This window comes from Anser brachyrhynchus (genome assembly GCF_964034855.1).
Source record: "Anser brachyrhynchus genome assembly, chromosome: 3".
Classification (NCBI taxonomy): domain Eukaryota; kingdom Metazoa; phylum Chordata; class Aves; order Anseriformes; family Anatidae; genus Anser; species Anser brachyrhynchus.
The window spans coordinates 31,749,007-32,325,722 of record NC_137696.1 but is presented as its reverse complement, the minus strand read 5'-3'; the positions used below and the strand labels follow the sequence as shown (position 1 = coordinate 32,325,722).

General features: G+C 39.4%; 7 protein-coding genes across 29 annotated transcripts in view; 4 read left to right on the top strand and 3 right to left on the bottom strand.

Annotated features, from left to right (window-relative positions):
• Positions 1–41,797, bottom strand: part of PPM1B (protein phosphatase, Mg2+/Mn2+ dependent 1B) — a 58,759-nt gene extending 16,962 nt beyond the window's left edge. For 2 of the 12 annotated variants that reach the window (XM_080587247.1, XM_080587250.1), the window contains exons 1-5: positions 41,552–41,731; positions 25,813–25,929; positions 15,573–15,717; positions 5,215–6,078; positions 3,048–3,165 (exon numbers count right to left, since the gene is read on the bottom strand). In XM_080587247.1, the coding sequence (XP_080443373.1) occupies positions 3,048–3,165; positions 5,215–6,060 (964 nt within the window). In that variant the 5' untranslated portion in view covers positions 6,061–6,078; positions 15,573–15,717; positions 25,813–25,929; positions 41,552–41,731. Of the gene's footprint in view, positions 1–3,047; positions 3,166–5,214; positions 6,079–15,022; positions 15,110–15,572; positions 15,718–23,528; positions 23,627–25,812; positions 25,930–40,847; positions 41,095–41,319; positions 41,503–41,551 lie in introns of those variants that run through there. The other 10 variants (XM_080587256.1, XM_080587251.1, XM_080587246.1 and 7 more) reach the window with 10 other exon arrangements.
• Positions 41,798–109,593: 67,796 nt separating this feature from the next.
• Positions 109,594–202,900, top strand: LRPPRC (leucine rich pentatricopeptide repeat containing). 2 transcript variants are annotated; one of them, XM_080586682.1, is made up of 38 exons: positions 109,594–109,823; positions 119,831–120,033; positions 123,770–123,892; positions 124,600–124,721; positions 124,801–124,859; positions 125,590–125,676; positions 126,152–126,278; positions 127,330–127,474; positions 128,318–128,460; positions 128,740–128,845; positions 128,927–129,034; positions 135,390–135,508; positions 136,046–136,139; positions 139,334–139,403; positions 142,327–142,354; positions 144,688–144,745; positions 145,859–145,965; positions 146,178–146,255; positions 146,602–146,655; positions 147,378–147,491; positions 148,706–148,836; positions 150,221–150,306; positions 151,934–152,138; positions 159,675–159,799; positions 160,435–160,541; positions 174,558–174,626; positions 174,876–174,966; positions 177,523–177,665; positions 177,778–177,862; positions 183,022–183,142; positions 186,793–186,881; positions 190,187–190,391; positions 192,495–192,634; positions 192,818–192,933; positions 195,847–195,921; positions 197,378–197,462; positions 200,943–201,085; positions 202,394–202,900. In XM_080586682.1, the coding sequence occupies exons 1-38, from the start codon at positions 109,609–109,611 to the stop codon at positions 202,448–202,450; spliced, it is 4,233 nt and encodes a 1,410-aa protein (XP_080442808.1). In that variant the 5' UTR covers positions 109,594–109,608; the 3' UTR covers positions 202,451–202,900. The 2 variants fall into 2 exon arrangements, with proteins under 2 accessions (XP_080442808.1, XP_080442807.1); XM_080586681.1 differs by having other exon boundaries at positions 119,828–120,033.
• A 9,379-nt stretch (positions 202,901–212,279) lies between these two features.
• Positions 212,280–264,533, bottom strand: LOC308192774 (ATP-binding cassette sub-family G member 8-like). The gene is made up of 24 exons (XM_080586688.1): positions 264,382–264,533; positions 264,058–264,175; positions 262,977–263,011; positions 262,349–262,418; positions 261,221–261,309; positions 258,901–259,087; positions 256,671–256,739; positions 255,598–255,675; positions 254,014–254,090; positions 253,578–253,648; positions 253,035–253,132; positions 250,642–250,734; positions 224,171–224,275; positions 223,296–223,452; positions 221,091–221,329; positions 220,534–220,666; positions 218,836–219,105; positions 217,052–217,220; positions 216,870–216,962; positions 215,780–215,979; positions 215,579–215,655; positions 213,884–214,151; positions 213,260–213,387; positions 212,280–213,174 (listed from the first exon to the last, which is right to left on the bottom strand). Exons 1-24 carry the CDS (start codon positions 264,393–264,395, stop codon positions 213,037–213,039), a joined length of 2,976 nt encoding a protein of 991 aa, XP_080442814.1. The 5' UTR covers positions 264,396–264,533; the 3' UTR covers positions 212,280–213,036.
• Positions 224,307–242,019, top strand: ABCG5 (ATP binding cassette subfamily G member 5). 2 transcript variants are annotated; one of them, XM_080586683.1, is made up of 13 exons: positions 224,307–225,937; positions 226,283–226,404; positions 226,821–226,957; positions 227,192–227,290; positions 228,264–228,396; positions 229,923–230,062; positions 230,935–231,064; positions 233,484–233,697; positions 233,956–234,161; positions 234,977–235,115; positions 237,918–238,103; positions 239,797–239,909; positions 241,068–242,019. In XM_080586683.1, exons 1-13 carry the CDS (start codon positions 225,816–225,818, stop codon positions 241,262–241,264), a joined length of 1,938 nt encoding a protein of 645 aa, XP_080442809.1. In that variant the 5' UTR covers positions 224,307–225,815; the 3' UTR covers positions 241,265–242,019. The 2 variants fall into 2 exon arrangements, with proteins under 2 accessions (XP_080442809.1, XP_080442810.1); XM_080586684.1 differs by having other exon boundaries at positions 224,309–225,599.
• A 1,307-nt stretch (positions 264,534–265,840) lies between the features above and the next one.
• On the bottom strand, positions 265,841–329,293 carry PLEKHH2 (pleckstrin homology, MyTH4 and FERM domain containing H2). 9 transcript variants are annotated; one of them, XR_013949126.1, is made up of 32 exons: positions 325,119–325,267; positions 320,781–320,910; positions 305,517–305,579; positions 304,781–304,930; positions 304,263–304,346; positions 302,732–302,813; positions 302,088–302,270; positions 299,537–300,525; positions 298,448–298,523; positions 297,882–297,976; positions 297,093–297,237; positions 294,624–294,760; positions 293,958–294,011; positions 293,412–293,522; positions 293,073–293,159; positions 292,392–292,550; positions 291,609–291,689; positions 288,215–288,394; positions 287,190–287,298; positions 284,614–284,726; positions 282,842–283,021; positions 280,909–281,006; positions 280,260–280,437; positions 279,035–279,190; positions 277,551–277,648; positions 277,015–277,156; positions 276,136–276,281; positions 274,412–274,541; positions 273,479–273,565; positions 271,623–271,760; positions 268,486–270,570; positions 265,841–267,334 (listed from the first exon to the last, which is right to left on the bottom strand). XR_013949126.1 is itself a non-coding variant. In XM_080586678.1 (31 exons), exons 2-31 carry the CDS (start codon positions 320,901–320,903, stop codon positions 270,388–270,390), a joined length of 4,557 nt encoding a protein of 1,518 aa, XP_080442804.1. In that variant the 5' UTR covers positions 320,904–320,910; positions 328,381–329,293; the 3' UTR covers positions 267,348–270,387. The 9 variants fall into 9 exon arrangements, 7 of the variants coding, with proteins under 7 accessions (XP_080442804.1, XP_080442800.1, XP_080442801.1 ...); XR_013949127.1 differs by having other exon boundaries at positions 268,500–270,570; XM_080586678.1 differs by lacking the exons at positions 265,841–267,334; positions 325,119–325,267 and adding an exon at positions 328,381–329,293 and having other exon boundaries at positions 267,348–270,570.
• A 39-nt stretch (positions 329,294–329,332) lies between these two features.
• Positions 329,333–495,652, top strand: THADA (THADA armadillo repeat containing). 2 transcript variants are annotated; one of them, XM_080586672.1, is made up of 38 exons: positions 329,333–330,459; positions 331,342–331,437; positions 332,568–332,662; positions 333,086–333,216; positions 334,828–334,976; positions 335,181–335,213; positions 336,101–336,149; positions 337,063–337,253; positions 337,785–337,879; positions 338,178–338,398; positions 339,332–340,023; positions 340,649–340,800; positions 340,939–341,094; positions 342,274–342,396; positions 343,350–343,473; positions 344,852–345,000; positions 345,892–346,102; positions 347,457–347,592; positions 347,911–348,047; positions 348,424–348,582; positions 349,741–349,898; positions 355,086–355,195; positions 363,368–363,500; positions 366,131–366,244; positions 367,373–367,495; positions 368,194–368,285; positions 386,757–386,846; positions 388,271–388,402; positions 402,628–402,796; positions 430,964–431,079; positions 446,378–446,463; positions 458,173–458,579; positions 458,899–459,020; positions 460,859–460,931; positions 463,462–463,606; positions 466,486–466,617; positions 492,977–493,143; positions 494,291–495,652. In XM_080586672.1, exons 2-38 carry the CDS (start codon positions 331,362–331,364, stop codon positions 494,627–494,629), a joined length of 5,787 nt encoding a protein of 1,928 aa, XP_080442798.1. In that variant the 5' UTR covers positions 329,333–330,459; positions 331,342–331,361; the 3' UTR covers positions 494,630–495,652. The 2 variants fall into 2 exon arrangements, with proteins under 2 accessions (XP_080442798.1, XP_080442799.1); XM_080586673.1 differs by lacking the exon at positions 329,333–330,459 and adding an exon at positions 330,504–330,909.
• Positions 495,653–497,300: 1,648 nt separating this feature from the next.
• On the top strand, positions 497,301–500,698 carry ZFP36L2 (ZFP36 ring finger protein like 2). The gene is made up of 2 exons (XM_080586685.1): positions 497,301–497,580; positions 497,812–500,698. Exons 1-2 carry the CDS (start codon positions 497,530–497,532, stop codon positions 499,273–499,275), a joined length of 1,515 nt encoding a protein of 504 aa, XP_080442811.1. The 5' UTR covers positions 497,301–497,529; the 3' UTR covers positions 499,276–500,698.
• Positions 500,699–576,716: the final 76,018 nt, after the last annotated feature.

The window sequence follows — 576,716 nt, the reverse complement described above, 5'->3', positions numbered from 1 at the left end:
CTCCACATTTTTTTTGCTGTGTGTAATGTGTTAAATATGATGATATAGGTTAAATATTTTTGCTCAGTAGTTATTTTGATAGAGCAGTAACTCAGTTATGCTACAACACTAGCATTGTTACTAGTAAATAATGCTTCCTACATCGTTTTCAGTTAATCCAGTCAATCTGACTAGGAAGTATTTGACAGCTTTTCTATTAATGCTTTTAACATTCGCAAAAGCAATAAAATACACTGTAGTTCTATTTGTTTTCCACCTGTTTGCAAATTGAGAGAGAAGCTCCCAAGAAGCTAGGCATACTAACTCACAACCACCATGTGTACACCTACCTAACTGCAGACAGCGAAGGTAACTGCTCCTGGCTCTCTCCCAGAGCCTATTAACAGCTCATGTCCTCTCCTCAGACATAGGAAGATAATAGTTATTTATCTTAACTAGTCATCTAGGAAGCCCAGGATGTAAGCCAAGTTCTGAGAAATGTGCCTAGAGCTCGCATGTGAAGTGACCATTAGCTCTCCCTAACCTCAGCAGAAAGGCCAAGTATGCAAGCCATGTCAGTTTAGATCCCATTTAAACAAGATGGGCAGTGGGGGAAGACACCACACCATACACACCACCAGCACACGCAGAGATAACTGTGTCATGGTCTGTGTTATAAGTGAGAGGCCTTCTTATAGGTTTTTTCTTTTTTAAAGATTAAGTCCGTGTAACTGATGTAACACACCTGTCTAGATTACTGGGACACAAACAGGAAAAAAAAGCAGTCTAAATACCTTATTTGGTTACATTAGACTAATAAAAACACATTTAAACAAAGAACACGACTGCAACCATTTCACACAGATGAAAAAATAAATATCTCCAGAAAATGTCATTTACAGCATTAAAGTTAGTAGCAAAAATCCTCAAACTTAAGGGACAAAGCTGACAGTTGCCCACAGCAATTAGGTTGCAGTGGCAGGATGGATGTTTAAGTCATCTGTTGCATTTTATATTGAATTTGTGTTAAGAAAGCTTAAGAATGATTAGCTGTAGCGTTTTTTTTCCTTTTTGTTTGTTCTAATACATACACTCAGAAGTTTCCTGATCTCCTCAGATCTACAGTGCAGGCTTACTTCTCATTCATACTTAGTCCTACTTACTTGGATATGAACTACTTTCTAATAAAAGCAGGTCCAATCCTTTAACATCTATTACAGCATACTGAAAAGCCAGTGGAACTCTTAGATCTTCAAATAAAAGCAACAGGAAAAACAGAAGCGGAATCCATCTCCCATGAGACAGTGCTGAAGTCCTATACTAGTAATTCTCAAATAGTTTTAAGGAAAATGAGTATTTTCCTCTATAGATTATAGATACCATCAGGATCCATGTTGAGAAAATTTAATAAAGAATACTCAAGCTCAGGCAGTTGGTGTCCATAGCTGTGGTTTATGTCATTGAGACCTTGCTACAGTCTCAAGACTGCAGGTGGGAACCAGCAGGAAGACATCTAAGTCCCAGACATCTTGGCATTTAAATTTAAAATTACTTCCACAGAACACTACTGAACAGTCCTGCAGGTGCCAATGTTGCATTTTTCTACATGAAAAGAGTACTATCAGGAAAGCAATACTGTAGTATAACACTGAAACACTGGTCTCAGCACCTGGCACAAATACATCTAAGGTGGCTGCATGACTCATTGTCTGTCTACAAGAGGTACCGCCTCCTTATGAAGCGCTGTTAAACCTGGATATAGTCATCAGAATATGCTAGTCCTGTCCTGAAACAAGTCAATAAAGGGTTCAAACTACTTCAATGTTCTTTCTCAGCCAGTGTGCTCTTCAATAAACCACCTCCTTCCCCTGAACACTGCTGCTGTGATAGATCCAGCAGATAAATCAATAAGCTGCATCATACGTAAACGCATGACAGTTCTTCAGTGCTCTTCTGATTAGATAACAGAAGTTAACGATAACAACAAGGTTTTCAAAACCTCTGAACACTGTTTCTCTCTAATGAAGCTCTTTCACAGTAGTATCGCAGCCACATATGTAACATCAAGACAAACTGTTCCAGGAATAGTTCTTTTCATGCTTGGGTTGATTCTGCAAAAGCCTATGCCAACATATGATCAATACTACAAACAGGCAAACTTTCAGTATCAACAACGAACTTCAGTCAGTTCTACCAAACTGAGCTATACCTGGATCACTAAAGTAATCAACAAGATTAAAGAGACGCAGAAGCCACTACATACAGGTGTTTTGTCAGACCTTAGAACAACCTTACCCGGTGATAATAAAAAACAGAAGCAACAGTTTGAAAGTCACTTTTTCTGACATTAAGAACGTGGCAGAAAAGGAATAAACATACAAGGGCTAGCCTTTCATTCTCGCTTAACTGTTCTTTTAACTGTCTCTGAAAACGTTGTATTCAATCCTTTGGAGGAATAAAAAGAACTATAAAATCAGTGAATAAATGAAATTGGTTAGTAATTAAGTTCAGTCCTCTACAAGAAACATCTAGAATTGCTTTTATTGCAACTTTTGTTCATGCACACATACACTTGGTAAGCATTCAGAACCAAAAGGATGATTTAAGGCTCTTGCATTCAGATATATTTTGATCAGTTACACTCTGTAAAAGTTTTCACAAGTTATTTTTCAAACTGACATTTTAAAACAAACTCACAACTGTATTAAACAAAAGCAGTTAAACAACCTTGATAATTAGGAGTCCCTTCAAGAAAAACTGATAAAGGCTCTTCTTTTAGTCAAGCTTCCTCAAAAGAAATGGAGCATGTAACACAAGTATCGCTTTGTAACCAAAACATTAACAATATCACTATTTAATTAGCTGATGTAAGCCTCTGTAAGGTCAGTGGTTACTTCTGTCTTCACAAAACAAAATGCAAAGATGTAAGGTTTTATTAAGAAAATGCGTGTGATATATGGTTTATAACATTTTTCCTCATCATAAAGTCATGATGGCTTTTGTTGGTTTTGGTTTCATGCTCAATAACATTATGACAGCATTTTTAATGAAGAAAATGGATTTCTTACCTTCAACCCGTGATTCCAAGTGCTTATCCAACTCTGCATCTTTTTTCACTGCCTCATCTGAGACCTTAGGAGCATTTGAAAAACAAACTAGTACAATACTCATGTTATCACGACTCCCCTATGCGACAAAGAAAAAGAAGAGTTAGGCTCTTTAGATTTCATCTTTCCTTTTTTTATTCTTGTTACCAGTGGTATTTTTACTTAGAGTATTGTATCCTAGACTTACCTGGGAAAAAGAAGCCTTGCAGTGGAAGTCTTTGGTTAATAACAACCTCTCTTTCTCAACTAAACTACTCGTTTAAATTGATTTTCACTGATTTTATATTCTTAGTCTAAGCTGAAATTATTCAATGCACTTTATGTGCCAACTGCTTAAAAATAACATTTCTACATAAAATAACCATTTAAAACAACATTTAAGGAAACGGGCCAGAAATTAGACTGTCATTTAATGTTAACCTTAAGGAAATGAAAAAAAAATATATATTCATGTTGCAAAATGAAATGCTGAATATTCTAAACTACCAGAATAGCTAGTTTCAACTATAAATGTGTAAGTTTGAAAACATTCACTATGGCTGTTTAACAGGAAGTACACGTTATACGTCATGCACCTTGAGGAAAACAGGTAAATTACAAAATAAGAATTCATTTAGTATGGCCAAACTGACATTACAGACTATCTCGTGCTCAGCAGTATCAGCTAATGGCTTTTGCAGACAATAATTTTAATGCCAATTGTTCACAAGTAAGCTCCAATACCACTTTCCTCCTCACCTTTCAAAATTACAATCCATAGCCAAATTTAAAAATTACAATTCAAATTTAAAAACAAGGAGATCCAGAAAAACTGTAATTTGAACTCCTGGTTTAAAATCAAGATTTTTTTTTTGTCAAGTTCTCTATTCTTGCACTTTCTGTCAAGTTCTCTATTCCTGGTCTAAGTTTGAAATCTTTAACAAACGTTATGTAAATAGCTCCTTATCCAAACTAAACCAGAAATCTGTGTGCCATTTTTCACTGCATATTGTTTCTCTATAACCCCAACCCACTGGGTAGTTCCTATCATTTACCAAAACAACTCATTCTTCAAAGGAAATTAGGTAGCAATCCAACATCAGAATAAATTCCTTCAGAATGCAGGACTTGTCCCGAAGTCCCTATGCAGGACTTGGTCCAAATTCCTTTTTATATCAAGCATATGGATACACTTAGTATTTTACAATAGATAATACTTCACATCCTGAAGACCTTCTAATCTTGCCACAAACTGCTCAGATCCAGGATCTTTAGAAAATTGAGGTTAAAATGAGGCTAAAAACATGAGGTTATGTCTACTGCTTTACTGAAAGTATACTGGAGTGACAAGTCATTAATGAAGCTGATCGAGTGCTTGCTCAGAAAAGCCCGGGCATTTAAACCAATCTTACAACATTTGACATATGCTGGAATACAACCATATTTCCAAAAAAGTTACTTACCCTTTACTGCTTAATTCTAATTTCTAAGTTTTAAACCTTCCTCAAAACGGCATGTTTGGTCTATGGCTTCATCAATGAACTTTATTTGCATTAGTAGGAGTTACACTTTTGAGTGAATGCTGGAAATGACAAACCTGTGAAATCTTTGCAGACCAACCTGCAATATCTCCTAATGAACTTTAAATTTGAGGAGTGCAAGCAAGCTCAGATGCAAAAGCAGTGCTTCTTCATCTGAGCTACAACAATTAGCTGAGGACACCACTTCAGATGATAGACAAAACATACCCTGATGAGGAGATAGCAGTACAAGCACAGATATTATGCAAAGGAGAGCAACACCACCCAACTCAAAAGAGCAAAAAATACAAACTTTGCACAGAACGTACTTATTTCTTTTTTAAATTATGTTTTTAGAAAACATTCACTTTAAAAGTCGGAAACAAAATTTAGAGCAGGAACTATATGCAAACATCACACTAAACTTTTATTTTTGCAACTGCCATCACCTCTCCAAGCACAAAGGATGAGGCTGTACACTCTTCAGCAAAGACAGTCAAATGGGTACAGAAGTTTGAGGGTAGGAGTAGGGAGAACGGAAAGATTAGGCCAGAAACTGCTGTTAACACTGTACCCATCTAAACAGAAGATAGATTTAGAACATCTGCTTGGAGAAAACAGTTACATACCTTATGTAAACAAGTGTCCACTACCCAATTGCACACTTTTTCCAGGTCATCTGATACTTCAAGTCTAGACTTAACAAATTCACAGAGCTCTTCGTTGCTCATTACATCCCAGATTCCATCACAAGCCAAGATGATAAACTCATCTTCTTCTGCCCTTAAAATTTCACAAACCTCTGGCTCTGGAGAAACAAGTTGTTCTGTAGGGCCTTTACCGTCAACACATTTGTAGTCATAGTCCCCCAGAGCTCGAGAAACTGCCAATGAACCATTAACGCGCTGAATCATTACACTGCCTCCTGCATTCTGGATTCGCTCTTTCTCCCTTGGGTTGCAAGGTTTGTGATCCTGTGTTGAAAAACAGACTTGTCCATTCCTATAGAGAACAGCACGTGAATCACCACAATTGATAAAGTATACATGCTCAGGTGAAATCATAACTCCCACTGCTGTTGAGCCACTTCTGTCCATCCCATTTCTGAGGTCTGAGAAATTGCGCATATACTCATCAATTTTCAAAAAGCCAGTTCTGATTCCACTCTTGACATTTTCCACTGAAGGTTCAAGAGCAGATCCAGGTTTTTCTGCCGCCCTAAAGTCTTCATTGTTAGTGATGTGTTCTAGTAAGTGTGTGGAGCAATAATTTGCAACACGAGATCCTGCGTGACCATCATAGACAGCAAAAAAGGACCAGTCCTCTAAGCCGTGAGGAATACCTACAACAGCTGTGTGAGCATCTTCCATTTCCACTCTCCATCCCTGCATACTGCTGAGGCCGTAACGCAAGCCATTCCCTGCACCATGAGCATTATGTTTTTCAGTTTTTGGTTTATCCAAAAATGCACCCATGTTTATGCAATATCAAATCTGGAAAACAGAGAAGAAGAATCTTAGTTATAAATCCACCATTCTATCTAAGTTCACTCAGCAATGTCAGTTTTGTTCTCCCTTCCCTTTCTTCTTAAGAAAACATACTACAAAGCATGCACATGTGCAAAAATCAGCTGTAAGGTGGAGGGAGGGATAATTAACAAATGATATTAATGAAATTGGAACTTACAGGCCCTTGTCTGCCTTTCAGGCAGTATGGCTTCTATTTTGTGTGCACAGGGTTTTTTTGTTTGTTTTTGTCTTTAAGACAAAATGTGCAAGAAGGCTCTCCATATGAAGGTAGAGTACTTCACATACCGCTGTAGCCCAATTTTGTCATTCTCTTCTGGAAAAATAGCATCCATATTACTCCTATTCTCCTTCCATTTTTCACTAGGGCATGAAGAAAAGCTAATACTTTATTAAAAAGTACCGACTTGCTAGCTTTGCATGTACTGTGCCACTTCTCTAATCTCTTGTAAGCATGGCAAAATTGACAATAGAGAAATGTAGACTACTTACGAAAGGAAAGTATGATTACAGCACTTCCAAAGAAGCAGTAAGTCATTTCCCACTTTGACCCAAGAAAACTTTTTACAGGATTCTCTTACTATATTACTTACTCCTTTGTAATACATTTCAATTTTTACCATCCCTAAAAGACATTCACGTGGTTTTAAGTTCATAGATGCACTGATCTTGATTTTAAAACATATCCAGTTAAAACAGATATGAGCTCTCTAAGGGAAGAAAATATTCCACAGAAAGTTAGTTCCTCAACATTTGGAGAAGATCTGCTTCAGAATATGTGAGAAGCATCCTCAGAGATTAAGCTTGCAGATAAAAGTAACCTACACTGAAGCTTCAGAGGACTTCCAACTTCCCCTCCTATACGAGAATAGGTCATCCTATGCAGGCCTGAAAAAACACCTTGCACTTTACAAAGTCAGCAAGGAATATTTTCTTTAACCCAGAGACCCTGCAGTACTTTTTTTTTTTTTTTCCAAAAACTCAGAAAACTCCTTATCATGCTAACAATGACTACCCCATGAAACCCTTAGCGACTGGCTGTAAAAACAATAGCAACTTTCAACCAGCAAAAATCTGAGAGCCTTGACTGATTGCGAGCAAGTCAGTCACTAGAGCTTCCACACACTAGCACCCACCAAACCTGTGGAATCACGATAAACTGCTTTAAGAGTTTGTTACCACGTCAGAATGAAAGTTTAATGATTCATTTCTTCTTTCATTCCCCTCCACTAAAAATATTTTCATCATCCATAGCTTACTCTAACAGGAGAGATGAAAAGGAAATAGTACACTGCAAGAGGAAAAGCTTATGGCTAGATTCCTCACCCCACCCTGCCAGGGTAATTTCAGAACTTTCAACCAGATAATGCAAACTTCACACTCTGCTCCAGTGGCCTCCATGAAGGGCTGGGGATCCCCATTATTCCACAGACCAAGACTTTACTCACCAGCTATACTTGTTTTGAACTATATTTCTCACTCTTAATGTAAATTTAGACACTTCTCCAAATATTGCATCAACTCCCTATCTGCTTTACTTTTTAGTATAATTTACTTCCTTAATTCATGTTTAATGGTCTTTAACTCAAGTGCTACTAACACTGCCGAAGGATGAACACGGTTCTGGTATTTTTTTATTAAAAAAAAAAAGAGTACTTTAGCACTTGGCTAAATCACATCAACTGAGAAGCACCAGAATTCAGATGGCTCTTATGTTCAAGTACCATGTTATATTCTAATTACAAGCCTTGGAGTTATCTCTTCTGAAGATCCTTTAAGAGATGTAGGATAAAACATCATCAATTGGATTCCAAGTTTAGACACATCTGCTAGAGAAAAAGATTTCTTTAGCAATCAGCTGCTAAAGGAAATTGAGGTTTTGCATGTACAGAGTAAATTCTAACACCGTGCAAATACCCACCTCTAGCTCGGCTCTGAGCTACTACCATGATTTTTGATCATTCACATCTATTAGGGAACTCTATAATTGCAGACTAGTTGATTATCTCTCTGTACCAATCTTCTGCTATCAAGAAGTCCGCTATTGTAACACAAGTCTTGTACTTAGTGAATTGCCTTAAGCTGCTGTTAAAAAACAACTATTGTGTGACACTAAAGAAATATATCCTAAGCCCTGTACGTGCTCCAAAACGAGCATTCCATGTACAAGATACACATCTCCAGCTGCAGCATCTACAGTAAACTCAAGTCACAAGAACACACTACAAAGTTGCTGCCAATTTGTTTTTACTCTATATAAACGTGAAAACAGTCCTCAAACTAGACTTTGCAAAGCAAAACCAAGAGTACCATTCATTTGAACTGATAATTAACTGGCACATCTTATAGAAAAAGCAAGAATGACTTCAGACCAGCAACCAACTTTCTCAGAAGACTTCCCATACTTTCAGCAAAGTCAAGTCATTAAGCCCGTTCAAGCACCTCCTCTCCATCCCCAACTTCCCCTAATTCCCCCCACCTTCCCAGTCCATTCAATGTTATGATATTATCCAAAGAATTTCACGAACAAGAAGCCCTGTTATCTGTACTCTTTCTCTCTGCAGTCACTATCGACATGTCTCTTACTATCTGGGATAGTAGAGAATGAAGTAAGGAATCATACAACTGTGTAAAGAAGATCCAAAACTCATCTAACTACAGAAGCCTATGACCTGACTATTGACTGTTTTATACATACGCATTTATACTGTATACTAAAGTCAAAACCATGGGTTCCACATCTTAGCTTCAGAAGCTACTTATGAAACAGGTGAATGAGTTCTTACAGCTCAGAATGAGTAAAAATTTGAAAGATTGTCCTATTTGCAATTATATTTTTAATATTAAATAAGATATTTAGAATATTACAAATATTTAATAAAGGATGTAGAGACAGACTTACAATCAGTAAGTAAACAGTAAGTTTAGGTATCAGCTTATGGCTAGTCCTAAAGAAAACACCAAATACATAGAAGAAATCTTTCTATCGCTGTGTATGTTATGTATACTATACAAAGCAGCAGCTGTCTTGAAGATTAGCTGAAAAATTCAAACCATTTTAGTGAGCATGGAAGAAACAGCCACTAAGTTCTTTAAAACAGCATATATTCTGCAGATCAAGAACAGAAACCTAGGTTTCCCTTCTTGCAATAGTTTTCTCACCTCCAGAAAGGAAAAAAAAAAATCACCTGCTAAGTACCAATAATGACTAACGGTAGCTTTTGTAAGGCCTTCAGAGGAATCTCAGCAACATGCTGCTAGAGCACTAACTCTAACACTACTGTACACTCTTCATCTCTACTTTAAAACCAATCATTAACCAATCGTTAAGTCATTTACAATCAAGTTTGATGCTGCAGGTCTCTAACCTGCTGACGTCCCTTTCCCAGGAAAAAAAACTAACCCAAGACATACTATTCTAAAGTCCAAATGTGTATTCTTCCCTAACGTTTCCTACCTGATGCAAATTTTACATGAGGTCCTTATCTTACATACAGGTAAGGCAACCAATAGTTCAACCCTAGGAAACCAAAGTCATCTATGCTTTTGAGGTATGGAAATAGAAAGCATAAAGCCAAAAACCACACCTTCTGACACTGAAAAATTTGTGGTCCATCTCCATTTCCCCACAGCTACACAATGAATACGTATATTTGCATTGTATCAGCTCTGAAATAAACAGTCCTAAATATCAGGTCTGTGAACAAGTGTGAATTTCTCTGTTTAAGAGAAAAACAACCACACCCTCTGATTTTCTCCAAGATATACCCATAAAATGGTAAAGAGTTCTTGCTCAGCTCCAGAATATCCACGATGAGTTTATTTTCCACTCTATCATAGAAGGGGAATAGGAAGCTACTTTAAAGAAAAAGCATGCTTCTTCCCACATAGATTAAATTGGCAGAAATAACACTTACTTGCTAGTAGCCATGAAGGCATACAAAAACATGGTTAAATAATACAGTCTATACCCATGTTTTTGTAGATAACATAAAATAATTTCCAGATCACTTCAGAGTTCCAAGAAAAACTACTACTTTGATGGCCAACAGTCCCAAAGACAATAACAGGTCTTTTCATATAAGGAGAACGGGTTAAACATTGATCTTTTGGGCTAAGGTCATAAGAGTATGCTGCAAAATGTCTCTTCCTCAGAAGGGTTCACTCAACAGGCCAGCCATTTTTAATAAGTCAGTGCTGTAGAAAAGAAATAGTGCCAGAGTCTCCTGTTACAATATCCATGTGCTCCTTCTGTAAAAAAAGGATGCTTCCACAGAAATAAATGCTGCACTAGATATTAAAAGTGCAAGTGACAGATCACAATACCTATGACAACTTCAAAGCTTAGTGGAAGTGCAGGAAGAAGCAGTTTTTCTGGTTTAACTAAAAAGATTTAAACTACCCTTTTTAAAAAAGCTCCTGTCTAGTGTGAGAGATACACTGTATACATGAGATGTGTCTGTACAAATGCACACATGCATCCTGTAGATTGTTTTGCCATTTGTAAAGGTTCAGAGTATCTCTCGATTTACATGAGAAATACAGCATGACAGAATATTCAAGTAAATACAAGATTATACTAAGTAGGTAAATACAAGTTCATTTAATGAGTGAAGTCTTTAAAGATTTCTATTTTTGATCCCAGAAAACTTGGGATCCCTTTTGACTTACTGACCTTAAAAAAAATACTGGCACTACATAAATTTACATTAGGCAAATAGTTACTGAAATTTTGAGCAATAGCTCTACTTGAAGTTTGGCTGGAGCAGCTACCGTAACTTCAGTTACTACAGCACAGGCACGAAGTACTGGCAGGCCTGAACAGCAGTTATTGGAATTTCAGAATGAGAACTTAATATTTAACGTTCACTTAAAAATGAAATGCGAAGAAAGCCAGTAATTGATCACTATTTATGCCCATGTACTATGGGCTTCGTTTGTTTTGAGTTGTTTTATTTGTTTTTAAATAACCTGTGTGCAAGGAGCAGGTTGGGAGTCAACATCAGAAATGGTCCCAGTGATAGAGTGACCAAAGATTCACTTAGTACTGATACGAAGAAATTGAGTATGAAGATAAACCTCTAATATAGGTCTTACTACCCAAAACTTTTCCTGCCCGAAGTCCAATAAGCTTTTATACCAGAAAGTTCAAAATGTTGCCAGCTAGCCCCCAATGCCACACAGGATACATGCCTAGGAGCTACAGCAGCTGGAACTCCAAAATGAATTTATGCATCTTTGTTATGGGGTGGAGGAGGCTGGAACAAAAAAAAACACAAGAAAACCCACATTGCACTACTTTTAAACCAGCAAGTAAAAAAGGAGGCAAGATTTCAGAATATGCTTCAGCTACTTTAAGCTGGTCTGGAGATACAAAACAATCATGGGCGGTCTTTAACGCCGTGGATTTATATCCGTTTTCAATGTCTATAGCGATTCCTGAAAACAGAATTTGCTATGCCTCAGCTATTCACCACTACCTTGTGCCAGCAATTTCTTCTCTTTCAGAACTGCTGGCTGAGATGTTTTTGCTGCTGCTCTTCAAATTGTCTCACTGAAGAGGTGCAAAATTGGCTTTAGTATTTCAGAACTTTGTGACTCTGACTGTACTGGATTTAGAGGCCAGCAGATCCAAGACAGCAGTAACCTCCTCCAGGGAAGACTGTGGGAGTACGTAAAAAGAAGCACCAGGAGCTAGTTTAAGACCCATAACCTTTTTAGCTAGATTGTTAACACCAGAAACATACATATGCTTGTGATCCAAGTGGCAGATAAATTTTAAATGGCTTGATACATCAAAAAATTTGAGATTCTGAAGTTACTGTGAGGCAGACAATGCATTTAAGTAATTAGAAATACACACGGAAGCACTGTGCTTTAAGCTTTTGGGTACATTTAGTGCTAGGAGCTGGGTGCGTGTACTTAAGCTACTAACAAAATATCACAATAGAGTTAAGGGCAGAAGGTGACTGAATTCCCTCAATCCCAAATCAAGCACTAAGAGACCAAGAAACCGTTTTCCGAGATTTGAAATAAAATGAACTTGAAGTGTAAAGCTAAAAAAACCACACACAAACCTTAATTTGCCCCTTGATTTCACTTTGTCATCAAGTCACAGGGTAAGAAAAGGTGACTAGCTCTAGAAATCACTTTGATAGCACTTGTTAACTCAAAACTAATTTAGATTATGCTCTACCCCATTCAGTTTTGTAACTATTGAAAAACTAAGTTTAAAGACTGGTATAGAATAAAGCTACACAAAAAAACTGTGCGAGCAGCTTAAGGAGCTATCAAATACGCACTCATAGCATATCAAGTGAATACACCACACAAAGTGACAAATATGTCAAAGTTTGCCTTTTCAGAAGTTCATTTCATATTCTGCTTTCTTGCACCCTATTAAAACATGAATGAAGCCACATAACTGCAGATCTTCAAGACTGGTTTATGTGACAACTGCCTGTCTCTTATGGATAAGTTCCACGCTTTTATGCTGTGGCTTATTTTTCTGGAATGCAGTTTGGTAGGTGCAAAGTGAGAGATCGTATCTCAGACACCCAAGATGAGTGGGTGTCTTGAAACAGGAAACTTGAAAGTGGACTCTGAACCTACCTTCGCAATCACAGCAAATAGTACAAAGCCATCATCAGTGCTCACGTTGACATATTTTACAGTCACCAAGCCTTTATCAGTACATGCAGCATCACCCTTACATAAACTGCAGAGGTCAAATTCACAAAGTTTTGTGGTCAGATGCAAACTTGAAGTATGCAGTGTTCCCCCTAGTTAGCTACGCATAATTCTGTGATTGCTTGTGTGGCTTCTGACGCCTAGCAGCCCTCAGTCCGTATTGGCATCTCAACTAGGGACTTACCAAAGAAAAGGAATGCAGATGAGATGTCATTCTCAGTAAAGAAGTACTCTAGAGTATTAAATTTCTTCATTTAATGTCACTCATCTTAGTTTTCTAGGTAACAAGTTCAGATTTTCTTTATCAAGATTTCCTTCAAACATTATGAAGTCTGGGAAACTTAATCCCCATCTAGGAAACGCCGGTGTTATTTGAGTTAGAGATTAACCATATGAAAAGTGACATGTAAGACACAAATACCCAGGCTGGTTCACCTAGTACAACATCAGGTCCAGGCAGTGCAAAACAAACATACTGTTGTTTCTACACCTCCAGGGGAACAGTGAAGGCTCAAGTGTCTAAAAGCCAAGCTACCTCTCTGCAAACCAGTATTCGCTTCGTTGTGCCATCTTGAAGTAAGAGTTTGGTGCACAGGCACCTAAGTGAAACGGGTCTGCTTGGTTCAGATATTATCAAGTCAAGCTCATCAGCTCTGAAGTCAGATTTCGTCCTTACCTCGACCTCTACAACAAGGCGTGGCTTTATTATACCACCCCGTGGACTGCACTGTGCTTGTTTTTTTTTCCTACTGACCATACTACAGTAAATTCACTATGAATATCTACATGCCACAATATTAACTGAAATTCCTTTTGCTCACCTCTATCAGCTCATACTTCCTGTGGCCAATAAGCACGTTCTCCCTTCTTAACTGCACTCGTAAAAACAGAGGTACATGTGTAGCATTTGGATATTACAAAGCATTGACTTAGTATAAAAATGATCCTTCCCTAAATAAAGTTTATAGTTACTTCTACGTAGAATCTTCTTTCTTCCCCTAAATTCAATAGAAGACCAGCTATTTTATGGGTTAAAATTACTTTGTACCTTCTCAAGCTACCACCAGCCAGGTTTTACTAAAGAAATAGCATGTAAAATTTTGAAGAGCGAGCCACTATTCAGCCAATACATAATGGGTATGAAAATTGAAGGATTTATTTTACTCATTAGCACAAAGCTGTATGTCATTGAGTTCTTCCTTATCCTAAATTTATGCATTTAAAACAACTTCTCTCATCTTTTTCAACATTTAATTAGTCAGACACATTTTTGTGAGAATAAGGCAGAAATTAATGCCTAATTCACATGATCAATTAATTGTTCCCAACTAGCTCTGAAAGACCAGAATAATTGTTCTGCAGCAGGTCTGCACAACCACAGTAAAACACTAAACCCTTTATTTACTTAATTGAGGGGTGACTTGTTGATTCACACACACAAATCGGAGGAAAACACAAGGGTTGGGCCAGATGAATGCTGGAAGTCCATTCCAGCAAAAAATTAGTCCATGACACTATAAGAAGTTGTGCTTTTTTCAACTTGTTACATCACTGCAATTTAAACATTAAATTATACAATAAAAAAATTTAAAAAATAAAAACACATCTGAAAACTAACCCAACCAAAACCCACGAAAACAAAACATTTGAACCTTTCTTTCATTATAGCAGCAACAATCGATGCCACCTTCCTGGCACAAACTTGTCATTGACCTATGCATCATCCAACCTCAGGGTAAGACATACGAGACTGCTCGATATCAACATCCCAGACTCTGGTTCTGCCACTCTTGAGAAGTACAGCCTAAGGCAAACAACTGTAAGGCAAGCAACTCATCCTGTCAAAGATACCAAAGGGTGAAATCAAGACTAAAAGGCTTAAACTTCATCATAATTCTGCAGATTCAGCATGTGCAATACAGCAACTTGATGGATAGTCTTCGAAACACACAATCCCTGTTTAAAAACAGAAGTATATCATTCAGAAAAACAAAACATGCAGGTTCTGTGACAGATTTGTAGTGTTTTCTGTGTTTTATTAGTACTGCTTTGTAGCATTTATCATTTTCTAAAAAGAGAGTAAAAGAACAGATTTTTAGTTCCCCACACACAGGTTGAACAGATAGTGATTGAGAAGTGGGACAAGAGTTATCAGCACAACTTCACAGCCTGTCAGATAAAGTTAGGACAGAAAACCAGCAGCCAAAACATTTTCACTGACCTGGAAGAAGACATCAACCTTTCCCCTTGAAAAGGTCATTCAAGAGTTGAAGTGGACTTGTAACAACAATTTAGAGATTTTCTGTAACTGATTAAAAAGGGTAACTTAAGCAGTACTGCTGCTATTAGCTCGTTTAAGGAAGTACAAACCTCGAGGGGAAGAAAAGCCACATGCAGACAGTAAGCTGATTTCAGCTCATGGTGGCAAAACACTTCACGACTGACTGACACTATACCATCTTTTGTGTGAGAAAACAGCTTCCTCAAAATCTGGGTCAGCATGCATTTGGGTGTTGAAAAATTAAATTTTTTCCATTTATTAACAGTGCTTTGTACTAAAGCAAAGAGAAGCTATACTTTGTTATATTTTCTCCCTCCCTACTTTAAACAAGATTAAGCAAAATTCAAACATAATTAAGGAAGAAAAAACATCCTTTTACCCAATCTGTTCTCGAATTTATGGTTAAAGACTTAGTCAATTACAAATTGCAAATTAAAACACAGCCGAAGTGATTATACCTTCCCATAAATTTCCAAGAGGCAGTTCTTACCTGTAATCACAACCTTGTCAAGGTTCTAGTTCAGTGCTGAGAGAATTAGTTTACATTCCTGCTGCCAAGAAGCACATAACAGAATGACTTGCAAAACCTTGAGATAACAGTACAGGACACAACATCTGCTTTATTTTGGTATTTCCTAGAAAGAAACAAAGAAAGCAGTTAGCTACTCCAGATGGCATACAACAGGTTTGTACATGAACTTAAGAAAAAGCTGTATTCAAGAAAAACAGAAGCACACAAACTAAAGCTATGTCTGGATATCTAAAACCTTTCAATATACTCTCTAAACAGCATATTAAAGATTCATGCTAAGAAAAAAAAAAATTATTTCTAATTTCCTTCACCAGCACAGGCTAGCACTTAAAAAGCCATCTAGCCTATTACCTGACATTCATGTCCCTAAATTGAGTTACAGAAGGAACAGCTTTTGCATGCCTGCTAACATAAGTGCTATTCACCTGCTTAAGTGACAGAGTACACACAGTGTTTGACAAAATTGAAATCCACCAGGTGCAGCAAGTGTAATTTGTAAATTCTCTACTTTGCTTACTTAGATGTAAAAATGCACAGGGGTTTTGCAACTGAAGTTTAGTGCCTTTCTTTGTAAGTATTAGAACTCCTCTGGAATAACAGTTGTCATACATCTTTAAAAGTAGTTTCAATAAAGTTGATCAGAAATTCAGCTTTAAATGCAGAAGTATCAGGTAACTAACAATTCAAACGTACGTATCTCCACAAGCATCTAGACGTCTAAATCCCATTATTTTCAGCAGGATGCAAATGCCCAAATTCCTTCATGGATCAGAGACTACATATTTAACCTTACAAAACACTGCATCTTACAAAAGTTACCATGACAGTACACTGGTAGAAGGAACTACCCCAGGAAGAATTCTGGATAGCAGCCAGCTTTGTCTGGGGCAGGAGGGAAATACAAGCCTTTCTGTAACGCTGTGATTTTCAACTGATTACAGCACACTCTGAAAGCCCAGCCAGCTCTGCTGGGCTGGAGGAGGCACAAAGGGGACACGCTGCAGGCTTGGACTTTAAGGCCAGGGACTGAAAAAGCGATCTGTGACAACATTTCATGACAGTCTGCCTCTTCCAAATGGTAACTAGTCTTTTTCAACCATCACAAAGCACCTGTTTTGATTCTCATAAAGAAGGAATACTCTGCTACAGTTTGAGGAAGAGCTGTATGGGCTCAGTTAGTTTTATGCGCATGATGTCACGCTGCTGCAAGCCCTTGTGTTCTCCCCATCATTCTCTCTTAGGCACCACAACAGGATGGATGGTTCAATGAATCAAGCTAAGCCAGAAAAAGTCAATTACTTTCTGTAGGTTTAGCTCTCTGAACCAGCTTGAAAATGCCTTTCAGGCAAGTGCCAGAAATGCAGAACCAGCAGCTGCTGCCAATTCAGATTGGCTCTGAGTATTCCGAAACTACATGTTAAGCAGCATCCGCTAAATCATTAATGGACTCTGAAGAACTATTTTGAAATAACTAGACAGCAAATGTCTTAAATCATTGTACTGGACCACATAGCAAAAGCTTTCCTCCAAAAAAGTTATGAAGTTCATCAGTAAAAATAAAAAAAAAAATTTCTTCTATACCTGAGAAATTCAGGAAAAAAGAAAACCACAAAAAGCATGGATTCACAAAGTTAAAGGTAACAGCAGAACTCCCTCTTTTGAAGTACACCAGGGCACCAGGGCTTCTTAAATGACCGGGGCACGAACGCAGAACACGACCACAACACAACTCCCTTCAGAGAGCCTCTCCCACCTCCAGAAGACAGCCCTAACTGTGAGGCTACAGGGCAGGTGCATGAAGTGCTCCAGCCTCACTTCTGATGCTACTCCAGCAGCCTCCGGAAGTGGCTGACTCACAAACACAGACCCAAAGACAAGCATTATGCTTCCCAGAAGCAAAAGTCTTGATCCCTCCCAAATTGTTCTACTCTACAGAGGATGCGAGAGCATTCATCAGACGAGGGCGACTTCTAGCCTTGAAACTGGATTCTTACGTCATGGCGGACTCAAAGAGAGACATTTGGAGCTAAGAGCACCTTGCCCCAGTATGCTCCCATTCACACAGATTCTGTCCGCACAAGTTCTCAGAAGTGTGGAACAGGGGTATTCAGTGTTTCAAAAGAGACAAAAATACCTCGAGAGATATCCCATCACTGAACACTGCCCCGCGAGGGGACATGACTTCTGTGACTTCGGCACAGCAGTGCCTCTTACCTCTCTAAGCAAGCCGCAGGTTTTTATTCTGTATGGAGATACTTCGGTTCATGATGCAGCCTGGGAACAACAAGCTACTGTATCAAGGCCCCAGAAACTTGGGTGCAGAAAATCCTGATATAAGCAAATAAAATGGTTTTACGTAGATTGCCAATCATAAGCTACTTCACAAAAATAAAGCTGAATGCCTCCCATTAAAGGCTTAAGAGAATTACAAAATGTATTAAGCATTTTCTATGGGCTCCCTGAACATTTGGCGTGTCTAAACAGTTATTTGAGTAGGACTAAGTTCATTAGTAAGTTTCTATTTTTATTTTTTGCTATTAAGATACTAGTACCATGGTCTAAAATTTTGGGTAGACCTGTGTGGTGCCAGGAGTTGGACTTGATGATCCTTATGGATCCCTTCCAACTCAGGATATTCTCAGATTCTATGATTCTACCCTGCAGTAGCATAGTTTTTAATTGAGCATAACTAAAACAGCCCTTGGCTAAAAGAATTTGAGTTTCACCACGCTTACAGCATTTTCTTCAGATGCAAAAGACTACACAGCCAGAGCCATCACAAGTGAATCACTGCTAAAGAACTGAAACCAACAGTCAGCAATAACCATGTTTAAAAAAAACACACACCAAGCAGGCAAGAATCTTGACAAGTTTGAAGAACCCTACCATTGCACTTTAGAGAAGGGTAAGCAGCACACGCTAGCCTTTCTGATCATTAAATACATCTTTAAACAACCTTGATGGTAAAGCACTAATGAACTTCAAGCTGAATCCAAATGTTAAAGCAAGCAAAAAACATCACACCGTCCAGTCCTTTGCAAGTTTTCAGATTCTGGTCAGCCAAGCACCAGAAATACACTTCTTATGCAGTTCCACAAACAGCTGCAGCTGACTTTTTAAAGGACAACCAAATCACTGCTGCTTTAAAACAAACCAACCAACCCCGCTCCCTAAGCATCATGAAAAACAAAGTAAAATCTAATGTATCATATTTGACTTTATAACACCAAAATACTACCACTGCTGATACCATCCCTCCGAACTGTGGGTGATGCAAAAGTTAATAAAAGATTTTACAGAAGTAGAAGACACCAGAGGGAGAAGGAAAAGAGCAAGCCTGTAAGCTTACTGCAGGTTAGCCAGTATACTGCAACTTCCCTGCTGCACGTTGTCAACATATGGTCAATGTAAGATAATATCCCCCTCCTCACGTAGACATGAGGCGACCTGATTTTACAGTAAAAAAGAGCACGTACCAAAGGAGTGCACTAGCAGTGCAAGTTCATGCAGTAGTTCTTCGTTAACCTACATATATGACAAAGCCCAAACATAAACGAGCAATTAATGTCTGTGTAACTACTTGAGGCAACGTACAACTTGCACCCTAAAGAGCAAGTCGTTCATCTTTTACAGTATAAGATGAATGAATTTTCTCTGCAGTTGCTGAGTGATTCTTGGTTCCATACAATATTGTGAATCAACCAAAACTGAGCTAAGACTTCTTTATAATGTTTTTCCACCCAAATGCTGAAGCTCCATTAAAATGTTAATTAGTGCAATATCTAAAGTAAAGGGAATGAAGAAGAGTTTGAAATTAAGACCTCTAAGAAGCAAGTTAAGTGCTTTAGCCTTTTTGAAGCAGCTAAACTAGTATCCAGGTTTTGCTAAAAGAACAGCGGTATCTAAAATGCAGCGAAAAGATGTAAAATCGAGGGTTTCTTACAATGCTAACTATCCTGAAGTAAATTTACTTGGGTTTCTGGTGAATATTTAGATCAGCAGTTTGAAGCTGACAGTGCAACGTTTTAATTGCAAGTTGATCAGTTGAACCATTCAAGCCTGCATTTCCAAGGGGAACAGGTGATTAGCATTGTATTTAGCAGCAGTACAAATCCCAGTAATACTAGGGGCTTGGCAGTCTGGTTCAGGTCATACTTTCAAATATTACTTCACAAATGGTGGGCTTCAGTTACAGCACCAGAGAACTGGCTTTTGATACATCTAGAAAACAGTTACAAAAGCTACTCTCAACTTTTTTTCTGCAGACCTATCCTGCATACAGATTTGCCAGGCACATTTTGAATTCCTAAATTCTCAACAGTTCTCTCGGGTAAGTTTTCGAACACTAAATTCACATGATGGCTATGTAGATGTCTTGGCAGCAGGGGCAGTTTGAGCAATATTTGCTCTCAGCAGCTCGTTCCATGTTAATCCCTGTTACTCAGCCACGTAGATAGTTCTGCTGGTGTAAGTGAATGCCTGAAGCAGAGACTGTTCATCTAGTTGATGAGTAACTCAAACTGTTGAATTATACAAGCAGAAGATGAAGAAACACTGCAAGCCAGCCTTTCTAGAATTGTGAATACATGTATACAATCCACGCTCACCTACTGGGAGATCACTAGCAAGCACTTACTTCTGTTCTCCTGTAATCCAAGAGTTCACTTGGTTTCAACTATGATTAGGAGAACTCAAGCACAAATACAAAATCATCTCAAACAGTTAAGTTGAAGATCTTTTCAAACATCCAGTTTCAGGTATGCTTAAGACAAAGGCCACCAAACACGCTCCAGTCAAAATATCCAAGTATAAAACTTCATATGTGATTTTTATCAGAACTAAGAAGGGAGACGATCTTCAAGAGTTAAAAACGTATTACACTTATACATTAGTGTTCTTAAAAAACATCAAGACTACAAAGAAGAATTCTAAGTTGATTGTAGGTTGGGACATGTACTTTAAACAAACGTGCTTGTTGGGGCTGTTAGGACTTTGTAGAGCGGAGTTTGCACAAGTCTTTAATAACTGTTATAATACACTACATCCACAATGCCAGATAAATTCTGAACACGCATTATGCTATCCATGGCGCTTCTGGAGTAGCGGATAGAAGATATGTTCTGATTCAGCCTGGACCTGAGTTTGGTTGTTTTTAATTGCAAAGGCCAGAATCTGCAAGCATCCATCTTCCTGACAGGGATTCGAACTCAGCTCTGGCACACCAGAATGATTTGCAGAGGCAACATGAGAATCCTGTTTACTGTTAGTGAAGTGCCTATCTTTTGAACGCATTGTTATGGAGTATCCCCATGAGGTAAACTTATTATCATCTTGCTTGTTAATTTGATAGGCGGCAGTAGCTAATGAGTCAGTTTGAAGTTACCCATCCATTTGTTGCCTCTGTGAGCATCTGGCCTTCAAATCAACGTTTAAAAAATACAGTCACTCCAGGTGGATTACTGAGGCTTCGTCAATATCCCTCTGCTTCAAGCGAGCAGAAATCACAACCTGAGCACTGTCAAACATTCTGAGAAAGAATTCACCACACTTGTGCTTCATGATGTTATCAAATGACATCTATTCAGGAGTCCTCTGGACTGAAATGGCATGTCCCTTAGCCACGGCACATCCTTCAACAGCACCTCACTTAACACCGAAGCCAAATGTCTCGCCCTCTCTAGCTACTCCAGCAGTACGAAAAGAACATGCCGAGTTCGTCAGACCTTTCAGCAGCAGAAAAGCAAGCTGTTAGTAAACTGCAGCATTATTCAAATTCAGAAGTAAACTTGGGAATAAAAACTTGCTCTGTCAATTATGAAATAGGAATGGCTTAGCCCTTTCTTGCTAAGCCATTCAAAAAAAAATAAATCTCAAGACGATAAAAAACTCTTACAGAAGCAGTTCTCAGCAAAAATCCGAGAAAGCTACAGATCGGTCAATTCTGTAGCAAGTGCGTGCATTCAGATAAAGAACTCCCACTGCTACAGACAGCAAAATATTGTAGAATGAAGAGGTATAGAAAATGTGACATAATTGTCTTGTTTTACTGCTAGGATACAGAAGCTGACCGTGCTCCAAAGTGCCCTAGCACTAGGATAGAGGCAGGAAGTCTGACAGTTTTCGGAGTGACACCACTGCAAGTCTCTCAGAGGAAATGCTCACAACATGGAAGAACAGCTTCTCGGCAGAAGACTATCGTGATTAATTTGTCCATGAACAGTCTTCAGTGATTTTTAAGCCAGCTAACAGCTAGAGTTCCCAAAGGTAAACTTTTATCCAGGTGGAGAATCTCACCTAAATTCACTGGCTAGCAATGCACTGGGTAAGCTTTTGAGTGAAGCCTGGCTGCTAGAACCACTGAAGCACTGAAGAGTTACTTGTCCTCAACACCACATCTTCTGTTCCTGCTGCACCTGTCAAAGTTTAAACCCTGCTTCTACAGCACATCTTTCTGTACAGAGCCTGTATTTAGGGCAAATATATCCCCACAGGATTCTCAAAGGCACAACAGCACCCTATTTGCCTGTGAGGGGAATTAAATCATCACAGCTGTATGTATGACAACAAATCCCATTTTTGCCACCTTACATGTATAATATACACAATCTTAATTGGGACAACAAGTATATATAAAAATCTAAGAGGAGTTTGAGTTCCATAAAGCAGAGTGAGAAATGAGCAAAAAGATCACACAAAAAACAGTATTTCAGTTAGCACCAGATAGGGAAAATACAGCAAGATTTCACTAACAGTGATACATTTTTCAATGACAGAAATCAACTTGTATCAAATCTGTAAGGGATTGAATGGCTTTTACTTTCTGTATATATGATGCAGACTTGCCCTCTCTGAAATAATATAAATGATGTCCTTATTCCTCCCCCATTTCTTAGTGTAAGTCTTCACATACCAGTGAACTAAAGGTGAGCTATCCTAGCAGATTTTTTAAAAATGCTTGAACACCGCTGATGTTCCTGTGCAGTTACAGGAAGAATTAAGTTATCTGCCACTTGGTAATGTGACTTAAAAAAGCCACAAATAGATCCATTTATAGGTTTATGCACAAAAGGACTTCAATGCAAAAAAAGGTCATTCAACACCATAACAAAATCACCAGGCCTTTCAAATCAGTAACAGAGCACAAATATTAGCACTTAGTATGTTACAGATATTTCAATGCTTACTGCAAAGCAAACTTGGAAAGAGAGAATTCAAACATCTGCTATGTCAACTAACAAACACAAACACAATCTTGCAAAAGAACTAAATTCAAATACTTAAGTAATACAGGAACTGGAGCCTCCAAATAGGAATCATTAAGATACATAGTTATTTTTATGCCTCAATTAGTTTTAGAACCTCATTTTTTCCTTCATCTCTACCATGCTAAGAAATTTTTCATACCTATTAGCAAAGTTATTTCAGTAACAGTACTGTAATAGTGTAAAGAGACTCGTCGCTTAAAAAGACACCTTAAAAATTTTAAGTGTGTTCATCTGCCTCGAACTCTCCTTGGTAATACAAACTGATCACCTTCCATACTCAGCCCAGTTCAACTGATCATTTCAAGTGAGGAACATAACGTGCTTTTAGGAAGTCAGTTATAACCCAATGCTTAAGAGAAGCAGCTGATTCAACGTGGTACGTGTTGATAGACTCCCATACTGTAGCAGGATCGATTATAGTTTAATCCCATGGTATGTACTGTTCAATCCACAGTGTGTTACAGAAAGTTACGTTTCAGACCACAGATGGCTTTTCAGATTACATACAAGAACACAGTACTGCCCCCTGCATTTTTATAGCATGCTCTACTTTTTCTATATGTTAAAGAAGCTTTCTAAGAAAAAATCTGAAGACTAATCAAAAAATTACTGTCTCTAGGAACTGCAGAGTGAAGCAAATTTCCGTTACCTTTTTTTCTGGCAGCAGTCTCCAGTATCGTTGCCTGGACACATGGAATCTTTTTCAGGTATCTGCATTGAGGCTATCTGAACTGCTTCACTTGTCATCTAAACAGAGGAGTACTTGGCAAGAAGCAGTCATTTCGCAACTTGCAAGCTTAAATACTCGAATAGTTTTGTCCAATTAGTACTGCAATTTCAGTTTGACAACAAATCAGTTTGACTCACTTTTAATCAATATGGTTTAAACTCTTTTGATTTACAATGTATTTTAATGAAGAAGTTTCAAATATATCTATTGAGGCAATGACTGTTTTAATTTTGCCACTACGCAAGTGTTATAATACATGTTGAAATATACCTGCAAAAATTCAAAGGGCAATTTTAGCGATAAGAATGTTAAAACTAACATGCAAAAAGACCATGCCAGTTCACAAGAAATCAATAGTAGAGATGGGGCTCAAGGGCTTACAGGCAGTCGATGCAGTTATGAGAGGTCTACACAGACTTGACAGCAAAAAGGATTCCGGGAAGCAAGCATGTTAATAATTCAATGTTTATTTTATGCTATTCATCAGGTCAGACATCAGCTGCAGGCAGTTTTGGCTAACAGATTAAGACACCATCTCCAGTTCCACAAAAGTTACTGCTCCTACGCCACTGCTGGTTGCAAGACACTGCCTTGCTGGGAATGCCACCTTCACACCACAATGAGGAAAAGAACACGTGAACTGTAGCAAGGGGGTAGACACCCTACAATGTCATCCTGTTTATAGAGGCAGCATGCCAAGATATTTTAAAATTATGTATCTAGATCTTCCAAGGCTCACATCTCAGTCCTACCTCTTTAGAAAATGTCAAGCTTAAGCTGTATGTATGCTATACCAGGTTTAACAAACTGTCTGGACTAAACCAGGTATCCGTAAAAAAAAAAAGGGGGGGGGAGGGAAATAAGACTATCCCTTTTGTGAGCCGTAATTAAGTATTCAGGCCTTTGCAGAATGATGACTGAAAGAATTTGATCAATTTAACAGTTTAAAAAGCAAAGTAAACATTCAGCCTGGGGATTACATAGGTAATTCAGTAAAATCTACAACCTAGAAAAAAGAGAACCACACAGGCACAACAAATAAGAAACAGTTATGTGAACAAAAGCCTGCTGACCTGAACCTTCAAACAAGTGCTGAATTCAGCAAAATAAGCGCCAGCTTCAGTAGTTCTGCCTAACTCACTGCCCCCACAAGACTGAAGGGCTAGCATTAGGCAACCAGCTGCCTACATTAGGCACTACTTGTACTTTGCAGTTCCCAAAACATTCATGTCCTTCCAACTCCACATGAAGGTCTCCACCATCTGTTTTCCAGCTGGACACTGTGTGAGGAGGGGAATACAAGGCCACAATCTGCTATCTGTAAGGAATATCTCTCTCCATTCTTCTGAAACACCTTTCCAGCTCCTCCTTCTGAGAGCCACGAATATGATGCTAGCACAGCCAACAGTACAGTCCACCAACACTCTTCCTGAGACTGGTCCCACCAGAGGGAACTCCACTGTCTGCTATGCATTTTATCTCCCCAAACCTAGCTACACTCTCCATTCTTGCCTTGGGGGCTGGGAATGATACATTTTATTAAACATTTTATTAAACTGTGCATGGAAGCTGAAGGCAATGGCATCACCCTGCTGACTGATGTTAATGACTCCTACCACTTGATCAGAGCTCTAATTTGCAGGGAGATGACAACCGTATAGGTGCTTGAAGCTATGGCTTTACTGAAATAAATGCACCTACCATTCCTTCCAACACCTACCCTCTGATTCCACAGTTATTCCCTGATATTTTCAACTTGACTGAACATGGCATTCCAGCTATAAATGCATTAAAGAGAAATTCCAACAAGCTCAGCGCAGGACCTTCCGCTAAACCAAAGATGGTTGCTTACATGCACGCTTTAGTAAGACATTCCATTTCGTATCATGCAAATTAGTATGTCGGTTTTAGAAGTATGAACACCTGTACTACCGAAAGCCAGCTTTGCATAGCAAACACTAGTTACATGTACCAACTTGCTTAACTGTTTGAGTTAGAGAACACAGACACGGCTAGCTTTTATGCACCTGATCATAACGAATGTCCACAAAATTATGTGGTATTTAATGCTTAACTATTCGTAATATTCTGCAGGAAAAGTATAATATGCAAGAAAACTGACAAATGAGAAGTAGATCCATTTCGCAAGTCTCAGTATTCATGCTTTTTGCCATCTGATCATGGACAATTTTGAAAGTCTTACCTTGAACGCAGTGCAAAAGTCAAATTTCTTCCAGATCTTTGTCCTTCTGATAAGGATTCACTTTAGAGACTCTTCCTTGTATATAAGGGGGTGAATAAACCGGAAGAGCCTCTGAATCTGAAAGTAGTAAGATGGAAGAATTGACCAATTTCTTTCCTGGACAACACATTATTCAAGCAAATCCATAGCTCAAGAGCTGCTTAATAGCAACTTCTTGAGGGGAACCAAGAAAACACACAAACCACTGGAAGCAGTGAAGTTAGTCAAGAAGTTCCTACTTGTAATCTTCTGCTGTATTACCTCAGACATGAATGCCTTTCATTTCTTAGAGATAAAATGTATCAGGAGATTTAAACTAAACCATTCAATGGCCAATACCTGCCAAAAAAATCATAATCTGCACCACCCTCAAATAGGTGTATTGAAAGTCATTTGTAATCCAGGAATACACTGTGAGAGTGCAAGAGCCTGCACATGCTTACGTGTGCATGTTTAAGAGAAAAGAGGATGAAAAAGCCTGGAACATTAACACAATCATTTACAAGAGTATATACAAACCCTGGACTCAATAGAAAAGGACTAAAAGTTGGGGTTCAAACTTAATCTCAACTACACAAACCATACCAAAGAATCCTGTCACTAGCTACTATAGATTTCTGTAAAAGCCAACTCAGAAAGACACGCAACTATTCACCAAAATTACCTTGCCAATAAGAAAGAAGCTAAGTTGCTTTCCTCCAAACTCATGAGCAGGGCTATCACAGTTAAGCCCACCCTGCCTAGATATATATACCAGTATACATTTTTGGTAGCGTGGATCTGGCTAAAGCTTTCCATTTTCAAGATGCCCGTGTGTAGGATCTAGGATGAGTTTCTCTTCAAAGGCCTGGCAAAGAGGGAACTGGACTAGTCTCAGTGAAACCGTCATCATTTGCTTTTTCAGCATCTTTCTTCCCCAAACCAACAACTTTAAAGGCGACGCGTTCCGCATATTGCTTAGCTTTACTTCAAGGTTCAGAATAATGGGTGAAGGCAAGTGAGCGAAAAGGTACATCGGTCACTATAAAGTTCTAAAACAACTTTTTCAACTTAAAGAACATTTTTTTCTTTCATTCTTAGATAAAATTATGTTATTCAATGAATGTACCTTGCTTATTCAATGCTTACCCAATAGGTACAGATTTCAAGTAACTAATGATTAATATCAGACATTTGTCAACAGGAGTAGCTGATCTTGTCCAAGTTATTTTATTTAGCAGCACTGGAAATACATGCCAAAAACTTTTCAGCACACACTCTCCCATTCCAGTTTATGACCCAGTCTCTTGCTTTCCCACTGTGCTTCTCAGTAAAGAGACTGGCTCCATCCACTTGGTATCCATCCCTGTAGATACCAGAAGTTTGTTACCACCCTAGAGGACCAAAACTGGGCATAATATTAAAGATGCAGTCTGGGAACATGTGGAACAAATGCCATTTAAAGGGGAATAAAGCTGTTGGTTTTCATCCCTGCCTGACTAGATTTCTGACCCTAGAAGCAGGACTTGGCACGTGTCCTTGCCGAATTTCATAGATTCCTACAGGCCTGCTCCTTTCTGAGTACCACCTCTGGATGGCCACCCTGCCTCTGAGGCACCTTGTTCGGTGTCTGCCACAAACCTGTTGAAGGTACATCCCATTTCCTCCTCCAGGTCACTGACAAAGATGTGAAACTGAGTAGGTCACAGCAGACCCCTGAGGAACTGCTCGTAGCTGGTGTCCAGGCAGAGTACAAATGCTCAACTGATACCCTTGGAGCCTGACTCTTCAGCCGGTTTTTCACTTGTCTTCTCATCCTCCCATCCAGACTATAAATAGGAGTATGCTGTGGGACACTGTGTAAAAAAAGCCTTGCAATAGTCAAAGTGACATGCACGGCTCTCCCCTCAACCAGAGATCTATTCATTTCATCACAGAAGGCGGGCAGCTGGTCAAGCACATTTTACCCTCGGTAAATCCACACTGGCTACTTCCAGCCCCTGTTTTCAAGGGCCCAGAAACGTTTTGCTACAGGTTGACATAAACTACTACTTGATAATGCTACCCAAGCAAAGCACTAAATGTTTTTAGTGCATGAAAAAGCAAGTTTTATTATATAACATAGCAAGGATACTTGAAACCATGAACAAGAAAAAAATCGAGGTCTCCAAGCTCCAACAATTTGCAGAATTCAGATGTTCCAAAGCCCAAATATAAGGATTCAGTGCATAAAAATAAGCTGGTCTCAACAAGCTGAACACAGCCATCAAGCAACAGAGTTTCTGATTAATTTTCAAGGTGTCTAGCAACAAGGCAATAACAGAGGATATAAAAAGGAAAACCTGATATTCCTAACTCCACTGAAAATTTATAACAGAAACTGGTAGCAGAGAAAGGGAAGAGCAAAAGGACCTGCCATGAACGGCAAGTGGTCAAGAAAACCTATGTGTTTCACTATGGACATCTGAAAAAAAGTATCTCAAGTTCAGATTGTTTACATCTTTTCAGATGAATTGACTTCCTTCCATACTGTACTGAAAGCTAATCCTTCTTAATGAGACCTCTGTACTTGAACAAATTCAAGAACTCCTGAGCACAAAGACAAAGAACTGCAAACCATAGTTGATACCACTGAAAACATGACCCACGTTTCACCCAAAAGTCTCTCTTAAATTCCCCAAAACTGGTGCTCAAAGCAGGGACCAGATAAGCAGCTCCAGCTCCACATTAAGCAGTGAACAATACCTACAGTGGATGAGCAGAGGCAATTCTCTTATCCCCAACGAAATCTGCAAACATGACAAGAGACAAAGAAAAACCTCTTGGCTCCCTCAGGAACCTTCCGACAAACTCCTCACCGTGACCTTTGCTACGTAAAGCTTTGCTTTCTGCTGTATTCTCATGTGCCTACAGAATAAAGATCTTCTTGTCAGCAAGTGTTGATATTTAATTAAACTGGAATGACCACTGTGAATGCAGTCATATCATCACCCGTAGCAGCCTATGCATTTGGGGAAAATCCAAGAGACGGCATTCATAATTTAGTCATAATAGAGGTTTTAACATCAATATTTAATTGCATGTTCTTTTACTTTAGTATGACAGTACAGCTGGTGACACTGCTAACACTGTCAGTTTACATATTTCCAGTATTGTCTTCTCTTTACATTTTTCTCATTTAAATAAAATTTAAGATCTCTGATCATGTAACCTGACATTGTTTCTATCCTGAGTCATTTATTAGAGGAAGTTCAGAGCCATGTGACAAAACTCCAACTACCTGCAAAGAAAGCATCAGCAGTAACATTCCAAGTAAATTTAGGACTTCCACTGGCAAGTCAGTCATCGGGTATCCAAACCATGAGCCTTAACAACCTGTGTCAGTAAGTATATCTTAAGAGAAACTCCTTGGAAACGTCTCAAGATGCAGTCTTGCAACAGTCTGCCTAAGCTGAACTGATAGTGCTATAAACCCACCTCCCACCGCCTGTCCTCTTCTACTCCAACCTGTGCATTAGCAACTGCTCTCATATCCTCATGCGGTTCCAGAAGCTAACCCCAAACAAAGCTAAGCTCAGTGACAGCCAGGCAACATGCACACATCACCTAAGTCTCACTCACCATGAGCAGAGACAAAGCCAAGTATCAGCACGAGGAGGAAGAGGAGCACGTGGTCGGGGCAGAAAACGGCGGAACTACAGCATCACTGACTTCCTTAGGTAATTCCGTGAGAGCCTCTCCCTTAAGCAAAGTCAGGACTGCAGGTATATTTCAGTAGCAAATGCCGAGCACATGCAGAAGCCTAAGAGAACTCCCTTTTTCTGCACTGGACTAGCACCAAAAAGCAGTGAAAAAAAAATAAATCTAAGGACCTTTAGCTAAGAATACCAGATGCTCACCAGCTAGGCAGCACGTAACAAAATGCTGTTTGGGCAGAGAATGAACTCCCAACAAAGAGACAAAAACAAAGCTAGATTGTGTACATTAAGCAAGGCAGCTTCCAAGATGTTACATCCATTGTTTTTAAACAGCTGCAAAGAAGTGACAACAGTGCCTGGCTGACAAAGGAAGCGGATGTGTCTAGTGCCCAGCACTGCCACCAAGGTAGCATTAGACTTGCAGACTAGAAATTCAGAAAGAAAAAAAAGCAGCTTTGACTGAATTATATGCTAGCTGCTTCTTCAGCTGTGCTGGGTTTACTTCTGTCCTGTCCGTAAGGGTTTGAAGGCACTACACTTAGGCAGTGAAACCAAACAATCTTGATCGCTTTTCCCTTCTCAATGGAAAAAGGACACGAGATCATTTTAGCCCAGCCTAATTTTCCTTCTCTTCTCTGAACACTGCAGTCAGATCCAAGTATGTCTTTTCTGTCTCCTAAAGACCTAAAGACCTTCAAGGAATCTTTGCTTCCTTGGACTGAGATGCGAGCCTACCAGTTCCACGACACCTCAAATCCATACCAAAAACAAGCCATGCATTAAGTTTTCCTCTATCTGTACGACTTTCAAGTTGGTAGTTTGCTGTGTTGTTGTTGTTTTGTTTGTTTTTTAATAAATACTATTCAGGGGAAGAAAGCTTTCAACCAAACGCAGGGAAAAAAAGCCCTATGGACTGAAGATTCTTCCCCCTCCCCAGTCCTGTCTCAGGAAGGAACACAACAGGAGAAAGTGAACTCGAAGAAACCACGTCAACAAAAATAAGGAGAGAGAATGAAAACTAAACACAAAGCAGCTCCTCCCTATCCCCCAGCAGCACAGAAGTCAGTGGTCAACTTGCATTTGCTGATTTTTACCCCTGCCAGTATCGAGGAGCTGTACCTCCATCCACAAGGCCAACCACCCTGGTAGGACTGGGGCAGCCAGCAGAACTTAGTAATAAAAGGCTGCTGATAAAAATCTCTCACATGATGAACAGAAACTATCAGAACACACAGCCCAGCACTAAGGTAATAAGGAAGAACACTTGGATGAACTCTGCCTCCCCAGATAGTCTATGGACTAGCCTATTTCTCAGCACATTTATTATCTCGGTTCTTTAGAAAGTATTTCGGTTTTCTTATGCATTAAGAAAGAATATTACGTTTGAATTCCTCTCCTGTTTCATATTAGTTTCTCTCCTTCAGCAGTAGTATCGGACTTTGACCCAAGGAAAGGAGAGGATAAACACTGAGCAGAAAGAATCAACAGTTCTGACGCGGGAGCACAACCACCGTGCAGAAGGCAGCTTGCCCACAGGTAGGCCAGGGTCACTGGTCCTGGTTGTACCAGGGACAGCTGAAGACGACAACTAGAAAGTGACAGAAAAGGACGATGGAGATTCTGACAGAGCATTTGAGGGCCATTACTTACTCTGGAGAGGCTTCAAGCAGAAATATGACAACCCATGACAGGTCTGGCATGCCTGCTTTGTGTGCAGGAGCTTCTGTTTTAACCAGACCATCAATAAACAAGCCCTATGGAGGAAGGGACGATATGGTAAGGTGCATTAAGATGTCTTCCACATCAGCTTCATGTTCTTTGTGGAATTGACAAATAGCCAGGTTTCATATCTGGACAAACCTTTCTAAAAAAAAAATTTCTTTAGTTATGGAATTGTCACCCCATTCTTTTGTTAATACCCAACAAATTTAGTTCTGATAACCCTGACCAAAATGGCGAAGCAACAGTGAAAAAAGATCACTTCAAGTGACTAGTTCTTCTCTAGCCGTACTTGGCTTCTGCACAGATGCAGAAATACAGAAAGCTTTTTAGGTTGAAAATAACAAAGTCATCAAAAACATCTGAGAATAAGGTATTTTTCAAGGACAATATTTTCCAAGAATAAATTAATAAAGGGTTTCAAAAATACAGTTGCAGAACAGTTCTCCCAGTGACATTTTGTGACCATGTCATGGGCAACAACAGCACACGAGCTCATTTCAAGGATCTGAACCTACACCGGAATTGTATTCCTTCCCCTCTGACTCCGTAGGTTGAGCCCCATTTCACTGCCTGTTAGAGAAGTTATTCTGACAATCTCTACCACTGCCCCCTTGCCTGCAAAAGTCAGGAGATTCTAAACTGACAACATTCCTTTTTTCTTGAGACTAAAACAATACTGTAACGGTAGTCAAAACCACACAGCGAGCTGTTATGGTTAACAACAGCTACTATTTTGAGATCATTACATATTTCAGAGTCATTCTTCTCCAGCCTGGAGTTCCTAGTGTTTTTTTTTTTACTCATATAAAGCAAAAGAAAAAAAACGCACATAGAAAAGCACAGATGTGGTTTAGCATAAGGCATAACAGAGAGATAACAGACGAGAAGTAAATTCTATTGTTTCACTATGAGATAAAGGTAGGATGCAAGACATCACCATCGCTGTGGCAGAGTCCTGTTTGCTTGTTTGTTTTTCCTACATCACATGCAAGTCAAATTGTTACTTCCGTTGTAAAATACAGAAAAATGCAAAACTGTAACTTTCACCATTTATCAAAAACTGACAAGCTCTCACATTTGCCTGCAGAGGAGACTGCACAGCTTTTTGACTCTAGCAAGTGCTGCGAAACCGTCTCATTCCTGTGCAGCCACCCATAAAGCTAGTAGTGTGCTTGTCTTTTCCTTGGTCCCACAACCAACTATTCAAAGAAAGCCACTTACACTGCTTCCAGTTTCTTTACAGTGTAAGGGCGCCCAGAATCCAAAGGAAGGTTGGCTGGAAAACCTCTCACAAAACAAGCAATTGCTCCTATTAAAGCATCTTTTTCATGACAGCGCCTATGAACCCCTGGGTCATCTTTTAAACAGCAATTCAATTACGGCACACTTGCAGAGGATTTACCAAGTAAGTTTCACCAAAAGAAAACCAACAGTATTAGCTCTAGCTATTACTTTCACAAGATCATTTGCATTTTGCATGTACAGGAATGCTACTACTGGAAGTTTTATGCACAACCACACACTACTTCAGAACAAGTGCCCCTCAGAGCATCATCAGCCCCAGCCCAGACCTCCAACGACTCCAATAAACTCATCCAGCAGACTAAGGGAAACAACTGGAAGCGACAAATCCACACTGAGCAGTGTGTGTATTTTAGTATCATCAGTACCACAACAGTGGTTTGGGGGTTTTTAATAAAAAACACACTCTAAACAAGCACATCAAATAGACATCTTTTCAGAGGAAACAAAGTGAGACAAGAAGTCTCTTGCCTCGTGTCTCCTGGAAAAGAGGTGAAGACACAGAAAACATGATAAGCTGGCAAATGGGTAAGCAGCACACCTGAGGAGCCAGGTCAGTACACCCAGGGTACTGGTCCCACCAGTACTGGATAAACTTCCTACGGATGCCTGTCAACCCCATCTGTAATTAGGCGCTATTAATAAGTTCCTCGGGGGTGACGCTTCAGCTCTGACTCAGAACACCCCGAGCGAGATGCGCTTCGATCCCAGCAGAGCGCATGGGGCGCTGGGGCTCCATCGAGACGGACGGAGCTTCTTGGCCTCCTGAGGCGCTGAGCCGATGGCTCTCCAGGTGAGTCCCTGGCAGCTCTGTTAGCTCTGGGTTCGAGCACTGCAATAGCTGAAAAGGGAAAGGCACTTCGGGTTTGCCTTGCCTACACACGTTAAAAGCAGCACCTCCTTCTCTTGAAGTCAGCTATGAGCATTTCTTTCTCAAATGGCCCACGGAGAATCCAGCTGATGCCAGGCAGCAGGCACCAGTGCCTGCAACCAGTACCATAGCTGAAGCAGGGGCTGGTGCATGAACAAGCAGGCAGAGCACCTTCTCACTAGGAAGACAGATTCCTTTGGGGAATCAGAACAAATAAAACAAGTCCTTTATTACTATTCTTCAGTGCTTTGAGTATAGACGCACTTAAAATAGAAGCGAAAAGAACAATTTCTTCAGCTTTTATATACTGAAGACAGAACTCAGCCTACCGTCCACTCAAGCCTGAGCATATTACTTCTCAGCTGCAAAGTTTCAAAGCATATTACGAAGTTTCAGCAGCTTTTCAGGGTCACGAGAGTGATCACAAACAAAAACTCACTCTCCCTCCAAATCCTAATCCACCATCCTCAAAATCTAACCCAGCTGTACTCTAGGCATCAACACACCGTTCGTCTTCAAAACCCTCATTCAGGACCCAGAATCATGGTCCAAAGCTACTGGATGTGCCGTGGGTATTACCAGCCTCACATTTGGTGTAATTAGCATGTCAGAGACTCTCAGGGATTTCATCTGTCTTACAGAAGAGAGATTTTTAGCTGCCATTAAGAGGAGTTGCCATTGGAAGTATCATTTGCTACCTCTAGACAGGTTGCCTTGAACACTGGGGGCAAAAAACAAAAATATTTTATCTCTTCTAGAAGAAATTCCAATCAGTGTCAAACATAAAAAGGCAACAAAACAAGAGCTACCATTAATGGAAAGATCAATAAAATACACCCATAGAAAGCCAAGTGTTGGCTTTCCTCCCTCACCCCCCAGCAGTCTGCTGAAACTGGCCACAATTCCTAAGTTAACACCAGGGTAAATACTTCAAGAAATAATCATGTTGTACAAGCTTTGCAGAAATAAATAGTTGGATCGAGGAAAGACAGCCCATCCAAACTGGTGCCTCTTGAGGCCAAGTGCTGCAGAGTTCAGCTTTAATACCGGTAACATCCTTCCATGCACAGGTATCGTACAAGTGCTCCGAACACATAGAAATACTTTCAGGGCTTGCTTGCAATATTATACTTTAAAAAAAAAATAAATCCAACCACAAGACAGCAAGCCACAGGAAGCCAGGCTTCATAAACCTGTTGCTCACACGGCTACTAGTTTCATTCTTGATTAACTGAAGTAAAACCACGAAAGAGCCGCTTTTCAGAATTTACTGCAGCTGTAATAGCAGTCATTTTAACACAAAACTGCAGAACCAGGGACAATCACTTGGGAACCACAATTCAGGTACCATTGAAGAAAAACAAAAACCTTATGTGGAGAGCAGGGGGCAATTTCCACAGGCCACACAGCAGCACTTTGGAGGCAGGAGAATGCAGGATCCAGCCCCGTGTGTACCTCGACACCCTCCGCAACGCTCCAAGCTGCCTCAAGCAGTATATCCACACCAGCGTTTTAGTTTGGATCAGTAGCAGACTTTCAAGGAAATCTGAGTCACCCCACTTACTGTGCTTTGGTTTGCATCTCAGAGCGATTTCTAAACACAAGACTGGCCACCTCTCGGATTAACCTAAACCAAAACTCCTGGAGAACACCTAGTACCCAGCAGGGTTTGGGGTATACTCAGTTCAGAGAACCCGAGAACAGCTCGTCTGGAATAAAACCCCAACAACTACACATACAACTGTGGACACTGGGTCTATGTAACTTGGTTCCACCCTACAGGTCACCTTCAGCTACAGCTCGCTGCTTGATCATCTAAGAGACCTTCAAGCAGCAATAACTCAGCCCATAGGCTTCAGCTGCCAACACCCCCCTCCTCAGCCCTAAAAAGGGCTGCACTGGGGATTTGAGCATTTCTTTTCCTAGAGTAACCAGAGCAGGAGCGTTGCAGCACTCATCTGCTTTTGCTTCCACCCCTTTGTAGTCAGGAGTAGCAAAAGCTGGTGGGACACATCTAGGAAAGTCTTCTGATTAAAAACAAAAGGCATTTCGTGCATCACTCACATCTCCTGTAATACCTTTTATATAACAGCAAAAACACAATTCAATAGCCCACATCAATGGCTCCGCTACAGCTTGTGGTAGGAAACGAAGCACGTGCTCAGTAACACTCAGTACTTCTCGCCCGTCATCTCAGCCAGCAAAGCTGCCCAGATAGGAGTGAGTTCTCCTGGTGTGGGAATAAGCTAATGAACACTTTCTGAGTGTATTACAGGATTACCATAGTGTACATGAGTTTCAGTTTCCTTGTCTCAGTTCTTTAGCAACAGTTCTATCATTTTAGATTTCTCTTTCCAGTCACCCACTTCTCTTTTGCAACCCAAGCTCTTACATGCGAGGTGCTGAGTCTCAAACACAATACCTGGCTGACAGAACCAGAGGAGAGCTGGCGAGAACAGGCCACGGCAATAGGGCATGAATTGCACACAATGGTCATAAAATTACAATAAAACGTTACCTCCTCTACTCAAATCCTCATCAGCTTAATCCATTAGCTCCTTGATAAAAACAATCAGTTCACACGCTAACAATGCAGAGCTCTGTTTGCTCTGCGCTCGGTAAAGGTCAGCTTCCTGCACCGGGGTGCACACAAAGCCGCTGAGTTACCGAAGGTGCTGTTTTGTGTTAGCACACACCAATGCCCCAAGAGCTACCAGGACAGACTGCTGCTTTCTTCTGTGACTTAGTCGGAAGTCTGTGGTCATTGACTTGTCACGCGTGTCATCATGTCGCACACTACAGAGCCATCTTGAGCTCCCCAGTAGCCTGGTGTGAAACACCCTTAAGCGAACTGGCTGTTGTCATGAGCTGAATTCCTGTTACTAGTGCTCGCGAGAAGAGATTTAAGCACCTAGTCGTATTATTTAGATGTAAGAAATCTCAACGAAAACATCATTTCCCACCAGAAAAGCTGAGAACCTACACCACAAGCCAGTAATGTAGTATAACCATAAAATGAGGAACTGAAGTAATGTTAATGAGAAACTAACGGTGCACGGGGAAAAAGGGTAGTGGGTGACACTTGTCCTAGCAGAACAATACCTGGGCCTGAATTACTTCCTCAGATTGTACAAGTGGCTGCAGCAGCCGAGACTGGGGGGGTTCCCTTCTATCAATTCCTACGCTAAAAGCACCTGCGTGCCTTCTCTCCCAGCGTAAGCGTTCCCAAGAGCCAGAAGACTGACTGCCCCTGTGCTGACTTGCAGCCCTTCTGTTTCACAATGCCAGCAGTGCCTCAAGAAGCTGAGGTGGGCTGAACAGCCAGAGGTCGTACCCAGCATGGTCATCCCATGCAAAACTTTTCAGACCAGTTTTCTTTGTGAGTGCCACTCATTATCAATTCCTCAGAACTTGTTTGGCTTCAGCACAGGATACTGCCGCAGGTACACACTACCTCACTGCCTCACCAATCCCACAAGCACACTACAGGACCCACGAGCTCCCAAACACTCCTCAGCTACAACATTTACATGCCAGAGTTGAAATTCCCCACACTAGAAGCGATCAGTCTTAGAGTCTTGCCAGGTTTCAACCAGTTTGAAGTCTCCCATGCTAGATATCAGCCCAAGACTGAAATGCATCGGCCAAATAGCTGAGGAGTTCACAAGGCTGTCTGTTAAACGGTTTGGATTATGTTTTTGGAAACTCAGCATCCTTGTTCTTGCATCAAGGGCGTGTTTTTCATTGTCCATGCAGATAATCTCTCTTTTCCAAACTCTTACCGTCTGACATTGATACGTTTTTTAATTTAGAATCTGCAATGACATTATGTCAGATATTGCACCTGAGCTCCCTGAAGATTACATGCATACTAGATGTGCTGAAGACCAGGGCTAAACCAGAGCCCTCCTGAAGTTTCATACAACATTTCTCTTGCCTTCACACCACCAGCAGTTAGGCAGTGAGGGAGAAGCACCAACAGTTCACACCCTGTACATCTGTAAGCCAAATCTTGCAGATGACCAAGCATAAATCAGTGAAGCACAGAATGACAAAAGTGACAGGCATGGAAGGAGCCAGGGCTGCAAGAATTTTGACTTCAACAGTTTTCCAAAGAAATCACCATTGCTTCCTTCTGATTTGGTGAAAAGACCGACATTCAGACCAAGGCTCTGGGGCTGCTAAAAGGCCCAAGATCTGGAGGATGCACCTTCACAGAGAGGTGAAGAGAGGCAGGAATGAACCCAGAGATATGAGAAAAACTTGTTGGACAAGGTAGCAGGAACAAAAAATATAAAGAAAAAAGTAAAACAGAGCATACTTGGTACTAACACTACAAGGTGACAGGCAGAAAGGATCGGTATTAAAGAAAAAATCACACACAGGCCTGCAGGACCTATTAGGTACCTGCTCGCCATGGCTCACACATGGAGCCTAGAACTTAGATTCTTTTAGCGAGGCTTTCCCTTGCATCTGGGGAGACCGTGCCTGCAAAAACCAGCAGCTCATCATCTTCCAGAGCTGCCCGAATACACGAGCTCTCTTTTACTAAGCTACAGCAATAGGCCTATGTGCCACGTCTATGCAGCCCGACTGTAACGATGAGCCAGGAGATGCTGCCACACAACAGATTCCAGTCTTCAGATTTTTGGGGGAGAGGAAAAAAAGGAAACATCCTGCTTCAATGACTGATATTCATGATTATAATATAGATGCTCCAGACTGATTTTTTTTATTATTTTACATCCAATATTGAGTGGATTATTACAAAAGAGAAAGACAGTATAAAAAGACAACACATGTAAGAAATATTGACCACTCTCAGTCGCCCCCTCTGAGAAGAGCAGTTCTTTCATTCAGGATCTTAGGAGACTGTATTCAGCACTCAAACTTCACAAGCTTTAACTTCAACTGTGACGGGTTCATATTTATGCAAGGCAGGGTCTCAAGCTGAGTAAGAGAAGTCAGGAGCCCACATTAGCAACCACCTCTGGAAAAATGGATGTGAACAAACGAGCACCCACCCGATGGTAATTCCACACCGGAGCTGAGGAGGCAATTACATTACCCAGGGTAACTACTGGGGGCGAGGCTACTCTCTGCTTTCTGCAGCTCTCAGCCTTTCTAACTGACCACCTCACAGCTACTGCAATAAAAGATTGGTTCTACACACTGCCCCCAACTTCTTTTATCACCAAAAAAAAGTCAGATACCTACTTCTTTCCTTGTCACTTTCCGTTTTGCCCTTCACAGCCCCTACAGGTGTCTCTGACCTACTAATGCCTGAAATTCCTCCAAGACTCCCAACCACATCCTTCAAATATGCAAGGCCTCCTCCTGTCAGCCTCACAAAAAAGCCACGTGCTATATATACAGCCCGCTCCACACAACATTAGTTCAGTATCCCCACATATTGATGTTCTGTGCCTTAATTAAACCACATATCCCATAAGACAACATCCTCTAAACACCTGTGCCAAACGGGAGATGAGGGGCTGTGGAAACAAGCACATGCTAACACAAACCTGCAGAACACACGATACACAAATGCAATTTCTCCTCATTTCCACCTGAGCCAAACAGCCTTACATTCCAACGCAGAGCATTTTTTCACAGATCTCTGGCCCTCAAGTGTTTTATGCACCAAACGTCCTTCAAGCACAACCATATGCCCAGGACAGAAGACTTCACACCTTCTAGATGCACATACTCACATTAGTATAAAGGTATATCTAATACACAGGCATAGACACATCCCAGCCCCTGAGCCCACGTGCACGGGGCTTGTCTTTATCAGAGTGCTTTTAGTTAGCTCCTGATCAGTCAAGACCATTACAAGCACTAGTTTCAGCAAAAGTTCACGTTTAATGGTCAATTTACTCACTGGAACAAATAGAACAAAATATAGAGGAGGAAGAAAAAAAGAGCCTTTAACAGGAACCCCATGACTGTTTTGGTAGACTCTCTTAATCTGACAGTATTCCTAACAGTGGCAAGTTGCCTCATCTTCAATCACTTTTTTTCCCAGTTTCCACAGGCTGCCGCAACTGGGAACTTCTCCCCACACCAAAGGGAGCACAGGATGCCCACCGCCTCCCACCTGCTCAGCCCCAGCTCACTGCCACTCCCCCCCCACCATTTCAGCTTTCCACATCTGCGGCCAAAAGGCCTGCCTCCTCTCTCTGTAGTTCCCACTAACTCAGCACTATGAAAATTCCAGTTTCCCTTTTGCGCAAATACCATTGCCCTGGTACACACGTGGACGCACAGCCTACGGGAAGCTTCGCCCTGTACAAGCACAATCCCCACAAACTCATCCTACCCCCGCATCTTTCCAAACCCACAGAGACCTTTCAATGCCCCCGCTGCTCATTTCTACTTCTAAGTATACAGCAAGTTCCCTCACAGCCTCAATCTACAGTAAACCGTGGCAATTTACCCACAAGAATAAAGCATTGATGCCCTTACAGACAGAAGCTTACACTGCCTGACATCACCAGTACGGATGGATGCCTACAGATACCTCCCAGCACATGCACGGCCTTTTCTCCAAACAGCACCATTGCGTCCACAAGATATGGCAACTGCCGTAAGTTTTCCAATTTGTATTCCATGGCTCAACCAACAAACATCCAGGCTTCCCATGTCGTCACGGGTAGGCCAGCAGCCCATGGCTCCTGCCATGCTCCCGGGGCACAGACCGCATCGCTTGCTGCCCTGGCCTGTCCCAACACACACGAAGCAGGGCTCGCTCCGTTGGTGACAGCCAGCCATCTCTCTCAGCCCTCGACAGGAGCGCCCGACAAACCAACTTGCATGCAGCTAAGCACATGCATGCCTCTCTGTCCACATACCATCTCCTATTACACACGAAGGTCTCGCACATTACGTCTAACCGCAGCGGCCACCAAACAAAACAAGTTCAGAACCTTGTAGGAACCTGTTGCCACCGTGCCTGGAAGCCGGACACGGGCTTGCCGCCCAAAGCCTCCTCCTCCTCCACACCGTCCAGAAGCCACACAGCTTATCCCTTCAGTTCTCACAACAGGTCCAGGATTAGCTGCCTACCGCTCCCAGGTGTACAAGCCTTCGCGTACCACTACCCCCAAACACGTGTGCCTTCCCATGCCGCCTGCACCCCTAAGGCACGAGCACACCCCGGGCACCATGCCCCTCAGCCCCCCCCACCAGGCGGCCGCCCCCAGCCCATCAGACGGCTCCCCCCTTCCCCCGGCCCCGAGCTGCCCCCACCCCCGGCGCCGAGCCCCCCGCCCGGCCCCAAGGGCCCTGCCCCCAGCTTCCCCCCGACCCCCCCGCACCGCGCAGGAGGGCCCGGCTGGCAGGGCAGCTCCCCCGGCGGCCGGGCCCTGCTCCCCCGGCGGCGCCCCGCCGCTCCCCGCCGGCCCGGGCCCCTCTCCCCGTACCTGTCGGCGGAGCGGCGCCGGCGGCCCGGCAGGGCAGGGCAGGGCAGGGCACGGCAGGGCAGGGCAGGGCAGGGCCCGTCCCGCGCGGTGCGCTGCGGGGCCCCGAGGCAGGCGGCGAGGCGCAGCCCGTGAGGCGCAGGCCCTCAGGCGCGGCCCGCCCCGCGCCGGCCGCCGCCGGCCGCAGCCGCCGCCCGCTCGCGCAGCCAGAGCGCCGCCCGCAGCGCCGCCATGTTGGGAGCCCCCGTCCCGACGGCCGCCGCCGGCCCCGCCCTCCCCGCCGCGCTACGTCACGGCCCCCCCCCGAGCCGCCCCCCGGCGATCCCGCCCCCCTCCCCGCGCCCGTCCCGAGCCTGCTATTGGCTGCCGCCGACGTCGCTCGCCCCGTTCCCGCCCCCCCCCCGCCGTCATTGGGCGCCCGGTCAGCTCGCGCTGGAAAGCCTCGGCGCCATTGGGCGAGCCGCGAGCCGCTCACCCGCCGGCCCCGCTGGGGAGCGTCCCCCGATTGGGCATTTCGCACCCGTCTCGCCAGCTATTGGCCGCCGCTCTCATCCATCACGGCGCCGGCGCGCGCGGCGCCTGCCTTTCTCCGCACTTTCTTCGCCCGGCCTCGCCGCCTGGGCAGGCCGGACGGAAGCGGCTGTCAGGCGGCGCCCCCGCCCCGCCCCGCCCCTCCCCGCCGCCGCAGCCTCCCCGCCCCGCCTTACCCGCGGCCCATTGGCTCCCGGCGCTGCCACTCCCCCGCCACCTCCCTCGCCCCGGCCGCCGCTGCGCGGGGTGGGCGGGAACCGGGCGGTGGGTGCCTCCTCCCGATTGGCTGCTTCCCCTGTCAATCCGGCCGGGCCGGCGGGCCCCCGGCGGAGCCGCGGCGCGCGCGCCGCTCCGCGCCGCGATTGGCCGCGCCGCGCCTGCGGGGAGGGGAAAGGTGCGCGGCGCCCCCCCGGCACGGAGGGGAGGGGAGGGGGGAAATGCCCGTATGTCCGCGCGATGACATCACCGGCAGCCAATCAGGGGGCGCGGGGCCGGCCGGCCGGGGGGCGGAGGCTCGCGCCCGCCCGTTGGGGCCGTTGCGTTGCGTGCCCGGTGCTTCACGGCCATCAGCCCCCAGTGCCTCACAGCCCCCGGTACCTCAAAGCCCCTCAGTACCTCACAGCACCCACAGTTACCTCACAGCCCCTATTACCTCACAGCCCCACAGTGCCTCACAGCCCCTATTACCTCACAGCCCCACAGTGCCTCACAGCCCCTATTACCTCACAGCCCCCGGTACCTCACAGCCCCTCAGTACCTCACAGCCCCTCAGTACCTCACAGCCCCCCGCTGTTCCCAGCGGGCAGAAGCCAGCCTGGGTCACCCCCGGGACACCCAGCTCCCTCCCTGCCACCCCATGTTGGGTTTATGCTGGCCACAGAATGGGCTCAGAGCGGCTGTGTGCCCCTCGGCTCCCCCAGCCCAGCGCTGCCCGTACCAGTACCGGTGGCACACGGGCTGATCCTTTGTGCCCCTTCACCATGTGCTGGGGTTGAACGGGCACCGCGGTCGTACATGGGGCCATAGGTCGAAACTCAGCTTACCTAGCGTTTTTATTGATCTGTCTCAACTTTTCTGGAGCTTTGGAAAAGCCCTGAAAAAGCCTGTAACTTGACAATAGGCCCCCTCTCTCTTCCACACAGGCGCACAATGGGATTATTTCCCAGAGTTACATCCACAGTCCAGAAAATACGCAGCTTTTAGCTTTAAGGTCATTGACACGCACACGAGATAACCCTTGCCTGGCACTCCAGAGGCAGTTTGAGCAAAGGTAACAGGAGCTGGAGCTGTGCTTTCTGCAGGTCCAGTGCACGTATGCTGCGAGGAGGAGGTTGGAAGGGGCACGCAGCGTGGTAGTGCTGCTTCCCGCAGCTCTCTGCCAGCCGACAGAGTTGATGGACACTGAAACCTCGATTGCCTCAGAACAGATGCTCACAAGCAAGTTCGGAAACAGAACACTGAGACCACGGATCGCCCTCTGCCATGGAAGACTTGCTAATAGACAAGCTAATTTGAGTGCCCAGACCCGGCTGCCAATCAACCTAGTTATCCTTGCCGTGTCCACATGATCTGGGAGACTCAATATACTTTTATACACCTCACTAGGAGTTTGTTTTTTTGTTTTTTTTTTTTTTGTTTTTTTTTGGTGTGTGTGTGCCTTTCCTGAGGCTTACTTCTAGTGGTTATTTAAATACAATTTATGTATTATTAAAGTGATGACACATCTGGCTAAAAATTGCTGTATTTTCTGGTCGGTGAACATAAAATTCATTCAACATAGATAATTCTTGGGCTGCATTTGGAATAGCAGTTTTTACTTTAAGTGATTCACTGGGAATTTTGGAAAGCCTGTCACTCTTGAAACACAGATTTCAGCAGGTACAGAACTGAGCTGTAATTTTATCAGGTCTCTGTTTACAGCCTCCACTTTGCTACTCGGCCACCTGCCAGCGAGATACCACAGGCAGCATTAGATAATCCTGCCCGTATGACCAAGGTATACTCAGCTGATACTGACTCCTCCATCTCATTTACTGTAGCAGCCATTCTTCCCACAGTGGCTACTAAAAGCAAAATGTTCACAAATATCGAAGAAATAGTCTTTCAGTTGTCATTCAAACCATCTGACCCTGTCTTTCTCCTTGCTCCCAGATTCAGCACATTCTTATCCCCTTCATTTCAACTCCTGCTCCAACTGCATATACAGTTTTATAACAAATTCTGAAAAATATAAAATACTTCCTCGATACATCACCTCAGTACCAGTACAACCTTTACTGAATTGACTTCCCAAAATGATAAATACTACCCTATGTTATTTTTAATGCAATAAATTCTATACCCTACTGTTTCTCAAACACAACCTGCTTAAGTGTTAGAGAGAAACTGAAAATCTACACTACGCACATGAGTCCTTAACCCAGCAGAAAAAGCACATTCCTAATCACTAGAAAATGTGCATATCTGGCTGGTTTACGTGGGCTAAACCGAAATGCTGCCGTTGCTCAAGAGGTGTGTGTGGCAAGAGGCAAGGATCACAGTGGCAGGCAGCAGGGGCGGTGGGGTGAAGTAATAAGTAGGTGAAATAATGGCTGTATGTGGCAATGCGGAGTTAATGGCTAATCGAGGGATTTTGTGGCTTTTCATGGCTGGCCCCAGTTTAGCTTCATGAAAGATTTCTAAAGCAGAATATTTGTCTGTGAGAACGTGTGTGCATTGGATCAACATTAAAGCAAGCGTGCCTGGAAGTGTATGTACTTTCATATATATGCAGTGTCTATCTGATTCTCAGAGCTGATGCAAATAACTCTAGAAATGTTAACTAATACGTGGGAAATAGATTGTGCAGGATAAAGGTAATTCACAAGACAACTTCTATTTGATACTGTACTGAAGAGCAATGAAAGTGAGTTCTTACCATACAGAGTTTTTAAAATTCCCAATTCTCTGTATTCTACTTTTATTGGTGAGCAGATTTGACCCTTTAGGAGTAGCTGTTGGTGAATCTGAAGAATTAAATTTGTTTCATGTTCAAATGAATGAGCTGTAAAACGGCTCTTGAAAAAGCATCAGTAACTTTGGGAAGCTACTTGAGCTGAAAACATTTTTACGTTATCTCAACTTTCACCTGTGTTTATGAGCTTAAAAAAATCAGCTTTTCATTTGTAGCATGCATCAGTCCAGTGTACTAACTGGCCTTCACACTGCTTTGACCTCAAGGGGCAACCACTCTAGTTTCACAAGAAAGCATTCCTACGTACTGCGAATATTCATGGTGTATGAATATTTTTTATCTGTGAAGCAAACAAGTGCTTTCATTTTCAGCTGAGTAACTTCCCATGGAAATTAATTCAGTAAACAACAGTCGGTAAGTTCTTCATCACTTCCCTGGGTACCCCTTCTAGATTACACCATCTGTGAGGAAAGGAAGGAAATCACCACAGCTAATAAGGCTGTCTTCATATGAAGAAATGAGTACAGAAAGTTTGGAAAGATTCATGTACCATTTCGCCTTCGTTTTGCTCAACAAGGGAAAGATTAAATGCTAATACAGAGGTGGAGAATAGGAAGAATGTGGGATGGGTAGCAAAGAAAAAGGCACAGAAACTGAAAAACAAACAAGCAAAAAACCCATCCACCAGGTAATATTAATATTACAAGCTAATAGTTTGGGCAATAAATGCTACTCGTAGCTTGGGCCAAACATTCTTGTATGTGGTACTCAATTAATTCCTCTTTCAAAATGTCTCCAGAAGTAAAGTGTTTTGATGATTCAGGAATATGCCATCAGAGGCCTGACTGTAGATAATAACCCTGGAGTAGCTGATCATAAATTGCGTGACAAAAGGTAGAGGTGAAAAAGAGGAATATTCTCAGTTTCAGAAAAGCAGACTTGATAAATGAATGGACCTGGCAGTAAAACCAGCTCATGTAAAATGGAATAAAAAATTTGGATGCGGAAGAAGCCTTAACTATCTTAAAATCAAAGTTGCTAATTCCATTGTGATTCTGTATCATGCACAAGGCAAAAAGGGCTACGGGAAGGGGCTTCAAGGCCTAACTAGGAGAGAAGTGGCTGCAAGGGAGAGGTATGAATTATAAGCAGAGAGCATAAAAACAAAACAGAAAAAGAAAAAATGTCTGGTTCACGAAAGATCTTCGACATCAATAGATATGAAAATGAAGGGAGAATTTACCTGGAAAATCAGGTCAATTTAGACGTTGCACATGATATCTGGAAAAACAGCCAGATGTTATCCAGCTTCTTTGTAGGAAAGAAGTAATGCTGCTTCCCAGTGGGAAAAGAGTGGGAAATAGAGATACTCTACATCTAATTCTAAAACTAAACACATATTTTATCTCAATTTTCAGTAGAGATGGTGATGCCGAACATGAGGCTAGAGGACAGGATGGCTGATAGCTAGGAGGGAAAGGAAATCGCTAGTATCACACGTAAGGTGAAAGTAAAGCACAGACTACAGCCTCTAGGCAGAAAGAATGGATAGATAATGCCCATTCCAGAAGTCAGGAAACAGCGTCAAAGGAAATCACTTGTCTCGTAGTAAGCTTTTTAAAATAGGTGTAGGAGGAGAGGATGAAGAGTAATGCTTGTTTACAACAGGTGGACCTGACCAGATTAACCTAATATCTTTCTTTGATATTATCATTCACCTTCTAGATAAAGGGGGAGATGGTGGAGCAGAGTAGTGTCAGAGACTAGTGTAGGCAATGGACCAGCCATAGAGGATAAAGCAAAATAAACTAATCAGAGGTGAAGTATTTGAGTAAAGAAGGGGTTGGTTTGTTTTGTAAAAGATCAGTTTGGGGCTTAAACCTAGATATTTTCATTAATGACACAAGAGGGTGGTAGGAAATAAAGCTGACCCAGTGCTAGGAGGTACCAACAGTAAGGAGAACCTGGAAACCATACACAGTTAAACTGATGGAGAAATTGAAATGCTACTAACTTCAGGGGTACAGAAGCAAGATCGCTGGGGACCAATATCAGAAATTTCCTCTAGCAACTGGGTGCTCATCACTTCAAGATGATGAAGAAGGACGGAATATTGTCGTTTATTAGAGCGTGATAGGGGATGCCATTCAGCTTCAGCATTAGAATGCCGAATGCAATCTTACACGTGGCTGGGCGACGGGTTAGGTGCCTTCACGCAGGCACGTAATTGGCGGTGTGGAAGTGCTTATTTGGAGCTCCACGCAGGCAGCCATGAGCTGGCTCCGAGATGTAACACACTGAAGGGGCTGATGTGCCATGATTACTTCTGTTGCCTTCATTTCAGCTTTGTTCATGTTGTTAAATTGGGTAGGGACAGACAGCCACAAGCTGTCAAGCCAGTTTGTAATTAAGCCATGACTTAGCATGGCTTAATAAGTTACTGCTCCACAGGCGAGCTGTAATAACTGCCTGCGTGCGTGCTCTCAGCTTGTCCAGCTGCTGAAATAAAATGTATTAGTTTAAGCTGCTGTCCTTGTCCTCCGCTAGTGTCCCAGCTGATAAGCAGTAGTTTGGGTTGGTAACCAATCACTCACGAGCGTATGTTTGTGCTTTTCCTCTGTGCTGCAGGGAAGCTCAGAGGTCAATGAATGTAGGTAGCACGGGAGGTAGGTGAGTAGTGTTAGTATTGTAAACTTTTTGCTCTGAGACGTCTCCTTTTTCTGCCTAAAATCTCGCTAAACTCTACTATGACGTTAGAACACCATTTTTTCCTTAGCCTGCTCTCACCCATCACCCCCAATGTGCCTTCATCATTATTACTGCCCTGTCTGGCTCTTCACTGACTATCTGGACTTTGGATTACTTTTTCTAACCTTTGACTGAAGCATTTGAAGAGAGCTTAAAATGCTTTAAGAGAGTTCAAAAGCTTAAGCATAATCAACTGTAAAGTACTTATGTTCTTATCTTTTAAGCTTATGTTATTGAAGAAGTCAATCAAGTTTGGCAAGCAAGCTTGTTTTCAGGCTCCATAAAATACACCACTTCTGGTAACAGTATCCTCTCAATTTTTAAACGCTGTATGGAGACGGCATTTTACAGCAGACACCATTCTAATGAAAATTCAAAACATAAAACATGATATTCAAAAAGAAATTACACCATCTGAAGGGATTATCTTTGAAATACGCAGCTTTTAACTTAGATATATTTTCGTCCATGCAATTCCATTGCTACCTTTTCCTGCCCACTTACATCTGTGTCCTAAAAATGTCTCTGACAGAAAACAAATGACAACGGGTTAACCGCTTCCTACTTAATCTCTGTAACGTCTTTCTACTTTATAGGGAATCACCATTACTCTGAATTTACTGTTTCACCTTTCTTTACTGTGACTATGAGAAGAAATTGCCTGGGAGGGCGGCTCCATAAAACTGGTGACGTTTTAGGAATACTTTCCCACAGTCGTGCTGCCCATGGTTTCTCCTTCCCTCCACTTTGGAGGGAGAAGAGGAGCGTGGAGCCCCAGCGAGAGGTGGGGGCTGCAAGACACCCCTCTCACCTCCTCTGAGAAGGAGAAGCTGCCTAGGATGGGCAACGCATCTGGCAGGAACAAGCTGATTTATGAGCACGGTTTGTATTATTTCAGGACATTTCTGGTGAGGGCATCCAGCCTGGCTGTTAAACAAGGATGGACGAGACTCATCATTGTTCCGGGTGAAAAAAACAACAGCAACCAGACTGTGTGGTATGGAGGGCTGCCCCATCCAGCACTTGAAACACACTGATGAGCAAAGCGGGTCTTGAGAGGGTTTTTTCTTTTTGTGAAAAGTCTTTCTGACAGAAACTTCACGTGTGTCCAGTAGGTCACTGAACCTTTTCCTAAAGCACTGAATTGCAGCAGGGACTGAGTAATTTATAGATGTGTGCAACTGATGAATACACGCTCTGGGTAGTTAATTTCAGGAGTAGAAAAGAAAGGCGGCAAGAAATAAAACAAGCTAATACAAGTAAGCCCACAGCAAAGGAAAGGCCTCTGTTTCTCTGACATCTTCTCACACCTGAGCAGTGCTCGCTGGTATCCAGCCCCAGAAGCGGCCCAGCAGGCCAGGGCCGCAGACGTGACTGGCTGTGGGCTTGCTAATGGAGGCTCTGGGTGGCCGCTCTGTCAGTCACCAGCAGCAGGCCCCCCTGGTAAGAACAACAGGCTGCTCTCCGGATTGCTGGGGGCAGGACCGCTAACTCCAAACAGAGCCCTCCCCGCAGCTGTTACAAAAATAGTTAATTCTTCCTTTCCTGCATTTTCACGCGAGGGTTTGCTAGGTGCTGTCGCTGACCAGCAGAGTGGCCCAGCTCAGCTGCTTTGGGGCCATTTCAATCCTGAGCTCGGGGCAGGGAGCTTTGCCTTCTGCATGCTGAATCCAAGTAGGGCCCCTGCATCGTCTTGCAGTACCCACAGGTCAAAAATGGGTTTTTAATATTAAGACATATAATCACGTAATGAATCTGCACAGAGAAAAGCAAAGCAGAATGTAGGCCAGACTCCATGTTGTTATTTATTCAGTAAGTTCTTCCAATTAACAGTGTTTTTTTGTTGTTGTTTGTCAGATATACCAGCAGAAAGAACAACTGCTTTAAATGTAAATATGCTGTATATAGCCCTGAAAGTATTGTTAACTCTTCCTTCGTCTATTAAACCTGTCCTAAAAATGTGTATATTTCTTTTTAGTATATCCACTTGAACATTTATGATAAGGATATTAATTTATATAAGGTATTCTTCTGGCTTCTAGAAATTACATTAGCATCTGGACACAAAAAAAAAAAGAAAATTAACACTCAGATACATTCTCACCATGGTGACCTACGAGAGAACTGTCACAACAGAAGCTGCTGTTGCCACTACAGTTTCCAGAACTCCTGCTGTTTGTGTTGTTGCTGAAGAGAAAATCCACTGCCCTGTGCTGCACTTAAAGCTCAGTAAGATCAGATTGCAGCTTAAAGATAATGTTCACTCTTTACTGTATGTCACCATCAAAGAGAAAAATAAGATGGTCAAAATATGCCAACCATAGTAATAGCGTCAACGTTAAGTATGCTGTGTACTTCCTCCGAGGCATTGAGTGCTCTGACTCCCTTCTGTTTCGGCAAAGGGAAACTAGCATCATGATGAGAGCCTTTGGGTTCAGCTCTGCTCAAGCCAGAGTACCACTAATGTTGGTAAAAATACACTCCATGCAAGAAGTAGAGGATGGATTCCCCTCTAAGCAAAAAAAAAAAAAATCTAGAAGCGTTCTTGAAACACAGAAATAAATTAGTGTTTCCAGTTATCAAAGAGAAAATACAAAATAAGAATAGGCATGTCTCTGCACAATTAATGTTATGAACTCTGCTCCCATGCTCCACCAAAGGACTGCCAATTAAGACAAGCATATTGCAAAGGTGCCTTTCTGCCAATAGAACAACCAAGGCAGTGAAATGTGTAAAGCGCACCTGTTAAACAGGCTACCTGTTTCCCCAGCTAAATAAGTGTATTTTAAATGGCTAGAAAAAAAATGCCTAATTTCAAAGATAATCCAAAACTAGTTAGAAAACGACATTGCATTTAAAATGTGTACATTCAACTCCAGAGAAATGAGCGCAGTTTCATGAATTTTACACTCTGTAGTACAAATATGAAACAGAAATATCTCGCTGGTGATGGGACTTGACATGTTAAAAGCAGCATTTCTGGAAGTGAAAGAGCCCCCAAAAGATCTCTCGTTGGCCTTGTCAGTACCAAGAAACTCCAGAATAAATAACACAGAGAAACTGCTGGAATAGCTATAATTAACTGTGGCTAAGGGAATTAGAGTTAGAAGTTACTATGATAGCATAAGACCTCTGAAATGATAAAGTGAAAAAATGAGAGAAATGAAAATGATTTGAAAATGCTGCAAACCCTAAACTGATCATCAGTATTAATGATGTCTCAGGTGTGAACTCTAAGAAGACTCATCCATTTTTCACGAGCTGTGAGGTTAGAATCTGATGCAGAGTTGATATTTTTGTTATAAGAAATGTATAAGGTCTTAAAAAGACAAAAAAAAGAAATTTCATAATAGAAGTTATGGTGTCTGGGAAGCGGAGACCCAAATCAAATTGTAATTCAACAGACTTTCTAAGCAGGAAGGTAAATCTAAATTTGGAAATCAGTGTGTCAAAGGATCATTGCGTATCAGAGATGATTCATTTTTAGTCAAGCTCAAACAGATTTCATTTGCATTCATATAAATAGCTCAGGTTGATCAAAACTCCCATACAATGTATTAGATTTTTCTCTAAGCTGAAGGAAGCAAGGGAAGTGAAATGGTCTGAAGAAATGTTCTGAAGTTTATCCTCCCTTGCAGTGAGGGAAGTCCCTGGTACTTTGTGTGGAGGCAGGCAAAAACCCAAAAGAGGAATGCAGTTGTACCATCCCCTTGGCTCCCAGAGACAAGCTATGCCTCAGAGAAATCCTATGTGACTACACGTAGTCACAATCCTATTGTGACTAACAAACTACATTTTGGAATTGGACTTGCTTGTTTCTACACATTTTCTTTGTGCATTTGTTAAGTTTATTTCCATTTTGTAATCAGAAACTTAACCCTTGTTGTGCTAGTAGAATCTCTTTTTTTTTTTACTTGTTTAATTTTGCCTAGTAAAAATGATTTCAAGTAACAATGGCAAACACCAGGCACGACTTCTGAGGAAGCATCAGTTCCAAATGAATGAGATGGTACACATACCTTTAGGATACCCACAGCCTGGGAGAAATTTCAGAAACTAAAGCTTTTCTTAATAAGTAGCAAGAGTCAGTGTTGCAGTGTGGGAAGAAATCTGTTCAGGTGGGTATTTGTTGAACACGTCAGATTGTATAATTGCAGGTACCCAGCTCAGGTTAAATTTTTTTGGAGGGTACACAATGCTCTGGCACTCCCAAGGATGCAGTAGCGCAGGGACGGAGGCATGAGGCAGAAGAACGTGTGCGACTCCAAGACAGTCAAGCAAGGGCACCCCAGGGAGCTACAGTGTTCGACTGCCAGGATGAGCCAGGTGAATATCTGGCATTTTTAAAAAAAAGATTGAAGACATGTAAATATTACCTTCCATTGCAAAATGGTGTACCAACAACAAAATGGTGAGAGATGGAAAAGAAAGAATGGCAACAGGCACTTGAGAGCACTACTGCGCAAAGCTCTTCAACGGTATCATGCTCAGCTTTGTAATAATGTATTTGAAAAAAAAATAATAAGAGAGGCTCCACAACTGAAGTGTAGCAAGTGCAAAGATGCGTACTCATTGGACACTTCCAAACACAGTGCTGGCACCATCATAACACAATACGATTCTTAAAATTGGATGCCAGGCAGTATATAAGCTATAGAAATACAGAAAACCTCCGTGACAGTTTATTCAGATAGAGAGAGACCTTTGGATACAGGCTTTTCAGTTGTCTATATTTATCCAGGAAAGGCTAGTGTTAGCTGAAACACCATAAACCACTTAATTGCAATGCTAGATGGGGCTTGGGAATTTTCCCTCCTTGAAAAACCATGTTATTTTGTTCAATTACTACCACATCGGTATTACATTATCACTGTGTTTTTGCAAATCAAGAGTAAAAGAACGGAAGATGAGGTATTTACAGAGACATCGAAAAGAGCAGGGGCATTCAGTCTGCAGCGACTATGACTTCCAGGTTTATTTATACTGTCTGTAGCCCACAGGAATAGGCTGTAGGCAAAATGACTCGCTCTGGTAGTGGCAGTGGCCTACTTACCACCATTCTGTCCAGAGGCCTTTTCCCAATCCGGCAATAAAACAGGGGAAAGACCAGGGCCGCTGGAGAAAGAGGGCTTTTAGAAATGAGCTACTGTCACAACCATTAAGCCAGTAATCACTCTTTTCTCCTCATAGGTCTGTGGCACCGCTTGGAAGGAAGGGGATTAACAGCATCTGAATTACTCAGCAATAGTAATCTACTCTCAGTTCCTACATTTCAGCAGCACTCATCTCTTCAGGGTGGGAAACTTGCTGTAAGCAACCTGTTGTATTTATTCAGTAATTAAGGCACCTCTAGAAAAGTCTCGTGTCCTGCAGCAAAGGATGGACCACAGTATATGGCCCACTCTTGCTCTGAGCGAGAGGTGTGGAGGCTCAGAATTGGGCATCCCTACTAGGGAGCTTCTCACAGAAGTTCAGCAGGGTTGAGTCCTTTGTGCATGCCTGTCTGGTAGAAATCATGGTTTCAAATAAAACATTGGCTGTGACTGGCAGTGCAAGAGCAGGAGGAGGAACATTAACAGGCAAAACATGCAGGGACTGATGGAGGAGCACATATTGCAACTTCTGTTCAAACCTTGTAATACAACTGTGTGGTTCTCCTTATGTTGTGCCTTACTATATACAGAATCTTAATGGCTGCTTGGGGTTGAAGCAATGAAAAGAAGAAGTTACACTCTATTTTCGAGCACATTTAACTCAAACCACAAAACCAACAACTTCTGAATTCTAGTGACAGAATTACAAGAAAGTCCTGTGCAAACAATGATGTAGGCAGGAAGGTGTGACTAAAGACTTCAAGTCTGGGATTTTTGTTTTCCAAAAGAAAAACAAAGGACTCTATACCCAAAGTACAAGAAAGTCAGTGGAGCAGAAACCACAAGGGACAAAGTGTCCACTCATCCAGCACTTTCAGATTCAGAGGACAGGGCAATTTAGTGAATCCCAGAGATCAGAAGACAGAATCATAGCCGAACTCATGCAGATTAGGAATCATGCCTGACTGACTGCAGGAGCACAAATAATAAAACGCACAGCCCCATCACACTGTCAAAGCTGACATACTTTTGAGAAATGACAAATTCCCAGAGAAAGAGCATGAGGCTTGGGGGCATGAACTGCTCATATCAGAATACTGCAAAGGTGGAGTAAAGTCTGGAGACCTTGATCAATTTACTGAAGCATCGGATCGTGTTCTTTTGGGGGAACATTCACTCATCTCATTTTCTGTTGCTTGAACATTCATTAATCATTTGTCAGAAGAGTTTAAAAAGCAATTTGTGGGGCAGTAGTCCAAGCAATTTTTTTTTCCTCTTAGTCTTTGTGTGGAGGGGAAAGAATCCCAGGGTGAGGATAAGACTATTATAAATCCCGATTTAACAAATATATGACTCTGTATGAAAGAGTCCAAGAAAGTAGAGAAGTATTTATTCGGTTCCAAGAGCTAATCTCACTGGCATTTGTCTTTTCAATCCCTGCAGTTTCTACTGTAACAACAAGAAATACTTCTCAGGCTGCTACATCACATCAGATTTTAACAAGAACTCAGAGAGAGACAAACAATTGGACTAATCATGTTGCCAGTAAAGTCTGCCATACTATTTCTACTTATTTCAGAAAAAGTAAAATCACTCTGAAGATATTTGTAGTAGCATTTAAAGAATTGCTTTTCCACCTGGTTTTTTACCATTTAATTCTGTTGATTTTGGTGGAGTAATGATTTTTCAGCCTTAAAGATGAAAACAATCAGGTCAGTTCACCTTTTTATTAATTATTCATTGCCTAAGAGCCTAGAGATTTGTCACAGTTGAGGCACTACTGCTAAAACCACAGCAAAAAGGCAGTGGTTACGTATTAGGCCATTAGGTCCATAGCATCAGTAAATGATCACCATTTCTATATACCTGTACCATTTTCAGACAGACCTCCGTATTCAGAGAGTACAGTTGCACTTACCCAGATTATTTTAAAAATTGATTTCAATGGATTCTGCAAAACATAATCTGAACACACATTTAATAAGACATAAATACAAATTAAGGCAACCGTTGAAGAAGTGTATCTGTCTCTGTAGTTAAAGCCTACTAAATTAAATTTTAAAGAATTCACTCAGACTGGAAATCATATCACTGTGTGTGGGCACAGAAGAAAGCTCAGTAAATTCTGGCTTGGTGGGTGAGTCAGCATGAGTCATCAGCAGACATACCATCCTACGGTTATATGAATCTGCAAGGTACATTTAGAAACATTTCACAGTAACAAAATAATGCCATCCTCCTGCTTTTTGTCTAGATGACATTAATGACAGTCCCAAGTTTCCTAAAATATTGTAGGTGTCCTCAGCTCAACATGTGAGGTTAAAAAGAATCCCTCTTTATTTTGGTATTTTCATTAAGCAAAACTAACACAAATGTGAAAAGCCTCTAAGAAAGCCTCAGGTTGCAAGTCCATAGTAAATACAACATTTACATACTTGCATTACACTGACTGACAACTGAGCAACACCTGCTTTTCAGGTGGATTTCTGATTACTTGATAGAAACATGCAGAGTTTGTTTTTCTCTCTTCCAATTTTAATTGTTTCCATCACTCAAAATTTCAAGTGGATAATAAGATGCTATGACAAATGAAGTTATTTAGATGATATCACCAACTGTGTAATAAGCAAAATAGTGTCAATATTGTTCTTGAAAGACTTTTTAATTGGGATATCTTGTAGAAAGACTTCTGAATGTAATATAGATAAGGATTTTTAAGGCTGAAACTATTCCTGTTTTCTCCTCTTCTACTTTTCTTAATTTTCATGGAAAAGTCAAATGGTTTACTCTTTATATTTCATTTTCCTCTAAAACAGGTTTCATTCTGTTCTAGTATGCCATTCTGTATATTTCCCAGTGCTCCATAATTGTATGGCTCCACAGGAAATACATTTTTTCCCACTACTTATTATATTCATTTTAGGATTTCTAATACTTACTTTTTCTTTAGTTTTGCTTAAGATGAGGGAAATTTGACGAGTAAAATGGCTGCACTTACAGTCTAGCGAACAGAACAGGGCATTCACATAGAGCTATTTGGCCGGCTGACCACCTAGCACCCCGGTCTGGAAACAAAATCCGCTGCTAGAGTTAGTCATCCATTTGGATCCCACTTATCACAGTGATGCCATACAGATGCAGCCAGATTCACATCAGCTAATCTAGTTACAAAACAAAGGCCGTGGTCCTATCAGATACGTTAAAATCTGTGTAAACAGAAATGGCTTAGCCTCTTGTTTTTAAACTGCAGACTCTTTTTTCCTGCTCTTCCAATAGCTTAGCAAATGTATTCTGAATTTGTCCTCTGATTCATCACAAAGGGAGGATGTTTCCTGGATTTACTCCTAACTATTGTGTTTTGGTTTACTAATCAATTCTTTTCCTAGCTAACTTGTCTGTGTATCATCTACTTAGTATTTCAGACAATTAATGTTGTCATTCATTCAGTGCTGCTTTGTGCAGAAGTCTTAGTAAAAACTTGTGTTTTTTATTATTCTGTGAAGTAGATGTTCTGTTAACTCATACACTAAGTAAAGGAGGGTACATTTGTGCTGCTTGTGCTGCTACCTCTGGGTATTTCTTGTAAGGCATTAACCTTATTTAGAACTTGTCTACTAAATTATGGTCCTTGAGATGTCAGATGAGGAAATGCCAGTTTTGTGAATCCTGTTGAATTCATGAGTGAATTAGTGTCATTAGGAGAGGTGGCCACAGGCACACCTTGTACATGAGCCCCTTGAAGACCTCACAAGAAGCTCTGAGGGCAAAGGATTGTGTGAGTGTCAGAGGCACCTTCATATTGGACTTGGGCTTCAGCATTTAACCCAAGTGAAATAATTTACCCAAACTGAAATCTTGTAGGACATTTGCTGCTGTAAACTGTAGAGACTAGAAAATGTTTTCTGCAGATAAACTGATTATTGTAAATATATATGTACACAATATATACTCACATACGTGCATATAGTTATCTTTTTGGAATATATTCTCGTTAGACTGTCTTTCCACAAAATGTCAATATTCAATATACTTTGTACATTTTAATATGTATTTTATACAAAAAAATGTAAAGCAGTGCCTATTTTCATAAACTCATTTTCAAATGTTACTGGAAGCTGCTCTCAGTCTTCTGACGCATTACTCTTTCTTCAGCACTCCCTACAACCAAAGTGGGTTGATGAACAGTAGTTTAAGCTATAAAAACGAGGCAAATTCCCCATCTCCTTATGCTTTCCATCAGCTACTGAAGCTCACATTTACATAAGCTTTGAAGAGCAACTTTCCAAACTTGCTGAAAGTAGGGGAAATCCACACTGGTAACAATACAACAGGTATAAAACAAAGGATTTGTCAAAGATGGTTTAATATCTGGCTGCAGCAAATGACATAACAAACAATAGTTCTTGAGTTACCTTTGAGGGAAGACTCCTCTTCTATCAGAGCCTGGAGGAGCTATATGGAATTTCATTTTCTTTCACCACAGGTTCTCCCAGAAGAAACCTCAAAATTGATGCTCATGGATTCACTCCTGAAAACTTCAAGTCAGACCCGTGGAGCTGGAGATCTCGTGAGTAATCCAATGAGTAGGCTTACAAGTAGGAAAACCACAGGTGTTTTCCTTCCCTCCCTTAAATGCTTTCAAGTGCATTTAAGAGTGAATTCCTCTGCCACATGAAGAAGCCACAATCCCTGCTCAGCATCTCACCTGTTCTGGAAATGAAAGCTGGAGGCTTCCTGAGTGCTGTAGCAGTCTCATAAATGAGAGCTGAAGCCAACCTCTACTCACTCTCATTCAGGCCATCTGAATAGGAGAGCTAGACTTGTGTCCAAGTCTTTAGTATCTCTTTGAGTTGCTCCTTGGTTGACCTACGCAGACACTGAATAGGCACCTGAAAAAGAAATAGGTATGTCAGTGCCCTAAGAATTCAGGTGGGACTCTGGATGAGGCAACTCCAGCCTCCATGACTGGGTAGTGGGATGGCATTACGAGATTTCAGGAAGGTTTACTCCAAGGGCTTAGGGCCTTATTCTTAAAACTAGGCATAGCCCTTGTAGTATTTTACATAGTGTTGATTTTCTCATTCAAGTAGTTCCTGAATGTACTTATGATATCATTCTGTATAAATAACTGTGGATGAATTTAGCTCGTGTTCTGTGTCCCTGTTACAAAGCGACTAGTAAAGGCTTTTTCTATTCTAGCAACAGGAGGGTTTCCTAAGATGAAAATGCTGAGTAATCTTGGTCATTTTCCAGTATGCTGCTTCATTTAATGTAATTTAGAGCATCATTTTCATGCCTGCAGCATTTAGGTAATCACTAGCTAAGAGCTGCTGATAGTACCAAACATTCAGCTCTGCCATGCAGACCTACTGTTACATTTTCTAGCTTTGATAAATTGCATGTCAAGATCAGGTACAAGTGTTTGCTTCAAATCAAAAGGAGAGAGAGAGAATGAAAGGAAAGAAGCAAGATCCGGAGCAACAGATTGGGCTAAAGTTTTTCATTAATTTGTTATCTAAAACAATTATTTTAACACACAATGTTAGGTTATTATTAAGCATCTTTTTTTTACTTGTTTTGTTAAAAAAAAATCAAATTTCTAAAAGCAAAAATGAACAATGACAGAATTCTACTAAGCTTTTTCGTTGACAGTGGCCCTTGTACTTTAGCAATGTTTAATATCACTTTGAGCTTTCTTGCACAAACACAATGACCATACAAAATGCAGGGCAGTAGGGGATCTGACAGTGTTTTACAGGTCTATATGTTGATTTGACTGTATGTATGTATATGTATATATATTTGTGTAATTCTGATTAAAAAACAAATGTAAACTTGACTGAAAATAGTGGATGCTATTCGAGTTAATTCCCGTGCATAATTTCCCCCCTTAAACCTCTGACAACAGCCACTGCTCGGCTCAGGCTGCTGCAGCTACAGGCAGGGAGAGCAGAGGGGTGGAGCGGGCAGGGCACTGGAGACAGGGACAGGAGACAGGGACAGGAGACGGAAAGGCTGGAGATGCGTGGGTGATGACGAGGTCCTCAGAGCATAGCTGTATCTGAAAAACAACTAAATAAATGCCAGTTGTTTTATTTTCTCTTTTCGCACGCCAATATGTTCATGTAGACTGACTGTGGGTAGTGCTAGTGTCTGGAGGGAACAAAAAATATGTAAGTGGCTGAGCTAGCTTTTACTGGGTGGGCAAGTGGGAGGCAGTGAGGAGGTAGCAGTAGAACTTGCAGATGATACATGCTTAGGAAAAAAATCGCATCAAACACGAGCACGTAAAAGCTGCTGGGTGTCACAGTGCATAGTGCTGAGCCAACATTGTTCTGCTCTCTGAACTGATTGATGAGCAGATTTGACATCTAGCAACTCTAGCTGTGGCACATGATGAGCAATTTTGGAGAGGAAAAAAAAATATCCATCAGGAAGAGGAACTTTGTACTCGGCATAGCCAGGATAAGGCCAAATCCCACCAGACCAGGTTCCTCAAAAAGTAGGGGTAGCCCATACAAGTTGTCTGCAAACTGAAATATTCCTCAGGTAGTGCAGCTGGGTATGTGAATTTCATCTTATACATTTGTTTCTTCCCTTCCTTTTTTGGAAATTGAAAACACTTCTCTGGCAAATTTGTATAGCTGTCAACTGGCTGAGGGTAGTGCTACCAACTATTTTGCTGCGAGAAGTCCTCCCAGAAGACAAAAACCTGTGGGTTTTATTTCTCTTCACATCACTGATTCATCGCTTGCCCTCCTCCCCCAAGATTTACAGTACATCAGGACCTGACTGGAGGAGTTGTCTGTCATACTTCCAGTTAATCAATGACCTACTTTATTATTACATTTAAAGCATGGGCTGAAAGAGCGGCTTTCTGCATTGAGTGAAGATCTGATCAATAACTGGCATGAAGGACACTGCAGGGAACTGTGCTATGGAACAGAGAACGGTTTTTACTAAATGTCATTTCATGACACCTCCCCTTGGTAGTCCAGTCTATTTTAGGTACAGTAGGATGTCATAATTCCAGTTACTTGTTCAAATAGAGATGCACGGATTGTGGAAATCTACTGAGCACTGAACTGGAAGCCTTTCATGCAGATATTAGCACACTGAAGAAGAAAACAAAACAAAACAAAACAAGTTTTGTTATTCACCTTTGATTAATTTCATGCATCTTCTCAGGTATAATTGCAAGTACAATATAATGCAACCAGTCTTAGCAAGTAAAATGGAAGAGTCCTGAAAAAGTTTTTCTACTGGACTAATAGACTAACATAACTGTGCTATGAAACTAATTTAATAAGACTGCTACCAATTTTTGGCAGACCCGTTCCTTTGTGTATACTGTATCAAACACTTTGTTTAATTGCAAAATTAACATTTATTTATTTTATGCAGCTCTGCAGAACCACAATGAGGAAAGAAATTAATTGGATTCTCCTCTGTCTCATGTATCACCAGGAGGATTACTACTGTGTTTCTATTATTTGTACTATACATAACTAATATATGTGTATACACACCCAGTTATGCTTCTGCAACCTCATTTACCCAGTAGCTTCAGTGGACTGACATTAGCCTAACCAGAGATGGAAACCATCCACAGGAAGTTGTAGCTGAAGAATGATTTGACATCTTCTATTGTCACTAACAGTACAAGAGTTGGAGAGATCACAGTTTGAGGTCCAGGCTAAATTTGCACAGTTGATAACTGAGTAATGTCTTCAGTCTGGATTCATCTCACCTAGCTGTAGGCAAATATTTCAGTCGATGGAAGGTTAAGTAGTAACCCTCATGTCTGCATTGGGTTATCTGTAAGTGACAGACTGAGCTGGTCCACCTAAGATCTGAAGCATTTTCTAAAGGTGCCCATCTTGCTCACAGGAAGCCTTGTGAGACCCTGTTCCTAACTGGACACCTCGGGAAGCGTTAGCTGTTACCTGCCAAGGCATTAATGCGCTCAAGGAATGGTCCTGACATGGGGGAGAGGACTGGTAGACCTTTTCTCTGTTGTAAGAAAAAAGAATTCCCTAAAATCTTATGCCACTAGTAACTTCCCCCGCACTTCTGAGAGGAGGAAAAAAACACCACCAACAACAAACAAACCAAACCAAAACCAAAACCAAAACAAACAAACAAAAACCTAACTATTACACCTGAAATGTGTGGGTTTTCCAGCAGAGAAAGGGGTTGCTGCTGGAACCAGCTTTCTAATGATAGCGAGCGCTGTTCAGGAGAATGGAATCTTGTGGAGCCAGAAGAGGTGCGTGCTGATGAAACTGGGGTGAAGCCCAGTTGGCCTTATCATTTTAGTTCCTGCCCTAAAGGGGGGCAGTTCCCTCTGTGCTTGGGTTTGTTTTATTGAGAGAAGAGCTGCTGTCACAGCGTCAAAACATTTGGAGAAGCTTTGTATATGAGAAACGCCAATACCTGAAGCCAAACACCTAAACTAGCATTGCAATTTCAGGTTCTTGCTACCCACATGGCTTTGGCGTTTTGCCAAACAGTGTTTCAAAAAAATGTATTCCTATATAAGCATATGATCACAAAATGCCTCACGTTAAACTGAGTGATAACAGGAAAACACAGGAGTACGGTGGAGGAGTGGTTAAAGTGGGTTGCCAAATGTAACAAGGACGACTTTGAGGTTGTCCCAAAGCGTGTGTCCTCCCAAAACTGTAAACACACGCTTGGGCTGAGGAGTCAAAAGCTGACAAACGAGAAGAGAGCGACACGGCCCTCTGGTGTGCCAGAAGTTGGTGTATCTTAACTGTCGCGGCTCAAAGGGCTCCAAAGAGCAGAGATGCCATGACTGATGGTTAGCATGAAATTTATATAACAAGATTATACAACAAGACAGTCCATTTACTTGGTTGTAAACTGAATAATTAGATATGGAAATTAGCAGCCATGGGTCACATAATGCCGCCATTTTCAGAATAACCTCATTGTAAGAGCTGATCTAAACTGAAAAAAATCAAGGAACAACTGAGGAGAATGTAACACATTTAACAACGGAATAAAATGATACTGAAAGGATGGCGCTGTAGTGAAATGAAAATCTGCTCCCAAAGCCCAGCTATATTCGTGCAGAGCTTGTTTTGTTGTTGTTTTTTTGGTTGGTTTGTTGGTTGGTTTTTTTGGTTTTTTTTTGGACAGCTCAGATCTGCATCCCTATTGCAAACCCTTCTCCTGCCACTGGTGCTCAGAGCAGAACTGCTGATGTTCTGCTTCACCCAGTGTGGGCAGACTTGCCAGGAATTTATGGTTCCCTCCAAAGGAAGCAAACAAGCTTTTTAGTTGTCTGATGAGTTAAATGCAAGCTACCAGGCCTTTTTGCCCCCCTTGTTCTTTCCACAGTTGTCCTATTCTGTGAGTGAGATGTTCTGCTGCTGAAGTCATGTAAGTAATAAAATGGTGTTGTAGTGTGTCCGCTATCAATTCCCTGTCTCAGCGTGACACAGACCCTGCAGGCTCCAAGCACCTCTGAAGCCCTTCAGTCACATGGTGATAGAGGATGGCTTACAACGTGCCCCCGAAACACAACCTCCTCCCTTTTGCGCTTGTCGCTCTTTAAGTTGCTCCCACCTCTCTCAGCAAAACAGGGCATGTGCCTGAAGGCTGGTATTACTGACTGAACCCTCAAGTTACTGCAACTGAAGTGCTGAGTATCCTGAGCACTCCCTGGAAATTTAAGTTCCTCTCCATTTTAGGGATCAGAGATCTACACCTCACGGTACCCATGCAGAAGAGTGACAAACGGAGCTGTCGTCTGCACTGCTGGTGACTCAGGACAGCCTTCCTTACCTTTCTCAGACTCGATTGGCCTCCCCAGTGCAAAGAACCTCCAGGATCAGTCCCCTGTAGGGTTTGTGCAGCCTGTAGGAGAGTCACCTATGCACAAAGAACATCGAGAACGGGTAGACCTGGTGCAATGGGGGAAACATGCTCATGAGGTGTCTCTGGGCTGATGTCCACGTTCTTAAGCTATTTCACAGCATTCACCAATGCACGTCTGGACCAAGGCATGCAGAATGCCAGACCAGAGATGTGGCCGCAGCTGCCCTGGTCAGAGCAGAAAACCTACCAAAAATTTGGGGAAGACACCATCTTTTGTCAGTGTTTGTGTGACTTGGTTCTGCACGAACCAAGGGCTGAATCTTCCCCCCCGAGGGTTTATCTCCATTTTCTGTGGCACTAATGTTAATCCAAGTGGTTACTTTGATTTACACAAAGCTTCTGACTTACTCTGTTGTAATGTTAAACAAAAAGATCCACTGGAAATGCACCAATAAAAATTACAACAAAGGCCAATTAGGTTCTTTTTTTCTCTGACTTATCCACACAAAGAACATTTAAAAGGTGAATTGCGACTGAGGCACCACTCCAGCTGGGATGAGGATAATTTGGGGCTGGTAACTGTAATAGCTTCTAAGTGAAATTCATTTGCAGTCAGTAGTACAGATCTAACTGATTTTCATCTGCACTTTTAATAAAGCAATTACAAACCAGCATAGTCTCCAGCATGTGGAAGTGTCTAAAGCTGGGACAGAAATTAATAATGTAATAGGGTAAGGCACCTAGGGTCTGGATAAAGTGTCCTGGAATTAGAAATGCTAACAGTTTGTCTCGTCGATAACTGGATTGGTATAACCAAGGGCACAGTGGTGTGCCACAAAGCCCATTCTGCACTTGAAGTCCCTCCAGAACCTGAAAGCCAGCCCTGCCACACGTCCAGAGCTTCCCAGCACCATGCACCCTTTTACAAAAATGCAGGATGTTGGACTGCTGCAGTCATCTAACAGCACCGATATTCCTGATATATCTCGCCAAAAAAGACCAGGGTTATGATAATGGAAACCTTTTCTTCCTGCTTTTGAAAGGATTCATTGATTAAGGATGAGACCTGACATTTGTGCTGAGACTTCCAGTGTCACAAAAAGGCTGAAAAATCTGATCACAGCTGAGGTGAACCAGGGAAGATCCCAAAAATCCTTGGAAATTTCAGGAGTGTTCTGCTGATCAGAAAGAGCTATTCAGCAGGCCACACTTCCAAGCAAAATATTAATTTATAAGGAGGAAGGTGAGGTCAGAAGGAAAGCATAAATGAATTGTCACTTAGGAAATTTCTACACTGAATAAATCTAGTGATATCTTTAACTTAATAAACTTAATGTCTTGGGATAACCTTTCACACTTTCAAAGAAATTATTCACTTATTCAGAAATACTGGGCAAGTCTTTTAATTTTGCTGTACTACAGCATACTTATTTGCACAAACGTCCGACCTACCTTACATGAAGTTTGCAACTTCACTGATGTTGCAGAGTATTTGAAATACTTGGATGTCAGCGAGTCAGAAATTCAGAGCATTTAGTATTAGTTATTTGCTATGTTCTTTCTCCACACACTTTAGTCATATATCATATATATAAAGGAATGAAAGTAGCTAGCACTGCTTTCCTGAAGACAAACAAGTCTTCTTCCTTGCACCTCTCAATCTGGCCCTGCAACTCTGGCTCTCTGCCAGGCAAGTTAGTGCTGGTATCATGTAGGCTAATGTAACTGTTGAATCACTTCACTAAATTTAGATCCTTGTCTCAGAATTGCCTCCAAACATTTAAATGGAACATACAAAGATGCTTTTCAGGTTTTGTGTGGTTTTGTTCTTTAAATCAGACACATGCTTTTAATTTGGCTTTCTTAATTTTTCAGTAAAAAGGAGTTGTTGTTCAGAGTTACTCGTTCAACGATATTATTTATAAATACTTTAGAGGTGCTTTCCTAACATGACATATGTTCAACACTGGATATCTGATTCTCTGGACACAGGAGAAACTTAGAGAACGGTTGTTTTTTCTGCTTTGCCAGCCAAAAGGAGAAATGCACACCATGACACCGTGCAGCTCAGCACCGTATAACCCAAAACACAATAGGTGTGGCAGCACTGCCTCTTCACAGCCCATGTCCAGAAATACCCAGTAGGAGAGTGACTTCAGATCTAGCAGATACCAGAGACCTGTTTGGCTTATTTTGCCTCTGTTCTTCTCTCACTGAAAGTGCTGAAGACCTGGGAAAGTGGAAGAGGACAGCGAACCAGGCTTACAGTCACGCCTCACAGTCCTCTGTGACTGATTTCACACTTTGGCTTTGAACTGACTTTGTGACTAGTTGGTGGTATGATTGTGTGATGATGAACTATGCAGGCAGCATAAAATTCATCCGGTTAATCATTACAAGCTGATTGATATCTGGCAGATAGACACCAATTCACTTTTGGGGGACAGTCTGACCAGCGGCAGGAGAGCTTGTGGCTTGGAAGGCATGACGCACTCTCTGGTGTGCAAATGCAAGCTCAAAGCAAGTCACACAGACATGAAACTCTGGGAAAAAGACATGAAAGGGGCATTTCTCTGGGAATAAGCCCCATTTTCTGATCTAAGTCACATACCATCACTTTCTCTTTAAGGGATATTAAAACAAAGCTGTTTATCAGAGCATAATCTCCTGGCTGTTTTAGAGTTCATTACACATTGCACATATCGGTATCTGATTGTTCTTAGAGACTTCCCTGCTGCAGATTTTCAGAAACTGAAAAGAAAGACACACCACATGGAAGCAGGTAAATGACTATCAGAACAAGATTTATGAGAATATATATGAAAGCTGCCGTTGTAAACAGCTATAGTTGTATCAGGAGCAGGACTCCATGCAGAGACGGACAATCCTGCAGTTCTCTTAGTGGCAGGTATGTGAGGTTCCTGCTGCTGTACTGAAGCAGGCGATACATCTGGATGAGGAGCAGAAAGTTTGGAATGAGCTATGGTTACCTCCTCAAACTCCATGCATCACTTAGGGTGCTACCAGCTGATTCTACTCATGGTTTTTGTTCTTACAATGCATGGTTAATATTAACTCAGTAACTGTGGCAGCTAAGTTTGTTTTATTCTGTATAATTGTACAGTTTATCCCAGAAATACATACCATAGCATCCCTTACATTTTTCTCTGAAGCATCTGATATTGGCCAGGGTCATATTCCAGATTTTTTTTGACCAGCTTGGAAATTCTTCCTTGTTTGATTAAACAAAGTCACAACACTTTCCTTGCATATAGCAAATAGTCACACTTGAAGCTTAGAAAATGTTAGTAGTATTTACCCCAAAAGAATCCAAACAAGCTGTAATATATATTTATACATACACTTACAGATATGTATGTACGTTAATATATAACTGCAAAAAAGGTTCTCTGAAACACCACCCTCTCTAAGGAAAGGGACAGCAATTAGCTGGTGCTGAACTCACCCCACAGTAGCAGAAGGAATGGAAATTTTGGCCTCTAGAGGCCAAAAAACAAGTTCATATTTTCAGTGCTCGTGCACAGCATCTCTCATGCTTCATGGCTCAGCTGAGAGCATGAGGCGCCCCTTAGAGCAGAACTCCTAAATGGGTGCTGCAGAGTTCTGAGAGACTGAGTTTGTACCAAAACACTGAATTGTTTTCATAGCCAGAAGCCAGAGAAAGCTCACAATGGAAGCCTTGCAGTGGAAAACGTAGAGAGGAAAGCAGGGAGTTAGTGAATAAAAGATGACAAAACTAGGCCCAGAGACATCTGAGAAACTCATCTCTCAAATCTACTGATGTTCATCAGTGCAGTATCTGAGCTTTCTGGGTAGTAAGTTAAGAGATATGTTTGGGAAAGAGGTGAAATGGATTATTCAGAATTAAATACATCATCTGAAAACAACCCAAACTTCAAAGACACTCACAGTCATTGGCTTTTTCTATTTGGCTCCATTAATGCTTTAACTATATAATTCATAAATCTTCTCCTTTTCAAGAAGAGAAGATAGAGTGTTCATCCAGAGTTGAATATGAACCTCATCTCAAACATCCCCATTTTACTGAAAAGGGTTTATTTCCATTTGGATCTGAATTTTACTTCTCCTCTCCTTTAGCATTTAAAAATGCTCAGACATCTGGAAGAAAGACCACGTGGATCTGGATTTAAAATCATAGTGGACATGAACCCATCGTCTACACATACACTAGCACAGCTTTATCTTGCAGTTGCACTTTCAGGGATGTAGTCTTTCATTTCCCTGTGTTATCTGTGGCCCAGACTACAACACAGTGTTTTCCACATGCCAGAACTGAATTGTCAGCTTTAATAGTAATTTTACCAGCAAAGTCACTGAACTGGCCAATGTCATTCATGGTTACACTCTACAATGACATTTGGACTCAGATTGAATTAGATTAGTTAAGGCTTTATTGCCAGAGTGAAACAAATCACTTTAACTAATACTGCAAGCTGAATGAAAGCTGAAGCATGGTAACTTTTGTTCTTTCTGTAAGGCCTATCTCCTTCAGTACCAGAAATATCTTTACAGCTTGGTGTGAGATCATCTGTTCCAGATGAAGTCCCTGTTAAAATTATTCTTTCTTCAGTCAGTTTTGGTGGGTAACCTGAATGTAGCTTCAATATACTTCAAGAAAATGGACAATAATTTCAACTTTATGCCATGGGGAGGGACAAAAGAATACAAAGGAAGACCTAATGGTCCTAATTCCTGAGGAGGGAAGGATTCCTGCTGAGCATAAACTGGAGATGTTGTTCGATGACCTTTTGACAAAGCACCAGTACAAGTCCTAGCATGGCATTGCTCGTGATTGGAGACAGGCTATTGGGCTAATAAAACTGCATTGCTGGCAGCAGCCCAACGTTGGGAGGGCAGGAAATTTGAATTCCAGCAAAGCAAGGTGGAAATCAGGCAAGAAAATCCTTTATGATACACCTATCCATCAAAAACAATTGCAATTAACTAAAGATAAACTTAAGAGACTAAAAATCATCTTGTAAATGTGAGTTAATTTTCTGAAAATATTTTTCCACTGAAGTTCATTCTTCACTACACCTAAGCTGGAAAGCAACGTTCTCCCTGCATGATTTTCCTAGCATCAGTTTCCAGGTAGTGGCTCAGCATATGAGCTATTATTTCCCTCTGCACTGCCATTTGCTGTTCTTTCCTTGAAGACTAGTCAAAACATCTGCCCTAAGAGTTTGAATTACCTGACTTTGGAAGATATTGCTGTGTATACAGCATCAAGTATGCACACGCCCTTTACAGAGCTCATTGAGAATGAACAACTCACTATCTCACTTGCAGAACATGATGCACAGCCCAGTTATTGTTGGTGAAGAGATCTCACAATTTTTCTTTTCAGTGGCAGAGTGTTTTAAGGGAAGATTGAAAGAGATGAATGGTGCTTATAATCTGCAAAGTAGTGGCCTGCTCTAAGTAGAGGCGTGATGTGAAAAGAAGTGCAAGTCACAAGTGGGAGAGGATGACAAAAGAAGTAGGCAGCACAAAATGCATGGAACAGATCAGGGCTGACTCATACAGCTTTCCAGTCTGTTTATTTCTTTGGAGGACTACAGAGAAATCTCTTGGCCTTGTGGACAGCTGGCTCCTGCACACAGCCCTTCTTTGTGATTTTCCGCCATTCTCCAAGGTATAGACCTCCTTCCTTATACACAGGCCCTATGAACAAGCTAGGAATGTGCAAGAAAGAAGGAGGAAAACAGAATTAAGATATTTCTGTTATTCCGCTGACCTGCAGGGAATTGAAATTAACCACTCCATCCTCATGCTTGTTTGTCCTTCAACTGGATCAGTGTCAGCTTTCTCACCTTTGAAATATCTCCTTGCTACTGAAAATGAAATCCCGAAAGCACCTGGTACTGGCAGGATCCATGTACAGGAAGCAGGGAAATGATAATCTGCATTATATGGACTTTCAGGAGCAACCACATGCTGGGAAACCAGACAATTCAGATGCCTTTAAGATATCACATGATATGTTACAGAGTGTGGGTAGAGTTAGGGCTTAGGTAGTCAAAAACAAAAAGAGCTTTCAGGAGAGCGCTTAGACTAAACTTTTAACAGCCTGGAAACTTTGACATCTGCAGAATGCAATGCTTAGTTATTCAGCCTCTGTTTACATCTCCTTCAGATCTAGCCATCTGCTACACTTCAGCTGTTGTGTTTTGATGCCAACCTTCCTGTAAGCAGGCTTGCATTGATCAGATTCCATCTAGCAGTGTAACTGCTTCTTGGTGAAAGCCTAGCTTAGTGGTTCCTCTCTTACTTCTGCTTGTACATGTGAATATTGCTTTCTCATCAGAATCAAACTGTCATAGACATCTATTACTTGCCCACATCCATTCTTGCAAGTCCATTCATTCACTGGAAGTTCCTACTATATGTGCCACTGCTGCACGATATGAAAGTACAGACAATCCATACACACATGGATATGACACTTAGCAATTAGAAATTCACTTTCTTGCCTCTTTCACTGGCATCTATTATATTCCAAGCAAAATAAACCATTCAGTATATTAAAAGTGGGTCATTTTTAGAAGTTGTACTCATGGACAGAGCTAAAGTTGACTGGGACACAAAGATTTACTTAGACTATTCTTTTCTCTACCTGGCTACTTCTTGTTCTCCCTAAATCGGGGTATATAATTTCACAGACTCACAGAATCGTCTAGGTTGGAAGAGACCTCCAAGATCACCCAGTCCAACCTCTGACCTAACACTAACAAGTCCTCCACTAAACCATATCACTAAGCTCAACATCTAAACATCTCTTAAAGACCTCCAGGGATGGTGACTCAACCACTTCCCTGGGCAGCCCATTCCAATGCCTATTTGAGATAATATTTCCTAAAACACGGACACCACTTAGAGGAACTATTCACTAAGCTATTAAATCATAACTATGCAATGAATGTTAAGGAGTGGGAAGAAGGAAAGGTAGGAGACTTGATAAAAAGTAGGCAGGTATAATATGAGATCATCAGGGGTGAAACTTGTTATTCTTTCTAAGATAGTAATGATGCCTTCAAAAAGTCTTTTTTTTTTTTTTTAAGCTGAGATTCTGAGTTTCTTCTTGCATATCTATAAATTATTACTCATTCATAGAGTCAGAGACATTCTGTAATAAGTTCCCTAGTCTGCCAGAGCAAAAGGCACAGCAGGCATTGTAAGACTGGAAATGTGTGTAGCTTTCTTTTCATGTTTCATCTGCCTTACTCCCTTCCCATCCTTCGCTTGTTTCATACCTTTTCAGACTATTACACATTGCAGGAGGGCCCGTGCCTTTTAAGGCCAGCATTTAGGACACTGTGAGCACACCAATAATGCAAGCAATCAATAATAATGGGACAGATCCTACCACCCGTGCACCACGGAGCAGCTAAGCAGATAACTAGGTCTCATAGTACGTTCATAGTAAATTTAGGGTCTCAATCCTGAAAACATTTCCACAAAGTTGTGTTACACAAATTAGTCGGAAAGTCCATGGTTGTGAATTGCAGCACACGCATATATGCTTTCAGGATTAAGGCCCAGTAAGCAACAGGGTACTGTTTATTTTAACCCTGTTCATTACATTCAGCGAGTAGAATGACAGCATGATTTTGCTTTGCGTTGTATTTGTCATCACAGCAGCTTCCAAGAATTCAGGAGTGAACTGCTGGCTCTGTTGAGTAAACTGCAAGCTCTTACTGGCTGCAGCTAGACCTTTTAATCACAGTGGTTCTTACCAAGATTGCACAGAAACACTGAATTCTTCCACACAACAAAGAAGACAAAAAGATTTCCTCAGGTAACTTCCACTGCTGAAAGAACAGGAATTACAAGGTGTATTTTCAACTTTGTGATGAGAGTCTGGGTTTCTGTTATAAAACAAACACAGCTTAATATGCACTTCTTCCCTGATCCTCCAAAAGCTGGTTAAAATGCACCAATTAACCTTTCTGCTGAATATATGACGGACAATACCCAGCTGCTCAGAAGTACTCAATCAGACTCTGAAAATACAGCTTTTTATTACATGGAGGGAGTAAAACACAATAATAATTTGAGGAATTGAGGTAATAATCATTAATTCTCTGTGGATACAGCACCTAACCCACCAGCATCCTGCGTAGCACTGCCTTGCCATGGATTCCTCAGGCATTGTTGTTAAAGGCAGAGGACCCACGTGCCATCTTCATATTGCTTCCTTCAGCAGTTATTTCAGAGCTTTTGCTAAATGAGTGTTTTTCAGCATGGCACCATTTGAAAATTTAGCCATGGTTCTCTGATGAACCCTTACTTAGTTCAGCCGTTTCCACTCAGAGCGTGCCCCTGTTCACTTGTAGTGACCAGTTATGGCCACTCCTTGCTGCAGCATCACTTGTGGTCGCAAAGCTCCTCTCACAGCAATTCAGGACCTGTGTAATGGCACTATGGCCGTGGGAAGGCAACATCTTTGAGGGAGAGGTGATGTATCTTATCAAATCAGCACACAGAGGTGCAAGAAAAAAGTAGAGCAGCTTTTGGTCCAACGTGGCCTGATCCCAGAAGACTCATGCAGATGGCATAGATTTTGTGATAAGCATTGATGGAGCTGTGTCAGTGCCGCATAGCAGGGAGGCCTCACTCAGGTCTATTCATTTCTCGAAGACTGCCGTAGCTTCAAATAAAAGTCCATTCAGGTTTCATTAGCATACATATCTAGGATTTCAAATACCCTTAAAGATTAGATATAAGGAAGAAATTCTTCACTCAGAGGGTGGTAAGGCACTGGCACAGGCTGCCCAGAGAGGCTGTGGATGCCCCATCCCTGGCAGTGCTCAAGGCCAGGCTGGATGGGGCTTTGAGCAACCTGGTCTGGTGGGAGGTGTCCCTGCCCATGGCAGGGGGGTTGGAATTAGGTGATCTTTAAGGTCCCTTCCAACCCAAACCATTCTGTGGTTCTATGAAAATGTTAGATATTTCACATGGAATCTGATGCTACCTGTCTTTCACGGTGTAAAAACATTTTCTTGGTTCAGGTTGTTTCACATTATTCGTAGATACATAGATAAGGTTTTGCTCTGATGAATCACTTACTCAAGGCGTAGCATAGTTTTTGCATAGCGTAACAAGGTTCTTCAGTCTTGTGATGAGGATAATTTCATTAAATCTGCTACAACACTTGAATGAAGAATAACCAGATTCTTTCCAGTGGTTTATAAGGTGATTGCTATTGCAAAAGATAGCTCAGTTTCCTCTAACAGATCATCAATATAGATCAGCAAGGTTTTCCTTGATGCCTTGTCCCAAACTACATAGAAATTCTGCATAAAATTCCCTATAGAAAAATGTTTCTTTATAACATTATTCAAGAGAGCTGCTCTCTCAGAGAGCACTATTTTGAGGACAACTATGGAACGTCAGAAAAGGAGATATGAAAAAATATCTATATTTTATCTATATATTATCTATATCTATATTTTAATTTTTATTAAAACAAAAGTATTTGTTTTCTAAGGACTGCCTCTACTGATCATAGTCTGGATTTTCTTTGTGACTACGCTCACAGCATGGAAGGCTGCATGCATGTACAAAGGTCAAGACAGCATGTGGGAAGTTTGGGGTGTATTTCTTGCAAAGCTTGAAACGAGAGAAGAGATAATGAACATTGCTCCAGACCTTTCACCTCTAGATACTATATGACCTCTGATTTCTACACAGTGTTTCAGGAAGCTCTAGTAGGATTGTGCAAAGACAAGAATTTCCTAGTCAAGAACGAAGATAGCTGCATGCAGGGGCTCTCTCTGTTCACAGATATCAGAAAAATGCATTCTTCCCATTCTCCCCCTTACTTTGTATCATCCTTTTCAATTCACGTTACATGTTCAGTTCAGCATAGATCTGGAGTTTCAGCCAACATGAAAAAGGCCTGTAAACCCAACATGCATGAATCTGCACAGCAGATTTCAGAGGGCTTCATAGTTTCTAAGGCAAATTGGGAAGTATAATCCTGGCTATTTTTTAACAAGTGTTCCTTGACTACAAGACTCTATTGGCAGAGCCTGCACAAAAATATTGCCTTTAAATGTCTGTGCCTAGACATAAAGAAGGCAGTTTGCCAAAATGAAAGTGAAAATCATTGGCCAAATTAGCATCGTGTGATCTTAGCTTTAAAATGACCCTGATGCTGTATAAACAAGATTACATAAGGGTTCAGAGGTATGTGAAGCAGTTCGGTAGTGCCATCTTGAGGGAAGCTCCTAGATGTTATGTTCAATTCCAGATTTCAGCGCATCAGCATTTGCCCATATTTTCTTAGTTGGAAGTAAGTCAATGAACTACCCCAGAAGAGCACAGTACGGTGGATTCAGAAACGCATTAAAACATGCCCTTATTTAGCAGAAGAGAAGTCAAAACCAGCACTAATGCATTTCTATTGCTGCAGAAAATTATAGTCTGGGAAATAGAATTGTAATGTTTTGCTCTTTTAGCTGTTTATCACAAAGCCACTTAGTAATATGGATTAAGCCTTGCAAAACATTAACACTAATTTAAACCATAAATATCTTTGTGTCAGAAGGGAATATATGGAGGTAAGGAGATGAATACTGAGTCTCACATAATTTTGTTTATCTTCTGTAATCTTTATCTTCATCCAGGATGCAGAACGAGATCCATTTATGCTAGTCCAATTTTCAGTAGAATAATAACCACACATCGGAAATCAGATTGATTAATTTATGAAGTAGCAAATGGCCAGAATTACAAAAGAGGATGCTTACAATTATGATCTGCTTTGCTTTCCCCCCTTTCCTATCTTCCTTATCATATTGGTCTGGAAGTGCCATACACCATCTGGTAGGCTAAGATCAGAAAATGTCAGAAGTGGTTTTCATATTTCAGATCTGTCAGCTGGTGACAGCTAGGGCGGTTTATAGATCATGCAGATTTTTTCATTTTCATTTTTTACTGGGGAAGGCTCTCTCTCTTTATGCCGTAAACATTTCCTGACCAGAGGCAGAAATGGCAGCAAGTGATGTTTTTTGTATGGAGTTTCTTGGTTTTCACTGTTTCCTTCTTTTAGCGAGAACATATATACAGTTCTTAAGCTAACACAAAAAATAGTGCACGATCTTTGATAGCTTAGATGTTGATGACTTGTTACTTGACACGCATAATCACCAGAGCTGACGTATGATTTATTGATTATCTATGAAAGAATAGACAGCTGTGAACTTCAATGCTTCAGTAAATATCAACATTACAGGAGTGCAAATGCATGCAGTGTGAGGTCTTACAGCCATGCACAGTTCCTCTGGGCCTTGGACATGGAATTAAACACTAAACATACAAATTCACAAGACCCAAGCATGGTCACTTTTTTGCTGAATTTAGCAGGATCGAGGACATTTTGCTCTTATGGGAAGCTCCGACAAGTCGTGCAACTGTCTTTGGAAGCAGAGAGAAACAGGAAGGGAGAAGGAAGGAAGATGCCTTTCCTTCCAAGGAAAAATTAAGGGGAAGGGATAAATGAACACCTCCTTCAATGTAATTGCAGAAAGCCTCAGAGTAATTGCAGACTGAGATCCTGGCATGCTAGTACATTGTTCATTTCACAAAAATAAGTCTTTGAATGAATAAGTTTTGGCAAGGTAAACACCATCTTACTGTAGTGACAGGATACCTTGCTGGGACTCTTTTTAACCTTAACATTCCTCAGAGTTTGCAGAGTAGTCTGTCCATGTATGACACCATATGCAATTATGTTTGACCCACAATCTGATGTTAAGTAAACAGTTAATCAGTGAATATGCATGAAAAAAAAAAAAAAGAAAACAGCAGTTTATAAGCCTCCTTGAATCAATCCCTAAAAAAGTGCTGAAGAAAAATACTTTTGCATATATTCTTTTGAAGTATAATTTGCTTAACAGATATGCATAAATGCATATTTTTGATTAAATGGGAACTGTATACTGACGGTGCCCAGGGATCAGTATGTACCTTCCTTTATTTGGCTTCCTCTTACTGTCTTACATCCTTTTCACTCTTTACCCTGCGCCAGATTCTTGGGAATAAAATTGATATCCACTGAGCAATAGCAGTTTATAAAGGTGAAGGTCTGCCCTCTGTCTTCAAAGTCTTTAATACCTTATTGTTAATCAATATGAAGTTAAATGTTCAAATTGATATTACCATAACAGTGTGAAACTGAAGCATAAGTGAAAGAAATAAACACGCTAGTGCTTTTTAGAAGCGGATACATTTTTCATCAAGAGACATTTCCCCCATTTTCTGAATTTGTTAATAAATGTTATTTCCTTTATTAATTGTTTCTCTAGGAAACTGCCAGGAAAGACGAAGGGACTGTGTCTGTGAAAAATACCCAAGACTGTGTTAATAATTTATTGGTTATGTGAGGATATTTAATATATATATGCTTCAAATCATTATGAACTAAAGAAGTGATAACACTTGCTAAATTTGAAGTAGTACTTCTTCCTCTGTGGAACTAAAATTATTTCCTCATGTACCATCATATACTTTTCCATCAACACAGGATGCAGATACACAATTATCAAAATTACTATGTAGTGTTCTTTTATACTGTCCTCACCGTAATTAAAACCACTAGCTCATTCTGCTCTGGGAAGAAGGTTTGTGTGCATATACCCCCCCACACACACATGAAAGGAGGAAATAGATGTGAAGGCTCTATTTCTGCTCTTGTTTGTAGCCTTTCTTTCCAAAGATTGAAAATACTGTTCAGAAGATCTCCCTTGAAAGAAGGAAACGTACTGGTGGGGAGGGTATGGCAAATGAATATGATATGTTATGCATATCTGGGAAATGAGTTCTGGATTACAGCAGGATTCCTAGCTCTCCTTACGTATCCTGCACAGCCTCAAAAGGCTTTTAGGAGGAATGACTAGTTAGTTGTGGTGGTGCATGGTGGAGTTGCCTTCTGTCCTGTGCTCAGGGGTAAGACTCTTGTTTACCTCTGGAAACAAGGGGAGAAATTTGCCATTAGTGAATAAACTGCTTTTGTTCTTGTCTTCTTTTTCTTGTATGACCAAAGCAAAAACACCTACAATCCAGGTGTCAATAGTAGTTGTATGTATTTATTGCTTCTTTTAACTTGCTCTCTCCTACTTAATCATGCCCAGATCTACAGTCCAGATCCTAACCAAAACCCGATGCTAGCTATTCAGTGGCCAAGAAAGAATCACAGAGCAGTGGCCACTCGTCTCCAACAGAGCTGTGGAAAATACTTGCCCTGAAACCTCTCAAAGGCTTTTCCTGTTTGTCATTTTTTTCTTTGCGTTTTTCCACTTCTGTGTAGATGTGTATGAATTGGAATAAGTGGCTATGAATTAAGTCAATCTGCATGTAGAAATGGCTTGTGACTTGAAAAAATGTGAAAAATCACATTTTCAGTTTATCCATTGCACAGAAATTACCAAAGAAATCAGAGCTTGGGCCATGGAGGTGATGCTAAATACAACAGAAATACTTTTAAGAGAAATACACAGAACAAAGGAGCTTTTCTTCAGTTAAGTGCTGTAATGGGTATCCCTTGCTGCATTTCCCATTATATGCTATCCCACTAGACACATACTAAGTTGATATCAAAGAAGTATTTGTATCATCTGAGTTTCTATTAGAATTTTCTTTCTCTTCTGTTTCCAAATAACTGCTCTGTGATTTGGCAGTTTCATTTAACTGCAGTTTTTAACATTGGCAGCCAAGCTCATAGGTGAAATGATTTTTCTAAAGTATAAAACTGAAATCCCCAGTTGTACGGAGTTCTTTTTTGCTTCTCCTGCCATTTATATTTAATTTTATATGGATGAATGTGCCAATGTATTTTCTTGACCTACACCACTGTCTGAAAACTGAGAATCATCTGCTTTATAATGTTAAATTGCTCCTACCACAGTTCTGTTTCTCAAAAGCAAATTCTGTTTCAAATTCATATTCCAATTTTAACTTCCAGGACTTATTTTCCCCCAAAAAGAAAAAAAAAATCAGGATGCCATTTCATTTTGTTCACATATTCATGCTACAGTCAGACATACATGTATGGTGAATAGGAAATTAATATATGTGGTGGTGTTATGTATTTTGCTGGTATGTCAGTATAATGTTCCCATGCAGGCAAGAGGCTATTTGCCTTAGAAAATTTGCAACGAATTTGCTGTGCCAGTACTGTGCTTTGCAGCCACTCAGGGAAGGTGCTGAACAGAGAAGAGAGAAAGAAAACAGAGGGACAAGAAAATACCTAGAGCAGATATTTGAAGTACAATGTGATAAATACTCAATTTTTCTCAGTGATGGCTTTTGAATAACCCAGAAAACTTCTCAGGGCTTTGTTTATATCTAACGATATCTGTAAAACATAAACTTCCAGATTTCCTTTACCAAATGGCAACATACAAACAGGCACCATGATTCACTTCAGGGGAGGTTCTACAAGGATATACATAAATCTGAACAACAAAATTACACACGTTTAAATGAAGACTTAATTAGACATGATGTTTTAACTGTCTCCATGAAATACTGTATTTGATTTGTGATTGCATTTTAACATCAGTTATTTCTGACTCTACATACATTAAAGGCTTATTCATTCATGACTGGTTGCAAACAATAATCTGATAAATATCAGCTTTAACCCCTTGCATGACAGCCTAAGAAAATAAGACCCTTATCTTGCCTAAGGTCTTAGTAGGCTATAATAAGACAAAATACTACAAATTTCTCCTATAATTTTTGTCAGAGGTCATCAATCTGTATTCAACAAAACCATTATTGATATTTGATACCAATGAGTTCCTAGTTCACTGGCTAAAAAAATCATATGATACATTAGGCCTATTCTTTTTCTTATGTGAGACCCATAATTAATAGGGCCAAATCATTCTCCACAGATAATTAATTCTCATATAGTTTCACAGGGTGACTGACATTTCATGTAAATACTTCTTTGGATAGGAGGATGCAAAGAGAAAGAGTTTAAGGGCCAAGCACAGTGTATTTTGCATCCAGCAAAAGCTCTACATCCCTGTGCTATGCAGACCTTTTGCAGAGCTGCACTGGCACACATTTCCTTCTTGTTTCCTCCTCCAGCCCCTTTGCAAATCATGGAAGAAACAGTTTGCAGTTTGAGAGAGGGAAGAGATCAAAAATGTTTAAAGAATCAGAATGAGAAAAAGCCAAGATTATTGAAAAGTTTCTTGAAAGCATATTGCGAAGTGTAGCATCTGCGTCACTCTCCTGCAGTGATAACATCTCAACACAGTCTGTCGGTATTTTTAAGCAAGATGGCCGAGCCAACCCAATACATCAGTGTTACCAAAATGTGTAATCCCACTCCCTCTTCCTCCTCTCTGGGCATAGCTCTTCTATGCACTGGACTACTGGACTGGGCTGACTTGGTTCACCAAAGCCACAGAAGGTAACAAAGCGTACCTAGAATGCCATGTCAAATGGGTAAATCAGCTCACCAGAGGAGCAGAGGAGCACCAGACCTTGCCACAGACATGGCAGGTGTGAAGAGAAGGGGACTAGGGCTTCTCCTCATCAGCAGTGACCTGTCTGCAGAACCCACCTCGTTCAAATCTGCCCACAGGAGTCTAATATCCAGCGAAGAGCCTGACAATCTCCTTTCCTAGCCAAGGAGAAAAAAAGGGGGTAGAGAGGACACAAAACACTCATACTTTCTTCTCCCATCTACCTTCAAAAGCAGAAGGCAGCATTTTGTTCATATGCCTTTGCAAGGCAGGCAGCTGTGCAATTAGGCAGCTGCCTTTTCCACACGACAGCTTCAAGTCGAAGTTTTAAAACTGCAGGAGCAATCCCTGCGAGGTGGTTTGTGTTGGCTACTCCTGCAGTGGGAGAGACAGAGAGACGCTGCCTTGTGTCATAGTCATCTGGGACGGACACCTAGTAGGTGCAAATTGCTTCTACTGCAGAGCCTGCAATGAAATCACAGCTTACGAAAACTGAGGGTCTGACCTCATTTTAGCCAGGATTCCTGCAGAAGCAATGCTGATGAGATCACGCAGTATGTGTGCCTGCGTGGCTATCTGTATTTCCCATTACATTTTTTAACTACTTCCAACAACATTTAGGCAAGGGACAGAGGTCTCAGGAATGTTAAATTCTCACAACTTCTGGCTAGCAAATAAAACAGCGTGGCTGTTAATCAAAGGAAGAGCTAAAGAGTGAAATAACCATTTTTAGGTATCGCTGAGTCCATGTGAAAGCTCAGCCTCAAAACACAAATGCAAGAAATGAGGGTTCACTGGCTCTACTGACCCCACAGAACCAGCATTCATACAAATCCTCATATAGGGTGACTATGTAGGGCTGCCTTCAAAATGCCAGTCTTCCAGCTCTACAGACCGAGATTTAGTTAGCTGCTTACAGAAAGACAGGTAAACAAAGTAATAAACATTATTCAGACAGGTTCCTTCTTTTCCCATAAAATACATGAATAAAATACATCGCAAATAAAACAGGTAAGATTTATCTCAATTGGTTTCTATAGAACTTGCAGGATTCCTCCAAAATGATAGCAAAATCCAAGCATAATTCCCAGTTTTAGTGATAAGGTTGTCTGGTACTTAACATGTGTAGGTTAACAAAGAATGCTGAATTTATCACCCTCTTGGTCAGTATAGAGCTTTGCAGCTTTACTCGTTGCCTTTTGTAAACTATTTTAAAAACAATGTAAAGGCATTGGAGTAAAAATGTAAATGTTAAGCAAACCTATTAGGCCACCAGATTCTGCTACGTGACAGTCCAGGGCAGTTCTCTATGTGCTCTAGCAATCTTAGGCAATTGGACAACCAGCACTTCCCCTTACATTATAGTTTTCTCAGACCATATGTTGTGTGCTTCATTTCATTAATTCAGCCATGTTTTTTTGCTCTTCCTTTTTAGAAAAAAAGATTGCAGCACTCACACGTCAAGCTGAAGAAGACATTATTCTAACAGTAACATCTAACATCTGTTTTTGGCAGGCACTATGGGCAGTTGGCAGCAGCTCTGCAGTTCCCTCCTTATGTAAATGATCATGTGCTGGTGGCTGTCTAAGCTAACACTGCTAGAAGACAAAGGAAGGAAAAGTCCTTTTCCTTTTAGTTGATTCTTACTGTTAGTTAGAACATAAGGAATTTTGCATGTTGAGCTGACAGCCTCATTTTCGCTGTATGTGGGCCAGATCTGGCTTCAGGGGAACCAAAGAGAGCCCTGTGCAAGCAGGGATATTCACTAAAAAATTTATCAAAGAGAAAAGAGTTTTAGGGTCTTATTTATGCACAGATCTATTTACTGGAAGGAAGGAATGTGAGGGAATGCTGCCTGACACAGGAGCAGGGAAGAAAATATGTTGTGCACTCTCCAGTCCACACAGCAGATGCATCAAATCTTTCCAAGGCTGGAAGACATTTCTAAAATGTGGGTTCATTGGATGCACAATGGCTGTTCAGACCTTTTTCAATACGTCTGTAAAAGATAGCAAATACGGAGCCCTGCTTATTGTGAAAATTGGGCCTCTGATGGTCATCACATAGAAAGTACAGTATTGACAATTCTCCCTCTCCCTTTGCGTGTTGACAACTTGATAAACAGAACAAAACCAGGATGGCTGGAGAAATTCTGCCCTGTGTTATACAAGAAGACAAACCACAGGGTTCCTGTTAACTTAGCTCTCTTTAGAGCCATCCAGCCTGGGAGATCTCAGCACTTGTAGTTCCTGCTCAGATATGCTACTTCTCTGACATGTTTCAGATGTTCTTGTAGTGCTCCCAGCTTTTGGGGCAGTACTGCTCAGCCGTCGTTCAATAAAAAATTCTCACTGACTCATGTGAGAGCATGAGAGGACCTAAGGGTCTATCAGCACTGCACAATGCAGTTGTAAGTTAGGTTTTCAGCTACAAGGAGCAGGCACTGGCCTGAGACCACAGTTTCATATTAATTACCCAAAGGTGTTCTCAAACGATACTTCTGTGGTCCTGCCTTCCCCTCTGTCTTGTTGCGTCCTCCCACCTTGTAATATTGTACCTTCTCCGGCACTTCTTCAGATGCATTTTAAGCTGAGGCAGGTAGCTCAAGGGGGCAAACATGGATTCTACAAGAAAAATAGGCTTTACAAGCCTGAGCAGAGCTCTATGCTAATGTAGCAACACTGCTGGTCCTTCAGGCATTCCAGGAGCTCACATTTCTTGCCTCAGAACTGCATTGTGCCACGCTGACACACCTTACACGCACCAAGAAATGGCTGAGAAGGCCTCTGGACCACCAATTTGCAGCTTCAGACTCTGGCTAAATACCTCTAGAGGTACTCAGGGTATCAAGATTTTGATGTCAGTTAGAGATGTTTGTCTGGGCCGTCTGCACACAGCCTTGCCATCACAAAAAGGCCTCAAAGCTGTTAAAACCATGTCTCTGGGTAACTACGTGGTATGTGTTGCCATGCAGTTCAGCTAATCTTGTTTTAATAAAAACAAGCAATTTTAATATTTAACATTTAAGTGACATAAATGTCAGTATGAAAGGCCAGTTTTAACACTATGTAAGAGTCCAAAGAAAAAAAGAAAACAGTGGAGCTCGATATAGTGGATGAAGATCTGTTTGTATTTGAGTCTTCTTATTCTACCACTCTTCATAAAAGGAGAATAAAAACATTTTAAAATCTGGGAAAGCTCATACTTCATCATGTTCATACATGGAAATTTAATCTGGAGTTAAAAAGATAAATTTCATGTAGATTTAGAGTTGGGGTCTAGGCTCTGTTTTGGGTCAGTTCTCATATTCTGGGTAATTTTCAACTCCAGACATTCTACATTACTATGTATTACAACGAGTTTCTTTGGCCAAATGGTCACATCTAGCAGCTGCTGAGTATTCTCAGTTCCCTCAAAGTGCACTAGAAAACTGAGAATGCCCAGCCACTTGTGGGACTGGACTTCAACCTGTTTGCAGTAATTAACTTTATCTTCAGTAAAATGCTGCAAATTTCCCTGTTTTCCTCAGGGATGTTAGAATGCTGCAGCCCTTTGTGCGTTTGAGAAGCCTGGACATTTCACTGGGAACTTTTTCTGCATGTTTACACTGATCTTTCTATCTTAACGTCATCTTAAACTACGCTGAACAATAGTGGGAACATGCTGTGCATATTGCTCCGAGAAAAGAGAAAAGAATGAGCAGAAGGACAGTAGGAAGCTGAATGATGTGTGAAAACGAGAATATGACTAAGTGACTTACCATTCAAATTGCCTTTCACCAAATGTGTGTAATCAATTCCAGCGCAGTAGGGATGGTTTACATTACAAAGGCTCTAATCATGGATTTGTCCAATATCATCCTTCCCAAGAAGTAGCCTCAGATGCCTGAAAAGTATACACATGAATTTAGTAACAAATACTTGAGGTTGGACCACTTTGCCTTTACAAAATGATTTGTATTCAGATTTTAGGTGTCCCTGATGTAGTGATTTTATTCTCAGGGAGCAAGAGTCTTCTCAGTACTTGCAAAACTATTCCTACAAATTTGACTGAAGACGGTACTTTGCAACAACTGAGATAACAGCACTAAAAGAATTTTATATTTTATTGCATTTGAGTTTTATCTAGAATGTAAAACCATAACATTCACAGTATGCCTCACAAGAAAATAAAACAGTATCTGGAAAAGTCACCAGGAAAACAATCTATTGCTTTTCAAATAAATTCGTGTCCTCTGAAAGCACAAAAGACAATCATTTTAGACTTTAGTAAAGAGGAAAAACCCTGTATTCAAGGTTGCACCAAAAATGATAAACCAAACATTTGTGGCCTTTATATTCAATTTAGCAGGGACAGAACATGTGAGAGATCCTCACCAGAACTAGTTTAAAATATATTTAATTAGCAACTCAGCAACAACTTTGATTCATCTATAATTTTACAACTATGTATTCTCCCTTTTATGGAGTTTCTTGTTCCCTCAGAAATCCAATTTTCTACTAGTTCAGCAGAAACTTTGCCACCAGCTCTAGTTCACATCCAGAAATCACAAACCTGTTCTGAATCTCTAAAATAGGGAGATTTTAATGTAACTCATTATTAAATGTAATTGAATTCCTGTCTTGAATTAGAATACTGCAGGAAAAAAAGCCTTGGGGACTTGATTTGCCCCATCTTTGTTCCAGCCTTATTCCAGGGAAGGAAGACATCTATATGAGCCTTCAACTGGCATATAAAATAGTCAATAGGAATGAAAGATTTTTAGAAAATAGGCTAGTGCTCTGAAAAGCTAAAATATAGAGGCTATTAGCACTGAAAAACTACAGGTATTTGGTAACAATCTAGAACAATCCCATTGTCATTAATGGAGTTTCTCCCTTTTTGTCACACTGCAAAGTAATATCAAAACTTGTCCTCATTTCTGAAGTTACTTCCAAATTTTACTATACCCATTGCAGAGAGAAAAATCTGCTCTTACAGCTCTCTTAAATGAGTTCAATATAATTACATCACAACCTTAATAGCATCAGTCTCAATAATTTTCAAGTTTAGTGCAAAACGTAGAAAAAAAAAAAACTGAGCTTCCTTATGTAAGTCTTCTATTGCTATTTTTTCTATTGTCATAAGTAGCTGCTTGCTTTTGGTGCACTACAAAAGAAACCTCTTTAGACAGCTTTCTGCTGACTACTTCTTTTATCTGTATATGCTTTCAGTGTCTTGTTCACATATCTTTTTTTTTTTTTTTTCTCCAAGCAAAATAATCTTATATAGCCTCAGTGAACCTGACAGTGAAAAGCACTGAAGCTGGACTGCACAGGGTGATATCACAGCTTGCAGAGAAACACAGGGCCACCAAAAGGAGATAACTGTAGACAGCACAAGCGTGCAGGATGGCTCTTGCTTCAGTCCTGCCTCAAGGTAACATCTCATGAGTACCCACTTTCCATTCCAGTAATCCATCTTTGTATAATACTGTTTACGGCCATCAAGTAATGCAGGCAGCCCTCATCCCATTACTATTTTAGCTCCAGGGTAAGGCTTATTTTTCTTATCTACAAAGAGGATATTAAGGAGTGGGATACATGCACATAGTTCTCCATAGGTTTATTGTGTTCTGCCTACTACTCTGTCAATCATGCCATTTTTGTTTTGTTATCACTTTGCTTAGTTTAGTGCCATAACCTCAGGCTATGATCTCATCTGATCTCACAATCTAAATAGGGTCAGGCCAGGTCGGTATTTAGATGGGAAACTTCCAAGAAAACTCTGATGTTTGCAGGAAAGAGTACTTTCCCCCATGCCATATTCTTCAGTCTCGGTCAGTACCCAGCAGTACTGAACCAGCACCAGCGAGTGAAGCAAGTTACAGTAAAAGATTTCAAGACATTTTCAGTGTTGGCAGACTTCATGTCCTGAGTGAAACCCAGTTGGAGTATACTGAGTCTAAACCAGCAACTGTTATTATTTCTTTTTTTATTTACCCTACAAGTCTGTGATTGCTTTCATTACCTGCCTGCAGCTCTTTCTGCAGATTCATTGATAATTTCCACTGAGGGCTCCTAGCTCTGGCCCAGTATCATCCCTCCTTCTCCAGGCCTACTGTAACTCCTAATGCCACTCATCAGGCTCATCTTCCAATTACCCTCGCAATGACCACCTGCATCTCAAGACATTGGTTATTTCACTACATTTACTGTAGGTACTCTTATTTCAGTAGCGTATTTTGGTTTTCATTTTATGCCATTAACTGGTCTTCTGTTACTCTGAACTGCTAAAAGCTTTCTGTCCCATTTCTGAGTTGGCTAAATTTATGTGGCAAATAAAATAATTTCCACAGAAGTAATTGTTAAACTAAATTGAGACCCTTCTGAGTGGAAGTAAATTGCTTTAGTTATTAGTTTAATTGTAGATCTTCTTATCATTAGCAGCTTTTTAATCAACTCAACGTTTTATTAGGTTAGGGCACCATCCCATGACAATGCATGGTCAGTAAAACCATCACAAGAGAAGAAACTGCAGAATGAGTGACAGAACCTGTTTCAGTTTTTATGTCACTCATTGTCTTTAATGCCATTCTGAATATAAAGTTTTACATTTCATGATCCTGGCTACAACGTATCCATCTCATCAACACTAATGCTTGATTTATCATCATGGAAGATATTTTTGTTTCGAACACGGACTGTAAGTCAAACACCTCATGACTTGCTGAGGAAACTTGTGCAACTCCCTTTAATATAGTAGATAAGTCAGTTGGTCCTCTAGTTATTTATTTAAAAGTTAAAACCATTGTTGACGATTCAGAAGCATATACCACCTTTATTCACAAAGGGTAGTACTGTCTTGCACATGGGAGCAATGGGAGTAGTCAGTGAAATCTACCTAACCAAGAATAAGAGAACTTGTGCTTCTGATACCACGACCTGGTGCTAGTCGTATGCTTTATTCTCCCTTTGTGTTTTCAAAGGATAAACAGATAAATGAGAACTCTATTTTTGTTGGTGAAACGTTGCTTCCATTACAGCTATGAGGCAGGAGGCAACATGACCTTCTAACCAGCACAGGAAACGGAGAATTGGGATACCTGGGTGATTTATATGGACTTTGCCACAGCTGTCACTGTTATCTTGGACAAATCACCATTTCTGACTGTGACATCCAGCTTCCATAGCTTTGTCTACTCACAAGTGCCTAGTCAGGGTGTTGTGGAAACACATGGGCTCACAGGCACATCAGCCTGAGGTAACATCCTCATACCATTCCTTCGATTACATTTAGACCACCGCTAGAAAAGAATTTTCATGGTGACATCATCTGCCCTCACTTTTTATGTCACTCAGCACCCCAGTAATAAAATGAGGTTAATTGTACTAACTGAATACACATCAGAAAATCCTCTGAATATCTCAAATCAATAATTCTGTGTAACGTAGTCTGCAAGTACATAATGCATCCCTTACAGATAGATATGGTGTGCTCATGTGTTTGTTAGCGTCCTACTCTTTGGAAAGCACCACTTATTAAAAATAGGAGAGTGGGGCTAAAACCAGAGTAAAGTAGTTTTTAAATAGGTCTGAATTCGGATCACAGGGGTTAAATGATTTGCCAAAGACCATTAGCAAAGAAGCAGGACCAAATTAATTTCTCCTGAAGATAATTTTTTCCTTGATTTAGATTCTTTTTTTAAGTACACAGTAAAACTATATTAAAATTTTGCATTAATTTAGAAGTCCCTGGAGTTATAAATAATGAATTGTGACTACATCATTTGAAAACAAAGGGAAAAATAGATAAAATACAAAAAGCTTTGTAAAATATCTGCATAATGCAACATATGCCTTCAAGAAGCTGCATATGATATGTTTTCTTAATTCAAGTTTTCTCAGTATATAAATCCTACTAGAGAGCTTATTGCCTGTTCACAATGCTCTTGACCCAATAATGAAACTTTCCACAATACTACAAACAGAAATAAAAGTGAAAGGCACAAATAGAACGGATCCATTGGGATTTATTCTAAACAGTTCTGTATGGCAGCATCAGTCTAAAGTTACCAGTTTTTATCCATTAATAACCACTGACTGTTAAAATATGTCACAGATTCTGATAGCTTCCACACTGCAAACACGCTGCCTTCTTTTGTCAAGAACCACTTTTAGATAAGGGCATGTCACAGATTACTCTTTCTGCTGTTCCTTCCTCACCATTATGAATCTCAGCATGTAGTCCTCATGCCCTACAGAATTTCACAAGATCCTCTATGTGATGCAAAATTTTCACTTTACATGGACTAAACTACCCCATGACAATTCTCAAGGGACAAACCCTCATCAACTGACAACACTTAAATGTGAGATACAGAATGGAGAAAACTAATACAGCTCCCATCTTATTTTCACAGCTGGACTCATGAATTTTTGACCCCAGTATGTTAGACTTTAACAGGACTGATTTTTGATTCAGCGTTTAAGCTTCACTTTGACTTTTTATTCCCACTGCCAGATGATTACTATCTCTGATCACACTATGAAAGTTTACCAGTCACAAATCCCTATAATGTGTAACCTTTATACTGCCTTGATTTACGTTAATCTGATCTACCAACAAATGGGCTCATCTGTTTCATTCTGACACAGTTGATTTATGTTGACATGTTGACTTTTGTACTTTCCAGTGCTGCATTCCCTTTATTAGGTTTCTGACTTTCTGTCAGCTAGACTAGCTTGCCTTTCTTGCATTTTTATCCAGCTGAGAGGTATTTCAGTGCTTTTAAAAATTAGGACATTGAACTACTTCAATCAATAAATTTGTTATTAATGTGGACGGTACAATGAAGTTCCTTCTCACTTCCAAATATTTTAGTGATTTGATTTCCTTTTCACTTTGGTTGATGCAAATCATCAATAATGCTCCTAAAGTTATTTCTGTTACAGTGGCAGAAAGGTAGAAATTTAGAAAGAATTGATACCTCATTATTTTAAAAGAATTAGAGTAAGGATTGGTACTGAGTGGTACCAGAGTGCAAAAAAAATCGCTTTGCTCTCTGTTCAAAGCCTGCATTGTAAGGACAGGAATCCCAGCTTCCTAGAGAAAGCTGTGCTTCGTGTCCTGATTCCACTCCTTCAGGAAGAAGGAACACCTCAAGGCTCTCACTGAGGAGCTCATACCCTGATAATAGCCCCAGTTGAGTGAAGGTTTGTAACTGAACAGCAGAGACTGGTACTCAGCAATAATGCAGCATAAGGATTGTGTGGCCAGGCCTCCCATGACAGAAATGGATGAAGCACTAGTACCACAGAGATACGTGCATTTTCACATAAAAGTGAGGTAAAGAACAGCTAAAAATACTTTAGTGAGACAAGAAATTCATGAAAGCTTTTATTCCTGGTAGCTAGGTGAGACACATTTCTCAGCTGAGTGATGGGGCGACATCCTGAGAAAGCCAGCTGTTTGCACACTGTGTTGAAGGTATCACAGGTAGTATTTTAATTTCTAAGAACTTCTAAGGATTGTCCATGGAAAAGGTAGTATGTGTTTTTCAGGCATAAGCAAAACACAATTTGAGCAAGATTTCACAATACTGTGGTCTGGAAAGCATCTCGAGATCATCAATGCCAATGCAATTAAACCAGACCTTGAGCTCTGAGACCTCACCTCATAAATGGGCATTCAGCCCAGAGGAGCGATTAGAGCTAGTTGAAGTAACCTCCCTGAAACTCATCTTGCATGGACATTGGATCTTTAGCTCCATCCATTTTGCTCTTTAAAACCGATACTCTTCTGCCATATTAGTTCCTAACATAGACCACTTTGCCTGGGGGTTATTGAAATTATGGATTTTTCATTCAATGACCAAACTGAGAGATGTCTTAAAATAATTTTTTTATTTGGATCAAACCGACATGAAAAGTGTATTTCTAATCCCCCAGTATAAAAATAATAGATGATGGAGATAGAATAGAGGAGGAAATGTCAGTTGAAAATAGTCATGCATCCCATTTCTCCTCTTTTGATGAATTACCATTTGCTTAAAAATGTTACTATTCTTAGTACTCTGCTATTTCCATTTGATTCTGCTCTAATTTCACAATTATTTCAGTGATATTTTCTTTCCATACAAAAGGATATTTTGAAAAAAAATCAAAAGCTATAGAAAGAAGCAGGCTTTGGAAGGATCACAGGACAGAGATTTCAAAACAACTAGGCTGGCCCAGCTGTGCTCTGTAACATCACCTACCTTTTTTATTTTAAAACTGCAGGGAAAAAGAGATCAAAATCTGCAGGTGCTTATGCAACCCAAAGACATGCAGAACTGGCTGTGATCCTGAGGCTAAGCGTGCCATCTAGTGTTGGATATTGTTTGTCGAAAGGGAAGGATTAATTAATCTCCTCAACGTTTACAATATTTGTAATATATCCTTCATCAGTTACTGGACAGGCTACTGATACCACACATGTATTAAATGCAAAGCTAACCACTAGCAATAATTTTGCACCTCCACCATATTTAAGCAGTATGTGTGAAGTTTGTGAACGACTTGTGTTTGAAAGTTGCTGACAAACATCCAGTAACAAGCACATGCAAAGAATAATGAGCCTTCTGTAGTAAGACGTGGTACATTTCAATGAACACAGTTGCCCAAATTTACATTATAGGATCTTGGATACCTCATCCTGTAGACCTTGCTTTGATCACTTATTTTAGGAAATTGCTGGAACCGTTGTTGCTGTGCAACAAATTGTAACACCATAGTTTTCCTGAAACTCTGGAAAGGAGGACTATATAACCCAATTACCACCTTCACACAACAGCGAAAGGGGTAATGAAAGTTGAATAGGTGCAGACTGCTATTTTTTGTTCTTTTGCTTCTTGTCAGCTACTCCATAATCACTGATGAGACAGCAGCAGCGATAGAGATGCTGACAGCCAAACCCATTGCACCCCTTTCATTCTGGAAGTTCTCTTAGCACAAATATTCTCTTATCGCTGAAGACCAAAAACTTCTAACACTTGTTACCATAAAGTCCCCCTAAACAATTGCTAGAACCTCTCATGGCACAGAAAGGTCAAGTGTGAATGCAGCTTATCATCCCTCAAATTTAATACATTCCCACAAATAAGGAAGCGTAAATACTTTGGGTTAAGGTGTCGTTTCTTTAGTTGTTCCATTTTGGGCACCTCAAATAAAGATGCCAGAAATTGTGCCTGAGCAGGGTTGGAGGCAAGAAGTTGAATGGCAGTCAGAGAGATGTTAAAGAGACTGCCTGTAAAAATCCATGGAAATAATTATTTAAGCATCTTTCATCTTCTTGATGTACTGATAAAATGAAGGCTGATGCGAATGCAGGCCCCACACTGGAAAGCAGGATAAGGAGAGAAAAAGGAGGGGAATTCGAGACATTTAGCCACATTTCCCTGTTTGTTTAGTGTGATAAAACAGCACTATTATTAACTGCAAAGTGATTTCACGTTACATCTCATCCTCTGTAAGTCAGACTGCTGCCGAAAAAAGTCATTCGGATTGCTCTCCTGCGGTGCTGTGCTCTCACCACTTTCCTCATGTCGGATCTAGTGATCCCGCAACATCAGATTTTGCCAGGTCAGTGAGTTGATCCAATGGAAAACTAACTGAGGAAAAAAAAAGTTTTTGATCAGATAGTAACCTAAACCAACATCCTGCACCCCTGCTGTATCACTGTATCAGGTGCTGGGGCAGGAGGAACAGCACATCATCAAGGAAAATCACCCCTTTTAGCAGCAGCCCACATTCAACTGGTTTAAGAACAAATGAAACTACACCAAAGAACATGCTACTACATACAGAACAAAGTATTCATGAATGGATGTGAGGTATGTCCCTTCAAGAAGCAAAAAATACCAACACGGGAGTAACTTTTTTTTTGGGGGGGGCACATAAATGTTGAAATTAGAACTATTTGTAATACAGGGAAAGTGATATTTGTGGATATTTAAGCTGCATCCTTTGAAGGAAAAAAAATGCTTCTTTAACAAATTAAAAAGATAAAATGTGTTTCTTTTCAACACACTTTTTTTTTCCCCATTTCATTAAGATTTTCTTGGTCATAAAAATGCACAGAATATTAAAAAGAAGGAAAATAAAATTTATTCAGTGGGGAACATCAGTCTTGTTATCTTCAGTTCAGTGTTGTTCTTAATCACCCAAGACTCTGAAGCTGAAAGCAATTGGAAACATTAGGAGACACTGAATTTGCAGTGATCTCTCGGTTTAAAGAAAACATATCTCTGCAGGTAGGAGAGCACCCACCCTAGCAGCAGTGCTCAGCCTGACTGTCCTTCAGGAACATGCAGAGCACCCAAATCAGTCCCTGACGTGGTTGGAAGTTTCTGTGCATGCTCTTGCTAGCAGTGATCCAGTTCAGAGTTACCACTTGCAGTGAGCCTGAATGGCAAGGTCAAGCAGGCAATGCACAGCAATTTGTCGTGTCCCTCACAGCAAATACTTTTGGAGCATGTCAGAGCAGGACAACTGTAAGAAGTACTATTTCAGACTTTGATGTACAGATATAGGAGAACCATCATATCCTTTCTCAATTTCATTACCAGTGATCACAGTAGTAATTCAAAGACCAAACTGAGGACTCATTTGCACTGAATATTAATGCAGGTGTAATAGATAAAAACTGGCAGGAGTAGTTTTCAGAACAATGCACCTGCCAGCGACAATCTTTGAAACAAATCCAAGTCTACCTGAGCAGCTTCTTTCCCTTTCTTGAAAAAGTGACTCACTATGTTCAGCTACATCTTTTCAAAAGAAAACATTTGGACTCTTTTATTTTATAGACTTTGATCTAATGTCAGAATGGTAGTGATTTCAGTGGAGGTAAGCTCTTAAATAAGACTAGGGCATTTAACCATCTTTGAAGATAAGGTGTTAGCTTTAGTGAAGGAACTTATTTGACAGTCTGAAGATGAAAACCTCCTTTCATGCCAAAAATAGAAAGAATGCAGCATTTTGGAACTGCCCTGCCTACTTGCCTTACTATTTGGTTGCAGAAATCGCCTTGACTTTTACAAAGAAGCTATTTCCCATGTCATTTGGCTCCTCATCTCCATGAAAAGGGCTAACACAGGTGCTTAAATTATAGCAAGGGACTTCAGTTCTGATGTTTGCTGGACAGAAAACAGACTAGTGAACAGCTCACTAAATACCGACAGTCACCATCAGTTCATAACCAGGTCCTTTACAGATATAGCTCCATTGAAATAAATGGAGTTCTGCAAGCAGAACACTTGACCTAAGGACTGATTCTGAAGCAGTCTAATATCAGTCCTCTGAGACATTCAATCCACCTACAAAAAATTGCTCTTAACCTGAAGAAAATTAAGGAACCCAACTTGCTTAACATTTTAGTTTTCATTTAAAAATACATGTTCAAAACCTGCACATTAAAACATGTAATTTTGATAGTAAAACCAAATTGCCCTTTTTCTACATGCATCCCCTAAGACTATCTTGTTACAAACTCAAGACACCTTTTCCCATCAATACCCTGAAGCACCCTTTCCCTCACTTGTTATACTTTGATGAAAGAATACTTCATGTCCTCTCCATTACTTTCATGCTTAATGGCATTGCAATGAAAGAAATGACACCTTACAGAATTAGGACCCAGACTAGCATCCCTTGGAGGCTGAGTTTCAGATCATTATTTCTGCTGACACTGTGCAGCTGTTGCAGAGATTTTTTTTTCTAGGAGCAACTTCGATTTTTTTTTTCATCTTATTTTTCTTGCCACAGAAGTCTTTAGCGGGAAGAGGAAGGCACGGTTTGTTGGATCAGTGATGTAACAGCAGCTGACAGGTGGGTTTCAGGGAACTCTCTGGGGCCATGGCCTCTTTAGTGGTTTTACCACTCTAAACTCAATTACAGTGGAGTTTCACGCTCCACAGCAAACTCCAGTCCTTTTTTGATAAAAACTCTACAAAGTAAATAAGTCATGATGATGATATGGGTCTACCATTTAATATTCATTGAAGTACATATGTTTGAAAATTGGAAGCAGAGTTTAATCCATTTTCATATTTATATCAACATGAAGCTTTAAAAAGGATATCTTTCCTTTTCTCTGAGAATCCTGACAATTTCTGGTCTGACAAGATAAATAAAGATGTACAAAATTCACTTTGAATATAAGGAGAAGACCCACAGAGATTTAAAATGCAAACCTTGAAGTATATATCTTGAACCTATTCACTTTCAAGAGAGAACACGTCTCCCTTCTGTTTGATTTTCTGTTTGATAGAAATGACATAAAATACTTTAAAGGATCCACGATTCTTGATGCTGTGTGAGTAATTTGATCACAATCTCCTTATATCTTACTGCAAAGTGCACTGATGGTGTAGCATAGCAGGTTAATAGATTTTATAAAAGGACTTTAAAATTTATGACCAATTTCTACTCTCATTTAGACATATGAGCTAGAACTATTCTGTCTTTGATACATTTGAAGTTAAAGCACTCATCAGAATTCGGTTGTGTACAGCTATGACAGTTAAATCAAAACACAGAAAATGAGTGGTCTGTATGAGAACTACAAATAAAACAGACAAAATAAACAAAGCATCAGTCTCTGCTTCAGAATCCCTAATTTAGAAAAAAAAAACACCTCATATAGCATTAAGTTTAATCATTATAATACCAGACCGTTTTTCCTGCCCATGTTCATGCATTTTCAAAAATTATTAAAAAATAAAAATTGAAAGGAAGGTGTAGCAAAGTTTTCTTTGTCTTCATGTTTTATTTCAGAACTCTAAAAGATAAATTAACCTGGAGAAAAAAGAGTTAACATAATGATGTCGTCTTTTATTTGACTGAATGTTTAAGCATGGTGCTACGGCTGATGGCACCTTGTTTAATAATGCAGTACATCACTTCCTAAGGGGACAGGGCTTGATTTGAAAACTGAATATGGTGCACTCTAAATTCTCTTCCCTGAGGAAGGCTGACTAACTGATAAGTGCCATGAGCTAGCGCAGGGACTGATTCTGTCAAATCAAGCTCAAATGGAAGGCACAATGTAGACTCTTCTCAAGTCTTAGTGAAGTAATTTGAGCAGACGTTTGTGACATTAGACAGTGCATCAACTATGGAATGCTGTAAAAGTTCACTGTCTTACTACAAGGTGGTCTTTAGATGACAGGATAAAGAAATCAGTGCAAATTTGTTAATGTAACAACTTGGAAAAGCATGCTAAAAATGTCACTCTATTGGGATATGTGATAAAATGTATAGGGAAGTGACTGCCAATTGGGTTTTCTGGAGTCCTTTATTAGAACTCATGTAAAAGGCAGAAAAATAGAGAAACACAATAAACGTACAATATATATTAGTTGCTATCAATCACCTAGATTTTTGCTTTTCCTGAACTAGAAAAAAATCCAATAAACAGCTTAAATCTTTGAACATCTTGTCTAAATGAGGACTGAAGAATAAAAATCTTTCAAGTCGGGAAGAAAACCACACAGGTTGAGAAGGGGATAAAATCTGTTACTCAGACATAAATAATGTGATAGCACGCAAGAACTAACTTTCAACAAACCTTCAAGAAACTGGAAATGAATGGGAATACCTCAATAAATAGAAGAGAAAATGGGAGAAAACAGGAATTTATCACTGGCCAATCATTCTTGCCTGATCTCATGTTTTTCTTCAGGTAAGTAATTGGTTTCTGATAGTATGAAATGAGGAAAATTTCTGCCTGGCTTCCAGTAAAAAAAATTGACAAATTTCTACCTGGGAAAGTTGAAGATGAAATTTTTAAAGAAAAACATGATAGATTAGGAACTGATCAAAGAGGATATAACAGCAAACAATGTTGAAAATTAGCATTTCTACTTAGAGCAAGTTTATCAGTGTGCGTCTTCCAGGATATTTTTGAAAACAAACTTCATTAGAAGTTCTGTGACCTTAACAGAGAAGTAAAAGTGTGCTGCTGGGATGGGTAGGTAATGGCCAGCTAACAGGTCCACTGATACAGAAAGAATCAGAACATCTTGGAGAAAGACCTGATGACTAGAATAAACTGGGAAGAAAATGGTATATCATCAAACGCAAAATTGCGCTTCTGGACACTAATAATAAAATTTTTGTTGTGAGCTTGAAATTCATCATCTGGGTAAAGACTGGTGTAATAAGTGATCAGAGGAGGAGTGGCGATGTCGATCTGATGCCAGCGTGAGAAAGGCATCTGATACCAAGCTGGTATCAGATGAGGTTCTTCTGTCAGAGCACTATTAATATAATTGTGCAACACAGCTGGTGATACCCTATCTGGAATTCAGTCCCATATTCCAAATGCTCCATTTCAATAGTTTTAGGTGTATTTTATTAAATAACAACTCTTCATGTCTGTTTTGCAAAGTTACTGGCTCCTTGGAGGTGTCACAGGGAAATGAGTGATCCTTTGCATTTGATCCTTTCCACTCTGCAGGATCAGACTCTTACAGCGCCTTTTCCTTGAACTGGATGGATATCCTGTCCTCAGTGCTATTTATGACAGGACAAATTGTGATTGCTTCCGGAATGGAAATACTGTAATACTAACAAGCTTTATTTTAGCCCTCCCACAAAGAAAATATTTTGTAGAGGAATGAAGTGTATATGCTTTCATTTCTTTTTATTATTATTTTTTCTTTCTTTCTTACTCAATCTGGGGCTGTATGGAGCTCTATAACACCACTTTCATGAGCAGCCTGCTCAAAGGAACAATTTAGGCCAGTATCTGAGAAATGTCCTCAGCCCAAAGTACTGGTAACACACAAGTAAATACATTAATAATCTTGTATTAATGGACCACAGGGAGAATTTTCAAAGGCATTCAGCATTTGTAGAACTTGACAACCAGTGATATTAATGGCATTAAATTAAGAATTTGAAAGAGGGAACATCAGCCACCTTATGCTGTAGAGATGGAGTAAAGATGCAAATGTACTTCCAGTGCAGGTGATACTGAGAAGTTTTGCAACAAACTCATACTCAAGTTTTAATCCTTGGAATTCCACTTTGCAGTGCACAAATATGTGTTGTTCACCACCCTAGTGATCCTGACCCTTTTTAATCCAGGCAAGAGTCAGGAAACCAAACAACCTATTATGAACAAGACAGACCTGGTGGTGAGGTACTATAACAGGTTGCCCAGAGAAGCTGTGGATGCCCCATCCCTGGAGGTGTTCAAGGCGAGGCTGGATGGGGCTTTGAGCAGTCCGGCTTAGTGGAAGGTGTCCCTGCCCATGGCAAGGGGGTTGGAATTATATGATCTTTAAGGTCCGTTCCAACCTAAACCATTTTGTGATTCTGTGTGAGACCTGTGCTAAACCCAGCCCTTCCAGTTATAGTACATATTACCTCACTCCATACATACACAAATCACTGAAAGGCAGTGAGAGTGAGGGAGGGAGGCAGGCACGGACAATCCCCTGGTGGAGTCTAATTGTTGAAGGTCTCACACAGAGCACCCACAGTACTTAGGCTCATAAACTCTAAGGTGGAATACAATAGTTTCATTAATGTAGACAGTGAGCCACTGACATTTAAAAAAAATTCTCTGTCCTTTTAAGATAATTGAAAGGATTTTCTAAAATGTGTGTCTGGAAAATTCAGAGTGTATTTATCATTAAAACATCAAATGTCATCAGTTGTTTTTTGATAACCTTCTGTGACGGGATGACTAGCTGGGTAGATGAGGGGAGAACAATGGATGTGGTCTACCTTGACTTCAGCAAGGCTTTTCACACTGTCTCCCATAACATCCTCACAGACAAGCTCAGGCAGTGCAGCCTAGATGAGTGGACGGTGAGGTGGATTGGCAATTGGCTGGATGGCAGAGCTCACAGGGTTGTGCTTGGTGGTGCGGAATCTAGTTGGAGGCCTATAGCTAGCGGTGGCCCCCAGGGGTCAGTACTGGGTCCAGTCTTGTTCTACTTATTCATCAATGACCTGGACAACAGAATGGAGTGCACCCTCGGCAAGTTTGCTGATGACCCAAAGTTGGGAGGAGTGGCTGATACCCCAGAGGGCTGTGCTGCCATTCAGAGGGACCTGGACAGGCTGGATGGTTGGGCCAAGAGGAACCTCATGAAGTTCAACAAAGGCAAGTGCAGGGTCCCGCACCTAGGGAGGAATGACCCCAAGCACCAGTACAGGCTGGGGGTGACCTGCTGGAGAGCAGCTCTGCAGAGAGGGACCTGGGAGTCCTGGTGGACAGCAGGCTGACCGTGAGTCAGCAATGGGCCCTTGTGGCCAAGAAGGCCAATGGTATCCTAGGGTGCATTTGGAAGAGTGTTGCCAGCAGGTCAAGGGAGATGATCCTGCCCCTCTACTCAGCCCTGGTGAGGCCACACCTGAAGTGTTGTGTCCAGTTCTGGGCTCCCCAGTACAAGAGGGACATGGAGCTACTGGATTGAGTCCAGAGGAGGGCTACAAAGATGATGAGAAGACTGGAGCACCTGTCCTACAAGGACAGGCTGAGAGAACTGGGCCTGTTTAGCCTGGAAAAGAGAAGACTGAGGGGAGACCTCATTAATGTACATAAATATCTGAGAGGAGGGTGTCAAGAGGATGGAGCCAGTCTCTTTTCAGTTGTGCCCAGTGACAGGATGAGAGGCACTGGGCACAAACTGAAGCACAGGAGGTTCTGGCTCAATAAGAGGGGGCACTTCTTTACTGAGAGGGTGACAGAGCACTGGGACAGGTTGCCCAGAGAGGTTGTGGAGTCTCCTTCTGTGGAGATGCTCCAAACCTGCTTGGGTGCCATCCTGCGCAATGTGCTCTAGGTGATCCTGATTGGCAGGGGGGTTGGATTAGATGATCTTCAGAGGTCCCTGCCAACCTTGGCCATTTTGTGATTCTGTTTTAGAAAGTCATTTAAAAGTTATATTTACATGTGACTGGACTTTATTACAAACAATAAGGGTCATAATATTTAATATGGTATATTATGCAAAAAATCTGATAATATTCATAACAGCCCTTTCCAGCCAGTCTGAAGTGATTTTCTTTGAAATCCTGAACATCCTCCTAGACTGCCACTCATTTTGCAGGGAAAAACAGAGTAGAGAAGTGACAATGGCATCATAAAACTTCTTCCTTGCACTTTCATGAGTTTGATAATGTAGTGTAGTTGAACACTGAAAGAAAATGGAAGCATCCACAGATAATGCCAGTGGCTACCCTTGAAGCATTTTGCTTTAATATCACTATGCCTCAGTTTTCTTATTTTTAAAGTGTTGATAATATTCACACCAGCAGACTGCTGTAAAGCTAAATTTATTATTGTTTGTAAAATGCTTTTAGAGCATCCAAGTGAATGAATGATAGATATGCAAAACAGAACCTCTTGTAGCTATTATTCTCAGACAATTTCTGTTGAATTTATATAAAAAGAATACTGACTATTCTCAGATAAATATTCTCCAACAACTTACGTTGATTTTTTTTTCCAATAAAATGGAATACAGTTTCTTTTTGTCTGGTTGCTTTTTTTGTTTGTTTGTTTGTTTGTTTGTTTTTAACATTATAAATAAAACTGCTTTAGCCAATAGTCATTAAAAATGTACAATGTCCTTAGTTAGTTAGTTAGTTAGTTTGTTTTCCTCAAATAAACAATAATAAATTGAAAATACATCAGATGCACTCAGCCTGTCAAGATATACAGGCACTGAACATCTACGTCACGCTGACATCTGTTACATGAGCATGGGCTCACAGTCATCATTGCCTCTTCTTGTCAGTAAAATTTTTAAAGCTTTCCAAGCATGTATTTGCTTTTGATGTGTAACTTTCAGCAAGAGAAATATGCAAAAAAAGACACTGACCATTACCTTCCATTACCTTTTTTTTTTTTTTTAAAAAACTTCTGGTACTTGTCTAGTACTATTCAATCCTGTTGAATTCACACATTAAAAAGAGTGTCTTAGCGTATTCTTCAGAGTATGAGAAGACCCTCACTTACTCATTCCAGTCATGTTCAAATCAAATAAAAAGACGCAAGATATGCTTTGATATACAGGACTGGAAGTCAACACAACTCTGTTTAGCTCTGCCATCCATTCACTTTGCAACTTGAAGTTCAGTCATAAAACTCTCAATTTTCATTTTAATGAACATAAATTGGCTGCTGCAGTTCCCACAGGACAGCCTGACCTCCTCCCACACAGAGTAAGAACCAACCCCTCTCTTCGAGCGTTGGCATTTAGGGCACAGTGAACCATCCAGTGCCTGGGTTCTGCTCCTCATCACTTGCACTGCCCACCCTCACCTCTCCTGAGCTCCTCTGGGCACAGCACCAGGACCAGCTGCCCAGAGGTGGACCCCCTGCCATGCTTCCACCCAGCTCAGTGCAGCCCCACTGCTGAGCCCAGGCTCCAAAGCCCCCAGCCCCTCCTGCCACTGTCTGCCTTCACCATGGGGCCATCCCACATGCGCTGGCCAACCACTGCTCTAATTTGTCAGATAGCCATCTTATAAGGGACAGAGAACTACTGGAGTGAGTCCAGAGGAGGGCTACAAAGATAATTAGAGGACAGGAGCACATGTCATACGAGGACAGGCTGAGAGAGCTGGGCCTGTTTAGCCTGGAAAAGAGAAGACTGAGGGGAGACCTCATCACTGTGTACAAATAATACCTGAGGGGAGGGTGTTGAGAGGAGGTTCCAGCTTAATACGAGGGGACACTTCTTTACTGTGAGGGTGACAGACCACTGGGACAGGCTGCCCAGAGAGGTTGTGGAGTCTCCTTCTCTAGAGATACCCAAAGCCCGCCTGGATGCCATCCTACACAATGTGCTCTAGGTGATCCTGCTCGGCAGGGAGGTTGGACTGGGTGATCTTCAGAGGTCCCTGCCAACCCCAGCCATTCTGAGATTCTTCAAAGGAACAGTTGATGATGTCTTGCCCTTTGCATCCATGCCGAGATGTAATTTACAGCAGGACCAGCAGTAACAAATTCCCACCTATGGCCAGTCATACCTTCTGGGCATAAGCCTGAGCCACTGCACACCTACATTTAATAGAGTCAAGGAAAAAAGACTTCTGGAGCCCCTACGGATATGTGCAAAATACACATTTGTTCCCTGCACTGAGTAAAATGCCCAACACAGAATGACTGACAAATTGTATGAATATTTGCTATACTATCTCTCCATTGCCCCATCTAAACCTGTAATTTTTATGTGCCTAGTTCTGTACACTTCCAGAACAGTTGTTGTTTGAGATTTATATGTAAGTTTTTCATTCCTTCTAGGCCAATCTGCAATATAAACAAATACAGACACACAGAAAACACATGAACTTCATTAAGGTCTTACCTGGGTCAGGCCCACTCACTGCTACTCTAACATACAAGACCAATAGGAAATGGCCAGAATGAATATACAAGCTCGGAATACTATGAATAAAAGTTAGTGATCCAAAGGAAAATTTGTTGCTCAAGAACATAAGGACTTGTGACACACCCAGAAATCTGTGTTTAAAAACATCTGTATAGCCTACATCTATCCATAAATGTAATAATTAATGAAAACTGAGTGAACAGGATTATTCTTTTACATTGATACACCATGATCACCCTACCTGCTGGAACTCTTCACACACGCAGAGTATGAGATTCAGCTCTATAAAGTAGCAAATCAACTGGGCAGCAGTAATTACAATGTGATCCAGGATTATCCTTTCTGTTCAGGCGCTTAGAGTAAGCCATAACAAGGCTGGGTATAATAATCTGCACATGTGAACACGCATGCAAGTAAACATGCCTGCAGATTGCTCCTCTCCTTTCTGAAAGTCTGGTTTCTGACACTGGCAGCAGAAGTACAGACTCCCTCTGCTTGGAGCGGAAAAGGAGACCTCTGCAGAGTTCTTAATTTCAGGAAGTTTAGGGGGAAACCAATAATGAAGCAGAAGGAAACTAAGAGAAAAAACAGATTTCTCATTCTCCAGTGATTCTCCACATTTATACAATGCAGACAGGCAGTGAAGGCTGTGAAACCTTATGATCTAACCCCAGGCGCTACTGACTTGGCACCATACTGTTTAGTTTTCCCTCAGATCAAATGAAATGCCTAAAAATAGTAACACTTGCCAAAACATTTGTGTTTTTAGCTTTGCTAAGTTGTCTTAACATTCATACCTCTTTTCTTTCTCTGTTCTGTCTTGTGATTAGATTACACTTCTCTTAGTTGTGGGACCTAGGATTATGACTGATCTGGAACTGGAGGGAATACAGCAAAGTACTCAGAAAGGGAAGGGGGAATATTTCTGACATTCCTACCAGTGAGAGCAAGTAGCAATTGACCAAACATGCTGTACGTCTACAGCCAGCTGTTACACACTGGGTGAACGGCCCTTGATCTCTCCACGCTGCCTTATTGCATTTCCCGCATGGCATTACCTTTGCTGACAGATTCCACCCTCCTCGTCAATTAGGGTTGTCATCTCGTCCCTCAGGCTGCTCTCTGGGCTTCTTCAACTGATCTTTGTTTTACTTTTATTTCTGGATGCCATGTTATCGCTGTCGCCAGAATTTTGTATGTGCAGTTGAGTCTTTATATAAGCCTAAACCATAGCTCCTCTGTTAAAAAAATAAAATAATTAAAAAAAATTAGACAGTGGAAACAAAATCAGACTGCATAAAATTCTCTGGCTTTACTTTTGATCATAACTCATGTTTTTAAACGTTACATCTTATTCTTTGCATTTTTTACCCCCTCCCAGTTGCTCTGAATGACTTCCAACCTTGGTGCCAACCACTGCAAAAAGAATAAATCAGGTAGCAACTGGTTTCAGCCCAAGTCTACAATGATTCTTACTGGCATTGCAAAGCTTACTTGAATTCACAAGGGGCTTAAAAAGCACTGAGATGGCAGAGATTGTTGTGGCAGAAGCAACTGGAAAATGTCCTGAGATTGAAACACAGACATATTAACATCACCCTTGTGGACGCTAATGACTTGCACTTTAAAATGCCAGAGGCTCATACTGCCAGCTAAAACAAAGAAAAAACACATTTTTAGTCTCCAAAGACTTTAGATCTTTCCAAACTCTGAGGGCAAATTCAGCCATAATGTATTTTTGCAGTAGAGCTGGGCAGCTCATGCATGCCACTGGGGGAATCATTGCCTGGAGTTGCTGTAGGCAGTGTAGTCGGTATAGCTAAATAAAACAGCAGCTGAAAACCTTTGAGAGGTTAAACCAGTAATGAAGCATTCTATAATGCAATGCAATCAAACCTAAACAGTCTGAAGGCATATCTTACTGACACTCACAACCCTCGTCATTCTCGCTGAAATATATTTAAGGAGAAAAAACACCAAACAAAAGCTTTTCTACAGGAACTTTACAATTTAAATTGACACATAATTAGAAAAATATTTTAATATTTTGATGAAGTAACAATGTCCTACATAGACACTTCTAGACGGAGAATTATTTTAAGAGCTTAGTAGTAATGGCAGATTGGAAACTTTCGGAAACTGTAAATGTTTAAAGAGCTCTATTCAAAGAAACAGAAAGGTAACAGGAAAGAAGGGAAAATAGATGCTGAGAATAGAAAATGCTAGGAAAAGACTGACAAGCAAACACTTGGAATAAAAAGTTAACAATTCAGTGGAAAAATAAGTGTAGGATAGTAAAAATACAAAGGCCAAATTAATCCTCAGTGTAAATGTAATGACAAACCAAGTCCAAGAAACTTCAAGTGGACTGGGAAAAAGTGCAATTCCTTGTTTTTTGAATCTTTTTAATATGCAACAGAAAACAAAAAATCCACATTTTATTTGTTTACATTAGAAATGAAAGCCATGTGTATCTTCAGAGATTCCATGGATGGCTAAACAACTGGCAGGATAAGACGTGTGCTATATGGATTGCATTAAACCTGAGCTACTGAGAAAGTAATTTATACCTTGCCTAACTGAAAATACATTTTCTTCTTAAGAACGAAAATACCTACTAACTCATGTTTTAGAGTTTCCTTAGGGAACTACTGCTTCCCCTAAAATTAAACACAGCATTGCCTTCTATAAATTTTATGACAAAACAAAGGAATTAAAATAGAATTGCTTTCTTTTACTTCCAAATTACATTTAAAGTAATAGTATTTCTCAGAATGAGAATTCTCAAAAAAGAATGTGTTGTCAAAGTCAAGTGAGAAAGTATTAGGAAAAAAAAGGCAAAAAATCACAAAAAAAAAAAAAAAAAACAGAAGAACTTCATATGGTCTTTCCTGTATCAAATATTCATAACTGAATTCAGTGTTGGTAAGTGAAAAGCGTTTGCTAAATGAACCTCTGGGTCTGTGCCCCACAAATGCTTAGGCACATCTCTATCCTCGTGCACATCTCCGTAACAATGAGCCACAGGTACAGTTAAACCTGGAGTTGTCAAGTTAGTGGTCTAAAAGTGAAACATGAAAATCTCTGTGGAGTTCCCCTTACTCTTGTAAGAAATACATTTTTCCTCTCAGTTTAAGCTTTATATATTTAAAGGAATTCTCATTCCAGCAGCACAGGCACCCGGGTTACGGCCAGCCAGCAGAGAGCTCCTTCTGCTCCCCAGCTGAGAGCCAGGGAGTTCTGCGTGGCCTGACTTGGGTCGGACAACCAGCACTGTTAGCACTAATTTCAGTACTGCTCGACGAGAATTTACACTTAAATAAGGACTAATATCTGGCTAGATCACATTTGAAATAATGAATTTAATATTTAATTGCAATTTCATGAGCACTTTAAGACAAGATAAAATAGTGTTATTGGTAAAACACGACATCTAGTTGCCATCAGCCTCTTTGCTTCCCATTTCTGCATAGGCCCACTCCCTTTTATCACCTTGCGTCGGCACAAGCATTTGTGTGGCTGTGCAGTGTAAAGTTAGCTTACAACTAACCCAGACCGATACACCCACCCGGTTCGTTAAGCAGCTACGTAAGCACTTGTGCCAGACCAAAAGGATGCGGTGGGTGAGGACTCTGAGGCAAAATGCAGGTAGAGGGAGACATTTTTAGTATGTCCTTCCTGCTAGTTACCTCAGACTATGTTCACACAATAGCCTCGCATTATGATACATAGTCCATTGCCTCAAACAGAACAACCACTTTCCACCGCATGAAGCTTTGTATTCTATTTATCAAAAGCCTTTCAACCTTTTATATATTTCTCTGACTGAAGCTCTGTCCTTGCCTTTCCCCTTTCTGGGAATTTCTGAATTTCTCCAGGAAAACTGGAGGCTAACGTTCATTAAGTGTGTGTAAGGATTTAAAGCGTGCTGGGGATGGATGTGGCGTGGCCTTGCCCTAACACGCTCTCCAAGCAAGGAGCCAGCAGGCCACAACACCCCGGGGGTGCTCCCAGCGCCTCCCGGCCTCGGGTCCTCTCCCTGCTCACGGGGAGCAGCCACAGGCAGGTCCCGAGGGGGTAACTGCGTCTCAGGACAGCCCACTTCCAGCAACCCCTTCCTCATCCCAACGTACCTGAACGTACCTATGCTGAAATAGCATGGCTGTTGTCCCTCTCTACCAGCTGACAAGACCCAAAACTTTTTGTACAAGTGAGCCATTTCCACCATGTATTCCTCCATGTTTTTTCCTAATTCAGTCAGTGACTTCTCCTTTAGATTTTAAGTACTAAGCTGAGAACCGCCTTTGAGGAACCTCTCAGTAGATTATAATTTATTTTGCTAGCTCCTCCTAGCAAACACACTTTGTGCACTGCCAGATAACCACCCTGAATTTACTGCTGATGAGTAGCAGTCATTTCTGAATTGGTGTCACTAAGCCAAATGCCTCACAGAAGTGTTCCAACACAGTTGTCACCTTTATCAACCATGCTGGTCGTCCTGTTGGAACAATACCAAATGCATTTGACCAGGTCTAATTCCTATGAAATCAAGCTGCTTAACACTAACTGTACTTAATACACAGCTTTTAATTCTCTGTTGATGAAGTCAACCATCAGTTGACCTGCTACTTCCTTCAGGCTCCGTGCCTACAAAGCTGTCTTGTATTGCATTTCCCCAGTCACCCGTCTCATCACTTACAGCCGTGGCGGATCATTCTCCTGATTCTCTGGAACTTTTCACATTTTCATTTAAAATCAACATCATTAGTCCAGACACGTTCATTAAAAAACTCTTGGGATGATTTGTTTCAGCCTGATTACATAAAAATAGGTAATACTAAAAAGCAGGCCTTTTATCCTCTTCACTGTGGGGCAATTTTTTTTTTGTTTTTGTTCTTATATATGGACACACTGAGCTTTGTTATGAATTAAAACTGTGACGTTATTAAATACTTTTACATCTTCTGCACTGCAGAAGAAACCCACCTTTTGCTAACAGAATTCCTCCTTTTTCATACATATTTTTGAAAATCTGTGCTTAAACCTGATACATATGCTGCTAATTAGATAGTAATAAATATAATTTTCTTGTTTGTTTTTTGTTTTGCAAATGGTGACTACAGACTACCTGCCTAATGTAAGGTGTTACACCAGGCAGTGTCCACAGAGAAGTTATGAATAACTGGGGATTACACAGTGCCTAACCCTCAAAGACGATGCAAGGCCACTTAAGATACCATTTAAGATACCATTTAAGAACTGCTTATTTTGTTTTTTTCCTTGCTAACATTCATTCAGCTCAAATATTAGAAATATGTGGGAAGAAATTCTTACTGCAAAAGATGCAATATGCTCTCCCCTCTGGAAACAAGCAACTTTTACCAGTACTTTCTGAAGAACAGCAACAATCAAGAAACAAAACAGATGAGGACAAAGCTCTTCGCTAAATTTTATTTTAAGGCCAATATTCAGTGTGCAAAATCAGATTTAGTGAAGCAGGAAATTCTTGTTCAAGTCACTGATTCAGTAAAATAATCACAAAGTATTTCATGCCTTTATTGGAACATATATTTGCCAACAATAAGCAGAGGATTTTGCAGAGTGAACGCATAGTTGTAATAATTCATTCCACGCTGCTAAAAATACTATCTCTTTTGCATGTTTTTGATTAGGCACACAAGCCTACAGAAATACAAAAATAATTTTATACCACAAGAAGTCAAGTATTTAAAGTGGTTTATTAGACAAATTAGGGAAAAGTAAAAGGATTTTTTTTCCTTTTTTTTTTTTTTTTCTCCTTTGCAGGGATCACTTGTGACGCACATTGGATATCCCAATATATTTGACTGCTATTTTATCTTGATTTATCCAGACAGTATTTGCCCTATGGGAAATACTTGAACTTTTCAGCCTTCACACATTGTAGCACTGGGAAAATATCAGCAACACAACCCATGTTGCTGAAACAGGTTATTCTCTCCAGTTGAATGATACCCACTCCAGCCATCCTAACTGACACTTATGAAAAAAAATCTGTTTGATAGAGTCTGCAATATTTTATGATTAACATTTGAACAATACAAAGGCTAAGCAGTTAGGAAAATTAAGATACTCAGAATGACAAAGAGAATTCAAGCTGAATTCACACTTGGATTTCACCTTCGTTAACTGAAAATTTTCACTTGAGCTGATATTTTGTCCCTAACACACTGTGTACACACAGGTCTGTCTAGAAAGATGTTTTACCATAGATGCACACTTCTGGAGAAAAAAATAAATCTCTCTCTATACATATACAGATTTTTTTCATGATGCAACACGAAAGTAAATAAAAACCCATGCAAGGAGCTAGAGTAACATGGAAAAAGCCACCACTTACCCCTACTTATAGTAAAAATATCTATTTATTTTTTCAATTCAGCAGCTCTGGAATAAAGGAGAAAACTTTTGAAAACAAAGTCAGGGGAACAATACAAAATTCCCCCTAATTTAATCTATCAAAAATCCTCCTCTTTGCAGAGAATGTCTAGTATGTTGTCCAATTCATAGAAATTTTCTACATAATTGACTTGAGTTATATTTTTTTCTTGTAACAAAACCAGTACTTGAGCTTTGAAAGAAAAAGTAAAAAAATAAAATTGTTTCTGCCCTGCCTTTACAATTGGAAATATTATCCGTGAGGTAGAGCACTGCCGTACCAACATTTAATTTGTCATTTGAGTTTACAGGTGGGGTACAAATAACTAGCAAGGATGATGGAAAAATCAGCAAGAGAAGAAAAATATCTCAAAGCAGATAAGCTATGAAAAGAATTCAGAACTTTTTCCATCAGTGGCTGATCTGCTTTAAGATTCTTGTGCTGTGCCCTTCCAGATGCTTATTTACACCTCTCCTGGTATTTCTGTCTTCTCACTTTGTCGCCTCAGTCCAAGGCAAGTGAAACAGACCAAAAGATGGTAGGTAGCTCTTACCACAATGAAAGCTAATTTGGTTACTGTTTATAAAGGTAATAATCCAGCTACCACTTTTGACACCCATACTTGAATGACCTGACTGAAACTAAATTAAGTGTTTTTTAGACAAGCGAGCTGTATAAATGTATAGCAGCATCTGTGCTGCATCTGTCTCTGGCATGTATATCAGTGCGGTAGACATGCATGAGGTGTACATATACAGTATGCTTACACTGAGGGATTTAACACTCATTTTGAATGTTTGTGGGTTAGGTTTTGCAGACTCAAATTTCTGCCCAATTTTTGAAAAAAAACATTAGAAAAATAAAAACTCATTAGCTATTACGATAAATCAGAACATCTGTAAGAAAATCTCAAATAATTCCAACCAAAGCAGGAGCCTAGATTTTAGATGCTCTCAGTAGATCTGTCTTACATCCAGAACTCTAAAAATTTGTCATTGTTTGGGATAGGAGGAGACTTGGCAGAAAGAATCTGCCAGTGTGCCCACTGATACACAACAGTATAAGGATTCTTATCTAAAATTAACACTGCAAGTTTATGAATCATATTTTATTCTATTCCCCAGTCCAGCTAGCAATCTCCATGATCTCTGAATCATTCCACTCGTTTCTAACCAAAACATGAAGCATGCATCAAAATCCTAAAATGATTTGACTTAGTTACTGGAGCTACAAGCAGATGAAATAGTTTTACCTATTAGTCTAACTATTAGTTTTACCTAAAGCCTGTCTTAACACTTTCTCCCCTCCAGCCCTCAAAACAGCCAAACTCTGGGACATGATATTCTTCGCAGTACAGAATGCCCACAGTTAAACATGAAAAACCACGGCAGTGAAAGAAGGATCACAATGTGAAGCACATGCATCTGCATCTTAATTCTCACTTTGTTTTTATTTAAAAGCAATAGATTAAATGCTGAAGGACCACTAATCACATACAGATTTATGACTGTTTTGCAGTCTTCAGTAACAGTACAATATGCAAATCCCTCAACTATGATTCACTGCAGCTCTAAATATACCTTCTGACAAAAGCAGCTACCTCAACTTCTCATTTTATGCAGCTTATAGAAAAATTTCAGATGTGACCCAGTTATGTCACAACCATTTTCAAGTTGTGATCCTTTGAAAACTAACTGTACAAAAAAAGCACCTTCTTACTCATCAGATCTACTCCCCATAGATAGCCAGGATAAGATCTGCTGACTTGGTTACAAAGATAAAGGCTCTACTACCTATTAAAATTTCTACTAACCTTGCAAAACTAACAGAGCTGAGGAGAGGAGGGAGCTAAATTCTTTTGCATTTGGACATAATTATTTTACAGTGCAGCACAGCTCGAAGTCCTGAGAACAACGCTGAAGATCTGGGGTGTGATCAAGTAACAGCAAAAACATAAAAAGGACTTTTGCCTGCAGAAACATTTTAACTAACACATACATATGATAAGCAGGGAATTTAGCTCCTTTGTTAGGGATTAAGTCACCACTGGGAAGGAACTGGTTTACATGAAAGCCAAGCATGCCTTATAGGCAAATCAACAGGACCCTCAAGCAGCAATTTTCCATTCAAAATTGCCTAGTATCCATCTCTCTCCAGTTCCCAGGCTTGCCTTCTTATTTGCCATTTCAACATGAAACTTAGGTATTAGCCTACATTTTCTAAGATTTGGTGCTTTGATTTTTTCCTTGCTACCTAATTCCTGCCCCAGTACCTCAGCTTGATTTTCTCACTCTGCCAGACCCAGAACAAAGCAAAACATTATGCTGTACTGTCAGAGCTATGCACTCAGGCTTCCTTAAACCCCCAAACTGGCTTAAACTTGAGCACACTTACAGCATGGAATAGGGCATTTTTTTGTGTGTGTATGTGAGGGGTAGCAGTTGATACTTGAGAGACCAACAGCCACAGGCACCCCAGCAATAAAACTTAAACGTCCATGAAATAAAAGCATGGATCTTCCCACTATTTTCTCAAAAGTGAGCTGTGCTTGCTTTCATCTTGTTTCTGTGAGGTGAAACAGCAATTCTTTTTCCATCCATAGCTAGCAGCCGTAACAGTTGTTTAGTTACTGTCATCTCACATACTTGTCCTTCCTTTCTGTCTCTTACTTTAAATCAACTCTTCTGGTGCCACTCTTCTCTACTTCCCTTCTGAACACATTCACTTGTACCACCTCCATCTCACTTCAATAGCTTTCGAGCTTCTTCATTGTCATCCTCTCAAAATAAAGCCTGACTGGTTCTGAAAACATGTTGACTTCAATACTATTTGCAACCAGAGATTTTTCATGGTGCACCTGCTTTGCAATATACGCTAGGCAACACAGGCCAAATTACAAGAACTGAAAGACACAGAAATAAAAGCTGAAGGCTTTGCCCGAAGCTGGAAAATATTGCTAGCACTAAGGCACTAAAGCAACTCAAACTCTGAAAAGTCACAAATTTGTTTAAAAATAATCATAGAATATTTTTTCTCTAAATTTTTTCAACATTCTTTCAATTCAGTAGCAGTGAAGTCTGCAACAAGAACCTACTATTTATTAAACTGATCAATGTCTTCTCATTGTTTTCCTTTACTCTTGTATCCTCTTGCTCCATCTTTTCCTGTCCTTATTGGAAACACCGTTGACATCCTTGTATAGTCCTTGTAGCAAGCTCCCAACACAATGGGGCTCTACTCTTTAATCCACAATCAAGTTTGGTGAGCACGTCTAGAAGACAACCTAAGAATTAGCATGTATGTATGCTACTAGGTCTGTACTTGGGTTAAAAGATTCATCTTCCTTATTAAGTCTTCCTTATTAAGACCGAACTCTGTGTTCTGTGAAATAACACTGATATAGCAGAAGACACGGTAATTACTACTATCACAAATATCATCTTACTAGCTTTAATGCATGCCTTAAGGCTTGACTATGTTAAGTGCTGACAATCTAGGGCTTGCTTATAAATAGCAGAAGGAGGTTTTTGTAACTTTAAAGAACTGGGCACTTTCCATCGTTATGAGGAGCCTTCTACACCTCTTAACAACAAGTGTAACAGAAAACAGGTGATTGATTACACAGATTGTAATTGACTTTGTAAAAATCAATGCTCTGATGGACAATCTGCTCCTAGCATAACTGTTTGCAATCTGTGGCAAAAATATTTTGTGTGTGTGTGGGAAAAGATGCACTTAACTTAAAAATACCCATCTAATTCAGTGTTTTTTCTTTTAGGAACCAGCTCTAACGTGCGTGCTAAAATATCAATGCAGATGGCACCTTCTTGAAGTCAACAGGCTCAGGCAGAGAACTACAATTAAAAAAACTTTAATGAAGATCCTTCCCTCTACCCCTCATCCCCCTTTTTTTTCCTGAGGGAAGCAGGGGACGACACTTCAAAGGCTCCTTCCTCAGTTTCGCTCCCCCCGACTCACACGGAAGCAGCGCCCCGCGCGTGGCCGCCCCCCCCCCAGACTGAGCCTGATGGACTGACTAACGGACGTGCGCGCGCCCGCTAACGGCTGCTAACGGACTTCCCGCAGGCGCGCGCACGTGCGAGAGGTGACCCCGGCCGCTGCGCCCCCCCACCCCCACGTGACTTCCTCCTGCCGGGCGAGGCGGGGGGCTCCCTCCCACCAGCGCCGTACGGAGAGGGGGGATCGGAAAGAGGGGCCGTGCTTAAGCAGGGCTCCTCCAACCGCGCGGCCAGCGCCTCCCCCCTGCGGGAGGAAATGGTTTCTCCCCCGCCCCCGGCGCGCAGGTCCGGAGCGCCGGCTGCCTGCCGTCGCGCATGCGCAGCGGCTGTCCCGCAGCTCACGTGCTCCTCCGGCGCGCGGCGGGCCATGGCCGCGCTGCTCAGCTCCGCCGGGCGCCTGCGGGCGCTGTGCGCGCGCCTCCGGCCCCTGCTGCCCCTGCTGCCCCCGCGCGCGCCCGGCCCCGCCCTCAGGTGAGGCCCCGCGGGGGGGGCCCCGGCGCGATCGCGTCCCGGGTTCGGGGGGTGCGGGGCCCGCGGGGGCCTGCGGGGGCCTCGGGTGTGCGGGGGGCGTCCTTCCCCCTCCGCGTGCAAAGCCCGGTAAAGGGCCTCGGAAGGGGGCACGGCGCTGCCGGGCGCGGAGCTGCCCGCTCACGAACGCCTCAGTGAACCCCGCCGGTAGCTGCGGGGCCAGGGCGCAGGCAGGCGGGAGCCGCTCGTTGGTGCCGGAGGCGGCTCCGGCAGCTCGTCCCGCAGCGGCAACGTGAGCAGGAGCACAGCGTTACCGGCTGGGAAAAGCGATGGTGCGGGGAGTCAGTCAGTGCTGGTGACCAATCTCCACATTTATTTCTTGCTAAAAGTGCAAGTCCTGCTGCAGGCTTGCTTTTGCGTGAAATTCAAGAGTGCAAAAACATCAAACGTACTCTGGGTCGTATGAGCTGACACAGAAGGACAGCCACAGCTGGCAAGACAAGACATGAGGCCTTTCTCTTCTTAGACCTGCTAAGTCAATATAATTTACTGTCAGTGAGAAAACCAGACCAGTTTTCTGCCGTTCCAGTAAGTTTGTTCAGCAGAGGGCTGGTGAGCTTCGGGGCTGGTTCAGGGGAAGGGAAGGGAACCGAAGAGGCAGCGATGGAGAACTAGAGTGAAGTCTCAGCACCAAAGTAAGCAGGTTACTGCAATTTGCACCAGGTTTAGTGCTTGTCAAACCCACTGTAAGCTGATTTAATTCAGTACGCTGAAAGAAGTCTTCCCCGTGCCAAGGGAAAGTGTATAGATCATGTTGTTTCTAGTGGTTAAACTGTAACAGCTCCTGCAGTGCTGCAGACCTTGTGAAGCCTGGAGTAGGCCTGCAGAGGAAGGACCAGGGAAGCAGGGGGACACAGCAGGAGCACAAGCCTAGTTAGTGGCAAATCAGGAATAAAACTTTCTACGTGGTGTAATTCAGCGGATTTCTGTTCTCATCAGCTGGAAGCTAATTTCCTAAAATAGTTTGTTGCAAGATGCAGTGTTCACAGGACTTCATATATGACCTGGTGCAGGACTAACAGGACTTGCTTTTTAGAATCTGTGTTTCTGTAAAGAACTTGGAACATGCTTTGTACAATGGGATTTTGGGTCTAACAGCTAGTCATTTTCACAAATGCTACCTTTTGCTTGCTCCAAATTATGCTTCTCTATATCCCCAAGAATAAATGGGGTCACCTGTGGGATGGTTTAGGGATCTTGCAGAAAAGTCTTTAGATACTTTGCTAGATTTTATTAAATACACGGGAAATGTACTAGGTAGAGAACATGTTCACAGAAAACAGCTGTGATGTTTATATCAAGTTTATTTATGTTTCAGTCTAAACTGTGAATTTTATTGGAGTAAGACTTAGGAACGCACCTACATTTTTTCGTTCCTTCTGTACAGTAATTTCCTTCCAAAGGTGATTTTTTCACACAAAATCTTTGCCTTACTATCACTTTAAGGTATGGATTTAGGTATCGTGATGTACAGGTGATGCTCTAGGACCAAAGTGTGATGCAGAGGTAACACATAGGAGCTGAAATTATGCAAGCATATAATCTCGGTTTGTTTTATAGCTTAAGTAACTTTGTTGTTTTTTTTTTCTATCTAAGCCTTAGCTTCTGGAAGTGGATGTTTTTTGAAGAACTAGAATGACTTGGACATATGGACAACATTTAGACTTCTCTGCTTGCTGCTCAGGTCTCAATTAAAAGTGAAGTGCAGCCCATTACAGTAAATTCCAGAGAACATTGATGAAGCCCTAGTTGTCATAGCGGGAGTAAGGGTAACTGGTATAAAAGTGAATAAATAACAAGGAATAATTCAGCATTTACCATGAGAACTGGGTATATGACTGACTCTGCACGTTTACATGTTCTTGGTTCAGTTGCTTTAGCACTGAACGTAATGAAGTCAGTTCAGGTGCAATTTTGGGACTTTGATTACGGTAGTGATTGCAGAAAAGTTGCAGGTCCATTTATTGATTTGAAGATGTGAAACAACACTTACTCCCATTCAGACAGGGGTTTTAATTAAAACAGCAAACTGCTCTTGGATTTTCCAGGGCAGCCCTAACTACCACCCCCAGCCCGAAGAGTACATGAGTGGTGTCAGGACTCTTGGTTATGCCCGTGCAATTCTCAGAGACCCCCCGGGCACATTGCTTATCTGCTCAGAGCCAGGGTGATAGGCACAGGAGAGAGAGGCAGCTTGTAACACAAGTAAGGCTTCAGATTCCATGTCAGTACTTTGAAGTGCATCTGCATCTACAGTAGAGTGAGGAAGATAAGGTTTTAGTTGTTCTCTTGTGATGCCCTCTGTTCCAAGAAGCAGTTTCTGCTTTACTGAATAGTGAAAGGAAGCCGAAGGGTGACCTTCGGTGGCTGTCCAAAATGAACTGTAAATGGCATAGACACATTGTCCTGAGAGTATGATAGCCAAAGTATAAAGTCCTGCAGTCTTTACTGGCAAAGAAAATAATGTACAGAGTAGCAAAAGTATGATCCGTACATTGCTAGGTAGAATGCACCCGTGCAAGCCTGGCAGTGATGCCTGGTATAAGCTCTGAGTCATAGTGGAGAGGCGCAGATAGATGCTCAGCCACAGCAAAACTCTCAAGTGACGTGCTGTTAGCTCTCTGTCCGTAGTTTTAAACAGTTTGGTTGAATGTAAACATGGACGCTTCATAGAATGGGTAATGGCAAATAATTTCTGTCCTGTTTGCTGGATAAGCAGCAGGTGAATTTTTGTCAATAGTAGACCTGTAGTAAAAAAAAAAAAAAAAAAAGGTTTAATTCTGTTAGCCGTGTGCGCAGGCCTAACAGGGCTGATAGTCAACTGAAATTTCTTAGAAGCGTGGCAAGGGTATCTGCCCGAAGTAAGCAGCTATGCAGAATGCCAGAGGACTAGTTGTGTAGTTAGTAGGGTCTGTTAATGAGACTTCATAGCCTGCAGTCAGATTGCTGGTGTTTGTCACATTACATTAAGTTAGCAGGTGACGATACTCCTTCCTCAGTTTTAATACTTTGCGTAGGGCCTTGGATATACCAAGGCTGTGTCCTTCTGTGACCCTATCTATACCATTTCTTGCTGGCTGTAAGAATCTGTAAATGGAAGAAAAAGAGAAGAAATAAAACTGTACGCCTTGACTGCACTTTGGTCCTCTGCATGAGAATTTGAATTAAGGGGCAGATCAGGGGAATGGAAGTGATACTGGATGTACAGTCGGAATGCAGCGCTAAATGTCTTTCTGAAAGATGGTTTTTCTGGCATTGTCTGTGCATTTTGCTTCTCTGACAGAGCCAGCTGTGATCGCATTTGGACAGAGTGGATGTGCTGGTTTCAGGTGGTCCTCCTGCAGTGACTGATGGCTCCTGGTGCTCTGCTGCATGCTGCCACACCATAGCTGAGCCAAGGGAATAAACTCTGGGAGTATTTCCCATTCAATTTTGGGTCGATTTAACCTGAACTGAAAGTAGATGGATATCCAGTTGCATTGAGTGGTTGAGGAGCATTTCATAGCAAAAGCCTCAGATTAAAATCTAAAGGAAATTTACCGCTTCATTTGTCTACCTGTAGTATTAAGTGTGAGATACACTGAGCTGTGCAACATCACTGTCATGCCATGCGATTATGAGATGAATGAGCTGTGACAAACCAATGCAGCATACTTCAGATCTATGACAGTAAACTGTAGCAAACATTATTTCCAGTAAAATTCTTTTCTGGAACTTTGTTCATGGAAGTTTCACGAAGGGAAGAGATGTTAAATGTGCAGCCTACAGTCAAGAACACTGCAACAAACCTTTCAGCTGACGAGTGTTCAGAGAGGGTTTTGAGTTAAGTTTATCTTTTGGGGAGTTTATTCTGTGTGCTCTAGGTGATCGTCATGACTCGATGGTGCAGCTTGCTGCTGCAGGAGTGTGAGTGCTGGGGGAAGCGTACTGGCTCCATCCCTCCCAGGCTGGCCACCTTCCCCTTGCCAGCCAGCTTGTCCTTGCTCTGAAACAGGGTGCTCCTTGGACCTGTCATGGGGTGATTTCATTTGCTGGGGTGCAAGGAAAAGAGTTTTTGGGCTGTGTTGGATCAGTTAAGGATCTTATGAGCTCCAAAAGGGTTGGAACTGTGGGCCAAAGGAAAAGAGGGACTGGAACTGCTGCTGCTGGTGACTGTGTGTTAGATCAGTCCAGGTGTGTTGCTGCACTGCACTTTGAGGCGTTACTGCTAGGGTATTCCTCCCGAGATGGACCCCCTGTCGGTCTGCAGAGAAAGTGAGGACAATAAGGCTCCTAAAGTATGGATCGTAATAGTATAGCGGGAAAAAAAATCTACATGCAAGTGTCTCGGAGCATCTTCGGCCTCACTGTCACTTCTTTAGTTTAAGATTCTCATCTGTGAAGTTAGATGGCGGTTTCCATGACTGGGGAGCAGAGCAAAGTGTTCTGTTTGCTAATTTCCCTGAAAAGCAAACTTCTGGAGTGAAAACTTGTGCTTTTTATTATTTTTTAATTTATCTTTTATTATTTTTTATTTTCAGGGTCTGCGTTCTAACATTTCATGTCCAATTCAGAGCAGTTACGTTGATGAAGTTGCTAAGGGTGCCATAGGCACTGCTGTTCAAGTTGTCCTTGACAGGCCTGTTGCTTATTGATACGTTGCAGTGAGCTTGTATGGGACTGGGGCGTGCTGGTGAGATGGGAAGGAGAACGACTTTTTAAAGAATCCTGGTTTAGATCCAGAGGACTTGATTTGAGCGTTGGATAAGCTGCAGTTTAAAAACCCAAATGACTCATGGTTTGCTGCATGCTACAATTTTAACTTGTGAATTAGTTATGCAAAGTTCTCAGATGTTCTCCAGGAGCCGTGTCATTTCTCAGTCTACATGAAAAAACATAACATCTTCTCTCTTCCCACAGGATCCTACTGTGTGGCACTGAAACAAGAGTGCAGTGACCTAAACACTGGCCTTGTATGTGACCGTAGCTGAGTCAGGGGTAGCACTGACCATAGGGATCATGCTGGGGTCTCAGCTGGAGTATATAGTCTTGACTTGATTAAATTTAACAAATGTCGGGAATGTTTTTACATAGAGTGATGAGTTTTAACTCTTGTAAGTTTTCCATTATTTTACTTTGAGCATGGCTTGTATTCTGAAAACTATTTCCTATACTTCTAACTTCTTTAATTTAGAAAGAACTTGAATATTCAGTACTTTTATGTGGCGTAGCAAAAACTTTGTTGCAGCTCTAAGAGAGAGAGGCAAATATCCATATGGTGGCTGTGCAATCCTTTCTTCGAATTTTTGGAATTTGTCAGGCTTTACAGAAAGTAAACTTTCTTCTGTTGCCAGGCAGACCATTGGAACCACCATTTTTATTTGTTATTATTGAGTTTTGGGAAAGATGGGATGCTTTATACTCAGGCTGCTGTTTAAGATCTCTGTTGCTTCAGAGAATCAAACGCACTGCCTTTAGTCTGCTCTAGAAATACAGAATGCAAGTACATCAGTACAGTGCTGGGTTTCTCACTAAACCCTTGCAAACACAAAAAATTTACTGGTTAATTAAATATAAATTCCCAGTGGCTACTTCATCACTGCATGAGTTGTTCACTAGTTTAGCTTCGACATTTTTCCAGAGTGCTGTAAGCCACAATGGAAGGGAAAAGTTACCGCTGAAAAGTGGAAGTTATATGTTGGGTTTAGGGGTATATAATTGGTTAACCTTCCCTGTGTGGGCAAGATCTACAGATCTAGTCCTCATAATTGTAGAAACCAAGCTGAAAATGATGTAAAGGTCCAATGATGTAAAGGCTCCAACATGGGAAGGCTACTTCTAATCTTGCAGTTGCGGCAGTAGGAGAGAATTCACTTCATAGAGTTTAATCGATTCTTTAGAGCTTCTCTGTGTAGGTACAAAGAAACACAATTCTGAAGCATGGTAAAGAGAAATTAAACATTTGGGGAAGAATTAGATGCTAATCCAAACAGATCTGAAATTTGTCGTGTAGCTTTGTATGTTTGCAAGTAAAATGTTTCACACGGAAAGGATCTTAAAAGGCTGTTTAAAAGCAACCACTGAAATACTTAAACCTATTTCAGCCCTTGGAGTGGTGTCATGCACTTTGCTGTGTAGCGTAACACTTAGTTCTGAACACAGTCAATTAGAATAATAGAAAAAATAAGGTTACACCTTAAGATTAGGTAATCTAACATCTAGCACTGTGGCAGGAACAGGAATGTCAAGGTCATACATGATAGATTTTATCCCCCTCATCTATTTCACAAGCTTCCAGATGAGAGTTTGTTTGTCAAAGTGTCCTGTTCTAATATTTCCTAACAATTAATATTATCAATACGATGCCTGGTGGATTATGTATAGTTGCGTCCATCCTTGGATAGAGGAGTTGTTCAAACCTGTCTTCCTGTGAGTAACCATACCATGACAAGCAGAGTAATTCCCCGTGTCTTATCTGTGTTACTTCTGTTAGGAATTCTGTTGTGTACCTAATTGTATGCCATGTTACGTTTATGCCTTTTTTGTCCAAAATGTACAATACAACTTTCTTTTTTATTGAATTTGCTCTGTTGACTTCAGACCCTCTCATCAAGTAATCAGGATGACTTTGACGTCTGAAGTTTTCCGTCTAAGAGTTTGCCGCTGTTACTGGTGTGCTCTCATCTACAAGTTTTATAAGTTTCCTATCTCCTCTGTCATCCAAATTGTTAATGTAACTTTTGAATGGACATGGGTCAAGGACTGGAGATTAGTTGAGTGAGGTCCATTAATATCTTAAGAATAGTTAGTGTTTCTAAAAATTACTTAGTCCATTCTTCTGTTCTCACTTATGTTCCTATCTCCTTGTTAAAATTTACTTAGTTATGGTGAAACAGTTAAAAAATTATGTCATATGGTCATAATTAACATTTTTTTGAAAGCTAAGCAGTGTATGATCTGTCATTTTTTTTCTATTTTAAGATGTATCTGTATTTTCTAAAATCGTTGCTCATCTACTTAGAAGCCTTTCTTGCTGCCTTTTTATGTGACTTCCAAACTGAGACAGGTAGCCTGGCCTTTTATGTTTTTTATCATTGCTTTTTTTTTTTTTAATTCTCTTAGTCATCTGTCTTATAAAAGTCTTATAAAAGTTAGGGAGAAATTGCACAAGGTTGCTAAAGATTCCTGATACATGAATAACTGCTTTTTTAGTATGAGTTCCCCTGTATTCTTTTGTCCTTCACTTACTTGTCTCAAATCAATCCTGATACTGGTTCCCTTAGTTGGTTGAAGTTTGCATTTTTGGAAGCTGTCTTTCTTCGGTGCTCAATCCGTAGAATAGGGAACTCTTAATGTTTTTTCTGTAATTTTCTCCCGAGTTTTGTGTTCTTAGATGATTTGTAGTGATAAGAACCAAATTCAGGGTTGTGGGTTCCTTCAGCTTCATCCTGCTTGTGAATCCACAGTAGTTTTTAACAAATTCTTACTATGGATGTAAGCACCCTAGCATTATATGGTTTCTTAAGCCATACTAAAAGTATGATTTACACAAATGCTGAAAGCCTACAGGTGATGAGAAACACTCAAGTCTTATGCTACACGTTATACTTCAGAACGATAGTGATGCTTTAGGTGGATGCCAGAAGGCTGAAGAGTTCCTCAGTTTGTTTTATACTACAGTACTCTTCTCCCCTGTCTGTCAAAAACTTGGACTTGGATTTCCGTGTTGCTATGCCTTGAAATGTCTTCAGTCATGAGAAATGAACAGAAACAACAGATATTTCAATTTTAATCTGAAGAAGTTTTTTTCTTGCTTGTACTTTGATTGCTAATGGGATTCAAAGTGTAAATTTCTGTATTACATAGACAGTGAGTCCTGTGCTGCTGCTTGCATCCAAAATGTTTTTTCTAACCTGACTTGAAGTACTCTGAAAAGGTTTCACGTAGCTCTTTTAATGGCTGTATAATAGCAGATGATAGGATTTTATCTACATCTTTATGAATAAATAAATAAAGAACTGGTGGTAATTAGTTTCATTCTTACAGTTATCCAGTGGATAGCTTATAGTTTTGTAGTGTTATTTACGTGTTATTAAAGAATATACGTTAGAGCCATCTCATTTGATTATTACACCTGAGGGGACTCAAGTTTTCATATTTTACTGTTAGTCTTACCTTGTACTACTGGATTTTAATCTAACTAGCCTAATGGTTTCTGGTTGAGGGAAAGTACACTGTGACTGGTTATATGATGAAGTAGGAGGAAAAGGAAGGAAACAGGGAAAATGATGCCTTTGGAGATTCAGATTTTTGGTGAGAGATGGCATTGTTAAAGTAGGTTTTGCTAAGCTGACAATTTATTCACTACCGCAAGCAGTGTTTCGCTTCCTTCTTTTTCTTCCTGCTTCCTCTGATTTTTACCACATATTCCTAGCCCGTTTCTTTTTTTGTGGTTCACTGGGGTGGGTTTTGGACATCATGAGCTGTTTCCACAACTTGTTGGAGCTGTGTGCGTGAGCCAGTGTTGTGCCAGCTTGGCCAGGTGAATCGGCTCAAAGAGGGAACTGATTAACGTGAGGGCCAGCCCGAAGGAAAGGGTGAGACTTTGTATCCTGGAGGTGGAATTGAGACTGAAGGAGAACTCTGCTTTTTGGCAATCTTTTTTTGTTCTTTTCTGCTTTTTCTTCCTTGACCTTTCCCTGTTGAAATAAAATGCAGGTAGTTTGCTGGCCTCTGGAAATTATTCAGGAGGAAGCTCTCAGAGTAAAATCTGCCTGCCTGAAAAAGATAAATCCGAGCAGTAGCGCTGGTCCATGTTACTGAAGGACTCCTTTGAATGCCTTCATAGATCAGACACGTTTTCTACCTCACTGTTCTCACAGCCGTCTTAGGAAAGAATCAGCTTCAGGCTGGTTGCGTTCGAAGAGTTCAGCTAGAATAACTTACCTTGGGGCCTGCTCGGCTAGCAAACCAGGATTTCCAGTGGCCGGGGAAAAGGCATCCCCTGGGCCGCGTCCTGCTCACGAGGTACAACCCAGCCACCCGTCAGGTTCTCCACCACACCCTTACCTGCCCCCTGCTTGGGCTTTTTTGGCCATTTAGCCCCTTTTTGGCCATTTAGCGGCTTGCAGCCAAGAGCGGCCTGCCTGTGGGCCTCTGCACTGGGGCGCCTGCGCTGGGGCCTTAAGCTTGCCCATGTAGTTACATACATACATCAACTTGTTTTTTTTAATAGCTAAATAAGTGGTGGGCTCTTAAGTGTCTTGCTTGAAATAAGAACGCTTCTTGATGATATTTCTTGCAGTTGCACTTTATTTTGAGAAAATAAGTGCTGAAATAAATCCAGTGTATGTTTGGTATGTGTGTTATGTCGCAAGATGACAACAGCTTCATGTTTGTTAATATAAATCCTTCAGAATGGGGAATGATATTGTTTGGCTTTAAGCTGTTGGAAACACTTTGTCGTCTGCAACGCTGGCCTCTGATTTAGTTCTTGTGTATTTTAATTGAAAAGGAAGATGCGATTTGCTGCCTTGATTTGCTGTGTTTTGGAAGAGTTGTCTGTGGCTGTTTTTGGAGCAGGATTTAAAGGCATGTGAGAGCTGTTGTGAGATCCCATAATGGGACAATAGACTTCTAGAGCACAGGGATGATTTTAAAAGAATTATTTATGTAGGAATAGTACTCAAACCACTTACCACGAATTGGATCTAACTGAAAATCTCAGATGAACAATTGTCACTTTGAGAAAATAAATGTGACTATCTTTTGTAGTAGAAAGGCTCACTGTGTGCAGCGAAATCAGTCACCTGCATTTGTTTACATTAATATGGAATGTTTTTGAGAAACTGTTCATCAGCAAGAAGTAAAGAGCATTATCTTCCTGACATTAAGTATGACTTGTGTAGTTGCAAGATGACTCTCAAAAGCGTAATCTCTATTTTCCTTTTTTCTTCTTTTTATTAAAGCAGAAATGTAGTTTACCAAACAAGGTTCCTTACAGTTGCACCTCAACAGCAGGGAAGTGTTAAAGAAGAACCAGTGTCAGAAAGTCTAAACAGACAGGCATGGCAGTTTGACTGGGCGTTAAATAAACTGGATAACTCTGTCAGAAAAACTGGCCGCATCCCGAAAACGCTTCTACTAAGAGTCTTCCAGGAAATATGCAAAGAAGGTAAGCTGCTTCCAATTCAAGTTAAAGTTAAAGCTGTAATAAAACAGTTCATCAAACCAAGGAAATTTCTGAAGGAGTTCTGATTATATTTTGCCTTTTGGATGTTGTTTAACCTTCTGCATGTATTGATGAACAGACTTTAAATGCTTTAGAGATACTATTCTGCTTTAAATGCACACATTTTCTTTTCAAGGGTTTTTTGTCTTTGGGAGTTTATACAACTTGTAAAAATTGAGTCTACTTTTAAGAAATCTTATCACGTTGCTCTGGTTATTACAGTTTTTTTTTTTCTGGTAATGTTACACTTTTATCATATAACTGTGTTCTGAACTCTTAACAGGGATTGTATCTGTCTACTTTATACAGTATATTTTATGTCTGTAGGAAGCCATGCTGTCTTTGAGAGGTCATCTGTTTTAAAATGGAACTATGCAGGGAAATGTGGAAATCTGTCCCCAGGTTTCCCCATTATCAGGTAGCTGTGGATATTCAGATTAAAAAAGCTTTATTTATTTATTTTTCAATAAAACAAAAATAAACAACTGAGGCATTGTTTGTTCTGACGGATTCAATATTCCTTTGTCTAAAAATAGCCAGACTATATTAATCTTTTGCAAATCAGGTAGCGCAGTTGAGATTTGGTACCTGTTAGGATGAGTCAGCGGAGATATTTTATGAATTGAGGTGTTGAATTGAAATGAGAACTTTGAGTATACTGAACAGTGACAACATGTATTGTTTTGTTTTAATTTTAAACTTTGCTGTCTATCCTGGAAGGTATTGGCTTGCTTATATATTTGGATAGTGGTCTTAAAGTTTTGTAGCTCACTGGTTAAAAGATGAGTTTTCAATTCATTCTTTTTGTTGAACTTTTTTAGTTTGTCTTTCTGCTTGTGATATCCTTTCTGACTGCTTTTTCTTTTTTAGGTATAAATTTATTAATTGCAAATGTGGATAAGCAAAGATTTTGTGCCTCTAAGCTTATCTGCAGCCACAGTTCTTCATGATTTTTGATCAGTTAGAGTTTTTTTAGGAAGCATGTTGGTAAAGAGTTTAATTGCTCATAACTTCCTTTGGTTATTTAAGTATTTTTCATTTGGGTGGACTTTGGGATTCATGAAAACAACAAGCTTCAAAAGGTTGTACTAGGCCTCCATTAAAATAAATGACAAATCTTAATTTGAAAAACTGTCCTTTTTTTTTTATAACAACCTTGAAAGCAAATTTAGCAAACTGTGGAGTCGTATTTACTGTTTATTTTTTAAAATATGTGTTTTAATGTTCTTCCATTTGTAACTATAACACAAAAAATAGCTGAACAGTGTGCTTGATGCTGATCTCATCTTACACCTTTCTGTACTCATACTGCTGATCTTTTTTCCAGTTCCTTTTGACTTTGAAGTACTAAATCACTAGTATGAAGTATGTGTAAAACACTGGCATCGTGAAACGGGAGATGTGTTGGCATTTTTACCACACTAACTTGATTGTATGCAGAGATTTAAAAGTTATGTTGTATGAAGTATGTTTCATTTCCCGTCGCTCCATGTTTTCACAAGCTCAAACCAGCACTTGCAATTTGTACCCGCCCTCTCTAGCTATTTTATCTTATTTATCTTTTCTCATTATTTAGTTTTTTCCCCCACTCCTGTGTGTTTCTTTCCAGATGAGCTTACTCTGATAAATAACATTTTTGCTATAGATTGCTCTATTGAAACCCAGTTTACGATAGTGATGTGATAACCCACATTTGTTGGTCCTTTTGTGTATCAGATCTAATTCTAGATGGTATTATACCTTTCTGTTCTTGAGGGTTTTTTTTCTTTTTTGCCATTACTTTATAGCTGTATAGCTGTTCTTATATATAGCTCTGTATAATTGAAAATTCTACTTAGAGAGGTAAGAAGGAGCTGGAGATATTGTTAGTGGCAACAGCTCCTGCCTTTATGCTGGGCTGTACACAACTTCAGAGTGTTGGCATGAAGACTCGGAAGTTGTTTACAGAGCATTTGTGATGCTGCAGACTTCAGGTGATTTTGGAAGTCTGAATCATGCAAGTCTTCGTGTATGTTGCTGTTTGGGATAGGAAACCTTAAATAACTTTTTTAACATTTAGCTTGTATGCAAACATACATCTGATTTTTTTTTTTTTTAGTATTCTGCTTTCTAAAGGAACCCTCCTTTTTATTATAAATGTCTGTGTTTCCTTATAAAGATGCGATTGAAAAAATCTTGTGTCTCCAATTTACTGGATAATCTCTGAGGGATCCTGCCGCTCTGCCCAGTTTTGCCTCAGGAGTAGTAGTAAAGTCCAAGGCAGTCAGCTGAGTCCGTAATTCGGTTTTTGACTTCGCTAGGGTTGCGTACAGAAGTTGGATGATGTAGACATTTTTAGCTTCCTTCATTATTCTCTTGATATAAATTAACTCATTTATTTTATGTTGAGCAGAAATGAAAATGGGTGCTAACGGAAATGGGGAATTAAATTTGGGATATCTCAGAATACCTGTTTTGAAATAGTATGGAATTGGTATGAAGTATTTTGCAATTGTAGAGATTTGCCAAAAAGTTGTGTCCCTGTTAGGATTAGCGGGAAATACAAACTACCTGACCACCTGAGTTGATATTTTGTGTTGCATTTCTATTTTTTCTGTTCACCATAGCTCAGTATTGTGCTCAGTGATAGGTTTATCATGAACCTTCTGCAGCGCATAATAGTGTCATTGCTTAATCATTTGGGTATCCTGTTCAGTAGAAAAGTTCAGTCTTGAAAACTTATATATGAAATGCTTAAATGTTTAAATGGATCAGTCTCAATTTTTATATTAAATGCATAATTCCTTGTAAAGAAATTTGTCTGTGTACCATTTAAACATGAGGGTTTTTTGTCTCTCCGATATTCACTTCCATTCCTAATGATGGTCTCATGTTAGCGCTGGAGAAAGGATTCCGAGATACCATTCATACTGCTTGCCAGCAACCTCTCTTTTCAGCCTTAAACTTTAGTTATTTTACTGTATAAATAAAAATTGGAGGTTAACAGCAATAGCATAGCGACAAGAGAAGAGCCTGAATGAGTAGGGTTATAGAGTTTTTTCCTTTCTGGGCTATTTGAAAGCTTGTTTATTGATCTTCATTGATGACACTAAAAAATAAAAACAGCTTCTGTCAGGTGGATGAGTTATGATAGTGTCTTGTCATCTTCTTCATGTTACCTTGTTTCTATTAAGTCCTGACATGGCATACACACTTGTAGAACTTGGTAGGTAAGGTGTGAATTGCGTAGGGGTTCATTGAATGTCACATTTGAAGAGAGATGCACTGCGATTCTTAAGGTGTGTGAACTCTTTTCTACTGGAAGACTGAAAGCAACTTTCCTTTTCGGGAGCTATAAATAGGTGTAAAAATAAATAATTTTTGTAACACTATTTGGAAGGATGGGTGCTTAGCACTTCAGAAGTATATACGATTACTTGGACAAGTTACCATCAGAAACTAAAAGTCCTGAATTTAGACAGTAATACTCTGTAAATATACTTAAAAGTTCCTTCAGTGTTATCTTTCAAATGAATCCCAAAAAGAGTAAAAGTTAGAAATAAATACACTTACTGAAAGATATAGTTCCCAGTGGTTCTTACATCTGACAGACTTCTGGCATTGTTGCTTCTGTGTGTGTGAGTGACTGCTTCTGCTTTACTTGAATTAGACCTATTAATAATGTTATTTTTTACTGCAGGGTGTCCAGGGAGTAATCAGATCTTGCTTTTGTTGCGAAGTTGTGGTGCTCTGTTACCAGAGGTATTGTCATCTGAAAGAACAGAACTAGCCCATGCGATATGGGACAAGATGAAAGAACTGGGTAGGTTAATTTTGGTAGTCCTTCCTGCTGGAATAGCTGCGTGCTTTAGTTGCTTTCTTTGTAATAGAAGATTGAATGCATCTTAATAGTGTTTAAATGTTAGGTTATAATGGCAAAACCTCATTAGTAAATAAATGCTAGGTTTTCTTATTCAGGTGAGAGACTTATTTCTTATTCTGGGAGTTATACTGACATCTAGGGGTGTTTATAATAAATCTAAAGATTTCTTTTTGTGATGCTTAAATCAGACTTTCACTTGATTTTGATTGTTGTAAGAATGTATTGTACATGTTTTAGATGTTATGTTGATAAAGGTAGGCTGAGTATTCCTAGTGCTACCAGCTATTTTATCAGATGATTTTTAATTTTAAGTTAGTCATTTCTCTATAAATGTTGCATAGATTAACCGATTCTTGATAGTAATAGTACTAAATGTGTAAAATAAATACACCTGTAGAGGCTGCAGAATAGTGTGCACACCAGCAGCAGTGTTCCTGTGCTCGTTATGTTTTATCCTTTTACAACCAAATGTGCGCTGTTAAATAGATGCCTGTTACTGTAAAGGTGGATAAAAGGAAGCAGACTGATTATAAATAAAGTTTATCCAGAATAAAATTGATAAGAAATTAATTACCTAAGAAAGCTGTAAAATCATGTCAAATTTAGAGCATCTACATTCAGTGACAACGGTTGAAATATTTCCTTAGGTGCTGTCTATGATACAAGCCATTATAATGCTTTACTTAAAGTCTACCTTCAGAATGAGCATAAATTTTCTCCAACGGAATTCTTGGCCAGAATGGAGGAAGCTAATGTGCAGCCCAATCGAGTAGGTATTTTTAATAGTATTTTTTGGTTAATGTTTATTGGATAGAAATCATTAACTTCCCTTTTTTTGTTTTCTGTAGGTTACATACCAAAGGTTGATTGCTGCTTATTGCAATGAGGGTGACATTGAAGGAGCGAGGTATTCTTTTGCACTCACATTTGAAGAGATTTCTAAGAAATCTGTTTATTGTATTCCCCACCATTAGTGTTAAAACTCATTTCAGAGTAATTCTTAGAAATTGAGTTAAGCAAAGAGGATACAATATAATTTATTTGAGTACTGAATAGCAGCTTTTTAGAGATAGCTGGAACCTACATCACAAAAATGAAAATAAGCCATAGATATGTGTTCAGATCAAATTGTATTGAAGTTGCTTAGAAAATAACTTGTTTTGTCATTTTTAGAGCAGGTGTGGAACAAGTATAAAGTTATAAGAGCTTACTGCCTATGTAAGAAAATGGCTACTTGCGAGGGCATTTGAGAACGAAGTGGCCTAAGGAGTAAATAGTGGTAATTCTTTTTTGTTACACAGGGCTCACTGGATATTCTATCTAACATTAGTTGCATTAATTTTTAGCAACATTAAGTTGCAACAGTGAGATTGCTGGACATGTATAATAAGGAAAAAGGAAAATAGAAACAACCAAAAAAATCTCAGCCCCATTCTTTTGCCTATGCATATTTCAAAATGACAAATATATTTCGTATGAAAAAAGACCATATTATGCAGCATGCCTAGATAAAATAGCTCAGTGACATCAGTATTCGTTTTTGTTTGATACAGTACTTGTCCAACAGCACAGTTATAGCTTGGTACTTTCTTTTCAAATAAAAAAAATAAAAATTGTCTTTTTTTTCTTTTTTTCAGTAAGATTCTTGGATTTATGAAGAGCAAAGATCTCCCAATCACTGAAGCAGTATTCAGTAGCCTTGTGAAAGGTCATGCAAGATCAGGGTAATGTTAATACCTTTTTAAAAAAAAATAAATTACTTTTTGCTTTTATGTTTTACTATAACGTAAAGTGATATTGCACAGGAAATTTGCATGCCACAAAATAGCATAATGGTTTTGCATAATATAAAAGATTGTCTTTCTATGCATTTTTGAAGCAAACAGGCCTATGTGGCAAAGGAAACATTTTTTCTTTTTTCTGAAAATGTTGTATTTCAAGATAAATTACTGTACTTCTGTATTGTTTGAAAATTTGCTGCATTTAAACTTTTGAACTTTGTCAACTGTTGAAAGTTTTCTAAGTAATGCGATTTGTGCTTTGATGTTTTAGGATTTGCTTAGTTAAATAGGTTTCTCTGTACTTGTTGCATTACTTGTACTTGTTTCCGATTCTTAAAACCTTAATGAAGAAAGGTGGAAGTGACAATAAACAATTGTGATTAAATCCACTGAGAATCTTTCTTTTGAATTCTTTTAGAGATATCAAGAGTGCAGAAAATATCCTTTCAGTGATGAAGATGGCTGGTGTTGAGCCAGGTCCAGACACCTATTTATCACTACTGAATGTATATGCTGAAAAGGGTGATGCTGATAGCATCAAGAAGGTATTATGAGTTTGAGTTTAAATATAATTTGTTTGATCTTTTGTTCAGTTTAACTTCAAAATGCTTTTTATCCATACAGGAGGAGTCATACTGATTTTTTAAACTTTTCCTCATAACAAAAATTAATTTTTTTTTTTTTTTTGCATCTGAATAGCCAGTTGACTGAAAGCAGTCTCCTACTTTATGAAAAATATTTGTCTATTGATGCTTGCTTTTCACACTATGAGAAGACATGGTGAATAATGTTTGCCAGTGAGTGATTTAGTAATTCAGGGTTTTTTCAAGAGGCAATGATTGTATATGATATATATAAAAGTAAATCTTGATTATCCTGCTCTCATAAGCATAGAATCTCAAAGCATAGAATCCTTCCAGTAAAACAGTGTTTTGGTTTTTTTTTTAAGGAGAGTTCATACCTGCAACTTACATATTCATAGTGTCTGAGTAAGATAATGCTGCTTTACAGTAAAGCCCTTCATGTAGTTGATCATTTCAAGTTTTGTTCTTTTTATTTTTAAATAAAGGAAGTATTTGGAAAGGAATGAGCACATAAAATTGATTTGATTTTAATAAATAGTAGTAGTATTAGATGGAGAGGACCAAATCAAGGAAGAAATGGGAAACATATTACTGTCCTGGGGCTTACGTATTAAATCTTCATCAAGCAACCTTCTCCCATACACTAGCAAAATTTTTATTAATCATTCTCCCCTTCTCATAGTGATTTCTTTTGAAAGTCATTCCATGAAGGGTGGGAATGCCACTGGTGTTTTCATATATTATTAGGTACTGGAAAAAAATATTAAAATATTGTTGTATCCCTTATATCTTTCCCTTTTTACATTCTGAGTGTGTGTGACACTCTCTAGATCTTTGGTATTCTCTACGATATTCCTTGTACCTAAACCCACGGTACAAAAAAAAAAAAAAAAAAAGGGGTGGGGGGAGGCACGAACCACAACCACCAGCTTTTGTAAATTTTATTATTTTAATGTATTCTGTTTGAAGTCAGTATAAAGTTTATTGAAGTTAAATATCATATTGTTTTCAGACTCTAGAAGAGGTTGAGAAGACTGAAGGGTACCTTATGGATAGGATTTTGATGCAGGTGATTTTTAGCCTTGCCAAGGCTGGATATCCTCAGTATATTGAAGATATTAAAGAACGCATAAGATTTGAGAAGGAATTAATTCCAGGTATGTACTTGGTTACTGCAGTGGTACTTTGCTGCTCAGGATGGAGAAGGAAAGCATTTTTTTTTTTCCCCCCAAGAATACCTAATGCCACCAAAAATAGGCAATTTTGTATCTTGAATATGGAATGAAAATACTATTTTGGCATTAGTTTGTGGATTCATTTATGCTGTTCTTAATCACGCTTTCTGAAATGTAAATTATAAACCAATTTTATAAACCAATTATATTTTAAACTAAAATATAAACCAAACATAAAATATAAAGCAATTCACATACAACAATGTATGTATCATCTTTTTAACTTCTAAAATTCATTAAGACTTTATGGGAGAGCAGTAATTGTGGAGTCCTTTCTTCAAACAACACTATTGTAACTCCTGTTGTGACAGCTCTTTGTGAATGTCATAAAAAGGGAGACAGTAAACACTGACTATAGTTTTCTCTATCTACAGTTAAAGTCACTTTTAGATCCCAGTATGTGTAGTCTGATTGATAACTGTTAATTATACTCATCCCTTTTCCTTTTCCTTTTTTTTTTTTTTTTTTAAATTTTTCGACATCTCTAGAATTTTTTTTCTCTTATCTGGTATCCTATCATGCTACAGTGGTGATGGTTTGCTAACCTTAGGCATGGTCTTTTTAGTGCAATAAGTGAATTTTGTTGACAATGTAAATAATTCTGAAAATTGAAATTTCAAATTTGATTAGTGAGTCGTGTTAAAAGGTATGTCAATGATACATGAAACTTCCTTTCCTAGTTTTCACTACTTTTAGTGTATTTTAATGTGAAAATAGTTATATACACTATTCTAATGTTGTTTTTCTCTGTCTTTCTATCTCCAGATGCGATGAACCTCTGTTTGACTCTGATAACTCATGGCTTTGAAGATATAAGTTTCCGTATTTTAAAGTCTTATAATCATTTATCACGTGATAATGTGGACCAGGGTAGCTTCTTCTTACAACACTGTGTAAATAGAGATATGGTATGCAGCATAGTGATACTTCTTTTGTAATGCACTAGTGATAGTGTATTTAGTTTAATGAATCTGCGGAGATGGAAAATGGTAGATTTTTTTTTTTTGCGTAGTTCTTACAGAATCAAAGGGTTTTAGTATTTCATGCCAATTTGCATAGTAAAATGAAATTCATGAGGGAAACGTGTTTGGGATGTGTAATATCCACTTCCTAAACATGAGAAGAATCTGACATTGTAAACAATTAGAGAAATGTAAAAATATATTAATTCTTGAAATTCGTTGCAGCCTTTGAGCAAGCTGAAGCAATTTTGTAGTGAGTTAAAAGAAACAAAAATGCACTCGGCGCCGTTAACATTTGTCTTGCGTTGTGCTTTGGAGGCCAACAAGTCAGGTACACTGCTTATTTATTTATTTTACATATGCTTATTTAAAGTACTTGGTCACTGTTTAATTATGATGTGAATGTTTTTAGCCCTGGCTATTGATGTGATGAAGACCATGAAAGAGGAAGGCGTGCCGCTCAGAGCTCACTATTTCTGGCCACTGATAGTTGGGTTCCAGAAAGAGAAGAATCTTAAAGGTTAGCAATATGATATGTGCTCCTCTTGCTTTGTTGTAAACCTAAGGTACAAATCTTCACTAAAACACCACTTCAACATTCACCAGGCTCTTGAAAATAAATGAAGACCTTGCTGCTTTTCTGTCTTTGTTGCAAACGTTTTTTTCCTTCAGAAAGGCCTTTTAACACCCCACCCACCCCCCCTTCTTTCTTAATCGTGATACAAATTTAGGTGGCTTACCTTTGTATAGAAAGATGAGCAAAAGAGTTTATCATTTTAACTCTTCGCATTCTTTCTGCCTTTCAGTGGTTCTTTTCACTCCTCATTACTTCCAAGAGCTTACTCTTGAAGAAACTGAAATCTGAGAGAAGCATTTAATAGTAAGGTGGTGTTATAATAGCTCTCTTGGACTGCAAATCCAATTCTTTTTTTAAACCAACTTATTATGTACCTGATAAGCCAAATGTGAGTTTAGTTACAATAATAAAAACTGCAGGAGAACTTACGTCACTGAATGTGCGAGCCTGACCTGACAGCATCCTGATTGAAGGACAGAAATGCTCAATCTTTTGGATTCTTAAGTACGTTTAAGCATTTAGCATGCTTTCCCCTGTTACACATGGGGATGTCTACAGGCTATGAATAAGAATTGAACAAATATTAAATTTTAGAGTACAGTATCTAATTCTTTGGTTTGCGTTATTGGTAATTCAGAAAGAATGGTATTGTAAAAAGATGCTTTTAACAGAAGTACTTCCCCCTTGGGGAAACAAAAAACTGTCTTTTTCATCTTATCTCACAGTATAATGTGCTTTAGAATGAGATGCAGAGTTGTTAGTGTGACACTGGGTGACAAACAAAATGCACAAACAAAAAAAAAAGTGCTTTTAGCACTCTCTTCGTATCGCAATTTTATCTTAAATATACAGTCACATTCCAGTTTGGAAGAAATGCTGAAACAAGTATTCCCTAATTGTTTCTGGCTATAAAAATGTCTCAAATCTTTTTCAAAAAGCCTTTGTGAAAACAATATTCAGTTTTTATTAACTCTTTAGGATCTGTTCTGCTAGACCACTATACAAGTTTATCTTCTTACAGGCTTTCAAGTGCTTCAAAGTTCTACAACATTTTAAAAGTCTCTCAGTGTTGGTTTTAGGTGGGTCATTTGTGACTTACTTGGAGTACATTATTGCCATAAATAAGTAAAATTAAATTGTGTCATACTTCTGTATATGTGGGTGCTGCCTACTGAACAAGAAAAGGTTGTCTGTTACTACAATGAAGGTTTCACCTCACGGACACAATTATAAGAGATGCTGGAAGCGTTAGATTTAGACTTAGCTCCCAAAGCTGAAGCTATGTCTTGACTGTTGAGAGAAACTCAAGTTTCGGATCGAGGTCTCTGTCAAGTTCAGAAGTTTCCTTAATTTCAATTCCTGCTGTAGAAATTGACTGTACTCTGTCTAGGAGTTACTGCTGGAAGTCATGTAAACAAATTGAGAATAAAACTGGTGCAGAAGCCCTTAACTCTGGCTTTCTTTAACATGCCCTAGAAAGCCTGTCTTCTTCTGTCTGTAAAAGCATTGGATGCATAAACTTCTGTATGGCTGTATGATAGTACTGTGGCTTTGCAAACGTTTTTGTAACCTCATACTTAGTCTCTGAGTTTGAATCGTCAAGTGTGAAAGTTATTACTCCATACATAACTACAAAGGTCAGTGATTTTGCAATTCTTAAAATATGTGAGAAGATATCTAAGCATTTCTTTCTGCGGTGAAGAATCAGTGGAATTATTCTTGCTGCAGTGAAACAAATTGTCTTGTTTTTTTCCCCATATGTAAGCTCGCATTCATTTTTGAAATGTAATTGTAATTAAAAAGAAAAAAAAAGAATGAGACCCACTATCTAAAAACACAACCAATACAGTTGAGGTAAAGTAAATAGGAGGAGAAAAAAACACCCTGAAATTTTCATAGAAATAACAGAGCAGAAAATAATGCTTCAGTGAGAACTTAAAGGTGACAACAGACAGTAAATGAGCAGAATGGTGCTTTCTAGCAGTGAAAAATAATGGCTGTGCTAAGAAAGATACAGACAGACACTGCATCACATCTCATACTAAAAAGGAGGTAATAATTGCTTCATCTACAAAGTAGCAATGCCTGGCCTAATGTGTATAATTTTGCATCTCAGTATTGGTAAGGCTGAAAATGGAAAAGAACTTTAAGGGGGGGGGGGGGGGGGGACTGGTAAAAATCTGATGGGAGGTAGACAATGGACTAAATCATTAAAGGACACAGAAGAAAAGCAGCAACATATCTAGAACTGCAGGGTACAAATGCCTTAATATAATACATATAATGTGACCCAAGCAATTATATAACTAGTAGCAACATTTAATTACACATTTATCTAATGTTTGTTATAACAAAACCTGACACGCTATATCAAAGAAGGTTCCCTAATTTCTGTGTTTTGCAGCTGAAGGTGAAAGAAATAACAGCGAAGTGGTGGCTAGGAGGAATAAAGCTAAGCAAGGCAATTCTTTAAATGTACCGCAGAGAACTTAACCACTCTGAACTAGCAAACAGATCTTTTCAGTCATTTTACACAGGCAGATATTTCAGGTGGAATATGCTCGCTTTTATATGCGTTTGATATATAACTTGATAATTACTTATTTCTTTAGTATTTGTCTAAATAAATTCTGTTAGGCTTGGCAATGGAAAGTATGTAAAAGAGTTTAAAAGAGCTATATGCAGTAGATCAGAAAAGGTTTTTGAGATTGAGCTTATATCAGATCATAGTAACGGGAGAGCATAACATAGTTAAGCAGAAATGTTTGGCTTATGCTGGTAGCTGAACATATTGCCCCCCTTCATATTTGTAGAATCACTTCGGTTAGTTTTGAAGACAGTTTAAAAAAGTCAATAGCGTATTTTAATTTTGTTTTCTATTAAACTGTTGTGGTTTTATACACAATACATGGCTTGTGAATGATAATTCAAGTTTTACTTCACCCCAGGAAAGAAAGTTGGATGAAAAAGGAAATAAATGTCTGAGTCCACTGAGAGCAATGAGTGGTGGTTTCCCAAAGTAATTGCTTGAGGTCATGTTTTGTAGACAGACCTCTCCAGCCAAGAACTTTGGAGTGCATCTCAGATTAACAGCACAGCAAAAATACTTACTATTACGTTGTTTTCCTGTACACATCCTCACTTTACAAGTTTCTTATGTGTTTAGAGAATTGCTGTAAGCACAATTATGCTGTACTTTCACATGTTGAACTGTACGTAGCTGCCTTAGAAATTCAATTCCCCCTGTTCTGGTGGGACCATATTAGATATAAGGTGCCACTTATGAGAAACTTAAGAAATGAAAGGGGGTCTGAAATGTGAGCCTCTCTTTTCTCTCCTTAAGAAGCAGCCAGTTGCTCTGCTCTATCACAGGAATATTATGATCATCCTGTGATTAATCTCTTACTGTATTTCTTGGTGTTTGGATATACTTATATGAGGCAGGAAAGATGCTTTTCTACTTCCACTGGGGCATTCCAATGCTGTTTCCAGTGCTGACAAAAAAAGGAGAACGGAAGTGTTAGGCTGTGTTTTGTTCCCTATTTCTGTCTTCTTATAATTCAGTTACATAATTTTGGCTGTTCAGCTCCTGGAATCTGTACATACCTCAGCCCATCATCTCAAAAACCTCTTCTTGATCAAGCAGGGAGGTGACTGAAAAAACTTTCTGTGAGCCCTTATGGGTCCAAGGAACTATTGTGCATACATGAAAACAGGACTCCATCAAATTTTGATTTTTTTATGCCATGAATAGAAATTTTAAGACTTCGTGGATATGCTGCATTTCATATTACTCTCATGATTTTTTCCTCAAATGCAGAAGAATGCTGCTACCAACAACACCAAGAATTCTGGATAATTTCAGGATTTAGACAATTGCAAAATAAATATTTTTAAATACAGTATGTCTCATGCAGACCTTTTGAATGAACTATTATATGGTCCCCAGGGACTAATCCTCATTAAAAAAATAATGCATTCTTTCTCTTCGTAATCCTTTTATTCTCAGAGTCTTCTTAGAAGACTATTTGATTGTGATTTTTTTGGGGTATCTTTGTGTGTTTTTTGGTCACACCCAGTTTTCTAGAACCCAAAACGGGATCCACAAAACAATCCATTGAGGTGTGGGTGTACAGTTGATAAAGAAATAATTATTTTTAAACTAGTTTTTATTTGATTTTCCTCATTTTTTTTTACTTTCTGTTTTTGAGTATATTTTGTGATGTACATAATATACTAGTACAGTAATACATATATGCAGTTTCTAAGTAAATACACGTAAGTGGGGGAGAGTGCATTCTCAGAAAAGTCTGGAGACCGGTGTTCTAGCTAAATGTGATTGCACTTCTGTCCTTTCTAGTCTGATCTTTGATAGCTGGGAGAGGGAGAACACATCAGTGTGTTTTCCAATACTGTTATGAGATGAAAGTGATATCTAGAAAGTCAACATATAATAATGCTCAAACCTTTACTCATCCATCCATTTGATGATATTGTAGTATTATGATAGAAGTGGGAATGTTTCACTGCTTTATGTTGCAGAAGATATTTATGCAGTAACAAAGTAGTTCCTCCTCTCCATGAGGTAGGAAACGTACGCGAAATTGTAGGGTTCTGTGTTGATTTTCATTAACCTATTCCAAAAAACCCTCCACATCAGCTGTTGTAGGTATGAAGTGTGTGGCTGTGCTTTCAACTTAATTTGGCTATATACAATAGTTTTGTTGGTATACCTTCTTAATTTGCATCCCAGTCTTCTGCTGGTGTCCTAACCTTCATATGTGCACCTACCTACTGAGGAGTTGTGCCAGGCCATGTAACTTTTCTGTGACAAATGGGTATTTGGGAATGGCTATGCTTAACAAAGCAGATGTCTGCTCCGTTCTAGGTATAGAGTTAAGTATCTAGATCTAAATCTCCTGAGTTCACCACACCTTGTTCACTGTGTTAGGTACCTTGTAGTCTTCAAATTGTACCTTAGTGATGAAGACTGGAGCTCAGTTATTTGGTAAAAGGTTTCAACACAAGAGCGCTTAATACATTTGCTGAGAAGTTGAAAACGTGAAACTAGCTGTTAAAATTTGAAAGGTATCAGGAAAAGACTTACCATAATTAATTCTTTATTCATATTTTCACAGATTCTGGGCCAAAATCAGAGTTTTGTTTAAGGCAAACTCGAACAGATGATGCGATTTTAATCTAGTGTGACTTGCCTGCATGTATTTGCAAGTGCTCAGAGGGAATTCACATTTGATTATTTGCACCATAGTGCACTGCATAAAATATTCATGGAAGTGTCACTTTTCCATAGGTGGCACTCCAGGGCAAAGACAGGGACTTTGGGAAACTTTGCATTTTTAAAGTAATAAGTATGAAATGCAAGTTGAAAAAAACATATGCTATTTGGAACTGGTGTCCTGCAGCAACTGACAAGTCATTTTTAGACCAGCAAAAAATGATAATACCTGTATTGATTTTGACAGGGGTTCAGAGTTTGCTAGCTAGGGTTATTGTAAGAAGTTTCTGCAAATCAAGAGAGTGTGAACAATTAAAAAGCATGAAACATACTCTAAAACTCTATGCTCTCATTGTTAAGCTCCAGTAAGATTGGGTATCATTGTCTTCAGATGGTTCTCTACAGTAGCAATACGTGTGGGAATTGATCTGAAACATGTAAAAGTTGTAATGTAGTTTCACGGGAGCTTGGGAGACTCTAGCCTTTCTCTGATTTCCTGTTTGAGGCTGATGCATTAAACAGAGAGTTAACACAAACCCATTTGTTTATGAAAATGTTGTTTGCTATGAACAAATCTAGAAACAAATCTTGAAAGCTTGCCTTACTAATTGGGATTGGATGTTGGGAACAAAGCTAAGAATGTTGATTTTGTGTCTTGAAATTCATTATATTCATTACGCTTAATTTCAGGTCTTTTTTATGCACAATAATATGGGCCTTCTAATATATAGCTTCGAAAGATGTTTTGCAAACATAACTAATAGTAACTGTTATATTTTCACTGTTAGAAAATAACTGTGTACTAACAATTTCCAAGCTAAGGAAGACTTTCTTGATTTTGGTAGTGCATCATGCAACAGGAAGTTTAGTAACTCAATTTCAAGCCTCACAGTTATGAACTTTATTAACACCTCAGATAAAAATGCATTTTTTTTGCATGGTAGTTTCAAGAAAGGAAACTGAAGAGACAAGTCTGATTTTGAAAAGTAACATTTATTTTTATGTGTTTCTCAAATTTTCATTTTTCTGCAATGCTTAGCTTTACCAATTCTGTTTTGATAGGTATCTTTGAGATCCTCAAAGTGATGCATGAGTTGGGGGTGGAAATCGATACAGAAACATACACTGACTATGTTTTTAAAAATTTTGCTGATTGCAAAACCGCCTGTGCCCAGATGAAGGTGAGTTTGCATATGAAATTCATAAAAATGATCACTGCAACACTTGTTTCTCTGTGAGAGATTCGGGTACTAGTAGTGCTCTAAATGTGAATGTGTATGATCAAGTCTGTTTAATATATTGAAAATACTTTTGAAGCAGTTGTTATATGGGTGATTTATTTATAATGTCTTTCTCCTGCCATCTTTTCTTTCTGTTTCAGAGTTAACCAAAATATTTTCCGTGAGTTTCACTAGCTTGCTGTTTCTAGAAGTCAGAATAAATAAATGAATTACATTCTTTTTTTTTTATCAGTAATATTTGTTTCCAGTGCAGTTTTGTTTAATGAAGAATTCAGAATTGCAGATTAAAACAATTGTGCTGTTCTAGCATATCTAACTAGCCATGTAGACCTCTTGTAGAGCACTTTTCTAGGTTCTCAACAGCTACCAATACAAGAATGACAGGGTCCTTTGGGAAGGAAGAGTTTAAAAATAAAAGTGTCAGAAAGGCTCATTGTGTGTACTTGAAATGTTTTTTTACTATTTTTTTTTCTGTAGGAAAATAACTGCCTGTTTGAAACTGTTGGACTCCATGTAGCACAAATTAGACATGAAGCAGCACATGGAAGACTGAATAATGTTCTTTCTTTGTGTAAGTGTATTTCATGTTGCATGTTACTATATACTCAGTGGTAGTGCTCATAGGTTGGTTGTAGGTGAAGGGATTTATGTGCACAAAGATACGTGGGAAATATGCGCAAAGCTTTCGTTATGTGAGGTTCTCTATGACAAGATGTCAGACTTGAAACCACTAGTTCTGGACAACGTATCCTGGTTAAATTGATTTTTAGGATTGAGACTGGCCATCACATGACAAATATGGTATTTAGCAAAGCTGTGTTTGTGATCTGCTTGTGAACCCCACATATTCTAGGAGTGCTTAAGGAAGCAATTGGCATGTACAACAACTGTTAAGGCTCTGGTGCAGGGATTGTTCTTGTTTTCTGTTTGTGGCATCAGTTACAAAGGGATGCTAGTTTAACAGCACTGCTCAGAAGTACTGCAGAATAATTTATGAATGAATCAGCTTTAAATAACTGACTGCCGTTGACATTAACCTGAGTCTGGAAGTTGGGTATGAATTTGACAGGGTAATTAGGTCATGAAGTTATTTGCCTGCTATACTGAGTCCGTAATAAAACCCCTTAATCTTGGACTAAATCTGATACAAAAAGTTCTCTTTTTAAACAACAGTTTTGTTTGTGTAAGGCTGAGGGAAAAGTTAAAGCAGTCACTGGCTTATTTAGCTAATACAAAAAGATACTATGCTGTGACCCCGTGAAGCTGTGCTGAGGCTTGGAAAGAAACTAATGTTAACTGTAAGCTTATACTAAAACAGAGTAGTCCTCTGTTCATCTGAAGATGGAAAAAGTTACAGTAAAAAGCAGATTTTTAATATTAAACTTGAAAACAGAGTCTGTATAAAAGCTTAAATCATTTTTTTGTATTTCAGTATATAATACAAGTGAAAAGGAGAAAATTAAATGAGTAGGTATTAGTGATTTATTAATTGTTGTAATGAAGATTTATCAATTAAGTGAATCTTTTAAGATTCACCTTACATTCTGCCATCACTTTTGTTAGTTCTTATTACAACAGAAATCTTAGCCACGAAAAAGTAGTACTTGAAACAGCTTTGAATCCTTTTTTGAAAGGCTAGCTACTTATTAGCAATAATTTTTTTTCTGAAAAGTGAAGTAGAATTTGGTATGTTTTTGCCTACATGAAAAATTATATCCCCCCATCCCTGCACACTCATTTTGGTTAAGTAAATTAGTAATTTTTCATTGTGTTTGTAGTGTTTAAAGGCACAAATGTGTTTGTACCTGGTATAAGGTAAATATATGTGATCCGGCACATATGTAACATGCTGCATTTTGTTTCACTGTCATGAAATTATTCTCACATAGTGTATTGCTTAGCTGTTGTCTGTGTCTTGAATTTAAATCTTGTAGTGGTATTTCTTTTTACAAAGCCTAGCGTTAATAATTCATAAAATCATACAAAATTTCTTTTGAACTTGAGCTTTAAAGGAATGTACTCCGGTAAATAGTTTACCAAGCTGAAATGAATGCTAGTAAATCTAATTAGCACCTAGGAAATGATAAGGCAAAGATATTAAATAGCTGATTTTTTTTTTTTTTGGATTGGCTTCTTCTGCAGTATTACAAAGAGGGAAAAATAGATGCAGTATGGAAAATAGTTCAAAATTGTCTCATCAATGTAGTTAGGGGAGGTGAAGGCTGGGTATGAGTGCTGGTTGCTATCTAGGTGTATTGATTCAGCTTCTCATACCTTATAACGTATAGATTTCTGCTCCTGACAAGATGAAAACTAAGAAGCATCAGCTGAGGAATCTGAGCGCATAAGGCGGCGTACATGAGAGCTGCTTTTCCCCTTTATCATGCCATTCCATTCCACTTCATTGTCAGCCTCTTGATTTTCTCAGACTTGTTTGTTGCTAAGGAAACCAGGTTGCCGATTGTCAGCAGCAGCTGAGCATACTAAGATGCTTTCTGCTCGTCTTTTTATGAGCAAAAAGTTTCATAAACCAGCGGAGGAGGGTTTGTATTGAGGGTTGCATGAAAACCAACTTCACCTGAGATTTTCCAAGTAAAATAAACATTTAAACATTTAAAACTCAGTTTTCTAAACACCTACACTTAGACTAAGGTGTAGTTTTAGTATGTTGTTCCTGCCTTTTATTTTGCAGCTTCACACAGAGCTGGTGTTTTTATTTTGGTTCTCCTCTACCATCTACCTACTGTATTACAGCCTTTGCTGATGGGACCCAGTGCATTCAGGTTTTCAGAGGGTTTAGGTGTGTTGTGATAGTGAAGTCAAATTAAGATAGCTCTATACAGGACCTAAATTTACCTACTACTGTTGTTTTTTCTGTTTTTGTTGTTGTTGTTTGTTTTTCCAGCTGTAATATGACACTGGAATGAGAAACAGCAATTTTAGAGGAAGAAGGTAGAATTATTTCCAATATCTAGCAAAGAAAAAGTTTAAAGATGAGGATATAGGTATAACAGTAAATGACCTCTCAGGTCATTTAAGTTAAAATTATTTCAGTTATCTTTGTGTTCATCCAATATTGTAACAATTCTACATGTTAATGTTTACAGTTCATGGTTATTCAAAGGTGTGTCTTTTTCTCCCCTTACATTTAACTTTATTTAGTGGATAGTGCTTTAGATAAAACTACTTCTTGCTTCTTGTCAGGCAGTTTACACCAGCAGAAAGAAATGTTTACAGTCTCATGGTAAAAAGCAGTAGGATTTACATTAAGCCTATTCTAAGGCAGGTATTCAGTTTGAAACATCCCGGTAAAGTGTTTGTCTGTGGTGTATTTTTTGTTGTTGTTGTTTCAGTACCAATGTCTCAAGTTTTCTTCGTTAGCGTTGTATTTTTTTCTTTTGCTTTTTGCAACGGAGTATTTTATTTGGTCTTGTTACTGTTTTGCAGGGATGCTTATTTCTATTGCTAATTTGTAATAAATAAATAAATATATATACATTAACTGGCATTAAGGGTAGTGAAGAGGCAAAAATCTCTTGGAATATTTAATCTCTTTGGAAAGGAAGCAGACGTAGAGCTGATAAAAGCCAGGACTTTTTCAAATAGCATGGTATTTGAAATTTTGATTTTACAAATGTTTGTCAGTGTTTACTAAATAAACAAAATAGTTCATCTATTCAGTCCCCATTTATGTGACCAACTGACTCGTTGGAGTTCAGGGCTTTTTTTGAATGACTATTTTAGAAACATTGCTTTCATTTACAGTGTCTTCAGCAAGCACACCTTCTGTTGATATTCACCAGTTTAGAAACAGCCTCATTAGGGGATTCAAAAGGTAAGGTTGTTATGTGAATATCCCTTTTTTTCCTCTCTCTTTTTGCCTTGTTGAGCACAAATCTGTGCAGTCTTCCCTCCCCTCCTGTCCCCAACTCATTGTTTGAGAATTTTAAAGTAGGATTCCAGCTGTAGCAGATCTGAGGAATCTGTTTTTTCTCTGCTCTCCCTGGTTTCCTTACCCCCTGCTCTATCTGAGCATACTGCTATTGTTGTTTATCTGATATTTGACAGTATATAAACTTCTACGGGTAGGAAACATTTGGGATTTTATCTTTACTAACTTTTATGTTGCTAAACTGCTGTGCTAATATGATTTCCCTACAGATCATTGTTAACCGTTAGAGTAGACAGGTGCTTAATGAAAACAAAATACCAAGAGAAGCCAGGCACACTTCACTATATCTGATAGCTTCATTGTGCTACATTGCCACGACTTCATATTCAGACCTGTTTGGTCCCATTTTGAAAAGAGGGTTTTATGCTACTTGCAGGGTTGTCATAAGCTTATGGAAATGTGTGAATTAACAAGCACTTTTATCATCCTCTTTTTGCTCCAGTCAAACATTTAGGACTGAGGTTTTTTTCTGTAGCTTTACACCACAGGAGTCACTTAATATTACTCAGGACCGGAGTCTGAAAGCTGGTTTTATTGACTGAGTAATTTACCAAAATTTTTTAATGGCTGTGATGTGACTATGTTTAGGTTGGGTATTACTAAAACACAGGGGATGAATATAGCCAAAATAATTACCTTGTAAATAGCAAGTTCTGTCCAGCTGATCATGCTCTACCAAGGGAAAAGGAGGAGAAAAAAGAAAACCAGTGTTAAAACTGGGCTTGTTAACCTGGCACTAGATAACCTTCACATCAAAAGGGTAAGTGCAATAATATTTTAGATAATATTTAGGTAATATTTTTTCAGCCCCAGAATCTTCTGTTTCAGATGTTTAAATTGTTACTTTAGTTAATACTTACTTTCTGTCTGCAAGTACAGAGAAATAATCAGTTAAAGTAGGGCTTGCCGTAGAAGACAAGACACACCAATGTTTCCGCACACCACCAAGGAATGCTGGCATGAAATAGCCTGCTACGGGAGAGTTGTGCAGGTGGTCAGAATGCGACTTGCAGCAAATTGAAAGCATTATCAGCTTGTATTGTAAAAATTAGCTGCTGAAGATCTATACTCAGTGTAAGCGAAATAGTTAGACTCCTAGGCAATGGAACAATTTCTCCTGTTGTGATTTAAAGAGCTATTGAACATCCGGACTCAAAACTCAGAATTCTGGGGCAAACAAAATATTTTTTGACTTCCTTCAGCTGGCTGTTGTTCTCTCTCCTTGCCACTTTTAAGTGCAGCATTTATTAGTTTCTTGTTTGTTCTTATTGTTACCTGGCTTCAGGAGCTATATATGAGGTTGGCTATACATGCATTTTACCTTTCTGTAGCTTCTGAAAGCAAGCCCAATTCATGTTTCCTTCTCCGTTTTAAACTTAATAGAGAGAACAGCCTAAAAATGAAGCTTGAACATATGATAGGAGAGAAGAAGAGAATATTGGTTATCACCATTCATTTTTTAAAAACCTGAACTCAGGAGAATTTCATGACAAAACGCTGGGCACAAATGTTCAAACAAGCAGAGTTTAGGACTGGCACAGGGTATGGACACATGAGGGACACAAGAACAATGTCTGTAGCATACTAGCTGATGGATTTCTGTTGAAGCTGCTCTTTTCTAGTTATTGCTTCAAAGTATTCCCATTCTATCTACCTGAACTACCATTACTATTTCAGAGTCAAGTACTTTGGGAAATTGATGCGTTTGATATCTGCAGTTCATTGTCATGCTGTCAGTGGTGGAGTGAGTTCACTCAGGAAAGCTGAACTAACCTCACAAATAGCATTTTTTCCTCTTTGTGGACCTGTGTTCCACTCATTTTCAAATACCTGTGACAGTAGCACAAAAAGAATAAATGGTTCCTAGGCTTGAACCTCCTAAGTAAAATAGAATCCTAAACTTCTGTAAATGCTTTGAAGTTCCACTGCAGCCGTTCAGACTGACATCTTATTTTCCCCTTACAAGAATTATAGGAAGATAAAGTAAGGTCGAAAGTTTTTGATTTTTGTTTTCTTAGCCTTGTCTAGATTAATGCTGCTTTATAGATATTGAGATGTTACAGCTTTTAGATAGAACTCTGATGTCCTGTAAATAACAGGAATATGTCAGGTTTTTTTTATACTTCAGTGAACTGGTTAACTTTTGGTCTTTGGTTGTAACCTGATGATGTGCAGAAGTGCTCTCCATTCAGTTCTATAGAACATCAACGGAGAAAGGAGAATTCTTTCGTTTTCAGTTTGTGCTTAATATATTACCTATTTATCTTACTCCAATAAACATTGTAGCTGAAGTGAGATATTTGATTAATTTATTCTTTGTTACAAATGCATTTATAGGTACCTGTAGTTGTCCATCTATATTAAAATTTTAATTTTAATGCATAGAAGTCTAAATTTTTGTTCTAAATTCTACATGTGGTTTTCTATGTAGTGTGAATTCTTTGCTTGAAGCTTATTTTCTTGAAATATTAAGACTGCAGTATAAAATTTAAAATGCACAATTAGAACATGTTAAAAGATTAGATTAAAAAAAAATATATATTATTTCTAGTTACCTAGTAGGAGTGCTGCATTAATTTAGGATGTTTACTAGAAACAGAGTTCAGTATAATAAAAAGTACAAAACTTACAGGTTTAAACAGTATGTTGGAATTACTGAGATTTAATAATTTGCTTTAAATAACAAGATCCTTAGTGTTAATATAGTTTGTGGGTTTAAAAAACAAAAACAAAAACAAACACACAAGAGACCAGAGTAAAATCATTTTGTTCCTATTAATTTTTTATCCTTTGCTGCCCTCTTCAGCTCAAATGATGTACAGCTTTGGAGCAAGGTAAGTGGAGATAGTGATGCTGTAAATAAAATCAATTTCTCTGCATGCTTGTGATAAAATAATGTAAATCTGAATTCTGAGCCTGCTAATTGTAGAACTCATTAATTAGAACAAGACATTTGTCAGTAGCAGATCGTACAACTATATGAAATTGAGATTTCATATTTGATAAGTGCAGTTGTAAAAATCAAATGTGTATCTTTATTCTGATTTGTAGATCAATGCAATTAGAGCTGAAGGTAATATATAGTTGTAGCTTCATATGCAAAGCCAGCCGTGGTTTTCCTGATGCTTCTAAAAATCCTTTTCCTTCCTTCCCTAAATTTTCTTCCTATCCCCACACCAGTGTGAATAAAATAATAAGGCATGATTAAGTAAAATGACAGAAACGTGAAAAATCTAAAATATTAAAGGCAAAGACAGATAAGTCACTTGAATGAAGTCAAGTGAAAATTGGCTGATCATAACCTCTCCAGTATAGGCTACCTTAGAAAGGTACCCCATATAACTTGGTTAATAAACCTTGCAGGGACCTAGAATAGAGGAGATGTTGGCAAATGCTGACCGGGTGGTGGTTACCAAATTTGGGAAGGGAGTTGCTGCTTTGTCGTTTATTTGAATACTGTACTTCCTCGCTAATATAAGCATGTACGTGGCTTGCTGTATATTCAGACTTAGGGGAAAAAAAAAAAAGAAAAAAAAAAAGGAATGAAATGGAAATTGCAGTTTGGAAAGTTGCTGTTTTGCTGTTTAATAATACGTATAAATAAATTTTAGTCGTGAGGTGCAGGGTATTTTTTTTTTTTTTCTACCACCTTGTGTTGTGTGAAGATTATGGTCAGAAGATGTTTTTGTTCCCTGCATCTATCCTTCTTTCTTGCGTGCGGAGAGGGGAGAAAAAGGGGAAAAAATGAAAAGGAAGAAAAAAGGGGATCAGTTTCATTACTTCCTTTACTGAATTAAACTTGAAGGACAGTTGAAGGACTGAAATAACGGTGGTCTGCATGTAAAGCCACATCTACAGCTACTTCTGTAGTTCTCCACAGTGGAGAAAAGGTGTATTTTGTCATCTTTACTAAATTTATGAGTTAAATATATGTATTAGCACTTCTTATTTTACAAAGGTTAACTTGAAAAACAAATAGTTACTTATTAAAAAAGATATCATGCTTTTTTTCTGCAGTCCATTATTTGCAGTGTTCTCTGAAATTTGATTCAGAAGAATTGCGTTATCATGACTTCCTTAGTTTTTATTAGTTGTGGATTCTTCAGTGTGTTGGTTCCTTACAGGGAGGGTAAGGGCAAAAGGGCAGAAGACCACTGTAGTTTAACCATTCACAGAGTCTAGGCTGTTGGTAGAATGAGAAGTGATAATTCCATTGCGCTTTTGTTGTTTTCTGGCTTTATTTATTCATTTTATTAACATATTAACAATTAGGTGAGGATTCATTTTGTTTTGTCATTGCTTAAAACACAGCTCTCTGACATCGAGAATCCATCTCCCTCCTAATTCTCTCAGATTGCATTCTACTGTCACGTCAGATACAGCAAAATTCTTGAAATAGTTAAAACCTGGGATTTTAAATATAGATGATATAATTTGCTTAAGAACAGTCAAATGGATTTTTAAAATGATGTGGTTTAGGTTAAAGTATTTGTGGGTAGGATGTGGGGGGCTTGGGGTAAATGCTTCTTTTCCTCTGAAGTAAAAATCCACGTGTTCTTTCAATTTGTATGAGACTAATGGAATGTGTGCTAAATTTAGTCAAAGTATAAAGAATGCAATTAATTTTTATGGATGTATATGTTGTCATTCAAAATTGCATTTATTTAGAACAGCTATGCTAGTTATCTTAAATCTAACAGAGCATGATAAATCATGTTCCTCTGTTTTCTTCATGCATTTGCTTCTTTCAGAATTAAAAAAAAAAAAAAAAAGCTTTACGGGCCAATTTCAGCCTTTCAGTAAATTGGAACATAATTGTAGCATCTCCAGGAGCAACATCAGTTAATATTTGCTTTAGGCAATGTCTTATGATAGTTAACTTTCTGTAGAATGATACACAAGCATACTAGAAAATCTGTCTTACTGCCATAAAAGCATTTCAGTTTGCAATATATATTTTTAAGAAAAACCTATTATTTACCCAAAAAACACACGCACCAAAAAAAAAAACACCTTCCTTGTATATTTTTTTTTTTTAGAGAATTACTATGATGTGGTAAAGAATAATACTTAACAGTGAGATGCTTTATTATTTTGAGAATTCAATCTCAGGTACTATTTGTCCTGCTTCTTTTGGCTGCAATGTACGATTATTCTGTCTTACCAGATAACAGAACTGTTGTACAAGGATGAACGTTATTGCCTGACGCCTCCAGGACCAACTGGTAGAGTTTCAATTTCTATGATTGTAACTTATCCACAAATCTGTTCTTCTGTGTAATGATGGGTTTGAGGGATTACAACAGTAAACACTGATTGCTTCTTTTTGAAAGTGAAATTTGAAAACATGTGGGGTGAAATCCTGATTCTAATAATCAGAGCATATTTTTGAGATACATTAGATCTTTTCTTTTTTAGAATTATAAACAAATCTTGCTGATAACGATTTATTTTCCTAATTTTATTGACCAAAATATAGATATAGAATGAGCACAGTATCAGTGCTTAAATACTTTGAGAGAAAATAAAAGCCGTCTTTCAATCTAGTTTTACCTTTAGTGATTTTGTGCAGTACAATGGTACTTAACATCCCAAATCTTCTACTTTGAAGTAAGTATACTTTTTTCATATAATCTGTGTTTAAAAAAAAAAAAATCAAAAAAATCCTCCTGCTGGGGGAGGTTTACGGGGAAAGCTAACATTTTGAGAAGAAAATTAACTAATACTGTTCAAATTCTTGAGTACAGGACCCCATATATTTTTTCACTTGCATAGATAAGAGTCTTAGCACCATTTGATAAAATCTGTTAATCTTGGTTTTCATTGGTTAATAGGCAGCTCCTTCAGTGTTAGTTACGTAATGGTTAAAGCATCTTCTATGCCTTCATATCAATATTACAATACTTAATGTAGCTTGGTAATGGAATGTAATGGGTAAAATGTACAGAAAAAATATGCAAAGTGGTAGAAATCAGTTTTTTCTTTTGAGCAGTGACAAAATATTTGTGGCAACTATTTGGGGTGGCGGGCAGGAAAGGGGGGGAAGGCCTTGGGCAGTACCACTTCTGTCACACAGCAGTGGAAAAAATAGATTGAAGTAAGATTCTGTACTGAAAAGCTGTCACTGGGTCTGAAAATAATTAATATTCCTTTCACTCACCAGTTAGATATGTGCTCCCAAACCACATAATCTCTATGCCTCAGTGATCATTGTTGCCATTTCAGAGCCTCTCATCAGGGTGACATCTCACACCAAAATGATTTCTTATAAATTAATCTTGATAACATGACAGTCTCGGTAATTTTAGTGGAATGCTTTCTCTTGTTTTTTTCCACAGAAGCTGTTGGCTATTTTCTTTATCACTTGATTGACAGCATGAGTGACTCAGAGGTACAGGCCAAGGAGGAGCGTTTGAGACAATACTTCCATCAGCTGAAGAAGATGGTACCATTTCATTTTTTGCTACATAATGCCTGTCCTGCCTGACATGTATCTATTAGATTTGAAATTGCTGCTTTTAAGTACAACCAGACCACTTCTCAATGACATGCAAGAGCTGGAGACTTGAATTACGTCTGAGATAATTTCTGTTAGACAAATTTCAGTTTGGTTGTGTTTCAAAACTCATATAATTTTTTCCCCACCTCTTGGTACAGAACATAGTTATCCCTACAAACCTCTGCAGCGGCATTTGCAGACTGCTGGACTCCTCTCAAGTTCCTGAATTAATTAAGGTCTGTGGTTCTATGGCAATTACTTTGAAGCTAAAAAATAGAGTATGTGTACTCTGTGCATAAATATTCTCCTTGGCAAAACAAATACCTTAATGCAATGATTTATATGTAAGCCTTTTAGCCTTTCTGTGATTCTTCACTAACTGTTGAAATTATTTTCATTCTCATGTGTGATAGTTTAGAGGGATACATTTAGTGTTACTTCAAGTCAGTGTACTAATGCTGCAGAATACAGGTTTTTAAAATTGTATTTATATAATAAACTCTACAACATTTTTAGCATCATATGCTTACTTACTGATTTTTTTTTTTGAGTTAGTGATATCTTTGTTTTACTGCATTTTAGGATGTAAGGTCACTGTCTCCTAAAAAACCCCTGTCTACAGACAGCATTCCAGAAGTAAGTAAATTCACCAATGGCTATGCTTGTTCTTACCAGAATAATAATAATGTTTGGATATGGGTTTTGGATGAAGTATAATCACTAGCTTTCAGGTCATGCAAGTATATTGACATTATTAAAATATACCACTTGAAGTTCAGAGGTTACTTTCCAGAGTAGGAATAAGGGCTGTCCAGATTTTCCTATAGACCTGATGCTTGACCTTGAAGTTGGCTGAAGTTTCATGCCTCAGTTTCCCTCTCTGGTAAAATATATTTGCTTTGAAAGTTCTAGTTAGTTAACAGTGGTGGTGTGAGGCTTAATTCATGCTTGTAAATTACAGTGATCCTCTTGAGTGGCAGGAACCATATAAATCCATACTGTCTGTGATGCTGGAATGTCAAGTCTTTACATCCCTGATCTGAGCAGAACAGAGATGGAAAAAGAAATAGGCTTCTACTCCCTACTTCCCTGAACACAGGAACAGAGTATGAGAAAAACAGTAGTGTTGACCTTTGTAGATATGCTACTTAATGCTTTTTTTTTTTACTGTATTCTGACTCAAATCTTCAATTAATATGTACTACTTAAACAGATAAAAGCATCTTAAATGATTAAAAATTTTCTTATACTGTGGAAGGAGAGGATTATTTTGTCTGTCTTTTATTAAAAGTGATCCGACAAGTTGTTCGGGGAAGGCTGTTTTTGAAATTGACATTCTTTCTGTTACCTCCATTTAGAGTGCTAAATCTGACGTGTCTGCTTTGGAGAAGAAACTAGAAAAGCGAAAAGCTGAAAACCAGCCTATTACAGATGTCTTGAAACAACTCATACATGCTCTTTGTGAAGAAGAGGTATCTTAAGCAATGCAGAGATAATTGGAAACACATAGCTATATTTTTAAAGGGACATAAATGACTGTATTATGGAAAGACAATAGTTAAGCAAAGACAAGTGCAGTGCTTGAGGTTTCATGGTTTGATGCTTATAAATCAAACATAAGTGCAAAAAGCAATTAAATCAAAAGGTTAACTAATTTCAGCAACACCTTGAATGGCATGTTTTGGGGTTGCTGAAGTTTGTTTACAATAATCTGCAAAGTGAATGATAGTAACAGCTGTGATAGGTTTATCATACATGCCAAATGTCCTTTCAAGCCATGGCTCCGGTCTCTTATATCTAGATTGTCAAGCAACTGATACATGCACTAGTCATTTGCAATTCAAATATTACTAGGTTGTTAATGCAGGGATTGAAATTCCATTTTCCTGCAGGAGGAAAGCTCTTCTGAGATAAAGGGTCTCTTGCCTTCATTCGGCAGGCGTCCAGCTGTAGTTTACATTCATTTAGTGTGTGTCTGTAATTTGTGGGGGTATCACCACACTTTTATTCAGTTTCTTGTTCAGTATGATCCTGCCTATAAAGCTGTATATGTAGGAACAGTAACAGTCGTGCAGATGATAACGCAGTATTCACTGCTGCTAAGAATATAGTTCAGAAAGAGTGATTCTCAGCTGTCTGTTTCTATGATTTTGCATATGAAATAAGACTAGAAGCAAACACCATTATAAGTTCAAAGTGGTCAAATGTATGAATAGGGATGTATAAAAAAAAAGCTTTCTATGGGATCATTAAGTAGTTTCTTATTCTTTAGGAAGTGGTTTTATTGTATGTTTGGCAGTACACTAGGTGAAAAATTGTTATGAATTCCAAATAAATAGGAACCGTATTAGAACTTCGATTAATCATGTTTATAGTGTCTGTGTGGATTAAAAAAAAAAAAGCCTTATTTAAAGCATGCTATAGAAATGTTACCTTAAAGCAAGAAAATAGACTTGGAAACCTACACTGAAATTAACCTATATAGTGATTTAGAAACATACTAATTTCTGCAAAATAATCTTTACTCTTAAATTTTCCTGAAATATTACAGCTACGTTTTCAAAATATGATCTTCTGCTACTAAAAGCACTAAAGCAGTCGCATAACTGCACACTGAACATATAAGATTCATAATGTCATATTGACTTTTCCTCTAGTTCACATCTTTGCTTTGTTCCTTTTATAGAATATGCAAAAAGCCCTTGAAGTGAAAGCCAAATATGAACCGGACATGGTTGTTGGTGGCTATGCAGCCTTAATAAATTTGTGCTGTCGACATGATAATGTAGAAGATGCAATGAACCTGAAAGAAAAAGTGTAAGTACACCGGCACTGAAACATGTCACAGAGATTTATGCTGATACACAGACCTTGTTGAATTAAGTAGGTTGAATATTAACCCCCTCATCCATTTTTAATTAGTTTTCCCCCACCAATGTATGTGCATTTAAAACAGGGGTGTGGTTTTTTGAAACAATTTTTTCTATAATTGAACATCAGAAACAGCTACTTTGTATGGACAATAACTTTTTTTAAAAGGCAAGTTGTTGTATGGGATCTGTTTTTTTTGAAGTTTGGCTTAAATTAAGTAAAATAAAAAAATACCTGTACTGTGTGTTAAAAAAGCAACTAGAATACTTTTAGAATATATTGTACCTATATTATTTTAGGATAGCAGTGCTTCTTAGTGGCATTGTGTTTTAAGATTAACAACAAGCATTCTACTTTAAATTTTTATTTTCAGAGCTTTGTATTTTATCTATGAAAATTAGCTCCTAGCTAAAACAGGTTATGCCTGACTTATCCCGGAGCAAAATCTTTCAGCTCATCCTTTTATTTGCCCCTTTCCCTTTTCCCCTCTTCCCCTTGAAAGCCTCCCTACAGTCCAGTGCTACAGGGGAGAAAACAAGTTGTGTTACTTTGATGTTCTCTCTGTCTCTCATATGCATTCGTGAAGTATTTGCTTTGGTTTTACAGTAGATTAATAGGCAGGTGCTCATTACACTTTGCTAGTGTTTGAAACTGAGAAATAATTGAGCTGTAAATACCAAGAAATTCACCACTCTGCAAACACTGTAACGTATTGATTTTAGCCACACTAGCATTCTCCCACAATCCCCACAGTGAGCTTGTATGAAGTAAAATTGAGTCTTCTAGTGGAGCTTCCTTGCAGTAGCATGGTTTTACTGATCAGCCTTGGGTGTAGCATAAAATTGCTAAGAGGCAACTCTTCAAATTGTTGCAAAAGCAGAGGAGGAATTCGTTTTTAAAATTCCAGGAAAGAGAAAATAAATACATAGCAGTAACTTGAAAATAGTAGATTTTCATTTGTTACTATAGGCGAGTAGCTTCACATTCTTTCCTTTATAGGAAACAGTACAGCCCTACCCCAGATGTGAGGACTGAGTTTTCTTTCCAGGCATATGGGAAACGTTTTTTTTCTTTCCAAAAACTACCAAATAATTAATAAGAATATTTGTCTCTTTAAAACTTGTAAGTCTAGGTTTCTGTTGGTGGGAAGCTGCACAGAAAATATTTATGGTACATCTTTTAAGTATATCAGATTTTTCTTTTAACACTTAGAACTTTTAGCTCTTAATGCTGTTCTTTTGTTACATAGTTTTGTGTTTTTTTTTTTTAATTTAATCTGTATTTATAAAATGTAAATGTCTGATACAATTTTTAATGTTTTAATTCCTAGCTTCCCTAGGAACTCACCTGTTGCTCTTGACACTGGAAAGTACATAGCACTGGTAGAAGTCTTAGGAAAACATGGTAGACTAGAAGGTAATCCTTTGGCTTTTATTTTGTATTTCTGCTATATAATAAAGGTATCTTGCTTCAAGAATAAAAATGTGTGTTGATATTAATGGTATATCATGTCCTGAAAAGTGCTTGAACATTTTGCATACAAATTTGCATGTGAATTCAACCAGAGATGCTTGGACAGTGCAGGCCATTAGTTTTAATGGATTGGCAAGCTTGTCATTTACATTTGCACAGCTCAGTGCTTTTTGCATTTCTGCAGCTAGTTTTTATTAGCATTGCTGTTTGGATTGAGTTTGAAGATCATGACTTATGGCACAAATTGCGTATGTGCCTAGACTAATGGCTTTGTTTTTGCTTAAGAAGGTCTGAAGGCTGAACATAAAACCTATAAACATAACCTTCTCATAAGAGCCAAGTACTGAAAAAAATCATTTAACTTTTTATAAAGTATATATTTTTCTGTTCCTGTTCTTTTATGTGTTTGTTACTGCATTTTAGAGTCATTCTGTCAAACTGCCTGGAAATTTTGGCTTTTAATGAGTGTTCTGCCAACTGCCTATTTTGGATTGCTAGATGTTTGCATTAAGCTGTTAGCTCTTTAATTTCTGTAATTTAGTCTAATATAATTCTATTATTTACATGATTTGGTTGATCTTTAAAAGAACCCTAGACTGTCATCAACTTTAAAACATGACTCCAAATATCGAGTTCTATGATTTTGTAGAAGACCTGACACAATAAAAACACGGTCCAAGCTTATATAAAACCGTAACATTTTGTATCTAAAAGACTGTACAACAGAATTAAAAAGCTAATATATTTTTTGTAAATAAAATCGTCTTTGAAATTTCTCTTAGACACCTATTAATCTTACTGTTCAAAAAAAAATAATAAAGCTGATGTTTTCTAAATCACAATAAATCAGATCATTACTACCTCTACATTAAAGCACTTTGAAAAGATTAGCTTGCTTTTAACAGCGTGAGTGTCCCTCGGAAAATAAAACAATTCATAAACGTAGCCAAATGCAAAGTGGTCAAAACATCCTATCTATGCAATAATTAAGAACATTATAAAAATGCACTTATTCCATATACCAAAATGTTTGTTTCTGCCTTACTAATGAAGCTTAATGAACCTAATGTTTTAACATGCAGTCTGTTAGAAAGCTTTCATTGGCTCTCCTTGGCTAATTAGTATCGACACAGCAAACAGGCCCTATCGGTATCAGACCATTAGTCTGGCTGTATATACAGTGTAAACATATCTTTATTATCTGGCCTCGTGACAAGCCATCTGCTGAAGAAACAATGGAGTGATTTAGCAGATGTTAGCATTGAACGATAAAAGCATCCATTTAGTAGAATCTTGCAGCTATAGGGCAGACTATACAGGGTTATGTGGTACAGAGTGGGCACACAGTTCCTATCTATAATTTGTAGTCAAAGTTGCAGCAAAATGATAAAACCATGCTATTGTGGATTTATAATTGTAGTCTCGTTTAGAAATGCAAGTAGTAATTAACTTGAAATCGGCATTATACGCCAGAATTTACATTCCTGCTGGGTTTGAAATGCTGTTTTAATAGCAGTTTGTTTTCCCTACATGAAATTACCTAAGGGTCTTTTGTGTTGTTTCATTGTAGATGCTATTAACGTTCTAACAGAGATGAAAGAGAAGGACGTTCCGATCTCTGATAGAGCGGTTGCATCTTTTTTCCGCCTTCTTAACGCCGCTGCCATGCAAGGTGAAGTTGAAACGGTGAATCGGTTACACGAGACCATTGTGAACCTGGGGCTGGCAGAAACTGCTGCCCTTTATTCCCCTCTGATTACAGTTCACCTTGAAAAGTAAGCTATGTTTGAGCTAGATGAAACAATTTACGATAAAATATTTATTTGTTGTGTGACTTGTGTGTGCTGTGTGCAGTAGTTACACACTGGTGTTTGAAAGTGCTTTTGTACGTAAACTTGCACACGCTTACCATACACGCTTTGAGTGATCTCGGAGTACTGTGAATGAGTATCTTTTCATAAGGTGCTTATTGTCAGTTACACGTCACATGATGGTATCGTTGTGGGAACAACAGGTATGTTTTATGGACGCGCCAGAGGTGAAGTGGCTGTATTTTGAAATATGCTTGCAAATAAGATGGTTCTAAAGTCTGTTTGACAGGATGGCTATTCAGAGCATGCTAAGTACACTCAGCTCTCGTGGTTAAGTAGTATGTGTTTTCCCATCAAAACCATTATTTTGCTGAGCCATACAATAGATCTCAGGTGAGCTGAAGGGGTGTGTTTGGACACTGAAATATTTCCAGTTCACACAATTATTCAGATAATTTGATATTACTGCCTATAGACTATGTCACTGAACTTAAATTCAAGGAAAGTACTGACTGGTTTCTCTACTGTGATTTTCCCATATATACTTTTAACACCTTTTACCACAAAAAAGGAAGTTCATACACTCGTTCTGGAAGGAAGTATCTGTAATTCCATGTGTGTTGTTCCTATGCATAGCCTTTTCGATGAGGCAGGATATTTAAATTAATGTATGTGTGAACTATATAACAATTTCTAACTGAAATTGAACCAAGGATTCCTTTTCGCTTTCCCTACTGTATGCACAGTCTTTTTTTTTTTTCAGCATGTCATTTATGTACTTGTTGGATTTTAATCTTTTACAGCTACAGTGACTGATCAGTTTATTGCAGTTTGTTTCATGTATATTAAGTGTTCTTGGCTTAATATTGTATTTAATAATAATACCTATACAATACCATGAAATACTCACTTTTTTCATATGTAAGTCAGCCTCAAAGATGCATATTAACATTTCTGTTAACATGTAATTCTTGTAGGCATTCTGGGTACACAAAGTCTTTATAACATTTTCTGTATCCAAAAATTCTTGTCATAAAGATGGAACTCTTGGTGGATGCATGCGTGTTCTCTTTTAAAAACAGTGTTTTAGAGAATCAGTCCTCTAGTTAGGAGTGTACAGTGTACACCTTTGCAGTCAGCAGCACTGCCTTGGTTATATCACAAGACAAGGCAGATGTTTATGAAGGTAATTTAACCGCAATCATATGTAACTAATGTATTGGAAAAATATCTTTGCTTTACAGTGCACAGTAAGAGTGGTTGCATATTACATAATTGCTTTATGCACACTGACATGTGGTAGTACTAGGTTCTCTTCAGTTGAAGTGGTATGGTGATGTGATGTGATCATGTATGGATGCAAAGGGGGACAGGAAAGAGTGCTCTTATTTTATCTTGATTCCCAGATTCTTTTGTATTATAAATGTTTGGTAAAACTTTTTTTACAAACTTTGTTTCCTCTTTATAAAAAGACTTGATGAGACTAGACTCTTAAAGAAGAAATTCCTTCCTTCCTGTGGAACTGTATGACTACAAGTCATCAGTACTCAGCTGTATAACTTAATATATTACATTATATATAAATACAGTACAAAGAATGCTCATTTCCAATGTTTTTTTTTCTGCCTTCTTACAAGAGGAAAGACTTGCTTCCTCTCCAATGTTGGACTGAACAGAAAGGGCAAGCTTTTTCCAGATACCTTGCTTCAAAGGAATGACTGCATTTCACTTATTTTTATTGTGGAGATCTTAAGAGTTTTTGAAAGTTGAGTGACTGAAATAAGCATTAGTCATTTCTTTCAGCAGTAGTGCTTACTATTTGCCATCCTGCAGTTCAAGTATCATTACTGAAATGCTGTCATTTAGCTGCAGATCATCAGCATGGCTCTGAAATTAGCCGTGAAATGTTTTTTTTAATGTTCCACAGCAGCGTTTGTGCTACTGTTTTGTGTTCTTAAATTAATTCAAACTTTTTAATTGCTTGTAAAGGAATCTGATTTGCTTTTGAAGATCTCGACAATTTTGGGTTTAAAATGTTTTCATGTAACTCTCTTCTCTGTACCCACTCATGAATATTCTGCAGTTCTTGTTAAGTCCTAGTGCATATTAAAAGTGAGACTTTGCAGCGGAGCATGGAAAAGAAAAAAATAGGATTGTTGATTATTGCCTGCTCTTGTGCTATCCAGTACTTTGATAATACCTATTTACAGCAGGAGAAATTAACAGATAAAATAAGTACATGTAATTCTTTTTCTTACAAGAAAGCTGCACAAGCCAATTTTCTTAAAACCAAAAATAGGAGTTTCCAAGTTTAAGACAGGAACCACATCAAGTTTCTTATTACCATAATTTTATTATTGCTCCCCTTGTAAAATATTACTTCTGTGAAAGGAAACAAACCAGAACATCTTGAGGTCTGAAATTTACACATTCACTGTTTCAGAAGTGCTTTTAGGAGAGGGAAGAAAATTTGAAGGAAACCACTGAAAACACAGACTGCATGAAAAAAAAATTCTCTGTAGTTTTAAGTCACTGAGCACAAGTGGTGAATAGCTGTATTTTAAGAGATCAAAAGGCTATAGCATGTTTGTATTTCTTGAAAAATCATTGGTGCATTTTAATATAGCATTGTCCATTAAAGTATTGTATGCTGGGTTGTGATTAATTTCATATAAAGCCATATTTAGTTTCTTATGTAGCAGATGGTGTGCATCCAGTGCCTTGACAATTTTTCGTCTTGTTTTCATAGAGTTAAATTCACCTGATTTTGTTTGAGGTGATTCTTTGGCACATACAAGTTACTTGAATTTTAAATTTACTGTTAAAAATAGACATCTTTTTAAATTAGGTGGTATTCTTTAGGCAAAACCATCTCTGATGGAGACAGTTTTTCAAATTTTCAGCGGCTTTATTGTAGATATTTGCATGAAAACTCCGTAGGTGTTGCAGTGAAATTAAGGATGTTTGGCTCTCTTACTCCATTATTGCAATTAGGAATTTAGCATCATCAGTGCCAAAGGACGAAAGTGTCTCATTTGCCCTATGGGGACAGGACAGTGATAAGATGATTTTTCGTCAAGGATCATTGGGTCGTAATTAAGTTACATTCATGGCTATTGCTTTTTGAAGGATGATTGGTAAATGACAGGCTTCATGTGCTCGGTACGGACAGTGTTCGCTAGGGTTTTTTCTCCCTCTGTCAGAAAATCCTGTTGAGTCTGATAATGTAAATGTGGCATTTTATTCTGAACAAAAGAGCAGGGAAATGAGCTATCTTGTCTAATCATTCAGTTGTTTAACACCGACTTCCAGTTTAGACTCAATTGGCTGGAAAGCACTTGACATGTGAAGTTAGTGCTGTTCGGAACGCATGTTTGAGTAAATTTTAAAGTAAGTGACAGCTAAATTGTACCTAGGGAAATTACAAAGCCTTCAACACAGTTAATTTTTTGGGGAGGATTAGTTGTAATTGCAACACCAGTCTCCTTGAAGATTCCTTAGTATAGCAAATGAACAGAAAAACATTTAGCTCTTTCAAGAGCCCGTTCTCTTTTAACAGAATAATTTTTGTAAAGCTGATTGTACCTTGCTGAATTGACTTCCCTCTACACTAACATCTGCTTCAGATTTGTAGAGAGGGATTTGTTTTACCCGTCTACCCTCCACCCCCACCCCAGAGAGTCCCTTTTTTCTTTCTACCTCTCTAGTGGTTTCAGGTTTGAGAGCTTTTCAATCAGTAAACCCCTTAGGTAAATTGCCACTTCACTAAAGCTTTATGCATAATGTTGCAGCACTTCATTCCAATTAAAATCAATATTTGGAGTCTTAGTTTTATCAGGCAGACTCTCGGATTGGGAAAGTTGTTTATTACAAGTAAAAGGGTTAGCTTTAGTGCTGCCTTCTTGAAGCAAGAGGGGAGTGGCTTGCAGAAATTGAAGGGGGATGTTATAGCCAGGCATGGTGTTACAGCCACTCTTCTGCAAACACTGAGACATTTGGCTAGTTTTGTCTCCTTCGATAGCTTTGTGCAAGTAAAATCGCCCATGCAAATATTTTGGAGGTTTACACCCCTGGTATCTTGGACTTCGTAGGCATCCCAAACAGAAAACACGTGAATCCAAAAACTTCTGTGATCTTAACTCTAGCTCCAATTTAGTTGAAAGATAATGCTGAATTGGGACTCCTGGGGGGTTACTTAAGGGGCAAGCATAATAAAGTCATGACTGAGGCTTTTGCTGTCATTTGAAAATAATAGTATAGCTTTGGTTTTAAAGGAACGTGTTTCGACACAGGGAAAAATACACAAAGCCTTAAATGTAATGGATATTAGCCTTGAACAAATACTGTCTGTGAGCAACTGAAAAAAACCCTGTAGAATCTGGCCAGCTGAAAATGAGGCACGGAACATGTGCGTGCCGGATCATATGTTTTAAATAGGAATTTTGTGTAAACTGCCCCTGGAAGTCAGATTTTCCTATGTGGCTATGAGTATATGGGCTTTATTTCTTTTGTGACTTGATCCATATTAATTAAATAGTAATTTTGGACCAGGCTTTTAATCTAGTCATGTAGTAAGTAATCCTTTGGCGAGATAAAAGGCTATTTGACATGCATAAGTTTCTACAGAAAGACTGCCAAATATTTTCAAATGCACAGCTGTTTATTAGCTTAAATCCTTGTGCCTAAACAGAATTTTCTTAAAATGTGGAAATTCTTTTTTGTGCAGCTTTCTTTTTTTTTTTTTGGCGTTAGGAAGTCATAAAAAAAACACACTAAAATCTTACCTATACTTGAAATTTGAAGCTTACAGTAGGTTTCTAATTTTCTTTCTGTTTCTCTAACAGGATTGGTTTACAAAAGTTGTTGCCAGTACATATTCAGAATTAATTGCAGTCAGTGACAATTGAGAAATAGTGCAGGTTGTTAAGTAAACCATTTTAACTCAAGTACAAGCATAAGATTTTTTTCTAATAGTAGTACAAATAATTTTTGTAGAAATACGTCCAAATAAGGCTGAACTTCTATACCTCTGCTGTATATTTGTTTGTTGTCAGTTTTATTGTTGATTGGTTTTATAAAAGCTGTTCACTAGAAAACTCTGGATGACTGGTTGCTTGAGTGCAACAGAACAAATACGTCAGATTTTGATAGATTAAAAACAAATGCCTGGTAAATGAGCGTACAGGATACTGACCTCCTTAAATGCAGAGTTATTCGGGAACCTGTGAGCTATAGTACCAGTAACAAGTACAATATTTCCATTTTTGTAATCTTGGTCCTTTGCTGACTTCTTTCTCTGCATAAACACTATTAATGCCTCCAGAAGCATACATTTAGAGACTAGAAAATCTTTAATGCTTCTTTTTGAATGACATTCAAATTATTTGTTCATTTATTGATAGCTTTGACCTAAAAACAGTTACTTTAATCCTTTAGGAATACAGCTAAGACAATACTATGGCTGTTTGAGCATCAATCTGAAAAGCTAGATTTATCACTGAAAACTTTAATTTGAATGTATAAATGTTGTTGTGCCTCCTTAGAAATTGAGTAGTTCTCTGTAAAACTGTTTTTTTTTTTAAGATGTTAACTGAACTTGCATCTAAAGCAGGAGAAAAATACTGATTATATAAAGCTTTATATCTGTCTATGGTAACTACCATGGTATTTCTCTTTTATGACAGTAATCTAGCCTGCAACATCTACTTGCAGTTTTGAAATTAACCTGTAATTTAGTCTTCACCCCAAATGACAAAAATTCAAATGACTCCATGGGGTGCCAGAAGATGCACTGTAAACAGGGCTCAGTAAGGGGGATAAGGTAGAAATCCGTCATCTTAGGTGTATTTTCAGAACGCCAGTATCAGTGAGCAAAATGAATTCCGTGTTTTACTCAAAAAAAGAAAAAATCCAAAAAAAAAGATGAAGATAGTATGTAGTAATCTAGATAGTTCATTCTTTGAAAAAGCAAAATCTGTGCTGCATGAGAAATCTCAGTGTGAGGAGGAGACATCTGACTTAACGTGTTTTAACAGAATATCTTAATTTGTTAAGGTTGAGATGATCGATAATGAAGTTGCTTCAGGAATGCAAAATCATCATCTCAAGTCACTTTTATTATAGCCTTTGGCTGCTTCTATTAAGTAATCTTTCCTCTCACCTACTTCCACCACCCTGTATTTGATAGTCCTTTTGAAATCTAAAATACGGTCTTATTGACTGTGTGTACTTATTAAGTTTTGTGTGTGTCATTTTGGTTTGACTCATTTTATTTTGAACTTCTTCCTTCAAAGAGTAACTTACATGTTGTTTACCATTGTTTCAGCAGTTGTCCTCTTTTTTTTATTGGTTTGTAATCCTTTGAAAAAGGGTCTGCAGCAGCTGACTTAGTTCTGTTAGTTGCACAGTTTAGGATGTTAAAGGTTACGTTTGTTGGTTACTTTTTACAGTTTCAAATCTGGTTGTTTTTATGGCTTTTCAGTTTCGCATTATGGTTAGCTGTACTTCTGAAGGCATTAATATTGTATACACAGCAGAAAAAAATCGCCAATGGACTGAGATAACAAAAGTGGAAATATTGTACTTGTTACTGGTATTTACTGCTGAAAGGCTTGTGACTAAGTCTGCATTTAAGGAGGTCAGTATCTTATGCACTAATTTACTAGTACCGTTGACTCTGTGTCATGGATAGGTCAGCACAGAGTACATTTTGGTACCTCAATATATTGTTATATTCAGTGCAAAAAAGTACACTTTTATTACAGAAAATATGCATTGGTTTCTGACCTTTATATAGAATGGGTAAATGCTAACCCTGCAATTGTGATGGAAGAAAAGGAATGGAAATAAACCTGGTGATTTATATCTAGTCTGTAAAGGTATAAAACAAGCATAAAGCAATCTAAAGAGCTTTGTTTAACTAGGTTGACCCTGAGGATTTCTAATGAAATAAAAATGCTGTCGAAAAAAATTAAAGAGCTTAAAAATTGTCTAAACAGAGACGTTTGGAGCTAATGTATTCTGCACAATATTACATATTAACAAGAAAAACGGAACTCTTGAATATAAACAAATTTCTGTGGAATTGGTATTTTGTCATGATAGCATACAGCAGAATTTAAGAATTTTAATTCAGAAATTAAGCGTATGTAATGGTGATGCAGCGCATTTATACATTTGCTTAATTTGTAATGAACAGTGGTCGTGAACTCAAAAAATTACACAGCAAGGAGATTTGAGCCTAAAACTGTAGTTCTCTTTTCATTTATGTAGCTATCAAGCATACATGATATTTGCTTGTAGAAAAACTTTACCCATTATTTGAAAATATCTAGAATATTGGGGATGGTGGGGGGGAATAAAATACTCATCTGTATTACAGATCTGTGCATAAATTCTCCTTGAAATTTTTCAAGACCAAAGTGGGTTCATAATTGTCTACTCCTGCTCAGTTTTTCTATTTATGTATTTTTATTCTTTTTTTTTGTTTCTTTCCATGAGGGATGACATGCCTGCTGCTCTGGAAGCTTTAATGGGCTGTTATAAGAAGCACGGGAAAATTCTTCAGCTTCATAATGTCTACTGTAGACTCATAGAGAAAGGAGATGCTGATCTTCTGCAAAAAGGTTGGTTGCATGTAGTCAAGTACTGTCCAGTTATATGGAGTGCTTTCTGGAGGTTTTTCTTCCATGATCATTTATAGCATTTATGTCATCGGAAAGAACAAAATTTCATACCTTTGTGTTACTTTAAAGCATTTAAATGATGCCTATGTTTTTCAGATTGAAAAATGGATATTCATTTTAAATGGAGAAGAATTCTATTGTTTGGGTAATATAGCAACAAGTTCTCAAAGATTAGTGTTAATACTTGTTCTAGCTATATATATCACTTCTAAGAAACAACTTCTCCACACACGTTTCTGAAACAGTTGCGTAGTTAAGAAAACCTAAATTCACGCTTGGCACAAGCCAAGAATGCCAACATAGTCTGTTTTGTTTAATGTAATTCAAAATGTAGTATAGCTCAACAGAAAAACAGTTTAAGCATGCTCAACCACAAAGCTACAGCAGATGGTGTAATATGTTGTAAATGTTCCATGCGCTTCAAAATATATTTCATATATATATGTATGTATATATTTATGTACGGTGTTTTGTGATGCTTGGAAAAGAGAAAATAATAGTATTAAGAATATTTAACATGTATATTAAAATGCTTGAATTCATTTAGTAAACTAATCATTTTTATTTTCTTTTAGTTTCAGATTTTGTAAGCAGAGAATATGGTGACATGATGGCTCTCTATGATCTCTTCTTTGCCTTCTTGCAAACAGGAAAATATAGAGAGGCCAGGAAGGTCATTGAGGTAGGATTTTAACTATAGTACTCTATTCATGCAGCCATTTAGACTCTTAATTAGAAACATTTAAAGTTTTTAACCTTTAATTAGTCTTGTTCTGATTCACATTAATAGAATTCAATCCTAATAAAGAAAAAAAAAAGCCTCGACCAGCTTTATTTTGTATAATTACAGTTCAGAAGAGAGACAGTCTTGTTATATATTGAATTTGTTTCCTCACGTTTTCAAATTTGCTGTTATATATCAAAATGATATTTGCATATTAAATATCGGATTGTGGAACAATTAAATTAAACTGGCATTCCTGGGTGTAAAGTTGCTAATCCTCTTTCCGAAGGAATTCTTTGTTCTTAAAAGCACTGGAATTTAATTTGCTGCAGACCATGCTCAGATTTATTTGTAATGCTTGTCTACAAGTTAATCAGCCAAACAAGTGCTGTCTGCTACTGTTTGGCATTTAATTTAGCATTTCTTCTCTCTCTCTCTCTCTCTCCCTTCCTCTCTCTCTCTCTCTCTCTCTCTCTCTCTCTCTCTCTCTTTCTCTTTCAGGATAGTAAGCAGCTTATAGGAAGTGGTAGGTGACAAACTTGGTCTATTTAGGATTAGTATATTTTATCTAGACTTGATTGAAATTGTGCTTACTGAAATTGATAAGTCAAAGGGGCAGCTGCAGAGTCTGCCCAGATTGTGATTATTTTTCTTCTTAACACAGTTGTATGTTGTTAAAATGCTGCATAAGTATACAAATTAATGTGTAGGAGAGGAGGGATCTTGCAGAAAAAGTGATACTTAGTCCTTATCATTTTTGTATTATGTACATAACTCTGCAACCTGTTTTTTCTGTTTTTTTTTTCCTTCCTAAGATAAAGCTTGCCTTTTTTCTAGTTCTGTTAAATATTTGAGATACCAGTTATCCTTACTTGAATTATTACCCAATAGAAATCTTGCATTTAAAAAATCTTTTAAGTGAAGGTCTGCTCTGTGATAGAACAATACTTTTCCTGATTTAAGGAGGACAGAAGTGCTGAGCATCCTGTTAAATATTTTTTCTCAGAGATGGTCTTTTGGAGCTTAATTTAATAATACAGAAGAACTGAAATATCGGTATCTAACAAGACAGTGAGGAGTTCAGTTCTTTTAATAGTGATTAAAGTATATAGGATGTACAAGCCTGAAATCTCAGAACTGGAAGTAAGAGTTTCTTAGATACTGGCATTTAATTTCTCAGCACTTCTATTGATGGCTACAGTTCAACATTCATGAATTGGATAGTAAGCAAATGATCAAATTATTATCAAATTTTAATAATTTAATAATTGTATTATTTTCAAATTATTATTTGAAATTGTTGTTTTAATAGGTGCCAATTTTATCTCTGCACAAATTCAGTATTTGGTGTTGGACTATCAAGTATCAGGAACCACAGACAGACATAAGCGTAAATCTGAGCACCTGGTATCTGGAGATGAAATGGAACTTCTCCTGTCTCTTTTGGCTCTTTAGAGTAGGACTTCCTGCTCTTACCTAGCTTCCATAAAGTATGAATTTGATCTTTGTATATGTTGTTGAGGAAAAAAAGGTTTAAATTTTTTAGGAATACAGAAATTTAGCTATGCATGTCATTTACCAGTGAATCAAGGGGCACAAAATCAATCACTGTACCATGTGTTATTTTCAGGTATTTTTATGTAAGAATAATTTAGGTATTTTCCAATAATTTTTTTCTTCAAGGGCAAAAAAAAATCTTAATTCATATCTTGCTGGGGAAGAAAATAGTTTTAGTCCATAAAAAGTTACTATTTGCTTTTTTTGTTTTGTTGGGAAGTCGAAGGCATACTGCATATAATGTGGAAGATGGAGTACTGGTTGTATGTGTATCATTTTCTCCAGTAGTGTTTTTTGCAGCTAAATTCCTTCTCTTGCTGGCCATCTCAGATAGTTTTTCTATTTTCATTTCCTGTTGAAGAAACATTCAGTAGAGGTTGATCAAATTTGGTGTCACTTGATCTTTTTAGAAGTAGTTGCATGTTGGACATGGATTGCCTGTCAGTGTATACTTTATCATGTGTTGCTGATTATAGCGATCAATTGATTTTAGTGGTATCATTTGTTATTGGAGTATCTGAAGAATTAATAAGGAGTATCTAAAAGGGTAGGAATGAAACTGGAAAAAAAATCCGTAGGAGCTAAGGAAATGAAGACTGTGGAGGTTATGGTGTTTTAAATGGGGTGCTTTTTATTGGAGACCACTGCCTCAGCTTTCTCTTGTTACTTTTAGAAATCAGAGATCTGTTGGATGCTCCTGTGAAAGTGACAACTGCTGCTTTGAAAAATTTGCTCAATTTTCAATTTTTTCAAACTCAAACCCCTATGAAAAGAAAATAACTTTTAAATCTCAATCATTGGTAAAATACAACTGAATGACAATAGTGGAAAAAGAAGGGGAAGATTTAGGTGCAATTATATATATAAAAAAAGGGGGGGGTCAGTTGTGTATGTACATAATCTGGTAACAAAAATGTGCAGGCATATATATGTGTGTATATATATATATATATAAAAGCTCATGTTGTGGGATGTTGTCATAGCAAGAAAGGTGAAAGCTCTGGGGCAAAGCTGCTTGTTGGTAGGGCAGGAAGACTAAGTAGAGAACGATAGTGTGAAAGACAACTAAAGATAAATTGGTGTGGCCAAAGAATGTGCCTGACTAATACCAGACCAAGTAAATTGCAGCGCATAGTTTGGTGCTGCGATTCTCATTGAGGCAATGAAAGGTGGAAGAGAAACTAGGAGAGAAGACTTGAGGCAGAAGGGCCAATGCAACTAGGTTCTGAGGCTTCATAGCGTGGTTGATAAGGTAATAGTTTGCAGTGTTGATAGACTCTGGTTAAGGTTTTGAAGTCAATTCTCATTTGTTTTGTGGCAGGTAGCTAGACAGAAAGCCTCTTTCAGAGATCAGACCTTCAAATGAGGTAGCTTCAGTTTCTCTGGAAAGGGAAGGTGTGCTTTATTGTAGCCATGTCTGGTGATTACTGGATGCTTCAAGTCGTGCTGGTAGAAGGATGTGCTGGGAGATGCTCTTTTGCCTCACGCTGGGAAGTACTACTGTTGGGTGCATCACAGTGTGATTTAGTCTTCAGTTCTTAAGTGTGCGTCATCTGATGTGTCAGATTTTGTCATGAGTCCTTCAGAAGTGATCATATCAAAACAGACCGTGGTACCCTTCTCTTCTTGTCCCTTACCACGAAGTCACCTACTAGCTTGCTTTCCCTTGGAGGAGCATCATCATCATCAATTACATCATCAATTGTAGCCCTAGTTACATAGGACTTTTTCCCTTACTTGTAAAGGCAGTTTAATTGACCTTTTGCCTTTGATTTTGTTTTTCTTTTTTTTCTCATAAAAGAGATAATTAAGTGAATATATTTTTATTTTAATGGATGATACTTAGAGACTAAAAGAAACAGATGAATTTTCCAGTAAAAGGGATTCAGACACAATTACCTTTAGAACAATATTTTCTTAACTAGTCTTCTAAAATGTTGTCTCATTTTGATAATATCTAATCAAATTTTCTCACAGAGGGTCATCTTTATAAATGTTGCTCCATTGCTCCAGGTAGTAGAACTGAGAGTCTGGAAGAGTTGCATGGCCTGGTATTCTTTAAGTCTGGTATTTAGGTGGCGAGAGTATTTTCTAGAGCCCAGTCCCCAGAATCCCTTTCAATCCATAGTTGCTTACTTCTTGTAAGAACTGGAAAATCTGAATTCCCTTATTTTTACTCAATTGTCAGCTGCCACTGTTGCTGTTTTATTAAACTTGATCCAGCTGATGGTTGAGAGCTGGACTGATGTGAGGGTCATCCAGGAGAGACCTGAGATGAAAAGGGAGGGTTACACCACCTTCGAGGAATCTGCTTCCTTCCTCCCCTTCACCTGTTATTTTCCTTGCGTGGTACATGGAGACTTAAAAATTAATTACCTAAACAGTTATAATATAGTTGTTCTGTGTCACTTGGGATCAATTTTAGCTGTTCAGTCATCTCTGAAGTTTGCCGTGAGATCTGTAGCTGTTCACCTGTGTGATGGTTGAGTATTTCTAGACTTGCACTTTTTCCTTCATTTATTATACATGCTGAATGCTATTATCAAAATATTCTCTGAATCTGTATGAGATGAAGTCATGCCCATGGTCTAGACTACCCACTTGGCTCTTTGTGGTATACTCACAAGACTTGTACATTGGTAAGCACTGTAACAGTCCTGCAGCAGAGCTTCAAGGAAGCTGTTCTTTAAATCTGCTTTGCAAAAGCAAGCTTAGTTCATGACTTACTTCATGAAGTAAAAATGAACATTTTACACCTATGGCTGAAGTATACCCAGTTTTAAACCAGCAATGGATCCATTTCCAGTTGAAATCGGCCTCAGTCAGGTGTACAGGTCAATTTTTGTTACTGTTAAGTAACAAAATAGAAAGCAAAATAACTCTCACAGGTTTATATATCAAGTCTGTCTTTAAAGAAAAAAAAACAACAAACCAAAACAAAACCCAAACCCCACCACAACCAACAACAATAAAAACCACCACCACGTAAATTATTATCAGAATCTAAGAGGAAGAATTCAAAAGAGTAAAGCACATGAAAGCATTAATGAGTGTTTTATCTTAAAATATTAATGATTTTTTCACTGCTTGAAATGGAAGAGTCAGTCAATCCCTGCTTACTCTTTAAGTAAATTTTAATCTTTTGTGATGAAATGGTTAAAGCAATTTGATCTGATCTTACACACTTTATAAAAATGTAAATATAGTGGTAACTAGTATTTGGAATGACAGTATGTTACAAACGTAAACCAAAACGTCAGTAGGCTTTTACTCTGAAAATGATACAGGCAGCATTGCTAACAGCATCTGTGTTAAGGTATGTTAATGTTGTAAAACATTGTACATGAATGCACCCGAAGCTTCACGCTATCATGACTGGCAATATTTTTCTAAAATTTCCTTTCCTCCTCTTTTCAGATATTCCTGTCCATTGTTTTAGATAATTCTTCCATTAAAGGAGACACTTTAAAAAGTATATAAAATTTAAAGTATCTTGGAGCTGTTTTTCATTTTCTGTTGATTCTCCCAAGAATCAAATATCCTAGTATCTTCTATGTAAAAGTGTCAGCATCATTATACACAACTTTTTAGATTTTTTTTTCAAGAGCACCTGATTCTGTTCTTTACGACTTATCTATATGCTGTTACCTACTGACTTGTGTGGTTTTGTTTTCATTAAGGTGAGCAAAAATGGTTCATAAACTTAATTTTTGATAAACATATAGATATTGCCTCTTTTTGTGGATTAAAAAAAAAAGATATATCCAGAGTACTCTTAAATCTTCTTTCATTTTTCTGTGCTTATACAAGTCCAGTGGAAAAGGTTGTTGAGAAGACTGCCATTCCTACTGCTTCAACGTAGTTAAGAAACGTTCATTTCCTGAGGGAAAGAACCTACAAACTTGGTTTCTTCTTTTTCTAGATCTTCCTGGGAACATGCGTATTAGTGTGTACTTAATACTAGTTTTCTGTTAGCACTGCACTGTAATGATAAAATGTGTTTTCTTAAACTGCATTCCTTTGGACAGCAAAATACTTTTTTTTTCTTTTTTTTTTAATCTGGTACCTTTGAAAAGGGTATCAGATCACTGGCATTTTTAGGTGCTTAAAGGCTCTTCTGATAAGCTGGTAGAGATGTTTGAATTTTTTTCTTGACAGATAATTCTTGAAGTCATTCTAAATTAATTCACTAGCTCATGTGATTTAAAATAGTTCCTTTAATAAAACAGTAAAAGCTCTTGTTTCTGCTCTGTAGTTCTACTGCAAATGAAGGCTAGGAGAGGATTACTGTATTTAGGAGATAGGGAAAGATCACAGAATCGTATGGCAGAATTTTTAATAGAAAACTAACCTGCACAAGTTTGCTATCACAAGAGGGAACTCCCTTGAAAATGTCAATGCAGAGTGTATGGCTTCCGAACTGTTTTTACTAGATTTTGTGTGGAGATTTCTGTCATCTGCCGTTATATTAAATGTATCATGTATACTTACTAGTTTGATATATTACACCATCTCTTGTGTATCAAAATGTTTGTGAAGAACTGAAGAACAAGTATATACAAAATATTTTAAATGAAATGTATTTACAGTCTCAATAAATGCAAGAAAAGGCATTTGTTGCTGAAATTCAAGACCCGACAAAAGAACTATTTTAGGTGAGTTTAGTGTACAGGAATATATCTATCAACAAATGTCAAGTTAATTCAGGGGGTAAATAGATTTAAGCAAAAAATTGTGACATCCACTGTCAGCAGACCTTGAGATACCAGTTGCCATTGGATTTAATCTACCATAAAACAATGATAATATTTCTACTTGATATTGAGAGATTACAACCTTCTTTCATCCAGATTGCTTTTTATAAGAATCTACATCAGAAAATTGAGTCTTGCTGATTTTATGTTAGAGATAAAAACAAAAGAACAAAACAAACAAAAAATCAACAACTACTGGGAGAAGATGCTTTCTTGATTTGTCACAGCAGGATTTATTTTTTTTTAATGTATGGTTTAATGATTGTTATATCTAGTGTCTAAATTTGCCTACAAAAATGTATGTTTGGTCTGCTTATGAAAAAGAGCAGAGGTGATTAGAACAAAATTTAAATGTCTGTGAATGTGTAATGCAAATTCTGTTAGGTACTTAGAGATACGGTGGTCTGAGATGGAGTAGTTTGTAGGGGGCGTAATAGCTTTTATTAGAGTAACTGTATACAGCTGGGAGGGAGGGGAAAGGATGAAGAGCTTTTAGACACACAAGCCCTATAATTACAAAAAAAGATTATTTTTTTCTTATTATTGAGTCCTATTAGTCTAATAAGAGCATTATTTCTACTTATGAAACTGGATTCTGATACAGCTATTACTGAAGCTGGATTTTGTACCCATGGATGTGTGCATGTGTTAATTAAAGAAAGTGGTTACTAGATCAGTGCATGTTACTCAAAAGGTCTTACTTTCTTTTAAGAAATTAATATTTAAATGAATATATCCCCAATAATAATTCATTGTTTCCAGTGGAAAAACCGAAATGTTGACTAATGAATGAATTCCTTCCAGAGAGGTAGAAAATAGTGTGTTTAGAATATGGGATCATGGCAAGAGATGTAAATACTTCCTTAGGTCCAGGGACTGTGTTAGAGAGAAAATACTACTACTCTATAATGGTGTCTGGGTTCATCATGCAATGTAAAACCTAGAACAGCCTAGAGGAGGTTGGGTTTTTGAGCAGGGGCTTTGCATATTTTTGATGTCTTCCTTCAGCATGATTATTGTTGTGAAGTTGTTACTCTAATGAATTTTTGTAGCAGTACTTCATACATAGTTTCATTTGGAAATCTCATCGATAAATGTGGGATATTCCAACAGTACTTAAACATACATAGCATCAGTCTCTGTTGTCAGGAGTAAGGAAAAAATGACAACTTAAGCATGGTTTTTCTTCTGGTATTTACAGAAAATAATTTTGCATCTCAATGTCTGTCTAGCACAAAGCAGCATATATTCCTGTTTCAAGAGAAATAAATAAAATTGAGTATTTACTCAATAGATACTAATTGTGTTGGTTAAGTCAGCAAGAACTGAGAGAAGCTTTGTGGCAAGTACATACTTTAGTAAAGAAGTAAACAGAAAAACTGGTGTTTTGTGACTTTTCCCAGTGAGAATACACATGTTTTACACATTAGTGGGTGACATTAGTAGTAGGGTAATGGTTGGACCGGGTGATTTTGGAGGTCTTTTCTAATCCTTATGATTCTATTTTAGCGTGAGGGTTATTTTTATGGGGTTTTGTTGATTTTTGTCTCCCTAGGATGTCTTTCTTCCCCCTCTTTGGTGTGCTTTAACAATATTCTAATGAGTTTAGCAAAACAGGTTTAGGAATGTGATTTGTTACATTTCTATTCTTTTAAATGTTTGAAGGCTGGAGACTGTAAGTATTTGAGTTTGTTTGTTTTAACTTGCATTTTACCTAAAAAAAAATTAACCTGGTAGAAGCAGGCTAGTTGCTCATTTGGATGACGGCAGGATAGGCAGGAAGCTAAGCATAAGCTTGAATTGAAATCATTCCCAATAGGAGAGTTAGGGAACATGAATATGTAGACGTGTCCATTTTTGTCTTCCGTTAAACATCAGTGCAAATAATATATCATATACACAATAGTTGGGTAGTTTTTGAAGGCATTACTTTAAGTGGGGCAACTCATAATTTTCAAAACTCTACTATAGCAGACTACTTAACCTAGTCATTAAACGTGAAAAGTAGTCATATTGAAGGTACAGATTTAATTGTATTCAAGTTTTCACACAGTTAATCTTCCCCCAAAAATTGTGCAAGTGTGAGGATACTTTAGATTAGCTTCTCATCAAAGAAATCAGTATAATGCGTTAGGATGTATTTAGCCATGTTATTTATTTCTGGGTAAAATTGTTTACAAAGAACAAAAGCAATTACTTCTTTTGTAGAGGAAACCTGTCTTAATTAGAGCAGTTCTCAAGGTTTTCTTTTGTTTAGAAAGAATAAAGTAAATGAGGATCTCCTTCTGCACCATCACCAAAGAATTATTTTTTGAAATACAGAGGAGCTAAACTTCTTTCCAAGTGGAAGGAACTTGTAGAAAAAGGATTACTTACTTTGCCTGCCATAGACGGGCCTAGCTCTAATGCTGTCCTGGTAGTAAAATGGTTTAAAGAAGAGCAGAGCTAGAGAAGTAATGTATTTTATTAGGTAGCTGATATGATTGCAATGGGAATGATGCTTTTTGATGCACAGGTTATTTTTAGATTCCTCAGTCTTTAAAGCAGCTTCTTTTATAAGCTTCTGGACTACTGTGTGGAAGTTCATATGTTCAGAGTCAACAATTAAATCAGTTTTCTTTTTTAATATAAATGTTTTAGTTGATGTATTTTTGTAAAACTAATGCATTGCAATTTGAAGGTGAAGGAGCTTTTTAAAAGAGTCAAAAAAAAAGTGTAAGATTACTTTAACCATTTCATCTATCAACTGGACCTTGATGGCTACGAAAGGTACAAAAACTTGAAAATATTCTTTTACCATTCTGATCAGGCAATACACCCACTGCTTAGTAAAAGTGAGGAATTTTGCTAAGAGTTTTCACATAAGGAAAGACTCAAACATAGCATACAGTGTTTACACTGTAAAAATAAAAACAAAACTTCAAGTAAGTTGCTGTGCAAAGATATCCTAGGCTTCATTGAAACTGCATGGAATTTGTGCGATTTCATAGGCACTTCTGTGGAATCAGGGAAAAAAATCTGCTTTTAAATCAAGAATTTCCTATCAACTGTGCTGTTTTCACTAAGGCTTATGTTAGAGAGAGCTGTTAGAAATGACACACATCGCTTCTCATAGCTGTCTGTTTAAGGCTGTCTTTCCAGAGAAGTAACGTGACTTCTTGCGAGACATTTCTTTGGCATCTAAATCTCAGTAACTGGTTCTGGTACTGGTAACATAAGTCTGTTTCAGCTGTTGATGTAACTCATTGTGAAGCATTTTTCTTCCTTAGCAGCATTAGCTGTCTTTTCTTATTACTAGCTTTTTCAGCTCCAAAGAGAAGGATGAATGGATCTACCTGTCCAAAAAATACCTTCAGAAAGTGCAATGTAGATAGGGTTTATACATTGTGTCTGTTTCTTTCCAGTATTCCTGGTAATGGTTGGATTGGTGATTACTGTAGAACTGTTTCTGTAAGATAGAACTTTAGGAAGAAAACATCAGGGTTTAGAAGAATTTATAAATCATTTGAAAAGGGTAGGGTTAAGCAGAGGTAAACGTGAATGTTTAAAATCAGTGTTACAGTGAATTGTAGATTGATAGAATTCTTTAGGTTGGAAGAGACCTCTAAGATCCTCTAGTCCAACCTTTAACCTAGCAAAAGTAAAGTTACACTGTGCAAGGCTAGAATAAGTTTTCAAGGAGATATCTAGTATTTGTAGCGCATGTTTTGCCAAGCATTGTGCACAGCAGTAGTTTGTGGAGGTGCAGTGTTGGAAGGCTAAGATGGTAATTCGTCTCTTCTATGTTATGCGTATGCCAAATGAAAATGCTTTTGATGACTTTCAAATAGTTGTGCATTGTAAGCCAGCTGTAGCTGGCTTCTGGGATGTTCTCAACACCTAAGTTTTTTGAAAGTCTTTCTCTTTGAAGAATGCCACGGGATTTTTTTTTTGCTGTTGTTTTTTCATTATGTAAGTTTTGTCTTTAAAGAGAATAAGGTTGTTTCAGGCAAGTAGAAAAGTGAATATTTTACGCATCTCTTCTGTAAACTGCTTGGCCGTTTTTTTAAAGGTTTTCAAAAAAAGACAGTATTGGTCTATTATCTGTAATAATACAGAACACCAATGTAGACAAAACTTGAATGTTTTTATCATTATCTAAAGGTGTGGGAAAGTGTTGAATAGAATCTTCTCTGACAGGTCAGGATTTCACCATACAATCAGTTTTATTTCAACTGTAATAGGTAGAAGTTAGTTCAGCTAAAAATGTTAGTACAGAAAAGAATTTCTGGTGATTGGACCCCTTCAGTCACCTGTCTAAGATGACTGTTTCTAGTGGACAACTGAGATGTTTTCTGTGGTTTAGGATTGTTGCATTCACATGACCAAGAGTTCTTCTAAGGATGCTGTAGTTTCCTTCCTATTCTGGTTAGTTTTCCTTTCTGTGTGTGAAGGCATAGAATCAGTGAATAAATTAGTGCAGGGTTGTATGTAGAGTATTAAAAGACAGTAAAAAAAGGTGATTGAAAGTAGATGTGACTAACCAGGTGAGAACTTCTTAAACTGGAAAAGAAACTGGAACAGGGAATTACTACATATATCACTCAAGCATCTGTGAAATCGAGAGGGTAAAGGGTATAATCAACTGTATGCTGTCTTCCAATACAAAATCAAGGGGGCTCCAAATAAAGCCCATAGAAAGAAGCTAGTCTGAAAACAAGTAAGAAGTGGCGGTGTTTTTTTTTTTTTGTAGGAGGTAGTTGAGGCAACCCTTTGCCAAAATCTGTTACAAATGATAAATCTTACTGTGTTCCAGAGACAATCAGAGAAGTTCATGGAAGAGAAATCATTTGCTAGAAAGTCTGACCCACTGAACCCCAAACAGCTGGAGAATGGAGGGGCACTGAGGGGAGCGTATTGCTGGGTTTTCTGTCACTTCATATTCTCTCATAGGCACTGTTGGGGAGAAGGATGAAAAGCTAGCTGGACCTTTGTTCTGGTGCAGTACAGCTCTTTCATGTTCCAAGAGTATTTAAAAGCCTGAAAAAAACAATATTTAGTTTATAAGCTGTATAATTTTTGATAGACACTCAATAGTTGCTTTACTCTTTAAAACAGTGAATGCCTTAAAAATGGAAGGGAAAAAAAAAAAGAAAACAAAAAAAAATGCTAAGACTCAATACTACTTTCTGGCCATTGAAACAGACAAGGTCCAAATTTAAAACGGGAATTAGGAAGAGTAATTAAAGTAACAGGTTTTTACTTTTTAAATTATTATTGCTTGCTTTATTTTTATTCTGCATTTGCTCTGCTGTAGAAAGTCTGATTCCTGCTAAATGCAATGCTTAAAATTCCCTAAGATTGTAAGGGATAAGCTACAAATATGGACTATCAGGCAAACCCTGGAGATTTAGTTAATCTGACCTAGATGTTCTTTTGATGATTGAGACCTGCAGTATGTGAAAACACTTCTCAATTTCAAAATGAAACACAAGGATATCTGTTGTATAACTCAGCTGTCCTTGTAGTGACAGACACATCAATCATTTCTGAACAGGAAAGGATTTACTATAAAAAGTTTGTAGTTTTGGAGCTGTTGAGTTCATTGGCATTCGGATCAGCAATGATATTGGAAGTTGTAAGTGAATTCAGCATTTGAATTTTAACATGTCCTAAAGAGGATTAGCTACAAATGCAAGCAACATACTTTTTTCTTTTTCATTTTCAAGAGCCTGTTGTGTAAGATGTTAATTCTTGACTTAATTTTCAGCATATTTTATGTGAAACTGCTTGCTGAGTCTTAAAAAAGCACCGACTGGTTACCTGTAAACATGAAAAACGGTGATAAAATCTAAATGGAAAAATCAGCAAGTACCTGGAAAGCAAAACTTGAGGAGTCACTACTTTCCTATAACCTCTTTGATTGAGACTATTTTTATAGCACAGATAAATACATACAGAACATGGCTCATGTTGAGGATCTAGGGGTTAGCATCCTGTTTTTTTTTTTAATTATTATTTTTTAACTTAGAATGATTGCATAAACTGTTTTGGATGATTGGCAGGATTGTATGCCCCAACATTTATTTTGCAGAGCACTCAGTTTCGTGTATCTTCAGCAAATTTTTAGGTCTTTAACTGAAACTTAGCATGCTTGCTTTTTGGTGTATGCTGAGCTATTTCAGCAAGATGTAGTGGTAATAATTCTGCTGTTGGAGGAGAAGACAAGGGAAAGGAAATTATTTATCTGTGTTAGAAAAGACAGAAGGCTAATTGACTTGTTCAACGGTAATTGTTTCCACTGTTTTGGAATGGAGACTCAGTATTTGTCACAGCTTTTTGTTCAAGCTGCCTCTTACATGCGAAATTGCGTTTGAATTTTGGAAATCACACTTCAACTGCAGAGACTTCTTATAATATTAACAGCTAAAACCCTTCAAGAGTCAAAACACATGTTTCTAGGTGGGGACGAACAGACATTTCCTTGGAATCGCTTTGGGTTGTGTTAATGTAAATCTTGATACATGAAAGGAAAGTGCAGTCCTTTCTTTCTGTAAATGATCTTTGTATTAAAATGAGAGAGTATAAAGAAAGTGAACTCAAGTAGTCTTGAAACAGCGTGTGAGACGTGAAAATGACAATGGATGCTTTGCTTACGGGTTTTCTTGCATCATTTTTCCAGATGTGGTGGAGCTGAGCAACATAATGCCTGTAACATGTTTCTTTACGAATTTTGAATTTTCCAATGTTTATCAAAGAATTTTGCTGTTGACAGTGGAGGAACTGTGATACAACTGTTGTGGTCTGTAGTGCTGAGAGGGTGCAACGTGGTAGTGTATACTAGATGGAGTTGGCAAAAAAATTGAAGGCTTATTGAGTATGTGTTGTGTGACTGTAGACCACTCAAAGCAATGAAGGAATGAACAAGCAAAGTCTCATTTAACCCGAGAAAATGAATAACACAAAGAACTATGGCTTAGTAACTATTAAACATTGATTGTTCTGTGGACACAGTAGGCCTTTGCTCTGCTCTAGGATGGGAGTTATCTACAGTTAGTATACCTAGCATCTTCATTAGCAGCTGGCTACAGTATGCTTAGTGCACTCTAGCTTCATGATTTTCTTAGTGAGCATAGCAAGAGAGGTCACAACCTAAAACTGTTGGTTTTAGATACTAATAGCTGTAAGAAAACAGCTCATGTGAGCCAATAAAGGGCACTAAATGTCACCGTTGCCATTGTGAGAAGCACGGTTTTCTAGTTGCTAATGATCACTGCAGTGATGTCGAATATGAACTTTCATTGTGAAGCCAGTTTGGAAACATTTGGTATAACTCTTTACCATGAGTAATAGAAATGATTACCCTTGGTAATAGTAATAATATTCCATTACTGCAGTGATGGAAATTATTTAATACTTCAGTTCATCTGAAGTATGTTCTATAGCAACTGTGTTTGTCAGTGCAGACACAGCAATTTTTGATCAAAAAGGAAAATGTCTTCAAAAAAATGACTGCAATTTTTAAGCCTGTCATAAATGCAGCTTAATTTGATTATTTGTGAGCTTTGTCAAAAAACAAAACCTATAAACTGTTACTATGAGGACGTGTATCATACCTACTTTAGCTTAGAATATTCTGTGTGAAGTAATTTTTTTTTTATCTTGTGGAAATATTATTTTGCAGACTCCTGGTTTAAGAGCCCACCCTGGAAGGTTGCAGTGGTTTGCAAAAAAGTGTATATCAAATAATCAGGTACGTGGCTTGTATGTCATCTTCTGTAGAACTGTCGTTATGTTCCAAGAATAATTGTTTTGAAATATTTCATTGCTAGACGTTTTTTTGTGTGAAGATGTGTGACAGGCTGATGAGGTGAACTTAATGCCATGTGTAAACGCTGGTATATACTTAAACAGAAATATTTTAGATGAATGTACACAGTATCTAAGTGCACATATGTAGGAAATAATTGTTTGGCTGAGATGATGATCTTTCTTTTTAAAGATGGAGACTTTGGAACAATTGGTAGAATTAACTCAAAATCTCTTTGAATGTGATAGAGATGAAATGTACTACCACCTGCTTCAACTCTGTGGTAAGTTAACATGTAATCTTTTTCATTTTCAATTGGAGAGGTGTTTTGTCCTTAAAGAATTAGTATGGATATAGTTTCTGAGGCATCTTGCAGGGGAGGAGAGTACAGGTAGTTTGTTTTTTTTTTGTTTTTTTTTTTTTTACCTGCAGAGCTCAGCATAACAGTACCCTAGAACTTATATAGTATAAATCTTCCATTTCATGTTACTCTGTTGTGTCATAACTTAAAAGTTTACTATGTGTATATATATATATATACATATGTATAATATATATATATAAATGCTTGTAAGAAGAAAAATTGCTCATTTTTCTGTATTTATGGTCATTAAAGATCTGGATTCTACTTTAAATGGATCTACCTGCATCTTCCGGAAAGGTGTGGGATTTTTTTTTAAATCTACCAGTTCCTCACCACCTATAGCCAAACTTGTGCATCACTTATGGAAATTGACCTTTTTTTTAAATTGGAAGTTCAGTTCTGTACTACAGATTTGTTAAAGAATGTATCTGTAGTTAATTTCATTTATTTTCTATATTTTTCTGTTTGTGTCGGTTTTGTTATTCAGTGTATCATACTGTATTATACACAGTAAAAATGTTAGAGTCTTTAGTTCTAGTTATTTAAAGTCTTGAGAAAATATTTTGCATTCTCAGGATTGGATATTGAATACCAAATAGGAAGTCAGGACAAAAAAAAAAAAAAGCGTTACAAGGATTGCTACGTATTTCAGAAAGATGACACAAAGCCTTATATCACGGTTATATATTAAGGAGTCATTACAGCTGTTTGATATATTTGGTCTTGGGAAAACTTGGATTTGAGCTTGAAATAACTAGGCTGTTTTCCCATGTATATTTTAATTTGACTAGAACCAGCGATGTTGTTTCGCTAAACAATGTTTTATTAGAACCCCCTTTTAGTAGAGCAATGAAAGACGCTGCATCCCCATTGCATATAATTACAAGCAGAAGGTATGAGTATTTCCCCCCCCCGCCCCAGAGACTTCTTGTGATCTTTGTTCCTTTTCGTTTTATGAACAGTCTCAAAAAAAAAAAAAAAAAAAACACCAAAACTGTGGCATTACCCTGTTCTGGCTTTGTGTTTACTGGTTCACCCTCAAATATCAAGTAGGCCTGATACACACCCTTGTCTCAACAGGAGGGGGTCTTCCTGTTTTCCACCGTCATCTTGTTCAACCTCTAGCAGCGACTAGGTGTGACAGTGTGCCTGCTAGGAAGAGAATCCAAGAAGATAGAATTTATCAAATTCTGTCATACAAAATCTTCAGTTGTCTTTGAAAAGACAAAACCCATTCCATCTACTCAAAGAAGTGGAAAACATTTGTGGGTTTCTGTCACTGTAAAAGACAAAAACCATGCACACCCCTGCTTTCAACCATTTAAAATTATCTATCAAAGCTGCCCAGTGAACTAGTACAGTAGAGAGTTGTCACTGTGCACCAAAGCCACACTTAAGATCTATTTTAAGTATTAAAAAAATGAAGCATCTACCATTTAGTTCAAGCTGTGATCAAAAATGTTGAAAACATTGTGTTTGTTTATGTAGAGTAAGAGAAAAAATTAGATGAAAAATGAAGAAAATGAGAAAAAATGAGAGAGCTTCAGGAGTTCTGGGTCTAGCTCTTTCTCAGAGCTATGACAGCTTCAAAGTTAGATCAGTCTGTGGTCTTGTCAAGTAAAGTGTTGAATGCCTCCAGGGGTGTAAATTAAACAGCCTTCGTGGGCAACCTGTGCCAAGGTTTGACCATCCTCATATACTCCATTACTGCAACTTTTAACCATCACCTTTCAAACTGTGCTGTGCACTGCTAAGGAGAGACCCATCAATTAAGTAGCTGAAGACAGCAATTAGATTCCTCCGTTAGACTGCTTTTCTCCAGGTGGTACAAAACCCAGCTTCTTCAACTTCCTGTTTTATTCAATCTTCTCAAGCCCCTTGTCTGTCTTGATGTCTGAATTTGTTGCAGTTGCCAGCATCTGCTTGATAGTTGTGGAGCCCAAAACAAACATAAGAAAACCTATCAAACATTCTCCATCCTCCTTTGTTTACTGCCATAATAACCTGTGTTTAAAAATGTTAATTTTAGTCCTTAAGTCAAATAAAATGATCAGTTTTAAGGTAGTTTGCTGCCTCTTCTAAAAAGCTGAAGTGGTACTAGAACCTTGTGGAAAGTGGGTATGGATCTTGGAATTTAGAAATGGTACCTTAGAATGTCTTGTAAACGTTTCAAATCTTTTTCCAATTGTTTTGGCAATTAATAAGGAGGAATATTTGAGTTGATGAGATGGGGGAAAAATTCTGCAATATTTTTGTGTTTTCTCGTTCATTTAAAAATTTGTACAGTCTTTTTTCTTCTGTTTGCATCTTCCTGTACCTTCTGAGTAGTAACAGTATTTTAGAACTTCTCGATTTGATGATCATATGAAGCAGAAGTACCTGACTCACGGACAAAGTATTTTCCAAAGATATGACTCTAGATATGTTTATATACTTTAAATGTGCTTTTATCTGAAAACTTATATCTTGTTTCAGAGAACAACAGCGACTGGTCAAAGGCTGAAGCAATTTGGACTAAAATGCAAGAAGAAAATGTTGTTCCTCGTCAGAAAACACTAACCTTGCTGGCTGATATATTTGAGAAAAATGGTCAGGTTGTCCCATTTGAGGTACCTAAGGTAATCTGACTTCACCTTTGGTAGCTAACAATGCTTTTGAATGTATACTTTTCCAATGAAAAATACTAACAAATAGCATTATAGCAATTTAAATAAGCTTTTTGTTTTAAAGGCTAGACAAGAAGAAACAAGAAGCCCAATTTCTTCTTCTGAAGAAAGAAAAATAAGGATGCTTTGCAAGAAAAATAGTGCAAAAGGTAAACTGAAACTCGCTGCTGCCCCCCCCAGCGCTAAGCTTTAGATTTCTGCTAACTACAGAGCAAGAGATGCTTGCTGCCGCTTTCTGTTGGTTTGCTAGTGTGTTACAAAAGTTACATGATAAGCTTACTTAGCAATGTTCTGCTTCAAAAGTTGATGAGAGAAGCAAATGCTAAACTATTTAAAGTGTCATTTGAAATACTGACTTTAAATGCATGTTTCAAATTTGGTCTGCGGTGAAGTAGGTGATTTTAAAATTTTAGAAGTATTGCTGGTCTGTAGTTTATATTGTTAGTTGAATACCATTTTCTAGAACTTAAATTTAATCTGTTAAACGTAAGGAACTATGCACAGGGTCAATACTGAAAATACCCTTTCAGCATTGTAAGTGCCTGTGTGGTTCCCAGTAAATCTAGCTCTTTGGCTGCAAGTTTTATGGTGAAGACATGAGAAGCATAGAGAGAAGGATAATTTGCGAGCAAAATAGCAGGCACATGTTCATGGGAAGGCAATTATCCATTACAGGAAGTTGTTCAGAGACTTTGGATTTGTCCCTGCCTTAATAATAAGATCAGATTTAGATCCAAAATATACTTCAGCTATCTCTTAATTTAAGGTACAGATTTAACAAAGAAAATATTTAGATGAGATTAAATTAGACGAGTCTGGACTATGGAGATTATCACCTCTCATTGGTCAAAAGAGGTGATTCTCCTGCCGTATTTAGCACTGGAGCAGTCTCACCTTGAATACTGTGTGCAGCTCTGGGCTCCGCATTATAAAAAGGATGTTAAAGTACTTGAAAACATCCAGCGGAGGGCAGCAAGGCTGGTAAAAGGGTGGGAGGCCTGTCTTGTGAGGAGAGGCTGAGGACATTCGGGCTGTCTGGTCTAGGGAAAAGGAGGCTGAGGGGAGACCTTGCTGCTCTCTGTGGCTTCTCGAGGTGGGGAAGCATAGAGGGAGGTGCCGGGCTCTGCTCCTGGGATCCGATGGCAGGATGCATGGGAACGGCACAGAGGTGGGCTGGGGAGGGTCAGACTGGGCATGAGGAGAAAATTATTTACTCTGAGGGTATCAGACACTGGGACAGGCTTTCTAGTGAGGTGATTGATGCCCCACTCCTGTCAGTGTTCAAGAGGCATTTGGATAATGCCCTCGTTAAAATGCCCTAAGTTGGTCAGCCCTGAAGAGGCCAGGCAAGAGGACTTTGATCTTTGTAGCTCCCTTCCAACTGAGCTATTCTTTTTTATTGCTGCCTTCCTTTCTGGCTTTTATCTGTTAGTCTGTTTTCTTTCTGTTAATGTTGCAAAGCTATCTGTGTCTGTCTGAAGGGAGATATGTCTCCTAGTGTCTTTAACTTCTTTGCAATTATAGTCCATGGTTTTCCCGAAAATTAGCTACCTTCTCTTGATCTTCCTCCTACAAAGACAAACAGTACTAAAAATGTGTTTATTTGGGTTGTAATACACAATATAAATAAAAAATCAAAATCAGTGTCCCCACAGCTCACTGTTTCCAAAGCCCTTGGCATGTGGGTGCCACCCAACAAATAAAATGGCTTCATTGAGAGATCACTTCAGATCTTCTGCTGTGAGAAATAAATAGCTATTCTGCAGAAAATTCTCTGCCTGAGTTAAAAAGAGAATTAACTTGTGCTTGGGTATTTGCCTTTGTGTATAGAAAGGAGGAATGTACTGCAGTACAATTCCTCTGGCTCAGTCTATGCTTAGTTTAAATAATTGGAAATCCATTCTTATTCATCTCATCCCAAAACACTGTCACAGAGTCAGAATTAGCATAACTGGGTCATAATTGATCCATTTCTAGCATTAGCCAAGGTGCAGATCATCTTAATATTCTTGAAATCTTTTTCTTTGCCTCTATTATGGTAAATAACTAGATCTCACTTGAGAGATCATAAAATAGAATTAAATGAGTTAAAATGATTAATGTAGCTGAATTATGAAGATTTATAAATACAAGGTACCTCGTTTTCTTCTCTTATCAGTGTATTTTGCAAGTTGGACCCACAGACTAAGCTTTGAGTTTAAAAGCAGAACCTGTTAGTCATTGACAGTTACCTTCTGTTGTTAGTAAAATGACCCTAGAGAAGTATGGAGTCTCAGGAGCACGGATTAGAAGTCTGGACTCTGCATATTCTGTATGTAAGGTGTGCAGTCGTGGGTATTGTGGTGAACATAGCATTAATGCTTTAAGGAAATTCTTCATGGTGGTAAAGTTTTGGAATCAAAAGACAGAAAAGCAGAAATACTTTTCACTGAGCAATAAACAAAATTAATGGAATGAATTTTATATGTATTTCCTAGAAAAGTATCCAGTGCCTTCAATAACATAAATGAGCAAGTGGAGAGCAGGCGGAAATTAAATATAGCTTGGACTTTGGAGGGACACTAGTTTAATACGAAATTATAAACTGTAACTGCTACTAGTCTGTGGTGGCACTTGATACTGAATTTACCAATAAATTACTCCTGCATATTCTTTTATTCAGAGCAGCAGTGCTTGAGAGGAGGTAGTCTAGAGCTATTGGAAATTAGGGGAAACAGACAAATTTTGGGAAACAGTTTCTTTTTGTCTTAAACTAAGTTGTCACTTTTGTATAACATTATAATGTAGTTTTGATATAAATGTAATAGGGCAGAATAAATTTTTTATCAACGCATTTCTGATAGGAAAAAGATTAACTTAATCTAGTTATGTAACTAATTTCATGAATTTATCCGCTCTGACAAGGGGGTGTTTTGAAAATCTGTTCTCTGAAGTGCTTGATTTATGCAAGTCACGGTTGCGTTTTTATCCTGATTCTGCAGTGTGAGAACTTGACTCAAGTGGATCATGTTACACATAGCCCAAACAGTTGCAATTCCTGAAACAAATTTGACTGTCTTGAGAACTGAGACTTTCTTGGCAAGTTGTCACTTTTCTAACAGATCTTTCTACTTGAAATAGCTTGTATAACACCGTCTGATTCTGAAACCAAGAACTTTCTCTCCTGAATGCTAATATACTTTGGTAATTTTAGATAGCATCTGAAGAATCATTAAGCTGATAACACCTGATCAGGTAGATGTCTCAGTCTGAGACACATTTAGGTATACTTTAAACATGCTACTTGCATGGATGCAAAATAGAGTTAAGAAAATAGTCTAATCTGAATAGGATAATCATTCTGAGGTTGGGATTGACATATACAACTAAATATTTTGGAACAGGAAAACAAAAATGACACTAAGATTTTTTTTTTCTTCATTGAACTAGTCATTACAAAAAGATTTAAGTATATTTCATTGTAGAAACAGATCTTTAGCATCCTGGACCAAGATCATTGATAGTAACATATGCTTGATATTATATCCACTGGTGGCAAAGTCCACTTCTGTACCCAACTAGTGGAAAGGAATACTCAAACCTGGAGTGAAATTCTAGTTCTGTCTGAAAACATTAGAAGTCTTCAAACATACGGATTTTTTTTTGTTTTAAAAAATAAAATTTAAGTAGGCTTTTACTGTTGGAAGGAACAAACATATCACCAGTCAGTTACATTTTTCTGAATGAAAAGTGGCACTTGTAATAGATTGTACCAGTGAGAGAGCTTTTGTTACCACTGAATGCGATTACAAGTCTACCAGTACCTCAAATTTCAGAAAAGTGGAAAAAAGGTGTCTTTTCTGCTAGATTTGGGTGTGAATGCTCCTTTGCAATTTGTGGTATTTGGCATCTGAGCAGGCAGGAGCATTCAGCACATTGCAGCAGGCCAAGCGTTAACCTCAGACCAATAAGTGAGCGTGGGGGGGAGGATTCCCAGACTGTTTCTGTGACATTCTGTTGCTGTTTTATGGTCCTTTGGTTGACAATGCAATCACTATTGTAGTGTCAGACATCAATCATATTCTTTCTCCATCTCTCTCGTATCTCTGTCTCATACATTGAATTCACGTACGTGGAATTGGACTTAATGGGTTAGAACACTACTGTAAAAATTATCTCAGTTCATGTATGTTTAATGTAGCTCAGAGCGTCCAAAGTAGATTATGGGTAGCAATGTTAATTCTAATATAAACTCAGTGTGTGAGTGTGTGTGTGTTGCAAGTAATTATTTTATGCATGGTCAATTCTGTGCCTGCATTTCACCAAGTTTTTATGTATACATTTTGGTTGAAGAAGTTTAAGACCAACAGTTTAACACCAACTGTTCAGGCTTTGGGAATGCCAGTTTAAAATTTACAGCCCACAATAGTAAGTGCTACTAGTGTGATGCTTCTTGTGACAGTAAGATTCAAACAAGTTATCTTCATCATTTCTTTCAATGTATAAGAGAAAAACTTCCTGCATAGCTATAAAATTTGTAGTATTATTTCTGAAAAGTGTAAAAGATAATTGTGGCTTAGTTTTAAATTAGCAAAGGGATTTTTTTTTTTTTAAGTTTCCTTGAAGGAAACATACGATCACAGTTTTAGATGCAAGAGATGATTTCTGGTTCTTAACATGTTAGAAAACTGTGTTGCAGCTCAGACTGCTACCTAGGCTGTGTGTTTATAGCTGCATAATTTTGTTTCAGAAAAATAAATGACTGAAAAGTGTGCTTATCATTTTTTTTCCTTTTTGGTAACATCTTTTCATACGCTGACAGTTATTGTGAATGCATGAAATAAAACTGTTAATCAGTCAAACAAATGCAGCGTAGTTTACTTGTTAAATATCTGTATATTTGTAAATTGTATGTTTTGTATAAATCTTGTCGTAGCCAAATAATTTGATCTCCCCATATTGGAATCACTTCCTATATTATTTGTTAAATGCTGTTGTGATCATGCACCAGATACTGTAACTATATACCCCAGCATTAGGTGTTGCTTTAAAAAAATCTTGAGTCTTCCCCTTCTAACCAGTTGTGTTGGTATTTAAGCAACAGCTATATATGGAAAACCAGGAGTAGCAAACTTTTTGTTCTCTGGAGGCTTGTGTCAGTTGATTGTTGTGTACAAGCAGTTTTGAACAAGCTGTGACCAACAGCTTTGGTCTCAAAGATGTAAGAGGATGAAATGATTTCAGATGGACCTTTTCAATGAAAAAATGACTTTTTATGACCACCAGTATTATAACATGACACTTTGTTTGGGCTGTTTGTCTTTTTTAGAGGCCTACGATTTTTTCCTGCAAACACAAGAGAATGACTATCATTATCGTACGTATATCGCTCTTATAAAAGCGTTGTTATCACAGGATTCTCTTGAAGAAGCTATCCAAGTGAAACACATGTAAGGCTTTTCTGCATTTTGGTGATTTTAATTGTTGGGTTTTGCTGGTTTGGGGTTTTGGGAAATTTTTTTGTTGTTCTTTAAATAATTTCTGGATCATTTTCAGCTAAGTCCTTAAATTTCAATGGGAAAACAATTCATGACTGGTAATTGGGAGTTATGGTAAGAAATATACCAATGCTTCATATGGCAGTCTGCCATATATTAAAAAAAATCTAGTGAAGAGACAGTGTGTATTGCTAATAACTCATTTCAACTAACAGTATCAACAATTGCACTTGGCATCAGAACTGAAAGTCTGCCCTTCTGGCAGTCTGCCTTTTCCCCTTTAGAGCAATATCCAAACAGACAAGATTCCTTCACTGAACTGCCCCTGAGCCTTCTCAATCCCCATCCCTGCTGCTACCCTACCGTATCCACACTCTCTGGCAGCTGGCTGCCTGCCAAATGCAAAATGGTACATTTGACTGTTATGCCAGTGGCTAGGAGATGACCATAAACCTTAGATCCAGCTGTTACGCTTCTGAAAGAAATCCAACCTGCTGTCATACATTATTAGAGTCACCAGTATTGAATTAACCTTTAGTGAGTTGTGTGGTGCACCACTTGCTTGAAGTATTGCCTGTAATGTGCGTTCTGGCCAGATTATAGACTTCAAATTAAGTGTTACTATTCATCAAGCTAGAGTTAAGAAGAACAAAAATTTAAGTAATTTAAGTCATTTCATTTCTGCAGCTAAAACAAGAGTGGTGGCTTCCTTCATTGTGTTCTGACTGAATACAGTGGATTAGAAAGTGGCTGTGGGTAACTTACATGCTGCATAGTCTAATAATTTTTGGAGTTAACTTAGTTTATTATCTTAATGTTTTCTTTAAAAGTGTCTAGATCAGTGAAATGTCTTCTGTTGAAAAATGGTTAAGTTCCACGTTCAGAAGCACAAACAGCACTTTTCCAACTCGGTGTCAGTAACTGAGCTTTATGAAAAGGAATGTTTGTGCTTAATGGATAGAAGGCTTATATCAAGGAAAAACTTGACCTGCTCATCAAATTCTGCTCCTTGAAATGAGAATAACTAAAAATGTTTATAAATAAAAGATGGAAAGGACATGTTTGAAAGTACAAATTATGCTGAAAAAGTTTAGCTACTTTGTTAAACATTTATAGAAAATCTTCATGTATAGAAAAGTATATAGAAAGATTCTTCAAGGAAGAAGTTTGAAACTTTTCACTGAAGACTTGTGCATGCACTGACAGCTTCCCTGCTCCACAGCTCAAACATGCTTGTAAGGAAGATGCGCAGAATATTGCATGTTACAAGCAGTAATTTGCAGATCGGAAGAGGAGAGAGAATGTGGTGGTTTGTTCCTGGTGTTGGTGATTCAGAAATCCTGCTTTAGATAATAAGTGTTTTAGGATGTAAAATGCAGGAAAGAAAAGAATAAAAAAAAATGTTAAAGACTAAGAAAGTTTGAAATGTGTTTTTGGGGACAAAGCCTCTGAATCTCGAGATGTTTGGGGAAAAAAGAAAATAGGATTTAATAAGAGGTTCTGGTCAAAGCCAACCATAGTAAAATAACCACCGTGCTTTTCAGAACTCATACTCAATCATGTAGCATAGAAATGCCAAATAATGACATTCTAAGAAGCCCATAACAGCTCACTGTTACATCAAGACAGAAAATGCTTACTATTACCAGTGTTTATAGTGTTTATCTGTGTATCTTTTTTCTAATAACAAAATCATGCTTACATTAAGCATTTTCAAAAGTCTGTAAGCTTTAAATTATTCACTGAAGTAGAGGAAGTGATTTTGTGTGTACACATGGTTGAAGAATAGCAAATCTATTTCGCACACATTTCTGCATGCTTGACAATTTTACCAACCTCATATTACAGAGAGATTATTCCTACAAAGCCTAAATGTGTGCAGTGGCCTGAAACTTGTGCAACTCCCAATATTTTCATAAAATACATGAAAGCCACCTTAATTTGTATAAGCTAACATCTTTTTCTTTTTACTCTGCTCGAAGCCAAACTTGAAATTTAAATAATATGTAGAGAGCTTTAGTATGAATATTAGCATAGGCAACAAAATAAGTAATTTTTGTGTTTAAAAGGGTTAGATTATTTTAAAACTTCCGTACTGTCATCAGACCTGAGAAACTTCAATGAGAAAGTCATGTTGTGGTAGAAGGAAATTGAACTCTGCGTTTGGAAACAAACAAACAAAAAACAAACAGAAGGTTACTGATCTGTTGGTCAACCCGAGTCTACTTGCTTTGGCATCCTAGCACTGTTTTGAGGAGTATTTACTGCATTTAGTTAAAGTTTTAAATAGAAATTTAGGAGTATGGGAATGATGGATTAGTTCTGTAATAGTAGGTAACATCTATTTAATCACACTGAAGATTGGAAGATTGGAGAAAGTAAATCCTTTGTTATATGTAATTTACAGTCTCATGCATGAATTGTTGACTTAAGGGCTTTGACAGATGGGACAAAGGGAAAAAAAAAAGAAAAGGCAGAACTGAGCAGTGGGTGCTTAGGCAGGGATTAAGAGGATTGGTTGGGAGAGTAAGAAAATCCTGAGTCCAGTGACTGCATTTGTGAGCCTGGGAGGCTGGAAGTGACTGAGAGGATAGTCATATTGTGTACTATGTGAAGGATTTTCTTGGGATTGAGGGGAATAATTTAGCAATGACCCTGCTTACCTCCCAATCCGCTCAGCCTTTAAGTTCAAGTAGGTAGGCTGCTCAGTTGTTTGCCACAAGATGATCAGTGAGGTTTATCTTGATTGCTGATATGGTAAATGGCGATGCCCCCCTTTTCTGTGCAGAGATTTTGTAATCTAGAAATGAACATTTGTAAAGTTATCCCTGTATATTAAAAATGTGGCTGTATGTCATTGAGGACTGGAAACATTTTGTTCGCATCGATGTGAAGGCTGGTTAGTCTCTCTTGCCTAATTTCCAGAGTGTTAGAAAAGCTTTAGCAATGTTCTTAAAGTGAAGATCATCTTTACTATAGGTATGTGCTGTGTAGTATTGTCGGAGATAAAGAATTGATAAGCCAAATACAATTTTAACACGGCTAAGGCAGCAAACGTAGTATGTTCACTTTAAAAAACTGTATACATCTAGATGACAGAAATTTGAAAATTAATCAACCAAATGATATGGTGTTAGTTCATAATATGCTTTAGTTTATGTTTAAAATATACAGTGCTGAAAATAAATGTTTCATTTTTATTGCTGAAAGAATAGTTTTACATTTTATAATTATGGTGACTATTGAAAAAAGAAGAAAAAGTATCCAGCTTAGGATACAACAGAACAATGCAGGGCATGCAGTTATTTTAGTCATCTAATATGTCAGCATTCAAGAATCTGAACCGATTGTTTAAAAAAAATCTTGTACTTTGTTTCTTTTGTTGCTCACTTCCAACTTTGTCATCTGTCAGAATGCAAAAAAAAATTATCCTTCTATAACCATTGACAGGATAACACAAAAGCTGTCTCCAGGTCGATATTTTGCAGCAATATTTTTAACATACGAACAGTAGTTTTTATAATTTCACCTTGGTGCTCAACCATTTATTATCGTATCAGAAGCATGTCAGTAATTCCTTTCTAAATGTCTGCTTCTTTTAGTGCTGAGACCCACATCAAGGGCTTCACACTGAACAGTGCTGCCAGCAGCCTCCTCATCATATCGCAAGTTAGGCGGGATTATTTGAAAGGTATGTCACAATGCTTGACCTTTACGTCACATTAATGCCTCTGCAGATTTTTCTTGTAACGCCCTTCGAATACTTGGATAAAGGAGTCCATTTAGCAAATTACCTGCTTATCAAGAGCCTTTTGTGGTAGCTGAGAGACGTAAATTACTGTACATGCATTTATAATACAGCTTGAATATGAATGTACTTGTCATTTGACCACTTAGTCCAGTTTCCATTCCATTTAACACAAGATGGGTTTTCTTAAGATGAATCACAGCTCTTCAGACATGCAAAATTTGTGCTCCAGAACGAGAGAAAGTACAGGCTTTCAAGTGTGTTAAAATTCACAGCACAAGTCATTTTGCTTTGGAAATTAACATACTTTAGAGCATCTGAAACAATTCCCAGCAGTTGTTTCTTGCATATTGTGGTGGTTGTGTGAGATACCAGATGAGTTAAATTGACTGTTAAATGTGCATGATTGTGCACTAAATGATTATAATATTGATTTAAAAACTTAATCAAATACTTTTTAATAGTTCTTAATACCAAGAGTTACAAATATTGTTTGTCTTTCTTTTTAATGTAACGATCACAATAGAAAAGAAAATGGTGGCTGAAGAGTATTTGAGGGCACACAAGAAGATGGTGGATAAAGTTCACAGTTGTGTTACTTTACTTCTCGGTATTAGTTGTTTTGCAGCCTATAGCATTCAGCTCTACAGCGTTAGATTTTACATATTCAGTTGTTCTTTAGAACTCGTGTGAGTAGAAAACTCTGCAAGCATGTAGTTTTACATGCCGTGCTGTGTTTTACCCCTTTGCAAATGTATGTACGGTGTTGATACACATTGTAAATGATACCTTTAAGCATCAAAGTGGCTACGTATGAAAATATGTATTGCACTGAACTGGGTTTCACTTTCATACCAGCGGGCATACCAGAAAATCCATTTTTGATTCTGCCATCTGTTAATTTTTTTTCATTCCACTTTGCGTAGTTGTAGTAGCCCATACACATGTAATAGTAGCTACATGAAAATACTCTAGGATGAGCATTTAGACACCTCTTCTCACTTGTACTCCTTCCTGCAGCTGATAAAATTCTCAACTTTCAAATTCCTTCCCCCTTCAGTCTGACATCACTGCCAGGTGTCATTGACTGAAGTATTTGCAGTGAATGCAATTGCTTGTCTTGTGTGTTGGCAAGTCTTACCTTTTTTGCAGTTTCAAATCCTTCATGTAAACTTTATTTGATACTACTCTAGTATATTTTCTGTTTTTGCCTCTGTCCAGGGTGTCACTAAGTTTTGTTAGTTCTAATCCTAAACATTGCACTCCCACATCTTCCCTTCTTCAGAACATCACTGATATTTCTGTATTGTGACAATTTTTCTTTAACTATACATTTGCTTTTTAGCTGGCATCCTAGATAATTTGCCACCTCAACCAAAATGTTACTTTTTGCACAATATAAAGAAGCTGTTGGGGAATGCATGATTTTGCACCATTCTATTGGCTTTTATTTTGTGCGTTGAACAAGCTTTATTTTGGTAATTTAATTGAATAATCAGAATTGATCCTTGTTTCTCTTTTAAAGATAATTGCTTCTCTTTCTAAGTGAAGCCTTGAAAATGCAAGCTACTAAATGTTTCAGTCACATTGGTCATTTTCTGAGGCTCAAATTTTAGGGTGAAGTCTTGTAACCTTATGTTAGTGAGCTCCATTTAACATACATCCTGTGATGGCAGACGTATCTCATGAGCTTTCACTTTTGTAAAACTTACCAGTTCCTCAGACAGTTCGTCATCATTCTTTGCAATTTAATGCAGTACAGGTTTTAAAAAATAATTATGTAGCTCCTTAAGTAGCCTCAAAAGAACTATAATATCTTCTAGCAAGAACTCTGTTTAAAAAAAAAAAAAAGTTAAGAGTCAAAACTTGAGTTTTATGGTACAGAATTTGCAGAACTTACAGATAAGTAAAAGATAAGTAGTGGGTTTTCACAAGCAAAGTTAGCTTCTTTTAAGTACTGAAAGATCAAGGGATTAAATTATGAATTCAGATTAGTAGTAATGTGAGTGCTTTTGCACAGGAAAAGGGGTACTAGCAGAATTACCCAATATGCTACTCGAACACAGTTTCTTGCAGTAGTGCTGCATGCATGCAACTTCCAAGTCTTTTTCTTTCCTTGTTCTTGAGAAGGCTAGTTAGGCTACGTGCTAAAGGGAGGTCCCCACATAAAACCAGGAGAAAATTTGAACTTTACATGTGTGTTAAGATTGCTTTTAGATTTTGGGAATTTCGTCCTTGATGTATTACTCATTTTTTTTCCCCTAAACGAGAAGGAAAGAAAGAAAAAAAGAAATGGGGCAGAAGGGAAGTTGGCTGTGAAGAAAAGTTAGGCACACAGGATGTTTTTTCTTCCTCTCTTGTGAAAGGTGGTATTTGGTTTCTGCAGTACCTGAATATTGAATTGAAATGTTAATACTGTGAAGTTCAAGTGGTGGGTGTATATTATGTTAGAAGTGTTATCCCTTAGTATGATAATTATTATCTGTGATTAATCCTGCCTGTGATGGTAAGGACTAAGAGGTTTTTACCAGAGGGTCATGTCTTTCTCTGTATGTTTACTCATGTTTAATGTAAATCGACAAGAATTCTGGTTAGAAAAATGAGAGCGACTGTTACAGATGCACAGAAGACTGATTTGGGGTGTTTTTAGCATGTGACTCCTGTTATTTTAGGAGTTCTTAAAGTAACTGTCCAGTTCGGAGTTTTTTTGTTCTTTTGTGGACACTCATATTACGTACTTCTATTTAAAATTAAATGTTGGTAAACAAAGTTCTGGTGCACACTTAAAATGCTAGACTTAAGCAGTTTTGGTAATAAATTACATTTTTAAACGAACTCTTGGTTCTTAAGTCTGCCACATTTTTCTTTTCCAGTAAAGAAAATTCATTATAGCTTGTTTGGAGAAAAAACAAGCTTAAAACATTACAACTTTACGGTCATAAGGGAGGGCACTTGTGACATAGCTGCTTTCCCTGACCTGGATACTGAAATGGGATAATTTAATGTTAAACTTATTCTAATACTTTCTTTTATTGAACAAATATTAAAGCATTGTATCCTAAATTGCCATTGAAAGTTTTGTATATATGTTTGTTATAATTGCCGATAGTGATTTTGGGGCATAACTTCAGCACGAGAATTATTTTCTATACATGTTTTTATAAATGTAAGGTTAATGATACCAGCAGTGTGGGTTTTTTTCAACTAAAATCTCAATTACTTTTTCCTTATTTCTTCACCTTCATTAGATGCCATAGCTGCTTTCCAAGGAATGCTTGACAGGGGCTTGTTGCCTACTAGACCAGCAGTTATTGTACTTGCTGAGGCTTTGGCAGTGAAAGGAGATATGAAGAACTTAAAAGCATTTGGAAACATGGTAGAAGACATCACAAAATCGATTGATTTATCTCCCTCACTAATTGCCAATGCTATTGCATTGGCTCATGCTAAGAAGTAAGTATTTCTATGACTTCCAACCTTTTATACAAAGTGGTGGGAAATCATTAACATTATCCACTTCATTCTGTTTCCATTCTTAGTGTCCTAGATGTTAAAATTCAGGGCAAGATGAGAACTGCACTGTTCGGTCCTGTTCTGGTCTCATTTTGCAAATGCATTTGGGTTTTGTAATTCATTTAATGAAATACAGGGATAGCTGTGAAGCATTTGGGAGAGCCTAAGGCCTTCTCTGTTGGTGTAATTAGCTTTGATACTTCTGTTTCAAACATATTACACCTCTCATAAAGTGTTCTCCTTGGTGTGAGATCAAAAGCTCTAAGAGGTCTGAATGTCAAATAGAACTAATTAATCAATATAAACTTAAAAATCTTGGAATTTAGCACACATATTATGCATATAATATTAGTTTGGAAACAAAATCTATTACTTGTTCCAGTAACTGAAATGATAATATACGGCTGTGTTTACCCTCAAAATGTGAAAGCCAGGTATGTATCTGTGAGGTGGTTTTATACTTTTTGTCAGTATTAAAAAAATGGGAAAAAGTTTCTCCTATGCTGCTTTAGGCCACAGTTTCCATCATGATAATTATCCCCACACATTGATTATCCTTTCATTCAAATGTTTAATTCAGGATCATGTTCTGCCTAGCATTTTTGTAATTGGTAAGTCGGTACTTAGCTAGTTTATTCTTTGCATAAAACTGTCGGGGGGAAGCACTTCTTCACATAATGTGAACTTCTCAAATGCAGTTTGCAGGAATCAATCTTTAGGAATCCTACATACTCTGCTATTTTCTTTCAAGACAGTTTCATCAGGTAGAGCTCCTCTGTGTAACTCAGCAGGATAGTTGTGTAACTATGTAGTACATAACAGATACCTGATGGCCTTGGGCATGCCAGACCAGAGCTAGTAGTTACTGGAATAGTTACTGGGTAGTAGTGTCTGCAGCAGCAAGATGATTTAAATTGAAGGAGAACCATGCACGCCAGTTCCAGTAGTGAGCTCACTGTATTTTCAGCCACTGAAAAACAAGGAAGGACTGATCCTGTAAATATTTAGATCCAAGTGGTCCTTGGCAGAGGATTCTAGTGAATTGGCTTTTGCCTATTTCTGTGTCATGAAAGGGTTGCAAAGTCATGACGTGTTTGTAACATGGATCAGATTGACTGCAAGAATAGATAAGTAAATCACTGTATACAGACACAGGTTAAGCAAGCAGCATCAACTTTTCTTCTGCCATACCAAAATTAGCTTAGTTGTATGAGAAGACTTAGCAGTAGCATAAATAATATGCACCTTATGTATTCTTACATACAAGTTGTACCTTGCGAACTGTGATAAAAAGTAGAGATTTAAATATACTTCAGATAGCTGTTCACTTGTTGGTAGATTTGTATTCCTAATACAGTTTTCAAAACATTGTTATAGCTTTTAAATGTGTTTCATCTAAAAGCATTAATCACTGATTTTTTTAATTAAATTTGTTATTAGAGTGGACTTATAAGAGGAGACGTCATTTGAACTTTTTAGAACACCAGAAGTAGAGTTTTCACTTGAATGAATACTTTGTGTGTTATTTTATTAGCATTTGCTATACTTAAGCCTGAAGATGAAAGAGTTTAGGCAAAGGTATTGGCCAAATGACATTTAGTATCTTTTTTTTGCATCCAAAACGGCAGACATGGGAAGAGTTGGCTAAATAATTAATTGAATAGCATGAAGAAATACTCGAGTTGTCTGCATTAATTATTCAGATACCTCCCGTTAATGTTTTGATTTTTACCTTCTGGGTTTGCAGAACTTTGCTTCCTTAAAGCAGCTAGCCAGAACTCTTTATTTAGTGAGGGAAGAAAAATGTGTCAAAATTACATGTCCTGAAGGTCAAAGATCTTTTGGAAATTTGGCTTACAGGTTAATTTATTAATTCAGTCATAAATAGTTTCACTTTTACAATATCTGAATGCAGTCATAGGTACTCAACCGTTCTTGGGAAGTATAACATTAATGTAGGAAGTAAAAATTTAAATATAATTGCTTCTTTAGGTTTAGAAATCTTGATTTCTGAAACTAAGCCAGTTCAATATTTTTTCCTAGCAATGACCTTGATGCTGCAGTGGAATACCTTGAGCCTCTGCTTATCTCTGGTGCACAGAATCCTGATCAACCTGTCAAAAATATTTCCTTTTTGTTAAGAAAGGTGTCTGAGGAAGGATTAGAGCCAGCTTTGGAAAAATGTAAGTTAATTGCAGTTGTATTTAAATATTCTGACTAGACAGAGGTGTTACAGAAGAGCTGTTACATGTAAAACCTGCCCAGTCAGCATAAATCATGCCTGTAAAGTTTACAAAAGTGCCTTTTCAATCAAAGACTTTACTTATTTCCTTTCCTTTTTCCTAATATTTTCTATCATTTTGCAGTTGGCGTGATGGCAGAACGACTGGCCAATCAGTTTGGAATTTACAGACCTGTCACAGATCTTTTCCTTCAATATGTCAGTGCAGGCAGAGTGGATGATGCCAGATCTCTACTACAGGTAATGACATAACAAGAGAGGTACAGAAATGCATAGAGCTCTTCAAGGGTAAACTGACAAATTATAAAAAAAGGTGTTGTATAGCATAGGCTAATGCTAGTTTGCTTTTGAATTTCCAACAGAAGTATCAACATGATTTAGATTATTTTGTACCATGAGATAGTAGTCTAATGCTAATAGTAGCAGTGGGTGCCAAAGTGAGAAAGCTTTTGTCTTGCAACAGCCTGAAGGAAATAACACATATTGCATGAAGTTCCATCCAAAGCAAGTATTTTCATAGTTTTTTCATATATTTTCAAGTTTTCTATTAGACAGCTTTGCTTCTTGCAGACCATCACCTTGCAACTCCTCACATAATTTTCGCTGTGCTGTAAACCTAATACATCTCTCATAACTATACAGTTCACAAAATAGAAGTGGGCAGTATTTGCTTTTTGTAGCCACGATATTTCACTCTTTTTTTTTTGTTACTTTGTCTAAGCTGTATTCAGTGTTTGCTAAGAGCTGAATTCACCTACTGTTCAGTTGAGTGTCACAGATGTATTAAAAGACAAATGCTCGTCTCTCAGCCACAGTCTGGGCTAAGTTAACGATCTTCAAGGTGTGACATGACTGCTCACAACGTTTTTGCAGAGCTAGACACAGAGCCGTGCTGGAGGCAGAATAAGCTGCAGGTGGTGAGTGCTGGTGTCTCCATCAGGTCAGGAAGCCTCCTCCCTGCAGGCAGCAGTAAAGCAGCCATGCGATCCTGCAGCCCTCTTGGGGCATGTAGGCTCCCTGCCTCAAAATGGGGCCTGTTACCAGCTCCTGGTAGTGAATAGAACTCACTTACCAGTTGCTGAGTTTTCTAAGCTATTACAGAAACAGTTCTGCTTCACATAGCAGAAGCTTTATGATATCCCAAGACTTTATTTTACCCAAAGGAAGAATGCATGCTAACAAATGTGTTCAGTGACTTTGGCTATAGAGTCAGGTGTATTATTTGTATATTTCCTCTCTGGAATATTTTTTAATTGTTTTACCTAACTGTTCATCTGAGTGTTAATTTAAAAGGAGACAATGATTTTAATATAAAACCCTATTTTTTTATAGCATGAAACATGAAAATGTGAAAAATTCTTGCTGACTTACTCTTGCTTTTCTCTTTGATTAGGAAATGGAAATCAGTTATAATATCCTGCATTTGTGAAAATAAGTGGGGTTTTTTGCATTTTTAAGTAAAAGCTACATGTTTTCAAAAACAAAACCAACAAAAAACACTGAACAATTTTCATTCTTAGTTTCCTAAAACTTTTTATTACAACAGTATACAACTGTTGGAATTAAGTTCACAGCTCTATAGCGTAGTTGAAATAATGTTGTGTACACTGTATCTCAGAGGAGAATTTTTATAGATTTCATGTTAAGTGGGCATTCACATGTAAGTTTGAGTTAAAACTTCTTTGTGAGACAGTTTTTCCTATAGCATATATAAAATAAAATGTGTTAACATTCTTGATTGTTATTGTGGATCAAATATTCTACTAATAGGTAACCAGAAGATAGTAATAATCAAAGTCTACTCTTTGCTTTTCTATTAAAAAGTGGAAAGTAAACCACAATCTAAATGAACTATTTCTCTTGTAATAATCTAAATTATTGGTAATACACACAGAGAATCCTTTCATTCAAAAATATATCTCAGAGTCTGTTTAAACTTTCAAGAAACATCATTTTTTTTAACTGTGTGGAGGAACAGTTTTGTGTTTTTCGATGAAAGTCAAGTGTTTGATATTTTGGCATGAAAGGGGGCTGTGGAAAACCTTTCGGTGACTAGACTGTCTCTTTCCTCTTACTATACTGATAGTAGGTGAGAATGTCTAAAATCAACATATAATGTTGCAAGTTATTTCCACGAATGCTTTGCCCCTATTTATGAAGATTTTTGTCAGAGTACTAGCAGTACATGGATGCGAATATTTTTTTGTCCGTTTCCCTGACTGAATGAAGCTTCACACCTTTTCACCTGGATCTTAAAGAGCTTGTCAAAAATACTACGCATATACTACATTCATAATGGAACAAAGCAAAATTTCTCATTTGCAGATGTCTAAAATACTAATTGAATGTGGTAAATTAATTGTACATGTATGTCTGTATGCATAGTACCTGTCTGCCCATGCATTTTGGTACCAATAAAATCTCTTGCAGCTTACAAGAAGCCCTGCGCACTATTAGAATTTTAAGACTGGTACCTCTGAGGTGCATAAATGAAAATATTGTCTTGTATATTTTATTTTGCCCTCGTCTAAAGTAAGATAGATTTTTGATTTATCTGTTCTGTCTCAAACTTTTTTTTAAGTTAAGCTTCTCTCTCTCTCCCTCAAACACTGTCTATTGCAGTGAAAGCCTTTTATAAAATAGAGAGATTGAAATCAGTCCTTTGTATGCATAAGTGTAGGTAATTATACTTTAAAGAGAACTTGCTTTGTACATTTTAATTTTTATAAAGAAACGAGCAGTTATCTCCCTGACACCTTATTAAATGTATAATTAACCTTATGATCCCTAGCTCACTTGTGAATGCTTGGCAGTATAATTGGAGAGGAATAGTGTTTCTCTTTTTCATTCTTTTGCAGTCCTAAACCTCGTTTTTGTGGTGTGTTGAAGTATTAGTTTAATTCTTTCCCCTTTTGTTTTAAACAAACTTTATACCTACCATTTTAAAAACAATGTTCGCCAAAATGGTGCACAAAATGAACTTGTTTCCTGTGTTGTGTTTTTTTTAAACTCATGGTCATTTGTTTTACCTTGCAGATAGGTAATATATATTAAAATATTTTAAAAGCCTATAATTGGAAATTTTCACCTTAGTCATTTTGGTTTTTGCTAACCTGCTCACAACAGCTGCATTAACTATTTCTTTTTCTTTAGAGGTGTGGTGGATTAGTTGAGGAGAAGAGAACTTTTCTGAATTTCATGGGTAAAGCAGCATCTAAACCTGGACAGGTATAATATTTTTTCATGCTTATCATTGTATATGTATATGTATATACATATGTAGTATGTACATATGTAGTATATACTAGTTAGTCATCTTTTGAAATGTTTTGGATCTTGAACTTCACAGTTGACAGCTTTATCAGGTTTCTCAGGGTGGGGAAGAAAGGTTAATTTGCAGAGCTAGTCACATTTAAAAGAACCGCTTATTTTATGAGGCATAATAGAAAGGAGAATGTAATTAATATTTTTCTATTAATTCAGTAATTTCCTTTATTTTTGATGTCGTAGTTTATATGCTACAAACATTATGCTTTAAATTTTTATTGCTTCGCTATCCAGTTCCATATCGCAACCTGAACATATTTATTTTGTTGTCTGCGTTGAATGAATACATATGCAGTGAGAACCTCAGCCCCTCTAGAATGATAAAAGGTGCCTATGTTTACATTGAAAGACTCATTTCATATTACATGCTGTACTGTTTTGGGCATGTATTGAGTTTGAGCATCTGTTTAGATTACTGGCTTTGTGCTCATTCGCTTTAATTCCAGCTACTCTGATTTATGTGCCTGCCCTACTCCCGTCCCTCCCTCTTCTCCTTGCCCCCCTTCTTCTTCCCCAGGTTCCTCAAAGTAATAAAACAAACAAACAAAAAAAAAACAATAACAAAACAAACAAAGGCAAAAATGCGCATTGATTTCTCTTTTGTAGAGGAGTAGCATCAGGAGACAGTTAATATAAAAACTAGAATAAATGCTTCTCAAATGAGGGAAAACGCACTTTATTTTGCAGAACTAGCCTTTAGATACTCATGGATTAAAAATTCTACTGTAAAAGTGACAATGATAAATACCATCTTTTGGTGTCTATGAAAGAAATTTAAAAACTTGAAATTTTCTAGCTTTTAGAGCTGAAATTTTAATAACAGAATTTTCTAGTGTGTGATAAAGATGTTAGTAACTTCTGTACACTTTAAATTCAAGACTTGAGTTCTTGAAACTGGAGTCAGAGGTTAAGGGAGGGAGAGTCCAATTTTAAGCACATTAGTCAGTGATCTGACTACTTCGAAGCACTGATCATAGCTACCATTGACCTCTAGGTCAGTGAAGGCTGCCGAGTAGTTTGAATTCTTCAATTTGGTTGAAATCCTGACATATTCTCATTAATATGTCGATTGCTTCCTTCAAAAAGAAACTATTGTATAGTCTCATGGGGTTTTAGTCCAATATTTTTTTATGGGGTGTTAGTCCCATATTTTGTTCATTTTATTGTCTACCTGATTTCTTTGGCTATTTCTCATTCACATGAGAATTTGGGAAAGAAATATTGTGTCTTCAGTTGAACAGTCCATTTCTTGTAATCAATAATTCATTTCACTTAAAAGATCTGAAATAGTTGTTTTAACTTTGTCGATTTTGTTTGAAGTTAATGCTCTTCTTTGTCTGTGTTTTAAATCTCATAGGCAAAGAAGATTGAGACACTTCTAGAAATGATTCCTGATCACCTAGATATGGAAACTGCATACCGTTACCTCCTAAAATGTTATGGTAATTTACTCTTCTTGGACTAGTTTTTTATTAAAAAAATCTTTAGGTGTTTATAAAGGTCATGGAAACCTTTAGAATAGGATCTACACTGTGCAAGTTGTACCTTTTATTTTTTTTTTGGTGTTTTTTTGGCTTTGTTTTGTTTTAAGTTTACCGGATCTGTTTATGGTCCTAGCTATTAGATTGGAAAAGCAACTATCCGACCTAAGCCTTGAATCCTTTACAAAGGGAACTGTATTAGATTAAAGGGTACTGTTACAAAGAGGCGAAGTACAGGCTTCATGGAATGAAAAAGAATCCCTCCTAACCCATGGAAACGTAGAAATGAACGGCTCTTAAAATGAATGCAGCTTTTTTTCCTGAAACATATAATACATATCTTCATTCTATATGTGTGTGTTTCAAAATCGTAATTAATTAGTTATATCAGTAGTTTACAAGGTTCTTACTGTTACTAGTGCAGATCCTTTATACTTGTTTTTATTTAGCCAAAGTTGCTTCATTTAGATGTAGCTAAATAGTTGATTTGAAGTGCTAATCAGTTTCTATTGTTGAAGTCAAAGGGAAACGGCTCTAAAAATCAAGTTGCTTATTTAAATACATCTCTTTACAACACTCACTCGTGAAAAATGAGGACATAGAGCCTCCCTGGCAATGTTTAGTTGGAAGGTTGCCCTTGAGTCCTTTGTGTTGTGTATTCTAATATGATCCTCCAGTTTTATTACAGGGAGGAAACATAACCCTCTTCACACTTATATTACAAGTGAAATGATATAACGACAGAAGCCCTTGTGTTCCAACCTATCACAGAGGAGATAAATAGGAATATTTAAGTAAAATACTTCAAAAACAAATCCAAAGTATGGTGTTAAAGGCATACAGACTTCAGTGTATTTGAATCAAGCTGTGAAAGTTTTCATGATGTAGTATCTAACTTAAAAGTTCACTTGCTTAGTAATGTTCAAAACAGCAGTCACTGGCAAAATCCTTTAGCTCCATGGTTTCATTCACAGTATAGTAAGTTTTCTGACATATTTTTATTTAAAAAACAAAATAACAAAAACTTCTATTACCAGCACTGGACTTGCCACCTTAAAATGTCACTGACTCTTTACTGGCTGTTTGCTGTTGTTACCTCAGTAAGAACTGTATAAGCGAACTGATTGAGCATCTTTTAATGTTCTATCCAGCTACATCATCATACAACAATTTTATAAAGAGATTGCACAGAGACTTGCTCTATGATACCTACACAGTGGTTAGAGTATTTAACATGTGAAGCTACATAGTAAATGAAGAGATGGTTGCTGTAGTTTCTTTAGGCACACATAGAGCTGGTTCATAGCAAGTTCTAGAGGAAACGTTCCCCACCACGTACAGTATGTACAGACTTGTACATTTTAATAGCAATTTAGCTACCTCTTCCCCTCACCCCCTTGTCTTCTATATCTGATGCTCCCTGTGGTGGCATGTTTATTTTCATTTGACAGTTTGAGATCAACAGTGAAGTATTTAGCACAGGTAACTAGAAGGATGTGCTTTTGTTGTATTCTGTCGTAAATAAATGGAAAGTTCACAGTTTCTGTTAGATTTTTAATAAAGCATTGATTCTTGCAGTTTTTGCAGTAGCCTCCCACGTTCAAAAAGTAGTTCAGCCACTTGCCAGATGTGAGTGGGAAGCTTTCTCATGAGAAAGGGACCCAGGCTATCAATTTCTGCGTAATATAAACTCCGTTTCTTTAAGAACCATTGTTTTTGTAGCCCGTATAGTTGTGAAGATGACATTCCAAAAGTGAAAAAGAAAGAAGCTGAGACAGCATCCCATATTGCAGATGTTTGAGTTTTCCAAAGCAAAAAAAAAACAAACAGATGCGATGGCTTCCTTATTGTTCACAAGATGCTAGGAACTGTTGTACTGCTTCTAAGACCCTGAAGACAACAGGGAAAAACTGTTGGGGGTCATTTCAGTTTCATCCCGATGCTGCTCAAGCAAGGGTCTGAGCAGCAGCAAAGTGTGTGGTTAAGTGTAATGAAAAAGGTTAAGCAGTGGAGAAGGAAGAATAGAACAAGAGTGCCCTGTTTTTCCCTTCTCCCACTTCAGAGTAAGGGGAACTATATTCTGCTCTTCTACAGCTGGCAGTGAACAGGGCTTTAGATAAATAAAGAATGGGTTTGTTAGAACCTGTTGCACGTGATGGTGTCATTTATGGAATATCCAGCAAAATGTAACTGGATACCTGTGCAGTTAACATTTGTAATAGTGTTAGTGGGTCAGCAAAAAATTTCTCCTGCTCTTTAGGATGAAACGAATTTCTGTTTATGGTCTAAAATAAGCATCTGACCTTTGTTTGGTTTGTTCCTTTAGGTTATACTTTTGACATAGCCAACACCTATAACCATAATAATATTCTGCCTTCACTTAATGAAATTCTGTTCAACAGTTCTCACAAGATGAACATCACTGGCTTTTGGTTTAGCTTTTGTTTTTATTTTGCATCATTTGCCTTAGAAAGGGGCATATAGCTTTGCATCTCACATCTTCGAGTGGTGTTCTCATTGTGCGAGCAGCTCTGTTCCTAGTGGTCCCAGCACATTCTTAAAGGAAACGATCATCCAAGCCTCAAATGAAAGGGAAAGCTGGAATGGCTGTATGTTCTGTTCTCTTCTGATGTGAACTGTCAGTAGGATACGAAGAATATCCAGAATATGTAGAATTATAGAATCACAAAATGGTTTGGGTTGGAAGGGACCTTAAAGACCACCCAGTTCCAACCCCCTGCCATGGGCAGGGACACCTCCCACCAGACCAGGCTGCCCAAAGCCCCATCCAGGCTGGCCTTGAACACCGCCAGGGATGGGGCATCCGCAGCTTCTCTGGGCAGCCTGTGCCAGTGCCCCACCACCCTCACAGTAAAGAATTTCTTCTTAATGTCTAATCTAAATCTCTCCCCTCTTTTAGTTTTAAGGCATTACCTCTTGTCCTGTCAGTATGCTCCCTGACAGAGTCCCTCCCCAGCTGTCCTGTAGGCCCCTTTAGGTACTGGAAGGCTGCTATAAAATCTTCCTGAAGCCTTCTCTTCTCCAGCCTGAACAACCCCAGCTCCCTCAGCCTGACTGCTTTGTGGCCCTCCTCTGGGCTCGTTCTAATACTTACCTGTCCTTTTTGTGCTGGAGACCCAGAGCTGAATGCAGGACTCCAGGTGGGGTCTCAAAAAGAAGAGCAGAGGGGCAGAATCCCCTCTCTCACCCTGCTGGCCACCCTGCTTTTGGTGCAGCTCAGGGTATGGTTAGCTTTCTGGGCTGCAAGTGCACATTGCTGGCTTCTGTTGAGCTTTTCAGTATTATTACAGAATATAATATGCTAAAATACTTAATATGTCTTGGGAAGTAAAAGGGAATGAGTAATGTCATGGAAAGAGGTGAAACGAGCATTTAACTATTGGGGATTTTGTTTTTGATTTTTATTTTTGTTTTTCTCAGAATTAGATGGGGATGTTGCGTCCGTAAAGGCTGCATATGAGAAATCAAAAGAAAAGAATATACAGCTTCATGACCTATCTCTGAAATCTTTAGCAGTTTTTCTGAAGAAAGTAGGAGAGCCGGTCCCTTTCACTGAACCCCCTGTGAGTATTTCGTAATTAAGAAATAGATCTGCAGAATTGTGTATGTTCAATGTTAGTAAAACAAATTGCATGAATAATTACATAGGGATTAAATCTCTGCAGAGACTCCTCAAAGGAGGCCGTGTAGGAAGTATGGAGTGTTGTAGGAGCTATAGTAATCTTACGTTGGATTTAACTTGGGGAAATAAAACTCTTGGGGCTTACTGTGTTTAAATTACACAACCCTTATCAGGCATTCATCTACAGGTGTATGTTTATCAAATGTCCTTGGGGCATTTAAGTGCTTGAACTTTAAAAGGCTTATAGAAAGTGTGTTTTGTTAACAGTTAATGGGTTTTAGTTTTTGTTAATTACTAGCTTTATATCTAATACAAGTTGCTGTCTTGCTATGACGGGATTTTAGAACTGCAGGAATTATTTTTCTGCCGCAGCTTTACTTCTAGCTGCCTTGCCAAAAGATATATGCAACTGTGCAAATATATCTTACTTGAGGGTGACAGGTGGCATGACGCTACATCTGTCAAGACTGCAAATACTTCTTTCACATCATTCCTTTGACTAATAGTCTGCTAGTATCATTTCAGCAAAACAGCCTTTAAATAAAGACTTACTATATTTTCTCTCTAACCAAAATTTTATTGCCATCTGCTAGCCACATATCATAAAATCAGCGTTTTTCTGTAGTTTGCTGAAGACATAATTAAATTTTACTTTCTCCATCCTGATCCATAGTAAATATGGTTCTTTTTCTCATTTTACAAAGAATCAGAGGAAGGACATGGCTCCAAATGTTTGCTTTAGCCTGTTAACAGCTTCAGAGATTTTTCTACAACTTTAACTTAATTTTAAAAATAAATTTTTATTTAGGTATGTAAATATAAAACCTGGAGTGTCTGTTCCTTGCATGTAGTTAGTGAAAATAAGTGTTTATTTCAAAGTTACTGGAATGATTCATCTTCTGATTTTCCTGTTCATTTTTCTCTGATGCAGCTTGGTGTTTAAAAGCGTCTTATAATTTTTGACACAATTGCAGATTGCAGTTAAAAAGTATTTTCATTTTTAAAGTGAAATTGATTATATTATTGCATTATGTAATAGAAGCTTCATTATGCATTTTTGGCAAGGTTTTCCTTCTCCTTTTATTTTTTCTCCTTGGTGTTTCTCTTAATTATACAGACTTCAATACAGATCTAGTTTTATGACAGAATAATGGATTTTGCTTTTGTCAGGACCTAAGATTTTGTTCGGAATTAGTAACTTTTTCAGTTGTAACAACATTGAACTTGTTTATTCCACTCTATTTTATAGGAGACGTTCAAATTCTATATGGAAAAATGGAGGAAAAGAACATCGGAAACATTATGAACAGTTGGTTTATGTTATAGTTGTTTATGAAATTAAGTATTACATTCAATAAAAAAATAAAAAAGCATGTTGTTCTGTGTAATTTTTAATATAAATACTGTGTTAAAACAGCACTTTCCATAGCTGTAATTGGTGGAAACTCATAGGCTTTTCTTATGTTAAAATTGCTAATGAAATATCACGATGCCACTTTCCAGGCTGTTTCTGTTTTGATGTATGATCTGCTGTAACTAGAACTGTACTTTAGCTCCTATTGATTCACCAAATGTATGTATATTAAGAAAGTTGCTAGAGGGGTATGCAACTGTAACTTCAGCAAACTGCATTATTTTTTGTTGTTGTTTGCCAGGTCAGTGTGCTTTGGAGTGAAAGTAGAAGGGTAAAGGACATCTTCAGGATTCATCTGTACCTATAAAAAAATAAACACATCTTTTTTTAGATTCTCCTAAATGTACTTCTTTTGTGTAAAGTATCTTGTTATGGGATTCAATGTTACAGATAAAGACAAAATACACCTTTTACACTAGCTTGTGTGTTGTAGTTTTACAGTATCTATTGTTCATTCTCATAACTTCTAGTAAAATATCTAATTACTGAACTAGTGTATTTACAAATACACAGAAAATTCCTGTGAGGAATGAGGCATAACTAACCCTGTGTTGCAGGGAATGTTCAAGTTTATTTTCCAAAAAACTATATGCATCCTATCTGTGTCCACTAAAATGTCAGTGTGGTTTTATGATGGCTTTCACTACTTTGCTTGGGAATGTTATGGAGACTTGATGCATTGATGTGCTGGGTTGATTTGTTGGTTATTGTTTGGTTGTTTTTTTGCTGTTGGGGGGTGATGTCTGGTTTTGGAATTCACCACAGAATATCGTCCTCTCAAAGATATTACAGTAATCTAGAACGGGGTGGAAAGAGATGAAAAGTCTTGAAAAGCATCTTGTTAGGAACGTGGGTGGGTTACGTGGGAAGCAGACTGTACCTGAGTGGTTCTAGCCATCTGGCACCCTTTGTTCCTACATTGTCAGAAGGCATTAACATTTGAGGTTTTATTCATAGCCTGGCGGTTTTGTGCCCTCTCTGAAAGCAAGCCCAGGCAGTGTTTAGCTTATTTCATTTCAAAACCAGAGATGCGGCTTTTTTCTAAAGCCGCAGCCACGTTACAAGCGTTTCAGTGTAATAGCAGCATAATTGAAGACTGCGTCAGCTAGTTTGCGGCCCTTCCTCTGGTGCCACAGCTCTTGTTTTTAGAGGTCATCTCACGCCCCTCTCAATTTCACAGCAGTGGCTGTGTTCCCGTAAGTGGAGTCAGACTGAGCGTAACTCACGGCAGTGGGGCCTGCGCATGCTTGGTGAGCTGAGCTAGCGCAGGGCCTCAGGAAGGGGAGGACTTGAAGCACGCGCTGCGTCCACGCAGCAGCCGAGGTCTGTAGACCTGAGGTAACTGTGCTGACAAGGAGCTGGGATCCCATGTGGCATCAGACCTGCCCGTTTGACTGGGTGCTGTTTGTAGTCGGTTGCTGCAGCCTTCATTATTCTGTGCTGATGCTGGCAAAAGGTGTCTGCTGGCTGCTGGCAGTGCCCGCGCCTGACGTCTGACCCTGTGAGGTCTGTGCTAGTTCGTGTCTGCATGTTTTCCACCTACCCTGCTTGGCTGAACTCCTACAGACTAATGCCCTGAAATTTTGTAGTCGCAATTTGGAAACGGAAAGTAAAATTGATAGTCTGTAACGGGTAACATTAATGAAATCGTTCTTGGCTCTGAATTTGCATTTTGAGGGACCTCAGGGGAAGCGCTGGGCTGAATGAGCCCGCTGCTGAAAGGATCAAACAGTGGGGGGCACTGCCAGAGCACAAGACCAAATGGTACCGGGGTTTTGTGGCAGCAACGACTGGTAATAGGTGGTAGTACATGCTGACCACCTGGGATCGTGTTGTGCGATAGCCCTGGCCATGTGTTGTGGGAGGGCAGACATTATTCAAAGGATAGGGAAAGCCTGCTGTTGTGTGGTAATGCTTCTGACTTTTCTGTTCCAGTAAATGTTTCACGTACAACTAAAGAATGATTACACAGAGGACTAGAGTCTCTCCTGTCTTTAAAATGTGGGATAGTGAGGGATTGGTGCCACCCTGGGACACAGTCACTTTGGTCTGAAAAGATGTTTTACTGGGAAGGTTTTTGCAGAATCGGCATTTGTGCCATCTCGTCTAGAATACACTTGAAATATTTCTTGTGCATCAGCGTGCTGTGAGACTCCGACATTTCAAGCATGAAGAGCCGAGTTTAGAAGGTTAGTTTTTTCTTCACCAAATAGGTAGGCAGCTTCACTATTTCTTTCTTCGTATTCAAAGAAGGAAACCTGTGAGATGACAAAATGCAGAATGGCAGTCCTGCAAACTTGTCACGGTGACTTATTAGACCAGTTACAAAACTTCCTCTGTCATTCTGACCGTAGCACTTATCCCTTTAAAGCAGAAAAGAAGTATTTGCCACTGGGTAACTGGAGTTGTGCAGGACTCGGAGCAGGTGTGGTGGCTGGGAGATGGAAGCGCGCTTCTCTGGGGGGCTCCCTGGGGAGCTGGGAGCGTGCTGACGTGAACTGACCCGACATGTTACTGGAGAAAGCAAGCTGTATGAGCACGTACGTGTTTGCATACCAGCACGTCCTGATTGGGGCTGAGAGGACTGGAAAAAGCTTGCTGCTTGAGTTGAGATCGCTTCACGTTGCTCGTGTGCCACGTTACGGGCTCGCTTTCCTCCACCTTCCCTTGAGACTGGGCAGGAGGAGGCTGCTTTTTGTTGGTTTGTTGTTTTTTTTTTAAGCTCAGCATGGAAAAAGTTTCTCGGTTAACTACTAATACAGTCATTTTAAAGCATGATAATTATATGCTGTATTTCTGTCTTTATCTACTAAAACAGTTTGTTCAACTTGCTGTCTCCCAAGACCCTTTTCTATAGAAAGAAATCAAGCTTGGTGGGTTAGTAGCTGTCTGTAGAGTCTCGTAATGTGTACCCACTGTTGAAAATTGAGTAGCTGAAGTCATTGCATCTTTGGCAGCAGCAGCTCAAAAGGTTTTTATAGATCGAGTGCCTGAGTCAGCAGGAATCCATCTGCAGTTTACAGTAAGAAGGTAGGATCATAGCAGTGATGGTAGGTGCGCCAAGTGCACATATTGACAGAGAAATAGTCTGGAAATGTGTTCACCAGAGCACCACCGTCTTTATTGCTTTTCTTAAAGGTGTGATACTTCCAGACACTCCAGGAACACAGCTTAGGAGGAAGTGATAGGAGTGATGAACGTGACCAGGAGGTTTTGCTATTCAGTGATTGTTGCGAGAGATCTATCAGCATCTAGAAGGAAAGGCCAATTTCCAGCACCAGCATATTGTTGCAGTAAAGGTGAAAAAGTGAGCAGGTAAGAGACAGCTGGTCTGCCATTGATTTTAGCCTTTTTGGTAAAGATCTCTCTGCTTCTCTTAAAATTGTTCTCGTAATTTCTGTGTAAAGTCAATGCAAAAAGAGATTACCCTTCCAGACTGGTTACAGCTTCTGGTGTCTTGCCAGTGCTTTTGGGAATCAATAATCATAGGAAACCTAATCTCCTTTGAAGTTAGTGGCTCCAACTGGACTGCAATTTAATCCAAGGATGTCTTTCAAAGTATGAGCATGCAGATCCTCAGCTACAAACACAAAGTTCTGGGTTTTCCATTAGGTATAGAAATAAGAGCAAATATGGATGGCTGCGGTTTGAGTTTTCAGTGTTTCCTCTAATTACAAAAATGAGATAATAACAACTGTCTTACGCAGTACCTGCTATAGATAGGAGTTCTACACCATGCTGCCTTTAGATAAAACTATTAATGCAAGGCTTCTCTTTGATGCTCTTCACCCTCTATACTACAATTGGCTAATGCTTCCCAGTATCTCGTGATGATTATCCGTATAACACTGTAGTAAAGCAGTGGTATCTGTAGAATTGCAGTTGTCTGCAGTGGTAGCCACAAACCTCTTGGCAGTTGTTGAAACACTAGAAACACTTCCTACATAAAACACAAATAAACCATTGCCCTTGTTACTTGCACGGTTTCTTGGGATTTCCCTCTGATTAGTTTAGCTAACAGCTCGAATAGTTCATGTGTGGAGGTTAGCTTAACTGTAAATCATCCTTAGCCATCAATTTTTAGGGCCTTCAGAATGCTCTGTAAATAAAATTACACTCTAAAAATCTGAAATAGGATAGAAAGTGTGTGCTCATTGGAAAATCCATTACGAGCCATAGATCTGCAAGCTTTGCTTAAACAAGGCTTTTGCTTTCCTTCGTGATTTTGTTGACTTAGCCTGTATTTCAAACATTTACGTTCAGAGAGAGAGCTGGTAATACCACAAGTCACAGCTGATTACCTGTTCAACATTCCATGGAGAGGAAAAAAAAGCCCTGATCTAGCTGAATATATATGTGTGTGTACAATGTTAAATTCATTAAAAAAAAATCAATTTCATCTTTTCTTTATGGTTTTAATGACATCCATATTTTTCATCTGTAGCACCTGTAAAATATTGAGCTCCAAATTGTTTTTATGCCTAGGAATGCAATTTCTGCATCTGAGTGTCTTTTTCACTGTCATCAATAACATAAATTTGTCTAAATTCAGCAAGTAAAAACAAGGTTGAAAACTATGTTTTATACCACTAGCTGCAGGGGGCATAAAATTACGGTAATTTGTGGCTTTACTATTGTCAGTCATGTACACGGGGTTTTTCAGTGGAAATTTGTCGTGCGCCCGGCACTGAACGTGTACTACAAAGCTGCAATGCGTTTTTTGATGCAAAAGCACTGAGAAATTCCCTCTGAAGTATACGAAGCTAAATATTCGTTCACCTTTCTTTTGTCTCTTTTGGAAGGGGAAAATCTGAAGCATGTGTGTCCAAAGCATTTGGCGGTGTTGAGCTCCACTGTAACCAGAATGTGCGCTTTTCTAGGTAGCAGTAACACTTGGCCAAAAGGCTTTTATTTTTTTATTATTATTATTATTATTATTTTTTACAAGGTTGGTCATAGGAGATGGGGGCTCACCAGGGAGGCAGGGAAGCGGCTGTAACCTGTGATGCACGCTCAGAATTACCATGGGGTGGCGGGACGGTGCCCCTGCAGCTCAGCGGGGGACAGCAACTCATGCCTGTATTGCTGGGGACTGCGGGGCAAAAAGTTTGTATTCAGGGATGGTTTTAAGGGCATGCTAAACCCGCAGAGCAGTCCCACCTGGAAATCTGAGTGTCAGCTCATTAGGACAGCACACATCCTGGTTTGCAGAGTTTGAGCAGCACGTTTTATTGTTGGCTCTTTGGAGCGCTGTTTTCTGGCTTTCTGCCTTCCTTCAGCTAGTTGAAGCACTGCCACAAAGCGATCAGCTATTTTAAGAGCGAGAGGTAAATGATGCGGGTGTTTGTGGGAAAGCAGTCAATGGGATAACACGTGGTTCTTTTAGGGCACCCCGTAGCATCACGACTTGCATGGTGAGAGGGCAGGTGTTTGCCTTGATCCGGGGTCAGGGAAGAGCTGCTGGCTGAGGCTGGAATGGCAGATCAGAGGTGCTACGTTGCTTTCTCCTCCTGCCTTTTTTGGTGAAACATGACGTCTTTTCTGTCATAAAAGTTTCTGTAGTTGTTTTCTAAACTTCCCCCAGTAAATGAAAGTAAGCAAAGATAATGTCTCGAGGAATGACCGTGTTAACTGGTGCCTTGTATTAGCATCACAAAGCACTGGCAGTTCTTTGAAAGCGACTTGTTCTCTACTTCATGCTTTTGCCTAGTTGTGAATTTCATAGATTTCCAGTTGCAGTGCATTTGCTTGAAAACCCAGTGCAGTAGCAGTCGATGACTATACTGTGGGCTTATTTGCTCATGTACAAAATACACTTTTTTTTTTTTTGATGCAAGTGGTTTCATTTTTTCCTCACTATGTGAATTCTGGCCAACATTTAACCCACTCCTTAAATGTGAGAAATATAAGTGAAGCAGAAGTGGTATTGACACATGCTTAGTAATGTTAGCAAAATATGAGTGACTCTGATTAGATGCTTTAAAAGGAGCAAAAAATCCGAATGTGTTGTTGAAGGTAGACGCTTGTTCTGGAGCCATGAGGTGAAGATTGAGGGGGGAGTCTGTTAAATTGCAGTTTCTTGGCACTGGAAACATTAAATGTATTGAGTTGGGGCCATGAAAGCACAGTATTCCCAACAGATTTTGCAATTTGAAATAAAACCATGTTTGATTTAGTGAGAAAATGATCAATAATTAGTTTTATAATTAATTACATAAATTGGCAACAACATTTTCATAAGTTATGGATCTGAACTGCTTTCTAAATATTCCTTGGGAAAAAAAATTGAGCTGTCCATCTGCATTTTATTTGTGTATATATATAGGTAGATATGTAATCTAACCATATGGATATCTCTACGTCTATATATATGATTACAACACATGCAGCTACACACATGCTTTTTAAAGCTCATCAGTTCTTAAAAGGGTTAAGCAGTTTTAAAATTACCTCAACCCACTGCTTAAACATTGTTGCCTTAATTAATAGCTGCTAACATATGAAGGGCTTGTCTTGGCTCTCAGAGGGGGGAAAAAAAGCAGCATGCCACAGAGCTCCATGTACACTGTTTCTTGTCTACTGCCATTAAAATTAATCATTGTCGCTAAAGCTGGGAAGGTTTGTTATTTCTGGTCCAAGTGGACATACCGATACCTGTAATTTCTTACTGATAGGTTCTCCGTGCGTAGCATGTTGTCTGTGATTTTTTTTTTTTTAGGCATTTTGTGGTGGTCTGTTTTTTGTGGTGGTGGTGGTTTAAATAAAAATGGATGGCTATTGATACTTGTTACTGATTTAGCATTTCTGAACGCATTTTGCAACGAACAAATAAGGGATGAAACTTTCAACAGCTACTTATTAATTTGGCTTAGGCAGACTGAAAGCTAGTCCTTTTCAACTGACGAGTTAGAAGTATTTTGGAGGACTGCCACAACCCAGGAGCCAACATGCAAAGCAGTGCTTCCATAACCCGCTTTGCAGTGCTAAGAAAGATCGTCCAATTTGCCAGCTGGAGAGGCTGCACAAACTTGGAGAGGAGGTGGGGGAAGAACTTCCCACCTCTCCTGCTGTTACTGAAAGTTACTTGAAATATTTTAAGTAATAAAACCATTGTTATTATCTATCTCTTTATAGAGAAGACAACACCTCTAGTACACAGAAGTGTTGTACCAATGCATGAGTTCTGTTGTCCACATGCGGGTTTATTTTTATGACATCCATACAACCAACACATTTCTTTGTTTTATTCTGAATTTGATGTACCTTGTTGCCGGCATTTGATGCTCCCATTCACACTTCTGATGTGTGTGCAGACTGAAACCCAGTGGCCCGCTGTGACCAGGTCATGCACTGGGCAATTCAAGAGCAGTTGGGCAAAGCAACCTGGGATCTGTCACCGGTCGAATGCGGTGTCACTTCGACGTCGGTTTTGTGTTGACTCAGTTGCCTTCAGCTGCAGAGGCCGTGACTCAGAGCTGAGGAGACCTCTTCCAAACCTACCCAGGCAGGACGCAGGAGAGCAGAGCTGGTAGCAGGGGAGGCCTTGGAGCTGTGGCATCGCCAGGCTGGCAGGTTGCGTGCTCTTTGGATGTGAAAACTGACTCACCGTGTTTCTTGGGATGTAGCAAACTAAATGTCGTCATGTGAGGAACAGATAGTACTGTGAGTTTCGTGTATGGTTTTGCTTGTGATCTGCAGTCTCTGTGTTGAGATTGTTGCAGACTGCTTTAATTTTGGTTTTCCTGACACAGAAAGCATAGGGAGGGGGGCACACAGCTTCTACTGACATAGGGGAATCTAAGGAAAAAGAATGGCTACCCTGAAATTTGGAAAGCAAACTGTGCTGAAATTATGGCATTCAGCCTTTGTTAGAACTCTCAGGAAGATTTCCATCCCTCACTGACCACTTGTTCTTGCAACAGCTCTGCTGTTGAAGTGTGAAACCTTTTCTGCACACAACTAGTGTGGAGCAGGACAGGAACATAGAGGCCAAAGCCTACGGCATAATCTTCACCCCCGGAGAAGTGCATAATTCCCCTAAACCTGTAGCATTTTTCAACTCCTGGGAGTGCGAGTGGGGCAGGTTGTGTGTCACCCGCCCACTCTTCCCATTGCTCTTCCCTGTACACAGCCCCACGGCATGCTATTGTTAGATATGAATGCTAATTGCTGGTATTTCAAGGCTCCTATCTTCTTATTGCTAAAGCCTGTAACAATAATCACAGCCTACATTCCCCATCTCTAGGCATCAAGGAAACAAGATATGATCGCAGGCAGTGTGCTGAAGTAATTGTAGTATATAGAATATGAGCTTTTTCTGTGTAAACACAGGCCTGGCCACATCCTATGATAGCTCTTCCTACACTCCATAAGATGGCTGTTCCTAGGCTCACAACTCACGTCCCCATTATGTATATATCTACCCTTGTCATAACACCACCTCTGAAACACTCACACCGTTTGGTCCTGCTGCATAATGTTAAGAGGGTGGAATTTTAAATTGAAAAAGGCTGTTTAAGTAATGTCAGCAGCCTGACTAATTTCACAAAAGGAAGGAAATTCAAAGTTAAGGCTATGGTATATTCTTATCTAGATGCCTGAAGATTTCTGTGCATGACAATATGCCCCTAAAATTCAGAGCTGTCCCTTATGTCTTTAATTTCTCCCATTGTGTCTCTCCTTTTTTTATTAAACATCAAAGTGAATTCACAACAGAGAGTCAGCCTAGAATTTAATCCTCTAAATACCTTGAAAATAGAGGTTTAGACTAGAAGTACCAATATATACCCTTAAAACTTCAGTGTAATATAAAAGAGATTCTAATCACAACAGATCATTACAAAGAAGAGTAAACCACTTTAAAAAATTAAGTGTCTTAAATATAATAAAAAGGAATAATTAAGAATCAAACAGGAAGCTGCTACTCTGACAATTTAATGATGCTGAATTGGACTGAAAGAATTGGCTTTGCCATTAAAAGGCAATGAAAATCTGATAATTTCAAAATGGCACTAGGATCAGATCAAGCATATTCTTCCAAATCAAATGCAGCACAACCAGGAAGAAATGGTTGAATTCACCTCAGAAAAACCTTGAAGTGCTTTGGACTCCTGCTGCTGCCTGGGGCTGAATCTGTTATTTTATCAGACCTGCTTAACATCTTTAGACTGGGGTCTTCCTGGGAATTTATTACCCCGTGGATCCTGTGGAAAGCAGTGTGGCAGCCCTGCTTGCCAAATGGAAATAATTCAACTTTTATGTTCTTTCATTTTAATTTCTTCTTTAAAAAATAAATAAAAGAGGATTTACACAAGTATCCCATATCCATGGTCCATAGCACTAGGAGTTTTCCACTGTGTGCAACATATCTATTCTACTTCCATTTAATGATGTGCTTTGCTTTTTTGATGCATATAAGCACAGAGATATGCAACCAAATGTTTAAAATCAAGCTAATCTTATAAAATATTTTTAACAACTGTACATCTAATTTGCACGTGTACTTACTATGACTGTGTGTGAATTACAGCTATCTAGTTACTAATATGAATTTTCTGAGCATTTGTGTCTTATGGGTGAACTTAAGAAGGTGCATAACTACAAGCATTTCAGATGTTGCACCATTAGATTTTTAATTACTGGGTGGGCAGTTTTGGTATTTCTACCAAAACTGGCAAATTGCTATGACTAGTAATATCACAGAGAAAGATGTGATTAATAATCAGTTTGTGTGTATTTATAATTTAAAAATAGATCCAAAAAGGTAAGATAAAATTACCTGTTTAAAAAAAAAAAAAAGTACTTTCTCACTGTATAGATTATTTTGGGCATCAACAGCATCTAACTGGAACACAAAGGTAAAGTCTTTAAACACATAAGCAATTAGAAACAACACAGAATAACTAATACTGGTTTTTCATCCACGCATGTTTTCACAAAGCTTCAGTGAAATTTATGTTGCTTTCCTTCTTATGAGTAGTGAATGCAGAATACGCGTTGCAGAAAGTGGTGTTTTGTGTGTGCTGATTCTACTTCTCTTAGAGCTCTTCTGGTTAAGTATGTGATTGCTACGCATTCAAAGACTGTGACCTAGAACATCAGCTATTACAACGTGGGATCGGTCCTTTTAAATTGGTAACCCATAGCTCAGAATATTTCAAGGTGCAGCTAGTGCATATAGGTGTCACACATAAAACTGTACACCAAACAAACAAATTAAAAAAAAATAATTGAAAAACCACCATGTTAAAGTCTCAATTTTATCACGGTTTGTCTGAGTGGAGGAGCACAACCTGGCTTCCAACTCCTGGTATTCTGCTGCCATCCTGTGGCGAACCGGACTCGCTTCGTACAGCGGAACTCAGCAGGTATCTTCTCTCCCAGTGCCTTCGCAAGGGTTACCAAAAGCAAACTTCGGGCTTGCCATGTTTTCTTGCAAGGGATGCTGTAGCCTGCTGCCCCATCTGCCTGTCTTGCTGTTACCAGTCTTGGTTTGATTTTTGCTTGATGAATCTCAATGATAAGTAGTATAAAAGCAGGAAACCAATAATATTGCCACCAAGGATGAGATAGCTTACGTAGAGAGGCTGTGAATCCAGGCCCATAGACTTAACTACCTGTAACCACACATAAGAAAAATTAGGAACTGACAATTTTTTTTTTCTAGTTAATTATCAAGATTTTCATTAGAGAGTGACTTACAAGTTTTCCTGGAATTTGAAGAGTAACGTTTCCAACAGTCATTTCATATTTGGATTCGGTGAACTGAATTTGCATCATGCCTTGGAAATTCCATCTTAGAAAAGACACTTTAGAAACCCAAAATGGAACTGGAAAAAGAGTCAGAAAAAGTCATATAAATAAGCAAATTTCCGTCTTGCTGCCAAATATAACAGGTTTGTCTAACTTCTTGACAACCAAAGGCTGTGAATGTATGATAGTTTATTACTGGACAAAATGGCAGATATACCCTATATTATTACATGAAGATGGAAAATTAGGGGAGAACTTATATCTATCAGACTCCCATTATCAACTGGAGTTCTTCTACTGAAGATCTTCATCTACTGAATATAACTTATTAATGAATAATGTAGGGACCAATTCAGACTTTAATTAGTGCTTTTTCGACCAAGCTTACTGTTACCTCAGTTTCACAGGGGGACACTAATGTAAAATGAACTCCACTGTCACTATCCATGAAGATATTGCAAAGGTGGGAATAAAAGAGAGTTTTCTTGTATGGGACTCAGCTTCACTACAAACAATTGCTGATGAAAGCCATCAACATTTTCATTGGGAGGGGCAGTGGGAGGATTGTCTTACCTGTCCAGAGGTTTTCCAGGCTTACCACAAAACCACCACTCAGGTAGAATGATGTGAAAAGGACGTTGCCAAAGAAAGCTGAGAGCTGTAAGGTTGGCAACAGTGCTGCCACCCAAAGTGCCATCACGCGGGCACAATACACAGCCAGCCACACTGAGAGGAAGTTCAGCAGGAAATGCTCTGGTTCAGGCATGAGGTTTGCCAGCCAATAGATGGGAACCCCATAAATTAGAACAAAAGCGCAGTGCTCAGGGAGTTCCCCCAAAATCTGTTCAGAAAGGAGGGGAAAAATATATATATATATTAAGCAATAATCACAAAACCTTCTGAGATGCCCCTTAATGTACTTATGGACTGTTTAGAAAAACTTCGGGAAATAATCCCTTGGAATACAATCATCTCCCCTTTGGTTGTTTTCAGTAACAACAGAGATGGAAACCCTTGCTAATTTTTTTCCCTAGTTATGATAATTCCTGTAACTGTTGAATTGATATGCTTCTTGTTACAGATTGGATGTCATATTTTGTTATGGTTTTGGCAGTTTCTAAGCATTTAAGAGAATTTCCCAAAGAAATGGTAAGCTTGAGAGCAGTAATACTGTTACTGACCCACTGTAAGCGTACATTTTGTACAAATTTGGTTGAACCTAGCGTGAGATGAAATTTGAAATAGGCTGTTGGTCGCTTCCCCACTTTGTCCCAAAGGCAGTCCAGTTAGTAACTTCGTAACTCATTGTAAAAACATGAATATGTTTTGGATTTTCTCAAATATCTGAACATAAATATTTTATTTATATATATGTGTGCGTATATATATACAGTATATATAAAAATGTATATATATACACACTATATGGATGTCTGCATATATCAATTATACATACATATATATGTAGATGTGTGTATATACATATATATGTAGTATTATGATTATTTTTTCCAAAAAAAGTTGCTAATATCCTCTAATACTAAGGTTGTAACAAATTACATCGATTCCTCTATGAATAATGTGCAATTTTTGTGACACAATGCAAAGAATATTTTTCTCTGGCAACCACTAATAAGCATTTAAAATCTTGTGCAGAAATGGAAACCTAAATTACAGATGCCATGGCAGGCAGAACTCATCTCACAGTGGCAACATCACAAAGAAGGGATTCTTCTAAACCCTTGTGAAAAAAAGAGAATGTAATTTTTCTTAAGTTCTAATTTGTTTCCAGGAAATCTAGCTCTTCATACACTTAATACAGTTGTTTCTCTCTGATCAGTACAGGCCCGAAAAACTACTGGAAATCTCATAGTTACCATTTTGTCATTTCTATTTTACTTTTGTTGTAGCATTTAATATACATATTCTGTTTTATAGATCAAGACATAATCAAACCTTCAAAGATGTTTCAGCTAATGAAACATTCAGGTACATAAATGTGATGATTTGGTGATGAAACCACCAAATATGACTTTCAGAATTCCCAAATTTTGGCCAAACAACCTCATGGATGTCAGCCATGACATATGGCAACAGATATAAAGTAGAGTGAGGTTTAATCAATTAACACCAAGGAAGCAAGAATGATAGCTTTAGCTGGCAGACACAACAGCAGAAGTCTAATGCAAATGCAATTATTTATACAGCAAGGCTTTGGAATATTTTTTAAGCCATCTGTGTGTATTTCCTGGCATCAAAACCAATTACCTTAGCAAAGAAGTATGGGCTAACAGAATACATTCCATTTTCCAAGTCTTGATAAAGCATAGCTCTTTCTGAATGACCTGCAGGGTAGAAACAAACAGGTTGATTTCATCATAGAATTGCATTTATAAACATAATTTTTCATTGATTTGAGAATTCTCTGATTTTGATTACTTAAACATTTACAATAAAGCTCACACTTACATTTGGCAATGACATCCAAAATCACCGTGAATGGGATTAGTGCACCTATCATGTACAACAGTGCTGTTGTGTCACGAATAGAGAGTCCGCTTTCTCCATGGCCATAGTACAAAAATCCAATTAACAATGACATGATGAGGGCCTCAACTCCATGGACTAGTAGTGTTGGAAGATCTCTGAAGTCATTGGAGACTTGACGACTGGAAAACAGCAACATTGACCATAAGGTATAGTCCTTACTAATGCTAGATATATTCAGATATATTGCCCCACGTGCTCTGCTAACAGCAGTTTGTGGAATTGCTGACTTTGAGTATGTTGGGAGTTTGTCCGGTTCTGAACATGATTTTATTTAATCAAAGCTTCTGAGCATCTGTAGTGGCCTACTTTTTCAGGTCTGAAATGCTGAAAGCTTGAAGGCTGTGGGGGCTGGAAGATCTCATTTTGAAGACACAGAAGCAATTATTTCAGCTAAAGTCTCTTTGTTAAGGGCCTATAGTATACACTAGTACTAGATGATACTGTCAGTGCTGTTCTACGTGTATTAAACCAGTTGGTTATATTTCTTTTGAGAACACAAGCATGAAACCCAGCTACCACTATCCATCCATGCTGGTTATACTCAGTGAAGCCTCCTGGCTTCAAATCGAGGCAGAGCTGTGAGGATGGCAGCACCTGGGCCTGCCACATGGCTGTCTGGGCTTGCTGAGGGTTCAGTCACTGCGCTTTGGTGTGTGTGTGTGGAGATCAGAAGGGCAGTACCCGAAACTGGGATGCACATTTCTGAGCCTGGAGGCTCCTGCTGCTGCTGCCTGAAGGTGCAGGATCGCACCAGTGTGAGCTGGAGGTGATTTTTGTCTGGAAGGAGCCCTGGGGCAGAAAGCAAGGGGCTGGACATCTGACTGTCACCCTGCTCAGAGGCCTGGGGTGAGCTGGTATAGCAACACCTCAGCTCCACGGCTCGCTCAGGCCTAGGGCTAGTAGTGCTAGGTGTGTGCTTTCAGCACGCGCTCAATTCACATTTTGTGCTTCTTAATGCATTAAAATGCAAATGAATGTGATACAAAGTTGTTTATGGAGATAAGGTTACCTTAATAATACAGTGAACTGCTTTAAGACACCTGGTAACTGATCACTTGAATGGTAAGGCATGTGGATAGCCTCTTCTGATTTTACATGGGAGCTGTACAAAAGAAAAGGGGGGAAAAAAAAGAAATTAGCCAAGGTTGTAGCAGTTATTCCAGATCTGCCATATGATATTCTTTTCTTCACCTTTTTTGGCTGACTGTGTTCACAACATTGTCGTCTTCTTCATTAATTTTCCATAAGAAATCATCAAAATTCTTGATTTTTTCTAGGAACAAGCTGGCAAGAATATTTGCTCTTTTTCGGCTCTCTATTTCCTTTTCTGCGGTCTGTTTATCAATGCTGGCCAAATCAACTGCAAGACATTATTTGACGTAAGTCCATAAGCTACAGATGTGATAACTTTATGATGTGTTTAGAATCAGAGATTATATCATTAACAGACAGTATGAGCTGCGTGCATGCATTAGGCTACAACAGTTAAAACTTTATCAGTTACTTTAGGTAGATACTGAGAGCTTAAGAAGAATATTACCCAAGGAAAACATGGTAGCAGCAACAGTAGTTCTCTTAGCTTTTTTTAAACAAATTATTTTTTAAAATCTAAACTAACAGTGGTGTTTTCCAGTGCTGAGCATCAGTGTAGAGCACCACTACCTGATACTTCGCAGACGCTTTCTGGGAGAATTATCTCTGTGCATTTGGTAACTCCTTACGTTGAGCTGACCATCTCCATTAAGCCACATTTCAGCAGGGGTCCATCAGAGAAATGAGTTGTAACCTGCCTTACTTCTCTCATTCTGACACTCTCCTGTTTCTCTTACTCGCCACGCTGCCAGCATTTGTGCATTACCTTCAGGTCCTCCTCCTTACTGTGGCATCCTCAGCTCTCTTGTTCCATTTCTACATTCCTGCTGCCCATATTGTCTGCCTTTCCTGTGGGTAGTGGCGCAGTGCATTGCACTGAATGATCTTTCACCTCCTTTTCTCATCCCCACCTGCCTCCATGTCACAGGGGTTCATTTTCTGAGGACTGCCCCAAATGCTCCATTCCCATACAGGTGTGCTGCAAGGCCCCCCACCCAGGGCTGCGCTGAGCTGAGCAGGACTGCTCTGAACCACGTTGGTGACAAAGGTCTCTTTGCTGGGCTTTACATTAATTTCTGTCTATCTATCTCTGCATAGCTGATAGACATTCTGATAAGAACTGACACTGGCTGACACGTAAGCAGAGCCAAAGAGGTTACTCCAGAGCATTGTAGTTGGTGTCTGTACAAGGCATCCTAAACAACCTGAACGCAAAGACCTGAAGGAAAGAACTGAACCAACCTCAGGGGTAAAAGACTACTGCCATTACATTAACAAGGCCACATTCCCTTTGCACGTTTAAAAAAAAAAAATGGACTTAGAACCATGTAGTTAAATTTTTTTTTTTTTTTGAGAAGAGGAATCAAAAGATTACTATTATGGATTTTTTTTTCTTTCTCCCTTCCTATGCTCTGTTGGGCAAGTCTCCCCTTTCTCATTTCCTCTTCAAGGCACGTATGATTACACACCCTGGGAAACTGGCTTCCTATGTTTCTTGAATAGAATTCAGAGAACTGACTGCACGAAAGCAACTGATCAGTTCATGCATGTCTTTTATCACTGAGGGTAAAAGTTTCAACCAGCTGAAACATGGGAATAAGTGTGTTAAACTTTCGGAAGAGTTGCTACACCTGACATTAAGAGGATTATTTAAAACTGATTTTTTTTCTCTCGTATTTTCTACGTTTCCTGCATTGACAAATGGGGATCATATTTAAAACTGAACTTAGTACAATATTGATGACAGTGACAAGGCATTTCTAAGACAGTTATGGTCAATAAAAGCCAATGTTAGCTGATAGACTTAGGAAAGCAAATGACTTTGAGTAACCTCTTTTTTTTCTTCTTTTTATGGCAGTACTTTGGCAGTACTTGATACTAACCATAGAAATCTGCAGGATTGCTGTACCTCGGGCAGGGATAGCCTAGTTCTGTGAAATACTGGACCATGTCTTTGGCTGTTCCAGAATAGACAGTGACTCCAGAAGACATCAGGAGAACTAAATCAAAGAGCTGGAAGATATCTGACCGGGGCTGATGCAGTGAAAGAAGAACTAATCTGTTTCCTCTGGCCAGTCTGGATAATGTTATTACGAGGTTGTGTGCAGTAAAACTGTCCAGTCCAGATGTGGGTTCATCAAGTATCAGTATTCCTGCCAAAGACAGTAAGTTTAGCTGTGGAAAACATGTTTGATTTGGAAAATATGGTATTAGCATATGAAACCTCACTGCTATATTCCTTTTTTAAAAGTCCAAAGTATATTTCACACCAACATCAGATAATATTCAACAATGGCAACCTCCTTCCACTATCATATTGAACATAATGACTATGTAGTAATTATTTTAAATTTTGTCTTGGTCCTACTGGAAACAAGAGTAATGTTTTTGATTTTCACTGGAATGAAGATTTAGGCTCCTTATTAAATTCATGTTTTACTCGGCAGTTCTTGCACTTTGCCCATACAAATGTGAATAGTGTATGTGAATATACAATAGTAATAGTTGTATATTCTGCCTACTGAAATATTTTAATCTATATTAAATATATTTAATTGATATTTAGATCTTATTGATGTGTAAATCCTCAGAGTATTAATTTATATAGAGCATGGATTGGGAGGAGAAGCTACTTCATGCTTGTTCACACCCAGATACCTAGACACATGCATATGCTTGGATTTTTCTTGTTTTGCTATCGGTTGCTAAAAATTTGAATGGGTTTTGTTATTTTGCAGTGTTTGTGTTGCCAAAGAACTTAATGGCCTCAATCAGCGCAAGGCAGTGTCTGTACACAGACATAGTTTCTGTGCTGAGGGGTATAACGCATGTTCGAAAGGTAAAGAAATCTTTACTTATTTTCCCTAGAATTAGTAATGTTTTTACTTCAGTACCAGCACATCTATTCATGAGCATCACTTCTTACAAAAAAAAAAAAGCTTCTGCTTTCCCTGTACTTGCAAAAGTATAATTCTATATAAGCAAACAATATTCAGATCCATTTCCCAGTGGAGGTAGAAGAGCTGATAGGAAATCTCGCTCAACAAGAGGCTCAGCCAAGATTATTGGTGCTGTTGATATATGTAAGAGCAGATAGAGAATTCATTCCTGCAAAAGCAACTGTAGATTTAGCCTTGTCTTTTGCTTCTAATGAAGATGACAGAAATTTCTAGTTCACCTGTGACATGAGCCAGCCACATCAGAGTTGCACAAGACCACAATGGGTGCCTGTGCTACCAAGAAAATGACCTTCCCTTGTTAACGCTGTACTTGTGCATAGGCAGAAGTGAAAGAGGGCTGGCTCCTGAACCACTCCTTTTATAGAACCATGACTGTAATAAGTACAGTATAATCTCTGATCAGCAAGAGTTGTGATTTAAGCAAATGGACCAGCACACAGTCACTGTGCCTGGTTTTACCATGGGGAGTTAACATCTTGCAGAGGGTAATGCAAGATCCGTTAAGTGTCTGGAGAAGCGTGTGTGTGTGACTTTTTCTTGAACCCTACTATTTTCTCTAACTGCCCCTTTTCCCCCAGTGGTTTGTGGTGGGCACAAGGAAGTTGCCAGGGTTTTGCTCACCTGGGTTCCAGAGCAGCTGCACACCGATGCTCACTCTCCGTCTCTCGCCTCCTGAAACACCACGGAGGTATTCGTTGCCTACCCTCGTGTTTGCACACTGACGCAAGCGTAGTTCTGCTATAACATCTTCCACCTGGGGGGATCCAAATGGTAACAGAGATAAAACAGTTTCTTGACACGTTTGTGCACAGATAAAGCCAAAAAATGTAGTTGACGTAGTTAAAATTCATCTGGATATTTTGGTGCTATTTGAGCGAGAGCTAGTTGAAAACAAATCTTGATTTTAGGGATAACATTAAAAAATGCTCAGCGATCAGCAATTTAGTTCTTTCAGCCTCTCCAATGCTTTCTCTAGATTGTCATTTTTTGTGAGCATTGGAACAATTGCTGGTTTCTATCTTGAAAAAGGAAAAAGTTTTATAATTCATAATCTACATATATATATATAAAAAAAAAAGCCAGATTAGCTGTTCTGACTCCAAGCACACAGGATCTCTTGGATAATTCCTGTCAGACGCATTTTTGACAACTTTATTTTTTTCCAACAGCTTAATTACCCTTTTTTCTTTTTGTGAGTCTGAGAAAAACTTTGGAAGGCGCAGTTTGGCAACGAACAATAGCGTTTCTCTGACAGTCAGGTGGGGGAGCAGTCGGTCATCCTGCCGCACGTGTGCAATGCATTTCTTAACAAGCTGGGGAGTGCAGGGTTTGTTATTGATCATGATTTGTCCAGACTTGATTTTGCCTCCGTGATCGCGGCAGGTTATCACATCAAGCAAGGATGTCTTTCCACCACCTAGAACAATCAAAATTAGAAAATAAATTTCCAGGGCATCCATTTGAAAAGTGATTTAGTCGCAGAGAATAGAAGTTTTCATTCCCTAACATCTTTTCCTCAACACCTTGTGATGCTTTTCTAAAGCTGCAGAGACAAAATGATCTTGAAAGAAAATACTGACACCTGACTGCAAGCTCATGTTCAGGAAATCTCTCCCCTCCAGAATGGATTACATGGCTTTAACCTTTGACATGTCCCAGGAGAATTGGGTAGCTGGCTTTTGAGAACAGCTCTGAATATAAGAAGCAAGATCTCTGTCCTCTGGTTACTGTTCTATACGTGTGAAAGGTGGTGTCCTGGACTGGCTGCAGGGCTGGCACCTAAATTTTTTGCAGAAGTCTGCTTTGTGGAGGGAATTGTGAATTCAGAAACAGCAGCTACACAGTTTAAAGACTAAGGCACTGAGCAATTATACAGCTGATAAGAATCTTAAGCATGACTTAAATAAAAATAACTATGATTTAAACAAGACAAGAAGTCATTTAAATAATTGAGAAAAAGTTGGCTTATACTCAGAAGTAAGGAAAGTAAATCAATGAAAACAAAACCTGATTTGGAATTAAATAGCAAATGACTTTTTCCCTCATGCCATATGATACTTTATGCAAACACACAGAGCTCTCATTATGATTAGATGTCATCTGTTTCCATTTTCCTGTTGAAAAATTAACTCCACACTTGTTGCTTAATATATACATTAAAAAAAAAAAGAAACCTGTCCATCTGTAAACTACATATTACTGTATTTAAGAGTGGCATATTGATTGCCATTGACAATGTGAGACTCATCAGCAGTTTAATCCACTTTACTAAGGCGTTTGATGAAATAGATGATAAACAGCTTTTAAAAATAGCTTGACTAGTTTGCTGAAAGGGTTTGTACCCAGTGTACGTTACCTTACGAAAGTCTAATATCTATAAGTCAATGTTATTTCATCACAAGTTTTTTCCTTTTGCTATGGGGAGTCTCTAAGGTACAATTTCCAGTACATTAGATATGTGCTAAGAAAAATCCCCCATAGCAATGGGGAAGAAAAACCTCGTCTGTAGAAATAATGTTACAACTTCTGTGGCAAATATGTTTTGTCTTTCTTTTTCAAAGAGAGCATCTTCACTGAATCACTGAGCTAACCTAATGTAAGAGTCTAGTGGAGTCACAGCATATTTTTTTTGCGGGTTTGTTTGTTTTACTTCCAAAGCATAGGTACTTTTTACTTCAATTTAATGCATCACATGTCTACTTCTTATCCCCCTAGATGAGCTAAGTCTCACTAACAACTTAGGGCAAAGGCCAACTCTCTATTAGGCAACCTCATCCTTGAGAAGACTAAACCATTCCTACCAGAAAATGAAAGGAAAAAAAAAAAGATGCAAGAAACCAGAGCCCCATTTTTCAGATACTGTAAGCCAAATAGAAGAGGCATTATCGTTTCTTTTCAAGTTTCTGTTAATTAATCTGAAGGTGATAGTTTATTCTATAAGACCTGTTTGCATGTGAAGGAAATTGCTTCTTGTGGCTATGCTGCCAGTTGCAAGTGATCTTTCTTATGGGGTCTGGCCTCATGTCTGCATTGTTACTGGGCAAGGTCTGCAATTTGCCTGTTTTATGAGAGCTGTGAAGCTGCCTCACGTCCAGCAGAGATGGGATTGCAGAACACAGTTGTAACAACACTGCACCTCAAAAAACAAACAGCAAATGTACAAGTCATAATATAAAAGTTTTTGGAAAATAAATTCAAAAAATATTTTTCCAATATGATTCTGTTTCTCAAAATGTACATTTTAAAGAATGTATTTAAGTGACGCATTTCCAGTAGTTCTTTCTCAGCTAGATTATGCCATTCAGAAGACTGAGGAATATTGGTTTTGATTGTGTATGTTTTATCCAAGAGTTAGTCAAGTCATGAAACTTGGTTGTTCTTACCAGTGCTTCCTATAATAGCTAGCATCTGACCACTTCGAACTTTTAAATTCAGATTCTGGATTACTGACACATGAGAATTAGGACCTGAGTTCCAGGTCCATGGCATTTGCATCTGCGTGAGTTTCTCATACCACGGAATCTGGGATGCCGTGTTAACCTAATAAAGAAAGAAAGTCTCTTCAATTCATACGTTAAACTACTTAACATTAAATACTTTTGAAGTTGTTATAAATCAGAGAATATGTTAAAATAATATTGTTAATATTCAGAAATACAGACAAAAAATCTTTTTCGGACATGTATGGTTTTCATCCTTTGCTTCTTATTTCTGATAATCACTAAAACTATCTGTCCTTTACCTTACTTAGGTAGTTTATTGCTATTGTACATTTTTAATTTTTAATACAATTTGAAATGAATCAAAACTGAAAACCGTGAAGCTTACTTTAGATGCCACGTGGCACAAAAGTGAAAAATTTCACTGGCTTCCTGAAAGCTTCCTGAAATCCTCCTTATGTTTGTCATCCTCTCCTTGTCTCCTGCATGCTTGTTCTTGCCAGCAAAGGCTCCTGCTCCCTCAGTCCTGAGAGGAATAATTTAGCTCAAGACTGAGGGAAAACAGAGCCTAGAAATGGACCTCTTTTCCTGTATCATCCCCTAGTTTTACTAGATATATTTTACAACAGCATGGTTTAGCCTCGTGTTAGTACCGTAGCCAGGAGTGTGATTCTCCTTACAAAACTTCTGTATATTTGATTGTGCAATATTTGCATGAACATCAGCTTTATACTACTTTTGAGAGGGCTTGCTTAATGAAACAGGAGTTGTTGGATAAGTTCCCTGCTGAAGGGACCTACAGAAACCAGAACTTTTACCTGGTAGTTGAGTTCTTTGACCTCAAGAACATTTGATTTTCCACTGTATGTGAAATACAGGCTGTTATCTTCTTCAGAGCAAAAGATACTGTCCTGGGCCTTGGTCTGGAGAAATTATTAGGTTAGTTACAATAGTGAATTATAATAACTAAAGAGTTGTTAACATTTGAGTTCAGAAATGGAGAAACAGAAAGGGAAATATATTTTATGGCATGTAAAACAATACTTCTGATAAGTTACAGTGGTACAAAAGCATGAAGGGTTGAAATGAGTTATCTGTTAATCAGTGTGAAATGCAGTTTGTTCTAGAGGCATGTCAGAGGGCCAAATATGCTGTGCTGTGGTGGTCTATTAGCTTTCAGTTTAAATGGGTTTATTTTCAAAATGGAGACAAATGCCATGCTGCCATAAAGAGATTAGGTTGTATTTCTATTACTGAGGGAAAAAATGGATGACTACTGGAATGTTAATGACTACTGGATCAAAATGGTACATATTGAAATTCACATTTTATAGCAGCTAAAAATTAAGGTGTGCTTGGAAGTATGTTCATTATTTAATTAATCCATACTGCACCATAGTAACCTGAAGCAGCTAATTCACCATCACACGCACAGAGAAGATAATTTGCTAATGTCTATGCTTTCAAAGAGTAAATGGTATCTGCAAATAATGTCTGCTCAGTAAGAAAAAGTTAATCAGACAGGGAATTAATTTAACTAACCAAATTTTTAACCACCATCTTCACTGCAATCTCTGCTGAATAAACGTCTTGTAAAATAACAGGCAAAAGGCATGTTATCCTGAGTCAGCCATCGGAGATCAACCTAATTCCTGCATCCTTTGGCATTTCAGGGGATTAAAGCTCTTCCAGTGGCTCATAGTCTGGGTTTTCATTTCACCCAAGTTGTGTAACTCTCAGATTCACCTGAGGGCTGCTAGAAGAGCTTCATTTCCCCTGTTCCCTGTCTGGCGTCCTATGGCTGCCGGAGGTGTCTGGCAGATGGTGATCACAGCCTGTGCGCAATTCCTGCCTTCACAGCTAACAATGCTGACTAATTTCTTCAGTGCAGGCATGCAGCAGAAAGCAGCGTGACCCTAAGTGGTCTGAACAGCAGCGCTAAGGGGTCCCTCCCGCCGGTCTCACTCACCTCCTGTGCTGCCTGGCTCCAGCCACCGCCGTCCAGCGGGATGTTCTCGGGGGGTCCCTCCATGGTGGCAGTGCAGGGCCGTGCGCCCTGCGGTGGTCTGGCGATCGGCTTGTTGAGAAGCAGAGTGAGCCTTCTCCCCTTGCTTTTGAACTTGGCCCTTCCCAGGCCCCTTTGTTGCAGCACCCTGTCTCCTGGCACGCTGCGTCTCTGCGGCTGGTGTGACCCTGTGGACAGGGAAATACTCCCCTGCTCTGGGACAGTAACAGCTCGGGCTAAAGGTACATCAGATAGTGGGTTCTGCTAATTGCCTGTCAGTTGTTCTTAGGAAAAGAAAGCACCGAGAGCTGCTCTGTTTTCTTCTAGCTGCTTTCCCTGGGTGGTGAGGGCTGGGGGCAGCAAGTCGCTCCGGCCCAGAAGGAGCAGGGAGCTGCCCCTACCCGGTGGAGGCATGGTGGCAGCGTGAGGGAGGCAGCCCACGGGCCTGGCACTGGAAGATGTCGGGCAGAGAGCCCCCTGCCCTGGAGGAGGACGGCAGCGATGGGCGGGTGGGTGAGATGAAGGCTTCGGCACAGCCCCCCAACAGTATCAGTGTGCGGGGGGTCTCCTACACCGTCAGGTAGGACTGGGGAGGGTGGCAGGGGGAGCCCCCACCTGCTGGGAGCTGCCCTGACCTGGGGATGGAGGGGAGAGGGGCAGGGACAGGTGGGCTGCGGGCTTGGCTTTGGCCCCGTGAAGACTGGCGGCCATTTTAGGGCCACCTGCTGCACGGTGCTGGGCCGCCACCTCAGGGTGGGGTGGGTGGCTCGCAGGAGGCAGGGCAGGTCTCTTCTCCAGAGCCAGGAGTTTTTCTTCAAATGTATTTGAAGAAGATGCTGTAAAGTGGATTTCCCATGCTTGTGTGCTTCACGCAAAGCTTTTTACATCTTTGGTGTTTCTTCCTTTCTGATGTTTGTTTTCCAAGAGAGCGTGTTGGCCCCTGGTGGAATGTTCCTTTGTACCATAAAAAATGGACTCGGCAAATACTTAAAGATGTTTCATTTCACATAGAGAGTGGCCAGATTATGGGGATTTTAGGAAATTCTGGTAAGTTGTTCTTGTACCTTTAAACGTATAAAATCAGAGTTAATACTGGAGACTTCCGTGGTAGCCTGAATGTGACTGAGGTCTGTGCTTTAAATAATGAAATTGCAATTGCTTTTAACCCTTGCTTTGCGAAAACATGGCACTTGTTTTCAGAGTTCCATCTTCTAACTGGCAATTGTAACTTCAGTAAGATATTAGGTTACCTCTAAACCCAAATGGTCCACTATAAAGTGTGAATTTGTGTGAAATAAATGCTAATTCACACACACTTTCTAGGTTTCCATTTACTTCCCTATTTCTTTAACATTACTGAGGAAAAATGATTTCTTGTTTTCATGTCTTCATCCAAGTGAGGCTATCACACTTGAGATTGCAAAATTCATCTCATCATATGATTAATTTCTTTTGTTTGAAAGGATCTGGGAAAACAACACTTTTAGATGCAATATCAGGAAGACTGGGACATAAAGACAGTTTCTTTGGAGAAGTATATGTGAACGGCCGTCATCTGAAGAAGGAACAGTTTAGAGACTGCTTCTCTTATGTACCACAGGTTAATCTCCTCATTTGTTTCTGTATGCTGTACTTCCTCCTGTGTTAAAAAAAAAAAAAAAAGTGAAAGTTCCTATTGTAATGCACTATTGTACTCTGACTGCAATTTTGCAATTTCAGTAGTAAATTTAGTGTTAAACAGTTAATAAAATGCATGAGTGAAAAAAAGTGTGTGAGCAAAAGCAGTATCTTAATTCCTACTGAACTAACTCCTGCTTCCTTCATCTCTTTTTAGAATGATGCTTTGCTAAGCTTCCTCACCATACAAGAGTCTCTGACCTACACAGCTTTACTTGCTCTTCAGAAATGCTCCAACAGTGTCATCAAAAAGAAGGTCTGTATTCTATCATCTTCCACCAGAAATGCAGATATGACATCATGTAATGCTTTCACTGGCAGTTTTATGTTTAAGAGGTTTCTTAATCCTTATTCTGTGGCTGAGGAGAAATCCTTCTCCTGAGCCAGGAGTAGAACACAGACTCCTTGGTGCTCAGCACCTCCACAGGGAGCTTGTGGTGATGCCTTGAGGAACAGCCAATATGATGGGACAAAACTCTTCAGCCCAAAGCTGCAGCAGTTAACTGCTGCCCTAGGTGCTGCTATAATATAGCATATAGAGTTCAGCTCCTCTTTGGTATCTAGAAGACGTGCCTCTCTGGGGTGCCTGAGGCCATGTATGCTGGCGAGTCTCATGAACAGCAGAGATGACTTTGGCACTATTCTGGCTCCTTAGGTGCTCTCCCACTAACCAGGGCAGCCCTGAAAAGCGCTACTATGCTCCTTACAAGCTACCTTCTTCATAAAACAGGCGTGTTTCTGATCTACTAGAGGGCTCTTTTTGTCCTCTGTTGAGAGTAAAGATCAGATGTGCCCGATCAAAGGCGCTAGCTTTCTGTCTTCTCTCTTCACCTATTTTCCATTCAGTATTTCGTACGGCCCCCAAATTGATTTGCCTTTCTGCTCCCTTATTTTGGAAGCAAGACTAGTACATTATGTTTAATGGCATAACTTCTAGCACCACCTCCAAAATGCTTTTCTCCTAATGCCAACTGAAGCTAAAATTCTACTCATTTTAGAAGAAATAGAAATTAAAATGCATTTTAAACACTAATTGAAATACTGTTTTAAAAATAATCAAATTGAAATGAGGCCAAGTACCTTCCAACTAGAATGGATGAAAGTAGCATATTGGGAAAGTCTTAGCTTAAAATTATGCCTTTTTTCCTTTTTTTTTCCTTTTTTTTTTTTTCCCCTGAGTATCTGAGTTGGACAGTAATTAGTCTTTCTAAATTGTAATTATTTTTCAGGTAGATGCAGTTATGGCTGAGCTGAGTCTTAGCCACATTGCTGACAAAATAATTGGAAGCCATATTTTTGTAGGAATTTCTGGAGGTGAGAGGCGTCGTGTTTCAATTGCAGCCCAGCTATTACAAGATCCAAGTAAGTACCACTGCGTGGATTTTCAGAGTAAAGCAGAGCAGTGTCACTTTGTGCACCCGCTATGGACCTTCATAAACCACTTCAAAATACAAAAGCATTTTTGTTCTATAATTCAGCAAAAGCTAGTCTAGCAATAACGGAGAAGGATGAGCAGTAATTCAGGTCTGCCATTAATCTATTAGTTGGTCTTGGAAATCAGTGAATTTTAAAATCTTAGGGACTTGAACCTATGTTTAGACCTGAACTTATCCATTTTACTTTTTTCTGGGCTCCCTCTTCCCACGTATGAAATGTTGGTTGATGCGTTGATTGATGGTTTATTGAACCAGTTAGAGCTGTACATAAGCAAGCACTGAGTTTTTGTAGTGGGGTAGCTGTCATTGAACCATGTATGTGTGAGTGCCACGTACGTGTCAGAGTCAAAACAACAGTCAGCAAGTGAACTTTGCTCACTTGGAAAGTATACAAACAAAACAGAGTAAAATTGCTCAAGAGAATAATAGCCCTCATGTTGTATTTCCCTTGCTAAGAATCCAAATATTGATGCATGCCATGCTCTCTATGTGGTTGCAGTTTTACTGTAAAGAAAAACAAGTCAGATGAATGAAAAAGCAGAGTAGGAGAGTGAGTAGGAGGATTAGCCATGGGAAACAGCACTGTAAATTGCATCACTTTTAAGATGGTTTCTTAAAGGTGCTAGAATCTTGCAGAGCCGATGCATACCATCCATTTCTTAGACTCCAGAGTCCTTATAGCACTGCAGATGCACCAGGACTACACACCAGGCAGGAGGGAGAACTTAGATTCCATGGGTACTGTGTGCTAATGGTGATGCCTGGACAGTTCACTGGAAGTATTCATTGCTCACTAAGCTCATGTTACAGTAATTCTGTGTAAATAAACCTGTAAGTTCTCCTCCCTCCTCCTTAAACCCTAACTGAGGTTGAGTTGCCCTCTTCTGTACTTTATCTTATCTATGTGAAAACAATCAATTTGACTGTAACTATTACCTTTCGACGTGCAATAAAATGATAAAGAAAATGAAGTTAAAAAAACACCACTGCTCTCATTTATGGAATTATACATGCCGTATTTTAATATAACTCTTAATTTGTTCACAAATAATTCAATATGTATAAATATCTTTAATTAAGATGATAACTTCAGGTTAACTATGTCAGTTATATTTATATTTGTATACATGATGAATTTTATCATAGAAGCAAGTGTAGACATCAAATCTGTTTGAGTAATTTTCTGATTTCACCTGAACATAGAAAAAAGATTATGCTGTGATCTTGCTGTAGTTCTTTGTCCTTATTCCTAGTAGCTGAAACTGAACCACTGAAGCTAACTAAAGATGAAATATCAAGTCACAATAATAACTGTGCATGCTCTGCTTACACGTGGAACTTCACATGTAAAGTAATTTCCACAGTATTTGTCAAAATGTCTTGAAATGCAGAAGCCATAACATTTGCTCTCTGTTTGCCTGAGTTTTAATGCTATTTCTTGTCGTTTCACAGAGGTCATGCTACTTGATGAACCAACAACAGGGCTGGATTGCCTGACTGCAAACCAGATTGTCTCGCTGCTCTCAGAGCTTGCACACAAAGACAGGATTGTGATTATTACAATTCATCAGCCTCGCTCAGAACTCTTCAGGGTAAATTACATCTACTTGCTACTTTCTCTTTTACTAGCCTTTTTGTACTTAAGTTCTTTTCAGGATAAAAGGACAAGGTCCAGTATAGTTGCCTCAAAAAGCTCCTTTACTTCCTCCCTGTGTAAATACAGCCTTGTCTTTTTAACCTTGCAGTGCTGGCCTTCTGCCGCGTGCAGGGCGTGCTGGGACACACGCTGCTCTGTGCCAGTAGTGCAGAAGCTGACTGTGCACATGACATTTGTGATACGAAGCTACCCAAATAAAATACTGGGAGAAGCCATGTAAATCCCTCAGGTGTGCTGGCACTGTAAAAAGTAGCGCTTTATTAATATGTATTGATATTTTGGTAACACTTGCAGTTCAAGACAGAAGTGACAGTGGATTTAAAGTGGCCCTGGTGTCTTGGGAATATGGGCTGGCCACAGCTGGTGGGAACCCTGTCCTGGCAAACATACACCCAAATAACAGTGCTGTTGAAGTCCTTAAGTAATTCAGGATAATGTTCCCAAAATTTGGGGGATTGTGCAGGTAGAGGCTATTAAATGCCGAACGAGGTCAGTCAGTAAGTGAAGGTGCGGTTAGAAGTGAAGTCCACAGCTCTCACTCCTGTTTGTGGGTTACCTCTGTATGCTGCTGGCTCTGATTTGAGAAGCACTGGTTTTAAGAGCTTACAAATGTGTCATCTTGCATAACCATTAAGAGGAGTGAGGGAACGGACAAACTTCCTTTGACAGAAATATACTAAGGAAGTTTGAATGTGTCAAAACTACTTTTCCTGTCAAAGCATTTTTCTTACCAAGACAAAGCTGTACTCAAGAATTAATGTACTTCTTCTCAGTACGTGTTGCTACAATGCTAATTTGCCCCCACAGTTATTTGACAAAATAGCCATCATGAGCTTTGGAGAAATGGTTTTCTGTGGGAACCCTATGGAAATGATCACATTTTTTAGCAACTGTGGCTATTCGTGTCCTGAACAATCAAATCCTTTTGACTTCTATGGTAAGTTTATCTAAGTTGCTTTGGTAAGAATATGGGCTTTCTTTAAACAAACAAGTTGTTTTCTTCTCCAAGTTAAAGATCTTTTTCCGAAAGTGTGTTGAAAGTGTGTTTGAAATTTTCCCTGACCTTATAATTGTGCTCAGCTCAGAGGAGAGAGAGAGATGGGCCCATGGTCATCCATATGTCCACAGACAACATAAAAACAACACAAGTTTGCAGTAGGACTGAAAGACAGCAGAAAGGAGTTAACTACCAATAAAAAAGGAATCTCATCTTCATGAAACCTGTGAGCACCTGACAGCATCTCCCTATGGCTGTCCATTGGACGTAAGAATACCAGTTTCATCCCCAAACTGTGGAAAGTCTTGTGATCTCACAGACTTTTGTAATGCCAAGCAACTGAACACGGTTGTTACACGGAGGGAAGGGTAGAAAAAATACAGGATGACCAAAGGATGAATTTCTAGACATTCACTGTTTGAGATTTTAGAAAGTTTTGGGAGTTTCTAGTACTAGAGTGAACTACTGGAGCAGAAGGTATGGATGCTTCAGGAGGTAATGATAGCAAGCTATTTGCATACTCTTTTTTTTTTTTTTAACCAATTCAGGATCAAAAAAATGTCTGCAAGAGATTTTAAAAATGAGGCTTGGTTACACTGCAGGGCATCTGAGTACCTGATCGAGTGGAAAAATGTTTGAAGAACATGTAAACGTGTTTGTGTGTGTGTCTCTGCACATGTACGTGTGCGAGTGCTCATATATCTTATATAGTTTGTAGGCTGATTTCTAACAACACAGCTGAACAATAACCAGAGAATTTGACCAATCCAAAAAAACTGTGTTCAGAAACAGCACATTGAGAGGAGGCAGTGTTTTTCTATTGTCTAGGTGGCATCCTAACTAAATTCAGAGAGAAGAGAGGATGGTTGTTGACATGACGCTGGAATGGGATGAAGCTGAAAATACTGGTGTGACAGTGAGGATAATTTTGTCTTCATGAATTTGAATAGTCTTGAAATGCATAGATGATTTGAGATTTAGACCCACATTTAAAACAGCTTGGTAAAGAAAGTACTGCATTCTTCAAATGTCAACCTTTGAATGTGACAAGAAAAGGAAAAAATACAGTTTAGAGCAAAGAATCATCAGAATATTTAGTCTTTGGAAAATTGGTAGTTTATATTTTTTGTGTGATTTAATGATGTGAATGAAGGGACAGATTCTGATGTCATTTACACCAAAAGTAGAGGAAAATAAGATCTGATGTATTGAGCATGGATTATATTGTTGAAAAGTTGCACATTGTAAAAGTGCAAATGGATGATAGGCATTAGATATTTGGTCCAGAAGTGAAGTCTTCAGTTTATGCTTACCGTTGAATAAAATTATGCTAAATTCCAGCTTTCAGAACACCAGGAAGTATTCATAAGCTTAATTTGGGTTCTGAGGACAAATTAATACTCTTGGACAAGGGCTACAGATACCCTTTGCTGTTGTATTTTGAAGTTGAGCATAACACTAAAACTGAAATCTAAGGATGATACGAACCTTAAAAACAGGTAACTTAATACTGACATCTCAGCAGACATGGACAAATAATATAAAAACCTGAGAACAAGAGTCTGGTTTTTGAAATGTCAAATAAATCATTGCTATTATCATGTTAAGGAACATGTTTACTACATTTTTGCACTATTGTTGAATCCACATGACTTGTACAAATATCATGCATAAAGTTCCCATCTGCCAGGAAGAGTTGTTGGTGTCAGGAAATAGGTATCGATGGATTTATCAGAGAGGGACATTAATGCCATGAAGTATTCACATTTCATAAATAAATATTACTTGCTGCCATGGAACTTTTCTTTGGTTTTGCTGAGCCTGCAAGGGGGGGGACTTGGCCTGCACAACATCTTCTAACTTCATGTTAACGTGTAGAAAAGTGTGTGCAGAATGAGCTCAGACTACCTGAAAAATAAAGCTCCAGGGTTATGGAGGAGCAGGCAGAAGACAAGGGAGAATCAGGGAGCTGTATCAGAGTACTTACCTGAAAACCTGAGAGAGACGTGACCAGAAAGCCGTCTTTCCATCCACGTTATTGTTCACCCGCAGCTGGGGATCTGTCTTGCTCTCGGCAGCAGTAGTGCTTCACGGGTAGCACAGCCCTGTGCTGTGCAAGGAGAACACTAACGGTCTGACCAGCACCCCGCTAAGCCCTTGCGTTCCTAGACACAGAACCCAACACCTCAAGGGTCCTACAGGAGCCACAGAACGTGGAGATTTATTGTGGCTGCACATTCGTTTGTTCACACTGCTTCAAACAGAAGGGAGGAGTGAAATAAACTTCACCTCTTGCAAGAGGGGAATAGCTACTAATGGAAAGTGATGTATATATAGTAAAAATTTTGTAAATTTACAGTGGATCTGACTTCTGTGGACACCCGAAGCAAGGAACGTGAACTTGAAACCTACAGTAGGGTTCAGGTAATTACATCAGCCTACAAAAACTCGGAGATCTTTAGCAAAGTACTGGCAGCCATTGAAAGAACAAGGTGTATGAAAGATCGGCCACCTATACCATTCAAAAACAAAGACTCACCTGGTGCCTTTTCCAAATTATGGATTCTTTTCCGGTAAGACTTTTTGTTTTGTTTTTTAAAAGAATATTCCTTTGCTTTGTTTTCCTTACCTCTAATCTCTCAGGCTTTTTCTGTGTTTCTGTAAATGCACTTTCTTGGTATTTTGGTCTACCACTTCACTTGCCTATTTTTTTCATACTGCTTTTTTCAGGGACATATTGTGAGTAAGATTTCGTCAAAGCTAAATATCCTACCAACATGTGGTCAGTCATAGCTAACAAGTATTTTGTTATTGTTTTGTTTCATTTTCAGGAGGATAACAAGAAATTTCTCCAGAGATAAGATGGGCATCATCATGCGTCTCCTCCAGAATCTTCTGTTTGGCTTGTTTGTAGCGTTTTTCCTTCTTAGACTAAGGACTGACGTGGAGAAAGGAGCAGTGCAGGACCGTGTGGGGCTTATCTACCAGTGCGTGAGTGCCCCCCCCTACACAGGGCTGCTCAATGCTGTTGCCCTTTGTGAGTTTCTGTCCTCCGTTCTGTGCAGCAGCAGGTATTGCTGCTGCTATTTTGTAACTAGGAATAAGTATTTTTTGAAGATTAAAAGGATTGTTTAAGGGATCCGTACAGTTTTAGGTAATGTCAGAGTTGATGCAGAAGCATGAAATTCAAAAGTGAAGTCCCTGCAAGCTTCACTATGCAGAAAAAGATCAGTGCATCCGAGAAGCTCCAGGTTAACTGCACTTAAGGAAGGAATATGCTCTCATCCCTGCCTCTCCCTTTTTACAGCTGGCCTGTGTGTGGAGGTGCTGTTGTGAACTATGCAGGAACTTGCCCGCATGTAGCATTATGAAGGCAGGACAAAGTCTAGGTTTAAAATTTACCATCTTAAATAAGATCAAAGCCAAAGACACATGGTAAGGGTGGAAGTACAAACCAGCTTTGACAGCAAGCAAGGATAATTAGATTTAAGACTATTATGTGGTGATTATGTTTTTATTAGAGGGTGTTTCTCTTAGAGCTACCATAGATTAGTCACACAAAGACCAACAGTAGTTTTTATTTACAGCCCTAGAAACTGTTCTGCTCATGTAGGGAACGTACCCTGCTGTCATCACCTTGAGATCAGAGCACCTCAATAAATTATCCAGTGATGGCATCTTTTCCATGTCTTTAGTTTTTATATACAAAAAGGGAAGACTGGCCAGCAGTTTTCTGATAAATATGCAAAGTTGTTTCAGTGCATGAGATAACTTTTGCTAGAAACAAGTCTTGTTTCTTAATTCAATGGTGATTTAATTTATTTCTTGTATATTTAATTATATTTTATCCAGTTCCACCTTTACGTGCTATCAGTGACCAAGAAAGTAAAGATGGCTTGTATAAGAAGTGGCAAATGCTCTTAGCTTATATACTGCACTTCCTGCCCTTCAGTGTCATCAGCGCGGCAATCTTCAGCATCTTTATATACTGGTAAGCACTTGTTGCACCTGTTGGATTGTTGTTTTCGTTATTAATTTCAGTTCCCTTGTCAGCAATAGGCCTCCTGGTGTGGCTTCGTGCTGTTGTCTCTCAGAATCATTCAGATCATTACAGAGAAAGTTTAAGGAAAGATGATGCAATTTTAACTTCTCTTTTTCAGGCAGTGGTAAGACTAGGTGTACATTTCTAGTAGGAGGTGTTAAATAAGATCAGGGACTTGAGCAGCCCTTAAGACTTACGAGTCGTGCCAAAGGCCAGCTGAGTACTGCCGAGGTATTTGCAGGAAGGCTTGGTGTTGCAGGTAGGTCACACTTTGAAAATACACAGACAAAGATTTCCTTGAGTGTTTGGGATTTACCTACAGCATATGTTTGTGATGAGATCCAGAATCCTCTCTTCTACTCTCCAAAGAAAGGCACAAAAGCGGATTTCTGGTACCAAGAGAAAGGATTTGATAGTAAAAATTGCTTCCCCTGTACATTAATTTCCTCACATCATTGTGAAATATACCACAGAATTTGGTGATGAAATATTTTATCCTTTAATTGTTTCACCTGTCAGATAGGTCTGGCGTTCTTCATTCCTGTTCAATTAATTTCCCCTCTTCTGCTTGCTTATTCTGAATTTAATACAGTCCACGGTTGCTATAGTAAGGTAATAGCAAGGTAGTGAGGGACCCATTTCTATCCTTCAGTCTTTTTCTGAGTTGTTTTCCTCATTGTGAAAGGAGTGGTGTGTACTGCACTAGAGATTATTTTTGTTTTCAAGTGGCAGCTGATGTCTGCAAAATGAGTTTGGTGACTTCACGCCTGCTGGTTTCCCCTTTCACACCACGGAGCTTGAATCCAGTGGGCAGTAGCATTGGACTTGGTAGACTTGGCAGTGCTAGGCTAACGGTTGGACCTGGTGATCTTAGAGATCTTTCCCAACCTGAGTGATTCTGTGATGTTAATTAGACGACAGTCTCTAGTAAAGCATGTACCAACAACTGGCAGGCTTGGTGGTACATGAGCATGGTGCCCATGAGCATCACGAGCCTCTGTTTGTCACTTAATCCTTACCAGACAGGAAATTTGTATGGCCACAGACTTTCCCCTTGTGCTTTGGTAGCTTCAACCACAATCAACAGTAAAGCTCTTGGTTCTAGCTAGCAGGTAATATTTACTGCTGTTAGCCTTTGCGTGTCTTTGCTGTCTCGTAGTTGTTTGAAAGCCATCAGTAAGCGAAGTGTCAGAGTGACTTTGTAGTGCCCTTAGGCCTCTGAGGTCTGGCAGCTCCTGTGAAATTTTGAAGATTGGACCTGTGCAGGGCTAAACTTTTCTCAACAGGAGAGGCTTTGCTCTTTTGGAGAGGCTTTTATAGCCTCTGGTGTGTGCTCTTACAAGCCGTTTTGTCTCTGAGTTTGTGTATGCAGGCACATAGAGGCAGAACCGAACTCTTACCAGATCAGGCACGCGACAGGTCCGGCCAAGACCAAGTACAGCCACTTCTGTACGGCAGTCAACTTAACGCACTCTATTTGTGCATTTTCCCAGCTAAGGATGCCTCTGGGAAATGCTCCAACAGTGTATGTTATCCTACCATTCTATTGCTGTCATTTTCTCTTTTTTCTTTTCTTTTCATTTTGTTTTTCATCTGTTTCTACTCCTGCCCCAGATTTACTAGTCTGGCTCTGCATAGCTCATAGTGAGAAGTATTAGAGCACTTTAGAAAAGGTGATCCTTTAATGCTAGGACTTTTGGAGAGCTGTTCTTTCTGTACCAAGCTGTGATTAGAGGTTGCTAAATACCCGCTCGCTCAGTGAATGTTTAATACTTGAAGAGTCAATGTTCAGCCACCTATTTATAATAGAGATTATTTCAGTATTGCATGCAAAAAATGCTACAGAAAAAACTGTGAGAAAATTAATAGTTCTATTTTAAGATCATGGTTCAAGCATGGTGCATTATAAAAAAGACAGAGGGCCCTGAGCAACGAAGATGAAAGTAGTGTTGAATACCTGCTTGTTAGCTAAGCAGAGTATGCAGTACATACCTAGTATAAGGCAATTTTGGTATGAGGTGTTGTGAAAAAAAGAGTAATATGTCACCATATAATAAAAGGTTTTTGTCATCTGTCACATATGCTACAAGGCTGAATTAAGTTTGCCAAGCAATTGCTGGCTTTTCTTAGCTTTTTACTCTTTAGTACAAATTGGGCGTGGTGCTACGTTTCCTTAATTAATTGAGGGAAAAGCTAGGAACAGCGTGTTGGTTATTAAAGAGTGTAGAAGTCTGGAGGAAGTTGCATTTGGATGAATTACAAGGGTGGTGAATTCAGTTAGCTTTCCTTTTGATTAGGCTGAGCATATCCATATATCTGTTTTTAGGTTTGCATGCACAGTATCAGAAGTACAAAATTCCCTCCTAATTATCTGCATAAAGATGTTCTTTTCAGATGTGACTTACATAAATAACTTAAATGTATAGACTGTAAAGGTGGGCCAATTTTAGTTTAAATGATATTTAAAGCCATGGTGGTTATCCTGAAATAACACAAATTTCTCCTACAGTTACATCTTTATATACCCCTCTTTAATCTAGATGGAGAAAACCTAATGTGTCTGCACACAGGAAATTAAGTGGATGTCCTTCATGTTAAGGCTCCAAAGAAGACGCAAGGAGCTCAGGGATAAACGGTTCACGTAATGTGCTGTGATTGCAAAAATGAATAAAACCAAGAATAGTGGTTACATTTTAAGTCTAGTACCAAACCCGTGTTTTTAAAAATTTCTTCTGTTCATTTTTTGTACAGGACTGTAGGGTTGTATCCTGATGCTTCCAGATTTGGAATTTTCTTCGCTGTTGTCTTCGCATCTCATGTAATTGGTGAACTACTAACGCTTGTAATGCTTGGTGTGGTTCAAAACCCAAATATAGTCCAAAGTGGAGTGGTGTTGCTTAACTCAGCAGGTGTCGTAGCGGGAACAGGACTTGTAAGGTAGGAAAAAGTTTTATTTATGGTGTTATTATTAAAATAGTCTAGCTATAGAAGGGTTTCATGAACAATCTGTATTGCTTAACTGCAATAATGCACAGGTTGCGATGGAACAAGTACAGCTGTTACCTTCAGAGGAAGAACTACCTAATCATGTTAGACGTACTAAATACAAATGTACACAAAACAATAGCTTTAGATATCAGCAAATATGCTAAAATGTTTAATTTTTTCACTGTCTTATTTTGGAAATAAATCGAGGATTTATTCAATTCAAATCAATCAGCTCAGCTAAATTCTTTCAATAATGCCAACATGATTCCATGAAATGCTGTCTGTTTCAAAAAAAACCAAAAAACTGGACCTTTTAGTAACAGTATTTAGTCACAGGTACTAAATACTGGGAATTACAGTTTTAGAAAAAACAGAAAGCTGTTCTCAATTATCTTATTAGTATTCTTCTCCAGTTTAGTCGTTAAAATTTTCAGACACTTTTTTTTTCCTGTATAAAGTCAACTATATAAAAATATTAAATCAACGATTAGTTTTATAAATATGAAGCAACATTAACATTCGTTCGCTGCATCATTGTGCAAATACATGTTTTTGCATGGTAATTACATGAACTTTGATGCGTTTTCCCCTCTCATGTCAGTATTGAAACTATCATTTCTTTGAGAAACATCTCAGAATAAATGTATTATTGTGGAAAACAAAGGTGTGTTTCAGATGCCTAGAAAATATGATATGCTCAGCTGTGACCTTTCCAGTGACCATGAAATAAGCTTAACAATACGTCATTAGGTTGTCCTCAAGCTTAAGAGTCTTCACAAATCTGATAATGCTTTGTCTGTTCACAGTAGATCTCAGCTAACATTTGTTTATTAAATAAAACTAGGTTAATATCTAATTAATGTGGTCCTTACCTAATTTCAGGAAGATATACGTTTATAATAACAAGGCAGTTTATTCCTGCTACTGTAGTTTTTTAACTTTTAAAAGTAACTTTTTAAAAAGTATTAGAGTGGTTTCTAGCCTTACCTTACAGTGAAGACATTGCTAATCAATATTATGAATCTCTTTGATAATGAAAGCTCATACACAGTGAGAGATACTTAAAGTGGTATTGAAACTTGGGCTGTTTTTTTGCTGTTATTTAATTATAAAAAGTCTTGCGAACTTTTAGGTGCCAAAATTGCCCAGGCTTGTTGCATAATGTTATTTCAAAATGCTCATATTCTATTTTCTCTTCTTATTCTTCTTTGCTTTATTTTTGTATTATCATTATTATATCCCATGAATTGTTACAAGGCCTTTTTTAGTTTTGAAGATAGAATGAGGGGTGGTGGTTTCTTACTTTGGAACCAACACTTTTGTTTGTAGTGTTTATATTGCTTCTTGCCCTTTTCAGTTTATCACTGCAATATGAATACCAAAAACTTCACAGAATTATTTGTGACTGCCCATAAACAACTTAGGACAGAATGCTATGACACTGTACCAAAGGCAGAGACAACCTTTGTTGCTGTCGCCTCAGTTATCACTAGGACAGACTTTATGTTTGGAAACCCTTCATGTACATCCAAGAAGTCTTGCTGTAACAGGCTATGCCCAAAGTTAAGAGATTGTTTTCACTTGGGGCAGAACTGGCTCTTGGAATGTTAGCAAAAGACAATTTAACTTCTGTTTCTTATAGGACCATAGAAGAAATGCCAACGCCTTTTAAAATACTCAGTTATCTTACCTTTCAAAAATACAGCAGTGAAATTCTTGTAGTCAATGAATTTTATGGCTTAAGCTTCACCTGCGGTAAGTGTGCAATTAAAAGAATAAATCTTTAAGTCCATTGTAAATAATTTTAATGAGATGTCGAGGCTTATCTTCCTTCTGCAAACAATTAAAGTATCCTGATAATTTAAAGATTTAAACAACTTGTTAATTGTTAAAAAAAATAAAAATCAATGATTAGTAGAGGCTTACTATAACTCTGTATCTGCAAGCCAGAAAAATATTTGACTGCTTTTTTCAACTATTTCTCATTCTTTCAGTTTTTTATCTTTTTCTTCTTTATATGTTATTTTATTCCCCTTTGAGTTGATTTGGAAAGTAAACTTTGCAGCCTGCTATGTGCTTATCAGAACTATTACACATAGAATATCAACAGAATTACACAATACAGGATCAAATATTGGTGGAGGGCGCAGTACAGGTAACACCTGACCAGATTTTTCCTCTAATTCTAGTGAAGCTTCAGTTCAAATGTGTGTTACCACAGCAAATACTGAGCAGCTTAGATCTCTGTCAGATTATGCTTTGCAGTTTGTGAGCAAGATAACTGGCACAACATTAGAATCACGTTGGAGAGATTAGAAGGATGATGTGAATCCATCAACAGCAGTAAAACTTACAGCTATGGGCCTGCCCTAAGCTATTCGGGGCTGTGTATCCAGGTGTCTGTGCTGCTCTCCAAGCAGAGACGCATTCCATATTCTTTATCCACTCACTGTTCGTCATCTCTCTCTCCTGTTCCCTTCATTATAAGAGGGTAGGTGGCAACTGTTTGAATATGACCATGTGAACACCTGTTAGAAAATGACTCCGTGCCTTTGGTAGTGACCATCAGCAGCTGATGGTTAATGTGAGTGACGCAAGTCTGTCATCTTGGTTCTTGAGGCCCCCTCTAGACAACGTACCTGAAAAGCCAAAGATCTTGTACCTAGTATGAACAAAACAGAAAGCTCCTAGTGAACCCTTGTTCATTTCTTCAAAAAAAATATGGCATAGATTAACTGCAGAAACATATGGATTCTCTTACCCCCGAAGGGTGAGACCTATAGCTATGAGCAGTAGGTCATCATTAAAATAACGTTAAGGCTAGCTATATTAAATATAAGAGCTAGATACTGGAGCCTGAGTTTTAATTTTGCCGATTAACCTACTGAAGGAATTAATTTTTTCTTTTGACAGGGGGAGCCAACGGTTCCACTACAATTAATTCCGCATGTATATTCACCCATGGCATTCAGTTCATTGACAAAACCTTTCCTGGTGCATTGTCCCGGTTCACAATGGATTTCTTATTGCTCTATGCTTTTGTACCAGTACTTGCTGTTATAGCAATCCTGAGCTTCAAAATTAGAGAGAGAATTATTAGCAGGCAGTGAAAAAAGGTAGTAGATCTGACAATATGTAATTTAAAATTTTACATTCTTAATTTCATTACAGTTGAAGTCTTGATTTGCTGGATTTTAGATTTCAGAATTTAAATGACCATACATAGAAAAACACATTCTCTTGTTTGTTTCTAACTGGATGCTTTCCATCTTGAAAAACAAGCTTCTCTTAAGAGGGTGAATGGCTTCATGCTATTCCTTGTACCCCACTCCTAAATCAGCCGTATCAACAGTATTATATCTTTGGAAAGGCTTTTGAATTTAATTTAGTCTGCTGATGTTGTCATTTTTAGCAATATATGTCACTGGTGCTCTAATTCTTCCCCCAACTTCGTTGTTATTTTTGTTTTAACTATTACCAATAAGCCAAGGGGTATACTTGCTAGTAACTCTTTCTCCTAGAATTGTATTTAAAGTAGTATGCTTGGTTTTGATCCCATTTGGGCGATTTGTAGAAACACACTAACTAGTGTAAATAATGACAGAATCAAGAAATCATTTCACTTTAATCTTATGCATACTGTCCAACCATGCCACCGAGTACAATAATCTTTATGATCTTTAACAAACATAAAAGTTACCGAACGTGTTTTAGTTGTACAAATGATGGTAGATCACAGAAGACAGCTGTTATTTATATCTGTTCGTTCTTCTCATTATCAAGTTCTAAATCCCATCTTGGAAGCACTTTGTGAATTACTAGGAAAAAAAAGTTAATAAAGTATCAGTTTAACTAGGGAAAAAAATGTTGCCAATTTTTTGGAAGTGATGTAATTTTTATCTTTCTTTTGAATTTTTTCTTGTGTGTTCGCTAACATGTCAAAGAGTCTAATTTATCCAAATGATAAATAGAAGTAACTTCCCAAATGGAAAGACTAGCAGATGCTGAATTCCTAAGTTTTATAACTTACTTTTCTTGTTCAATGAAGAAATTATTTGTTGTGGGGGTGTAGCTAGTGATTACATCATACAGATAAGTATACTTTATCTTAAAATTCCATAAGAAAATAATTTCAGTTTTGAGATGATGCACATTTTAACAGAGTATGAAATCCTCAAGCTAATGCAACTTTTCCACTTAACTGTGAGGCCAAGATTTTTTTCTAATTATCTTTATATATAAATATCTTAAGTTACATCAGAAAAAGTAATCAGTGAACAAATATGTTACAAATAACTAGAAAGGGATGGAACAATACCAAATTAGTTTCTTTGCCATTTTTATGCCCATGTAGGGTTGTTCAGCAGGGAATATTCTTACAATCTGGTCTGCCAAGTGCCTGTCCAGGCATTTACTCTCTGACAATAAGTCTACAAGGCTTAGCTCTCAAAAGACGTCTGGCTTTAATCCAGATCTTGACTTGCGTATTCTCAAAAGGCTCAGCCCAGCTGATTATAGAGAGGAAGTCCATGAACAGAAAGTTGTATATAGTTTAGGCTAGCATTTCCCAAGTTTAGGCTGAATGTGAAGTAATTATGTTTCTACCACTAACCAAGTATCTGTCAAATTCATTAGAAAGAATTCCTAGCAGTTGAATATTTGACAGGAATGTCTTGTCTTGAATTCTGTGCAGAGGTATTAAAATGCTATACAGTGCCATAAATAATTCCTGGTGAAGCAAACTTTTGAATTTTAGACCAGATCAAAACTGGTTGAACTTCTATTTTGTTCTGCCAGTTTTTGTGGAACTGTTCTATTCAAATGATATGCATCCTATGATGCAAATGTATTTTTAAGCTTTGCTTTTGAATCATATATGCAAGGAACTAGGAAAAGATGCCTAGCATACTTTATCATGTAGTTTCATACTTTGGGTGTGAAAAAAATATTTGCATTTAATACACGTTTAGGGCAGAATCATTCAAAAAGTAAGTTGAGTAATTTGTTACCAATTATAAAATAGGTAGGACTGACTGCCGCCAGTCTTCATCTCTCTGAACAATTCTTCTCTCCCCACTTTTAAAAAATTTAAATTGTTAGTGTAACATTAAAATAATTAATTTTGCACATGTGAAACTGAAGATACCTTTAGCAGTTCATCAGTCAGGGTCAAAATCCATTTCTTTCCAGGATTTAGAAGCATTTCTTTTATATTGTTCAAGCTCCTAAAAGAGAAGCACAAATACATATTAATTTAATATCCTCATAACTGAAAGTGATGAGATACATTAGCCGTCTAATACTCTAAAGCATGTGCAAAAAACTCTTCACAGTAGGAAAAAATGTACTGTATGATTTTTAACAGAATTATACTACAGGTGCTGTACTTTTTACTACACTTGCAAGATGATGATACTCTAATGAGGTAATTGGTAGACCTAAGCATGTACTGCTTACAATAAGAAAAAAGGTCATTGTATCTTACTTTTATCAGAAGAATGTATTAACCATCTATTAACTACAACACAAAATAAATAACTAGGCTGGAATTTCTCACTGAGTTCAATTAACCCTAAGGATAATTTTGATATAGTGCTTCTATGACTTACCAAGTCCCTTCAGTATTAAGTCCTATGTTGTGGTAAACATCCCAGGAAGGTCTTCTAAGGAGTATTATGTGCTTTATGTGCAACTAAAAGAAGTTAGATGCACAGTCTGAAACTGAGTAGAAGGCCACATTTAACATTTGTTACTTGAATGGCTTCCAAAGATTTCCAAATTTAGACAGCACCATGATCTATGACGACACTAAATCTTGCCATGTAAATATACTGCTGTGAATAGGACTGAGTAGGCAAAAGCTCTTTTTTTTTTCAGTTGTTTCCATTACTTATTGAAGAATTCATGCAAATAGAGCAATATAGTAGGCTACTAAAAGCAAACACTTTAAGTAAGAGAAGTTAACAGCAGCTATTTTATCATCTTGTTCCTAAATTCACTTAAAAAACATGAACTCCTCTTCCCAACATGCTTTTAGCAGAAACAAAAGGTGGAGAATATTCATCCTTTTGGAAATTCACTCTAAAGCCAAACAGAGAGACAAAAGACATATTAAAATTCTCTGCCAAAGCAAAAAGTAAATCCAGTCTCCAAGAATCACAGAAAATAACATCTGTGTAATTATGGTTGTACAGGTACTGAAATAGCTTGGGATGACGATAAAGAAAATTTGGAGGTTGACAAAGAAAAAGGAAAAGAGCTGGACATGAACCAATGATTAATATAAATGCAGTGAAGACCCTCAAAAGTGGGCAAGTGTTTGTGATTACTGTTCTGTTTTTAATAGAATGGACTTAACAGACTGAGGTTTCTCTGTAGGTATACAGATACTACTGACAAAATTCACACCTGGTGACTTTAAAAGTAGTATTAATTATCAGTCCCAAGCACTGAGTGAGGACGAAAATGAAGGGCAGAGCAACAGAGAAATCGTTGTCTAGAAATTGCAAGGCAATTCCATTGAATTTTCTTTCAGGCAGTAATTTCAGCAGCTTCATCAGCAGTGCAAAACTTTCAGAGAACACCACAGCTTTATGAACAGGTAAGAGGATTTGTAATTAGCACATATCCTTCAAGATGCTTGCAAAAGTCTGGTTTTACGGTTACATAACTCACAAATGACTGATGTAGAACAAACTGTATCCAGTCTAAATCTAGGTAAGTTGCATTGTTGAATACAGCTCCAGTACTACTGAGTTGCTCCATCTGTAAGCCAGCCTTTACTCAGTATTTTCACTCCTTCATTATTAATATAAAGTATTTATGATCTTGGAATGTACTGAACTGTTGGCAAGCTTCCAACAGTTTGGTAGGTAGAGAATACTGCGATCATTTTAAGAAGCACACGTATCCTATTTATGCCAAGTAAATAATTCCAATTTAACAATTTTCTCAGATGCTACAGGAAGTGGTAGAAATGGACAATGAGGTTTTACACATAAAGACAATGCTGTAGGGTTGAGGTCTATAGGTGTTGCCCAAATAATTAGCCTTACAAATGTATCAAGTCTGACTAACCTGTTTCAAGAAAGCAGTAGATAATATAACAATTTATTTTGCTCTAATTTTAACTAGCTACAAGGCAATTTGATACAAAGGCAATTCAAAGCTGTAAAGTGCAAGGTATCAAAATCAGCATATATTAAAACTGTATAGCCGTTCCACTACATACAGAAGTACAGAAGAAAGTGATAAATATTTTAGAGACACAAAGTAAGATGACGTTCAATGAGAAATGAAAGCATAGAAACTAGAAGGACTATACAGGAAGAAACTTACTGAAAAGATGAAAAGAATCTTTAACAAAGTTAGTGATTCAGGGAAAAAAGTGCTGTCAGGAAAGGATACTTCCTTACTTGTGGTGTAAAACAGAAAGTAAAATAAATTTCTGTAGGTCAGCAATGTAAAAAACAAACACACAAAAACAACCAACCAACCAACAAACCTAATATATAACTTAAAGATCATTCCAGAGACAATTTTGACAAACCCTACCTTCCTGCTAGTGAAATCTCATATTATAAGCATAGGCAGACTTCTGAAATATACTGTAGCTATATAATCCGCTAAGAGATCTTCTCTCCAAACTAAAAGAACAGCCTGCAAAAAAATATATCTCCAAGTAAGCCAAAATGTTTAAAGATAGTATTAAGCTTCCTTTCTTTTCTGGGTACCAAGTGCAGGGCGCACAGATTGGCTTTACAGAAGCATTAACAATTGCAATTTAAATACGCCTTCAATGGGCTTTGAATGCTTTAAACATTACTAGTGTGCCAGCAACTTGTCCTGGGTGTCTCAACACTGGCATAAAGGGGATTTAAAACAAAAACAAAAAAAAACTTAAAGCTTCTGTACTGCTGTATTTCTATAAATTCTTCATCTGTCAACTGGGGAAGATCACACCTATCTCATAAAGGGATTGAGAAGAAAGACTTAACTGATGTTTGTGAGGCACTCAGATAAGATAACATTACTACACATTCTCAGAGAAAAAAAATTAATACTTTTGTGTTCATTGAAGTGTCTGAATGGCAGGTTGAGAAATAAGGTACACAAAGAATAAGGATGATGAAAAGAAATACTGAACAATTGAATTGAGACATCAGCAAAATAGTATATGATCATGTAATTAAAGACAATACCATAATGTCTACAAACAAGGAGCAAAAATTAAGATTGTAGGAAAAGCCTTAATTGTTGCATTTCCTCAGTTCTGAGGGACTGGCTTTTTGTGACTTTAACTTCCTTTTTTAAATGCTGTTTCTTACTGAATTTGCCCTCAATCTGGAACACAGGGAAAAGAAACAATACTGAAACAAGGATGAAAAATCTTAACCAACTAAACTTCAGTAGCAAGTTTAATAACAGTGCTCTAATAAGGCTATTAAACCAACATTAAAAAAAAAGCTTACGTTACCCATTTGGGCATGTTTTCATGTGAAAACAAGAAAGCTTATTTTTGGCAGCTGAGTATAACCTTACATAATTTTTTCTCCATGATATGAATCCTAGCACTTCTCTGGAGGAGACAAGATGCTCCTGATGCTAAGGTGAGTGTCGTACTGCTCTGCCCAGCACCACTGGCCTAACCAAGAAGGTTCATTGCACAGTATGAAGTCTTGTATTTTGCTTAAAGATTAAAGTAGCTTCCTGAAGCTCTGCAACATGGTCATAGCAGAGCACTATGTTGAAGAGATAGGGCTGGCTCTCATGTTGGCTAACACAGACCTGATCACAATCGGACTCTGATAGAGTCTAATTAGCCATGGCAGACCTGACACCAAAGACGATTTCCAGTTGTGAATGACCTGGTTCATTAGGCCATTCCTATTAGGGAAAAATAGGACTCTACTTCCTTGAAAGATGTCTTAGAATCATATTTTGTGAGCAACATAGCTGTTTTCAATCCAGAATCTTAAACCAAAAGCAAAACAAAACAGCAGTTGCATAAACTACAGACAGATAAATTTGATGTTTTCATGACTGATTAAAGGACTAGTGACAGAGTGTATTTTAACCTTATTCTATGTACAGTGAATTTCCTATTAGCAGGTTTTTTCCCTTCCCGTCTTAAGAATTTACAGCCCTGTTCTTGGAGATAGGTTGCCATTACTTCTTGTAAGCTAACACCAAATGGTACCAGGTATCTAATTCTTTTTTTTTTTTCTTTTGGGTATACTTACAGTGTTAGGCTTCAGCTAGAACTGGCATCAATCCCTAATGTCATATATTTGTGTAACAATGACCAGTTGGTACGAACTTTAGCCTTGCGTGACGCTGACTCCTTAAGTACCTGACTGGGAGGCTATCCAGTTCTCAGCTCAAGGTTAGCTTTATCATTTGTTTCCATGAATGAAGCTGCAGTTAAATGTCCAGATAAAAAAGGATTTCTATCCTTTATGCAAATTCCAAAGAGATCCTGGGTGTTATATTCACTCTCATAGCTGAACTCCAGAGAATAAAAAAAAAGTAAACATTTGCAAAAGCACTGTTTGACATGAATCATAAATCTGCAATTTCTATGTCTGTGGTGCAAGAAAAAAGAAAAGAATTTCCAGAAAAGAATTCTGGAAACACATAGCTGAATAAGAGAGATGTGCTCTGTCTTGAACAAAGGCACAGTGTAAAGGTAGCCTCAGAGTTTTTCAGAGCAAAAAGGTTTAGTAATAGTGTGGTATGTCTCATTGTTCACTTTGGAAAGTATTAAAAAAAACAAAATAATCTAAAGTCTAAAAGAAAACATTCCCGTGACTGGGTGCTGATAAGCTGAACTCTAATATCTACAGCCAGAAAGCATCTTGGATAAATACTTGCTGACAGCTAGTATGGGAGAGCGAGCCAGGTACTTTCCTGTTTCTATATTTATTTTTTTAAAATCTGTCTTCTAATTTTATACTCGATAATTTTACCTTTTACTCTGCTAGAGTGTATCCTTCTGAAAGCTGATTTTACATTAAGAATCATCGTAGCCAGCTCTGAAAAGGCACATTATTTCTTCACAAACCCTAGCTGCAGACAAACTCTTCAACCAGATTACAAACTTGGAAATCCCTGGAAATAGGACTATATTATCCAAACCACAAGGGTGCATTTTGAAACTGGCTGCATCCAGTGCTAAGACACTGAAAAGGTTCCTCACAAGTGGAAGGCAATAGAGAAACAGCCTTGATTTTATTGAACTTTGCATTGCCACAGTTATCTAGAAATGACTTACAGTATTATTTGCCAGTCCTGACTAAGGCTGAAATTTCACTCAGGTATGCAGGTTGTTCTATCAGATACCGTGACAGGCTGTATTTTTCTTCCTGTTGCTACATTTGTGTTTATTTTTTTCCTTTAAAGCTTATCTTTGAGATAAACAAGCAAACTGGTGATCACCTATAGTCCAAAGTAGAACATTAATTAACCGAATAAAATAACATGCACTTAAATGACTTCAATATGTACCCCGTCATTGTATGAAACTTTCATATTGCATTACATCCCACGATTTCATTAGCAACATGTTGCATAGTAAACATTTTAATATACTGTTCCTCCTAATAACAGATAGCATGAAACTCCAAAGAGAATGTCAGGCTTACGATGCGTTTAAAATTTTGCTTTAACAAAATTAATAATATGCAAATAATCTTGTAATAACTGAACCTTACAATAAAGGGGTTTAGAAAATAGCTGTAGATAACAAAAGTAATTTTCTCTTTAATACTTAAATTACTTGTAGTAGTCGAACTAAAAGAAGCTACACTGGCTTGCAGTGCCCTTGAACAGATTAGTTCTAAAAGCCTGTCTCTTTTGTTTAAAAACAGAAAAATTAATAATTTCCTGTATGATTTAATCAACACATACCAGTAACTTTTTTTTTTTGCAAGACAGAAGTGTTATCTCAAAATAACTTAGTACACCATAAAGTTATATTGGGATATATAGATATATTGAGTATAAGATTACATTATAAATTCTAAAAGCAACGTGCTTTACAAATTGTAATGTTATCTAAGACTGCTCTTGATGTAACAAATTCAGAACTGATGCCTACATTAACAGGATATTACAGGTAACGTGCAAGTTCAAAGACTGCATAGGATTCTTGAAATGCCTTTATTCTTTTACATTATTAATGCAGTTCTTTGGATCAGGTAACTACAGGTTTATGGCCTTATGCAATCTAACCAACCTCCTCAAAAACTTGATAGCAGTAATAATCTAATCCTTTGGCTTTCTTTTTACAAGCATGAAAAAAGGTGAAATTTGCTATGGTATTCTAGGGTTCGTTGAGATTGACTGCAGCGCACCTCAATAAAACTGCCTTTCATCTTAAGAGGAGTGGTTTGCAAAAAGTATGTGAGACTGAGGTTGGTACAATTCACCTTTGAAAGGTCTCCCATACCCATCATCTTTAACCACTGTTATAAAAACCTCTTTTAAGCACAGTAACTTAGTACCTACAGAAGTTAAATGATATGCAGATAGCCCACATAGAACCTCTGAAAATAGAGTGAAACCAGAGTGAAACATTTCTCAGTCATTCTAGCAATGAATTTTCTGCACATGAAACAAATGAATCTACAGGAAATACAGAATTTCCAGAGTAAGTATGCAATATTCTTTCCAAGCAATGAAAACTATATAAATCCTGGATTAAGTTTAACAGGCCCATACCTACGATATTGGTAAAACCTACATTTCTACTTGTGTGATGTTATACATGGATATCTACGTGGCAGTGACCTAACATTAGCCTAGTTCACCACAAAGTTTGTGTTAATTCACTACAAATGTATGGCAAATGCAGAAACACTTCAAAATGAACGACCCTTTCTCCTCTAAAGGCATTTCCTAGATTTCAGGGGTTAAGCCAAGTATCACTATGTGGAATAATTCACTCTGATTAGAACAAAATATCCACACCCTACACACCTAAGTGAGAAGGGTTATCATTTCAGTACCTTCCATAAAATCCAGTATAAAGAAAAATGTTTTGAACAAGGGGAAAAAAAAAAAAGTCCTTCATCCCTCACCTCAAGCCTTGATACCTCTCCCTAGACTCTCTTCTAATCAACACACAAATGAGAGCACAGGGTGCAGAAATGAATAAGTTACTGCCAAGAAAGTTGCACTGCTTTGTTTCAATATTGTTCTAGTGAAATAATTCTGGAAGAGAGCTAGAGGGGAAGTTTGAATTATTCACTTCCAAAGAAACCACAAGAGCTAAAGCTTTTGAGATCTAACAATTCCCTACCCACTACATGGCTACCAACAACAACAACAGCAACAAAACCCACAACGCATCCAGGCTGAATAGTCCTTGAAGAAAAGTTGAAATTATTTAAAGGCAAAAGGGTGATGCATGTATATTCTACAGTTACTTCGGCAATGCTTGTGTCTCTGGAATAGCTGACTGAAGAGCAACTGAACAACAACACACCTGTTTTTTCTGAGCTCTCATGACATCAACTTCATGCTCCGCATATTGTGAATCCTGTCCAGGGTCTTTGGTAGCTTGTAAATCATAGAAACTCTAAAAGAAGAAACGAGAGAAACACACAGGGTAAATGTTAACGAGATGCCACCATGCTATACATCTAATGGAAGCATTCTGCTTGTAACAGAAAGGTATTAAAATCCTGCATTTATGGAATAAAATTGTAGGTCACAGATTAGATAAAATACAGTGTCTTGGATTGGTAATTGATAAGAAAATAACAGTGCAGCTAGATCTTAAAGGAAAAAGAATATTCTTACTGGGTAGTTGTTTATTGTTCTCTCCTCAAAAAGCAAATAACCTTTCTGGCCCGTGATCTTTGGGTATAGTCAAGGGTACTTATGCCAGAGGCTTTAATATTCAAGACTATGCTTCATTTGAAGCTACCACAAACATTATTTCAGTATCTGAGAAGCACTACAAGAGTTGATTACGATCTTTTGGCCTCTTTTGAAACCTCATTTATGAATCTTGAGAGAACAATAAGTTTAACTCCAAAAAAAGAAAATACATGAATAGAAAGAAAAATTATTAAATAAGATTTTTTTTAAAATGTTGTGCTGCACGTCTCCTCATTCATACAAATAACAGAATAAAATAAAGCAGAATTAAAATTGTCATTAGAAGAGATGATAGGAAAAGAAATTCTGAATGAATAAAAACATCTTTAAAGTTTAAAGCAGATTTTGGAACCAAAAGAGAAGAATGGAAATCTACTTGGAAAAATCTTCTTTAATTTCACTGCTTATCTTAGGACACTGAAGGACCCTGCAAGATGAGAAATGTATTCAGACATATCTGAAAACATTCAAGCTGTGCACTTAAATGGCCCAAATGCTTCTGTTTTCTGAGTAAGGGATTGTTACTCGGAGTTATCTTACCCTTTAGAAAGGGCCAGGAAATGGTGTCTAACTTCACACTGCAGCTGCTAAGGTTCCACAATATATGGCAGAAAAATGAAAGTGGACTGCAGTAACCATTCTGGTTGCCAGCAATAATTAGCTAATGAGGCCAGATGATAAATCCATTGCTTTCTGGCAGATACACCCACCTGCAGATTTGAATAACTGGTATAGCGTTACAGTCAGAACCGAGTCCTCTGCGGTACTTCAGAAAGTCAGTTTAAATAATTTACGGATCTATTCCTATGGCCAGAGCACTGCGACTGTCCAGGAACACATATGTACACAGTTCACATCCTATATCCAATAATTACTGTGAGCTGTTCTGAGGGGGGGTCAGGAGTTACTGGGTGCAGGACAATGGTTTTTAAAAAGGCTATGAGCAAAAGTTATGTGAAAACTAGATTACCTTTATAGTTTTTGAAAAGTACAAATTTAGTCTTTATCATGTAGGGACATACTGAATTGAGAATGGCATCTTGGTTATAATTTATTCTGGTCACAAACCAACAGAAATAATTTGTAGGCTTTGATATCAAATGAATGAGGTAATGAAGAGGTAAATTAAGACACCTTCTCACCAAGAACGGAGACCCATAAACTAAAAACTAGAAAAAGTCCAGTTTGTGAAGAGTAACTTGAGGCACAGTTTGATAGCCCTAACTGACTTCCTTGCGTGCCCAGATAAGCTGCAGGGGCAAAAAATGGACAGGGGTGAAGAACTGTGGTACAGTCAAGTACACAAGGAGAAAGCACCAGCCTGCATTTGCTCAGGTCAAATAGAAAATAATTTTGTTACTAATGGCAGCAATTACTTTTATTCAAAAGAAGTACATGGGGGTTTGCATCTTGCAACCAGAAACTTCTGAAATATGTACAAGATTTATTATTGTGTAGGTGCCATGATATTCTAATTACTTTGCAAATCCTAAAACTTTCCAAAGACTTCCCATAGCAAACCAGCAGATTTTGGTAAGGAATTCTAACACACTCGCCTTTACTCAAAGCCTCATGCCCTACGAGAAAAGGGAGCAGTAGCTTGCTGTAGTCTTGAAGGCATTCTCCTCTTGGAACGTCCCTGTCATTTGGTTTAGCCACTTGGGCATATGGCACCTTATAAAACACCAAAAAAGGTGGAGTTGAGAATAGCTTCTCTCAATATAATGAAAGGCAACAGCATAACTTTGGAAAAAACAGGGTTACATTGGTACTTATATAATTTCTATGTGTAGGAAGGTGACCAAAGGTGTAGAAGCTAATAACCAAACCACCACTGCATACCAATCTCTCTCTTTTAAAAGTGTATGAATTAAAGAAGTTGGAGGAAACAGAACTGCTAAATGAGACTGAAATTCCAGTCATTGGACTTGAAAGACAAAAGTTACTACTATTCTAAGAAAAAAGAAGCTGTGCAGCAGACATGTAAACACCTACCTTGGGAGGAAAGGTCTTCTCAAATACTTTTTTCCACAGTTCCAAAGGAGTGTTTGCACGCATCTTTCCAATATCGCTGTCAGAGGTGGGTGGTGGTCCTAAGGATTTCAGCACAGAGTAACACAAGTACGTTGTTATTACAACATGAATTACCAAATCATTTTGGATAATGATCCACCTAATTTAGCATTTCATGTTCTGCAGCGACAAGCTGCAAGAAGACTTGAGAAAGCATTGATCTCCCACCATGAAAACAGGCTGGGTGGTACTGTATATTATATTTTCTTTTAGATCGAAGTTTGTTCGCCTTACTATTTGATGGAGTCAAGATACTTTATTAAACTACCTAAAACTGCACAAGTAATTCCCAATAATATAAATTATGAATCATCGTTTTAATTTTTTAAGCCCTTTGCTTCAGTGATGAGTTAAAGCAGAGAGTGTTGTGTTATAATTTAACCTTACTTTGTATCTGCTTATTTTTTTTTTCTAATTTTCAAAAACAATTAAACAACAAACACGATGAACTTCAAATGTCCTAACCTATTTGGCTCAGGGAATCCAGGCCTGCTGGTATAAATAGAGGTTTGCTCTGATCCACTGATACAGACTTGCTAAACAGAAAAAAGAAAATATGCAAACGTTTAGTAATTAACTAAAAACATTACATTACTCCAGACAAGACTAGGCTCTTATTGGGCTTTGCATGCAAATATAGGTAAATAAAAGTCTATTCAATGCTAGTGGTGACCATATTTCTATTCTGTCAGTTTGGGGATCAAAACCAAGGCATTACCACTGTTCTGCACAGAGACACGGAGCTGAGACGTGAGTAAAATGCCACAAACAAGCTTCTTGCAGAGAAAATACTTTTGAAAATAAAAACAAAAATAAAAGTGTTCTGGTGATTCAATTATTTTTATTAAATACTTCGAGACTCTGGGCAAGACAATTAATAATCGGACAATAATTTTGTTACCTTCTCTCATAGCCAAATGCCAAGTGATTAATAAGAACACGGGCTTTCAGCTGGAGAGCCTCAGATTTACTGGTAAACTAAATGAATGAGAAAAAGTATACATTATGATCTTCCATCGTAGAAATACTACATTACGTCATCTGCACAGAGGATTTCAGATACAGCATGGTTGAGTTCTGACACCAGTAAATTTAGTATATGTTTCCTGGATTTACTAGAGTAAAAGTCTCACCCTCCCGTTCCAAAATATAGCAAGAAAAATATTTAAAAATATTGATTCACAACTTCTGAAATATGCATGTTAAGATACAAGAATCTTTTGCCCAGAACTAATGTGCTAGTAAGATTTTAAACTACGTTAAAAATTATCCAGAATACCACAAACACTTAGAAATGTAATAAATAACTATAAAAGTGTTCATGCATGATAAATGTAGCTTGATAGCAACAGAACCAGTACAGATTTTTTGGAAAACACTTCCCAGAATATCTTCTCAAGCGGAATGCTTATTCCTCTCTAAGGTATTACATATCCTAACAGATTCAAGTCTTCGAGAAACGAGTCAGATCTCTCCTGTGGGAAATGGACTTTCTCTCACTCATTTCAATGGGGATCAGTATTGGTATCCAAAAATCTTTAAACTCCTGGTTTTTATTTTTTAACTAAAATAATACATAGATACTTTATTTTTTTTAAAATCAAGATAGTAATATTCTCAGTTAATTAAAGATGAATTCATACGTCAATGTACAAAAGCTGTACAATTTTATATAGATTGAAAGGGACATGCTGTAAGTACAGCAATTTAGAGCAAACTTAAGTTGTTTAGCAACCAAAATAAGCCACTATCACAAAAAGGCTTTACATAAATGGTGGTTGATAAAGTTAGAACCATCTTCTGATGTAGAGAGAGAGACCAGGAGGCAGCTGTTTTGGGTTGTGAAGCTGACCATGCCTATTTTTGCCTTTACTCAGGAGTCAATCTGCCAAGTTCAGATCAGTTTCTATACCCACATAAATACTTCATCATCCTCATGGTTCTCTTGAGTTGGCGGTTCCTACTCAGTGCTGTGAAAAAGTCCTGGTTTTATTTTTCAGAAGTGCAAGTGTGGTAATCAGGTAAACCTAAACTGCTGCGAAGACATGCCCTTGGAGCCAGGTTTTTAAGCCTTCAGAAGCCTGGTCACTAGACCTACGTTCACACGTCTACCGAAGAGGGCAGTTCTCTAATGCCACCTAGGACAATCACTGTCTCCTGTCCTGCTTTCTCATACCAACAAAAACTTTGGCCAGCCACATAGTAAACTCAGTACAGCAACTGAGCTGGCTAACAGATAACCATTTTTCTTTAGTTTTTGTTGGCAGTGGAAATTAGGTATGTTGCTTGTTAACACGGTATATTCATCTATCCCCTGCCAATCTCTGTAACCCACAGAACATATGAGCTCATTAAGAAAGCTACTGTAAAGCCTATTAAACCCTATTTTCTCTAAGAGTTTTGCATTTCTATTTTTAAAACATTGTTTCATATCATAAGTATTGCTCATCTCTTCTTTCCTTAGTTAGAAAATGAAGATACATACCACCAATGATGCTCCATAATAATGCGAAATAAATCGAAGTGTCTTGCTTACTGTTTTCCTCATTTCAGAGTCAAACTCCTAAAAAAAAAAAGTTGATATTGGAACATCTGCATTAGAAACAAAAAACAAAATATAACAGCTAGAACTTTTCATTTTTTTTTGTATAAACTGCAATGCAGTTAGGCTACAATATATGAGGCGTTCAGCTGTCAGCATAATTATATCGTAAGACAGAATCAGTAACAGCCTACTCTGAAAAGAAATGTCACAATTTCCCTTTGTTTCTTTTTTACAGAGGGAGCATAATTCAGGCAAAATGTTAGTCTGGAAAAAGTTTCTTAATTGGGAATGTGTATTCCATTTCCAATTAATTTCTGTTTCCTTTTGTTTTAAAATTTTAGAAGTACTGCCTTCAAGAAGGATAAGAATTCTATTCTTTTTATGAAAATATTTAACTTTCAGTAAACCTTTGGCTATATGCTCTTTAAATTCTAATAACTGTCAGATATGAAGAGTGCAAAAAAAAAAAAAATACCATTTCACCTATGTTCCTTTAATACAAGATCATACAGATGGCCTTCCCTGGAGAAAGGAGGCAAAAACCTGGTCCCAGTGAAGCTTGCAGGAGTCTTTCCGTAGACCCCAATGGCATTAGGCTGTTGTTCTGTGTTTATTACATAAGAGTCACTTAAAAAATGTAAAAATCAGTGTCCAAGGCTCAGCATAAAGCCTCGGTAATAAAGAATTAACTCAGAGGGTCAGCCGGGTATCCACGTAATATCATCAGAGAAGCAGAAGTTGCCAGCACAGCAGATAAAAATCAAACAGACTGTTCTAGCTTCTCATGATTAAGTGCCACTTGAAAAACGAGTATGCATTTGTTTGGACTTTTAAAGTACTAGGAGAGAATCCAGCAGTACCACATTTCTTTCCCCTCCCTACTCACTTGTCCGTAAAAACTTGAAAAGTACTTAAAAAAAAAAAAGTTGCAGAACAAAATGATAGGTTACTGTTGTTGCTGTCACAATTACCAACAGAAAAACAGAAAATAAAATAACATAAAAGTGACTTACATGAAAAATATCGTATTTGCTTCCAATAATCACCAAGGGTATTGGAAAAGGGTCAACCAACTCGTAATCCTATTGAACAGATATATGACAGTTAAGCAGTGTAAACAGGTTGTAGAAGATAGCAATAGTTCAAACTGAAAGGGGTTACATTAACTTACAGGAGACGAGGTTTATTCTTTCAAAACCTTAAGTCAGATGAATAAACTTCAATTCTATATCCACACCATATTCTACAGTTCTTTCATTTTCTTGTAAACGGTCAGGAAATAATCCCTCTGGGCAGTCACAAAACTCAACGGCATAGAAGGGCTTTTGCACTGTATACTCCAGTTCCAACATTAGATGGAAAAGGAAGAGGGGAAAACCCTCTCATACGTTCACAGACCTCCCACCAGTTTCGATTAGTGTATCTGGAAGGCTTTTGTGTAGTCTACATGAAATGAGACTATCCCCTTGTGCTCACACAATGACAATCAAGCTGCTTTGGTTGCACAAGAGTGGAAAAGAAAGAAGTCGTAGCAGAAGTTGACCTAACTGTTCTCTTCTAAACCTGGTTACTTCACATGCAGGAGAAATGACAGTGCATTAGCAAGACGATGCAAATACAGAAGATCCTGTACTTTGAGGGGAAAAATAATGGCTTCATCCCTACACTGTCAAGGTGAAACCTCTGAGCAAAATTATCATAACTTAAAATTGGATGCATAGAACACAGACCTGAAAAAAATAAATAGGTGAAGCGTTAGTTTCTTAACTGAGAAAAAAAAACTAATTAGAAATAACATCAGAAACATTAAAACTGGCATCCAGCCACCTTTAAGCAAGGTCTGCACTTGATACATTTATGCTTTAACATCATAGCCAACTTTATCCAGTCTAGTGGAATATATCTAATCCTTAAAAAAATAATAATGATAAATCAAACTAACAAACAAAAACAACACAGAAAACCAAACCAAAATCTTATCAATTCTTCTTTATCACAAAACTGTTTAGGTATAAAGGAGCAAATAATTTTTTCCTTGAATCGTCATTTACTTTTTTGATTATGAAAGACGGTATTTCCTCCCACAACATTGACATAATTTTTTCCTTGAACAGTGATGAAGGTTTCAAGAGAACCCAGTAGTAACATAACATTTTGTTTACATCCTTCCTGATTTTGATAATGAAGGCTGAATGGAAATCCGAGTTGAGAAGGTATAATTGTGTTCCCTACAGGGCAACTATAGCAAGTCTTCTCTTCTAAGCAATTAGCGGCATTATGCTTTTTACTATTGAAAAAGTTTGCAGTTTTCCAATTCATAAGCTCTACAAGTTAACTTGACATTGTGGTCATGATTTGTGGCTGAGTGTGCTTGTAGGTATTTTCTTTTTGTGAAATACCTTCTCTAAAAGTGAAAAACAAAATCATTTTCCAGCAGAACTCAAATGCTATACTCTAAATCTATAAACATACTGAGTGTTGCGTATGTTGCTTTCTCAAAAATTGAAAAGTTACTTTTCAATATAAGCATTTGCTACATTACATTACATAGAAGCATTTTATAGAAGCTACAGCAACTAGATTTATGTGCCGAGCCTTTGAACTGTTGAATACTTATTTATGCATTATATATGCACAACATTTGCAGAGGTTTAATGCACAATGATTTTTCATTTCTATTGCACATAATCTAGTTTAGCTTTTCCAGAGATTTAGTTAGCAATTATGTTTAAAGGACTGATGTTAACATTTCTGAAACTTTATAATTTAATTAGTTGTCAGATTATCAAAAGGCATTGAGTTTGTGATAGACATTTAAATAAATGCAAAGTATATAGTCATGTTGATGGCTGTTATAACCATATTCTTTGCTTAAATTTGTACCTTCAGCTAGTCTCTTGCTAGATGACTTTTGTACATTCTAGTTTTCATCTTCATTTTAAAAAGATGAGGGGGAAAAAGCAAACTGCTACTCTAAAACTATTTCTTTTGATTGGTGTAACATGCCATAACAATCACATTAGATATCTAACAAAAAGATATAAGAAACCTTCTTTCCTTGTTTCTGCTCTTATTGAATTTTTATTAAATTGCTATAATTTTCCAGTGAACAGGTTCATCTACATCAAATGGATTTCCAGTCATGCATAAAAATCTAAAAGAGTTGTTTATGATTTTCAAAAGCATTATCTTTAACTGTATAAAGGCCTGTGACATCTGGAGAAAATATTAGAAGTAACTTACTGGATGATCCTTCTGCAGACTGTTCCGCATCCTCTGTTTAATTTCAGTAGCTACTTCAGGATTTGTTTTTTCCAGTTTGGCTAAAATTTTATTCACGTGGTCCCTAATGGCCTGCAGAAGATTCTCCATGGTAGTCCAGAGCTCATTAGGTTTGGACAGATCCAATACAAGAACTACAGCAAACGACCTATTAAAAAAGACATTATCTGGTCAAACTTTCAGTGCCCGAGACAATTAACATTTTCATACACAACCATATATAATATATAATAATATATACATATAATATATAATATAAATGCTGAAAGCACCAAATGCGAAAATACAAACACTAAAATAGAATCGAATGTGACAGCAAAGGCAGATGGCTTTTAAGGATGCTCTGAACACTGAGCAAACCACTCCATCTTTTCTTGTTCAGAACTATTACTTTGGCAACTTTCCATCAGAGGGTTTGGAGATTCTATACATAAAACTTTCTGTCCGGAGACTTTGATACAAAGAAATAAAATATGCAAACATCCTGATCATATTCAACTTCTACCTGTGCGACTGGGCACTTCTGCTGTCATGTATCTTTGTCCCCACTTAAGTCTACACTCCCCGTTAGCAATCTCAGCAAATGGTCAGGATCTTTCTTAACCATGAATATATTAGAGGTTTCTATACTTTCATTATTCTTTTGTAATATTAAATAGTAAAAGCTGGTTAAGGGGAATTATTCTGTGTCATGGATGGTGCCAATTAGCTGGAACCTCAAATGAGCACATCAGAAAGTCTTCTGAAAGACAGAATGACAAATGGAAGAAGTCAGAGCACTCAAAACCAATTACCAGGCTTTTAAAGGTGATTATAATGGAAAATGTTTATGTATAAACTCCTCTCCTGCCACAGCCCAAAACTCCAGCAGTATTACAATACAAACGTGAAGGAACACATTGGAAACGCAGAAAATTGACTGGATGTAATAATTTTTTCCCCACTTCCATCCTGACAAGAAATAGGGGATTCCAGACCAGAGTGATTATCAGAAAACTACAAAGCAAAGTAAATGTCCAATTTAACTTTAAAACACTGTGGAAGAAGTCTGGTGAAAAGTCTCTTGGTGCAACAAAACATAGTTCATGGAACTTTTAAACAAGCAAACTCCTTAACTATAGATGGATAAGAAAATCAGTGAAAAGCTCCTATACTTAAGTACTTGAGATGGTAGAACTTGAGTAATAAATATGTTAAAATATTGTCTTATGAACACAGATGATCTTAAAGAACAGAGTTGCTCACTCATCAAAGAACCTTAAGATCACACACATCAGAAGATTCCTTTATCAATAAAATGGGGAGAGAAGATGGATAGAGGTGGAGCTCAGTTAAGTTCATTTAGCGAAAATATGATCATTGATTTTTGTCCCCAGGACCCTCTAGCATCAAAAGGCTTCACATGCCAGAAGTAGTGTTCTTTCACCTTAGTCTCTTACTAAATAACAGCATTATCTCAACAGCCAGAACAGTAGCAAACGTACGTGATAAAAATTGTATCCTTCACATTAGTATTATTTTTCAATAGAAGTTAAAGCTCACTACCACAGAAATATAGCAATGCATCATAATACAAAGGTAACATTTTTTGATCCTTTTCTCCCCTTCCACTTTCCACTCTACCTTCCTTAGCTAGAAAAAAAAAATGGCACCCTCATTGCATTCTCATTTCTTGATGCATTTTTTCTTCCTAGGCTATTCCACCACTCTTATGTATTATTCTCACTGTATTCTTTTCATTCTCTCTGAATTTCTTCTCTTTATCTTCAAATCAATTCACCAGTTTTAGTCTCTCTTAGAAACATTGTCTCTCATGTCTGACGTTGTTCTCACTGGATGGGCACTTCACTGCCTAAAAATCCAGAGATTTTTTGTGTTATTTTTTGCTTACTCTTTCACCCTATAATAGTGCCCCTCACAGAGATTGTTCCTGCATACAGAAGTGGGCAGCCAGATTTTATTTTTTTTCTTATTTTTCTGCTCTTCCACTCTGCATAAAAAGAAGCTATGTTTTCTCTTTTTCTGTAGTTCTATTCTGTCTACTTAAGGACAGATCATTTCCTTCATGGTATTGCTTTTTCTCGTTGTTGATTGTCTTACTAGGAAAGCATCATGAAAAGGAAGTTCAACGCAGAGTATCAGTGGTATTACCATGATTTTTTAGAAAAATTCAGAAATATCTTGTCTTACATTTGGAAAGAGTTCTCCACAGTAAGTGGTCTAGAGATTTACTTATGCATGAAAGACAGCGGAAATTAACACAAGAATTGTAATCACTTACCTTATGTTGTTGCTAGTGATTGGTATTCGAATCAGTTCTCGTAATGAGGTTCCACCACCTAGTTCCCAAAAGTGAGCTATATCTTTGGGCTGCAAAAGAGTTCCTTTATGTTAGAGCCACACACTTCCATGCAACACCAAGAGAACATCTTGATTCTGATAAGCTGGGTTTTCATGCAAGTGACTCAGAACAATAACATATATTACTTCCCTAGTGTTTTCTAAAAAACAAAACCAAACAAAATGTGTTCAGGAAATCCCATACAACACTTCTTAAATACTCCTGGCATGCCTGTGTCCATCTTGATGGACGACTACTTTAGAGTAAAGAAGTCAGGAAGCAGCATAATTAATGATAAACATTATATATATATATATGTGTGTGTGTGTGTGTGTGTGTATATATATATATGTATAGTCAGTTTTTTATCCCTTTCTTTTTGTTTATTGTAGTTGAAGACTAACGCTGTCAATCAGAAAAGTAAAAAATCTCTACATTTGCATTTAGCTTCTTCATTTTTATCTTTTAGACCAAGTCAGATTTTCCACTCCCTGCTTCAGTTATAGAAACAGCAAACAGCTGCAGCAATAGTTACTACTGCTGGACAGTGTAGTGATGAGAGTGGATTCAATATTCCTGTTAACATATTCTTCAGTGCAAAAGTTAGCGATATTGACAAGTAACCCAAAACTTAATTATGGTTTAACATCCTCAAAGATGACTGTGTCTCTCATAAATCCAGTCATAAAAGACCTTCCTCGGTTTATACTCATTTCATATTTTAAAGACAAGGTTCATGGCATGCATCCTATGTATCTTCCTACGATTGGAAAATAAAAGCGCTCAAACACAACATACAAGGTAGATTTTATAAATGAAACTGGTTGCTTTGTGTGATACTTTGGTCTCAGGTCTACTGCATTCTAGTGAAAGGGAAAATATATTAAAGATTAAAATAGAAAATTAAAATAGTTAATTTTAAGAAGATAATATTCAAAATAACAGTTTTTCCCCACAAATAATAAGCTAAAAATCCCTAAGATTCTTATACATAAAAATAAGCTATATATATAAAATAAATAAATAAATACATACATGTTAAGTAAACTATACTTTCTGGGTACTCACTGCATTGTGTCTCCTTGCCCTTCTTCCAAAGGTATACTCCAAAGCTAATGTGGGCTTTGGAATCTCTTCCCTATCCAAGGAAAAATGAAATTATTTTGTCATGAACCTCTAAAGAAGGTTAGTTCTACTGTTACTATAGCATAGTTCAGTCAGTTCAGAATTTGGCTTAGAAACAGCAATACAGAGAAAACAATCTCATTTATCAGTTATTGCCAAAGACAGGAGAAGGAAGAGCACCAGTCTGAACTGATGGCCATTTCAGCACTCATGTTGGAGAGGACTGGAGGGGGCAGCTTGACAGGTAGTAGTGATAAGTTCAATCTATGAGTGATCAGTGGGACACAGAAGACAACATCTGCGTACATGTATAATGAATTATCACACAATATAACTAATTATATAAAATTAAAATTAAAAAAAAACACTTTAATAACGTAAAAATGCAAATGCTTACAGATCATTATCAACCCCTAGCAAGTAACTAGCTGGATTACAAGACTATTGCTACTAGTTAACAGTATTTTAAACAGTTCTCTTTTACTGGCAACTGTTTCTTATGACATCCTTTATTATGATTATCCTCTAAGTATCCATAGTTGAAAAATACTTTTAAAAAATTCACACGTACCTCTCAAGACACCTCAGTATAATAGTGGTCTTTCCCTGGAAATTAAAAACAAAGAAGTCTACTGCAATGTCATTAAAGCATAAATAGTTATCACTAAATGAAACTTAGTCTTTTAATATTCCAATAATAAAGTACCTGAAAAGTATAAACTCATGTAATTGTTTGTAACCTTATAGTGGAAACTTAGCTACCAACTTTCTGTCAGAATCAAGCTACGCTACCATTCTTATAGACTAATGGAGATGACAAATACAGCAATAGGACTAGGGTCTGTAAAATTAGACATTAGTGATCCATCTGGACAACTCTGTTAAACTGTTTACCAATCTTTAACTATTAAAAATATGTCAGCTTTCCACAGGCATAAGTTATTACTGATGAGATGGAAATAAAAAGAATGCTTAAGATACAAATGAACACACAGAAAAATACCTTTACACTGTTGAAATTCAGACACTGAGTACAGTGTCACTTTGAAGAGACTAGCACTTCTACAGTTTTACTCCTCTGTCAATTCCTATCTCAAAAATAAGTGAATTTCATGTAAACCCAAAAAATAATTACATTTTATAACTAAAAAGTATTTTAAAGATTGTTAATTAGAGGTTGCACATATACCAATACTCCTAAAGTAAAAAATATGTTTTTATAACTAACACTCACTTGGTCAAAAAGGCAAGTATTTTCTGATTTACTTTTCAGGTAAATGCTAACAAAAGACAAACACGAAATTAATAAAGACCAATTCTATGGGGCTCATGAGGTAAAACAACCTTGGGCATGTGGAACCTGGAGCTTGCAACCTCTGACAGTCCACGCTCAAGTCTGCCTGACAGAGATACAGACAAAACTCAAAGCAGGATGCCAGTGCCTCTAACTACAACAAAACTGGTGGAAGTGCACTTAAGTCGTTTTGTTACCGGTCCAGCCTTCACAGGGGGAAATTTAACAACGTGTCAAACAATTAAAGAGAGGAGCTTTATTTCGGGCCACTACTTTTACAGAAATTACACCCGCCCCTCCTTGCCCTGACGCAGCTGCGCTCAGGGAAGGCACGGAACCACGCGGCACCCGGCCTTACCCCGTTTTTGCTCCCCACAAACAGCACCGACTTCTCCCAAACTTCCACGCGCTTGCCACCGCCGTCGGGGCTTTCTCTCTTCTCCACCTCAGCTAGCGCGATGTCCCACAGCGCGTCGCTAGCGGGAAAACCACGGCCGGGGCTCGTTAGGGCAAAACAACGGGCACGTCCCTGCCCGGGGCTGCCCCTTCCCCGGCTCCCCCACGGCCTCCCCTTTGGCTATGGGGTCCCGGCACCGAGGCACGGCTCCCGCACGGCCCCCCCCAGCCGGGCCCCCCCCGGCCGAGCCCCCCTCACGCAGCCCCGGGGGGCTCCCCCCGTTACCCGGCCTTGGGCATCGCTCCCCGCCGGCCGGGCCCGGCCGCCCGTCGCCATGGGGACGGCGCGGGGCGGGCTGGGAGCTGTAGTTCCGCGGGGGGGAGGCCGCGGCCTTCATCCCCTTCCGGCCTCCCCCCCCCAGCGTCTGCCTTTGGCGCTGGGGCGCCCCCCCCCGGGGCCGCTACGGTCTTCGGGCGCTGGGCAGGGCGCCCCGCCTCGTTGGGGTCGGGGGGTGGGGGGCAGGTGAGGGCCGCCAGCGCAGGCGGTGGAGGCGCTGGGCGCGGGTGGGAGGGCTTGGATTAGTGGGCCGCCGTGCTGCTGCTGCGAGGGAGGGGTGGACATACACGCCATAAGTGCCGGGAGCCGTTAATTAATAAGTCGTTAATTAAGTCACAGTGTAGCCCGAGTTGGAAGGGACCCACTTGAGCCTGTCCTAGTGTCCGACCCCCCTCTGGCTGCAGAACCTTTCCCTACCACCCAGCCTGACCCTCCCCTGTCCCAGCTCCATGCCGTTCCCTCGGGTCCTGTCGCTGTCCCCAGAGAGCAGAGCTCAGCGCCTGCCCCTCCGCTCCCCTCGTGAGGGAGCTGCAGGCCGCCATGAGGCCTCCCCTCGGCCTGCTCTGCTCTGAACACACCAAGAGACTCGGCCACTCCTCTACATCGTCCCCTCCAGACCCTTCACCATCTTTGTAGCCCTCCTTTTGACACTCTCTAACAGCTTTATATCCTTCTTATATTGCGGTGCCCAAAACTGCACACAGTAGTCGAGGTGAGGCTGCACCAGCGCAGAGTAGAGCGGGACAATCCCTTCCCTTCAACCTGCTAGCAATGTTGTGCCTGATGCACCTCAGGATACAGTTGGTCCTTCTGGCCACCAAAGCCCCTGCTGGCTCATGTTCAGCTTGCTGTCGACCAAAATCCTCCAATCCTTTTCTGTGGGGCTGCTCTCCAGCCTCTCATCCCTCAGTCTTTATGTGTATCCAAGCTTGCCCCATCCCAGGTGCAGAAACTGGCACTTACTCTTGTTAAATTTCATATAGTTGGTGATCAACCAACCCTCTAATTCATCAAGATCTCTCTGTAAGGCCTTTACCCTCGAGGGAGTCAACAGGTCCTCCTTAGTGTTGCCTGCAAACTTCAGAATGCATCTGAGTCCTGCATCCAGATCATTGATAAAAAACATTAAAGAGAACTGGCCCTAAACTGGCCGCTGTTTTTAGTTGAATATTTCACCTCAGCCTTAAGGCTGTTAATAAACTCGGGTGCAGTAAAGCTGCGGGATGACCTCACCTCATGAAGGGGATGTAGGAAGTAGGTAAACCTGACAAGTCACGCGTGTTGCCAGTCAGGGAGGTGACCCACAATCCAGAAGAGCAATTGGAGCTGCCTTCTGTAGCTGAGTAGCTGCTTTGTGTCTTGAGAGAGCGAGGTAGAAAAAAAAAAAAAAACAAAGTAAAACAATCTCCTGCCTGTTTGATGAAAACCAGGAAATGGGCCTCACTCAGAATTCATCTCAACTCCATCCGTCCCCAAAGAAGGCTTATATAGCAAGAGGCAGACTCTATGTAATACTTGTTCTTTAAAAACATATTTTTTCTAAGTTTAACTTGCATAATTATTCAATTGCAGTTCCAGAAGTTTTCATCTGTTTATGTTCCCCTGTCTTAATTCACTTCCAGGTTTCTACATGGCTCTTCTAAAGCATTTGCCAACCCCCTATGGAAACCATGCTGATTAAAAAACAGGAAGAAACTCCATTATTTAGTGTTGTAAAGTGGCAGGCCATGCTGATGCCTTTCTAAATGCATTGCTTTCATGAATTTCATTTCCACAGGGCATTTCCAGTATCTTGGTATATGAAGCCAATGCTAATCTATAATCACCAGTTAAAAGTGGTAAAAACCCTGGACGAAACTACTGTTTCTCTGCCAAACAAAGCAAAACTAATGTAGGAATTGTTCCTGGCACTAAAAAGCAAAGTATTTTTACAGCTATTTACTCAGTGACAGAGTCGTGGCAAATCTGGAAAATGCTGCAGTACAAATCTGGGCTGGGAAACAGTGTAGGGGCATTAATTAATTAATAAGCTGTGCTGAAGACCAGCCCAGAAATGAATTTAGTTTTCAGTATTTTAAGTTTCATCTTAATCTGTTTCATTTCCTTTGCTGTTCGTGACCTAAGAAACAGTAAAAAATAACTTTTTCTTCCTAATTCACTGTTACTTAATTACTAATCACCTTAGTTAAAAATTAACTCAAGCTAATGGATCACACTAAGCTGTACGGACTATTAAAGTTTTATGTAAAGGTTTAAGTGGTGCATTCCTTTATGCAAGGATGAATTTCTTCCTCCAGGACATAAACTGTAAAACTGTATTAGTCTGAGAAGTAACTCTAACTCTAAATACCTACCAGCCTTTTTTTTTTTTTTTTTCTTAATAGGGAAACATATGCCTTTATTTTAAATATAACATTTAATCTAAAATAACAGGACAACACTAATTTTGTAGATTGCATTAAAAACTCAAAGCTTTATCATTTGCCAGCTGTACTACTGAAGTAATTAGGTCTTGCTTGTTTTAGAATTGAGCAGTTTGCTTACTAATCCAGCTGCACAAAGATTGACAAGGCAAACTTGTATTTATTCATTTTTATTGTATCCCAAATGTTATTTTCAAATCAATGTGATTCTTTATATAGAGATTTACCACTGATCTTTCAGTCATTGTCAAGCTCAGATTCCCTGGCTATCTATACAGATCGTTGTTACTGAGTGCTCAAAGCAAGCACAAAATATTCTGAAGCTTATGATGGAAAGTGAAGTCTCCTTCCATGTGCTTACCTGTTAATCTCACCCTGAGAATATTTTTACAACCTAGGTTCTGCAAGCCTTGAGAGTGTGAAGTTCTTCAGCATCAGTCCCAGAGGTTCCTGCTCATTTCACAGCTCCCATTTCATCACTGCTGATGAAGATCAGAAGGTGAGAAAAGTCTAGTTCTTGCCTGGGCTTTAATCATGGATTAGGTAGCATGGTATGAATTGTTTTGATGGAAGATTCAAGGCTAAGACTGAGATGTGGATCACTCATGATGCTCAAGCTGGGTGGGGAAGGCAGAATAGATTAACTACCTGACTCTGAAATTTTCAGTTTTGCTGACTTATATTGTGTGGTATCTCCTAAGTAAGTTTGGGGCTAGCTTAACACAGAGCAAGTCCCCCAGAGACTTGCACAGCTCTTCAAGCCACGCTGTTGAAGTGTGTTTATGTAAGAGACTTTCCTTGCTGTTAATTTTAGGGAAATGTTTGCTTGAAGAGGTTACTACCAGACTATGGAAACCATGCTGTTGCTAATCAAAATCCTGGAAAAAACTTGACTGTTTAGTGTTGTATGGTCATGCTGTGATTCTGAGTGTATTTATTTTATGAAAATTACACAGTATTTCTGGTAATGTGACTGTATATGGGATTAATGATGACCCATCATAATTAAACAGTCATATTAAGTCTGGAAGGTGCTGCCAAACAAAGGGAAACTAGAACATGGATTGCTTCTGGCATTATGATTTAGGGATATTTGCATCACCAGGAGCTTAACCCTAAAAAGCAAAGCAGTTTCTGAATTATCTACCTAAAAGCAGGAAGGAAAGTCATACTACATATATCGTATGCTGCTTTATAAAACAGCTGTTTGTAAGGCAGCAATTGTTAATGAAATCAGTTTAAAAGACTCAATATCTGCACATCAGCTTTGTGTAATGTGTATCATTTTGTCTCCAAACTAACCAACTTAATTCAAAGATTTAAAAAAACTACATGAAGAAACTCACTAGTGACATGCCTCACACTATGTCCTAATGGACAACTAGGAAATAATTGCTAGCTGGAATATTCTAGGTTGATTGCTATCATAATTTTGTGATGACTTTTTTGTTTGTAAAGTAACTTTCTAAGCATATTTGAGAAGCTTTACACTACAGCCTGAGTATAACTGATGCAGTACTATCTGTTTGAATTTGCAAGTACCGTCACCCAACCCCATAATTATCCAGAAGTTAACTATACTGCTGGTCTCAAAGGGACGTTAATTCCTAACCCAATTACACCACACTACCTGCATCGCTTCACCTGGGGAGTCTGCACAAAAAGATGCTGCAGTCAGTGCCAGGGTCTCTTGTAGCTTCCTGTGCGGTTGCCCTGATGATGGCAGATCTGCTGTCCCCTGGGCAGTAAACCTGCTGCTGCTGCCCCTGCCTCATTGAAAGAGAAATGGCATAACTACTTGTGAAGGTTGAAAGTTATCAGGAAGCTCTTTCTGCATTTCAAACATGAAGGCATCCAGATACAGTATGTTTGTTATATGTTTGTAATTTTCAAGACAAAGCACTGAGCCATAAAGTGGAGGTAGTGTCTTGCACACTTAGCTTGTGGCAGGATTTTGAGAGCTTTCAGAAGAAATGTATTTATCAAGTCAGCCAGACAACTTGTCTTTCCACTTTTTAATTCTATGTTCTTTTTGCAAACTGTATCTCCAAACTAACCTATTTCAATTCTTCAGGAAGATACTCCCTACCTTTTAGAGAGGGCAAACGACTGAAAATTACTCCTCTCTCAATCTGTATATGTGTATATATGAAATGTCATAAAACAAAGGAGTTTTTCAACCTTCAGATATTAATATTCATCATTATGAAATTACTGCAGACTAAAATGATGAAGGTTAGCAGTAAATGATTAATGATCAATGATCATCAGCATGAGCAAAAGTGGAAATTGTGAAATGTGTATAAATCAGTGATTCATGTTTAACTACCCCCTCTACGACTGGACCTAAGTTATTAGATTACGCTGCTTATCTATTTCAGAGCCTGCAGAAGTGGTTTCTTTGCACAGAAACTAAAATGTGAGGTTTGGAACTTAAAGCGCGTGTCATTTCTATGTACTTGACCCTACACAGTAATGAAGCTTGCAGCTGAAAAAGGTAACCAGAAAGTACTCCCAAGTCCAATAGTGCAGATGCAACATTTTACCTTCAGTGTGCAAGAACATTGTAATTAGTTTTATAATATGAAATGTATAGATACAAATGAAAAACAACAAATACACCTTTTACAAAATATTATTCTGTATCACTGTATATATTATACACATGCCATTTTATATGTCATTTATGTCTCGAAGCTCAACAATTCAAGCAATGGCTTTCTGTGTTATTCCTGTGTTTTGAATCGAGTCATTCTTGCATCTGGATTATATTATTATTTTTGGATTAAAGAAGTTTAATAAAACTATACTAAATACAGTGCCTGTTCAATTTAGATTTTTCCAAAAGGCTGGGGTTGAGAGGGATTATTTAGAAATGTATCAGGCCAAGGCTAGAGATATGCCAAGTAGAACAGTTGTATAAAAATGGCTAAAAGGGTATTGGGAGAATACTTGTTAGATTTGTAATAGTTACGTGATGTGTTTATGTGTGGTTTTTTTTTAAGAAGAAACAGTTCTAAAACAATTTGCTCTTTTTAGTCCCGTGGTGCTTGTATTGCAAAATAAAGAGGGGTGATGGAAATGGAAAATATACTATTTAACATTTTTTAAAACAAAAAATCCTTTAAAAAAATGAAGGTCATACAATTTGTAATTTTTTAAAACGCAACTGAAGAGGTGAAGACAGTTTGGTCCCTGAGAAAAATATCTGGAAAATGACTAAAATGTATACAGTTGTTCCCAAGGCCACCCTTCCCCATCACTATCAACAGACACATTTATTTTTGAGCTGTAGGGACAAGCCACCCCAGTAAAGTAGAATTCTTAAATCGGCTCATCTTCATCATTCCAGTTTGTGCCAGGGCTTTAATTAAAGGGTTCCTCCTGCTATATACCATTGAAATGAATATAAACCCGTCCTCCTTTCCTTCATTTACAAACCTGCTTATGCAGTACGTCTTGTACATCAAAAAGTTTTCAATCAATGTAGAAACCATGTAGCAAAGATGCATTATCATGACAGGTAACACTTTCATAACAAAGTTGGACATTTAGTCGGTCTGTTGTTTGTGAGCAGTGTCTGACTCCCCATTTCCTTGAGTTTCTGTCCACTTTGAGGTGTCAGTAATGCTGGAGCAGAGAGGTGATGAGCAGCTCCTTTTTGCTGATGAAAGTTGTTAATATAGCTGGCAATCAGTAGAGTGATCTCAAGAATCTGTAACAGGAACACACAAGTCTCTTTGAAAAATACAGTGACGTGTTTTGACTGCTGAAAAAATAGCTAACTTTCTAGCTAGTGACAATCAGCTGGAAAAGTACTTCTACTTTATCAAACAGCCTAACGATGGGGAGAGAGGAAATGCTACTAGAACTTTCTTCTATCACTGCTTTCCAGTAATATAATGTTATTCCTATCAGTAGGCTGGATACTTTGTCTTCAGTCTTAAATGATTCAAACAGGTCACTCCTTTCATTCAACTTTGAGAGGTATTTTGAAGTCCAAAAGATGATGCTCTTAGAAAAATCTTTCGTGACGTGTTCCCTCAGTTTTCCAAGAAAATAACTAGAGCTCAAGGACTCAAGATGCAGAGTAGGTAAAAGGAATGAAGACATCTGGGAACTTACTGTATTTTCTCTTTGCATTCCGCCCAACTTTGCCTGTAAGTGCACAGTCTGAGGGAAACTTGAACAGATGTATTTTACTAAGTCTAACTGTATGAAGAGTCATGACTTTACCCAGATTTATATGTAGAATTTCATATTCTGTTTTATAGATTGTTCTGAATAACAGCAAGAGACTTCACATTCTGTTTTTTGTTTGTTTGTTTTAAATATAGTCAATCTTACCAGTGAATGAGAGAATATAGATTTTAAAAGCTTGACAGCTCCTTTACCAAAGGCAAAAATATCCTAGAATTTTTAACAAGTGACAGATCTTTCAGATCTTGTATTCTGCAATTCCACTGTAGAACAGAAACAGTTTCTTAAAAATCTATGGTGCTGATCAATCAGACAGACTATGTACTTACATGAAAAATTTGGAACATTATATAAAGGGACATGAAAAGAAAACACAACAGCATTGTCACTGTTAGCTCTTATATTAGTAACTGTTTCTCCCTCTAAAGCCATCTGGCAGAAGTCAATAATCTCAGAATGCTAGGAATAAAGAAAGTGTTTCATCTTTCACATCTGTTAAGGATTGACCACTAGAAAAAGCAGAAAAGTAGCAGATGGTGGGGAAACTATTTCAGGTGATATACCAACCTTGGGTTTTGTCATGGCAAAAAGGAGTTTTTCAGTTGCTTTGTCCTTTATCTGAGCATCATTAACAACCAACATAAAATCATCTTGATAGCCTCCAAAAGTCATCAGACTCTTATATGTATATGTAACGGTCAATCGCTTAAAAAAGAAAACCCAAAGCTATAAGCAGGTCAATGCAAGAAAAACAGATTATGACAAATACATCTCTTAAAAATATAACTGCATGTGTATTTTTCAAAACGTTGTTAGCCTCTTATGAACCTTGAAATTAATTGTAAATTTTGGGATAGATTCATCCAGACCTTCACAATGAGGAACTTCCACTGTATATGATAAGACTCTCCTTAGTTAGACTTCTGTTTCTATTCCAAATTAATTAGATCATTAGATTATTATGAGCAGGTTTCAACATAAGTCTATAATTCAATTTACTTAACTCCTGACTAACTTTGAGAGAAGCTATTCTCAGGAGTTCCACTTGAAATTGAAGTAGTGTCTAAGTAAGTTAAATGGGAAGGTGTATGACATCTAAAGTGATTTAACTCCAGGATTTCTTTTTGGGCAGTGATATAGTTAATAGACACACAATTAAATGTAAATTCCATTTTCTTTTTTTTTCACATCTCCGATGGTACATAAATGCTCTTCAAAGCTCCTCTGCATTGCTCTTTCTGCTCTTACTGTTCAATGTTCAACACCACGCTAATGGCCTTTGAGTCTACAATTAGCATTTGGTTTATCATTAATATCATATTAATGTGCTTAAGATATTCAAAAATTCATCGTGAGACAATACCCATATGATAACTCACTTTACTTGTTTGATTACTAAACCTTTTTTTGTCCTTATTTCCAAGTAGTGTTTTTAATTAGCTGCTCCTTGCAGCACCAGTTCTGATACCCATGATCCTTTCTACAGAAAATCAGGATATTCTCTGGAAACTGAGCATTCCTTAAATGGAAGGCAGGGCCTGTCTGCATTGTAAACAGGCAGTGCTCTGCAGAAATCCCACAGCTAGCTCTGTGAGCAGGCAGTGTTTATAGAGCTTTCTGCAGTCTGATGCAAGCTCATTTTGCTCATTCTCTGTATACAGCTACTGTATAGCTGCTCTTTGCTCTCCTCGTGTTTTTTGTTTTACTGTTCTGTGTTTTTTTTAACAACAAAGAAATGTAATGAAAAGGCCTATATCAATGCAATTATGAAGTCGAGATTTTAATTTTCTGATATTCAATATTAGCACTTGCTAATAGCAACATGCCATTCTATGTCTTTGCAGGATATAAATTAAAGCAGGGATCTTCTCAGGCACTGCCTTTTTACACTGATTACCATGAATCGTTTTCTGTGAAAACGTTTATTGCAAATCAAAGAAAAATCAGAGCCTAAAATGACATAATTAAATAACACTGGGTTATATTACCTACTATTAAACAAAAATAATACAATGAAAATAACAATCTTTTTAAGTAACTGCACTTTGCAGAGTGTATGTATTATGAATAATAATGGAAAATGAAGTCTTCAGGAAAAGAAAATTAATGTTGTAAGAACTGTAACTATGGATCTCCTGACATCTGCATGATTAAAACATTAACAATTCATTGAAAGATATAAAAACTATATCTGATAAACAAAAATAAATTCAGTGCAAAGAAATTGTTACTTATTTCTGTTATTAGTACTCCTATAATGGTAACATGAAAGTGTTTTGAAAGGAACGAATTTTTGCTTTATGAGGAAAGACTAGATACCAGCACGGAAGTCTAATGCCATCTTTTGTGTACTGAATCTCTCTATATACTCAGTACTAAAATCTACTTTGACCAAAATAAAAAAAGAAAAAAAAGTCACTTACCATAGTGCTGTAATCGAGGATGCTTATGCCATCTTCATGTACAGCAAACCATATGAAGGATTTCTCAAGTGAGGAGGTTGCTAGAGGCTACAAAGAGAAATGTTCTTTAATTACTACTTCAAAATGAGACAATATGTAAATAACTATTAACATAAGCTAATATAGAGCTCTTCTCCTCCACAGATCTTACTGAGATTTACGTTGGGAGGGAACTACAAAGCCATGTAGTAGGCCACTGGCGGAACTGTGAATGCATCCTAATGCTCCTGAAGCTTCTCCCAGTACTTAGTCCAATAAAATGTACAGTCTCACTAATAGAACTAAAAAAAAAAAATCTTATAATTTTGTTCACTAGTCTATGCATGTGAAGAACAGAGTGCTGATAGGTAATTTATATATATATTACATATAAATATATATATATATATATGGATTACCTAATGAGACATAAGGGAGCAAGGACAATTCTACGTAACACAGTTGTTTGAATCAAGAGAATAAAGGTACCAGTGGTTTAAGAGAGGCCAGCCCAGAAGGGAGTCCTCCAAATACCCTTAACAACATTTACTGTTTCTGCAAGGTTCCGCTTCCATAACCAGTTAATGATGCCTTTCAATATTCTAAGAGTTATCAGGCAAAAAAGGTATGAAACAAAAAGGCTCTGAAGATATGAATACGTAAGAAAAGGTACCACCTAGATTAATAACGTAAACCAAGCAGTAAGTGTATTGGAAAGTTATTAATATGGTATACCTATCACTATGATTGTTACATTTCAGCAGCATATGGCTTAAACAAATTAGTAATTTGACAAGTGATTAAATCAGCACGTGTGTATCACACTCATTTTCAACAAAAGAGTTTTCCAAAAACTCTGCAAATCATATTTATATTAAAAAACCCACACCACTCAAATTCAGTAAAGTTTCTTACTTTTGCTGCAAACAATTTAGCACCAAAGAAGGACCATTTTCTGGCTACAGTGAGATAAATGCGCACGCAGTCTGCAGCACTGTGCCCCCGGAGAGCCATCCATCTTGTAGACAATCGCTGACAAAGCTGTCTGTTGAAATGAAATATGTAATTTAGTTATTGAAAGGAATTTAAATGCTTACCCATAGCAAGCTTAATGAGCAAAAAAAATCCATTTGTTAAAACGATAATTTAAGTTAATGCAATGACTATCACTTATACAGTATCAAATATATCCAAAACACCATTTAGTATTTTTATGCACATGAGAATGACAAAGTTTCTTCTCGTTTCTGCAACATTATGATTAAATATTGATGTAGCAATAACAACATAGAGGAAGAGAATCAAGTACAGCTTTTAATGTGTCTCTAAGGTAATCAATCTAATTTTATCAGTACTCAACAGCAATGCCAGTTGTCATTTCAAAAATTCATCCAGCTTAGCACCTATCTTTACCTGTGGCTGGTAGCAGATGTGGAAAACACAGCTTAACGTTACTCTTTCTCAGTGTATTTGGGCACTGCTTCCAGAAAGGGTGCTCTTAATGCATGATGCATTCACACTGGCTCTTTTATTTTGTGACTACAAGGTGAGTTGGTTCTATAAAATGATCCCATGGAAAATGAATCCTCCAGAAAAAACTTGGCATATCTTTCCAGCACTCTGAATTCTAGGAATAACTCACCCTGCAACCACAAAATAGAGCCCAGGAAAAGGAAGGGGGAACGTGTTGTAAAGGTGAGATCCTTCACTTGCAGCTTACTCTTACTGGAAGTTTATGAAGTCAAACTGCACCCTTAGCAAAGAACACAGGAAACACGACAGGTATAGAGGGGTCCTTTCCCTGCTATACGCTTCCAGCTTCTGGAATTCATAGTTTAGGAACTAGCTGAACAGTCTAACAGGCTTAGCCTCCACAAGTTAGTCTGATCTAGTGCTTCTTACACTTTGTTCTCTGAAATTAATTGTGTAACTTTTTATTTGTTGAGCATATACTTTTGAAAGTCCCTGTTATGTTCTGAGTATGTAATAGTGTTGCTTTGTGTGTATGATAACAGCTTTAAACTCTCAACCATGTAGGGATAATGAGGAAAACATTACAGAAATGTGTTTTGGACTTCAAAATTGCTAAGACATTGACTTTAGGTAATTTTTTACACTGTTATGCTATTCTTTATATGAATAGGTGCTGAGTAAAGTAACTTGCAAATGATTAATTTTATATTAGGTGATATATTAATAGCAAGTCCACAAAGTTACCGTATTGCCAATTTGACTGGCTGCAAAACATTGCACATTTGAATAGCAAACACTCAGATCAGACCCTCCTGCCCTTTATTTTCAGTAGTTCTTTTCTATGCACTTTTCTAGTTCTGTTCTATGCACGGACCTAAATTTGCTGAGTAAGAAAAATAACAATTTCAAAATCTCCGGGGTTTGTAAAACTATGTAGTAATTTGTCTGTTCTAAAGCTTTTACTAGAATGCATGCTTAACGATGATACTCTATTTAGATTAGAAATGTAGAGAGGAAGTGGCTTCTTTAATTCAGCAAGAATCTAAGTTTCAATCACAGGTGTAGGTAAATATGGCAGAACAGTGAGTTGTACCTTAGGAGAATTAAAAAAATCCTCATTTCACTGCTAAGTTTTCAGAGAATGTAAACAGCAAAATATGTCTCACCTTAATTGCTCCTCTGAACAACCATGTCTATATCTCTTAGGGTAGAATCTCTCCAAAACTTGTTTTAATGTTTGATTGGACTTGGACTGGGAAGTGACTTGCCCTGCTGGCGTTGAGAAAGGCCTTTCAAAATCTCCGATTTCTACCTAAGGGTAAGACCACAAAGAAGAAAAATATTTGTTACTGCAGGGTAATTTTCTTGCTGGGTATTTATTTCTTCTGTCTTACCAAGGAAAATTAGAAACAGTTTGTCAATAATGTGTATTTTTCACTGATACAGAAGCCATGCAAGTAATTTTATTTGATATTTACCATGCAAGAAAAAACAAATTTCAAATATAAATTGTACAAATACAGGGTATAATACTATCTAGTTCTGCTCTGAGATTGCTACATCTTCAGCTACACAAACCAGTTTAGATTTGAGTAACACCATCAAGTAACTTTCTCAGTATCCTTCCTTTGCTTGAGTCTATTTTTTTTTAAATAAAACAGATTTTATCAAGACCATTGCTAGTAAAGGAGCTTTAGGGTTTCATTAAACAGCTGTTACTTTGGTATATTAACTTGCAGAAATAATTTAAAGAATAGCAAATGAAGAAATGATACGTGATTAGATGATACTTAATCAAATAGGGCCTGACTATCCATATTGGCCTGATTATCCATATTGGTGCCAACACTAGCGCTCACTGTAGAGCATTTCCACTGAAGTACAGAAGTTAGCTTTACACAAAGATTCCAGCCCAGTCTATTTCTTGTGCTATCACGTATAAAAGGTGAAGGCCATTCGACTGCCAAGCAACCCTGGACCACCTCCTTAATTTCAGGTTTGCACCTGTAAAACTGCTGTGTGAGCCATTAATGCACCAGGATTACCTGAGCCAGAAGAGCAGTCAGTTCCATTGCTAGTTCTTTGTTTACAGGGAAAAGTCCATTGACTATCTGATCGTTCGTCTGATAGACTAGCAGCAGCTTCTCTCTGTCCGTCTCCCCATGGACTTGAACTGAAAAATAAAGCCTGCAGAGAAGACAGAAAGTTATTAAATAAAGAAGATGGGGACATATGTTAGCCCTGAGGACTGGTGGTATCTGAATATGACATGTTTACGTCAGTGTCAAAACACGTTAGCAGAACACCACTTGTACTTAAACCAGTGGGCAAATACTTAATTTCAGTCTTCTGAACTCAGTGTTGCCCTTACTTTTTTATAGCACCCTCTTCACCATTTTTTGAGGTAAAACCCACCACACCATATATATATATTTTAAATTACTCTAGTTACACCCATTTACTATTTTTATTGCAAGTTTTGAGTCAGCCAATATTTTTCATATGAAGAAACTGCAGAAATTAAAAACAAAAAAATATAAAACCTGAGACAAGGCAGAGATGTTATAACTGCTATACAAACCTGTTTTTGTAAGTAAGGCGGACAGTCCTTGTACCTTCGCATTTCCCAGGATGTTGTTCTTTGGAAGCTTGCTCCCATTTTGAAATAATGTCACAGATCTAGAAAGAAATCAGTAAGAAAGCAACTTTTATTTGTATTCATCTTTCAAAAAATTTGAATAAAAACTGCCTACGTATTTTAATATCATTTACCTATTACATATTGGAAACTTACACAGCTTGAATCTTTAAACTAACTAGAAGATAAGTTTACTAGCTGTTCTTAGTTGGAACATTTAATAATCAGCTTTTCTGTTTGTTTATCCTGGAACACGCACCCTAACTTTGCAAATAAGCCATAATATGTTTATGTGGAAAGGACAGGTACTTGATTTAGCAGCAGCCAATGAGTACGTAATTATACAAAGTGAGTTGCTATATAATTAATCAAATGCCTTTGATCTCTGCCTTCTCTTTCTGCTGTATGCTGGAGATTTTCAGGCCCCTTCTACTAACTGTCTGTTTTGATGTTTGTATGAAGTTTGTTAACAAAGTGCACTGAGGGTGGTTTCTGACAAGTGGTGCATGCGGGCAGGCTGGGAGGAGGTAGAACAGAGGTCCAGTGAGTCCTGCTGGACTTCAGGGCACCATTCTTTCACAGAAGATCCTTTCTGGAAGAAGTAATGTGAACAGCTTCTAAAGCTGCATTTACCAAGGAAATAAGTATTTTTAAAAATATGTTTTGCTTTCCATATGGTAGTTATTATGGTGGGGAAGCAGAGCTAATCAGATGACCCTGCTTGTTTGTCATGAAGAGCTGGCAGTACCTTCCTTTGTAACTCAAAGTGCAGCTGTGAGCGTTGGCCAAAGAGTGCAAAAGACTACTCGATAGAAGCACAAAAAAAAATATTATTCATTATTTGCTAAAAGGCTTGAAGAATATTCTACTAAAACATAGATTATATTGCATTTTGCCAATCTTGGCTGCAAATAATTTATTATTAGTAATAGATGGAACTAAGATCCAGAACAATGATATGCCAAAAATTGGAAATTTCCTGAACCCTAATTATTCTGTATTTAGATAAGGAATCCATTCTTTATTTTTATTCCCCAAGATCCCCGTGCTAGTATCAAGGACTTTTTGGACCTTTTGGGGCTATACCAGAATTGCTAACTGAAATCTCTAAGTGAACATTGGATTCCAATTACTTTTTGGTTTTAAAGAACTGTGATTAGTAACAGCTTTCTTTCTCTTTTTTTTTTTTTAGCCCAGCTGTTACTTCCATGATTAATATCAGTCTCCCAGACAATGCTTTTAAATATAGTTCACTGAATGAATTTCAGTAATTGAAAAATTGATTTTTTTCATCTTTCACATTATGAGGAAAAAAAAGACAGTTTTCAGCCTGAAAATATTTTCCTTTACGTTGTCTGAAGAGAGCTCTGTAAAATGAAGATATTTTACTGTTTTATATGCACAATTCATTAAAGGCTTTTATTTACCTTGATGTTCCCTTGAAGACAGTGCTCTATATCCTTGCCAGAGGGATCATCAGAAAACAATGCAAATCCTGACTGAGCTGGTTTCCTCATTCCTGTATCCTGGTTCAGGGTGTTCAGAAATTCTTCCACTGTGGTAGAAGCATCAAACCCAACAACCTAAAAAAGCACCCAAAATGTTTTTTGCTATCAAGCGCTTGGAAAAAAAAAAAAGAATTAAAGCTAAAATTTTGAAGAAGAATAGTACCTCTAACACTGGGAACTTAAGATCCATTCCATCCTCTGTGGATAACTTACCATCAGTGGAACTTACAAATTGGTTATTTACTGATCCCACGGAAGTTATTTATTTATTTAATTACAATTTTCATAGCCCTTAGGAGATGCATTTTGAGCAATATATAAATAAATGAGCAGTTATTCCTTTTCTTCTTCAAACTTCATTTTTGAAACTTTTTAGGGTGACTTAAATACATGTTGATTTTTCTCTTTTACTTGGCATGCAGTAAGCAATTAAGAAACTTAGAAGGGAAAAGAAACAGAGTTCTTCTGTTATCTGAAATAAAAAGATTATTCAATACAGTTTTGACTTCATATAAAAAATTACTTTATATCTTGTAATACTGTGAATTGTTCAAAAACTCTTTTTGCAAGCTCTCACCACTAGAAACAAAAACCAGGACTTGCACCCCTATGCCCATGGAAAGCATTCTACAGGCTTTGACTGATGAAGTCTGAAAGGTTAAGAATGAAGCTGTGTTTGTTCTGTAACAAATAGGGTTATCCTTCGTGGCTGATAATGGAAGTTATAGCTGCGTTTCAATGCCTTCAGTGAGATGCCTTTTTTTTTAAAAAGAGCACAGGCACAGACATACCCTGTCATCTGATGTGAGTACTTTGATGGAGGATAACATCAATGCCTTAAGAAAGGAAATGGAATATAATACCTTTCTTCTTCCTTTAGTCTAATTCATTCATCTGGTGGCCAGGTTAAATAAGAAACGTCATTCATATTTCTCACACTTAAGTGTTTTTTCCCAAACATTTACTCTTCATTGATCAAATCAAACTCAAATACCTTGTGCCCACCATTGCTAGCACTGGCACAGGATGAAAGCTGAACAATGTTTACCTTAACACTTAAAAATTCTGTTTCTGATATACTTCACATATATGCTGAAAGCACAGGTTAGGGAGCGCTTAGATTTCACGGTCTATTTAACATTACCTGATATATGCCATTCATGAAATGAACTGGAATACTAAAGGGTAGTGAATGGTGGTAGGGGTTCCTTAGAAGAGTTGAAAGAATTTCCATTCTGGAAGGTCTGGCTTCTCGGTCTCCATTCTGCTGGGTACGCTCTACGCATCGCTGACAATATATTGCGTATTTCCCAAATTCAGTTCTGTGACAAAAAAAGAAATAAGGCAATTCTTGGGACTGACTGAAAGGATAGTAAACTGTGAGTAAAACGCTCTGGAGATACCAAATGTGAAGAGCATTCAGATTTCACAGCCAGATTTCCAACATTTTTCCATGTGGTATTATAAGGAGAGTAAGTCCACTGAGACAAACAGAATTGTGCCAAAGATGAACATGGCTCAGAGCGTTTTGTGCAACTGCTACACTTTGGTCTTCATGCTTTTGCAACATACAGTCAGAATTCCATTGCAGACTATTTTTCAAAACAAAGGATAACTTTTCCAAGTGATGCACAGAAGCAGCATGTATGACCTTTTCATGGCACCGAAACACAATTCTATTCAAATGCCTTTTAAAATGTATGTCCAAAAAATGAAATATTAAATGAAAGATTGGAAATAAGGTACTTTAAGAAAGACTAGTCAATTAGCTGGCTAACAATATTCAGGCACACCTGGAATCTGCATTCTTCTTTAAATGAAGTTTAAGAAGCCAAAGGAATGGGTGCTGGGGCAGAAAGAGTCCAACGCAGAGAGCCAAGAGCTGCAAGCCCTGGACAAAAGGAAGACATTCACTGTTTTAAACATCTTACAAAGTAAAACTTCCTGCTGTGGCTGCTGGCCAGCAGTGAAGCTTACTGTGCCAAGTTGAGTAACTGATGATTGTAAACAGGAAGAAAAAAACAAAACACAGAGAAAAAGCTGAGTAAATGAGCATGTCACCTCTGGAAGGCCAAAATGCTCTCCATTTACTTGTGTACAGCATGTTTCTTTTAGGGCCAGAAATGTGGAAGTAGATCAGTCTGCACAAAATGCAGTTAATATACAGGAAAAATATACTACAGCTGCAACCCAAGCACTAAGATGTAAGGAGCAGCCTGTGCAATTTTCATTCAGTTCCCCTGTTCATATACATAATGAAGTAACCCATAAGACATCTTCCTCCTACAAAATAGTCAGGAACTACTGAAAATACAATTATTCATTATTTTGGTGTATTTTCATTGTTCAGTATGTATCCACAGCCTTCACTTAATGCACACTGCTCTCATGTACTCCGGATTCAGGCTTATTTTTCTTTCTTTTCTCACAACTGTAGCAATGCTTCATACTGAAATTCAGAAAGTGGGGTTTCTCTCTCTTGGTTTATCTGACTTGCCTGGTAGTAAATCAAAATTTGACAGCACAGCCAGAGATATTCCTTTTCATCAAAGAGCAGTACTTTGATGGAGGATAGCATCAACTCTGTTTCAGGAAGAAACTGTAGCAGAAGTAAGTGTGGGAGACTACAGCATGACTGAGTTAATAATTTAAGACTTAAAAAAAACATGCGTGAGGCTACAAATGTTTTACAGAATGGGTTAACCCTTAAATATCATGTCAGTGGATTATGGTGGCTACAGTTTATTTATCCGTATTGGAGGGAAGGCATCAACAGTGGCTGCAAGTACCAAACATGGATTATGGTTAGTTTAAATTCTGTAAGATGTATGTAACTTCAGTGTGTGCTAATTCACGTGGATATGCTATGTCTTTTATAAAAGCTTAGTAGATATTTTAGCAGTGCTTACATGCTGTCCATTCTCCAAATAAGAGCCATTTCTAGGTAACAGGTATGCCTGCTGGTCATGTTGTACTTTCTACAGGAAATCCAGAGAAAACTGTGTCCATTACAAAAGCCTTAAAGCGGTAATTTCCTTTCTCATTTTCTGATTGATCTCCTAGTTCTGTAGGTATGACTATATCACGTGCACTGTTATTCCAGTTCTGTTAGTTCCACATGGATTATAAGTATTGCCCTTCCTTATAATTTCAATTCATTGATTTGTTGTATGTTTAGATACCACTGAAACGCTGGCAGTGGCCAAGGGTGAAGAATTTTAAGTATATATTCATAATCTAGCATGCAGGATGCAGGCAGAACAGCACAAGAAAGTAAAAGGTGACATCTATCAGAAAAGCCAAGCATATCTGAAATTCCACAGCATTGCGCTACAGGTTTTCTTCACGCCTATGCTACAGAGACATCTGTCATATGCTTTTGCCCACCAAGGTTCCTGACGCAGCACCTATCTTAGGAAAGATGCAGTAAAGGAGAATTAGGCTCCACATATCATGTCTTAATGCTTTACTTGACGATAGCCCACTGTATGTCAAACCTTTAAAAAGAGCACAGGCACAGACATACCCTGTCATCTGATGTGAGTACTTTGATGGAGGATAACATCAGCTTTGTTTCAGGAAGACCCAGCAGTAATAAGATGTTATTTCAGAACTTATCTGCTTTTAAGTAAGCAGAAGCTATGGATGTACAGAGACTCTTGGCCATTCTAAACAGTTCCTTCATGGCTGTTGAAATAAGTACCATTAAAACAAATACCGGGTTACCTGTATTGGTCCTGTCTGGTTTTGTGGATGTCGACGTCTAGTCTGTTTAATGAGCTGGCAACAGATCTCATTTTGAAGTTCAGGATGCGTGAGGCAGATCTGCAAAGCGCTCTGGGCCAAAGATACGTGGTAGTCAATGGCAGGAGAGTCAACTGCAGCATTTATAAACAACTGGCAGGTCTAGAAATAAAATAATAAGCAACTGAGTTTACATACAAAAAGCTCCAACAAATCTTTTAGACGTTCTGCGTATCAAAAATGTGCTACAATTTAAGTCACAATCAGTCAGTTTACCTGCGAAAGGGAGGTGAAAAGGAACCTGAATGGATGAAAAGCTATAGAGAGACTTAAGACAAATACACCTCTTAAAAAAACCCTTTTCACTCTGTGTCTAATGGAGGGAACACTAGCAGGAATTGCAACAGTTGTGGCATTAGGGAAGTTTATGGACATGCTGAATGTGCACAGCTTACCCCGTGCAGGTCTTTAAAATGCAAGGTGGACAACTCGCAATGAAAGCCAGTGCAGAACACTTATGCTAGGAGTGAGCACAATGCAGTGGGACATGCACAGATTAGAAAACAAGATTCTATGATTCTATGACTCAGAGCCACTTGTTCTACTTCTTGGCTTTCCCTGGTGTTTTTACAAGTGGGTACATATAAACTTTCCTACCACTGCTGCTGTCTTAGGGAAGCCAGGTGTCAGTCATTTGTTATGCCGTATTAGCAAAAAGCTTCCTCATCATTCACTCTATTTAGTCTACATGATAGTTCTCTTGGTCACGATAACTAAATTCATTTGTTAAAACACTTCCTTAAAGATGAATTTTCAAAGTATACAGGCAAAACAGAAGATATGAATGGAAGCCTAATCTTTCTCATCTATCTTAAAATGTGGAAGTGTTCAAGGCCAGGCTGGATGGGGCACACGGGTGGCATCCCTGCCCATGGCAGGGGTGTTGGAACTAGGTGATCTTTAAGGTCCATTCCATCCCAAGCCATTCTGTGATTCTATGTGTGGATGCACAGAAATAAACTTTATCACCAATGCAATATCTGAAACATAACTTCCTGTTTCTAAATGAGTTCCCTACCTGACTTTTAAACTGATTTATACAACATTTTAATAAAAGTCATACAAGTAATCTCTTATTTATTTATTTTAGGTAAGTGTCTGTGGTTTGACATAGGTCTGAAATGTATTTCAGAAAGTGATTGCCCAACAGATATCAATTCATTTTTGTCAGGGAAGTACATTCCCTTTTACATTTCCATGCTGCAGTACTGCTGGAACTAAGGTGGATCTACTTCTTTGAAGTGTGGCTGTAACTGAACATACGGTACTTGACATGAATTCCTTTCTAGATCCTAACCCTTACATACAAATTTTCAAGACTGCTAATGCTGTAGGGAATTTGGTCTTTGGACTTGTGCAGTCTCTGTGGAGAATGCTCATTTATCCAAGCACCATGCTTACCAAACTGTAATTTCTTTCACTGTGTACAGAACAGCAAGAACCTATTTTGTCTCTGTAATAGACTTTATTTACATCCTGGCAATTAGTTAATGCTCAAGAGCAGCTCACCTGGGTGAGGGTAGGAGAGAGGAGAAAGAAGGTTAATGGAATTGCAGCACATTCTGTCTCATAGGTATCAGCCACCTTTCTGGCCCTTCAGTGGGAAAGATACAAGGTCTTACCAGCACACAAAAATTTTCAAGAAACAAGCTGAAGCTAGACAGTTGATAAAAAGGCATTTACTGTGGTTTTACCTTAAATAATTTAATTGCTTCAGTTTGCAAAGCTTCTGATGGCAATGTTGTAAGAGGAGAAGCGATTCCTTCTTTGCTGTGGCAAAGGGTAGGATGTCTCCAAATCTGAGAAGCTGAACAGATAAAATATGTGCTTTCTGCAATTAATTCAGTACAGCAAGTTCAATTTTTTACTCATCATTTAATGAGAAACAAAATGTCAAACAATCAACTTAAATTCTATTTGCTTTTTAAAAAAAAAGCTTTCTTATCTTAAAAGACTGCAAGCATCAGATTTATAATTTAAAAGGCATTGTCTTCAACACGAGAACCCCTTAACACCTCATTAAATAGTGACTCAACATGAAGATATGTCCTGAATCTGTAATAGCTGAACGTCTCCTAAAACCTTATTAAATAGACTCAGAAAGAAAGCAAATACCAATCTAACTGTATATTCTATCAAGTGTTTATTCTTTTCACAAATGATCTTTGTTTTCTTGTCAGTACAATATCTTTCTGCAGATTACTTTTTTGTTCTTCTAGACTCTGATACTTAATAGTTCTAGACTCCTCCGTGTGTTAAGAAGAGCTGAATCTACTAAAACACTTATCGATTTCTGAGAACATGGATTCTTCCTTGCTATATTTTTCACATCTGTAGACTGAACTATTTCATGATGTTCTGACATAGGTGCTTGAAAAGAGGCAGGCAGGCCATTTCAACAGAATTACTAGATTGAGTCTGTAAGAAAATAACACATTTAAAGAACATAAATTTAGAATAAATTCAATTTGCCTGGTTCATCATTATTTATAACCCAAGAAAAGGATACTCTATCATGTATTTTGTAAGTATCTTCTGGATTCTTTAGGATCTAGTGCAGTATTTTCCACAGTTATAGCATTTGTTGAATCACTTGCCTACCTGGGTACCTCTTTTCACAACACTTGTAAGAATTTAACTATCTTTGATTAATTTCAATTAGTTGTACTAGTGGCCCAATGTTCAAAAATTACTGTGGGTGGCAGAGACAGACACGTGAAAAATGCAATCAAATGAACTTTGTTGTCTTAAGAAACCAGAGCAAAAATTGTGTTTCTGGGTGTACTCTTTGTTTGTTTTTGTTTTTAAGCAAAGTTCCTTCATTCAGAACTGTTGCATATGCCTTAGACTAGCTGGACTGAGTATATCAATTTCAAGAAGATAAATTGTTGAATTACAGTCATCTTCCTCTCCCCACAATCTATGACTTCTTTGTGCTCATCTATACAGTGGGGCCAAGAAAGAGTCTCAGTGAGGTGAAGCTTTTAAGATACTACATCAGTTTCCTTCTGCTGAAATTCACAGCTCCACCTCAGGTTGGTAGTGGGACCTGGCTTCTAAGTTCTAGTAGCTTATCTCAAATCATGATAATGAGTCTGTAGGACTGCTGGCTTTTGCTACAAACTGTGAGACTATATAAAATCATAAAACTTCTCAGGACCAGATTCTTTATGAGGTTTTACGCGAGAATAATTATATGAGTAGGAGTTTGCAAGATGAATCCTAAATTTGCTGGCACAGAATGTCAATGAGTCTGTCTGAGACTTCTGCTTGAATATTCAGAATTTGAAAACCAGCTTCTTGCGGATCCAGCAAGAACAAGGCAACAGTATGTGCTGTTCTCCTTTTACACCTTCTACTTCATCTATTCACAGCAGCACAGGATGTGATGGATAGCCACCGTTTTGGGAATTGGTGTGACATCAAGGTGAACTGTCCCCAGAGATGAATTACGAAGATGCTGGAATCTTGCTTCTAGCACAGGCAGATTGAGGGGTATTTCCCACTGAACAGACTTTTGCATTCAGAACTGGAACAGTTGCTCTGACTAAATGGATTATACCAGAAACATGAATTCTGAAACTTCACTAAATAAAACCATTAAATAAAAATATTTTTTTAAGGAAAACTTTGAAATACGAGGTCTATGGTCTTCTTTTAGGAAACACTTTTTTCATGTAACCTAAGAGATCAGGATTTCGAAATGCAGTTCTATACCTAGTTGCATCTAAAGCCCCCAATATATCGAGAGGAAATTGGGTATCTGTTATCTTCTAAATAATTACCATCTGTTCTACAAATACTGTTCTAAATTTTGACCTAAAGTACAAATTCCATTCCTACTGATTTCAATACGTAATAGAAACAAGGCCTTGGTAGTTGCATTTTTTATTGAACAGGAATAGTTTTGTTAATGATTTTATTAATGGTATTTTAGATAAGAGATTCAAAGCCCTATCAGGCTTGTTCAGAGTGTTTTACAGGGCATGTTAGTGTCTGTAATACTGTTTCACAGAGCAGATAGCTCTGCTGGGAAGTTAGCACAAATGTAAACTTAACAAAAAGGTTAACTGACCTGCCTTGTATAGACCAAAAAAATCTCATAATGCATGTAAGCATTTATTAAAAACTCTTTTAGAATTATGCCTAAAACTTCAATTTGTCTATTTTTTATTACTTTTTTTTTTTTTTACAATCTTAGGATAATTATTTTCTCAATGTAACTGGTAAGTGTGACAATATTAGTGTGTTGAAACAAACAGAAACTTACTGGTATCACCTTCCATATTTAGTAATTTGCAAATAAGTTGTTCAAACTCAGACCCAACATTTACGTTGGTACTTCCAGCAGCAACCGTCAGATGATAAAGCCATGTGTCCTAAAGTAGAAAAATACACAGCAACTCATTCATTCCACCAGACTTTTAAAAGCATTAAAATATACTGAACATCAAGTTTTAAAAGAATTAAGTCAGAAGTTGAATTGGTTTTGAAGGATTCAGCTTTGTTGGAAGTAGCTTTTTCACGAAGATTTTGCTCTCAACTTTAAACCAACTGCCATACTCTCCTGTTGAAGCACAAAGGAGTTGGCCTTTGTTTCACTTTCACACCTGTAGTCACGGCCACTCTATGTTGCAAGTATTAAGTAAGGAAAATTGGACAGGGCTCTCTTCTGAAGCCTTTTACCGTCAGAAATCATGCCTAATTATCAGCGAGTTCTTCTTTTCTTCTTCAGAAAGCTAATGTAAGTGCCTTTTTATCACTGCCAGATCCTGCTAAACTGAGGAGTTAAGCCAAAAAGCAAAATGAGGTCTACAGGATTAGTCAGTACATAATACTGTAAGCAATAATAGCAATAGCAAATAAGCAATAATAATGCTTTTAACCACATCTCTCACTTCTCTTATATCAGTCTTCCCTACTGTTACTCCTAACAATGAAAACAGGTAACAGTATACCAGAACCTCTCCGGAAGATCTGCTAGAGGTCTGTCTACAAGTTATTGCAATGTGAGAAAAAATTCTCAATTTACAGCATATTTAGTATTCTACACCACCACCTTATGTAGGCAAGCCTAAATATTTTTGGCTATTTCAAAAGGGATTATCAATGATAGCACTGGTTCACAGACTGATCAATGTTCATGAAATAGGTACTTCTCTTTGTTTATTACATCAAACTACAGGACACATGACTTGCAGATCCCCTTTCCCGTCATCTTTAGGAAATGTTCATATCATAGCACCACAGTCATAGACATGTTACTGAAACTCAATTAAAAAGTCCTTTCATTACCTTCTCATGCTTGGATCCTATAAGAAGGTAAGTTGGTCCTTGATCTTTGGGGTGGATAACAACAGTGTAATGTGTTGATAATAAACTGCGGCCACTAGCTTCATAATCTTCATCAGAGTCACAGGATCTATCAACTTCTTCAACCTTGGCCTCAAAAAGCTTGATTTGACCAAGAGGAAACTAAAAGTAAATATCAGAAGTAGTCAGAGAGCACATGTTTATTTCAGTGCATACTAATGTTATATTTCTTATTCTACAAACAGAAACAAACCAAAACAAAACATAAAACTGCCGTCAATACTCATTTATATTTATTCATTTTCACTTCTGCCAAGTAATGCAAGATAAATGAGCTGTTGCAGACAAATGAATGATATGTGAATGATATGTGCTAAAGTCTGAAAGCGAGAATTTTTAAAATTCTTTTCCAGGTCTGCTTCTGTATCTAATTAATGTAATAAATGTCTGTTAGGGTGAGAGAAGTAAGTTTTCAGAGTTTCCAGACCTGCTTCCAAGTAAAAATTCCTTGGGTCAAGACTAGAGCCTTAATAATAGTCTTGTCATTTCAGAGGACAGCAGTGTTGAAGTATCTATTTCATTCATGTTATAAATTCAAAAGGTAAATGTTTTGTGTAGCAGACCTTATTAATTTGTTTCATTCTCCAGTCCGATAAACCAAAATATTTGAGGCTTAAGTTGTATGTATAGTTATGATCATTTATCATGCAATATTTTGTATGAAATGCCATTCAAAAGGAAGTTTTCCTAGAAGTATTTCATACTCATTATCAACAGGAAACCACACAAACATCCATCTTCATAACTGGGTGAAAGGACTGACAGAGGCTGACAGTCCTTTCTGGCTATTTTATGTAAAGGTCCCTCCCTTTCCATAGCACCACTGCTCTTCCTCTGGCCATTCATACATCATGATGTTCAAATGAGTCTGGTATTTAATGTTGTAGAGAAGCCTTGACTATTGTTTCTGTATCGTTTGTGATGTCTAGTAATGTTTTTCATTCAGCAGAAAGAAAGAGATGTTTCCCTTTGGCAAAATGATGGTTGGGCTCCAGAGCAACTAGAATCTCATCTTATCTGTGCCATATTCTCGTACAAGCCTGAAGTAAGTGGTCTTAACATATTAACAACAGTGAAAAGCAGATGAGGCTGACTCTTAGCTTCTCAGTAAAACTGTTTAAAAAATGAAAACCTGATAGTGGAGAGTAGCTGCCAAGCCTGACTCAATCTCAAGTGGCTTTCTTGAATCGTGATTTTATAAAGTGGGCAGTTAATATAATCATTTGAAGAAAACATCACACAATGGTGGCTCTATATTTCAGTGTACTCCCTAGTAGGGATTGAAGATGCATGGTGTGATCTGTGTTTTCTGTGGCACTTCTGAAGCATTTAACTTTTTGAACAAGGTAGATTCTGAGAATCGTAAGATGCCATGGCATATAAAAATAGTCACAACCTATTTCTTCACTAAGTTTAACTTAAATACAACTGGCTGATTTTTTTATTTGCATTCCATTTTGAAAGGCCACTTAAAAGGACTTCATTACTGTATTAACTACTGCAGATTGTGTAATTTTTTCATGCACACTCACATTCAGCTACAACAAATATGTTTTTAATTAGCCAATTGTTGAACATTACAAATGAACTAGCTCTGGGGAACTTTTCATATATAGCATTTTAAAAACACATTCTGCTTACAAAAGCTAAATGCTTATTCTGTTGCAAGCTAGTAAATTAGTTCCAATTTTGCCTTAAGAGAGATAGCAAAACTTTTTCCAAATGTTAGGGATATACTCATAAGGAACCAGCAAACTTCTTGGATGCTTCTAAGGGCTTGCTAAAAACCACGTATCTTCAAAGGTAAGTGTGTGTAAATTCAGGTACTTTAAACACAGAGATTTCTTCACTGGAGAAAAATGTAACTTAAATTAAGTGTAAAATGAGCTAGAGGTCAATAGTCTAGTCATTTGATTCCCTAGCTCTGTACTACTTTTAAATAGTAATTAAAATAAAATATTCTGATGGATGTTTACGGCCATCTTATTGATATAGAAATAAGCTTTAGCTGAATGTTTAAAAATGGATAAAAAAAGGGAAAGACAACAAAGGGTATTTCAACTAGCTTTATAGAGAGACTACAAACTAATGGGTCCAGTATGAATATTTGCATAGATCAGAAGTAACAAAGGAGATTTTCTGTATTTTTTGAACTCTTATGAGTTTTAATGGCTCAGGGGAGTGTTAACATTTTTGTCAGTGCCAGCAGTCCTTCTGATAGAGCTAGGTAATTCTGATAGAGCTAGGTAATAAGGGCATTTATCAAATATTCATAACCTCAGGGATATTCAAAAGAATTCTTGTAGGCTTTCTCAAAATCTTGTTCCTGACCCAATTCCATGAAAATGTGTTTCTTGATGACAAAACACAATGGCCTGGGAGCAAAAGGACAAGTCAAAACTATGACTGGTGTCTTTTGTCCTGACTCAGCAGGTAAATTTGTCCTGACTCAGCAGGTAATTATGACTGGAAATACTAGGAAATACTGGAAATACTAGGGTCTGACAACATTCAGAAGTGCAGGTAGAGAACTGAATACCAGGCTCAACGTTAAAGAGTTAGGTGGTGTTGTGAGGGTAACCTAAAGCTGACTGAATTCCATTTCTTTCTTTTCTTCCTTAAAAAGTAATTTCCATAAGTTTCAGAAATCATTTTCTCTTCCCTTTCTCCTGCCTTCTTCCATCTCCGTTTCTAACCATCTCATCAGTTGTAGACCATGAGCTCCTTTTCCTTTTCTGATGGGGAATTGGAAAGGATCCCCCCCATGTGACGTGCATCTGCAGAGCAGCAAACTCTCTGCACCCTGCTAGTCCTCTCTGCCTTTCCTGTAGCACTGTGGAGGCACAGTGACATACCAAAGAACAAGATTCGGAAGACAATCAAGGGATAAAAAACCCAGTCGTTTCTTGAATCTTGCAGTCACTGCCCACTGCAAACATATATTAAAAAGGGTCAACTTCTGGAAGTAAATGGCAACCAGATCTTTTCCAATGAGTCTCAAGCCTGACAGAAAGGGAGTCCTGAACTGTCAGCAAATCAGTGCCGACACTCACTTTGGCTAAGGATAAGAAGATGCAGGATACATATCAGGTCCCATAGGAGAAGTAGACTTACGGGTGTGCCCATAATGCTGTCTATTACATAGGAACCTTCCAAGTTAAGAATCTGTTAAGTCTAAATGTCTGGTTATCAATATAAAATGGGTTTATACTACCCAGGACAACCTGTATCTTAATAAAGCCAAAACTTAGTTTTCAAAGACTGTTCACTCCAGTATGTATTCTTCCCTCACTGAGGAAACAAGTAAGGGACCTACCTTATCTTCTTGGTTACGGAAGTAATACAGAATTTTTCCGACTAGGGTACACCATACTCTTTTGGAGTATCCATGTTTCACCTGAAATTACAGAATATCAGGAACAAGCATGGTCAGAAAAATACTGACTACCTTTCACCATCTCTAGACTTTGATGATTCTGTGAATAAATGACTTAGTTCAAATTCCTTTCCACATACTAAACAAATAATTAAAACTGCATAACTCTGTTAAAGGTATAAGGTTTAGGGCATCTAAAGTCCAGATAAAGACCTAAAGCCCAGGAAAGACAGTATGAGGTTTTCACTTGGCTTTGGATCAGGCCTAAGGTAATGAAAGCTAAGGAAATGAAAGAACTGAAAGAGAAAAAATCCTTTTATACAGTATTCTTATTATCTTGAAATAACCTGTTCCAGTGAATAACACTTAAAAGGGATCACTCAATTGAAATAAATTAGATTAATTAGCTACTGCAACTTATGCATGTCTCAAAGTGCCATGAGAAACCAGGACACCTCTTAAATGCAAATGGAGAACTCAACAACTTTTAATGAATTAAAAAGCTGAAAAGAAAAAACAAAGCAAATCTCAAATGACCAGAAGAAAAGCTTTTGGAAAAGTAAGCTAGTTGGTAGTCCTCCTCAACTGTTCACTTTGAAAAGTACTGGGAAATCTAATACATGTCTGTTTTGCTTGCATTTTATTGTAGCACCATTTTCATCTAGATATTATTCTTAATAAATACAGAATAAGGCACATTTGGGGGAAGAAAAGTGTTCCTACCTTTGTAAGTAACCCTTTCATGGTTGGCTTGATTTCAGGCTGTATAAAAAGCGGACTAGCAGCCTGTATTTTAAGAACATTCTGTAGTACTTTGATCCATTCTTCTAAGATGTTTGGAGAATCTGCAGTCAGGTAGTATGTCCGTTTTTCTGTGGTCAGCTACGAAGTGGCAGAAGAGTTTTGAGCTTTAAGAACATTACACATTCCACCCCACAATTTGAAGGTTTTAACATACACTACCCAATGTAGTTTCACACTTTGGGGGGTTTATTTATCCCAAATAATTGTGCATTAACAAAATGTTCAATGGCCAAGCAGACCAGACAGAACCACAGTTTCTGAGACTCCTTCTGAAAGATTCTAGTACAGCAGAATTGATAAAACCTAATTTATCTTATTTCAAACAACTTCACTCAACCCTAAAGTCTAGTCCCAAGACTACTCTCTTTTTTTGTATCTGTCTCATATTGCTATAATCTGACCTTTGTAGCAACACAGACAAGACTATGTTTAGGCCTTTCTACCCCTCATTTTTATTGTTGAAATGACCCTTTGGTTTTAAGCAAAGGGCACTGACTAATTCCAAGACCACCTTGGACTTCCAATCCAACAGTGACTGGGATGTTTTGGCGATGCAGGAAATAAAGACCCACCGAAAAACAGAGAGAGAAAAGCAGGCACCTGAATTGTTTGTTTTCCATCACCCCTTTCAATGTGGCTAGATGCATTTAACTCAATTTGACCTTGAGGTTTTCGAATTACATCACTCTGTATAGAAAGAATGGAACAGAGTATTTTAAATCCATCAACAAATGGTAATAAATAATCATAGAACTCATTTAAGCATTAATCTTGATAAATACTTCCTATTTACACATTGAGTACCTTGTATGCCTGTTGAGGAACTGAGTCCTCTTACAGCTCAAACACCAGGAATACATTTATTTTCATTCCAGCAGCCCTAAATTCTCAGTAGAAAAAGAATCTAATACTAAACAGCAAATAGCTATATGTACTTACTGGAGATTTGTAGTATAGTAATTCGCCTCCTTTAAGCACAAACCATCGTCGTTTCCAGGTCTTCACTTTACCACCCATTTTTAACAGATATCCAGATTTTTCCAAAGGTTCCTGATTATTTAGAAGTTATGTAAGAAATAGTTAAGTACACCAATATACCTATATGCCCCAGAGATATTGTATAATTACACCACGCACACAGACATTTGAATGACTTATAAGCATGCTAAATAACAATTACAAAATTTTACGAGATTTTTCTTCCAAGGACAGCATTTTTACAAGCATTGAGACAAATGCCATGCATGTGTGATAACTAATTAATATCCCTACTTACAGTTATAGTACATGAAGGAGAGTAAGTGATTTGCCCAGAACTATACAAAGGAATGAAGAACATAATGATTCCTGATTTTACTCTAATTATTTATATTTAAAAAAGAACAAAATTAATATGATCTAAATACATCATGTTTCCCAAACTTTAGGGCCTGACCTACAGAACAGATATAACACAGTGTAATTTAGAGTTCTGCAAAGACATACGTTCATTGTGTACACCGGTAGAACAGAGTTCACAGTTTTGCTCCGTGAAGAAAGCTTAAAAGAAATTATTTTTGTCATCAGTCATTCAATCCACTTGTATGCCAAAACACTACTAACGCAGACCATTAAAAAGCTCACAGAGACAGACCAATACCCTATAATGGTTTGGTTTCTTTGTCTGATCCTACTATGCTGTTTTGCTTAGGATTTCTCTAGTTTGCCTCAAGTCATTTTCCCAGTATGAGGAAGCTACAGAAACAAATTACTGAGCACAGATTTCTACTGATGCCTCCAGCTCCTTCAGTGGAAAGCCTTCCTATTTTTTTTGAATATTCAAATAATAATTTTAAGCTGATTTTAGTATTTTTATGCAATCTGATACCAGATCTGGTTCCAAGAAAGAAACTTAAGTGCTTTGAATTGTCTTAGGGAGTTGTCTACCTACTTCCATGAACTATACAGAAAGCTCAGAATTATCCTCCACCTTGTTTCAATTATTGCAGTCTTATATGGTTACTTTATTGCTGATATATTTTGCTATTTGTACTCATAAGGCAGTCTGTGAGTTGGCAAGACTGAATACAGAAATTTGGTAGTATTCTTTGAACACAAATACACACACAGCACCACAGGTACACTTCTTCTTTAAAGAACTTCAGTACTTACATTTTTTCCATTATCAGTAGATGAGGAAGAGGTTTTAGGAAGTTTCTGCTCCGGCTCTGAATAGTCTGTATCTACTGAATATGCATCAGGAGGAATAGCATAGTCACTTTCTGAGGTCATAGAAGACAGAGACACACCTGAGTTAAAAGAGAGATGTTTCTCTGTATTTTTATTTATTATGTAACAACCAAATGAGGTCAGAACATCCATGCAGAAAGAATATCTGAGTAGGATATACAGGCAAACACAAGTATCTGCGTAAATCCATTAGGAACCGAGCATTTTTTATAAAAATATCAGCATATCTAACTATTAGTACAATGCTAATAGCTAGAATCCCATTTTCTTCATAATTAATTGTTTACTTATGAATGAAACAAGAAGTAATTGTCTTCTATATATTATGACCTTCTGTTATATTACTACACCTTTTTTAGAGGAGGAAGTCAGTGCCCTATATCGCATTTATTCTGTACAAAACAAATATAGGATCTTTAATTAAACTAAGTAACTTGCTCCTTCCTCTTTCTGTCATTTTCTCTAGTCTCTAGATTTCCAATGCATGTGCATAGGTACTAAAAAGCTAGGCTCAACATCTGCTTTATGTTGAAGTTGTAGGTTACCGTCTTTGTTTTGCAATTAGTATTATTTTTTATATGGAGATCTTTTGAAAGTCTGAATTTCAGATTTCAGGATTTTTAAAAAAGTTTATTAGCTTTACTCCTAGAAAAAAATGCACCCTGTTTTAAATTCTAGTGAATGAGAAATAAAAATTCAAACTGCTCTAAATTCATCATAGAAATAACGATTTTCAAACATGTCCTTTTGTAAAGTTTTACTTTCTGACCAGTGTTCTGTTCTGAAAGGTTACTCTCCAAGACTGAAATGAAGATGTCATGTTTCCTTTGTTTCATTGATTTCCAAACTTATTAGCTGATTTGATTTAAAGAAATGCTTTTCTCATTTATTGTTTTGGCAAGCCACCTGGGCTTTCAGGTCCGTTGTTCTCTTTTCATGTAAGATCTTGCAGCAAGCTAATTATGCTCCTAGACAAATCTGCGACTGCCTAGATTTTTAAACAATGTGATCTCATATGTATATATGTGTTTTGTGGTTAAGAAAACTTTCCATGCATGAAGTAATGCAAGGGCTAGTTTTGAAGAAGGAAGTACAGACAAAGGGAATGGCTCAATTTTACAGTAGTGATGTAAACTGTGGGTGAAATCAGCTATGAAATTAGCTGATTTACCTTTCCTATCGTGCAAACATGATGAGGTGCATACGCAGGAACTATGGGTCCTTATCACATTAGCGTGGCAGAACTGTAACTACTGCACTGGAAACGGGACCACCACAGACAAGCACTTTGGTCTTTTCAGTTGGCATTACATAAAAAACAAGAGTTGCAGGAGAAATCCAGTGAAGGACAAGACCCAGGCAGGGAAGGTTGCATGTCCTGGCCCTAAGAAAGCTGGCTGAGAGAGCTTTGAAGGTCAAAGAAGGTTGTTCGTTCCTTGGAGAGCAGCAGGCAGACCTGGGAAATGAAACAGCCTCGATGGCATGTCTGGCTGGCACTGAAACACTCCTAGCAAATCAGCAGCTGTTTTTGCCTGCTCAAGGGTGATGTGAGGGGAACTCCAGCTCACTGGGATTTTAACATATATAACAGGAACAACCAAATAATGCTATTTTGCATTGCTAAGCAATACATAACGGAGGATGTAAGTACTAGGATGTTAGATTGTAAACTCCTTTGATTTACCCAGTGAAGAAACCTTCTCAGGGAGTTAACAGTGATACTGTCACCTAATGAAGAAGCATTGTATCTCGCCATGTAGTGAAGCATGTTATTTTCATTTCGCAGATGGAAAACACATGGTTATGTACTGCTGTGAGATTTACCTCTGAAAAAAGAACATTACTTGATTCAAGTGTTTTAACTACATCTTTGCATAAAACAGTCACTATAAAAAAGAAAGAAGTCCACCACTGCATGAGATGAGATGAGAACCAAATACTCTGTTGGGGGAACTTTCACACCTGCTTTCTAATCATGTTAAACTATTACTTTTTTTTATAAAAAGAGTATGTATTTTTTTGCTGCTAGCAGTTACTTTCTTCTAGGTCATTTTATGTACATGCAGTTAAAGGTTATAGGGAATAATTTGTGTGACAGAGCACAAGTAAAATGGAGTTTCTTCCTTTAAATGTAAAAGTCACTTTTCCCTCATGACAACAGTTAGACTAATGCCTTAAACGTCCATCTTCAATAACAGCAATAAAAAGAAAGCCACACACAACTGTCTTTTCTCCTGCTTGAATAGATCTAGGCTTTGATAGCTTAGATAGAAGCCTCGATTTGAGATGTCCATGCAATTTAACTAAGAAATCAATTTCTAAGAAGATAAAGCAAACTGTTCAGTTTTCCAAGCTCCTCAGGAGTTCATTCTTCTTCTGTTTTTTGCCTACCTCGTTTCATAGCCCGAGGACTATTCGGTCCACTTCTGCTTCGAGAATCGGACTCAGAAGTCCTTGAGCTGGACCGAGAGCTGTCTTCTTCCTCAGATCCTGACGACTCATCTATAAATGGGCTGTTGCTTATTTGAGTTGCTTTCTGCAGAAATTAACACAACATTCTTTGGTATCATCTTGCGTAAAAAGTATCAGTCGTTTCCTTCATACTGTGGCAGAGCTCTGCTGGCTTTGTAACATTCAAAGCTGTTTTTGCTTGGGCTGTGAGTTTTGGCACACAAATATCAACATAAAACTGAATTCCCTCTGTCCTCTGTATCCTCAACCACCCCCACACTTTGAAACAGAAAACTGAGGCAAACTTAAGAGATGGGTCTTTCCAATCACAAAAAGCTGCCAGAAAAAAAAATGCTGTGATTAGTTACTGCTGGCTATCTGAATAAAAACAGTTTTGGCACTGACACAAAGACATTTCTATATACACACACACGCTTTTAATTATGACATTGAACACCATGTGGCTCTGTTTAATAATTAACAAGTCTTTGGAAAAAATCAGCAAGGGACCTGAGAAAGACTGACCTGGGCTGGTAACATTTTATAAGGAGCAGTGGTTTTGTTTTTTTTCCCAGCTATTTGACATTTCCATTACTTCTGGGGTTCTATAACCTCTAACCATGATCTTATGACACATTTGGCATGGTAGCCTCAAATGTGAAAAAGCAAGTTTTTGGATGTGAAGCATAATGGTATTTAAACATGTCCTTTAAACAGTAATGCAGTTACCCCTTTCAAAGTGGTGTAGACAGGAGTGGTCATGTTCTTATATATCAGAGATGTGTATAATCCAGATATGGAGTATGGAGTTAATGAAACAGCACCTAAAAAAGCAACACATTGTATAAATGACCTTCCTAAGTTACACCCCCTCAATTTACCAAATTCTGATGTAATTTTTTGCACTGTATAGCTCAGCTATAAAAATTGAACTAACTCCTGATTCTTCTGGATGTGAGATTATAGGTTTTTGAAATTTACAATACATAAATTGTAATCATGACCATTAACCCTTTTTAAACTGAAAGTACAATCTTTCACCCTGATATTTGGTACAGAATCTTCAAAATGAACTGGAAAGAAATCTGGTGTGAACAAAGTACAAATTCAGCACAAAGTCAAGAGGCAAAGTAATAGAAGGCAATGGAAAGACAAACAATGATTTTCAAGGTTTTACATAGCAGGTAATTGAATCTTAGTATCTTAGAGGAACATGGGACATTTGGTCCTTTCTTACCAGTAATTGTAAGAAGAGAATTTTTGTTCATGAGACAATGAACAACTAAACCACTTACTTTTGTTAAGAGATTCCATGGTGAAAGCTTCAGACATCCTTAAGCCAGATTTGGCTACAGCATAAATTCTGCTTTCCTAACATAAAAAGAATGGATTTGATGGTAGACAATTAAAACACAATTACTTTTGTTCAGCCTCCCCATATCCTTCTAGTCTTTGTGTTAATACATTCAAGTGATAATATGGTTGATAAAATGGTGTCATCGGTGGTGGCTGAAAAATGCATCCTTGTTTTATATGCCATACCCACCATACCCATTGCATGATTCAATCTTTTTTTCTCAAAATGAGAAACTTATTTTCATTCATTTAACTTCTTTTTAAATATACTATTATCAGTGGCCAAAGAAGGTAAAGTGAGAATATTTTTTAATGGAAGATTATATAGTTAAGAACAGGAACATGACATTATGGAGACAACTTTTCAACAGTTTTGTGTTAGAAAGCTAGAATATGAAAATCTACAATGAAAAAATTATGTACTAAAGTATATCAGCAGAAATAATGTGTTATATTAACGCATTACTCACCTCTGAATCACTAAATGGGACTGTGGAACTGCAGAATCAGTAAGTATAGATGGAGCTAGTTTTGGATTTTGTGTTAGAAAAATTAGTATCTACTTTAATTCCCCGAATGATGGCTTTAAATTTTTTTCTGGAAAAAAATAATCAGTAACTTCTGTAATCAGTAGCTGTTGTCTGTCAACTTATTGTTTATATTGTGAGTGGTACAATGGTTATAGTAACAGCATTGACACCAGCATTTTTAAGTCTCTATTTGTACTGAAATAAATAAACACATTCACAAGCATTACCTTGTTGGTTATACACAAAAAGACATATGCAACTTAGATGTGACATTAAAAAAAAAGCTCTTCTCTACAAAAAATACGTTTTTCAATGGCTGAAATGCTGTGCTTCAATTCAAACTTGCTTCTGGATTTCTCCTCTTAACTTCAATTAAGGTAACACCCTGTCTTGGGGGTTACAGAATGGGAAAGGTAGAGGCAACAAAAAACCATAGAAGAGAAGTATGAAGATAAGTTAAGTTTCACTGTCAGGAAAAGTATCTAGAATTACTCTTACCCAGGAAGGAAATCGATGTAATGGTGGGGTTGGAGGTTTGTTGCTAGCAGCTCTTTTTGTCGTATCACAGGGTTCCTGGGCTTCAGCAATTTGTGCTTCAGTGCAGTCATAGGTAAACACTCCTTCATCACAGCCAATCTCCATTTTCTCTAAAATACCTGTATCTTCTCCATCCACCAGATCAATGTCTGTTTCCTGAGGTCTCCACGGACGTATCATGCTTATAGCATTTCTATTTTTACCAAACATTCTATCAGAGCTCAGCTGGGGCTGGCTTAAGTGTTTTTTTGCCAAAGCTGAATTTATACTAAACACATTAGGAGTCCGTAACTTTGGAGGTGGCAAATTTGAGGGAGAGTCTGATGGTGTCGGGTACTGAGAGCCTGAAGAAGTTGCTAGGATTGGGTGTTTAGGGGTTAGAGCAGGGGTTAAAATGGGACTTGGGGTATTTGCCTCACTGGATGAGGATGAATAATCTAGCCTCTGAGACTGAAATTTCTTGTTCAGTTCATCTGAAGAACTATCTTGGTCTTTCTTCTTACTTGTGAAGTCTGAGTTGCACTTTCCACCTGGATTGTTCTGACCTTTTCTTTGGGACCCTTGCTGCCAGGAGTACAACTTTTTGTGCTGAGTCTTCTGAACACCCAAACTCTCTTCTTCAAATAGAGAACTACTGTCATCAGAAGCTGTCAAATACATTTCACTTCCCACTCTACTGTACCTAGCGTTCTCTTCGGATGTGTGGCTTGAGAGAGTGGATGCACACCTGGATTTCAGTCCTTTATTATCTCCTCCATCCTCATCTGAGCTCCAGTCACTCCCTGTAGTGCACGAGTTCTTTGACATGTCACTGTCTATATCTTTGGATGAACAACTTGTTCTCACATTTTTGTTCTGCTCTGATCCTGAGGAACTTTGCTGCAATGACTTCTGACCTTTATTGCTTTCATGTGCAGGACCAGCAAAGGTAGTTTCCAGGATATCCTTCTCTAGAAGACAAATACAATGAACAGGAGAAAATTACTTTAGCAAATTTGACTGCTAAAGGATTTTGTCATTATGTCTGCAAATAGTAAGTAGGTAATCATTTCAAGTAAGCACATTTATTTTTTTCTGAATATTGTATATAATAATCTGTAAGAAAAATATTACAAATTTTTGAATGCAACTGAAGTTGCAACGGTATTTAAGAAAAAAATGTAATAGACAATACTCCAAGTTTTAGCCAAACTAAATATGGCAATAAATGTACAGATGAGCAGAGTGCATGTTAAAGTAAATGTTACAGTAAACCAGATATGTATGAAAATAAAAACTAGAAAAAAGACAAAACAATGGTTTAAGAGGGCATATGCATTTAGCTGCTTTATTAAATCTAGAGAAAATTAAAGCGGAGTAAAAGCTTGACAGAAAAGATTTACGCTAACAAATCAAATATTCTGAGGATATCCACAGTGTTTATTTACAGAAATTTATTCTGCAAGCTATTACCATATTCTCAGTGGAGCATGCTTAAGATATACAAGAGTGGCTCATAAAAATGCTTAGGGAAAGATGTGTTAAAAATAGCTCTGCTTATGCTTTTCACTTTTACCTGGTTTTGCAAGAGAGAGCTATAGCTTGAAGCATGTCAGGGAGGCCTACGTGCTCCCCCTGAGTTAAAACAGATGCTAGAACTAGGACTTTTCTACACAGACACTTGGGAAAGTTAAATAGCTATATGAAGTTAAAGTGGATTGGATAAATAAGTATACAAAATATTAACGGGATCTGTGTCAATTTCTGCTTTTCCACAGAATTCAACTTGTAATGTTGGATACCATGACTGACTGTGAATAAAATTCTGAGGCGGTAAATAGCACTATGGGACTCAAATGAAGGACCAGAGCAGGAGTAACAGTCTCCTTCCTGAGCTTTTTATTGCTTAAGGAGAGCAGCAAGCTGCAATGGAGTTGCTTATGCTTATAACAACATAACAGCACATCAATTTGCTAGCATTACAGGACTTCAGGGCTTGTAGGGCAATTGTACAAACTGTTGAGGGAGCTTTTTACTTATTTGGATAGGAAACAATAGTGCAAAAAGATGCCTGAGACTCTTTTCTATTATTTCTGACCTTGATCAAAATAGTATCTTCTTGAATTAGGACATAAAACTAACACTGGGACACCAGTAGTAGCATAGATAAAATATACAGAAACCGGACTTAAATGAGACCGTACAGAGGCATACAAACCTAACAGCGGTCTCTGGGGGACTGGCACACCTGAACTCCATATACTACTGTGGAGCAAACCTGAACCACAACAGTTTCTTTCCTGGGCAGCCAGAGCACTCATCAGCCACTGCATGCTGCCAAGCAAAGTATCAGTGGTATTACTGAGATGCTAATGCTCAAAAGGATTTCTTCCTAGTAGTAGAGACTGGCATTAAAGAAGGAGAGAGTACTGCTACATACTTGGAAAACAGCTGGTTTGGATCCACTTACTTAACACTTCGATTTTGGTTTCCCACCTGTTAGAATAAAATGACAGTATGTGTGACTCTGTACCTAGTGTGTTTCTGCCTTCAGTGTAGTCTGACTCTTTTGATGAAGATTTGCTTATTTCTTCAAATTTAGGAGATGGTTGAGGACTTCTTGCTCTGTTTGAAAAGCATCCAAAAGTCAAACTGCTTAGTCGCTGACATTCTCCAGGTTTTTGTGTTGAAGTAACAGATTTCTTGCCCGTAGCTTCTGAAGAATAGTAATTCAGCAATTATGTGTTACTAGGTTTTGGATGACTGTAGTCAAATGTAATAGCTACAAAAATCTGATCAGAATTCTTATTCCCTGTAGACTGACATTCACTGGTTCCTTAACAGTGCTAGAATAACAGTGATAAAATGAAGAAATGAAAGCAAACACCTGACACAAACCCTGTCAAATTTTACTTGCAAAACCTTTTACATAACACAAACATACCAGTTCAGCCAGCAAAAAAGAGTTGTGCTTAGTCTGAATGTCTTTTTAATAAAAATTAAATTATTGCTTAGCTAACAACTCTATGTACAGTCACTCTAAAGTCAGGTAATTAATGCTTGTTGAAACCTTTGTGATTTTATGGAATATTTCAATTATATGGATGCACAAATTAATACGGTATAGTAAGAATTATGCTGTATATAGAGAAATGTTTCAAAAACTTTTACATTTACCTTGCAGTTTGGATTGTACTGTTTTCATCTCTTTGGTTTGCTTTTGGTTGATCAAGCGAAGGTTCTGATTTTCCACCTCTAACTAAAAACACAAATTTAACCTCATCCATCGGTGAAACATTTTTAAAAGTCATTATATCACTTAACATTTTCTCTGAATTTGTTTTCTTAAGGTGAAGCTATTTCAAATGCTAATCTCCAATTTACTTTGCTTAATGACAGTCTATGCATTTGTATTTTCTGAACAATAAAATTCCCTGCAACGATTATCTGCATAACTGTTTACTCTGTTAAAATCATTCCCCCACCAAGCAAACCCAAGACTCCTTTAAAAAGTCCAAATAATTAAGAAAAAGAGAAATCTCTGTTGTCGCTTTTAATAAAAGCAAAGGACTAGAGTTACAAACAAACTCTTGTACCATTTGGCAAACCCAAGAGAAAGGCAGAGGAATTGAAGGCAATGATGGCACTAAAACATCCTGACATCCCACAGCAAGTATTAAATAAATGGGTACTGAAAAGCTTACACAGAACAGATCTACAGGAAGAAAAAGACCCCACCGAGCCATTGCTATAGCTCACTACTAGGAATTAAGAGACGTTGGTTCAAACACCAGCTCTGAATTATGAAAAAAGATGTGAATCTGAGTGTCCAATATCACGGAGAAGGGAGCCATCAGTTCCACCTCCCTGTGAGTGACACCTAGCCGCCACTGTGAAACTAGCTTGAGATCCTGCATATTCCAAACTAAGTACATAGTTTCAGTCATATTTCATTTCGTGCAAACTATTTTGAGATGATTTTAGCTAAACTTAACTATATTTTTATTAAATGATTTTAAAAACTTCCCTTGCAGACTAATCATAAATGTTATTTTTAGTTTCCTATTTAAAAAATTATGGTTTTTTTTTTTTTTTTAACTCGAGTGTGCACTTTCCAGTTAACCACAGGACTGTAGGACTGTAACATTTACAGGCAATTTCAAATTCTCTAAATGGAAGGAGGAGAAAGCACTGCTGCATACCAAAACCGGCAGCCTTAGACAGGGTACAGATGGTTATCTCACCACAGCAGAGAAACAAGGGAGACAGCTGGTCTCTTACGGGAATAGAGGCAGTGCCCCTGAAACTATTCATGACTAAGAGTACAGTGGGCATTGGAAAACAAGAAATGGTACATCCTTTTTCTGCCAGACCCCAGTAGACTCGTTCAGCTTTTGGGGGATTATTCCCACTTCAAGCACCTGCTGGAGCAAGCTAAATTTGCCAGCTGATCTTTCTCAATTGGTGGAGATAAGAATATCTGCCAGAGAGCAGTTCCTGGGGGTTCTCTCCATGAAGAGGACAAAGAGATATAAGTTAAGCAAATCAGACATCAGAAGTTAAGCAATATGGACGCTTTTGCCCTCTATGCTGTTGTTTCCTTTTTTCATCTTTCAGTGAAGTAACCATACCAACCAATCAAACTGGGAAGCGTTTTTTTGACTATGGTCAATTTTCTGTATGACAAGCATTGTAGCAAGAGTTATACCTCATGGAGCTTGACGGTCACCCATTCTTTTATTTTAGCTGCTTTTTCTTCTATAAGTTTTGCTTCTTGAAGTCGTATTTGCTTCTGGAAAAAAAAAAATTGACACAAGCATACACTTCATTTAACATTCTAGTTTGCCATAGTAGTACCGTCAGAAACAAACCCTAAAGTTTCCTTCAAGAAATTCAATCTCCTGGGTGACATATGGTGATTTTTAAATAAATGACAAATAGGCCCTTCAGAGAGGCTGCTATTCCACTGGAAAGCAGAGGAGACAGAGATAAGGAAGAATGTCTTGACCCTCTTAAAAACTAGATTTCTTTCAAAGGAAGTGAGAGCATAATTTGCAAGTCAATAAATGTTATTCAAAGCACACTCCTAATGGGAAACTTTCCAGTCAAACGACAGAAATAATTCTAAACTTTTCTGTCCTCTATTGATCTTAATTCTTTTATTTTTCTTTTGCATAATTAAGAATGGAACTGATGCTCCTCTTTTGTAACAGAGTTATTTCTAACCTGTTCTTCAAGTTGCTGCTCCAATTTTTGTATTATGTCATTTTTATCTTGAATCAGGATCTCCAGATCTTGACATCTCTTATACAACCTGTTTTCTGATTCGCTCGTTTGAACATTAGCTGCTTTTAATTTTTCTTCCATAACTTGCACCTATTTGGAAGGTCAAACATAAAACTTTAAGAAACAATATTCCACGATAAAGGTAATAATTTAATCACAAAATCGATTGTTAAAATTGCCCCCACACTTTTGATTCAAGGTAATCCTGCAAAACTCCAAACCTTATTTGAGAAAAAATGCCACAGTTTGTTATATCACCCTCTGCATCTAATATCAGCAGGACTGGCAAAACACATTTTTTTAAAGAATAACAAGCAACACAGAATAGTTCTATTTAGAGACTGTATTGGTTAGCCTCGCTTTATTTTTATAAGGTTTTTCTAAAACAGGTCACTGTTTCCTCTCCCTTTTATGTCTATCAATCAATGAAGAAGTCCATTACATGCACCTGTTCTGGATTTACTCTGTTAGCTCTGATTTTACTGAACTGAATTGGACAGTGAGCAAAGAAAGGTGTTAGGACATCTCTACTAAGACAAATCAGTAGATGTAAAAGGAAGCTGTCTTCTCCCTTTTGAGCAATACTTAAGACAGAATGCAATTTTCTGAATTTCCCCTGTTAACAGTACCTTAACATGCACATAGCTAGTGGAGGTATTTTTCAATTTAGATATACCTGCTGAAAAGCCCTCTCTGCTTGACGGTCAGCATCTATAACTTGTCTCTCAAGCTGCTGCATCTGTAGATACATAAAAACATATAGTAAAACCGCCATGCCTTCTGCCTGCTGCCAGAAATACCACAGTGAAACATATTTTCATGGTCTGTTCTGAAAAAGGAAAAGATGGGTTCTGAATAGGAGCATAAAAATAAATAAGAAGATAAGCTGTGTGTCAGACTGGGGAGATGATTCATGATTAGGACCACATTAAAACACTGTTAAGATTCTTCTAAAGAAAAATAATTAATACTGCTATTTTTACCTGTTACCAAGAGTAGAAACGTGTTTGATAATAGCCCCAGAACCTTTCTCTTGCAGGGAAGGCTATGGTCTTATAACTCCTAAGCTCCCTCATGTCCTTCCAAAACTGGTAAGAGTAAAGGGTACTTAGCACATTCTACAATTTGTCTGTGAATTCTTCTGAAACTGACAAATTTATCTTTTTTTCTGCTATGAGGACTGTCCCAGTCTCCTCCACCCTTTGAGTGAAAGAAGATGGTATGTAGCAGAAGATACACTGCGGACTCAGGTGCTGCAAAGAACAAGATGTAAAAAGCCATAGCAGAAATGGATGAAGACAAGACACCCGCACTGTATGGAGGAGTGCAGGTTCCTTTTGAAAGGCAAGAAACCCTGATCTGTTACATTATAATGATGCCTAATAAATCATTGCCTCAGCCTTTGCCCCAGGCCTCTGAAAACCCCTGAATTTTATATAATTTATTTTGAAGGGGTTTCCAACAGTGTGGAGCAGAGCAGGACAGAAAGAAATGCTTTGTTAAAAGTTTTGCTAAGAGCTCTCTAGTCTGATTTAGGTGAGCATCAGAATTATGACTTTTAAAAGAAGAAGACTGAGTACTTAAATCATATTACAAAGTACCTAAGGAAATGAATATATTATTCCATAATTTACGGGCTGGAGATTGGTTCTCAGGAAACACCTAGCTATAAATTTCTCTGTTTACCTCAGGAGGATGAAACACCCAATACTTTACATTGGTATACTCAGTATTCAGCTTCAAACTTGTTCATAGAAAAGCATACGATACAAATAATGAAAACGAAAACCATTTATTCTGTCTCCTGTTTACTGCTTGGTTTTAAAATAATCAGTTCCATTCTGTCCTGTTTGTTCGCCATTTCTGGCATCTTTCAGTTTCTTTTTTTCTCTATTTTTTTTCTCTCCCCAATTATGTTGTCAATCAAACAAAACAGTTTTGTGTACTTTTAGCACCTCAAAAAGACACAGAGGACACAGAGTCATCACTCTATCAATCAAAAAATGAAAAAGGATAAAATGAGTTTTCATTACCATAAGAAAAGCTGTGACTGACCTTCTAGGACTTTCTCATAGGACACAAGAACCCAAAGTCTACGTCGTAATACCACAACACTCCACTGATACAAGAGCAATAAACATTATACAATGCACATGGTCCCTGAAGAGTTGTTTTGAAGGAACAGTGCTAAGGAGATGATCGTCCCAGTCACTCCTGTACTAAGTCTGGACAGACGGACAGGGAGATGAGCCTGCCTTCTTTCTCTCTGCTCACGTGTATTTAATTCCCTATTTGTACAACTTAATTTTGAGATTTTAATGAGTTTAATTTGTAGGATTTTGAATTGTAAGGTTACTTTCCATCTATTTTGGTTTTATGTTCAAATGTAGGCTTAGTTCACAAAAGTCACTTTAACATCACTTTTATGACATTTCTTTTTAGTGAGTTGTTGACTCACAAATCCAGGTTATTTCTGAGTATTTGGAGAGCTAATGTTCTGCTGTAGTAAAAGCACTATACTAAACCAAGTAGAAGTGCAGACATTGTATCAATAATGAACACTGTCAATACTCTGTAATAGTTAATTATAATTTGTCATAATGATAATGTTATGACAGAAACTTCCTTCAGGTATTTATAATGTGAAATTCATTGTTGCTGAGTAGTAAGTAGTTCACCAGTTTTCCCAGGCAAACAATTTGTAAATGCAGGTGACTGCCACGGGCAGAACTGGCAATTCAGTTATGTCCAGTAAGTACAATTAATTCCAGCTGTAAGGTCATATAAAAAACCTGGCAGATCTGAATGGAAATAAAATGTGGAAATGCTGCTTGCCAGGCCCACTCAGCAGCCAGTGCATCTCGGCTTGCTCAGACTCTGCTTAATGTTGAAAAGAAGAAGTGTCTCTGGCACTACCTGATGATCCCTGAACCACTGTACGAGCACGGAGCAGCGGCACTGCTCTTCTACACAAGAGCTGGAGTTTGGGATAGTACAGTGCGAGACAGACCTTCCATGTCCTTCCATGTTTCTGCACCGAAACTGTGGGATGCACCTTTCCTAGGAATATATAGTGTTGCACTGGCCCTGGAACATAGTAATATGTTCGCCTAGTCTGCTGGGACAGAGGATATAAGTGGAATAAAGCTGTTGCTAAAATGGGCGTAAAGCTAGGAGTCAGAGTAGCTGAGAGAATAATTACCAAGAAAACTAGCATTCAGAGATTAAAAATGGAAGAGCAAGTTTGGTTTTGCTTCTTTAAGAGCTATTTCAAGAAGATATGCTAAGAAGCTTTGCATGATCTCACAAGAGGGATGCGTCAGTCAGCTTCCTGGCAACAGTTAAACGGAGCTGTTATTGGGAAAATTTCTTAAGGGTCCTCAATTTGTCTTAGGAGTCTCCTATGAAATAAAATAAAATAAAAAACAAAACAAAGCAAGCTGTATTATTCAGCAAGTGTGGAATACCATACTTACCAAACATGAGCACTTGGTATAACGGTTAAATTGACTAACTTTTCAATAAGTTGATGCTACTTAGCAATTATTTAATAAGTCCTGATTCTCCCTTCACTTGGGTTTTATTTAGGTTTGTTTTGCAGAGCCTATTATTTTTTTTTCCATTAGCAAAAGTAATCTCTAACCATTCTCCAAAATAGTTTTACGGGAAAGAAAAAAAAGATGATATTCAAAATCTGTACTCTAACTTTTCTGCTACTCTACAGGCCTGTGAGATTGCAGATAAAAAAGCACTGCCTTAGGATACTCTAAAGGTTATCAAACTTGTTGGACAAAAGACTGGAACTAGTTCCCAGTGAAAGGCTTTCTCTTCACAAAGAAAACCTAGCCTTAAACCTTTCTTTTTAAGTTAGCAGGAGATTTCATAACAACGATCACAGTGCTACTGTGTGTGTGAGAGGGAGGGAAGGGGGGGAGAGAGGGATGGTGAGAATACCCGAGTGGACCAATAGCTCATTTAAATCAAAAGCCAAGCTTTGAACTCCTCCAGAATAAGATGCAGTGGTGAATTCTCTTTACCCAGCAAGTTTGAAGACAATTTCAGACCATGAAGAGACAGCTTAAGATCCTCAAATTAAAACAAAAATAAAGGAGGTAAATACTACAATACTATCTTAACTGGACCTCAAGATGAAAAAGGCAGGTAACTGTAGCCATAAGACATTTGAAAGCAAAGGTTGATATGTTTTATGGATGCAGAAGAAAGAACTACATATGGCTGCACCTTGAATACTGATGACCAACTCTGAGTTTATCGAGAAAGTGACTAGAAAAAAACAAAAATCTGTTGAATTAGACCTCTGTCTCACCAAGTTCTTTTAATGCACAACTGTGAAAATCACCAGTATCAATAGAATTAAATGATATGTATCAGGTGTTAGGCTAGACTTTTCTTCAAAAAAATAGTCTATAGAGTCTCAACAGAAACAGAGTTGGCTTACTAGCAGAAACATGGAAGGCCAACATGACGTTGGTAACATTTGGCACGTAGAGTATATTTAAGCTTAATTTTCTATGTCCTGAATAGGAAAACCTGAAATAGCGCTCCAGTTCAACAAACCTCTGATAAAGAATATTTGTCACGTACATCTATGATTGTTTCAGGGTCTTTCCAAAATTCATTAAGGACTCAGAGGTCTCCCATGATAATTTATACTGGTTTGGGTTTTATACTCTTAAAGACTAAATGTCTTCAGCACAGGAACAAAAAATACATACATTCGGACTGAAAAACAGGAGCAACACAGGTATGGAAGAATGGATTGCCACTTTCACCTGCACTTTTTCCTTCTTTCTGTAAGTGTAAAAATCCTGTATTTTTCAGAAAACATGTTAGTGCATGCTACATTAATTACCTGAACTTTGGAAAATAATATCTATTGTTAAAAACAGATTTGGTTTTAAACTTAGTAAAGAAATAACCACTCTACATCTGACACTCATCAAATTGAGCTATTTTTGTTCAAGCAACGAACAGAGAAATGCCACAAGTGAATAAATACTGGATGCTTTGAAGAAACATAGCAGTATAAAAACGAAGAGGTGTAATGCCTTGGAGGTCTGGTCAGTGAAGCTCAACACGCAGTCACTGGGAGTTTGTTACAATACAAAAACAAATCACAGTGACTGTTTTCCAAAGCTCACCTGGAAGTTTCTTGACTGTATTCAGAAATGTCCAACACACATTTTTATGCAAGTAAAGGGATTTTCTATTTTATTAGAACATCTATTGCAAGAAACAACTTCCTATTTCTGCACTAAAATATTTTTGCATCTGTTTTTGCACTATAAATACTCCATTTGTATGCATATATATGTATACATATTTTCAGTTTTATATATATAGATTATTATTGCTGGGATGTGCATTATAGAAGAACTACAGCACTATGTTGATAATATACCCCTGATATTTCCAAACATTATTTGGTAATTCAAACGGACATTTTTTATTTTAAAAACCTCATAAAAGAAAAAAAAAAGTTGTTGGAATCCTTTCCTTTTTGAGCTCTGGAAATTTCTGTTATTGATAGGAATAAAAAAAGTAATTTTTTACCCAGGTCATTTTTCAATGTAGTAACTTGTCCCATTCACATTTAAAAATTATATTATAATCAGTGCATAATACAGTGTCTGTCTCCTCATTTTTAATATTATGAACAATAGAGTTGTATCATGTAAACTTTTTGGAAATCTCAGTGTACAGTATTTTGGAATAAATACAGGAATAAAACAATAAATGAAGAGGAAAAAAAAAGCATCAGTTCTCTGTAAGCCTTTCAAAGCATGCTGATAACAGGTCAGTTTTCAAGAACAAAGTATCAGTCAAAAACTAATGTTTCTGAACCCAAAATGCAGCCTGTCAATTAAGTGCAGAACTTTCAGTGACTTGAGATCAGTATGTTTGTGTCAGTCCTCTTTTTTTCTTACATTTCAATTTTTCCATTCACTCTCATCTGAAAAAAGGCCTAAACCACCTGTGGCTGAAAACTGTGCTTCGCATCTGTCCAATTTAAGATTTATTGAACTATCAGTCTTCATACCATACAGGGCTTACCAAAAATGAAGAAAGATGCAGCCTTTAGACTGGATGGAAGCAGTAACATTGTACAGAACAGCTCTTTTAAAACTTAGACTAAAGGTAAAGAGATTTGATAGAGTAAATTCTCACCGTGAACCTTAGCAGCATTGTGCCTTCCTACATAGCCACATTCATACCGGCAATGACGTCTGTAATTCCCTGAGCTCATAGGGGGAGATGGCTGCTTCTATAAATAAGCAAATAGGGGAAACAAGTGAGGAATAAACACACCTACACCTGTCTTTCAAAGGAGCACTAAGATATAAACAGGTGATGAAGAAACATAGGCTGGAAGTTTTCCAGATTGGATAAAAAAGATTTTGCAGCTGCCTTGCAGTAGAGCTATAGATACAAAAAATCTGACTTTTTATTTGTTGCTTGCTAAGTTTATAAATGGTTTGAATACGCGTGCCGGCTATTCCAGAGCACTGCACGTGACCAAGATTTCCCCTTTTGGTTCTGCATTTGTATGTTTAAACTTACATGTTTAAACAAATCTCTGCATTTCCTTGAGCAAAGATTAAGTACTGCTTAAGACTGATCACCTGTCCATCAGTGGCTTTGATCACCATCAGTTTTCATGTTCACAGATATGCTTAGCCCAATCTATAGAGGTATAAAGCCTTGCGTACATTTATTAGTTAGAAGTGATAGTTTTTGAAGCATGACCTTTTGAGAAAAAGGTCTCTCTTCTGGTGGTTTAGCTTAAGAAAATGCTGCCACGTTCCTCCTCCTTCCATTTAACAAAGAGCTGACTGGGTGGGTATGTCCCACCCGTATTTTCAAACGCTCTGCCTTCTCGGCAGAGAAAAATCTCGGCACTGATTTTTCTCCTACGTGTCAAGTAACTTCCATAAGGCTGATGCCAAATATTTATACGCTACAACAGACTTTAAAGTAGGAATGGATCAACTAAGCCACACAGGCAAAACATAAAGGTGTGAAACCACGATATGAATATTTCACAGGAAAAATAACAAGAGGAGAATTTGTAAGAAGGAATTGGCACACACATTCGGTAAGGTACGCTTTGTTCTTTACTGGTTGACTTTTTATCCCAAAAGCAACACAATAATTAGAAAGACATCTTTCGTATAACAGCTTTGCTTTTAACTGATTAAGAGAAGTCTGTCTTGTCTCACAAAAGCTGGAAGTGATACTTACCTACCTATACGCACAAAATGAACTAAGTCAGTAAAAAATGAAACTGAATACTTTGGCACAAAAGCCTTTCCTTAGAATAAGATGAAACCTAAAAATGTTTCTCAAAGGTGTAGATTTGGTCATGAAGAACCACTTTCTGAACCCAATCTTTTTGTTACACATCTCCCCAAATAGGATAACACACATCTTACAGTGGCTCAAATGCTCCTTGGGCTACTCAGATCAAGCACAGTGAATTTTCTTCACTATTTTACTGCAATTTTACTGTTTGACGTTTTTCCTACATGAAGGAAATATATATTTAGATGAAAGAATTAGTTATTTAGATTAAATTCCGGAAGCCACAGCCTTATTCTTCCTTCAGATCCCACCTGAACGCTCACGTAGGTTATGACTACAGCAAAACTCATCTTGGTGCTCACAACCTGGCAGCTCACAAGCTACCACTTCTCAGTGCAGCCCCGTTTTTTCCTCCTTCCGTCTTAGCTATTGTTAATACCAATGAAGAGGTAAAAGGCGAGAATTCTCATGAACAAAGCAGTGCCAGCTGGTCCTCTGCAGACTTTCTATCTCACCAACTCCTCCTATTCATTTTATCCGTGTTCAGAATTAGAGTGTAAAAGCAATCTGGTTTCATACATATTTATATGTATACACGTATGTATACACATATACACAGACATGTATACACACTCATACTTTTTTCTGAAGACTGCTAATAATTTTGCAGTCTTCTGTTCCCACTCACAGTCCAGTCCGTTTCTAACTACAGGAAATTCTGGCACTGCTCTCGTAGGTAGGCAAAAGGCACTTTAATCTTAATTGCAAGTCTCACTTAACTCTGCTCTTTAGCTAGCTCTCATGACCTATGTTTAGCTCAAAAGCCTTTCCTTGGAACAAAATGACAAAATTATCCTTAGACAAAAATTATCATTCTCCATCTGTTCAGTCTCCAAAATGATGTCTCAAAAATTTTATCCGTATCCATCACAAAATGACTATAACCACTGAGTTCTATGTTTTCTTGCAAGTTTTTGGCTATATTTGAACAAGACTTTAAAAAAAATTATTTAGCACAAAAGTCTTTCCTAGTGTTTGCTGAATATGTGAAAAGTACACATGGAAAACAATCTTTTACATTTCAGCTGACTTCATTATAGTAAAATTAATGTTTTCTTCTGGAAAATATATACATTCAAAATATGGAACAGAAAAGCCCAGGCAGGGAACTCTTACAGAACTAGTAGTATAGGACAGCTGCCAGTAAACATACAGACTTAGAAAAGCGAAATCCAGCAGTGGGATTTGGGGAGGCAGTGTAGTGAAGGTCAAACGAGCAGCATGTAATGCTGGCTGAATAGTTTGTGCTTTTCCCAGCTTCAGTCTTTCCTAAGGACTTTTCAGGACTTTCCTAAGCCTGGTGAAATACCAGGAAATTTCACTCTGGCTGTCTTCTCTTCCAACTCAGATCTTATCCTGATAGTTAAGTTGTAGACACAATCAAATGCAAATTACGTTGACCTCCACTCTAGCAGAAGCAGCCCTTACCATAACATTCCAAATCTTGAAAGGAGTGGAGATAGTGTTTTAACAAGGTGGAAGAATGTACCAAGGCACATGGTGGCAAACTGGGAAAAAGAAGTCTTATAGGGTGCTTAAAATTCTAACAGAAATGTACCAACACCTGGTTTTTCATCTCTGTGACAAGGCAGCTACCTGCTTCCTTTTGTTTTGATGGTTGTACTACGACTGTTGAAATCCTGCTACTTTTCTCTTGCTGAATTATAAGTTCTGATGAGAGCATGAACATGAATATCTAAAATAGGAGGCCTTTTTTCATGTCACTGTCTGAGGTGACAGCTTACGGATCTAAGGTACCAGTCAAAAGTCTGCTTGCCAAAGTACAGAAGTACTTGCCAAAGTCAAAAAAATTGACAACTTGATTGAAACTGAATTTACTTATGAAATTGAAGTATGTAGGACACATAGGGAGCATGGATGCTACAGGAACAAGCAAAATTCCAGAAATGTAAGTAAGGCAGCATGATGCAGTTTGAAGACATGACAACAGATATTTAAAGCTTGAAAATACTCTCTGAGGGAATGAAAATCAAATGCATAAATTGCAAGTACAGAAAGAATTGCTTCCAGGAAAAACAGAGAAAAAACATCTTGTAGCTTCTGGAAGTGAAACACTAAAGAAATCTTAGAAAGGGCAAAGGTCTGCACAGCGCCTGCCTCCTATCTCAGCTTCCACAACATCCATCAATTTCCCCATCTCAGGTGGCTGGAACAGAACTGATGCCCCCATCTCCGCACCAGCAGTGGGAAGGTTTTCATCCTCTGGCTGTACTCTTTCTCATTACGCAGCTTGGCTCCTAGGACAGCAGCTGATTTATTGCTTCCTGAGTTCGCTTTTATTCTTTTTTTTCCATCTTCACCCTCCTTAGAAAGAATATAGGTTTAAGACATACAAAAATAGTGAAACAAAAAAAAACTCTTGCTGCCATAAAAAGGCACGGCATAAAGTTAATAATAGACAAAGGATAAAAATAGAGTTACAGTGGAAAAGGTATGGGTATTGAAAAGGTGTAAACAAACCTACAACTCTAACCACAAACATTTATACTTTTATTCTCTTCAACTCTCCTTGCTTTCTCCTGATTCTGTCTTCCCAGTTGCACATTAGCTTACAATAGATTTAATTATTAAATCATACAAATGAACATGAAGTCCTCCCTGCGTGAACGCTCTGCAAAGCTCCGTTTTCTGGTGCACAGATATGAGCAGGGGCTTACCCGAATGGAGTCTAGTGCAAGACCAGAGGCCCAGGCAGCACTCTTGTACTCTCTTTATACGCTGGTTTAAGTCATCAGCAGTGAAAACTGGGACACAGGGACCAGTAGGGAGTTTATTAACTCATTTAGGTGTTGTCTGTCTGAATTACTTTCCATGAAAAGAGAGTTTTTTGAAGAGCCAACTGAAATACTGAAAAATAACCTTCATTTGATTTTTTTTTCAGTATTTTGCTCCCTTCTACTTCACTCTTCATAATCCTTTGAATCCTAATGCAACTACTCATTGTGCTTTTTCACAATTTTCACATTGGCAATCACTGCACAAGTTAAATGCATTACGGACTTCACCTCTGAAAACATAAACCTTTAGACTGTCCTGCCACAGATAACAAAGCACACTGCATCTGTTTCATTTTGAAATGTTAAATAACATAAATAGGTCTCCAAAATGAATACACATACAGAAGGATGTGGATTTCGCTGCTGGTTTGTAAGCCTTGAAGTCACGAGTGTGTTATGTTTTGGAATATATTGGAAACAGTACTTGGCCTAAAAATCAAGTGTCATTCAATTTGCATAATCTGTCCAGAACGTATGAACATTATTGTATTTGTCACATACTCAGTTGCCAGCTGAGCATTTATACAGAGAATACTCAAATGGACAGATTAAAAGTGAGCAAATCAATACATATATGAAAATAATTCTCTATCTTGATCATTTATATTTTTTTGCAAGTCATTCAAACTACAGAATAATGATCCATAGCAAGGAATCAAACTTGGAGACATTCATGTAAATGCTGAGTGTTACTGGATGGCCCATAATGCAACATTTGGGATAGTGCCATATTCAGACCCTTACAGGGTCTGATGAAAATGAAATTCCGTGCAGGCTGCCCAAGAGCAAGTTTAACACAGCTATGTAACCAACGTGATTTTAGTGATAGGAAAAACATTAACTTTACACCTCATGTTACACGCCTAGTTAAGGTGAAAAATGTACTTGTTATGAAAAGAATGAGAGCACCAAATTTTGCTCTGACATGAAATGCTAGCTAGGAGTTAAACTTGCAGTCAAATACTGTAATCTTTTAACTAGTGAAGGTTTTTAGTAAACTCCTCATACGCATAGGACTCAAGCTGCACTAAAATAAAGGCTTCTACTTAAAACTCAGTTCCACAGACATCCTAAATTTGGCGTACTAAGGATACTTTCTACATCATTCCTTAAATTCCTTTAAAGACCTCTCCCATTTACAGCAGCAGCTTCTGCTTAAAACTCCAACAAGGTCTCTTTCTTCGCATGTTAGATTTATAAATATAGACTCTTTTCTTGGTAAAATGAAAATAAATAAAAAACCCAAACAGATAAACAACAGTGAATGGATTAGTTCTTTGAAACATTGTATATTCCTTTACTTCTCTCTCTTCCTCTCCCCTGAGTTCACTACGGAATTATAGTACCGGTAGCCATACTGCTGAAACGTAATTATAACGCAAATTTCTCAAACTTTCTCAGCCACTGAGGTTCAAGGAAGAGTGCTTGATGGACTTAAAAAATCAATCAATCAAACAAACAAAAAACAGTAAGTAGTTTGTCTTTCTAAATTAAAACACATCTATTAGAAAAACGTACTGAAGATTTCCATGTTAATAGATCATTTATTTGCAAAACCACTATTAAAGCAAACAACTTTGCAAAGGTATTTGACTTTGGGTGTATAAGAAAAGTTTTTCAATTAATTCAATGCCCAAATATATTTGCAAAAGCACAGAGATTGCAGACACAAATATTAAAAAAGGATAAATTTAAACAAACCCTTATGAAAATCTGGTTTTAGACTGAATTATAGAACACACAATGAAAAAAAGCAATGGCAGTTTATGACAAGTCACACACATACTGCAACAGGATGTAAACTTCTTTTCCTGATTCATTGCCTTGAGAAGATGTCTCAATTACACGCAGAGGAAGAAGGCTGGAGAATTACCACAGTAATTCATTTATATTACCTTCCTGCGGAGACCTCCTATTTAGTCACAATACCACTCTCGCTCTGTTTTCTGCTACAATTACGTAAATTACATAATTTAATACCCATGAGGGCTTTAGATCTGTCATGCTATAGGACTGTGATTTCTCTTGCTATTTTGAAGTAGAACACTCTCTAGTGCTATTGTTCAATGTTTTACTACACACTTCATAGCACAGAGATGATTGTAAACAAAACCACAAAGAAAGGCCCACGCTAATCAAAGTAAGAGTGTGAATATTTGTGTGCCTTGCAAATTACAACTTGTTTCATTCTACAACAGGTAATAAGTCTCGGGAGTAGCTGTAAGGACTGACACAGGCTGTGCTTTCCTCTTATCATTAATACCAGGATCAAGTACTCGCCAAGCAATTTTTCAGTATTTCCTTTGCTGTTTTCCAAATATATTTTTGAGTAACAATTCCATGCAGTTTAATGTCATAATTGTGTGTATGTATCTTTCCCTTTACAAATACTGAGAACTGTTTGTATACCTTAGAATTTTTAAAATAGAAATATGTGAAAAATAACCACTGGATCGTTACAAATGAAACCAACATGGAAACAAATACCACTAAGGGCTTAGTGCAAACAGCTGGTATTCAGTCGTGCAACATTGATAAATCTAGAGATGGATACAGTCTAAATTTGTCAAGCTCTGACCAGCCTTTTTGATGCATGTCCTAAATGACTTCCAGTTTATGAATGGAAGATTCATATTAAAAAGTCAAAGTGACAAAGTGAAGAGAAAGATCATTTTTTAATGAAGTCTAATAATGCTCTTCTCTAGAGAGCAATATATCAAATTTTCCCAACTGAATACTTGTTGGACCCATGCTCTTCAAATGAAAATATTTCTCCTATTTTCAACTCCTGTAAACACTTTGCTTTTTGTAAACATTCCCAGAAAGTTAAGGAAAACTAAAACAAGAGGGCACTAACATGACAAGTTCTTAAGACTCTTCTTTTCAACTTTGGAGTAATGTTTTTCACAGCTGAGAGCAAATCAGTAATTTTCCTTTGACTACTTTGATTCAGGCACAGTGCTGAAAATTCTTGATTTTACCACTGCACTCTGTGTATTTATTTTTTTTAATGCTGACTTCTAAATTGATACAATAATGCATGCATTTCTATGAATTTAAGAGGATGTTTCTAGCAGCTAAGAGCTTGGGAATGCAAACTGTAAAGGAACAAAGTGAAAAGTCAAAAAGAAGGAATTCAGAGGTTACTTCTAAAATCTCCATTTTTATTTTTTAACACAGATGGTTTTGTGAAACACTGTTGATGCATTTTAACTTTTTGGTTGCCAAAATTATAATCATCAGCAGCTGCATAAGAAATGGTAGTTATAGAGGCTGGAAAGTCCCTAGGAAAGTCATGTCTAGTGTTTTGCCACTTGAATTCCATCCCAAACAGTAGTGATCTAAATGGGGTAAAGTGGCAGAAGACATATATATGACACCTAACAGCCCTGACTGTGTAAGCAGCCAATAATCTGTTGAGTGTTATGACAGAGGGCATTATACTCTGATGGATGTTCTCCTCCAAGACTGATGGACATGACTGGGTCTTGCTAACTGGAATGCAGGACACAATAAGTTTTCCCTTTTCTTTTTAAGATGAGATATCAAAGGATGGCATTTGTGCAACTGGACATTCTTTCAAAACCCTATACTCTGCAATAACTGTTCAATAAGAATTTACCATTAGGTAAAAAAAAAATAGAGTTTTCAATTACAGTGATTTCTAACAGCAATATCTTTGGTCACGCCAGGGCAAAGATATTTGGAGTATTAACTCTAAAAATTTAATGCCAACAGAACTCAATATTATTACACAAAAATTTTACATTGTTGTAAATTTTAATGCTAACTTTAATAAAAAGACCTACGTAATGAAAAAAGTCTGATCCAGAAAGTATTTTTTTCCCCATTTTTTCCATCTCAAGTTTAAGTTTTCGACCTCCTTAGAAGGGAGAAGGGCATGAACAGATAAAATCAACAGTAACGAACTGCCAGGACCAAAGGATATCCAGTCAATAACTGGATGAGACAGTTGAACCACCTATTGATCTGTAATCTGTAGTTGGCAACTCAGTGGAAACTGTAAGAGCAGAATTAGGGGGCATGTGGATAAATGGTGGTAGGCTAGGCAAGAGTCAAAGTGGCCCTTCTACAGAGGACTGTTAGGTCACAAAGCTATTGAAGTTCTTTGAGGGAATCACCCAGACTGCAGATAAGAGAGATCTGGTTTACATAATTCATATTTTGGAAAGCGTTTAAAGGAACCAAACAGCCACAGGGTAAGAAGGAATGTTCCTCCATGAACTGGCTCAGCAACAAAGACAGTAGGGTTGGTTACTTCACACAGTGATGGGAGACTAACAGGGGAGATCTGCAGAGATTTTTTCATGGCTTATGATGTCTGCACAATCATACACATTTTGTAATGGGCACTGCACAGTGCAGCGACAAGGTTTTTTGATGGCATTTTGTTATTCAGGATAGTGGAATCTTTCTGACTAGAAAGACTTACAAAAAGGTCTTTACAAGTTTCAGCGACCAGTCAATAAAATAAAAACAAATGAAGCATAACACAGAAATCCAAAGGACTTTGACTAGATCTTGGAATTGTTATAGATACCTCCATGAAAACGTACACGATGGTCAATTTGTTTAGCAAAGTAAACAAAATCTTAAGCATTATTAGGAAAGGAACAGAGCACATAACTGTGTACACCATCCACGTGTGTTTTTTTTTTTCATAAATGAACAATACATATTTTTCCTGCTGGAATACTGTTTAGTTCTGGTCGCCACCAAAATACAGTAAAATGGGAACGATTCAGAGAAGACTGAGTGTGGATGCTAAATGCAAGCATGGCTTCAAAGTGAGAACAGATAAGTTTACAAAAGAGAAGCACTAACTTAAATGTAGAAATCTATTCAAAATAAAATTGTCTTCCCTCTAACATAATATAAAAGGACATGAATTTTATTTGGGGGGGAAGCAATTGGTGGAAAATTTAGCTCAAGGAAAAATAGAGCAGTTTCCACAAAATAACTTTTTAACTAGGAATTCACTGAAGTCAGTAATAATGATGACATAGTTCCAAAGATTCTCTAAAATGTTTTGTCCCTTCCATTTTTAATTGCCTTGTTCTGTTGGAAGTGTTAAACCTGGTAAATACAACAGTGGTGTTTTTTTTTGTTGTTGTTGGTTTTTTTTTTTAAGTATTTCAAATTTGGGTTCATTTGCAGTTGTCTGTTGGGATCCACGTATTTAAACATGTCACGTGAAATGTTTCTCTCTTGCAAAATTAAGTATATATTTAAACAATATTCTCCAAATTAAATTATATAATACTTTTCAACTTCCAAGGTCCCTAGACTCTCCACAGTTGGAGATGTCTTACAGGATACATGAGTCTGCTGAACTGTATGATTTGATAAGGAATACTAATGAAAATAATACTTCTGGATCTTTTTCTCCAGCAGTTTTTATGTCTTAAATCAGATCTTAAATATTGTCAATACTTAACACATTTCCCTAAGTAATGTCGTAAACTTGACTACTGGATACATATTTTTCTCTGCATGAGACTAGCCTGGGTGTTTTCATTTGAAAGTAAACATTTTTGCTAGCAAATCTGTTGTGTGAAATTCTTTTACAGCATTAAAACAGATCTGTTTTGCATTTTTTTTTGTTTTAAAATGCTTTTTTCTCCTCATGGAAAAAAAAATATCTTAGTAGTAGTAGTCTTAAATCATGAACTGTGATGAGCCCCCATCATCTAATAAAATCATTTGTACAGTATTAAAATTCATACCATGAGACCTACCTTTTCTGCTAATAATTCTCTGATCTTGCTTGCTTGGAGACGAAATTTCATTAACTGTGACTCCAGAGTTAAACATCTTTCCTTCCAGTTTACAGTACCTTCTGGCTCTGATAGATCTGCCATATTTATGCTGGAAAAAGGAAGAAGAAAAAAAAATACCTCAAATTGAATCTGTTTTAAATGTCTGACTTCTAACATATGCACTACTAACCTGTTTTATATAAATCTCAAGAATATCCCCAGCTTCAGTACATGTACAACTCCATAAAACTTAGTGAAAGAAAATACATGAGCCTACAAAGGCCCTTATTGTAAAGGGGTTATTTCTGAAATCTGTGCTGATAATATTTAGGTGTACCTTAATTTAATTTCTTCAGTTATTTCAGGTCTGCAATGTGTTTTTCATCATAAGCAGTGAAAAGTCAAGTATTTTAACCTTCAGTTCCTGTGTATATCCCTTCCTGCATAGAGAGGCTTTCTGGAGAACTGAGCTCTTGTTAAGAAAATGCCTTATATATGTGTAACTACACGTAAGTTAGCAGCACATTTGGTTTTATGCTGGTTTACTGTTTGGCAGATGATTCAGTAAAGTGTTTTAAAATTGTTATGCTTAATCAGATTGCCTTGAAAATGTAGTCTCCTTAATGAGATGCAAGCTGGAGCTTATGGTTCCAGATGTAAAGATAGGTGAGCAAATGGCCCCTAATAGCTCCCCCCAGGGAAAACAATCCCCTTGTATCAGCTGTAGGAGATCTCAGAACATCCTGGTTCATCTGTGTTTCAAGTTCACTGAAACCTGTGCTCTTATCTACATTTAACTGCTCATGCCTTCTGAAAATTAAGCTCTGTGCCCTTTTGGACAAGCACTGCTGGAAAAATTATTCAGGATGAGAGCTGGCTCGTCATGGTTAGAGTCTGAGAAGCCAAGAAAATCATCTGCGTGTACGCAGAAGGACTGGGCTCTGTTGTATTCCAGCTATTTGTAGACAGCTTAATAGAGAGTAAGCGGAGGGCTGAATGTAATCACTCAGTTCAAGACATTTCCTTGCGAGTGAGGGCCCCGGCCTTTACAGGGATCCGAACACGTAGGTTTGGCTGTGAAATAATGCTTGAATTCCCCATGGGAATTCAATTTATCTCACACATAAAAACCAGACAGCAAAGCACCATTCAGTGGAAGGCAGCTGAAAGACCAGAACAAACACAAGAATATCAGCCATGCTGCATGTCGGTCACCTATGCCACGGACAAGGCGATGCTAACACAGGCACGTGGCCACAACTCAGCGTCATGGAAGAGACCAGCACAGAAGAGCCAAGATGCAGAATGTGCATCTCCATCTCTCCCCACCTCCTGCTGTCGCAGGAGGGAGCCCCAGGTCCCCCCTGCACAGCGCTCACCAGCTGCAGAAGAAAAAAAGGAAAAAAAGAAAAAGTAAAAAAAAGAAGAAAAAAGGCAAAGCACCGCAAGAGAAATCAAAGTCACGAGTAGGATTCCAAAAAGTCCTTAACTATTTTTGCAATACACCCAGTAGTATTTTTTAGTTCTTTCCTGAATTTTCAACATCTCAGATTACTCTCAAGTTTACAATAGCTAAACAGGTGAAAAACTGTCACGACTTTTCTTTCCTTTCCCAGACCCTAATTTCTTTATTCCTTTCATTCCATATCTAAGTTAGAAGTAAAAAGAGGAAAGTATTTTTGCCATAATTGTTTGCCTGAAGGTAGCTGCTCCACTCCTGACCCTCTCTTTCTCTTGGTCTCTCAGGCTGTGGTTCAATCTGTTAAGCATGAGGTTACAACCATCCCTATTCAGGAATCCTCTACTCAGGAGCTCAGGAATCCCTGTGGAACTGCTGAGATTTAAGCATGTTATTAAAATAGTTTCCTGAATGGATCCTGCAACACCCAGATTCTCAACTTTAAGCACACAAGCATTTCTTCAACTGCAAGCCTTCTAGGTGATTGGCGTCTTTTACCATTTCCCCTACGGTGTTAAGCTTGCCAGAAGATTCCCAGGACTGTCAGGGAAGCAGGTTCCTCCCCTTGTCCCATCCCCGATCCCCTCTCCTTGTGCAGAGTCCCCACATGCACCGGGACACTTCCAAGCAGCAGCTTCTTCTACTTTGCAAAGGAAGCAGTGGCTTCAAGCATGGACTGATTTGGGCAGACGGTCTGGTCTCCTAAGTAATAAGGAGTGACAATTTCCTATTAGATTGTCTATTTAGGACTTTTTTTTACAGTGTTCTTCCTTGTTGACTAATCACAGCTACGTAAGACAGAGACGAACTCAGCCAACATCTGGTTAACAGTAGGACATTTCAGTGTTTGTGGTGGTGAAAACACAAATGGATAAAGTCGGGAAAGAATTTTTGCTTTTTCGTAGGGCGCAATATTACAGGGTGGAGCTAAAAATGTTTGTGTTTCAACAGACAAAACATTTGAGTAGATGGATTTCTGGCAGTGAACAATGCGTTCAGCCAAGTAGTTTCTCAATGTCCAAGCTAATTAATATTCCACTGTATAAACATTGCAGATAAAAAGTTCGAGAATAACTCTTTTTATTGTGGGATGTTTGTTAGAGATTCTTATAATTTACTTCATATTTTCCAAAAAGCCAATGGGTTCTGGAAATATTTACAGACACATAATACACTGTTTACAATTGTGGAGTGAATGATCTTGCTTTGAATCAATGACTTCCTGTTTCGTGTTTGATTCCCCAAGGGAGGAAAAAAAAATGAGTTCATCTCTTTTGGCTTAATAGAGTGCTCTGAATCAGCACTCTAACCTACAGAGTCCTCCCCTTCTTCCTGCTCCAGTTCCCACTGCAAAGCCCTCCGTTCTTCGCAGTCTTTAAAAATAAAATCTTTTGAAAAGTAAACTAAAAAAGCACACATTAAAGTGGTAAGTTCTAATTATGTCATCAAAAATTAATTGAGACAAGTTTGACAAGTCTGGAAAGATTAAATTTGTCTTTTTCATTTTTTAAGTTTATAAACCTCTTCATAGGCTTCGAGAAGCCAGAATGTCACATTCTCCCCAAAGGGATGGAAATAATTTCCTTTTTTTTATTTTTTTATTTTTTTTCTGTCTTCTTGGAAATTATCAAAATACATCTGAGGGGGAAGGAGGGAACAATGTTCCAGCTTTTTGAAGCATGTTAAAAATTTACATATTCCTTATCATCCTGTCAGTGTTTTGCTCTTTTTTTAACAAAACACTGTGTTTAACTAAACATTTCATATTCTGTCCGTATGCTCTATACGTCCTTTCTCTGCTGGAGAAAGCTTGATAAATCCTCCTGCTTCACTAGGAGCAGGTTTGTGCTGTACTTGTTGGCTTGCCTAGCATGAGCAGCACCATCCTACAGCGTTACAGCCCAAGGGCCCTGAACTGCAGGCCCTTCTTCCACCCAAACGCAGCGCTTCCAAATTATTTTTGGAGCCATAAAGGTTGGGCTGGAGAAAGGAAACGATGAGACACAAAGTGGACCTGTTCGGGAATCACAGAAGCCATTTTCAGGTTTGTCACTGGCCAGGCAAAACTCGCCTAAAACACTGGGCACTTTATTTTCCATTCGACTCATTTTGCATAATTCCGTGCCCAGACGAACCGTACCCTAAGCTATGGAAAACGGCCTCCAAACCCCGATTTAGGACAGGTTCTCCTGCTGCTTGCTCGATGCTGTGGGGCCAGTCCCCCTGAAGGAGTGTGCCAGCTGCGGGACCCCGCTCTGGCCCTTCTGATCCCCTCATTGCGGGGCTCAGGGGGGTGGCCAGGCGGCGCGGCCCATGGAGCACCCTTGGATGTACGTGGTCACTGTCACTGCGCCACGCAAAACCACCTCGTGTCACCATTTCGGTGGCTGCAATTTTGAGAGATCACGGCATGACGGCAAGGAGCAACTTTTGGATGAGACTTGGAAGGCTGGATGAGGAGGGCTTTTTAAAAATACTGGGTTTTATTAAGTGCAACGGGAAGCTGCGTTCTTCCCACTTTCCCCTTTTCAGGGGGCTCGCTCTGCCGGCCGCCCCACACGAGCAGGGACCTCCAGCACCCTCCTCCCGCCACCCTACAGCCCGCTGCCCCCACGGGCTCCACACCGTGACCTCACGGGCTGTCACCCACAACCATGACCTCACACAACGTCACCCCCCCACACCATGTCGTCACCCCCCGCCATGTCCTGATATGACGTCACCCCCCGCCATGCCCTCACACGACGCCACCCCCCGCCGCCCCCCGGAGCTGCCCGCGGGCTCCGCGCCCCCCGCCCCGGTGCCCGCCCGGCCGCCCAGGGAGGGGGGGGGAAGGGGCCGGAGAAGCGAGCTCCCACCTGGCCGGCCTCGCCTCGCCTCGCCGGGCGCCGTCCGGGCTGTGGGCGCCGCCGGCTGCCCGCCCCACCATCCCCGCGGCCAGGCAGACCGCCTGAGCGACGGCCGCCGCGGCCACTGAGGAGCCGGGGCCGTCCCCGGCGGGGAGCCCGGGCGGGGCCTGAGCGGCGGGGGGAGCCCGGCGGGGGGAGCCCGGCGGCTCCGGGCGGGGAAGGGGCGCTGAAGGGGCAGCGGGGGCGGGGGTCTGGAGGGCGGCGTGTCCCGGGCGGGCACCGGGGACGAGAGGCACCGGGCACAAACTGAAGCCGAGGAGGTTCCGGCGCAATATGAGGGGGCACTTCTGTACTGTGAGGTGACAGAGCGCTGGGACAGGCTGCCCAGAGAGGTTGTGGGGTCTCCTTCTCTGGAGGTATTCAAAACCCGCCTGGATGCCGTCCTGCGCAGTGTGCTCTGGGCGATCCTGCTCGGCAGGGGGTTGTGCTGGGCGATCTTGAGAGGTCCCTGCCAGCCCCGGCCGTTCTGGGAGTCTGTTAGCAGCAGGCGCTTCGGCCCCTTGGCTGGAAGGGCAATGAATGCATCTTGGTGCCCAGCGACCCAAAGTCTGTGCTAAAGGCTACCTGCAGGATTGAAAAGTGTTCGGAGAAAGTGATGTTCCTTGTCTGACACATACAGACATCTTCGTACACCTATTGGTCTGGGTGGAGATGTAGGGATTATCTTTTGGTTGGATTGGGATCTAGAGAGACAAAATGGTCTACAGGTTCAGGAGCACAAAGCAACTGCACTCCACCACTGTGTTCGTCTCCTCATACAGGCAGTGTGTACAGTGAGGTGGTCTTTTTGTGTAAGCTGCTCTGTCACGATGATCAGTCAGTGAAAGTGTGTGGTTTTGTGATAAAAAAAAAAAAAAAAAAAGGGCCTTGAAAGCTCAAATGTTCCTGTCTGATCATCCACACAATTTCATTTTTTCCTATTCAGTTCGGGACAGCTTCCAGTTTTCCACTCACTTGCAGTGACTTTAAAGTAGCCAAAGAACTTCACTGAATCTGATTCATATGCTGGTACTTTCCTAAGTGCCTCATGTGTTTTTGAAACACTTGCCACTGAAAAACATATTGAAAATATCATTGCTGGAATAGTAAGAAATGAACTATTTTTTACCTAATGTCTTCTTTATGATGTGCCTTGAAAAGCCACATTGAAAACAAATGAACTGAAAACAAATGCTATTTTTCCACGTGAAAATATTTCACCAAAAGAATAAAAATTATCCTTCTGCTCCTAACCATCTCTGTACAAAAGGATTTAGTGTTGGTGTTGAATGCAAACTTTGTCTGTGTTGTTTGCTTTCAGCCATCCTCTGCCGATAGACACAACGCTGTGGAGAGCGTTTGAATTTGGGATGCGTGGAGCCAAAGCAGACCGCAGCCTGTGGGAATGGCAGGCTTGGACCGCAAGAGGGAGAGCAAAGCCTGTTCGCTCCGTGAGTGTTTCTTTCAGGTTGTTTTGTCGATTGACATTTTCTTTGCCTCAGATAATAGTACTAATAATGCTCTGCAGCCGTGCAGCCCTCGGTACTGACAGGTAAAGAGGCATGAGAAAAATAGTCTGGAAGGAGTAGGGATGCTGAAGATTTTCTTTGAACTGCCCTGACAGGTAATGCCGATATGTCTAGAATCCAAGGTCAGTTACTGAAGGGAATGAAATTACAAGTAGACCAGCTGAGATGCACAGAACAAAATAAAATTTTGTTTTGTAATTAGAAGGTGGGAATAAATCTTAAAGGCGTGAAATAAGCATAGAAAACTATTGTGCGCACAAGTGCAGTCTCATGGAGAGGTGTTTCTCATTGGTGTTGTCACTAGTGGATGTTACATAGAAGCAATAATAAATCAGAGGCACAGTCTTGCAAGTATGTACAGAAAATGCAAAATAAATCAGTGCTACGCAGTATGTTGTAGAAGCAAACTACACGAGCAGAGATTTGCACCTTGCAACAACCACCTCTGTTAGCTGACTCACTGCAAAAGTAGACCAAAGTAAATACAAAACACAATGAAATGCAAGCCTCTCTAAAATAACATATGCAGACTGAAGAAGTGTATGTTGCACTGCTTCTATCTCTGCAATTTGACCTAATGCAAAAAGGTAACTTCAAAGTTTCTGTTTGTCTCACTGAACAAGAATATCACATTTATTTTGAAATATTGTGAACCCTGTATTGCAAAACATCTGGTCCAGAGTGTAGAAACTAACCCAAAGAACATCACTAGCTCCATGTCGGAGATTATCAAGTTGTTATCAAACCTGCAAATGGGAAGTAAAATTTGGGGGTTTATTAGACTTCCATGACTACACAGAACATGGTTCTGACACACTGGATCAGAGCCTTATGAACCTGCCATGACAGATGAGGCTTCTTCTGCTTCTCTGTACCACATAGATAAGCATTGCAACCATTTGAGGCTAAGGTGTTTATATCTACAATTGGAAAATGTATTCCAAAAAACATCTTGCAATTCCAAAACCTCAGATCAGACATCATCTTCTGTGTCATTTCTATCTGGATTCTTTAAAAGGATGATGTATTTTAGACTTTTCAATGAAAAGAAAGTTCCCATAACACCATATATACTAGTTGTAACACAAAACTGTGATATAAAGGAAGGAATAGATGATCTTCAGTTACTGTTAGAATTAATTAAAAGGTATCAGATGGTCTTTCAAAAAGCAGATTAAAAGGTTTTGTTTAAGTGGGGAAGGGGAACGGAGAAGGATAATTCCTGTTCAACTTATGTTATCACCATGACATATCTTTAACTGTTATTGGAAGGCTACAGCTTGTCTTTCACTGGTAGGAAAATGGCATCTTAAATAATGGCCTGTAGTGTTTGTGCTTGGGTACTTTTGAATGGAAGAATCTATTTACTAGCGAAGGCTTTTTCTACTAAGAAAAATACAGCTTTTAGGAAGGGCTATGGTTTTCGTTTAAAAGCACAACCTCTTTTTAATTGTTTGGCGCCACAGAGTGGTAAAATGCTATATTGCACTAAACAGCAGATTTCGGTGCAAGTTTCAAAGTAACTTCATCATCTCTCTCGGAAATAGGCTTATATATTATTATTATTAATATAACTACTACTACTAAGTATTATTATCGATATACTTATATTTATTATTATGAATATTATTAGTAGTAACAATTCTTAATAGACTTGTATATTATTATTTAATATTATTATAGGCTTAAAGTATTCTACTTACCGGATATAGGCATGCAGACCTTTAGCTCCAGAAGACTAAAACTTTCAACTTCAAAATTCAGGTTTCCAGCAGTGTGGGTTAGAATATTTCCTTTGAGAGGATTTTTCACCGGTAGATACGGATTCGTCTCAACTGTAAAGTTTGTAAACATAAATCCAACACTTAGAAAAAACATCTGATGAATTGCAGAGACTGGCTCAGCCATCACAGCAAAAACAGCCATGCCAGCTTGGCGCCGAGGGCTGCCCAACTTGGTGCCCAGTCTCTTGGCTGTTGCGCCAGCCATTGCCTGAGGAAGTGAAGAGGCATTTTCCAAGCACGTTGTCCCTGTCTCCAGTTGCCTTGTGGTTCAGAGACTTTGTAAGCCAGAAGTTTTGTTTTGAAACTTTTGCTGGATTTATTTTCTTCCTTCTATGATGTAGCCCAGCTGTTTTTGAACAAATGTAATTTTTCAAGAACCAGAGTGTCCCAGGGCAATGAACTCCATGGTTTAAATACTTCATTTCATTTTGGATGTCCCGTCTGCTTGTTTCATTCATTTGATGCGTAGCAGAGCACAGACACCAGTAATTCAAAGGTCTGTTGCTCCTTACCAGCAGAAATAGAAGTTATGAACACAGAGTGACACCTTTTCAAGGTAGTTAAGGCTGATAACCCATGCTGGGCAAGCTGCTCAGTCATAAAGGCACGTTTGGAGCTGTAAAACATCCATGTTATATGGTGTGGTGTTGTGTTATAGTACGTGAGCTAGTTCTAAGTAAGTGATTTTTGGCTACTGGAAACTTGGTGCTCTTGGGGACCAGAGCAAGTGTGTGAGTCTTGAGATTTCTTGAGATGCTGCTGCTTTGCATTGCACTACAAAAGTGCGCGTTCTTCGAGTCTTACGTGACAGCTCCCTGGAATTGAATGCTTCCTTGAACAGAAAAAAAAAAAAAAAAAAAAAAAGGAAAGCTGTTTTGGTAAGCAGGAAGCTGCTGGTCAGTTTTTCCTAGTGGGACAGAAAGTGAGCTAGGATACACTGAGCTGGAACCCTAGAAACAGTTTCCCTGAAATAAGCCTGCACAAAGGTAGAAGATTCAATTAAATGTAGCATGTGCCGGTATTGAACGGAGCATAAGGAGCTGAAGACTTAGTTCAGCTGGCTCTAGATGTTACTTACCTTACCCTAAATCAGGATGCATCAGTTTGATTTATCTGGGAAGCTAAATCATATATATCAGCATTCAGCCTCTCTCCAAGCTGGAGGTAGCCCAGCACGCCCCTGCAAGGCACGGTGCCAGCGGTGGTGTCAGCTTGCTACAAGCTGCCACACACAGAGCAGAGGGGAAATCAACCAGCCAGCAGGGAAAAACTCAAAAGTATTTCCCATGTGTGTGGATATGGCGAAACCTTTCCTCGGTTCCTCTGGCTATATGTATGTCTCAAGTCAGACAGCAGTACAAAATGTCAGTATTAAGTTATGCAGAAGTTTGTTGAAAGTCATGAACCGAGTCTCATTGACTTGAGGTACTCTGGGCTGAAAGAAAATTGCCGTTGGGTGAAAGTGGAGTGGCAAGAAATGTTTATGTTTTTCCCTCTTTTCCTTACCTAAATGCTGTTGCTGTGTAATCTCAATGGCACCGTGACTACTAGCTGATCAGGCGCTTTACCACAGCCGCTTGTCCAGCAGCGCTTTCCACCCTGTGTGGGGTTTCCCCCTCGCCAGACACAAAGCCAAGGAGAGTCCCCGCTTGATGCCTCGCTGCGTGCCGGCTGCACGCTTCTTGCTGGCATTACGCCCCGGGACTCGGAGGCACGACCCGGCTGCTGAGGCCTAAAACCACCCTGCCCCTGGCTACGAGGAACCGCTCGTATCCCTCTCCCTGCCATCAAGGGGAAGGTGCCCGCGTGGGCGCCACGCGAACCGTGAGGTTACAGCTCCGTCCCCTCAGCGCCGGGGCTGGAGGCGGTGCCGAGGGCCGGGCTCCGGGGCGGGGAAAGCCCGGCTCGACTCAGCCCGGCTCGGCCTTACCCGGCGCAGGCGGGGCAGCAGGGACCGGGCCGGGGAGCGGCGCCCCGGGCCGAGCCTCTCCCCTCAGGGTAAGGGCTGGCGATGGCCGCCATTTTGCTTCCTCCCCGTCCACCCCCCCCTCCGCCGCCCGCGCGGCCTCCATGGTGGCGGGGCCGCGGCCTCTCCCCGCCCGTCGCCGGGCCGCGGTGCTGCGGGGCGGCCCCCGCGGCCGGAGGCGGGGTGTGTGAGGCGGTGGTCCCTTCCCTCGGCGGCAGGTTGCCCCCAGGGGCTGCGGTGGCTCCATGTGGGAGCCGCCGGGGCGCGGGGCACCCTGCAGCGGGTGGCCCCGCAGGAGCAGGGAGCCCCGGAGGGCCCCGCCAGCCTCAGCTACTCTGTGGGAATGGGCTCGTAAGGCAGGGAAACAGCAGCGCACGTGAAATTTCCACTGCCTTAAAGAGGATAACTTCCTCTTTGTAACATCCGTTGTGGCAGAGGAAGCACAGGTTGATGTCTTCAGGAATAAAACAGTGGTTCACTAGGTAGTCCTAGCTTCACATTACGTCTTAAACGAGCTTTAAACACTACATCAAGTAAACTAAAACAGCAACAGGAGTTCTGTGGTGTAATTCCCATGTCTGCATGATACTTTCAGGCTCTGATCAAGGGATATGTTGCAGACTACATAACAAGTGCAGTAAAGACTCCAGTGTGACAGTTTGAGGTTTATCCAACAAATCTTGAAATCTTTTCTCAATTGTTCTCTTTGTGCTACGAAGTCTCAGCAGATTTTGGACAGATTATGGACATGCTTAAAATGGTTGATGATTATGAAAGAGTAGAGAGCTATGATCTTGCAAAAGAAATTGTACAAATAATACAATAAACAATATTTTAGGGCAGCAAAAAGGCCATTATAGGAAGTGTTCGTAGTTACGCTTTTAAAACAAGGTGGTGTGTGTTTTTTTTAACAGGTGTCTCTTCATCAGCTAAAATGGTTTTAAAGAAGAAGAAAGAAGTTCAGGTTGATGCATTCTTTTTTGATCACCGACAGCTTGAAAAACTTCAGAGTAAGTTTTTTGTTTATTTGTTTTTCTTGAACTAATATCGTGCAATTTCTATTTCTGTTAGAACCCATTTGAGTAGCTACTGAAATTGATCTTTTTTTTTTTTTAAATTGTTTTATTTGCGGTGTTTTTTGCTTTGGGTGGTTTTTTTGGTTACTGTTTTTTGCCTTTTTTAATGTGATGACAATGACTTCTTATTGTGGCAGAGTTTAAAGAATCTTTTTGGATCACTGCATCTTTGCTTTGAAAAGCTCTTTGCCTTGTCTTAACATTGGTGTGAAGGTGTTAGAGGATCCTACTTGTGGTCCCGCTTGCAGGCCTGTAATTCACGGCTGCCTGAAGTACTAGCCTTAATATGGGGGATAATACAGAATTTCAAAGACTCATGGAATGGTTGTGGCTAGGAGGGAAAGGGGCTGTCCAGAGCGACCTTGACAGGCTGGAGAAATGGGCTGACAGGAGCCTTGTGCAGTTCAGCAAGAAGTGCAGAGTTCTGTACCTGGTGAGGAGCAACGCCAGGCACCAGTATGTGCTGGGGGTCACCCAGCTAAAAGCATCTTTAAAAAGAAGTCCCTGGAGGTCCTGGAAGACACCAAGTTGAACGTGAGACAGCAGTGTGCCCTTGACACAAAGATTAACGGTGTCCTGGGGTGCATGAGGAATGCTGCCAGCAGGTTAAGCGAGGTGATCATTCCCCTCTGCTCAGCACTCGTGAGGCCACACCTGAAGTATCGTGTCCAATTCTGGGCTCCCCAGTACAAGAGAGATGTGGACATAATGGAGAGAGTCTGCAAAAGCCATGAAGATGATGAGGAGACTGGAGCATCTCTCCTCAGAGGAAAAGCTGAGAGCTGGAGCTGCCCAGCCCTGAGAAGAGAAGGCTCAGGGAGAAATCTTACTGATGTCTGGAGGGAGGATGCAGTGAAGGCAGAGCAGGTGCACAGTGCACAGGACTGTGAAAAAATTGGTGCTAAGGTGTTGTTAAGGTGACTTAAAGGATATGGCACCAGTAGGTTTACTGGAATGGCAAAAAAGTTAATAATTAAGCAGTGATATTTTATTATAAATAATGTATTCTTTATGCTGTTTATTGTAATTCCTTTCTAAAAAAAATACTCTCCTCCCAAATGTAGAGTTTTCAAAGGCTGAAGAACAAAATCTGGCATCTCTGCTTCTGCACTGTGGACAGCTGAACAATGGCATCCAGCAAATCCAGTGTATTAAACAAGTAAGGTTTCACTGGTGTTAGTGTGCTGTCTTGAAACTGACAGTGTAATACACACTGTTAATGGGAAATGCAGCTGTAAAATAAACTCTGTAATGTTTTAAACGTTCCTGGAAGGAGGTAAAATGAAGTTGTTACTCCTGCAGGTGCTAGGTAGGAGTGTAGTTCTAGTACTTAAATTAGCAAAGGCTGTGGTTACTGAGAATAATGGAAGGCAAGCGATACCAAATTATTAGTTTTGTATTTATGTATTTTTACTAGCAGAGGTTTTCCTGGAGCTTATTCAACAACTTAATCTCAACAGGATATGGTAAAGTGGGGACAGTTTTTGCACCGTATACTTGAATGAGAGGGAATTACACCTCCATTAATTACAAGGGCATGTACGTAGTTTGTTTTATTGATCAAGTGTTCTGTTGATTACAGATCATGCCTTTGGTGAAGATGATGGATCAAAACTCTGCATGTGATCCCATGGTTAAAGCTTGTTTGGATATCTTGGGAGAGACATACTTTTCACTGGGTGTGAAGAATCCCTTGAAAAAAGTATTAGCAAGGTAAAGAATTGGATAGTGAACGTGGTTTGTTTTATTTAAATGCTCTTGTTACGTTGAAGTCAGTAGCTTCTCATGCACTGCAAATTGCTGTAATTACTGAAAATTTGTGGTACTAATATAAATAATCCAATGTATCATTGGATAAATAGCTTCAAAGTGAAGCATTATTTTGATCTCTTTCATTACTTGAAAGACAATTTGTGTATAATTAGCACTGAATTTTAAAATCCAATAGAGTAGAAATTTAAAATGCATCTGTATAAAAAGAAAAACACTCCACTTTGACAATGTAAAGAGAAGGTGGTTCAGTGGAATCATGACTAAAGAGTGTTTTCCCATACCTATTTCTGTTGTAATAAGAGTTTTCTGTTGCAAAATTATTATTGTATTTCTTTAGCTAATTTATGACAGCCTTAATATTTTAAGATCCATTGCTTAACTGCCTTCATTTCTGTGCACAAAAACATTTATCGTTCAACAGACCTCCAGGGCTTCCATCCAATATTTCATTTAATGCCAGGGCTTCACACTGCTTTAACAGGTTTTTGTTGCTTCAAAGTTAGACCACATTTACTTTAAAACAAAATATGTTTGATAGATGCTGTTGAATGCTAGTGGTATGCCGTGGTAGTGCTAGTAATACTAGTGGTAATGCTAGTGGTAGCTGCATGAATCTTTTCGTATTGCTGTTTTCACCTGTTGTGACCCTTTTTATCTAAGCTCATATACATGCCTCTTTTAGAAATGTCACTTCAAAGTCTGAAGTGGGCTGAGCAGAGAACAAGCCCATAAGTTGTTAGGTATGTGGCTACAGCTAAGCTTTCTTCGTTTTTAAGTAAGGGTAGGCTGAAATGTTAAGGAGTTCCTAGGAATACAAGTAGATAAAATGGAGAAGAGAAATTATGCACAGGAAATACAAGTATTCTTAGGAGGCTGTAAAATTTCTGTACATCTAGACTCAACTTTGTTATTATCTATCCCCAGTGTATTCATTTATATCATGATGCTACAGAAATTTTGGACTCTTGCTTTAGGAATCAATATAGTGTTAGAACGGAGGTTAATTTACATTTCACTTGCAGGAGTAATCTAAACCTTGTGTAGACATTGCATTAAAGATACAAGACCAAACTCTCCTTTCATTTTTTGCTGAATTAACTCACTGAAATTATTTCAGAAGGAAATCTTGAAAAATGTTTTTTGGTAAGAAAAAACTAAGGAGGTTTAATGTCCTTCCTATATTCCAGAACAGATACAGAAAGTCATGTCTGGACATTCTTAGAACTTTCTCCTGCATACTCTGAAGACTTGAAGACTAGAGATGTAGTTTTATGACTGTGAAACCAAAAGGGGAACAGTAATAACCATGCTGTCAGTTACTGAAAATTTTTACTTTTTGCCCTTTTTTTTTTTTTTAAGTGTTATAGGCTGCAGTTGTATAATCTGATAGATATAATGCATCCTTGCATTTGCATGAAGTGTGGGGAGAGGGCTAATACGGGAAGCAACCTGTCTATTACGGGCGCTTTAGCTGACACTGACTTTAAGTTGAGTGGTATTTCACACACCTCAGTGTGTTGTAACTGATCGTGCCGTTTCTTACTGTTGTAGTTCGCTAAATGGTCTTCCTGAACAGTTGATGCCGTTAGGTGTTCAAAGCTTTGTACGCTGCCTTAGGGAAGAACTGAAAACCACGGATATATATTTGTACAGAAAAGTACTGGACAACCTTGCTTCTTGTATGGAGGACTTCAGCTTAGGTATGATGAAGTCGAATATATTGTCTTCTGTTCTAACATGCTCAGCATTGTTTTGCATCTTGGTGCAGAACCTAATAATGATGTTCACATCTCTATGTAAAAAAAGCTTTTTTTGGCTAGTATTCACTTTCAATAGTCATTCACATTCACAGTCAGTATTCACATTCAATAGTCACTATTTAAAATGTATTTTCTTTCCTCTAGGTAAAGCAAGTATTAAGAACCTGTTTGAAGAAGGTAAAGTTATGTTTATATTAAATTTTACTTTAGATTATCGGGGGAAGGTTGTGTGTGAAGAAGTAATGCGTGGTAGGCACAAAGATCTGTCAGATCTGATTTCATTATAATACATTTTTAATGACTAGGACCTTCTTCATGTGGTACTTTTTTTTTTGTCAAGGGTTTTTCCTTGGTTTGTACCTCTAATTTCCAGGAATCAATCTTGATTTACTGAGCATCCCCAGATACAAATCTGAGGGTACCAATGAGTGATCTTAAAGGACTATCAGAGTCAGTGCTACTTTACGTGAAGTAATCTCTGTTCTGTCCCTCATGATGAAGTTGAGTATGGTAACAGTGAGCTGTTAACATCCAGTCTTCATACAGCAGGCCCTGGTCTGCTGTGGCAAGAATTGTGTTTGGTAGTAATTTGTCAGAAGTTTGATCTGCTGGTAAAACCATTTATTATTGAACCTCAGCGATTCAGAGTCACTTACTGCATCTGTCTGGAAACTATGGGATAACGTGACCTGCTGTGCCCTCAGCATGCAAATAATGTTCACAGCTTTTTGTGGACCTTTTATTGCTGCTATGTCTTGAGCTCTTGGTAATTTCAGCTTTTCATCGAGGAGCCAGAATTCTGGATGCCTCACAGGATTAGAGCAAGTGTGTCGGAAACTCTTATTTTGTACCAGGTTGTTACAAAACAGTGTGAGATTTTGTTCCAGCATTGCTTCTTTGGGTCTGCACTGAATTTTCTGCTTAAATTCTTTATGGAGTGGAAGAAACACTGCTATAGAGATAACTTTTTGTTGCATCTGTGTGTGATGTGTATGTGTAATGGCTGGGATTTTTCTGTTCCACTTCTCTTTTAAATAAATTCATAACATAATTATTTCCACTAGTTCTTCAGTTCCTGCAAAAGTCGCTACTTGACATACAGGAAGAAAACAGGCAAGTGAAATCAATATAAGCTGTATTTTATCTGTTTTCATTTCATTCTTGCAAGATAATTTAATATGGACTATCACTTTGATAGCCATGCATTGGTGAAAGATGCGAATGTCAGTTTACAGTGATATGTATATAAAATATAAAAAAAAAAGTTTCTTTTCTTTTGTGGTAATATGATGATAGAGAGGAAAGGAACAAAAAGGTGGTAGTATTTAAGGCACTGATACTGTGTTAGAGCTACTACTTTTAAGGGAGGCCTTTGAGTTGTGGTTTTGCTATCTGAATTGTGACTGAACACTGTAATTAATAAATACACTTATTAAAATTCAGTTAGAGTATTTCTCTTCCACTTTTCATAGGTGTTTAATTCAGTATTGATATGCTGTTTGACTGTCACAGCAGTCATCATTTTGTATCTTGACATTTTCCAACATAACATAAAGTGAAGCGTCTTCACTGTGGTCTCTTACAATGTGCCTGGAGGATAACAGTGCTTAATGGAATGTTTTGTACATTACAGGCTTACAGCTTGTCTGTCTTCGTATTAGAAGAGAGTTGAATGATAGAAATAAGCTTTGTGCACAGAGGAACTGTTTAATAAAATGAGAAGGGACCAGCATTGTGTTCTGTCACTCTTTAGATCCTGCCCTGTTCAGGCAGAATCAAATGAGTGAAAGTTTGTGGTGGGAACCTACAGAAACTGTTGAAAAATTTATTACTGTGTTTCTTACCTTCATTTTAAAACACTGTCCAAGTACACTTTTTTCTTTCTGCTAGTTTGGTCAACTTGAACAGTAACTTAATTTCTTCCACTATTTCTGTCTAAAGGTGGCAGAATGTGGTTTTATGGGGATGGTGAAGGATGGGTTTTGTTTCCTGTTTGTAAGCATATCTTCTCTTCTTTTTCCCCTAGAAAGAATAGAGGAAATCGTGTAGTTCAGACACAGTTGATGCATGATTTATTGATGGCCATTAAAGTTTCAATGATGCTTGTACAGAAATTACAAGAAAATATTCAGGGAAGTCTTTGGAAAAATCACGAGTCTTGCATTTGGCAAAGTATGTGTAGTTTGCTGAAAAGTTCCATCAGCTTCCTAATGGATGGTAAGTTTAGTAACATTCAAAAAGAAGTGTTTTAATTAAGTCAGTCTTGTTCTCTTTATAGTAAACTCAGCTTGTATGTAGAAAAACTTGTTTTAGCTTGAAGGAAGTTGAACTGCTGAGGCTAATGTGAGTGGGGACTAGCAGTAGGTCTTTCTGCGAGCTATGATTTGTAAGATCATAATGAATTACGCAGTCAGAACTGTTTATTGATGCACTGTAACGAGTCATGGTTGCTTCTTATACAGGTGTTATTTTTTTGTAGTAGAAGTTGATAAGTAGGTTCTGCCATGGTCCTCCTTTTCTTACCAGGCAGTTCTGTATTTTCTGTTTGTTGAAAGGTATTTATAGTTACCTGTTACACTGAAGTATGAATTTGTTAATACTTGCTATCCAGCCAGACACTACAGATTTGTGAATATACAACTATAAGTAGTGGAGGAAAATTCAATGCCAGCATTATAATTTTGATACACAGTTCTGACACACAACATTTGCTGTGCTTCTGAGTAAAAACTGTTCTCTGCCTTGTAGAAACTCTACTGCAGACTGTTCAGACTACCTCGGGACTGGCCTTTATTCTGTTTACTAAAGCTATGTATGAGCCAGCTGAAGAATTACCTTCCTTGGTAAGTGCGTGTGTTCTCTAAAGGCTGTGAAATATGGTAGTGTCATTAATCAGTGTTCCTGGGGTTATTTAGAGGCTTTGCTGATAGAGGTCGCAGGGCCTGCCAACCTCTGCATCGGTCTTTTGTTGGAATGTAAATCCTTTATTCTCTGTATGAAATAATGATACAAGGTTTTTGGATTTATAAGAAAAACGACATGCAGAAAATCTCTTCACATCTTCTAAGATTTGCGCTTATGCACAAAGTACCTTTTCTCATGTGTTAAGGTAGTGCAATGAGTTGTATTTTGCTATTGCAGGTCAGTGACTTGCTTCTTGGATTGAAGAAGCATGCAGGCATGCCAGCATGGTTTGTGAGTAATTGTGGGACTCTGTGTACAGAGGAACTCTCCGACTCTGTCCTTCTCTTTCTTTGCCATGGAGCATTGGCTATGCTGGATTGGAAGAATAGCAGCATGGGTGAAAGTGGAGAGAAACTGTTACTAGATATTGCATCAGTCTTGTTGTCTTTAAGTTCAGAGTAAGCCTGTGTTTTCATTTTTATTCTGTGTCATGCTAAATTTATTGCTTCGCATGGGTCATAGTCCTATATAATTATTAATTATATAGGTCCTATATAATTATAATGTAATTATTTTGGTTTCCTGTGATAATTATATCACCCTTTTCAATATATTGAGAATAATTCTGTAAGTTTCAAAATGTCTTAAGTTGCATTTTCCTCTTGCATGCTAAAATGAAATGCTCTTTTGTCCAGCATAAATTGTAGTTTTCCAACAACTTGGTGTTAATGTATGGTAAAATCCACTCTTATGTAGACAGATAAACTATAGTTTCAGGACATCACCTCTAATGCTACTTAAAGTACAGAAGAATACAAAGTGTGCCAGTTAATGAGGTACTTGAAATAACACTTTTCTTTCCCTGATTACAAGCAGTGATTGCTTGCATCCAAGGCACTGCCAGCCTATTGGATAGGAGATTAGTATTCTGTTCAACCATGGTTTCTGTCTTGGAGGTCAGTTTTGTGATTTGTGGTCTAGACATACAATTCTATTTATTTATTTATTAATTTATATGGCAGTGAAAACTTTTCCTTAAATTTTCAAGAAGCGTGCAGCATAATGTTGCTCAATTACTGCCATGTGGGTATTCATTTTTATTTTTGTTTTCAAAATTGCTGCTGTAGTGGCTTGTCACCATGTTGAGGTGGTTTTAGCTGTGACCAGTTAACAACGTGTCAGGTGACAGAGCACACAATTTGAAGCAACCAAAACCTTTTTGTGTTAGTTTTTTCTTTTTCTTCAATGAATGGGTGTTTCCTCATCTGTTTTAGTGTGAGGTAAACTAAGGTGATGAATAGTTATTTTGAAACGTAAAATTGTTACTTTTTTATAGAAGTGACAAATTAAGATAATGATTTTTTGTTGTTGTTGTTTGTTCTTTTAAAAAGGTTAAAAGAATCCAGTATGGCAATATGTTTATCGAGAACTGTTGCTGTTTGGACTAATTCAGCACTAGCTGCCCTCATTTCAGACTCCCCAGGTCTAAAAATCAAACTTAATGGGAACTCGGAGGTAATTGGGAAGCTGCTGGAATATGTTTACACACACTGGGAACACCCTCTAGATGTTGTTAGACACCAAACCAAATTGATATTCAGGAATCTTCTTCAGATACACCAAACCATCGTTACTGGATGCAATTTAAAATCAGACCCATTCTTTGCAAGGCTGACCAAGCATTTGCTGAGTTTGGAATGGCATGTGAAAGGAAAATACGCTTCTCTTGGGTGTCTTGTGGAATGTGTGGGCACTGAAAGTATACTACAGTTGGACAGAACAATTCCAGGACAAATCTTGGATATGATGAATGATCAGTCTCTTGCACCCTATGCGAGTGATCTTTTGGAAACCATGTTTACAAATCACAAAGTGCAGTTTACTTCGAGTTGTAAGGAAAGTTCCTGGATTGACCAGTGGCATGACATCTGGGTTTCTCCTCTTCTTCTAATACTATGTGAAGGGAACCATGACCAAACTACTTATATAATAGATTACTATTTACCAAAGCTGCTCAGATGCAGCCCTGACAGTCTGAGCTACATGATGAGAATTCTTCAGGCTTCTGCAGATGCTAATCTTGGTAAGAAAATAAATAAAATGATATTTGTAATTATAATGAGTTTAAAAAGAAACACACAACAATCAGTCTTGGAAATGCAGTTTCAGATTTATTATTCTTGTTAGAATTAAGTTGGGGAGAAAAAAATCCAGATGGTTGTTGATTTGTGTCAGTGCTTCAGGGTAGGATTCATAATAATCACAAGAGTTTTCATGCCACGAGCAGAAAAAATAGCGTTCTAACTGTTCTCCTATTCTTCTGTTCTATTATTATTTCCTATATAGGCATGTCCAACAGCAGGGCTTTACAGATGGCTTTTTGTTCCAAATATGTGCATATTAGATTTATGAGTCTCTTTGTAGTTTTTGATGTAATTGAAAGTAATTCTCAAATAATGGCTTTTGAGACATCACAGGGTTCTTTCTCTGCGTGACCTATTTGCGAAGAAGCTTTTGGGAACCAGGCAATTTAGAATGAGTTGAATCTGTGACAGACTCTGTCTTTTGGGGTTTATTGGGTTAGAGAGAAAAAGAGGTAGTAGGTTCATGCGTTGGAAGTATGTGGAGTTTCTGACGAGCCCTGCAGTTAGTATTTTGTTTATTGTGTTAATCAGGCTGTAATTATTGCTGTATTTCATTTTTTTCAGGCTCTTGCAGTACCAGAGGAGCTCTTGGAGCCCTGATGGCATGCCTAAGAACAGCCAGGGCTCATGGACACCTGGAACTTTCAAGTATCATGAGCAACGGTCTTGTATCTACTGAGTGTATAAAGCAGGGTTTAGTGCATCAGCACAATCAGGTAGAGGGGCAATATTTTTTTATGCGTCTTCAAATTAGAAGAATTGCTTAGATCCTAAATTGTATGTCAGTGTTGTTTTAAAGATGTTGTCATAGGTGTCTGTAACTCTTTTGTGTTTAACATCTAAATATCTTTCAGGTTTGCATTGATGCTTTAGGTTTGCTTTGTGAAACCCATCGTAGCACGGAAGTTGTGTCTGAGGAAGAAATGCAACTAATTCTATTTTTCCTTGAGTACAACTTGAACAGTCAGTCTCCTTCAGTAAGGCAACAGATATGTTCTCTACTACGAAAGGTAATTTAAAGCTGTAAAGAAAATGTTGACTGTGCTTACTGTTTTAATTATATTGCGTATTTCGCAAATTTTCCTAGTGCGTACAAGATGCACATCTGAAAGAGTAGAAACTCTAAGATCAGGTCTGTGTTGTATGTATTATGCAACAGAATGATGCTAGATTATTGCGTGCAAGAGTGGCTTAAACAAAAAATTATCAATAGTAACTCCATCAAGAATGGTAGTGAGTGTTGGTTAACTTGTCAGCGTATGCATACGTGACCAACGGCAAGTGCAAAGCAACTTTGTGCTGTAGAGTAAGCCCTGAAGCTTGTATTGCTCTGGTTTTGCACTAAGACATACTAGAACTCAGGCAACAGTCGCAGTCACTTGGTCAGCCTCAGCAGCCTGACTGGGAAGACAGGGTAAAGGAATATGAAGGAAAAGCTGTGGTTGGCATGGGGTGTGGCTGTAACATTGTAGTCTGCAGAGACTGAGTGGGTTGACATTGTAGATAATGCCAGGGTCACATGTGGGAGGGCATGGTGGGAGAATATGGCAAGGATGAGGAAACCACGTATTGGCAAAGAATGTTTTGGAAGATGTTGGTAGCAAAGAAGGCAATGTGGAAGGAGAAAATAATTAGTTGGAGAAAGAGCAGGGGGAAACGGGGAAATAGGCTTGGCAGAAACAAAAGAGCAGAATGCCGTTTTATTTCATTCTTGCCTTATACAAGCTGAGGAGTCTGAGATGGAAAACCTGTGCTGGAGGAACTGTAATAGGAAATAATAGTAGTGGTAATATAAGCTGGGGGGAAGCACTTCAGGGGTGCGTTAAGCTCTGTAAGAGACACTGGAGCTATAAAATGATGTGCGTTAATTGAATTTGTCTTATATGGGAACTTATGTTCCACGGAAAATGGAGAGGTGGGAGAAGAGTAGGCATGAATTTAAGGACAAGGATGGAAATAGATATTGAGGTGTACAGGCATGGGAAAGAGCATGGTCACAAGAGATGGGGAGCAAAAAAACCCCTTGTTTTTGGAGGGAGCGAAAAGGATCAGTTCTGTGTTACGCTGTATACAGACTTCTTAAATATTATAAGCAACACTATCTGGAAATTAAGCTGAAAGTCCCCCTTCCCCTTATTTAACTTTCAGTGACTCTTGCCTTAGCTATGTTTTGATTTTTGTTTTATAAGTTATTTTGTAGAATACAAGAAAGTTCGCAGGTGCTTTATAAACTGGAGCAAAATAAAACCAAGCAAGAATTACTTGAAGACTCTACTAAAAGGCATCCTTCAGGGATTTTGCAGCAATATAATGTAAGTAGATATAAATTAATTTAGATTACTAGAGGTATAGATGATAACAGTAAGAGGTGGGAAGGCATTCCTGAAAGGTGGTTAATTTTTCTTGAAAACGCCTCTGGGTAAGTTAGGTCCTGTCTGTATTAGGAAACACTGCGGTGCAGAAGGAATAAACCTTTAAAGTGAAACAGTGCTGAGTACCTTGTCCACACTGTATGTTCTTGTGCGAATTAATTTCTACTAAATGTGGTGTTGTCACATGAGCTGAGTGCCTGGTAGTATTTGGAGAGTATCTTTAAGCTTAATTTTGTCCAAAAGCAATCCAGGTTACTTTCTGAGGGATTGCTCAGTGAACTGATACAGCAGCAAGCGGGGACTGACTGGAGAGGTATCTCCTAATCCAATCTGAAATGTTCAGGTAAATGTCTTGTGAGCTGCTGGCAAATGAGTTGGAAGTTTTAAATGATGTGCATTACTTTGGTTTGAAATAGAGATCTCCTGAGCTTCTGCTAATTAGCAGAAGTAGCTTCCTGCTAATTCTCCGGGATGATCAGTAAGGGAATGAATGACTGAGCTGCAGCACAAAGATTTAAGTGTGAACACTTATTTTGTATTTGTCCTTTCTCTCCTCTTTAAAGGCCCACATAATCAGTTTCTTTGTGTTAAACTGCTTCTTGTCTTGAGTTCTGCTTTGCTGGCTCAACTGCTTTTTAAGGCTTTAATAAAATCGTGATCTGTTTGTGGGAGTAGGTAAGGGAAACTCTTAAAAATCTGCCTACCTTTATGTGCTCTAGGAAACAAGAAGTTGGTCAGTACTACAAATGTGTAGGCCTCCTATTCCTCCAAATTGAACTGGAAATTCCTAATTTTGTTGGGTAACACTTAAAGCAGAATGTCCTAAATTCAATTACTTAAACTCCTGTTTGTGGGACAGCAAACAGTCTTAAAATCTCTCCTGTGATCTTTAGGATTTCATGTCATCTGTATGTGACAGACTTTTTGAGGCTCTGTTTCCTGGTTCATCGCACTCAACCAGATTTTCTGCTCTGACTATTTTAGGATCAGTAGCCGAAATATTTTCTGTTCCGAAAGGTGAGAGACCTCATTTATAGGGTGTAGGAATGGGAGTTACTGAAGAAGATCGTTTCATGCTGGCTGGTTAATTTCTGTCAAAGTAAAATAGTTACGTTAGGAAATACAATAGAAATGAAGTACTCCCAAGCAAGGATAGTATGTTTTAATAGCTAATGGAATTTTGAAGTAAATACAACTCTTTACGGTCCGTTGAATGTCTCTCTTAAATTGGGATTTTCATTCATAGTATGTTTTTAGCAAGATTTTTTCACTGAATTTTAGCTGTCACAGATGAAGATTTTGGACAAGATTCAGTATATTTAATAACTTCTTCACCTGTTCTAATATCTTAATGATACATTATTTAAAATGTTGAGACAATAAAAACTTAATTGAAAAGACCTGTATATCCTTAAAATATTTTATACTAAATAAGGAATACTTTAATTGAACAACTGGTGATGATCTGCTGCTGCTGTTACTTTAGTTTCTACACCATTATAACAACCCCAATTCAAGAGTTAGTGTCTTAGCATATTGGTGATTTTGCTAAATTTTGTCTCTGTATCATATGGACAACTTAAAGCAAATTTTTGTTAAATTTGAATTATTATTGTTTAAAGAAATTAGGCATGTAAGATAAAACTTGATTTTGAGAGGGAGAAGAAAAGACCTTCTTGGTAGACCCTAATTTCTTAAAACCTGTAATAAATCATTAAAATGTTCATTTTTTTTATTATGAGTTTGTGATATGTTGTTGCTGCATTTAATTGTTTAGCAGAAATTTGTACTGGAAATCGTTTATAGCAGCCTTAACATTTCAGAAGCCTGACATTCCTTTAAAAAGGGAGATTTAGCTGCAGTTGTGTTCCATGCTGGACTATGGTGCACTTGTTTACGTCTTAAAATTTCTAGCTTCTTTCTGACATTAGATCAGTCCTCGGAAATCATGACTCCTAATCTGACTAAATTAGAAGTGAAAAAGCTTAATAACTTTCAGAGGGTTATTCTTATCACCGGGGTGGGGGTGGGGGGGAAAACAAACAAAAAAAACCACCAGCAACATGCTGAAGTCTTAAACCCTTTTTGAAAGGGATTATTTTCTAATTTTAAAGAATTTTTAAGCAAAGCTAAAATAAAGATTATTTTCAAAGCTGAATAAATGAAATTGTTTTTGACAATAAGTTATTTTCTGTATAACTGAGAGTAATTTTTTTTATATGGTAACCTTTCTTCAAAAATAAACATGTCATATTAAAGAAATACTTGTTAGTATTGAAATAGTGCTTTAGCTAAAATTCCATGTTAGTGTTTCTGTTAGTCGAGTTAAATAAAATGCAGTGCTGATTCTGGAAAAAAAATACAGTTTAACAGTAAAATTGATTTATTTGAACAGGACAGGTGCACATTTTTAAGTTGGATCAGGAGATTGATTCTACTCGTGTCCAGACTTTGATTCAATGTTTTGCCAGTACTTTTGAAGAAGTAAAAGTCCTAGCGTTTGAGCTTTTGATGAAACTGCGTGATGTTGCATTTAGTTTACAGGTATGTAACTAAAAATAGTTTAAAGAGAATCATTTCATGAAACGTGGATGTTCTCTATTGAACTAGGTACTTAAATTGGGTAGAAAACATAACTCCTGAAAATGAGAAGTTGATCCAAATTGACCTCAGTGGTGTTCATCCCTAGTTTTTCTGTATATTTTTTGCACAGTTTTGACCCTTACCTAAGGAGACTTGTTTCACTAATGGATGAGAGAGTTCAGGAAGTTTCGTTGGGTATGGCTATAAACTGTTTGCTAAGCACACTTTAATACTAGGAAAGAGTGTGCTCTATTATCAAAGAAATGGGTAGTACAAGCTCTTAGCTGTGATATCCCTTTGTAAATTACTGAGGTAGTTTGACTTGGTTACTCTTTAATTTTAAGAAATTTAGCTCTGTGTTTATTTTCCTCTCTGATTTGGTCTCAGGATTTCATTTCTGATTCTTTTTTATTTTTCTCAAATTTTCACTTTGACTTGATACTGATTTTTATGATTATTTCATGAAGTACTACTTTTAAATTCAGAATTATAGGTGGACAAACACTGCTTCCTAATAAAACCTGCTTCTCTGTGATGACCATTAGCAGATAAAACACAGTATTTTGAAAACAAACTTCCTCCTGTGACATGCAGTGTGTTTGAATACTGCCTTATAAATGGGTGTTTCTATCTTCAATGTGTATGTAATTGTTTATGTGCTAAATACATACACATTCATATTTTGTGTTTAAGGTGACCAGTGTACAAAATAAGTGTTTTCTTAACAAATATGTACCAGCAGACTTGCTGAAAAGCACATTCTTGGGTTTCAGGGTGCTACCTAGTTTAGTTAAATCAATATGGCAGCTCAATTAAATGAGTGATACTGTTTTGTTTTGTGGTTTTTTTCAGGATTCTGAAAACGTAGATCTACTGTTCCAAGCAGCAGTGGATCTTAGTACAAGTACCAAGCCGTATGATTGTGTCACTGCATCATATTTGTTGAACTTCTTAGTATATCATAAGGAACTGCAGCATATTTGTTTAGGAAAATGGATTGAGCATAGCCCCCAGACGGATGAAAACACATCAGCAAGTACCATGGAAAAGAACACTTTAGCAGGTAGTTTTCATGGAAATTAACACACCTGTTTTTATATTTATTTGAAACCTTACTGCTTTTCCTCAAGGCATTTGGTAGGAGGCCTAGTGAGTTAAGAGATGCTTATTTCTAAAAGATTTTGATTTTGCTGTTTTATTTTTATTTGATTTTGCTGTTTAAGAAGCCAGACCTGTTCATGTTGAGGCTATTACACGTTCCCAGAGGATGGATTTCACTGTTCTGGTCGAAGGGAAAGTGACATTGAGGCCCCAGTAGCTAGTTTGTTGAAGATGTGTACATCGAGTTCTGGACAGGACCCCGTTTACTCTAAGAGCTCACTCACACAGAATGAAGGAAGACATGGTTTGTCTGTATCATGCTTAAGAACTTGGTATGTGCAGTGCTGGCACTTGGAGCTCTGAGTTTGCAGTCCTGTGTGTACATTGTGCAGTGATTAGGCTTTGTTCACATGTGGAATATTCTTGGTGTCTCTGGATGAAAGCTGAGTAGCTTTTGATCCAGAAGATCTGGTAAATTCATTAAACAGACTTCCTCCAGATTTTGTAATTTGCGATAAAACTAAAATCTGTAAGTTCATAATTCGTAATAATGTAATCTTTAGTAAACTCAGGGTTGTATGCTTTTTTGTGCCCTTATTGGTTTCTTTACTAATAGGCTTTCTAATGGCTTATTAGTATTTTCTTCATATGCAGTGAAATCATGTTTTTTGAGAAATGTTTATGATTACCATAAATGAAGGAAATGTACGTGTGATCTCATGTCTTACAGAGTGTGTCCTGTTGTTAGCGATCTGCACTTCATTATTTGGATCTGCAGTTCATTCTGATTCTGACATCAAGGTGCTGCATAGTATAAATGTAAATAAAGCTGGCACATACACCCTTCAAAATTGGGCAGCTTCTTCAGCGGCTAATTAATGATGCAAATATTTAACTGGAAGCTTCTGATATTTAATAATCTGTTGAACTGTTTGTTGTATTAAGCTGCCTCTAAGGGCAAAGTCTGACTTCCGGTATGTGGCACGTCACCTCTCTTGACTTCACCGTGAGCTGTGGGATTGTCTCTTGAGTTCAGCATCCAGGCTGTGCTTTTCACTGCTGTTGTTTGGTTCAGACAGACTAGATTGAAAGTAACAAATGTTGTTGGGTTTCAGTTACCTAAACTCCAGCAATAATGTGGTATTTAAATGGACAGAAGAGTGAAGAGTGTAAACAAAGTATTTTATGTGCATTTTCCATTAACTCTTGTTTATACAAGTTTTATTCCTATTTCTTCAAAGCAGGTTTGTTTCTTGGAAAGTATACCATGTATTTGTGCGTATAATTTAAAACTGTACTTTTTTTTTTAATTTTAGTTATCAAGCTTTTATTAGTGAATGTTGAAGAAGAAATATTTCAAGCTAAAAAGTCTCTGCTTCAAGCAGCAGCATCGTTCCCAATGTATGGGAGAGTGCATTGTATAACAGGAGCTTTGCAGCAATTACCTTTTAAGTAAGTAAAGCATACTACAAAATAGTAAGTTGTAACTCCATAATTAAGCACACAGTGGAGAGCTGCTCGCTGGAACATAAAAGCGTAAGATGTTATTTGTGAGGAAGTCCAGTACCGGTGGCTTATAGCACTCTTACTGGTTTTCCCACTGTTTAGCTAGCTGTTGGATGCTTCCTTTGTAAGTATTAAACTCAGGACTTGTCAAACTGTACCTTATTAATAGTTTTCTTAAATACAGTTAGTTGCAAATGTTTCATTTTTTTTTCTTTTAAATGTAAAATTACTTTAATCCATGTTTTCTGTTTTTCTTTATAAAAGTAACTTGATGTTGATGACTGAATGGAAGCAAATGGTGGCTAGGCTCATTCTGATGTCATATGAACTCTCTGCTGTAGTATCACCAGTAGTGCAGAGCTCATCACCAGAGGGTCTTATTCCAATGGATAACGATTCAGGTAAACAAACAAAAAGAAGCTGTAAAATCTGAAGCTCATGAAGTTCTCTATTCTTTACAGCAGTTCAGAACTACACCTAGCACCAGTCCTTTTCAGTTTCTTATTTAACTTCTAATAGAGGTTGTCTTGACTTCGGCACTAAAAGGAATAAGTATTTGCAGATTGCGTGGTTGCATCTGTTTCAAAACAGGTGACTGTGCAGCCTAGTTTTCTTTCTTTCTTAATCCTTGTGGTCACCATAGTTTTACATCTATTTTTTATTTTTTTAACTGCTAAAAGCTTTCTTTTTTACTTAGATACCTAAAATGAATTACGTTTGTATAAAGAACTGGAAGTGTAAAAAGTAGCTTAAATATTCTTCTTGTTTAATGTATAGAAATGGCAGATCGGCTGCAGATGATTCTGCATGAGATACAGCCACAGGACACAAACGATTATTTTATGCAAGCAAAAATTTTGAAGGAACACTGCAAAATAGAGTCCGAAAAGCTGGCTGTCCGCAAGCCAATGGAAAATATTTGCACAGAAATGAGAGGTAAATCAAACACTGTATTAGTAATTAAATCAAGATATTCCTTACAGAGCAGGCATTTTATGTGGGTGATCAAAGTTGGAAGTTATTTGCTCCGTATAATGTTTCACTTCTTCAATAAATCTGTCAGAAGGTAGTTATTCATAGGCATGGTTTTAAAGACTAATTCAGCTATGTTTCTGGAAGATTGTGGTTAATCTCTCTTAGAGTACAAGTGAAAATGAGTTGTTTTGATACTGGCCTAGACTCTATTGCCCGAACTGCACTGGCCAGGTAATCTTCAACACCTTTTCTATCAAGCAATGCTTTAACACATTTCTTGTTGAAAGGTGTTAGTGTGATTTTGGTCTCCAGTGTACACAAGACTAGTGGGGAATATATTCATGCAATAAAACTTGTTGCGTGGGATCATACAAGCAGAAGCTTCTGTTTGAAAGATTCCAGTGGTAAAATGTTCGATAAAGCAGACAAATAGTAATAAATAGCAGCTATACAATTCCTCTGTTTCTGCTGTTGAATTTCAGACTGTAGTATATTCCTTGTATGCCTGCATAAACTTAGGAAATATCTGTTCATTTAAAATATAATAATTTATATGAGCTTTTTAAGTTTTAAAAACAAATATTTGATCTTTCCTTCCTCACATATTTTTCCTGTGTACAAAATAGTTTTGGTTGGGCCATATGTTTTGTTTCGTGAGTGTCTGTAAATATGTTAAAATCACATAATGGCCACTAGATGGTGGTGTTGCATTAAAGAAAAATGCATTTGGGTGGTGTATGAGTATGGGGACATCAGAGTTTTTTAAAAAACAAAAACCCAAACACAAATAACATATAGTGAATGATGGATTGATGATTGGTGCAGAAGTTTGTTAGAGCCTGGCTACAAAGCTGTTGGTGTTTGTGTAGTTCAATGTGCAGCTGAATGTTGACGTTGACCAAAAGACCTGTAATCTTTAAAACGGCAGTAAAGGTGTATACTGCTGTGCTTTCCAAGCAGAATTAAGTACAGTCATCGTTCCAAGAAGGGAAGTCATTAGGGTTGACAGAACTGACTGATCTTTTGGGCTACCAAGTTTAGAATTGTTTCATAGTCAACTGTATATTGTCCTGAGAACCTTAAGTTACACTATTGCATTTGTTGATTTTTATTTTTAAGGTAAAGAAAGGCAAATGTGTGACGTCACAGCTCAGATGGTTCTTGTATGTTGCTGGAGAAGCATGAAGGAAGTCTCTCTGCTATTAGGGACACTCTGTAAGCTTTTGCCTACACAGGCTGCATCTGAACCTTCACATGGGTTGATTACTGTAGACCAGGTAGGGAGGTACTTTTCATTAAATAAAAAAATCTTCATATTCTTGGTTGGGAAAAAAGAGTTTTCATAAAAACTATTTGTTTAAATAAACCTACCTTCAACGTGGGAAAAAAAGCATTTTTATTGTCATGTACATAGTTAATGGCTTGTTTTTTTGGGGATAAAATGGTATTCAGAAGGTATCATCATACTTACCATAGTAACAAATAAGTGAAGAAGTTATTGTATATAGCTAACAAACTCAAGAAACATTCTGATTGTTTTGGGTTATTTACAGGTTGTATATTATGTTCAGGAAAATTAATTTTATTTTTATATAAATACAGATACGAATTATACATATATTTTATGCTTTTATGGAGTTGTTAAAAATCTTGATTTTACTTGACTTGATTTTTAAACGGTCTTCTGTTTCATTTTGAACTGTAGATGTTGGTAATTTGCTTACAGCTCTTCATTAATTGAACTTTATAATCAATAATTCTGAACGAGAAATATGCTGACTAGTCCTAGTCTTGTCTTACATAGGAGATTGAATTATGGATAATTTGTGTGTAATGTGACTCTCTTTTTCCTCCAATGTTTTTGATTTCAGAGATCAGAAATGTTAATATGCCATCTGGGTCTCTTGCAGAATGTTGAGTGCAGTGTTTATAAGAAATTAGATTACCACAGGCATTTATTTGGGAAATATTTTGTGTTTATTAAATTTCTGTTTTTAATTGATGATCTTTTCATTTCCATATGGTTTTGACAAAACCAGTCAGTCTACATTGAAGATCGAAATATGCAAGACATACTACATTTTAACTTCTTTTCTTTCCAAGACAAAGTAAATAGTTTTTCCTTAAGTGTTACTACTTTCTATCATAAAATAAATAATAGTATAGTGTACAGCAGGTCTTATTTTTTTATGTTATCTCATGTTGTAGTGCTATGGAAATAACATTAGTATCTTTATCCTTGCATTGTCTCTAGCCTCTGTGTTTTTGTCTGGTTAACAGCTGTGCTTGTATTGTTGCAGGGATCTGGAGGGTAGATGAGAGCAGATATGTGTTTGCACCACTGTGTTCCTTAATCTGCTCCAAGTCAAACAGGAATCGGTATTTTAGCATGAGTCAGCTCTAACTTGTAGCATCTTCATCTTTATGTAGAAAACAGACATTAGCCGTTGCCTTTTCAGAAATGCTGTGGTATTAAACAACATATCCTCTTTTCATATAGCTACCTCATTGGATTCTTTGTGCCTCTGATATCTTCCTGTAAAAACACCATTTATGCTCTAATTTGAAGAATGTTACTTCATAAGAAATCAGTTTGAAATGTTGATTTTCCTCAGGCTAGTAAGGAAATAACCGTTTGGCTGTATGTAAAACAAGTATTAGAGGAAAAGATATGGCCATTTTCACTGTACTTTTTGTAAGTGGCGTTACATTATTGGACAAAAAAACAGGATTTCATCATAAATGAGTAGAAATGCCTGTACCAGAACTGCTGTGGCTTGAGACTTCCATGAAATGCTTACTTTTTCAGTGCTGAGAGATAAAAGAGTTGGATTTTGATATCTAATCCACATTCAGCTTTCCTTTACAGTTGCCCATCTTTTTCTTTGTTCTGTAAGTGTCTAGAGATTTAAAAACACCAAGTGGTGAAACTCAAGACAAGTCTTGGATCCTATTGCTCCAAGCAACTGGAGCAAAAGCCTCTGCATTTAGTCAGGGCTAAATAAGTGTTGAGAAAAATCTGCTGCAAAACCTCCCTTCCTAGTCTTGCACCTTTCTTCTTGTTTAGGTCAGTAACTGTCTTAAATTGTACCTTATGGGATTCGCTGTTACTGTCACAATTTATTCACACAGAAGATCACATTACATGTTGAATTTGCACATACTCTTTCCCTTTCTAATTGAGCAAGCAAATGAAAAGAATGTTTTTCATTGCCGCTCCACGTTAAGAAATGGCACAACACAACCTTGCTTCTTTGTAGTACTGGTGTTAGCCAACTGATTGCGGCTCTAATTCTGCAGTCCTCTTTCTAGCAGTTAAATGTTGTCTCTTGTCACGTGTACCCATGTTGTAGGAGGCAGCACTTGTTTGATACTTTGCTACTAGGAGGTGGGACAATATCAAATCTGCACCTTCCTTGTCTTTAGGAGAACCGGTTGGGTTTGCGTGGCATTTCAGTGCCACACTGTGCACAGACTTGGCACAACATTTTCAGCTGCTCACTGTGGAGATGCGTGTACAAAGAAGCCTAGAAATTCTGCATATAACCTGGCAGTTGTCAAAGCCTAGCTCCTGTTGCGATGACTGCTTTGCCTTTACAAACAGACACAGGACATACGTAGTATATCTGGGGGAATCTCTTCATTCAAATACGTGCTCTGTCTTCTATTCTTCATCTCACCCAGAAATGGGTGATGTCAAACTCAAAGCTCTGCCTGTGAGGATAATTGATACGAACAGTCTTCCACAGAAGACAAGTCCAAGTAGCAACCAAGTAATCAACCAAATTATACCCAACAAAGACTCCGTTGATGTTGTCCCATGACCTGCAAATCATGAGACAGTGCTCTAAGCCTGGAGGAACTTTGAACTCTTCCTCAAACTCCTATTTATTTCCAAGTAAAGTTTGAAGATAATTATGGGAGATAAGCTTTCCAGAACTGTGTACCGAAGTGAAAGGAAACAGATGACAGAAGTAAAGGCTTGGTACTGTCCCAGTGCCAGGGGTTCTCCTTGTGTTAGCCCCGACCGTCAGAGGTGGCTGATGTGAGCCTTGTGCTGGAGCCCTGACACATGCAGAAGACTTTCAGTATCGGTAGAGCTCTGCACTTGTTAAGTATGTGTGCAGCCAGTGCAAGTGTGGCTCCCATTCTTGCTTCAGAGTTTGTTCTAAAAGGAACGAGTTTGGTTGTTTGTTGTTTTTCTTTGTTTAAAGCAACAACAACAACAAAAATCACCAAACCAACAATGAACCAAAACAAAAAACCCACACCAAAAGCCAGCTTCTCTCCAGTTGTTAATGTAATCTGTCTCATGTAGAGTTAGTTGAGTATGGTTGGCAGTAGTTCACCAGCTACCGGTTGTTTCTGTGAGATGCTTTCACACTTCATTGTGGGTTTAAAGCCATCCTCCTCTAATATTTTGGAAAAATATACCCTAATTCCCTAGGATGGAGTACCACTTAGTGGTATCTATTCACCAGGAAATAAGATACAGAGGCATGAATGTACCAACCATTTCCCAAAGCACTTTGAGAATCTGTTGTACCAAATATGTCTTGAATAAGGAGACTTTTAGTTTCAACAGCAAGCACAACCCTGTAAATTTCATTTCTTATCTTTCTAAGACTAGCCTGTCATACTCTCAATACTTGGCCAAGGTGATCAAATATATTTAAGGTATTTGCTCCCCACTCCATATTTGAGTATTTTATCTTGGAGTGTTCGTTGCTACGGTCACTCTTTCTTACAGTTGCTGTATTTTCACAATGATGTGGAGAACATGAATTCCTTGATTTGTTCTCCATCCTGGCATTTGGAGAACGGGTTTTATGATGCAGGGCATCTGGATGCTGCTCCAGCTATGTGTTCAGTCCTGGAGGAGTAGAAATGCCATGCTTATGGATGTTGTTAGATAAGAACACGTACTTAGCACTGATCCTGAGGCAAGTTCGTATGTCATTTGTGGAAACTGAGTTAGGGCAGTTTTTTCTTCAGAATCTAGCATATGAATGAAAGTGAATACATCAGAGTTCAATTTGATGTAAACTTCTAGTCATTGTAGCTGTTGCAAAAAGCTCAGAAATATAAATAGCAAAGTTGAAAGTTATGTGACAAAAAAATCCCATACTCTTCTAAAAAAAGAAAGGGTGGTGGTGGAGCAGGGCAGTGATTTGATTTGCATGTGTATGGCTTTCTTGGTTAGGTTTTGTTTATACAGCTGGAGAGTTGGTCTGTCTGTGGGTCAGTTGCTTCTGAAAAAAGGCACTCCTGCTTTTGGGCTAGAAAGCTGAAACCCTGCAGATACATTAAATAGCTTAAAGTCTGCTCAGATAAATAACCGTTTGAGCTCAAATATTTCCAATTACTGTTTGGTTTATATTAGGTCAGCTTTAGCTGCAGGAAGTAGTATATTTTCTTTTCTCCCATTTTTTTCTCACTATTGCACTCTCATTGTTTGGATAATATGAACTAACAGTAGGGCCGAAAACCATATACAGCTAGGTATGACGTTAACTCCTCTGATGCCTTAATTACTTGTCAGACTATCGAAGTATAACTAGGAGAATAAGAAGAATTTTAGAAGAAGCTTGAAATGGTTTTATACTTGATTTTTATATACAAGTTTTGAAGAACTTCTTGCTGAAGAACTTACAGGAAATATTCCTGAAGAAAATTTTGCATAAAGTAATGAAATAAGTTACGTATTTTTAAACAAATGAAATTGGAAGTTTGATTTAGAACTTGGAAGTTGATGAGAATTAGAATCTTTTTTTTTTTTTTTTTGTAGAATGAGATTATGTGGCATTGTAAACTTCCAACCAGCTTTAAAAACTTGGTGTCATGATAGAGTGGAAAGTTCAGTTACAACATTTATATTTAAAAATCTGAAAAAAATAGCTCTCATTACTCCATACATACAATGTCTTTTTTATTTTAAAACTGTTTCTAGTAGTCAAAGGCAATTATGGAGAATCCTGGAACCTTATGAATAGCTTATGAAGGTAGATTTGTTTTTGTTTGGCACAATTGTTTTGAAGTTTGAATTTCTTTTCTGATGATTTTTCATAGATACTTGTTTCTGCTGTTAGAATGTAGTGCAGATTTTCTTCGGGATTTTAGGTTAAGAGTGAAGGCAAACAAGGATTCAAAATGCTTCCTCTGAAAATCAGGGTTGTCCCATTCTTTTTTTAAAATCTGAATGTGCTCCTCATGAACACAGCTGATTTTATGTCCCTTAATTTTTTTGGTCTTCTGAGGACATGACACTTGCCTTTAACCTGAAGAACTGAATGTAATCTTTGTAATCTTCTAAGTGTTTTTTACAAGAGGTCTTTTAATTGCTTTTTGCTTTTGCCATTGGCCTTTTCAATCGGGAAGAATTTCTGGTCTTAGTTGTAGAAGTATCTTGCATGTGTAAATAATTTGTCTATTTCTAATTCTAAATAACTTTTTTTTTTTTTAAGGTTAAAAATATTGGGGACTACTTTAAACATCACCTACTGCAGTCAAGGCACAGGGGTGCATTTGAATTGGCATACGCTGGCTTTGTGCAACTTACAGAAATGCTTTCCAGGTAAAAGATGGGCAATTTATTATGTATTAACTTATCATTGTGCTTTCGATATACTTTACCAAATTGTGTCATCAGTCTTGAAATTGGCTGTGCAAACAGGTCCTTGATTTCATGTCGATTTTGTTTGAGTTTGGTGTAGGCACAATTGACATTAGTTACATGATGTCTGTGTCTTTGGACGGTGCTACTTATGGCCAGAGATGGTGCTTAGGCATTGAAAGAACATACAGACATTTTATGCCTGTAGCATTTTTCTCCATTTCTGGAGTGTTAATTTACAGAACAACTCTCAAAAGCTCTTGGGGAAAGTAGGAGTGTAGAGTTCTGCCCCCCAGGCTCCTCCTTCCTCTGCTCTTCCTGCAAATGAATGCCAGACGTTTTGTCTTCAGCCAGGAAGTTTTCCTGGAAACTTTTATTACTTGTCATTGGATGAGTTGTGTATATTGACATTTGGAAGACTACCCGACAGTGCATCATAAGATACGATATGCAATCTTTCCATTTTTTTACCTCCCTCTTGTAATTTTATGCTTTCCTAGAAGAACAAAACAAACAGAACTGTCCTGAGATCTAGGCAAGGGTGCATGTAAATTTCCACTACGTGCTCAGTTACCTATTTTCCAGAATAAATACAAGTATTGGTAATGTTTCTTTGCAACATATAATATTATTTTTTTAATAAGATGAATCAAATTCTCTAATGACTTTGTGGGTTTGTTTATTTTTTAATGTAGTTTTTGGAAAGACCAGTCAAATTCTCAATGTGGAGTACATGTGTTTTCACATCAATGCCAGTGTTCCCCTTTTGCCTGAAGTAGGCTGGTTAGAGCCACTGCTCCATTTCTTTTTTTTTCTTTCTTTGAAGGTGGGGAAGAAAGAGAAGGTGGTAGGTGTGTTTTCATTGTTTGTTTGCTTGTTTTTCAAGTTAAAAATAAATCTGGTAATGGAAACAGTTTTGGTGGTTTTAACACCAACAGAACAGCTGCCTGCCCAGCTTCACTGTGCACCTGAGACAGTTTCCCAAATAGAAATTAGGGTATGGGCTCTAGTAGGGGCATGCCAGTGGGGTAACTGCTTAGCTAGTAGCACTGCTGCAGGAAGAAGTGTTTTACACATTATGGCCTTCATTTTGTTATACCAATGAGGTACATCACTGACAGAACCGTGGGTTATCTGTAGAAGGTATGTTACTTCCTTTTATGTGCTAGCGATCTCTGAGGAGCAATCTCTCGTTTTAAATTGGTCTGTGTAGTTAGTTTGTTGAGAGCCCACACAATCTTGGTTAACATTTGATTATTTACTTCAGAAGGAAAAAATTACTGAGATATAATACTGGTTTTGCTTATCTTCTTATATCAATATACGTTATGTTTGTGTAGATGTTTTTTTCTATACTATGAAGACGTGTTTGAGGAAGCTTTAAGGTGATGCATCAGATGATTGCCCAGTGGCAACCTTTGTGGCTGACTCCCAGTTAACTTTGCTGCTGGTCTAGAGATTTCCTATGTTCAGTACTGTGAGTATTGAGAGAGCAGCTCCTGCAGAGAGCGAGGCAAAACATTCCGAGGTAGTTACTGGAAACATGGACAACAGTTGAGGTACTTCCATTTATCTAGGCACCTTTCTAGAGAAATGGTTGTATTTTCACATCAATTAGTGAATCTAATTTGAGTGGAATACAGAACAGACATTTTATACTTACAATTTTCCAGGTTGATTACAAAGCATTGTTTGCTGTCTGGTGTGTATTTCTGACTGCTGTTTCTAGATAAAACAGTACGCTACGCACTATTTCGTTCAGTCTGAATCTGATGTTGATTTGAGAGGGGGGAAAAAAAAAACAACGCTCATCCCAGCAGCAAAAAACATTCCTTCTTTTCAGTGTTTCTCATGCAGACTTCTGACATAATTGAAGACTTTATTGTTAGCTAAATTTGGTTTCATGTGAAACTTGTTTTTTTCCTGACGCAGAGAGAGGGAGAGAAGTTCGGGTAACAAAACATTGTCAAGTAAGACACTGGCCTTCTCTGTACATACATAGTGACGAATTGAAATCTGTTGTGCCATGAGCTGGTATTTTCATGTCAGGTAGCATTTCCTTGAATGCTTATTAAATGAATACAGCATTCCAAGTAAAGTAAGCTCTTAACAGTATGGAATGCATAGAAATAGTTGCTGAATATTGCAGGATGTTATCCCTAGGTATGTTGGATGTGAACACAAGCATGTATTGATGTGAAAATTACATGATTAAGTTTTAAAGTCTACTTTTGTTTCAGAGGATTTATTCCTCCCATCAGATTGAAGAGAGGCTGGCCATTAGAGTAATACTGAAAACCCCACCCCACCCCTTTATTACCACCAGTCGTCTTGAGGGGAAGAAGGCAGTGAGCCAAACAGGTACAGTCCCACTAGTCTGATCACAGTCAGTGTGCAGGACCTAGAACAGACTCTGTAGGAAAAGCAAACTAAACAGGAAATACTGGAAAACATTATGAAATGTGCTCTGATCTTATAGCAGACCCTGCACATGGCAGAAAAATTGCTTTTCTTTGATTTTCATTTTTTTTTAAATTTCTGCAGAAGCTGAGGCAACTAAACTTCAGTCAAGTTCCTGGTATTTTCTCACTGACAAATTGTAGATTTACAGTGACAAGCTAGAGATGATGTTAGCTCCCTCTCCCCTTTTGTGCTATTGCATTTAATGAAGCACAGTCCACTTAAGGGCAGCTTTATATAACGCTGTAAAATGAAGTGCCAAGCTCAAGATAACTCTGCTTCTTTGTGAGTTACTAAAACATTAAACAGTGTGCATGTATCATCAGTAAAAGCTTATGATTTAAGTAATTTTCCTCTTCTGAATTAACAGTTTTCTAAAACATTCTTTTGATGATGCATACTGCTTAGTATTTTAAAAGGTATGATATTTCAAGTGGAGCAAGTATTCCTTTGGAAAAATCAATTTTGTAAGAATGAGAGAGTAGCTCTGTGGAAATGTATTTGTTTTAATAAAATAAGGTATTTGCCAGGAAATAGTGGTCTTAAGTATTTGTGTTTAAAATAAAGAAGAAAAAAAGACTGAATTCAGAATAGCCAGTAATTCTTTGGTTTGGTACTCTTGGGACACAATGGATTCGGGTCAGAGCCTCTTCTCTGAAGTGGGTGAGCTGAGTCGTGCAGCAAATGCAGTCGTGCTGTAGGTCTGTTGAGTGTCCTGGAGTCTTTCCATTTATCCTGTTGGAGCTGTGAGGCTCCGTTCTGCAGATAAATATGAGCTGGCCTACATCTCTACGTAGCTGACAGTCTTGAAGCATAGGTTCTGGAATCTCTACTAATTTACTGTTGCATCCAAAAATACCGGAGGAGTAAACCTGTGTCTGGGGCAGCTGCTAGTCACACACAGCTTAAATATGATGCCCTGCTGAGTATGGTTGAACTGAAGACCTACAGAAGCATCCTTGACACTTTGTAATTTTTCTTTTGTTAAGACCCAGTGAAAAAATCTAGCATGAGGATTGGTAGATCCCTTTCCCATGCTTCTAGGAACAACTGGAGATAAACGTGGTGCTTCATTTCAATAGCCAAACATTTGCTTAAAGCTATTTTCTGGAAAACTTGCCATTTTTAACTCTATAGTCCCTATATATCAGTTGTTAAAAACAACCAAGAGTAGAGTCTCCAGACAGAGCAGTGGTATTCAGACTTGTCTGAGTTAGTGGTCAAAGAAAAATCATTCCTGCACAGAGATTTCTTAGGAAAGTGATGAAATCTAACCTCTGTGCTGACATTCATTTGGATACAAATTGCTGAGTCTGCTCAAAATATGTCAGTTCCCATTCCTCCTTTTCCCTGTTCACATTCCTTCTATTGGTGTGATGCTCCCTCTGTTTAGCCTACTTAATATTGTCTGTCTACCTTCTGAAGACTGTACAATTACAAAACCAGCAACGTTCATATCAAGGAAAGGAGCAATCTTCTCTCGGAGGGTATTTTCCTGTCATAGGCCCTGAGAAATTACAGGTGCTCGTTTGGTCCAGTAACCTGGTAGGTAGGCAAACTATCCTGGAAGACACCTGACATCTGTTTTAAACTTGGGTCTCTCAGAACCCACGTGAATACCCTCAGCACTTTGTTGTAAATGTTGTTTTGTCTGTTTTGACCTTATTTTATTTGGGGAAGCTTTTCTGAGAGACCAAATAGAACATAAAGAATTCATGGAAATCTCAAAATTATGGTGTTACATAACTGTCTGTACTGCTTTGCTTCACTGAAGTTACCAGAGGAAGGTATGGGAAGAACTATATCATGCAGCACAGCATGCTTATTCAGGAATAATGTATTTTGATCATTTCTAAAGATATGGAGCTTAAATTGAACTCAGTGAATGCAATTTTTATGTCTTATGCAACAAGTAGGGAGTGTGGCATATAGTTTTTTAGTAGACAATGCAAAAGAAAAATCTTGATTTGCTTTTACAAATGTTTAATCCAGTATCTGGAAAATTTTCATCTGAATCCAGTCATTTGCTGTTCTTCTGTACTACTTGTATCGTCGACCTAGGAGTAGACCCCCAGTCCTCTGCTGTACACTCTGGTTCTGACTTTATTGTTGCTCTGAAGTGACTGTAATGCAACTCTTTGCCTTTGCTCAGGTCCCTTAGGCTGGTAGGAAGACTTCTTGAAAAATTTAAGTCTTTCATGGGCTTTAGTGAAATGAAGTAGTATTGTCGTGAACTTTTTAGTAAAAACATAATCAAAGATGTGAAAGAAATAGTTTAAAATGAAGGGCAGCTGTTCAGAAATCCAAGGAGTTTTGTCCACTGAGGGGAGAAAAAACGGTTCTTCTGTCCTATGATGCCTGTAGGGCTGTGAAGTACAGTATATAATGAAATGCAATATATAATATTAAGGCACTGCTCAGTTCGAAGGCACGTTAGTTTTTAACTCTCCGTTCATATTTGTCACCATTTCTTTTCCTCTGTGCTTGGTGAAAGAGTGAGCTTGGGGTAATGATAGTGTCTTTCTGAGATTTTTGAGGTCACCCAAGGTTCTCTCTGCTCAGCATTAGTGCTAGAGAAACCTTGAAACAGCAGCTTTGTCAGTGCAGCTATATCAGTTAGAAACTTGCTTCCTTTAGAGCAGGTGCTATGAAAAGGAGGGTGCAAATGGAAGGACTCCATAGTTTGAGAGGAGCTGTTCCTAAAAGCAGATTTTCTCTAGGCTGGCTTATACCTTGAACACTCCTGTTTCTGACACTTAGATTCTTGCCTCCTTGTTTGTCTGAGAAGGGCAGTATGGAGACTAGGTTTATGAAGAATAGAAATCACCTCACATATATGGAAAAAGAATAATACTACAGCTCTACTAAGAGAGAAGAATGGTGAAAGAAGCCCCCCTTTTCCCCAGAGAGGAATAGATTACAGTGATTGGAAACACTGAATTCTGGATGTACCCGTGTAGAAAATGCTTTTGCTTATATGAAGTTTATGCCACAAACCGCCAACATCCAGGAAAGCCAGATCCAACTTGACCCTTTGTTCTTAACAGACCATTAATTTTGGATAAGAGAAAATACAGCCATATGAGCTAGGGAGAGGGGTTTAGCTTTAACTTTGAATTGCCAGGCTTTTTGGAGTCATTGAAACTGACCACAGAAACTGTTTTGGGCATGTATGAAATTTTTATAAGCGGAAGACAGACAGACAGAAATTTGTGGAAAAATACTTAGCATGCTGCATCTTAAGTAATTTACGTATCAAGTTACTGTGTAATATTTTAATTACCAACATCACTTGCTTGATCTAGAAATAAAAAGTTACTATTTTATTCTGGAAAGTGACATTTGAGCTTTTGATCACGATTTTTACATTGTAAAGCTTCATTATTCTTAAAATGTAGGGCCACCTGCTTCTTGAGGCGATACTCTTCTTGCCAGACCATAAGGAGATGTAGCTGCCAAATTGAAGGGAGTAGTCTCCTCCATTGCAAAGTCAATAGTCTCCAATTTTTATTTTTTATTTTTTAACTTTAATAATACTTCCACATTAAAATAAAAAAAATATTTCATGAAATTGGGCTTTGGTGGGTTACTGAACAAGGTAGAATTACTTGTGGCAAGATCAAAGCAATACAGATCTAAGGGAGTCTGAAGTTGAGTGGATTTCAGTATATTTTTCTTCTTTATACTACTACTGGAAGGGGGAAAAACCCCTTGGTTTACTCAAGTATAAAATATTCAGTATGCTGCATAGCAACTTTTAAATATTTCCTTTGTGCTTTATTTTGTGCTCTTCTGCACCACAGCAGATGTGAGCACGCGTCCTGGAATGTTTGTTTTAATGCTGCGATAACATGCTGCAGAGATTAGCACTGATCTTGGCATGACTAAACAAAGACATTCAACTTCTGCCTAGCTCGGGAGGCAGGACCAGCCGCAGGCATAAGCAGAAGCAGCAGGTTTTGCGGGGTGTGTTGGCTTGGATGAAGAGCTGTAAAGCACAGCCTAGCTGGAGAGACCTATGGAGAGGCTCCCTAGAAGATTGGTTTGTTCTCAGCCCTAGAGTTGCATCCTGCTTCTGAATCCAAAGCTGGCAAAGGAACACAAGGTTAAAGTAACCAAGAAAATAACAGAGGAAAGGAAAACGAACAAAAAATGACCTGTAGTTTCCAGAGGAAGGTGTTGATTTGATTGCTTCTTTCACAGGCTTGGGGAAGGAAGTGGCCTTTTATGCCCTTGTACTAGGTGACATACCTATTGCAAAGCCAGGTTTCTCTTGCTTTCTGTACTGATGGTTCACATCCTGGCAACAGTTTTAATAGAGAGGTGGTGCCCCTAGAAAATGGGGAGAAGGCCTGTCAGCTGGGTGAGAAACCTATGATGGAAATCCTAAGGAAATTACTGGAGAGCAAAAAATCTACTGTGGTTTCTGCTGACCTGTCTGGTGCTTCCTGTGACCTCTGTTTTGAGCATTATTAATTTTTTGTTTGTTTTGTAAAGGAAGAAAAGGAGGGTCACACTACGGATGACAGACTCACTCACGGTCCCATATCAGGTTTTTAGCTTTCCTAAATTCTTGTTTTGTGAGAAGCAAAGAAGTGTAATAACAGGAGTGTAAGGAAGGAGGTAGAAGATCTAGACCTCATGTTCAGTTTTGGTTTTCACATCATTACCTGCTGCATTTTAGCTTTACTTTTCATTCTTTATTACCGACGCCTAGGCAGAAGACTTGATTGTGGCCATACTGTGAGGTCTCACTGCTTGATAATGAATTTAATTACAGCTTACGTTTTTAGGCAGGCCCTATGCAGTTAATTGCAGTTGTATTGCCCACAGTGATTAATTTTTTTTTAGCTCTTCCGAGTGATGTGTCCTGTTAATAGAAATTTTTGTAACTATGAATGATCCTTTTAGAACATTGGTGGAAGATTAATGAGCTGCTCTTTCACACTGAATATGCTGCATTTCATTGAACTGGGCAGAAGAAGGAATTGAAGTAGACTTGAGTTTTCCTTGTCCTTGAAAGTCCTTTGTTTTCAGGCAGTGTCCAGTTTTGTAACTGCAGAGAAGTATTTCATGACAGGAGAGCAATTTAGGTGCTTTAAGAAATGTTTGACTTACTTAATATTTTAAATAGAATATTATGCCTTGTTTTTTATTCCGTTCACTACTCTGAGGTTTGCAGGGCTATTTCCGTAATCCATTTGTACTGTGAGAGGCTTTGGTTTTGTTGTGTATGGTTATTAATACAGCTGTATGTACTAGTTAATATAAGGGTCATACATCAGCTATCATATGACAGAAAGGACAGGAGTTTTTGAAGTGTCTTTTCCTACACAGTAACTGATGTGTATGTGTCTTTGTTTTCTTCTCCAGAGTAGGATAATAGGTCTTGGTTGAAGAGAAGAGTTGCACTGCTGAATGACAGAGTCCTGCTTTTTGTCTAGTGAAATACCTTTTCCCAGTGTCACTTAAAAAGAAGGGTTAAAATAATTTGTATTAACATTGGAAAAATGTAAAATTCCTTTTGAAGTTTATCTTATTTCTTAAAAATTCTGCGTATGTGCTTGGAGATGTTTACATATAGAGGGAACTGTTTCTTAAGGTCACTAATTGCGCTGACTCTGTCCTAGTTTCTTATTTATTTGTTTCATGTTTCTTGTTTGTTTCACGTAGATGCAACAGTAGGAGTCTGCGCAAGATGCCAGAGCAGTGGCTAAGCTGTGTGTTAGAAGAAATCAAATCCTGTGATCCTTCATCGACGTTATGTGCAACCAGACGTAGTGCGGGAATTCCATTCTACATTCAGGTACCAAATACTGCTATTATGCCTGAATTGATACATTTTTTTAATGTTCTTTCTGGTCAGTATGTATATATTTTCTACTTCACCCCCCTCTGGGGCAATTACTTTTTTTTTATCTGCAGATTTTGGTAGTTTTTGTGCCACCAGGAAGCCAAATGTAATTAAGCCATGTTTGATGTTGTTTAGCAATCCTATGGACTCTTAAGACTGCACAGGTTTTTGGCTTGTTGTTGATTCAGGAGCATTTCTAAAGAGAGAGCTGCAGGCTCAATGTGGCTACTGTAATAATCCCTGCAAATTAATAAATTAATTCAAAGATTAAGTAAAGCTTTGTTACCATGTAGCTCTGTGCTTTTTGCATGTGAAGTGGGAGGGTGCTAAAATATGAAGAGGAAATTGAGTTGTAAAATGGTGGCCTAGAAAATACTACAAAAAACTAGAGAAGCCCTCTCAGCTGTAGTGAAGCAGGATCAAGTGATGTCAGTCACTACTGGTTGGTGTGACATTGAAGTCTCAACATTTACCTCTTTCCATTCCTTTGTTTCGTTAAAGTGGACACGATTGCTTTCCTCTAAATTAACCTTCACGATTTTAATTTTCAGCCAGTTTTCTAAGACAGAAGTCCAAGATGACTACGTGATATGTAACTTTCTCCACTCGCTAACGCATATTCTCGGGCACGTTCCAAGAATGTGAGGGACTGCTGGGAGCAAGCTCTCACTGCCAGAGTAATCCGTCTTGCTTGTTTTCCACTCCGAGTTTGCCCTGAGAAAGTTGAGGCAGCCTGCTTCTGTCTGACCTCTCTTCTGTCAGTCACAGCCTACTCCTGGCTTTGCTAGATGTGTGCACGCTACATAGCAGAGATCAGAAGCAGAGCATTGGTTTTAGGGATGTTTTTCCTTTTAAACTTCAGCAGTTAAAGATTTTCCCTTTTATATCTGTAAAGTGTCTGCAAAACAGATTTGGTGACTTCATGTCTGCTGGTTTCCCCATTCACACCACAAAGGTTGAATCCAGTGGGCAGTAGCCAGCTTTAATCCTTAGAATGTGAAAGAAAAACGTCTTTGAATCAATTTTTCATGTAAAACCTAATGCTGTTCAATGCAAGAACTAGGTGGACCCAACAGTATCCCACTGCAGAAAACGTTTGTGTAGTCTGCAGTTGGCCTACATTGCTGAGTCCATATAGCAAAGCTTCCACTGTGCCATAGCTGTTAGGATAAATAGGTCACATTCCTCAGTTCTGACAGCTCTGGAAGAGTATGAAGTTAATCTAGGCAATTAATGAGAAGGTTTGAAATTAACATTGGGGTTAGGCTGAAGTCATTTATTTCCGAACTCTAATTTTACTGTAAAGAAAGTTGATGGTACTCTTTGCCGGTAGTTCTGAACGTGTCTGTAGTACCCAGTAAAATGAATTAAGCCTTAAATAGCATGTTGCATTTAGATAATAAAAATATAAATTGTAATGCATATGCTAACAGTACTGTAATAAGGTTATTTTATTAATGCATAAAATCAAGACTCATTGTGGTCTGTTTGCCATCTGCTTCCTGTGACATTTATTCTTGTTTTAGTAGAACACATCTGTTTTAATGATAATATGTAATTTTAAAGTTATGAACATATTAAATGACCTATTTAAAATAGAAATATGACTACCTAATAGTACAAAGGTACAGCTCCAATCAAGGGGTGAGGAAATGGTGGGACAATGCTACTTAGAGCTCCGGCGTTCCTAGGTTATGGAATCTTTGTCTGCTTTATACTTCATAAATACTATTTTTTCTTCCCTCTCTGTTTCTCCCATTCTTAAAGACACTGATAAAATGACATTGACTACATCTGGGTATCTGCCTAACCTCTATACTTCATTTGGCTTGAAGTTTTTCCGTTTAGTTGTTTTTAAGCAATGTAATGTACTATTAAATAACTTGTTTGAACTGATGCTGAACAGACTCTGGGCCCCAAAACACAAATGGATAATCATTTTTATTAGAAATAAGTGATTTATGATTATCCATTTGTGCTAAGTCAGACAAATTCAACAGGAGCTGCTAGGACAGAGCGAGAGACTGTTTTAACTCCAGTCCTGAACTGAAGGATTAAATTAGAGTATTTTCATCTCAGCTGGATATGTTGGCACCCATTAAACTGTTGCTATTTGGAGATGGATGCATCTCTTCTCTCCTTTCAAAAATGTGCTGCTTATTTTATCCTGTTTTGACAAACAGATTTTATTCTTTGGCCAGGCCATGTCATCTTAAATACGTATGTTACTAGGCTAAAAAATTGTCCATAGTAGGAAATGCAAGCATGTATAATATGGCAGATACTTTTGCTGTAATAAATACTCTGATCATGTGTGTGATAACTTACATTATTTTCTGTTATATACAAAGAAATTTCTGTAAGCAGAGGTATAGTGCGGAAGCGGTTTTCTTACTTAAACATTGAATGCTAAGAATGCCTTGAACAAAACTAAGAGTTAAAACTGAAACTTGCTTTTGCAATTTTTTTTCAGTCATGGTCAGAAGCTAGGCAGCACTATGATGAATATAGAAACCTGGAACAGAACTAGCAGTAAACAAAACGGGCTAGAAATAAGTGTTTTTCTATTAATTTTTCTGTAGGCTTTGTTAGCTTCAGAACCAAAGAAGAGCAAAACAGATTTGCTGAAAATGACCATGAAAGAATTGCTGTCTTTGGCTGCACCTTTGAATGAGTCATCAAGTGTCATTCCACAGGTAAAATACAGCATCTCAGCAGAAGGCAAATGTCAAAGAAGTGTTTGTGTTACTTCAAACAATTAAGGAGGTTATGAGTGCTTTTAATAATAATTTTTTCTAATTGTCTGTGACTGGATTTTAAAACCTTTTGACAAGCACAGGTTATAGAATCGCTGGAATTTGCAAACACGTAAAATATTAAAGGGGATTGGACATAATAGTTTTTTCTAGTATAACAGATACAGTCATTTTCATTTTGAATTTATGTGATCAGTTTACTGGTTGTAGTGTATTGCTAAACAAGCAGATGAGTAAACTTTTACAAGGAAATTAACAAGCAAGCATTTTTTTTCACTTTTAGAGTAAACAAATGAGTTGCATAAACCATATTTTATATAGTAAAAATACTATATGAAAAGTAATTTTTAAGCACAATTAGTAACTTCTGTAACTTAAATATCTGTTTTTGGAATGCATAATAATTGTAAATTCAAGATCTTTATTTTCAAATGCAGTTATCAAATATTTAAATGTATTGTCAACAAAACATGGCTTGGACTTCCAAACACAAAGATTAACAGTGTTCTAATGACTCTGCCAGATCTTCTGCTGGTAGAAATTTATGTAGCCTTGTCAAAGTCTGTGAAGCTACACAGATTACCACCTTCCCCTGCAGAGAGTAGAGAAATATCAGAAAATTCTCCATATGGTAAAGCAACCCTGGCTGTCAGTTTTAGCTTAATACTGTCCTCCTGTGAGCTGTAGTTTATTTTTTCTCACAGTATCTATTGCATGTCAAGAATGTTGGAAAAGATGATTCTAAACTTTGAAAGTTATTTTTACAGCCATGATAAGCTAAGGAAAAAAGAATGCTGGCCTTCTCTTGTAATGCCTGGACTGTATTTATTAGACAAATATATTTTTAAACCATAATTGTTTTTTAACAGTGTTTCCTGCTGTAGCATTTTAATCTGTTAGTTTTAACAGTATTCTGTATTTAGTATTCTTGTATTTAGTATAGAAAGGAGTAAATGTGCACATGGATTATTTGTGTTTCACGTGTTGTTAAGGTAATTAACATGCATTAGGTTTAAGATTTTTTTCACTGAATTTATATTTTTTCCTGTATTTCTCTTACCTCCACAGGTTCATGCTTTAAATATCCTGCGGGCACTGTTTAGGGATACACGTTTAGGTGAAAACATCATGCCGTATGTTGCAGATGGAATACAAGCAGCAATTCTAGGGTTTATGTCACCTGTTTGGGCAGTAAGTTAATTCTTAATTTTGCTTCTCTAATGTAACAGGATTTATAGCGGTGCTTCTCCATGAAGCTATGGTTACATTTGTAAATGATAGTACTGCAGTTGCTGGAATGTCACATGTTGCAGTATTTTAAGATACAATGAAGAATACTGTAGACGTGCAAAAAAAAAAAAGTCATGGTTTTGTTCACAGTTTTTGGTTTTGTTTGAATTTTTCTCTGTAATGTGAAGTGTTGATACTGACAAAAAGTAGAGACAAAGATTGCCCTCTAGATAAGAACACATCTGGCTATTAAATTTTGAGTCAGTATTCCTAACTTGTATGTACATTTTTTCATCCATTTTCCCTGTTACTTTCCTTTTTAATAAGAGAGTATTCCATATGGAATGTGAAGGTAGAACGTTTTATGATCTGCCATGGATAGGGTGGAATCCTTTTAATCAGCAGAATCTAGATACATCCCCTATGTTAAAGAGAGACATCTCCAAAATCTGAGTTTCTGTTAATGCCATCTTGATTAAGAGGAAAGATGTTATGAAATACTTGTTTCTCTTTTTTAATCCCTGAACAGTAGGCATGCACTGTCCTTCACTCAGCTGTTTTTTTTTTTCAACTCTACATTAGTGGCTGTATTTAAAAAAAATTAAATTACAATTCAAAGGAATTTTTAAAACTACATGTTCTTTTCTTTTTTCCTTTAGGTAAGAAATTCATCTACACTTCTTTTTAGTGCTCTAATTACAAGAATTTTTGGGGTTAAAAGAGAAAAAGACGAAAATTCCAAAAAAAATAGGTAAGCTTCACTTGGTACCAATTTTAAGTTTGCAAAACATGACCTTAGCCAAAAACAATTTGAAAATGTTGCTTGCTTTATGGATATATTTGAATCATGATGTTATGAAAACATCTAGGTTTGCTTAAACTGTACTGCCAAGAAATAAGCTCTAGGGCTAAAAATACGTGCTGTTAAACACCAAGAGTTAGTTTGTACTCACGTGTGATTTCACAAAAAGGAAATGTTGCTCAGAGGTGTGGGTATCTGTGTCTCTCACAGATGTCCTATGTCCTTTGTGGTCATAGACTAGGCCTATGGCCCTTCTAAGAGAGAGAGAGAGAGAGGGTTGAAGGAGAGGGGAGGCAGTGGTCACTTGTGTGGTCCCTTATCTCTAGAGCAGGCCTGGAGGTAATCTTACCCATACTAATTTGAGATTTTTACCTTCAGTCACTTTACTCTAGAACATCCTATCCCTCTTTCACGTCTCTTTCCTCTAAGCTCCAAAAGCGCCAGCTTAAAAAGCTGCTTCTTTTCCAAGGTGGTATTATACACAACAATATATACATATATATATACAATATATACAACAATATATACAATATACACAACAATATATAGTTGTGCTCCAGGTCTTCTACTGTCTCCCTTTCTTATGTAAGTCAATTGTTCTCTGACTCTAACGCTCTTCCCAGTCATGTGCATTTCCATTTCTCTTAGCTCTCCTGTTCGTGCACAAGCAAAAAGCAGAAGCTGGCTGTTGCAAGTAGGCATTCTCCCACCCTCATGTTTTCTTTGGCCTTTAGGCCCTTCCTTTAGCTTCTGCGGCAAATGAGGCATGTCCATGCCCTGTGCTTTGTAGCTGAGGCTCCTGCACTGGGAGGGATGCAAAAATAACCCCAGACACAGAATAAACTTATTATTAAAAATACTCCTTGATAAGTCTGCGGGGCCACAGAGAGGTCACACGATGGATATTATGGTAACCATTTCAGAAATTCCTAGTGGATTTTCAAATAATGGGGAAGGTGTGAGATTTCTGAGAGAAGGCAAATGTTACGATTTACCTTTGAAAATTTCTGCTCATGTTTATTCATTATACAGTGATTCCTTTTCTGTGTAGCTAATGTAATTCTCCTGCCCATGGTAAGAAACCAAATGTCCTGGGATGATAGTAGTCTTTGTGGTGGCACTGTTTTAGCTCTTCAAAATACTTAATTAATTTCAGGTGTAATTAAAAAAAATAATAATTACTATGCATATGTGAGTGTGAAGAAGAAATATAGGTGGAACATTAGAGGGAGATTTCCCTTAGAAGATAACTTTGCCACAGAAGTGATTTGAAACGTCACCTCTCTTACTGCTTGAAATAAACTCTTTTTCTTAAACCTAAATCTCTTTTTACCTAAACCTGGAATTCAGTTCCACAACCCCTGAAAGCCAAGTAGAGAAATAACAAACGTTTCTCATTTCTTGCCTTTTTGTTTTGTTTTTGTAACAAAATTTCCTTTTTTATTTTTTCATTTTTTTCATTTCTCTATCGAGCCCTTACTGAAAGTGAAACTTATAAACCTGTATCCCAATGAAAAACTCACCAGTAACCTCTGCAGTGTGAGGGTAGACTTGACTTCTCAAATACAAGCCAGTGTGGTGAGATGTGTAATCTGCGGTTGCTGTTTGTGAAGTTGCAGAAAGTAATGCATCTCTTGGGGAAACAGCAGAATAAAGGAAAGCTAACTTCTATACATTTGAACTCCTTAAAAACTGTGTTAATTTTTTATATTACTGGCTCTGTCAAGTTGCTTCTCTGAAGCTTTTTGCTTATGGTAATTTGTTTGTAGTCACTTTGACCAAAAGATTAATTAAAGTTGGGTTGGCTTCTTTCTCTTTTTTCATTTTGCACTTTTTCATTAAACATTGTATGTCGTGAGTTCTGCCGTTTCCCTTGTGTAGTGGTCAACGCCACAAAACAGGGAACGAAAAAGTGCTTCTAAAAACAGGCCAGAGTGAGGCAGCAGGTGTGAAAACGGAGACAATCTCAGGTCATACAGCATAGTTTAGGTGATATGATTTCAAGCTTGACTCCTATCTCTATTGGAGGTATTAGTTTGGAAGGAAAATGATGCAGAGGTGGTTTGGCTATTCCGCTTGTAATGCTTCTCCCTCTTACACCAGCAGCCATGGGTTGAAGCTAGCCTGAGGCGTGCAGGTAGGGAGGGAGGTCTGTCGGTGGTGCGGTACCGGTAGGTGTCACCGTTGCTGCACGGCTGTCTGCACCAAGTCCCTGGGGTGCAACTGCACTTGGGCACTTCTCTTGGGGAGCTCTAATCTTGTTTTGTTTAGTGTTTTGCCAGAACAGAATTCATATATTAAACTAAAGTGATCTTTTTTTTTTCTGCTTTTAAGTGTGGCAGTTTAACTTCAAAAGAACTAGCATTTCGGCAACTCGCATCTACAGGAACTTGTGTGAAAGTCATCCGGTTTTGAGATGCTTGTTCTGTTGCCTGCAGGTCATTCTGTTTGCATTAAGGGGAAGTCAGTCTGTAGACCCAGAGACTAAAACGCTGAGGCAGCTATTAGGACCATGCATAGGTTTCCAGTTTGCCCTTCTGATTTTAGGGTTTTAAATCTGTTTCTCCTGTGTCAGCAGGGAGCTGTGTTATTGCTGGGCTTCTCTGTCAGAAAAAGGATTGACTTTCTGGTCATTTTCTTGAGAAGAGTTCTTATGAAATTGATACAGGTCGGGGGGAGGGGATGACATTCATGTAGACTTCCAGCAAGAAAGATTTTTTGGAAAAGTACTGGCAACTCTAATTCTGTGTTACTTTACTATTTTTTGTTTGTTTGTTTTATGCTTCCTTTTTTATTTTATCTCCACTAAAGTTTCACACATAGCAAGCATCCTTTATACAAAAGTCACAGGCCTATCAAGTCTTTTTGCTGCTTTTTGTTTGCTGATGCCTTTTGTTTGCCTTTGCCCTTTGCCTTCAATTCTGGTGTCATGTTGTCCATTAGCAATAGGAAGAAAAACTGTGCGAAGAGGTCCCTCATCTCAGTGAGAGATTTAAAGGGGTTTCCTAAGTCTGCTGGCACAAGTTTTAAGTTGCATCTGTGGTGGCTGTTCGCACTGTTGAGCAGAGGCAGAAGAGGCACGTTGAGTGGGCTTTCTGGTCTTTGAGCGGGTACGAGGAAGGTCAACCAGAACTGTCTTTCTGAGGACAAGGCAATACTGAACTATGCTAAAGAAGGTCCCTTCTCTGGAAGCTTGGTGTGTGCTTTGAGGAGACAATGGTTGAAGATTACATACGCATCATGGCTCCTGCTTCTTGGCTGTGCTGAGGGTCCCCTGCATGTGTTTGCAGCAGCAGCTGTGTTGGCACAGCTGGGGAGTGGAGAACTGGGGCAGTGAGGGGAGAGAGATTTCTTGAGCAGAATTCTGTGCTGATGCCAAGCTTCACTCTTAATGGTTCACTGGAAATTTGAAGGGACTACTCCACATCACGCAGTATAGGAGATGCAGTCATAGCCTGTTTTCATTAAATTCTGTGTCTTTTTAATTTCAGCATGAGTAAAGAAATAATGAATTGGAAAACTAATACTTGAAAAATAACAACTGCATGCAGCTCTTACAAGTAAAAGAAAAAGCATGTGAAGACTCTTTACAGTGTTCTGTGCAACTCTACAGGTCAAGCATTTCTTCCTACTGAAAAGAAAGTTAGAACCAAAGAAATTTTTTAGTTCTCTTTCTTCCTCTTTCTGAGAAAGACTGTATCAGAAATTTTAACACTGCTTTGTGTGTTTATGCATGCATAGATATTTGGCTAAATGATGCTTTAAATTCCAGATAATTTGCATTTTATAAATGGTTCTGTTAACACCTGTAGGGTGGTTTAGTTTAGTTTCTGTTTACTTGATTTGGAAGTATAATTTTCTTAAACATTATGATCATTTCAAATCTGCGAGACCTTAAGTGAATTAGCCACAGAAACGCAAAATACTGAAGTAGCTACCACACTATCAACTTCTACCTGTTCTCCAGCCCCACTGCCATTCAGCTTTTAGTCCTGTTCTCTAGCTGCTGTGGCCCCAGTGCTCCAAGTGCATCCTCCCACTGGCTTCCCTAGCCATGCTGGTTCTCCGGAAGCACCACTCTGAGGAACGTGTCAAAAACCCAAGTACTGCACTTGGCTTAGTATAAATTTGTTGAAGTAAGACTTTGAACAGCACTGAGTGTGGTAGACTGGAGAGCCACCTGTGGCAGATGAGCTTTGCCTCTCGTATTTTGATTAAATTGCTGTTTCCAGTCTTCTTGTGTAGTCAATTCACAATGTAGATTTGCTGATCCCATTCACTTCTAAAGAAGCTGGGGTATAGCGTGTACTTTCTATTCTGTATTTTTTTTTCCCCCATGGGTATTATTTAGCAATGGTACAGATCACAATTCATCTAAAGTAAATGTTTGCTCTAGTTGATGTAGGCTCGTTTTCGTCATATGAAGAGATGAAGAGATTCTAAAAATAAAAAGGAATATATATTGTGATAGTTAATGCACATCTGTACATGAAAGTCAAAATAATTTACATATAAAGTTAACTGAAATTAATTCTGAAATGTAATTAAATTTCTCATCGTAGAGGAATTCTTTTCTAGCCAAATACATTACAGTAGCAGTAGTGATACTTTCACCTACATTGTTACATGCTTACACATGGGCCATATGTATATATACACACGCACATATATATACATATATACTTTTGTACACACGCACACACGTATCTGTATGTATATTTATTTGTATATCAGAACCCTTTTTGGTGTGTAGTCCAGTGCTAATTAAATACACTGTTGTCTGTTATTAGACAAAACTCTTCTTAGCAAATGTCTACTATTCCTGGCTTTTATCTTTTTTCAAGGATGGGCATAATCAGAAATTGTCTTGGAGGCAGTTTGCCATTTTAACTAAGGCATGCTTCAGTTTTTGGAGCAATAAAAAGGGATTGTCCTGGCTTATCTGAAAACTGAAGTTTTTTGGGTTGGCATATGAATGTTGCAAAATCCTCAGAAAGAAGAACCAATGGCTTCAGAGGCTGGGGTTAAAAGAAAGAGCAGGGGGAGGATTTCACTTGGCTTCTGACCTTGATGGAGGAGGTTTGAGTAAGGAAAAGCTTTAACTCTTTTGATTAAAAAGCTATGTTGTAAGCAAGGCTGAAATGGTACAGTGCAACCTCATGATTTTTACCTGAAGTAACTGGTGCATAACACAGTTTGCATTTCTGAGGGGAAAAAAGGTCTTAGGTATTTTGATTTTAGTGAAGGGAAAATGCGCATGCAGAAAAACACTTAGAAAGCTGACAACACACATTTTACGTTGAGTAAATATTCATGCTTTTAGGAAAATGAGTATGAATGCAGCCATGTTCTCAGTATTGGCTTAAATATGTTTGAAAAGAAATTAGCATTTATTGCCGTCTACATAGTACTTTTTTAAGTCTTTATTTTCACTGATAGCAATCAGTAAATGTTGATGACTATCGATAACTTTAAGCACTTGAAAAGGAGAAACTTATATAATTCTAATAAGGTAGATGAGAACTATGTAGATATGAATAGGTTTTGAAGATGCACTACAGGCTCTGAGGCAGCCAACATGCATGACTGCCGTCTACTTTGTTTTTATTGCAAGTTGAGTGTTCAGCACTTCTCAGTAAGTGGTTGCTTGCACGCTTGAAGGTCACTAAATCGGACTAAATTAGCTTTTAAAAGCACTGATTTTTTTTCTTGCATATTGACATGTGCGTGTTCCTTAACATTAAGGCTTTGTGTGAACGCTAAGATTTGAAGATACTGCAGTTTACACTGAAGGTTTAGAGGAAAAGACTGCAAATGGAACACTCCAGTGCAAACCTTTCTTTTCCTAATATTATTCCTAAGTTAAATTAATCTGGTATTATTTTCCTTTTCACCAAGCCGCTTTACAACTGTAGCTTCAAGTACATAAAATACATTTTAAGTACGTGATTCCTGTTGAATGTTCCACATCTTCCAACTTCACAGCTGAAAAGTCTGTTTTAGGGAGCGGAGCACTGTCAGTCTCAGTGGCGGCCTTGTTAAAACATGGGCAGTGCAACATGCCAGCGCTGACAGGATTTATCAGGTGGGTCTGTGCATGCCTACAGCAGAGTGGCCTGTAGTTCTTTGGTTTGAGCTGAAACAAACTTTGGTGGCACTAATCTGGTCAAGATGGCACACTGGTGTTGGAAAATGGGGTAGTCCTTAGGAGAGTTTAGGAGTCCTTAGTCCTTAGGAGTCCTTAGGAGAGTTTCAGTTGAGGTGAAAGTATGGCTTTACTCAAAACACTTGCCTCCGAGCTCTGTGTCTCTTGGACTGCGTGCTGCAGAGGGAAGGGTTGGGATTGCTTTATCTTGGATCGCCTTAGTGCTGCTTCCACAGCGGCTGAAATGTTGGGTCCGTGACTGGGAGTTTTCAGGAGTTGTCTGAGCCGATTAAATGCCCCTGCTCTGTACTTTGCTTCTAGCTCCTTCTGCACCACACTTTGCAGCCTGTCCCCTCCTTGCCACCTTGGCTGTTCCAGTGAACAGTGATTGCTCGCCAAGTAGTCATTCAGGATTTGGGACATGGAATTGTCTTGTGAGGGGGTTGTTTTGTTTAAAAAAAAAAAAAAAAAAAAAAAGGAAAGAAAACTTTCCCTTTTCTGTCTGCCAAAAATAGGCCACATATATTTTGCTCAGGTTTTTTGTTTTTAATGCTCAGGCTCTTTTTTATTGACTTTGACAGATTTAGAAGACTTAATCTCAGAGCTGTCTCAAGAAAACATGCAAAAGTTCAGGCTGAATCAGATAACCATGCTGGCTTTCACTGATTAACAGCTCAATAACAATATGCTTGTTTAAACACAATTTTGAACAAGCTTCCTATTCTGAAGTGCCTTTGTAATAGGAATAATGATGATAAGGTGATATTAACTTGTAAATTTGAGATAAAATTTGTGAAAGTTTTATGTAGAAACAGATGCAAATTGAGAACAAGCTCCTAAAGAAATATGTCCCCCTCTTTGCTCCCCCTCCCCTTGTTACTACTTCAGTTATTCTATTTGTTTCACTACTCTAAAATCCCTTGCAGCAGAAAAAAATAACTGTTCTCCTTGAGGTTGAGGATGTCCCTAAATGATTTCTGCTGATTTTAGGAGTGCAAGGCATGTATTTGTCTGAAATATGGAAAATCTGCAGAACCATTTTTACTTCAAGGTTCTGTTTTGTATACACAGAGTCAAAAAACACCCAAATCCCAGCCAAATCTTTAGGACCTAAACACACACTTATAGTATTGTGCATGTGCAACTATGTGTCCATGCTCTCCTCACCAGGGAGGAACTTCATAATGTGCTGTCTTAAGTTAGAGCCTGAATATGGTAAAGCAACCTGAATGAAAGTTTGTCCAAAGTTAATGCTGGCCTGAGGTAACCTAATCCATTCGTTTCAAATGAGTGAATTAGGGGCATAATGCTTCTACCAAGTGAGTAAAATGTTTTCAATGGAACAAAAATTACTGCAAGCCTAACCGCATGAGTCGACAATGCAGTTTCTGTTGTAGTGATAAAAATTTTCATTAATATGAATTGATACAATTATTCTATTTTGTTCCATGCATAACGTATACGTCAGTTATTCATGACCTTCACCATACTAAGTGATAAAAAGCTATTCTTCACAGAATATTCCCATATAGAGATGAACAGTGTGGGTTGTTTGGAGGTAAAATTTACAATGCTAAATTTGTGGCAGGAGATTAAAGATAATAGCTACATAGGCAGTGATTGTACAGAACTATTAGAGGCTTTCTAGAGATACATAGATAATACTTCTGTGTGTGTGTGTGTATATACACACATACACCTGTACACACTCATGCAAATACCATTCAAGCTTCAGAAAAATAATTCTAAAATTATTTATTATAAATGTTTTATTTTTAACTGTTTATATGGTTTTACATATATTTATAAATACACATATATATATCAAAATTGGGTGTTGATTAATATCCTGATACAGGTACCAGGTTGTATATGTGATGTTGGATTTAGTTGATGTTCCCTATTTTTATTGTGAGCCCATTGTGCATTTATTTCTGTTGCTGGTACAACAACAATAGTGCTTTTGGAAAAAGACTTGCTAGTTATTTTAGTAAACTGTGTGTTGCATAATTACTCCTCTCAGTCACACTTTTCCTGAAGTATTTGTTCTGCACAGGTGCTCTTTCCGTACCTGATTACACAAAGGGTATAATAAATAGCAAAACAAGAGGTATAAAGAAACTTGTACTTAAGAGATCAAAGCAAACCAGGCCATGCAGTCCTTTGGAAATCTTGGCTAGCTCTCTTGTAAATAAAAGTGCTTCTAAAGCAGAAGGTATTTAACTACTGTATTTATATAGGCTTTGATTGACAGTTCAGTTATTAACCTCATAAAAACACAGCAACGTAAACTAGTAAGAATGTTTATTCTAGCACTTCTATCTGGAGGAAAATGAAAACCAAGATATAGTGGCATATTCTTAGTTCCTTTTAAGTATTTATTTTAGGGCTGTGCAGCATAAAAGAATGTTTTTTCAAGTCAGTGAACTTAAACTATTTTGCTCACTGTTCTGGGATTTAGGTATTTTTAATTCTTTATAAAACAAATGTTAAATTTATTGTAGTTAGAGTCACTGCATCTTTATTGAAGGTGCAAAACCAAAATCTTTATGATGATTCTTCTATCCCCTTCATAGTATTTTTCATCTCACGTGGGGTAAAAATTAAACCTATGGGTTTCTGTAACTAATTTGATAAGGTTACAGGATTGTTGGCACTTAGTGTCGCTGAAGAGGCATCCTGTATCATGTTAGGTCTAGAAAAACAAGTATGCAGTAATATTTTATATCCTTGTTCTTGGGTTTATTAGCTGATATATTGCACCGTTTTTTTAGAATTATTTTTTTCCAGCTTCATTGTGTCTCTCCAGACTTCTGTCCAAAACTACATGGCTATTTTTTCTTCTACAGAAGCCCTAAAATTCTCTTAGGCATGTGAAAAGTTTGTTTTAAAGTACTTTCTCCTGAGAAAATATGTAATTTCAGAAATTTAAGTCTTAGATAAGTTCCTTAAAAAAAAATTTATCCCAAGTGCAACTCTGGACATCTATATAAAATCTTTATTTCTAAAGGATCTTTTGTGTTGCTGTTGTATTTCGCTCTTAGTAGGAGTGGTGATGAGTCTCTGGATGTCATTCAGAGGAACTGCTAATCAAGAGCTTTCATAAGTATATACTCTTTCTGTATTAAACTATTTTAAATGGTGATTTGTATTTCATATCAAGCTGGTATTTAAAATATTACAGTGTACGTTGTGCTGAACTTAAGACCAAATTACTAGCACTTTTTGAAAAATGGGTAAATTTCAAGAATCTTTTTCTTAGCAGGAGCTAATGTTTGCTGAAATTGCAGTAGCTAGTGATGGGGGCTATAAATACAGGAAGATGAGAAGACTGATCTGATAAGAAGACATGCTTAAAGCCATGGTGCTGGAGTGGAATGTATTTGGTGGAATCGTGGAAACATGGACTGGAAGGGGGCTACTTGATTCCCATTCAAAGTCTGACTCTAAGCAGCAGCAGATCAGGTCAGCAGCGGCTTTGGATGAGTTGAAGACCTCCAATGTGGAAATTTCACAACCACTCTGTGTGACATGCTGCAGCTCTGCTTTACCTGTCTAAGTGCAGATTTTTTTCTTGTTGCCCAATTTAAAACTCCCGAGCTGTGATTTGTGACCATGGGTCCTTTCTATACTATCTGCAACTACCTCCTCTCTGTCAGATGGAGCAAACCTGGCTCCTTCAGCTTCTCACAGAGCATGTGCTCTAGAGCCTGTCCATCAGAGCAGCTGTTTGCTGGACCCCTCCTGTTTTTTCTAATCTCCTCTGAGTGTGGCAACCCAAAATTGGATGGAGGATTCCATGTGCAGCCTCAGCGTGCCAAGTAGAGGAGGACAGTAACTTCCCTTGATCTGCTGCCACATTCATCCTAATGAGCACAGGCCAGTATGCGGTTTGCCTGTTTGCCATGAGAACGTGCTATTGGCTCACACTGAGCTTGGCATCCACTGTAACCCCAGGGTTCTTTGCTGCGGGGCTGTTACTGTGCCAGCTGGTTTTCAGCCTGTGCTGATGCTTGGGGTTATTCAGCCCAGGTGCAAAACTTTGTCTTTCTCCTTGTTGAACTGCACGACGTTTCTCTTGGCCCAAACCTCAAGTTTCTCAAGGTCTGTCTAGACTGAACTTCTACTGTTTGGTCTTTGATCCATTCCCCCTAATTCAGTGTTGTCCACAGATTTGCAGAGGGTGTTTTCTATGTCATTAACCAAGTTGTTGATAAAAATGTTGAAGCATGTAGGGGCCCCATTGTTGACCCATGGAGTATTTTACTGGTTACCGGCCTACAAGCAAGCACTGAGCCACTGATAACTGCCCATTGTATTCCATGTATGTACTTCCTCAGCTTCCAAATGGGAAAGCTGTGAGAAACTGAACCTGGTTTAGTGTTTTCCAGTCCATTTTAAAATTTGCTGCCATAATAAATATGAAGTTTAACTGCTTTCCCTATGAAATACGAAGGAACAGATTCCAAAGGTGGTTTTAAAATTAAAAGAACTGTTTTATCAATTGTCACAAATCTGCTTGAGTTCCATCTACTTGAGTACTCATCAGACTCTTGGATGCTCTCTGCATTTACAGATGAATTTCTTTAGGTGGGTTTCTGTCAGTTATTTTTTTTATGGATGTGAGACTCTGAAACCTGGCAAGTTTAGATTCTTTTCAAAGGCATGTACGCTCCCTTCCCAAACTCCATTTATAGTGCTTGGCCTGGAATTTGCGGATTACCTCCATGGCTGACCATAATGCAGTCATTTTAGGGTAAATTTAAGATTCTGCTCCCTCTTTCCTCAAGTGAAACATGCTAGTGCAATTCTTTTGGAGGCTTTTTTTGGTTTTGATGTTTTAAGGAGGTGTGAGCCACCTGTTTGTCTGTTGAGAAACACACTGCAGACTTCAATTTTCTTTAAAAAGAAAGGAGTAAAATACAAGCACGTTTCTAAGGGTATTTACTGTGTGCCTGAAACTCCTGTAAAGAAGTTTAAGAAATTCTTCCGTGCTCTTCCAGTGTGCATGTATGCATTTTGGAATCTGCTTGCATATAGTCTTAGTCTGGCTGATGACAGGAAGGGTAGGATTTGAGAAAACAACTCGGCACCGGTTGAACTGCATGTTTAAGCAAGGATTGGAATTTCCATGTGGATCAGCATGGCACAAAATCATAGGAACACATGACAGAAAGGGTCCTGCGGGAGCATTGACTGCGTTCTTCTAATAACCAGGCTTGCTATACTGTTTCTTTCATGAACTGATCAGGTCTCATCTGAGAAACAATTTGCTCTTTCCCACTATTCCTGCGGGAAGACTCCGGGAATGCCCTCTTCCCAAGCAAGACTTCTCAAGAATCTTGCTGCTTTGATCATTAGGAACTTAACTTGCAGCCTATATTTATTCATGGCCATTTAATACTCATTTGTTCTTATGCCAGCATTGTTCTTTATTTCAAATAATTATTTTCTCTCCTGGTGCTTCCCTTGAGGTGTTTGTGGATGTCAGTCATATATTCCTTATATGTTAATTTTGCCAGACAAAACAAGCTGAGGTCTTTAAATCTCCTCTCAAAAATTTGTTTTCTATTCCCTTGGTCATGCGAGCAGCTTTTTTAAGCATCTCACGTAGCTAGAAATTAGTTCTGATGTGTTCAAGTACATCCTACTTCATAGTTGCAGAGTGGCATTAATATTTCCACGTCCATGCTGACTGGATCAGAACTGATGTGTTACAGAATCACTCTTTCCCTTTTTCTTCCTCTTCTTGATGAGGGATCTGAGATACCAAGCGGTACAAGCTTGGATCCTTTTGCTGTTTCCAGGCGATGAGGTCCAAGTTGTAACACGTTTTTAATTAGTCCTCATACACCTCATACATGCAATCTTTCTGTCTTCCATTAATTTCATGTCTTTTTATTGTTCCAGTCCTCAAGGATACCTAAGTTCTTTTGTTTCATAGTGTTTTAATCTTCCCTCTCTACAGACAGAATTTTGTTTTCATTGATGGATTTTCATTGGCACTGTCTTATTTCGTTTACTGTAGTCTTCAATTAACAGTATTGGCCCCTACAATGGATTAGGTGCAGCTTCAAACATGTTCTTCTGGGTCTTTTTTAAGCCTTCTCTAGTTCCTTCTCTAACTTAACTGTTTTATCTAATAGCTTACCCTAGTTGCAGTGTGTCATATATCTTGCTGTCACTTTTGTAGATTATACTTACAGTTTAGTCTGTTAAACCAAAGCTGTAGCTCCACTGTGTACCTCATGTAAATATTATGTAAATTTTTCCTCAGGCTACTTCTTGCTGTTTCCTTTTTTTTTTTTTTCCCTCCATTTATTTATTGTTTGTTTGTTTGTTTTTAACTGTGAAGGAAGGATATGAGAACTGAATCTCTGCCCAGAGCTGTTGGAGCTTCCACACTTTTTCCTTTTAAGCAAATTTTGAATAACATGTTTGCAGATTTGAAACATTTCATGTTGATATAACATTCAGGATATATATATGATATATGCTATATATATATGTTATATATGATATAACAACATGTTGATATAACATTCAGGAGGCTTGTATTACCAGAACCTTTTCATTTCCTTTGGCTAGGAAAATGATTATCTGTCTTGAGTAAGGTGTGGGTTACGTTGACACAATTTGGTTACAAATATTTCTGCATGTTGCACTTCATTCCCCTTTATCTTATTTCCTTCTCTCTTTTTTTTCAAGTTTATTTTTTCCCTAAATTTCTGTATATTCTTGAGGCCAGGATAAAGGTCTGTAGTTTTCAGAATCATTCTTCCCACCAGCACTTGGAAATAACCTAAAATGTTATATATTTGCTTTCCCTGTTGTATAATACTATTCTGTCTTGGTATGGTTTAAAATTCACCATAGAGGTTATCCTTTGAGTTGGTTGTGGTAAATTCTTGAATTTTGCTTCCCCTTCAGTTAGGATAACTTCTGTTTTCTGTACCTTATAACCTTCAGTTGTCCTGTCATGAAATGAAGCTGTCAGGTTCTTCAGTGATACTTAGGGAGCAAACACTTCATTTAACTCTTAGAGTATGTATAGGTGAACTGGCTTTGGTCTTTAGCATAACCCTGTTATAAAATAATGTCATCCATTCTTACTTGGTGTTCTTATATAGTTGAAGAAAATGCTTTCTATTTATTTTTTTATTTTATTCTGAATAAATCTTGGTTAATAGGGAAGTAAATTTTTTATATTTCAGCGCATCTACTTTCTTAATAAATGATAAAGAACAAGACATTAGCAACATTTTTATTCAAAATGAACACCAAAGACCCTTGCTGCCCTAAGAAGATTTGTAATTTCTAAATCTCAGCAGTGCTAAAATGAAATACGAACAGATTTACTGCAAATGTTCTTTAACATGTCAGTTACTAAAAGCAGGATACAAGGTTATAGAGCCTTTAGTTCTTCAGAAAAATAAATGAAAGAACAGAAGCAGGTAATCTCTGACACATGTCACAGTAAAATGATATGTATGCCCCAGTGTCACAGCAGAACTTTAATCTAGAGTATTCCCTTAAGTGTACAGCACAGCTTAGAAAAGAACATTGCTACATGCACATTTTTATTCTCAAATGGTTTTTGAAATGCAGTTAAGCATGTGAATTATTGTGGATAAAGATAGAATACTTAATTAGAAAGAAACTACGTATATAAATGCAGATACGAACCTTTGCATTATACAGTGTTAAGTCACTACTCAGACAAATAACGTGGTATCTCCGGTCATTATACAGTTTTTCATAGCGTTTATGAATTTGGTTCTGGAAGTCTGATGATATGCTTATGATTGTCTTCATAAGCAAAGCAGATAAAATGAAAACTTGCACATACATGATTTTTATCTTACTGCAAGCCCCCCAAGATTCTACTCTAAAAAGTCATAAAAGAAAAAAAAAAATGTATATATATGTGTGTGTGTGTATATAAATATATATATATATATATAATGTGTATATATATATATATATAAAAGTCCAGGGGCAATTGAATAGAAGAGCTAATGACAATCAAGAATATAATAAAGGCTTCTAGTCTAGGAAAAAGCATTTTTTTTCATTTTTCCTACGAAACAGTAGCAAAGCTGTAAATTATACTATTGTTCATGGTTTAAAAGGGACTTTTCCCTAAAGTTTTTTAGATTTGCAATCTGTTTTCAGTTACATCTTCTGTTTTAAATTTTACTACTAGAGCTAGTAGTTGATTTTTGTTAATTTAGCTGCGACTCGCTGTTATCTTCCAAGTGCTTCTGCTAGGAATCAGATTCTGTCCTTCGTTGCATCCTGTGCCTTCAAAGTAACTTTTTGCCAATTTATATGAACCCTGTATGTACTCTGAAACTCCTTTGTTGCTGTCATCCTCATCATCTTTCCCTCCTGAATAGACTCTGGATCAGACAAAGGTGAGAAAGAGTTACCATTTCTAACTGTGAGTCAAAACTAAGTGTAACTTGATTCTTTGTGGTGTGATACAGGAGACGCCTCTGTAGGACTGTTTTGTAATGCAGATCTCTTCAGGTGGGAAACCTGAGTGACAGCAGGCAAGAAACGCATGTACATCTCCCTTTCTACCTAAATCCTCTTCATCAGTCTTTCTTCTGAAAAATGCTAAACATGATTGCTGTCTCTAGCAATCAGAATTGAACGTGTTGTGAAGGGATGGTAGTCTAAATTCTCACCTGCCCTTTCTGCTGAATTGCTTGCATGTGACCAAGTGTTCACCTTGTTAAACTGAAGTATCTGAGGCATAGGCATATTCCTTCCTACTTGTATACAAAAGTATTTTGTATTTACATGGTTTTAAAAATTATTTTTTTGCAAGTCATTTTAGGAAGAGTCTTTCCATTATTTATCTCTGAGCATTTTGATTTTAACCACTGTTTTAACTGTATACTTGGATGACATTTTACACTGGGGAGTAGGGATTTATTGTAAGCATTGTCAGCCCACTGATAATCTTTCTGTTTCATTACACTGCTTCCTATTTCAGTAAGTAACCTTCAACCAATCCATTGTTTAGATCTCAGTAATCCCATTTGAAATTGTGAAATTGTGCTACTTTTGGGTTACTACCAGGAAAAAAGAAAATACTACTAGAGAGCCTATGATACCGTCAAAAGATGAGCTCTGATGCAATATAAAATGATTTCAGCTGGACATGAGAGACATATTAGTGTCTTAAGGCTCTTCATAATTCTCCTATAAACATGTTCTAGGGTGGGTAGCTTTAAAATCTTGTAATCTGCAAACTATTGATTTTAAGGATTTAACTATGGGTGGTTATAACATCAAAAATATTTTTGAACTGTGTTTTTGACTAACAGAAAGAATTTATAGTTTTCTGTACTTACAACTTAAATCTATCATTCTTTGTCAGATATAATTTAGAAAAGGAGGACAAAGTTTGTTCCATGAGAACCGCTAACTGATTTTTTGATTTGTTTCAGTCAAGATTTGGTTGGTATACTCCTTTATAAATGGGCGTATCAAGTACTTATCTCCTTTTAAAGATACAGATAAGTTATTACTTGCGAAATCTTAACTTGTATCTGTGCGTGTGTACACATGCACGAGTCTGTTTATATCACCAACATGCATGACCCAAACATTAAAATGCTGGTGTTCACTTTTCAAAGCAACATACTTCTGATGAAACAGAAATTAGGTATCTCAGTGTCACGGATGTTTTTGACAATCTGAGCCATTGCATTTTCTGTTGTTGTTCAGTCTCAGTTACTGTACACAGTCACTTGTGTGTGCTTAATAATGCGTGCACATTTCCAGGAACAGCAAGCATGGTCAGTAATCAAATATGAGACAACTAAATACCTCTGTGTTTTACTCACTCTAGCTGGTTTGCTTTCTGTTGATTCTTCAGTTACAAATCTACAAATCTCCCCGCCTTGACATTCCCAGGCACTGGATTCACACTGAAGTCAGCGCTCTGTGTTTTTCAGAGTACCTTTTCATTTTGCAGCAGTTCTGCTAACCCGGAGTCTTTCTCATTTCCTCTCTGAAACAAGATGATCTTAAAACGATTGCTGGACATTCAGGCTGCTCGTAGGCAGTTGTCTCTCTCTCTCTTTTTTTTTTTTTTTTGAAAGTGCCTTTGGGCATCTTTTCTGCAGATACCTACTGATTAATGGTTTTGATTAGACTATCTTCTCCCCTCATGTAACCTGTGGAACAGGGAGAGGTTATGTAAGTTGCCCAGTGCAGTATGTTTGCTTTCTCTGCCAAAAAGGTTCATGAAACTACACTACTACACTAATTACAAAGAATTTTAGGGCTGCGTTTGTAAGAATATTCACTTCCGTATTTAGTATTGATTCAAATTTGGTTACTGAATTTTTAACATAGAGAAAATGGGCCTGTTCAAAAATAATTGCTGTGTGAGATGCTCCTTGCATGCAGTCTTCTCTTAAGCCTCTAACCAGTGGCCATATGTTCCATAGGAAACTTAGCCTACTTTCTGCTTCTGCCTGATGCACTGTATAGTACAACAGGTGGAGATGTTAATGCATTTTTTATTGACTTTTTTTTTTTAATACAGGGTTTTTAATGTTTTACATCTTACTGAGTTTTCATATGTAATTCCATGAGCTTTTTGACCTCATATTTTTATGTAGCTCTTGTTTTGAGCTGTTTGGCTTTTTTTGTCTTCAGCTTGCTATGTAACGTATGTATGGAAAACTTGAAGTTGTTTTGAAGAAGCCGTTCAATGAGCTGCAAAAGTAAAGTTTTGAAATCTGACTATGGGACATTAGGAGAATTTGGTGGCTGGCAGACATTGTCTGTGAGAAGAAAGTACATGTGTGTTTCCTGTTTGAATAACCACAGATTATCAGTATTGGTGTGTTAAACCATCCTCATTAGTACTTCAGTTTAAGTTCATTCACAGTTGGAATGTTTTCATCCACATTTTTAACTTAATTTTTTTTTGTAGTCCTAATAGCTATTGCAGACTCCTTAGTCATGCTTTTAGTTGCAGCATTTCAGTGTACTGCTTGTACGTGCCTAGAGGAAGCTTCCTGTATGTATCTTTTTGTTTGAGGATTTGTTTCCATCTGGCAATTTGTTTCTTTTTGCTGTATTTATTTTGTGGCCTGTGGCTAAGGCTGAGTGCTGGAAGAAGCTTTGCTGATAATTGTCACGTGCTGATTTACTCTTGTTTTTGCATGCTTATTTTTACAAACATTTAGTCCTGCCATTTTACCATGTTGTTTTGTAGACCTGGATCTGTTTGCTAGTTTAAAGCCTTGCATTGGAGTCATGCTAAAATGCACTTAATTATCCTAGTTGATCGCGTGGCAAGCAAACTCTGTAGCTAGCTTTTTTGTTGTAAATGTTTGGCCTTTTATTTGTTTTTGAAGGAACTCTGTTTCATCTGCATAGCACATACATCTAATTAGAACTTCCCTAACCTATTAGTTCAGTCGTTCCTGCTTAAAAGATGCTAAATGTCTTCCTACAAACCATGACGTTGTCCTCTATCTGGTCAGAAGGCTATAAAGCAAACAAATGCAGAAGACTTCTCCTTACTCTTTTTATCTTGGGTTGATTTGCTGTTGTGGCTTGAACTCTGCTGACTTACTAGTTCTGGCTAGTAGTGAGTTGATAGGTATCGGTGCTTTGTTCTGTTTTGAATGTGGTGGTTACGGCTGTGCAAGGGAGCCTGTGGCCTGGAAACGTCACCCCTGCCACGCGCTGGAGGCAGCACTATGAAGGGGGCTAATGGAAGGTCAGCGGTGTCTGCTGCTGTGTTTTGCACATGGGATTATTATTCTGAAATACTTTTCGGTATCAATAAAATATGACTATCTATTAGTGAATGTATATTGCATACACTTTGTTAGCTGTTTAGTACATGGCCTATATACTAAAGCAAATGCAGTCTTCTCTTGGTCAACCAGTATGTTAAAATGGTGCCAGAATTTAAGATGCTGTGTCTTTTATTTTTAGCATGATTAAGGGGCTAAACTCTGTTTGTTTTTTTTCCCTGAAAGGCCTGAACAGCTCAACAAAGTGCTAGCATGCACACATACAGGCAGAGTTACTGGAATTGGATAAATGATGATGAATTGTCTATTTTATTTTTATGAAAACATTGTGTCTTGTTTGAAGGGAGTTCATTGTGAGTGCATGGTTCTTCTGGTTCTGAGTTCACCGTAGCATCAGAAATCTACTAAGTAAACCGGTATTTTGAGTGTAACTATCACTGCAGAATGCTAACTGTAACTCTTCTTCATTCTCTTCTGCAGAATGACAGGAAGGGAGTTTTTCTCTCGATTTCCAAGTCTTTATCCTTTCCTTCTCAAGCAGTTGGAGGTTGTAGCCAACACTTCAAACAGGTAAGATGATATCTCTGAAAGCTTTACAATAATAAAGTGCAATGTCAAGTTTAAACTGAGTTGTCACATATACCATAATGCTGCTATTTTCATCATTGTTCTTGAAGTTACGTAGTTCTTCTAGTGCTTTTCTAAGCCATTTTCCTATAACTTTCACATTGTAGTGAGGCTCTGGAATATGAAGTGTGATTGAGTCATTAGTAGCAGCTTTTATTCCTCCCTGTAGTTGCTGCATTCCTAGGATCAGATGTTAAAGGAGGCATATTTTTCAGGGCAGGACAGAAACTGGTTGTTCAACTGTCTCGTTTTTAATGAGACTTTCTAATATGTTTAAATGATAGAAGGTCATAGGCCTAGTGTGACCCTGAGCGACCGCTTTCTGGACTGTGACACACCGCCTTCGTGGAAGGTCCTTGATCTTTTTTTACTGAGTCCACAAATGGTGGCTGAGAGCTCCAGTTTGATCAATGCAGATGACACAGTTAGGGATGACGCTGATGCTGTTACTCCCAGGTTCATGAACTTTTAAAGTAAACCAGTACTGCCTTTGTTTTTTCTTAAAATGTTATGGTATAAACTGTGGAAGTTCAGCGGCTGATTTAGAGGAGAGCTTCAGCTGTCTGTTTAATGGGCCTGTGGTGAATAGTTGGGAAGAAGAAGTTTTGACAGTCATTGCGTGTTGTGCAGTCCCTGCTCTAGTGCATGTATCCCATGCAGCAGTCTGCTTTACCTGATAGTTTGAAGGGTGACAGTGTCATCGCTAGAAAATTTTGGAAGTCCTTACACTGAAAAAGATGGAAAGCTGTTGCCTGAGATACTGTCCTTGAATGCTTTTTTCAGTGCAAATTAAAGCTTGCCTTTTTTTTTCTTCATTAACTACATAAGGAGTTGTTGATTTTTTTTTTTTTTTCTATTTGGATTTCTGGTTGTTTTTACAGTATGAATAGTAGCCACTTGCCGTTGATGACAAGAGCTATTCTTTAATCCAGCCAGCTATTTACCAAATGCACGTTTCTTTCCCAAATGAGAGAGACTCTTTTTTTTGTTGTTGGTTTAAACCATCTTTTTGTAACTCAGCTTTCTCAGTTGCTCAGCTCTTGGAGAAACATTACCTGTTCTGGTGTTTAATGTTACTTCAAAGCAAGGGCAGCTCGCCATTGTTACAGATAAAGGAGGCTTGGGACAATGTAGGATAGGAAAGGCAGCACAGCCTTAAGTTGCCTTCATAAAGGAGTCCTCAGTGGTGCCCTAGATCTGATGCCATGTTTGATCCTAGCAAGGTTTGCACATCTTGCCATGGTCTGCCTAGTGTACCTTCTTGAACCAGAAATGCTAAAGAGTACTGTGTGTGTGGAAGAGTCTCAAGACCAGCATGAAGGATGATACTTCTTTCACCAAATGCTTCTTCCTACTTTTTTCTTTAGTGAAGCTGAAGAGCTGAAAATCCATCCAAGTTTGTTCCTTTTGCTTTTAATCCTGGGAAAGCTGTATCCATCTCCAATGGATGGCACTTACTCAGCACTTAGCATGGCACCATTTGTACCATTTATTATCAGGTAAGATGGATCTCTGGTAGTTTTTCATATAATGGGAATTCTTTGTAGAATCTCTGTGTGTGTTTGCTTTTTTAATGAAATGCCTTTTTTAAGCTTCTCTTCAGCTTTAAGCTTTCTTAAAGGAAAAACACTGGTATTGATTGGTTGTATTTTCATTTCTTATTAAGTCTTGTTTGAGGGGAATGGAAAGAATTTCAGCTCATGCAAGCCATTGTGTGACTTGTTCATAAATTTTCATCTGCAAAAACTTGATTGCTGCCAGAGAGAGGGTAGATGTAAACTGATGAGCTTGACTGGCTTTGTAAAACAAATCTTGCATTGCTAAACTCTTGATTGATTTTTCAGTCCTGCAGAATGGTTGTTGGTAACTCATAAATTGTCAGTAGCTTATAAACTCACTCATATCTTTTGTAGATGCGTGTGTGCGCATATCTAGCTCCATATCCACCTATTTGTATGTACTAACATAGCTGTATAGAGGTAGACTTATCCTATATCTAATATATTTCTAAGATGACTTTACCAGTTTTATACAGCGTAACTTTCCTTTATATGGTGGTTATATTGAAAGACTCAACAGATATTTTTGCTTTTCTATATGATGCTGATGTGAGATAGGGTGCCTGATAAAGGGACAGGGCTGTGGTGGGTGAGGGAAAATAAGCATAATTGCTATTTGAGAGGAAGTCTTGCTATACTTGTGAAAGCTTCAGAGCAGTAGGCTGAGAAAGTTCTATGTCAGATCTTGTTCCTTCAGAGATAAAGTTGCTTCTACCCTAAGATCTTCTGATTTTTATTTTAAACTGATATATTTATGTTAGAAAAAAAAAAAATAACAGCCTGCTTATTCTTCCCTGTAAATGTGATGTATCTCTTGCTTCTTATGATGTTTATCTGGAATTCTCAAGAGTAAATAATTTTTTAAGTAAAAACTCTTTAGTAAGTGTTTTTAAATGCACTGTGTTTAGCCATTTAAAAGTTTGTTTGTTTTTTTGCCACATTAAAATCTGAAATGATTCTTGGAGAAACATTTAAATCTGTATTTGTTGGTTATGTTCATTAACCAACGTTGTCTTTTTGCCTTTGTTACTACACCAGAGAAAGCTTATTTATTAGTTTTATTTTTCAGTAGAATGTTTCGGCATAGTTTCCAATGTCAGTAATAGATTTACCTTTGATAATCTTCTGGTTACATCTTTGCGGTTTTGTCTTTTTGTTTTACCTGCTACTTTTAGCAAGGTCTGTACACCAGCAAAGTAAGTCTTTGACAGTGGTCACAATTACTTCTTGTGGTTATTTAAATCCTTTCAGAAGATGTGGAGAGAAAAACCCAACAAAACCTTTACAAGAAGAACCTGAAACATTTAAGACATTGGGCTTATCCTCCTTTAACCACTGTTAGTGACTGTGTTCCTAAAGAGGAGTGGTGTGGTACAGAACGATGTTTTCTGCATTTGCTTTCCTTTGTATGTGTCAGTAAGCACTCTGGATTCTAGTATAAGCCTAAAATAAAATGCATATATATATTGCAGACAGCAAATTGTATTTGAGTACACACACGTGGGTTTCTCTTGGGTTACCTAGCAAAACGTTGGCATTTTTTATGGTTGCCAGGGGACAATACTTTTGGATTTGTATGGCGGTAGAATGCATTTAGGAGATAGCTTGATGTGATATTACTGACTGCATTTCCATGTACAGCTCTTCTGCCATTGTTCTGTGAATACCATGATTATCTTCAGTTCACTCTGCATTAGTTGGAGTGAATACCAGGGATTTACCTGGTAAAGATAAATACCTTGCTGTTTTCCCTTCTATTCTGCTTGTGATCTTCCTTTCTACAGGAGCAGATGAACTAAAATATTTTTTCCTAGTCACTTGGTTGTTCTTTAGAAGGCAGTAATGAAGATGGCCGTGAAGTAGTCACTTGGGATCAAAGAGACAGCCTGATGCCAAAGGCCATGTTCATCAAGACATTAAATTGTATGTATTAACCATTGCTTTGAATTGCTCAATACAGAATTGTAGTATATAACATCTATGTATACATATAATTACATGGTAGCCCATTATAACACTTAATTACCACAGTTTATTGTGAGATTTTTAGATTTTTCTTGCTGTGACACTGTCAAGGATAGATCCCGCTTACGCGGCAGGGAGAGAGGAAGGGTGGCTTTAACCCATCACTGATTTTCAGACTCTTTCTAGGGTTCGACCCGCAATCAAATGGCATTCATTTGTTGCTCTCAGAGGATGAGCAGAATAGGTAGTTTGCAAGCAAGTGAGCAGTTCTCCGAGCAAAACGGGGTTTAGGAGGAAGATCTGTAATTAGGCTTTGAACAGTCTCTCTTAAGCCTGAGTGGAATTTTCCATCCAGTGGGAGTAGAGTTGTGGTTGCTCTGACCGTGCTGAGGTGAATTGCACAATATGAGTAGGATTAAATGCTACAAGGACAAATCTCAATCTCCATGAACATGCTTGCTACTCCCTGTTGAACTAGGGCATTTGATTGCCTTTCTGCAGTTTTATTAAAATCTGTGTTTTTCCCTTCCCCCATGCAGATGTTTTATTTGGAAGGGAACACTATGATTCATAACTTATTACCTCAAGTTTTTTTTTTCTTTTTTAAAAGCTAGATAGGTCTGCTTTACTGATTACTTTCTAAGATGAAGGAATGTACAGAATGTTTTTGATTAACAGGGGAGGTAATCGGGAGGTAATGTTTTAAGTATGAAAAAGAAACATAACCTCCCTTTCTCCTCCCCTAGCCCCTTTCAAAAACCTGTAATCTCTTCTGAATGATCCAAATTTGAGTTACCTTATGCCCTCTTGTACCGTAGCATTGCCAATGTGTTTGTTTAGTGTTAAATGTTCTGGACTGAATCATCTGAAGGAGTAAATGGGTATTGCTATATTGACTTGGATACTTTTCAGTAATTGAAGTCTAGTCCTTTCTAGGAGCATGACTTTGAAATCATTTAAGCAGTTAAAAAAAAACACTAGCTTTAAAATCTTAAACTCGGTATAAGGTGGTTGGTTGGTTTGTTTTGTGTTAAAAACAAAATACAGCCTCTTTGGGTTTGTGTCTGGTGTTCCCTTGAGCAAAACCATTTTTAATGTTTTTTTTGTTTTGTTTTGTGGAATTTGGCCAGTAAAATTGTGTCAAATAGACAGATTTCAAGGCAGTATTACTTCTAGGTATATGTTGTTGCAAGTCATTGAAGAAACTCTGAGAAAAATTTAAATAGAATTGTGAACATCTTTCCATGAAATTAAAGTAGTTATGAAATAGACACAGCTTTCTTGTGGAAAATTTTATAATTTGCATCTTTCTGTAAAACAGAGGAATTGCTTTCAAAAATCCCTTGATATTGTCTTTAATCAGGGACCAGGGATAGATGATAGTGGAAAGTGCTAGCCATTTATTGCTGTTCTCTTCCTCCTTCCATCCAACAGCCTTAACTGATGGCGTTTTTTGTTTGTTTGTTTGTTTTTAACTTGGTACTACTCCTGTGAGCTTGTCATTAATAGACAAGGATAATTACTGTAACACAGTTAATGATACTAGGATGCAAGGAAAGCAAAATTGCATATGATGAAGAAAAAGTTTTTGGCCCTGTTGCCATAAGTCTCTCCTAAAAGATAAGTTTGAGAAGGACAGGAGATCAGTGCATCAGCTGTGAACACACTGCTGGCTCAAATTTTTCAAACTTGGGAAGAAAAGCAAAATACAATAATAATAATGAAAAAAATCCTAGGGGCCGCAATTCCACATAAGTCTTTAGTCCATACATGTCATGTAGTACTCTAGTTTTTATTCAGTGCATAAATACCTTAAGTTTTGTTGACTTCTGGTTAAATCATTTCTTAACAGATGCCAGTCCAGGCTAATAAGCAGGGTATAGAAGATTTTTCTTACAATTTAAAAGCAAAATAGGGGTTTCTGTTATAAAAGATTGTACTCATTCAGTGAAGTCGGAGTGGTTCAGTGTGCAAAGTACAGGTTATATATTTGTCCTGTACAAAACACTGTTCAGAGATTAAGTATCATCAGACACCAGTATTTTAAAAATGCTGTTATTCAAAATACTAAGTTCTAATAGAAATAAGAACTTGAATTTTGATCTATTATCACTAATTTTCTTTTGCAGTTCTTATTGGCCAAAGGGAATCAGTTTATCTTGGCAAATACTTGCTTGAAATATAAAAATAGCATTGCAGTCGCACTCTGCTTGAACAGAGTACAAAGGGCCGTTTTCAGCAGTTTTCAGATTAGTGAAGTATTTAAGATCTTTCCCATGTAATGAAGCAACCTAAAGATGTTAAATAATACTATATTATTTAACTGCCCAAATAGGGCTTTCAAATGCTAAGAGTACTTTATATACTTATATTACTACGCTGTCTTTTACCATTGACTGATTTATCTGTGGTTCTCTGATTTTTTTTTCCTAAGATAAAAATGGTCATTCTGATGCAGCTTTGCTTGTTCTTTTCTCTGTCCATTCTTTTTCCACTTCTGTTCACAAATCCTTTGCATATTCCTTTCAGTCTTCATTGCTTCATTTACTTCACCACAGATAAGGAAGAAATACTATTGCAATAGTTCGCCTTTTGTTTTTGAACAACAAATTCAATTGTGTAAAGATGCATACATAAAATTATGATCTTGCTGTTTTAACCTTTGTGTATTAACATGGTAAATCATCAATTTGTGCATTTTAGGCACTTCGAAAAAATGTGAATTAAGTGAGATTAATTTCCTTTTATTTTAGCTTCTTAGAAAGTAGAGCATCTGAACATGAATTCAGATGCTCCCTAGGAATCAGAGTTGTCTTACTTCATGAATCTGTAAGAACTCACTCCTTAAGAAAATATCTTAAGGAAATACATAGAAGTATAGTAATATTACTATTCTAGGAGGTGTTGTGATTATAAATATTTACTGGTCAATAATGTTACTTGCATTTGGGCAAGTAGTTTGCTTCTTTGAAAAAGTTAATTGTCATTTACCTATGCTGGTTAGTTTTACTGCTCTGTGTTGTGTTTAAGTAATTTCTGTTGAATTTTGTCTGGTCTGTCAGGTGTCTGGTTCTGTTTTGGTAAAGCCAAAGACAAAACCTGTGTAGGCTGCATAGGAATTGTAACTGGGACAAACGTAGCAATAAGGCAACAAAATTCAAATGTAAAACCAAAAGTGTGTATGAGACTTGGAAGTAAGACTTTAGTCTTACTAAAGTAAGACTTTACACTGAATAAAAACCACAAGAAAAGGGGGGAGTGAGAAAGATCTAATAAGAAGGTGTCCTCAGTTTGTTTGGGAAGAGCTTGATTGATCAGGAGTTGGACTTGATGATTCTTATGGGTCCCTTCCAAGGGATATTCTACAATTCTATGATTGATTGAAATCATTCACATATATCTTGTTAAAAATACTGGTTATATATCTGACTAAATGCAGTGTCCCCAATTTTCATTTGTTTCCCACGTGTACAGTTATGTATGGGGATGTATTACGTCGTCTTTTATCTGACGTGAAAGCAGTTATCTTGACTCTCTCTAGGCTGAACACTAGTATCCTTTGGTTAAGTAGTCAAGCAAGATAGCTGAATAGTTATGTTAAAGTGTGCTCCTTCTGCTTTTCTCCTCACTTTCTTCTGTTTTAGTATGTATGGTATGGCACCTATAGAAGAATTAATGTTAAAACTTGCTGATTTTCAACTATCTTTACTGTACAACTGGGAATATTACCAGTGGTCTGATAAGCAAAGTACTTTTGTGGGAATGCCTTTTCATATTAGGTGAAAAGAACTACATGTGTTTGTTACAGCTTTGTTGTATTAAAATACCTGCTCTTGATTACAATTGTTTGTAAAAGCATCTCCTTGGGTTTCCATATCAAAGGCACATCTTCTTGGTCTTTACTCTTTTTCCTTTTTTTTCTCCTATTTTCTTATAATATGTTTTCTGGTCAGTTTAACTGCTTAGCATTGTAATTGTCTAAAATAATTTGTGACTTAGAATACCTGTGATACTCAGAGCAAGGGTGTTGACTCCTTGGAATGCCTTGTCCTTTTGGAGATGCTCTGACCTGTCAGTGTATGACAAAGGCAGATGCTTTTTTGAATATAGGTAAGGTTCCCAAAATACATGTGCTGACATAGGCATACAGAAGATGGAACAATACATGCCTCTAAAACACGCTTTTTTTTAACATTCTCATTGTTTTTTAGTGTTTTCTGATACTGAATCTGTATAGTGAAACTAATCTTGAATGTTTTTTCGTGAAAAAATTTTTGGTTTTTTTTGAAGTCATAGAAGTTCCTTCAGGCCTAAAGTGGAGGAATTGCACTTATTAAGAATGTGCAAGTGAAATTTCTTTTGTTAGAGAAGGCTGACTTGGTCAAGCCCCCTGTCATGCACGCGTGTGCGCACATACACTTTGTTTCTTTTATTTCTTTTTCTCCTCCTCTCTGACCCTATCCAACCCCTTTGGACAAAAGTGAAAGAGAGAATTGTCTGACATCTGTGATGGAATTTGGGAATGGTTGGAGATTAAAGGAGACATAGGGAAATGCATTTCCCTTCTGAGTGTAATTCCTGTCCCGGGAGTTGGGACTGGGCTTGGAATTCTTCAGGTTCTAGTTACAGCGTTCTCTCTGTGTAATCCTAATCACATATTGTTTGCTACTGATCTCTACTTTACTTATGGTTTGCCTTGAGTATTTATTAATGAGCGAGTTTTCAGGCTGTTTATTTTTTTAGAATCTTTAAATAATGAATGGTAAATAGCTTGGCATTTGTTCACTTTAATTCAGATTGCAGTGATAGGGGAGACTATGAAATACTTGATTGGCAGTACACTGTTCGAGACCTTCTCATCAACCAAAAGTCAGCGTACAACTTACCTATTTTTTTGCTGTAATTTGCAATCTTTTCTTTTAAATTGTGGGCAGATGTTCTTTTCCCATTCAAATGGTGCCGACAGGAAATGTCGCTGCTTCTAGGTATTCATTGCTGATTGCTTATTCCAGTTTTTACAGTTTTCATCCGTCTGCTGCTCATTGGCAGATTATCGTCTGAAGCAATTTAAGAAGTATTCACAAAATGTAGGAAGCTATCATGTTTTTGGGGAAATAAATGGTGGCGTGTGGTCGTGAGCACTGATAGTGAAAATATCTTTCTCCAGTATTGCAGACTCCTGAAAAGGACCAGTGTTAGTAAGCAAGGGATAAAACTTCATATATGCTACTTAAAACATGATCCAGTGAAAAATACAATGGGGCTCTCAGCTGTCAAAACAAAATTGGTCAGATTAAGTAATTGTATTATTCCTTTATATAGTTAAAAATAGTCAGTGATTAAGTACTTTGCTGGTGAAAATTAGGCCAAAAAATTATATGGTCAAGATATGTAGCCAAATAGTAACATTTAGCCTGATTTGCAAAACTGTTTGCAGGAAGGAAATGGAGAGAAGTAATGCATACTATGCAACTATGCAGAGGAAAGTAGGTATGTCATGGAAGGAAAACAATGTAGTGGTACTAAGGAAAAATAAAAGTCAGTATTATTTAAAAAGACCAGTCCTGAGTTTGAGAGGTTTGAGTTCAATATTGGGAAAGCTTTATGGAAGTGGGCTAGCGAATTTTGGTGATATGGCTGGAAGGAAAAAATCTTTCAGAACCCAGATTCTTTTGTTACTTTCATAGGTCTGATAAAACATTTTCAAAATTGTTAAATTCTTGTTTGCAATCAATTGAAACTTTAAAAATAATCACAAGGTGCTGAAATTTGCTTTATGCGTTCAACTTGCCTTTCATAGTTTCAATAATGATACAGTCATTTTTTTTGGTTGTTTTTTCCCACTACCCCCAGCTATTTTGGTATTAAGTGTTGTGTGTTTCTTTCCATTAATCTGCATTTCTGAAACATCATAGTAGCTTTTCTCAAATTAACAAATTTGGAGTATAATTTTGAATGAAGGAGGCTGTAACCTCTTGTGATTTCATTTCAACAAATAATTAAACAAACCTAGGCTGAAGTTAGCTACCTGGTGATATTATTTGAGATTCCTTGATGGGAATGCAAGAAAGAAATGCCATTTAAATTGTTTCAGCATGTTTTAGCAAATCTCAGTTTGAAGTGTATGTGTTTCTGTTGCTCTAAAGTTTGCATGCAGTATAAGTAACAGTGTTCTTACCCATACATGTTAGAGATCCTAGTTTATTGGCTGGCTGAATGACAGCAATTTAGGTTTCTGTTGTTGATTCAGCTTGTTATCAGTTGGCCACTTTTTACAATAACCTAGGTCTTGGTGACAAGAAGAGAGAAATGTATACGGTTTCTTCCCAGAAGGCTCTTGGAAGCATGTGGAAAAACAACTACTGGCATAACTTGTGGGGAACTTGCACAAATAAAAGTCTGTGTGCTTTGCCTACATAGTTCCTGCAGTATCTACAGCTACTCTGATTCATTAAGTGCTTGTCTGGAAAACACTACTGTACAAAACTATAAGGTGTTATCTTGATTGCCCAAGTTGGAAGAATAAAATACTTAACACAGTGTATAAAGAGAACAGAAATTTGGGCAACCATTAACTTTACTTTAAAGGAAATTGATAAGAGCTTAGTGATTTAGTACTACATAAATAACTTGAAATTAAACTCGGTCTGTGTCCATGCATGTTTGTGTTCAAGCATTTTCTGGACTACATTCATGTATGTTTATTATAGATCTATAACCTACAACAAACTCTTAATACTTTTATGATATTTTTCTGCTTGTCAGGTATATATTGAGATGCTGTATCAAAACTCCAGTTATTCTATTGTGGTGTGTTGTTTTGTTTTGTGTGTGTGTTGTGTTTTTTTTTCCTTAATTTCAGAATAAAGAACAAAAATTTGTCTTTAGGATAATTAAAATATAGGTTTCCAAAGGGAAATAAGTTTTAAAAATTAAGTGCTTTGGATATTTTAATTGCAAGGGAACAACAGAAGTGTGACAAAATGGATAATAAGTGTGTTTCCTTAAAAGAGAATCACAAACCAAGCAAATCCATAAATAAAAGAAACTTCAGGTACGTGTATAGCAGGTTACTGTTTATATTCCAGGAAAGATTGCTCTCATATTAATGAATAGGGACTGTCATACCGATTTGTCCTGAAAACAGAAGTCCAAGATACATTAATTGCATGGAAGCATGGTGTTGTCTTTTTTTTTTTTTAATGCTATCTTTGCACCTCTCTTTGCTCTGGGACTTGTTACACTGCATTTAGAAGTTGCTAAATTTAATGTTTCTGGACTCTTTCAGTGAAACTAGTAGGGTACCTGGTTTGATTGGCAAGGTCGCGGGCCCCTTCTGCAGAATGTTCCCATCCTCTGTGTTCAGTCTGCTCTCCTTTTGTTACCATCCTGTTTTCATGGCTGCTGTTCCTGATTGCCTCGTCCAACATACTGTGAAGGCAGTGTATGTGAATGTATTTCAACTGAGAATGAACTTACAATGCTGTGATACTGTCTGTAGGAACAATTATCTGTTGTACTAATAAGCTGTGAAGTAATGAGTGATACATAGATCACTGTGGTGATATCCAGTAAACCTGGCAATAGTTGTTTTTCTCCTGCTAATCCTTGTTCTAACAACTGTAGGTATTACTTACTGTAATGGATGTATCACTTTCAGCTACAGTTACGATTTGTAAAATGATTTCTATTCATTTGTTTCTATGACATTCATATAAAAGGTAATCCTTAGTTTGTTGATTTGGGTAACGCAAGGTCTGTTGAGACGGAGTAATAAGGAAGGGAGAAAAAGAATCACATAGGAAACACCTGCAGTTCTTTTTTAAAAAAACAATGTGAAGATATTTTTATTTACAGCTAGTGTTCTGTTGTTCATAGCTAGAGTAATAAATTAGATACTTTGATGTGTGCAGAGGAGTGCAGAATCCTTGTGTGCCTTATGAGAATTGCTCATATAAATTATGTCAGTCAGCAGCTTTGTTCAAGATCTAAGTGTTAACGCTGGAGCGGAGCAGTGGAAATACACTGAATCTACAGTTACACAAAGTGAAAGCTGTTCAGATTTATTGACTTTTTGTTCTTGATCATGAACTGTTTGAAGTAAACATGTTTACATCCAAAACCTCGTGCACCTAGATAAACAGTGCTGAATTTAACATGGCCTGCTACTTCAGCAGTGGTTAATAGCCCTGAAGATTCAATAGAAGTGTATCCCATCAGGATTTTGCAAGTTTTCTTTGCTTCTTGCTACCTTGAGATATAATAAAATGACGCTGATGTGTTGTGTGTTCTAACAAAGGTAACGTTTTAGGCATTTCTGAGGTTTGAAAGTTTACTTATACATGAGCTGCACGTAAAGAAGGTCGCCTACAGAAAACACTTCTTATTTTCCCCACTTGTTCTTCAAATCAAAGCAAATAAGATTCAAATACAGGTATGCACACGCACACACATTGCCCAGAGGGGTGCAGGGCTCCGCTGCTGCTGCTTGGCCTGCAGGGACACTGAGAGCAGGCGGCCGGGCGCAGGTTTGGTGGTGGGGTTGTGGCCCGGGCTGGGGCTGCTGTTCCCCTCTGCCAGCACCGGGCCGGGCAGCTGCCACAGTGGTGACACCACTGCGTGTTACGGTGTGCGGCTGCCTTGGAGGCTGGTGTAGCCAGCAGCAAAGAATGGCTGCATTGGGCTGGCTTTGTTGTCTTGCGTTACCCGGCTGCTTTATTTACTTATTATTCTTCCTCTCACTTTTTGAGAATCGGTCTTGATTAGTTTTAATTACAGGTAAGAGGTGATATTCAGATGGGATCCATGAAACAGCAGACCTGCCTACTCTTAACTTAGGATGCTGTTACAGGCTGTGGGAAAAATAGTGTTTATTTTGACATTCTTCTATCAAACTTCTTACACGATTGAGGAATGAAGCCAAGTGCCTCCAAAACATGAGAGAAGCACACACACATTGAGTGCCTTCAGGGTATCGCGAAGTTCAGGGATAGGTGACTAACGGTGGCCTGCCATGATATCTTGTATGTGTGTGTGAGGAGCGTTTCTGAAATGTTATATGTGGTGTTTGTTGGGGTATAAAACAAAACAGCTTTCTTTGAGTATTAGAAGGGGAATAGAAAAGGGAAAGGAAACAGCAGAAGTGTGAACGCCGCTCAGATTTGAGAAGCTGTTTGCCAGTATGAAATGTCTTCCTTGTGCGCCCATAAGTGTTCCAATGAAGCATATACTTTGTTGCTCTTAAACTTTGTGATGCTCTTGTTACTTCACAGGAGTGCTCTTGGAGTCTTTACATTAATTTTTTAAGTTAAGTGGATATACTGCAACCTATGTAGCAAGCAGCAGCTTGAGAAGTTGGAGTTTGTGCTAGGGTACAGCAGGTGCACAGCACAACGGCATGTTGCCCCAGCTGGGCAGCCCTTCAGGCAAGCAGAAGCTGCGGGTTTGCATTTTCCTCAGGCTCAGAAAGTTGCAGAACCGGGACTGCTGCATCCTGGGCCAGTTCTCCACCTGCTGGGCATTGGGGCATTTGCCCAGGGGAAGGAGGAGGAGGAAGAGGAGGAGGTCATTGCCTCCTGACTGAGGATCCTCAAAGTGCAAGACGGAACCTAATTTGAGGGTCCCAGTTTGGCTTCTTTGTGGGGTCGGGGTAGGAAACACTCACCCACTGAATTTTTTTATTTTCTTTTTTCTAAGAGAACAACAATTTGGGGCATGAAGAGAAGTGAAAATTAGACTTGTCTGTAGTTTTGCCTGAAGCTTTTGCCTGACATACATTCAATATGAATGCTGAGGTGGCAGTCTCTTGTGAACCTGGAATTCGGGTAGCTTTACTCTTAACTTGAACCCTCAGTTTTACCCTTAATGTGAAATTCTTTCCTTTATTCTGAGTATATAGCAGTCACTTCTGTTTCTGTAATAAATTTGATAAAATAACCATCTGGAGTAAAATCTAATATGTAAAAGACTGCATGTCTATACACGTATAATGCATGTGTGGTAAATTTTTTATTTTTATTTTTTTTACAAGAAAACAAAGTTTAAATCAGGTTATTTAGAAGTTGTTCTCAACTCTCATTTTTTACTACTAAGAAAAAAACACCACACAGCTCCATTCTAATTTGTTGCATTGTGTTCGAGGACAAAACTCCCTCTGAATCACATCGTTTTGGAAAGCACCCTTGCACAAGTTAGAGGAAAGCCTGGCATTTTCCCCGTTTTCCACTGTTCATTCTGAAGGGATGTCAGATTGCTTGGGAAAAAATAATTTGTGAAAGGTCACAAACAAAATAAAGAACATTCTTGAGTATACAGTTACAGCTAATTGAGAGCTAGACACACAGTGCAATAACAACGTCGCTCGTGTTTGGAAAGAACATCTGTATGCGAGGAGGGCTTGGTTAAGGAACCATGGTGTGGCACAAATAAAAGAATGGTTGGAGACGAATCACTTTTCAGGTTTACTTTCAATATACAGTAGAATTAAAATGTTTTTGTTTAAAAAGACTGAATTTGTTTTTACTGAGGGCTAAGCTGGCTTCTTGCATTGTGTCAATACAGGATTAAAGCTTTTCCTTATGGAAGAGCCTCCAGTTGTGGCTGCTCTGCTTCCACATCCTGTTGTGAAGAGCCTACTCTTTGCTTTTCCTTTTCAAAGATGATCTTCCTAAAAATCATTCCCTAAGGGAAAAGATAGGAAGGTAGAGGATAGAATACGCTGCCATACCATGAGGGTGAAATTTCCAGCACAGAATATAGTTCAGGGTAGCATATAGCTCCATACTTCCTTAAAGCAATATTTGTGTGTTTCAGGCACATTGTGGCCTACCAGAACTAAATTGCTATTACACTAGGTCTATTTAGTGTCTTCTGTTCAAAACCCTATTAATTCAGTTGCTGGTTCAAAATGGAAACTGTTTTGTGTATTTCTTTGAAGTGAACTAAAGCAAGCAGCTACTTGGGGTATTGACTTAAATTTCCTAGAGGTATTTGAGACCTTAGAATGTCTTCTAATCTAATTTCATTTTTTAAATAAGTAAATACTTTTAAATAAGTAAGCGTGACCCTGCAAGCATTGTTTGAGAGACCTGAAAAGTGGATTTGCCATTTTGGCAGAGGGCATGATTTTTTAAGCTGAAAATATGTAAGATGCAATTCAGGAAAAAATGGAGAGGGTAGGAGGAAGGAAGGACATCTCTCTGGCTCATCATACTCATCATACCAGGAGGTATCAAAAGACAAGTTCTGCCATAGTGCATTGTACATTGTATAAGTTATTTGGACGTTGATTTCAAACCCTGTGGTAACTTCTTCAGTTGTCTGGGAGTGAGTGGCTGAGCTGTAGCTGTGTTACAAAAGCTGACACGTGCGCGAATTACCAACTTTGAAAGCCTTACCCTTACTGACTTCCAGTTTGTAAAAGATTTCACTTCAACTCAGTGTACATGCTACTGAAGTAGTTTAAAGCTGATAAAATAATACTATAACTGCATAGCTGAATAGTTAATTATATGTATATTCGTACCTCTACAGCTAGTAAAAAAGTTAATAGCATAAGATAAAAACCCCTTTTCGGCCTGTGTCTTTTGTGCAGTTTTGAGTCTTATCAGTTAATTCTGAATAAATAAAAATTATTTATTTTTGAGATAGTCATTACACATAATAAAAAAGTGTTTTTTTGATGTGTCTGTTACTTATAAACCTGTTTCCTGTCTTTAAATGTATTTTAAGAACCAGCGGGAGATAGGGCTTAAAATTCCTGTAGACACTGTGTTGTTCTGATGGGAACATCTGATTAAGAACATGGAGTGTACTTCACTGAAATCAAACTCAGAATATGTTAGAATTGTTGTTTAATAAGTAAAATAAACATGAAGAAAGATGGAATGGCACCGTGCTCTTACCTGCTTCATGGCATAATTGTATCTATCTATCTATCTGCCTATTTATTTATGACTTTATCTAAACACAGAAACTTCTGAAGGCAAAAAGCCTTCAACATGACTCTAGTATGGCTTCTGTTTCTGGGCAAATAGTCTTTCACTCCTGAGAAGAAGGACTGCATATGATTTGTGATGTCTGTCGTTACGTTGTCCTTTGTTTTATCCTGTAAAAAATCAAACCTAATCCAAACGTTAAAGTTTTTAGCCACAGCAGTGGATTGCATCTGGATGACAAAAAACATGTATTTCTTTTCCTAGGTGTGGGCATTCTCCTGTGTACCGTTCCCGTGAGATGTCAGGTCGGGCCCTTGTTCCATTTGTTATGGTAAATGAAGTGCCACACACAGTAACGTCACTGCTGAGGGGGCTTCCAGACTGTACCAGTCCTTGCATACGACAGAATAATATTCACGGAACGCTTCTGCAAGTATGTTTTTATTGTGTCTTCTGTTGTTTTTTTGGTTTTACAGTACAGTCAGATAAAATGCAGTGAGCTGTGCTGAGTGTTGACAGATTGTTAAACTACGTATGAAGCCTGCTTTTGAGTCGATTCTCTCAGATGATAAATATGGGATGCAAACTTCAACAGTCATTAGAAGACTGCAAGTTGTAAATATCAACATTTACATTTCATATAATGTTTCATCTCCAGAGATTAAAGTGCTTTGAGAGCAAATATCTTTATCTAAACATATCTAGAGAGATCCGTGTGACTCACCCAAAATCACAGAGCAAATCTGCGGCAGAGCTGAACTCTGAGCACCAATAATATCGTAAATGTTGAGACTTGCTGCTTACCTACATATTTATGTACTACTTGATTTGCCGTTCCTGCTACATCATTGGCTTCATGTCAGTTTGCTGTGCAAGACATGAGAAGTTTTATATTGTATTCTTCTGAAAACATTCTGGAGAACAGCTCACTATCAGTTGGGAATCAGAAATTTCTTCATTCCTCATACATCATTCCTTTGGTTTATAGCAGTCGGTTCTGCGTGTTTGATTTTTAAGCTATCATGATAATAAGTTACCCATTTTTATTGCCTGTTTTTCGCAAGCAACCCTCCAACAAAGGCATATTGTATATGTTCGGCTCTGGTAGTCTGCCTCTGTTAGTTGGCAGTCTGTCTTGGAACACATTCCCATTGTAAAGTGTGTGGTGTTGTGTGTATGTGTTTGTGGGATATTATTTTTTCTGTATCTTTTCCAGCTTATTATTTCCCTTTCAAATCATGACCTTACAGGAAACCCACGATAAGGAAGTGAGTGAAGTCCTTCTAGAGCTGTTATTGCCAACTCCACCTGTACCTCTCCACATCAATTATCAGCTTGTTTCTAATATATATTAACTGACAAGAATTAATTAGAAATCTGATAATTCCTTCAGCATTTTAGAAGTTGGTGTCACTTTACTTGTCCAAAAAGGAATGTTGGTAATTTTGAAAAATCGGCATCTTGTGAAAGATGCCAACTAGCTGGATTGGGATCAGAGTTCATCCAATCAATTGGGATTTGGCAGATGATAGGTAACAGAGAAGGTCATCCCAGTTTGTGGTTGATTCTGTCCTGGTGCAGATGTCAGTCCGGTAGCTGTGTAGAAAGGAGGGGATTACCATCATCAAACTACCTGTGCTGCCGCCAGTGTGCCACAAAACTGGAGTCCTTCTGGAAGTGTTAGGAAAAGAGGGTTATTCTGACAGAGGTGGAAGTGTTTTGTTAATCTTAAAACAGATTATGACCTTCATAATGAGGGTATGGACTGGCTGTAATGTATAAAGCCACTGCTGCCTTTTTAGTGACCTTGTAGAAAAGTTATAGTGGAGGGTTGGTTCTGAAACTGCCCAAAAGATGATCTGTTTTTTAAGCCAGTGTTGCTAACAAGATCTTATGCATAGGTCTAGGAGGTTTTCGTTTCCATCTGTGTGAACCAGGAGGTATTTTCATTCTCAGGTCTTTACTGTCATCTCTTGGTCAGTTTTGGGCAGTTACTAGGATCTAGTACTGAATTGCTACTGCACTGGGGGAAGACTGGTGCTGTCAGAGTACCACATTCTTCAAAAAAATGTCAGTGGTGCCATAGCAATCCAGTGATGTTTGGTCTCTTGTGTGTCTTGGGCTTTGCTTTTATGATTTGTGTATCAAGGTTGTGCCGTGTTCGTTTAATACTTAATCAGATGTAGCGTATGACTGAAATGCTGAACTAACTGTTTCTAGTTAAAAACAACAAATATTCAGAAGAAATGCTGAAGGGTGATAGATTTACAAAAAGGGAGGCACCGTTTTTTGATGTTGTACCTGTAAAATACTAGTGCCACGTAGTTCACCACATAGTGTGCACCTACTGTAAATAGGAAGGCAAAGAGCAAAGTCCTGTGACTTTCAGGGGCTGTTGGATGGGTGGTTTCAGTTTCCGTTTTATCATTGTAAGGTGGGACTTGCAAGGCTTATTGAATGGAAGGTTGTTACCGGACTATATATTAAAGCATTGATTCTCTGAAGCCGTACTTAAAGAGCGGTTAAGACAATGATCTGACAGTGTTCAAGACTGCACTGCATTTCCATGGCACAGTAGAGAATTTATCTTCTTCTCTGATATGAAAATCCCTACAAAAAAGAGTGAGCCTGTACAATGCTTGATAAAATTTAGATTTTTTTTTCCAGCAATACAGGGCCAATGTCTTATGAAAACAGAATTCAGTTAATTTAATTTCATTTGTTCAGTCACATTAGTCAGAAGCTGACTATGTTCACTGCCTGATCTTTATTTCAGTGTTCATATGCTGTCAAGTCTTGAGCAGGAAAATTGGAATTGTTCAGACTTAAAACTTAGATGGCAGTGCCAAATGTAATAAATTTTGAAGGTAAATTACAGTTATGTTTCAGGGTTATGTAACTGCTTCATCTGTTGCAAGCCAAATGTTCATTTATAGACAGATCATTCAAAAAAAGTTCAGACTGCAGTGTTTGTCCAAACACGGGGTGGTTTTCAAAATGCTGAGATTGACAAGGACTATTTGGGACAGTAAATACAAATGTGTTGTGTTTAACTTCAGTCTGCTGCATCAAGTGAAAACATGGCTTTTGGTCCCCAGTGTGATAATCCTGACTCAATTTGTGTATGAATATAAATGTGCATGAGGATAAAATAATTTTATGGCTTACTTGTTTTACATAAGAATTATTTTCAAGAAAGAAGGAGGAATGCTGTCATTCTGCAACTCTTACAGAGCTGAAGGTAACCTTCAGGGAGTAGATTTGCATCAGAAGTAAATGTGTTGGCTTAAAAAAGACAAAGAAAAGTCCGCTCTATGCTTAGTATTTCCTCTATGAATGCAGTTTCTAATTCTCTGTTATCCAAACTGGTATGGGGGTTGGGGAGAGACTTAAGCTTGTAGTTCACTAGAAAATGTGGAAATCTTCTGTTGGCCTTATTAAATGATTAAATATTTCTGGCTTCTGTTGTTTGAAGATCTAGTTTGTTGTGTGTTTATTTTTATTTATTTATTTATTAACCTGATTAGCTGAAGGGAGGAGCTTGTCCAGAGCTTTATGCAGAAACTTTTTGTTTGTGAAATTTCTTTGACTTTTGACAGTTACCAAGGATCTTAGAGTAGGTGAGAGGATTGCAAGGTATCCTTATCAGAGGATCCATGAAGTAGCCAAAATCTGGTCTTCTGAAATCTGGGGTTGTGATCTTGTGTTTTGCCCTGCTGCCTTCTCTCAGGACCCTGAACTCCATTATCTTCTCACTGCAGCCAAGCTGCCTTCAACCTTTATGTCCCCAATGAGCCACGCCTTGTTTGTGAGCAGGAAGTCCAGGAGAGCACTGCTCCTTGTCTTTTTTTGTCAGAAGGTTGTCATTGCTGCTCTCCAGGAATCTTCTGGGTTGCTTATGCTGTGCTGTGTTGGTCATCCAGCAGATGCCGAGGTTGGTGAAGTCCCCTATGAGGACCGGGGCCTGCAAACTTGAGGCTACTTGTAGCTGTCTGTAGAAGGCCTCATCCGTGTGTTTGGTCCTGCTCAGGTGGCCTAGAGCAGACGCATTGCAGTGTCACCTGTACTGCCATCTGTTCTTGAATCCTTACCCTTAAGCTATCCCACCATGTCTCTGTGATCCCAGCAAGACCATAGCCCTGCAAATTGCATGCAGACGTCTTAATGCCTGGGATTCCTTAACCTACCCCTTTGGTGCTTTAAAGCAGAAAAAAAGTTACAGGATTCCTGAGCACGGTTTGTCTGGAAAACAATGCAGCACCTTTAATTCATCCAACTGTAGTTTATTCATAATGATTAAAAAACTCCCAAGTGCACGAACTGTCAGACTGGTTTGCCAAAGAAAGCAGATGTTAGACTTTCGTTTTTTATCTTGTAAGAATCAGGTAATATGATTGATGCTGGGTTTCAAAGGCTCTGCTATGTATGTAGACCTAGAATCGAATTGTTACAAGTACAGGAGAATAGCAGCAGGAAGACTGAGGCTTTCAGTCAGTTCTGCACTCATTAGTTTTCGGAAATCTGCTCACATTTGTGCGTTCAAAAATCTGTACATACCCTTACACTATCTTCATATTGAGAATAATCCATTGGTCTGCTGCAATTAATCACGGAGCAGATATAATTACTGTTAAGGTTTCTGTCTTTTTCACATCAAAGAATCTGCACATCAGTTGGGTCATCATCTTGTGTGTTGGCAGTTTGATCTACCTCGCCTTCGCTTTGGCAAGCCTGCAGTGATGCATTTTCTGAACACAGATAAGATAAATTAAGGTTATTAAAAGAGGCAATACATTTTCTTTTGAGTTCCCTGTGCATTGTTTTGCCCATTTCTGAAATGTTGATAGTGCTAACCTGCTTCCTAGCGGTCTTGTGTTGATTTATACCTAAACAGTGACAGTGCCTAGCTTCAGGCTGTTCTACAGAATGGTACCACAATTTTTGCTTCCTCTGTCACTGTCCGATTCACTATGCAGTCCCTGCCTTTTGGAGTGCATTTTGCATTCCCTTTGGCATCGTTGGGCACAGATTAGGAGAAAGGAGGATTCAGTGACTTCTCCCTCATCATTTACTGCTTGTATATGAAGAGAGAGAACTACATGAGTTTGTTTATATGTGTATGCTGCCTCCATTTGCTGTCTCCATCAGGAGATGGATTGAACTGTCCAAGATACAGCTTCTCATAGAAGTTCAGTGTGGGTTGTGCAGTTGCACATACGAGGAACAATTTCTGTCTGGAAGCTTCTTTGGTTTTGAAGATTATTTACATTTTTGTTGGTACTTCATATGCACAACCAAACAACCGCACATAATAAAAATTCTCTGGCCTATCTTGTCTTTGCAGGTGGATCCTTCTTGTCATGATTGGTTTTGTTCATTGCTGCAGCTTAGTCACAGAAATTCTGCCTGGTCCCTGGGAAGGTTTCTGTCCATTTCCCCTATCTTCTCATCTGAGGTCTAGCTGGTAGCTTCTATTCTTTCTGTTCTTTGCAGTCTTCCCACTTACTGTTATCACTTCTACTGATTTATCCTGAAATTTGCTCTCTGAGCATATGCCAGTGTTTACATCGCAAAAGAAGAACAGTCTCCCCTCCTATTTGGGGAGTGCTCATGACCTGTTCTTTAAAAAAGAAAAAGAGAGATCTGCTAAGTGAAAGATGAAACAGAATTTGTTTTGATGCAGGGTTAAAACTTTATGAAGACAAAAGTGGAATTTCACTTATTTGATGATGGTTCCAGTGTCATCAATCAGTAGTCAGTTACTCTTCACAAATTGCTTCTCTTAATATTCAAATTTTCTCCACACATGCACAAAACTCTGTTAAAACTGAAACTGTTTCAGCTCTGTTTCAGTATTACAGCATGAGGCTGGTTCAAAGAAGAATGTTTTGTTTGTTGTTTTGTTTTTATTTTTACTAGCTCAGACAGTTCTCTTTCGCATGTGAATGCGAAGTCCTGTGCAAAGGATGTTGGTTTGAGTTTTTGAATGTTCTTTTGTTTGTTTTGCTTTTGAAGCCAGTAGCACTGCTGCATCTTTCACGTGTTTAAAGCACACTGAGTCACATCAACTGAATTGCATGTGACAAAAAATAAACCTAATAAGAGATGAAGGGCTTCATAATTCTTTACCATTAATGTTAATTGAAGATTAAATTTTCCACTGACTTAAGTTAGACAAGAAATTAATAGTTGAATAGTTTTTCAGGGAATGTCAACATGCCATAGAATTAGATTCATCTTTCTTTTACTGTACGATACTTTCAGAATCTAGAAACTTCTTATAAAAATGAAAAACCACATGACTGCATGACAGATTTTTCTGCCAGCTATACAGGGCTTTCATAAATCTGATCTTCTGTTTTATTTTTTGTGGAGTTATTTATTATTATTATTTATGATGGTGGGACTTTAAATTCAAAAATCTAAAAATCAACTTCGTGGGTATGATGTTTAAATAATAACGGAGAGATGGAAGAGGTGATTTAAAGGTGGAAGAAGTGGTTGAAAGGCTGGTTGATGACTTCACTAAAGCAGCAAGAAAAGCAGAACAAGAATACAAGTTGAGAACACTCATACTGGGTCACGCAGATACTTGTCTGAGTCAGTGTGGTGCTTCCACCAGGACTGATAGCACAAGCCTAAGAAAAAGAGTAAGACCAAGCAGCCAGAGAAACGTGTGCTGCCCTCGCTTAGAGCACTCTTGAGCCAGAGGTGTATGGATGTGGCTTTGAACATCAAAAGGAAGTACATCATTGTGCTGATGAAAAGAAGCAGTTTATGATGAAAACATCAATATGTTTGGTAGTTTAATTATCCAGAATACTTGTATCAAGACAGATTATTGTCGATGAAAGTAAAGCCGACCTAATGAACGTGAATGCCTTTTTACCTCCTGTGAGAGGAGGAGGATTTTTAGCTTAAGCTGCTACAAAGGAAGGTCAAGCTGCAGGTATCTGAGATTACTATCAGTCCTGTATTTTATGAGTTTAATACTTGGACACTTACTCAGGAATAAAGGCCATTTAAATAAATACGAGCATTTGAAAATAAAGCAGAGAGGAATGATGCCTGGAGAAGATCTAGCAAGCAATCGCAGGAGCTTTATTGCAGGACTGAATAGGTAATAAAAACCTACAGACTCCAGTGGCTAGGGTGTGTGATTATGATAACAGGAGACAAATTAGGCAAATATATTTTGAAAGTCATTCTTGGATGTTGGTTTTTGTGGCTGAGTGAAAGAGAGAGGTGTACTACTCGGTTACCTTGGCCCGAAATCCTTGATGTGAATTACCAGCAGGGGTGTCAGTGACCGTATTCTTTTGTGTTTTGTTTTGAAGACAAAGGATCGCCAGGGTCTGAGGGGATGAATGGGGAAGTAGCATATTGTTTATTTGGCTTTATTCAGTAGCGCAGAAACTGACTATGGTGAATTACTTTTTATTTGTCTTGGCAGTAACGTTTGAAGTATAGCAGTTCAACATTAGCTTATAAAAACTCAGTGTAGTAAACAAATGGTACATTATCTACAGATCAAAGAAATAAACCTGCTATAATTAAATGTTGTCCAATGAAACTTCCTTCCAGCTGTTTCTTTTCGAAGCTCAGTTTTTAGTGTTCAAGATAAGCCTTACTTTCAAGATTAGTACAAAGAGAAAAGAAATACTGATGTCAAGTTTAAAACATATTCACTTCCATAGCTGGCAGCAATAGAACAGTTGTCTCATTTCTTCATACTGTAAATTTGTATTAACTCTTATCCAGAGGGGTTCACTGCTGTAAGCATTTGAGAACAAGATTTGTGTTTTCTGTCTGATATTACATGAATGCAACAGGAACACGGCTAAGTTTCAAGAATGGGAGCAGACAGCCTCTTAGAGGAGATCACTGATGAGATTCTGTCAGAAGTTTTCTTACAGCTGCTTTTTAATGAACTTCTGTGGTACCACTAAGTGACTAGACAGATCTGCTAGTTGGACATGACTTTCAAGTTGCTTTAACTGTAATTAGCAGTGCTCCCAAATATCATGTCTTTGACTCCTTAGAGATACCATTATTTTTTAAGAGAACATAGATTTGTGCAATTCTTACAACTCTGTTAGTTGTTTTTATTCAGTTTCTGTATGGTTTTTGATTTCATTCCTACGGTAACTAAGTATTTGCAGAGATGCTATTATTGAAAACTTCATGTTTACAACTTTAAAGTTAAGAAAAACTTCAACAGAACTTAAAAAAAAAAATTGTTTTAGTACGGAAAAAGTGGTACTTATCATTTAGGAAAAACAAGGTTGCTGCTGCTGTTTTTTATTGAGAGGTAAATGTAATAATGGCTCCTTTGGGTTGTGCTGGGTATAGTGTGAAAGCTGCCCCCTCTGCAAAGTCAGACTTGATGGTGCGACGCCTCCCTCTCTCCCACACCCTCCATTTTGATGCTCGTACTCTGGGTACGGCCTGCCGTTGCTGTGGCCGTGGTGTGGCCACCCTTACCCAGCGCACTGCTCCCGCTCCTTACTGCAGGAGAGCTCCCCCGAGGCGTGTTCCTCCTGTGGCTCGCAGGCGCAGTGCAGAGCCTGGGGGGGAATGCGCGTGCCGCCACTTGATGTACACACTGCCTGCCCTTCACTTACAGCCACGGAGCATCCCGAGCCTTCGGGTTAGGTCTTGGATAAGAGCAGGGACTGAAAATGTCAAGTACTGATGTGGCTCCATAGAATCACTTTTATTAGGTGTTAGGATTAAACTTAAGGAAAGAGAAATCCTCCTATAGGTGCAGTTTTACAACGGATAGATTATTTTCTCTTTAGATTTCTCCTGAGAGAAGTTAGAAAAGAATACTGTTGGCACAATTTCCTCCTTACTACTACTTCAGGCACTGGATGGTTAACTTGATTTAGACCTCCCAGAACAGCAGTTGGAACTCTTGTAAAATCTAATTTTTTTTATAAGTGTTCAATTCTGTGCTGAAGTACATATTTCTCACACCTGTTTTGTATTACGAATCTTTAAGTATCCCTCATGATTAGTCAGGAAAGCAATACTATCACTCTTTCACAGACAGAGGATGTTTTTACAGTTGGGAAGGGAAAAGTTGAAACTTGTAAAGTGTACTGAAGATATAATATTCTCCTAGGTGGTGCAGTGGATTAATTTAGTACTACACGGAGTTCATTTTTCATCTCCTAAAACATGTTTTCAGTCCCACCCGCGTAGGATAGTTTTCTCTTCCTTTTGATCTAGAAACCATGTCTTTAAAACTTTCAGAGCCAAAAGAAAGATAATCCTGGATATACTTCCTGGATATACTTTTAAAAATACCCATCCATGATAAGTTCTGACTGCTTGAGGATGTATAAAAAATATTTATGAACAGTGAGAGCTTTTTTATATACTATGTGCTGTGTTTCCAGAAGTTTAGGCTACAGTAAGAAATTGTGGGAAAGGGCCTCTCTTGGTTTCTGGAAGCCTTCTTAGCCTGTTTCAAAGCAGAAGATGCCCTCCATGGAAGAATAAAGTTGAAAAAGTGACTTTTTAAAAGATTGCTGGATAGGAGAAGTGAGTGAAGAGGTACAAGGGCTTTTAAGTGGACAGTTACTCAGTAGAGAATCACCTGTACTGAAGGCCAGGATGCAGAACCTCAAATAATGGAACAAAAAAGTTGAAGAGAGTGAAGAGGAGAAACCTGGAAATCTTAAAAAATGTAACAAAGTAAACACAAAACCAGATGAATAGACTTTCAAAGATCTGAAAATCTATTTCATGGTGTTCATGAGTCTACAAGTTTTTCAGTTAAGGAAGGCCGTTTTTTCTTTCTTCAAGTTTAAAGCACGCTGCTTGTACTTTTTATTTCTGTTTGTGTCCCAGGCATTTCTTGCGGTAGTGTTTTTTACCATCGTTTCTCTTGTTTTTATGAAATATTGTAGAATATCTCATTTTGGAAGTAGTTATTATGGCGCTAGACTTTACTAGGAACAGTTTTCAGATGGCTGTTTCACTTAAAAGTGTTTTTTTCACTTAGACGCTGAATCTGAACTGACAACGTACTCTGGATGTTGGCTTTATTTCTCTGATGTTGTTTATTCATGGGCTGAAGAGAAGAACGGGGAATGGATATCCAGGCTGAGAAAGGATTGTACAGAAATCTCACTGACATAAAGAAACAGCATGGGACAAAGTTTGTGTGGGGCAGGATGAACAAGAAGCTGTGTTATACTTGTATCTGGTGGGGTTTGAGGGGAGGCAGTTCCTACTGTAAGGGTCTATCTGTATGGTTTGGGTTTAGGTCAGGGGCTGTTTGGGGAACAATGCTCTATTGAAAGAAAATGTGTTTTCCACTGTCTAGTACAACATGCTCCCAGTTTGGGGACGTTGCTGCCAAACCCACCCAAAAGTACTGTGGATTCTGAGTTGGATCATCAGAAACAGCTTCCAGTGGGACTGCAGGCAGCACTTAGACGTGAAGTCCCCTGCAAAGCATTTTTCAGGCCCTTGAAACAGCCTAGGTGTGGTCTGACAGCAGAAAAGGGCACGGGGAGTGCCGAGAGGGTGATAGGGATGCTTCTAAATTTATTACCCGTCAAGGACCCTCCTTTTCCCTGCTCCTTCCCTCACAGAGCATTCCAGTCATCTCTGGATCATCGGAGCTGCCTTGTGTTTGGGAGTGTGGAAACCTCCCACATGGCTTCAAGCAGGCAAAGAATGAGTGAAGCCTCTGAAGGCACGATAAGCAGGTGCTTCTATTCTGTCCTCCCTCATTCCTTCGCAGGTTTTCACCTACGTTATCTTGCCCTGTTTCCCCTGGCACTATGATCTCCCTCCTCCTCCCTCCTTTCAGCTCTTGTTTCAGGTGCTTACTTTTCCATGTCTCTGTTCTGTACTATGTCCTCTTAAAGAGTAGCTGCTGTCCTAATAAATTGTTGCTTATTTCAGTACGGTTATTATCCTGCTGGCAGAGATGCCTGTCAATCTGTCTGTCTGTATATACAGTCGTATTCAAAAGTGTATAATTCAGATTCAGTGCATCTTCACATCTATGATGAATGTCTGAAGTGTTTTTGGCAGGAGGTCCTTCTAGCTGTTGTAGTTCATTCAGGCCTGTGGTGAATTTTTGGTTGTTATTCTGTTTGGGTTTTTGTTTGTTTGTTTTTGTGGGAAAATAATGGTTATTAAATTTATTCCCAAATACACTAAGTTATTTCCATAGATGCAGAAAAGTCTTTGTCAAAAGTGGGTGTTGGGAAAGCTGTTTATACTTGGAAATCACCATTGTCCTTTTTTGATGGAAATGCACCAACAGTAAGATTAGAATGTTTATTTTATTACTAGAGATCAATTAAGAATCCAGCATTTAAATATTTATGACCTAAATGAAAGATATTGAGTGTTTATAGTTCATATTGAGTTTAACTTCAATATGTTTTAAACTTCTTAGCACCTTTCCTTCCTTTCCACAGTGTAAATGCATGTATTTGTTTAGCTTTATAGTATTAAGTTGCTATTCTTCAAGGAAAAAATAGTTCAAGGTAGGAAAAGCCAGCTCACAACTTCTTTCATTCCCTACAAAACGCTCTTAAAGCAAACAAAATGCCTGTTATGTACTCATGTTTGTAAGTTCCAAGAAATCATTCTCTTATTCTTCTCTGGTTTTCTGTCTTGTCTCAGTGGTAAATCAGACACAATTGGTGATTACAGCCAGAAACTGTAAAGAGACTAATAATTACTTCTTTCAAAGAAAATATAAATGTAAGTATTCTCAAGTGTGTTTGACTTGTTTATTTTCCTTCTATTTTTTTGAATTAATGTATCATTCAGTGCCATAAGAAATTCCAGCTAGAACCTTCACTCTTTGAAGCAGAGGCATTTTTGAACACTAACTGACTCAAGATACAAATAAGAAAATGTAAATTGTACTGTTTGCATCTTAAGTGAAACACCCTGCATTCTTCATGTTTTTAGTTCCTGTTAATACAAGAGTAATTAATAAAATCAGGGGAACGTGTGTGTGCCATGGTGATGCTGCTATTGTCACATCTCGTGAATGTCACCCGCTCCTCCCAGAAAGCCTCAGAAAGATGTAGAGATGCACATCTGAAAGACTTCACATGTATATGTCATTGCCAAATAGTTGTTGTTATTTCCAGATGTACCATCTAATGAACATATGCAGTGTTTGCGTATCCTGTGTTGCAGCATAAAACCACAGCCCATAGATAGTTTCAAAAGGACAGGACTTTGTGTAATTACCTTTGGGTAGACTTCACAGGAGAATGGTTGATCAGGCAGAATTTCAAACTTCAGTGATGGTAAGAGTTAGAGTTGTATTAAAATAGAGACCTTGAGAAGAAGGGAGTGAGAAGCCTCAAGTGCTTCCAGCAATAGAAGTGATTTTTCATTGTTGTTTTGAGTCAATCATTTACACCTCTGAATTATCATATGATGAGCAATTATTTGAAAATGAATCAAATTAAAGTAGATTCTGGAGGTCTTAGGAAATGACGATGTAATACTCTTACAGCTGTAGGTGTTTCTCCTGGAGCCTTCCACTCTGTTAGACATATAAAAATGGTACCATGGCGTCAGGTGGATTGTGCTGTCAAAAACGAAAGAAAGAGATTATAAAAACCAAAATGATTGTTTTATGTTTAACTAGTTTTAAAATAAAATATGGAATCTTGGCACTTGCTGATTACCGGGGAAGAAAAAAGTAGTCTTAGTAACTTCATACTGTATTCAGCACTAAAAGCATAATACTGTCTTCCCTGAAAATATAGAAACTGTTGATAGCAGTAGTGGATACACAGTATTAAAGATGGAAATGCAACTGCAAATAATGTAACCACAGAGAGTTGTTTCACGTTCTTCCTTTTTTGTTTTTCTTAAAAGCCATAATGCATTCTCAGGTAGGTAAAAAAAAAAAAATTTCCTTTTAAGTTAACCTTTCAGAGGACTACAGTGAATGTGGAATGCCCTCTGACAGAAGATTTAATAGTTTCAATGACATATAAAGCTGTTTTCAGTATTTTACACTGTGGTGCTTGTGAACAATTTAACAAGAAGTTCATTTTATGTTAACTGTAATTTGTGAACTTCGATGATCACATGGTCTAAACAAATTTTTTCATCCTAAGTATTTCCAAAGTGGAGTTGTGGATGCTGTTAAAGTTATCATGTCCAGCCCTCAAATTGTCAATGCAGTAAATTCTTAGTTTTGTTGTTGTTGTCTCAGAGTGTAATAGGCTGTGATATTAACAGGTCTCAGAAGAAGAGGTGTTTATAACCACCTCAGCCTCTGACACTTTTTTTTCCATTAACTGTTTGACAAGTGCAGTTTTGCTGATGTTTTTCTATCGGCCTTTTCCTTTTAGAGGATTGTGTTTTCCATCTGAGTATTATCTTTTAGTTCAGCAGTATTTGTACGGATTACATAGGGCAACAGTCAGTATATGAATGAGGTTTATAATGGCTTTATCTACATGGGTGATCCTTGTGGTTTTTAAGAAACATCTTTGCTGTACAGAATTACAGTACCACTGTTCGCCAAGAGAGCCCTTGAAACAATTGTGGTATTGCAGTTGTACAACATAAAACACTTCGGTGGTGTCCCCGAATGATGGATGATAACATTCAATGAAGTGTCATGGGCGGGGGAAAAAAGTTCATGGGTATAAATTCTTAATGCAGCTTGTTTGGGGTAATTTTCTTCAATTATTGTGAATTTGCAGGGACAGAAGGAAAAAATGGGCTATTTTGAGTAGTAAATGCTAGTAGTATGTTTTGTATAGTGACTGAGAACTAGGTGGTAAATTTGAGGAATTTTATGTTCTTTTCTTTCGTACTTTGTAATACAAAACATTCATGTGCAGTATTGTTACTGCACACAATGTTGGCTGTAGGGATTCTCTTCACACATCTTTGTAATGAGAACAGTGTCATCAATTAGTTCTTTTATTTGACCTTTTAACACATTTAACAAGAAGTTTTTACTCTATTGTTATCTTTAACTTAGAAGAGAGCACTCCTCCTTAACGTTAAATACATAAATAAAAACGTGAGCTCCTTTTTGTAGCTGGTTTATCATTTTTTAGTGTATTGTAAGGCCAAAAAGGCTAATGAAGTGCATAGAAGCAGAATAATTGTAGGAGGTAGGGGAGAATGGAGCTTGGTTTTAAATAAATTTCCCTTATTTTTCTAAGTGCTCTTAACTTGTGGAATTGTGTGGAATTTCAGTAAACTCCTAGGCTACTTTTGTGGATTCAGTAACTTCTGACAAAGTCATCTCGTTGCTTCATTTTGTTGTTCTCTTCTCCAAACTGAAATCATTTTGAGGCTCGAGTGTATTTGAAGCAGTCGTACTTCATATAGCTGTATGTGCTTTTCTCTACTTTTTATTTAGTTTGTAGATTTTACTGCTTCTAAAAAAAAGCTATGTTATGTGATGATCAGTGATGTGATTCAGTATAAACCATCAATCCCCAGCAAGATCTGATGATGAGCAAGATCTTGGATGTGTTGTGGTCAGGATTTAGGACAGGACAGGGCACAGCGCAGACACCTCTAGGGTTCTGAAAGGTTACAATGCAGTGGTAACGGATATATTTACACATAAGGTCTGTGTGATGAAGAGCCGTTCTATTTTGCACATTTTTGCAGCTTTAATTATGGTTTATCATAGGTTATGAACAAAGTAGCAGGACCATGCCAGAGAGGATAATGGTGGCTTCGGCTTCCACTGGTTTGTTTTTTTCTTTTCTGCCAAATTCAAACTGTGAAGTGACTTAAAGCTGCAAGCTCTCACTGAAATAAAGGTGGAAAACGAAATATTTCATCTGCCAACTAAAAAGATTTATTTCAGTTGCTTCTGTTGCAGTTGCAGCCACTGGTAAAATATGAAAGTGATAGGATACTGTCTGTGGAGTGGTAGGTGGAGACTAACACAGGCAAGACCAAATTGGTACTGACTGCAAAGAGGAAAGATGCTGAAGAACTGCTGGAGATACTGAGTGCCTTCTGTTTGGCTTGTGTGTGTTCCTTAGTTGTAAGTAAAAGGAGTAAGTATCGTGGTCATTCCTTGCATCACTGATGCAGAATGGCTTTCAGCTGCCTTGAGCAAATCTGGCTTGTAGTGAAATGGGCGCGTTGTCCAGGTGTTGCTCTCAGTGCCAGTTTTGAGGCTGTATGTCAGAAGATTTCAGCAGGCTTGTCGTCTGTAAACAGCTTGTGCACAGCAGCCCACATCCAGCTGCTCATCGCTAACCCTCTGGTGGGCGTTGCAGCTGCCACAGATCAGCCAGACGCGATCCTCTCTAAGCCATTTTAGTGAAAAAGAGCAAGATTGGCTCCATTTCAATAGCAGGCCTCTGCTAACCTAGCTCTTGTGACTGGATGGAGTTGAGAGTTTGCTTTCGTTTGAAGCCTGGCTAGGTCTGAATTTGTCAAACTGTGGCAGGATGCAGCGCTGAAGAAATGGTAACAGGCATGGTAACATTTGCTGTTGACACCATTGTGCTCAGAAAATAACCTCTACGCAGTTCAACATGAGAAGCACATGGAGCATTAAACTACAGCAACTTTAAAAACTGTTCGTAGACCTATTATTAGAGTCAGACAGCTGTACTCCTCTGGGATGGTGAAGTCAAAGCATGTGCAAGTGTTGGAGAAAGTAGTCTTGAATGAGGAAATGTGCTGGAAGAACTTTGCTTTTCAAAAAAAATAAAATAATTCTGCCATAAATACTGTTCCTGTTCCCTTTTGTCAAAAATGTATCTTACCAATTAATTGCATGAAAGCGGAAGAGGCAAGGGAAGAAAGAATACCAAGGAACAGATCTTCCTGAACAGCCTCTAGCACCTCTAAAGAGAAAAGCCCCAGCAAATTCCATCATCTTGCTTTGGAACTAGTTTGTTCTGGTGCATTTGCAGAGACGCTGTTTGTGTGCTGTGGTGCTGCTGATGGTAAAGCAAAGTGCACCAGCTTACTACATTTTTAAAAAGTGTTAGATAACTTTGAGTTTGGCACTTTCTGTGATAGCGTAGGATGCTTGTTCGTCAGGGGAAAGAAAAAAAAACAACACAAGGCTTTGTGGATAATTAAAATCAGGAGGAATATTTGAGCTGTTTTGGGGAGATATGATCAGCTGGCTAGCTAGATTAAAGTTCGGGAACAAAAGAGAAATATATTGCAGGTAGAATTTTAATTGTTCAAAGCATAAATGCAAAATTCATTAAGGTCGTTTTGTGATTATGCAGTTAGCCCTTTCCTTGCCCGTAAGTTTACCTTGGCTAGGGCACTTGCAGTTAAATGGCACTGTGAAAATTACTGGAAAACATTAACATTAACTTGTTATTGTAAGCTGACATCATGCTGAGCCTGATGGGAAGTAGAATTTATAAATAGCTTGTCCATATGTGTAAGGCAAAAATCTGCTGAGTTTCAGCAGTACCATGATTCATGTGTTTGCTGTAGTTGAAGTTTCATCATAAGTTATCTATGTTCCTGTGGACTTGTTTTTATAATTTCAAAAGGTACATCACGTCATACCCATGTAAAACTTAAGGAAGATCAGTGGTCCAGAACTTACGAACAGTGAGAAAATACTGTCTTTACATTTTCTGTGTGCTTTTGGTCATGCATTCTACAAGTATTCTAATTGGCACGTATGTAATCTTCCCACTGTTCTTTCTGGAGAGCAAAATGCTTTTATAAGAAATACCCTTAAAGGATTACCTAGTTATTTTTTCCCTAGGTAAATTCTCATGCACGTACCTACTATCTGTGAATTTGAACTTAAAAGATCTGAGTTAAATCTGCCTCTGGGATGCATCCCTTCTAGATTTTAAATAAACCACCTGATCTCTTTCCTTGTCTGCAAGACTCTTTTCTATATTCATCCTTTCGGAATATGAATTTTTGGGGACAACTACCAAAATTGAGACTCAGTGTACCATTACAGAAGTGAAATCTTTATTTCTTCTCTATTCATCCAAAAGAAGTACAAGGGTAACGTCTTGAGGAGGCCAGTCTTCTCACCTCTCAGGTGATGTGCCCTGTTGGAGGTGCCTGTATCCACTACTGCCTTGTACTACACTGAGATTAAAAACAGAGGAGGGCTTTTGGGCTGAGGATTGTCCTTCCCCACTCTTACGCCACAGCTTAGTGGGATCTTCTTACAGGAATTACTTTCTGGATATTACTGTAATAAATAATTTAAAAAAAAGTTTGCATTACATTTACCTTGTCAGTGTTTCATGCTGTTGTCCTACAGATACTGACTTTGTAAAGCCGAACTACTCATTATTGCTGTTTACAGTTTGAATTCCTTTTGACTTATGTACAAGTTAAGCACACGCATTGTCTATGTTGTCTTGACAGAAAGCTACTTTTTATTCCATGTTTCAGTTGCACGTTCCTTTTTGTAGGGATAATTTTGGCAGAGGAAAATTCTTACAGGTTCTACCTGCATTTAACTGTGTTACTCTGGTGTGGAGCTGTTATAGGTATTTTCAGAATATTTTTCCCGATGCTATGAGTACAGTTTGCTAGAGGTGATGCATTATGTGTTTGGTTTTTTTTATTTTCTTCAGCAGTCTTGTAAGAAGTGATCATGAATACATAGCCCATTGGTTCAGGAAGAGACTCGTTGGCTATTCCCATGGCAGTAATTTAAAAGTGCCCAGGGCTGTCACGAATTATTGAATCTGAGATGATGTGGCATCACCTATGGCACATATTATTGGACTTCTTGGCTTTCTGGAGTGGGCACCTCAACTATGCAGCCTGCTGGGAATGATCCCTGGCCTGCTGTCACTCCCTCTGCATGGCTGGGAGGTGTTTTGGGAGAGGGCCAGGCTCCTCTGTAGTATCCGGAGAGTTGGCATTTGAGTTCAGGGCACTGATGCTGCTGTTTGATGTACCTGCACAGATGTCACCTCTAGTGGTGTAATGGCTACCAGCAACTAACCATGTGAGAATTGTCTTTACAGGAGGGACGCCTTTCCGTATTACTGACACTTGGAGAGGTACAGCAATTCCTGCAATGGCAGAATAATCTTACACTATGGTCAGCAGGCTTTTTACTACTGCTTTAGAGAGCAAGCAAAGAGTGCAATTGGTGATAGAGTTCCTCAAACGTAAATGGAGTCATTAGCAGTGACAGTACGATTATAAATATGCAGAAATGGAAACACAGGTTGATCCCTCATACATGGAGTCATGTACAACAACAGGTTATGACTGACTTGATGTATTAATGGAGAAAAGCTTTGGGAAGTTGTTAATATGGCTTAGAAAAGCACCACCTTTTCTCATGGCTATAGCTGCCCGTGGTTGGACATTTAATGTCACAGATTATTCATCAGGTTTTAAAAATATTGAATGTTTTTCTTTTGTTTGAAAGCAAAAGACTCTTTTCTTTAAGTTTAAAATCACTAGCTGGGAGAAGAAAATTGTTTTCTGAAGCTGTGAGTAAGTTATAATGTAAAGTCAGAAATAAAAGCATCAAATCTATATAGCTTAGTTCTAATTATTTTCTCAGCTTGTGTGCTAATGCAGACATTCCTGAGACATAAGATCAACTCTCCTGAAAGCAGCACAGCTACAGGGTCAAGTAGCAGTGTGCTTTCGAGCACTCTTTATAAACACGTTCTTACTGACCGTGTCTATTATGTGTCAGCTTTTTAGTGTCAGTATATCCTTAAATATTCTTCCTAATTGTAAGTATCCTTTGGTAAACAAGGGTGTGTACCTTGTTTTTTATTTGCATTTTGTCTCCTTCATGTGGACATTTGCAGGATAGCTTGTTATGAGGACATACTATGGAAAGGAGTTGTTAGGAGTTGTTTCAGACTGTTACACTCCCACCCCTCCAAAAAAAATCCCCAAAAAATTATGAAGGAGGGGGAAAGCTTTATATCCTTGAAAGTAGCTGAATTAAGGCCATGATGGGTAGGTTTTGATGATGGCAAGCTGATGGCAAGCTATAGACTTGGAAGAGGGGAGTTTATTGTATCCTTCCTATTGTGGGTTTTTGGTTTTTTTGGATCAAAAATCCAGGCTTGGCACAGTCTTTAACTGCTTCCAACATATAATCTTATGTGTTAATTTCTTTAGACTTCTAGGTTTTTGTTACATGCTTCTGGGAATATAATAGGTATGTTTGCAGAGAATGGAAATGCCACACGGTACCTTCTTTCATCTCTGGTCAAGCTGACTGGTTAGGAGGATGCGTGTGTGACACTCTTACTCATCAGTCAGGTTTGCCTTTTCTTAACGCTGTCTGCTAATTGGGGTTTTCTGTTTTCTCATCCATCAGCCAATCTGTAGGTCTTTTGCTTAGGCTTCTCTGCCCACTGCATGTACCTTTAGGTATAAGATGAATGATCTGGTATTGATCTGCCTGAGGGCAGGTAAGCTCTGCAGAGGGATCTGGATGGGCCGTGTCCGATTGTATGGCACTCAACAAGGCTGGGCGCCAGGTGCCATTCTTGGGGCACAACAACCCCATGCAGTGTACAGGCTGGGGGAAGAGTGTCTGGAAAGCTGCCTGGCAGAAAGGGACCTGTGGTGGTGGTCAACAGCCAGCTGAACATGAGCAGCAGTGGTGGCCAAGAAAGGCCAATGGCATCCTGGCTTATGTCAGAAATAGTGTGGCCTAGGGACATGACCGTCCCCCTGTATGTGGCACCTTGAGCACTGTGTTCAGTTTTGGGCCCCTCACTACAAGGAGGATTGAGTTGATCGAGCACGTGCTGAGAAGAGCAACAGAAATGGTGAAGGGAGTAGAAGACAAAACATACGAGGAGTGGCGGAGGGAGCTGGGGTTGTCTGCTCTGGAGAAAAGTAGACTGAGGGGACACCTCACCTTTCTCACGGGAAAGTGAAGTGGGTATCAGTCTCTCTTCTCAAGTGAGAAGTGATAGGATGTGAGGAAATGGCCTCAAGTTGCGCCAGGGAAGGTTTAGGTTAGGTATCAGGAAGAAATTCTTCTCAGAAGGGGTGGTTGGCATTGGAAGGGGCTGCCCGGGGGAGTCGCCATCCCTGGAGGTGCTGAGGAGACACGGGGATGTGGCGCGTAGGGGCAGGATTTAGCGGTGGGCTCAGCAGTGTTAGGTGATGGTTGGACTTGATGATCTTAAGGGTCTCTTCCAACCTAAATGATTCTGTAGTACCTTACATCCAAACAGTAATAAATAAGTCAAAAGCACTAATAATTGTAAAGAGAGACCTGACACCTGTTACCAGGTTTCTGTGCGAACAGGCAAACTGGGTGCTTCTCAGAGGAAATTCAGCTAGGATGTTCAAGTTAAAAATGCTAGTGAATATGACATAAGCTGGCTACAATCTTGTTATTGTTCTGTTTTGTCCTAATACAGCGTTTAAGTTAAACATATGGATTTTAAGCTAGGACTCAGTTTCATCCTCCTTTGACTAAAATAAGTTTTTGTTTGGGTTTTTCTTCCAAATAAAACTGGTATTGTAAGAACTTTGGTTGTGAAATTTCATATTTTTGGCTTGTTTTAGACAGAAGATTTGAGTTATAGCACGCTAGTTATTTCATTAGTTATGGCACATTCATAATTTTCAGTTTATTAAACAGGTGTGTTATTCTTGCTCAGTTATATGGAGTTAACTAGTATTGTATTTTTATTCATTACTTCACACCCTTTCATACCTTATTTTACAACTTCTTAATTCAATCTAAACATGCTTTCCTGCGTTTTAATTAAAACAAGGTGATTCTTTTTTAAATCTGCTTGATGAATTTTGATGGACATATGTGGAGGAAGGATTTACAAGCCCTACTTTCTCATGAATAATAAACCCAAACCGTAATTAGATGATGAAACATGCTGACAAAACAAAGCTGAAATTGTGGAAAAATCGAATTGTGAACCAGCTGTTGTTTTAATGTGGCAAAAAAGATTGATCATTTTCAGAAAAATATTTGCAAAGGGAAATACTGTAATTTTACATTGAGTTTATTAATTCGTACAAAGACAAATTTGAGGAAGCAAGTCATATTCATATATAGTAATCATATATGACAATCATGCAAGTTACATTTTGCAGAAATAATCTGATTTGTCAGTTATGAAATTAACAGAATGAAATTAAAGACTTCAAAGAACAGAGGTGGTAGGAACAAAGGGATAATGCTTATAATTGGTATATATAAATGATGCAGGACTGGGAGCAAGGTAGTTAAGTGGTAGCTTTTGAAACGCTACGTTTGTAGTGTTTGTGTGGGTATTGCAAGAGAACTGATAAATGTTTGAAACTCTTCTTGAATAAATTGTCATTTAAATGTGGAAATAAGTTCAGAATATTTACAGCTGGTGTGGCAGAGGTCTAATCATCCGCTATCGGAGCACGAGGCATAGGGGGTGCCACCAGCGCTGTCTGGCACAGCACGTTCATGTGGGTGGGCTCCCCAAAGACCTGGCCACCTCACGTGCAGGATTCAGCCGTACGTTTAGTCTGACCCATCGGTGATCTGTGCACACATCAAATGAGACTTGCTTTTCATGCATAGATCCAGAGCATGTGTGATTGCTTGCTGTACATGCCATATTTTTCTGCCACTTCTCAGACTGATTTTTTGGCAGCATCAGCGTGTATTCTGATGTCTCAAGGATGGTTGTTACCACATAGCTACTGTTCAGATTTGAGTCCATTCCTCAGGAATGCAGAAAAATTGGTTCAATTAGCGTCACCACTGTTACCTAGGCATTCCTAAAAATCATTGGTATGGCCCTACTTTTACGCTATTATCCTGCATCTTGTGTAGCTGCTTTTGTTCCTGAGAGTAGGATACACTGCAAGGACTGTGTTCGTGCCATACTTGCTGGTGATAAAATATTACATTTATTTTGTATAATTTATTTTTTTTGCAGTGTAGGAATACACCAGAAGATAATCAAATAGCTATAGACTTTCAAATCTATATTTATAGAAGTATCTTGCTGGAAAACTGGGGAGGTAGTTGAGGTTTATAGTCCCATTGTAATTATCACACTGTTTTTTGCACTTCTTATCTTTAAAAATTAATAAATAAAAGGATTTTTAGGGGTTGTTTTTCACTGGAGACATGATTATTGTAACTTTGAACTTTTTATCATCCTAACAAAAATGCCTTCACCTGTCACAGCAGCTTGCCAGATTTTATCTACGTGGTCTTATTAAAAATGAAAAAATGGGTCTTGTTTTCAGAATACCGAGATAACTTGGCAGTTGTATTTATCATACAATAAGAATAAAATTGTATCCACCTTTAAATAACAAAAAAGGGGGGGATAAAAGAGCTTGTTTGAGGTTTTCTCACTAGCCTGTTAATACTCAGGCTTTTGATGGAACAATTCCAAAATACCACATTTGGCTTAGTTGAATAATCTCTTTACTGCTGCCATTTTGCAAACACCTTTTTTTTTTTTCCCTCTTTCCATGTTGCTTCAACCTCCATAGCTTGGTGAGTGGAATATTCTTGCGAGCTTCATGTTAGCACGGTGTTTTATTTCAGCTGGTGAAACATCTGTATTTTTTTTCATGTATTTAAAAAAAAAAAAAAAGGGGGAGGTAAATGATCTATGCAGAGAATGTATAAGGTGATGTCAGTTTGCTTTTTTTCAAGAAGCCCTGAGATGAACACTGAGAGCATTGTTTCAGTCGTGCAGTTAGGAATGTGAGTATTTGTACTGTGTACTTAATTTCATACTAACGTAGCTGAGGGCATGCATGCAGAAGTTTTTATTGCTTCAGGTCAGCTTAAGGGGAGAAACATTTAACTTCGCTACTTCACTGAGAAGTGTGCAATTATATAATCTTCAAAGTGTTTTTGGAAAATATGATTATATAAAAAGGGTACGTTGTGCAGCTACATGTTGGAGGCTGTGTTTTCTTTTGAGTATGAACATGTGTGCTTGCACACAAAGTATCGCTAATCACTATTTCACATCTGAAATTAAAAGTTTACTGTACACTTCAAAAAACTTAGTTTCTCCTTTAAAAAAAAATATCTCTTAGGTAGAAAGTTTGTCACAGTAGAGTAACTTTATGGCTATTAAAAACTTGTGTTCTTTTTGCAGTGTCTCTTGTAGATAGGCAAGAGAACTCTTGGCATCAAAAAAATATAAAGGCATTAATTTTTTTGTTTGCTTTGTACAAGCTTTTATCTACCATTGCGTTGCTTCATTATTACGATAGCGTATTTCACAGCTTGAATACTGCAATTTGAGCTGATGTGACAGCTTCTAGAGGTATGATCAACATCATATCATATCAAAGTTGGTATGGAGGAGAAAAATGTTTATTCCTGCTTCTCATGATTTATGTATTCGACTTAACTGATGTCTAATCATTTAAGTATTTTGTTTTAAAGTAGTCAGCATTTTTTTTCATTGATGGTCCAACATGAATATTTGGAAAATAGCAGATGTTACATCTGAGGTCTGCTTGGGCACAAAGAAAACTCAGCTTTCTGATGTCAAGACAGGGTGACACAAGATTCTGTGCTGCTTTTGGAAGCATGCTGGCGGATGGATGTGAACAAGATGAAGGGATGTGTGTGCCAATTGACCAGCAGGGAAGCGAAGCTGCACACTTCCATTTCTCCCTCTTCCCTTCCCCAACCTCCTCCACTCCTTCCCTTTTCCTTGATGCTTCTAAAGCTGAAAAACGGGAATGAAGCATTGCCAATCTCAGATCTGTTTGTCCCATTGACAAACTAACCCCATTCCGGTTGTGGATGTCCCATTTAGGTTGTGGGTGCCCCATCCCTGGAGGTGCTCAAGACCAGGTTGGATGAGGCTGTGGACAACCTGATCTAGTGGGTGGCTTCCCTGCCCGTGGCAGGGGGTTTGGAACTTGGTGGTCTTTTAAGGTTCCTTCTCAGTCGAGTCATTTCATGATTCTGTGAAGCAGACACGGTACTGGCAGCTGCTGAAGAGTGAATGGAAATGGCTGGAGAGCAGAACACCACTTGCCTTCATTGATGTGCTGGTCCTTGGGGTTTGCCAGCTGGGATGTAGCATTGCACCTGAGCTCATCTGGTACTTCATGTAAGTCTGTGCTAAGTCCTCCCATGCTGGAGCTGCGAAGGAGCACAGTTACTAAAGTGGTTTTACCTGAGGCAGGTTAATACTTGCTGTGTCAGTGCTGGTAGGACACCACGGACCAGCAAATGTCAGGATGGCCGGTGGCTGGGCACCGTTCCTCATTCTGAATCTAAAGTACCTGAGCTTCCCGTGACCTGCACGGTTTTAAAAACTCTTGCCCAAGTTAATAGGCAGTCAGTAGAGCCTTTCCAGTGCATTAGCCTGAACAGCTCAGTAGGGGAAAAGGATTGTGAGCGACTTGGCCATCTTCAGTGCACAGTTCCAGAGAACTACAGACAATACCTTGGGTGTTGTCTTCGGTCCTTTTAACAAGACTCCCAGTGTATTGAGGATGCTTTCTTGGTGTTTACTTCATGTCAGATATAAAGATAACTGTCATCCCGCAAGACTTCATAAACCTTTTTCTACATACAATGCAAACCTTTTGTAAAACTACCTTAAAAATAATGTATTGTCTTAGTGTAATAAAAGAAACACCATGACCTAATTGCATTTACGTGTAAGTGAGGAATTTAGCAGCCCATTTTAAATTGAGTATTTTGGGCCCAAAGAGAGCTATGTGCTGGAAAGCTTGTCTATTTTATTATCTATATCAAACAGTCTCACAAAACTTACTACCTTCCCATGCAGACATTGGCTGTCTTGTAGTCTCAGATCATCAAAACTACAGCATTACTAAAAGCCAAACAATAACATTTCACACATGTTGGAAGTAGAGCACTGCTGCAGTTACCTTTAACAGATTGCTTGTTTGGATACCTCCAGTTTTAGTTTGCATTAAATACTGTGGAAGCCTCTGAATAAAACATACCATGATTGATTTCAATTTCAAATTTAGTTGAGATATTCTAAAATGACAAAAAAAAATATAATTCTTTTGTGAGGAAAGCTTACTAGGTCTCTAAAGTCTGGTGAATAAATGATAGAGGGCTTGCATTGAAACAATGAGAAAATCAGTATTTTGCATATATCAGATGTCAGACCTGGGTAAGCCACAATAGTTACACATTGTCTTTGATGAATGCCAACATTTTTTTTGAGTGAATCAAACTCTTACGTGAGATGTACCTTCTAATTCTGCTGCTTAAGTATGGCTCATGACATCCTCTGACTTTTACCATTAGAATAATAACATACTGAATGGGTACGGTCTGTCTGGAAAGTGAATTGCAGAGCAGTTTTGGTTGCATTTTCAGTACTGAGTTTCCTACATGGACTAATTTAAATCCACAAATTTGATCTGTTTAATATACACAGTTCCCCCTCTTTCAAGACCTTTTGCTTGAGCTATCAACTACTTCGATTTCCGGTATATTGAGGAGGGAGGCACTTTGGGAGCTGTTTTCAAAGCTGAAGAGGTTAAATTAATTTGAGCTTCTAGGAAAAATATGATAGCCCTTTCATAATTGTGAAACAGATTTTATATTATTGCTTAGAGGTAAACCCCTTCTCGTTCCTGGAAATGAACAAAAGCACAGAAGAATAAAATCATAACGGTTAAGGCACCAATGGTCTTCAATTAGGATATAAAAGGCAGTAAGAAGAGCCTCTACATACACAGCATTTCCCTCTTTCCTCCCTGGTCTTTTGTAGTGTCAATTACTGAACAGAGATCAAGGGCAAGCCACCAAACGCACAGAAAAACTAGCAGTCATGGCAACTTTGTACATTGTTTTTCATGAAAATGGTTAATGTCGAGTAGATAATAGTGGACTGTTTTAGGAAGCAGACAGTGGCACAGGCAAGAGCAGGCTCATGAGTAGGATTCAAGGTGGAGATCTCCTGTGAAACTCTCAAATATTTGCAGGTTTATACTTTTGCAAAGTGCTTTGTAGAGAAAGAGCAAAATCTAAAATGATATTGGGAAAATCAGAAAAGTAATCTTTCGGCAAAATGGTGTTCAGTACAGAGGAGTTCAGAAGATGGAAAAACAAAATGAACAGAAAACCAAACCGCTGTCGTTCCAGGATGTCTCTTGCATGCAGAACACCTGTTAACACAGGGAGAAGAGTTTGTTTCATTGTTCCTGTCATGAGGGGCCCCAGTTGGATCTCTCTGTCCAGTAAGTGCCTCACTAGGAAAAAATCTGGACCAACTGAACGGCGTCCAGAGAGCAGTTGTTTACCATGAGGGCAAAAGTCAAGGGTGGGAGTGGAAAAGAACACCTTACTTCAAGAGATTGGATATTGCATGCGAAACACTTGAAGAGTTTCCATACAAATGTTTTGGAGTCTGCTTTATTGGCTGGTTTCAAGATATTAGGACAGTCAAGCATTTGTTTCATCTAAGAATGCTTAGACCCTACCTCGATGTTTGTGTGAATTAGATAGTCTCTTGACATCTCTGCTGTTCCTGTGCTTGTTTGAAATTACTGCAGCTGTTCTTCCACTTGAATAATTTCACAAAAAATAGCCCAGATGAAATTGTGTCAAGTTAATGCTATGCGGCAGTACTCGTGTTTCCAAAACAAGCAAACAAACAACAAAAAATAACCCTGGGAGCAAGTGACAGCTGGAATGTGGGAGACCAAGATCTAAGATGTAAAAATCTGGATATAAAGGCTTTCTTCTTCCCAGAGCGAAGCACAGGCCCCAGCTTGATCAGTTAGCCATAAAATCACTGCTTTGTAAGTATGAAGTGCTCTTACTCTCACAAGTGTTTTCATATAAAATGCTCGTATGTCGATTTTTATAAGTAATCTGTAACATCTCTAAAGTCTCATAAATTCTGCACGTCACTGGTTGCAATAAGTAATCAATGGAGGACATAATTTTTCAGCTTATGTAGAAACTCTGTCATGTCTATCTATGTGTTTAACCTGGGCAGGTACACAGAACTTCAGATTTGGAGGCTGAAGTAAAGGAAGAGGGAGAGTTAGCACCCTGCTCCTCTAATTCCAGCTTCCAAGCTACCTGTGCACAAAACTCCTTAACTTGAACAAGGTCATTCCCATGAGGCTGCAGTCCCGCCCCATCTATCTCCATGTTTTTCAATGGGGATGGGTGTTGACCGTTCACTCACATGCAAACGGGAAAGGTAAAAGCAGAGTAGGATGATGTGGACGTTGTGGCTTGTGTCTGAGGAGAGTGTCCCACGCTGTCCTTCCCGTGCAGGGGGTGAGTCCTGCCGGGGCTGGCCTCAAGAGCTCATCTCCGCTCTGCAGCTGGTATCAGCTTTCAGCTGCTATCCGACATTTCCTCTTCATGCTTGTGACCTAGATGACTATACATCCAGATGAATGTACGCTTTTTTTTTTTTTAAACTCCATTTTACCTGTATTTTAAAGAGCTTGGAGAACTTGTTTTTAAACGGCACAGGAAGGTCTCAAAGAACAGGAATTACTTTGTTGACCAGGCTACAGGTTATGCTTTCTATTTTGGTATCGTGAATATTTTCCTTCATGAGGGCTAGGATTTGCCTAGCAGGCTTTTACGAGAAGCTCTGGAGGAGGTAGCACAGTGACTGCCACAGCCCCGTGCAGGGAGTTCAGCCAGCTTTGTCCTTGGGAAGAAAACGGTGCGAGCCTCCTCCTCCCCTGTGAACCCATCTGCCTGCTGTGCTTGCCCAGAGCCCTGAATGAAGGATCTCAAGGACAGGAATGAAGACACTTCGCTGTCAATGCTTTGGAGCAGTTATATATGCTAATTATTCTGCCTCCAAAAAGCTCTTTGCTCAGGGTGTAGACTATGAGGTGCTGCACGCTTTTAAGAGCCTATGTAAAGTCTCTGGGCTTCAGGTCCCTGAATGCCTAAATTTTAAGTTTGGATTGGGTTTGGCAGCCATAGATATTTGATACGCACTGAGTAAAGATTCAGCTATATTTATTTTGCTGTGGGAATCTGTCTTCTGGTTTTGTAATGCAGAAGTTCTCGTGCCGTGAATAGGGTAGTCAGGACTCACGGCACCACTTACTTCAGCAAATGAAACAGACTTCTTGCACAGTTTCCTTGACTTAATTCTAGCAGACTCCTATGACTAACACATACTCATGCATTTATGCTGTAATTCAGCAGAAGCTCCTCTCAGCAGCATTGTTGGCTTATGTGGCATTTGCCTTTGCTGCAGCTCTCCACCCTTGCCTGTCTCTTTGGTTGCACTTGTGCAGTGCAAACAGCCCCGTTCCCTCCGGCAGGCTGCTGACGTGCTCCATGGCTGCTTCTGCTGGCAGCAGCAAGCAGGTGGCACCAAGAAAAGGTGGAAAGCTGAGGGATGCTCAGGTTGGCGGGGGCCAGTAGCAGTGGTGTTCAGCAGGCTGTGCTCTGTTCGCTCCATGGATGTTAGTTAGCATCTTCCTGCACTTTCTGTGTAGTGTTGCTTACTTGCCGTGAAAACGGAATTTTAAAGAATCGGCAATTTAGGGATTCCATCTGTTCTTATGCCAGATGAATGCATGTTTTTGCCTGAATAACAGTTGTTCATCTTGCAGGTGGTTTTCATCTGAGCTATTTGGAGGAAAAGCAGTGGCTAGAAACCGATTTGAATTTTTTTTTTTTTTTATTTAGGTTTTTCACTTGCTGCAGTCGTACTTGGAATCAAAACAGTTTGTTAATTCAGACTTTCAGCAGGGACTGGGTGACATCATTACCTGTATAGGAACCAAACTATGGTTGGCTAAAAGGTAAGATAAAACACAAGATATATGCATATATATTTGTGTATATAGGTTGCTAATATATTAAGGGTTGGGCTGATTTATTTTATTTTGGAAAGGTGGGTGTATTTATTTCTCTAAGAATTGTGTAAAATTTAGATGCTGTTTTTTTAATCCAGATTTTTTTTCCGCAAATATTAAGGATGAAAAAACACATGTATTCTTTGCAAGCATGTTTTCTTGTCTTTCAGTCTTCTTTTAGTTCATTTTCAGCTAAATATTATAGTCCAGTCATTTAAAACAGAAACAAACAAAAACGTCGTGAATGAGAATGTCTACAGTTGCAACCCTTTTGAGGAAAGGATGAATGTTGCTTCTGGGCTAAGAAAAATGCACTATGCATATTTTAGGCTATGTTCTCTGACTTGGCCTTTACGAAAAGAGAGGTAGGAAAATGTTACAGCGTTTGCAGAAACTGTCAAAAGTACTTAGCTGGCCACAAACAATCCAAGACAGCTCTGGAAACATTATCCTTAGGTTTCTGTAAAAGAAGGCCATCTTCAGATCTTCAGATGGACTACACACTGCAGCAAGAAACATGCTTTTTTCTTTTTCTTTTTTTTTTTTCCCCTTGGAAATGTACTTGATCTTAGCAATTGCTTTTGAACATTCCTCACCAAAAACTTTAAAGGAAGCAATTGTTATGGAAGGGGAGCACAAGTTCTTGCATAGATAAGTGGGTAAAGTATTCCCTAGTTCAGTTAGCACAGTGGAGGGAGGTCACCAGTAAAGTCCAGTGAGAATCTCTGATAGAAGCTCATGTTGCTTTGTGATCATCAAAAGCAAAATCTAAGTGATTTGGGGAAGGGAGGTGACTACCATTTCACTGCCAATGTTAACTGAATTGAGGGAATCAAGATATAGTTGATCTTCAAGAGATAGAAATGTCTTCTGAGTGAGTGGGAGTGAGAATGACGAAATAGCAGGTAAAACTTGGTGTAAGTAATTGTGAAATGATGCACATGAATAAAGCAGTCTGAAATTTACGTGGGCAAATGTGGTCAACTCTGAGCAGATTTTTACCACTTCAGAAAAAGATCTTGACCTTGTACTATGGAAAAAAAGTTGCCTTGATTCTCAGCAGAGCCCAGGAAGAGAGGGCAGTCAACTGTTACAAAAGGAATGGAGAACAGAGAACACACATTCTGACTTAGTTTATCTAGTAGCCTGTGTTTATTTGAATACTGTGTAACTCCGAGAGAAGGTACAGTAGAAATGAGGAGCAGTAAAATGACTGGTGATGACTACAGAATGGTTTCTAGATGGAGAATGACTAAATATGCTGAGATACATTCTTTTGGCCTGGAAAAGGGACAACTGAGGGATGACATGGAAAACATTTTTCATGCTATGAGTCACATGGAAAGGGAAACAGACGGTTAGCACTCCTTCCAGTGCACGGTGGCAGATTTGAAATAAAATAATGAAGATTTTCATGTAATTTTAGTTCACCTGTGGAACTCCATGCTGCAAGATACTGTTGTTTTTTAAAGTTCTATGTTCAAAGTCCATTTTCATAACTCACCTTTCTAAGGTACTTGTCATATTAGTACTAACTTTTTTGTAGTATCCTGAGAAAGGAAATGCTTTCAGTCTCTCTCTGAGGTTGTGGTATGTGGAATCAGTATTTGCCTAAATAGATACACTTTCTCTATCTATTTTCTGTGAAAAAAAACATAGTTGCATGTTGTAATATTAAACCTCTGTCTGTTTTTGTGTTGCCAGTTTGTTTTATCGTCCTGTTCATATTCATACATTCTTAATTACACAGTTAATGCTACACACACACACACACACACATATATATATTAGTCTTTCTGCCAGAATTCCCAAATTATATGTTACAAGCATATATACATTACAAGCATATATAGATTTGCAACACTACATTCAGGTGTTGTTTGTGGTGTTTTTTTTATAGACAGAAGCACTTTTTGCAAATTTCTAATGTACTTGATCATTCTAAGTCCATACAGTTGTATGTCCTTAGACACACTGAGCCAAGGGTGTGCTTTCTGGTTTCTCCTTCTCCCCCTTTCTCCCTTTCTTTCTCTTAAAAAGGCAGGCAAATATCCATGAAATATTTGGTAGCCAAATTTGCTTCCAAATGTGTTTTCACCTTAAGACTACAATAAATAATAAAGCTGAAAAAAAAATTTGCTTGCATTTTAAGTTTGTGCACAAGATAAACATGTTCACTGTGGTGTGATTTAAAAAAAAAAAAAAAAAAAAAAAGAGAGATATTGAATACAGGGTATTTCCTGGTAGTTTTGGTTAGGGAACCAGGCAGCTTCCCTCAGATTAGTCATGGCTACCAGGACTACTGCAAGATGCAAATAATAACTTAAAAACAAAAATTCGAGAAGTATATTTCAAGGATGATTGTCCCAGGAGGCATGTCCAGGGAAATTTCAGAAAATAAATGCCATAGATCTGTCTGAGAATTTAGGTAGAATGTAATTATAGCTGCACTGGAGGGAAATTGATTTACAACAAGTGAGAGATGAGGCTGATGTTTTCACCTTTTTGTTGTTTTGCTTGATAGTTGTCATGGCAGCATTCTAGCTATGTCAAAGTCATTTTGAAGGTGGGCAATAGAAGTGACATCGTAACATTCAGAATGACATTTGGTAATGTTGCTCAATCAAACTCAGTAATGTTAATAACTTTATTTACAAGAGGAACATTAAGAATAGCAATAACGATAATAATCGCTTATTTTTCTTGGACTGTCAAGTGAGTATCCTAGTACACTGTTTGACTTGTGTCTCAGCCTTGGGTGCTTCTCTGTGCTGATGTATTTAAGTGCGATGGATCCCACAGATCAGAAATAGGAAGAGGCCAACATCCACCTTCTGTAAGATCTCAAGGAATTCAGCAGGATTTGGATTTGCTATGAATTTAAAATACAGATGAAAAGAAGTGAAAGTTTTCTCTTCTGACTCTTCTAGCAATTTTCCATACAGGATTTTGGGCTAGCTTGTGGGGAGAAGGACTGGAGGTGAGGGGCTCCGTTAGTACCTGCCCTCTCCCTCCGTGTCCATTTCAGTGTGCAGCTTTACCGCTGGTACTTGGCTCTGTGGAGCTGAACAGAACAGCTCTGTGATGAAGTGTGGTGGGCTTGTTTTGTTGTTTTGTTTTGAAGGAGCTTTGGGAGGTCGCTTTGCATAAAACTGTGCGTATTGCACAGTGTCAGTGTGTTTTTTATAAAGGTAGTCCTCGCTGACTTGTTAGAGTTGTTTGGTTGAGTTAACAAACATATAAATAAAGATGATCTGATTGATCTGCTTAGATTTCCAAAATGCACCGGACAAGATCCTTTACCAAAGGCTGTTAAAGAGATTAAGCAGTTGAGAGATAAAGGCGCAGATCTTTGAATAGTCAGATTATTGGTTATAAGAGGAAACGAAAGGTAGGAGTAAAATGTTGAATTTGCATGGTGGGACCAATAGGGGTTTGTTAGGAGCTGTCATGCATAAGTCATTAGTGACCTGTAAGAAGCAGTGCATAGTGAAGTGCCAAAATATCTTCTATTTGGTGATTATTTAATGTAGCAAAAGTACAAGCCAGCTGTAGGGAGCTGTAATCTTAGGAGATTGAGTATCACGATGATAACAAGACGGATGAAAGTTTCATGGAAAAAGTGATGATATCTGTCTAACTTTGCATGTGGTATGATGGTGGTCTGAGATGACTTTGGAGTGATAAATATGTTTTCTTCCATAAAAATACTAGTTCAGTGCTCAGAGGCAGACTGAAACAGGAAACTGAAAATTGATGGTAAAGAAAAGGAGAACAAAGCAAAGCATGTTATACACCAGTGTGCAGCTGCAGCGGGAATGTGCCACTTCTAGTCTTTTCATCTCAAAACAGTGCTGGCTGGAGAACTGGGGGGGAGCATGGCAAGAATAATCCAGGTTTGGAAGCTACTCCGTATAAGAAGTGTCTGAATACGCTAGGACTATGACACTTGGAAAGCAATGATCTTTCATCTGCCTGCTGAACTGGGGGTCGGTGGGTTTTGGTTTATTGGGTTGTTTTACCTTTGCAGGACAAGAATCTAGTTCACATTGTGATCAGGGGTGTAAAATAGCTTGAGAAACTATTGCATTATTCCCTGTTAACATACTAGTCTCTTCCCTTCCCTTTGCCCCCATCAGATTTTGCTTTAGAGAATTAAAAAAAGGCCCAGTTTCCCCAAACAGAATTTTGAAGAAATAGTAATTTTTCTTCCACTGGTATTTTCTGTCTGTTAAGGCAGACTTACAATGTTAATGGGACATGGCTGTTTTTTTCCTTTTGTAGCGTATATTAGAATATCAGAAGAACAAACTATCTTTTTTCCACTTTCATTGTTCTGTGCATATCTTTTAAATACGAACTACTTTGAGTACTGAAAAGCAGTATTTCTATTTTTGGTGTGTGGGTGAGTGAGCCCTGTCTTCCATCCGCTTCTTGAGGTGAAGCTTGAAACTTCATTTACAGGTTTAACTTCATTTGGCATTTTTTATTTTGCTTTAGAAATGGGTTTGTTTGTTGGTCTAAAGAGTTCAAAGTGGTTCGGTAATGTTATTGCTCCCCCCACCTTGGGTATTGGTTGTATTTTTCTGCAGAGATGAGAGATGCGGGGTGTTTGAGAAGAACAAATGTTCCGAAGTGCATGAAATACGTCTTGTTTGAGGACTGAGGTGATGGAATGAAGTGGCGGAAAGTAGACTGAAAGCTTCAAAAAATAATCAGCCCTTGAAAGGTTTCAAAGCTCTTTCATGTGACTTAAAAATAAAAACTTGATTTAAAAAAAAAAAAAAAAAAAAAAAAAAAGCTCAACTGCATACCAAGGAGCTCCAAGGCGAACTCGAGGTGCCTTCTGTTTCATAAATACAGAGAGCTGAAAGAGCAGCCTTTGGAACTGGTGATTTGCTGCACAGAAGTCCCGGAAATACCTGTCTTGTTTCACTTGTAGCCTTTGGCATGGCAAAATATTGGTACTGGAAAAATTGTGAAATGGCATTGCACAGCTTTGCTGTAGGATGCTGTCTTCCACAGTGCTTTCAGTCTGGTTCCCCCCCACCTCCCCACATTCTTAATGGAGACCACAGGAGGGGGAAAAAGACTTTGAGGCTCTGCCAGACGTCAAATAATGTATGCTGCTAACCTCTAGTCATGTGCCGTTTCCTAGCTGAGAGCTTGTCTGCACTGGGAAAGTTTACTTTTAGGGCTGCTTTCCTGAAACTAACTAGCGTGGAGTAGACCTGTCTAAACCCACCAGGCTTTGCGTTTTGCAAAGAGTCACTAGTTGGTCTGGCACGGCTTGCCTGCCGTGTGTGCACCCACCCAGCTTTGTAACCTGAGTGCCCCCTTCTCTGTTGAGCTGCTCTGAGCCCTCTGCGTCCTGGATGAGGCTGTCAAAAATACCGGGCTCTGATGGAGGTGCACAAGGTTCAAACTCACTTAACGGGCACATGCAAAAGAGATTAAAGCTGGAGCTCAGACCCGGGTTCGCTGCCAGCTGAGGTACTGGCTGCTCAGCTTTCTCCACGCTGACTCCAGGATGGTCCAGCTAGACGTGCTTTGAATGAGGGAAATCCCACGTGCATTTTATAACGTTACAGAGTACATTAACTTACCAAGCTGATGGCTGTGGCGTTCCACCAAGCCTCTGCTGTCCCCTTTCCCACCCGCTTTTGGCAGGGTTGTGTGAACAACAGCAGGCAGGGAATTGGTCTTAGGAGGGATTTCCTGCAAAGGGTGTTTGTGCTTGTGGCTTCACTATGGTTTCAGGACTTAGTGGCTCAAGAAGTGCAACCCAAATATGTCTTTATTCTTCTTGTTGCCTCTTTGGCCAGACAGCAGGTCATTTCTAATGAGCAGACAGAGCAGTGGACAAGACAAGTGTTTTGTGCACTAATGGTAGCAGCACGAAGAGTTTCCAGGGAGGGTATGCAGGCACATCTAGGTGTAGATGCAAAGTGACCGTGGACTGCGAGCAGGTTTGCAATAGCCCATTTGGAAGGAGGATGTTATTTGGGAGCTGGGAAGGGCTATATAAACTTTTCAAAACAGCAAGAAGGCAACAAGCAAGAACTCCTTGGCAGAGTTGACCAATTCTTCAGATGGACTCCTTGCCTCTTCCTCTGTCCTTTTTTGAAGGACAAACCTTCTTGTCCTTCAAAAGCCATGTCTGTCTTTGTCACCTTCCTGTTTTCTAACTTTTCCACTCCTCCGTATCTGTCTTTAAAATCTATACTTTCAGAAGTTATCTTTGATCTGTGGTCTATATGCATTATACAGCTGCGTTCAAATTTGAAAATAGTTCTAATGAGTGAGCCTGCCTCTATGGAAATCTTTTTACAAGGTTTTAAATCAAGAGGTTGCTTTCTGTCAGCTGGGCTGGAGCAGTAATTCTTGTGTGCACTCTTACACAAGCGAAACATCGAGGGAGAATGATTTTTGTCCTGTTCCAGATGGAAGCTAAGCATACCAGTATGAGCAGTTGCTGCACATCAGGTGTGCAGTGGTAATTTATTAATCTGCACTTACTGAGCCATGAGCCTAATTTAGTGTGGTTTGTCTTTTATATTACTTCTTTTGAGAGCACAGTCATAACAGTTACGTCGTTCTTTATAAATGTATTCTTGGAGGCTTCCATTTAGACCTTACGTGCTTTTAGCAGACTAAGGCAAGTTTCTGCGCTGCTCCAAATCCACTCTTTCACCGGTATCCTTAACACAGCTACAAATTGCTTATTTATTCAGTTGATGATTGCTTGGTTTGGAACATTTGCTTTGGATATCAGTATAGACGTGTTTTAACTTCAGACCCGAGTTGAAGATGTACTTTGCATAAGATAAAATGTTCTTTGACTCCTGTTCCCAGGTATGCTCCTAGCTTAAATATGCAAACTCAGGGAGTATTAAGAACTGACGAACGTTACTGAAGATGTGCTCTTTCCACCAATGTCCAGAGTAGGCACAAAACGTTACAGTTATAGGTTTAGGGCATAAATCCTCACTCGTGTCTGAAAATGATTTCCAATAAATAAACCAGAGTTTTAGTAGCTTGCCTCTTCATAGGCCAAAATCATCCATGATATTAATTAGGTAAAATTCATTAAATTTGCACATGGGGTTTGTTTGACCTCTCAGATTTTTAGGAGGCTGCTAAAGGATCACAGGTGGTTCTCATTAAGAGAACAAAAAAGAAAACAGGATTATTTTATCCATCTGGTATGCTTTAAAAACAACAACAACAAAAACCCCACACCCTTCCAGCATCATTCACCAAGGACAACCAGAGCACAGTTTTTTAATTTGTTTTTTCAATAGCTGAAGCTCAGGAGGTTCTTGGTGATATCACAATGAAAAGCAAAAATACAACCAAAAAAACCCACCACCAACAACGACAAACAAAAACCTTGTGTAAATTCTCTACTCTTACCAGGGAAACTGACATTACAGCAACATACTCATCTGGCTTTGGAGGTGGGAGGACAACTAAATCACCAGACCAGCAACTTTCCCTTGGGAGAAAATGTCTGCTATAATGCAGGATGAGCTGATCTTACAGCAAGTCACTCTTATAGTGACTTAGAAGGTCTTATAGCAAGTCAGGGGGGCTTTTCGCATGGCAATTACTTCAAGAAGATATCAACAGCACAAATAGGCAATCAGATGCCCTGTTACTCGATGTTTGTATTTCTGTGCGGGTGTTCCTGCACTTCCAGGAACTCAGCAAGGATTACTTGGTAGTGTAGGCTTCGTTTTTTTGCTGTACTTTTTTTAAATGCTTTCCATTAACATTTAGGTCTTTTGGCCGTGATGTTCACTGATGTGCTGGTTTTGTATTACATGGTTAAAAATGTTATGGCCAAAGTTTAATAATTAAATCTATTATTAATGTCTCCTCAAGAAGATCAGAGGAAGGCCATGCATCTTTTGTTATTGTTGTTTCAGTGCTACGTGGCATGGGCTCCAAGAGAAAACAGATTAAAATATGAAGGTTGCCTTCTAAGGTAATATACCCCCTCAAAAAACAGTCTTCAGACTAGTGCAGAGTTGAAAAGCTAATAACCAAAACATTAGGAGATTTATCTTTTAATCAGCTACTTGTTATATGTGTAGGCGTGATTTCCATAAGCTTTGTCGTGTCCATGAGTGACAAATGCTTATTTTCCACATCTCTCTCAGTGGTCAGTACAAGGCCAGCTTGGCCTGCTTCATCAGCAACACTGTAAGGATAAAACTCCCTATGGGCTACCGCCTAAGGAGTAGGTTGAGTTGACTTCATCAAGATTCAAACATCACAGGAGATGCACTTCATGGTGCATTTAGAAGATTTTTAGCTGATGATTCTAATCTAGGTCTTCCCAAATTGGTGAGGGAGATGGCTGGGATTTTTTTGTTTTCATGTCAGTCTTAAATGGTCAAGTACCCCTTCCTAATTTAAGTCCTACAAAAATATTCCCAACAACATAACTGAACATCATGCACTCTGTTGGAGAGTGCATAAGTGTCTACTAGTGAAAAGATGTAGCAGAGTAAATCACTTCAAATGAAATCGTATTTTTGTGGAGCAAATTGCAGGCTACACAAAAGAAGAATAAGGCCATGGAAAGAAGGAAAATACTTGGCAGAGATTTGCCATTCTTCAGGAAGCAGTGAGCTGGAAATTAATAGGGAGAGAAGATATACTGTAAACCTCAAATTTACTTACCAGTTTGCCAGGCTGAAAAGATGAGTTTATGGAAGACAAAGGTTGTGAAACACAAAATAGGAAGCTGCATCACAAAATAGGAAGCTGCATAGATGCTGTCCATACATACCAGCTGACATGAGGACATGTTGGACCTCAGTGAGAATTCTTCCCTCAGGTACCATGGCTAAAGATGGAATTTCAGTCTCCATCGTATGCAAAATGTTGACTTATCAGAGAAGTTTCTGAAGTTCAGAAATACAAGAATTTGTGCAAAGGCTTTTAAAGTATCCTGTGTATTTATTAGAATACGGTGCTTCTGAAACCAATTTGATTTGTCTGTTTGAAGAAAAAACTCTACCTAATACAGGTGGCAAGAAAGTAGAATTTGGGGCTTAAATTCAACTGCAGCAACCTGATTTTTTTTTTTTTTTGCCAGCTGAAATATTAAACTTAGTAGATGGTAGAGTATTTTTTTAGACAATAATACATTACTTAAACAGAAGAACAGCACAGTGTTTAGCTATTGCAGGTTTTCTTTTTTTTCTTTAAACACGAGGCTTTTCCTAAAACACTATTGAAAAGCTTAATGCCATGAAGGAGTGTTCTCCAGGAATTTTAGTTTTTTTTCAGCCTTTCCAAATGCTCTAGAAACATACAGCATTCCAGCAACAGTGACTTTTTCACTAAAGACCAGATAAGGAGTAGGCAGTTCATGTAATTAATCGTTTGCTTTGAAAACCAATGTGAAAACAGTCACCCAAGTCATAAGGATGGGTGTTGTCTTGTACTCAAGGCAGCAGTGAATTGGCGTTTTGAAGAGCTGCCCTTGTAGTCTTGCCGGCACTGGTTTCTTTACCCAGACACTTATGAGTGTGTTGTGAACTTTTTGGACAAAATACAGGGATTTGTAGGCAGCTATGTAAGTTGTTTAATTTTGACCAGAGTTCTACATTAGCTTGATTCACGAGCCAAATCGCATCATCAATTTTTAAAGATTGGGGCTGAAAGTAACCAATTTGAGTGCATAGATTAGAAATAGCTGAAGTCAAATAAACACTGTACTTTACTCTGAAAAAAAAAAATGCTGATACCCTGTGCACTTAAGTACTGTTTCACTGTGACCAAAGGTGATGCACCTATTACATGTTATTAGAAGGATACGCATTTGAATTTTTGTTCTTAATATTACCTTAAAGTTATTTAATACTAAATTCAAGTTTAACAAACGAGATTAGCTTATATTCATAAATCAGCATGGGTTGGAAGAATTGAAATCATTCTCACTCTGAAAAGCTTGGAAGCTGCAAAATGCAGAGCTTGTCTCAGAGCTTTTCCACAAGTGTTTTTTGGGTGTCCCTAGGATAACTAGCTAACTACACTAAGGTATGTGTAACTAACTCACAGGAGAGATGTTCAGGGCTTTTGTTTAACAGGCATCATCTGGCAGGTAGCGTTCAAAGTTTGTTACAAGTGTTTGTTCACTTGAGTTTAAGCAAATATGCTTTGATTTTTATGTCATTAAATGTTTAGTAAATATAAGTTGCTGTGTGTTTATAGTTCTTGTTCTGCTAGTAGTTATGCAACATCTGTTTCCGTATGAGGAAAAAATATGAGCGAAGAGCTCTGCCTCTTTGGAAAATACTGAATTTCCACTGAGTATAGAATAACTGAAAACTGGTATTAGTTTATTAACACCACCAGCTTTGTTTTCATAATCAGTGACTTGTATCTGTCCTACTTATGTAACAAATGTGATATTATTATTGTTACTGTTGTTTATACCTAAGTGAGGTGATGCTCTTTCGGAAAAAGAGGAACGTTCCAGGAGACAAATATTTGTCTTTTTTAGTCATCTGATTGAGTCTCGCTGGAAGTTGGGGCTTTTGAGAAGAGAATGGGAATCTGCAGAATTTGTGCATCAAAATTCATTGGTACTTGCTCTACATAAATGTGTCTTGACCTTCCTCATTTATATGTAGAAATTTTGATGGTCTTCAGACCTTTGTGAGTAAAGGAGCAAGAGGCTATAAATTTAGTTTAACTCTTTTCCCAGTGTTCTGACAGAATCGAGGCCAACTGGGTGAGCTCTCCATGTTCTTTCTTCCTTGTTTCCCTTGAAAGAGAAGGTAATTGGCTCTGTAATTCATTAATGCTGATCTTCTTTAAACAGTAATAGAAAAGAAAATGAGTATGAGAAGTTAAGCCATATGCTCCTGATGCAGTTGGAACTGTGCATGAGCGGGGTACGCAGGAGGTCTGTGACCAAATACTGCTGATTTCTTCAATAAATGCCAGTTTGCTTTGTGTCAAATTTGCTGTCCAAAGTAAGCAAACCAGTGACTACCTTAAATTGAGCATGACTCAACTGTAGAAGGTGAATCAAACCTTTAAAAATAATATTTGTGGAGCTCCTCCTCTTGAGAGTCTAGGATCAATTTCATGTTGCACAAGCCTAAGGTGCAGCCGGTGGTAAAGGTGGCACAGAAATCAAACCAGACCCAGCCTTAGAGTAGGCTCCAAAGCCAGCTGGACCAAAACGCAATACTGCGCGGGAAACTTCTGGACATGGCGATTTAAATGTACATTTACAGAGAGGAAATATCTTGTGAAGGGTATGCTTCCTGATTCACCTACCAGTCTGCTTCTTGTTTAATACACATAGCTTACTGTTACTCCAGTGATACGGTATTCTGTGACTGCTTTAGCTGGGCCTCTTTGTAGGTGTTGGAACGCGAGCCCATGAATTTAAGAAGAGTATTGAATTTTGTTAACCCTTTTATCTTAAAAAAATTTCCCTGGACTCAAACAGTTAAGAAAAGGTTTCTTTCCGCAAGCAACTTCAAGTGTTTTCTAATTTTATATTCACATACCAGAACTGAAAATGATATTGCGAAGTCTGACAACCCCTTTGCCAACTACTTGCTCAGCCTTAATGATAAGAAATTGGCTAGTTTTGGAACATGGTGTTTTCGGGGTCTAATCCAGAAATCTGCTGGAATGTGTCAAAATTAATAGTTTGGAAACCAATGGCTGTACTTTCAAATTTGTATCTGCAGTTCAGCCACACCTATTAAAATAAAAGAAAATAATAGAATACTTTATATGTATATATATATTTTTTTCAAATTGAAAATACTGTTACACTGGAGCTTTGGGGAATTAAAAAAAAAATCCGTAGGTCCTTTAAAATCTTCAATCACTTCAGCATTTTTAACTTCATTTGTTTCAGTCACCTTGCATCTTCTGTTGAGTTTCATGATGATCTAGTGGGGATACAACAGCTTCTTCTGTCATTGTTTTGTTCTTCTTTATGAAGTTAGAAACTCGTTACCTCTGGGCCTTAAACTTTCTAAGCAATGATCCTTTCAGTTTCTGCCTGTGATTCTGAAGGTTGCAGATGTCTTCTCCCATTCTACCTGGCAGGGAAAGCCTGTGACAGTGCTTGCCTTTTTTACCTGCTACTCAGTGCAGCCCAAACTGACTTCAGTCCTCAGGACGGCCTTTGGCCTCTCTTCAGTCAGCTATGTTGAAATATTCATACTGGCTGTTGGTGAAATGAAACTCAGTGGTCCTCAGTGAGCTGATGCGTATTGCCACTTGGGAAGTCAACACCCAAGTACAGCATCCTGAAGCAGTGCTGGAAAATGTAGAGTACACTTCAGAGCTGAGTGAGGTTCCTGGGGCAGGCTGGCTATGAACTGAATCCGAAGAAAAACAAAAAATGATGCGATGAACTTCTGAAAATTATGTTTTAAGGCTTCTGGGCGTGTTACACAATGAGCACGAGGTCTTTAGTACCAGCTGTTTGACTTCACAGATATGCTGTTGTTACACCAGCCTACCTCCTAAACTAGACAAAACATTACCTTAACAAGGACAGCGTGGATCCCTGTGCTGACATCCCTAGCCTGCTAGCACTACATACACTTAGTAGTGCCAATACAGTACTACTAATTATACAGTACTGCTAAGTACAATATAGTGTCTTGAGATCCATACTAAATTTCTGTGTGGACATACCCCAAGATAAGAGAGTCCTACCAGTCTCTAGCTCAGATACAGTTTATCATCTGGAGTGAGCATATGATGTATTTATTTCCATTAATATTCAGGTTGGAAGGGAAGTGAACTAATTTTTGGGGTTTGGACAACTAAAAGAACGCTGTTCAGATGCCTAGAGCTCCCACCCTTGCTACCACTGTGACTTTCTTGTTTGGAGACAGATTTCCTCAAAGCTTGTTTACGAGAACACCAGTTTATTTGGGTATCTGCGTTAAACCAGAAACATCTTGTACTCTTTCCGTTCTCATTGTTTAAGTTTTGCATGAACAGGTCATTTTAAATACTGCACAGTGTATCATTTGAAATGTCCTGCATGTGATTTTTGGCTCCTAGATCTGTTATGCAAATCAAAATCTGATTGTCCTGAAGACTGAGCTTTCTGCTACAGTCTGAACAACGCTGAAATTTCTTGGTTTTGGAAAAATGAATTTCCTGTTGTGTCCGTCTGGCGCATACGGCTGAGAATTCACTAGCATCACCAGAGCGATGGAGCAAGCCAAGAACAAACATTTGGCATGTTCCAACCTGAAAAAGCCTCATTTCAAAATCAAAACATGCATATGTGTGTACTCAGAATGTAGTAAATGCTTAAAAGCTGGACCAGAATGAAAAACGTGTCAGTATTGCTGTTGTCCCTTCTTCAGTGAAGGTTGCATCAGCCATGTTTTTCCCAAGACACGGTTTGTGAGCTGGAAATTTTCTTCCCGGTGAAGTGAGTGAATAACAAGTTTTTCAAGGGAGCTGAAGTGCAGTAGGCCCATTATGAACCTCATCTTAATGTAAATCTGTCATGGCTGCTTTCATCCATTTTACAGGTATCAGAGATGTCCCAGTTTCTTCTAAGGCTTTGACTCATCTGTCTCTCCCTTTTATCATGGGTTTAGCTTCCAAGACCTGAGAGTATTTCTTGGTTGTTTTGTTGTTGGTGGTTTTTGCTTTTTTTTTTTTTTTCCCAACATAGATCTGCTAACAGCTTCATACCCAAGATACAGAAAAGAGTTCTGTTTAGTCAATGTGGACATAAATTAAATCTTCCTAATAGAGCTTTTCAAAAATAGGCCATATTGAAATTGCCTTGGCTTCTCATGGTTTCAGTTCTTACTGATCTGCATCTTCTCTGCAGGCAGGCTTTTGGCTCTCGTGCTTTAAGGCATGTGATAAGAGGCAAGCATGGAAGTGTTTGGGGAGGCTCATGACTCCTTCACTAGTAATAAAGTTCCAAAAAAAATATCGCTGTATATGCAAACAAACAAAAAATCTGTTAAAAAAGAGAGTAATAGCTTGTAGTCTACTGTGTGTTATACCTAATATTGTAGATCGTGGAATTAAGCATAGGTAGTTCATGGTTGTTACAGAGTTTATGACTGAAGGTGAGAGTAGTGTTTCTGGCAGAAGTTGTCTTTTTAACATGAACATAGGCTGATTCTCCCCAGGCAAATACAGCTGCCAAACTTCTATGCAAGATCCTCAGACCTTTCATTTTCATGTCATGATCACATATTTTACTTGAAAAACTTTTTTTTTTTTCCCTGAATTTTAAAGATGTTACAAAGTTCAAAATGTTTGCTGGAACATAACTAATTAACAATTTTTTGAAAGAGCTTCAAATGTCAAGATAAGCACACACAGTAAGTGCCAGATAAAATAAAAATGAAATATTGAACAGAATTAGTCATACTTTAAGATTGTGTCTCTTGATTCTGAAAGTTTTTGTTTTAGTGCAAGTCCCATTGGACTCATCAGAATAATTTCTCTGTTTTGAACTGGATTTCCTGTTCACATATGAAGTAATACTTCAGGAAAGGTTTTCCTGGCTGAAACATACAGTGATAATAATTTAAAAAAAAATAAAGATATTAACTTCATTTTGCATTTCTAATTGGAGAGAAAACATTTATCACTTGTTGCTTGAGGAGATGGAACAGGAAGTAGCTTCTTACCAATCTGTATTATATGCACAAAATCCCCTATATTCTTGTCCAGAAAAAAAAATAAAATCTAATTTTAAGAACATGCATGTCTCTCTAGTCGTCATAAAAACAATGAAAACATTATGGCTTTTAAAAAGATGCAGCAGACACGTATCTTAGGGAATTTTCTATTTTATCAACTGGAAAAATAGTACCTGAAGATTTATTTTTGTTAATGCATTTAATTACACAAGTTATCCATGCACAAAATAAAGGCTTTCCAAGGCAAGCTGAAGTATCCAATAATGATGAAATGTATAAACTGAGATTTGGATGGGGAAAGGTGTTGGGATTCTGTTAGGGAAACTGTCATTTGTAGTGGACCAGGAGTGAAGCTTAGATAACTTGGCCTAGTTATTCTGCACACGCAGTCTAAATTGATGAGTAGTTGATCTTCATTAATTAAGTAAAACAGACTTAAGACAGTCCATCTAGCAAGTGACACTTGTAGTAATGCATTTTTCTAATTTGTTGTTTCACTGGTTGTTTCTGAGCATGGATGATATGTGTATTTCATCATAAGTAATTTGATTTTATAGGCCAAATCCTTGTTTGGTGACCAGAGCTGCTTATCTCGATGTCCTTGTGATGCTGAGTACTCACCTGGGGAAGCTGCAGAAGCAAGGTAAGTCAAATGTGCTGCTCTAGAAATCAGATTGAATATCTATGTGGAAATTTCTAAGCTGTGTTGAATCTAGAGAGACGATAATATATTACTTGTACTTGCGGTATCTACTGAGTGTTGGAGTCCTTCAGGTGATCTAGCTGCTTCATATAAAAGGGCCATTTATTATGCCTTCTGTAGAGCTAGTCCTGGAGACTGGTGATAAGAATGGGATACTGCTCCGGGTCAAAGCTTGAAGCGATGATTTTGCAGTATTCCTAATCCTAGAACTGTGTAACCACAGAAAAGATGTCCTCCAGTTTTCCAAAATGTTTTGCTGAACCAAGGCTATAAAAACAAGCAAACCACAGAACGTTCCTGCTTTAATCTTTCTCCAAAACCATGGAGACCTTCTGAGACACCTGGAATTCTTTCAGAGAAATAGCATTTCTTCATATTTAGAAGTTTTATAAGAAAGAACTATGAGAACTTGTCTCTTTTATATTGATTTGTTATCACTGTAAAGTTTTTGAAGGACCAATCAGAATTATCAGTGGTTTTAATGATTGCAGGGTGTTGCTTGCAACAACACAAAATGTACTGTAAGCTATAGGGAAGAAAAAGGAAGGGATACCCTCCCAAGTGTGACTGTGTATAGGCAACTTTAGGTCAGGTGTAACTAGCTTCCTTGTGTGCCTGTCCATTTCTTAAAAACAACAGAATAATGAATTAACTTATCAGTCTAGGAAGGGAGTTAAAGAATAGTTCTTTTTTTCTTTTTTGTTTTTCATTAAAATTCTTAGTAACTAATTTTAATACTGCATTTAATGCTTTGGAAGAGTTCTTCATTTCAGATAGTCTTCTTTTGGGGGCTGTTCATTTTAAAACTAATCCCTTCTGTTTGTGGTGTATGGCAGGTGCTATTTTACTCAGATCTTTTGTAGAAGTATTCCTTTTAATTCCATAACTGCTGTTCATGTGCTTTCTTACGAACACGCAGCTCAAGCAGTTGCTCAGTGTTGGGTAGCACTGGCACTACCACATGCCTATAAAGAGCGATAGCTCTCTGGAAGATGAGTTGGTGATGATTGTGTCTGAAAAGAACTTGTTCGGGTAGGGTGATGCAGAATCTAGCCCTTAATAAACTTACGTATACAGAAAACAACTCTCACATGTGGGTTCCACTCTATCAGAGGAAGACAGGGCGATACGGGACTCTTGGGGATGGGTCAGATCTTTCATGTGCTGTGAAGAGTCAGCCTCTCACATGGGTCCCAGATGCTAAGGTCTACTGATCAGTAAAGGGAATTTCCAGATGATGTTGCACCATAGTTCTCATTCCATCACGTACTGACCACTGTGTTTGACTTAGATACGGGCTACATGCTGTATAGGGAGGAATGCACTATAAAGCAGTTTCGACATGGCCTGCCTGCAGGGAGGAGTTTTTCTCCTGACTCCTTAATGTTTGTTTTGGGTGGGCTATATCTATAATCAGTAATTGCCTTGTTATAATATACGTTTACTTAAGTTTCATAAATCGTGATATGCCACTGGCCTTGGTGATTATCCTTTGTAATAAATTAAAAAAATAATAAAAAAATCTAGCTCTGTATCACATCTAACAAAAAAAAAGTCCCTTCTGACAGATTTGGGCTCATCTTTCCTCATTTTCACAAGTACTCTGTTAATAGTAGCTCCTCTTTGGAATTAGTTTTCACACTTTCCTTTTAATCCTAATCGTCTACCTTTTCATCTCTTGTGATGTGAATCATCCCAGTCTTTATGTGTTCTCTTCATGTTAATTTTTTTTCCCTCTGCTTCTGATGATTCTCATCACTCACCCCTCAACTCTATTTCTGTATTTCCTTTTCCAGGTGAGTGCTCTTCCTTTGTTTACTTAATGGGCTTCCTATATCCTTTATCACTCTGTTTCCTATTTCTATTTTCTTTAAATAACTGCTGCACATTTGCAAAAGTCTCTATTGACCTCTCCGCACTAGGAAACTCCTCTCTTTTTTCAATGCCCCTGACCAGTGAAGAATAGCCCTTTGAGCCTGAGGGACTGCAGCATGCTGTGGCTGGATTACGGGCTGTACTGGATTCATTTGTTTTCCAGAGCTCGTATGGAGTGTTCTGAATGTGAGTGCTGTATGGTAGAAGAGTTTCTCTAGAAGGGAAGCAATTATTTTTGCAGACGCTATCTGTTGAGGGACAGTTCATTAGAATAACAGAATCATTAACATTGTCTTACTTAAAAATGTCATTCCTATGTAAATTTAAAATGATGCATTTCAGGCAGTATCTATGGAGAGTAAAAACTTAGAATGGAAATTTGTTTTTGAAAACTTGAAGATACATTAGGGGCAATTTTATATATCAAATGCAGAAGCACTTCTGAAGTGAAGAAGTAATATGTTTATATTAACTAGAACCTGAGTGTCCCATGACATAGTGAAAGACTGAACTCAGCAGTTAAAAATGAATGTTTTGAGTCTCACATTAAAATGTTCTGTAAGGAATAATTATTTTCTGAAGCTTTATACTTCTCTGAGATCAAATATCTTACTCATACATGTGTATCTCTGGTTGTGAGCCAATTTTTCTGTTTTAATCTTGATTTGTAAAGTTGTTTCAATGAATAAAGGGTGAAGGACAAATCCAAATAAAACTGTTTCTTGATGTGTTTATCTAAGGGGCCCCAGGAAGTGCTGTATATGAGTTCCAGGCCACAGGCTGAAACTGATTTTCATCAACATAAACGGGAATGCAATGTAATGAGTCTGCAACTGGTTAAAATCAGACCACTTCTAATTGATTATGCCTGTCTAAAGGAGCTACAATTACAAAGAGATTTTCAGTGTACAACCCGGTCTGGGCCTTTCCTATGTTACGATTATTTTCTGTAAGTGATTTGTTGTCTTCAATTAATAAAATCTGTCTCTTAAAGTGCAGGACAGCCCTTAGGGAATTTACTTCACAAATTCAAAACAATTTAAAATGTCAGATAAGGAGGGCAGGGAGTAATGGATACCAAAAGCATATTTTTCCAGCTAAAATTTTATTGCTAGCCAAATGATGATTATTTATCTTAAACCAAAACAACATCAAAAACAACGACAACAACCAAACAAAAAACCCTATAGTTATTCTGATTTGTGGATTTGGACAGAAATGTTACCTTATTCATGTCTGTTGGAAAATACAGCTTTCTTTTCCTGAGTTGGTATGCGAAATTTGGAGCCTTTGTTTCATCTCCTGATGAGGGTCTTCTGATGTACAGAAACAATACATAATGCCAAGATTATGTAATTTACTTTTTTTTTTTTGCCTTTTTCAGTAACCATTTGCAGTTAGAATGCAGAAGAGACTGAATCAAGCCATTTTTAAAAACAAAAATGGTAAAATCTATAGATAAAAACACTATTTTTTCCTTCATTGGAAGCAAACAAAAATTCTTACAAGATGTACGATTAGTTAGGATGAGCTAATGCTCATCGAATGCTTCAGTATTAATTGTGATTAATAATAATATGCAGTAAATTTGTTCTTGCACACCTCTTTGATGTATTGTTTCCACAGTAACTGTTTTTACAGAATCATATGTCTGAAGCCTTTCCAGTCTAACGGGTGGAACAATGCAGTCCTCTTCCAGAGGATTTTCTGGTGCTTGTACCCTGCTAAAGGGCAGTTAAGTTATTCCTCCACAGGTGAAACAGCACCGAAGTGGGTTGTTCAGGAACAGAGGGAAGTTTCAAAACTTCATGCTTCAAACAGTACTGGAGGAAGCAAATAACACAGGAATTTTTGGAGGGGAAAAATGCCTCTGAGTCCAGGTGACATTTACCAGGCGTGTCCAGCCTTAGCTGTGTTTGTTTGTAAACTCGCAAGTCTTGATCTGGGGGTGTCAGGAGGAGGTCTCCCAAGCTGTCGTGCTACAGATCCAGGTGAGGATATGTAGTGTCCGACTGACACTGTTATGCACTGTACTCCGGTTATGCATTATCCTCCGATGCTCTCAGAGATGGGCTTTGCAAGGGGCAGAATACCAGACTGCAGAGAGGCTACGCTGTGTTACAGTGCTTCAGAGGATAAGATTCCTCTCTGAATATTTGAACTTTTGACAGGCGTCACAGACATTCCTGCTTTTAATTTTTCTTCTGGAAATTAATGTGTGAAGCTAAACAGTAAGATGAGACATTGCTGCGATCCTGCCATGTTGCTAACACAGGAGCCAGGGCAGTGCACTGCGGCGTAAGCTCAGATTAAGATGTTCTTTCTGTCTGTAACAGATGACGAATGCCAAAAAGCAAAGTGGTCAAATTTTCTTTCTTGCTGGCCTTTCAGAACACTTTTCTTATAGTATTGTGTACAAATTGTGAAGGATACAATTCACGAAAATATACTTGACTAATAAAAGTAAATTTTACCCTGGGTTGTGTTTAAAAAAAAAAAAACACAAAAAACACTTCTCCATAAACAATATTCCATTGTGTTGATAAAGCAAGTCAATATAAATGTAATGGGGTGCAGAACACAAGTCAGGGAAAAGATGAAAGGGAAAATCTGCTAAAGATAATCCTCTCTGGTCATTCTTTTATCTTATATGCATACTGTCAGTCTCCTGGTTGGTTTAACCTGTTATTGAGTATAGTGTATTAAAATTTTGAGTTCATTGAGAATGAGAAGACATTTCAATAGGAAATCAAAGTTGCGAATCTGTAATTTAGAAGAAGAAGCCACTTGAAGTCTAGCCAAGCATTTTTCCTTTCTGCGTTTGTAGGGGAAAGATTTATAAAAGTTCTTGTGATTAAACAAACTCCAGTGTTGTTGTCGTCAGTGGTAACGAAGTTACTCAGTGTTTATATAATTAATACTGTTCATAAATATCCAGTTTTGGTATCAAAATGCAGCAGCCAGTATTCTGCTCTCAGTAATACATTTTTCCTTGAGTTTTGGAAACGAGCATTTCCATTTTCTTGCTGTCTTCCAAGCAGCTTAACCTTTTGTAGGTACAGCTTAGTTAAGACTTAAGACTCTTAAATCTCCTTTTGATCAGCTGGAGCAATTGCTTTTTTTTTTTTTAAAAAAAAAAAAGTGCATTGCATATTTATGTATGAGATCAGAAATATGGGCAATTATGTACAACTGTTTTTATCCTAATCCCCTTTTGTTGATGTTTTCTTATGTGACAGAATACTGTGTTTTAAGTAACATATATTGAAATACCATTCTCTTAGTTACACTTGGTCTTTTTAATTTGTAGTTACGTATTGGTTGAAATAGTGTGTAAATGTCTAGATGCTTTGCAATGAAAACAAAATTTATTTATTTTTTAAGTAGGAATCTCTTAAACATTTTGCCTGAATGAAATTGTAGTTAAAGGACTTTCAAATAGCATTTGAAGGCTGTGCCCACAGTTTTATTTTTCTGCTATCTATTGTACTTCTTTCTTTTTCTTGTTTTGAAAGGAAGCTAAATGGTAAGTAAGGTGAGTTTTCCTGCAGGCTAACTTAGAATCTGATAATGTCTACATGGTAAAAATTTGGCAGGAATAAATGGGTTAGTTATTTTAATCATACTTTAACTTCCTTTACCTAAATTCCTAAGAAGTGTAGCCAAACAATTATTGTGAACAAAAACATTGGCAGTTTGCTAATGCATGTTTTGATTATTTGGTCTAATTATCTTAGGAAAAAAAAATCCATCTGAACAAATTGAAAGCAATTTTTGTTCATTATGTCACAAATTATATAAACTCAGTGTGCCAGTGTTTTGTCTGTGGCACTTGGTCAGTGTTACTGTTTTGATTCGAGGAAGGTAAAGATTTATAATGTATTTACAGCATCATCTGAATGGTCTGTGCCTACTGACATTGCAGTAGACAAGTCAAAAGGAAGTGTAGACAGGTAACCAATATTCTAATTCAATACGTATAGGTCTGCTTGTTCTTAAGTATCTTTGCATTATGGTCTAAAGATTCATCAACATGGCTTGCATTTTTGTTGTTTTGTTTTACCAGCATGCATTCAAAATAAGATCTTACTTTAAACATGAACCTTCCCTTTCCATTGTAGCTCATAATTGATGAACTTCAAGATGACAAAGAAGTAGCTTCCCATTTTACATATGGAATGCTCTCTGGTGCTGGGATTATAGAGATCATTGGTATCGCCAGCTCTTGATGATTTAGCATGGTATTTGAATTCCCTTTTTAAAACACTCAAATGAGTCTCTCATTCTGGGCTTATGAAGCTTTCACCTCATCTGGAAAAGCCAGTACCCCCCGTATCCATCAGCACTGTTGATGTCAGAATTGCCCAGCACAACATGGTCACTGCATTTTTGTGACTGTGCCAAATAAAGCTGAAACCAGAATATCCACATCACTGGCAGACAGGAGAATGAAAGAGCTGAGGATCGGATCGTTGGAGGGCCAAGATACAGGGAGTGGTTTGTGGTTACACAGACAGTAAAATGCTAGGGGCAGACTGAGTGCCAGACGTGCTGTGGTGGCCAGAAGGCATCACAGAAGTGAGTGGGAGACAGTAAAGCAAACTGACCAAGACTGGAGGGAATAAATGCTGGGAGAAAGGAGGAGGGGGCGTGTAAAGCCAACAGGTAGTCAAGGAAATCCAAGAGGTAGGACGTGCACTGGTGACAGAGACACAGGAGGAGGAGAGGAGAAGTATTTTCAAAAAGATGGAGGAGTACATGGTAAAAGGAGGAGGGCTGTGGAAGGTAGAGCGTAGTATTGCTAAGATGCTTTGCTGAGTTGGGACTATGGAAAGGTGTTATAGGAAATGAGCAACCATTGGGCAGAGGGGTGTTGATCGTGGTTAATGTCAGCTTTTAAGATTCCCTTGTGACAACGGAGAGTGCTCATCCTTATGAAAGCATTTCAGGTTCTCTTTAGGTTCCAGCATGTTGCACTGACTGACCGGCATTGCCTCATGGCTTTCTATCTATGAAACAGAAAAAAGAAAAAAAAAGTAAAACTTGGTACTGTTCGAGAGAGAAACAATAAGAAAAAGACAGTCTCAGTGTCCAGATCGAGTGCTTTTTTTTCCTGTTCAGAACTTTCCCTTTATACTTTAGCAAATGCAGTGGGATGCTTCTGTCTGCTGTAGTAAATTATCAGTGGATTCTGGTGGTCCCTCCTGTTTGTAGTTTTGGATTGTGTTGTGAGTACTGATGCTTAGTCTCTGATGTTGAAGATATTGCAGGAATCTTTAAAAGAAAACATCCTACTTAAAATACGGCCTTCCCCTGATCGTAAACACTTATCTTAGTTCTGCATTGCAATAAAAGAGACTCTTCTGTTCTTTGTTTCTTCTTCTCATTTACCAGTGACTTCTCCTAATCCACTTCTAATAAAAAGGGAAAATATTAAATAAAATACTTTTCCTTGATACTCATCTAGGAAAATCTTTTCTTAGCTCTGATTACATTTCAGCCTTCCCTGTATTCCTGCAGCCTCTTCAGATAGCCTTGGATAGATGGTAGTTTTCGGGTGCAAAGGATTTTAACCTCTCCTCAGTCCATAAAAGATTCCAACTTCCTGCAGATCTTGGTGAATGATGCTGAATATCCAGATTTTTGGTGTTTGGACCATGTTCCCTTCCCATAACATTGTAATGCAGACGCAGCAACATGTTGTTGTTGCCGTTGTAATTTTTATTGTCTGACTTCGCAGTGTGTCAGTATGATTTCCGGTGTCTGTAATAATTTCTTCCCTTTCCCCCTACTTTGTTCTTGTCTTCTGGAACCTCTAGTAGGAAGATGGTAGATGGCATGGATGCTCAAGGGGCTGCATGCAGGAATTGATCTTTATCTATAGTGCGAAAATACTTTAAAGTATCATAATCACATATTCAGAAAAAAAGCTCACACAAGAGGTGTCAAATTGGCAGTAGCCTAAATAGGCTTTGTAAAGTTACCTGCTGTAACAGAAATACATAACCAGTGCTGTACGTCAGCTGACAAGATGATGAAACTTCAGGTTTTAAATATAGAAGGAGTTCAAATGGTTTCTGTCACTGTTGGTTGTACTGTAGAACTGAGGTGAAAGATTGGCTGAGTTGTCCATAGCTGGCAGCTTGCTGATTCCCAAACAGGCAAGTTTCCCTGTTCTTTCTGTATGCATCTAGTTATTCCATAGCCTGTCCTCAGCATAGAACTTGCTCACAAATAGGATAAAAAGGCAAACCTTCAAACCTACCCCCTTCCCCAAATGACAAACCCTGTCAAAATTCTATGTCCCTTACTGTCAATAATAATTTTTTTCCAACCAGTCTTCTGAACTAGTATAGGGAATGCATATTTTGAGTTAGAGATCTACTTTCCTAAGTATTAGTTGTCTCTGCTGATGATACGGATGTTGTGTGTGTATCTCAGTGTTGCAGACATAAAGGGATTGAGGAAGACTGAGATGTTCGTGCGCTGTGGTGCAGAGAACCAAGTGGTTGTGTAAGATGTGTCGCTTCCTAGAAAAGAGTCTTCCTGTCCCACACAAATGAGGCAATCCTTAAAGGGGGGAAAAAATAATCCACTTAATTCCTGGGGGCTTTTCTGCATCTCTCGGCATCCTGGAGAAGACTGCCCTTTGCTAGGATCCATGTTACGTCAGCCAAAATTTGTTCTTTCTTGCAGCAGCTGGTTGTTGAAATTGTACAGTATTTTTTGTTTGTAAATAAAAGTGTGCCTCTACTGCGTCTTAACAGCACCAGACATTTACTCTGGGAACCAGTGTGCTTTTTTTGTTTAGTCAGATACTTTGATTTAAGCCAAAGAAAAGAGTTTACTTAAAGTTAAGCAGAGGAGAAAACATTTACATGAAAGCCAGGAAAGATTTCATAGAGACAGAGTTGAAGGCAGGAATATTTCCACTGTGCTGTAATAGGATGGGTTTCTTTCCTTCTGTACGTATTTGTGTGAAAAAGAGTGTTGGAGTGTGTAGACCACAAGATGAATGTAGAAGGATTTGCTCTGTGGTGCTCTGAGGCTAAGCAGAAATGCAGACAATCGTATTTTGCTGTCAGTCTTCCTGTTGAGACATCCAATTTTGAAGAGACCTGTAAAATAGATGAGCCAGGCTGCCCAGTCCTTCACAACAACATGGGAAAAACAGAAGTCATCCAGAAGGCTTCCAGAAGAGAAAAAGCATCTGATAGGCACCAAAGGAGAGCATCTGTGCCATAAAGCTATTGCATTGCAGTCTCTGCAAGCTTAGGAGTTCTAGGAGCTAGTAGCTCTGCCAGGTTTCTATATGGAAATAATTTTCTCCTCCAAAGAAGACGACACAGGGTGAGGCTATGTTGGCCTTGCAAAATTCAAGTGAAACATCAGATCTGAAACGTAGAGCATGGCCAGCTCCTGGCTTTCACAGGAGGGTCACTGCTCGCTCTCATAGCTGTTCCTCAGTGTAAAGCAACGCTGATAGGACACAAGGCACTTCTTGCAAGTCTTAGGAACACCCAGGTGGTACGAACAGCTAGGGGAAGAGCGTGTTGCCAAAATGTGGCCGAGGGCAGCAGGTAGAAAGCTCTGAAACTGAAGCCATTTCTCTTCTGGAACCGAGGCACTTGAACTCAAACCTTTTTATTTCAAGTGCTTGGGACTGCTTCTGTTGTAAAACCGATGTCTGTGGAGTCTGGCTGTGTAATAACTGGGACCACAGCCTAATCCCTCTCCAAGGCAACCAGACGGTTCAGAAATTAAGGAGTTCTGGCAGCTGGATACTTGTCATGTGACATAAGCATTAATACTAGTTTATGCTATAATTCTGGTATTTAATGCCAGTCTGTTTGGAGGGGCTTTGGAAAATGTAGCAAGTAAAATATACCAATTTGCATGTTAGGAGATGGAAGCCATCTGGGGCATCTTGAGGATTGTGCTGACATAGGTTCACAGTGATGCTGCAGTTTCTCTGGCTATATCAGATCAGCTCAGAAAACAAAATTTAGTGAAAACATGTATGACGGAGCTAATGGTTAGGTAATATGTCTGAAAATCTTTTTCAAACACCAAATTTCTTTGAAGCTGGTCCAGAATTACTCAGAAAACGCTTCTGCCTTGTGTGCTAGACAATCACAGCCATGTCAAGTTTCCATGTAAATGTCAGACATGTTGAGATGGCTTTGAAAGCATTTGAATATGAAAGAGCAGGAAATTTCACTGTAAATAGAAGGATTAGGGAAAGGTCTTCAAGGGCAAAAAAACAGGAGTTCATATTTGCATTGCAGCTTCCTGTCAAGTTCAGCAATTTAATGGTAAAATTTGGGTAGGCTTTTTGGTAGTACTCCATGTTTACTTAATTATAAGTAGCAAAGCTATGTGGCAATGAATTGGTGCCTTGTAGATACCAAAGAAATCTAGCTAAGTTTGCTTTAATCTTTGTATTTAATGCATTTTGATAGAACAAACAACCTTCTAACATCCCACAGCAGGAGTTGCAGCATTCTCTCTGGGTGAGTTTCTCTTGAGGACTTTCCCTTACTTCATGTTTATATTTGAGTTTTGTGGGATATAGCATATTAATTTCCTTGCGGCACAAGCAATACAAACATCTCCAAACTGGGCAAATATCTCGGTTTCAGTATTACAAAATTCTTTGTTCCTGCTGGTGATGGAGATGGTTGAACTCAAGGAATGTGAGGATTTCGGTCTGCGTCCATAGGAGAGAGAGGACTGTTGATTGTTTCTTTCATTTTGTGTCAACGTCGACAGCTTTGCTGGAGCCTGAAACCCTGTGGCACCACAGACAGAAGGGACCTTTTTGTTACCTCCAGAAGGTGGTGGTGCCCTAAAGCTGGTTCTCGGGCTGTGCTGTGCAACCGGGGGGCAGTCACAGCAGTGCAAGTGGCTGAAGTGTTGCAGTTCCTGCCTCCGTGCATGAGGTGGATTATTACTGTGCACCTCCTTTTTTTCTTAGCTGTGGTAGCTGTTCAAAGTTAATAGGCATAGGATAGTGGTGTTTTTTGGTTCTTGGTTTTTTTAATCTGTAAATTCTTTAGATTGGTACAGACAAGACAGGTCTATTTATGTAGAAAGGGCATCTTCTTAATGGTATCCTTTTCTGACTGAATCTCTGCAAAGGGTGGGACTTCCAGAATTACCACAGTGGCTGTGTGCTTGTTACTCCTGACTTCACTTGCAGCTGGGTAGGCTGACAGAGAGCTCCTTGCTGAGCTGGTCTCTGATTTTAGAGCTACTCTGTCAAGGGTGATACGATTGTATGTTTTTGTTGGTCCTTTCTGACTTTCCAAACTACCTACATTTTTTTTATCTGTATTTAAATATGTGTACATTAATCACTTTTTACAGTGACAGTGCAAAACATATACAAGTTGCAAGACTGTTATTATCAACTTGATTTAAGAAAATACTTATCAAACAGTTATAACTGGATAAAAAGTAATGTACAAAGTTTTGTAGCAGTCTTAAGTTGTCTGAAGCTCTCGCCACATGTTAAACAATTTCTAGTTTTCAGAAAAGTTTCTGCCCCATTTATTTGCGTTTAAATGTGAATAGACATGATATTTAGGAAAGCTGTTTCGTAATTCAAAATTAGGATAAAATGAGAATCTATGTTTTCATTTTATTCCTGAATTTACCTTGAGAGGCCTTTTTGCATACCTAAAGTTTTTCAGCTTCAGAATCACTTTGTTGCCTGCAGCAGATTGTCACATCATGGATTTGTCACTTTACTTAGTTTTACTCTCATTTCAGGAATGCAGCTGCTTGAGTTTTGGGAAGAGATGAACAGAGTTATCTCAGATTCTGAACTGCTGACAGGAGTTCCCTACTCATCTGCAGTACCTGGACTGACACAGTATCTCCAAAGCATCACCAAACTTGTGATATCCGTGCTGTCGGTGACGACAGGTGCTGACATCCGGAGCAGCAGTTCACCTGTTGCGAAGAAAATAGCCAAGCCACCATTGTCAATAGTTCATCTCCTTCATAGTGAGTTTCATGAAGTACGTCTCCTTGCATTGGAAGCAGTATTGCTCTGGCTGAAACAAGCAAATGCCAAACAAATTGCAGAAGAAGGTGTATTGTGTTTGCTTGTTGACTTGGAAGGCATTCTTCTCACAATGGCTCTGAAGGAAAAGAATCTCGAGTGTTTTTACAAGGTAGGAGAGTGCTACCTTATTGATGTTTGGTATGTTTTCACTAAATGATATTCTTAATTTTTACTAGTATATTTCAAACATACATGATGTTTTTAAATACTGTATGAGTAGTTTTTTTTTTGTTTGTTTGTTTTACCATTGAATAGATCTTTGTTATAATTCTGTATCATGTTCCTTTGTAAAGGCAAGAACTTCTTTGCTTTTTTAATGCTATCAGGGGAGAACATTAGAGTGGGGCTTGAGTCGGTGATTTAGTAGTCTCACATGTACACGTTCACATTGAGATTGTTTGTAAATTCTTTGTGAATTGTGTGTGCAGGTGCTGGAAATTCTTTACATGATGGATCTCAGAAAAGTTCTTCCAAAGACTGAATGCTCTATAAAACTGAATCCAAATGAGCTCTTAACCTGGAGTTTAAACATTGTAGATATCTCCAACAGGTATGGTCTGCCATGAATATTACATACTTGTTTTTGAAAAACCTTGGATATTCAAGTGTCAATTTATCAGATTTTTGGGCTGTACATTGATTAAAAGTTCATATAAGCGTGGCTTATTTTGAAAAAAGGTATCTTTTGATGAGATTTTTTGGAGAAGTTAGACGTGGATCTGAATTGTTAAAATGGCCCTCAAGTCATACTGGCAAGCCTCCAATAAATGTCCAGCAATACAGTTCATGAATAATAAGTTACTGCAACTATCAGATGATAGCCAGTGACTATAGCTCTTCCAAATGGCAATCAGGAAATACCACAATGCACAGAGGTGAGGATCCAAACATACACTAAATCGCTCTGCATCTGCCATCCATTCTATTCTGGTTTTCTGTGGAAGGTCTGTAGAAAGTGACAGACATGATTTCCCTTGTTGGATTAGCAAAAACAGTTAACCTTAAAAATAAAAACCTAGGCCTAACTAGTCCTCACAAGATTATTTGAATTTGGGTTCTGTTTCTTGTGCATTGTGGGCTGCCCAGCCATGCTTAAATCTATTCCATCCTGTAGACTGGATGCATATCCCCAGTGCTGATGTTACTCATTTTTTCACATTATCTGGATGCAAGTGTAAAGTTTTGAATGCACAAGAGAAGAAAATTGAGAATTAAGCTGTACCTTCAGATCTGGTACACACACTGTTCTGAAGTCTAACTGGACAGGGCTGGCTGCTCCTGCTCGGGCTTCCTAACCTGCAGTATATATTGGGAGAAATTGATAGTCTAAGCTTAGGTTCAAGTGTATAGCACCTCTTTGAATGTGCATCCAGAGAAACCAAACTGTCTGTCTACTGTGTGCTCTCCTCCATCTGTATATAGTTATTGAAACAGCAATCCTTAATGAGACTGGGCCTGCAAAATCAGCAGTAAGTGCCAGTTTGTAGTTCACACTGAATTAGCGGCCGTGTCTGTCTGTTCATGAAAGAATGGACAAAGAGGGTGAAAAATGTCCAGGCTCTGAGGGCAAGACTGTCCTGTTTCTAGTAGTGGTGGTTGTCTCTTTTGGAAATCATATAAACATCATGCCACCATGTTACCAATGTATAATATTTAGGGTTTAGAGTGTAGGACGGCATTAGATAGCTGTGCACATCTGTGGTTGATTTGCACTAAATTTGTCAAGTTTAAATGATGATGTAGTGTGTTTATTTCTGGAATGAAATAAGATACACTTGGTAAAATAACACCGGCTGGTGCTATTGAAGAGGGAAGTCATTGAAATAGCAGACCTTATTGCTCAGGTGTTGCCATTCTCTGCCAAGAGACCAACCCCTTCAGAAGCCATGGTGCCAAGCACCATCTCCTGAGACCCTTTGAGCAGTACCGAGGCTCAGGAGTCAGCAGTTGGTGTATTGTGCACTACTGACTTTCCTAGCAGTTGTAGAAGAGAGATTTCTTCTCTCTCATATTTCCTAGCAGTTGTAGAAGAGAGAGAAAAGTAATGCCAGCTTGAGGAAATGCTTTTGTTTATCATTGCAAATAATGTCTGGTTTGTTTGACTCAGGTTCTATTTTCAAATGTATTTTTCTACAGGAAGTATGTAGATAGAAAAAAAAAAGAAAAAAGAAGGTGAAGAGGTGAAGAAAGAGCCTATTTATTTTGCATATTAACTGAAATTTTAACTAATGTCACGATCTGTAATGTAAAGCTCTGAGCGCTCAGCTTGCAAGATACGCATTGGTGACAGTCAGGAACAATTAAGAGCTAGCTGATTTTCTTCTAGAGGTGAAATGATGGCAGAAGTAACTGCTTTATTTTGATATGTTCTTTACCTTTTTTTCTCAGTGCTGAAATTCAGAGCATAGCTCTCAAATTTGCCTCAAAGTTGGTTATGCATCTTCTACAGAATCATCAGCAGGTAAGGGAAAACAAGCAGCTTAATTCTGGAGTTTTTGATGGTAGAAGTAACGTGGCTCCTTTTGGATAGAAGCCCCAAGCTTGTGTTTTCCTGTGTCATGCCCCAAGCATGTGTTTTTCTGCCATTACGTATTCCCCTCTAAACTAAGCACTGCATTCGGAAGTGAAACCTCCACCAGCAGCGCCTCAGTATTTCCCTTTGAAAGTAATTCCAAGCTAAAATACATAAATAATGGATTAATTTCAACTTCTGAGACCATCCGAAGTAGTCACTATAACGTGGAAAGAAAAACGCCAACTAGTTAACACCCTGTATTGAACCATCCGTATCCTAAAGTGCGGCTGTGTTGTGGTTCCTGGTGGCAGGGGAGGCAGCAGGACGGCCTCTCGGGGAGGCCAGAAGGTGCGGTGGTGTTGAGGCTGATCTGGCCTTGCCAAGTCTCAACATGGAGGCACTGCTTTCCGAGCACTGCAGCCCGCTGTCTGCATGGAGTTTTTCACTGAATTTCCTCTTAAAAATTGTTTTCTGAACACTAGAATAAATATAAGAAGCCTTGTAAAATTCAAGATGCTGTGTTCTCTGTTGCTGTTTTTATGGACTATTTGATTTCGATTGATAGCAACACAAATTACTGCCTCACATTTCTTTAGATTTTAAGTTGTCAGTCTGTGATATCACATATATATGCATAGAGCAGTACTGATGCAGCTTTTAATACTAGGCCATTTTTATTTTTTCACATTTTCGAAGATACAAAACACACTTTATGGAAACTTAATTTTTTCCTTATAGCTGTTGTTTTTTATAAAATACACAGCAGAATTGATTCACATTGTATGTTACATAAACTTCTGTCTCATTAAAAAAAGCCACAGAATTGCACACAAGAAGTGGGAAAATTAAAATGACTTATGTTGTTAATTCTTTTTGTTTAAGAAAGGCAAAATGCACGGACTTCAAGTTATAAACAATAAAACAACCATGTAAATTTGGGTTCACAAATAGACTTGGAACATAATGTTGCTGTGCAGTTTTCTGATAATTTATGAAGAGGAATTAGTGAAAAATGCTGGCACGCTCTGAACTGTAGTGACGCTAACACAACTCCTTCTAATAAGCCTGTAAATCATGGGAGACCTAAGACATCTGTATGGAGAGCGCTTTCTGCTTTATAAAAGATCAGGTACACCAGGAGTTTTACATCTAAGTTTCTTTGGGCTTGCATTCAGTTTGTGCATCTGTAGGAGGGGTTGCTTGAGATAATGCATGTGTCCATTCAAAATTTGAGTAATTGTGATCTTTGAGGAGATTATTTTGTTTAGCCCATTACAAACTCTGTAGGAAATGCTCAGTCTCCGTCCCTGCGTGCAGCACTGGTACACAGGCACGAACCACTCCCAGTGAGGCAGAGCACGAGCAAGGTTTCATTTGCCCCTCGATGAGTCCTCCTGCACTTCTGTGCACTTTAACTCGGCTCACCTTGACATTGGTTCTCTTCTGTACCTTATCTGCTTCATTTTTTCACTTCCTTTAGTAAAAAAAAAAAATAGAAAAGGGAAAAAAAAAGTACAGTTGCACACAGCCTAAATGTTTCCAAGCTGAGCTTGTGCTCCTTTTCATATGTGAGGACTACTTCTTCCCTGTTACAGCCCAGTTGTCCCAATGGACATCAGAGTTGACAAGTCTTGGGAGCACAGTTCAATTTGCAAGCAAAATGCATGTTATTTCTTTCGAAAAAAATCTCAGAGCCATCACTACACGTCAAAAAGAGTCAAAGCTTTGGTCCATTATTCCTGAGTTGTCATTTTCCTAGTGTATGGCTCTGAGGACTAAATGTTTTCCACAAGGTGGCAACTGAAGGTTTTTTTCTTTCCTGTTCTTTTTTTGTAACTCTCCGGCTTTCAGGATAGCAAGCTTTGCTGTATTTCAGCCACCAATCAACCAAGATTCCTTCAGTGTTTTGAATGCACGTGCTGTCAGAGCCCAGGTTAGCTCAGCAGTCTCAGTAAAAACAGTTGTCCATCCCCAGTATCTGCAGAGGAGACAGATGCAGTTGCTTTCCCCTCTTTACCAAGCACTGTATTGTTACCAAAATTCCTACCATGATTGTTTGCTACAGTTCATATGCTGTTAGCTGTTTTTCCAGATGCATGTACCAGTCTACATGTAGGATGCTCCTGTGAATTCCTTTTTTTCTGTTACTGTCCAGTGTATCTGTCTTTAGCATTCATGTTTAGAATAGAGGACAAAAGGACATGTTTTGACTTATGTGGTCATTGGTGAGTCTGGTGTAAAGGGATAGAGTAAGAGAATTGCCTGTGAATATGGGTACAACTAAAGGAAAATCCTCCGTCTTAACTGTTTGTGACATAGCAAACCAACTTTCGAATGGACATAAGATTCACCACATTGGAAAAAAATGGGTTTTACTAATGGATTGTATCTCTTTGGCAGTTTGTAGTTTAATGTGACGGTCACCAATAGCACCGAATGGTACAGCATACTTCTCCCATGTGTTTTCTGCTTTCAGATTTCAGAGGAGGTCTTAAAAAAATGGGTTCAACAGATAATTTCTTTTTGTGGAGATGAGCAACAGACAGAAATGCTGTTAGCAGCTGCTGAGGTACTTAAAAGTATAACACCATTCCTTCTGATCAATGAGAAGCTCATTCTTGGTGAGTAGTTAGAACACAATTTTCTGGATCTTTTTAGATGAAACCCAGTATCACATGACTTAAAATATATTATGGTACATGTATATGTACACGCAGTCAGAACACACAATTCAATCAAAAGGTATTCTGCAAATTTTTATGGGGCAGTGTACTAAACATTATTTACTTATTTAAGCTATAAATTTATTTAAATTCTGGCAGAAAGAGCACGTGTAGAGCTTCTTGCAGTAACTCTGCAGAAGGGGAACATGAGGTGCTCTAATGTCTGTAGGCCAATATACATCTCTGTACAGATCTACTGGCTTGCAATTGCTCTCTGACCCAGGTCTTTCTGACATATTCTGTTGGTGACGTGGACATGCTTACAGTTTAACATCACGAGCACAACAAAACTGTTGGCTGAATGTTGAAATTAAAGGCTTCAGTCTAAGAAAAACATTCTACTGTGGAACAACACATTCTACTATGAGAATGATTAGTAATTATATCACATTATACTACAGAGGTATTATGATTTTTTAAGTTAACATTAAACAATCTACTAACCAACAAACAAAGAAAAACCCTTCACAGCCTTATTCAACAAAATATTAGTGACTGAGAGAGAAAGCTATGTGAAATTCTGTGGTCTGTTGTACAGAAGAGTTTCTTGGTTTTGCTTTTTTTTTTTTAATTTAAAAACCTATCATCTCCTTCCCTTTTTTTTTCCCTGTCTTTTGTGAGCACAGAGTAAGGGGATTTTGTGACTAAAGGGCCAGGATTTATCCAAAATGGTAAAGAAATTGTTTTGCATCTTGAGCAAGACAGTAGGCTTTAAATGCTTTTGGTTTCTGTAATAATTTGAAGATAGCTATTTATAGCTTTCTAGTTTGAGTAGCTTGAGTCCACTCATATAGACTGGATACAAATTTTTGTTAGGCAAGAAGAATGGTAGTATTTGTTATGCTGCAGATAATGGTGTTTTTCAAAAGTGAGCAGTTTATTTTGAGATGTCTTTTAAGAGGTATTTATAATATTTAAGAGAGCAATTTATTATGCTTGAAGTCTTTGCAAAGTGAAACAAACAAACCAACCAGTAAATAAAAGCCCCCAGAGCATCAGTGGATGGCCATTTAAATTGGCTTTTTGCCCTGAAAATCGGACCTGGGTAAGAAAGATGCAGAACTAATCCTCCATACAACCTAGAATTGCCAGCCTGGGCTTCTTCGCAGCTCTGAAACTGTCAAGTGCTGCAGCGAGAATCAAGGGCACGAGCTGCTCTTGAGCTGCAGTGATATAAACCCAGAATCATTCTGTTAAGGGGGTCATGCACACACAAACATTTGATTTTTATGCCTCGTTCTGCATCAGCTTGTTTGACCACGTACTCTTGAAAGCAGAAGCTAAAGAAAAATGCAGTTGTATGAATTGTAGCTGTAGTCTTCCTGATAGGCTTCCTTGAAGTACATTCAAGGCTTCCTTGAAGTGCATTCATAAGAGGAGGGCCAGTGCAGGTCAGCATGTACTGGATTCCCCCATTTCTCCGTCACGTTGCTTGAGTGTTCAGAAGAGTCTTTCTGGAAAATGCAATAGCAGGCTTCCACCTCTGGCAGGTATGATACCAACTTGTTTAGGTCGGAAAGCTGTTGATTGAATATAAAATAGGATAATTATTCTGCTCCAGCTGTGCCAGCGTAACATTATTGGGCATATTGTGCTATAAAAAAGCAACTACTTTCTGAAATTATTATACTACATGCTATTCCCAAATAGGCAATTTATATGAAATACGGGAACGCTTCTTCTGCCTGTGAAGTAAAGCCTCAAGCAGTTCATTTTGGCCAAGCAGTGCAATAGATTTAATTGTCTGGCCAGCCTTGTAATATAAATCTCTGATAGACCTGTTGATAACATGCTTGAAGCAAACCAGCACAGCAGTGAAGCAGCCAGTCCGTTGTTCTCTGCGATCACCAGAAAGTGATAGTATCTCACAACTGACTGCCTCTAAAAGGGATGTTCCAATGGATTCCTTTAACCAGGATGCTCAACGAGAGCTGAAGTCAGTCCACCTTAATCATACCCCAGCAAACCTATGAGTATGGTGACTTTTGCACTTCAGCTGGTCATCCTTCATGGGGTACCCCTAAATGACAGAAGGGTTTTGTAAGCTGTGTACAGCTTGTGATGTGCATTGCCTCTGGGGTGACAGGTGGAATCTGTCTGAGTTTTACAAGATGATCTCCTCCACCTTGGCAGTTATGAGTTACAGCTGTGTGCAGGTAATTACCCCCATGGATTAAACCTGGCTTGCTTTCAACAGATGAGGACATTAAGGGTGGCAGGGCATGTTGGTGAGTGGTGAGGTGAGGTGGGAGAAAGGGTGATAGGGAGATCCCTGCAAGGTGTGATCGTTTGATGTTTCTTGCAGGTAATGGCATTTGTGGCCAGCACTGCTGGCAATATCTGAACAAAATTTGGTTTGGCAGCCTCTGTTCTAGGCAGAGTGAGACAGGAAATCCATCATCACATGGTGTTAATGGATCTCCAGCAGCAAATCTTTTGCCAAACAGGAATTACGCGTTCTAGAAACTATAGAGAGTTCAGAACACCCAAAACTTAAAGTTAACTTAGAGCAATCCATTCTCTGGAATACCACTGGAATTGAGTGATCTACTGTTTAAACCAAGCTGAGACAACCACCTAGATAAAGTTCACACAAGCAGAAAAGGTTTTTGTTATATTCCCAGTTGTCTTCCTAGTGGATTGCCAGTGCATTTCTCCTGCCCTCATTTCACTGTTTAGCTGAATTTGTCTTGTTTAAGTGTGGAAACACAATTATGTAATTTATTTGAATGTTTGTAAGAAATGGAATTCTATTTTTTCTCCATAAATAACTATAGGTCTCTCTGATACCCTTGCGATGTGGAAATGTGTGATTCTCCTGCTGCAGAATGAAGATTTGGTAGTAAGGGATGCTGCTGCTGAGGTTATACAAGTGGCACAGTCTCAAAAAAAGAGCAGTAAAGGAACAGGTATGTTAACTTTTCTTCAGTTTTCAATAATATTAGATACTTGAGAGACAAAAGTATTTCAATTCTCGTCACAAAATTCTTGCTAACTGTAAAATGATCCATGTATCTCTCAAACCCCTACCATGGAAGATAACAGTAAGTTGAGATTTTACACCCACTATGCCTTATTATTTTGTTTTTACTGTTCTTGGTGTAATTTGCAATTGGTTATATGGGTATGTAAAAAGGACAACAGCATTCAGCTTTATGGTTCTTGCTGTGATGAGTCAACTGTCACATAAGGAGTAATGCTGGAAATTCTTTAATGCCAGCATTGCTCTAATACAGCGCAATGAAAGACAGTGTTTGGGTCTCTGGTCATTATAATAGCCTGGTCACAGTGAGGAATCCGGAAAAACAGTATTCAACTCATTGATTCGTTATTAGACCTTGAAATCCATTTAGTTCCAGATCAACAAATACAATTCTCAGAACACCCACAATGTGCTTTCAAGGACGAGGGCCCTTCTGTCTGCATGCCCTAGTTTACTCAACCCTGGTAGTTTTAAAATAGCCACAAACTTGAGTAGGCTTAACTAATTAACGTACTTTGCTTTGAGAGTCTTTGCTGAAGCATTCTTCTGTGTGCTGTGAATAAATATGAGTATTGCTTCCAAGCTGATCTCTCTCTGGTGGACCCTCTTGGTCTGTGCCATTCAATAATGCCTGTACCAGCTTGGCTGCAGTCAGTACAAGGTGGTAGGTCATCTCTAAGTGAACTTCTGCTAGACTGTTGATAAAGCAGCTCTGTGGTTTAAAACAACCACGGCAGTAAAAATGTTTGTTTTCCACTGCTGTAGACAGAAGTAGCTGTGGATCCGCTCACATGGCAGATGTAATTTTGAGCTGGTGCTGTTCAGGCACGGTGCTGTGGGGTAGGAGAAGGAAAAAGGAGGGATGTGTTAAAGATGGCTTTCATCATCCTCTGAACTCCTACAGCTCTGATTCCAGCACACTCACGCAGCTCTGGCAATTTATCTGGTCCCTGCTACAGCTCTGTTGAGTATCAAGAGTCTCTGTGTATGTGTCTCAGGTCCCTTACAGTGGCATTTTGGGGCCATCCTCAAATACCTCAAGATAGTACTTTCTCTGGAGATAATGCAATGCTGTTCTCTGGCTCTTGTATTTCATCCCTTTTTCCTAGTTGTGTCTGCATGCCATGGGATGCGCCCCCATAGCTGGATGAGAGGTTAAAGGCTCTGTCTTCCTAATTAATACCAAGGTGATATCAATACTACCAATTTGTTAAGCATAAGTGGCCATAACTGAGGAATTAGTATCATAATTGGGTTTTATTTTCAATGTTCCTAATTAGAATAGGGACCCCCTCCCCAAGCTTGGGTTAACCCATTAGTTATACTTAGTTTTGCCTTCCTGTACTTTCACTTAAACTGCTTCTAATGAAATCAACGTCTTTTACCTGTTGTGAATAGGAAAGTACACCACTTTTGAAAAGAAATAATAAAGTTTCTTTCCTCCTTCATTTAGCATTTCTATTATTGTTCCTTCCTGTGACATTTTTCCTCACTAAACTCCTTTTATTTCTCTGTGCTTTGCTTTCTAGCTTTCAGGTTAGGAGGGAGAGGCTTCTTGCCACTGTGGCTTTTGTTTACAACCAGATGAAAATGAGGATTACCTTCAAACGTTGTTTGTTGCTTTCATTTACACACTTTGTGTCGTGTTCATGTGAGATAACGCAGTATGTTTGGGTCTGGGGTTTTCTGCAGACATTTCATGAGTCACTAGTGCTCTCTGTCCTGGACGTTTTTAAATGACATTCAAATCTCTCTGTGTTTTTCTCAGTTTTCATTCTATGGAAGTCTGTTCTTTTATCACAGCACTGATTTTAAAATTTCTAAGCTAATACACCAGAATTCACTAGAAGCCATAAAACAGCTCTCTTTATACCCTTAATTTGATAAAAATTGCTGGATATTTTACACTGACTGACTTTTCATTTCCATTATACAATGATAAATACGTATTGTGGCCCAGTAGTATTATCATGAGATCACAATTCAAGATGACTCCGGAGATGAAGATGAGAAGTGGATGACTAGAATGACTTTTCCATACACTCTGTAATTGTTTTATCGCCATTAGCACTAGTTAACACGAGAGAGCAAGCAGTCTATTATAATTTCAAGTTTTTCTGTTCATCAGACAATTTTATGCCCTAGTAGACTTTATAGTTCCAGAAATACTGCATTGCAGAAAGTGGTTTTTGTGACCTTTTACTGTTGTTAATTTGCTGCACACGAAGTGGGAATGCTGCTCACAAAATCCAAGCGTTGGATTTGCCAGAAACGTTGGCACTAGCCTCGTTATATCTGCTCTTCACAAAACTCTTACCGATGTATACAGCACGTAAAGCAGTAGGCTGTAGCTGTCTATAGAAGGACTGAATTGGCAGCTTAGGGAATGAACACCTTAAGTTTTGGATTTATGTCTGAGATCCAAAGGAACCTCTGATTATGGCCTGATAACTCTGATTAAGGCTACGTAATTGATAACTGATACAACCTGGCATCTGCTTTTCCTGTGGCAAAACACAGCATGAGAGAGCACGTACTTGTACGCTACAGCTGGAGCGAGTCTGAATTTGTATTCTGCTTCAGGAGGGTAAGGTGTTTGAAGCTGGACTTCTGTTAATTGTAATAAACTTCCAGATTATTTGCATAGATTGTTAACATAACTGTTAGAGGATATTTTTCCCTTGCATGCATGTTCCTGAATTACAGCACACGTGTAGCAACGTGACTGTGTCATGTAATAAGTATTTTCAGGTCATTTATAGGTGGTGAAACTGGAGGCAATTGGTCCTTTCTATTAGAGTGGTTTCACTTCCTGTAACTGCTCCTATCTTGTGTAATTCTTTGAAGTGTTACGTGAGCTCCTGGGAGGGAATATGAACTTAGTTTCTTGTTATTCCCTCATGGCTTTTAGTGAGCGGGGAAAAAAAAAAATTCCTTGAGTAACTAATCCATGCAGCTTTGGATCAGTCAAATGATGAGAGCAGTAACCTTGCAGAGTCTGAAACCCAGGGTAACAAGTGTGATAAAAGAACTCTGTCAAAATTACAGCCCCCATTTTCAGCCGAAAGCAGAAAAGCGCAGAAGACCAAACACTGACACACAGCAGGGCTCCTATGCTCTGCCCTTCTCTCCCTCAAAACCTCCTGCAAAACATGTGGGTTTTTTTTGTTTTTTTTTTATCGAAGACAATGACTTCCCCTGATACTGGTAAAGTTCATTTTTATTTATGTTATTCATACAGAAGAACTTGATTTAATTTTGTAATATAAGTGAAAACTTGTAATTATGGGGGTGGCAGGGGTTACTGAGGTTGGCTGGCTGCAGTCGTTTTCGGAACAGAGCGGGTCAAACAGAATCCTATCTCACTAGAAAGGAGAAAACCTTTTGTTTTGCTTGCTAAAAATAACAGCTTAATAGGTAGTTAAGGTTTTACTGATAACTTGGACAATATAAACCTGATCTGTAACTAGAGGTATTGCATGTACACTTTGTTGTTGTTTCCTCATGCGTTGAGGTGTAAACTTCTGGGGGATTGTTTTATTCCTTTAGTATGAGGGAGGGTACAGGAAGTATTGTATTCAGTGTAAATGTAGAATAGCTGCTTTGAAATCTAATTAAATTAGTGACCCATGGCTGTGTAAAGTCTAGACCTATTCACAGCAGTGTTGCTTATCCAAGAGGGTTACTCCTTACAAGAAAGCAGATTATTTAAGTCACATGGAAGGAGTTTACTTCTCTACTGATGAGTGCTTTGCTGAATATCCTGACCAATTCAATTGCAAGAAGGAAAGTTATATTCATTGTTGTCATTTTCCTCTATGGGTTTTTTATCTAGAGAAGTACTACCTAAAGTAAAATTGTCAGCATTAGAAAGCTTGTTGGTATTAGAAAAGTTTAGATAAACCATTTACCATTATAGCTAAGCCAATGCAATTATAAAAACCAAATACATTTAGATTAATCTTTCTCTTGCTAAATTACCAATTGGTTTAAGAGCATTTTTAGTGTTGTCAGCATTCGCACCAATTTAGCTGGTTTGATTCAGCTCTGACAATTTTAAAAGTGAAGGTGAACAATTAGACTCACAGAGCTGAATAAATCTTTAAATGTGCCTGAATGACATAGGAGCCTAAAAGTCCTTTTGAATGTGATTTAGGCCTTGGGGGACCTCTTCCGGTGTTTAGTTGGTCAGAGGTTGGACTAGGTGATCTGGGAGGCCTCTTCCAACCTAGATGATCCTGTGAGTGTGGCAGAGCAGTACAGGACAGAGGACAAGTTTGCTCGCTGGCGGCTGCGTAGCTGCGGCAGAGCTTCGCACAGCACGCAGGAGGTAACCGGGCCCACCCCGAGCAGCACAGTCACTGCGCACACAAGCATCTTAGAAAGTCAGTCCAGTGTTGTTATTAATATTTCCCTTGCTTCTTGCATGATTCTGAGGATAGGATTGGAGCTACGGATGACATAGTCACTTTTGAACATATTGCTGATAAACTCACTGAACAAAAATTCAGGTACATCGATCCTGATCCTTCTGTTCCCATTCCACATACAGTAGAGGATACTTGTACTCTTGGGTCAGGAATTTCTCCAAGAAAGGCAATGCAAATCTCTCTTTTCTTCTCCTCCAGGGTGTTCCCTTCCTGATATATTTGACTTTTAACCTTCAGTAAAATAGGGAGGAGGACAAACGTGCTGTTGGGGAAGGGGCGGCACAGGTCTGCGTAGCAGATTTGGTTGAGGTTTTGTGGAAAATGGGTATTGACCAGTGGTTCAGTGGCCTCCAGTATCTCAGCCACCTCTTACTGTGTCAGACTAAATGCATGCAGACCTGCCTTTCAGTAACTTTTATTTTGCTTATTGACTAAAGAGTGTAAATGTGTGCAAAGGAAGAAGTTAAAATGTGCTGCTGGGGGCAGGAGGGGAATCATTTAATTAGATTAAAGAAGGAAGCATTTGCAAGGTAACTTTGAATTCTTTGCTAGGCTTTAGCATTTGGCTGAATAAAAGCTCTCTATTTGTGCATCATGCTGTCTCAGTGACAGGAAGAAAAGCAAAGCAGTTCATTTCTTATGCCTTTTTCCCCTCACATGAATATAGATGGTAAATTCAAATATAAACTTTTTTACTGTAGAGTAGGGGTCTCTATCATGCAGCCGTGTGCGGAAAGGCCTATTTAGTTATCTTTTTGGAGGTGGGGTGTGTAAATAAGCCTTTAGCAGAGGTAGGAAAGGAGAAGTTAAGAGAAGATCAAACCGTATTAACATGTGAAAGAGAAGAAATCTTGCTTAGATTTATGTTCTTTGATACTATTTTCTAAAAAAAGCTGTGCAGAAGTTCTCAAACGTATGTGCCCTAACAAGATCTCATAAATCACTCAGAAGATAAGAGATAACTCAGGCTGTGTGATATTAACGTAACGCAATGGTCTGGCATTCATCATCAACACCACAGGTGATATCAGCAAATCGTGGATGACTGGCATGATCTCAAAACGTGTACCCCAAAGGTCCTTTATGACCAATCCATGAAGTATTCCAGGACAAGGGACTCGGATGAAATCTGCTCTAGTTGCTAGTGAAACGGCTAAGCGTAAATGCTGGGCAAAAGTCAATGCTCAAAATACCAGTGTTGGTGGTGGTGTTCAGATGCGTGATAAGAGCATCCCACATACGACACAGGAAACAGTAAAGAAATGCATTTTACTTTGATTACTGCCTCAGGTCCTTGTTGGCATTTGAAACTGAGTGTTTTCAGACTATTCCTTAAAGTACCTAGAAACCTTGGCCCTGGCAAAAGGAGCTTTTCTTCCACATGTTTACCTTTCGGTGAACGTGTTAAACAGATTTCTTAAAGCTTGAATTCACCACAACATTGAGTTAACCCTTTCCTCCTCCCCAGACTTAACTGTTACTTACACAGTGCCGAGTCCTTGCGGGGGGAATGGAGTTGGCAAGGCACTGGGGGTTGGAAGCCGTGCACCACCACGTGCGCTACACAAGCTGTAAGTCCCTACATCGCTCTCTCCTGGTGAGGCAGGTAAAGGAGAGGGACTGACGAGATGTTCAGAACTCTCTGTTCCGTATAACCAACGTGTTCATCCTCCTGCCAAACCTGGGGACAGATCCACTGCTTTTGCTCTACTTTGGTGCTGGCGTGGCTTTCTAGAGAGACGAACGGGAGGAGTGTGGTGAATAAAACGAGTCGGGTTACTCTGATCCTGGACAAAGATTAATGTATAGGGTTCAACTTTTCTCATGCACTCGATGACTTGCCCTGATGTTCAGGTTAGGCTAATAGACCTCTTTGTAAGCTGAGGCCTCAAACAACTCCTTTAATTGCATCTCTTAAAACCAGTTCTGGCAGCTGCCTGGCTTTACGAAATACATGGTAATTACCTGAACATAAACTAGGGAACTGCATGCATGCACTGTTTTGAGGATGTATTAGCTGGAGTCTGTGGCAGGATCACAGGCGATAGATTTCCTCTTCTTGGTTTAAGTAAGACTTGTGCATTTTTTTTCTCTGTTTAGATTCTTCAGAGATTGATGGAGGGGTTAAAAAAACACAGAACTTGGCTGTAGAGTGTGCAGTGCTGAAACTGCCTGGAGTTCTTTCACTAGCTAACCCCAAAATGGAGATTTTTAGTGCTGCATGCAGAAGATTGAACATTTTCATTCTAGGTACATGATACTGAGTGCTATCGTGTGAAAAGTTAAGAGCTTCCCACAATTGAATCAATTTCAAGACCTTCCAACTGCCCTGGGTAGGAAAAAAAAAAAAAAAAAAAACGGCAAATTGGAAAGCTCATTTACAGAGTTCTTACTAACATCTGTGCTTCTTAAGCTACCTTGATAGTCTTTTATAATTTTGGAGTCTGTTGGTTAGAAAAATCTCCTCAGATCTTGTGATGTGTAGCAGGGCTCTTCGGAACTGTCCACAAGTTCTCAGAGCATTGTGTTGGTTATTGAAAGAAAGCTGCTCATCATGGTAGCCAGAAGATGGCACGTTCCTGGTATTGGAGATAAGTGGAAAGAAGGTTAATGCAATTTTTTTCTGGGATCAGCTCCAGTACTTATTTTGCTTTGTCAGTCTTCATACCTGCATTCTGGTAACCAGATGCACAACTCACCAGAAAGAACTGGATTTCTAAACCTGCTATAAAAGAGGAATTGTTTGAGACAAATGTTGGGATTAAACGGGAGGAGGCATTTATCCAAATGGCCTTAAAGTAGTGGAGAGCAGAAAAGGGACATAGACAAGACCCACCCAGGCAGAAGCAGAAGAGGTCATGATAAAAACTAGAAACAACCAAAAGCAGAAAAACCTCACAGCAAAGCAGAGCTGCTCCTGTTGCAGAACAAGATGATTTTGCACAGACGTTTATTTTAAAAAGGTTGTGCATGGAGACCGTGTAATATCCTATATTAAAAGGATGTTGCTGTGTTCTTCTTGCAACCTCAGTGGCAAAGTGTAAAATACTGGCAACGGTTTGCAGTATTATAATCAAACACGGTGTAGGACTGTATTCAGAGACACTGTAAGGAGGTGAAAGCTCTTTGGTTATGTTAGATAAAGCGCGTTGAGGACGGGAGGAAAGGTCACAGCTGTGTGCGTGTTCCTGGAATGCACTGAAAGGGGTTCCAGCGAGGGAGGTGGAGGGGGCGCTGCTGGGAACGACGGGAACACTCTGCACTCTGAAGTGCACTAGATGTTACTGAAAAGTACCGTAGGCCATGTAAGGCAACATCACAGATAATGTACTTACGCTGTCGGTAACTGTAGGATCGTAAGTAGAGTAGGGTTCACAGAGGACAACGTGCTTCTTAAAATGTTGAATGTTCAGCCTTCTACTTAAGGGACAATACTTCTAGCCGTTTCTATTTTTTTCCTCTTCCATGCTTTTAGAGATGAGTGCTTCTTTATGTGCATGCACGGTGTAGGATTTATGCAGGACCATTTAAATCCTGGCAAACTGAGTAGACGGTAACTATCTGTGCTAGTCGGTGACTACCTGACAACATGCCTATGATGACCTTACATTTAAGAAAATCGTTCCAGAAAGCAAAATGACACGTGGTAGAGATTATGAAATATTTACTGTGGCTAGAAGCTATAATTTGGTGTTTTTCACATCTCCTGTAATAGTTCTAGGATGGGCACAATTACAGGTCAGTTGCAAGGATGAAAGAATTGAGGTCCAGAAGTGTAAATGAATCTGGTCTCTGTGCTACAACAAATTTGGTGCTGTTCCAGAAGCAGATTTGACCTGTAGTCTAATTGTACCATCTTTTTATGTTGATATGTATATTCAGCGTCTCTAACATTTCTTTTACAGCTGAAGTTCTAGTTTTAGACCTGAAACATATCTCATATTTTTATGAAAACTTTTGGAAAATCTGATAGGGAAGTAATTGTGGTCTTTCAGATTGTATTTACAGTATGATTGTTTCCTGTTTCAGTGGTGACTCTTGAATATTTTTTAGATATTTTCCCGAGATACGGAAGAAAAATAGGCTGGAAAAGATAGAAAATGGGCTTAAATAGTTTGTTCAGAAAAATCTTTGGAAGTTGCCTTTGGGCTTAGGGACCCATCGCCGAATGTGTTGTTTCCCTGTGCTTTTTTTTTTCCCTGATGCCAGTTTTTTTCTTTACTTACAAAACCAGAATAGAGGGAGGCTGTTTATGATCCCCACCTTACCTAATAAACTTGGAGTCTTTGCCTGACTAAAATATTAATGAGGAGCCATTTACTTGAAGCCAGAGAGAATTCACATCCTTCCGCAGCTGTTTAAGAAACTTCATAGGACTATGAAACCAGGTTGTCTGATGCTTTCTGTAAAAGTGTTGTCCCTGTTAATAGGCATGGGCCCTCTTGATAGAAGGAAAATAGCACCAGTATTGATCTTCTGCCTTGACAGCACTGCACTTTATTTCTGAGAGAGATCTATGGTATCTTAGTCTTCCAAAAAAAAAAAAAAAAGAAAAGAAAAAAAAAAAAACACGTGTGTTTTATTGGCTTGCTTTTTACTCTGTGACCAATTGTAGAAAAAACAAGTAGCAGTGATAATTGTATTTATTGAAAAAAGTTTTGCAAGCCAGGCCACTAAACTAGGCAAAATCTGCCTCTCCAGTAGTAAACAAAAATTTAAGGACTGATCACATTCTTCTGAACAAAGTAAATTCATGCTTTCTGTAAATGAGCTGACAGTGCAGGAGATCTCATGCTTTGGAAGCCTTTGGAAAAAAAAATCTCTTTACATGTGAGTGGCAGAATGGCAAGGGATGCTAGGGGAAAATAAATTGTATTATCTGCCCTATGCCAACTAGCTCTTAAGTCATGAAGAGCTGTGGTGGATTTTTAGTTTGTTTAGTCAGTTGTTTTTATTGCATTTTGTTTTCTGTAGCTGGCATTCATAATTTGGGGCATGCTGAGAATCAGCAATGTTCAGCTTCATCATCATATCTAGAATTTTGAAATGAGATCTCAACAGAGATAATAGAAGTTCCATGATATATGAAGACTGCAGGACCTAGCGTATATCTGTGTGACATTTTGCTATGGTATTCAGTATTCATACCAAGATTCAAATGCATTACTTGAATAAATGGACTCCGGCTTTATTGGTTTGGAAAAGCGGAAATGAAACTTGAAATAGTAATGCTGTAGCTTGTCCTTCATCTGTAAAATGATGTCTGAGCACACACTGCACTGTTTGGAGGCCAGTTGCTGCAGTTCTCTAATTCACAGAATCATAATTTTTATTCATACTGCTCTTTCACCCTTGCTAGGAAAGGGTAAAACTATCCCAAGATACTTATTTTTGAAAGACCAATGGCTACACATTTTAGCAATTTGATACAGGACAGTTATTCAAAATTGATACATTTTTTTAAGCCAGATTGTGTTGCAAAACGGTCAGACGAACAATGGAAAAGAAATCCTGTTACATTAAGAAGAATTGTTCGATGATTAACAAGTAGGGTAAAGGAATAGGCGAAAGAAAATCACTAGAATTATGAAAGGTAGTTGCATACAATTCAAAAGAAAATAATTTATTTTTACAGGGAGCTCACTGTCTCATAGCATCCAACCAGGCATTAGACATGATGGAAAGCTGGGATAGGGAAGCTGGTGCTAACTTGTCAATCATTCATTATTTGGCACAGGTGAAAGCTGGCGCTAGTGTAGGCAGGACTGTGCGCAAAAAGTCTTGAGTTACTCATAACCTGCAACTGTCCCCGTCCTCCTCGGATTGCTTAAGACAGAGAAGGTCACATGAAGGAAAGCAGTCCAGATGGATATAGCCCAGCATCTCTGATATTTTTGGTATCTCGACCATCTCCCTCACAGTGCAGCGGAGAGCAGCATTCTGGAAGGTCTGATGTGAAAGATGAGCGAGAGGCTTGGCTACGTGCATCCGGGCACACGTGGTGTGCTGAGGAAAGGCTCGGATGGGATAACAACTGAAAGCATGTGATGCACTGGAGAGCATGCGAAATTTTACAAGTTTGTAATTACTTAATTTCATATCCTTGTTACCACCTCATAGCCCTAAATGTGCAAAACTTTAAAGGTCTAATCTCAGTACTGTAGACATCTAGTTGTAAACTGCTCGTATTTAGGCTAAATAGAGTATAATTTAAATATTCATCTGTCTTATACATAGAGTAGGAAGATATATGCTGAGAAATGTGTGTCTAATGCTATGGGAAATAGTCCATTAGTTTTTGGAAATATATTGCTCATGGAAAACCCTAATTGACAGCTGCAGAAGAATGAAGGTCTCTGTCTTTCAGCAACAGAGGTGTAACAGATGTCAACAGTGCACGTTTCCACTTGTTCTGCCCTATGCATCAAGCTTCACCATAAAATACCAGCTCTGAAAAAATGACACCAATAGCCTGTGCAGAGTATTTGTCCCCTGCAAGGCCGATGTCCCATTCCAAGGCACGCACGTAGCATACTTAGATTTCTTTGCAATGTCATTTTGCACCGAGAGGTGTTTCACCAAGAAGGAGGAGACAATGCACTTCTGCAAGCAGATTTCTGCACACCATTTCATTTGTGTATGTGTGGGCGGGAGCAAGGCAGGGAACATAAATATCTTTGCAGACTAACCTAAACCACCTCTTTGTTTTCACATAAGTCAGCATTCAGCATTTTTAATGACCAAGATAGAACCTACCGGTGCCAGAGCCAAAGCAGCACCGTAGAATGAAAGATGCTTTTAGTGTGTTACCAATTCCCTGAGCCATAGCCTTTCCACTGATTTGGTTGCTTTAATTAGTGGTGTGGCGGGGGTGGGGGTGAAAGCAGTTGTTGGGACACAATGGGCCCTTACTTCAAAACCTAAGATGTGTAAAAGTCAACTTCTTTTTTCCTATAATCAGTTCCAAATGAGCTCTTACAAGGGGAACTTGGAACTGGCTTGGCTGAACAAATTGATTTCTCATGCATGTGAAAGTCAAGTTAAACATCCTTGGGAAGCCTAGAAATTTAAATTTCAAGAATTAGATTTTTTTCATACAGGGCTTTTGATTGTTAGATGTAGAACAAGACTGTTGAAATCATTTTGAGGAGCAGAATTATTTATAGTAGTTGCTTACAGTACCAGTGTAATGCCACTTTCGCATGTTTTTAATTTTGGTCTTTTGCATGGTCTGTGCTGTGTTAATGATCACCTTGTCATGCTAGCAGTGGAAAACGTTTGTATAAATAATTCCCACTGGTAAGATGAAAGTGTTAACAGAAATATTTCAGTGAAGGTCTTGATTAACTTATACACTTGGCTTGATCACAGTGGAGGTTAGACTTACAATATCTTATTACCAGGGCTAATAAAACCCATTCATTTTTTCATGTTGTATGTTAATTACCCTTTTACTTTCCCTCATGCGCAGAAACACATAAGCTTATTGCATGTTTGTGTTGAAGACCACGGTTACACTTAGTAGATTTTTTTCTCACCATACTCATTCTTACAAATTCATTCCCAAACAAAACTTCGCATGTAACTGTTTAGACCACAGGGTGCTCAACTTAACCTACATTTGCTATAAACATTGAAAGATGGATTTTTTTCTCATTTCCTCCTACTTACTGAAAGGCCTATCTAGTGTACAGACATTAAGAAGTACGACAAAGAGTTAAATTCCATGATCTCTTTTCTCTTTAATTCAAATTCCCCAAATGTAAGTTATTCAAGTAAATCGCCATATTGCAATATAGTGTATACAAACATGCCATATTCTCTTACCACCGCATCTCAGAAATGCCCAGAAAACAAGGCATGTCCCGTGATTTCTGAAGTCTAATAGTGGTAGTGTTACATAAATGGTATTAATGAACAAATCAAGGGTCCTTCAGAAAAGATGTTTCCAATATTATTTTCTTTTTTCTAAAGCAATGTGTGATGCATAGACTAGTTTAATCAGGGAAGATCATAGTGAGATGAGAAATGGTCTCTCAGGTTATATCCCAAAGTACAGAGGACTTGATCGTATGGAGCTGATGACTTCAAGCTCCTGTAACGTGAGGTTGGTACAAACCCTGGAATAGAAATTCAACAGGCTGTAAGGAGTTGAAGGGATCTCAGGGTGAAACAGTATTTAAAGACAGGCCCTGAATCCTGTGCTGCTCTGTAGAACACACTAGTGGTTTCAGTTCCAACTCATGGGGAAGTAGCACAGACAATACGGGCAGCCCTTGCTTGTTAGCTGCCTCGTTTTAACTTGGATTTCAGCTGTTGGCATGATTATTTCTGTGACACTGCGGAAGGCTGTCACAGAGTAAAGGTATATTCTCCAAGCTAGAGGACTTTGCATGATTCTCACCAGTAGGGTGAAGGCTGTGCCATCCCTGGCAGGGGGAAGTAGGTTATGGCCTTCCCTGAAGCAAGCTCCTTTGAAACAGGCAGACTGAAAAATACGATGTTACAGACAGAAAGAGTCTTTGTGTTAAAGACGTACATGTCCATGTTAGAAACGTGTGCCAATGTGGAGTGTAACTACGTGGGGCAGCTTAAAAAGTTCCTTGAGCAGTGGAATGAAAGGAGCTTGTTTTTCTTTTTTTTTTTTTTTCATGGATTTGTTTTGCAGATAAGTGGATTTTCTCATGTTTAATCACTGAAGTTTCAGCTTTTCGCTAGGTGGGATGGTAAGAGGGTCTCTTTTCCCTACCTAGCTGGCTGGTTACATAGAAGCAAGACTTCATGTTTTGGATTTCTTTATCCCTTTTGTCAGACTGGGTTGAAATTGTACAGCTGGTTTAGAGGTTGTGGTGGGAAACCACGTACACAGGAGCATGCCTGTTGATTTCCTTATTTTGTTTAAAAAAAGGGGGGGGGGGAGCAGACAAAAATCCCTTTGATGTTGTTTACTCTTGCAGACTGCCAATGTGGCTGAAAAAAATACACCAGCACCGTGACCAGCACTGTGACTGTTTTCTGTGCAATAAGTGCCACCTTCATCTCCACCTCCTCTGACTTCATCCTCCCAATTTCTAGCACCTTCTCAGCAGAACTTTCCTTGACTTCTGTAAGCTCACAGCCTATCGCTTTGTCTCCATCTTCTCTTTATAATTTGTCTTGTAGATTAAATTAATTGTGCATGAATTGTGTATTTTTATAAGCAGGGTTGATGGTCCATTGGTAGTGTTCTCTGACACTTCTCATTATAAAATCGTATTTTTCAGCTTTTGTGTTAATTCTTAATAGTTGGTACTGACATTTGCTATACTGTGAAAAATTTTATTTCATGTCTACTGTAATAAATAAGAAAAAAAATCTATATATGAAGTTAGGGAAACATACTTTCTTTATGCAGGCCACAGAAAGAATTTCAGGCCTTTTCTTTTGAGTGCTCTAACATATGCTTTGGAGCAAGCTACTTCAGTAAAATACGTACAAATTTGGCTGAGAAGTAAGACTATAAAATGTCATGGTAGAGACTTTAAGGAGCCTAGAAGCTAAAACCTGCAAAGATTTTTGTGTTCACTAAGCAGCTTAAATTTCTGTGCTCCTGCAGCACTTACCTGTGCTCCCAGAAGGGAGCTGAGCGCGCCGTGAGCCAGGGGTGCAGAGCCCCAGAAGGACTCTGCAGTTGTTGCTGGGGGCAGCCGTGGGCCAGGCTGCCTTTACGTACTTGAAATGAAAACTCCTGCGCTTTCAATAATACCTGTGGGTGGTCAGCAAATACGAGAAGTGTGCTGTCATTTCTGGTTAGAGAAGGGAAAACGGTTAATCAGAAAAATGTCTGTGGGCTGTTGAAACAGTCGAGCTGAACTGCTGAGAGTAAGGGTGCTGGAGCTGGATCCCCGGTCTGGTTAGGTGAGGAGCCGCCTTCTCGCCAGTGTAAGAGGAGGACATAAAGGAGGAGAAAGATCTTTAATGAAAATTGTGGTGAAAGGAGGCTGGACTGGGTCTAGCAGCAGAAGAATGTAGGGAAGAAGATAAAAAGGGGAACTTTCCTGCATTTTGGGAGATAGTGTGGCTGGAGCTGGTTAAGAGGCTGAGTGTCAAGCCCTGAGTTTTCAAAGGAAAAGAAGAACTTAACTGGCCAAGATAATTAGACCTGTGTTGAGATACTGTGGGGTCTGCTGACAGGGATTAGATAGAAGACACGGGAGCAGTGCTGTCCGTATACCCCACATCTCCTGCGATGTTACCATTCCCTCTTACTCCATTAGTTTCCAGCTGCAGATGTGGTCAGCCATGTGGTACCACTGTTTCTCTGACTCATGAGCTTCAATGTTCATATTACTTGGATAAGGTACAGATTTCTTTTTCTGTTTTGAAATTTGAAAAATTACACACATATATTGCCATCTTTGCCCTTTCCCTACGCTAAGAGTATTAGTGAGATGTGAGATTGCAAGGCCAGGTATTAAAAAAAAATAGGAAATGCAACCTTATTTATTATGTGCTGCAAGTACTAGGCAGCAGGGACTAGCTACCTTACAACAAGGTGTTTTTTCATTTGATTGTTTTGTTATTATTGTTTTGGTGTGTTTTTTCCTTTTTCTTTCCCCAAGAAGTTCTTATACCACTCAATAGGCACGACAGATTTGCTCTAACGATGAATCAGGAACGTACAGCATAGGAAATATCTCTAACAGTATTACCTCACTTGCAAAACTGAAAGTGATAAATTAAGACAGGATCACAAGAAGGAACATGCCAAAGCCATTTAGTTTTGCTCTTGCGATTTGCATTGTATCCCTGCCTCTCCCAGAGAGCTGTTTTGTGCAGGTAAGCAAGTCACTTCAACCAGTTTGGAAAGGAGGTCACCTGTTTGCTGAGTGCTCAGCAAGATACCTTGGAGGCATGATTTGCAGGAGTTCAGAGCACGTACAGCAGAAGCCAGAGGCAAATGCATTTCAAATATTAAAACACAGGATGCTGAATACTCAGAAAACAGGTCATGATGTCTCAGGTTGGACATCTAATATCAGTCAAGATTTTTTGATCTTAATCTTCACATCTATCCTCTGCTTCGGCAGAATACAGATAGTGCCATTTCTTCTTTCTGTGGACATCATACAAATGCAAGTGACTTGGGAAGTAAGTACTCCACATAATGATGAACGAATGAGAGTCACATGCTAGCTAGCCATTCTGTCTTCCTCACCTGGTTGGACTATTTAAAAATATGTGGGATGAGAGGTTCAAAGCCATGTGTTAAATGAGGAGAGAATAGAAAGAGAGGTTTCTTCCCAGTGACTGGGAATTCCCTGGTGTTGCGCAGTTCATATCTGTGTCCATATGCAAGACATTTTTTTCTTGTTATCTTGTGCAAGGAGTGCTTATTTTCAGAGTGTATCAGTATATTGTGGAGAGCACTCAGCATTATCTCAGTTCTCTCTCAGCTGAAGAGACACAAGGCAATTCCTCAAAGGACTTTGAAGGAAATGGAAAAGACAAACGTAAAATCTGTTCTAGACAAGTCTATTTGTATCTGTTAGACTTTCCACTGAAGAACTCTGATTACTGATGGAATGGTATTCATCAGTCAAGGAGTCTGTGTATATATTCACATAGTATGCAGGACCAAGCAGTTCCTGCTCCTCCTGTAAATTCACTTGTGAGAAGCTCTCTCAGTGATTCATGCGAGCCATGTTATGATTTAACGATCTGCCTCTGTGTGTCAAGGCCCTGCAGTGGTGGCGTGGCTGATGAAGATGCAGGTGAAGTTGCAGGTAGCCACCCCACCGATGTCTGGGATAGGGATGTAATAACTAGCAGTTTGCTAGCAAGTCTTGAGCTAGCTGTTACTTACTTGACTGCAGTTGTTGGAGCTTAAATTGGAGGTGTAAATAGGCTGAAAGATTTCCAGAGAGGTGTGGACATGCCCATATAAAGAAAGGGAAATGCCCTGGGTTGCGGAAGCTGCAAAATCCAGAAATTGCCTAGGAGGCAAGAGTTGTGTGAAAGAAAAATGCATTTCTTCCTTTAAGGTGAAATTTGAACATCATCTTGGTAATTCATCGTCTTAGTCCTGATACTAGAATGTCATGAACCACACTGGTGTGATTAGGATCAGGAAGCCTTTGTGTTGACGTAGAGGAGTGAGGAGTACATGAAATGCTTCATTTCACTGTGATATATCTGAAAGGAAGCCTAGAAACCAACTCACTCTCAGATGAAATCACTGGTGCGTTATCTTGCCTTTGTGAAGGGCAGGTAGATCTCTGGGCTGGATGCTGTTGAATTTTTTTTCCTGAGTTGGGTGTTTTCCTTTCAGGATTGAGATGTGCAGCTGTGCTTATAATTTGTCTGTCAGACACCTGCAGGAGAGCTTCTGCTAAGTGACGTGTAAGCTCTCGGTGCTGGTTGCTTTGGGCAGATGCCTCCTGGTAGAGCTGACGGGCACGTGGTGCACGTGCGCTATCAGCGGTGCTTCTGCCTCTCTTCTCGGCTACTGCTGCTTACAGAGGTTAGCTGAATTGGGATACCTTCTGAGGCTCCTGGGCTTGATAGAAGGTGGAAACTTCTTCCTTGGGGTGGACTGAAAGATGCCCCTTGATCATAGAGGAGCCTTTAAGTCTTTCGAAGTTGTGGGTCTGTACTAGCCTAGGAGCTGGAGGGGAGCTGTTGAAAGGAAGAACCCTGGCAACATCAGCCTGTCTGTAGACCGCAGCTCTGTAGCCAGGCAGGCTTTCTTCAGCAGGATGCCAGCAAACTATGTAACAGCAGATCCGATAGACTGCATGGAGAGCTACTTGCAAGCAGACATTAGAAGGCATTTGGATCTTGACAGGGAAAGAAAGAACGTCCTCTCACTCATCTGTTACTTATGCACTTAAAGTGTGAATGAATTTGAAGTTACGATATTTTCTAACACAAGGGTGTGTTCACAAAATTAATGATAGTATTATGGGATTGTGTATCTGTGTATGAAGATGCCAGCAAAAAGATAAAAATAACTCTCCTTGTGAGACATTCTTTACATACAAGTTTCATCCCTTTGTCTTATTCATCTGTTGTCTGTCTGGACTATGTATGTTGGAAGGGTTTGATGCAAGGGTTCTTTTCATCATGTCTTTGCATAGTGAACAGCATCTGTGGGGTTTTGCACTTTTAAGTATATACTCTTAGATGCTGAGAAAATACATGGGTTTAGAGAACTGGCCAGCAAAAAAGATGAGAGTGTATCATGAACCTTTTTGACAAAAATTATTCTATGTAAGATTTATGGCACTTTCCATAAGAACAACCTTAGAGTCAGTTCCTTTCAAATGTCATCCTTTTTAATAAGTGAAATGAAGCAAAAATAAAAATGAAATATAAATCATCTCTACTTAAAAACAGCCTCTCTCCATAGTATTTAATTATAAGGTATCAATCAGTACAGACATGAAGACTGAATTGCTGAGGTTCCCAACTTACTTTTTGCCCCTCTGCTCACAAACACGTATGTTCGGTAAATGGCACGTACTCCTCAGATGTTTTGTAGTAAGTTGGCAAGGGTCTTCTCTACTCAGACATGCTTAATAGCTACAGCTTACTTACAGCAATATGCGTTACTCTGCATTGTCCCACCCTTTAGCACAGAACTGCTGGAAGAAAGACAAGGCATACCGATGTAAGTTAACATTCAGAGAAAACGTAGAACAAGGTCAAAGCACACCGTAACCTAAGTGGTCTTGAGTAGTTCATTTTTTTTCTATGTTTATTTGAAAAATGTCCGATAATCTAATATTACTCTAAATTCAAGTAACTCAAAGGTGAACAGTTTGCTTAGCAGTTGCCAGCAGCTGCAGCAAGCATGGAGTTTGAACAAGGGCTATTGTAACAACAACAAAAAAACTATGTTGTTGCATCGGTACTCAAATGTAGAAATACAGAGCATATTTAGGCCCGTATTTGCATCTAGCAAAAAAATTCCACCAACATAACCTTAGTATTTCATATCACTTTTTTTAATTAAAGAAAAAGGAGGGAGAACTACTTCATTAAAACTCATGATTCTTAGGAAGATTTATTGGCTTGTATGGTACTTGTTAAAATCACTGGCTTTTGCATCAGGAACTTAATATTACTTCTTTTTAAAGAATTACGTTATATAAAAATGTGTAATTGCTGTGGCTTCTTTGTATTCCCAAATTTATTTCCACACCTTGCAAGTTATTCTCAGCCCTCTTATACAATGCTAGATCATCATGGGGTGAAGGAACTGTTTGCTTTGTAGAATACAATGCCACTAATTAAAGTTGAAAGTGAATGGACTGAATTAGGATCAGCTCATCCATCAAGGACTAGCTACTGATTATTTACTGACAGCGCTTCATTTAGCTCTATTAATTACACAGTGGCACCGTTACGTAAAGGTTATGAGTTGTTATGGTCCTGAAAATTAAGAAAGAACACACGAATGATAAGTGTATGTGCTCAGCCCGGGAGTCTGAAAGTGGTAAATGTTAAATGGAGTGTTCATGTGAATAATGTATTAAGTGTTTTTTTCTTATCAGCATGTTAATTGCAAGTGAGTAAACAGGGCAGCAGCTTACAGATCTCGACAGGCTCCTTATGCAAGCTGTGATGGCAGTGGCTGTGACACACAGTAATGAAGGAAAGCCTGCCTTTTCATTACTGTTTTAAAAATATTTTTATGTATTTGAATGTAGCCCTAAATTATTTTGGGTTTCAGGCACTAAGGAGAGAAGAATTTTATCTACAGTCTCCTATATTGATTACCCACACTTTCCTCATTGCTTTATCCCTTCTATAACGAACCTTTGACCACCAATCTCCAGACACTACAGTCCCAGCTATGTTACAAACTGGCCTCCCATGTTCCTGCGGCACAGCTGTAACACACATCTCAGTCACATCTGGTAATCTTCCTCAGTGCTAAGCAAAAAGTTCCTCACTTGGAACACGCCAATAATAAGAGACCTCAGCCATATATTTAGTTCTAGCGATACTGATTTAGAAACTGTGAGTGTACATCTTCATTTATCCAACACACACCTAATTTGAGTTAAACATATTCATATTCTCATTGGCGATGTTCTAAACAATTCGCTGAAGAATAATGCATTTTTTTTAACCTTTTCAAAAGTCAAGTTCTGTGGGTTTATGCAGGGGGTATTGGTTTTTTGCTGTTTAAATTGGAGCGTGCCTTTGGGGGGCAGGGGGCGTGTTTCTGAAAAAACGGTAATGCAAGTGGTAAAGTCCAAATCATTTCCTGTGAAAGATCTGTTAGCTGTGGTTGTTTTGTAATAAAACCCTTTGTGCAAAGGAGGCATGGCGTGTATGGGAAGAGCTTGTCTATACACACACACACACACATACATTTAAAAAATAATTCGGAGTTGGAAAATACCGTTCTGTTCACATTCCAAATATGGGCTTGAAAAGACGATTAATATGTTTGTGCTTTTCTGTTCAAGAAGGGGCTTTAATTTTCTGCTTGGTCCTGAGCTGTGAGTTTCCGTCATAATCAGAGATGTTATTAACTGAGATCTGTTTATAATCAAAGGCAAAGCTGAGAGCAACATTACGGCCGCTATACTCGGAGACTGCAACTATTAACAAATTAGTTTTGATTAGTTTGTTTTGTAATAGTGTTGTGTTTTGACATCCTGTTGCATGATGTCAGGAAGGGCCTCTTCTTAAAGTCATCCTGAAAAAGTGTGGCTGTAAAATAGATTCAGGCAAGAAAATGGAAAACAGATGAGGTAGTTGTACGTCATCTAGGGAATGATATTTCTCGAGAGGATAGAAATGATCTAATTGCCTTTGATTTTATGAAACGCTATAAAAAGGATTCTGCTTATATATTAGATTTTACATAAATGGTCATTTTAAAAACTGGAAATTTTGATGTTTGTAACTTAAACTGACACAGTCCAATGAACAAGCACCCTTTCAAACAGTCACCTGCGAACTATCTGGAGGCCCCAGTTAGCGTTTTTGTATTTTCTTCTTTTTGTTGTTGTTCTACCTCTCAGTTGTCCTTTTTCAATCTGTAGAGGCCGAGTGGGAATGAACGCCACTTTACTTTCCATTCCTGCCACTACCTTTCTTTTTTTCCTGTTGTTTTCCTGGTGGCCAGACACTTGTGTGCTGCACTGCTGCAGAGCTGCACAATTCTCATCTAAATCCAATTAGAACATACAAGCAGGTGATCTCAGCATAAGAAATGTGGTTTCCAACCTCATTTTATTTACCAGTTTATGAAACTCTTAGGATGGACCAGTAAGATTTGTTTATTTATTTATTTTAATCTTAAGACTTTTTAAGTTTGGGGAAACCCGTGTGTGTATATATCTGCAGCTACGTGTCACTCGGGCGCTCTTTTACTTGATATGTCAAGAATTAGGGGTAAACTTGATTATTACTTGACACCAGAAATAAAACCTTCAATGCTAGCAAAAGTGAGTATTGATTCAATGGCTGAAATTTTCAATCTATTTTCAAAAAAAAAAAAATTAAAAAATTTCAAATCTAACCTTACAGGTATTAATGACTGTGGTGCTCGACCTCCCATCTTTTGGATGGCAAACAGATCTCTTGCTGACATTCATCATCTTGTTTAGGTGATGTATCAGCCTGAGATTAATCCCCAGTTTTGCCAAGCAAAACTTCGAGCTTTTGTGGGTGTAAATGTGCATGCTTGTCTCTGAAGCAAGGGTATTGTTACCTTATTTTACTGGTGTGTTACAAGGTACTGTATTGATAGTGATGCAGTAGTGGGTATTCCTAGGTAGGTAGGCAGCATTCTGTGGAGGAAAAAAAAAAAAAAAAAAATTTACCACATTAGAATATGCCTTGTCTACCTAAAATACTTTCTGTAATTTTGATGTCAACTTATCCTTTACGTTTTGCTTGCAAACATCCTCGCTGCTGGTACCCTATTCGTCATGAGGCTTCCTCTCAGGACTACAGCACTAAGCTCCCTCCTAGTGCTTCTCTTTGCATTTGTTCTGAACACAGTGTATACATTTATACAAATTGCATTACCCTTTGTTCTAAAATTAACTTCAGTTAACAGTTTCCAATATAAAAACAATTACAAAATGGCTTCTTAAGCAAGGAATCTGTTCTGCTTTTCTATTTTGCCTATATTTTATCACGGTTGTCACTGAAATCTTCTGTGTGTATGCTCTTAATATATCCTTTCAGCTCTCCATAATATCACTGAGGGTTTAACAGAGAACAATTGTATAGTTTGAGCACACGTAATAGGCTACTAGAAGAAATATTTACATCTGGCATGATCAAAGCTTTTGGAGTATATGAATGTGCGTGTGGGAGGTCTAATTTTTATGTGGGTGGATTAACAAAGAAGACTAAAACAGTGCAGTACTTAACCCCTTTCCCTTTATGAAAATTCACTTCCTGAAAATGAAAAAAACATGTAGTACCTGATGGTTATCTCTTGTTTTTCATTGCAAGGAGTAGTATTAATTCTGCTTGTAGCTACTTGTTGGAGGCGCAGAGAAATTTTTTTTATTTCAGCCCCTATGATGGCTTATTTAACAAGATGCTTATCTTGCCTGTGATGTTTTCGTGTGTTGGAACTTAAATATGTTTTAAAATTTTAAAAACAGATAAGTGATCATTTTGACACAGTCTGATAGCCTGTTGAACTGTTGTGGTGGGAGCAGTACGACACTTCCCAGCGCTTGGCAACAGCTACATCTTCAGGTTCGGTTTCTGCTGTTCTAGTTCCTGTGGCTATCAGCTGTAAGCGGCTTCCAGAAATCTGTCATTTGAACGTCTTTTTTTTCAGTTTCTTAAAATAAATAGTTACTTATATATTATGAAAGGCTATTAATAGCCACTTGACTCATCTCTGCTAGTATTTTGTTTACATGACTGATGGTGAAGTTTCGGGTTATGGCTGGCCTGACCTAGCAGCTTGCTGAGAGGGAGGTCTTGCTCTCCTTCTGCATTTCCCTCCTGTGCTCCGAAGGGGACACGGGACCTTCCTTTCCCCAGCTCCCAACCCTACCAGATCTGGCTGCAGGGTGACCAGCTCCGCTTGCTAACCGAGCAGAACCCACGCCACGTGCGTGCCAAATTCCTATTTTGCTATTTTGAGCGTTAGCTTACCACGTGCTCAGCAGAGTACCTGAGCTGGCTCGCGGGAAGCATCAGGAGGCCATGGCCAGAGGCTGGGGTGTGTGGGGGAGAACCACCTGCCCTTTTTGCCCCTGGTGAACTTCAGCATGCTCAGACCACTTTCTGAAGTCCTAGCATGAGTCATGAACACAGTATCAACTAATCTCTAATCCGTGGCTTCTTGAAAATCAGCCAAGTTTTACAGGCAAGCTGCGATGTGAGGCGCAGTTCTTGTCACCAGTTAATACGTCAGTGAAGACATGGACGTTCATTTTCAGAAGACATCACACCTTCTGTGAGTTTCTTAAAAGATCACGTGCGTGCTTACAGCATCCATTGCTGTTACTTTTAGAGCAATGGCACGTTCTTCTCTCTGAAAGCACTGTATACCTATTAAGTCATGGGTATGTACATAACTGTGCTTGTTGTTCTTTATCTAAATAACTTCAGCACTCAAAATCTTACGGGGTTGATGCACCTTCTCTGGATACTTGTGCCATCCTTTTGGTGCCCTTGTGGCAATGGGAGTCTCCACATCAGTTCCTGCACTATTCTAGCATCAAATATTTGTGTGAACTGCTATCGAAGTCAGTGTGTGTCAGTGCAGTGTGTAAATGCCAGCAGCTGGGGAAGCGATGGAAAGCCTTCCAGCCCTCCCTGGAGCCCTGCAGCGGGGGTGGGATGGGCAGGGGGAAGCACAAATTCTGCTGCTGCCAGAGCCTGATCTGTCGTTGAATCTGTGCCGACACCTCAAGTACCAGGAGGCCACTGGAGACCCAAGGTAGGCAGTCTGTTATCTGAATTTCTGGAGTCTCAGTTTCAGCCTTATCAAAGGAGCACTGCTTTGGTTTTCTTTGTCTCCACATCAGATCTGATGTGTTGGTTGGCAGAGCAGTTCACTGGTGTCTGCAGTTCACTGGAGGTTAGTTGCTATCTTTTGGGCCAGTGCCGTGTTGAGGTTTTTCATGCTTTTCCTGGGTGTTAGACCTCCTATAAATGTTACTTGTGTAATTTTTCTATTGTCTTCTTGGGGGGGGGGAAGAAAACCTTCCAACTTATTTTGTTGGGATGCAAGGATTCTCTACAAGCTTGCCATGCTTTGTGACCACAGAGCAGCCTTTTCTTCTGCGTTGCTCTGTTGAAAAACTATCAGCAAGCAAGTTCAATCTGAGCATCACTTGTTTTGCTGCCTCATCAGTTTTCAGCCCCAGTATATGTTCTGGTGCATTACTCAGGAGCCCAGTGTTCTTATCCACAAAGACCACATGATTTTGTTTGCAATTCAGGAGTCTAAATCTGAAAGAAAAAAAAAAAGAAAGAAAGAAAAAGAAAAAATGCCCCAGAAATGGCAGATATTTTAGATGTGTGCAGTTGTATCTATAATCAGTCCTCCAAAGTAACAGCTAACTTCAGGAAGACAGCAGTAGGATATGACATGTTTGGGTTTTAGCTCCCAGCATCACTTAATTTGCTAAATACTCAAAGACAGATTGAATGACACAAGCAAGGGACGTTACATAAATATTGGCAACCACAGGCATTCAGTAATCATCCGTAAAACTCTGGAGGATCATCAGAATTCAGGAGAACTGTTCTGAAAATGTTGTGCTTTGTGTTGGTAACCTGGGTGCTCGTTTCCAGTTCAGAACCCCACGCTGTCTCCGCTTGTATCCTTGCAGCTCGGGGACTGCCAGCATTTCTGAGGGGCGCAGGTGCCCACAGCACTTGAACGAAGTTGTGTTTCTGCCTGGGCCTGAGCAAATCAAACCACAGAGGACAAACATTGTACCTGCCCTTTAGAGTAACAGACATGTTCAAAGTAGGGCACAGCAACAGAGAAAGCAAGCTTGGGGTGGTGGTGGGGGAAATCTTGAAAAGAACCACCAGCAAAAACACCTAAAATAAATGGTGTGGGGACATCGCGCCGTGCTCCCCTGCAAAATCTCCCTCCCTGACAAAACTGAGGGGTGTCCTGATACAGTGCTAAGTCTCGACATGAAGAAAACAGACCTGAATATTTAATTTCTTTGTCTACCAGAGACAAACTGCATATGTAACGTTATTAGTGTCACTGAGAGATTGACTGCCTACCTTCCTGTTGCTTGTTCAAGGAGATTTCCATTTACCCTCATCTAACTCTAAGATAAAGAAGGGACCATCTGTTCTTTTTCCTTCACTCCCTCCTTTATTACAGTCCTTTGTTCTTGTGGTCTCAAATCTTAATTCCTCCTCCCTGATGTCCTCCGTACTTTTCCAGGTCTGTCAAACACCATGCACCCATCTTTTTCCAAGCCTGTTCTGCCTTCAGTTGTTTCTTGCTCTTCCTTATTCGTTGGCATGCCTATTTCCCTAGTTCTGGTATGCAGGCCGTGTTTTACTGTACGCTGCTCTTCTGTGCCAGTACTCCAGAAGATCTGCAGCTGGCACAGGGAGTAGGGAGTGTTGCACAACAGAGGTGTGAAGGGTGGCTGCTGCTGGACTGCACTGTTGTACCTCTTGCATGTTAGTGGTTGTCCTTCGTGAGAAATGTTTAAGGACCCTCCGACACAAAAAGTGAGGTCAGCCTTCCATGTCTGTTACCGATTTTTCTGAATAATTCTGGCTCTGCTGCATTTCCGCCTCAGAAAAGACAGTCTTCAAGAATGATGTGTCTGGATGATGTGTCCTTACTACTTAGAAGTAAGACCCTTCTGTGAACAGCTGTTTTTTGCTGGTGACTGTGGACACAAGGGTAAATTTTGCCCAAATCCATTTTACACTAACGAATTTTACAGGGACTTGTTCGTTACTGCTCCTCCTCCAGTCCTCTTCCTTCATGCCCATTTAAAAAAAAAAAAAAAAAAAGGAAAAACTACATTAACATTACCACTGGATAAACTTGTATTGGTGAAGGCAACTGTTGGATCTGAATGCAAACAAGGCTGATGGCATTTTTATGTATTCCATTATTGTGAGCAGGCCTAGGAACAACATAGTTAGAACATCATCTGCACAGATGAGAGCAGTGGAGAAGTTTAGGGAAGAAATCTGGTGTGGATGATGGCTTTGTGTACAGTTCTGGCATGATTTGTCCATTTCTTCAGTCCCCAGGGAAAAAAACTGTAGCAGCCGATAGCAAAAACTGTATAGATATATCTCTGTGATGATATTGTAAGCAGTGTCTGTCTTTCCCTCCTCGAACATCTCCTCTAAGCCTGTCTTGCATGCTTGATCTCTCTTACATATGTGTGCATGTATATAAACGTATAACCTACTATATAGAGAGAGATTGCATACTAAATGATGATTCCTTCTATATCTCAGTCCTTTAAAACATACAATGTGCTGTAGGCTTCGAGATCCAGTGAATCACCAGGTCACATTTACGGTATAGCTGCAGTTTTGCATAAATAGTCACCATGTAATAGTGTCAGGACTGTCTCTGAACAAATTTTTAACAGACATCTTGGTATACTTGAACCTTTGTTAAGGAATGCCACTATATGAGCAGAAAAAATACTAGGCATCAGTGTTTCAGTTGCTTCATGTATGATTTTGGGACTGGAAAAAAGACTCCAGGTGTTAGAGAAACAAATACTCATCTGGCATACTTGCAGTCTTTCTAGATGTGTTTGTGTAAATTCAGCATCTGCTTTCAAGAAATCATTTTTGTGCTGATCTTATTTGAAAATGTTTCTGGCCTTGCTATACCTCGTTGCACGTATTTTCTCTCAACAGAGTTTGCACTTAGGATAGTGAATGCTCCGATGGCCTTGGACTTAGCGTTTGGCACACTGTGTGAGCTGCTTCAGCTGTGGGGGGAAGCCGGTGCCGGCGTGCCGATCTTGCTGGAGTGGCTGCTGGGAGACAGTGATCTACGACAAGGCTCGGAGACTTCAGCTCTGGTAATTCTAACATCTAGCTGCTCCCTCACATTGGGATGGCTGTGTTTCTTGCGGTAGGAATAGAATGAAATGGCTAATCTGATGAAGCCATTCCCTAACGGTCATTACTCCAGTATTAATTGTATTTACAATTATAAAAAAAAAAAAATCACGTGGACAGATTTAGAATAAATAAATAGAGTTGATGTCAGTGGCCTGGCAATATCAGTATAAAATTAAAAAGACCAACAAACAGAGATTGAAATAAATCAAGAGTTACTTAACAAATCATTGTTGACTGCAGCTGTAACTAATTGCATTCAGTGGCATTGCAGATGATCGCCCGCCTTGAATCTAAAGTGCTGTTGTGGGTGCCAGGCACATGTGGCATTCAAGAACCGTGTTCCCCCAGCTGCTTGTCCAGAGATTGCAGCTACGTATTTGGTAGCCTCATGCCATCTTCATAGGACTGGTGCTGTACAGCACTTAGCCTCACTTACCTAAGCCATCGCCTTCAGAAAGATTATTCATGCAAAGAAAAGCTTTGCCATGTTGGTTCTGTAGAGCCTAAAGCCGTATATAGCACTGCGCTACCTTCGCCATGACAAGGCTGTAAGAATGAAAATCAGGCTAGACGGTAACAGGGAAGTAGCGGGAACAGGGATGTTTGTTGACAATTAATATGCACCATAAAATGTATTACGAAACTTCTCTTAAGCCTGTGGTTTAGGTACGCCTTTCTGATATTTCACTGGCTGATACCATTTTCCTTTTCCACTTAATCCACTCAAAAAGCTCCATGAGATAGCAAATTACCATGCTGGTTACAGGAGTCTCTGTGAAATACAAGACAGTTACAGTGGAAGGCAAGCACACGTTAAGGATTAGGACTACTACTTACTTCCACTATTCCCCAAGAGTTATACCACAACTGCCTCATTTTTGAAGGTAGAATTTCTTTGGCAAAGGAAGAAACTTCATATTGCATTGAAAACCTGTGAAAAATGATGCATATGAATTTTTCCTTTTTTTTTTTTTTGGTAGAAATAACCTGTAACAGGCTCTAAACTCTACTTCTCTTTGTATCTTTCTTATACTTTAAAATGCTTTCATTGTTATCCAGCCCACAAGTCGTTTCCTAATTGCTGTTGGTTTTCTTTTCGTTAAGGAAGAAGATGATAACCTGTTTGATAAAGGGGAAGTGAATTTTTGGGAAGAGAAGTTAACTAACGTCAGACAACTTAGTAAGCACCTTTTACGGCTTGTACAAGTGACTCATCTAACCTTACCAGATCAGGGAGAACTTAATCGACTGTCCAGAAGGGCACAGGACCGCGCCCAGCTTGTTGCACGCCTTCTTAGAGCGCTTCCTCCGACTCCAGAATTTTCAAAAACTTCAGAATTCACAAAATTGGCTATTCAGAATGAAAGAATATCAGTCTGCCTTAAAATAATAAATTTGCTCAAGTCTGATGAGATTTGCAAAAACGGAAGTCCAAAAAAATAAACTAAAACAAAACAAAACACTAAAAGTTAATTCTCAGGGAACTACAGACATTATAGTGGATTGGCAGGGGACTGAATTCTATGGATATTCAAGGAATTAAGGTATTGCTATGACAACCCCAGTAAACCTGTAACAAACTATTCACTATTCATGCTAAAAACGCATTTTCCATATATGAGTCCGTTGATTTATTTTTTTTTGGTCAGGTGTGCTGTGGGAGACCATTCCTTTTAAATGCATTTGCTAATTTCATTCAGCTGAGTATGGTTTATTGTAGCTACTGTGGGAAGTAAAGCAGCTAAACCTAACATTTTCCATTCATCCAGGTGCAGGCCACCTGTCGTTGTGTTACATTTTATCCTGGATTTTTACCTCCTGTATTTTAATACCAAGAAAAAAACTTCTTTTTGGGGGGCTCCTTTCGACAGGTAAAATGTTAATTATTAAATTGATAAGGGAAATTTTTATTTTAAGTTAAACCTTGGATCCTTTCTTTGTCCGTGACAAATTCTAGACTACAGTTTAAATTTTACTGCATTCTTCTCTGGAGGAAGGCAAGGATCCTTACTTTGCTAGTAGCCTTGTTTTGTAGATGGAAACAGCATTAGTTACGCTTCGCATGCCTATGTTTCCTGTAAATCAAATAACTACTTTTGTGAAATTGCTCTCAAATGAAGTTGGCAGTGTTGAAAACAAAGCGCTGTTCCACTTAGAACAAAATAGTTTTGTCTTTACTTCAAAACACCTTGCTCTCCAAGCAGTCTTGAAAAAGAGGGTCCTGCTCGGTAGAACGAGGCCACCAGAGATGTGCAGGAAGCATCCTCGTGCTACAGCGCTCTCCCTCCCGAGGTTTTGCAGCGAGCCCTCGGGTAAGAGCTGCATGGAATGTGCCCAGTGCTCAACCATTTCATTGTCTGAGGTACAAAACCGTTTGTCGCGCTTTCTGGATTTATTTCTCTGGGAATTTGGAGTTGGCTGTGATGTGAAAATGAGACGTCAAAAATAAATACTTATTTTAAAAAGGATTTATGTTCCTTCAGTCGAGGGCTATGATTTTACATTTGGTCTGGTCATAGCTGGGCATAACCAAAACAAAGCTGTAAGTCGATATATATAGTTACTCCAGTCCCCTTGGAAGAGTTACAGAGTTATGTGCCATACGCGGTTGCTCACTTTCAGCCTCGCGGCTCGCAGCTGCCCGTTGGCACAGCCTCGCTGCGCGGCTGGGTGACGATGCAGCGAGCACGCGGTGCTCGGAGGGCTGCAGGCTCTGCCGTGCTGCCGGTCTCCGGGAGGTGGCAATGCAACACAATGCAACGCAGCGCGGCTCTGCAGCCTGTGTCAGCTCCTGGCCGGGCTCTTCACGAAGAGCGACCGTCCTGGTCTGCCCATGGCATCCCAGTCGTGTCGCCGACTCCTTGTGACGGCGTAAGTTTGGGGAGGAATCTGCTGTAAACCACGATAAGCTATCGAATTGAGCCCAACGAATGTGTGCAAACTACACCAGGCTAACTCACTCTAGGCAAAAACTCACGTCTGAACAGAAGTGGAAGTACTCGCTGTAGGTTTCCAGGATTCGAGATTACTTATGTAAGTAATTCACAATGCAACATGAGACTTCGCACAGCAAAAGGAGAATGTTAGAATCCGAGATGGAAACTTGTTTCATAGGATATGTGTTATCTAATGCAATAAAGCCACGCTGTGAGCTAGCCTGGAAATTAATTTGTTGGCATCTGTTTGCAGCTCCTGGGCAAAGAGTAGCCCAGGTTACGTCTGGAAGCCGTTTTTAAGAGTAGTCAGGGGCCGCACAACTGTTTGACAGCTGCCCGTTAGCGCAGCTCCCAGCTTTTGGGACTGGTGCAGCAGCAAATCTGGCAGGACAGGGCACTGTGAGTACCAAAAGGACGGCTCGGTTCTGTGCCCTCGGTTATTTCAGCAGTGAGCGTAAGGCTACCTGGTAGCCCTGTTTTTTGTGCCTTATTGGAAAGAAGTTGAAGTGTGTGTGCAGGTTTACATTGAGCGACGGGCAAATCCAGAGGCAGAGCAGTGTAGCAGTAGGTCCACGGCGACCGTAAAACCCGAGTAACTCAGCGAAGCCGTGAGGGCTGGGTTAAGGGGTGCAGGAGCCGGCCCCAGGGTGCAGCGCTGCTCGCCGTGCTCTGAGCGCGGCCGCGAGCAGGGCTCCTCCTCGCCTCGCGGCGAGCAAACGCGGCGCTGGGCGCTAGCACAGCGCAACGGGGCCCGGGCTGGTTTGTAACCGCTCCACCAGGAGCTCGGCGGGGCGGCAGGGGGCGGCACAGCGCCGGGCACGGCGAGGGGGGGGGGTGGGGGGGGAGAAGCAGCGCGCTGCGGGCAGCCGGGAGCGAGCCCGCCCGGCCCCGGGGCGGCCCCGGGCTTTTGTCTCGGGCCCATTACGTGGCACAAGCGGCGGCGGCTGAGGAGGAGGAGGAGGAGGAGGAGGAGGAGGAGGAGGAGGAGGAGGAGGAGGAGGAGGAGGAGGAGGAGGAGGAGGCGGCGGCTCCGCGCCGACCCGAAATGGCGGCCAGCGCCGGCCCCGCCGCGGGGCGGGGCGAGGCGGGCGGCGGGCGGGGCGCTGGGCCCCGGCGCCTCCCCCCCGTGCCTTGGCGGCGGCGTTTATATGGGGGCGGCGCGGGGCCCCGCCGAGCTCCCGCCGGTCGCCCGCTGCCCTGCAGCCGCCGCCGCCGCCCCGGCCCGGCTCCCGCCGCCCCGCCGGGAAGGAGACGGGAGCGTTTCGGATCCGTGAGCGGCCGGCACCCCCCTACCCTACCCCACCCCGCCGCCGCCACCTCCCGCCCAGTCGTGGCTTTTGCAAACCCTCCGAGGGGAGCGGGATCTTTCGGTCCTTCCTGCGTTTCCGACCATTACAGGATCTAGCGATGTCTACGACGCTGTTATCGGCCTTCTACGACATCGACTTCTTGTGCAAGGTAAGGGCCGGGCCGGGGCGCGGGGGGAGCCCCGCAGGGGGCTGCGGGGCGGCTTCGCGGGGGTCGCGGGGCGCCTCCGTGCCCCCGTCCCCGTCCCTGCCCCGTCCGCGGCTCCGGGGCCGTGCCCGGGGCGGCGCGGGCTGGCGGTCGCCCTGCAACCTGCCTCTCTCCGCTCTCTCCTCCTCCTCTTCTCCCGCTCCCCGTCCCCCCGTTCTCCCGCCCCGCTCGCAGACGGAGAAGTCCCTGACCAACCTGAGCAGCATGCTGGACAAGAAGGCCGTGGGGACCCCGGTCACCCCCCCCAGCTCCAGCTTCGCGCCGGGCTTCCTGCGGCGGCACTCGACCAGCAACCTGCCGGCCCTGGCCGGCGGCTCCAAGTTCCCCAGCCCCACCGGCTCCAGCTCTTCCTCCTCCTCCTCCTCTTCCTCCTCCTCGTTCGGCAGCCTGAAGGAGACGGGCTCCGGCGGCGGAGGCGGCGGCAGCAGCAGCCCCACGGCCCTGCTCAACAAGGAGAACAAGTTCCGGGACCGCTCCTTCAGCGAGAACGGCGAGCGCAGCCAGCACCTCATGCAGCAGCTCCAGCAGCAGCAGCAGCAGCAGCAGCAGAAGGGGGGCGGCTCCGGCGGCGGCGGGGGGGCCCCCATCAACTCGACGCGCTACAAGACGGAGCTGTGCCGCCCCTTCGAGGAGAGCGGCGCCTGCAAGTACGGCGAGAAGTGCCAGTTCGCGCACGGCTTCCACGAGCTGCGCAGCCTCACCCGCCACCCCAAGTACAAGACCGAGCTGTGCCGCACCTTCCACACCATCGGCTTCTGCCCCTACGGCCCCCGCTGCCACTTCATCCACAACGCCGACGAGCGCCGCCCGGCGCCCGGCGGGGGCACGGCCGCCGCGCCGCCCGCCTCGGCCGCCCCCCCGCACCACCACCACCACCACCACCACCAGCACGCCCCGCACCCCGCCGGCAGCACCGGCGACCTCCGCGCCTTCGCCCCCCGTGACCACCCCCTGGGAGGCGGAGGAGGAGGAGGAGGCGGCGGCGGCGGCTTCGGGCACCCCCGCGGCGGCGGGGGCAGCGAGCGGCCCAAGCTGCACCACAGCCTGAGCTTCTCCGGCTTCTCCGCCCACCACCACCACCACCACCCGCACGCCGCCGCCCCGCCGCCCCCGCCGCCCCCCGGCGGCCGCCTGGACGCCGCCGCGCTGCTGGAGAGCCCCGGCGGGTCGCGCACGCCGCCGCCGCCCGCCTCGGCCTCGTCGTACTGCGAGGAGCTGCTCTCGCCGCCCTGCGCCAACAACGCCTTCGCCTTCTCGGGCCAGGAGCTGGGCAGCCTCATCGCGCCCCTCGCCCTGCACACCCCCAGCTTCGCCGCCGCAGCCGCCGCCGCAGCCGCCGCCGCCGCCTATTACCGCTGCCAGCAGCAGCAGCAGCAGCAGCCCCCGCCGCCGCCGCCCCCCGGGGGGGGCTGCCCGCCGCCCCCCGCCTCGCCGCCCTTCAGCTTCCAGCCCCTGCGCCGCCTCTCCGAGTCGCCCGTCTTCGACGCGCCGCCCAGCCCGCCGGACTCGCTGTCGGACCGCGAGAGCTACCTGAGCGGCTCCCTCAGCTCCGGCTCCCTCAGCGGCTCCGAGTCGCCCAGCCTGGACTCGGGCCGCCGCCTGCCCATCTTCAGCCGCCTCTCCATCTCCGACGACTAGGCCGGCGGCTGCTGCTGCTGCTGCTGCTGCTGCTCCCGCTGCGCCCCCCGCCGCCGCCCCCGGGCCGGCCCCGCGCCCCCCCCGCAGCCGCGAGCGCAAGTAAGTCGCAGGGGGAAGAGAGAGAACCCTGCTCTTTTTTTTTTTTTTTTTTTATACGTATATCTATCTATATATCCACCGAGAGCTGAACAAAAAAGCGTTTTGCGAAAGGGCGAGTGACGTGAACTGAACAAACCTATTTTTATAGAGAGACCTTGGAAGAAGGGGATTTTTGTTTTGGGGTTGTTTTTTTTTTTTTTTCGTTGTTGTTCTTTGGAGACAAGTTATGATACGCACCAGCAGCAGCCATTCCATCTGTGTTCAGAGGAAAAAAAAAAAAAAAGAAAGAAAACAAAACACGAGCGTTAGCAAAGACACCACCAGAAAGCAACAAACAATCCGGGGAGCGCGGGTTCTGCCTTTTCAGCTCCTCCACATCTGCAGGCACACGCAGAAAAGCCACCGAGCAGTTCTTGTCTTTCAATCCAGTTCAAATAAAAACACAGAACGTAACTAAAACCTATAAGCTTTTTTTAAGAAAAGAGAAATCCAACATCCTGCCAAGAATATGCCTTGATAACAACCTTCTTTTTTTATATATCTATATATTATTATTATAACAAATGCTAAAACCTTCATTCCAAAGTTTAATATTGGTTCCATTGCCACCACTTAGTGGATGTTTGGCTTAGAACAATTTTTTTTTGTTGTTGCTTTATTTGGAAGCACTCAACTGAGTTTAGTTTGTAATTGTTGGAGAATAACTGCTGATTTTTTTAATTTTTTTTAGCTGTTTGAGTTGATTGCATGAATGAGTCACTGCACACAACTCAATATGAAACTATTTAACTTATTTATTATCTTGTGAAAAGTATACATTGGTAATTTGTTCATACTGTATTTATCGGGTATGATGAAAAGCAATAGATATATATTCTTTTATTATGTTTAAATTATGATTGCCATTATTAATCGGCGAAATGTGGAGTGTGTTCTTTTCACAGTAATATATGCCTTTTTGTAACTTCACTTGGTTATTTTATTGTAAATGAGTAAAATTCTTAATTTAAGAGATTGTATGTAATATTTATTTCATTAATTTCTTTCCTTGTTTACGTAAATCTGAAAGATTGCATGGTTTCTTTATAGAAATCGGTCTCGATGCTGTGGAAGTAGTTTGAGCAATTTCTATGGGTTTTTTTAGAATGTAAATGGTTGTAGCCCGTCCGAGTTGAAAAACAAACAAGTAGAAGAAGGGGGGGGGGGAAACAAACCAACAAAAAAAAAAAAGACTGACTTTGCAATCAGACTTCAAAGTGGCAAATCTAATTTCAGAGTCGTTTAAAGTAACCAAAAAGTATTTCTTGTTGCCTAACTCCACCAATCACACTGTGATATAGTCTCAAAGTATGTAGCAATAATTGGGGGTCCCAGTATTATGTCTCACAGTGCCTTCTTGAGGGTCCATGCTTGCCTTAACTATTTCTCAACCAAATAAGTATTTTTCTTAATGCTTGAGATGATAATTTGAATGTAGGGATGGGTTTTAACTACAGCAAAATTTCACCACTCTTTATTTTATAAGAATGGAGGCCATCTTTGGATCTGAAACTTTATACAGTACACGAGCATATCTTGTTTAATTGAATTCCAAAACTTGTAATTTTTTTTTTCTTATGTAGAAAGGCGGGAGTTTTCCGAAACTTTCCTGGACGGTGGATGAATGAGCAGTAGCTTAGTTTTGTTTGTACATAGGTACAGATTGAGCACTATGTACTCTTTTGGACTACTTTAACAGAAGTATGTTTTGAATGTAACTAAAGGATAAGTCAACTTGAGTTGTAATATATTTTTCGGGAGTCAGTTCACTACAAATTGTGTGAGACTGTAAACTTTGTACTGTAAATGTTTTGTAGTTCTCCCAATAAAGTTTTTTTGAAAAAAAAAAAAAAAAAGGGAACAAAAAACCAGCACAACCCCAACTGTTGGAGCCCTGCCTAGGCCGCGCTTCCCGCTCGCCCCCCTCACGCCCGGGCCTGGCTGCAGATTAACCAGGCCCCGCTCCTGCAGCCCGCTCTGGTCGGCGGCCAAAGCTAATAAACGCTTCCAGAAGGTTCGGCCCTGCGGGTGCCGCCAGTGTGCTCTGTCCTGCTTCCCCTTTTTTATTTTTTTCCCCCGTGTGGTGTTTTTTTTTTTTTCCCCTTCCTTTCTTTTTAGGAAGAGGGCTAGAGGATTGGGCCCCTGCTGCCTCTGCCTTAGCAGCTGGAATGGAAAAATCTAGTAATGGCATTTATCGCCAGCACGGCTAGTAACGTGCCATTAGCCTTCCCTGCTTGTTTGGGATAAGGAGGAAATGGCAGTTTGGGCAATAAAAAGGCGTAATTAAGGCTTACCCTTTGTCCCAAAAGCTGCGTTCCTCAGCGGGAGGAGCGAGGGCTCCTGTGAGGGCTCCTGCCTGGGTGCTCCCGGGGCTTGGGGCATATCGGTGTCAATTGGGCCCGCGTTAAATGTGGTAAGGGGTTTCCAGGGCTTGGGTTTTTCAACAAACTACCTTTCCAGGGGTGTATTTATATAACAAAATGACTCAGCGGCCTGGGGACTACGCGTTTGTTAACACTGGAGGGATTTTCTTCACTCCCAACTTCATGCTTTGGTTCCTTATTCCAATTGATCCCTTAAACTTTAAGTCACGGTTTCTACAGGCTTATTTTTGTTCTTTTGTCAGACTAATAATAAATGTTGTTAACATCGTGGCATCTCTGCGCTGTCTGGACTGCCACGGTACTTTCTATAAATACGAGGCAGAATGTAATACGGGTGCCATATGTTTGTGTAACAAACCTTGGACTGACTCTGGGTTTAAAATTAAAACAAACGTAAGCAATGTATGACAACACAGGCCAGCGGCAGCGGTCCGCCTGTTTTTTCGTGGGTCGGCCTGACACTCTGCTTGGAATCGCTCCCGTGGGTTCCCAAAACGACTCCTGGAGGAGCTGCTTCACGCGCTGCCTGCGGGGCACCTGGCGCGGCCGGGTCCCTCCTTCGTCCCACGGCAGCCCCCGTGCCCGCCAGCAGGAGCCGGGCGCCCTTGGCTCCAGCTCTCGGCTCAACAGGAGGCCGAGCCAATGTTTTAACTCACCTTTGGGATTTGGAAACTGCCCAAAGTGGGACAGGACAGCCTGGGTGACCAGTCCCTGAAGTCGCAGCGCGTGGGAAAGCGGGGCCCGAGCCGCCTCGTAGCCTGCCCCAGGGCTCGGAGGCCAGTCCTCTTGCACCCTGCTTCGTTTATATCTCTGCAAAAGCGTATTTCAAAACAATCCGTTACAATGTTATGTGCCACTGGTCAGAAAACCAGAAGTCCTTGGACTGGGAAGATAAGTGTCTCTTTCTTGTGCTGCACAATCAAGTGTTAACCTTTAAACTGGTGACTTACAGTGTTGATTTAAGCAGAAGCTCTGTTGCTTTTATTTCAAAAGTCAGCGAAGCATGTAAAGCTGACCAGACCATTCAGAAATTCCTGATACCTTGCAATAAATCAATACGCTTTGCATAAAAACAAACTCTTTCTGCTAGACCCATGGGCTGGGAAGGAGCTCCGTGGTCTCTGCTATTGCACATCAGTAGCTGGGGCACTTAAAGTCCTGTTGGCTAGGGCTGGGTCTTGAATGCTTGCTTCAGCTGATAATCTGAAAGAAATTGTGGCAAAGACTTGCGCATTCATAGAAATAGGTGTAATGGCACAGATCTTGAAAAAAGACCTGCTTCAAGATGGCTCAGTATGATCATTATGCTGTTTTCAAATATGTCAACTCAGCAGTTTTGATTTTAATCCCGTGTCCTCCCAATTTCTAGGGGGGCTGTTTGTTTGTTTCATTTTGTGCTCTTCAGGTAGAGCGGGAGTGCTGTAACCACAGTGCTTTTACTTTCTCTTGGCTTTGGGTCTTGCTGCCTGACACAAGTTAATAGAAAAATTAAACCTGATTCAGCACACATCTGAATGGATTGCGCAACACGGAAAATGTTCCCAGCAGTGTGCCACACAGCACAGGAATGCTGCTTTTCACTTAGCATGTCGTGGCTTTAGCTTAAGCTTTTTCTTTTTTTCTTTTTTCTTTTTTTTTTTTTTTTTGGTAATGATTTATTCCCAGTTCAAGAGTAGGAGCTCAAATTTACAGCTTGCTCAGTGTAACCTGTGGAAGACATCACGCCAGCACAGGAGGAGTCAGTAGGCTGTCAGCTCTTCAGTGTATTTCTAATATGAAATGCCACAAACTCGTGCTTTGGTGGTTAAAGATAGGTAGGGTATGAACCCCTTTCCAAAACATCATTAAAGTGACCTATGCAACACTTCCGTTACTTTGAAAAAGAAGTTATTGTTGTCCCCCTGACGTTTTCTGCTATCATGCCCTACCCCGTCCCATCCCATCCCACCCGTTAGGTTTTTCAACACATTTTGGAATGTGCAGCTTGCTTTTAAAGAAGAAATTGTGTGCATCTGACAATCCCGTTTTCAAAGAAGGTCTGAAATTTCATTTTTGTTTGTGATCAAGATGTATGTGGTTTTATTCTGTCGTTTTGCTAGAACGGTATTAAAGCTAAGGGACTTGTACTATGTATTTGTAATTGTGTGGTCTGTCTTGTTCTGCTGCCCTTGAGAGTGAACTTTGCTTGACAGAGCTTCTGGCGGTGGTGCTCTGTCACGGGTAAGGTGGGACATTTCAGGTTTTGCCTGCTGAGCTCCCAGAGCATGGCAACACATCAGCTCTGGAAGCTGAACCTCCACTTTCTGACGCTTCAGCCTAAGCTCACATTCCTCAGTGCTTTAAGGCGTCTGCAATAAAGGCACCGCTTCCCTTCTGCTGACCCTGCAGCCGGTTGGTGGTGGCCCAGCAAGGGCAGACGTGGCAGCTGGAGGCAGGACTGTCCCACGTGGCCGCAGCTGGACCCGTAAGTGCTCATCTGCTAAAGAAGCAACCAAAAGGTTGGGATGAAAATGGTAGACTCGAGGTGATCATAGAATCACAGAATATCCCGAGTCGGAAGGGACCCATAAGGATCATCGAGTCCAACTCCTGGCACCGCACAGGTCTACCCAAAAGTTTAGACCGTGTGACTAAGTGCACAGTCCAATCGTTTCTTAAAAGCGTGATGTAGCAGGCTGCCTCCACCAAGAGAGAGCAGTTTCTCCGCTCTGCTCCTCCCTGTCCCTTTCTGACCTGCTCACCGAGCCGGTTCAGGTCGCTGATCCGGCTGAGCCCCGGCAGCCTGCTCACAGCTCGCACGAGGTGACCAGGGCTGGGCGCTCGGTCCGCTGCCACCAACAGGTCCACTCACCCCAGCCGGCCCTGGCACGTGCCACACCTGCCTGCAGGTCAGTGCATTTTAGTAACCAGGCAGAAATGAGAAGAAAAAAAAAGGTTTTCCTGCCGGGTTAGAGTTGCGTCAGGTCAGCAAAGAGTCTGATGAGTTTCAGAGCTGGTGCAAGGGAGGAGGTAGAGCTCCGCGTCCAGGAGACGAGGCAGGAGTGTTGGGATGGAGGGCATGGCACCTCTGCAGCAAGCTGCTGCATCGTATTATCCATCCCACATTGGTTTTTCTAAGTCTGGAGAAGCACCATTTCATCCAAAATTCTTTGGGATATTCTTGGTATGTGCATTTTAAGACTTCTTTTCTGTATTGGTGATGTAATGTCACACGGACCTTGAATATTTCTTGTGCCATTTGAAAAGATTTAAGAGTTTAAAGGAAGGCTCAAATCAAAAGTAGTCCTAGTTAATGTGAATGCATCCCATAGCAGTTATTTTGTCTTATATACTTGAAATTAAATACTGGTTGTGTGGCAAAGCTCAGCATCTTCAGAGAAGTTCTGAATGTGAAAGGAAGCACTTGTTACCAGCTAGCATAGATTTAGCAGGTTGCGTAATTTTTGCTGAATGTACTGTAGAGCATTGATTTATATGTCTAATGCCTTAATTAATATTAAGAAGATAATATGGTCTAGAGGACCATGTGTCTAAAAGGATTTTTTTTTTCCCTAAAGCTTCATCAAACAGATAAAAGTAATTTCATCTCTCCTTTCAAAGAAATATAATGGATGTGTTAATGGAAGCATGTGGGGGTGAACCCCCAAAATTGGCATTCCTGTAGAAAAACAGGCAAAATTACCCTGATAACTCTCTTCTCTGTTGATGAAGAGGGATAGATGACATCTGCCGAGCAATTTCTATCCTGTACCCCATTTCAGAAGGAAATGCTGGGTAATTTAAAACCCCTTTTTCTACCATGGTTAATAACATACACAGGGAGCTAGATATGCGGGAATCTAAATATAAGGGTCCTATATCAACGGCTTATTACCTTATCTTTTCTGAATGACGTTCACTTGAATACCTGGAATTGTAATAGCTACTCCAGATAAGGAATGGAGGGAAATTCAATAACAGTAAGAGGCCTGGTAACTTACAAGGTCTTGATTAGCCTTCAATGCACATAAATGTTGGGATAGGGTTCACTATACTGTATGCAAAGGAAGCTGAGCGGCAGTATGGAAACCGTTCCCTCACTGCAGAGAAGCACTGGCTTTTCTGGTTATTAAGGCTTTCTTAAGCCACCTATATGTGAGGTTTCTGACTTTTCCATGAATGACCATTTTTCACCTTCATTTTTAATTGCTTTAAAAGTAAATCCTTGCTGGCCTGTGGATGGCAAGTAGCTCTGGCCCCTGCAGTGGTCTCAGAGCTCTTGCTGGCTGGGGTGGTGCATGTGGAGCTCTGGATCTCCTAAATGTTGTCAATCCTGAAAGAGGACTTCTGTGCTTCAGTAAAGGCTGTAATCCAGTTGATGACACTGGGTGATGGTTTGCTCTTCCCATGGGTAAATGAGAAGGGAGGAGGAATAAGGGAGGAGAGGAACCTGCATGCAGTCATGCATTACTTTGGCTCTGAAAGGATTTGACAGGCTATTTCTGTATTTACTCACAGCCTTTGCTTCCACCAGAAAGCTTTATACCACCTTTGGATACTCTTGCAGAATAACAGATTTTGCTGCACATGGAAACCATCAAAGGGAGATGTGTGTGCCAAACGTGTCTGTGGGGCTCTGCCTGTCCCTGTTCAGCCACCAGAAAAGGGAAGCAATAGCCCCAGCAGGCTCTGGAAACTCTCCTCAGATCACCAGAACCTGAAAACAGATTTTGTAGTTTAATGAGCACGCCCCAGTGATGGTTTCTCCTGTCCCAGTTTGGCATTATGTTGTTTCCTCAGAGTATTGCTAACACTAGCAATTTCCACATGGTTGACAAACCAACCTTTCTGATGGCAAAAGGGAAACCTTTGATACAACTTCTACTTATAAAAGCTCGTGCTGTGTTACAAATGAGCAGTGTCTCTGTCCTTTTAGGTATGCCCAAAACACTTTCTAGAGATGGTAGAAGTGTGTCAAAGGGAAGGCCACGACACCTCTTTCTGGGGCAGCAGAGCCTTGGGTCAGTGTGTGCCTATCAGGCGCCTGTACCTGTATGAGGTCAAGTTGTTTCTCCGTGTTGGATGCAACTTGGAGATGTGGCACATAAACAGAGAGGGTTTGACACAGAGCGTGTGCTGTTGTGGTAATAGGGATGGATAGCATGCTGTAAATCTTAGATGAATTCAGTGTTAACAAATACTTTTTTAAAAGGTCAGATTAGATGAGGAATGCAGTGATTTGCCAACCCAAATGAACGCCAACTCTAAAAAGACAAGAATTTGTTTTCTGCTAGATTAGTGCTCTGATCTGGACTCATCCCATGGCCTCGTGGTTTCAGAACAAAAGCGTGAGAGAGGGCAGGAGTATGTGAGCAATGCGAGGCTAGGACCTCCACTTTCAGCATCAGTGCAATTTTATATTGATTTGAACTGCCTGTAAAACCACATCCTAAGTTGTGTTCTGTGTTTTCTTTCTTTCTCTCTCTCTCTCTTTTTTTTTTGGTTTCTGCATATGCAATTGAAATCCCAGGATGTACCAAATAATGCCCAACAGACAGGCAGAGGCAAAGTCTCATGCAGCAAACCATGCTGAGCTTTCTGGAGCTAAGCCTGAACATTTTGCCTCAGTTTGGCCATTTTGCATTTGGGGAAGTGTGGCTTGGAAGACTGTGGAAATGGTGCTGAAGAAGGGTCAGTCTGGAAGCTTGAAAAAGCCACCTCCCCTGGAAGCGGCATGCAGCTCTTGGCTAGCATCAACATGCACACCAAGTCATGGCCTGTCCTGGCTACTCAAAATGTCTCCTATGGTAACCCACATCTTAAACTGGAATTCAATACGGGTTTTAGAATTCATAGCACATGAGTTGCAACTAAAACTGTTTGCTGCACGAGCATTACAAAGCAAGAAATAAGCATCTCAGTTTATGGGGAACATTTCCATCTGCAAATACAACACAAGTCAAAATGTAAGGTAGTAACTTCATGGCTGTCATGCTTGCAACAGATGTTCTTTGGTGATGGTGACCACAGCGTAGGGCCGGTGATTATTTCCCATAATACAACTCTTCAGCTTTCACAAATGAATGGTCAGAAGTTGAAGGGTGGATACACTTGAAACCTCCAGCTCCACTGAGGAAGACGACAGGAGCTCATTAAAGAGTTTCTCTTCATTTTCCCATCCAACAGTGGATATGGGTACATGATGAGGGACACCTGTTGACTGAAGCAGTATGACTAAAAGAAGTATGTCCCCAAAGTACTGACTTGCAGAGTTAGTAGGATTGGGTGGGAATTATTAAGTAAATTCTTAATTTTTTCTTATTCTTTAAGTAATTACAGGAATGTAACCTGGCTGTTGAGCTAGAGCTACTGTTGCAAGACCAATGGTGAATTGTTTAGAAAGGGATTCTTTCAAACCACTGGTAAATACCAGCTTTCGAAGAGGTAACAGGAATACCAAATACAGTGAGGCAGTACTAAACTGCTGCTCCAGGGAGCAGTTCATTTGTGGTTTAATACAGAATAGGTGCTGTTACTTCGGTGTGAACAAATAAAATACGATTTTTTTTATTTTTTATTTTTTAAAAAAGGACACAGTGCAAATAAAAGCTATAGTCAGTCTAAATGAGATCTGTAGATTTACTTCTTAAAATGCATGCTATTGAAACATCCCAGAACACTGAATTATCTGCACATCTTACATCCTGAAAAACAGTATTGAGGTGTTTCCTTGAGAAGGTCTTGCTCTCACAGAGGTACAGCCTGTCGTCAGAGGGACTGTAGCCCTTTGCAGAAGGGTGGTGGTAGGCAGCAGGATGGGTCTATGCTTCCAGCTTGCTTCCATCACCTGAACTTGGAAGAGTTTGAGTCAGAGTAGAGGTAGGGTTTAATCTGGAGGAAACCCTTTGGAGACAGTAGGGCCAAGAGGGCAGGATCCTGCTCAGATCCTTGCAGGACACTTGCGAGTGTTACTCTGCCCTATCGGAGACAAATCTGCTCCCAGTTTCACTGATTTTAATTGTCTTATTCAGAAATACCATTTACCTTTGCAGAGACTGCTCCTGCAGTCTTTAACATGGGGATCTTAATCCAATACTTAAAGTTCTATTACAAATCGCCTAGGATTTCTGTTAGGGCCTCTACAAGCTCAGCTGGCCATGGTTTTTACCAAGATGTGTAGCAGGAGCCCCAGATGAGCACCTCAAAAGCCTTGAGAAGGCAGTAACCTGCCAGGTGCAGGTTGCTATTCTGTTTATTCATTTGGTTTAAAATGAGGGAACATTGGTTCCAGGTGTGATGCTCCCTCACCTCAAGCTATTGACACAGTGCCTGGAATTTGGTATTTAAGCAGGAATAGGCATACTGAGAAAACAAGAAAAAACATTGGTGAAGTAAAATTCTTGGTCCTCTGCTAATGTAGGAGACATGAGGGGGAAAAGGACCTGTTTAGGTTTTGATTGCTCCCTCCCCACTCTTTTTTTTTGTTGTTGTTGTTAAATTGCATTTTGTAATACGGAGTGTTTTCACCTTACAACTCCAAAAACTGGTTGTAAAGAACAGTTGTTCAGATGGTGGGGAATTCATGGAGGTCGAGTGGATAGCGTTATCCAGATGGAAAAGCAAGCACTGAGCGTCTCAAAAAAGTTTCCTTGAAATTACAGGAAGTGCACTTTCTGTAACTCCAGACCTAGTAGTAGAAAAGAAAAAAGAGGCAGAGAGAAATCAGCCAGTTAGGATTACAAAAACATTTAAAAAGACAGAACTTAATATTTCATGATTGTGCCAGTATTATGCAAGCAAAGGACAGCATTGTGTAAGTTAGAAGCCACAGCACAGCCTCGTTGCCTTGGCTGCATGGAGAAAAGTGGAGGAAACTGTAAATACTGTTGTATGCAACTTTCCCTTCCCCTTCTGCCACATCCAACATAAAAGAAGTAATCCACAACAGCATTCAGTATCCCACAACCTCTTGGTATATTTAGCTTTTTAGGCAAGCAGCCCATCACTCTACAAACTGGACAGTGCCCAGGGACTGGAGCGTTCCAGCAGATCCCCATCTTGTTAAATTGAGCCCAAACAAGCCCAGGTGGAAGCACTTGTTCTTCAAAACAGTATGCAGAGACATAGCAGTCTAGGTGAGCTGTGGGGAAAGTGAAGGTAGAGCTTTTCCTGAAACCTGCCTTGCCGTCTGCTGTAGGGTGTGCTGCCTGATCCCAGGTTTGCACAGAGCCATGTGTCTGTAAGCCCTGGGTGCTGCTATGCTGTGGCTTTCAGCTTTGTGCTGGGGAGGCTGAGAAGCCAGGAGCCTGGACTTTGGCTCTAGGCAGGAGCCCTGAAGAGCAGGTGCCTGTCCACCATGTCGTGCCTTTGCTGCAGCTCCCGTGGCCTTTCGGCTGCCCCACCTTCCCCAGGGGAGACTTCTGGAGGCACTGGGTTGGAAATGTTGGATTTACTACCATCCAGCTTCCTCTCCTCAAAATGTGTAAGTACGTGATTTCTTAATAGCTCACTTCTAAGGAATTTTATGCTTGCTGAAGAATGGAAATTATGACTTTTGAACAATTCTTCGTAGCAACTGGGAAGGGTGGAGAAGCTAGGGGAACACTGGTGTCTGTGATGATGGAGCTCTCTCCTCCTGCTGCTGGCATTTCATAACATCAGCAGTGCATCTGGCCTTCAGCATGTGTGTGGATTCTGGTGTGGGAGAAGGAGAGGGAGCGAAGGAAGGAAAGCCTTTGGCCTTGGCCACTCCTGCAAATGGCGCTCGGCTGTGCTCAGTGCGACAGCTACGCAGCTGGTGTTGGGAGATGGCTTAGAAAAGTAAGAAGAAGAGATCCCAGCTTGTTTGGTAAATGTGGTGACATCTGATAAATGAAACTGCTTCCGTGAGGTGAGGAGGAGCTGCTTTCAAGCAGGGAGCTCTGCAGGGCAGAGCTGTGTTGAGGCCCCAAGCCTGCTGCTGGCTTTTCCCTCGGAGGGCTGATGGGGACCTGCACCCAGGCTTGACGGAGCCCTGGGCAAGCCTTGGCTGAAGTTCAGCTCTGTTACCACGTTCATTGCTTTTTAAAATATATATGTGTATTATTTTTTTCTTCTTTCCCCAAATCTGCTTGATTTTTCTGAAATGAAACGACTTTCTAGTTTGCTCTGTGCCTGGGTTGGAGCGGCCTGTGTGGGCTGTGGTATTTCTGGAATTAGAAGATTCTGGAAATCTTGGAGAAATCCGATCCGCCTGAGGTGCGGTGGTGTGTTGTTTTGTTTGTTTTGTCTTTTGTTTTTTAGCCATACTGAAGAAAATGGTCAAGTCTGGATAAAGATTAAACTTTGGGGCGTTTGACTGAGATGAACTTCAGATTATTTATGGTTTATCTTCTTTCTGCACGTTTAGGGCTGTGATGCTTTCTGTGCTGTCCACCTTACTGGTGATACTGTGCGTGTGTATCCCTTACGTTAGATACTGCCCTGTTGTTAGAGGTACCTTCTTATCAACATATATTGGAGCTCTTATTTCTTTAGCGTTTCTGGACTTTTTAGAGAATTTTATTTCTGAACTTGAACAAGACAGAAAAAGGGATAATTCATAATTAAACAGGATATATTCACTTGAATCATCCCAGGCCCTGCTGGTGCTCACTCCGAAAGCTGTGACTTTGGCTAGGCTGGGGAAGAAGTGCTCTCTTCTTTCAGGTGCAACAGGGATTTAGCTGTGGATGAAGCTATTCTTCCCATTTCTTTCTGCCCTCGTTCTGCAGGGGTTGTACCGAGCGGCACTGGCACAGAAGCAGAAGGTAATGTGGAGAAATGTCCATCTCCCAGCGAGTAGTGAAACCTCTGGCTGCTGCCTCTCATGCCCAGCCACCATCACCGCTGCTACGTGGTTTTCCTCCAACCAAGTGTACGGCCTGCCAGTGTCCTTGGACCCCACACCCTAAGGGTGTCCCGTGCTGGCTGGTTTCCTTCGTTTGTGTCAGCCACTGTGCCTGGTTTTGGTGTATTACTGTGGTCTTGCCAACTCTGAATCGGGCATGCTTATGGGAAAATCTCTTGGGGATAATTGTATCTTCAAGTGGATGTTCAGCAGCTTCAGTGGTCATTTCTGTTCCATCATTGAATATGCTGGACTGTGATCGTCATGTTTCCAAATATGTAGTCTTTGGTGGACATTTTAAAACCTGTTGTGTTACAGTGAAACCAGTAATAGTTTTGAGTTGGCTAATGACTGTGGTGTATCCATAAAGTATAGGCCTTGCATCTCTGTTGTGTATGTTCTGGTTTAGTTACAAAAAATCTGATGAATGAAGGGGTAAGGCAGGTACGTATTTTTTTCTGCTTTATTTGACCTAAAATATGCATAAGTGCATCAAGATCTATTTGCTGTATTTCTTTGCAATATGTTAATCTGAGCATTAACCTCATCTTTCTATATATGCCCTTATGGAAAATATGTAGCCCAGTGTTATTCACAGGAATGCTGGATTTTGGTAGTGGGCAAGCTGTACCATGCTCCAAGTTGTGCAAAGCAGTTTATTGATCTCATTTGTAGAAATTAAAGAGTTGTCTGTGTTTTAGCAGGGCTGGTGTGTGGTATGTGTGGCTGCATACATTCACACATGCATGTGTGTTTTATGTATTTATAGTTTAAATATTTAAATATATATTATAAATACACATTAAATAAATAGACACGTACTTAATAGTAGCAACATGAGAATCCTGCAGTCCATTTGGCTTCAGTCTGGACAAACAACCTGGCAGATTGTGACATACAAGATGCTCATAGAGGTAACACTTCTTGTGTCAGGATAGATTGATTGGTCAATCATGACACCATCTATTAATTGCACAAGCCAGTGACTTGTGGAAGGCTGTTTCATTATCTCAGTCATCAGCTCTGTTTCCTGAAGAGTCCTATGTAAAATCATTGTTTTTCTGATAGTGTTTCCCATGTGCTACGTGATGATCTTTCATCGCGCTGTGTATTTTGCTGACAGGTAACGTGTACCACTTATTGCAGGTCCATGAATGAGACAGTTATGACTGCATCCTCTTTAAAGTCATTGTCAGCGTAACAAGTGGTGTTCAGCACTTGACTACTGCATTATTTTCTGCCTGTAGAATTCCCAGCAGATGCTGATGTGCTGTTCAAGATGAGCTTTTCGTATCACTTGTAAAGGGGTAGAAAAAAAAAAAACAGTTCTGAGGCAAACTTCCTGCATCTGAAAAATGTTAGTGTGTATCTGCCTTGTATTTCCATGGTTTTTATACATGAACATCTATTAATCACTTGGTAATTGCCAGGCATCTAATTCTACTCTTGGAGTGGCAGCTTTATCATTCTTGATGCAATTTATTTCTAGTGTAGTTCAAATTTCTAGTCTAGTTCAACTGTGTACAGGCTGTGCCCCAAAATGATTAACTTGTCAATCTCCTAGTTATTTAACCTGGGGTGCTGGATTTTGCTTGGTATTGCACAGCTTTCAAGGAATCGCTGTTCTGGCTCGTGTCTGTGCACTCAGAGAGGTTTGGTAGTGACTTTTGTTCCCCTGTCAGTGTAGGAAACAGAGAACTACTCCTGTACCAGTAAGAAGGCTGCTTCACATGTCAGTCTATGTTGGGACGGTTTTCAAAGCAGTTTTTTTTTTTCTGTTAGACACCAGGTAGGCTGTATCCCTATTTTTCCACTGTCTGATATTGAAATAAGCGGAAAGATTAGGTGTTGACTTAGGTCTAGGTGCGTTTGCTTTTGGACAAACTGTGGTGTTTGCCATGGTGAATACTCGATCATTGTTGTGTCACTATTGAGATGAGGGGCCCTCATCATAAACCATTTCCTAGGTGGATGTGATAGATTTGCATCTGCTGGCAGGGTTACAATATTCCCCATCAGTCTGCAGCGCTATACTGGAAGCCAGGTTAGTTTAAGAAGAGATGATGCTGTTTACCCTTCTCCTTTCCCTTTCTTCCACCAAAAGTGACTCATCCCTGGGACCTGAGAAAGGTTGGCGTCTCCTATACATAGATTTGGTGGTTATAATGGGCGTGTGGTTTGTCAATGGTTATCAGCTTGGCTGTGGACTTTCAGCACTTACACGTTATTATTGGTGCCACCTCTAAGAAGGGGTTATTCAGTTGTCATAGATTTTGGGAGAGTAGTTCTTTTGCAGGATTTAAAGATGCTGGAAACCAACAAGAGGTCATTGTGCCTGCTTCTACTTCACAGCTATTGGAAACTCTTAAGATCTGGCTTGTAAGGGGAAGCCTAACTTTTTTGATTCAAGCACGTCTGCAGCCTGTGTGCCAGTGCATGGATATGAGCTGGGTGACTCATGCTGGCCTGCAGGATTTTGTCTATTCCAGTGACCTGAAGAAAAATCTTGATTTATTTCTGACACTTGTATCTCTCTGGAAGTTTTTGACTGCAGTTAGCATATGCAGGGTGTTTTGGGCTCTTGTAGGTACAAATTGGGCCTTAACGCAGAGGAGGTGCATCCCTGCATTGGAATTGCACCTGGAGTTGTCCTCAGTGCATGGCTACAAGGGAGACCACCTGAGATGTGGCCTGTTAGAAGCAGGCACCCTTTGAAAAGCAGTGGATGTCATTTAATGTGAGAGTGGGAAAACAATGGCTTGCTCTTTCACTTGCTGCCTCAATATTTCTAATGCCAGTTCTGGGGAAATCTGCACTTTCTCAAAACTTATACTCAGTGTCTAGTGTAGAAGATAGTAGTGTGAGAATTGGGACATGGGTTTTAGGCTGCTGGGTCTTTTTTTTGTCATCTTGCACAGACTTGCCCTTCCTTTGGTTTATTTCCATTTAGTATAGACAGCCCACTGCATACCTGCTTCTGCAAAGCATTTTGAAAACTACAGGAAAAGATGAATGTCTTTCTTTCTTCTCTTATGGGCATATTCAATTCTACAGCTGTTAAGATACTGGAGGTGCACACCTTTTTCGGGCTAAATCATGTGAACTGCACTTCCAGGTGAGAGTAGCCAACCACTGTTACTGCAGACAGTGTGACAGTTCTGGTGAATAAGAGAAAAGTTGGGCGGTGTACGTGTAGCATCTCTGGGAGAAGAAGCCTTATACCTATATGCAGTTACGGCGCTCCAATGGCAAGGAGGCAGAAAAATTCCTGTGAACAGATTTAATTTTTTTCCCCATTCAACGTTGTTAAATTGGTGTACACATGAACCCACAAATACAGGAAGCAAGCACAGTCTCCAAAGCCTTGGTAAGAGTCTTGCAATTCTCTCAGGACTTAAAGTGGAGATTAAGCTCTGTTTTGCACATTTGGGATGCAAAAACATTTTGATTGTCTGAAACAAAAGAGACTTGTTGAGTTCTTGGTTTTTATTACCACTGCGTTTACTGACTGTAGGTCTTTGCTTCCCAGTGACCTTGTGTCCCAGAGAATAAGCCTTCGTAATGTTGATGATATATTAAGATTAGTATTTATCCTCAAAATACATAAAAAGGAATTATGACTTTGGCATAACAAATGAAAATAAATAGGTAGGGGAAGCTATTATTTATTTTTTCAACACTTGCATTCTGTGTATGGCTTCATAAAGTGGACTTTTTTAACATTAATTCATCTTTTTTAACACTCCAGTACCCCACTGATTTGTTCTTAAAATACTCCTTTTTGCACAGCAAGCTTAGTGCTTTGTGGACCTCCCAGAACAACTGTACTTGAGCTGCAGGCCACATCGAGTGACTGAGCATTTATTTTTTTTAAAGAATCAGAAAAAAATATATTTTTTTTTTAATTAAAGCTTTTATTTTATACATGAGATCTTGGGGGATTAAGAAAGGGAGTGGCTGCTCTCCTCCTTCTATTTACTAAACCCACAGGGGGTATTTAGCCTGAGCTCGTTTGAGCTCATGTTTGTCTGACAGAGCTTGCTGTAATGCTGAGCATGTATAGGCTGCATCTAGGGAGTAATAGATGGATTTGTCCATGCTAAGGGACTGATGCCAGCTCCCCGGCTTGCCACAGACTGGTATGGGCTGGAAGAGACCTTAAAGCCCATCCAGTTCCAGCCCCCTGCCGTGGGCAGGGACACCTCCCACCAGATCAGGCTGCCCAAAGCCCCATCCAACCCAGCCAGCCGTTTCACATCTCTCTGGGTTGTTTCTGTGGCAAAACTCGGCTCTTCCTTTGCTCTGAGTTCTCCAAGGGTCTCTAAAGCTTCAGGTTCAAAAGAATGTAGGGCCAGTTTTAAAGCGTGTAATACTGCAATAAGTTGCCGTGGCTGCACCATGGAGAAGTGGAGGTGAGGGGCAGTTGGCCCTGGCTGAACCTGGGGAAGGAGCCCACCCTTCCAGGGACCCCTGCTCGGCTCTTCAGAGCTGCTGGGATACAAGAGAGATGCTTGAGAAATATCGCAGTTTCCCATGCCCTTTTGGCAACAGCTGTACAGTGGTAGGGTGCTCCCCATGCTCTGGAGAAGACCAAAAAAAAAAAGTGAATTGGAACAGCCTGTGGAGAGTTAGTGATGTGTGCTCAGCCCTCCAGAAAGCACACTTGTTGTGCCTGAGGGGGCAGTAGTGCGGGTGGGTGTGCAAGACAAGGCTGCTTACACTGACACCACAACAATATCCGTCGGGCTGCGGGTTGGCTCCACTCACAGCAATTTCACTGTCATTTAGCTACAGATACTTAATTGTGCAGAACTTCCTGATTTGGCACTAGAGGGTTTTTCAGCTTAAAAGAAATATCTGCTTAGAATGTGAACTCCTAATACAAAAGGATATCTTTCTGTCAGTACACGTGATTTTTATTTTTTTTTAATTTCATTACCTGGGTTGAATACCAAACTTCAGTGCAGTTTCACTCACAATGGAGAGCTCTTCCGACTTTTCAGAGATCTGTTATGTATTATGCTTCAAGTTTTGTTTTCTTTTTTTAATAAAATGCTAAAGACCACTTCAGCTTTTTTTAAAAAAAGAACCATTTCTTGCTCTATTGACAGTAGTTTAGCTGTCTCATAAATTCAGAACACCAAGTGCTAATTTGGCTTACCCTCTAAGAAACCCGTCTACAATTGCTATAATTTTGCAGTCAACAACTGGAGCTGCGAAAATAATGTTTTTGAAGGTGAAAGCCCTTCTGCCAGTGTCCTCCATGGCTTCAGGCTTGAAGCCTGAGACGGATTGTCCCCTGCAACAGCCCTGTCACTTGTACGGCTGTTGTTAAGAGTAGCCTAGCAAGTTACTGGGGAAACTCGTGGTGTTCTGTAGGATTTCTTGATGTGTTTATCTGTGTCAAACACATAAGACACTGATGAGAAATTGTGTGGACATGAGAACATCATCTTAGCAGCAACAAGTTGCCTATCGAGCCCTCTTAGATCTCCACAGAGGCAGCTGTAGAAACAGCAGATGAAGATGGTGAGCCTGCTCCTCACTGAGGGGGCCTCAGAGGCTCTAACGAGAGAAGGACTGACTCCAAGGTGGGCCTGCGTTGCGAAGAGGGAAGGGAAAGACCATTCTTCATTGCTATATAAGTGCTCCTCAAGCAGGTGGTGTGGAAGATGCTGGGCTTGGTTTTCACTGTGTTTCAGTGGTTGTGTTGCTGATGTGTGTGGAACAATTAGCAACGTGACCACTGCCGCATGTGTCAGGTAGCTTGAGGTTAGCTCTCCTTGCCAGCACTGAAGCTCGAGGTGTCCTGTGGCCTTCATCTGTCTAGGGAGCCTTTGGCTATGGAAAGGCCTAAATCAAAGGTGTCACCGAGCTGGTGTTGATGAGGAGGCGAGCTGTTGGCTGTGATGTCCCGTGCCCTGTCACACCACGTGGGGCGCGGTGCTTTCCACAGAGCACTTCCAGGCAGCTGCCCCTTCTGTGCCGCGGGCTGCCAGATGAAATGGGGCATTTCTCAAGGTTATGTGAATAGATGGGTTTGACTTGCTTGTTGATCGTGACGGGGACAGCTGTATGCGTTTCACGACGGGAATTGCAGAAAACCCCAGTGCAGGCCTGATGCATCTGGGAGACTAGATGTGCCACAGGCACTTCCAGCATCGATGTGCCCTGCGCTGCTCTGCTCTGCTCTGTCTGGGCAGCTTCTTGAACTGGATTCCTGGAATGGCTTTTGTAGCTTGTACTGGAAACAGCAAGAAGCCTCCAAATCCAGTTGGCAAAGAAATTTTCTCAGCAGAGCTCAGATGTCAGAAAAGCAGGTTGCAGTTAAGTTGCCGTTTGTGCTGAATGTCTCCCACTGTGGGGAAAGTGAGGAGAACTATTATTTTGAAACCTCTCTTTGGGTGATGATTGATAAGAGCTGTTCATCACAGGGAAACTAATCCAGGAGTCAACAGGTGCCTCTTGTGGATTCTGCAGCCAGTCATGAAAAAAATAAGGGAGAGCACAACAGGTTATTCCAATTTGACATGCAGTGCCTGGGAACAACAACCGACAAGTCCCAATTTGTGTCCAGCTGCTTAAAAACTACCACCCAGCTTGGTATTATCCTTCTGCCCTCAGGGAACTTGTCTTGTGAAAAGAGTTATTGATGGCTGATCTCAGCATTCCTCAGGGCTGTGCTCATGGTGGAGTATCTGCCCGAGGTTCTGATTTCAAAGGAAATGATCTCCGTGTCATAAGTAAGAAATAGCTTTTTGTTTTGTTTTTGTATTTTTTTTTAATGTATTGCCTTTGTTTATAATCTCAGTTGTCATAGGTCACTCCTTTCAAAGCTTTCTGTGTGGGAAGACTGGGAGTTTTGAGCCATGATTCTTAACAAAAAAGATGCTATAGTATTTTCAAGTCCAGTTATATAACAGTATAGTGGGTGTTTTCATGCCCTGAGTAGTCACTGTGTTTAAATCTGATTAATTATTTGCATTTCATACAACTTTCCCCATTAAACTCTACTTTCCTTACACTCTAGGAGCTTTACAGAAGGGATCTCTGCTATTCTAAGAGTTAGTTTTCTGCGCTTCAAGTCGGGCAAAGGCTTCCGAATCGTCACAGAGCTCGTACCTGAGGCTGTGATGGTGGAGCCTGTGGCCCGTGGCTGGGTCCAGGCTGGCCAAAGCGTTGCCCTGGTGTGCTGTTGCCTGCTTGTGCTGCCCTCATCCCCAGGACCCCGCTGTAGGAAGCTGGGCAGCTTTGCTTTGCTGTGAGCTCACCGCCTGGGGCCCCATCTCGCGATGTGTGCTGTGCAGCTGATATCTAGGTGCCGCGTGGGGAGTGGTTTGGCTTCCTTAGCGTAGGTGTTTAATGCCATTTATCCATCTTAGCGTATGGGCAGCTAAACCTGGCATATCTAAAAACCCTGCATATGCATCTCAAGTGCATCAGGGCCACTCAGATGACCCTAAATGCCAACATACTGGCATTTTTGTGTAGGTAATATGGATAGTGGTAGGAGGCTGGACTACAATAATAATAATTATGCATCGTAAGAAAGGGGTAGCAACAGTCATCTTTGCTTCTCAGCAGATCTGTGCTGGTTAATACTAGTTTCCTTGCCACTCCTCCCATTTCCCATTCTCAAGGCAAAGGGTTGGTGGACACGCACTTCTGGAGAGGCATTTCATCCTAGCTATTACTTTGTCTTCTCAAAACCAGAGACATCAGGTATTTGGTCCTCCCACTGCTCCCAGGAGCAGACGCTTACTGTTTGTATTCCCTCTCTGTGCAGGTTGTTTATATAAGTATCACTGGATCATGCCTGTAAGTATTAATCTCTGTAACCCAGAAAAGAAAACACAGTATTGCCAGCTACAAGCATGTAGTTGCATCATTATTAATCACCTGTAGCTATTACTGTCTGAAAAGCAATTCTTGTGGAGTTATTCATGGCTTCTTTGTGTTAGGCAGCGTATAAACACAAATGAGAGATAATCCTGTTTTGATGAGTTGCAATCTAAATAAACAAGCTACACAAAGCATGGAAGAAAGCAAAACTGTGAAATGCCTTAGTATATACAAATCCTTAATCTGCCTGTTCTTCAGCTCCACTTCTGTAAAATGGGCTAACAGTGTTATCTTCTCCTCCCTGTTTAGGTTGCAGCTCCACCAGAACAGGGATTAGCTTCTCGCTGTTGTTGTTTTGCACTTGTGTGCTTCTGCCATGCTGAGTGCAAAATGCCCGGATTTTGATGAGGAGCTGGGGGTACCGTTGCACAGAAAGCGTGTGTGGAGGGGGGTGGATATTTTTCAGCTCAAGGAAAACTGTGGGAAACAGGCATATGATCCATGTGACACTAATTGCTACCTCTTGTTGCATCACTCGGTCTACGTACGCAAACTTGTCCTTCTGCCTTGAACTCTGCTTATGCAAAAAATGTGAGATGAGGGTTACAAATGCCATTCGTACTATAATAGAATCCAAGGCTTTGTGTAAAGGAATACAAATTTCTAGGCCTAATTCTTAAATTTTAGGAAACATTAAAAAACAAAATGAGAAAAAAAAAACACCAAAACACCACAACCCTTCAGGAGTTTTCTACTTTTTGTTTTTTAAGAGAAGCATGTTAAAATCACTGACCTATACAACTGATCCTTGTGTGTGGTATGGTCTGTATTTTAAGAGACCTTTTCGCAGAAAAATAAGATTAAATAAAAAATGACCCAATTATTTTTTTCAGAGAAAGAAAACATCTGGGTGCATGGATCTTTAGAGCTTTTTTCACAAAACAAATAAAGCTAATCGTATTCCTTTCCTCACTGCAGCTGTTTTTGAAATAAGATGTACAGAGCTATTTAAAATGCTCAACTACCTTTCTTGCACCTGTGGAATCTGTGATTTAAAACTTAGGTAAGCTGCTTCTGCCAGTGTTTGAAAACTGAATAACATGTAAACACTGAAGTTGTGTGGGAGCCTGGCTGGATGGTGTTCAGATGGCCCCATACGCTTTTGTGAAGCTGGAAACAAATTCTTTCAGGCGGGGGAAAATGTGCTGCCCCTCAACACCTGAGTGGTTGCACATCAAGGTGGGGAGGCTGGACCATAGGCGCAGCCCCGAGCATGCGATGTGGGAGCAGCTCTGGCCCCAGAGCTCTTCATCCACCCCGCAGCACTTCTGGGGAATCTCTGTCTGTGGGATGGGGCTACTAGGAGTGAGGGGAGGCTCATCCCTTCTTTCACTCCACCTTAGCATCAGCTCCTCTGCTTTGAACCTTGTGTGATGCCTCATTCCTGGCTCGTCTCTGTGGGACCAGGCGGCGAGATGAGCAGCTGAACGCTGCAACGCTCCCTCGGGCACAGCTCCCTGGACTCGGTGGGAGCTTTGCCAGTGCAAGACTGGATCCTAGCAATGGAAAAGGCTTACATGGGGGAAGGAGCAGATCAATGTGCTATTGTTCCCTATGCTATATTTAAATGCATGTATTTCATGGAAATTTAAAAATTAAACTTGTAGACCACATGTCTCCATACCCTGTAAGAATAATTGGAGCTATTGATTTACTGCAGTGGTGCAAAGCGCCCGTTGTTCAGGACAGGGCAGTGGCTTTCCTATCTCATCTTCAGAAATGGCGATGAGAGAGTAATTGCAACAGCACCAGACAAAGGTACTTATTTTTGCAGAGATGACAGGCTAGGCTGATGGTGAAGGGAGCTCTGCTTCTTCCTTCCCCACCTGGGCTCCTGCTCTGACTTGAGTTTTAATTTATTTTGTTGGTTTAAATTTGTAGTGAAGATGTGGATTAATTTCACGTGCCTGGTGATCGTTAAAGGACAGCTGCTCTTTGCTACTTCCCTTTAGCAGATAAATGTGTCTTTGTTATTTTTTTGTTTTCATGCATTGGTTTTGTATTTATCGTTTTTTCTAATTAAAAAACAACAACAACAGATGAATGGATGCTATTTCTGAAAGGAAAAAAAGCCCACTACCCCTGATACACACAGTCAGTGTCATTTTGCTGATGGGATGCTTTGCTTTTAAGAAAATCTGGCATTTGAGCTTTTCCTTGGCTTTTGAGAGGAGCCAAATGCATAATTCACTCAGCCTCTGTGCACCACTTTTGAATTCTGCTGTGGCTCCATTTGCAAGAGAATAGCGGGGAGGATGTACAGTGGCTACTCTCTTGCATTTGTGACACAGAAAGCAGGGGTGTTGGTTTGATTAACTGTAGGCTTCTGAAAAGACAGATGAAAAGTGGCAGAATGTAAATGAACTCTCTCCCAGTGAGTCTGATTGTTTGCCATCCCTTGCGGCTAATGGCCCGTGACACCAAAAACAGTTTCTTGCAAACTCGTATTGTGTAAGCTGTTATCAGTGAACTCAGGACATACCTACGATTTTGGAGATGCACCTTTAGCAATGCAGAAATGCCCCCCAGGCTGGGACATAAAGTGAGTGCGGTGGCTATTTTTGGGGCGATACCAGCGGTGCCCCTTTAGGTGTTACATGGTGGGGCACCTGCAGTGGATGCCTGCGTGCACAACTTCGCAGGAGCTGTTTTTGAAACCTGAGCTGTTGAGTGTGGCCTTACCGTGGCTTAGTGTTAAAAGCCTTGTTTTGCTTGCCCAAGATTCATTCGCTTGCAGCTGTAAGGCTTTAGCTAGTGTAAACAGCTATCCCTGAATGGTGCCTGTTATCTGACTTAAAGTTTGAGCTTCATTCCCCCAGTTCCCAGGCTGGCAAGAAGGCTGTGGAAGGTGTATGGTGGAACCACCAGAGCGAGGCCAAAACATCCCTTCTTGCTCAGGCATGCAAGTGAAAGAGGTCGCTGGAGGGGGAATTGCAATGACTCTTGCTTTTGGGGTGCAAGGAGGCTATATGGGAGATGCACCCATTTTCTGAAGAACCTCAGGTGCCCAGGAGAGAAAACTAGGAAAAAGTTTCCTACTGTCCCATCAAGGGCATCAGAAATTAAGTGGCACTGAGGTGACTGAATAGGGAGCAATATGGAGTGTGCTACAAAGAAGGCACAACAGATCAGAAGTGTACAGAGTATCTGCTGTACCTCTGGATGTCTTGGCTTACTTTGCAGTGAGTTCGAGCTACATAGCTTTTTTTTTTTTTTTACTATATTTGTCTTATAACGTTACCAGGGATGGTGTTCTTCTGCTTTCTTCTACCAGATATTTTCCAAATATGAAAACTTATTTTTTTCTTAATGGTCCAACTCCAAAGAAAATCTCTTTCACTTCTCTTAGCGTAGATGTGACCACAAATTGTTACCTGCTGTGTAGTGATGGCAAGCAATGCAGTATCACGATAGCAAAATCACCTTACACACCAGAGCTGCATTTCACTAGTGGGTAAATGTAAAACATCTTAGAGTTGTTAAGATGGGTGGCAGGGATATATTGATAATGATGTGAAAATCCCAAACACCCCATTTCTACAGAGGGGAGATGCTGAGGCAGTATTGCTAACGGGCCTTATACTTCTGAGAGCAGCCTCTAACTGGGAAGGTAAAATGTGTGTGTGTTCTTGAAACCCCTGGAGCAGGTACAAGGACAACTTCTGCGCACACAAGGCTTGTGAGAGGCACAGACTTGGGATCCTCAGCATTGAAAATGCTCAGCCATCAGATGCTCAGGGTGTGACTGGTGTGACTTGAGCCATGCAATGCTTTCCTGTTGTAACTGCGCAGTTTAAAGCCAGCAGTGGGTGATTCAGAGCACAGGCAGGGCTGGGGTCCCTGGCACCTCTGCAGAGCTAAATGTTCCCCATGGTATTGGCTCGTGGCACTCCTGCTGGGTGTCCCCTCAAGCCTTGGGGCTGCACCCTCTGCCAAAAGCAGTCCCAACATCTCCCTGCCCCATGCGCATCACCAGCCTGTGCCTGCACTGATGTGCCTGCAAGACACCTTTGGAAACAGATCCAAAGGAAACCAGCTCAGCAAATACAGCCCGAATACTGGGCTTTTGCTGAGGTTGGCTCCCCTCCTCCAGTTTGCTGTGTGGCCTCCTGGTTGTTTGTGCTGGTCTTGATGTGGGGTGAGCAGCTGGATGGGACCAGGCTGTGTGCTCAGGATCAATGTGGCCTTATTGCTGCCCTCGAGATGCTCGTGAAACTAGGCTCTAGATTTGCTAAAATGTGGTTTCCTGTTTTTTAGTGAAGTGTTCGCTTTTCTTTGGCATTCAGGGAAGAGCACGAGTGGCTGTAGCCTGGCCAGCAATGTTCACCACAGCACTGAGCCTACAGGATAATTAAACACCAATAGAGGATAACGTTGCCCCAAATCAATTAAAAACACATGGAGTTATGTTAAAAGAAACTTCCTTTTATCTTTTAATCTGGATTACTCCTTGTTCATGGACAGTGCAGCATGAGAAGGTGATGTGCAGCATTGTCTCTGCGATGGCCATTCCTGCTGTAGAGGAGGACCTTGACAAACACACACTCACATTTGCATCAAAATGCAAAGTCCTGGTGTGTAAGTGGTGGGTCTCTTCCAGTTATCACCCAGGCATCTCAGGCAAGCTGGGGCACTTGCCTTCTTATTTCACGCTTTCTTTTTTAGGAGAAAAACAAAACAAGTGCCAAACCTGGGCAGTGAACCTAGAATGTGTTAGATCAATGCAGACACCACGAAAAATAACCAGGACATGCCTTTGTGGCTTTTGATGTAGCTATGGCTCTTGCTGAAACTAACAGATGCAAAAGCTAACTGCCAGATATCCAGCACGTGTGCCAATACCAACAAACCTGCCAGATGCCTGGCAGCTGGTCTTGCCCCAACTCCAGTGGCTCTCTTGCACATAGATTGCCTTTTGAACAACAACAGCAACTTTCTTGAGCTATCTCGTGAAAGCATCAAGCATCTTCCCTTAAATACAGTAAATAATTTTTAAGTTAGTAACCTACCACATTCATATAAGAAGGATGCTGAACCCTTGCTAATCTATAGCCAGAATAAGTCCAGCATTGTGGGGCGTAGTTTAGTTGCAGGAATTAGATGGTCTGCAATTCAGAGTGTAAATGGTCATTCTGTCCTCCTACAGCAAGAGCTATGTATAAGCCAACTGGACAGGTTGGAGGAAAAAAAAGCTATTTGAATTTTTATAAACAAAGCTTTTGCTGTTCCAGGCTATGATGCTGAAAGGAAATCAATGTTTTTCCACCAAATGTGGTTTTATCTGGCCAGAATAAACAGTTATGACAGGATATCGGTGCTATATTTATTAATGTCTTCTCTAGCTTTGACATTCTGGGAAAAATTACCTGAGATAGGCAGGAGAAGTTCAAAAATCTTTTTTTTTCCTTTACTTCCTGTTTAAGCTTCAGTTAGATATCTGACAGTTTAAACAGCTGACCTGGAATATGCCATGCAATAATAATCCTTTCAAAAAAAAATATTGCAGAAATACAGTTCACAGTAGGATAAAAATATTCCCTGAAGACGAGTCTATAACCTGATCCTGTGAGGAACAGACTCAACCAACCGTTAACTCGATGCTGATATTTTAGCAACTTCAGGCACTGGGCTGTTTTATTAATTTTTGGGAAACAGTTTCTCTCTGTTCAGTGTGGGGCAGGGGGTTGACTTGTAGCTCTGTGTGAGCTTCACTTCCAGGTTCTTTCAGGTCAGATTGCGTGTAGTCCAGTGTCAAATTAATGAGACTGTGTTCTCCCTGGGATGCTCCAAGATCTTCCTTGAAGGGCAAGAATCGCTATGGGTTATGTTGTCTTTTAGTGGGTGTTTGGCACCATGGAGAGACAAGTGGTTGTCGCTGTATGTTATGCCCCTAATCCTCTCGAATCTGTCACTTCCTTCTGTGGTTTTACTGTCAGCATGCTCACATGAGGAGATCAGACAGCTTTATTAACAGTCTGAACTATTTTATCACTTTGGTTCTTGCTTATAAGTTTTACAGGTTTTTTTCCAAATACAGACACCAGTACTACAACTGAATTCTTGCGGCCAAACCACCAAGAACAGCCTGATGATCTCTGTGAGGGTACAAAGATTCTTCATAAAGGTCGTAAATCTACAAACTTATGTAGGCTTGGTACAGATCAGGAGTAGGTGCATCAGTTTTGGCAAACCAACAGTGCTACAGGGTAATTTACAGAAAGAAATTTGAAAATAAATACGCCTTTCCAATTGCAACTTCACATGTGAGTTCTGTTATGCTTAATCTGCTATAAACCCTTTTCAAGTCCTCTTTTTTTAACTTTTTTTTCAACTTTGTACTTAACCAGACTAAATTATATCACTGCAGCTAGAGTTTTTGAAACACTTTTGCTTACTTTAGGAGGTATGAGGAGGAATGCTTTGAAAAATCACTTATTGTTATTATACAAGTCTCTTAGGTAAAGGTAACTGTAGCAGTCTAGTTGCTCTGTGTTTGAAATATTCTATCAAAACCCCCATTTGCACTTCAACCCACCTTACCAAACACCCTGAAAATGAAAGAACCCATTCAGGGCTGTGGTCCTGCCAAGCTGTGGCAATGTGTGTTTCCCAGGACCTTATTTATGAACAAGTTTCACCTTCCCAGACTTGTAAGAGATTCAAGAATATGAAATTTTCAGAAAGGATAAAAAGAATCACTTATTTGCTTGCCCTGTGAAGAACGGTTTAGCAAGATCACTGTGAGGTGTTTTGCATGTTGAATGAAGACTGAAAAGGAGCTTATTTACCCCTAAAGTCAAGTGTGTTGCAGAACTGGAAAACATACAACTTGAAATGCTGCCCTAGAGTCAAGGGCCTTAGCAAGTCCACTCACTTGAGGAAATGCACGGGGTAGGGTTTGGTCTTGAGCAACCCAGTTCCTCATCCCTAAACCAACTTGAACTGTAATTATTTTACTAGAAATACTTTTTTTTTTTTTTTTTTTACCTTTTCTGAACTGCTAGTGCTATTCCTTTTTGAATACTTTTAAATGAAGCACAGGGGAGGCAGTCAAAGGAAACACGCCTGAAATTGATATTCAAGTGTTCTGAAGTTATCTTCTGTTTGTTCTGTTGTGCATAAGGGTGTACAGAGGTAATGAGCCAGTACCTTGATATGCTGGGGGTATTGGTAGATGCTGGGGCAAGGCTGATGAGATTACTGGGCCAATTGCTGCTGGCATATGGCAGTAATGGATGGACTCTGAAATTTTTTTCTCATCTGTTACTTGCCCTCTCTTTTTTGCTTAGCTTCACCACTTTACAGCTGTACCAACTTGATCCTTCCTGTTGCAAAAGTCCTGGTAGGAGCCTTGAGTTATCCCCAACTCCTCCAGTTGCCTCCAGAGTGCTGGTCTGTCTGCGTTCCCTCTGCTCCCAGCCTGCCATCGGGCAGACTGTGTGGGTAGGGCTGAGCAGCAGGTACCAGTCCTGCAACGTCATCCAGCAGGAGCAGAAGTCATCTAGCAACCACCTGTGGAAGCTTTTATCCTGCCTCTGTACTGATTGGAGCACATGGGGATGGTGATTGAATAGCTCAGTGTTCATCTGTCTCCTGGTAGTAGGAATGGCCTCTGTAGTTGCCCTCTTGTGAAGGCTGCCTACAACTGCAGAGAGCTGGAAACCTCATCAAACATTGAAGCATGATGCTGAAAGACAAAAGGCACTTATCAACACAGGCTGCCTCCAGCCTTGGGGCAGATAAAGGGGAGTTTTTGCTGGCTTACTTCACAGGAAGGTTTCTCTGAGTTCTGGGAAATAAGGTGTAATTTGGGTGTTTTAGAATAGTTCAGTTGGAAGGACCTTCAATGACCATCTAGCCCAACTGCCTGACCACTTCAGGGCTAACCAGAAGTTGAATCATATTACTGAAGGCATCCAAATGCCTCTTGAACACTGACAGGCATGGGGGCATCAACCACCTCCTACAGGAAGCCTGTTCCAGTATTTAACCACCCTTGTGGTAAAGAAACTTTCTAACATCAAGGTCTGTGCACGGAAACTGTGAGTGACGTCAGGGAAGTTTAGGCAGACAGCTGGGATGTGGAGAGCTAGGTTTGTTCTCCCAAGCAAAAGAATCACAGAATGGTTTGGGTTGGAAGGGACTGTAAAGCCCATCTAGTTCCAATCCCCTGCCATGGGCAGGGACACCTCCCACCAGACCAGGCTGCCCAAAGCCCCATCCAGCCTGGCCTTGAGCACCTCCAGGGATGGGGCATCCACAGCTTCTCTGGGCAGCCTGTGCCAGTGCCTCACCACCCTCTGAGTAAAAAGTTTCTTCCCAATATCTAATCTAGGCCTACCCTATTTCAGTGTAAAGCTATTACCCCTTGTCCTATCACTCCACTCCCTGACAAAGAGTCCCTCCCCAGCATTCCTGCAGGTCCCCTTTAGGCACTGGAAAGCTGCTGTTAAGGTCTCCCTGGAGCCTTCCCTTCTCCAGGCTGAACAACACCAACTCCTTCAGCCTGTCTTCATAGGAGGGGTCCTCCAGCATTCATGTGGTCTTCCTCTGGACTTGCTCCAACAGGTCCCCATCTTCCTACTGCTGGGGGCCCCAGAGCTGAATGCAGGACTCCAGGTGGGGTCTCACAAAAGAAGAGCAGAGGGGCAGAATCCCCTCCCTCACCCTGCTGGCCACTCTGCTTTTGATGCAGCCCAGGATATGGTTGGCTTTTTAGGGTGCAAGTGCACATTGCTGGCTTGTGTTGAGCTTCTCATCAACCAACAAAAGAAGAGCAGAAGGACACATGTGGAAGCGGTAGCACTGATGTGGATGTGCCATCCAGCCCTCTGCCTAAAATTAAGTACAGAAACTTGTGTAGCTGAGGGAAGTGGAGAAACTCTGCAGCCCAAGAAATGAAATATTCCTGTCCATTGGTTACTCGGAACTTCCATTTACATGGACTTCACCCCAGCAGAAGGTTTCCATGCCAAAGTAATTTATGGAGCAGGTTGCTTGGGAAAGCCCCAACCTGCAGTGGCAGTGCCTCATAGAGGGAGCTGTGTGAGGGATGTTGCTGTTATGGTCGCCATTTCCTTATGCAGCTACGACACCTGGGCAAGTGAAGATGAAGTTGAATGCGGGTGGAACAAGCCCCAAGGCTGTCACACAGCTTTCTTCTGTGTGTGTATCGTAGCACATCTGTCTGCAAGGGAGCGGAAGGCCGCTTGGATCTGTGGGGCAGAGAGGGGCCTGGCATGAGTAGGTGCGGGGGGACATGGAGCCCCATGTGGTGTCTCCTCAGGGGAACACGGCTCTTGCCCAGGCTGTCTGTCTTCACGGGCAACACAGCAGTGCCTACTCCAGCAGGGCCACATCCCCTGGAGGAAGCTATTTAACAGTAAATTGGCCTGGTAATTTTTAGTGATGACCTTGTGTTAATTACAAGTTGCTATATTAGTAAATCCCTTCTGAAGGCCAGCTGTTGTGTTGGCATTAACTCCCAGACTCAAAATCAACTGTTTGTTTGCTAAGTCCCAAGGCAATTAAAGCATTTTTTCCCCTTTTATTGTTTTTATTCAGCACAGCCAGGTGATGAACCCTTTTCCCCTATCCCTTTTCACTGCGTATTCCTGTCTCGCTGCTTGAATGGGCCGCATCTGACAGACTTCTCCTCACTAAATCCCGGCTGTCTGCCTTACTGCGGGGCGTTGGCACCATGTCCTGGAGCAGCATGCTGCCGGAGGTGTTGTACAAAGAAAACCAGCAGGCCCTCCCCTCGGGGTCTTGCTTTCAGTCAGGTCCTGTCACACTTACACCAGGGGACTGGAGGCTGGGAGGGGAAGGTTCGGGTTTGCTTTGGGCAGCTGGAGGTTGCAGCAATGCCTGGCATGTCCCCAGCTGCTCAGCTGGTGTGGCACGAAGCTGTTCCCCTTGGTACATATCCTCTGCCCTGGGGAGAGCAGGGCCTGGTGTGGGTGGTGGTGCTGTCCGCAGCAGGTGACACTGAGGCCTTGGCTCAGATGGGGCTGCAGAGGGGGATGTGGCCTTCCAGCTCCTGGAGCAAACTTCTGGGCATGTGGAGAAGAAGGTGACTGGGAACAGCCGGGCTGGATATACCAGTGGTAAATCGTGATGATCAGCCGGACTGTTTTCTCTGATGAAATGACTGTGTCTGTGGATGAGGGGAGAGTTGTCATTACTGTCTGCTTCAGCAAGCCTTATGACACTGTCTTGAAGCGTTCTTGTACATAAACTAGGGTGGGCATCTAGATGGGTAAATGTCTGGTTGGATGATCAGGCTCAGAGGGTAGTGGTTAACGGGTTGTACTCCACCAGGTTGCCAGTGAGAAATGCAACACAGTGAGAGTCTGCTCTGGGACCTGCTCTCTTTGACACCTTCATCAGCGAGCTGGAGCAGGTGACGAGTGCACCTCTTCCAGTTTGTGTGGCACCAGGCTGGGTGGACGGACAATACGCTTGGGGGCTGGGCTGCCATCCAGAGGGATCTGGGCCGGCTGGTGGGCTGGGCCTGCAGAAACCTCAGGAAGCTCTGCAAGGACAAATGCCAAGTCCTGCTTGTGGGAAGGCAGAGCTGCAGGTTGGGGACAGAGGGGCTGGGGGCAGCAGCTGGGCACGAAAGGCCTTGGGGTTGAGTCTGGCAGTGGAGCAGGTGCTGAGGGAGGTTGTGCAGACTGACCTTGGAGGCTGTAGAGACCAGACTAAATAAAACCCTGAGCAACCTGCTCTGACAACAGCTAAGCCTGCTTTGAGCAGGAAGCCTGAACAAGAAACCTTCTTAAGTTCCCTTCCTACCTGAACTATCCAATGAGACATGTCTGAAAAGTCTAAATCCTCTAAGAGTGGAACATGGTTGCATTTCATATGGGAGTGAAGAATGGAATTAAGTCTCTAACAGCTGAAGTATGCAAAATACTACATATATAGAGCATCCTTCACTGAAAATCTCAAAGTACACAAAAAAACAGAAGGCAAGGCTTTCTGCACTCATTTCATGGACAAGACATTTGAGTTTTATGTGCCTAAGCTTCTCCAACTGTTTCCTTATCTACTGAATTGTTACGTCTCATCCATCACAATGCAATTTGTATCAAAGACATTGACTGTGTCAGGTAGAATAGATTTTATCTGGATACTGATTTTATTTCTCCCCAAGGCTTCCTTCTCCTCCGTCTCATACTGCAGACCAGAAACGAGACTTGTGTGTCTCATCACCAGTGAAATCTGCAAAGCAAACATACTTCTGTGCAGCTCTTCTGCCGCCTGTATTCTGAGTCTGTACATAGTTACATGTGGTGACTTCACCTTGCCCCCATGCAGCTGGTCCAGGCACAGTTGAAGTCCTACTGTAAGCGTGCCTTGAACACAAATGCTCCTTGGCTGCATTCCTGCTGGGTGTCACACGTACCTTTGGGTGCTGATGTGTGAATGGAGCAGTGTGGTCTGCGGGTGGTTGCTGCTCACTGTCAAGAAGGAGAATTTTGTAGGCTCAGTGAAAGGACGGTGCGTGTATGTGGAACGGGTGATAAATGTGTTGCTGTGCAGATCTAGGACTCGTTTACTTCTGTGTGTCAGAAACGGTCAAAGTAGAGTAAATGCAGACAGTGACTAGGGAAAGGGGTGCGAGAGAATTCGTGAAAATGAACAGTGAGAAGTCTTGTTTAGTACTCCCCTCTTGTCTGTTAATTAAGCTGAAAGGCTGAGCTATGTACTCAAAAACATGGATCTTAGCCAAGGTGGACAATTGGGCAAGATGTGACAGGATGGCGTTTTAACAGTACAGAGGGAAGTTTTGCAGGCTGCATAGGGGGTGGAGGGTGTCCCCAGACGTTGCTATCAGGAGTCTAAAGCATTCATTTTCCAGTGCTTATGTTAATCATGTTTGTGCAGAGTTGGAGTAGTTTGGATCAGATGTAAAGGAACGTATGTGTATGTATATATATGCATTATACGCACACTTTCAGTGGCACATTTCCTTTCTTGGGGAGTAGCGTGGTTCATTTTAGCGGAGTTCCTTCTTGCTGTCATTGCTTTTGTAGCAAAACAGTCTCCATGTCACCACGGGCCATTGCAGGAGCTTATGCTTTTGCTCAGAGCAGCTAAAATAATTCATGTCACCACTACAATATATCACCTTGTTACACAGCATATCTGCAGGGCCAGAGCAAGGTTTTTCCACTGCCCCAGGCAGGTACAAAATTGCTGCCTAGATAAGAAAGGGGCACCGCCAGGATTGCTGCTGGCTGTCTGAACTGCTCCTCTGCTGTGGTTTGCTGCTCTCCAGTAGAGGTGGCAAGGAGGCACATGGCCAAATGTTAGCTGCTCCCAGCAGTTTAAGTAAGCATGCTAATCTGTGACCTGCTATGGTGGAAGGTGCATATGCTCTCCTTTCTGCTGTGTCTGCTACCATGTAGCTAGGCTGGGTGGCAGGGTGGTGTAGGTAGCTGGAGGCAGAGTGTCCTCTCAGGGCAAGTAAAGTCAGCTCTGAATTGGAGAGGTTGAAGCAAGGTCGTTGTTGCTTCTGCAACAGGGGCAATAATCTCTAGTAGAGGGTAGCGTGAATAGGTGGGTATCTTTAAATTCTTGCCTGTTTTTCCCTCACCTAAGATGATAAGTGAAGAGAAAGATGTATTATCCTTGTTGTATAGATCCAAAGTATGGACCAAAGTTGCGTTGGTGGTATTTTGTAAATCTAGGATATTGTTCAAGCACGTTACATGTTGGTGTTAGTTAATGTGAATGTTCAGCAGTTTTGCAAAGTGCATCATAGCGTCAAATGGTTCACCCAGGAGATCAGAGTATGCTTTTAATGACCGTGCAGCTCTGTTTGGTTTCTTTCAACTTTTGTTCTGTTTTGTTAGGTGATTGAACTACCAGAGATGAGGTTTCATTTCTTTACTTTGGAGCTGGTAGATACCTAGGACTATCTGAAGGAAAAGATTACAAAAATTACAATAGGGGGAGGAGAGGAGGAAAGAGATTATGACTGTTTTGTTAATCACATTTTCAGAAAATGCAAAGCTGTTACAGTTGAAGTTTTCTCTTAAAAACAGAAATATCAACCAGAAGCAGATGGCTAGTATGGAACATTTCTGCACCATCAACAAGTATTTAGCAAAGTTGTTAACTGGTAGAATTTTACAATGCCAAGCCTTGAGTGACCTTAGTTATAGGCCAACGCTATCTGTAATGTGTGTGAAATGTTTGTGTGACTGGGTGACATGTAGCTACATATTCATCTCCCTTTTTATTTTAATAGCAGTCTGTTCGTCTAAAAGCATTCACCCTTGAGGCCATCTGAAGGCAGAATGATTTCACTTGTGACTCTGCATAGGTAGGTGGCAAAACACTAAGGTTTCAGTGGTAACGATAGTTTGCTTGCATTCAGTAGGGTGAAATATTCCTCTGGTGCAATCCACATACCAATGCAACGGCATGCTGGGACATAAAAAAAAATGCACAACCAGGTAGGTTTTCACAGTGTAAGTGTTGTACTGGCACTGTCACTAGTAGCCCTGCGTTGCTCCCTGTAAGACTTGTCTGAACTGGTATCCTCACCACATGCATTGCTCTGAGTCTCAGGCTGTTCCACATTGTTGGGTGAGCCCAAGTCAGAAGCTGCCATATTTTACAGCTGACCTCTTCCATCTCCTGTGAGCAGGGCACTCCTCTCCCTGGACCATACCTGTGCTACATCTTGGCACTGGTGAGATCACTTAAGGTGTACTCCCGTACATAACAGAATGTATCTGCATGTAGGCATTATGAGAATCCTCATTAGTTTTATTCAAAAAACAACGTTTAAGGTATTTTGTTCATCTTTCATAAATATTTTGCTTGGAAAGAAGTATTGTAGAAAGCAGTAAAATCAGAGCCGTGTTGCAATCCTGTATGTTATAAATGAAGTCTTAAGAGGAGCTGTAAAATGTAGAGAAAATATTTCTGCTGAGTGCTGGGTTATGATTCACAAATGCATGGTGCTGCATGAACACCAGGTTGGGGATTAGGGTTGACTTCTGATTGGACTAGTTGGTATTACCAATTATTACCGATTTTATCCATTCAGGAGTCATAAAGTTGTATTACAGACCTTGGTAGTTTGAAATGTGGATGTTTTTCTCTGGCTTTTGAGCCTTTCCTGTTCACACCTTTGGAATTTTCTATTTTCATTTGGAAATATTAAATAAATGAAAATATTAATGTTGCCTGTATGTTAAATGAAAGCTGAAATTCTCAATAACAAAAAATACAGAATCTGGGACTCAAACGGAAAAGACGTACCACCTTCAGGCCTCTTTAAAATTTTGAAAAATAAAAAATGGCTAATGTATTGGGCTGGATACTGGTATACTTGGCTTTGGAGAAGGCCATTGAAAAACAGAAAATCTGTCAGGCAACACTTACTCAACTAGACTTTAACAAAAGGCAATTGCAATTAGTTTCCTTTGAAAATGAAATTTTATTGATTTACTTAACATTTTTTTAGGTGACAACCATTTAATCCCAACTTTCTGCTGAATTCAGTAGAGCAGCACTATTTAGACTCCCTTTCACTGTAAACTTAACATCTGCCAAATGCTTACAGAACAGGGTGTTGTTTCAAAGCAGGTATTGTTTCACAGTTAGACAACTGTGACTTCACAACAAGGGGCTTCAAATTGAAACCATGAGCAACTGAACCATGCTTACAATTCTGCTAGCTGAGCAGTAAATATTTGTTCACTCGGCTTTTATTGTTTTTATTTATTTATTTATTTAGTACAGACTTCCATGTTTGATGGTTAATGCAAAGACTAAGGACTGAGCATATAGGATCCTAAATTTCTTAATCTCCCCATCTCCAGGCTAGAGTTCACAGATGCTATGAGTTTTATGGACTATGTTTTTGATTATATTAATCCTGTATTGTGAAAAACAAACAAAAAATCTGAGTTCACTTAAGAGCTCTAGAGAATTCTATTATCATTCTTAATTTTACACAATTCAAGGATTCAAGGCATGTTAAGAGATCGTAGAAATTTATAAAAGGCAGTGGATGTCATCACTAGGAAAGCAAACCATCCCTGAAGCTTTATTCTGCCAGTTGCCCATCCTTAGAAGCCCAACTCCTGTTTGCTAGTGGCTTTGTTGGAGCAGCTGGAGCTGCTGTCCCTCCCAGTGGGCTGTATGCTTATCATTGAGATTGCCCTGCTCCTAGAATGCTAACTGAATGTGGAATGCTTTTGCTCCTCAACAATTTGCATCTGTGTATGCTAGAGGTTAACCTCTACTGAATTTGACAGTAGTGTGGGAGGTCAATTTTCCATTTCCCAAAGTTGATTGGGGAACAGTGGAAAGGAGAATGTAAACTAAAATACCCTGGGTCCCTAAAACTAGGTGGATAAGGATATGATTTATAAAGTTTAACCACTGATATCCATTCTTGCAGTCATCACTAAGAAAGACGAAATCTGGATGAGAGCTAGTAGGACTCTTTATGGAATAACATACTATTCATCCTCACTTAAGTATTGTACTCTTGAGGAACAGGCTTTAAGCCTCCATTCCCATCGTTGCATAATGTCTCTTACAAATAAAATCATGAGATTTTGGGGGATTTTTTAATCTTATTTCCCACAGTCAAGGTGACAACAGGGAAACTGAGCAGATGTTGTCAAGGAAAATGGCACCAAAACAATTTTGACAGCTTTGTTTTAATGAGGATCACATTGATACTGACAAAAGTAAATTCGGAACATTAGCATAGTTCCTTGAAGAGTTCAGGAAATCATTGAAACTAAATGGCGTGACAAAGTATAAGTGACAATTAGGCTTTGCATCAAAAGTGCTTGCTGTTTGGTAGGTCAAATGACTGCCACGCTTCCTAATGCCATGTAAAATGTAACAGTGGTATATCTGTAACGCAGAGACCTTTGGCCAATTCACTGTTGACGTCTGAATCGTTTTTTCGTCCTGCTTCTCAGACTGAATTTAGAATGTGGGACCCATGATATACAAAAGTCTTTATTTCAGAGATAATTGCCCTCTTGACGCTCATCAAAGGTTTAGTGTCCAATGGTGAATGCCTCAAGTGAACAGGCCTTTTTTTTTGCAAGTTTAAAAAAAAAAAAAACAACATTCTTGTGTTAGAACTTTATGTCTTTCATTGGTTAATTTGTTATTGTAAACCTCAGACTCTGATCATATTTGCAGATACTAATATACAACAGAAAAGCAGTGTGTGATCTGGCATATGTTTTGACATTTGGTAATTTCTGGGGAGTTTCTGCAACTGCATTTTTTCAAGTTGTGTGGTTTTTGTTTTTGTTTTTTAAATGTGCATTTCTCTTTTTCCTGCTGTTGTATGATGTATTGGGATGATAATACAAGAGACATCAGCAGAGCTGTGTGAAATAGATCGAAGTCCTAGATTTATACAAAACTTAAAGAAAAAAAAGTCTTTTTTGCACCACTGTTTTTCTTCTTTTTTTTGGATCCAGAACTCATCACTGGGACAACATCAGTCATACGTCTAATAACTTTAAATATTTTTACCACCACCAGTGTAGATGGATGGTTTGCACACAGCTGCAGTATTTTATTACTGATGTTTTGCTGGTGTTTAACATGATGCTTGCAGATTTAATGTACAGGTTCATTTTCTCATCCAACTGGTATCTAGGTAAAGTGAGTTACTTAGGAGTTGCCTTGGACCAGAGATGGTGCCTGTGTGTAGCTTTCAGCATCACAGATGTTGACTTGTCTTTAGAAACCTTCTGTAAGGGTTGCTTTGGCGTGATCTCTTCATCATGGTTTTTGAGCACAGGGTTCGTTATGAGGTTGGAGGTTGAGGGTTGGCTTTACCGTGCCTCACACTTCATTGGTGTTGCTGTTCTTTTAAATTAGACTTCATTGCTACCTATTTGCCGAGGACAAATGATAATCACAGGCTGCCGTTCCTGCTACGTGCTCCTGTCACCTCGTCTGTAGCCTGGATAAAAGAACAATGAGAATGAAGCTGGGCCACAGAGATAGAGGGTCACTGCTGGAAGAAGGCCAGGTGGGCCCAGTCCTGTACTCTCCGGCGGTGCAGGCATCCAGCCTGGCAGGTCCCATGGAGGGATCCTCTGCGGGACCGGTGCCCTCCGTGGAAGCTGGGTGCTCTCTGCCCTCCTCCATGGTGGGGTCGTGATGGCTCCATCCTAGGACTGTGGGAGGCTCCATGGGCCTAACTCCTCCTCTGGTGGGTACAGGCCGAAAGCACGGGCGCAACTTCACTGACGTGTCCTGTGACAGAGCTCCTGGCCTGGCCAAGTCCTGGGGGCCTAAGAGGGTGGTGAAAGTGCACAATACTGCAACTGGGGGAGTCCCACAGGTGCCAGGATTGCTACTTTCTCTTGCCATTTGGTGCTTTTTAAAAAATGATCTCCCAGAAACCAGGGATGTTTCACCTTTTGCTTAGAAACAACCACTTTGGAGAAGAGGTTGGAAATGTGGAGACCTAAACCTCTACAAGACAAACAGAAGAAAATCACTGTGTCTTACTGTTTAAAGCCTACCATTTTCCAAGCTCTTCTCCAAATAGCTGGCTAAAGACTTTTGAATGGTAGCTTTGAGGCCTTCTGAAAATGCTCAGAAGTCAAAGTGCAGGTGACACGGGGACTAAAAGCAGACTGTTAGATGGTACGGAGCCATTCTGTTTTTCTGTGGTGCAGAAAATCATCAAGATGCTTTTCATCCTTTATCTTTCTAGCTCACATACCCTAAAACACAATTGCTTCTGAACTGGTAAAATGTGGGCTTTTCTGCAGTTTTGAATGCTGCCCTTTTTTTGTTGTTGTTGTTGTGATTTTGATGAGCAACTTCTATATATATTAAAAACCTGAGGGATGTCTGCTGACTCATCTTTAGAGCATAAACCCAGGCAGTATTTTTGTTTCGTGATGAATGTTTTATGCTACCTATCCTTGCTCTGGTAGTCAAAGCTGAAGGTTTTTTTGACCTAAATAATGTATTTTATAAGGAGTGCTTTTTGATTAATAACCTAATATAATTGTTTGCACAGGGTGGAAGCATACTATGTTATGCATTATGCTATGCTCTTTCTGTATCATTCTTTTTACTGAATTGAAATGACATGTCTCCTGCCAAAGAACAAAAAATAACTAGGTGGCTCACCCAGGACTATTCTTCATGCCAAAACACAAGGGTTTTGTACAAATATGCCACCCTTTTTCCTTCCATCAGTAGCCAAATTCTGCTGTGCCAAAGAAAGTTTTTTGTTTTATATGCAACCCACACACCATCGAAGTTGCAGTCATATTTTCCACTAACCACAGAACTGTGAGTGATGGCACGTGTGTTTTAAATAAAACTGGGAGGAGAACTGATGTAATGCTCTCTGGGATACGTTTTTCTTTTTTCTTTTTTTTCCATGTCTCCGTCTCCTTCTCCCCCCTGCTCTGTTGGCTGCGATAGGGATTTTTTTTTTGTTGCTTGTTTTGTTTTTCTTTATGTTATAAAGCACAGTGAGGGAACTGTTGCAAAGGGCAGCTCTGACACCCTGAGCTTAAGTACGGATGGGTTTCTTTAAAGTCTCTAAAATTACAGGGTGGTGCAATGTACTAGTTTGTATAATCCTAATAGGCTTTTTCTTTTCTTCTCTGGAGGATATAAGGGAATTTAACATGATACCCCGATAGATCACATGGATGGTATGTGTGTTTTTATAGTAACATGTTGAACTGCAACTGTCTGTTTCTTCAGTGAGATCACAAGATAGTTTTGAAAAATGTATTTAAGTTTTATTTTAATAAACTGCAGAGAAGCTCATTCTGGAATGACAAGTGAAACCTGTTATTCCTCTGCTACTTTTTCTACTGCTGCTTACAATGACTAAAATAGTTCAGCTCTTGCTTATAATGGTCTGTCTGGGAATATTTGGATTAAGCTTTTATATATTTTCTATAGGGCATTGCTTGGAATGGCTCAAAATTTTATTTTATTTTATTTAGTTTTTTTAAAGGGCAGAATTCTCAGTAAATTTCTAAACTTTTAAAGTTCAAATTTAAATAAATAAATAAAAAGTTTATCCTTCGAAGACCTGCTCCTGTTAGAGCAGTGCAGTCTCTCTGCTCTGCAGACCCCTTAGGAAGGCTCCAAGGGATGGGTTTCGGTCTCTCAGAGCCCTTTGAGAAAACATTCCTCAAATCTGAGGTGGACTATGTGATCGTGTGGCAGGCCACCAGGCCAGCTGGTCTGTCCTGTCCGCACGCCATTAGCAAACGTGAGGTGGCTGCAGTTGATTTACAAGGACGAGAGGGTTAGATCTGTGCCACCTTGACCTTGGGGCTGAGCAGGGTGCCTGGTGGTCTGGTGGGCTAAGGGCGCAGGCAGGCTGCCTCAGCGAAGGGCCGGAGCTGCAGGTAGATCGCTAGCTCAGTGTGGCTGCTCTTCCCCAGCCACTCCTTCCCTCTTGTTCGGCACTGCCCGTGGCGCTGGCCTTAGCCGAAAGCTGCCCGCTTTCTTTTGGAGAAGGACCTTTGGGCCCGCAAGGCTGCTTGAGGCAACTCTGCCAGCAATGGAGGGAGGGGGAATGCATAGGGATTTAAGTCAACTTGAGATGTGGTTCCACAGCAGTTTAACCCAGTCTAAATCGTGTCAGTCAGTGTAAATAAACCTTTACTGTAGAGGAGAGGGGGAGAGATTTTCCTTGCCTCAGCTGCTATACGCAGGAGACGGCTGAGGGGGCACAGAGCGGGACCGCTGGTTTGCAGTCCTGCGCTGGGAGAAGCGACAAACGCCGCGAGGAGCGGGCAGGACCGAAAGCCCCGCTTTGTGACAAGTCGCAGATCTCTCTCTGATGGCGCTGAAATTTTTTTTGATGGAAGATAAAATGAGAGAATGCAGGAAGAGAAAATGCTGACTAAGTAAGACTAACAAAGTTTTGACATGATAACTGGTTGCAAATGTGGTGTTCCCCCTCTTCACAAGCTTGCCCCTAGAAACAACTGGAATGCATGCTGGTGTGGCCTACAGTCAGCACACACGGTGACAAAAATTGAGAGAATATATAATGTTGACCTATTTCGAATAATCATTTTGTTTAAAACTTTTCTATTCTCCCACAGCGAGGCAAAAGGTAGAATTGTGTGGCATTTTCTTTAAGCTTTCTTTAGAAAATATAAACATTCTAACTTTCTTGGGTTTTGGTCTTTGTTATTAATTTTTATTTTGTTTTATTTTTTTCCCATGTATGCTGGGAAGGTCTCTTACAGCTGTTAGGCTACGATTAGATCTTTTCTATTAGCTATGTTGAATTATTACTGAAATACATCTTCAAGAGGAAAGCAGGCCTGTTCTCCCTAGCTGCTGGTAAGCATACTCTGTAGTTTCTGTGTAGGTTTTATTTGTTCTTAAAAAACAAATCAAGAAACCAAACTAATCTGAAATATATATATTAACTGGAGAAGTAGGAGGAACTAATTTCCTAAGCACATCTTTTCCACTTTCAAGGAAAGTAAATAATATTCCAACTGAAGGAGCTGCAAGGAAAGCAAGACTTTCTTCAGGCTTTTAATAATCCTCACACTTTGCTTGTCAAAGCCAATGCCAGCTAAGGCGTGCAGAGCAGAAGCCTTGGAACAAACAGTGTGCAGGGAATGTGGCACGAGCTCGGCTGGAGCTTGCACGCAGGACCTCAGCGAAGCTGGCGGTTATACACCGCACTTTGATAAGAGCAGAAGAGCGTGGCTGTAAAATATAAAATTGAGACCAAAGCACTGCCCTATCAGTACAGCTCAAAACCCAGCACTTTATGACTGTTAACAGTACTTTGCCCTGCTCAGTGTGCTCTTTAAATGTTAGTCAGACCTGACAGTATGTTTGCAGGTTAGTGTAATATTCCTGCAGTGTGAATGTTATTTATAATAAGCTGTGACTATAATTTATTTACTGGAGGGAGGAGGAGGGGAGCAGACAAAGAGGCAGTCACTTCATCCTGTTAAAGTCAGTGACCAAACCGGAATAAAATCCAGGTGCCCCTGAACCTAGTTCTTCCACTTCCAGTTTTTCCACGAAGCTGTATTTAGCATGACTATGATGTTATATTTTTATAACTGCACCTCCTCGAGTGGCAGAGATGGCAGCCACAGGGATGTTTCTCTCCGCACAAGGGAAGAAGTCCTTCTCCTCTCTTGGACTTCCAGGGAGAGTAGTCGCAAGTTTGACACTGCCATTAGATGGGCTTGAGACTTGATAACTAAACAAACAATAACCACACATTCTTTTCACATGAGCCACAAAAACTCCCTGTTTTTTTTTTTTTTGTCCTCCTTGTAACACTAAGTAAGAAACTTTATGAGAAAAATAAAACCAGAACCCAGTAGTTACTTTGCTTCACTTGCTTACTTCACACTTCAGTGTAGCTGAGGATCAGTGTGGAGTTTTTTTTTTTTTTTCAAGAGATAACATATGCATTTTAACAGCCTCAGGAGCTGCGGGATGCATAGATTATGCTCTGGCTTATCTTCCCCAGGGCAAACTGCAGCTCGCTCCTCGCTGGGACAGTGCAGAGTTATAGCTGTAACACACAAGTGCAAACAGTGGGGTCACAGTCTGGTATTCAAAACATATATGAGCTTTGGGTGTGCTGGTGACTTCATGAGCCTCCCTCTTAAATCAGCCAAAATAAACTAGAAAGAAAAATAAATACATGTGAGCAGAATAATTTTGAGCTAGGAATGAAGGTGATTTACAGCATTACAAACCATGTATCTGTGTTCCTAAGTGCAACCTACTTAGCATTAGATAGATTGGTTAAGTGACCACAATAAGCATTAACGTATTTCCTGTAGAAAAGCATGTTGCATGCAATAGTTTGTCTATTCTGAAACAGGTTAGTTGACAAACACTCTCTGTCAGTCTGTGGGTAATACTTGTGCTGACAGGCAAAGAGAAGACTTACCTGTCATCTTGACAAGGTGAAGGAAGTCCCGAGCTCTTTTTCTTGCAAAATAATCTTTTATAGGCTTGGCAAACTTTGTTTATCTAAGCGAGCACAGAGAGAAAGGCGAAGATGTTTCTCTAATCCTGTCAATAAGAACTCATTGTCCAGTTGCATATTACACCTGGCTTTGTGTGATGGTTTTCTAGCCCTGGCTTGCCTTAACAGGGAAGAGTAAAAATTGTGTGCATATGTGGATGAGAAGCAAAAGCCTCGCTGCAGACTGAATCCCAATGAAGAGAAGGACTCATGAGGCTGGGCTCTGGACAAGCTGTTGTATATAAACGCTGTCCTTGGGGCCTGATTCTGATCCCGTTCCTCTGTAACTTCAGAGGAACTCCAATAACACTGGTAGTGGCTGCTGTGAACTGCCATAAGGCTCGGGTCAGGCTTAATTACCATAATACTAATTATAAACAAATACTGTAATGCTTCTACAGCATTCTGAAAGTGTCATTCTCATATTTTAGTGGCAGTATTGTTGTAGCCCGGGTGGTTTAAGATGCAAGGGCTAATCTACACAAAAAAGAAATTCCATTTGACCATTTGCAATTTAATTGAGTACAAAGAGACAGGGAAAACACTCTACATAAATACAGATGTCTCCACTTCTGAGGCTTTTCTGTGCTCCTACTACTTAAACAGGGATCAAGAATCATATTGTTCTGTGGGCTTGCTCTTTGTTTACAATAGCCTCTTTGAAACTTGATGTTGAAATTGGTTTCCTGGATTGGTTATTGAATCCTGCAGGCTCAGACTCCGCTCTGAGCATTGGGAACTTCTGGCTTTTTCCTTAAAAATAGCCAAAGTTTTGAGATTTGAAAAGCAGCTGTCTTTTGCCACCACATGGACTTAGTGGAAAGGGCTTGTTTTTCTGCTTCTCTGTATTTCAGTCATAATGTTTGTACTAGAGCAAAAAGGGCTCAGTGAAACTCTCCTCTGCCGGAACAGCAGGATTTTGCTGGTGTGTTGCATGGCCATAAATGACCAAAGGCAAAGCAAGAGGACGAGCAAACCAGGGCCAATGATTTTACGAACTCCTGCGCTAGTGGCAATGAAATATCCAATAGTTAATGTGAACTGTCAAGGATGACTTAACATGTACTTCAACTCCTTAACGTATACACAGCAATCCTCTTGTTTTTCCTCAGACTGTGCCATGTCAGGCAGCCTAGGCCAGGCACTGTGCAGCATCGCATACCTCACGCTGCCTTTTGCTGGTTATCTGCCTGCAGATGCAAAACCTCTGCTTTCCTGTTCAGTTGCCCAAAGAACAGCAACGTGTTTACAGAGACCAGCTCTTTTGCCAAACCCTTCTGCTTATGGTGAGCAGAGTGCCACCCAGAGCACCTGCCAATGGAAACAGAGCAAATAGCTCCCGTTTTAGCCTTACCAAACTTGACGTGGTTCTTGATCCGTTGTACACAAGGACTGTGGGCATTTCCATGCACAGTGTCATACCCGGCTTCCTATACTCACTGTACATGTGAGAAGACAGCTTAATGACAGACTTCTAGCCTTTGCTCCAAATGTTGTGGTTTTCTGTTTTTTGATTCATTTTAGCCAGACCCCTGAAGTAATTAGCACACCCTGTGGGTTTTTTGTGTGGTTTCTATCTGAATACCCATGAAGGAGTTAATTAGCTTGTTTGCAGTATCTCATTAATTCATTTTCAGCTGCAAGCTTAATTGCTCCTTTATTGCTGATGAGTAAAATAGCTTTAGGCTCCCAATTAAAATGGACTTTGATGGATGTATAAGAGCCGGACTTTCAGCTTTTAGAATGGGCGGTGGAATCGCCGTGCTGCGTCCCACTGCGGGCTGGGCTCCTCCACGGCAGTGCTTTCTGGGGACACGTTCCTCCCAGTGGCAGACTTGGTCTTAGCCTTTAAAAGACCTAAAGGTCTTTAGCCTTTGCCTAAACGCTGATTTTCACCAATAGGAGGAAAACTGAAAGGGAGTGTCTTCAAACCTCTGTGATGTAGGTGATGCTCAAGAAATAGAACCACCGAGAAAATGTTTGCTACTGAGGCAGTCAGGGATATACAGAAACAGTAGAAGACCCTATTGATTATGAAATGGTGACTCTACTGAAGTCCTGTTCCCAGTGGTGGTGGCCAGGATTTCTCGTGACACGTCTTGAGTTGTATCAGGGGGCAAAAGCTGTTTTCACATGTTTTGGGGGCATATCGAGCACTTATTCTTGAATTACATTTCTGCCTCCTGGTATATGTAAATGGATTTATGCACATCATTTAGCTTTTCTGGTCTTTGATTTCTTCTGTCTAAAAAAAGGATGGTAGTTGAAGAACACATATTCTGAGATTGCTGCACGGCAAGTGTTGCAGAAGAGGCTGGAATATTGATATTATACAGAGAAATAGCAAGATCGGTTGGAATGAGAAGAAAGTTGCAAATCTCTCACACTTTTTTTTTTTCTCCTGTCTTTATGATTCAATATTAAGAATACACAATTTATATTCCCAGTGGTGACTGGCTTGGATCCAATGACCTTTACAGAAAATCCATTGCTAACATGGAAAATGTACTAAAACAATGTAAGCGTGCTTACTGTAGGCATGTATATTGCTTAACACAATAGGGTCCTGAGACTAACTGAAGTCTCTGGATTCTTCTGCAAGAAATGATTCCACATGGGAGCTATTGTGATGCTCCTTCTTCTGGCTCTCAATCTGCCTCCACATTTTCCTTAGAAGACCTCGCTTGGGCGTTGATGCACAAACAGGAAAACAAACAAATGAGGCATGATAATGTGAAGGGTCAGCACAGCCCAGAGGGGGGAGACTACATCTCCTCTTCAAATGGACAAGAACCCAAAGCTTCAAGGAAAAGTCGTCTACCCTCAGATAAAATGACTGCAGATAGAAGGGAGGAGGAGTAAAATTAAGCACAACATTTTTATATTCCATATCTTTAATTGTAAATCTACTTAAAAGCCACTTGAAATTCTTTGAGTGAAATATATTTTCATGAAAAAGAAATACTATCAGGCTGTAGTTTTTCTTCTAGAAAAAGATCTAGAACTTCATAAACTGAATTTCACAGTGTTTTTAATACTTAACAGCTTATTTGCTTCCCTCATAAAATCTGAACTCTTTCTGACTTTTCCTTAATTATGGGTTTGGGAAATTTTTCTGTTTCCTGGAATAGTGAAGGGGGAAAATCCTATTTACTTTCAAAAAAATGTATATATATTTCTTAGATGAGAGGCTCACAAGATGACCAGACTTTATGACGCAAAAATTACAAAACAGCACAAAGATGGAACACAATTTTTGAACTGAATTTAAACAAACAAAAAATGCTGACAAGCTTGTGGCAGTAGAGTCTGCTAGCAATTTGCTCTGGAATTCTCTATGAAAATTTCAATTATTGTGCAACATACAAAATCTAGCTCCAATCGTGCTTTTTTTCCAAATGGACAAAATGAGAAAAAAGCAGCTTCCTTAGCTGATACTATGGCACCTTTTGTCCATATTTTAGCTCAATGCTTAAACACATGCTTAATAAATGTGCTGGGGGAGTCTGCTGATCTAAACTTTGCTTTGTTGCCAACTTTGACTCTAGCACAGGCTGACTGGAGTTACTGGAGTTCGCTCCTGGTGTTGCACAGCAGCAGGACAATCGCTTTTCTGTCTCCGAAGTAACTTGTCTCGTTGCTTCAGGTAGCGTCCCTTTGACAGAATGGGGAGAACAGGCCTTGGAACGAAGGTAGGCTGTGGTTATGGTTGGTCATGGGGAGCCCAAACAGTAAAGCCAAGTTCCCAATTTCATAAAATGGGAACTGAAGCAGCAGGACATGAGGAGGAGAAGGGGAAGGAGCTAAAAGGCAGCTCATGGGGATGCAGGAGGGCCTGGGGCTCACCAGAGCCCACCTACAGGTCTGGGTAAGCCTGGCTTCTGCCTGCGGCTTCTTATTTTCTCTGGGTCCTCCTGACAAAGGAGCTGCCCTGAATGTGCAGATTGCTATTCTGGGTGTTGCTGAAAGGAAGTGCTACTCACAGAAACCTCAGTTCCTGGCAAGAACAACTTTGCCCTAATTCTGGCAATGCTTTCTGGCCTGTCATCTTTACCCCAGTGCCTAGACAAAGATTCTTAGTGAAATCTCTCTCTGGATGATGGTCCTATTTGTTGTGCTTTGGCTCCTGTTCCCATGTAGGCGCTGACTTACACTAGGGAACCTCATTAAAAATCCTTTCCATGTGGAAGGTTTCTTCTAAAGTTGATCTGCAGAGGAACTGGGCACTGGTGCCCAGCCCTGTGTCTGCCAGGCTGGTCTGTGGCTGTGGTGACCGACAAATGTAGCCCACGGAGACTTTTGCAAGTGCTTTTCAAGGGTCTGGAGAACAAAGATAGCTGTGAGGCTGCCAACCAAGATCCAACCCAACTGTCCTTGCTGGCCTGGACTCCGCTCTTTCTCAGTAAAGGTTCAGGGCTATTGGAGTAACGGAGCTGTCTGTTTATTTATTTATTTATTTATTACTATTATTAAAGTTGTTTTACTTTCTGGCTAGCCAGTATTGAAGCTTTCATGGGTTCCCTCTTTGTTGTTGATATAGTCAAATATCTTTGAGTACTGATTATTTTTGTAGAGGATGTACATAAAATCCAGTTTCTCCTGCTGTGTGAGCCCCACTGTGCTCATGGAAAGTGACTTTTCTCACGGTTCCTGCCTGCTTTCTTGTGGAAATGTCATTTCCCTCTCAGTATTCCCGGGCAAGTGCCTCTTTGGCTGTATCTGACGTGTCCTTGCTGCCTTCTTTCTGCTCCTGTGTGGTACTTTTTGCTGCTTATCTCCTACACGCACGCAGTTCCAAGCAGTAATTCTCAAACCCTCCAGAAACCCCCAGAGCCACCACAGTGCAGCCTGGCTCCCACTCCAGCCCTGCATATGGCCTGTGTTTTGGGTGGTGGCTTCTGCAGTTTTGGTTATCTATCTCATAGAGTAGGCTCAGTGCTTTTTTTTCCTTCGTGCTGATTCTGAATGGGAGACGGTTATTGCCTCCATCAGCTTCACAGATATAGCCAGCGACAGCTTCACTGAAAGGACTCTGTGTAAATCCAGCAGACAGGGATGGCCAAACTATGGTGACATTAAGCAACCAAATTCATGGTATGTTGAATATGTGCTAGCATCACTATAGTCTTGTTTTAAAGTTTTTATGCATTCTAGTTTTAATTATTACCACTGTTTAAATTCACATGTGTTTATTCTCTACGTAACCTACTCTCATATTTACATAAAACGTCTGCAATTTCTTGCAGTTTATGTGAATTTGGTACACAATCTGAGGTCTCCCAATAAGCTAGCAGGTAATGTAGGCTGAGAAAGATCTGGTCTAAATTCCACTGCAGTCAATAGCAATCTGACTGTGGACTTCAGCAGGAACACGGCTCACCCCTTCAAAGAGAAAGGCAGTAAATAGACAGTAAAACACATCTAAAGGACGATGTTGATCACAGCAAAAACATCATGTGATATTTTTAGTTCGGAAAGGAACAAAGGAGAAATCTTGCACTGTTGTAATTGCTAGGGCAGTTTGTTGCATTGTTAGACAATTTAATCACTTTTATGGTAAAATCATTTAATGAAAATGGTGCATCTTGCTAGTTTGGACAGATTTGGAGACATTGGGATATATTCTTAGTACAAACTTTGCCTAGCTCTGTACAGGAGCTATACTCTTATGGCAGACAAAAATCTGTCCTTTTATGTCTTTCAGGAAAAAATTTCAACAACTGTAATTCAAAAAGTCACATCTTTTGCATCATGGGAGCCCCAGGCTTACTCCTACTGTTAAACCAGTATAAAAGTTTCCTAATTGCTACTCTGATAAAAGGCATTTGGCTTAATACTGCACTAGGGAATGCAATTTTCGCCACAGTGTGGTGAAGTTATTCACTATGGTATTTTACTGTAACAGCATGACAGGGCTTATATTCCAAACAGCTTCAGAAAATTTAAGGACAGTTTTTCCTCGTTCTTACTGTTATGCCTTCCATGACACTATTATGTGGTCTAAAATCTGGTAACAGATGTATGCAGCGTTAGCATCAGGCCTGGTAGATGTGAGAACCATCACACTTTGCGGAGCTGTGAACTCCCCTATATCTGCTTCACACCTTGCTGCTATCATAAAGAAGAGGAGAACAGCCGCTTGCAGAGCTGAGCTCTCTGTGTCCTGGCCAAATCCTTTATAGATGGGCCAATTTCCTTCCCAAATGTTTGATCGTGGTGGTGTTGCTGATGTTCCAAAGACAGCCTGGCAAACAACTTCTTTTTGCTGGCAGAAAGGACCGGTCTTTGGAAATTTAACTCTGAGTTCACTTATTCCTAGGAAAATGAGAGGAGCAAAAAGATTCAGACCTTTAATCTTGGTCAGTCATCCCTCCTTTTCCCTTCTGAAATCCAGAAAGGTTATTTAGAAAGCAAAGGACTTCAGTGAAATGGGAAATAAGCTATAGTTAGGAAAATATTTTCTAACCAGATAACGGCAATCCTGAAGGCGCTTCTGTGCTCTGAAGTATTGGCTACAGTTAAATGAGACGGTTTTGTTTTTTTTTTTCCTGATAATGAATATGCTATTTCTTGTTTTACATCTTTAAATAAATCGTCGTGAACAATATTAACTACATGATATTTCAGAAGTTCATGCTGTTTTTGCTGACTGTCCTGGAGCCTGTTTTGTCTTTCATTAAATTTGCCTCGGACTAAATGTTTCTGATTAGTTTAAATTGGAAATTAATTGTACTCAACTTTACCCAAGCATGCAAATGTTTCCAGGAAGCTGACCGTAAACTAAGCCATAAGTGACAAGAGTCCTACAGATTATGTCCCAAGGCCAGCTGCTAGGATATTAGAATATGTTATGTTTTGTTCATAGATAACACAATCTCTTTCCTGGATGTGCAAAAGATACCTGGGGAAAAAAAGTCACTGTCTAGGCAGCTCTAGGGAGACAGAGCCAGAAGCTAGGAGAAGCTCTGGATGGCGGTCTAAAATTGTAATTATGAATATTTCTGCTCCCCTGGAGCCTTGAATCCATGCCTCTCCAGGCACCAGGAGCTCTTTTCTGCACATGCATTTCTGCCCAGATATTTCTTGGTCTTGGCAGGGTGAGCCAGCCCGGCCTGGCCCCGTGGCCCTGCTTGCAGCCTGCTGCCAGCGCTGCGCTCTGCTCCCAGCGCTTCGGTGGCTGCTGCTCTGGGAACACAGCTGGAGGAAAAAGAAGCAGTGCCCCCTTTATGAGGCTGCTTGATGGCCAGGGTGCTTGCCCCAGTTTCTCATCCATTCTGATTTATAAAGGGGAGGATTTGGGTTCCTGCTTCCAGTCCAGAGGATGCTTTGGCAGGAGTGCTTAGGCAGGGAACAGAAACCCTTCTCCTGTGTACCTCTGCCACGAGGGCAGACGGTGTGGCTCAATGTTGCTCTTTCCCCAGCCCAATGAATGTTGTTCTATGTAAGGTACAGTGGCTTAATTAGGAAGGAAGTGCAGAAACCTCCCCTTTGCCTTTGGAGAGCCTCCAGCCAGGGCATTTGGGCACGTCCCTGCAGGTGGGAGACAGAGGACAGAGACCTTCAACCTTGCCATTCACGTTGTGCTGTACAGTGCTTGAACTGCTTGTTTGTTTCATGGATCAGGGAAGGTATCATTGGTTATGTATTGCCAGAAAAGATGAAGAAAAGGGAGTAGGCAGGCATCTCTGGGAGATGCTTTGGTTGCACCCCAAGTGAAATGGCACATTGAAAATGCCTACCTGCCCTCTGTGGGTCCTATTGCTGGCAACTTTAATTTCCCCTGGCAGGCACCAAGGCTGATTTCCCCCCCCCCCCCCCAGAAAGCAGGAGAAGCTCTGCATGGTGAAGGTGCTGGTTGTGGCTTTGCTTCTGAGTTGGGGCTTCTTGCAGCCATTTGTCCCAGTCCGAGGGACATCCCATCCGAGGGCTTCCCCTTGCCAAGCCTGCCCTGAGCTGGGAGTGCTGCTCGCTGCTCCGCGCTGCCACTTGGCCCCGTGCGGCGGGTACACCACACAACCATAACCTCTTCCTCTGGCAAACAGCGTTAAAAATATTGCAGAGAGCCAACTGTGGTCTTTTTTTCTTTCCTCTGAAGACTTTCTCCAAATACCTCTAATTAAGTTGCACAGAAACAATAAATCACAGTACACGTCTGCAGCCGGGATCTCTCTGTTGACGTGCTGGATTTAGCAAGCTCTGAGCGCCCTGGCAGTGCTGGGACACGGAGTAGGCTAAGAAATGGAGTGGGAGAGTTGAAGACATTGCTCTCCCAGCTGTTTCTCGCTTCTTTTCCACTGGAGACTGCAGGCTGGTAAAGCTGGAGGTGGAATGGGATGTGTGTGTGCATCTCAGCTGCTTCTGGGCAAGCAGCGGTGGCTCAGCCAGCCTTCATCAGCAGACTGTCGAGGGTTTCTCAGCTGTGCTGCAGCTGCGTCAATCGAGCAGCTTCTTGCCACTGCAAGGGATGTGTCCCCTCTCCCCTCTCACCCCACAGCTCTGGTCCTGCCCCTTCCTTGCAACAGGCAGCAGCACCTGGCTGATCAGGTGGTTCAGTTCACTTAAGAAAAATAAATAAATAAATAAATATATATATATTTGGCAGGCTGAATTTATTCTTTTCCCCTGGTTTAGTGAGCTGAGCTGGCTCCAGGAAGTTCGCTTGCAAGCAGGGGAGCCGGTGCGGAGAGGCGGGAGGAGTGGCGAGCAGGGAGGATTGCCCCTTTAGTCAACAGTAGCTGTTAGACCAAGCTCAGCTGTGGCAGCAACCACAGCCTAATTAAACAGCCCGGTCTGTGGCGTGCTCAGCGTCTTCCCCTCCTCTGAATGCCACAGAGCGTAGACGGAGCTGCACATGTGCAATGCCAGGAAGAAATCTGCTATGCACAAATTAAAACTAATTTAGTGAATACCTTTTATGTTCTCCTCACTGTTTTTCCTATTTTTTTTCTCATTTTTTTTTCTTAGCCACGGAGAAGAAGAAGAAGAAAATATCATTAAAAAAGAAAGTTCCTAACGGACAAAACTGTTATGCGTAGTGACTAATGCAACTGAATTCTTTGGGTATTTGTTTGGTTAGAAAACAAGTCTTTCAAAGATTTAAAAAAAAAAAAAGTTGGCAGACATTTCCAGTTCAGAAGGCTATTTTTGCCAGTAAGTAAATAAATTCATGTAGGTAATTTTGAGCCACTTGAGATGCCACAGGCCAGGGAGATGGAAAGCCATCCCCTGAACTGCAAGATGCTCGTGGAAATAACTCCCTGTCTTGGGAGGAGAAGCAGAGGATCTGCTTGCAGGGGCTTCTGGTGGTTTTGGCAGGGGCTGGCCTGGCCTTAGTGCACACCCTGGGCCGTAATAAGGCTGGCCGGACGGTCAGCAAGCTTCCCATGAAGACATCGAAGTTCAGTGGCGAGCCGCCGGTCTCAGGAGCAGCGCTGGCACCCATGGGGCGAGGAAGGCAGGGGTGGGACGTGGGCAGCGCTCGAAGCGTCAAGGTGGACCAAAGCTTGTGGAGAAGGGATGGCCCTGGGGTCGTCTGAGGGGGTTTTGCAACTGTGCCATTTCATGAAGAGGCACCAGGGCCTCAAATAAAGCATCAGCTTTTGCCATTAATGGCTATAATAGGACTGTGCTGGTAATAAATTACGGCAGCGAGCTCGTTAGCAGAGTCCAGGCCTTAAACGCTCGCTTCCTTCCCGTAGCTGGAGCTCCAGACCATCAAAGTGCTGGAGGCTACGGGCTGCCGGCGACAGGAGAGCTCGGCGAGGGGAAGGGGCAGGCTTTCGATCTCTCTGCCTCACAGCGCTATTAGCAGAAGGGCTTAGCAGCTCTCAGCACAGCTCTGCTGCAAAGATAAGTACTGACAGCGCATGTAGAAAGCTTTTTTTTCCTCCCTCTTTTTTCTTTTCTTGCTTTTAATGTATTAATTTGACCTCTAGCGAGGGTGTGGACTGACTAGCTGCTTGTAGAAAAAACCTGCCCGAGCCTATTCTGTAGGCAGAAAACAGCTTATCTTCAGCCTTCCGTGAAGAGACTTAGATGAAACAGAAGACGGGAGCTTGTTTCACTCAATACTAATCACAGCACTGTAATATGTGTTTGCTTTTCTCAATTACAGGCCTGAAACGGGAGGCTCTAGAGAAAACATTTTTTTCCTTCTTCCTGACAATCTTATCATTTTAATGCTGCCTGCTGTTTATATAGGATGAGAGAAGCAGGAGCGATAGCGTGAAGTGCAGCGGCCCAGCTAAGGAGGCTCAGCAGCAGGCTGCAGTCGCTGGCTGCTGCGTGCGGGTGAGGAGGAGGAGGAGGAAGCAGAAGCTCCTAGCTACGTCTGCTGGGTCGGTGCAAGCCAGGGCCTCCTTTGCTGGTGGTGTGCCCACGCATGTGTGCTTGGTGGTTACGTCTGATGGTGGTTTCTGACCGGCACTGAAGTTTCGATAGCCTCTGATGCACCTCTGATCCGGGGCAGAGTCAGAGGAGCTGTCAACGAGGGGAAAACCCGGGGCCAGGCGGGATGCCCAGCACCCGTGCAGCGTGGCCGCAGCCTCGAGTGCCTCTGCTGCCTTCGCTAGGTCAGGCCGTGATTTCTCTCTAGGCAGGTGCCAGGGGCTTCTCCAGCCCCCTTCACACGTTGCCTTTCCAGCATGAAGCACGGTGAGAGAGTAGTTCTCCGTGGGGCTGGAGGGAGGAGGAGGAGGAAGAGGAGGAGGAGGAGGAGGAGGAGGAGGAGAAGGAAGGTTTGCTCAGCTCCCACTGGGCAGTAGGGGAGAGCACGGGGTGCCTGTGGCGTGGGAGGTGTTGGGGAACAGGACGGGATGGGTGGTGTGGGGAGGTGGAGGCCTGGGGGAACCCTGAGGTGGAGGGATCTCAGGAGGCCATGGAATGGCAGCAATTTGCACAAAACTACGTTTCAGCAGATAGATCAAGTGTGTTGTTTTTGAGTGGGTAAACCAAATCCCTGAACTCTGTCTACGTTTGGAGGGACACGTCTGACCGGCTGGGTGTTTAATTGCTGTCCTTTTCTTATGTAGGAGCTAGTCTAAACTCCGGTAAAGTCAGCATAACCTTATTGACTTAACGGATTGTGCCTTCTAGGGCCAAGTTATGTCTTCTACAAATACCTTAGAATTTGGGCAGTGGGTGGGAAGGCAATTGGTCAGCCCTACTTCCTTTCCTTGCAATTAACTTTGGTCAGTGGAAGTTTTGTTCTTTCCAGAAATTATATTTTTTAAAACTAAAACTTTTTTCTCTTTTGGAGGGGTGAGAAGGGAGAGCAAAAAGATGCTTACTTTTTCAGAAAACTTTTAATAATTACATTGAAAAACAATACAAATCAGTTTTTTGTGGTTTTACATTCCTGATTTATTTTAGAAGCTAAAAAGGGCAGGAATGACAGGAGTAATTCTAAATTTCTTTTTCAAGAAGAGCCATTTGAAACTGAGCATCCTCAAAGTCCCAAAGAAAAAAATTATCACTTTGTATAGAGTGTCACCAACTTCTTCCCTCTGACCTTGAGCACCTTTAACTTGGATAGAGTTCACAGGAATTTTATGCAGTCATCCTGGAGGAGAAAGAGGCCAGTTCTCCACCTAGTTTGAAATCTGTGAAAAAAGTTTTCTATTTATTAGCATAAGTTTCTCAAATTCAGCAGGTAGCTGTCAACAGAACAACTCAGAACTGGAAGATTACTGAGGAAATATGATTCAGAGTTAATACGCAGAATTTTAGCGAGGTGGGCTGATGTATCAGCAAACACATACAAAGATGCTAAAGAAGGCTTCTGGTATTAAGACACGGGTATCAAAGTCTTATTCACTCCTAGAATTGCTGGCCTGTCTTGTGTATTGAAGCTTCCGGTTTTCTCTTTAAACCAATATTTATACAGAATGAAAATATTCACACTATAAAAATTTAATATGTAAACCCCACTATCCTTCTAATTATTCAGCCAGCTGTTTTGACATGTGCACTGACAAAGCTGGTATGAAGAAACAGTGGATTGAGTGTCTTTTAGTGTGAAGGGTGTTTTTATCTGTTAGCAACTGTTTAGTAGGCAGTGAGCCCTTAATAATAAATATTTTCTTATCCTGATTTTGTTTTATTTTTTCCTGTTTCCTTATTTCTACAGCTTGGCCATCAGCTTCATGCCAGTCTTGGTCAGTCTCATCTGAGGGATCAGAGGCAATGAAGTGGGGGGCAGTGAGAAATGCCCAGTTTCTGTGTGTGTGTTTTTGGTTGCCTTTTTTTTTTTTTTTTTTACTGCATGGTTTTTGTTTACACTATATTTTACATCTATAAAGAGCCTTTCATTGCAGAGAATCCCCAGCATCTTTAGCGGATTTACTGAGAAGCACCAGAGCGGTTTTTAACATGCTGCAAAAATGCAGCCACCTCTGAGGAGTAAGGTGTTATTTTTGCAGTTTGCGACAAGGTGTAAGACAAAAATATCTGCCTGAACTCAGAGCATGGAGCACAGGGAGGTGAAATACTAGGATGTTGTTAGGTTTCTGGAGTTAAATAAGGATGTAGAAGGGCTGTGTGTGTCTGGGTACTGGCTTAGGGCATCTCCCTTGACCCCTTTTCTCTTATTATAAAGTTGGGCATAAGTCTGGGAATCAGTATGTGGTCTGTTGGGTGAGAAAGTAATGCTCTCCTTGATGGCTCTCTCAAAAATACTAACTGGAAGGAAAAATATTGATCCTTTTGGTGTGGTGTTTCAGAAGCGTTGAGCATACACCTGGCAGCACGTACCCAGCAAAGCACAATGAAATGTCAGTGAATAAGAAGGCTCTGCTCGTGCTGAGGTAATGAAGGACCCCACAGCTGTGTTCCTCCAAGGTTTCTCATAGTAATTTTCCATGAAGCTATGGAAAAATATTTATTCTTCCTTCTATAAACATGTCTGTAGGAGATTTAGGGCAAGGCGTGCGTGCACACACACACAGAAAAAGTCCCTTTACATAGCCATAATTAACAAAATGTCTATGTTTTAATACTCCAGGACGTTACACAAAAAAAAGACAAAAAAAGTGTTTTCCTTGTTAGCCCACCCCATTTTTGTGTGTAATTAGACACAATATATATGTAATATAGCTTCTTACCATCTCCATGGAAATCCGCATGCTAGGAAGACCATTCTGTGGGATAGTACAGATTAAAGAAACTGTACTTACTTTATGACCTTCAATAAGTTTAGGGGTGCAGAACATGAAATTAAGGATGAATTAAGGATGACCCACCTTTCTTTCTATTCCCTCCTTGCTAACCTACAGCTGGATTTTTTCATCTCTCAGGAACAGTCTTTGCTCACTTCCGACCACTAGGAAACCAGCAATATTTCCTTGCACCAATGCCCTTTTTAATAGTGAGGCTGGTGCTTCTGTCAGCAATCATGTCTCCCCAGCATCCTACCGACATGCCCAGTAAGGTGCAAAGGGAGAGTTGAGCACAAGTGTACCCTCAAATGGCAAGTTGTGTTTATATGGTTGTGGTTATGGTTGTACTCTAACCAGCTTTGAATTCCTGGGCATACGCAGAGATGTGTCTCAATTTTCTGAGTCCTCCAGTTGGCTCAACATGATTTCAATAAAAAGTCTTTGTTCAGGTCACAGGATGCAAGATAAGAAAGGAGTCCTTTAGCCAGGCACTGTTTCGTCTGCTGATTCACAGAGGTAGGAGCTAAAAGGATGCACACAGATGCAGGTAACTTTTCCATAGATGGTAGAATCTGACTAGTCTTCCTGAGGCTAAGTGGGCATGGAATGGCCATCACTGAAGCAAATCTTTCTTCAAGCCAAATCATGTAGGAAGAAAGGTTGTTTTTCTCTGTAACAGTCAGCTTTTTCCTAAAAAAAAAAAAAATAAAAATAAAAATAAAATCACTGTCATTTGGAACCAGTCAAACCTATGAGATGTTTTGTGAAGAATCTTGCTGCTTTGAAATTTGCTGCTGGTCTGAAGTCGAGATCAAAATTACTGCTTTTGTGACTTCCTCATTCACCTTCATTTTCCCAAAGCTTTAATTTCTAAGATTTTGTCTGTTAGATGTTCAAAATATTGTCAAGGTGTTTCAGCTGCAAACGTGTGTGGTATCTTGAATTAGGAAAGGAATGTTATTTCAATCAATAGATGAATTGAAACCATAACTAGATTTCTGGGGCAGAAAAAAAGAGTAATTCAGCTATTCTGTGCTCACATTGTAGGCAATGGTATAATAGTGAGAAACATAAAAGGTCATATAATGGGATTTTAAATGGCATTTCTTAAGTTTCCTCAATTAAATTTTAAATACTTTTTCCTGTGGGACTTTCCCTAGCATTAATTGAATTTTAAGAAGAAATTGTGGTTTTATCAAAACAGACTTTTGGAAAGTTGTTCTGACCATATTTAATAATCATCAGCTGGCAGTTTTCACTTTCTTGCTTTTGAAAAATGCTGGGTTTTTTGCCCTTTTTTTTTTTTTTTTAACTTTTTGACTGAAACATCAGATTTAAATAGTGAAAACTAGCATTCAGTAAAGAGCCTCTGGCAAGGGCCAGACCACTAGGAATGCTAGCACGGGTATCCTGATGGATTCCTGCTTGGAACATTTGTCACTTGTGTCATAAGAGAGATATGATGGGCTGTAGCCACACGTCCTGCTGTGAGCTGCTCCGTTACGTGGGCTGGAGGAACTTGGCTGTTTCTGTGAGAGAAGGGTGATGCTTTTGGCGATTATAAAGACATCAGCTGTGGTAAGGAAGCTCAGGTGATGGAGTGCTATGCCAATCCAAGCTGTTATTCTACTGATACTTTTTTACCCCTCTGGTCAAGAACTTGTTGATCTCTTCTGGTCTGCGTCTTCTTTCAGCTTCCAGAGGCTGTCTTTTGCTGACGAGTTACAGATCTATATGATCTCTGTGAGAATTCACATTCCCTGCTGGTTAGAAAACAAAAAGCTGTAAAACATATTTAACTTTCATGTTGATGTACTATGCTGATCCTCTTACATCTATCAATGTCAAGCCTCTACAGATCTCTAGACTTGGCCAATAATGGTCCCATTAGGTCTGGATACACAAGGGAACTCACTTTTTACAGCGTTCCTAAAGGTAAGACTGCTTTAGCAGCATGTTACTCAAATTAGTTCAACATAGAAGTCATTAGAGAACAAGCCAGAAGAGTCTTGGTTACTACTTACCATGTTTTTGCCACTTTCAGTTGTTCCCTGCAGTTATTTTGTATGCACATGTTCCTTTGGATGGCTAATCCGGGTATCAGACTGGGTGGAAGATGGATGGCTGCAGGCTTTTACTAGAAATGCATCCTTTGGCCGAAGGCCACCATGCCGCTGGGCTGTGCTTCCCTCTGTGGGCTCCAGGTGAATTATGAAGGTCTGTTGTCTTTAGTGGGACTCTGTAAAGCTCAGGGAACTGCCACCGTAAAGCAGCTTGTGAAATCATGCATCTAGATCAGAATTTCTGTAAGACAGAGATCAGATTGCCATTGTCGCATTTTACGTATCAGGCCAAAAATCTTGTAGTGTGATTGTTATACCGGCAATTACTCTATTCTGTCTGCCACAGAAATTCCTTTTATGGCCTCAATGGCAGTGCTTTTGAAGAAAGCATTCTCCAGGGTTGTCATTCTCCCTTGCTTGTGCCTAATACTGCTCACTTACTAGCATTTGGCAAAGCTGAATTTGACCTGAGCTTGCTGAGGGTGGCTACCATTGATTGCAAGTTACAACAGGTAACGATGCTGGGGATCTTACTACCACAAGGAGTCAGGCACCTCAAAGTCTCCGTGGGATCCTAGAAAGAAGCAGAAGCTCATTTGTATGCAGGCGGATGAACCAGAACATTCATAATTACGTGAAGAAGGTACTGGCCTGCCATACGCAAGACTTAGTTCTTTCTCTGGATTGCCATCGCTCCTCTATCATCCCGTTCTGCTTTACTTTTCCCCTTTCTCCTCCTTCCCCGAGCATACAGTAGTGCCTCAGTCTGCCTACAGTGTGATTTGTACAACAGCTATATACTATCAAACAGTATTCTATCTGGTTCTCATTCTAATATAAATAAAAGTACTCTTCAGTTCTTGTGATCAATATATAAAATTACTGGAGTGGAAGGACTCTTCTGTAAAAATAATCAAAATGCATCTTCACTCAGCAGCAGAGTGCAAATGGCTTAAGTGGGACAGTTGTAGGCATTCCTCTCTTCTTATGGGATTTACACCCATGTGACTGGGGAATCTGCTGAGCCCTGTGCCTAGCCATTCATTTCTTCTAGTAGTCTTTTGCTTTTATATCAAGTTTTATTAGCATTATTTAAATATTGGGCCTGTCAAGCCAGGAAGAAACAGAAAGGACGACTACGAGAATGAGACAAAACATGATGTAAGGATGGTAAAATAAACATAGTACAGGAAAGGCAAGAAAGTCAAGCTCAGTAAAAGCCGTAGGACGAGTTGGAAATCTTTGGATGGAAGGTTTTCCAGTGGAAAGTGCTGATTCATCGAGTGCTTCGCAAAAAGGTGTTAATTTCAAATAAGCCTTATTTGGAATGAGAGATTGAAAACCATTTCCATACCATTACAGTCAACCTTTGAAGGTCTGAAATTACTTCAGTTGTGTCTTTGATATTATTCACTCTGTTTTGAAATTTTGATTGGCTGGGAATTTAAAATCTTGCTTCTCTTTTGCTCTTTTTCAGAATGCCTTTGTGTAGTTTGACTTTTTTTTTAAATAGAAATGTTGCCTTTTCCCCCACAGGAAAAAATATAGTTAGGTTGTGCAAGTCAGCTACAAGGAGAAGGTAGTTGAGCAAGAGTAACCTGACGGGAAAAGCCGAGGAAGAAAGGCAAGAAAATCCTGCAGCACCGTACCCACAGCACGCCGAGTGCTTGGGCAGGATGTGCTGCGAGCCCTGCACTGGGAGGAAGTAACCCCATCGTCGGGCTGTGTTGGTGAGAGCTCAGCCCAGTGTGGTGGCCAGCTAGGTCTGTCACTGTTTACAGAAGGAAAAACGTGAGCTTTTCCTGTAACTTTCTTGATCTCGGGTTGTCCTTTGAAAATGGAGAGGAGGATGGTACCCGCTGGCCACAGCCCTTCCCATGGCGTAGGGCAGCAAGCTCTTCTTTCTGCTCCACGCTTGGGCTCTTCAAAGCTTGAAAGGAGCTCACAGGGATGATCCACCCACATTGTTCGCATTTATACATTTTAACATCACTGTGTGACTTCTGGACAGCGGTGACCATCCCAGAGCATTGCTCGAAAATGCTGTGCTTCCTTACAGCTGGGATGAAGGGGACAGGCAGATCCTGCAGGCCAGAACGGGAAAGCAGCCTGAAAAGCAGCGTGCTTTTGCAGGCAGGGCTCTCGCCCAGTTGAAGCTAACAGGAGTAACAGCCACCATTCACTGAGCAGAAAGGGGGAGGCACTGTATGGGGCTTTGCTTGGGGAAACTGAGCCAGAGGGAAACAATAAATGCCAGCCAGACATAGCTACCGAAGCCTGTTTAAACAGAGCAGCAGAGAATGAGAGAGGTTTTGGGGTTAAGTTCTCACTGCACAGGGCTTGAAGCTTGGCAAAGCAACAATCTCTCGTTGAGTCTTTCTCTGTTTGAAAAAAGTAGGACTTTGAATTATGACCTTTTTTTTTTTTTTTTTGTACAGAAACATTGCATCAATGAGAGAACAGGCTGTCATCAATTTTTCCACTTAATGGAAACAATTTTGGCTAACTGCCTGGGGTCAGCAAAGACTGAGTATTCATATGCTGTTGTATCGCTTCCATGGCACATAAAACGTTCTGCCTACAGAGGTCTAAATGTCCAGGTGACCTGATTCAAGGGAGATTTGTGTCCTGACTCCTTACTCAAAATAATGTAGGTATGGTGTTTTGCAAGTGTGGTATTTGTATCATCCAAGTCAGGATCTTTTAGCTGCAGTAACCCTTTGTAGCCACCCTCCCGGAGGAAGCAGCACCCACTGGAGGCATTCGGTACAGAAATGGGGACAGGTTAGCTCAGGGTGAGGACTGACGCTGCACCCTTGCACGCACTGGTTTGCTGTCATGTGCTGGGCTGTCAGCTGTGGCAGATGAGCTGCCCTTGGTGAGCAGCTGGGCTGTCCTGGCAGGAAGGGTGAAAATCTCCCGTCTAGGTGTGGGAAGGAAACCTGGGGAGCTACTGCAGAAGTTGCAGGGTAAGCCCTTTCCCTGCATGAATCAGAGCACACACGAAGAGACGCAGGTTTAGCAGCTACCTGGAGACACAAACACACGTCTTCATTGCCCAGGAGACTGGGCCACAGGCGGGGAAGTGACCTTTGTATGAGCAGCTGCTGCTGACCTGTCCGCAAATTAGCATGAAAAATAAGCATGAAAAATGCACATCGGTCCATCACAGATTGAGATCTATGGAAAGGAGGCAAAAGTGTTTTAGAAATAAAGAAAAAAAAAAAGTGAAGAGTCTGGTAGCACAGTCTGCTGAGCCAAGCATTCGTGCCACTCACAAGGACAATATTTTATGAGGCTGCCTGTCATATAGGGAGATGCAGAGAAACACCGATAGGATGATTGTATCTGATTTGCTGTCACTTAGCATATGAAAAGCTTGCTAAAAAGGTGGGTGGGTAGTGGGAATGGGTTGTGATATTAGGAGAACCTGCTGAGCCACCTTTGTAACTCCAGCATTGTTATAAGAGAAAGAAAGAGCAAATCGCAAATGTGGCGACCCACCTACTCTGCTGCGACGAACAGCTTCGGTCACAGGACAGAAGTTTCCCCAAGTTCCTGGAACAATCTTTTGTCTCATACAGATTTGATCTCAGCCAGGGCTTAACCACCATCAGTAAGCATATTAAAGACGTTCTGCTTCAGGTTATGTTTAGACCATGAAAACAGAGCATTTTTTTAAATATGTCAGCTGGCATGCTTTAATTAATGCAGGTTAAAAAAGTTCAGCCTATCTAAAACAATATTTAAAACGTTGTGGGTATACATACGCGTTTTTAAAAGCTTCTTTGGATATTATTTGTCTCTTCTGATAAAAAGGTGTAATATGTATTCAAAGCTGTGCTACTCATAAAACACAGACTGGTAAGAATAAAGCTCTTTTCCCATTGTAGCTGTGGCCTGCAGCTGTATAAAGATTGCTGGTATTTTAATAGTGGCAGAAGAATCTACTTGTCCCCTTAACCCTTTTCAGGTCTGGTTTGGTTTTGTGATGCAGACAGGACGTGGCTGGTTTGGTGAGCTTGCTCATAACCAGCATGGGCATCTTCCAGAGAGCCAAAACCCGGGGCAAGAAGGCGGCGTGCGAGAAGAATCAGGACGGCGCAGCATGGCCGGGCTGAGCATTCAGGTTGGTGCTAATTCTGCCCGAGTCCTGTTTCACAAGCATGCATTTTAATGACTAGTTAAATGGGCTTGTTTGTTTAATTGTGCGATGCTTTTGGCTTTATAAGTGAATCATCGTCAGTGCGCATCCCTGGGTGCTGGCGATGACTGCTGAGCGTGGGGGAGCTGCTGGCAGGGCGCGGAGCATGCGCAAGCCGGGGCAGTGAACGCAGCTGCAGCCCCGGGAGCCCGGCACACTGGAGTTGTTTGTAGCTTGTGTACAGCTCTTTGGGCGCGATCCTTCAGCCTCCTGCTCCACTACAGCCGGGCTGCCCTCCCGTGCGCTTTCCAAGTGGATGGGCTGTGCTTGCTGGGGACAGATGTTGCTACTTAAATGTGTCTAATGAGTTTTGATTTTCTTCTCTCCCTCCGCCCCTCCAGAATGTAAACATTTTTGTAAGTGGTGAAATCAAATACGGTTAAAACGTGAAGGGAAGCAGGGAAGCCAGTTGTCTGTTTAGCTGAGAAATCCCAAGCTCAGGTAACAGTAAACAGAGCTGGTTCCTTTTTTGGCAGATATCTAGGAGAACGTTACCAGCTATCTATGCAACTGGGGCAGGGGTGCCTGAACACACATGGTCAGAGGGCTGGAGAGGAAAAAAAAAACATATATATATATGTATGGTGTTCCATCTGGCTTAAATATTTACAAGTTCTAGTTGAGTAGGAGCAGAATACTTGAGTTCAGCTGACCCAACCAGGGAGGGTGTGTGTATTCATTTCCATGGGACGAGGGGCTCCTTCAGATGAACTCCTTTTCTCTCCCACCTGCATTTTCTGCTAAAATAGTTTCTGCTGGTGCTGTTTCAACACCAGCTATCAGTGTCATTAACCTTGTCCTGCTTGACTGCCTCTGGACTGACCTTGCTGGCTGGGCATAAGCCAGAAGTTTTGAAGAACAGAGAGGGACCAGGGATGGTAAATGCTGCAGGACACACAGCTCCATCCCAAGCCTGTTATTCTTGTGTCATGGTTCTGTGCTGGGTATCAGTGTTGGGCTTGGCTATTGCAAATACTTCCACTATTGGACACTTATGGAAGAGGATGTAATTGTCACTAAAGATTATGAGCAAATTGGTTTTTTTGACCACTGTTTTAAATTCTTGCAGTTGGTAACTCACTCTGTCAGCGTGTGTGACTGGGTAGGTCACTGTACGTATGTAGTAGTATGTGTATGTATTTGTTTCTTTGCCAGCTAAAACATACCCTGAAATTTCCCCTAGTTCTTTCCCTGTGATAACCCCTTCGTCTCCATCTCTCCCCAACCCCCTTTTTCTCCTTGCATTTAGAAATGCTGTTGAAGATCCCAGCATAAGCCCGGCTGTCCTCTCCTTCATTGGAGCTTCTCCTCCACATTGGATATCTGCAGTGGTCATGGCTGGGACTCGGAGACTGCCTTTTCTTAGCAACAGGCTACAACTTTCTGCTCTTCTCCTGTTACCTCAGCATCTGCAGCCTTGACACTGTTAAGGGCTGTTCAGGCATGTCAGTCCACCAAAGCCTGAGGTTAAACAAATGTGGCCAGCTTTTGGTTTAATCTAAAGGCAAATAAAAACACAGAGTCGTTGGTTGGTTCTTTTTTTTTTTTTTTTAAATAACTTTAAACAAAAAATAATTCAAGTTATATTATGATTGTTTTGGCCCTGACTTTACTTTTGAACAGTTAGTAAAAGTGGCTGCTTCTGTTACAGAAACTCCTACTGACAGCAGGTCATAAGCAGGTGACAGTTTTAGCAAGCCTCATATGCCCACAAGACACAGGACGAAAGTTCATTCCCTGTCCCTCCTACAAGCATGTCTTGGCAGCAAAAGATGACTTCTCCAGGAATCCCGAGCTGCCCTAACCTTGCAGGATGAGGTTGCACAATGTCCTGGCTTCAGCGGTAGGCCTCGGTGGAAACTATTCCTCTCCTCTCCGGCCGACCAGGAATGCCCTGTGTTAAATCAAACCCGGTCCCCTGGTTTGGGAGGAGGAGGAAGAAGAAGAGAGCAAGGCTGGAGCTGCAGTCAGGAGGGGAACTGGCCATCACAGCAGAGCCGGGGTGAGCATTTGCAAAGCTGACTGCTCTGCCGACAGCGTGGGTGGCTCCCCAGTGTTCAGGACAAAGGGGTGCCTGGTCTCGCAGTATGCTTGCCAAGGTCTCTGCAGGCAGCAATGATCTCTGCTGCCCGTCCTTCATTCTTTTTTTTTTTTTTTTTTTCCTGTTGGTTGCGTGTTTTACAGGGGCATTTTGAGAAAAGTCAACAGAAGCGCTCCAGCGTTTGTGTACTGTGAGGTGCTGAAGGCCATGTCTGCAGCGCCCTTCTGCACAGGTTTGTCTCCGTGTACCAGCCTCAGTCCCTGAATCTGGTGCTCCTTTCCACCACGGAACCGAGCAAAGAGCAAGCAGAGGCTCTTGTAGGTAGAAGTGTGAGGAATCTGTGAGGAATAGTGAGCTAACAGCAGCAAAAAAAGCATTTGGCAGATGTATCCTTTCTGTTTACAAATACCATGCAAACATTCTTTGATTTTTTTTTATTACTGTTTTTTTTCTAACCAACTTTTCATCTTGTTCAGTGAATGGTTAAAGGGAGCATAGCTGAGTCTGAAGTATAGTTGCACATGATTTGAATATTTGCTATTTGCTTTAGCTCCATTGGTTGCTCACACTGTGCTGTATTTTTTTTGTTATATATTTTTCATTTTTTGGTGCCTGCCTTGGGAATTCCCAAACCACAAGAAGCTTTTACATTATCTCTGCAAATGCTCTCAATGCAAATACTTGTGCCAGTCTTTTAGCATATCTTCATTAATGGATATATGTTTGCACAAGAACCTGCAGTTTTATCCGTGTTTGCGGAACCTTCTTGAAGATGGAACTAAATTGCTGTGAATGTTTGCAGTAAGCTCATGAAAAGGAACCTTGAACACCATGAATTTGCAGGGTTTTTTTGGACAAATATCTGTAAATCCTTCTCCTTTCCCCTTGTCGTACTGTTTTATCCAATATGCATGTAGCTGGGAAAGGCAGTAGCTGTATGTTTGAAAAAACAAGAGATCCAGCACCTATCACTGGAAAATATGTGTTAGTCTGATTAAGTTAATAATTGCAACTGTCTGTGAGAGCTGTTTGGTCGGGTTGTAGGGTTGGTAGCACTATCCTTGTAACTGCTCCATGCAATGGAGCATACAATAAGGGGGCAAGAACTGAGACGGTTCACCCAGGAAGGCTCCTGTTCTTATCAGGGATTTTCTGAAATGAGAGAGCTCCAAGTTCCTACATGCAGCCCTGTTTGTTCATAAAGCCCTCCTGCAGGGATGTCTATTACAACACCCCTTTTGTCTCAATCAAGATAGGAAAATTCAGCGTAATTAGTGAAGTCTGTTTGCATATAAAATATGATAGTCCCTTAAAATTTGTCTCTTCACACATATGACACTTATTCTGTCTCTGCTTGAATTGTTTGTTTGTTTTGACTAACTCTCATTTACCTGTAAAAAAATCTTTTTCTAGTTAGGGAGGGCTATATGTTATTTTTTCATGCCTTGGTATTACAGAAATTCTTGGGTAGTCTTTGAAGGTGATTTCATGTTGGAGCAAGCGTAATCCCTCTTTGCAAGAAGGGTAGACAGCTTTAACTCCTTTCTTTTAGAGGTGTAGAGTTTTAAGAGGATATATGCATATCTATCAGCCAGTTGCTTTTCAGCTTTTTTCTTTGTTGCTGTTCAAGTCTCAGCAGAGAGGATGTTATGTTGTCTGCCGTGTCTGTGGTTTTGCCCCGTGTTTGTAGAGAGTGTATATATTTACTATTTTGGTGAACTGTATGCCCATCCACTATTATGCTACACAAACGGGCTTTATCTGTTCAACCCATGTTGCTTGATTCCGAATGCATGACTTGTCCTGAGGAAATAATTTAATTCTGGCAGTGCCTCCTGGTTTTAGTTCTGACAGGCCTTATCAGATAGCGTAGACTTTGAACTTTGCATGTCTCTTCCTTTTTTTTCTGTTACTTCTACTAGCACAGGTAGAAGTCCCATTGAACTCCAATGTGTGGCCTTGTATGTATGTATATAGCTTTTGTAATATACTCTGAAAGGAGTTTTGGGGTTGCTATCAATAACTCTTACAATATGTTCTCTTGTGGTTTATGGTCATTTTCTACTCAAATGGTTTCACTTCCTTATCTACTCAAGGCAGATAAACAGATCTGCCGTTAGATTAATTGAAACAGGAATATAGAAATGCTGTGGTTCTGAGGATGGCTCCGTGAAGATGCTATTGGTTTTCCAGACCAGGCTCAGGATATACATGCACAGCTGCCTCTCTCACATGGTCCTGTGCATGCATGCAGGAAGTAAAATAGTATTTCACAGCAAGATTATGGCCTTTACATATAGAACTGCCAACTTACCCAAGGCAGAGAAGACATTCTGTATTACCACCAAAAGGACTTATTAATATTTTTTTCCAGTGGGTTATATCTTTTTGTTTTCTGTCTCTTTCTGTTGCTCCAATATGGTTTGGTACAGTAAGAGATTATACAGAGAGCCTTGTCAAAGCAGATTTTTTTTTGGGACTGCTAAATGCTTTTTTTCCCAGCATTAGAATTATTTCTCCATCAGACCAACTCTGAAGTGTACCAGGTTAGGTAGTTTGGTGCTTGGAGAACTGCTAAGGTAGCTTTCTGTTGCCTACACGACCACTTGCACCAATGCTGCAAATGTTGAATAATGCTCTGAGTACACTGCGACCTACATTGATTGTGGCAGACAATATCATTACTGGAAAGTTTGTTAGCATATGCAAGCAAACGAAAAAGGAAACATGTTAATGTACATACAAAACAGTGCTCTAACTCCGGAATAATAACGTGAAATGGTTGTAAACCTCAGTCCAATACCAGCCCAGGACAGCTGCATGCAAACAGGAAACTGTGTGCCATGTAGATGGTGGGTTATCAGTAAAGGCATTGCACTCACTATTAAAGGGAAGAATGTGAAAATGTAATCAAGCACTGCAAATATTAAAATATTTATAATGGATTGTCCTCATTCCACTATGTCAGCATAAAACACAGGGAAAGCACCAAGAGGAGCTTTTACCAGATGAAAGTGGAATTAGTACTGACTAAGTCACTGACAAAAATTAGTCACTGACAAAATTAGTACTGACAAAGTCACTGCTTGCAGTCAATATGAGTACATGCAGAAACCTAGTGATACTCAGAATGGGACAGACAAGTGTTTCATGTTATAGAGACATTAGGTACTCCAGAAATCCAGTCTGAACAGACAGATATTGTGGTATCCCTACAGCAAAACTGCTGAAAGATTATCAAAATGTTTTTGAAGGTCTGAGATTTCTTCCAGGCACCCTGCACCTGGAAAAAGATTAAAGAATTTGGCTGCTGTAGCACTTGCCCCACCGAGTAATTGCTGCTTAAAGAGGGGGAAAAAACGTGAACTAAAGAGAAATAGAGGGAAGAAAAGGTACTGTTGCCAGTTGAAAGGTCTGGTCTATGCAGGGAATCGGCATGTGGTCATCATGGAGAAGCCAGCCAAGCTGTGACGTGCAAAGCTGAGCACCTCGGAGCTCGCTACGAAGTGTGTGCAATTGAGAAACCAGTCTCTGAGTGGCAAAAATGAAAAGCAGTTATCTTTAGCGCTGAGTGTTGAGGGTACTGGCAAGTTGATGAGGAAAACACCTACCTTGCCACATTCTGGGCATCAGCAAGTAAACAGAGATGGTTGAGGATGGCATTTGAGATCAAAGTCGAAGTGCTGCCAATAACATCTAGTAACATATGGGGTCTGCTACTGACGGTATTTTCGCACAGACAAGAGTGGAAGCTGTCTCAAGACCTCAGACTCACCAACCTGTTGGGAAGGCCAGGGAAGTAACTCCTTAGCAGAACTAGAGATAAAGCAGTGGCTGTTTGCAATGCCATGTGTGGGATGCTGTTTCCACCTTAAAATGTCCTGACCCCAGCAGCGCGAGTTCTTCAGTCAGTGCCCAAAGTGAATTGCCAGTTATTTCTCTGAGCAATTTAAGCTTTTACCAGCTCTCAGATTCTCCCTGACCATCTTTATTCCCAGCCTCTTAGCAGTCACCTGGAGATTTGGGTACAAATACATAGCATGGGCTGTTTGCAGGACGTGGTGCACCTGATGCTCTTAATTGTGCCACCCAGAGACAGTGGCACAGCCATCACTTGGGTGAATGTGTTGAAGACCCAGCTCTTCTCCCTGAAAGTTGTATTGGTCACGATGCTACTGAGATGTTTCTTGAGATGTCCTTTAAAAAGGGCAGCTGGTGGCTTCTGTGTCACATCATTCTGATTAACAGGGCTAAGAGTCAACCACATTGAAAAGGGATATTTAGTAGTAAGGATATTCTGTGAGAAATCTAAACTTTGGGTACAGGGATGTTGAACCATTTGATTCCTGATACAATTAAATATTTATGTTTATCTTTTGACAGCTGTCTCTGCCCACTATACTGTTATGCTGGCCTATGTGGAGAGAGTAACACAAACATAGTGACTACCAGAGATGTAAGCACCCAAGGAAATTTTAAAATTAAGCCCTATGAACGTTCATAGTGGAAACGTCGCCTCTGAACTGGACAAGTTTGTACTTTCTGTAAAGAGCTGCTGAAGAGTGTTGGTGGGAAAGTACCTGCTCCTGCCTCAGCCCAGCGCTTCCCTCGGAAGAGGGCAGGGGCTGGAGCAGCAGCCCGGGGTGCCTGTCTGCAGGCTCGGCTGCGGCGGTTGGGATGGCCCTGCTGCCCTCAGTACTGCTGCAGGGATCTGTGGGCTCCTATCTCGGCCAGTCTAGCTGCAGATCTGCCCGGTCGCAGAAAAGGAGTGAAGCCATTTGAGCGGAAAATAGCCATCAGCCACAAGAGAAGGTATCGTGGAAACTTCTGATAGTAAACCCAAAAGTGTTTCAAATAAAATGTACAGTACTGAAAAAGGGGCTGATGTGTGCATGTCTGACACCTTCTGAAAAAAAGAGCTTGCAGCAAGAAATTGTGCAACTGAACAAGAAGATGAGATCCTCCACATGATAGAGAGGATAAACCAAGCCAGATACGGCCACTTTGTGGGCAGGGGTTGGAAGGAGCTGGGGAACCGAGCTGCTCAGCATGGACGGACGTGTGAGAAGGGACGGGCGCAGGGGAGGAGTTGTGCTTATCACTCAAAGTTATCGAATGAGCAAAAAGTCCATGATAACATCATCTGAAGGCAGATGGATCAGTTTACTGAGAGCAGAAAGTATTTTAAAAAGATACAGTGATGCAATGGATTGAAATGCTAGCAATATCATATTCTTGTCATAATAACCCAGGTTAACCAATACCTGATGAACAGCTGTAAAACAAGACAAAATGAAGCCAAGAGAAAAAGATTAAGAAATACACAGCATTTCTAAAAGTCCTTGGAGACCTTTTCACCTGCAGCCATACTAAATACCTCATTGTTGTAAATTACTGTTTGGATTTTGAGAATCCAGTTGAATTGTTAGATGTTATTATCGCGATCGTTGTGGACAGAGCAATGATGCTTCCAGGTAACGTGGTGTTCATGGGCTCATCTTTCCAGGCTGTGTATGGGTTGTTCCTTATGAACATCTCTTATTTAGCCTTTCACTCTTAAAAATTAGCTTTTTAAGGCCCAGGTTAGTTTTACATCTCTCAGGACACAGTTTGTACTGGTTTCCAGAAGATGAAGTGCAGGCCAGAAACTGTTCCATAGAATTTTGCTGATTTCACTTAGGAGGGATAAGAGAGACTTGAAAAATGTGATGTGGATCCACTGGTGAAAGAGGGACAGGCCTTTGAGAGGAGATTTTCAAGAATTCTGGGTTTCACAGAGGCATTTATTTAGTAAGCAACCAAAAACCATGGAAGTTTCATCCTCCAAACCAGAATGTGTAGGATTTCTATTTGTACACGTTACTAGTCATTTGGAGTACCACAGACAGCCCACATATATCACCATTCCCAGGAATAAATACTTGCAGAATTGAGATTTCATTTTGTACTGCTTTGCTTCCCTGGAGAAGAGGAGTTTTCCTTCGCTTGCTCACGTAACAGCCAGTAAGTGCAAGTCTTTTTTCAGGCTGTAATAAACAGCCCGTGAGGCTGAGTTGGCCTCAGTGAGTTGTCACTTTCCTCATGAAGATATTTTGGTCTCTCTCTCTCTCTCTCTCTTTCTCTCTTTCTCTTTCTTTCTCTCTTTCCCTTTCTCTCTCTCTTTTTCTTTCTCTTTTCATTCTTTCTTTTCTCTCTTTTTCTTTCCATTGTTTCCCCCCTTTCCCCCTGTTTTTTCCCCCTTTCTTCCCCCTTCTTTTCTTTCTTACTGTGACTGAGAACTGAAGAGTTGCCTTAAAATTACATGAGCATGGAAGGAGGGGCACGCTCACTGCAGTGACAAGTGATGAAGTGCAGATGAGCTCCAGTAGTAACTTGGGTTTAGGACAGGGGGTCAGCAAGTCCTGACAACTTTCTCACGCTCCTTTCCTCTGGGGCACTGAATAAGTTACTTCTCTGCCTCAGTTTCTCTATCTGTAAAAATGTAAGAACAGCGTGATGATGATAATTGGCTTCCCCCAAAGGGGTTGAGTGAATTAATTAGTTAATATCTTTAAAATGCTTTGAAGATGAAAAGTATAGTGTTGATATAGCCCTGCTGAGAATCTAGGACCAAGCATTCATATTAATGAGAGTATGATTTTGGAAGTTCAGCACAACATGCAGTAAAAAAAAAAAAAAGTGTATTTATAGTGGTGCAGTTAGTTAATATTCATGGCTTTGTTCTCTGCTCATAAGTTTGCAGCAAGAACATGAAGACGGGAGAGAGAATAAGGGATTATTGTAGAACAGAGCAGAATGCATGTTGTGGACTAATCCAACAAGTCATTTTGCCACCATAAAACCATCTTCAGACAGCTGCAAAGATTTTCATGTACTGGAGCTGGAACAGGAGAAAAGGAACAGATCTTGCTAGATCTGCTGCTATAATAATAATCCGTTTTCCCTTCCAGGCAAAGCCACAGGGCTAGACCTTGCTTGTTGTGGTGTTTAGTCACCTTTGCACTTTATCTTACCTGCAAATCTCAGGCTGGGAATCAAATTGCAGCCCTCCTCAGCAGGGTAAATCACTGTGATCCACCTTCTATTGTTAAGGAGTCATTGCTAAACCAAAGGCAGGAGAAAAATTACCTGTCCCGGGGTGAAAGGCAGAGAGGCAGTGCTGTCCTTCTGTGATGGTGGTGAGGCAGGAGGACCACGATTTTTAGCTTTGGGAACCAAACTTGCCCTTTTTTGCTTTCACAGCAAAATTTCTTTGCGCGTCTGATGTATGCTCTGAAACCATTATGACTTCTGTGCTTTCTCTTGAGTTAATATTTAATTCCTTCTTAAACATTAACCTTGGCTGGAGCAACTTTTGAAAAAGAGGACTGCTGTGCTAATAACACTAATCATTTCCTTTTGAAAAACTTGGGAACAATGTGGAGCACTGTATGTGTCTGAAAAGTAAACTCTCTTTTAATGACATATATTACTGTTTCGCAACACAAATTTATTTATTTTTTGCTGTTTCTTCTGATGTTTACAAACTGTTCCTGCCCAAACTGCAATCCATGAATATTCTGTGGTGAACCCACCTCTTGAGCCTACTCCTTTGTTGTGAAGCAAAGCAGTAAAGATCAATGTCCTTTTACTCTCACCAGTTCATGTAGTATTAAGTCAAGTGCAAGTCAAATATAAATATATTTGTAGCTATAACTACCAGACGAACGGCACTTGTCACAAACATTTCTCAACCACAGACATCAGGAAGAGAATCTGTCATGTATTTATTTATCTTAAATTGTTATCAGGCACCAAAGACTGCATAGTCAGCTGAAAACTAACCATTTCTCAAGGGGTGCATCCGTGGGTATGGGACCCCAGAGGTGAGAGCCCAGCTGGACTGATGCCCCACATGGGAAATGGTTATTCAGGGCCTATAGCAGAGGCTAGGAGAAGAAGAGGAGCTGCTTGCAGATGCTCAGGGGGGTGCAGCTCTGCAGGTGGAGGCAGGTTGCTGGAGGACATTTGGGCTGGGTTCTGCCAGCGGGGAATGGGAACCCCAGCGGGGCGGTGCGATGCAGCCAGCAGCGCAGATCCCACTGCTGGAAAAGCCTTTCCCTTTATCCCCCACTCCACATTGAACTACCCCACCTGCCCAAGGCATGACGTTACATCAGTTTTTCTGTCCTGTTTTCATGAGTGCTGCTCCTCCATCAGCAGCATTTTAGGTAATTAATGGACTTTAGAAGAATTCCAGGAGTTTTCCCTTAAACCAAAAAAAAAAAAAAAAAAAAAGTCTATGTATTAGCTCATTAACTCTTGCAGTATTTCAGGGATCGGTTCTGAAACTGGTGCACATGAAAGTGAAACCCTTGCTTGTGAAGGTGTTTCCTGCTGGCTCTGCTGGGGAGGGTCTTGGTGTTGGGGGGGGTGACCGCCCCTGCAGCTTGGTCCTTGCCACTGTGAGATTCAAAGCCATCCAGGCAGCTTAGGATAAGGCAGGAGAGCAGCAGATTTAATGATGGTTTGGGCGTACGTTGCTGTGAACAGGAGCGAAGGGGGTTGCAGCAGTGTCCTCAGGACCCAGACATGGTTGTGGTAGCAGTGCTGGGTGCTGCTGACAAGTAAAGGATTGAAATCACTCATGCTAAAGAAACCACCTGCACCAGCCAGGGCACTGTGCTTTGGACCATGAAGGCAGAGCTACAAGAGGTGCCAGAGCCCGCACTCGGTGCTGTTGTCACCATGACTTGCCCAGGGCCTTGTCCCCTGAGACTGCTGCTGCCACTGAGGCTCCTGGCTGGGCATGGGTGGCAGCAGCATGGGACCAGAGAATATGTAAGGACTGAAGGAGGGGCCGCCAGAATGGGCAAGGCAGATGTTGTATGGTGATGTGACAATTTTTTGATATAACTGCTCTGTGGGAATTTTTTGTTAAGGGAAGAAACGTACACTGGAGTCACCTGTTCTTGCTGGGTCCTGTTGAGGGATGTTGAGACTCCACCAGGGCTTTCCATGGAAATCTATTAAACCGCATGTGTTCTGGGTTATTTCTTCTGGTCGGGAGCCTCTTCAGTGCTGCAGTCCAAGAGGCCTCACAGCTGCCCATGGATGTCCCCGAGAGGGGATCCTCTTCCCAAGAAAGCATCCCAGGGCTCTCAGTGGGTGGAGGTGAGGTAGAAATGGGTGCTCTAGGTGGTGGGTGGCAGAAATAAGAGGAGCTCTTGCAGGACACCTGTGGCTGGTGTAGCTCTCCTCTTCTTGCTCATGCTGTTCTGAATACAGTTAGTGTGCAGGTTTTCAGCCCTCCGCTGATGCAATTAACTTCTCCTACATACCTTTTCTGCAGGGCAGGAATTGTCCTAATTATTTTGCGGTTCTGGCAAAATCAATTTTGTTGCTATTCCCCCCATATTTGCATAGTAAGCCCTGCTGACCAGTCAGTAGCTCTGCAGAAAGCATCCCAGAAATGCTGCCCCTCCAGTTCCGCCAGCCTGGGCGGCTGCCCAGTGTACCTCCTTGGATACACTGCCCCACAGACCTCCTCCGTGCTCCTCATCATCCTTCAGCAGTCCTAGGAGCAGAAGAGATCTGGCAGCAGAGGACTTGTTCAGAGTTTGGTGCGTACTGTTTTCCAGGATACTAGGGGACAGAAAGCCCCAGGCCATTACAATTTCAAAAAAGGAGAAGAAAAGATTGAAACTTCCTTCTCCAAAAAGCCCTGAAGCTCAGGAGCTGCTTTGCTCTCTCCTCCTCCTTCCACCTTGTGAAAATTATACCAGTCCAACAAGCTTCTTCACCACTCACCCTTTATTTCCTGGAAAATAAAGACACCGAACTGGGAAGGAGCTCGTGGGTTCTAGGAGTCTAGGCACTCCTGCCTTGGCAAGCATGTTGCACGATCCTTTTCTTAAATTTATTATGTCCCTTGTAAGAGCCTATGGTTTTTTTTCTGGAGCCAGAACCCTACATCTAGTGCCTAGCACCTTCCATGTAACTTGTAGCCTAAAAAGCCTATCAAGCTGGCCTCAAACATCAGCATTGTCCTGTACTTTCTGCCTGGCAGAGGTAGCCCCGCTGCCTTTCAGCCTTCACCAGGAGCTCCTCGGCCATACCCATCTGAACCTGGTGCCCGAGCGCCCCTTGCACCCTGTGCCTGCCACCAGGCTGAGCTGGCTCCCTCCCTGACCTAAGTAATTTACAGCTCGCTCTGCTACCTCTGCATTCGCCGGCTGTCTGCCCCGGCAGGCTGCCACTTGACTCAGAGCAGCTCAGTGCGCAGGGTAACGATAGGCACGTAGGAAGGTGTGGAAATGTTTTTGGTAAGGAGGTTGGCAGAAGGGAGCTTCACAAAAGGAGTGGTGTTCGCAGGAGACTGAGGTACTGGAACATGGGAGTGGGAGGCGGCTTTACCTATTAGACAGGGCCTGGACAGGATGTGCAGGGAGCGACAAAAAAATAAAACAAAAAAAAAAAAAGAAAGGAAAGGAATAGAAAACCAGAGTACAAATAGAGAGAACAATGATGGAGGCATAGTTGGATGCGACACTAAGCCTCGAGGAAGAGAGGCTGGGCTGTCATTTATCAGGAAATGGCAAGGAACACCACAGAAGGGTGGTGGAGGCAAATCGGTAGGAAAGAGTGGGATTTTGACAGTTTAACCAGCGTGTTCTTGCACTGGCAGATACATCGCTGCTGTACAGCAAACTGTGTTTGTGTTATGAGGCAGGTATGAGATGACTGTGCGCCATGCAATGCCGAAGTGTAAACTTCTCTCTCTCTTTGTATAAAAGCTCCAAGGCTATCCCAAACACAAGGCCCTGGATTTCAGATTTCTCTGTTTAGTCTGTGCACTATAATTTAATCTAATATGACAAAATATTTGTAAGCACACATTTGTTTTGTCATGTGTGTGTTTTACGTCTGACTTGAAACAGAATTAGCGTTTCACATGTGATGCTCGCTTTTTGAAAGAAAAAAAGGCCTCCTATCCTGCACTGGCCTGGTCGTTTGCTAATCTGCTGCGATCAAGTTTTATGACCCAGGGTCAGGCTAATCCCCAGTGGTCATGTAGTTACTATAGTTTCACTGATAGAACAAGGTCTGCACGCTGTGAAGCGATGCAGCCTCTGTTTCTAGCAGGAGTAATTCTGGACGTCGGCACGGAGCCTGCCCTGACCTCAGCTGCCTTCATAAATGGATGCGGTCACTCTTTGAGCCGGGCCGTGCCCCTCTGCCACTCATTCGGCTTGTTCTTCGCCACTTGTGTGCTCCTCAGGGGGTGTTATTGTGGTTCTGGACTTTGAGTGAGTTTGGAGTTTGAAGTTGTACGTAAAAAAAAGAAAGCAAGGAGGAAATGTTTGCACGGATTTTGTCTCCCGCTTCATAAAAATTTGAGATTTGTGTTGTTATTGACTTGCAGATAACTAATGTTCCTAGGATAAAGGTTACAGTAAAACAGCAAAACCATGTAACTAGCAAACTGTGGATTCAGTAAATAGACTGTGGGTGTGGGTATCAATAGCTCAGCGCTGTCTTAAAAACTCATTTTCTGGTTTTCTTTCTTCCCAGTTAACCTCCACATACCTCAGTTTCGCTGTGTGTCAGATAGGAATAATGACAATTCTTGCTTTATAAATCATCAGTGATTCTTAGAAGAGGGAGTGACACTATATTAATTTGTTTGGGGGCAAAAATCAGGGCAAGGTGAGATAAAGCGTCAGAGATTGTTATCTTTGGGTCTTATCTTCTAACTAACAAATACTTTGTGAGCCTGTTTGTTTGTTTTATGCTCATGAAAAGGAAAACTCCAACCAAAAGTGTGATATTGCTTACATACATGCTGCTACGACTTTACTGGTGATAGACTGTTGTTTATTAGAAACCCACACAACCTCTAAAGTTGGGTTTACGTTGCATTGATTTCTTGATCCATTGCTGTAATTGCATGTAAATTTAAATTCATTGATTCAAATTGCACTGAGAAGATAAGTGTTATCAATTGGTGTGCAATTTCCTCGAGCGCCTCCACTGCAGGAGGAAGGGCAGAGGAGCTTGGTGCGGAGCGAGGCAGGTGGGACGTGATGCAGGGCAGGAATTTGGAGAGTGCACGTTCCGACCCTTGGCCCCTTCCAGTGCTCCAGCCGTGCCTCTCTCTGCTTTGTCTGCTCTGCAACCAGAGGACGTCAGTCTCTAGAAATGTCAGCCCACGTCAAGCAGCTTTCAGCAGCTCTAAGTTAACTAATGGCGTTAATTTCCTTTAAATACTTTTTGCCTTTTCAGACTCTCAGCCCTTTTTCAATGGGACAGGACCTGCCTCCTTTTGAATTTGAAATGTGGAAACCTTCCTGCTCACTTGCCAGACGGGCTCTACCTTGGATGTAGCAAATGCAGTTTGATATCTCTAGCAGACTGTCTCCTCTCTGTTGTGTATCTTATCCCTTCTCAACCTGGAGGCAAAAGCTGAAATGTCACAAAGTAGGCAGCTGCTTCTTCCTAAAACACCTGTGAGTCAATTCCCAGTGGGCATGAAGATGAAGATAACTTGGAATGCTTGCAGGGACAGGCTCCATTCATCACCTAGAAGTTCCTTGCTAATCTGTTTCAACCCTCACGGACACTTTTTTCATCAGTTTTACAAAACATTTCCAAATTCTTGTCAGCCAGGCTGGCTGTGTTGCCCATTAGATATGGGAGGAAGCTGGGGTCCAGGAACATCTGATCCGAATCTTAAACTGGCATGCATTTAAGTTGTTTGCGAGCTTCAATTTCAGTGAATAATGACAGCAATTCTTATTTCTCTTGTTATGAAAGCAGCTCCTGACACTGCACGTCAGACATCTGACAGTTCACAGGCAGAAACTGTTGTATGTTGTCACCCCTGGTGATGCAGAGTTACCTGTTAGTAATAATTATACAACACTAACTGTGAAATACAGATAATTGCTGAAACGTTTTGAATATCTTGGGAAAAGCTCTATAATTGTCCAAGATTCAACAGACTTTTATCTAAAAAGTTTATCTGTTTATCTAAAACAAGAAAGGACCTTATACAAAGAGATCCCCCCAACCATTTATTTATTTATTTATTTATTTAAATTACGGCATCTTCTGTCCTCCATGTAAACGGAAGTGATGTACTGGTTGATGGAGAAGAAACTATTGCAGGTTGTAGTATGTCTTCAGTGTGAGGTCATGTGTAGCTTTAGAGGCTATTTGCTGAGGATTAATACCATAATCGGTGTTCTTTTGTTTTAGTGTCTTGTAGCTGGGCTGCCTGCTGGAGAGAGTGAAAAGAATTTAGGCAAAAGAATGAAAAAAGGCTGGATTGCTTAATCATGAAGCAGTGCCAGGCTGATGTAGGATGCCGCTGTCTGTTATATCTCCAGGCAGCATCAGGCCGAGGGTGAGGTAAGCTTCAGTTTGCTTCACTTCATGGGGCTTGAAGGATTCTGTTTTATAGCTGTGTTATACACACGGAAAATTCTCTCACATTACTCATATTTCTCATATTTCTTCTCCCTATGTCCTTGTATTGTCGAGCCCACACAAATAATTAAATAGGAGGGAAAAAAAAGTCCTTTTTTTTTTTTATATTTAAGGTTCATGGGGGTGCACTTTTGCTCATGTTTTTCAGTTATTTGCTGAAACCTCAAAGGCTAGACGTGTATTTGTTTCGAAACAATCTCCCACATCCCCCAAA

Excerpts from the sequence above, each read along its gene's own strand:
- LRPPRC (XM_080586681.1), top strand. The coding sequence starts at position 109,609 with ATGGTTTCTCCCCCGCCCCCGGCGCGCAGGTCCGGAGCGCCGGCTGCC. Across the intron at positions 145,966-146,177 it reads TCCATCAGCTGAAGAAGATG|AACATAGTTATCCCTACAAA; the intron begins GTACCATTTCAT and ends CTCTTGGTACAG. Across the intron at positions 201,086-202,393 it reads TCCCTTTCACTGAACCCCCT|GAGACGTTCAAATTCTATAT; the intron begins GTGAGTATTTCG and ends TCTATTTTATAG.
- ABCG5 (XM_080586683.1), top strand. The coding sequence starts at position 225,816 with ATGTCGGGCAGAGAGCCCCCTGCCCTGGAGGAGGACGGCAGCGATGGG. Across the intron at positions 225,938-226,282 it reads GGGGTCTCCTACACCGTCAG|AGAGCGTGTTGGCCCCTGGT; the intron begins GTAGGACTGGGG and ends TTGTTTTCCAAG. Across the intron at positions 235,116-237,917 it reads TTCAGCATCTTTATATACTG|GACTGTAGGGTTGTATCCTG; the intron begins GTAAGCACTTGT and ends TTTTTTGTACAG.
- LOC308192774 (XM_080586688.1), bottom strand. Across the intron at positions 261,310-262,348 it reads GGGCAAGGAGACACAATGCA|CCCAAAGATATAGCTCACTT; the intron begins GTGAGTACCCAG and ends ACTCTTTTGCAG. Across the intron at positions 253,649-254,013 it reads GCATTTGGCTATGAGAGAAG|CAAGTCTGTATCAGTGGATC; the intron begins GTAACAAAATTA and ends TTTTCTGTTTAG.
- PLEKHH2 (XM_080586674.1), bottom strand. The coding sequence starts at position 325,189 with ATGGTGGGGCGGGCAGCCGGCGGCGCCCACAGCCCGGACGGCGCCCGG. Across the intron at positions 304,931-305,516 it reads CAGAGAGGGCTTTTCAGCAG|GTGCAAGTTATGGAAGAAAA; the intron begins GTATATCTAAAT and ends CCTTCCAAATAG. Across the intron at positions 293,160-293,411 it reads TACTATACTACAAATCTCCA|AGTGATGTAATTCGAAAACC; the intron begins GTAAGTACATAT and ends CTTTCTATACAG.
- THADA (XM_080586672.1), top strand. The coding sequence starts at position 331,362 with ATGGTTTTAAAGAAGAAGAAAGAAGTTCAGGTTGATGCATTCTTTTTT. Across the intron at positions 335,214-336,100 it reads TAAGAACCTGTTTGAAGAAG|TTCTTCAGTTCCTGCAAAAG; the intron begins GTAAAGTTATGT and ends TATTTCCACTAG. Across the intron at positions 337,880-338,177 it reads CTGAAGAATTACCTTCCTTG|GTCAGTGACTTGCTTCTTGG; the intron begins GTAAGTGCGTGT and ends TTGCTATTGCAG.
- ZFP36L2 (XM_080586685.1), top strand. The coding sequence starts at position 497,530 with ATGTCTACGACGCTGTTATCGGCCTTCTACGACATCGACTTCTTGTGC. Across the intron at positions 497,581-497,811 it reads ACATCGACTTCTTGTGCAAG|ACGGAGAAGTCCCTGACCAA; the intron begins GTAAGGGCCGGG and ends CCCCGCTCGCAG.